This window comes from Lissotriton helveticus, chromosome 5_1, assembly GCF_964261635.1.
Source record: "Lissotriton helveticus chromosome 5_1, aLisHel1.1, whole genome shotgun sequence".
NCBI classification, from domain to species: Eukaryota; Metazoa; Chordata; class Amphibia; order Caudata; family Salamandridae; genus Lissotriton; species Lissotriton helveticus.
In genome coordinates this window covers 1,248,100,454-1,248,677,169 of record NC_136065.1, presented here as the reverse complement: position 1 = coordinate 1,248,677,169, position 576,716 = coordinate 1,248,100,454, and the positions used below count along the sequence as shown (strand labels likewise).

The 576,716-nt window shown below is 44.3% G+C and overlaps 1 protein-coding gene across 2 annotated transcripts; it reads left to right on the top strand.

Moving 5' to 3' along the window:
- Positions 1-123,842: 123,842 nt before the first annotated feature.
- On the top strand, positions 123,843-484,966 carry CPXM2 (carboxypeptidase X, M14 family member 2). Of its 2 annotated transcripts, XM_078644018.1 has the most exons (15): positions 124,680-125,205; positions 222,573-222,674; positions 259,017-259,126; positions 265,369-265,508; positions 265,938-265,955; positions 374,863-374,947; positions 379,200-379,350; positions 393,432-393,520; positions 399,120-399,243; positions 412,847-413,043; positions 453,585-453,764; positions 455,719-456,016; positions 477,836-477,975; positions 480,019-480,118; positions 483,617-484,966. In XM_078644018.1, the coding sequence occupies exons 1-15, from the start codon at positions 124,812-124,814 to the stop codon at positions 483,874-483,876; spliced, it is 2,388 nt and encodes a 795-aa protein (XP_078500144.1). In that variant the 5' UTR covers positions 124,680-124,811; the 3' UTR covers positions 483,877-484,966. The 2 variants fall into 2 exon arrangements, with proteins under 2 accessions (XP_078500145.1, XP_078500144.1); XM_078644019.1 differs by lacking the exon at positions 265,938-265,955 and having other exon boundaries at positions 123,843-125,205.
- Positions 484,967-576,716: the final 91,750 nt, after the last annotated feature.

The window sequence follows — 576,716 nt, the reverse complement described above, 5'->3', positions numbered from 1 at the left end:
TGAGTGTATTGAAGGTTGGCTCCATGCCACATGGTAAACTTGTATCCTTAGGTTTTTCAGACACATTTCGAGTAGTCCACTGGCACTGAGAACCTATAAACTGTTTCCCTGAAACATCACCATGGAGCTGTGTCTGCATTTGGTAGAGCCCTGCCTTACTAAAAGGCTTTCCAAGGCAGACTTGACTTGGTCATATCCACCACTGACCTCGCACACTGGATGACGGGTGTGTGTGTGTGTGTGCGTACGTACGTGCGTGTGTGCGTGGGTGCGTGCGTGTGCCTGCGTGTGTATAAACATATGAAGCTTACGTTTTTGTACTGTTCTCTGGTATTTCTTCCAGCCTGTCTAAGACATTCCTGAGACGAGCACGACATATTCAGTTTTTTCACTCAGAGCAGGCCCTCCAGACGTCATTATCTCTTATGATGATGGTGATTTATTTGTTTGATCAATTCAAATCATTACAAATACATAAATAAATAAGCTCATTTAAAACATACCCATGAGCGCTGCTTTCACAGTAAGCAATTTTAAAAGACAAATCACATTTTTCCAAGATTTCGACCAATGGGAAAAAACAAATGTACAATACGATCTCTTAAGCTAACTTCTAGCAGCATTCCAAACTGACTTACCACAAGGTCATGCCAACTTAATTTCCCAGCATCAGTCACCGGAGATTTGCATAGCTACAAAGCTCATCAATAGACTTTACCCCACGTGGACCTCCACAGATTGCATCTTTGTATACCGAGGCAGCCGCCATGCTGCTCGTGCTGCAGCCACCTTAGCTTCACATGCCCCGCATCGCCCCTGAAGCACCACAGGGTATCTCAGTCAGTTGCATGTTTTAGTTGATCTCTGCACCTTACCGTAACTCAGTATCCTGGTGCATTGGCATTAAAGTGGCACAGGTCACCTTAGCATAGTGTGCTAGTGCATTAGTTCTAGAGCGCCAGAGATCCCTTCAACTTAAAGCAGACGTGCACCAGTGCTGTGCTCCACGGGGAACCTGAGCTTCACATACAGTTCACAGCCCCGTAGCTCCACAGATCACCCACTGTTAATATACCGGTGCATCGACTCGGATGCTCCACAGATCACTCACTGTTCATATACCGGTGCATCGACTCGGATGCTCCACAGATCACCCACTGTTCATATACCGGTGCACCGCCCCGGAGCTCCACAGATCACCCACTGTTAATATACCGGTGCACCGGCTCCGGCGCTCCACAGATCGCCCACTGTTAATATACCGGTGCACCGGCCCCAGAGCTCCACAGATCACCCACTGTTAATATACTGGTGCACCGGCCCAGAGCTCCACAGATCACCCACTGTTAATATACCGGTGCACCAGCCCTCGAGCTCCACAGATCACCCACTGTAAATATACTGGTGCACCTCTCCCGTAGCTCCACAGATCACCCACTGTTAATATACCGGTGCACCGGTCCCGTAGCTCCACAGATCACCCACTGTTAATATACCGGTGCACCAGCCCTGGAGCTCCACAGATCACCCACTGTAAATATACTGGTGCACCGGCCCTGAAGCTCCACAGATCACCCACTGTTAATATACCGGTGCACCGGTCCTGTAGCTCCACAGATCACCCACTGTTAATATACCGGTGCACCAGCCCTGGAGCTCCACAGATCACCCACTGTTAATATACCGGTGCACCAGCCCTGGAGCTCCACAGATCACCCACTGTAAATATACTGGTGCACCTTTCCCGGAGCTCCACAGATCACCCACTGTTAATATACCATTGCACCGCCCCGGAGCTCCACATATCGCCCACTGTTAATATACCGGTGAACCAGCCCTGGAGCTCCACAGATCGCCCACTGTTAATATACCGGTGCACCAGCCCTGGAACTCCACAGATCACCCACTGTTAATATACCGGTGCACCAGCCCTGGAGACCCACAGATTACCCACTATTAATATACCGGTAGACCGGCCCCGGAGCTCCACAGATCAGCCACTGTTAATATACTGGTGCACCGGTCCCGTAGCTCGACAGATCACCCACTGTTAATATACCGGTGTCCCGACCCTGGAGCTCCACAGATTACCCACTATTAATATACCGGTGCACCGGCCCCGGAGCTCCACAGATCAGCCACTGTTAATATACTGGTGCACCGGTCCCGTAGCTCCACAGATCACCCACTGTTAATATACCGGTGCACCAGCCCTGGAGCTCCACAGATCACCCACTGTTAATATACCGGTGCACCGCCCCGGAGCTCCACAGATCACCCACTGTTAATATACCGGTGCACCGGCCCCGGAGCTCCACAGATCACCCACTGTTAATATACCGGTGCACCAGCCCTGGAGCTCCACAGATCACCCACTGTTGATATACCGGTGCACCGCCCCGGAGCTCCACAGATCACCCACTGTTAATATACCGGGGCACCGGCTAGCGCTCCACAGATCACCCACTGTTAATATACCAGCCCCGGAGATCCAAAAGGCATGTAAGCTGGAAGCACGAGTATAGAGCCCCAGAGGTCACCACAGCTTTACACGCAAATGCACGAACGCTGCAACTCCAAGAACCATCAAACGCCATACACTTGTCCAACCGCCCTAGAACTCCACAGGTCATCACAGTTTAATTAGGCCTGGGCGACATTTAAATTACGATGACATGATTTGTGCAATTTTGGGATTTGCATGTTACACTTATTATGCCTGTGGCAAAATTATAGTGCAGGAGCACGGGAACAACGCAAACAACCAAAACGCAAACGACTGTTTGCGGTAATTGTGTTTTTCTCTGTATTTTTTTATACTGCAAAACGCATCCTTGCCTCAAAGGTTGACACAATGTCACATTTCATGGTAAAATATGGCGCTAAATGATGGGCTTGAATAATACATAACTGTGTAGTTGTGTATAATTTTCTGAATATTTCACATAATTACGCGAAAACAAGTTATGCAAATTTTGCACAGCTCGAATTTTACTATACAAGTGGACAACCCACTCCTGGGGCTGCACAGGACACATCATATTAATTTATCAGGGCTTCAACCCTGAGGCTCCATGGAAAGTCACTTCGGCTACATGTCAACTTATCAACCCCCAAAATATCTACCTACAGATATATCACAACCACACTATAGATTTCCAAAGTACTATCAAGGTAAGTGTAGATGTGTTACTATGAACTCCACTGTGACACTATTTTGGCGTTTAACAGGGCGTTTCCTGTGACTCCCACTATCTACATTATCAAGCGTTGGGTAATATAAAAAATGTATGTGATTGAGGAGAAAAAAGATGCAGTGTCAATAGCTATCCTTTCGACATGCCCACTGTTATTTTCACATCCATGCTCACACAGAAGTTTCTTAATTTGCTTGAGAGTTGAGTGCCTCAAAAAAGGTAGAAAGAGGCAGGGTAACTCCAATGATTTGGAGTGCCTAGAAGAAGGATTTCAGGTTTAGTGCTATTTCGTTGAAAAAAGCCATCCTGCATCCATCAGTGGATGCACTGAAGACATAACTGAAGATTCCCAAATTCAATTTACCGTTTCATATAATCAGTGCTTAATTTGTAAAATAATAAGTGACAAGGCCCTCATCAAGAGGCTCCTGCTGCTCCCATCACCCATTACCCCTACCTGTTCTGCCATTGACAGTACCAAAGCACCTACTAACTATCACACAACTACAAGTCTAACAATTCCGACTATTCGAGGCCCCCAAAGCAATAAGAATAGACCGTCTCTCATGTGCATTTAATTTCTTTTATAGTGCTACTCATCCCAAGTATGTAGGGCAGGGTGATGGAGTGAGTTACATCACAAACACATCTTATGGAGACAATGACTCATATAAAAGTGAAAGTCAATGTATAGGAAATGTTACTTAAGATAATGAGTGCTACAAGGTGTAATGATTCTTTCATCTATCATTCAGTCTTTCACCATTCATGCTGTTCTTCCATCTTTGTGCCCATCTATATCCAAACATATTTAACCATTTGTAAACCTATCCACCTTGCATTCTCCGATCCATCATTTCACTCGTCCATCCCTCCATGCACCCTTTCACTCATCCATCCATTATTAATCCATTCACCCTTTCACCCCATCCATCTGTACACTCCTCCATCCACTCTTCCACCCATCCATCTATTCACTCATCCATCTAGCCATTTACCCTTTCACCCATCCAACCAGCCTTTCACTTACTCATCCTTCCACCCATCCACCCTTTCAGTCATTCATCCTCCCTTTCTCTCTCTCCATCCCCCTTTCACTTATCCATCAATCTTCCTACCCACCCACCCATCTACTCATCCATTCATGAATCCATCCATTGACCCTATTACTCATCCATCATTTCACTCATTCATCCATCTGATCTCTCATCCATCCACCCTTCCACTTCTTCACTCATCTATCCATCCTTTTGTCCATCTACCCCCACTCACTCATCAATCCTTACATCCACCTTTTCACTCATACATCCATTCATCCTTTCACATATCAATTCATTAATCCATCCATCCTTTCACTCCTCCATCCACCAATTACCTCGCCCTTCATCTACCCTCTCACTCATCCATCCATCCTTTCACTCACCCATCCACCCTTTTACCCATCCATCTACCCTTTCACTCATCCATCCATCCTTTCATTCACCCATCCACCCTTTTACCCATCCATCTACAATTCCACCCATACATCCATCTGTTTACCTTTTCTCTCATCCATCCTTCCACTCACTCATCCATCCTTTGTTTCATTATCTATCCATTCACCCTTTAATTCATCCATTCATCCTTTCACTAATCCATCCAGCCATTCCACATTCTTTCACTTATTTTCTCACCAACCTTTTCACATTATGAGCTGAGACTTTTTCTGCAGAGTTGCAGACAGAAGAGGCCCATCAAGAACTTCACTTCGCTGTAGTTCCTAAAGCAAGGGGTGGGGTGGAGTTCACTATCCCTCTGCACATAAGTAATCTGAAAACTTAGAAGTCATGAGTCATGCATGATGCACAGTTCCAGGATGTGAGGTGACTGTGACATGATGTTGTTTCCAGGGCGTTAAGTGGGGTAAAAAACCTGGGGGTTATCTTCAAAGGGGGTGATCAATGTAATTAAGGGCATGGCTTATAACACCTAGGCTAAAAATATGTGCTTAACATAGTGTTCCGCCCGACTGGTATTATGGTGTTTCTGTCATTGCATCCAGATATATAATACCGCAAATATCACTACACCAACAAGCCAGGACTATTGTCTTTGTCAATGGTTGTTAGTTGCTTAAAATAAAAAAAGCAGCAACTGTGGCTTTGTTGAATATAATATTGAAAATGCATGAGTTCGAAAATGATGAGACAGTGAAAGAACTCTAGTCCCTTCTTTTCAACTTGTTTCACAGGATTCTTTATATAAACTGTTTTCTCACGATGCTGCATGGGCTTTTTACCTTTTATCCATCTAAAAGAATGCCCTGCTGTACACTGAGGTGGCCACTACATGCCTTAACAGTCCAGACTGCCCCATTGTCATTCTGTATGTGGCAATTAGCCTGCATACAGAAGGACAATGGGCGGGTGGGGCTGCTCTTGTGCTCGAGGAGAAGTGCCAGGCGGCCGCATCAAGGGGCTAAGCTTCTCGCAGGGGAACAGTGCTGCTCCCTGTAATGGCCATATTTATGGAATAAAAGGCATCCGTAAAAGGGATCCTCACGGACAACAGATATGAGGTCGAAATTACGGACAGTCTGTGAAATTTACAGACGGTTGGTCACCTTAAGTCTGGGTGTCATTAGTATAATTTTAGAACTGCAGGTCACATCCTTGGATGACATAATGAAGTAGGTGAAAATAGACACTGAAAAAACACACACACAGAGGAGAAGCCCTGGGGAACTACACAGTCACTTCCTGTCAATGAATAGACAAAATGTTGCAGACGCAGTGCTGGGCTTAGTCTAAAAGGAATATGAAACAAGACCATTATAGCCTTGCCACTGACACCACCCAATCTTAAGGGGGCATATGATCGGTACTATCAAGTGAGCTAAGATGTTTTGTAAGATCAGGTCATCTTTGTCTACAGTAGATCTCATGTTCTCACATCTAAGAGTGCATATTATGGTCCATGTCAGAGGTGAAGCCCTGATTCACATGCACCCAGTAGTTGATGCTCCCCAGGTGGACCACCTGTGCCAAGAGTTGACTCATCACGGAAGCCACACAACTGGGCAGTAGCTGCTGGGCTGGGCGCAGCTGAACTGGATTGTTTTCAGTAAAGTAAATATTTTATTGAGGGAGATCATTGCCAGTCCCTGCTCGGGCTGAAACATTAATAATATTTCTGAGGCGTGGTGCTGTAAAAATCTGCAAAGAAGGGCGGCATCCATGCTAGAACTAGGCCACACGTGCATTCGGCGGATGTAACGTTTTTAAAAGCGCAGGAAGCCTCCATGCGGTGATGTGCAACTCAGCATGGATGTCCACCTGGAGGTCCAGGCGGCAGATCGGTCAATCGACCGTACCAGAAATAACAGGACCGAGGAGGACGTGGGTGGGCGCTGGTGCCTGTCCAAGACTATTACTGTCAGAGACACATTGGATGCGATGCGACAGGCAGGCAGGCAGGAGGGAATGGAGGTTCCACCATCCTACCGTTAGTGCCACTGTCTAGGGCTCCTGGAGAACCCCAAGCAGGAAGTAAAGCCGAAATTAAAAGCTTTACATGTTGACAGACTTTTCACCAGGTATTCTGATAGGAACAGTAATCGGAAGAAGTACAGGGCAGGCACATGGGCAGGAACTGTCTGCATGGGACACTGAAAGGAACAAATAATGGACTGAGTGCTGAACAATGCAAACATTCACCCCCAGTCACAAAGATCTGGCTTGGCATATCAGGCTGGACTGCTCCCATGAGGAACAGGATCAAGACGGATTTGCATATGGCTGGGTTTAAACTGGAATGTCATGGGGAGCAAAGAAACGACAGATTTAGGCCCAGATCTCTGTACTGGGGTGAATGTATGACATTTTTCTGCATTCTGTCCATCAGTTGCCCCTTTTGCATTTGTCACCACAAGTGGACAGGTATGTTTAGATGGTCCTTTGCTCTCCATGCCACTGGAGTCAAGCTAGCCTGGCTGATGAGGGGTGATGCCCCAAAACCAGTCCTAGAATGCATGTTTCCAGTCCAGGGAAGACAAGGCTTGGCAGTTTGGGCTGCACTGTTCCCATGGTGAACAGGGTCATGACTGAGTTGCATTCGGCTGGGTTCAAACTGGAATGGCATGGGGAGCCAAAAAACAATGGATTTAGGACCAGATCTCTGTATTGAATTATGACATTGTTCATCTTTCTGTCCATCAATTGTTCTTTTCACATTTGCGTGGGACAGTGAGCTGTGATAATTGCCTTCCAAGTTGTAGTTCCATGCATTTACAGTAGGGACGGTTAGGTCTTTTCGGGACTGGGAATTCAATAAAACAAACAGGCTCTCATGTACCAGCACTACCTACGCAACTTCCTGTTTTCAAGGTCAAACGAGTCTAGAGTGCTGGTTGGTCTTTCATGGAGCTAACAGGTCAGTTCTAGCTGTCCTTGGAGCAAGATCATTGGCTCGCTACCTGCTCGACATCCTAGTGGGAGACATAACAAGGTCATATGAACAAGAATGATGCTGTATTGGTTCCGGAGGTTAAGCGTGCTGGTATTAATGCCCGGATGTGCAACTAAATCCTATTACCATTTGGAACATGATGAGCGCTTCAGGTAATTTAGTGCAAAAACAACAGGTGATGGACAGAATGCAGAACAATGTCATACATTCACCCCAGTACAGAGATCTGGGCATAAATCCATCGTTTTTTGCTCACCATGCCATTCCAGTTTGAACCCAGCCATATGCAAATCAGTCTTGACCCTGTGCCCCATGGGAACAGTCCAGCCCGAACTGCCAAGCCAGGTCCTCCCTGGACTGGAAACAAGAATCCAAGGACCGGTTTCGGGCTTTCAGCCCTCTTCAGCCTGGATAGCTTGATTCCAGTGGCATGGAGAGCACGGGACTCACGTCTGAGCATACCCGTCCCACTCGGGGTGACAAATGCAAAAACAACAGGGGATGTACAGAATGCAGAACAATGTCATACATTCACCCCAGTACAGAGATCTGGGCCTAAATCCATCGTTTTTTTTGCTCACCATGCCATTCCAGTTTGAACCCAGCTATATGCAAATCAGTCTTGACCCTGTGCCCCATGGGAACAGTCCAGCCCGAACTGCCAAGCCAGGTCCTTCCTGGACTGGAAACAAGAATCCAAGGACCAGTTTCGGGCTTTCAGCCCTCTTCAGCCTGGATAGCTTGATTCCAGTGGCATGGAGAGCACAGGACTCACATCTGAGCATACCCTGAGCATAAAGAATGGTGATGGATTCAACCCAGATCTGTTGACTGGGTGTGAGTGTTTGATTGGTGCAGATGCTCCTTCCATCACCACAGATGGTTATGCTGATCACCTCTTCCAGACATTTTCAGGAACTGATTGGGTACATCATTCACTCAGGCCCGACCTGCTAATGTGAATTGGAGGGCGTGTTCACGCTCTCCAGGGATTGCTAGAGCCCTGGAATTTCTGGGATTCTATGAGTAATCAATATTTTAATGACATTAATTAAAAACTGTGTCTTAGGAAAACGTATCCTGAAAATGGCAATGTGCTGCTTTGAGTTTGTGAAGAATTACAGGAGTCAAATCTAACTTTGACCCACAAAAGTGTTGGTTTTGCAAAACGCTAAAAAACTATGGCTACATTAATGTTTTTTTTTAAAGCTGCAAGTGACCTGGTCCAGAGAAAGAAAGAGGTGCGAGCACATTTCTATAATTTTTGGGTGTGATCAACTATTTCACCAGACTACGAGGCACAGCTTTGTAAAAAATTACCAATCAGGGTTGACCCTTCAAGTTGTCACCGGTGTGTGTGATGAAATGTTAAATAACAAAAGTGAAAATGACACACTCCAAGAAGATGGTATAGTGTTTTCTCTGCACACAGGTGACCATTTCTGTCATACCCTGGAATCAGGGAGTGTAGACATGTGTCACATTCCACAATGCACCATTTGTTAATGCACTGGATAAAATCGGGCCTAGCAGTAGTGAGTTGACTTGTAAACTTTACTCCAAATTAATATAGGGAATCACATTCCAGGAGGCAATGATCACAAGGCACCATATAGAACCTCTGAAATGACTAAAGTGAAAAATGCTACACTGAAGTAAGTGATGGGGCACCCACAAGGGGAAGCTCGGCCAAACTCCAGAAGAGTCTACAACGCATACAGAGCACATCCGCACGCCTCGTCCTCGACATCCCCCGCCACAGCCACATCCCTGCCTACCTGCGGGACCTGCACTGGCTCCCCGTCAACAAGAGGATCACCTTCAAGCTCCTCACCCATGCTCACAAAGCACTCCACGATGCCGGACAAACATACCTCCACAAACAACTCAGCTTCTACACCCCCAACCGCCAGCTTCACTCCGCTGACCTTGCCCTTGCCACCATTCCAAGTATCCACCAAACGACCACTGGCGATAGATCCTTCTCCCACCTCCCCTCCAAGACCTGGAACACCCTCCCAATCCATCTGTGACAGACACAGGACCTGCTGACCTTCAGGAGACTCCTCAAGACCTGGTTGTTCGAATAGTAGCAGCTCCCCCCTTCTCAGTGCCTTGAGACCCTCACGGGTGAGTAGTGCGTTCTACAAGTGTCTGATTGATTGATTGATTGATTGATTGATTGATGTGATAGTGCATAGGTTCGGGACAAGGGTTAACTGTCAGTGGTAGGACACAATGTCTCTTGAAAACAAAAGAAGCATGTCCGTGGTAGACAGGCCAATGACTGAAACAGTCTGAAACATCCTTCCTCCGCAGGAGCAGCACCCTGGTTGCCATCGGTGTGATGGAAATAAGAAACAGAAACATGTGCAGTGAATGGCTGCAAACTGGTAACAGTCAAGCATCAGCATGTACACGATAAGACTCTTATGGCTTTCTCCTGAGAAGCAATTGTGGTCCCAAAAGATCTGCTAAAGGTACAGCCGACCCCTGAAATAAAGGGACCAGAAATATCCTCCCTGCCCCACTGAAGGCTCCCTTCATTGAATGACAGGGAGTAGAAGGCACTGAGAAAGTGTCATCTGTGTTGACCACCAGTGTTTATTTTGAGCCGGTGGTTTCAGGAGCTCGGCCCGCACTTAATTCGTGCCACTCAGGACAGTCTGCCATATGGTGGCGCTGCTTGTTTACAGATGAACACAAGAACAGTTGTTTATTAATTAAATATACATTAATTCCTTTGGCAAGTTACATGGACATTAGCCTCACCTCGGATTTCTTGTGACCCTGTTGCCTGCTGCCGCTGTTGCCGCTACAACTGGCCGGACCCGCTTCGCGGGTCCCGCTGCGCGGTTAGCTGCGGCTGCCACTCTGCACTTTCCTTCAAGGGGTTGGGCGTTCCCACTGACCGGCAGGGCTGCGAGCTTCCAGCGGGGGACTCCAAGGACCAGGAGTCCCCGCGCGCCCGTCACCACCTGGGCTGCTCTCCCTGCCGGCTCCACCCCCACTCTACCTCTTTTTAATCAGCGGCTGAAAACCCTGCGAGCGGATTCCTTTGGCAAGTTACATGGACATTAGCCTCACCTCGGATTTCTTGTGACCCTGTTGCCTGCTGCCGCTGTTGCCGCTACAACTGGCCGGACCCGCTTCGCGGGTCCCGCTGCGCGGTTAGCTGCGGCTGCCACTCTGCACTTTCCTTCAAGGGGTTGGGCGTTCCCACTGACCGGCAGGGCTGCGAGCTTCCAGCGGGGGACTCCAAGGACCAGGAGTCCCCGCGCGCCCGTCACCACCTGGGCTGCTCTCCCTGCCGGCTCCACCCCCACTCTACCTCTTTTTAATCAGCGGCTGAAAACCCTGCGAGCGGATTCCTTTGGCAAGTTACATGGACATTAGCCTCACCTCGGATTTCTTGTGACCCTGTTGCCTGCTGCCGCTGTTGCCGCTACAACTGGCCGGACCCGCTTCGCGGGTCCTGCTGCGCGGTTAGCTGCGGCTGCCACTCTGCACTTTCCTTCAAGGGGTTGGGCGTTCCCACTGACCGGCAGGGCTGCGAGCTTCCAGCGGGGGACTCCAAGGACCAGGAGTCCCCGCGCGCCCGTCACCACCTGGGCTGCTCTCCCTGCCGGCTCCACCCCCACTCTACCTCTTTTTAATCAGCGGCTGAAAACCCTGCGAGCGGATTCCTTTGGCAAGTTACATGGACATTAGCCTCACCTCGGATTTCTTGTGACCCTGTTGCCTGCTGCCGCTGTTGCCGCTACAACTGGCCGGACCCGCTTCGCGGGTCCCGCTGCGCGGTTAGCTGCGGCTGCCACTCTGCACTTTCCTTCAAGGGGTTGGGCGTTCCCACTGACCGGCAGGGCTGCGAGCTTCCAGCGGGGGACTCCAAGGACCAGGAGTCCCCGCGCGCCCGTCACCACCTGGGCTGCTCTCCCTGCCGGCTCCACCCCCACTCTACCTCTTTTTAATCAGCGGCTGAAAACCCTGCGAGCGGATTCCTTTGGCAAGTTACATGGACATTAGCCTCACCTCGGATTTCTTGTGACCCTGTTGCCTGCTGCCGCTGTTGCCGCTACAACTGGCCGGACCCGCTTCGCGGGTCCCGCTGCGCGGTTAGCTGCGGCTGCCACTCTGCACTTTCCTTCAAGGGGTTGGGCGTTCCCACTGACCGGCAGGGCTGCGAGCTTCCAGCGGGGGACTCCAAGGACCAGGAGTCCCCGCGCGCCCGTCACCACCTGGGCTGCTCTCCCTGCCGGCTCCACCCCCACTCTACCTCTTTTTAATCAGCGGCTGAAAACCCTGCGAGCGGATTCCTTTGGCAAGTTACATGGACATTAGCCTCACCTCGGATTTCTTGTGACCCTGTTGCCTGCTGCCGCTGTTGCCGCTACAACTGGCTGGACCCGCTTCGCGGGTCCCGCTGCGCGGTTAGCTGCGGCTGCCACTCTGCACTTTCCTTCAAGGGGTTGGGCGTTCCCACTGACCGGCAGGGCTGCGAGCTTCCAGCGGGGGACTCCAAGGACCAGGAGTCCCCGCGCGCCCGTCACCACCTGGGCTGCTCTCCCTGCCGGCTCCACCCCCACTCTACCTCTTTTTAATCAGCGGCTGAAAACCCTGCGAGCGGATTCCTTTGGCAAGTTACATGGACATTAGCCTCACCTCGGATTTCTTGTGACCCTGTTGCCTGCTGCCGCTGTTGCCGCTACAACTGGCCGGACCCGCTTCGCGGGTCCCGCTGCGCGGTTAGCTGCGGCTGCCACTCTGCACTTTCCTTCAAGGGGTTGGGCGTTCCCACTGACCGGCAGGGCTGCGAGCTTCCAGCGGGGGACTCCAAGGACCAGGAGTCCCCGCGCGCCCGTCACCACCTGGGCTGCTCTCCCTGCCGGCTCCACCCCCTCATCCACCAATCTCATAGGCATAAAAGTGAAGTAACATCCCCGCTGCGCGGGAGCGCGCGGGAGGGCGCCGGGAGAAGCCCGGGACAAGGGCGGGACCGTTTGAGGCCGTTCGAGGACTAAGAGGACTGGCCTGGCCCTCCCCCCTTGGTTCTAGCCATTGTTATCGTGCCTGGACTCTGAGATTAGTGAGTACTCCACAGAAATTATAACTGTCATACATTATGTGTACTCGGGGGAGTCGCAGTAAGACTGCGCTGGGTTTAACTAAGACAAATGGTACCTTGGATGATTTTCTAGTAAAAACTAACTTGGCCATAGATGCCGAAATAACAAAAATGCAGAAGAGGGTTTCAATCGAGTTAGATGCTGCCCGCAGACTCTCCCAAACATTCACTAACTCTAAAAAATCTTCCTTGGGAAACATTGCGTCTGCTGTATCCCCCCAACAGCTTTCATGCCCCCCTCCCCTGTTGATTCTCGCTGACGTTCATCACCCCCCTGTTCCCTCCTCTCCCTTACCATTAGACTCTTCTTTTATTTTCTCACCCACGATCTCCAAATCTAGTGAGGGCAAATTGCCTACTGAACAGGGAAATCTTACCATTTGGCCAGACATTCCAGCTCCCTCTTTTTCTGTAATAAAAAGCAAAAACCTACATCGCCAAGGTCTGAAAAAGAAAAACTATGCAAAACTTGTCCATGCTCGCAAGAAAGCTAAAATTGCAAGGCAGCAGTTTTTCAATCACAGAAGAACCCTGCCTTATACAGGGGAGCCTAAACAAATACCACCTCCACCTACCCAGTTAACAGGGGGTGATAGTAATCTTACTTATTCTAACTCTGTTACTGCCCCTGTTTTAGAGAATCCTGTCGTCCTTGGCGATAACTTAACAAGGGGAGGGCAAAATGAGTTAGGGAGGGACACTGATAAAGCGGGTGATGATGATGACTTTCTCAAAACAGTCTGGGTTACCTTAAAACAATTATTGACACCTTTTGAACTCAGACTGTCACGTATTGAGAATCACCTTCTTGAAATGGACAAAACCTTAGTATCCCTGGCCACACTTAGCCTAAAACAGCTAGAAGCAACATATCCTCAAATCACTGAGGGTGCTCCTCAGGCTAGAAATGATGGCATCCAACCTGTACCAGCCGGTGACACTGGCATTCAAATGGCTCAAGTCTCTAAGAAGGCACCCCATGCCCCCTTAATTTTGTCCTCATCATTACCCCCCCCATTACCCAAACCTACTCCAATCCCTAAACCCCGGACAATTACAAATGTCGCTGACCCCCCATCATCTAATCCACCAATATCAGAGAAAGATTCCTACAAAAAAAAGGTGCAGCCCAAATCTTCTTCTAGAGCTGACCAGAAGGCAAGCAACCCTATCACTCCCCTTTTAGAGCGCAGACCTTACCTACACCAAAATCATCAGAATTTTCGCGGAGGCTATATTGACCTCCCTCCTGAGGCCGGACCCTATGTTGTTATCTTGGCTGGGGTTCCTCCGCTTGACACTGACACTGTGGAAACCCAGTGGTCCTTAAAGAACAAAGTGATCCACTGGCTAAATGTTAATAGGCAGCTCCCTCACAACAACAGGGGTAGGGTCCTAATGGCCAGGAGAGTCCCATGGGTGGGTCGCACTTATAAATCAATACCAGGAGACTGCATCGTGGTGTCATTTGCAGACCCCCATACCGCCCATCTCATTACCACATGGGATCCATATGCGACCAAACAAGCCATTGTCACTAAACCCCTTACCTTTTTTTACCCTCCGAAACAGGTAGTAGAGTGTCCTGGGGCCTGGACTATAGCCCACAATCAGAGAGGGAAGGGGCACGGGCAGGGATGGCAACCCACTAACAGCTGGTGGGAAGGAGCACCCACTATGAACAGGTTTGAATGCCTAGATCAGGTGGATTGACTGGGAACCGTTGATCTCCTACCCCGGTCGAGTGACCAAAATCACTCAATGAATGGCAGTAGTAGTGATAAATCACCACTTAATGTCAACAATCCAACTCATTTGGTGGTGGAACAACCCTGCCCTCTTCAGCGCCCCCTATCAGTGCGGGCCACACAACATCTAGATAGGGCACATTTCCAAGCCCCGGTAGGCGTAATGGGGAACGTGGGACAAACACATCAGGAAGTTAGTGAATTAAAGCACTCACTGTTATCCTGGAACGTAGCAGGCCTGGGCAAAAAGATCATGCACACACCCTGGTTGGAGACCGTGCAGAAGCATGGTATACTCTGCCTGCAAGAAACTTGGCTTGCAGAGGAAAGGCACATTATGGGGTATCGAACATTTCACTCACCCGCTGTGCCCTCTCCACAGGGTCGAAATAAAGGGGGTTTGTGCATATACACCTCGAATGTAGGGGATATAAAGGTATATAACTTCCACTCTGACCAATATTTCCAAATTCTTTCATTTAAATGGGGCACCACACAAAAGATTATACTGGTGAATTTTTATAACAATATGCCAGCAAACGAAATGGAATTGATTTTGAATAAAATGTCTAATCACATCCATAAAGTGAGGGATCAAAATACGGGAGACCATACAGTTCTTTGGGTGGGAGATTTTAACTGTGCCATCTGCCCATCTTCTGAGTTAGGTTTGTGCGGCCTTACAGATCATGAGGAGGATGGCCCTCTCCACTTCTCACACACCAATCTGGGGTCTCTCCTAAACAGTATTATATTCTCTTTTGATCTCACCTTCGTTAATCAGGCATGCTCCCCCCCAGTTCCCTTTGCCCCAACATACAATGGAAGAGGCTGTGAAACTACAATCGACTTTGCACTGATATCCCCCACTAAACCCAATTTTCTAACTTTTTGGGAGATAGGGGACGACCCAATGAGTGATCATTACCCTATTACCTTCGGGCTTAGGCTCTCAGATGAGAAAGCAAAGGAATCTAGCGGTACACTTTATCCACTAGAGGTTACCTTAACAAAGATAAATGGCTATGTGATAAAGTGGGAGAAATTGAACCCTATAATCTTCTTTCACAACTTCATATCATCTTGCTTTGCAGACATATCTGTCTGTTTAGAGGAAGATATTGATCCTAAGGCGATTATGGCAGCTTTTGCTAATATCCAACTGTACATAAAAAACATTTTAACCAAGAGCTACAAAAAGAATGGGAAACATGCAGGCGGGTGGTTTGATTCCAGGTGCACAGTCGCCCTAAAGAATTTGAAGAAAGCTTTAAACATCATTCCGAGAAATAGGGTTCAAATTTCCGAGGCCAGACGAGAGTACAGGAGGGAAATTAATCATCGGAAAGCAACGATGAAAAGGGAGGCCTGGGAAGCTTTGGGGGAAGCTGCCAGGAACAAGGACACTAACCTCTTCTGGAAAGTTATAAGATCAGTATATAACACTAATGATACGGACAACTGCATGGATGTAGCAATCACGGCAGAGCTCTGGGTAGAACATTATGGCAAACTTTACACCAACAGCCAGGGGGACACCCAGAACCACCAAAAGGTAATCTCATCCTTGAACAAACCAACTCAGGATTATCTGTTAAGTGACCACCCAGCATCCCCATACCCAATTGATCTGGTTTTTATCACCTCAGAAGTTGAAAATGCAATCAGGGAAAGCCCCTCAGGGAAAGCCCCTGGCCCCGACCACACACCAGTGGATCTTTATAAAACAAATCTTGAATTTTGGGCTCCCCTGTTAACTAACGTTTTAAATATGGGAAACAAATGCGGCTTAATTAACACCTGGTCAGACGCAATTGTAGTGCCCATTTTTAAAAAGGGAAACAGGGACGATCCTGCTTGCTACCGTCCTATATCCTTACTGGACGGCCTCATGAAAATCGCAGGAAGGATCGTCCTTAAGAGAATTCAGCACTGGGAGACAGAAAAAAAGGTCATCTCGGAACTCCAATACGGCTTCCGAAAGGGACTGGGTACCCAGGAACAATGCTTAAATCTCTCTCTATTGATGTCCAAATATACCGAGGCCAAAAAAGGGGACCTGTTTGTCACATTTGTTGACCTTAGCTCAGCATTTGATTGTGTGGATCATCTGCAGCTCTGGTCAACATTGGAACATATTGGGGTGGATCCTACCATTGTCGTATTTATAAAAGAATTGTATAGAGATGCCGGCGCCAGAGTGAGGTTCGGGACCCAGGGGCAATGTACTCAGAAATTTGCTATAAATAGAGGGGTTAGGCAAGGCTGCATACTTGCGCCCCTTTTATTTAGCTTTTATATTAACTCTATTGTAGAGCATCTAATAAATCAGCCAAGTGACTACCCAGCCGTTAATGGTAGGCCTGTACCCATCCTATTATATGCCGACGACGCGGCAATTATGTCCAGGACCAAGGTAGGGTTGCAAAGAGCGGTAACTGAATTCTCATCCTACATGGGGAAAAGAAATCTGAAAGTGAACATCTCTAAAACTTTCTCCATGCCATGCACCCAAAAAAACAAAAAGCCACAATGCTCGATACATCTTGACGAGCAAAGAATTGAGAGTACAGACACTTTTTGTTATTTGGGTGTTGTATTCGAGAGGAAAGGAGCTTGGAAACATGCAGTATCTGCTAGGAAGCTTGCCTTTACTCGTGCTATTGGGGCTCTGAGAACTTTTGCAGCCAAAATTGGGGGCAAACCAACTGCCGAGATGTTACAGATCTACCAAGCTAAGTGTGTAGCGACAGTCACTTATGGAGCAGGCCTATGGGGCTTTGAAAATGTGTCCTCACTCCAAACTTGTGAGAATCTTTTTATTCGCTATTTACTAGGTGTGAGCAAATTTACTTCAACTTTTATTACCCATATTGAGACTGGCCTTAAATACCTTAGCGACACTATAAAGCTATCACCGTGTTTGCTCTGGCACAAAATCTGGACCACTATGGAATGCCAATTTAATAGAGAACTCATCACGGACTGTATGAACCTGGATGCTGCACCCAAAATCAAATGGTTACGACACGTCCGGCTGATGTTCTCTAAAATTGGACATCCTGAATACTATGATGACCCAGAGTCCCTAGAACATCTGTCTAGGCCAGCGCTCAAAAAACTTTTAATTACACACCTGGAAAGTGTCAGATGGGACACCGAGAAACTCAAAAATACCACCCTGAGTTACCAAAAAATTACCCCTAATGAAGGTTTACAATTGTACCTCAGGATTGAAACTGCACCTTATCCTCGTATGCTTCTTACTAGGCTGCGGTTAGGCACTTTCTTCCGTATGGTCACTCTTCCAAAACAAAACGATTGGATTTCGCCGAATCTAATTTGCCCATGCGATGATCATTCATCACAAAGTAATATTCACATTATGTTCTTCTGTAATCTGTATTCTGCCCCAAGGAAATTGTTCCTCTTACCATTGCTTAAACGCTGGGGCATAAGAACATGTAAAGATGCATATCTGAAGTTACTCTTGCTTGATGAGGTGTATGTCATCTTTGTTGTTTCTCGCTTTTTAACGTCAGTGATGAAATACAGAAACTCTATGATGTAAACCTTACATGTTTAAATTTTATTAGCCGCTTTAACACGAGGCTTCCGGCCATATTTTCATCATTGACTTTTTACAAATGGAAAATTGTTTTATAGTCTCTTTATAAATTTCTCGATGGGGAAAACTTTTTAAATTTGTTGTATAAAATGTATTTGTATGCTTTTATGATTTCTCCAGATAAATCGAATAAAGCTAAATTTGATTTGATTTGAAATATACATAAAAAATGATGAACGTGTACCACTTAAGCATTCTCATCGCTTTAGGGGCCTGGAATAGTCAGAACTGTCACACTTGTGAGGTGGGATGATCGGTAGTTGTGTGGATTCTGTCACTGGAGGAGTTGGCATGGGCAATGGATGGTGCAAACTGCAGTGGCCTCCAAACAAGGGGCCCTGGCATTTTTTTAAACAAATTAAGCAATCATTGATGCGCAGTAGGCATGATCATGTGCTAACATTGTAAATATCAGAACTCCTGCCTAGAGTCCTACTTATGGTTGCTATGGATTTCTGTGGATGCCCAATGTTCTGGTACCACTAGAAAACACATTTGATTCAAATTGATCAAGAAAACCACCATCCTCCAGTATATCAGTGTGTAAAGGGATTTGTAGCAGGGTGCTTGGGGTCCATGCACACACAGAGTACATGCAACAAAGTACCACCTGTCAAGCCAGAAAGTATGTGTGCCCAACTAGACAGACAACTCTAACAAAGGGAAGAAAGATCATTTGCAAAAACAGGAGCTGAGGGGGTAAATTTACAAGAATTTCTGATAAGCAAATATGACGTTGATTAACGGCAATTTTATTATCCCAGACTATCGCCGAAATTCATTGTCATGTAGGCAACGTTTTTACAATACGCCGCTACATGGCGATAGTATCAGCTAGCCGCGGCAAAAACTGCCGCTAACACTAGTGTCAAGATGATAAAAAATTTGACGTTAACAAGAGAAAAGTGACGAAAAGCCAATAAGTGGCAATAAAATCACGTAGCCCAACATCACTTTTCAGCCTTGAAAGGCAAAAGCAGCCTATAGACCCACCTCCAATAAATTCTTTTTTTTTAAAACAATGGAATCCAGAATGGAGCAGCCAGGGCCAAGTATAGCACACAGCAACAAACCCCAACCGCCCCCTCCCCCAACAGCCAGGATGCCCAGCCAGAGTCCCAAGGGAAGAAGAAATGCAAAATCAGGGCCTCATATATGAAAATTGGTGCATCGCAAGTGAAAAACGATGATGCAGCACTTTTCATAGCGCCATCCTTGCAACACCCTGGTGGCAGATGCCTAGAAGCGTGGACAGTCCCCGGGGCTAAGAGGCACACTGTGCCTGTGTCTGAGACCCAGAGTGGGAGGTACCGGTGCTGTGGAGTTTCTGCAGCTTGACGGTGGAGGCGGTCTGTGTTGAGTGCGAGCCTGTGGCTGGTGGCAATAGACATTGAGGCGTCAGCGATCAATCTTGCCTGGTGGCGTGGTCTGGCAGGTAGCATGGAGACATTTTGCTGACATGTGAAGACCGGCAGGTACCCCTTGGAGCTGTGATCGGTAGAGCGCGCCTGCTCACCGACGTGGGGAGGTCTGCATTGCATAACACGCTCCACCACTACACTGGCATGAACAGAGGAGAATACCAATGGGGGCCTGCGTCTCCCTGCATCATAGGCCAGGTGATGTTGTACTGGCTGGATGCTGTGGAGGGTGAGGCCCCTGAGTAGTGCTGAAGTTGTGTGGTGGGAGCACTGCAACTTCTCGTCTAAGAGCGTTCTGTTGCACCAGCTGCATTGGGAGGTTCCCCAGCATACTTGGCGGCAACTGCTGTACCCAGGATTGTGAAATCTGACCTGGCTGAGGCTCCTGTTGGCTGAGTCACAGATTTTGAGAAAGCCCAGCAGATTGACCTCCAGTTTCTATGTCCAGATGAGGAGAAGATGGGATGTTGGATGGAGGAGGCCCAGGCCCTGTGCCTGTAGTGGCGCATATCATGCCCTGAGCAATCCCTGTGCCGCTGCAGACCTACATCACCAAGGGCACAGCACAAGACTGTTGTGGGACTCCACTAACCAGCACTAGTCGCTGATATTGGCCGTTGGTGGTGGCAGGTGCCAGGGGCACAAGGGTCGTTCAGGCATCGGCCCTTGAGCCGACTGCTTGATCTGCCCTCACACACTGGGGCACACGGAATCTGGTTGCCACTGTTAGCTCGGAGGAGGTGACCGGGTGGTGCTGCCTTTCTTTTGTGTTTGCAGCAATTTTAAGGCCAGCTAATTTCTGGCTTTAAAAAAATGCCTCTAATTGGCCTTGCGCCTGGACTCGAATTTTGAAGGCTGCTCTTTATTTAAAAGCAGGCTGGGAGCTTAATTTTTTTTATTTCGGCAGCTCCTGTATTATTATTTATACATTTGTTTCAAATAATTCATTAAGTTCAACACATTATGAACGTCTGAGTTTTTAACACATCCAAACATAAAACAACTGGTTAAACAATTCTTGTGACAATCAATAAATGTTAACTAAAATAGATTGTGTGTGAATACATAAATCAAAAGCATTCAATACATTTCACAATTTTTTGTGCATCACAATTTTTTGTACGTATACTGTGAATCGGTACACCAGGATTTATTAACATTCTAGTCCTAACCTATGGTTTCCTCTGGAGTTCTGGGACTAGTCTCACTGGGCTTTTATTCTTTGTGCATTCAATCGTGTTCACTACCCGTGACCTTTTTCTTATAGCCCTTAGTGAGTTTAAGGTTACAAAGATCCTTAGGGAAGCCAAGGTGTTAATGTCCTTGGAGATGCCTGCCGACGCGTTTCCAAACCCGTTCGTAAATGATCGGGTTCTTCCTCAGGGCATGGCTGGGTACCTTTGATTTAAAAATGCTTTTGATTTATGTATTCACACACACTCTATTTTAGTTAACATTTATTGAATGTCACAAGAATTGTTTAACCAGTTGTTTTATGTTTGGATGTGTTAATACCTCAGACGTTCATAATGTGTTGAACTTAATCAATTATTTGAAACAAATGTATGAATAATAATACAGGAGCTGCCGAGATTAAGTAACCTTAAACTCACTAAGGGCTATAAGAAAAAGGTCACGGGTAGTGAACACGATTGAATGCACAAAGAATAAAAGCCCAGTGAGACTAGTCCCAGAACTCCAGAGGAAACCATAGGTTAGGACTAGAATGTTAATAATTCCTGGTGTACCGATTCACAGTATACGTACAAAAAATTGTGATGCACAAAAAATTGTGAAATGTATTGAATGCTTTTGATTTATGTATTCACACACAATCTATTTTAGTTAACATTTATTGATTGTCACAAGAATTGTTTAACCAGTTGTTTTATGTTTGGATGTGTTAAAACCTCAGATGTTCATAATGTGTTGAACTTAATGAATTATTTGAAACAAATGTATGAATAATAATACAGGAGCTGCCGAAATAAAAAAAACGAAGCTCCCAGCCTGCTTTTACATAAAGAGCAGCCTTCAAAATTCGAGTCCAGGCACCTTTTTGTTGCATAATAATTGAGTGTCCTGCCTGGGCACGTAGGACAAAACCCCTCTTGTGTATAAAGTTTGAAAGAGCAGGCTACGCCTGCGAGGGAACACGGTTATTCACATAACCACTGAATCTACTAAGAGCTCATAAATTGTTCAACAGGTTATCGAGTATAGCCTGTAAATCATGTCAGAGGAGGAAACTCTAACCTTTACAGAGGACCATATTAAAAATTTAATTGCAGGACCTTCTCCCTTCTCTTCCATTAAACTCAGTACGAACGCACAACAGCAAAACAAAACTGATAAACTAGTGAGGCTCAACAAGAAACATATCCGCACTGAATTACATGGGCACTTTTTATTTGAACATCTTAAAGCGGGCACCATACCGTGGGGCCTACAAGTCAAAAACGTGCCGGTGGTTTTTACAGAGGACCCAGTCTATAAAAAAGGCTTTAGCTACATAGCAACTAAGTGCAGTAGAGACCTTATGGTCCATACAGTTGAAACGTCCTCAAAACCAGGTGACCGAACAAAACACTTCCGGGTGCTCGAGGACATGATTAGTTGTACCACGGGAATCAGGGAGCGAGTGCAGCAGCCCGACGAGAAGAAAAATTCGTGGAAATCCTTTGAATAATACGAGGTGAGAAAAGTAGAGAGACTTTCAATGCCCCGTAGAAAATGACTCACGGAATTACAGCACTAAAATACACGCATGTGTTAATGTTGCAGGCTCAGTAAACCGAGAGGAATAATCATGAGCGTACCAACACCCAGTGAGGACTTTCCTCCCCACGTACAAGTAAGAATAAACCTTCACCGTATATAGGTTTCAATGTGCGATTAGATGAATTCATTCATAACTAAAATTTTGCTTTGAAATTAACTCTAACAGAACAAGCACCTGTGAAGGAAAGAGTCATAAAAAAGACGTCGCGACCGCCTGGGAGCGATAGAACATTTTCAGAAGTAAGTCAATTGAGGCACCCAACAAACAGCGGAGCATTCAGAATGCTTTGAAATGTCAGATGCTTCTATTCAAAAACTGTAAGACACTAGCATGTCCCCTCTCTTCTTTTGCCCAGGCATGTTTTGAAATGATTTAGCGAAAAGACGCCCCAGTAAAGAAAAACTCACAAAAACAATCGTTTTGAAATTCAAGGTAATTTTCCGATGATATGACCTAACTGCTTTTAATCCCACCGGGAAGAAGAGAAGTTAAAATTCCCTTTTTGCTTTTTAAACCATAGGTACCCAGCCATGCCCTGAGGAAGAACCCGATCATTTACGAACGGGTTTGGAAACGCGTCGGCAGGCATCTCCAAGGATATTAACACCTTGGCTTCCCTAAGGATCTTTGTAACCTTAAACTCACTAAGGGCTATAAGAAAAAGGTCACGGGTAGTGAACACGATTGAATGCACAAAGAATAAAAGCCCAGTGAGACTAGTCCCAGAACTCCAGAGGAAACCATAGGTTAGGACTAGAATGTTAATAAATCCTGGTGTACCGATTCACAGTATACGTACAAAAAATTGTGATGCACAAACAATTGTGAAATGTATTGAATGCTTTTGATTTATGTATTCACACACAATCTATTTTAGTTAACATTTATTGATTGTCACAAGAATTGTTTAACCAGTTGTTTTATGTTTGGATGTGTTAAAACCTCAGACGTTCATAATGTGTTGAACTTAATGAATTATTTGAAACAAATGTATGAATAACAATACAGGAGCTGCCGAAATAAAAAAAACGAAGCTCCCAGCCTGCTTTTAAATAAAGAGCAGCCTTCAAAATTCGAGTCCAGGCACCTTTTTGTTGCATAATAATTGAGTGTCCTGCCTGGGCCCGTAGGACAAAACCCCTCTTGTGTATAAAGTCTAATTGGACTTAGCAGCAGTTTTTTTTCCTTTTGCAACATACAGGGAAATTATTGTAATTATCACTTTGTGAGTTTTGAGGGGGAGTTTTTATGCAGGAATGTAAAAAATTCACGTTTACACTAGAAAATTGCTCCTAACCGAAGTTAGCGGCAACTTGTAATACGGCAATAAAAAAAAGCCACCGTAACGTAAAAAAAGTGATGCTACAGAGGCGTTACTTTCTTGTAAATATGCCATGGAGTGTCTGCAAACTGGAGAAAGGAAGGATATCAATCAAATATCCAAATGGGTGACTGAATACTTGGAAAGTTGACCTCTCAGTAGTACACAACCTCCCTTTAGATCAAGCCCAAGAAGAGTTAAACAGATATAGTGGAGCATCAGGGGCTCTATCATGATGGGCTTTGCTGGCGCACTGCACAGCAGATCATCTGTTTTATGTGCCTACAGTGTGTAAAGTGAATTCATTTGAACCAACAGTTTCGAAGACAAACACTACTGTTCAAAAATATGCCTACATGGAAGATTAATCAGTGATGAAATAACATGCAGGTGTAATATTAAACAGGCAAATCCATGACAGGTAAGTAGGTCATTAAACCGCAGCAGCTAGAGTCCAGCGTCCTCCCTACTATCAAAGATTGAACACAGTAGGGGGTTCACTTCTTACCTCATTCATTGCATGAAGAATGAGTGACTCCTCTCGGTAACCATATTTAAACCCTACACTTACAATACATGAGAAAGCGTTCACATGTCTCCATAAGAGGGGCCTATGTTTGACCTCATGGTCACGTGTCCAAATCCCAGTGGGTAGACTCAGCCTTTCATCTTTCAGAGGTTGCTAAAATCAATACCATTAAGTAGGGTAACAATGAACATCTGTCCTAAACCCAAGATTTTAAATCTCTTCCTTCTCAGATTCAGATTTCTCAAGTTTACAGGTCAATATATGTTGTTAAAGCCCTTGTAACACTATTAATTACTTGATTCATTTCATATTTATAAAGTGCATGATTTCCCCAAAAAGGGGAGCCCTGGCACTAACTAGAACATGAAACCCTGTGAAATCTCTTGATTGAAGTTTGAAAAAAAAATGATTTTGTAGATTACAGACCCTTATTCAACTTTTCTTTTCTTGGAGTTTCAAGGGCAGAGTATTCCAAGACTTGGCCATCACCTCGTCAAAAAAACGACTGCCAAGCCTTGCTTTCCTAATCCTTAGCACCCGTGCTTAATTTGTAAATCAATAAGTGCCAGAGCCCTTGTCAGGTGGCCATTGCAGCTTGCACCACCCATTATCCCACCAGCGCTTCCAGTGGCACTGCCAACACAACTAACCATCACACTCGTACACGTATGGCAATTCAGACATTTAATATACATTAAAAATGACTACTACCTGCTGCCCAAGCTATTCTTGTAGGTTTGTGTTGCAGGTATTTGTCATTTTAATATATATTGAATTAATAAACATCTGTTGTTGTACTCATCACAAAATTAGACAAGCAGCAATACCATATGGCAGGCTGTCATATGTCCTGGTGTTGACAATAAAGTGTGGTGCAGAGCGCCGGGCTCACTGGCTCAAATTAAGCACTGCTTGGCACAGAGATGTAATTCCAGCAAATGGAGCAAGAGGCACTCAGGCATGTAAAAAGAAAACACAGATGGTATTTAGTTACCCTCAGAAAGATTGTGCAAGGCTTTGATGCATAGATGTAGGATTTTGAATATGTTCTGGAAATTGGAAGCTAATGGAGAGGGATCAAATGAACAGAAACGTGAGAACGTTTGCTAAGACCTAGAATCAATCAAGCTAAAGTATTCTGCACTAAGTGTTAAAAATTTGAGTCAAGTACGATGGGAGCCCCACAAATTAAGCGTTGCAGTAATATAGCGTTGGTGTTATTAAAGCCTACAACGACATTCTTCTGATTGATAATGAGTTCGACTGCATTCCTACTTATATGCTCATACACAGTTCAGTATTAGTTGAAGAATGGACTATCCACCTACATACCTTCACTTGCAAACCTGCTATCATCGAGTCAACAAAATCCCTTGAAATAATACTGGACAAGCACAAATCACTGCAGCCTTTATCCAAAAGAATCTCCTCAAGAACATGAAACTGTATACACCACCTCCAGATTTAAAGATAGCAGTACAATCCCTAGTTATCTCCAGATTGGACTAGGGGAGTACGACTTTAATAGGTCTGGGGTAAAAGCAAGAATGGAACTGCTTAAGGTGACCCTAAATGTGGCAGCATCTTTGATTACGGGAACAAGATGTATCATCTATATCACTCCTTCTCTTAATTATCTCCACTTGCTCCCATTCAAAGCCAAGATCCAGCTGAAGATAGCCTGCTTGACACATAAAGCCCTTCATCACAATACACCCAGGTATCTGGTGCAGGATCTCACAATCGCAGGAGGCAACCACTCCCTTTGGAGTGGTACCTCCCTCTTGCTAGAACCTCTGAAGGTTTGAAAAAAAGACCTCTGATTACACCTTCTCTGGGTCTGAATGGTCTCGTTGTGGAGGATGGCTATTCATTCTCCTGGCTTGTTGGTGCAGTCCTGGTGAGTGATTTTATAACCTTCGGGAGTTGGTGCGGTGATGTTTGGGGCGGATGAAGGGTTAAGCCAGATGTCAGTGAAGAAGACGATGTCAGGTGCAAGGATTGTGATGAGGTCCCATAACTCGGTGGAGTGTGTGCAAATAGAGCGCCATGTGGAGGAGTAGATAGTGAAGTTGGTAGGTCGCTTCTGGTGTGGTGTGGCAAGAGGTCAGAGTTGTGCTCTGCGACATGACAGCGGGCATGCTGGTGCAGGAGAAGCTTCAGCTAGCGCAAAGTATCTTCCTACTGTAGAGTGTGGTGCTTCATGGCAGCAGTGTTTACTGTGGCTTCCTGTGTTTAGAACACTTGTGGGTGGATTGGGAATCAGGCGTCCTGGCACTGGGTGAGGTCCAGGCATGGATAGGTACAGACAGGCTTGCCTTTGGTGCACCTTCAGAACACCAGCGGCGTGCCCGATGCGCAGCCGTATTGCAGCCTTCATTAGGTACATCTTGGGAGGAAGGAGGGGTGCTGTGAGGTGGTGGGCAGGCCCTGGCCTGGCAGGAGGCAGAAAATTAGTGGCAGATGCACAGGAGAGAAACGAAGCAACAGGAGACAAAGCAATGAAAAAACAATGGAAAAATACAAGAAAATCAATAAGATCAATGGAAAAACTGTTGAAAAGCAATAGAAGTCCAATTGAGGACAATAAGTTATCATTGTCTTGATCACAAAATCTCAAACGGAAAACAGGGATCCCCACTTGTCACCAGAACAAATTGAAGCAATTCGTAAGTTGTCACATTTAGTGATCATGTCTCAGGTACAAATGTTCATTGGTATGACTGAGTACTGTGAACAATGGATCCTGGTTTATAAAACAATGGCAAAGACCCTATCAGATCATGTTAGAAGAAACAACCCAAAATTCCTTTAGAGATCCAGAGAAGTAAACAATGCATGAAGGTAAAATAAGCCATTGCCTCTGCATCTGCCTTGGGTCTCACTGATCATGTAAAAGCCTTCTCTCCGTGTTGTCATGAGCACAGTGGTTTTGTTCTTGGGGTACTAGTACAAGTTCATGCAGATTAGAAAAAGGCAGCGGCATACTTTGCTGCCTTGGGCCCAATTGTGACTGGGCTCCCTCCATGTCACCACTCTGTAGCCACTGATGCTCATCTTGGCGAAACCTCTGACAATATTGTATTCAACTCTTCTCTCTGATTTGTCACTGTCCTCCATGCTTTTGTTACTTTGATCCTCACCACTAAAACACAGCATCTTTCCACTGCTAGGTTGTCCAGATATGACATTCTGTTGCTATTTGCCTCTTACATTTACCCTCACCAGTTGCCCTCCCCTGAATCAGGCATCTTTGATGCCCACTGATGAAGAAGAAAGTCATGATGGTCTTGTGGAGACTGAACATGTGGCCAGGCCTTTTATTGGCCTCATGGATGCCCCTTACCAAAATTTGAATGAATTAATTGTTGAGTGTTTCAGTGTGCTTGTTGGGGGTTATAAGGGTTATGGGGTATACAATGTATATTAAGTTGTTTAGAGCTAATGCTTGGCCAATGTGAAATCTACTCAAGTTGCTGAGCTTATTGTACTCATGCACTCTTGCATATTAGCAAAGAAAAAATACCTTAACTGTATTCACTGACTCAAAGAATGAGTTTGGAGTAATGTATGTCTTTGGCTCTTCTGGATGCAGAGAGGATGTTTGACTTTTGCTGGTATTCCCATAAAGAACTGCCTGTATGTGTAAAATCTATTGAATTCCTTCTATATTCCTCAAAGGATAGCTGTAGTCAACGTACTGCCCACCAATACCGATGTGATGAAGAGTCCAGATGAAAATCCCTAACCGATTTAACTGTAGGGATGCTGTATTATCACAAACCATTGATGCTGCAATGCATGTTGTACAAGCTGATTTGTTACTTGGGCCCTCCCCAAAAGATTTGCCTCTGTTGCAGGACTGAGCTTCTGTGAATGAAAATAAGCATTAGACAGAGGTGCACAAAGAGCATAGAAGAAGTGTGGAGAGAGCTCAGAACATGTGGTAGCACCAACATTTCTAATCCCCAACCTTGCATGGTTGTCTTTGCCAGAGTCAGTATGATTGCCATTCTTTGTGGTACTGAAACCCATTGGCCCTTCTTTTTTTTTATTGACAACATTATTACTCCTGTGTCACCTGCCAGTGCCCTAATACAGAGAATGGGATAAAGACTGAAGAATAAACTTCATTATTTCTGTTGTGCATGAGATTTGTAAAGCTTTAGAGAATGAGCAACACTTCCATTGTGCCTATCACCCTGAATCAGCTGGCAAAGTTGAAAGGAATAGAATAAAATAAATACAAAATATGGTCCGAAACCCACATGTTTTAGCTGCAAAGTTAGATTTGCAAATAAATGATGATACTGTCCTCCAACACTGCAGACAACGTCTTTGGTGTCTCTAGAGTTTCTGTTCTCAGGTCCATGCTGCCTTACCTGATTGTTAGACTTGCATCTGCAACTCCATCTAGCCAGGTAATTCGATCTATTTTAAGGTCCACCAGAAAATGTCATGTCTGCAACCTTGCTGGTGTTATCATATCTAGTGCTGCTCATCATCACCACAGTTATAAAATGATGTGGCCTTGTGCAAATGGGTTCATTTTTCCCTGTGAAAGCATGCTGTGGCTCCCTGACATGCCTGACCAGTGGTGCTCCCTCCAGTTCTGCATCAAACCCAGGCTGGGTTCCTCTGCTGGAGTTGCTCCTGTTGCTGCCTTACTACCTAGCACTGGATAGGATTGCTAAGGTCTACTTTCTATTCTGCTCCTCCACGCCTGTGCATTGATGTGATTGGGACCCCTCATCATTACCAACTGTGCCCAAGCTAAGTGACCATCTAGGGGATACATGATCCCTCTGTGGATCTGGGAGCTTTGTTTGCAGCCGCCCTCTGCCTCTGGCTTCTCATGGGATACTTCATCACTGTGGAATGGGGAGTTATTGAAAGTACAAACTGTACTGCATCTGTCCCTGGGGTGCAGCATAGTCCGTGAGATTCAGGGTGTGTGAATCTCAAATTTGCTAACTTAAAAAGCAGTAGACAGCAGGGTGGCGTGATAAGATGACTAAGGTTTGATATGGACTATTTTCATGAGGAACAGGGTCGGTACTGATTTACGTTAGGTGGGTGTTGGACTTAGCCCTCTCTGCATGGTCACCCTCAAACATTTTGCCTTTGCCCTCCATTTTTTGTTGACTTTGTTTTTGCTGGCCTTCGGTCTCTGGCAACTTTACAACTGCTGCCCAGTGCTAAACTGCTTGTGCTCTCGCCTTAAAAACATGGTAGAATTGGCTTACACCTAATTGACATACTTACTTTACTTGTACGTTCCTAGTAAACTGGCACGACCTGTGCCCAGGGCTTATAAATGCATTGCTACTAGTGGGCCTGCAGCACTGACTATACCACCTGCTTAAGTAGCACTTTAAATATGTCTCAGATCTGCCATTGCAGTTTGTGTGTGTAGTTTTTTCTGCTATTGCGACCTGGAAAAATACATCGTTTGCCAGGCTCAAACTTTTCTTTTTAATACATATAAATCACCTCTAGAGGTAGGCCCTGGACAGACCAGAGGGCAGGATGCTGCCATGAAGCTGGTTTTGCGCACGTTCCTACATGACTTTATTTTGCAGAACTCTGTTTGTGCCTTTTACATGAGAACTGTCTCCTTTCTGTGTTCTCTACCTGTTCCTGGAGTTTAGTCTGAACACACTGTGCAAGGTCGTTAAACAATGCCCCATGTTATTCTGTTCTGGTCAGTACCTAGCACCTGGACAAAACACGCTAACACAGCTGCGTTTGCTAAAGACTTATGCTTTGATATTACGCGATGGCATGTTGGTTTAAAAAACACTTGGAGAGGGACCTTTCCAGGGAGAAGAGCTATGCAGATCCTATGATGTAAAACTGCCATTTAGACACTAAGGTATGGGGTCTGCTAACAAAGCCCAGAGATCTTCCTTTATATAATAAAACTTCTTCTGGCAAAGGGGAGGGTGGTTAGGCCTTATAGTCCTTTATCCACTGTCTGAATACGATGACATCCCCTTTCATAGTCTATGGACGTGCTGCAATGCTAACTGTTTTAGGTTTATGCGTTTTGCTGCTGGTAGTGGCTCGTTTACTGCATTATAGAGCACTATAGTTAAAATAAAATTTTTGAACAATAACAGTGACTCTGTCTATTCTAATTCTGGACAAGTACGAGTGAGTGAGCCAAAGGGTACGCCTTGCTACCGCGATTCCTGAGAGAGTTGGGAGTGTTGTGTTCTGCCGTGTCTAATCATTTGTACTTTTGTGATTATGCAGGGGAACGAATGAGACACTGTAGCATGTCTGTACTGGGCTTTTGGGTACTGAGGTGGTAGGAAGGCTTAGCCCCTACACACCGAGGTCCTGTTTTCCTTCGAGTAGTTCTGTGTCTGTGCAGAATCCAGCAACAACATGTCCTGTGAAAAACCCATAAAATCTCCCATAGGATAACATTCGAGTTACCTTATTGCATTTAATAAGCTGTAATTTCCAAATGGGAACAAATGACCAATTCATGTTTGGTGTATTTGGATTGTAATGAAAAATCCTAACTTATGGTGAAGTTGGATTTAAAACTACAATTTTGGAAATACCACTTTTTGAAAATGGACAATTTCCTGCCTTACCCATGTTATGTTACGTTATTTGATTCTTGGTATAGCACACGGCTCATCCCGAAGGGACAGCTCAGCACTGTAGGGCAAGTAGGTGTGGGAAGGAGGTGGTTAGAACAGCCAGGTTTTCAGGCGTATCTTGAATTCCACCAAGCTTGGGCATGTTCATAAAAAATTAGGAAGTTTATTCCTGTGGAGTAGGGCAAGATAGGAGAAGGCACAGACTCCATATTTGGCTGTGCAAATACGTTTGAAGCATAAGAGAGATAAGTGGCTAGATCGGAGGTTTCTGCTTAGAATATAGGGCTTGAGCTTATTGCGTAGGTATTTTGGCCCTGGTCCTGATAAAGACTTGTATGTCCTTTGGTGCCTGCCCCCTTTCTCTATGTCACATAACTGGGTGTAGCTGACAACTTGGCTTTGTGTGTTCCTCTTAGACTGCCACACACAATAGGAAGTTTAGGTGTGCCTGGATGGACCATCACTAGCAGAATGTGAGGGAGGGGCTAGGCAGAGCTCCACATACACTTGAATAGGCTGTGTCATGCCTCCACGCGAAGGGCTGCATACACCCTGTGGATTGTATGAAGCCAGGGAGGGCAGGGCATTTGTGCTCCTCAGAGGCAGGCCTCTCGAAGCTTCTTCCAACTTCAAATGCACAACTGCGTATAAATACTCAACCTCAGACCAACTCCTCAGTACACTTCTGAATATGTGGATACTCTGCCAGGAAGAAGGACTGCTATGCTACTGAAAGGAATGCCACTCTGCTGGACGGCTGCTCTGAACGACTGCCCTGTAGCCTGCTGCCCACTTGCCTGGATAAGAAATCCTGAACCTGTATCTCTTGAAGCAAGAACCCCAGAATGACTCCAAGGGCTAGCTGGCTGTCCTTCTGATCCAAAGTCTCAGGGGCACAATAGACCCACTACAACCTCGCGCCTGCATCTGGACTCTGCCATCTGTGAGTCTACCATGCAAGGTGGTGTCAACCCAGTCCTGGACCCTTGAAAGTAGGCATAAGGTGCTCTGTCATCTGTGGATCCAGTGAAACTGACACATCATCTCTGCTCCGGGGCGCAAACCTGAGCAGAACCAATGCATCGCTGCTGCTGCGTAGTTTGGACCTGTCATAAAGAACCACACTACATCGCAGCTGTGTGACACATCCTCAGCGCTGGCCCTTGAATTCCTCATTGACATCAGCCTCAACGATGATGTGGTACTCCTCATCTTAGGCACGCTGCTCTGGAACTTATGCATCAATTCAGCTGTGCGACGCATCCTCGATCCTGGACCTCGCACTGCAACCTCATCGCATCTTGGAACCAATGCATTGCTTCAGCTGCACAACACTTCTTTGACGCAGATCCTCACAATGCTCTGCAAACCATGATTTAAGTTAATTTGTTCAGCTGGGCTAACTGGGTCCCTGTAGCCGACCCATGCTCCATCATTGTCAGCCTGAATTTATGATTTTGTCCTGGTCTGGAAGTTGGTGCTTTGTGCTTTTTGGAGCTATTTTCATGGAAATCTTTAAAATTCCATATCTCTGGTACTACTGATTGGATTTGTGTTGTTTTTAGTCTTGCTTTATTTTCTTACCTTTTGTTCGTTTAGTTTGGTGGGTAGTAGATTTTAGTGTGGTGCTTTCACTTTCTTACTGTATGAAGTCTTGCACAAATACTATACACATTGCCTATAAGTTAAGCCTGACTGCTCTGTGTCAAGCTACCAAAGGGCTGAGCACAGGTTAATTTAGGTTAAGCTTGTGCCTCACCACGACAAGCAAAAAACTGACAGATGATGAATGGAATGAAGAACAAAGCCAACATTCATCCCCAGTCAAGAGAGTTGGGGTAAATTCATTGATCTTTTGCTCATCATGCCACCTCAGTTTAAACCCAGCCATATGCAAATCAGCCTTGACCCTGCTCCTCGTGTACTGTGTTTTTACATTTTGTGTTGGTCCTAGTTTTTTGTATTGCTTTATAGCTTTTCTTCATTCCCTTCACTTTCACTAATGTTTACCCCCTTCTTTTGACAGACAGGGTTGTATTTTCCACTGTTTTCAATGACCACTCATACTTGTAATTGGGTGTTACTTACCACATGCATTATTTTTTGCATGCTGTAAATATCGCATGTGATAAATAGCACATTTTAGATAATGCACATGGACTACAGGCATGTGGTATTCAGCAGATGTGCTAAAGATCATATGCAGTTTGTTAGATTGGGGGGTCTCTAGTTGGTACAGGTAGGTACTTGTGACAAATAGGGACCTTTGCCTCTAGTCTAGGTAAGGGGGTACACTCCTAAACATAACCCCTGCTCACCCCCTTGGTATCTTGGCACGAGCAGACAGGCTTATCTCAGAGGCAGAGTGTAAAGCATTTGTGAACACATACAGTAATCAAGTGACAACACTACAGATGGACACCACACACGTTGTATATTAAAAATAGGATTTCTTTATATAGACTTATCACAAGACCACAAACGATAAAAATCCACAATACTATACTTAAAATGTCTTAAAATGCGACACTTTAAGTCAATGTACATTAAGATGCAACACGCAGGGCAACGAAAGTGTTCCAAAGGTGGAAATGCGGCAAAGATCCGGTGCAAAGAAATAAAGATGTGACGTTCTTCCTGATACAGCACACTTCTCCGATGTTGCGAGTAGTCTCGGCTCGATGTGTCAGCTGCAGCAGTGACACCCTTGTTCAGTGATGCGACGATAGCGGCGTTGGCGGTGACACTCTTCTCCGACGATGCGAGATGCTTCCGCTCAATGCGACAACTGCAGCGGCGACACCCTTGTTCAGTGATGCGGCGACAGCAGCTCCGACTGCGGCATGCTTCTCCGTGGATGCGAGGCGCTTTTCTTGATGCGGTGCAATGCGACAGCTACAGCAGCGATATCCACGATGCGATGGCAGCGGCTGCGACACACTTCTTCCTTGTTGCGAGACGCTTCTCTTGATGTGGTGCAATATGTCAGCTACAGCGGCGACATCCACGATGTGACAGCAGCGGCTGCAACAGCGACATGCTTCTTCGGGGTTGCGAGATGTTTCTTGAGATGCAGTGCAATGCGTCAGCTACAGCGGCAACATCCATGATGCAACAGCAGCGGCTGCTACGGCGACACGCTTCTCCCTCTTGAGTCACGCTTCCAGCTCCTTGCGACACGCAGTCCCTCAGAAGGCCCAAAACAGCAGCAGGCACTTCCAAAGAACACTTGGGGAGATGGGGGTTGAAGTCTGTTGTCCCTGAGACTTCAGCAGGAGGCAAGCTCTTCTCTCATGGCCTTGGATATCGTTCACAAGTTAAATAAAGTGCACACAAAGTCCTTTCTCCTTTCTTTGGCAGTCAGGCAACCACTGTAGGCCAATCCCCCAAACAGCACTTCAGCTTAGTGATAGTTTCTTCAGGTTCCTCTCCTCAGCAAAGGTGTCTTCTTGTTGTCCAAAAGAGATCTACATTCTTAGGATTAGGGTCCCAATACTAATACCCCAAAATCCTTTGTCCTCTGAGGGCAGAGGGTTCTTTGCCAAGTCCAAACCAGTTCTGGAGCACTCTGTTTACATGACTCCTCTTTCCTTTCACAGTGCAGGGCAGAAGCATCAGACGCCCCACAGGAGGTGGAGCCAGCATTGTGGAGGAAAGGCACAGCCCTGGAGCACTCTGTTGACATGACTCCTTCTCTCCTTTTACAGTGCAGGGCAGAGACATCAGACGCACCACAGGAGGTGGAGCCAGCATTGTTTAGGGAAGGCACACCCCTATTCAGGTCCCAGTTGCAACTCCTCCCTCCCATCTAGATGCAGATCTCTCTATTCACCACTGGGCTGACTCACCCTATCTCCTAGAATCCCCCAGTCCCGTCACTCAAACCTCAGACAAGGAATACACAACCTAGTAGAGGCAGGCTTGGATAGTTAGACAAGTAAATACCTACTTTCTAAAAGTGGTATTTTCAAACAGAGAATGTTAAAACCAACTTCACTAAAATATGTATTTTATCATTCAGGCATGCTAAACTCGAATTTCTACCATGTTCCCTGAGTCAGTTAGGATTATAAAATGTAATAATCTAACTGCCCATTCTGGCCTATGGAGAATATGTAGCCTTGCAATAGTGAAAAACAAAAATGGCTGTAATTCACTGTTAGGACCTGCCACACACACCAGGACATGTCCTACCTTACATTTACAATGTACCCTGCCCTTGGGCCTACCATAGGGGTGTCTGATATGAACAAAAGGAAAGGATTAGGGACTGGCAAGTAGGTGCACTTGCCCAGTCAGCATGGCAGTACCAGACTGCACACTGGTTCTGCAATGGCAGACCTGAGACACACTTTTACAGGCACAACCAGTGCTGCAAGCCCAACAGCAGCATTTGGTTTACAAGCCCTGGGCCTTGAACTAAGCCTTTTAACCAAAACTCTTTAAATCTAATAGTACTGTGGATTCTTTTTGTCGTTTATTGGTCTTGTGGTAACTCTATATAAAATGTACTTACTTTTGATATAAACCCTTGTGTGGTGTCCATTTGTAGTGTTATGACTGGGTTATTGCATGTGGTCACAAATGCTTAACTTACAACGCCTCTGAGATAAAGCCTAGCCGCTCGCGCCAAGCTACCAAGGGGGTGAGCAGGGGTTATTTTAGGAGTGTAATCCCTGTATCATGATTAGAAGAGAGGGTCCCTATTTTTCACAAGTACCTACCTGTGCCAACTAGAGACCCCCAATTCTAACAGTAGTCATGCCAGAATGGGACAAAGTTGACCGCAATGGAGCGTTGGTCAGATACAGGGACCAAGTTTGGCCCACTGAACAAAGTACTTTAAAATCTGGTTGCATAGAATTGAGAGATCATGCCTTGAGGATGCGGTACACAGTGGCAGTTCGGAAGAAGCTGTGAGGCTCCAAAGAAGAGGTCCTGCATCGTCGTAGAGGATGCCATTGACAGGGAGCTTGCAATGTGAAGTCCTGTGTCGAGGATGCTTCTTGCATTAGGGTAGGGACACGATGTCCTGCATCGTCGTGGAGGATTCTGTCGACAGGGACTTGTAATGCGAAGAGGATCCATCGTGCAGAGGAGGTTCTGAGAAGCTGTTGACTGCGATGTGATGTGCTGCATTGGGGATGTGTTGTGCAGTGGTGGTTCTGATGGATAGTTGCAAGATGTGTCACACTGCATCGGTTCTGCCCAACAGACCACAGCTGGGCTGGCAGAGTACCTTCAGGCCCACTTCCAAGGATCCAAGGCTGGTGTGGCACCACGTGGGATGCAAGACTCACAGAAGACAGAGTCTAGGTTCTGGGTTAAAGGTGGTTGGAGCCTTTTCTATTCCTGAGGCTCTAATCAGAAGGCCAGCCAAATAGCCCTTGGAGTCACTCTAGTGGTCCTAGGTTCAAGATGCAGGGCCAGTCCTTCACACTCAGGCAGCAGAGTAAATGTATGTCTTGCTGCAAAGCAGCACAGCAGTCCTTCTTAGTTTGCCACAGGTCCAGAGATGTACTGTAGAGTTGGGTCTGAGAAGCCAATATTTATACTTGGTGCTAGCTTTGAAGTAGAAGAAGTTTCGGAACGTTCCCACCCCAGAGGTGTTTGGAATTTCCTGCCTCCCTGCCCTGGCCCCAGCTTGCCTAGGGGCACAAAAGAATAGTGTGTGTTAGGTGACTGCTCCACCCCCTATCAAGTCAGAGATGGCCGATGTTGCCAACACCTACACCCCTGTTGTCTCACTGTCTGGGAACAATACACAAAGACCAACTGCCAGCTAAACCTAGGAGACATGCTGCAGGCAGAAAATGGTTAGGACAAGAACATGCCAACATCCTAAAAGTGGCATTTTGAGAACTGTGACTTAAAATCTGACATGACCATTGAAGAGGGTTTTACATTACAATTCTTTAGAAACCAAACCCGACACTCCTGCCTACTCCCAATTGAAAGTTAGCACTTATAAAATGTAATATGGTAATCTAATGTTATCCCATGGGCGAAGCAGTACTTGCAGTGATGAAAAACGAATTGAAGAGTTTTTCACTACCAGGACATATAAAAGTTAAAAGGACTTGTCCCACATTTTAAACACCCTACACTATGGCCTGTTTAGGGTTTACCCTACGGGTGAGTTATGTGCATTACAAAGGAAGGATTTGGCCTGGCAAAATGTTTATTTTGCTAGGTCGAAGTGGCCTTTTAAAACTTCATCACAGGCTGCAATGGTAGGCCTGAGACATGCTTAAAGGGTTTCTTAAGTGGGGGACAAAATTAATGCTGCTGTCCCACTAGTAGCATTTAGTTTGCAGGCCCTGGGTACGTGTAGTACCACTTTAATAGGCACTTATAAGTTCATTAAATGGGCTAATTAAGGGTAAGCCAATATTACCATGTTTAAAGGAGAGAGCATAAGCACTTTAGCACTGGTTAGCAGAGTCCTAAAAGCCAACAAAAACGTATTAAAAAAATGGCGGCTTGAAACAAAAAGTTTGGGGATGACCCTGCAGAAAGGGCCAAGTTCAACTATATGCATGTCACACATCAGGCCTGCTTACCAGGGTGTCATTTCTTGTTGTGGGACACCCTGCTATCGCCTTGATGAGTTAGACATTTAAAGGGCATAGGTGCTATTGTGAACAGCTTACTAAATCAGTCACTTCCATTGCTTATTACATGATAGATATGTAGACTTTATTATATTATTTTTACGATATAAAACATGTGAACATTTAAAAGTTCATGCATTACTGTTCAATATAGGTTTACTGGTGGTCTAAAACATTCGGGTATATTTATCAATTGCAGCGCAAAGTCGCAGAATATGTGAGAAAAAATGTGTTACGATTGGCCGACTATCTATTGCATAACTATCACTTTTTACATTGCGCTCTTGCAGACATGACGTATGCCAAGATTATAAAATGTAAATGAGCAAACAGCATGAAGCATGCCAAGACATGTGCTTGCAAATATTTCACTGATGCAGTAGCAAAACAGGGTTGAGAAAGTGCACGTTTTGCAGTATGAAGCACATAATTATTTCCTGCTCATGTCAGACAAACTCGTCCCATACGTGCGAGTGGTCCTTGTCCCTCCAGGCTGACCTGTTCCCCTCATACTTATGGAATACACTGAATCCACTTATGCTGCAAATCGGTCGCAGTTTATTATATCTCAATTAACACATGGTTTATCATTAACTTACTGCTTGCCGTTGTAACCATAAACCATAATTGGACAACATTTAAACAGTCATTGTCCCCGCTATTACTCAGCCAGCATGACTTGTTTCAGCTCTTTGTGATGGCTCCTTAGCAGGTGTCTAGGGTTTGTGGCTCCTAGACTTCCCTTGCTACCGAGATATGTGTGGGTGGCCGTCAGGTCTGCCCGGGCTGAAAGTGCCATGTCTGCCTGAAACTGACCCTGGCTGACCAATCACCTGGTCCCAGTGCCCCCTGCATACAGCATCCCATGACACTGACCAATCACCTGCTCCAAGTGCCTTTGATGTGAGGCATCAAAAGGACACTGAGTCACTCTTTCTACTGGGCTAATGATCTTTTTTATAATTGCCTTTGCGTGCTGTCTCCACTGCCCCGTCTACAAATTCCCTTGCAGGTGCAACACCCACATTCTGGTGTGAGTGGAAGGGCTTTCATGCGCAGAGATAAATTGTGCTGGCATCGCCATTTTCTCAGCCGGGCCCCCATTTTCTTGGCACCTGCCATCATCTTCTTGGCCCTTCCCTTCTGATGGCAAATGCCATTCTGGCAACAAGTTGTACTCCAGAGGATTCGCAGCTCCTACTCCTCCCGCAGGCCCTTGCTCTTTGCTGCCCTGTGTTGTGGCCACATTTCCATGCTGATGGCCCTGTGGGGGCTGACCTCGCTACCCCATGCTGGTACCTCTCCTTGTCTGTCTCAGTCAGTATCACTTGGGTGGCCGCCCTATTCCCCTGCGGAGTCCCTTGTTTTGTGGCCTTAACGGCGATAGTGGCAACCTCCCGCACTCTTCTTGCTGCCCCGCTTGCCTGGCATGGTTCCTCATCCACAGAAGGCAGCCTACTGTGCATGGCTCCCACAAAAGGGGTACGCAATAACTTCCTCCCACCTGGCAAGGCCTTTCCCTTGTCAGGTGTTTTCTCCTCATCCAGCTCTGAGCTTCACCAAGATGAGCCAGCTTCTGGTCTGGTGCCGTGAAGATCTAGGCCCCCTTCCTCTCAGACCCCTTTGGGGGTGGCCCTACGGTGCCATTGGCCGCCAAGCCCCACTCCTGGGCCTCCTACCCCGGGATTACTGCTGATTTCTTCCTCCTGGAGCGGCCTATGCCATGCCTTCTTTCCAATTGCCCTACCTGGTGCTCGGCGGATCCTAATTGACCAAAGTTGTTTCTTTCCTGTGCAGAGGTCACTTGTGCTGCAGGGTTCCCTGCCCTTGCTTAAGACCTGCTTTCCCCTTTCCAAGTCCCTTCTACCGCACTGCCGGCCCCTGGGGGAAGTAAGGTCGACCGGCCAGTCTTCCCCTGGGGTTTTTGCGCAATTAGGCGTAAGGACAAGATGTCTTGGGGTCAAGGGGTTGGGGTGGGGTTAGGGCAAGGGCTTATAAGGTGCAGGAGAAGAGGTTTCTTCCTCTTCCTGCACCCAGCTCCATTGAGGAAGGGTCTTAAGTAAATTTTGAAGTAGTGTAGACAGAGGGGTGTAGGGTAGTTTGGCCTGGGGTTTTTTGGTTAGGCCCAATCCATTGATTGGGGCAGGCAGGACAGCGCCAATTTGTTTTCTTTTCTACGTAGCAGGTAGCGGTAGTAGGAAGCCACCCCCCCTCCCACACACACACACTGTACTGGAGTTTCCGGGATCTCCGCGCCCGATGGGGAGGCCATATGGGCTTCCTTGAGGGTGCCAGGCCAGGCAGGTAGGGCAGACCTCCTGCGGCCTGGTGTCCTTGATCAGGCATGGGTCGGGGTGGCCCGCAGACCGAGGTCCGCATCCGCTGGGGTCACCGCTGCTGTGGTGGCGTGCCAGGACGAGCCACCACCGACAAGGAAAGGTACGTCCGGCAGGGGGTGGGTACTGATTAAAAGTGAGCCCATGAAGCACAGGGGCCGGCGCCGAACCCTGCCTGTGCGCTTGCTGGAGGACGCTGCCGCGCCCAGCATGACCCAGGGGGAGGAGGGGCGGGTTGAGGGATTCCCTGCGCGGCATCGCAATGCTGTAGATGAGACACCTGCATGTGCCCCTGGCCAGGTGAGTGGTCAGGCTCTGGGGAAGCAGGCCCAGCCAACTGCTGGGGCCTGCACTGGCAATGAGGTTAGCGAGGAAGGGGGGGAGGGGAGCGATTGAGGTGAGCCTGTGGGAGAGGAATTTGCCCTCTATTTGTCAGGCAGTGAAAGCCATGACAGGGAGGAGGGGCGATGGACGATGCTCCCATTTACCTCACCTGGAGGGCAACAACAGTCACTGAGCCACGGGCTGTGAGGGGGTGAGCACCCACACTGTTAAGGCCGAATCCAGTACTAGGGGGGCCCAGGGGACAGCGTGCTAGGGCCCGCTTGGCATAGGGAGCTAGACATTGGAGGCTAGAGCCCCCTGCCCTTATTGCCCAGATGGAGCGGGATGTCACTTGAAGAAAAGATAAGGGACCAGCGAAGGCTCATTAAAGAAACTGAGCAGAAGTGGCAGGACTTGTGTGATGCTGGGGGGGGGGGCGGGAGATGTTATGCCAAGGGAGGTGGAGGGGCCCCATCCCCACGTTGGACGAGGAGACCTGGGCAGAGCAGGAAGCTAGGGCGAAGGGCCTGTGGGCAAGTGGGTTTGAGTGGAGGAGGTGAGGCACCCCAGGACGGGGTTAGGGACAGCCGAGACGGCGTAGAGAACCAATGGTGCTGGGCCTCCTGAGGTTGGAGCAGCCTGGGGGGGGCCTACAAACCAGTGGTGGAAGCTGGTAGAAATATGGGTAGGCCGGCGGTGCGAATAACGGCTCCGAGACGCCGGCCAGAATCGGTAGGGGGGTCCACGGCAGCCTACCCTCCATCGAGGGATCGGGCATCTACAGCTGCGGTGGCGGAGGCTAGTGGTGTGCCTGGAGCGAAAGGGAAACGACAGAAAAGAATGGTGCGTGAAGTGTTGTGGGCACCTGCTGAGGTTGAGGCTGATGTGCAACTGGATTACGATGATGAGAGCAATGGGTTGGAGGAGGGTGAAGTGTGGGCCGATGAAGACTGGACGCATGAGCCTGCGGGAACATCAGGGACGGCAATGGGAAAGTTTGGTGTTTTACAGGTGCCAGCTGCAGGCAAAGGCAAGACAAAGGTGGTGAGCCAGAAGAATTTGACACCAAGGGGAAGGACCGGGAGCCGCATGCAAACCAGGTGAGGGTGACTGGTGGGCCGTATGGGGACACTTGCCCCAAATGGTGGGTGGAAGAAAGCCTGCCGGTCGGTGGGTTTGGGGGAGGGGCCCGTGAGTGACACAGACAGCCAGCACAATAGCAGGACCTGCGGTGGGGGAAAGGAGCCTGGGATGAAACAGTTAGTGGGGGCAAGTGTCCAGATGGACAAAAATGAAGGGCAAGATGGGAAGGATGACAAAGGAGAGGTCACACATCACCAAAAACTGCTATACATGGGTTTGGCCATGCCGTTGGGGTCTCACTTGTTGGAAAAAACTAGGAACAGGATTTGGAAGCATGAATACGTAGACATATTTAAATTGTCACATCGAGAGATTCAGGCCAAGGAAGGATCGAAGGAAGAAGTGTGGGAACTGATGAGGTGGCCTGGGTGCCAGTTAATATGTAAAACTGGATCTCCGCCTTCCTTATTTATGCCAGCATCTATTGCGAGAAGCATCTAGACTGGGCCAAAGCATTACTGAAACACATGGATATCATCCAGAAAGCACAGATGTATTTGGGAGGGTTTGCATGTTTACGCTTTGACGAGGAATTTAGGGCTCGAATTAGTGTCAATCCTGGTAAGCCATGGGGGGAGGTGGACCAGGAATTGTGGATGCAGTAGATGTCCTCCACGCAGCCGTCAGCATCCACACACATAGCCAGTGGCCTGCCGGTGATGTATCGGTCCTATTCAGCGTGTCCCGCCCATGCAGGGGCTGGAGGCAGTAGCGTTCACACGGGGACTACAGGTCCACCATCTAGGCAAGGGGCGGCACCACAGGAGCCTGTTGGAACTTCAACAAGGGCTTCTATAACAGATACCCCTGCAAATTTAAGCTGGAATGATCAAAATGTGGGGGATGACACCCACTCATGCAGTGTTTCACTTTGGCCACCCAATTGGTGAAGTGGCGGGCCACAAAGGGCAGAGGGCAGTTTGGGTTGAAGTGCTCCTACCGCAGTTAGGGTTGAGGCCATGGGCCGTGGCTCTCGGTGTACCCAGGTAGAGAGGTCGCATTGCGGATTCAATGGGGTTTTACAGAAGGTTTTCGGGTGGGTTACCAAGTTGTTGCAAAACAAATTAAAAAAGAAGTGGAGGAAGGCAGGATTGTGGGCCCCTTACAGAACTGGCCCATGGAAGAGCTGATTAAATCACCCCTGGGGGTGTTCCCTAAGAAAATGCCAGGGGAATATAGGTTGATTCATCATCCCTCTTAGCCTGAAGGGAGGTCCGTTAATGGCTTCATTGAGGAGGAGGATTCGAGGGTGCTGTATGCTTCAGTGGACAATGCGATCCACCTAGTGCGTTTGTGTGGGTGAGGTGGAATTGGGAAAATGTGATATGAAGTCAGCCTTTCTCCTCCTACCTATACACCCCACGGATTTCTCGTTGCTGGTGATGCAGTTTGAGGGGGCGATTTTTGTGCACAAGATCTTGCGCTGTTTGAGGCGTTTAGCACATTCCTGCAGTGGGTATTCATGAAGAGTAGTGGTCATCGGGGAGTGTCCCATTACCTAGATAATTTTTTATTCATCGGGAAGGGACAGTTTGGTGAGTGCAGGAGGGCGCTTTGGCACAAGATTTTAGGGTCCCCCTTGCACCAGAATAAAACAGCTGGGCCCAGCTGCAGATTGACGTTCCAGGTCATTGAGTTTCTATTCCATCCAGTAGGCGGCCAGACTGCCCGAGGGAAAAATGACAGAAATGCAGGCCTTCCTGCTGCACATGATAGGGGAGAAAAAGATTGACTTGCGGCGAGTGCAACAACTCATGGGGTTTCTGGATTTTGCTTTTCGGGTGGTGAGAGCGGGAAGAATATTTTGCCGCCACCTCGGCATGGCCATGTCTGGGGCAGTGCTACCACATCATAGAGTCAGGATTTCCTTGGGAGTCAGGGTGGACCTGAGGGTGTGGCAGGCGTTTCTGATGGACTTTAATGGGATGCCATTGGACTTTGTGGACGATAAGTCGATCTGGCAGGTGCAAAATGTCTCTGATGCAGCAGGGGCTTTAGGTATCGTGTGTTTTAGATGGAAGGTGGTGCGCTGAGCAATGGCCAAGTCATTGGTTGCAACTGGGGAGCAGTATGGCTTTCTTGGATTTTTTTCCCTTGTTAGTGGCATTGGCCGTGTGGGGCCCTGAGTTTCGGAATAGGTCAGTGCTGTTCCATGTAGACAACATGAATGTTGGGGAACTACTACATAATATGAAAGCAGAGGATTTGAGGGTCTTGCGATTGCTGCATAGTTTTATGCCACAATGCCTGCGACTAAATGTAATATTCAATGTGGAACACGTTCCAGGTGCAAGTAATGACATTGCAGATGCATTGTCTCGTTCGCAGTGGCAGCGTTTCAGACGTTTGGGTCCGGGAGCTGATACTTGCAAGACAGAGCTGCCGGATGGCATCTGGGCCTGGGGGTGTGAGAGTGATAGGCCTGGTAGAGAAGTCCATAGCGGAGTCTACAAGGCGCAGCTACAAGCTGGCTTGGGCTGAATTCGGATCATTTATGGGATGGACCATTGAGACATGGAACATGTTGCAACAGAATACTGAACAGGGAGTGATACGTTTTGTTTTAAGTTGAATTGTCAAGGTTTGTCTCTAAATATGATTGCGGGTAAGTTGGCAGGGATTTCGTTTTACAGCAAATTGTACATAGGTTTTGATCCCGGAAAAGGATGAGTTATTGAGTAAGATGTTGAGAGGTTGGTGGCAGGAGTGGGGTGAAGGCATGGGGTGCACCTAGGGAGGCGATTACTTTTGATTTGTTGCTGAGTTTGCTGGCAGAGTTGCCCAGTTGTTGTTATGATAAATACAAGGTTTCGGTATTCCATTTAGGCATAGTGGGGATGTTTTTTGGGGCATATAGGGTTTCAGAGTTGTTGGGAATAAAAGGGAGGGCAGGGAGGACATATGAGAAGGTAAGAGTGGATGGGGCAAGTCTGGGGATCTGGCTGGGACATTAAAAAACGGATCAAGCAGGGATGGGTAAGTGGGTATGGTTGAGCGAAAGTGGCTGTTTGGGGGTGTGTCCGGTGCATGAATGGCGTGTTTTCTTACAACGGACTCAGGGAGCATCGGATGAGATTTTTTGTCATGCTTCTAAGGAGAGGTTGATGGCTTTTCAGTTGTTGGCAACACTGAGGATGGCATTGAGGCGCCTGGGTAGGGACCCTGCTAGATGTGGACCGCATTCCTTTTGCATTGGCGCAGGGACAGCAGCGGTGCGATTGTGGTTGTCCTGGGACAGGATACGTCAGATTGGGCGTTGGAGGTCCAGGTGTTATATGCGCAAATAAGTAAGGGTTGGCTGTGGTGGGGGTGACAGCTGGGCCAAGGAAGTGGGAGACACTGTATTTTCATGCACTAACATCTGTTTACTTATTGCAGGTTGATTGGGGGCCCGGGAACCAAGACGGTTACCTGGATTGTTGGACATTCTTTTGTGCATTGGGCAGCCAAGTATGCAGATCGGCAGATCTACGGGCGTAACGTGGGTCTGCGGAGCAGCCATCATGAGGTGCATTGGTGAGGCAAAGGAAGGATGCGTTGGGGGACGTTGCTGTCCTGGCAGACGAAAATTATATCTCAAAGAGGCTGTCCGATATGTTGGTCCTGCACCTGAGCGAAAGGTGCATGATGGGGGTGGGGCATGCAAGAGTGTGAGGGCTGGAGATACTGGAGAGGATGTTGAAAGATAAGTGAGGAAGTAAATGGAAAGTTCGAGAAGGTCGCAGAGTGAAATAGGAAGAGAGTAACAGGAGTGTGGGAAAATGGATGGTCGATGAAAGGTTTGAGGTTGGGGATTGTTAAGTTTAATGATGTTTTGGTTAAAGTATTGTGTTTTGGCAGTCATGGCCTTTTATGCTTCAAGTACAGCGTGGAGTGTATTTACTGTGCAATGGGCGAGTCACAGCACGCCACCCAATAGCTGGCATGCATTTTCGCTGGCTTTTCCTCCCACTCCTTTTGGCCTCTGCCCTCGGTAGACGTTCTTTGCGGGACCTTATGTGGTACGTCTTTGCCTTACCAGTCCGTGGCCAATGCAGGCAATGATGTTTGTGAGGCACAAGCTGCTGTTGCACATGTGCTCTTAAATGAGCCAGTTGGAAAGAGAGGCAGTACGTCGAGTGCATGCGTGGTGTCATGCCTTGTAATGTACTGGTTTTGTAGTCAAAAAGGTGAACTATTAGCAAGAAGAACTAATATGAGTGCAACGCTTAACCTGTACCTTTGCTGAAAGGTATTATCTGATATCAAACAATAAACTGTGACCGCCACTCTGTTCATCTTTCCTCGAAGTTACCTACTCCTCTCAAGTGTTGCTAGAGGAGGAGCTTGCGTGAGGAATCTCCACCTCTATCTTGCTTCGCCCCAAACAAGGCAGGACAGAGCAGGTCAGAGGACTCTGCCCGCTATAATAGGGATTTTGAGGACACGCAAGAGGAAGAGAAAGACAGGAAACCTTCACAAAATGAGAAGGCAGGATTCTACAAGAGTCGGACGAAGGGGCAGGGAGTGTCTGGTAGTGGATTAAAGAGGATTGAGGTGGATTCATGACGACGCATCATCGCTGTTCGGCGCAGGGGCATTCAGTTACACTGGCCATGGACTTCTCAGCAGAGCTTGGACACTGGCAGCCATTCTTTCATAAATTCAGCATCTATCGAGTTGATACAGTGACTGAAATGCACAGATATCAATACTTACCTGAGGTGTGTGCTTATATCATTACACCAGTATCCTGTCATCATGGTAACCCTCACAGGTGACCGGCAGCGCTCTACATTTCCACCTTACATTACATTACATGAGCACATGTTACCACCGTGCTACTACCTTCAGTCTGAGTTGTGTGAACTATCCTAGACGTCCAAGAGAGAAGCTGTGACGTCCAGCCTTTCCTTTCTTTCTTCTCTACCTATCATTTCCCCTTGACGAGAATAAGTTTAGGATTTCTGTTTGTTCTTGGCTTACAAACCCCTACTATTAAATGATTGGTGGATTTTCATCAGAGCCCGCACTCAGACCTCCACAAGGATCCTGTCGTGTCACAGCTGAGCAGGGGTGCTGTAGCTGGTGCTCTTGTAAGTGATGCAACTGGTCTAAAAGAGAATGAGCGCTTGGAGGGGGAGTCAGTGTAGACCCCTCAGGGTAGGGTTAACATGTTGGGAGACTGTAGAGGAGGGAATTGCCATTCACATGATAATCGTAATGACTTTTGATACATAATAATTCAGACTACATGTCAATTTGTATTTTAAACTTGTTATGCATTGTTTTTATCGTTTGTAAACATTGTAAAGATTTTAATTAATCATACAATAAAATTTATGATGATTCACAAGATGCTAGGCTATTCTTCTGAGGTTGCCTTCAGAGAGGAAAGGTGTATCTTTCATCATGAGTGTGAGCTGGTCCAGGGTGAAATCCAAATGAAATCCAAATGATGTTGCTGAGAATCTCAGCTAGAGTAAAAAGCTGTGCAAATTCGTTTCGCTTGTGCTACAGAACAATATTGAGGAGACATGACAAAACTGTTTGTGGTGTTTCTGTGTCTTGAACAGCATGTGGAGCTATACCTCAGGTTTAATGGGCAGTCACAGATCTGCACGTGGGCCCCACTTATGGAATAACCGAGGATTGCAGGTCAGGAGTGAGGTGCATTGTCATAGCTCCTTGAGGGTCCAACTCAGAACTGTGGTGAAGGCCTGTGTGCAAGTCCCAGTCCTGGAATACAAAAGGGGTGCAGCTGTCTGTCAATATTGGGGTGCCCATAATCTACACTCCTAGAAGCATCCTTTCTTGCAGTGCAGAATTAAGCATCCTTTCTTGCAGTGCAGAATTAAGCATCCTTTCTTGCAGTGCAGAATTATTGAGCAGTAATGAGCAAGAGCCTTTCATAATCTTCTGTACAAACATCTCTACTGACATAACTCCAAAAAACCTCTTCCAAACATTAAAAAAACAACCCGAATAATGCTTGTGTCTGAGCCAGGATCTGCTGCTGGCTGCGAGGGCCAGATTGACTCAAGATGTGAGCCCGCTTTGTTGTCGGCTTTTACAAGTGTTTGCCGTTAAAAAAGAAACACCCACACCGAAAACATCTTAATCCTCACCGGATGGGCCGGGGGCCGCCTCTGCAGCAGGAAGCTGCGAACGGGGAAGCTGGCTTTTAAATACAAATATCCGAGATTCTCTGCCTTTCCAGGGCCTCTTTGGGCAACCACAGAGGGTAGAGCTCAGGAAAACGTGGACAGCGTCAAAAGGCCTCAGTCACATTGGACTGTACGACCAACTTCAAGTGCGTTTATGTGCACTTTTAAACAATTCGTTTACTACTGGTGGTAGGACTGTTTATTATAACGCCTTTGAAATCGGCGAAGAAATACGTGGTGTAAAGGGACAAATTATTATTCCCAGGAATACAGCGGTGGCTAGTGATTTAAACCATAAAGCCTCCCTCTTTGTCATCATATTTTCAACTTGAAGGGTTCTTAACAGAGAATAGACATTGTATTTCGATTCTATGCTTGAGACAATAACACTTTTAAATGACTGTGTACCACTGAACAGCCCTTCCAGCGGGGTTCAACCTGTGTACATGCAACTTGTGTACAAGCAACTGCAGACATCTTTCAGGCTCCGAGGACTTCGCCTGTAAGGCCTCTGTCCGCAGAGCAAGACAGTGACATATGTCTGCACATATGCACAACACTTACAGCCACTCAAGAGAAACACCAAGGGGCATATTCACAAAGAAAGGACGCAGCGTGGTGCTGCAAGCAAATTAGCAGCGCTACGCTGCATCATTTTAAAAAGGCGCAGGGATGCACCCTATTCACAAGAATACAGCACACCCTGTATTTTCCCTTGCGCTAGTGGTAAAAAAGCTGCCTAGCACAAACGCTGACACCTTTGAGCCATGGTGCAAGGATGTCTGCACTGCAGGGATGATTATTTATGTACAGGAAGTGGCACCTTCCTGCACATTAATAATCACTAAAGGTGATTTACTCCTTCTATGGACTCATGTACAAGAAAATGACGCAGCACGGCACTCCAAGCCATTTAGCTGCACCACGCTGCGTCATTATCAAAGCACAGTGATGCGCCGTTTTAACAACAAAACAACGTATCCTTGTGCTTTCCCCTGCGTTGGCCCACAATTGGCTGCAATGCGCCAGCACAGGTACCCTTGCCTCATTTTGCAAGGGTGTCTGCACTGTGGGAATGATTGTTTTCATGAAGTAAGGAACACCTTCCTGCACAAAAAACAATAATTAATGGCATTTACTTCTTTTTATGCGTGCTGCAGAATGCAGCTCACATGGAAAGAGGAAAGAGCAAGGAGAAATAAAGGTGTTTCTCCTTGTTGCGCCATTCATACGCCTCCCCTGGGGAGGCATGGGATACTGATGCATTCTCAGTTCTACAAAAATCTGTGAATGCCTCAAGTTCCATGGATGTTGCAGCAAAACACATGGAATGCCCCTTCCACAGTGAATAGTGAAAGGGGAATATATTCACAAGGCCATGAAAAGTCATGCAGAGTGACTTTACAAGGCTTTGTAAATATGGCAAGCCCATCACACCTCAGGTGCGTAAAAAAAAGTGACCTACCGGTGGCGCAATGGGCTTTTAAATAATCCCCCTATATGTGCTGCAGAATGCAGCATACATAAAAAGAGCAAAGAATTAGGAGAAATAAAAGTATTTCTTCTCATTGAGCCACTCTAACGCGTGCTTGTTAATGGCTTGTTTTTGGCACTTCCTCAGATTTACAGTTCCTTGTAAATTTGGGGCAGTGTCAAAAAGCAATGGGTGTTGCAGTGGGGCGCCCACAGCAACACCCATCCCACGCCTCTTTGGCACAGAAAATTGCATGAAAGCGTACGATATTTACAATGCCGCTTTAAGCCACGCAGAGTGGCTTAGCGCCGCATTGTAAATATGAAGCAGGGCATCGCGCCACCGGAGCGTCGTAAAAAGTGACACTCCAGTGGCACAATGTCCTTGTAAATATACCCTAAATGTGAGGAAGTGTTTGGGTGAGGGCTTATGAAGCAGAGGAAACACAGCGAGGAAACAATCAAATCTTTTGTATTGAAAGCACTGCCTTATGTTTCTCCTCTCGTGTTCCCAGCCTACACTACATGGTCACATCACATCCTTTACTAGCTTTTTGGAGTAATCAAAATGTGTCTTCAATAGCCCTTCTATGGACTACTACAAGTCCTGCTCCTGACAGAGAGGTACGCACTTCAGGATTCCCAGGAGTCCTCTGCTTTTCTTGTCCTCTAGGGGTGCCTGGAGGGCGCCACGATTCTTGGTCTCAGTGTTTCCTGAATTGAGTAACACATTATATGGTAAGGCAGTTAGAATTTCTTTGAGTGCAGCAGCTGCCCTCTACAGGCACCTTTCCTCTACTCCCACTGTACTGGCGTATACATGACTCCTTCTAAACAACCTGGTTGACGACAGGGGCTCGGTCATGTGAGACTGTTCTTAAAATAACTGCCGGCCTCCCATGGGTGTCGATTCACCAAAATGGCAGAGGAAGTGGAAGTGACACCATATACCCTTTGACTTCAATGAGATCACAAGAAGTGACATCACATGACCCCTGACCTTGATTATTTCCAGAAAGGCACATCACATGACTTCACTTCACAACATTTGAGGATTTGTGTTGGATAGTATTACAAAGGATCGCAAAGTTGTGCAATGTGCTGCCTTGCATTATTTTGTATCAAGGGGGAGTTCCATGGATGACGCATGGGGTTTTCCAACAACAACCCATGGGTTTTGATGCGAATCCCTATTTACAAACATTGCTAGATGTAGCATATACTCCAATCTGGGTACCCGTCAATGACTACGCCACACACAGAGCTTAATATTACAAGTCGTTATTCTTCTGGGTGTAACCGCAAACTCAACATTCTAAACCAAGCTTTCATTGCACTTCACTCTAACACTTATATCACAGCTCTACGGAGTACGGGAGGAACCAAAAGGGGTCTGTTATAAAAACTCGGAAAAAGAGACACTACATCTCCCTCTCTGTTAAATAAAAACTTAAATTTTTTCTTTACAGATCAGCATATATATGCATACATTTACATCTTTTCAATTAGCCTTTTTTTACTTTAATCATATGACCTGACCAGGTTACTAGAAGCTTGGGTCTGTTGTCATCAATGTCAGGAATCTTAAAAGACGGTGGAGAAACAACAACAGTCATTGTGTTTTTTAGACTCAGGCTTACGTTCATCTCATTGATCCGGAGACCTATGAGTTAAATACCTTAAGTGAGAAAAGTCTCTGGTAACAGACTTCTGTTTTCAACTTGAGCCCTTTTAGAGTTGTATGCTGTAACACTTTCTTTAGCATACTGATAAAATGCTCAAAGCGTTCATTGGCCTGCGGCCACACAGATGTGCCCTTCTGATGCTTTATGGTCAGATGCTGTAGGAAATCCTTAAACTCATAATTATTAAAGGGTGGGCCGTTATCAGACTTTGCAATGGCTGGAATGCCCCATGTTGCTAAAATGTTATCCGTTTTCTCAATGACTCGTTAATGAGAAGTGGATGAAAGATCTTTTATGAGTGGGAAGTGAGAATATCCATCCACAATTACTAGCAAATGATGTTCATTATCAAGTGGACCAAAGAAATCAATGGGTATTCTCTCCCACGCAGGCTTACGGAATACTAACATATTCAACGTATGTTGAGTCACATTCGTAGAAAGGCAGTTGCATAGATGACAAGCCTGTAATTCCTTTTTGATGCGCTCATCAAGGTATGGGAACCAGACTGGATCTCGAAGAGCTCTCTTTGTGGCAACTATACCACAATGTCCTTGGTGAGCCACTTCAATCCTTCTCTGTCACATACTCTTCGCAGTTAGGATTCTCGACCCTCATTGTATGATTTCTTCCTGAGTTATGGACAGGTCCGCTTTAATGTTCTTGTATTATTTATATTCACCATCCTTGGTGAGGAGTCGAGTGTGTCGGTTCCATGAATGGTGTGTGATTATCTCTTTCAATTTCAGCATGTCACTATCATGACTTGTGGCAGTGATGATCTGGTCTGTTTTGACAATTAAATTGATGTAGGCCTGTTGGATGGAGTACCTTGACCTTGTATAGGCACTCTTGAAAATAGTCAGTAGGATTCTCATCTAATCCTGGATGATGCATAGTGGTAATATTCTATTTTTGCAATCGTAATCTGCATCTTTCATTGTGTGGAGGCATCTTGGCTTTTGGTTTGCCAAATATAATCAGTAAAGCTTGATGATTAGTTACCACTGCAAAAGTATTCCCATACAGGAACACATGGAAGTATTCACAAGCCTATTCCGCAGCCAAACTCTCTTTTTCAGGATGTGAGTAAGCACGTTCTCTGGGAGAAACCTCTACTAGCATATGGCACAATATGCCCTCATGCATTTGGATGTCAACTGTACTGTGCAAGGATAGCGCCTAACCCAACAGGGCTGGCATAAACAACCTCTGTATGAAGCTTAGGATTGAAGAAGGCCATTTTAGCAGCACTTTCAACTCTTGCAATGGAGCACTTGCAGTAGCAAAGTCTCTTATGCAATTGAAACAGTAATTGGCACTGTGCAGAAACAAACATAGCATAGAGACATCTTGTGAGGGATACGCATTTTATAGTGCACGTACTTTTGCAGGATCAGGTGTCATACCCCCATCTGAAATGATACGGCCAAAGAATTTCAACTTCATCTTGTGGAATTCACATTTGTCTGCGTTTAGGGTCAAACCTGCATCTGTAAGTAAACAACACACTTGTGTGAAAGCTTTGTTGTGCCGCTTCTGTGTAGCTCCGAAAACCAATATGACATCAGTATAATTTAATGCATTGACAACAGGCTCTATGGTACGTCGAATTACGTCTTGGAAAAGTTCTGAGCCAATGACACACCAAAATGGATGCTCTTGTAATAAAACAGACCAACGTGTAGAAAATATCACAATGTACCTGCAATCTTTTTCGAGTTCGAACTGATCATAGACTTTATTTAAATAAATGCAAGAGAAGACTTTTGTACTGTTTAGCTGGGTTATCATGTCAGAAATATGTTGACCTGTATATTGTTCTCTTTCAATTGGCTTGTTTGCTTGACTCATGTCAGCGCATTTGTGTACAACTCCTTTGCTGTCCTTTTTATGCACTACCACTATGGGAGAAGTCCATGATGTTGGACCAGGTTAAAGCTATATCAAGTCATGCTTTAGTAATGATTCAAGCTCTTCTAAGAGTAAAGCAATTTGCCTGTCTCTGAGGAACAGAATGGACATCTTTATTGATGTACAATTTCACTTCCATAGTCTTAACCTTTCCTGGGCCCATTAATCAATTAAAGACTATTTTGTGATGAGCATTCATATTGTAATTCATGGAAATCACTCCCAAATGAGAAGCTGTACTGAAGCTGCGTAGACAGGCACTTGAGGCTGTGCCTTGAAGCACATGGATGGGTGCTTGCACCTTTGTTTTCTAGTGTTTCATTGTCGCAACAAATAAACCTTGACTTTTTACGTGAGTTGATGCAGCTGGTTTTCGATAGGGTGGGTCCTGGCAAGGGAGACAGTTTATTATATTTCTCTTCAGGCATTACGTTTCTTGAAGCACCACTGTTGATGATAAAACATATCTAACATTCATTTATTTTCAATGTAATCTTTGGACAATGTTTATAAGACTTTGGTGCTTTATGATGTTGATTGGTATGTGACAGACATCTTTTCTCACATGTGGCCGTTCCAACATGCACAGGTTTCTCTGAGGTATCCATCGACATGGCACAACCATCTTCTTCAATTTCACTTGATATTGAGGCAGATGAACAGTTGAAGATGATTTAGATGATGATCTGCTTCATTTAGTGTCGATTTGCCTCAACTGATGTTACCACTTTGCCTAGTGGGTGTCAGAGTGATAATTATTTATATTTGCACAGGAACTGAAGATGCCTATTCCCTATGTCCCCTACGGGAAACACCTCCGACGCCTTTTAATGTAAAGCATACAGAATTGTCTCCTCAAGGGGGAAGGAGGAGTTGGATAGAATAGAAAACGAGAAGAAGAGACTGCCACTGGTCATCAGCTTCCTGCACCCTTGTTTCTCCTTAGCGATGTGTATTGCCTTGGATTATTGGGTTATAGAAAACTAAACACAAATAATATGTCTTAACCTTATGTACATCAATAGCTCTGAATATATATAGTAGTGGGTGAAGGAGAACTGCCATTTACCCGTGTGATGGAATAAAGCCGTTTTCTCAAATACTCCACTGCTGTTGGTCTCTTCACTTTTTCTTCGGCGAAAGTGTGGAGTGTGATATTTTCAGCGCGGGTTCCAGTTACGCGCAAAGAGGCCCCCGCTTTGATAAGTTGGCTCTGGTTCAGCTGGTTTCCGCTTTTGTGGAGGATATAATCCGGGTTACCGGAATCACCAGAACCCCCCTGCTGGTTCGGGACGTGATATGGCGGTGTAGTGGTTATTCAGCCACACGCTGGGCTAGGCTTGATTTCAGCCTCGCCCCCGCCTAAAGTGCTCCTGATGCCAGCGGGGTAAAGCGGTTGGGGAGATGAGGAGACGGCGTGTTCCGCAAGCATGGGGCGAAGGACGGTTCCCCCTAGCAACTTCATGTACCTGCTCCACGCAACAGCCTTTAAACAACGAGCAATGGACAATGCATCCTGGGACTGGTAGGCGTAGTAATAAAAACGGACCACCAGAGGCATATACCTTTAAGGAGCAGGACTGTGTGCAATTAATCAGGAAGGGCGGGTTATTATATCCGAGAGACACGAACCTTCCTGATTTACTTACACCCATGGCGCTGAGGAAGGCAGAAGACGCCGAAATGCATTCGCCTGTAGTGGGTGAAGGAGATATGCCATTTACCCGTGTGATGGAATAAAGCTGTTTTCTCAAATACTCCCCTGCTGTTGGTCTCTTCACTTTTTCTTCGGCGAAAGTGTGGAGTGTGATATATATATATATATATATATATATATATATATATATATATATATATATATATTCACTGAAAAAAACATAGGTTTCAGACAGTGATGTCATCAGTGATGTCATCAGTGATGTCATTTGAGATGTCATCACTGATGTCATCAGTGATGTCACTGACCATGTCATGAATGATGCAATATGTGACATCATCAGCAGTGGATTGCGGGTGCGCGAGTTAAAGTTAGCAGAACTAACTATATCGAAGGAATTTCAACAGTTTTGTACGAGTGAAATGTCCAGCTAACTATAACACCCCTAAAACCTGTGGTTTTTTCAGTGAATTTCTAAGGTTTTTTAAATGCTAATTCCTAACTATAACATGTCAGTGAATTTCAACGGTCTTAATTGTTATATTAATTTTTTATACTGATTTACTACACTTTTTTAAACTATTTATTTTTAGATATTTTATTTTTTAAATTACATTATAATCACATTATACATCACATTACAAAACATACTTTCTCAGAACAAATTACTTTAGTTTAAATACTTTGCAAAGAGGCAATAGACTTTTAAGTACAGTAGTTACAGTTGTTGCAATGGGCAACACAATTTCAAACAATGCAACATTGAGCTCAATGGGAATTTCTAGATAAATGCAATTAGTTTCTTTATGGGTTACTTTTGTAAACACAGGACTGGATCCTAGATTCAGTCCTGGGACATCTCCTGTAAACAGTTGAGTAAAATCGTTTTGGTTACAGTAGTGATTTTTAAGGAATATTATTGTATTTTAAAAGTTGACACTTAGAAACTTTTTCACATAGAATCACCAATTGTATCCTATGGGAGAAAATTCACTTAGCAAGGTAGAAGTGTTATCGTTACTTTTTCTTACTCACTGGTGGATCCTGAATCTAGCACTGGTGCATCTCCTGTAAAACAGTTAAAGAATGCGCTTAAGTTATACAGGCGGTTTTTAAGGAATATTTTTAGTTTGTGAAAATCGACGCTTAGAAACTTTTCTTGTGAAAACCAGACAATGGATTCCTATGGAAAGAAATAGAAGTTACTGGTAAGTATGCTTAGAATTACTTTTCAGGGTCAGTGCTGGGCTAAAAGATGCAGCACTGGGTTCTCTCCTGATAACAGGTGAGTAAATAGGAATTTGTTGTTCAAATGATTTTAGGTGAATATTTTAAAGTTCGAAAACTCCACACTTAGAAGAATTTCCATGTGAAACCAGTAAGTGTTAGCCTATGAAAGGGAATTCAAGTTACTGGTAAGTACAATTAGAATTACTTTTCAGGATCAGTACTGGGCTCAAAGATGCAGCACTGAGGTATCTCCTGATAACAGGTGAGTACATCAGAATTCGTAGTTCGGCTGATTTTAGAGGGTCCCTAGGATCAAAGTATCCCACCAGGTACCTCCAATAAGCGCCACAGAGCTGTGTTGCAGAGAGGTGTAAAAAGGGACATGGTCTCTGAATACCTATCTGCAACGAAGCTCCATGGCGCATACTGGAGATACCTATTGGGATATTTGGCCCTCAGGCACCTTCAGTATTGAAAGAGAATTAATTCCCCAACTTAAAACTCGCAACGGGGTAGAGTGGTGAAAGAAGGGGACGTGGCCTTAGGTGACATGTCTTCAAACACGCCCTGTGGCGCGTTTTAAGTTAGATAATTAATTCCTCCTCAATCCTGTGGGTCTCTGGGGGCCAACTAGCCTACCAGGTACCTCCAGATGTTCAGAGATGTGACAATCAACTGTGTATAAGGGAAGGGACTCGCACATCAACAATAATGTATTTATTTTAATACTGGAATAAATAAAAAAAACGAATAGCACCTTTTAAAAAAAATAAGGATAATAGGGGTTTTAGATGGGGAAGTGTATTAAAATTGTGGACAGAAACTGTACACAGTAACCAATAAAAATACTTGTTTAAAAAAATAAATACAAAGATATTTATTTTAATACTTGTATAATAAAAGAGAGAAAGAATTAAAAGAAAAAGAAAGAGCGAATACGTATGAGGATATAAAACGAAACTAAAACTGCTCAACAAGTTTCACTTTTACAAAAACATGTGCGCAAGTTAAATAGTGGAAATGTGAGCACGTGTCAACTGAGAAATGTGACAAAGAAATGGGAGGAGCACTAAATTGGATCCAAGTGACTTCAATAACCAAAAAATATATAAACCACACCGTAGGATGATTACTTTTGTTTCTGTGATTTAATTACGGGTTTACGATCGTCGGATTCATCTTCAGTTTATTGTCCATTTCCTCAGAGGGAACATAAAGTTAATGTATGTATTGTAATATATAAAACATTATGATCCCTCCAGAGGAGTTGGATGTATGTCGACGGAAGGAGGACACAATTTTAAAGAGAGGTAAATTAATAGTATGCTTTAAATATTTTTCTAATGCAAGTATATTATTATCATTTCTAAATGTTGTGTGTAAAAGTATAATTGTACTTTAGAAACAAAATGACGTAAGAACAGTTCATGTATTATCGTTGCAAATTGAAAATACTACAAAGACTCAGAAAAAAGGTTTGAAATAGGTACAAATAAAAAAAAATGATCAAGTAATTCTCTTTTTCTTCAAGAGTGAAAATGGGTTTATCAGTATGTATATTGTGTAGTATTGTGAACTATTTTCACTCATGAAGAACTGAAGGTTTATCGTTGCAAGAAGTAAACATGTAAACAAATATTAATGTCAATGTTTTCATAAAGAGTAATTGAAAAGAAATGTACAAAAAACAAAAAAAGAAAGATAAAGTAGTGAGGGAGTGTTTGTAGTAGCACTTCTATTCTGCATTATCTGAAAGTAAATCATGGCCTCTTATATTAATAAGAATTTGGGACGACACTTAAAAAAAATTTGAATAGAAAATAGTGTTTGCGGAGAAAAAAGGGAGCGTGTGCATATTTATACAGTGCGAAGTCGACCTAAAACTATATCAGCAATTTACATCGTATTTACAGTACATTTTCAGGCAGGCATAGATTACGTCATTTCTCTTCAATAACAGGATGTGGACGCAACTCAGAGGCTCGAACACTGATTTCCATCACCAAGTTCGACAAGCTACAACACTCCACTGAATGTTCAACAAACATTCATATTTGCAGAAATACGTCATGTCCACCATGTGTGCAACTATGGATGAATATAAGGTCAGTGATAACCCGTACCTTCCATGTTGACCATGCTGTGGTACTTTACAGATATAATGACACATTTGCGTTTCAGACAAGGGTGACGTCAGCACTACAACACGGACACCTAAATCAGTTGATTTCTCATATAGCTCACGACAGAACCACGGCCATAGCTCTGAAATCATGGTTCACAGCCTTGCGCAGCACTGGCATACGTTATTCCAACCCACTCCGCTTACGCTTCCAGGAAACCACAACAAATTTAACAACACTTTCCTAACACTAAAGCTACGATAATTTTAACGCTGTCCTTGTAAATATGCCCCCAATATTGTGAGAAATACAGCAAAAATTCATGTTCACAAGTGAAAACCTTGTTAATATAAGACTGTGCACTTAATATATCAATCCACCTCGCATATTAAACATGTTTAAGTGTACTTCAGAACACATGTTAGGATCCGACTTAAACCGCAATTAGCAAGAGTTTTCCTATCGGTCCTCAAATCCAGGGTCGCCTTGTAAATACAACGCTGTTGTCATACCTCCCTCTTCCTTTTTATATTCTCAAAGAAACACCTACTTTCCCACTGAGAACACCTACATTGCAACTCATTGGAGATACGAGCGACCCCTTAGCAAACCAGCTGCTAACATGTATTAATGCATCTGTGTGGCACCTACTAAGTAGGGCGATATCATTTTTATCACATTTTTGGCTTTTTTTTAAAAATTGCAGCGAAATGGCACTTGTTATTATGCCCACAAGTTTGCTATGAGACAGCAGTTTTTTTTTTTACGATGGATCCATGCAATCAACGCATATTTCTACTTTAAAAAAAAAAAAATTGTGGGACCCCCTGAGCAGGTCTTGAGGGTAAAAATATTTCTTACCTTCCCCCTTTATACGTTTTAAACACTTGTTCCACTAATTTCTAGATCCTCGCTTCTACCAAGGCACAAAATGGCTGCCAAGACTTCCTGGTTTCGAATGTTGACAAGCACTTGACAGCCAATCAGCATTCTGCGCGTGATCGGGACGGTGCACTTATAATCTGCGCATCCACCGAGGCCATAGATACATATGTACTTTTAATTATAATTTTCACAGGAACTACTGAACAGATTTACATCATCTAAGCAAAAGGCACGAGTCTGAACCGAGGACTACCTCTTTGCCAAATTTGGTATTATTCTGTTCAGCCGTTCGGGCTGTAGCCGCGATGAACGGTACCTATGGAAAATTGCGTGGGGAAAACATGTTTTGGGACCACCGTTTTCTCAGCACCCGCTTCACGAATCACTCCAAGACTTTTAGGATAGGAACGGACCGGAGTGCCTGACCAGTTTTGAAAATTTTGCGAAGATGCGTCAACCGGCGCCAAAGTTATTCCAATAGAATTTTGCAGATTTCCTATGGAAAATTTCCCGGATTTCCTAAGGAAAATAGGTCCTAACTATAACTACCTACTGGCCAACGCCAGTAGGTAATATATATATATATATATATATATATATATATATATATATATATATATATATATATATATATATATATATATATATATTACCTACTGGCGGTCGCCAGTAGGTATATATAGTTAGGATTTTTTCTCTATGGGATTTTTGAAAATTCTATGTCTAATAACTTTGGCGTTTGTGGACGGAATTGGCTGAAATTTTTAGGAAAATGGCACATTTTGTTTCTGAGCAGCCCCTGAAAATTGGGGGGGGGTTCGTCCAGGGGGGGTTGAGAAAAAAGGGGGGTCCCAAAACGTGTTTTTAACATTGAGTTTTCCATAGGGCGGTTGGCCTCACTTTTAGCCCGAACGGCTGAATGGATTTGCACGAAACTTGGCAAAATTGTAGGGACTGGTAGCCCGATGTGCCTTTTGTAGGTCTCAATATATGTGCTACAGTGGATTTTGAGAAATTAACGTTTAAAAAAAGATATATATCTGTAACAGCGGACCGGGCAGCGCTCCAGTTCGCGTACTTTTCGCGCAACGGAGCTTTGTGAAGCGAAGCTGATTGGTTCTCCGGCGTCTGTAAACATTCCAAACAGTCCGTAGCGGCCGCCATCTTGTCTCTCGGTAGGATCGAGAGACAAGAGGAGGCCAAAGCGAAGGGGCAAATGACCATAAGGGGGCATAGTAGATCCTCCCTGACCTCTTAGGTTTGATGTACCATTTTGCCAAGTTTGGTGTAATTCCGTTCAGCCATTCAGGCTGTAGACGTATCTAAATGTCAATAATCGGACGGCTGAATGGATTTGCACGAAACTTGGCAAAATATTAGGGACTGGTAGCCCGATGTGCCTTTGCTAGGTCTCAATATATGTGCTCCAGTGGATTTTGAGAAATTAACGTTCAAAAAAAGATATATATCTGTAACAGCGCTCCGCTTCACGTACTTTTCGCGTTACGGAGCTTTGCGAAGCTGATTGGTTCTCCGGCATCTGTCAACATTACAAACAGCCCGTAGCGGCCGCCATCTTGTCTCTCGGTAGGATCGAGAGACAAGAGGAGGCCAAAGCGAAGGGGCAAATGACCATAAGGGGGCATAGTAGATCCTTCCTGACCTCTTAGGTTTGATGTACCATTTTGCCAAGTTTGGTGTAATTCCGTTCAGCCATTCAGGCTGTAGACGTATGTAAATGTCCTATGGAAAATTGCATGGGGAAAACACATTTGAAAGTGTTGAAATTTAGAACCAATTAAAATGTTACTTTGGTTTTGTATTTGTGTGTGATGAAAGTTAATTGGTTATGTATATATCTCAAATGAGAGGAAACCACAGCCATTTTGTGATACTACTGTCTGAGGTACATTTGTGAGGAATTTTTGGTGGTGAATTTCTGGTGTTTGATTTACACAGTACTAACACTTCTCCTACTTTTAAAAAGGTGAGTTGTTAATTTGTAAGGGGAACTATGTTGTACACTTGAAGATAATTTGAAAAATGTTTTCTGTTATTTATGTGCAGTCCTTCTGTTATACTAAATACTTGATAAAGTTAGTTTTATATTATGTATTACTAAAAACGATAAATGAAAGTGATTATTTTTTTCTGCAATTTACAGCAAGCAATTTCAAAATAAAATGGCTCACAATGAAGAGACCGTGGCAATTTCTTTTGCATTGTCCACTACATTGATTGAAATTGAGAGCACCAATAATGAAATATTGTCACAAGGAGGAGATGACTTGTATGATTTCATTAGATTGATTGAAATTGACAGCACCAATAATGAAATATTGTCACAAGGAGGAGATGACTTGAATGATTCCACTACATTGATTGAAATTGAGAGCACCAATAATGAAATATTGTCACGAGGAGATGACTTGAATGATTCCACTACATTGATTGAAATTGACAGCACCAATAATGAAATATTGTCACAAGGAGGAGATGACTTGAATGATTCCACTACATTGATTGAAATTGACAGCACCAATAATGAAATATTGTCACAAGGAGGAGATGACTTGAATGATTTTTTTGATCAATCTGTTGATGACGAATTTATCGAATGTTTGGAGACCATAGAGTTACAAGAATCATCATTGCAGACTTTTAATGAGGAGATTCCAGATGAGATGATTGAAGAGGAAATTGCTGATGAGGACATGTTACTAGTTCTTTCAAATTTAGAAAATTCTGAAGAATAAATTTATATTTAGAAATCAAAAATTGTTTGAGACATTATTCATTTTTATTTTTAATTTATGAGGTTGTAGCGAAGTGATTGTAGTATAAAATGAGACTTATAGTATAGAGTGCAACATTTTTATGTTACATGGTAAGTTTACTCATATTTACTTCCCTTCTCCCACTATATTATCTCCAATGTGTATTTGACATCTCTTCTTCATCTCCGGCCTCCTTTCTCTCACTGTGTGTCTCTGATGCATCTTATCGCTGCTATTTTGTGTAATTACAGAAGAGAGTAAAATAAAATAGTTCGGAACGTGAAAAGGGGGCAAAGTAGAGTACCCCTCACCCCCTAGGCCTTCTCAGGCGGTCCCAAAAGGATCAGTTTCTGCTTTCCTGAGAGATTATGGTATGAGTTCCATATACCACAATAATTTGCATTACAACATGCAAGATATATATCTCCTATTACCAACTTTTGGAGATATTCGCGCTAAGAGCGAATATCTCCAAAAAGTAACACCTGCCCTGAGCAGTTCTTAGCCATGTTATCCAATGGGAGGTGGATAACATGGCTAAGAGCATTAGCTCGGTAATGCATGAATATCGCTGACTTTTTAGCGATATTCATGCATTGCGGCCGTTTTTTATCGCATTTGCGATAAACCTTGATAATAGCAAGGTTTATCTTCGATAATTTCTGACGATGCTTAGCGGTAAAAAATTCGTTGGTAAGCATCGTTAGCGATAAATATCGCTTAACTTTGGTAATATGCACCAACGTCTGTTAACGTTCGATTCGAAGGAAATGAGGAAGTGTTGAAAAACATTGTTTGCGCCATCTTGCCTTTTTTGAAATGCCACACTTTTGTCGTGCACGGCAGCCATTTTAGATGCCTTGACCAGACCCACTCTCTGCACGCTGTCGATTCGTAGCATGGCTCCCCACCCTCGCAAGCATCTTCCCCAGGCACTGGTCACCCCCGCTCTCTGTCTTATGCATGGGCAATAAACCTCCCCCCATCTGCGCTGCTCTTCCCTGAGAATCACACTCTGTGCCCGCCCGACACCTCCCTTTCCCCCTATTCACTACCGCACCCTCTGACACTCCTCTTCCTCTGTGTCCGATTGTCCAGGCTATCAGCTAGCCCTGCAGATGTAGTTTATGGCTCCAGCTGTAAAGAATCACCCCTCTTCAAAGGAGTTATAGTAGATCAAGGCCCACACCCGATGAGATCCGTCACACCACACGTGTTCCTACTATCTGAAAACCATCCTGTATTGTGATTGGGGAGGGGACCGAGCCTGAAGCGGAAGATTCTAGGAATGACTCTTTGTACATCAAAGTTTTTACAATTATGTGTCACATTAAAAATATATAGCACTCCAACAAAGTAGTAGGAATATAAAACTTTAATAACATATAAATATATACAACAAAACAAAAACAGTAAAAACATTTAAACAACGAAGAGACCGTGGCAATTTCTTTTGAATTCCTGATGAGGACATGTTACTAGTTCTTTCAAATTATGAAAATTCAGAAGATGTTGCCTGGGGCTGGGTCGCCAGTAGCAGTCTGTTGTGCGAATAGTTCCAAGGCAGCAGAACGCGCTGAAATCTAGATGGCACGAAAGTGATGTCTAGTAAGTTGCCGCCCAGCAAATAACGGCGTGGGGCGCCGCGGGGGTGAGTGAGTCCAGTAGGCACCACAGCTATTCTTACCGGCATTGCAGAATTACTGCTGGGGACAATGCCTGTGCTGTAGCAGGGTCACAGCAGAAACAAAAAGGATTCTGTTGAAGATGTTGTTGGTTTTCAATTTGAAAACAGTTCTGGTGTCAACTGCTATGGTAATGTAGTGGTTATTGTTTTGTTTTCTCTAGAAAATGTAAAAGAGGGGGAGGCAGTCCAAAGTTCCGTTAAAAGGGCAAAGGAAAGGATCGGTGGTTTGAACTATCACTTCAAAAGGGGAGGGGGTGCAACAATTTTTCCTACCGGGTCACACTGTGCTTTCACCGGAACTGAGGTCTGCAGGATTCTAGTAATTCAAAGTGAGGCTGGCGCCAGCATGGGAGCGCCGACGTCCCGCGGATACAGTTTCGTCACTCCACGGGCGATCATGGCAGTCATTCCCCATCGGGGGTCGGAGACTCCCGCGGCTCCTGTAGAATCTTCAAGGTCGTGGAGGACTACGGTGGTGGAGTCAACCAGTGACCGGGCCATTTCTTCATGCTGGGCCCGCTCTTGCCAGGTCGATCGCCATTTTGAGAGTTCGGCAGCTACCGGCGATCGCGGGGTCACATGAGCGGACGGGCTCCACCCTGCCGGGCGAGACGTTGCAGCATCGCCACAGTGGACGAACCCTTTTCGGGGCACCTGGAGCGCTGAGGGTGCAGCTGGGAAGCCTTCACCTGAGGAGGCGGGAGAGGCCTGTTCGCACCGTCTCTCCCTCCCAGTGCACCCCACGGCGCCCCGCTTGACATTTGTTATGGCCGGTGGCGATGAGGACGGGGGGGGGGGGTCGGATGCATGTGCAAGACATCCCCCCCAGTGTTGTCAAAGCCATTTTTGAAGAAAGAAGTGGTGCCTGGCGTGTTGCCGCTGCTATTACGAAGGAGAAAAGAAAAAATGTCCCGTCCGTCTTTGGGCCGGGCTTCCGGTGGATGTCGGCCGGACGCCCCTGGCTCTGGCCCCATGAACGGGTTCCTTGGTTTATCGGCTGCAGCCAGATCCCGTCGGCCTCGGCCCCCCGACCGTTGGTGGCCGGACCGGAAGAGCATGTGGCGGGACTACCTGAAACTCTCAAGGGCCACCGCGGCCGGACTGGGAGAGAGAGGGGAGGGTCGAGGAGACATTCCCCCCCCTGCAACTCTTCAGCGTTGTAAAGGCAATCCCCTGGCCGGGTCCCGCTGGCCTCGGCCTCTCCTCCGGCTACACCCTACGTTAGGATCTCCTGGCCGAGGCGTGGCAGCAGGACCCGCCTTATATGGGCTGCTCCCGGCTGGGCGTAGCCGCAACCCTGCCCCACCTTGGAAGTTTCCAGAGTGGGGGCGGATGTTCTACTGACTTTCATTTTCCCTAGTCTATCGATTTTTTTGGCGTGGCAGGCGGTGGGACAGCGAGGGGTGATTTGGTTTCTCTTACTGTTTTTCTGGTCTCTCACCACTGGCATATTTCTAACATTTTCTTGTTTCTAGGACATTAATAGGTTTTATCATTACGTTATGTTATCGTTTCTTTGTTCGTTGTTTAATAAAAGTTCATGTTCATCAGTGGCCTACTGATTTTCGGTTTCCTATTATTTTCTTTCCAGGTTGTTTCATGCTAAAGTTTCTGTTAACAGGATACAGTGATCACTTCGTTATTATTGCATATGTCCTTTTCACTAGGGGTGCTCTCTGGTCGGGCCAGATGACGTATCTCTAGTAAATGGTCCGGGTGAAACAGGTGCATCAATCAGTGGGGAGTAGATAGGCATGACAGATTACAACGGGGGAGAAAGGTCCGCATTACGTACCCTTTCACTATTTGCAAAGATTTTCCTACGTATATTTGCAAACAGGGAATACCTCCAAAAAGAACCAATTCCCAAACAGTCAATGTTTGGGGAAACAATCAATCAATGAGGAACGAAATAGGCACGACGTGTTAAAGGTTTGCGTTACCTACCCTTCACTATCTGCAAAGGGAGAGAGAATATTCCTATTCTTCCTCGTTTGCAGGCAGAGAAGATTCTTAAGAGAACCAACTTCGAACAATTCAATGGTCTATTCAAACAATCAACAAGGGGTACTGTGAACACAAATGAACCCCGCTTATGTACATACACATTGGTATTATCAACAGGTTGTTCCTAATGTTTCTATTTTAGGGAGGTCAAAAAGAGATCCCAGTAGTGGCCTACTGATTTTGCTCGATTCCTTTTGTTTTTTTACACGATTTTTCGCTATCTGCAAAGACTAAACAGAGTATTGCGACTCTGTGCTTGTTTGTAAATAGAGAATGAACCAAAGAGAACAATCAATCAAATGGAGAGAGAAGCAGGCACGACGGATTACAACGGGGGCAAAGGCCTGCGTTAACTACCCTTCACTATCTGCAAAGAGAGAGTACTCCTAATAGAAATGAGGGGTGGGGGGCAGCATTCAAAGCAGATCAGTGTGCATAAACACGAAAATGTTTTTACTTACCACGTACTTGACATTCAACAGCTTATGATATTTGCTATTAAAAAACCATTGAAATTCACTGAAAAAACCATAGGTTATAGACCATATATAGTTAGGAATTAGCATTTACAAAACCTTGAAAATTCACTGAAAAAACCATAGGTTATAGACCTTATATAGTTAGGAATTAGCATTTAAAAAACCTTATTTTACTCACACAAAACCATTGAAATTCCATATATAGTTAGTTGCACTAACTATATATCGCGCACCCGCAATCCACTGCTGATCATGTCACATATTACATCATTCATGACATGGTCAGTGACATCACTGATGACATCACTGATGACATCTCAAATGACATCACTGATGACATCACTGATGACGTCTCATTTGACATCATTCTTGTGCTAATACGATAAACCTCTTCAGACTCTAATATAACCTTAGATACACTCAGTGTATACAGACACTCACACACTGCCACTCATCCATGGAGTTACTCACACACCCAGTCAGTCATGCAAAGAAACAATCTCACCTCCATTTCTTCAACTATACAGTTATACACACCTTACTTATTGCAACATATACTAACACATATTTACTCTCTTATACAATCCCTGATACAAGTTCACAATGATCGATACAACCACTCACTCATTCAGTGGCTCTCATGCACAGTTATTTATATATGCCAACTCTCACATGTACTGTGTTTTACATATGTACTTACTATGACATGTAGCATTGAGATATCCATTCACTCATCAATACACTCATGCACACAGTCAACTGCCCATGTAGCTGTTTCCATATGCACTCTTGAACTCATACACCTAGTGAATAAACTGCTCACACATCTATGCACAGAGTCACACACCTTCCAGCCACCCCCACACAAACTCAATCTCCCATAGAAATACTTGGGCAACCAATTAATAACACATATAGCCTCTCGTATAGCTAATGATCAACACATGCAGCAGTTTACATCACAACAGACATAATGATGCACAAATTAAGACAGTTTAGTCACTAACCCATGCATTCAGTGAGACACATTTAATCACTCACTCATACAGTCAGTCACGCACCTACTAAATCCTTCATCCAGACACTTATACATCCACTCATTCTTCAATATGTAAGACATATTTTAACTTTACAGAAACATACAGTCACTGGATGTTGTCATCAGTGATGTCATCAGTGATGTCATTTGAGATGTCATCAGTGATGTCATCAGTGATGTCACTGATCATGTCATGAATGATGTAATATGTGACATGATCAGCAGTGGATTGCGGGTGCGCGATATATAGTTAGTGCAACTAACTATATATGGAATTTCAATGGTTTTGTGTGAGTAAAATAAGGTTTTTTAAATGCTAATTCCTAACTATATATGGTCTATAACCTATGGTTTTTTCAGTGAATATATATATATATATATATATATATTTTTTTTTTTTGTGACATTGTGAAATTCTTATTGATAGATTTCTCACATGTATAAGCAAAAAATAAGCCCATACAGGGCGCAACAAGGAGTCCCAGAGTAAGACATGAAGGGAATGTGGCCTCAAAATAATCGATAAGGGGATACACCCCGTGATATGAAAAACAATGATTTAAGAACTGAAAAACGAAACGGTGAAATGATGGGACAATGTTAATACGTGATGAATTTAATGCAATGAAGCCTGCACATGAATAATGATATGTTTGTTGCTGTCATTGTTTTTAATCTGCACTAGAGCACTTTATATTTGCCTTTTTAAACACTGTAAGATATGTAAAATAAGACACTTCAAAATGGCCACCACGTTTACCAAAGTTGACCATCATCTATTTTGTTGTACATTTGCAATGCAAGGTGGGGTTTAAAATGGCGATCATTGTAAGGCACAAACTGACACTGACGAAGCTCAAAGCGAAACGCGTCTGTCAAGGGTGAAGGGGGTTTGAAATAAATATTTTGCAATTGGATATCCGTGTGCTTGCCGTTCAGCGACCGAAAACTGGTGGATTGTGCTGCTATATATATATATATATACATATATATATATATATCTGTGAGCAAGGGCATCCGCCCGAAACCCGTCAGATTTGTAAGCTCCGTAACGAATAAAAACTTACCTGTGTCTGATTCCTGGAATTCGCGTCATCTCTGTTCACTGCTGGGAAGTGTGGGGACGGCTTGTTTTTTACTTCATATATATATATTATGCATTATATTGCACATAGGAGAAAGTATTCACTTTATAGTTGTATATCCACTCATGCACTTTATTCTGGAGCCATATAAGGATTTATTCTGAGAAACATTTGTTGTGTACAAAAACGCCCAAACAAAATATTATGTAGAATGAGAAATGTCTTTACTGGAGGATTAACCTTATCAAATTTGGGTTCTTTAAAATATGTCATTTATGTATTTATATATTTAGAGCTGTTATCCGTTTTTACATATGTTCATTTATATGTACTGATATGAAGGATTTTTTCTGCCATTTTATGTATAGTTTCTGAGTGACATACGAATGGTTTTATCAGAAAAGGTTGTCTTTCTCAGCAAGTCTGTTTACTATGGCTATTGTCATGTGACCAGAGAAAGAGAAGAGGGGTGGTTACCATATACACATTTGCACATATAAATAAGTAATGGCGCAGTACCTAACCGCATGTGAACAAGGGCTCCTGTGACCCGAAACGCATCGTGCGTGGGCTGTGGTATTAAATAAAATTGCCTTGCATGAAGAGCTGTGGGGACTGAGTCTCCTTCTTCGCCGTCGAGGGTTGGAGGTGGCAGGAGTTCGTCTTTGTTGATAAATAAATATATATATATATATATATATATATATATATATATATATATATATATATATATATATATATATATATATATATATATATATATATATATATATATATATATATATATATATATAACTTACATATTACTAATCATACCTATATACCATTAGGCCTTTGCTCCTCTTCTGATGCAACTTTAAATGTTTCTCTACATGAAGTGTATTGTATTGTCTGGTTTCCTTGTTCGGAGCACTGCTCTCTCGGATAGAAGTTTTTACAAGTCAAGTCAAAAAGGCTTTATTTCGATAAAACATTATCATAAAAGCAGGGCAAAAAATCACAATGCAACAATTAAAACAATTAAAAACAATTTAAAATTTAAAAGGAAGCATGAGCATTCGATAAGAAAATGAGCTCGTTAGTGGTTTATCAAAACAATACAATAGGTAATCACTATGTTAGAAAGTTTAAACAAACAGTAATGACAATTTTTAGACCATTTTGGTGTTTTGATTTTCCCGATTTACAGATAGTGGATATACAAATTCGATCAGTCAGTAGGTTAAAAATAGAATTAAACAGATAATTTTAGCCTTTTAGCTCGAATGGACCAAGCCCATGATAAAAATTTGGCTATAGCACAAACATAGGATGCACGGCTATCAGACATTAGTATCCTGATTGCGGCCGCGTTACTCCTGGTGCCCAGCTGCCGGCATAAGTTTTTAAGCCAGATCCTCCTGGGTCTCGTGTATTCGCTGCACTCGAACATAAGATGTGCCAGTGACTCAGGTTTGGCTAGGCATGCGGGGCAAAGCTCTGTAATTTGTGCACGAGATTTCCAGCGTGAAGTAAAAGAATAGAGGGGGAGAGTGCCTGTTCCGAATTTAAAATACAAAGCCCTATCGAAGGGTTTTTCAATGATGTCAAGGTACACTTCCCGCTTAGGTTGATCTTTAAACTTCAGGAAGTCCTCCGTGAGTCTGCCCATAGTAGATCTTGTATTCCTCTGAAATAGGACCCAGTCCCAATAGAGTTTCTTAAGAGCTAGCTTCGGGGGTGCAGTTCTATTTGCCCATGCTTCGTTCAAACCCAGATTTGCTAGCAGCTGCTTCATGTCTCTAAGCCATTTTATTTTGTGCCACCCTGGTAGTGCCATGATTTCTGCTAGGCCTTGCGCATATCTACTGAGTTCCTCCACACGCCACAGGCGTGCCCAAAGCAGCAGTGGACGAAATTTAGCAAGGTCATCAATTGGGCGACAACCTAGATCCAACATTAAAGGAACTGTGGGGGTGCCTTGCGGGAGGGACATGATCGCTCTGCAAAATTTCCTCTCTGATGTAGGCAAGGCGTCGGTAACAGATGACCCCCAAAGTTCAGCCCCATAAAGGGCAGAGCTAACCCCTTTGGCCGAGTAGATCTCAAGAACAGTAGCTATTGGTCTTATAGTACAGGAGCGTTGTTCTTTCAGGAGAGCTCCTGTAACCCTTTTGTGTGATAGCAACATTTTGTCCAGGTGGGGGGTCCAATCCATTTTGTGAGAGAGGCGTATCCCAAGGTAGTCGAACACTTCTACCCTCTCCAAGAGTTCAGCATTTAGGATAGGAGGACGGGCTTGTTTTTTTGGAGGGTTCAACACAAGGTATTTGGTCTTGCTGGTGTTGATTACCAGGCCACGTTTGGTGCAAAAGGATTGGAAGTTGTCAAGGAGCCTTTGGAGTCCTGTGGGGGTTTTAGAAATTAAAAGGGTGTCATCCGCGAAGAGGAGGGTTGGTATGCGTTCACCAGCCAGGGATGGTTCGTCTGAAGGATGTTTCTGGAGATGCTCAACCACCCCGTTGATTTAGAGGGAAAACAGGGTGGGAGCTAGAACACATCCCTGGCGGACGCCTCTCTCAACCGGGATGCTACTTGTTTTTTCCCCCCCGGGGCCCCACCTAACCTGGGCAAAGTTATCTTGATGCAGCCTCACGAGTAGGGATAACAAGTAGTGGGGGAACCCCATATCAGCCAGTACGGTCCAAAGGGTCTCCCTGGGTACAAGGTCAAAGGCAGTCTTTAAGTCGATAAACGCGAGATAGAGACTGCCCTTGCCTATGACCACAACTTTCCAGTACACCATCATGAGCCTAAAAGCTTGTTCTACTGTCCCGGTACCCACTCTAAAGCCCGCCTGATAGTCAGAGAGGATTTTGTTTTTCTCAATCCAGTTTAAGATTCTGACCAACAAGACTTTACCCACTACTTTTTGGCTAGTATCTAACAGGCTGATAGGCCTATAATTAGATGGGTCATCTCTGGGGCCTTTTTTATAAATAGGGACCACCTCAGCCCCTTTCCATGAGGAGGGTATGGGGGCGCCCCTGCAGATGGCAACAAGCAGGGAGTGGATCAGTTTCCCCCATTTCGTGGTGTCAGATTTCAAAAGGTCACCGGGGATGCCATCCAGGCCAGCCGCCTTTTGGGGGATTATGGTACTTATTGCATAGTCCACTTCCTTAATTGAAAAATCAAAGTCTTTAGGCTGGATGACCCAGGTTAGGGTGGACAACGGTGGAGCCTCCAGCCCTCCATCAGGATCACAAGAGACAGTAGAAGTAATATGGTCATCTTGACGGGTATATAGCTTTGAGAAGTGTTGGACCCACGCTTGACTAGGGATACTGCAAGTTATCAGGTCGCTATCAGGCCTATTGCGGGCTCTTATAGTATCCCAGAACCATTTAGAGTCTTTCTTAATGCTGGCTTCTTTGAGAGTAGACCAGTAGGCCTCTTCCCACTCCTTTTTCGCTAGCCCCAGTGTTCTCTTGTGCGCTTTCCTGGCTGTCTGTATAAGGGTTTGGGACTTGCCCTTGACAGCCTCAATTAATCTAGTCTTGGCTTTCCTGCATGCTGCAGTGTACCAGTCATGAGTCCCTTTGGGTTTGTTCTGAGGCGTATTCTTCCCCTTGGTGCTCTTTACCCAAAAGACTTCTCCTATAACCTTAACAGCTTCCTCGAAAATGGGTGTAGCCCTATCAGCTACCGTGGCTAAATCAATAGTATTGATCTCTGCTTGTGAAGCTATAAGGACCTCTTCTATAGTAGAAAGTTTGTCAGCGTTGCTGGCAACTTTGCTCCACTTTAGGCGTCTCCCACAAGAGGAGACAGTGTCCCTTTGGCTACATTTAGATGGGACTAAGGGTGATCCGTTAGACCAAGGGTTCATGATGGTTAAGGAGAGCGAATTGTGGTCACTCTCCACAGTTGGTGTAATTACCATATCATCGACCGATCTCCAGAGCCCCAAGCTCAACAGGATGTAGTCAATCCTCGAGGTATGGCCTTCATCTGGTGATTACTTGCTTGATGCTGGAAGGCTACTGTGCACGTAAGCTAGGCAGACTCTCACTTCGACGAAGAGAGTGGAGAACGATAGCGTATGCACAGAGTCAGGAAAAGGATCACGTAGGGCAAGAAGGTTTCTGCACAGGCGGACTAAACGAGCAGGAATAACCCAACGAAGAGTTGACGAAAACTACGCTAACTATGACAATGGGAGAAACTCTAACGAAGCGTCTCAGTCAAGATTTCAGGTGAAGTGTGCCAACGTTCTAAGTTAAGCGCTATGAGTAGGATTCTGTGGCAGACGGAAAAGACTAGAGCCACGCTCCTTTGGAATGTCGGCCATCTTAAAGTTTCTCGATCTCCAAGCCTCTCTCCAAGTAATGATTATCCCCTTCTGAGTGTTTGAATGTGACAGCTCTTGACTTGTGATGCATATGGAAACGTTCTTGTTTTTAGGAATACTGACAGTGGGTATCCATCAAACATTGCTTCTGGAAGGTTCTGGCAGCCATTTTGTCTTCGAGCCATGATGCACTTATTTTTTCCTTCACTTTCCAAATGGTCAGAAAATGGTTCTCCTTCTCACAGCCTTTAGATATCTGTCAAATGGTGGGATATTTAACTTTGTGTGGTAACGAAAATCCACATCTAAAACACAACTTCTTTTTACATGTATATATATCATTGTGTCCTTCAGTCTTTCATTTTGGCTTACTTTTTATGCTCATGACTGGCTCACTTGGAGTTCCGCCGGCCTCCGTGTAAGCAGCTTGCCTTTCAGCATGCTCTTCAGCTCTGGCAGCTATCAACACATGTTCTAGACTAAGAGTTTCTCTTAGCATTCATCGTCTAAATGAATCTGACAAACATCCATCTATGCCTCTAAGACACATAGCGTCATCATCATTGCATTATTTGAACTTATAGTGTTTAATGTACGTATCAAATCTCCCCACAAAGTCATCAATGGTTTCACCCACTCTTTGTCGCTATTGACTGAAAATATGGCTTTCGCAATCAACATTTTGTACTGGATTAAACTTGAAATTCAACCTCTATTCAATCTTATGGCATGTGATTTCTTTGTCAGTCCGTGCCAGTTTCTTTATGACTTCTTTCACACCATCACCAGTAAGATTTTTGAGATACTTGATAATCTTTTTGACAGTATTTTCAAGTACATCTATGAAACCCTCAAATGTCTCTATCCAATAAGTCCATCTATCATCAATATTTAGCTTTTTAGCTTTTTGACGGTATCAAAAGGTGGTAGCGGTTTCAGGAAGGCGGCAGTATGGTAACTTTTTATGCGAGTGGCTGACATTGAGGGTGAATCTCCCTTCACTACATTCTGCTGTCCATTACATCTAGTGTCAGCTGCTCCATTTCGGAAGCCTTGTGATGAACCAGCTTCACAGTTGTTGCAGACAATTCCTTCAACACTTGTCTCAATTGGAGTCCTTCCCTTTCTGGAGACCTCTGGAGTTGTTTTGAGCTGTCACCTGGCAGCTGTGGTGGTGGGTCGCTGCAGGTATCGAGCATCTCAATAAGCACAACTCTTGTGCTTCTTCTTGGATCTCCCCACCAGGTGCTGAGATTGGATAATTCTTCTTATCGAGGCCCTGGTAGGTGTAATGACCATATGTCTGTTTCTTACTTATTTTGTCAACTAGCCCTCTTACATATTTTGTCAGTATTTGACTAAATCAGTCTTTAGCACTTCTTTTCCGTCCCAGTGTATAACTGCCTTTAGCAGTATCACTCTGTATAATATACACATTTATCTCGCGTGGCAGTGCAGTACCTTTATGTAAGGTTTGGAACAGGTTCTTGGCCAATGATGTGTAGATTCTTTACACTGTTTTCATAATCTTCAATTGCTTCACTGCAGCTGAAGCTGCACTTTGACTCCACATGCATGTAGTGTTGATTCTGTACTTTGACAGGGACATACGTGGCATGCACAAGCCATCTGCCTGGACCACGGCAAACTCTCTGAGAGAGCACAGTCATTCTGCAGGTTACTGTTCACCTATCTTATCACCAGTTGTAGCGTCTACCCCAGCCTGGGTACCCGCCAATGACTATGCCACACACAGAGCTTAATATTAAACATCTTTATTTTTCTACATGTAACCACAAACTCAACATTCTAAACCAAGATTTCAATGTCTTTCGCTCAAACACTTACGTCACAGCTCTAAGGAGTCCATGAGGATTTAAAAAGAAGGATTCCGTTATAAAAGACACTACAGTAGACAGGAATTTGCCCCAAAATTTGATGCCTTCTCGAGTCAGGTGTAATCCTTTCATTTCTTTTCATTTTTCCAACTTTGCATGTGTGCTGTATTTTACAATACACATGCAAGATGGGAAATGCATTAAAGCATATTTTTTGTTCTGGAAGGGACTTCTTCCAGTACAAAACATATGCTTCAGAGAATGCACACACCTTGCTCTCTATCCCAATAGATAAAAACATGCACCATACCTTATTGGATGTGGTGCATGTTATCTTCCCCCCTTTGATACAAAGCAGCACAGTATCTTAGGTGAAACATTGCCTTGCTTTAATGAACAATAAATCTGGGCCTCAATCTTTCACAATCTCACTCACTACCTGTCACTTGACTCATTCACTTTCACACACACACAAGCTTACACATTGAGAAACATTTTCTGACACATACACACCCTTTCTCTCAATTGAACATGCCTCACTCAAAGGCACACACACAACATACATTTAAAATAATTTTTACTTACTACACCTGCCACCATATGGCCTAAGCGTGCTCCATTTGTTATTACACTAGTAGTGAATAATAGACTATTATTTACTATAAGTATAATGAAAAACAGGAAGGAAATGAGGAATGCAAAGCCCCCGCTTGTTCTTAGCCTTGATTATGCCACCTCTGAGGCCAGGGATCACAAGGGCAGGGCTAGGATCACAGGAGGCACACTAGGGGTTGCAGCTGCGACCCCTGGTAACACCAAAATGGTGTCCCCTGGTAACATCAAAATGGTGTCGACTAGTCACTACTAGCTGCAATACCATGACATAATGTGCCTTTGCGCACCAACACTAGCTTCCCTGCTGCCAGAACGTAATGGGTCTAGCAGGCTTTTCTGTCACTATGACTGCTGCCCTCATGCCGGACCTTTGCCAGGAGTGGCTGTTGTAGCTGCTTCCTGCCAGACCCTACCAGGTACTAATTCAGATAGCATTAAGCGCCAGAATTGTTAGATAATGAATAACACCCAACTAAATATATTGTCCCTCACAGGGTACACTATTAGTATCAGAATCAGGTAATTGTAAATGTCTAATATCCACAAGGAAATTAACTGGCATATGTTTTATTATAATAGATAATACCGGTTCAGAGCTGCACACCTACAAACTGTCATGTTGCTTCGAGTGCAGGTCCAACCATGCTGACACAGATTCCCTCCACAACAAGTCCCTCCTCTGCGCTGCAATAAATCAAGTCTAACAATAATAGCAATTGGTATCAGGAGCGGCTCGTGCAGGTAAGAGTGGTGGGGTAGTGGGGCGGGGTAGGTGGAAGTCAAGAGACTATAACGAAGGAAAATGAAATAAAAAAATTAAGAAAACCACTTACCTAGCGCTTGCCTCATCGCGGACTCGGAGATGCGGCGACTCGGCAATGCAGCGCAAGCAAGGTAAATGACTTTCTTTTTTTTAAATTAAGTTTTCCCTTGTCATAGTCATCTGTGGACTACCTCCTCACCTGTTCCAACGCTATTACCTGCACAGGCCGCTCCTACTTGGTAACCTTTAGCCAGGGCCACTAGAATTAGCAATTTTGGGACCGCTGAATTTTCTGTACAATTATGAATTTGCCACATTTGCCATACAATCCATCATTTGCTGCATAATATGTAGATTGAACAAAAAACAAAGTATGTTGCTTAGTGCTGCTTTCAGTTGTTAAACTGATACTAATGAAGTGAAACCTTTGCCCAGAAAGGTTAGCATGTATAAAATCGGCAAAACACTAAAGTAAAATTATCATGAAATTTGCTGCATTACATTGCAAAATCTGCCTTTTCTTGTCACATAATTTAGTCAACCCTGTCACATAACTTGGTCCTTCTCTCCTGCATAAATCCAGTGGCCCTGCCTTTGACCCTTACAGAATGCTGCATCATCAGTTTATAGCGTAGTTCTCAAAGGTACCACCTTTGGCATAACCGATATTTATTAACACACAAGTTCTTTCTGTCCTGGTTCTGTATATTTCTCAAGACTTGTGAGCTTTTGTCTGGTGGTTGTACAACCAGCATTAATTTCTATGTGAAAAAACTATGCTCAATGATTCTATTATCAATAGATAACAGGGTACATACAATCAAGGGACTCACTACCATTGCGTTCTATCTTATGTATTAGTTTGCGTGGAAGTGGATGATCTAAACAACAGAAGAGGGAATCTGTTTACAATGGATAAGTCTCACTTTCAATCACAGCGCAGTGCTTAATTTTTAAAGAATAAAGGGCCAGATTTACAGGCATTTTTTGGGTCGCAAATGGCCTGATACGCAGAATCAGGATGTTTGCGATCAGAAAAGTTTTGTTTTCAAAAGCAAAAAATTTGGTTTGGTCAAATTTTGCCTTTGTGTTTCAGTATTTGAAAGGGCCATGTTTAGGGTGTCCAGTCCAAATACTGAATCAGTATGGTATGTTCGCAGGTATCTGGGAAAAGGCCCTCGACTGGATCTACTCCTTCCTCTCCTGCAGAATCCAATGGGCTAGACTCCCCCCTTTCCTCTCGGACCCTACACCAACCACCTGCGGAGTCCCCCAAGAGTCCTCCCTCAGCCCAACTCTCTTTAACGTATACATGGCTCCTCTTGCCCCCATCGTCAGAACCTATGGACTCAACATTGTTTCAAACACAGATGATACCCAACTCATCCCCTCCCTAGCCAACGAAGCCAACGCAGCTAAACACAACTTCCAAGAAGGCATGAAAGCTGTCGCCAAATGGATGAAAAGCAGCTGCCTACGAATCAACAACGACAAAACCGAAGTACTCATCATGGGCCCATACCCCAACACCTGGAACAACACCTGGTGGCCTCCCACCCTCGGTAGCCCACCCACCCTCACGGACCACACACGCAACCTTGGAATCATCCTAGACTCCGAGATCAAAATGGACCGCCAGATCAACTCCTCCTGCTTCCACATTCTTTGCCTCCTATGTAAGACCTTCAAACGGATCCCCACGAGCACAAGAAAAAGTCACCCACACCCTCGTCACCAGCAGACTCAACTAAGGCAACACACTCTACGACTGGATAAACAAAAACCTCACCGCAAGCTACAAAACATCGAGAACACGACACTGCCACATCTCCCAACACCTGCGCACACTCCACTGGCTCCCCATCGAGGCTAGAATCATCTTCAAGATTCTCAGCCAAGCACACAAAGCCCTCCACAACACCGGACCAGCACACCTCAGTAGCCGAATCAACTTCCACGCACCCCAAAGAACCCTACGATCAGCACAGCTCTCCTACGCAGTGGTTCACCGCGATAGAAAGACAAGATCAGGAGGCCGCTCCTTCTCCTTCCTCGCAGCCAGAGCATGGAATGCCCTACCACTCCAATTCAAGCAGACAGCATCACTCCCCATCTTCATGAGAAACCTCAAGACCTGGCTCTTCGACAGACCCCCTCCTTGATGGACTTGAACCTGCACCTCCCCTCCTCCTCAGCGACTTGAGACGCTTACGGGTGAGTAGTCGTGCTTAATAAACCCATGATTGATTGATTGATTGAAGGATTATTACTGTATGACGATGAAATTCCGGTCACAAACAGTGATACCTTACCACAAGTTTAGAACAGGTAGTAATCCATTCGCAAAGGGGAGAAAGTCCCCAAGGGCCCACTTCTCCGTTATAAAATATTTTATCAGAGGAGATGGTTGTCCCACCAGCCACTGCCTAGCCTTAGAAAATGAGTCTTCAAGGTTTCATTTTCTTTTTTAATTATATCCCATTTTCCTTTAAGGAAAAAAGGCTGTATTAAAAAAAAAAAAAAAAGATTGCTTTATTAAAAAGCAATTACAGACATGGTGGTCTGCTGACTTCAGTAGGCCATCATCCCTGTGACGGCTATGATTCCTAATGGGTCACAAACTGCAACCTACCTCATTAATATTCATGAAGTAGGTCAACTTAGGACCCACAAGGAATCCTTAACTGAAACTCAATGAATTTCATACATTTGGAATACTGCTTTTCTACTTGTGGTTCAAAGAGAATCGTCATTAGGAAATCGGTATATCCAATGTTTGTACATCTGGCCCCAAGTGCCAGTGCCCCAGGTTTTTCTTATGAGTTCACATCAAGTGCTGCTGAATGGCAGGGATGCCTAATATCAACACTACCTATTATGCATCCTGTCTTATGCCACTTTCCTCAAGCACCCTGGACCTTCTGTCCCTTTGTGTCACTCTTGCAAGATGTTTTACACTTTAACATACCTACTTTTTCCCTTTATAGTTATAGTCAAGTTTGCAAATAAGATAATAACTAACATATAAAAGATTTTAAAAACTCTAATTTGCCAGTTATAATTTAATTATTTCAATGTAACGTACACCCCTGTCATGCACTGCTTATGACTTCACATGGCATATTAAATGGCATCACTGATGATATTATCCAATTTGTGTGACAGTGCCCAATAGGATTTGTGGACTGGAAGTAATTCAGTATGCTACACCTGTGTTTAATATTCTAACATAAAATAAGTGATAATGAACATCAACTTTGACCACATGCTAGACACATAGTATATCTATCAGGGCACCCACATTTGGTGGATGATGTTACCCCCTTTTTACTGATATTCACTAACCTAACAAACAAAAGACCTCCTTAGACTTTAATGGTGTTCCTCCCTTTTTAAACCTTGAATGCCCTCAAAAAGAGTTTGCATTCGACCTACCTTAACAACATTACCCTCTTAAAGATTTAAAATGGCCAACAGTTTTAAGTCAAGAGGATGACAACTCACATTTGTCACTGGTAAAAGACCTTGTGGCAAAATCTTTGGCTTATCTAAAAAATTATTTGCAACAGGTTTTTGCATTAAGCCACAAAGTTATTTGAAACATTTAGATTAACACCCAACTCACTGTGAGCAGCCAACTCCCACTGCACATGTCATATGGCATGGACAATGGCGGTTGTCTATGACCAGACTATTATGATTTGTTTTGTTATTTTGGTACCGGTCATTGTGGTACTGCAGCATTAAGCTTTAGTACCAGTGACCTTTGGGGCCACCACCATCATGTGCGAGGGGGTCAGGGTGGGCCACTTATGTGCCACTAATATTATTCAAAGAACTGGAAGATCATGTCTCTGAATCCTGTAATGGCGGCCACAACATTTTCTTCAGTGTTGCGGCCAGCCAATTTGATCATTCAGTGCCTCTGAACCATGACCGGTAGCGCAGTATTGAAATGACCAATTGGAGAAAGAGCTCCCTCAGCCAATCAAAATGGCTGTTTTTTATAATATTTGGTATGACACGAGTTCCTCAACTTCCTTTTACACCAGCATCTGCAGAGAAAATTATTTTTTGTTCAATTTTGGTTTCTTTCTTATTGCTGAAAAGTGAGACATTAGTCACAGGTTTGTGTGAAATTTGGGACGTTAACGTCCAGTTGGAGTTGAGTCTGACTTTGCACAATGGTAGGGGCTAAAAGTAGCGCAGGTATACAGGGCAAGTAATTAGAAGAGGGTCACATTACAGAACCTGAAACTTTTTCTCTGATCCAGAGACGTTTGTAGTACACCTAAAAATAGTGGTAGTTTGTCACTCTAGACCACCAGAGTCTTGGGTATGACAGTTTTTGAACCATTGAATTGGAAGCCATAAACAGTAATTATGCAGAAAGGGTAATCTGTCACCAAGGAACTGGTGACCTTAAATGTTGTAAAGTATATTGTCTGTTTAATTTAGATGCAACCACAATGATAAAACATTCGTGAACATTCCACTACAGCAGAATTCCTTGTGCAATACCTTTCCAGCTAATACCAGGTTGTAGACAAATCCATACTGAACATACTGAAGTATTTCACCCATTTGAATAGCAGTTTTGGGTGGATGAGAATTAAAATCTTACATTATTGGACTTTGGTGATGCCAGCACAAAATAGGTGCAAGTCCTTTGGACCCTTTTGTTATAATTGCTGTAGCAAATACACAATAGGGCTTTGTGAAAATTGCATAATTAGCTTTTGTGTAAATATGCGAAATTACAGCAAAATTATGAGATATTAAATGGAATGCATATCTGTCGCTTTTCACTATATTTTAGTGCAAAATGCGTCCTTGCTTTGGTCCGAAGGGGGCTTTGCAAAAAAACACTGTCAACAACAACCACTGTTGTTCCTCTGTGTTCACAGTACATTTCTCCCTGAATTGTGTGTTCACAGTACATTTTGATCTCAAACGGCACATAATTATGCAAAGTGGCATACTAGGATACCTTGGGGTATTTCAAATAATGCAAAATTCCTGAAATAACATGAATTATGCCGGCATAATGTAAATTTCTCTCAGGCCTAATATATTATTATTATTATTATTATAATTGCATTTATTGAGCGCACAGCTACCCGGAGGTTTCCCGGCGCTAAAGGCAAACAAAAGGTGAGCTAAGTAGAGAAGGAATGAGCACGCATTTTAAGAATTAAAAAGCCAGGTCTTAATTCCTTTACGGAATTTCAGATAGCAAATTTCAGATCGCAGGGATTGAGGCATGGAGTTCCATAGGGAGGGTGCAAGTAGCGCAAACGAGCGACCGCCCATTTTGGCTTTGTTGAAACGAGGGGTCTGAAACTTGTTTTGCGTGGAGGATCTCAGAGTGCGCGAAGGAACATAGTGCTGTACTAGAGAAGACACGTATTTCGGGGCTTTACCAGTATTGATATGGTGCATTATGCAGAGAGCTTTAAATTTCACTCGGCTCTCAATGCGCAGCCAGTGCAGCTTGCGCAGATGGACGGCGGCCGAGGACCTGGCAGGCAAGTTACAGATAAGGCGAACTGCCATGTTCTGAACCACCTGCAATTTCTTTATGACCTCCTTACAGGCACCCAGGAGCAGAATGTTCCCGTAGTCCATCCGTGAGGTGACAAGGGCCTGGACTACGGTCCTCAGGGTATCAGCTGGAAGCATCCACGTAATTTTTCTCAGCCACCTTACGATGGTGATGCAGGTGGCTGAGACTTTTACAACATGTTGCTTCATTGACAGCTGGTTGTCAAGAAGGACCCCAAGGTTGCGGGCTGTGGCTGAAGGGGTAGGTATGGGGCCCATCTGATGAGGCCAATGTTGAGGGCCCCAGAGCGATGAATTTGGGCCAAATAGAAGCAACTCCGTTTTGTCACCATTGAGTTTTAATTTATGTCTATGCATCCAGTTGGAAATTTGTTCCAGACCAGACTGCAGGGAAGACGTGGGGAGATGTTTATTTGTGGATAGAGAGTAGACGATTTGCGTATCGTCAGCGTAAGAATAGATCGTGAGACCTGCTTGCTCCGCCAAGAAAGCTAGAGGACTCACATAAAGATTAAAGAAAAGGGGACTAAGAATAGAACCCTGGGGAACACCATGAGGGGAGGTGAAGATGGAGGAGACAGAGGTAGAGGAAAAGACTTGAAAGGTGCGGTTAGAAAGAAAACTAGCAATCCAGGCCAGGGCAGGGCCGTCTATACCCACAGATTTCAAGGTGGACAACAGGATGGAATGGGAGACGGTGTCAAATGCGGCACTCAAGTCTAACAGAATGAGTGCCACTGTCTCCCCGTTGTCCACTTGTCTTCTGATGGTCTCGGTCACACCAAGAAGCGTGGTCTCGGTGGAGAAGCCAGCCCTGAACCCGGATTGAGAGCAGTGAAGAAAATTAAAGGATTCAACATAAGAGGTGAGAAGGGAGTTAACGTGCTTTTCAAGAATTTTAGAGTAGCATGAAAGCAAAGAAATGGGACGGAAGTTAGAGGGATTGTTTGGGTCCGCGTTGGCCTTTTTTATCAATGGAACCACCATCGCATGTTTCCATTCTTTGGGAACTGTGGCTTCAACCAATGAAGCATTCAGGAGATCAAGGATGATCTGAAGTATGGATGGATCGAGGGTGCACAGTATTTGTGGAGGCATGGGATCAAGGGGAGAGCCAGTTTTTATTTCGTGTAGATATTTTTGAAAAAGCAAAGGCGAGATCAGCTCCCAGGAGTGGAGTTGGGGAGCAGTGGGAGTTAGACTAGATGCATCGACAGAGCAGGGACTGGGCAATTGGGAATCAGGAATGGGGGAGTAAGTAGAAGGAGCGCTAAAATTAGCATAGATTTTATCTATTTTCTCCAGGAAAAAGTTTGCCAGGGCGTTACATTGTTCTGTGTCCAAGCAGGGGTCTTTAGGTACAGAAGACATGCCTGCAAGATCTTTTACAACTTTGAACAGGGCCTTAGGTCGATTTTGGGCATTAAGTATGGTAGTATTAGCATGATTAGCTCTGGCAGTATCACAGGCAGAGTGGTATGCAAGAAGGGCGGCCTTATACCTTTTTTTCTTATCCGTGCAGTAGTTAGAGCGCCAGATGCGTTCCAGTTTCTTGCAACGAGTTTTTTCCTGGCGAAGTGAGTCATTAAACCAGGGAGCCAGTGGATGATGAATATGGAGCTTATTTCTCTGGGTGGGGAGGCAAGAATCTAAGGCTGATATCAGCCAAGAGCTGACAGCAGACACCTCCTTAGTAGTAATGGTAGGAAGCATAGGTTTAGAATTCTCAAGGCAGATATTCAATTTGCCATTATCTAATCGTTTCCAGTTCCTGCTGGCTTTATGAGGATGTAAGCTAGTAGAGGAGTTGTGATGATCAGAAATATTGATTGAAAAATCAATGATGAAATGATCGGACCAGATAACAGGTGAAGAAGAGTGGCAGGTGATGCAATTAAGATTGGAGATATGCTGTCCTGGATAAAGCAGTGGAATTTTGGTATTTATGAACATCAGGCTGATGTCTATAAACAGGAGCCAGGTTGCATTTCATTATTGTTTCACACTCTTCTGTAGTGTTATATACTGTGAATTTTTCTTTGACACTTCTTTTTCTAATGTCCTCTCATGAAATGCCAAATGGTTCAAAGGTAGATGAGAGAATTTTATTTCTCAAAGTAATTTATTTTATTTTGGTATTTATGAAGTTCCCAAACATTGCAATGATATTTGGGAATAATGTTTACTTTTGTTTATTAAAGAAATATTACAAATGAATCAATGCCTCAACAATTTAAAGAAAACCTTAGTTCTTTAAGGAATGGTAGGGTTTGGAGGAAAGACGTAAGTAGAATAAATGTATTAGTTGCAGTTTAATAGAAATTTAGTGGTTTAAATATGTATAGGCCTTTGTAAAGAGAGTGTATTTCCAACATCATCAAGATGGATACCATTTCTGACATAGTACATACTTCCAAATGTATCATCCACAAAATGTGGAGTCATGACACAATTGTTAGTAGTGAAGAAACATATTTGATGTTGGGCAGCATAGTGCTGTGCCCAGTAAACCCAGTAATATCTTAGCAGCCAGATTTTAGGAGAACTGTGTTGAGACATCCTTGAAATGTCATGTTCTCTAACACATACCCACTTACAAAATACAACACACACTAAAAAAACATTAAGTACTAAATGGTTAAAAACTGCTATGTTACCAAAAAATTATATCACATTATTGATTATGTGACCTCATTAGAAAGTTAAGCAGTTTACTCCTGATATCCCAGGGCCCAACCTACTATGGATCCGGAGCAACTAGATGAAGTATCCCTACTGTACTTGACTCTCAGTGATAGCCATAAACAAGCAGTCTAAGGCTCCTTCTGAGGGGGAGATATGGATACAGATTAGTGAGCATGACTCATAAGTCAAAGAGCGCCCTGCAGTGTCAATAAATCTCTGTCCAATCAAATACTTATTTTTATAATAAAAAGAAGGATTTTATTTCTAACTCTATGGAATCAAAGAAAGGTAAAGACATGTATAAATAGCAACACATGTTCCCTTGAGGTACGGGGTCTAGTATTTAACTAGCAAATCCCTGTCCCACCCAGTAATGTGGTAGGAGTTATTCCCCATTCACTGATAGCAGCATCCTGTGAATGCTCCCTAGTAAGTCTTACCTCAAGAGTCCACTCCAAAATAGTCAAATGTGTCTTGGCACTGCAGAGACCTTAACAGTAAGTAGTTTTATCCATTCCAGCAGCGAGGCAGCATGCAGTGTCTCAGTTGGTGCCCCGTCTACGGGCCGTTGTGTGGCTCTGGTCTGGTTCGGTGAGCCAGCTGCACGCAGGAGGCTCATTAGCTCCAGACAGGTCCAGGCTCTTGAGCTTATACGGTCGGCTCCAGCATTGATTGGAGGTGTTTCTGCATGGTAAGTTCTGCACTCCCCAACGAGGGGTTGGATTCCGAGCTCCAGGTTGGGATCCCACTGATTTGGTGATGCACCATGGGGTCCTCCTCAGTTCATGGGGCTAACTTGGGTGCAATACTTAATGCTTCTTTGTTACCTATCGATCACATAACTTCACAGTTCTTGTGCAGTGGCCCAATCCACCACAGCGCTTTTGATACACAGGGCTTCCACAACACTACTAACCTAGGTGATGGCCCTCAGGGCACGGCAGACCACAGTAGCCCCTCCTGGTATAAGGGGTCACCGCTAAGGTTCTGCACAAGCTTCAGCCCTAGTCATACAGAAATATCTTTATACAGGGTTACTGCAATGAGGCCTTACAGGCTTCTACTCTCCTTGCACGGCACTCTACTCATGGCTATCTTCACGGTGGTCCTCTTCTGGCAAACAGGAGTTTCCGACTTGATTCTTCACATGCGCAATGACGCGATCCATGCTGCAGCCATCTCCTCACACCTTGCAACAGTAGTCCACTCTATAGGTCCCCCACCCCAATGGACCTTGCTCCCTCTAATGCTCTCCTCTTTCTCATAGTGCACACTGGTCTTGGCAAGCAGTCAGGCACTGGTGTTCCAGGCTCCAAGTGGTCTCGGTTTCCTGAGTGACGTCCCCTCACTCAGCAGGGAGACTAGAAAAATGTGTCAGTCCTCGTCACAGGCAGATGAGTTGCAGAGCTTCCCCTCCTCATACATCCCATCTGGCTGTTTGCCAGATAACACCATTTTTGGAGTCTCAACCTGCTCTTCTTATAACCAATTTCCAGGCACCAAATGTGATTTAGCATCTAGGCCTTTGAAGTTTTATGTTGTCGGTTCTACTTCTTTTGAAGTATATACTTCTACTCTCCCTCTTCCTCTTGAAAGGCCATATGTCAACGCAGGACAGACTATGAAGCTGATAGTCCCACAACACAGTCCAAGGGAGTGACTAACTGAAGCTGATAGGCCCACAACACAGGCTAAGGGAGTGACTAAAGTTCACACCTGGTTGTCAGCACTAGTGATATGTGCATCAAAAGGTTAACCCCAGGCTCCTGGCCCAACTCTTGATGATTTACTTATAAGCTCCATCTCCTTTTTGAGATGTGACCAGGCCCCCTGCTTGTGGTCTTCCGCAGAATCAAAGATCACCCTTTGAAGTGTATAGGTGGAGTCTCTCTCTCCTTGCTCCTGTGTGTCCCACCCAGCTCACCGAAACGCAGCTATATATAAATCTGTCTGGGGGTATTCCTTTACAACCTCATGCCTTTACTAGGCAGCCCTGGGTTTTCTAAAATAAAACCCAGGGTCCTCTATGTAATGTACCATTACAGGCACACTTACTCTCAGTGTGTGGACATAGCACACACACTGTCCAGTACTGTTACTTCCATGAATTGTGCCACCCCAGGCATATATACATTCAGCACACACATTAACTCTGTGCACATTGCTCAGTACTGTAAACCTTCTGTAAACTGTATGTACTGTACAATGATGTGAACCTTCACACACTGCCACTGTCATCCACACATTTCACATGTGTGCACTGCATGACAGTACACCCTTCATGTAATGTAAATACACCCAGTACATGTACTCACCATGCACACACTGCGCAGCACTATATCTCTCATGTAACATACCCCTCACAGGTGTACATACACCCAGTTTATACACTCAACATGCTCATAATACACAGCACTGCTCTGTCCTGTACTGTACACTTCCCAGGCACACATACAACCAGTGCAGAGTCAACCCTCTTGCACTGTGCAGCACTTTACATCTAACTGACATAGGCAAAGGGGTGAGTTAAGCACACTACAGAACTTTTTAAAAAAGTTAAGTGAGCCTGAAGGCCTCTCTTCAGTGAACAGCTTCAAAGGTACAATATGCTGCCACACTGCACTCATGCTGCTTAACTTCTGGTGAAGACAGTAGCCTTCCACCACTATGAGGGTAGCGCTTAGGCGCCTTTCCTCGTCTAAAACGACCCCAATCTGTGAGACAAGCCTATATCCTGGCACAAATGCATCATCCATACTTGCCTATGGCAACAACAAAAAACAGCATTAGGGATCCAAAAAATAGTAAAGTTGGGCGCCCAGTGCAGGGGGACACGTCCATTGTCATGCAGAGAACTTTTCCGTCCCAACATTAAACAATACAAAAGTAATGTAAAACAGCTCAGAAAGTAATCATCAATAATAATAATTACGTAAATAATCCTTACACACAAACATATTTATTGATTATCATACACAGCTTAGGACAGTATTAGTTCTCAAATATAACATATAACAAATAGATAAACATTAATAAATAGTGTAAGTGACTTAGTACACAGTAGGGAGTTAACAAAGTGAATGAATGGTCTGCAACTATCAGCATGTTAATCAAACTTAACTTTCCTGCAACTTTAGTTTCTTTAACGAATGTATAAATATTTTTGACATGCCAAAGAAAAATGACAGTCCTTATGCAAATCTTAAGGAAAGTTTGATGACTGAAGTTTAACCTGATTCAAACAGATGAATCAGGTACAGCTATAGCAATAAGATACACCATCTGGAAAAAATCAGCTCTTTCTGTATTGCTTATCAACTTCAAAGCAGCTATTAATATAGTCGGTATAGCATGGCTCAGGACCAACTCAGAGCACATGTAAAAGATGTCAAAGCCAACCAGCCCTCAGGTTGCTTTGATCAATTTTAAATCAAGAAAGCTGGGCATATAGCCAGGAGATGTTGTGGACACACTTCCCTTCAATATGTCTCTGGCTGTCTGTTTCTGAAAGAGATCAAACGTACATCCTTCTATACAGAAGGTTTACTGAGAATGCTATTTTTAGGACACCAATATACATATACATATATTTACAGCCCATATATAAATGCAGTAAATAGTGATGTTTGGCACTATGTAGTTATTGTTAGATCAGAGTTTCCAAGTGAAGAATTTTTTGAGTTTTGCTAATAAATGTAATGCCCTTTGGCAAAACTCTACAAAACTTTCCCAAAAAAGTTCCACCCTCTCAACTCTTTCCTAGTACGTTTCAGGGTGATCGATCAAGCAGGGCCCAAAATAAAGAGGGGGTCCAAAACATTGATTTCCAAAGTTAATTCCCATAGGACTTTTAGGTAGCGATACATACATTAAGAGTGGGCAGAGCTTGCGGAGTTAAACTACACCGAATTCCGTGGAGTTGCATAAAAACTCTGTGGAATTTTGTGGAATTCCACAAGTGGGCAAAGTGGCTCCACTTGCCCTGTGGGCCACCACTACCCTTGACACTGGCATCTGTCTTCTGTCATCAACACCTCTCCGATCCACATTAATGTGGGGAGAGGTGGCCCCCGCCTGGAATGTAATGTTGATCATTGGGGCCATGAGGGGTTTTAGGCTTCAGCAGATAGCACGGATATGCGTATTCTCGTAAATAAAGGCTGGGGAAGTCTGGCGAGGGTCTCATCATTCACCTGGAGCCTGCTAGAGTCTTAGCAAAGTTCTAGTCATGGAAACTCCAGCTCCTCAGGGAGTCTAGAGTTTCCTGCAGTTACACAGCCTCGCCCCATACCTTGTGACTCGGACCCCTCATTGCGCACAGGGTGGAAATGTGCTCTCGTTCTCCGTCACGCCAGGCTCATGTTCAGATCGTATTAATTTCTCCTGGTCGATGCCCCTACAAGATCTAAAAGGGAGGGCTGCAAAGATGAAGAGTCAGTCAAATCTCAGACTATGCCTGGCTTACAACCCGGAGCAGCTTAGCGGGCCGCGAAGCCGGCAAATCACAGCCCCGTCCGCTCTCACAGGGTCCAGGGTTACCCAGCCGACATCCTCCTGTCAATCAATCAATCATCAATCAGGGGTTTGTAAAGCACAGCTACTCACCTGTAAGGGTCTCAAGGAGGTGGAGGGGGAGGTTGTTCCAGGTCTTGGCTGCAAGGTGTGAGAAGGACTTTCCACTCGTTCTGGTCTTGCAGATGGTTGGGATGGTGGCCAGAGAGAGTTCGGCTGATCAGCGGTTTCTCTTGTGTGCGTGGAAGGAGAGGCGGTTGTTTAGGTATGCCCGTCCGATGTTGTGGAGGGCCTTGCATGCATGCGTGAGCTCCTTTTGATGGGGAGCCAGTGGAGATCGCAGAGGTGTTGGGTAATGTGGTTGTGCCTGGTGATGTCTAGGATCAGTCTGGCTATGGTGTTCTGAACGGGCTGGAGCTTGCAAAGGAGTTTTTTGTTGATTTCAGCATAGAGGGTGTTGCCGTGGTCCAGTCTGCTACTGATGAGGGCGTGCCGTTCGGATTCGGAGGGATTGATCTGAAAATTTAACAGAGTATGCGGAGGGTATTGAAGCAGGCCAAGGATCTGGCGTTGATCTGGTTCATAGTGAGTGATTCGTTGATAGTCTGTCGGGGTGGGAGGGTTCTGAGGGCAGGGGGCCACCAGGGGTTGTCCCATGCTGAGGGGATGGAGCAAAGGATGAGGACTTCTGTTTTCTCTGAGTTGAGTTTCAGGCAGCTCTTCTTCATCCAGGTGGCAAAGGCTTTCATCCCTTCATGGGTAGTTATGCCTTATGATGCTGGGTTCCTTCGGGAGGGAGAGGATGAGCTGGGTGTCGTTGGTGTAGAAGACGATATTGAGCCTGTGGGAGAGAAGGGATGGAGGGAGAGCTTCACAGCTGCTAAATTCGGTGACAGATCCAGGGCTACAGATCAAACTATGTTTTGGGGAGGGGGAAAGACTCCCAAGATGCATAAGTGGATATGGCCCTACCATAATGCAAAAAGACCGCTCACCTGACAGGGTGGTGCTGAGGAGTCCACTCCAGACAAGGGATCAATGGCTCCCATCAGTCGGCTCAGGACTCCAAAAGGGATACACGCATACACGTTCTCTGTAGGCAAGGCAAAAAGATCTAAACAAAGTGCCCTCTGTTGTAAACAGAAGCCTGACAAACCCAACTTACATAACTGCAGTAGCAGGCAACAAAGTACCTTCATAAAACATTCAACAATCAATTGCACCATGCTGGGATGAATGTAAACTCTGCTACGCAGCGTAGGCAGAGTTTTTGCCAAACTGCGCCCTCCAAGCGGAGTGGAAAAAACTCCGCCAGCTGAGCGGAATTTACCACCCACCGTTACCTATAATGCGGTTGAACAGAATGACACCAAATTTATATATTCAATCAAAAAAAATAAAAGGTTACATTATAACTGGGCTCAAATTTCACTCGTATAAAACCATGGAAATTCAGCAGTTATAGTTAGCTGAGCTAACTATAACATATGCCCCCACAATGCACTGCTTATGACCTCGCATACCGGATCATTCATGACATGGTCAGTGTCATCACTGATGACATCTCAAATGACATCACTGATGTCATCATGCAGTGATTGTGTGTGTTTTCTAAAAGTTTATGAGTGTTAAAGAATATATACTAAGCTACTAAAAAAGTTTAATTAGTATACTTTGTGTACTACTAATGAATGATACTACTTCTAACATATATTATGTGAGTGGCTGTGTATCCGTGTCCGAGTGGTTGTCTGAGTGGCTATATGGGTGCATGAGTTGGCGTGTGAGTGGCTGTATGGGTGTGTAAGTGGGCATGTGAGTAGCTATATGGTGAGTGAGTAGTTGTGTGAGTGACTGTATTGGTGAGTGAGTGGGTGTATGACTGGCTGTATGGGCGAGTGGCTGTGTGAGTGGCTGTGTGGATGGGTGAGTGGGTATGGGAGTGGCTGTATGGGTGACTGAGTTGTTGTGTGAGTGACTGAGTGAGTGAATGGGTGTGTAAATGACTGTATGGGTAAGTGAGTGGCTGTTTGAGTGGGTGTTTGGTTAAGTGAGTTAGTGTGTGAGTGGCTGTATTGGAGAGTGAGTGTCCTAATGAGTGGCTATATGGGTGAGTGAGCAGGTGTGTGAATGGCTGTACAGATGTGTGAATGGGTATGAGAGTGGTTGTATCGGTGTTTGGTTATATGGGTGAGTGTGTGGCTGTGTTGAGAGGCTGTATGGGTGAGTGAGTGGGTGTGTGAGTTGCTTTATGAGTAAATATGTAGGCGTGTGAGTGAGTAGTTGTATGGGTGAGTGAATAGTTGCCTGAGCAGCAGTATGAGTGAGTGGGTGTGTGAGTGGCTCTTTGGATGAGTTAGTGGGTGTGTGAGTAGTTGTATGGATCCATGAATGAGTATGTGGGTGGTTGCGTGATTATGTGTGTGAGTGGGTGTATGAGGGGTTGTATGGAGGTGTGAGTGGTTCTGTGGATGATGTCATCAGTGATATAATTTGAGATGTCAGCAGTGACGTCATCAGTGATGTAATTTGAGATGTCAGCTGTGAAGTCATCAGTAATGTTACTGACAATGCAATGAGTGATGTAATATGTGAGGTCTTAAGCAGTGCATTGCTGGGACGTAAGTTGTAGTTAGCTCAGGTAACTATTACTGTTGAATTTCTCTGGTTTTATATGAGTGAAATGTGAGCCTAATTATAACGTCTCTGTAACCTTTGTTTTTTTCAATGAACATACATATATATATGTCTGTATGGTTACTCCCTCGAAAGAAAGAGCAGGAACCCAGGGGCCAGTTTGGAGAAACTTTATTATACAGACTTCAACTCCAGTGGCGTCGAATGCATTTCGGACATTCCCTTCTTCAGCGCCCAACACCGGACCCATGTGACACCGTCACAGTTCATCCTGCTGCCTTTTTAGTTGTTGCAGTGAGTCCGCTCCTCCCCCATTGACGATCGCGCTCACCTGTTGCAGCCCGTCCACGTTCTTGGACTGCAACACCCAGAATGCCATGCGGCAGCAAAGCAGGTTGGTAGAAAATACGGGGATGGACGGTAGCTTGCGGCACCCCTGTAGGCTAGCAGGCACGATGACAAACTTCGCCGCAGATCTGCACAACAAGTCTCTCTCTATATATATGTATGTATATATTCATATATATTTATATATATATTTATCTCCTGAAAACAACTGTTTGTACAGATATGAAACAGACTCCAGCATGCTCGGGATAGCTGAACAGAAGTTTATTTCAGACTACGCATAACCAGGTAATGCGTTTCGACTGTACAAAGTCTTTGTCAAACCTGTTTTCACTGAATTCTTTTGCCCTTTTATATTCATTTACATGTTTTTACATTTTAAAGTGATAGGACTACATTGTGAGTAAAGTTTCAACAAAATTACATGAAAGTGATAGTGCATCCTTTTACCAAAGTGATATGTGCAAAGCATTGCAATAAGGCATATTCACCTAACCAAATGGCCAATATGCTGTGCAAAAAAGAATTGTCCATAAATATCACATTAAATTGCATTACAATCATTGTGATTATTCAAATTCATCATTGTAAAAAAAGCATGAAACATACAAACGTGGGACTGAATGAATTTGCCCAATCACTGACAAGTGCCCACTTAACATCATATTCCTGCCTGCTTTGACCCAGACTGCCAGGCCTTTTGCAACACTCTATGCATAAGCATGATAAAAGTGTTTTTTGCAATGTCCCTTGGACGATAAAGTAACCAGTGCCTTAGAACAAATATCCTATCATTATAAAAATTCATAATGACATAAAAATTTCTACAAAAGGTTCATATACAGATACATTAAGGACTGAACTACAATTTGATTTTCCACTATTGTTCACTCCTTCATACTATTTCTGGCCAATGCCTGAACCTTTCGTAGACGACACCATATGTCGCACCCAAATTAAAAACTAAAGTACTGTGCAAAAACTATGTGTAATGATTCTAATGTTGTATCGTATAAAATACTAAAGATAACAGAAGTGGATCAAAACTTACAGATTCAATGAATTGCATGTCAACGAGAGAGCTACAGAGGTTTAACCATAAATACATTCTCTTTCTCTCTGGCTGAACCAAAATTTGTTTTACTCATTTACTATGTTTCTCAGTTCTCACAGGTGCACATGTAAATATTCCTCAGTGTTGTGCCCATTGGGGATATTACTATTAAAGCGCAAAATATATCGGGATTCAAGTTTTCTCTATTACCCCCTCTTAATCTTTGTGGTACTTGATCTAATGCAAAATACGTCAGATCATCCAGCTTATTCTCATGACACTGCTGGAAATGTCTTGCAATGAGGTATGCTTGATCCCTATTGCTAATTGACCTAATATGTTGTAGGATCCTTTGATGCACTGGTAAAATAGTGCTACCTATGTACAGTTTAAAACAACTACATCTCGAGGCATATACTGCAAACTGACTCTTGCATGTTAAGGGCTTCAAGATCTGCCATTTCTTATCTGAAAACGGTAAGGGTACTTCAGTTGTGTTCTCTCCATACCTGCAAGCCTTACACTTATGGCATTTCCTGAATCTCTTGTTTTCACTGAGCCAAGTTCTGGGCAGTGAAATTCCTGGACTGTTTGTTACCAGTGTCTATCACAAGGAACTGGCCTTGCGGAAAGTTATTAATGGTCCATTCCCCAACTTTTGTCTCAGGAAAACATCTCCTTGTGGTACATGCAAATGTTTCTGCATAATAGATCTTATATTTTTGTGTTGGTTGCTATACGCTGTAATGAAACGGAATGGTGGTTCTGCTTTTCTTTGGACCCTTTGGCATCAGAACAGTTGATAAATAGTAACTGATCCCTGGGTTTCAATTTAGCCTTCTCCCTTGCTGCTTTTAAAACTGCTTTACTGTATCCCTGCTATTTGAACCTTTCATTCAACTCTTCCTGTGCTTGATACAGTTGACTATGGCAGCTACGGTTTCTATTCCTCCTCAGATTCTCAGCGTAAGGGATGCTATTCACCAGTTTGGGAGGATGAAGCTGCGGGTATTGAGTATTGTATTGCCCGCCGTCTCTTTTCGAAATGTTTTCGTGTTTATCTCACCCTCCTTTACATACACCATTAGATCTCAAAATTGGACCTCCTCTTTACTTATCTGTGAGGTAAATTTTAAATTTAGATCATTGATACCTATTCTCTCAATGAAAGCCGCTGCTGATTGTGTATCACCTCACCAGATGATAAAAAGATCATCTATATAACGGGACCAAAGGATCACGTTATCGGACATATGTTTGGTGTACTCTACGGCGGGCACCTGCTCTTCCCACCAGCCCATATGCAAATTAGCATTGCTGGGGCGAAGCAGATGCCCATTGCTGTTCCACTCATCATTTTTAAGACACCAATTCAACATGTCTACCAGCATTTTAGGGTGTCTACACATTGTGAGAGGGCACAAACTCAAATAGTGCTGACCCGCTCTCACACCATCCGATGAAAATTCGGACAACCTGGTGGTTTATTCATGCTCTTATGCACCTTCGGTATGAGGTAAAATACCGGTGTCACTGGTGATTTGATTTTCAGAAATGTATGTTCAGCCTGGGAAATAAGGTCCACAGATCTCCAGTGGTCTAACTGTGAGTGGTAACTAGCGATGACAGTTTGCAATGCACTCTCATCTAATAGCATTCTCTATCCTTGAGTTGTGACCTTGCTTCTTCTTGGTACATAGCGAGGCCAAAAGACAATGTTTCCGCCTTTGTCTGCCTGTCTAATCACTATGTCTGGCCTTGCTTGCATTTTTTTACTAGTTTCCCATTCTCTATGTCCCTTAGATGTGTGGTATGTCTAGCTAGTTGATCTGTATATAGCTTATTTAAATCATGAGTAACTAACTCATTGAAGGAATCTTTGGGTACCATTGGGAGAAACACTGAATGGGGTTTTATCAATATATGTGTAATAACGTGTGAGAAGCCTGCCGCGCTGCGGACCTGCAATGATGCCACATGGTGTCATTACCTCAGGGAGGTGCGTGCCCCCAGACAGCTGATACGGACATCAGGCGTCCAAGCAGGATTCAACACCCAACCCACATGGGCTTCAAGTTGTTTTTTATTTTCTGCTGTAAATACTGACTCACTGGAGAAAAAACGTTGTGGCACTACAAGACCCAGGAGGCTGTTAACTCAGCCACGCCCACTAAGGCAGGTACTTTTGAAATTAAGTGCACAAAGAAAAACCGGCATTTACAAACAGAACGCCATTGAGAAAGGGTTCAATCCCGAAACCGGTCTGGCGCTAGGAACTTTGGTGGTGTGCTTTCCTGTGTTCACCTGTATGCAGCTGCCTGTTAATAAATGAGGAAATACTTCACCCGCCTCGTGGCTTCTCTCAAGAGGGCAACCTGTGTGTTTGGATATTAAACGGCTGCGCCCAGCCGTGTGAGAAGCCTGCCGCGCTGCGGACCTGCAATGATGCCACATGGTGTCATTACCTCAGGGAGGTGCGTGCCCCCAGACAGCTGATAAGGACATCAGGCGTCCAAGCAGGATTCAACACCCAACCCACATGGGCTTCAAGTTGTTTTTTATTTTCTGCTGTAAATACTGACTCACTGGAGAAAAAACGTTGTGGCACTACAAGACCCAGGAGGCTGTTAACTCAGCCACGCCCACTAAGGCAGGTACTTTTGAAATTAAGTGCACAAAGAAAAACCGGCATTTACAAACAGAACGCCATTGAGAAAGGGTTCAATCCCGAAACCGGTCTGGCGCTAGGAACTTTGGTGGTGTGCTTTCCTGTGTTCACCTGTATGCAGCTGCCTGTTAATAAATGAGGAAATACTTCACCCGCCTCGTGGCTTCTCTCAAGAGGGCAACCTGTGTGTTTGGATATATATATATATATATATATATTTTAAACACACTTTTTCCTCATGTCGAAAAAGCAATGGGTCGCACAACAGCAATCCTTTCCCAATACGAATTTTATTTCTGTTGTTTTTAAGCAAACAAACACACCTATGCGTTTCGTTCTATCTTAGAACTTGTTCACGGTGATGCCCTTAGGTTACTTCCTGCTATTTAACCAATTCTAATGCCACTTGACGCATCAATGCTTTCCTAGGGCATTATGGTTAATGTAGTTTGAATTTTACAAATACATTCCTATGAAACAAAATTGACCTTTACAAAAAAAAACAAATTAGTCATAATATGATTTCATCCATCATTATTTCATCAATGCCATTGTTCCTCTTTGAATTCAGTTTAGCAGAGAGGTGAAAATTATATTTTATGTTTCATTTACATTTTCTTCGACATTGTCATTGTTACCTCCAGTGGCTTTATACTCCAATTGTTCATTGTCCATTTAATTATGTGCTAATTGCAGCTAACCCCTCCTCAATATCTTACATTTCATCAGCTTAACTTACGCAATATTCGGACCTTTTTTGACAAACCTTTGAAAAGAAACTTTTTTTAAAACCTATTAAAGAAACTGTTCATACAAAAAGACAACTTCATTTTGTAGTTCATTCCTCAATGTCCAGTATCTTCTTCATTTACAAATGTACATACATTTCCTCACTTTGATTCAATCCATGCGGACTCATTGTACGTAAATTAAGAATGTGCCTTGATTCTTTCATTCGCAGAGCTTTTACTTTGTCCCCTCCTCTTATTGATTTTGTCACAATGTCTATGCCGTAGAAAAGTAGACTTTTCCAATTACTCTCATGGTGGCTTTCCATATGTTTTTCCACGTAATTGCTTCTGTCCTGGTGTATGGTGGCCCTTACGTGTTCCAAAATCCTTTTCTTTAATTCACATTTTGTGCTGCCCACGTATTTTAAATGACATGGGCACTCAATGACATATATTGCATATTGAGTTTTACATGTTTTCAATTCTTTGATGTTCCATGTTTTTCCGTTAGCCATTTCCACACTTTGTGTATTCTTAGCTATTTGACAGACCTTACAGTTATTGCATTTTTTAAAACCTGTGCTTTGTAGCCATGATTTATTTTTCTCTTTCAAAAAGTGGCTGTGTGTTAGGCGATCTTCTAGATTTGGAGCCCTACGATATGTTATTTCTGGGCCATTTCCCACTGTTGATCCAATGGTAGTATCAAGTTTGAGAATCTTCCAATTTTTCTTCAAGATTTTTTTGATTTGTGGAGATTCTTTCGATAAAGTTGTTATGAATCTAATTGGTTCTTGTGTGCCTCCTATAGGCTCATTCTTTGTTGCATGTAGTAGATCCATTCTGTTTTTCTGTTTAGCTTTTTCCCATCCTTTTTTTATGTGATTTTTTGCATATCCTCTTCTTGCAAATCTTTTCGCCATAATTTCACTTTGTTTTTCCCATTGTATTTCTTCTGAGCAAATTCTTCGTACTGTCAGGAATTCTCCGTAAGGAATGTTTTCAAATAGACTCTGTTGGTGAAAGCTGCTTGCATGTAGTGTTGAATTTGTTGCTGTTGTTTTTCTATGTACTTTGGTGTGGATTTGGTTGGATTCTATATAGATTTCTGTGTCCAAGAACACTACTTTCTTTTCTCTCAAATCATATGTGAACTTTGGATTGATTCGTGTATTATTCAAGATTTCAAAATAATCCTTACATTCGTTTTCTGTGCCATCCCATATCAGAAGTAAATCGTCAATAAAACGCAGCCAAAGAATGGTTTGGTTTACATAGACATCGTTCTCTGATTGCCAAGCTAGCTTTTGTTCCCACCACCCCATGGTGAGGCAGGCAAAACTGGGGCTAAAAGAAAAACCCATTGCGGTACCTTTTATCTGGGCATAAATTTCTTCTCCAAAATAAAATACATTTTGGGTCAGACACATTCTCATCATCTCTTCCAACATCTGGTTGTGTCTTGTGTACTGAATATTTCTGTTCTGCAAAAAGAATTTGCAGGCTGTTATTCCTGTTTCATGTTCAATGTTCGTTTACAATGAGATGACATCCATTGTTATCAATTTATAGGTTGGCATCCAAGGGATGTTTCAACATGTCTGTTGTGTCTTTAATGAACGATGTTAATTTGGAAACATAAGGTAGGAGGAAAAAATCCAGATAATTTGCTATCTGTTCAAATAAGGATCCTTTTGCAGAGACGATTGGGCGTCCTGGGAGTCGAGTCCGGTTTTTATGTATTTTTTGCAAAAAATACATCGTTGCCGTTACAGGTTGTTCTACTGTTAAGTATTTCCACTCATCATGATCTATTAACCCTAGATGTAGCCATTCATTTAGTTTTTTGTCCAAATCCACTTTCATTGCTGATGTTGAATCAGATGTTAATTTTTTGTAATAGATTGTTTCTTTGAGTTGTTCATGCGCTACTTTTTCATATTCTAGTTTATCCCAAATTACTACATTTGCACCTTTGTCAGCCATTTGTATTTCGATGGTTTCATCTTGACAGTGGGTACTTAACGCTTTTCTCTCTGCTGGATTCAGGTTATCCACATAATGTTGTTTCTTTAATTTATAGATATCATGAATCACTGCATCATGAAATGTATCAATTTTATTCCCCGGTGGTATTTGAGGGTAGAAGCGTGATTTAGTTTTTTTCTGGCTCAAACCTGCTCCTTTTTGGATGCTTGCCTCCTCTAATGGTATCTCTTCATTTTCATTTTCAATATCCAAGTTTAGCAGTGTTAAAAAGCTTTCCGGATCCTTGGCCAATAATGTAGAAGTACTTGCTGTTACTAGTCCTTTTTTTCTTTTTATGAAAATTCATTTCTTTTTCTTTTTCTTCAAAGATTTTCTTTAATTTAAGTTTACGGATATATTTATACAAATCTATCCTAGTTTGTGCTATGTCCATATGTATACTTGGGCAAAAGTTCAAACCTTTCTCCTCTGAATCACTTATTGTTCTGCATGATAAGTTGATGACAGTCAGTTCCTGTTGTTCTTCTAAAATACTTTTTTCCTCCTCATGCTGCCTGTCAGAGTGCCCACTCTTTCCTCGCCGCTCGCCTCGTCTTCCTCTCCTTGTTTTTTGGATCTTGAATTTGCTGTTCCTCTCCGTCAGGCAGTTCGATTTCGCGGCTGAAATCCCCTGGCTTGCTCCCATTGGCGCTGCTGGAGGACCAGTCGCATGTCCCCTAAAAAAGAATGTTTTGTTCTATTTTCTCCGTCACTTTGCTGGCTTGATGTTAAAGAGGACATACTATCCGATGTACTTATATTAATCCCATACGTATTTTGGGATTTTATATAATCAAATTTTTTCGCATACGTGAAAATTCTTCCTTGGCTGTAATTTGATTTGTCCCGTTGGAATTTTGTACGTTTTCGATTCTGTACCAATTCTTCATGTGCCTCTAGTTGTTTCTCTATGTCTGTTTTTAGTTTTTTCATCTCTGGTGTTAGGTCTAAGGTCGATAATTCCTTTTCACACTCTGCCACCTGTGTTTTTATTTTTAGCAATGCTATTTCGATGTGTTTTATTAAAATGTTCATTAAACCCAAAGATGAAGCTAAGAGAAACTCTCCCCACTCTTGTAGGAGGTCATTACTGGATTCTTGATGGCTTGGCATTAGTTGGATCCTTAATCCTCTTGGCACTCTTTTCACTTCTGCGTATTTTTTTAAGGTGGTTACCTCCCACCACTTGTTAATTTCTTTCTTGGATAGTTTTTCCCAAGTTTTTTATTTTGTTCTCATGTCAATTTTCTTTTTAGTTTTGGGGTCTGTTTCCTCCGTATCTGCTGTTTCAAAGAATTCTGGTGTCTCTAATAAAGTTTGTCTTTTTGCATCTCGATTTTCCATGTTTGTTTGTTTGCTGCCAGACCTTGTCTGTTTTCGTAATGCCTCAGTATGTCTCTATGTTTTGCTGGCGTGATTGTAACTCGATTATTACTCTGATGAACACCACTCCGATTAATTAATCCTTTAATGTGGTCTTTTTGGAGTTTTCAAAGTTACACTTTCACGAACCCACCGATGTGTGCGTATATCACAATCACAAAATATCCTCTGATAACTCGTGGCTCGCGCTCATGCAGTCGCTTACCTGGTTTCGAAATGAAAAGCGCCTCCCTTCTCCCATCCGGTCGTCGAACCCAGTCGGCACCTCACCTACACATATTATATATTTTCACTGAAAAAAACTAAGATTAAAACAACATTATAGTTAGGTGAATTTGTCAATGACAACATTAAGACTTTGAACTAATAAAAACACAGCAATTCACCAATTATGGTTAACAGCGCTAACTATAACTTGCACCCCGCCATGCACTACTTATGACCTCACATATGACCTCACTCTTGACATGTTCTATGACATCACTGATGACATCTCAAATAACATCATTGAAGCCATCAATGATTACATCATCAAAACTACTTTTATACACATTGCTCTTTAAATAGGTATACCATTAGAGCTATGAAAGTAAAAGCAAAATAGATCAGAAAAATATTAAGCATCTTTACTGCTATCATACATAAAACCCCATAGGTAAAGCAAGCTTTAGTTATTTGCAACATTGACCCTATACAATACACTTCATAGGTAGCCAAATTCATGTTGACTATGAACCACAGATAAAAGGGTAACCTATCCTGCACACAGTGTTCAATCTACACAACTTTTCAGGGACAACACAAGTTTTTCCAGCTACTCAAGCCCTGTTTCAAAACTAATGCCCTACTATGGACACCTTTTACCAGTATCAAACCCCTGACAGTCACTGAACCTACATTTAGAAATTAAGTGGGTATAAGTAGAAAAATGGGTACTGTTAACACTGTTTACTATATGGAGAGTGTTTACTCTGTACCACGCTATTTGCCGACAGTGAAATTCTCATGAGAAATATACCACCCCCTATTAAAAAATATTGACTATGCATAGTGTACACTCTATGCTGAACTTGTCCAAAGAAAGACTATTTACTTTAAATAACCAAGGTCTGAAGGTACTAAAGATCATACTATCTTTAGTACAGATACCCATCTTCTGAAGCAAAACAAGCACATGCACATAGCTTAATACCTGGTGCAGACAATCTTCAAAGTTTTGTAGAAATGTATATGCTGGCACAATTCTGTCTAATAACTAAAGGATACTTACAATACTTAGTATGTTGTATGTAGAAACTTTGCATTGTTGCAAACTTTTTCTACAGAGCCTAAAAGTGTGCATGGAACATAGTGGACACAAGTTGTCACCTGCACACAGGGTTACTCTTCAATGCAAACATTTATAAAGTCATCAATACCTCAGCACACTTATGATGCATTTGTATCCCATTCGTTTTGTAAACAAGTACACCCATTAGCTGGACCCTGACTGAACAAAAATAGGTAGAAAAGTAATATGGTAGTTGGTCGCCACTTATGTTAAGTATAAAACAAACTAGCTCACTCATTGGATGATGACATTTGAGATGTCATCAGTGATGTTATAAATGATGTCGAGTGATGTCGTTTGTGAGGTCATAAGCAGTGCATGGCGGAGGCGCAAGTTACAGTTGGTGCTCCCAAGTATAACTGGTAAATTTCTGTATCTTTGTTCAAAATGTTAATGTTGTCACTGACAAATTCATCTAATTATAATGCTACTTTAACCTTTGTTTTTTCAGTGAATTTCTAGGATTCTTTAACATAAAATAATACTAAATTTCGATACGCAAATGTAACCACAACTGCACATGGCTGAATGCCATGTGTGGTGGGGCATTGGCTGCAGGGCCTGGAGTCAACACTATCAAGCCAATCCCACTTTGCACAGGGCCTTCAGATGTGTACAGTGGGGAGCTGGCATTATGGCCTGGGCCTAGTGACCCCATTCCCTAGTGCTGTTAGTTTTTCGGGGACACCATCCTCTAGGGCAGTATATATATCTAAAAAAGGGGAGGGGGCCTTCTTAGGCCCTGTGGTCTTTATACCCCAGGGCTGTGCTTTTTTAAAAGGGAGAGTGAACCCCCATCTCTGAACTGATGCCTGCCCTGGGTACCCCATACCCCGGGGCCACTTATTAAAATAAAGAGGAGGGGGCTGCATGTAGCCTTACTCCCCGGCCCAACTTTATCCCTGGGGACACCATTCCCTGGGGCACAGTGTGGTTTTTAGGGGGGAACATGCAGCCCTCCTCCCTGGGACGATTTTGGCCCTGGAGACTCCAACCCACAGGGCTGGAATTATTTTCAGAGGGAGGGCAAACAGCCTCACTCCTCGGCCTGATACCGGCCCTGGTGACCTTATCCCCCTGGGTCATGTTTTGGGGGAGGAGGGCATGCAGCCCCCCTCCCCGGGTTGATTTTAGCCCCAGGGACAGCCTCCCTGATGTCTGGCACGTTTTTCAGAGGGAGCAGGTCATGTGGTTCCCCTCCCCTGGCCAATTTGGCTCTCAGGACTCTATCCCCGGGCCTGGGATTATGTGTAGGGGGAGGGGGCACCTGGTTCCTCTCCCTGGGCCCCCATCCCTCAGCCTGCAGTATTTTTCAGAGTCAGGGGGCACGTGGCCCTCCTCCCCTGGCCTATTTCAGCACCAGTTACCCTATCTCCAGGGCTAGGTGCTTATTTAAAGGGGCAGGTACATACTGCCCCCTCCCAAGGTTTATTTTGAGTCTGAGGACTCTATTCCCCTGGGGCCTGGCATTAAGCTAAAGGTGTGGGAGGTGGGTAGGGGGCACACAGACTCCCTCTCAAGCCGATTTTGGCTCTGGGGACCCAATTCCCTAGGGCCCAGCATTATGTTTAGGGGAAAGTCCACCTCCCAGGGCCAAATATAGCTCCAGGGACCACATGCGATGGGGCCCTGCACATTTTTCAGAGGGAAGGGCGCACGTCACCACACTCTGGTCCAATTTTGGTCTTGGGGTCCCTATCCCCTGGGCCTGGTCCATTTCCCGGGGGGGGGGGGCATGCAACCACCCTTCCCTGGTCACTTTTGGACTTCCGCACTGTGGCAGATGGGTGACCTGGAACTTACCAAGGGTACACACCATACTGTTGTTGGAAACTGCAGGAGTAGCCACAAGGTGCCAGCGATCCCAGCCTGATTCCCGCATACAGCTGGAGCTGGCACTGCTCCTAATGCTACTCCCTCTGGGTGAGAGCAGTCTTTTGATCTGTTTCCCAGACCCTTCCACCGTGGACAGGGAAACAGATCAAAAATCTGCTCTCAGTGGGCGGGGTATTTTTGAAGCTTCCTCTACCTTGGACTGGGCTCGGTGTTTGCTCCTGCCAAGCGAGAGCAAATTCAGGTTTCCCTGTCTGCGCCTGTGAGGGCAGGGAAACTGCTGTGTCCCAGGAGTGGGCTCCCCGGGTCATGGTATCTGAGCCAGCCCCAGGGGATGGGGTACTTTCGATCCTTAATGACTCACGGAGGAGGGCCCGTGGCCCACCTTCCTGCAAGTAATATGCCCTGGGTGTGAGCTGCCCCGGGCCTTTTAAGGTGCAGGAAGGGGGCCACCAGCCATTTCTTTTCAATCCAGTGAGAGTCTTGTGGGTATTGCAGCATTTTTTGGGGGGGCGCAGGGGGGGCCCTCTGGGTCGCCCCATGGGGCTCAGGGGGCCAGAGAACTTCAGGGCAGGGGTACAAGTCCCCGAGTACAGTAATGGATGCCAGCAACCATTTTCTCATATTTCTGGCAGCCAATCAGAGTGCTCACTCTCGCAAGGCTCTGACTCCCACAGGAGCGAGATGGGCCCAAGGGAAATAAAGCTCCCTGGGCCAAACAGAATGCTCAATTTTTGAACTGGCGCTTAGCGAGAGTCTCTTGAGGTATTCAAGGGCCCAACTGTCAAAATATACAACTATTGTCTACCCTAAGTTTCTCAAAAACTACTGAACAGATTTACACTAAATCACAAAAAGCGCAAGCCCAAGACCTAGCTTCCTGACGAATTTGGTGTAATTCCGTTCCACAGTTTTTGCTGTAACCTTGTCTGAGAAGTCTATGGAAAGGGCATGTGGATTTTGTGTTTTGGATCACCCCTTTTTTCTCGGCCCCCGTCTCATGGATCTCCCCAATACATTTCAGGAAGGAGCTGAGGTGGATGAACTTTTTTTTAGAACATTTTGTGCAGATTCTTCAAATTGGGACAAATTTATTAGCAAACCAAGTTCTTTTGACTGGATGTGAGTGTTTGATTGGTTCAGATGCTCCGTCCATTACCACCCCCCTTTTGTACCGCTTTTGGCTGCCATAAGTGTGGCAGGGTATGCTCAGACGTGAGTCCCTTGCTCACTTTGCCACTGGATTCAAGAAAGCTGGGCTAAAGGCGGCTGTAATGCCAGAAACTGGTCCTCGGAAGCTTGTTTCTGGTCCAGGGAAGGCATGGCTTGGCAGTTCGGGCTGGACTGTTCCCATGAGGCACAGGGCCAGACTGATTTGCATATAGCCATGTCTGAACTGGGGTGGCAGAGTGGGCTAAAGAACGGTGATGGATTAAACCCAGAACTTTTGACTGGGTGTGAGTGTTTGATTGGGTCAGATGCTCCGTCCATTACCACCCCCCTTTTGTACCGCTTTTGGCCGCCATAAGTGTGGCAGGGTATGCTCAGACATGAGTCTCTTGCTTACTTTGCCACTGGATTCCAGCAAGCCGGGCTGAAGACGGCTGTAATGCCAGAAACCGGTCCTCGAAACCTTGTTTCTTGTCCAGGGAAGGCATGGCTTGGCAGTTCGGGTTGGACTGTTCCCATGAGGCACAGGGTCAGACTGATTTGCATATAGCCATGTCTCAACTGGGGTGGCAGAGTGGGCTAAAGAACGGTGATGGATTAAACCCAGATCTTTTGACTGGGTGTGAGTGTTTGATTGGTTCAGATGCTCCGTCCATTACCACCCCCCTTTTGTACCGCTTTTGGCCGCCATAAGTGTGGCAGGGTATGCTCAGACGTGAGTCCCTTGCTCACTTTGCCACTGGATTCAAGCAAGCCGGGCTGAAGACGGCTGTAATGCCAGAAACCCGTCCTCGGAAGCTTGTTTCCGGTCCAGGGAAGGCATGGCTTGGCAGTTCGGGCTGGACTGTTCCAATGAGGCACAGGGCAGACTGATTTGCATACAGCAATGTCTGAACTGGAGTGGCAGAGTGGGCTAAAGAACGGTGATGGATTAAACCCAGATCTTTTGACTGGGTTTGAGTGTTTGATTGGTTCAGATGCTCCGTCCATTACCACCCCCTTTTGTACCGCTTTTGGCCGCCATAAGTGTGGCAGGGTATGCTCAGACGTGAGTCCCTTGCTCCCTTTGCCACTTCAAGCAAGCCGGGCTGAAGACGGCTGTAATGCCAGAAACCGGTCCTCGGAAGCTTGTTTCCGGTCCAGGGAAGGCATGGCTTGGCAGTTCGGGCTGGACTGTTCCCATGAGGCACAGGGTCAGACTGATTTGCATATAGCCATGTCTGAACTGGGGTGGCAGAGTGGGCTAAAGAACGGTGATGGATTAAACCCAAATCTTTTGACTGGGTGTGAGTGTTTGATTGGTTCAGATGCTCCGTCCATTACCACCCCCCTTTTGTACCGCTTTTGGCCGCCATAAGTGTGGCAGGGTATGCTCAGACGTGAGTCCCTTGCTCACTTTGCCACTGGATTCAAGCAAGCCGGGCTGAAGACGGCTGTAATGCCAGAAACCGGTCCTCGGAAGCTTGTTTCCGGTCCAGGGAAGGCATGGCTTGGCAGTTCGGGCTGGGCTGTTTCCATGAGGCACAGGGCCAGGCTGATTTGCATATAGCCATGTCTGAACTGGGGTGGCAGAGTGGGCTAAAGAGCGGTGATGGATTAAACCCAGATCTTTTGACTGGGTGTGAGTGTTTGATTGGTTCAGATGCTCCGTCTATTACCACCCCCCTTTTGTACCGTGTTAGGTCTTACATCAACAAATGTGTCCCAAGTAGGTGACATGTTTAAGAAGTCTGTACATAAAAATGGAAATCAAGATTGATTGTTGGCAGGGTATCCACGAGCCTAGGGGGAAACACCCTCGAGCCAAAGTCTTTCCAGTGGGCACTTGAGAAGTGGACTGTAGGGGAGATGTACAACCTCAGTTTCAAGTACTGACTCTGGATTCATAAACACCAGAGACAAAAATACCTATTGCCCCCCAATCAAGGTGATGGACCATGGCCAACGGGATACAAGCTTATGTATACAAGGACTGTGACATATGCAAGAAACCTATCCCTTCCCTATTTTTCAATGGGAGAACATAAAGGAAAGTGAACTGAGCATCAGCTATAATTTACACAACAGTAATACCATTACAGCAGTAGATCAGAAAAGCCACAATCGTGTGAAGTTAGACTTTCGTTTCAGTTCACCTTTGTGAATCGAGCCCTTAATTTTTAAAAGATACATGTTTGATTAGACATTGAATCATCAGTGCACAATAAAGTATATCAAACCAAACACTTTGTTGAGAATGTAGCATGTAATGTATCCCAAGACCTGCTTGTTAAAGCGAGGATGGCACCATCCAAGTGTGTTCATATGCTGTGCTTCATCTAGTACATTTTAACTACCAGTAAACCAGTGTTTACAAACAATGAAACAAGAAATGGAAAACCTGGAGAAAAAGTTGGAAACTAGTCAAGCTAGAATAATATTTGCAGCTGAAATATGCAGACGTCTGTGGAGAAAAAGTGAAAATATGCCAATTTGGAACTGCTCTGTTTTTACAGACATGAAGCTCGGGTGAGATGGCCTTCAAAATAAAAGGTTCATTTCTTGAGGACATTGTTCTGTGAATGTCTAAAAGATTTCAAACTTGTGCATTGAGTGTGGAAAGTTGAGGTTTGATGTTATGAAATTCTTGGAGGATGTTACATTTTGCTTGTAAGTTGCAAATTTTCGAATCAGGTGACCTGGGCCGAGTTCTACCTGCCTATATTGTTTAGCTTGTATGATCGTGGGTAAAACACTTCATTTAATTGCCTCAATTACTTAATTAGCCAAACATTTAAGAATACCTGAGTCATTTAGTTTGCACTTCACTCTCTATAAGAAAACATTTCAATTCATGTTGCAGCAAGCCAAACGTTTTCCTGGCATCTCAAGTTATCCCATTCCTGGTTTGAAGATTTATTCCAGGTTTGTCGTTATTTTCATATCTTTTGGATACTTGTAGGTTTGTTGTTCTCTCCTACAAAAATCCTGATTACATGCAACAGAATGCAGAGACAATACCAGGAATGGATTGTCTACTCATGTCTGCCATTGGGCAAATCAAGAGTTCTGAGTTTCCTTCTCTCCATAACTGCATCGAAGTAATCATATATATATGAATTCAGCAGTTATATTTACCTGAGCTAACTATAACTTATGACCTCACATATAACATCACTCATGACATGGTCAGTGACATACCTGATGAAATCACTGATGACTTTTCGAATGACATCAGTGATGAAATAATTCACAGAACCCGTCACACACCCATACAACCACTCACACACCCACACAATCACTCACACACCCATCCACCTACTCACACAACTAGCCATGCACCCATAGAGCCTCTCAAAAGAGCCACTCACACACTCACACAGCCAGTAACATACCCATTCACATAGCCATAGTAGCACTCACACTTCTACTCACTCAACCATACAACCACTCCCACAGACACTCAGTCTCCAATACAGCCACCCCCACACCCACTCAATTGATTAAACAAGCCACTAACTCACCCATACAGCCACTCACACAGACAGTCACTCACCCATATAGCCACTCACTCACCCAGTCACTCACATACTCACTCACAGACCCATACAACTATTTATGTACCCACCTATTCACCCATACAGCCACTCACACAGCCACGCACACACCCAACCAGTTTATCACACAGTCACACAGCTGCTCACATAACGAATGTTAAAAAAATATAATCACTCACTAGTATACAAAGTATACAAATGTAACTTTTGTGGCACCTTGGTAGTTATGTTTAACAATCAGAAATGTTTTGAAAACACTTACAATCACTGGTTGATGTCATCATTGATGTAATTTGAGATGTCATCAGTGATGTTATTAGTGATGGCACTGACCATGTCATAAATGATATAATATGGGAGGCTATAACCAGTGCATTGCAGCAGGAGTAAATTATAGTTAGCTCAGGTAACTATAGTTGCTGAATTTATATATTTTGGGGTATTAGGAATATCGCTGGGTGCTATAATCCAAATGTACTGGTCCCCACAAGTATAATGATTAATTATACAAAATAACAATACTAAGATGTAACCAAAAGTCACACAACACATAGTCTTTCTTGGTTTTTCATTTTTTTGCTCTTTTTTATTGGTTCTCTTGTTGCATACAATCTACAGTCAACACATGTTTTGCCCAATTTGCGCTTCTTTGGGCTTAAAATGATAATTTGGTCTCTCTGTACATATATTCCTTGTGTTCCGCTATTAAGTCTTCTGCCTAGGGACGCGTTAATCTCCAGAAAATAATTATTTCTCAAAAAAAGAAGATATGTTAATTTCTTCCTTTCTGTGGAATGATAGATAATTGCTATTCAGAATCTCCATGGTCCTCATTTTATCATATCTAATCAACAGTAGCGACAGAATCGCGAAGGACGGAGGACTCCTTTGAAGGAAGACGCAGAATCCTGTATCATTGGGATTGCTTGACCGAGAAGGGAGAATCAATACAGACGCTTACAGCAGCATTACATTTTGACTAGATAAGATAAAATGGGGATCATGTGCTGTTGCCCATTGGTTGTGAAAAGCTACTGGTCAATGCAATATCTAGTCCTCCAAAATGTAATTCTAGGGTGGGCGTCCACCCATGACTTCAAAGAATTTATCATGCTGGAGCACATGCCAAATGTTTCTCAGTATTACCTTTATATGATGCTGTTCACTGTTAAATTCCATAAATAATCTAATTTGTAAATCCCCTTTAGTATTTTGCTTCTTTAATCGTGGGGTTGTGTCCCTTGTCCTAACATATAACAATGAATCTATAGTTTTAGTTACTTTAGGGAGCTTGTTATAGTTACTAGAGATACTATAATTGGTGAATTTCATTGTTTTTTGTGTAAAACCCAGAAGTGTGACATGCAATAGAGGATCAGCAGTCTAGTTATTTTGTCTGGGAAACCTTCCATCTCCCTGTCCATCAGAACCTCCAATGTGTACCCTTTGGGATACAATGGTGTCTCTTCAAAATCTTGTGTGTACTTGGTGGAATATGTACAGATTGAATCATTACACCCATGCCCCTATTCCTGTCACAAAACAACTGACTCAACTATTATGATTGAACAATTAAATGGAAATGTTTATCTTTCTACATGCTAATCTGTCGTATTTCCTATTGCAGCCAATAGGCTTCCCCACACAAGTATGTTAGTGCTTGCATTTGTTTAAGTACTGAAACTTAAATAGAATATTCAAATGTTGAGAAGTGCTTTGAATTCAATGGAGGGACTCAGGAATAATAATGTCTGGCAAAGCTTATACTCCAGCAATTTTGCATAGAAAATTGTACTCTCAGTGGATGAATGTTGTAATAGCATTACAGACTTTTTACCTTGGGATACACCATTTGTAAAAGGCCCAGTCACTCATTATAGGCGTTTGCCTGAAGCTGAAGAACGTTGAAAACAGATGTATCCCTTGGCAAAAGTCCATAATGCAATAATAATAATAATGATATTTATTATTTCTAAGTACTTTCTCAATATATCATGCTACAAAATATAAGGCAGTGGGCACAACTTAATGGACAATAAATAATGAAGCAAATCTATTTTTTAAAATTATATATTAGTTCGTTATTAAGGAAATCACACCTATTGTACACTGGTGAAACCTTGCTACGTATAACTCTTCAAGAGAAAACTTTATCAAATAAATGTAGAAAGCCTTAATCAAGACCTGTCCCATTTTACAATATGTACAACTAACTAAAGCTAGTGATGAGTAATCCTTGATGTGTAAGGATATGTTTCTATTTAAATGAATGCAACATGGATCATTTTTTGTATTCAAACGACTTTATTTAGCACAGTAGTATACATCAACACATGAAAAGTAAAAAATAAGTCTTTATAAATTTAAGAGGGGGTTGGCAAGAGAAGAGGGGAGAAGGGAAGAACACTTTTGAGACATAAACTATAAGTCAGTATAATAGCGTCATATTAACACGTCATCATCTACTTCACAATAAAGGAGAAAATTGTAAAACAATTAGCCTTAACAAATATATACGTATATTTAAGTGCAATAGAAGACAGAGAGTAAAATAATTATTGGTTATAAAAATTCTCAGATAACGTGGAAATAGTATGCAACCCTGTACCACTAACTTAATTAAGAAAAAGAGTAAGAGGTAACCATAACTTGGGGACATTATGAGATGGTAAACATTGCATCATGTACAAAGTATCCATTTTATGATGTAAACATACAGAATCCCAACACACTTTGTATGATAATTTGTCTGATGATTTCCAATTTAGAACAATTTGCTGAAATGTAGGTGCCAATAAAATGTCTAATAATTTGTCTCTGGGAAACAATAGAGAAGTGGACTGAGAAAAAGTAGCCACAAATAAATTAAAGGATATTGAAAGAAGGTTGTATATTACAAATGTGTCTAATCTGGGACCAAACCCTGTTCCAAAATGAAAGTGTCAAAAGACAGCGAAATAACAGTTGCATAAAATCTGCCTGAGGAAAATCACACAACCAAAATTTAGCAAGCCATTGGAGGAGAACTTAGAACATTGTACGGGAGTGAAGTAACTACTGTGATACATACAAACTAAGGGGCTTATTTACAAGCCCATTGCGCCACTTTTGTGCCATTTTTAACATGGGAAAAGTGACGTACGGGTGGCGCAAGGGGCTTCTAAATAAGCCCCTAAGGATTGAGTAACACTAGGTGATCTAGAAATTTTTAGAAATACTCACCCATATTTTATCCCAAAAAGCAACATCCCAACACACCCCTGAGTCTTTTTTCCCTTACAAGTTTGACCTTGGATTTGGTTCTAGCGGGGTCAGGTTTCAAAAGATATTTATAAATAACAGATGCTTTAGTGCCTGAACTAATGAGCTCAGTAAACCCAGAGCAGAAAGGGACTAACAAGATGGAGAGGATTGAATGGAGAAATACTGGTCCAAGACCACATTCATCAATAAACTAAAACGAGAATAAAAAGACTTCGGACAATGATAAATATGACAAAATTGAGGAAAGGACAGAGGTTTATAATCCTGAAAGAGGTGACACACCTACATAAGGCCCTTATTTTTCCAAGCATGCCAACAAATAGGTCTATTGTTAATTTGGATTAAGGAATTATTCCATAAGAGCATTTTAAGAAGTATTGAGGGAGACAATTGAGTAATAAGGCACGTAGACATAATCAATGAAACGGTATGCTTTATGACCGGATAGTTGAAGAAAGGACTTAAAGGAAGAAAGGGACAAGACTTCTTTAAAAGTAAAGGGTAGAAGAAAAGGTCTTTCAAGTTCTAACCATAATGCAGAAAAAAAAGAAATAATTTCAGATTTCTAACAACCAGCTTGTCGCAAAATAAAGGCTCTATGATAGGAAAAGAAATCAGAAAAATGTACTCCCCAGGCATTTTGGGATGTTGCAAAGCAGTCAGAGCAATTTGTGATTTCTTATTATTCTATAACATTTTGAGAGTAATGACTTAAAGTGTTTAAAACGGGATTTGGGAATATGAATTGCTAACATGGAAAGAAGAAATAAAAAGATAGAAGAGAGCATCATTTTAATTGCATCTAAACGACCCAAAAAGGACAAAAATAAAGAGTCCTAGAGGATAAAATATTCTTTTAAATTAAGTCGTATAGTTTCTGAAAAAGAATTCATAACCCAAATACATAAATATTTAATTTAACAGAGGAAGACCATTGAAAACCCGTAATGAGGTAAGTATGACTAAAGGTGTATTCAGTAAGAGGAAGAATTTCTGTTTTACTTTTATCAATTTCATATCCAGAGACCTCTGAAAATAAAGAAAGTTCATGTTAAAGAGCCTGAGACATATAATATAGCCTCCTGGAAGGTACCAGCCGTAGATGAGGAATTAACAAAATGATTAAACAAGATAAATACATAGGGAATAAGAATAGTTGAACAGTGAAGATAAAATTCCACTGTAAAACCATCAGGTCCCGGTGTTTTCCCCAATTTTAATAAACATAATGCTTGATAAACTTCATCTAGAGTAAGATCCTTCTCTAAATCAGGGGAAATATGATGGGAAATTTGACTTAGATGTAATCTGAAACAGTAGAAGATTGTGCCGACAACTCAGCCGTTTATCAGGATTTATAAAAGTTAACAAATTCCTCTAAAATATCCTTGTGATTAGTAAGAGGGCTACCCTGTGCGTTCAACACAGATTCAATAACTTGTCTCTCTTTTCGAATTTTGAGATAATTCACCAATAGTTACCTGCTTTATTTCTCCACCCATAATATCTCGCACTTTTCCGAAGAAGTATAGATGTAGCTTCATTAGTAGAAAGAGAATTACATTTTAATTTTGATTGTACTAAATAGTGATGATCAGAGGACAATTTAGAAGAAAAATATTGATGCTCTAAAGATTTAATTGAAGACAGCAAAGTGATTTTCTCCTTTGCGCAACTCGTTTTCAACGGAGAAACATAATTTAAAATAAAGTCACTTGCCGACGCTTTAAAAGTATCCCAAAGTAAAGAAGGAGAAATAGTAGGATTACCATTAAAAGAAAAAAGATCAGAAATAAATGAGATAAAGGACCTATAATATTTACCATCTTGTAGAAGAGAGTTATTCAACTTCTATCTATGAGAAGAAGAACAGGAAGGAACCAAATTCAAGTGAGTATTAACCCCTCATGATCAGAAGGTATAATAGGAGGAATCTGAGATTGTAAAAGATGTTGGGAGAGAGATTTGGAAAAGAAAATATTGTCTAATCATGAAAGTGTACCACGAGAGGATGAATAGTAAGTATAATCCTGTGAGCTAGGGTTGGAAAGTCACCATGAGTCTACTAGGCACTGTTATTCACTGTAGAAAAGAATTGTTGATGCATTCGCTGGGAAAAAAATCGGACAGAAGAACATCTATCTAAAAAAGGATTTATAATTTGATTACAACCCCCTCCCCCCCAAAAAATAAAATATGAATTTTGATACTGTATACATTTCTTGGCTATAAGAGAGGCAATATTGTGGTTGGGGAGTGTAGGGGAATATCCATTTAACACAGTAAGTGGTACATTATCAATAAGAAGGTTAACAAGAATCCATCTGCCCATATCATCTATTTCTTGTGAGGTCAAAGTAACATTAAGTGATTTGTTAGACCATATAACAACCCCGTTCTTTTTGTTCAGTGAAGAAGATACAAACCCATTTCCCACCCAGTTTCTCTTAATCTTAAAAGCTTGCAATTCAGATAGGTGAGTTTCCTGAAGGAGAACGAGATCTAGACAATATTTACCAAGTTAGGAGAAGATTCTCTGTTGTTTCTCCGGATTAATATATCTTTTAATATTCCAAGATATTACCCGAAATGATATAGTAGTCAGAAATACATTTCTTGATAACATTGAAATAACTAAGGAAAGGCCATATGAAGACCAATGAGAAAGAAGTAAAGCTATATAGAGAGAAAAGCAACCAGCAAAGACTAAAGGAAACAAGGAAGGTAAAGAAAGATGAGAGACAAAATGAAGAGACAGTACATATCCAAGAAAGGACGACTGCAAAAACATACCTGAAAACTTCACACAAAAAACAGATACATAGGGTGGAGATGACACATGAAACAATGACACACCCAAAGGAGAAGTTATCCACTGCACATCTCGGCCTTAGACACTCAGGAGGAAAAAACACACAATAGAAACACACAAGGCCGATCTGTAAGGAGTAACAAAAAATAAAAAAGCATCATATTAAAACATAACCAATGATGACTGAGAGGCTATATTAACCCTTTGGGTGCTCATAATGGAATGGTTCCCTCATGAGCTCTAGTACTACTGTGCACATGATGGAACCATTCTGTCATGAGAACAGGGGCACTAAATCCCTCTGCTGGAGACAGCAGGGGGATTTCCTGTTTAGGTCTCGCCTACGCAGTGCACATGCGATACATAGGCAAAAAGACCTTTTGGAATGGCTTCGGCTTTTCAGCCAAAAACGTGCACCGTTCCATTGCCTTCAATGGCAATGCATGCACATGTGGCGATTCACTTGAGGGGGAGCGAGCACTGCCATATGGTAGCAATTATCGCTCCCGCAAGTGAATCGCGCTTGTCTTTACTCTCCTTTGACCCTTCTGAAGCCACCATGAATGCACTAGCTGAACCAATCATTGATCGGGTTTTAGTAAACATGGAGACCCACCTTGGCCATGACATTCTAAAAATTAAGACTCAGAGATATGCTAAATTGAAGAAAATAACTAGACAGGTTTGTGTTGATAAACAATGGAGTGAGACCTATGGCTAATTCCAGAGGCTGTCACGTTGAGTAAATGTTACTCCACAACAACTAAGCAGAGGTACGAAGGTTCCATTGCTCTAATCTGTGAATCATCATCTTTGCTTTCCTAAAACATGATAAAATCCAGCCTGGCCAGCCTCGATCCGGGAGCATTATTTGTTCCCCTATTTATAATGTTATGGTCTGCTCTTCTTGATACACCAGAGCTTAAGTTCCAACAACTAGGAATTGAAATAACCCTGGTGAAGCCATTCATTTGTGTGTAGTCGATAAACAAGGTTGTTTCCATTGCTATTCACGGACTAATGTCACTTTCAGTTGATAAACAAGGTTGTTTCCATTGCTGGTCACGGACTGATTTCACTTTCATTCCTGCATCAGGCCTTCTCCCCTGGGGGACCTTCGTCTTCGAGGCTGGCACTTTTGGTAGACCCCCCTTCCGTTGTCCGGAGACAGACCTTCACCCACTGCGGGCCCGATGGCGTCAGTCATGGTGCAGTTATTACTAGTCCCCCCTCCAGGAGGCTGCAGAGCAAAGAGGCTGCTGACGCATTACTCATGCAATAGAACTGGACAGCTCGAGCAGGGCCCCCGAAGCGAGATGATGCGCGTTTCCGCCTTTTCACAGTAACAAAATACTGTGAAAGGCAGATATGTGAAATTATGTATTGCATTAAACTAGCAAACATTGCATGAAAAAATGAACAGGCTTCCTTTCAAGGAAGAAGTTTTATACCCACGGACATGGGCCTCCGCAGGAATGTTTTCAGGGGAGGGCATCGTTTTAATGTCTTCCATCCTCTGATGCTTTTTGACCATGTCAAAGGGAAGGGGCATAGTCATTAAAGGGCAAGTGAAAAACCCAGGAGGGCGAGGGGGTGCAGGGGTGGCTGGTGGCCCCCCTAAACCCCCTTCCTTTTATGCTTAGATTTCAAAAATATTTTTATAGCAAGTTTATGTCTCAAAAATAAGAAAGAGAATGTGCTACCGCCTAAACATTATGTCCAAATGATTTCTATAAAACGATTACATTTAAAAAACAAGCATTGGCATAGCCAATAGGTCTCTCTTTTGGGACCTTATAAGTGTTTAGCCATTCAACAGTTGATGTTGTTGCACCAAAGGTATTGTGCTGCATAGCTAAATACTTATAAAGTCCCAAAAGCGAGATCTATTGGCTATGCCAATGCTTGTTTATGATTGGCCTCGGGAGGTTGGGGAAGAGCTTACCCAACCTCCCAAGGCCAATTTGCAGTTTCATTGCAATGCGGATAGTGCGCATGGCGCACTGACGTCACTGCAATGAAAATGAAACTGAAACTAAGTTTCAGTTTCATTGTTTTGGTGCTTGTGGGGCTATCTCAGTCCCCCGAGCACCATAACACTTGGGAGAGGTATCATTGGAATGGGGAGAATCTCCCATTTCCAATGGTACCCTTCCCTAGAGGATCCTTGCTTGGGGATTGCCCAAGGAGGGCAATCACCAAGCAGGGATCCACCCACTAGCCACCAGGGAGGGGGAGCAGCCCCTTGGGCAAGGGCCTTTGCTCCCCCATATAATGTGGGTACAAACAGTCTTTCTGCCCCCCTGGGGGACATATGGAAGCATTAGCCCCCATTCTGCCCCTTCTGGGCTCTGTGTGGATCCACAAAATTCCACCCACCGCGCATTCCCCAAAGTCTTCCGATAAACATTGTACCTCACTTGTGTGGGTAGGCCTAGTGCCCACAACAGGAAACGGCCCAAAACTCAATGTGGACATCACATTTTTACAGTGAAAACAGGCCCTTTTTTTTGCAAAGAGCCTAGTTGTACATTTTGAATCCTAGCTCTGCCGCCGCAGAGGGAAACCTAGCAAACCTATACAGTTTTAAAAACTAGACACCCAAGGGAATCCAGGATAGGGTGACTTGTCTGGCTCTCACCAGGTTCTGTTACCCAGAATCCCTTGCAAATCTCAAACATAGTAAAATAAACACATTTTCCTCACATTTCAATTTTTCCTATTTTCAACTGTTAGTTTCTATAAGAAAACCTTGAAGGATCTACACAAATGACCCCTTGCTGAATTCAGACTTTTCTCAGAAATGTATATATTTCCAGGATCCAGCATTGCTTTCATACTCCTTTGTACCATTAACTGGATGGAGGTTGAAAGCACAAAAAACAGGCTGTGTCCCAGTAAAATGCCAAAACTGAGTAAAAAAGTTTAATTTTGTAATAAAAGTCTGTCAGTCCCTGAAAGCTGGGAATATGGTGATTTCAGCACCACAAACCCTTTGTTGATACTTTATGCAGGGAAAAAACAGACGCTTTCATCTGCAGCCCGTTTTTCCCATTTTTCCAACAACAAAAAAAAATGTAACTGTATTTTGGCTAATTTCCCGGACACTTCCAAGGAAATCAACAAACCCTGGGTACCTTTAAAATCCCTATGGTGTTGGAAGAAAAGGACACAAATTGGGCGTGGATGCCTTTTGTGGTCAAAAGGTTACAGGGGCCTAAGCGCGAACTACCCCAAATAGCCAAAAAAAGGCTTAGCACATGGGGGAAAAGGCATGGCAGCGAAAGGGTTAAACAATGCAGGACAATCATTGTGATTTTATGCAAACAACTCCAGCAAACAAACAAGAAAAGTAAATCAAACAGTAGAAGGACCAGCTGTGTCCATGTTAACCAAAGTGTGTGATTGAATAAACTTTTTAAGCTAAACTGGGTCTTCAAAAGTAGATGTAGTATTCTGGAACGTCACTTTAAAGAGTCAGGGATGAAAAATAACATATCTGGCACCCAAAAGAACAAAGAGGAGCTCTTAGATTAAGGAACTCCTTTCTTCTGGCTGCAGTTGCATTGGAGACATCTTAAGACAAAGAAATTGGTTTACCCATCCAAGTAACTTCCTGCTTCGCCTTAGCTGCAGAAAGTACTATCAATAGGTCAGTACATTTAAAAAAGGGAATCATGACTCCTCTGGGTTTGACAGGAGCTGTAGATGATGCATAACGAGGACCAAGCCTATGATCTCTCTGAATATTCAAAGTGATTGAGGAAGGCATGTCAAGCAATGTTGGAAGGAAGGAGGTGAAAAAAGAAACAGGGTCACTCCCTTTGAAGTGTAGGTGTAGATTATTGCGCCAGTTCCTCTTTTTAACTCCTCTGTGTGCTGTTTAAGTCTAAAGACCTGCTTTTTTTAACCTCATCATGCAAGTCCACAAGCTGCTGCTCCACCACAGAAACACTATTCTCAGTTGCTGACCATTTATCATCTAAATGCTGTATCTGAGTATTAGTCTCTTCCACAAAAGGGCAGAATGCCAGAATTTCCCCAGCAACATTTCTACAGAGTTTTGTTGCGAGTTGGAGGTGTTATAATAGGTAATTCGCGCCGCTCGGAAAATCCCCAAGCTGATAAGCCCTGTCCCAATATCATAAGCTGTGCTGTAAGGCAGGCAGAACCATCTCGCACCCTCAGGCGTGGCCGGGCCACTAGAAACTAACAAAAGATAATACTCAGCACACTCTGAAATAGTATTTCACATGTATATCAAAGTTCAAGTACACAATAAATCAATCCTCTAAGGTTTCTCTTTTCTTTTTTCCCCTTTTTTTGGGTGGATACTCGGCCAACACTGTTTCGTCACCAGGTGGGCACACTGTCCCGCAACTTTTTCAAGGCTCAATCTTTAATTTGTATTGCTTCTCTTTTGGTGATAATTCCATCCCAAAACGATATTGGTATACAAATAACTTCTGTGCCAGGTAAATCAATCCTCCATACTTTCTCTGCTGGTCATCCTTATGTATACACATCTACTGAGTATCAGGGTAGTAAAGAAATCTCCAATGTCAAAACAACTGTCTATTGTCAGCGTAGTAGAGCTTAAATGGACCCTCTATTAATAAGCCTTGGCCCAGCGACGCCCCCAGTAAGGGGAATTAAGTCAGTCCCATTTTGGTAAATGAGGAAACGATAAGTCCCTCTCTGTCTTTTTCCGTTAATTGGCAGCAGAGTGTCCATAGAAGCTCTACTAAGCTGACGATAGACAGTCTTTTCGGTTTTGATATTGGAGATTTCTTTACTACCCTGATACTTGGTAGATGTGCATACATATGGATGACCAAAAGTAATTTAGGGCTAGATGGACCGCCTGCAGCTTCAGCATGTTGATATGGTATTTTTGCAAGGAGATAACCTCTTATCCGGCCTATCTTACTTCTCAAGTGGTAGTAACTCTAAACAAAACATTTATATTATAGCATAGAAACTAAACACAGAAATTAATCTTGTATAGAGTTCTGTTTATTTATCATAGATATATTTTATTTTTTTATATTTTTTTATACTTTTTTTATATTTTTTGCAAACATTGTGGTGCAGAAAACAAATTCACATTATTCTTTCAAATTAGAAGAAAATATCCTTAAACTTTTTTAAACAATAATTTGTATATAAATAACCCCCAAATTATCTCCATCATTCTTCCATTCTCTCCTTTAATTCTACTTTTGCATACCAAGAATTTGTTTTCTGCACCACAATGTTTGCAATAAATATAAAAAAAGTATGAAAAAATATTAAAAATTCAAATATATCTATGATAAATAAACAAAACTCTATACAAGATTAATTTCTATGTTTAGTTTCTATGCTGTAATATAAATGTTTTGTTTAGAGTTACTACCACTTGAGAAGTAATATAGGCCGGATAAGAGGTTTTCTCGTTGTATTTATTTCCTTCTCCCTCCTCTTAGGCCTCAAAGAAATCAGGGGGGTACCTTTGTGCTTAAATGATATGGTATTTTTGCTCCTTGGTCGACCACAGGCTCAGTGTCTGTAGGATACCCAAATGAGCACCCCACCCCTGAAAAGAGGCATCCGTTATAAGCATCTGAGTTGGAGTACTCTGGTGGAAAGGAATCTCAATTTGATTTTGTCGATGAAACCACCATGGTAGGGATTCTTTTGCAGCCTGAGATAGAGTGAGCTTTTTGTCTCAATCATCCGTGAATTGGTTCCACAGATCTTCCAGATTGTGTTGTAACGGTCTCATGCGAAGTCTGGCATTGGGTACCAGAAAAATACATGAGACCATTGACCCTAGCTAAGACATGCCATCTGTCTAGCGGATGGGTATGGAGTGTGCAGGAGCTTGGCACACTTCTGAGCAATTGATGACAGTCTCTCCTCTGAAGAATACACTTTTGCGTCCAGGGTCGCACCTTGCTAGTGTAGCCTTTGAGTTACAATCTGGATTGAGTTCTCGATGTTGCTGTGGAGACCAAGAGATCAAAGTGTCTCAATGCAGATGTGGGTAAACTTAACAGAGAAGGTTGTCTCTACACTGAGCGCCATCTAATTGCTGTTAAGGTAGTGTCTGGATATGAGATCAAGAAAGTGCCAAGAGCTTTAACTAGGGTCATCATGCATGTTCAGTTAAAAGGATATACACCTAGCACTTTGTGTCTGCGTCTTTATCACAGGCTAGATGTGTCTGGAGCCAAATGCAAATACAACTTAATGGATGGAATACTTCAATTAACTCAGCCACTGGCAATCACTCGGGCCGCATCTCATGCCATCGTTTTTTGCCCACCATGCCACCTCTGTTTGGACCCAGCCATAAGCAAATCAGTCTACCTACTGTTATGTATACTTATTGTGTCGCCCTAAGTGGGATGGGAATACTCAGATGTGGGTCCTGTGCACACTGTTACTAGAACTAAGCGGCGCCAGGCTGATGAACCCATAACTAGGGCGAAACCGATTCTGGGTTGCTTGTGTTGCAGTTCAGCAAGGACCTGGTTTGGTAGTTTGGGCTGGTCTGTTCCCTCTGGAGCATGGTCAAGACTGATTTGCACATGGCTGGGTCCAAACTGAGGTGGTATTGTATGCAAAATAACCATGGATTGGGATACTGCTCTGAGTGATTACCAGTGGCTGAGGTTAACTCAAACTTTTCACCCAACACTGTTTTGTAAACTTAATGTGCCTGGAGGGAGGCATGACTCCAAGCTCGATGGGCCACATGAGGACAGCCCTGGATTGCACACATTAAAAAATGACATGATGCGTCTGCCTGAAGCACAAGTAAATCACTGCGCTTATTTAACCACATTCAATACTGTATCGGAGTCATTTTCACATCAATCTTATGTCCATCAGTGCGTAGTGACATTTAAAAAAAATCATACAGTTAAACAATCGTGGGAGGGAAATGCACTATAATGATACAATATATTGCACATTCGGGTAGGGCTGCCTTCTAGTGAGCGATCTGCAGTGTATATCAACAGCTGCAGTGTCCAATCAGCAAGGATATGGGGGGGTGCTAGCCTGACTCCTGAATGTGTAAACAGAGCTTGCACTGAAAGGGAGAAGACATCACAGGCATTGACCAGCCTTGTGCATAAATGGCCATCCGCGGGCTTCGACGAACTTCAGATCCACTGTACATCATCACGTGCAGTATGCTCCAAGCAGCAGTGCGGCTTCAGCGACAGACAGGAGCCTCACCTCAGACTGTGCATGCGGGGGGCTCAAAGAAGCAGTATTTACACCAAGCAGAGCACCATGTGGCTGTGCTGCGTCCCTGAATGTAAGACACGCTAATGTAAACGGGAGGACACATACTAAATACACGGGTAACAGTACTGAAAGGGCACAATGACTAACGCCATCGAGCACTGACTGACGGACGGGGTCCTGTGATGTACATGAGAGCAGAAGCACGACCAGTACGCGGGGTGACTACGGAAAGGGCACACTGAATGACGCCACCGAGCACTGACTGACGGACGCGGTCCTGTGACGAGCAGTACACGGGGTGACAGTACTGAAAGGGCACACTGAATTATGCCACCGAGCACTGAAATAAGAAACTTAGGTTATGAAAGTTTGCAAATACATCCACTGTAAGGGGAAAAGTGTTCTAAGAGTTAAAAAAACAAGCGGTCTGCACTTTTCAAGCACTCGTGCTTGTGGCGGCATACACCTTGCGGAAGCGAGCAGCGGCGTGCAGGGGCCAACTGTTTGTAATTAACGGATGGCCGCGCCGCTGCTTGCTCCCGCAAGGTGGATGCTGCCACAAGCACGAGTGCTAGTGCTTGAAAAGTGAAGACCGATTGCTAAAGGCCCTCTCCTCAGGGCACAATTCCTAAAAAAAGAAGTGGAGTGTCGCTGACGTCACAACAGGAAGTGACGTCACGAAAGGTGGCTTGCACCATCAGACTCATTGCCGCCCCTCGCTCACCACAATTGCATCAGAGAAGCCAGCACGTGAGCAGCGTCCTGAAAGAGCTCCGATCTCGCCCCAGAGAGGCCAAAGAGTGAATGTGGAGTTCCATTTGCTCCAGTAATTGAGCACCTGGTAAAATAAGTGGGGGGATGCCGTCCACCCGTGTGCTACCCCGACTCGAGCCCTGTCGCTCCTAAAGTAGCGCATGCACGCTGCATAGGCGAGACCTAAAAAGGACTATGAAGCAACCAGCACTAATGCACTTCTAAAAAAAAAGAAAAGCACATTAGCCCTGGCTGAGTCATAGCACTTTTTAAAATTAGCTTTAGACCCTTTGCAAAATATCCCCACTGCTGTACAGCACGGCTCCAAAACGTTGACAAAGCAAATAACTCTCATAGAAAAGAGCTATTGGCTTTGTCAATGCTTGTTCCTGATGTCTGCTCCACTTGCAACAATAAATAATTGCTTTTCAAGTGTTACTTTCCTGTGAGGCCAGGAGTCACAAGAACAGCTGCCACCCCTGGCAACCCCTACATGACTTCTGAATCCCACTGTACCTTTCTCTTGGCTCCCACTATTCCTTCCTCTGTCGAAGGGCCTGTCTCTCCCTTTATTGCACCCACCCTCCCTCTGTGACCCTGTACCCCTCCTCTGTGTAGCCCTGTCCCTCCGTCTCTCTCCTCCCTCTGCGTGGACTTGTCTCTTCACGGCTTCCTGCCTTCTGATATTTATGGCTGAGTGGAGAGTGCAGGTACTGTTCCTGCCAGAATGAGTGAGCGGACCTGGAAAGAATCAAGAGAGGAAGCTGAACCAAGCCAAGAGCTTCCCTCCAGCTCCCAGGCACCCCCACCCCTTTCACCAACCTCTTTAGTGCCGACCCTCTTTCAGAGATTTTATCTCACCTCTTCCCTTTCTACGGGTTCCTACGACGGGCTCCAGTCCTTCTCACCCCTTTCTTTGCCGTTCAACGTTTTCCTTCTTTTTCCATTTCTCAAAACTCCCCGACCCCCCCCTTCTTCTATTTTCCCTTTCTCTCCTTTAATGTTACATTTTTTCTCAAAATATTTTTCTCCTCCTCTCTGTCCCTTCCTATCTTGTCTGTCCCATTATTTCATTTCCCTCTCTGGTGTTACACTTATGTGTGTCTTTGTCTCTCCGTTTGGCCTATTCTCAAGTTCTCTAGATTTCTCTCACCCGTATGCTGCGTTTTAGTCTCTATTTCTCACCCGTTCTCCCTCTCTCCTTTCCTTAGCTTCTTTCGACCTTTCGCTCTTTCTATTTATAAATTCATCCGATTTGTCTCTCGGTTTTTTCTTTTATCGCCCTCTCTCTTTCGAAATCTTTGTCTCTCTCACACTCCCTGTTTTTCTCTTGATCTCTCTGTTTTTCTGTGTTGTCTTTCTCTGTCACTCATACCTATCTATCTCTTGGTGCCTTTGTCTTTCTGTTCTCCATCTCTCGCTCTCTCTATCTTATTCGCTTTCTCTCACAGTGTCACACTATGTGAGTGTCTCACTCTCACACTTCTTTTTTTCTCTTCCCTCCCTCTTCTTGACTGGGTTCCATTCACTGTGGCTGGCGCGCGCTCCGTTGGTATTTCCTATTATTCACACGGATTGCCAAAGTGTTCTAAGTGTTATGGATTCTTCTCTGCCTCTCTTCTATTTCAGTCCTCTCTCTCCCTCCTGCGCCCCCTCCTCTCTCTGCCCCTTCCTGGCTCTTAACTTCTCGTTACTTTTATCTGAAGATTTAAAGTTTTGGAAGTTTCTCCCAAGCAGTGGCAGACCCCTCCTGCCTCCCGACACTGGATGTCTGCGCCTTCCGGCCATACCTCCCACAGGCGCTCTCTCCCTGTAGACAGAGGATCAGTCTGTCTCCGCAGAGCCTTCAGTCCCGGGAGGGCAGGGTGTCTCGGTCCCAGCAGCATCCCTTGGGGCAGATTGTGTTTATCACAGGAGGATATTCTGTCTATATTTCTGTTGGGCAGTCTCTGCACGAAGGAACAGATATGACTATCTCTCTCCGAAGACAGCATCCTGTGTCTATTCCTGGTCACCTTTTCACCTGCAGTGGTGAATCCACAGCTGTCTAGAAGACCCGCGACAGTTCTGCACCTGCCCACAGGAGCGCTCTCGCCTTTGGATACCTTCACCCTACGGATGCGGTCTCTTTCGTTGGCTGTGTGGTTTAAACAAGCAGGGATAACAAGAGGACTCTGATTGCGTACAACCCACCTGCCGCGATTATTCAGAAGCATTCTCCTGACCCCCACGTCACTTGCGGATCGTCAAGGGAACACCAGCACTCCCTGCTGGCGAAGCGCTCTGTGACAGCCCGAGTGCAGGGACTACTTGGGACAGTGTACTTCCAACAGCGCCCTCAGACGACACGGCCCCTAGGAGCAGTCTGGTTACCACACTTGCAGGGCTGTGTCCCTCTCTGCCTAGGTCTAGAACAGTCTCTTCCTACTATTTTCTCTCTAGGTAGTTCCCATATCACTGCTTCTATTTCTCTCTGTTCTCCCGTCTCTAGGAGCAACCTCTGTGCTTCGCTGTCTTTAGAGGGACTCTATCATCTCGTCTCCAGAAACACTATCTATCTACCACTGTGTCCAAAGAGCCTGTCTTTTTTCTTATGTCTAAAAGCTGCACTTTTCTCTTTCTTTCCTTCAACCCCCTGTTTTTAGCACTGCCGTCTCTCCTCTATACACGGACGCAACCTTTCGTAAACTCTACCATCGAAAACCAGTCGTTCTCTTTCTTTATAAGCAGTCGCTCTTTACCCCGGGCCCTGTAGACTGCTACACCATCTCTATCGACAGTCCTAACCTTGCCTACCGAGAAGGACCTCTTTTTCCTCTCTAGAGGCGGCCCCACTGTTTTCAAAAACATGATAAATGTACAACCCTCTCCAAAAGCACCCCTTCTCCAGAACTGTCTCTGACCCCCGTGTCCATACGCGGTATCATTCGTCTCTAGGAAAGCGTATGGATTCCTTTCTCTAGAGCCGTCTATATTAACCCCTCTCTCCGAAAAACGTCTCATTCTGCAGAGAAGTCTTCTCCTACCCCTTTCTGTTTAGCTGTCTCTACACTGGTCTATATCCCGGCCTGTTTCTACAAGCAGTCTCCTCACAGCCCTGCCTGTTGCAGTAATCTGCTACTGTATATCACTGGAATAGGAAGCAGATTGGCGCGAGACCGGATGTCTTCTGGCACCTGGATGAAAACACGTCCTCTCTGTGAGTTGTCCCAGCTGTCTGTAGCTCCAGGCAGAGTGGGAGTCTCTGGCTGCAGCTTGTGAAAGAGCCTGGGTTTGCTGACTGCCCGAACAGATCGTTTACAACAGTCTTTACCACTAAGCTCCAGAACCGTCTCGAGACCTTAAAGCTACCAAGCCTGTACTCCTGCTCCTGGACTGCACAGCAGCTCTACACCTGGAATACATGAATGTCTCTGCTCCTGGAATAAACTGCAGTGTCGGAATCCGAACGGTCTATTTCCTGGAACCCACTAGTCTCCATAATTTGATTTCAGTAGTCTATCTCTTGCCAAACAAGCTGTCTGTTGTTGGATTTGACCTGGCGGTCCCTTTTCTTGGAATTAACCATCGTCTCTACAATTGGCTTTCTCCAGCAGTCTCTAGTTTGGGATTACCCAGCAGTATTTGTTATTGGCTTTCTTCAGCAGTCTCTGATCTTGGATTGCCTATCAAAGTCTGGTCTTTGATTTTTGTAGCAGTCTTTTTAGAAGATTTCTCTCAATCCCTTTTTTCCTTGGATTTCCCAGCAGTTTCTGATCTTGGATTTGCTCTCAGCAGTCTCTGTTCCTGGACCCCCTGTAGCTTTTTCTCTTGGATTGCACAACAATATCTGTCCACAGATATACACAGCGGTCTCTGCCCTGGTTATATTTTTCCTGGAAGTCCATATAAGCTTCTACCCCTGGACTCGGCCACCTGTCTTGGATGCCACTAGAGGCTGCCAGTGCTAGTTTTCGAAGGCCATCTTCTCACCCTGCGCAGTCTAAAGCCCCCTCTTCCAGAGTCACCAGCAGGCAAGGGTCTTTCCTGAAATTAACATCAGATCCCTGCTTAGGTCACATACTCAGTAGACTCTGGTGCAATTAACGAGTCATGGTACCTACTAGGATCCTTTTCCAGTAGTTAGGAGGTCTCTGCTGTGATCACCTTGGAGGTCTCTTCTGGAATCACTCCGGTGTTTTCTTCTAGGATAACTCTCCCAGGGCTTCTTTGAGGGGACAGATTTGCCGCAGCCCGAGCGGCGCCTCGAGATCAAACCGGTGTTTCCCAGCTTAGTGACCCTCGGTCCAGAAGATGGGCAGTTGGGGGTTGAAAGGGTTTCTACTGCTTCTTGGGGTTGTCACTGTACCTTTATTATCAGAGAGGGCCCGGCCAGTGCCACCAGTCCTCACCGATTACTACCTGCAAGAGATCCCAACTCAAGATCACAACTACGCATACCCGGAGCCAGAAGGGCCAAGCACAGAGACAGGCCCATGGGAGGAGGGGGTGCCTAGTGAAGGAGAGATGGAGGAAAGGGAGAGACAGCCAGAGGTAGAAGATGGCGAACCAGTTGAGGGCGAGCCAGAACTCGAGGAGAGGGGTGAGGAGGAGGAGAACTGGAAGACCCAGTCCCCCAGCAAAGAGAAACCAAAGAAAGGAGGCAAGAGCGACAAGAAACCACCAACACCACACCAGGAGAAGCCAGGTGAGTACCCAATGCAAAGAAAAGGTTTAAAACTTGGGTATAGTGGGCTATTGTCCAGGTTCCGCATCTTCTAATGGCTACTAAAATGATCAGGATAGACAGAAGTCGTAAAATAATAGCACTGTGTATAAAAAACTGATGCGTTTTAGGTCTTGCCTGAGACAGCTGGTGCTTGCGAGACATTTTGTTAAATAAAAAAGGGCTTGGAGCCCGCCTATTGCTTACCGTTTGTTGGGTTCATTGGTACTCTTTTTTGCTGGCTCCTGAATGGTCAAAGAATGCTGGTTTAATTTCTCCCCATTGGTGTGGAGCACGTACCAAGAACTGAATGCTTTTTGATCAGGGTCTTTTCACTGCTCGCACTGTGATTTAATATATATATATATATTTCTTTCTTCTATCCCATCGTCTTTTTGCTCCTTGCTCCTCTTTACCCCTCTCGCGTCAGTATGCATACCACCACACAACCACCGCTCCCTAGCACCACCACCCTATCACTACCAACCTACCACCACCCTACCACTTCCATCATCCCACCATCACCTTTCGACCACCATATCACAACCACCAGCCTGCCACCAATACAACCACCCCCACTACCCTACCACCACCACTACCACACTACATTTCCCCAAAGACCATTCCACCCACCTACAACCACCACATTTCCCCAAATACCATTCCCCCAACCTACAACCACCACTACCCTACCACCATACTAACCACCACCCTAAAAGCCACTACCCTACTCTAATCACCACCCTAATATAACCAACACCACCCTAACCACCACTACCATCCCATCACCTTATCCATCACCCCAACCATCACCACCACCACCTTAACCATCTCCACCCTAGCCACCACCAATCTAACCAACCTACCACCACCATACTACCACCACCCTGCCACCACAACGCCCTACAACCACCTCCCAGTACCACCACAAACACCACCACCTAGCACTCCAGTGCCCACTACTCTAACTACTGCCACCACTTTAAGCACCACCGCCAATCTAACCACCACCCTACCCTAACCACCATCATGCTAACCACCACCACCTTAACCACTACCACAACCTTACCTTAACCACCACCCTACTCAAATCACCCCCACTGCCCTACCCACCACCTTAAATCACCACATTCCTAACCCTCACCAGCAACTTAGCTACCACCATCTCCACCACCACCACCATCCTCCCACCACAACCACCTTCACCTCCAGCACCACACTATTCATTACAATCCTAACAACCACCACCACCACCCGACCATCATCATCCTCACCACCATCACCACCACCGCTCCTCACCTCAATGCTCTCAACCACTACTCTCATCACCACCCTCCTCACTACCCTCACCACCACCACCTCACCACCTTCATCACCCTAACCACCCTCACCACCACTGCCCTCACCAGCCATCCCACCATCATCTCTCTAACACCACCTTCACTACCACCACCTTCTGCACCCTCACCACCCCCACACTCTGTACCCTCTCCATCACCCTCAATGCCACCACCACCCTCACCACTATAACCGTCACCACCGCTACCACTACACTCACCTCCACCATAACCTCCCTACCCATCACCACAACCATTTCACTCAATTCCTGTGGAAGATCTTTATGTTTTAACGACCATTTTCAAGTCATTACGTGCTTGTTGTTTTCATGGAAAGTTGTGACCTACGCTTGCAATTGTTTACTCTTGAGTAACTTGTTCCCGCCTGAAACTATGCATCTAGGTATCTAATAAAGTTAACTCATAAAAGATTAAGGAACATTTACATGTTGCCTATAGCCATCTATCGACCTGTCAGCCTTATCTATAGTAATTGATATGTGAACGGTTACCAACTCTATGGTAGAATGTTGCTTTTAACCCTAGGATGATTACTTGTTAGACAGATTTATATTTGCATAAACGTCATTGTTGATTGCAATGTACATTTTAATTGTTATGCAGTGGGAAAAGAAAACGTAGGGGCCGATTTATAAGCCCCTTGCTCCATTTTTGCGGCACTTTTCCCATGTTAAAAGTGACGCAAAAGTGGCGCAAGGGGCTTGTAAATCTGCCCCGTAGTGTTCATTTCATTAAGTGCCATGCTTTTAATCAAGCAACCTACAAACTCAGTCAGTCGTGCGTCAAAGACTGGCTGTGTGGGTATGTGTTATTAGAACAGGTACAGAGTTTTTAGTATCTTAGTTTTAATGATCACCGAATAGCTGTGCAAAGAAAAGGTACTATTGGCTTGAAATCCCTGTAGTCTGAAAACATAATTAAACACAAACGGATGACTGAAAAATAAGAAGTGCTAAAGAATGAAAAGAAAAAACATTGTCAAAGTAAAGTATTGTTCCACCAACTCTGGCAATGAAGTTAACTTCTTTATTTAAAGTGTACATGCCCATGTGATCGGGAAACAATTCTGTCATTTAAAGTGCAAGAGTCAGAGGCTGACGTGGGCTAACCCATTGACCCCTACTGTTTGTTGGGGTGGAGAAGCCACATTTAAATGGCCTGAGGTTCCCTCGGTCCATCCATCCAAGAAGCACACTATACATAGGTCTATCTAAGAATGACGAGAGAGCCATTTAAAATCAATATATGGACCCCTGCCTATACTGATGGCCATATTGCAATGGCAGACGAGCCCGCACAACGCCATAAAATAAAACAACATTACAAATAACAACAGCTAAATTCATTTTAAAGAAGCTCTTAAATACGAGATCAATGCATTCCCCTTGGGCCTGGATAAATGATGCTCTAAAAAATGCTGTCAGCCATTTGCAGATGGAACTGACGGCAGCTCCAAGCTCTCCGCAGCAAAGCGGCACCCACTTGCCTCAGGGAACACGGGCAATTTTCATTTGAAATGTATGTAATCCACTTACACCAGGGCTGCAAGCCCCCCGTCACACCTGGTGGGTCCAGGTTACAATTTCAGCACTAGAAGGTGTAACTAGGGATGTATGAAGTTCACACAATTTGCTTTCATGTAGTTATGCAACATTTTGGAAATCTGCATGAAATTGCACATAATTGTGCCAAATGCAGAAATTGGCGCAAATCGTAATAAACATTTTAGATGCAACAATGCATTTTGTGCTTTAAAAAGTGCAACAACACTATTGCCACAAACAGCAGCCACTCGAGTTCTGTTCTTTTTAATTGTTCCCTTACACTTGTACTATTTTTTTGTTGCAAACAGCACATAATTGTGCAACGTCATAATAGAGGTATTTCAAGAATTTCACGTAACAAGCGCAATGCAAAATTACTGAAAATTAAGCCTGTGTAAGGGAAGTTTTATCGGTCTTATGTGTACCACACATGGTGCCCAACTGTATACCAATTAAGACCACCCCAGAAGGCCTTATCTATCATTGTCTAAAGTGACTAAATATGAGACACAGACATGGTAAATATCAATCAGGGGATTATAAAGGGCACCACTCACCCGCGAGGGTCTCAAGGCGCTAGGGGGCAGCTCCGGATCAGTCGAAGAGCCAGGTCTTGAGGTCCTTTCTGAATGTGTGCAGAGTAGGGGAGCGTCTGATGTTAACAGGGAGCTCGGTCCAGGTCTTGGCTGCGATGAAGGAGAAGACTCTCGCCTGTTCTGTTTCTGCGGATGCAGGGGACTTCTGCCAGGGCGAGGTCGGCTGAGCGGAGGTTCCTCTTGGGTACGTGGATGGATACTTTCTCATTGAGGTATTTGGGTCCGATGTTGTTGAGGGATTTGTAGGCGTGGGTGAGGAGTTTGAAGGTGACCCTCTTCTCGATGGGGAGCCAGTGGAGGTCTTGTAGGTATTGGGTCATGTGTTCGTGACGAGACGTTCCGAGGGCGAGTCTGGCAGCAGCGTTCTGAATGGTCTGGAGTCTGTGTAGTAGGGCTCTGTTGAGGGCGTTGCCGTAGTCAAGTCTACTGGTAATGAGCGCGTGGGTGATGGTCTTTCTGCAGTCGGGGGAGCCATTTGAAGGTCTTGCAGAGGATGCGCATGCAGTTGAAGCTGGTGGAGGCGACGGCGTTGATCTGGGGGTTCATGGAGAGGGAGGAGTCGAGGATGATGCAGAGGCTTCGTGTGTGGTCCGTAGGAGTGGGTGGATTCCCAAGGGCGGGGGCCACCAGGTGTTGTCCCAGGCAGAGGTGCAGGGTCTGAGGATGAGGACCTCGGTCTTATCTGAGTTGAGCTTCAAGCAGCTGTCTTTCATTCAGGCTGCCATGTTCTTCATCTCTTCCTGGAAGTGGAGTCTGGTATCTTCGGGGTTCTTCGTGAGTGAGAGGATGAGCTGGGTGTCATCGGCTTAGGATTCAATGCTGAGCCTTCTGTCTCACGATGGCATTCATCTTTCCAAATATGATAGATGAATGCCAATATGAGATAGCGTCAAAGTCTGAGACAGACATTTAAGGCCAGATTTATCAAGGCATTGTGTTGCGCTTGTGTCACGCAGGCTGTTGCAGGGGCAACACAATCCGTAAGGCAGATTTACAAAGCCATGCAAGGCCAGTGCTGTAGTATGAGTATCCTTTTGCATCTCTTTAGCGCGAGGATACCCATGTTCTTGTTCAAGTTGAGTTCAACAATCAGGAGCAAACAGCTTTTGCGAGGCCATCCAGCAACTGACAATGTTTGCGGGGAACCACACAGGCACCTTTCCACTCATAGAGGCAATAGCATGTATTTTAAGGTTTATTTGCAGGCATCAATACACCCACAACTTGGAGTGACCAGCATCTGCGAGGCAATCCAGCAACTGACAATGGTTGTGGTGAACCATGCAGGCACTGTTCCACTCCCAAGTGTGGTACCCAACTTCAACAACAACATCGGTATACTGGTGCTAAGGAGATGCACGAGGATACTCGTACTACAGCCACCTTGCATGGCCCTGCTGTGCTTGGTAAATCTGGAGTAACGTAAGGCAGAGCATATAACCGCCTTGTGTAACTCTGCCCAAGAGAGTCTTTCCATGGGTGGAATCTGGGTTTTCACACGCATTCACCCATAGATTTTGGTGCATTCCCAGAATTACCATGAGTGGTAAACCTGAGAATGCATCAAAATGCTACACATTCTCAGAGGAGATTCACCAAGGAGATATATCCTTAATTCTCCTCTTTGTTTCCTCTTTTTAAGTGTGCTGCATTCTGCATCACACCTAGAAAGAGGAAAATGCCTCTGAGGATTTTTTTGTACAGTAAGGTGCCCATTTCTGCACAAAAACAATCCTGCCTGCAACGCAGGCACAAGGGTGCCTGCGTTAGCGCAAGGCAGCACATTGTGTGCCAGCACAAGGAGAGGAAAGGTATGGTCCATATAATGTTAATTATGGCACATTCCTGCAGGAATGAGGATGCATTGCTCTAAATACCACCTCTGTGCAATAAGGCACAAGGCACATCATACATGAAATCGAAAGAGAGAGCAGTTGCAATAGATGAAAGCATGAAATGTTTAAGCGCTCTAGAAAGACAAATGTTCAACAGGCGGAGAAAGTCAAAGATGCACTGCCCCCTTCAAAAAGCAGTCTTGTGTCTCTGTTATTTGAAGAAGGTGGTGATGTGGGCCTGCCCGGACTACAAAAACATGTTTTTGTCAGCGGTATCTGAATTTGCCAGTGGTATCAACCGCACTATGTACACACTTTTCCATCTGTAGTATTTTCATTTCTTAGTGGGATTGCTGTCAGCAGTATTTAAATTTGTTATGAAAATTGTCAGATGTCACTGGCAACGATGGAAAATACATTATATGGCACAATATTTTGCCAAGAAAAACTCAGCACTATTTACCACCAATGCATGCAAACCTAATCTTTCGTTTGGTGGCAGGAAATTAAAATACCAAAGATAAAAATCTGTTTACCCCCTCCAGCTAAAACCATAGACAAAATAAAATGCCACAGACCCAGACACTTATTGTGTGACCATACTACAAGCAAACCAGAATTAATTTCCCTCAGGATTGCACCTTGGCTTCACTAGCACTTTCTCTCTTTCCTATGTTATGTTATGGTAAACATTTTATAAAGCGCTGGATTGCCCTGAGGGGCATCTTTGCACTAGCTGAGTGATGAGAACAGGTGAGGAATGGGGAATTAACCCTTAGGAAAGAGCCAGGTTTTCAGGGCCTTTCTGAATAACAAGAGATTTGAGTGAGATTTGATAGAGAGTTAGTTTATTCCTTAACATTACTGATGACATTCTTGGAGCCTTAGGGAATGGTGATGCCTGCCTTCTCATCCAACTGGACCTCTTAGCTGCTTTTGATACAGTCAACCTCGCATCTTTATTGGAATTGCTGAAGTTACACTTCGGTTTTAATGGCACAGTTTTAAAATGGTTTTCTTCTTAACTCCAACATCGAACACAACAAATCAAAATTAATTCTTGCCTCTCAAAACCCTCACTTGTCTCTGTTGGTATCCTCCAGGGCTCAATACTCTCCCCCTCTCTTTTCAGCCTCTTTATGGAACCCCTTACCATCATCCTGAAACAAGCAGGAACCAAATATAATGTCTATGCAGATGACACGCACCTCTACTATAACATCAAATCACACAGAGACATCCTACATCTCAACAATACTTTGAGCAAGATTCAATCCTGGTTTTACTCCAACCATCCAGGAAAACAGAAGTCATTCTATTCCCCCCCCAACGTAACCACCTTCCAAACCAAAACTGGATCAGTAACCTGAAGGCCCTAAACTGTTCGCTCACTCTATCCAACTCGGCAAAGCCATTAGGCTTGAGAGAGCGCAAACTGACCTAAATGTATGAGTACATCACACTTACCTGTAGTAAGCACAAATCATGAGGAGAAATGCCATGAGTGCTAATAGTATCTGCAATTATATTCTAAATGTATAGCTAATATAGAGATTTAAGTAGAAGTGGAACTAATACAGAAATGTGTGACACTATATGATTTTATTAGATGTGATTATTCCTGAATCCATGTCGTGTAGCTGTTAAAATGTAAGATGGTAGGTGGTTAAACGCAGAATGTGGTAGGCCTCAGGGCCAGAGCTGGAGGGAAAGGGAAGGTGTTTCTTTACACGACATAGATTGTATTAATGTTTTGGTCATTGCATTAATGGGCCAGGATTTATAAATATGTTTACTGAATAATAGAATAAGAGTATTAACATGCTTTAATTAATGAAGAAGTTGAATGCTATAATCATTATGAGAAATATTGTAGGCCTGAAATGTTTTAACGTTGGTTTACACGTACATGTCTGGGCCAAGAAATGTTGCAAGCCTTTTTGGAAGTCTATGAGAGTTGGGATCTTGGCTGCAGATGGCTGTCTGCAAGAGAAAAGGGGGAATCCAATTATAAATAATATGAATAGAGGTCTGTTCAGTAGACAGCCCAGACATGGAGGAGGGTTCCGGAATGTTTAAGGGGTATCAGCGGGCCGGAGAAGAGTCTGAGAAGCAAGGTCAACTCTAACGTATGAGGCCCAATACAAAGCATCATGGAAAAAGCCAGAAGCTACACCACGTGAGGGGCGTCTCGAAAGGGGCGTCTCAAATGTTGTTGACTGTTTTGTATTAGGGACAGCACCCCTGGGTGGAGTTAGAGCAGTTACCTGAGGACCCTTTAGAGAGCGGATGGGTAGGCAGAGAGGGGTCATGACTGGAGAACTATAGGTTTTCACCAAGAGACTTAGAGTGAGTGACTTCCCTTGGGGGTCATTCACTGCTGACACCTTTGTTAGGTTGGGACTTGGTTAAGTAGGGATACCATCTAGAGCAGGGTAGGGACAGCCTAACCTGTGCGTTTTCCTCCAACTTAAATGAAGGAGAGATATGCGTCAATGCTGATAGCTTTATTATTCTTAGAACTTGTGTTAGTGATTTCCGTTGCTCGTCTGAGGGCTTTCCGAGAGCACATGTATGTAATTGGACCTGTGTACCTCGTGAATCTCATTCTGAGATGCCTGTATTTGCAGCTTATCATATCCTTACAATAAACTTTTGAAAGCTAGAAGTTGTTTGTGATCTTTGGGAGCAGAGTCCTTTATTGGGTGAACTAACTTGGAAATGGATGTACTTTCTACCTTAAAGACAGGCAACAAAGGTTCAGTCGACCAGATCGAGGTTTAGATCAATAGTGCTAAGGTATCGATCAAAATCTCGCCCTTCCAGTTGGTAGCTATAGAGGATGGTTGCCTTCTTGAGGACGGTAACCTAGGCCAGGTTAGCTTACCCCAAGGCCCCTAGAGATCGATGATCGGAAGAACAGCCCGCCGAAGAAGATCCGGATGACGTGAGACAGAAAAAGCAGCAGTATCGGTCGAGAGTGAGTATAAAGGGTTATGCGTGTTAGATTGCGGTGTTTTGTATTGTATCTATGTTGTAATGTCAGGCGGAGTTGAATGTCTGTAGAGTGACTGTGGAACAGGTTGTGAGCGCGCGCAACCGGTGGAAATCTTAAGTTCAAGAGAGCTTAAGTGGTTCGGGTGTATCGGACACCCAGAGTAATTGTCAACTAGTGTGAAGGGGGTCATGAGGTACCATTGATCACCCGAAAGACCGAGATAGGGGGAACGTAAGAGTGAGTGCGTGAGTAACGGACGCTGGTCGGAAGTTACTGTGTGTGTAAGCAACCTATCAGAGAGACGATAGACATTTCGTCAGTTGTGTTGACAATTACATATAGACTGTGGACGTACAGTCGAGAGAAGTGACCGCTTGGTCGGAAGTAGTCATTTTTCGGTGTATGAATGGGACGCATGCATAACCGGGAGACGAGTTGAGAAAGGAGGGGTGCTGCTGCGAAGCGGAGAAAAGTGACGTCAGAAAGTGTCGCGACGTGATTGGCCGACCGGAGAAAGACCGCGCTGTGATAGGCCAGCTAGCAAAGACGTCAGACAGGGTCGCGACGTGATTGGCCGACCGGAGAAAGACCGCGCTGCGATAGGCCAAGTTAGCAAAGCCGCGACAGGATTGGTGGATTGTCATCAGGAAGTAAACAGAGTAGCGAGGCTGGATATTGTGCGCATAATTATGAAGTGTTTTAAATGGTTGAGAGCGGTGTTTAAAAAGGAGAAGCGGGGATCGTATGAAGGGGAAGAAGCCCCGCCGGAGGGTACGCCGGCTCGTTACATGGCAGTGAATGTTGGGTTGCATACGATCCTCTGGATATCAGAGTGGAGTAAGATTACGGAAGGAAATGAGGAACTGACGTTCCCGAAGTACGGGACGTTCAGATTAGAGGTGTTACATCGATTAAAATCAGTCATGACCTCAATGAGACCCTTGCCTAGACCGACCCAGTTTGAAGCTCTTGATGCATGGATTAGGGCAGCGCATGAAAAGAATATGAACAGACGACAAGAAAGGGTGAAACGATCGGTAAGGGCAGTACAGGATGCCAGGTGGGATGCGGATGCTAAAAGATGGAGAGTGCATAACATGGAAGTAAATAAACTGTATCCAGTGTTAGAGGTGCCCGTAAATAAAAGCCCCCTAGAAGAAGATGATGAGAGCGAAACAGAGGACAGCCTGATAAACAGATTATTGACAGACAGGCCACCCCCGTATAATAGGGCAGGGGGAGAGGTCGAGCATAGTGAAAGAGAAAAGGGGGGCAATGCAGGAGAGCATGGACCGCTTCCCAGTTCAGAGTGGGATCCTGAGGCAAAGAAAGAGCTGTCCCAGCCTAGTCAGGTGCAACAGGTAGTCGGTAGGTTTGTGGTGCAAAGAGCGCCGGAAACGGAGAGCGCCACATCCTACACATTACCAGATGCACTACAGGTACCTGTTACCATAGGTCCTATAATATCGATATATGACCAAGAAAGAGCAAGAGGGGAAGAACGGGTACAGAAGGACAGAGAAAGAGCAGGGACGGCAAGGAGGAACGATACGATTAATTCCCCAAGTCAGATGCCGATACCAAGAGAATGGAGCACTCCGGTGCACCCAGTAGGGGACCCAGGAGGGGATCCTGGGGGCCCTAGATGGCCAGTGGATCTGAGGGGATCTGGACGAAAATCCTTTCAAGAGCTAAATGAGTACATGAAGCAGTGGGATGAGGCAGTGAAGGCTCAAAAGAACATCATAGCTGCGGAAGCTGAAAGGGAAAGTCAGGACAGCCGAGCTCGGACTCACTGCGGGGCTGGGGAGAGCAGCCCGGAGTGGGACTGTAGAGAGAGAGATAGTAGGGGAGTCACCCATTGGGCCCGAAGTGGGAATAGAATAGATTTGGAAAACGGGGGTCCCGGGAGTGGAGGGGTGTCGCGCCTAATACTCAGTGAAGGGGAGAGGAGAGCGCAAGAGTACAGAAACAGCTTTAAGTGTCCACACTGTGTGCCTGGCACCAGAGAACTGAATGGGAGTTGTGAGAGGTCGCACCATAGACCCTGTGATGACGGAAATGAGCGCAGCCCAGGGAATATGGGGAACCAGGAAGGATCGTATCGGATACTGAGCGATACGAGGCAAAGGGAGAGTAGCGACCAGAGGGAAAATAACAGAGAGGGGTGCGGTGAGAGGAGAGAAGAAGAAGAGAGTGGGCAGAGCAAGAGTAGGGGTAACAGGCCCGTGTTCCATCACCTTCCAAGATCGGATGGCCGAGCATGGGACCTGGAGAGATGGGAGCAAGGGAGGGCACCCATTAACTCTCCCGAGCCCAAACGCAGAGCTCGAAGTTGGGATGGTAGGGAGACCAGTGAGCCCCCTTCGAAAGACATATTGCGAGCTGAGATAAAAGCCAAGAGACTTGATGTCGCCAGCTTAAGGTCAGACCTGGATGACATGGTAGATGGTACCCTGCCTTTAGAAAGAATGGAAATGTATGAACAGGATGAAATACTGTATATGGCAAAGGACATTACTCGAAAAGCGAGAGCAGTCCATGAGAAGTTAGTCGAACTAGCAGGCAAATATATGGTGGACTTGTCAAGAACCAAAGCATTACAGGGTAACCACAGGCTACATTACACAGATCGAGACCTAGATGAGAGGAGAACGATTGGGCTGAAAACGCACATAAGGGAACTGATCGCTGGAATAAGGACATGGAGGGCTCTAGATAAGTGGGAAGAGAGGTGGTCCAAGAAAGGGACCGGCAGGAGAAGCACGCTTGGTATGACACCAGGACTGCAGGGAATAGAAGCATACCCTTTGCGGGAAGTCGCAAATGGGAACTATGTGCATGTCCCTTGGAGTAGGGGAGATTTAGCTGCTTTTACCACCTCCTTCCCCAAATTACGGGAAAACCCAGTGGAGTGGTACAAGCAAGTGGAGAGATTTGTAAAAATCTCAAAGGTCCTATGGATAGATCTGAACACGCTGTTTGACATTGTAGTACCAGGAGATCTGTGGACAGCATGCAAGGTTAGCGCTGAGTGGCCCACAACGGAGCCAGAGAGAGATGCTAAGACTAATGGGCCGTCCGAGATTGTGATGGCAAAATTCGAGAGAGTGATGACTTGGCTGAAAGAGAAAGTGCCAATGCAAGACATAGATTGGGTCAGAATAGACCGAACAAGACAGGAACCCAAAGAGACAGTTCACGAATATTACGAGAGATTGCTGAAGGCGTTTAAACAGTATAGCGGCTTGGATGTAATGGATCCAAAAGACATAGGGCAATTCGTGTCCAAGTTCGTCCTGGGACTGAGGCCGGATATTAGTTTAATGATTCAGCAACACTCGATTTGTTGGCAAAGTAAACCCCTAGACGAAATACTGAGATATGCCAGGTACTGCTGTGATGAGATAGACTCCAAGGCTAAGAAACTAAAAGAAAAGTTGATGGTGGTACAGATGCAGGCAGCAGGAAAGGGGGGACAGCAGCAACAGCAGCAAGGGACAGGTACAGGAGGAAAGAAGCAGTACAGTCAGAACAAGGGTAATGAGGAGAGTTCCACCTTTAGACCCAGAACAGACATAGCTGCCTTGAAGAAAACGACTAGGTGCCACCAGTGTAACGAGGTGGGGCATTGGAAACGCGAGTGTCCCTACAATGTAGAGATAGGAGAACAAGAGATAGAGGAGGAAGAGGTCCAGAGCGCACCTACAAGAGGGGTGACGCCATACCAAGGAAAGGTGCTCAAAGGGGGGGGGGCTCCTCCCCGAGCCCAGTTCCCGCAACCTCCTCGAGTAGGGACTGTGGGTAAGACCTATAGACAAATGCCCCTGTTTGTGGAAGGTGAAGAGTGCTATTATGTGGACCCATTAACCGGACAGAGAGTGGAAAGAGAAGACTGCACCCTCGGGGCAGCCTTAGAGGTGGACCAGAGGGGACCCTATGTCGAAGCAGAAGTAGCAGGGTGCCCTACGACATTTCTGGTGGACACAGGAGCCACTAGGTCCACGATCAGATCAGCTGCAGTTCCAGACCTGCCCATGTCTGGAGAGACCATACAAGTGGTAGGGGTCGCAAATAGGAGAATAACCAGCCAATTGACAGAACCGGTACAGGTGAAAATAGGGAAGTACAGCGATGAGCACCAATTTGTGGTTTGCGATTCAAGCCCTGTGTGTCTGCTAGGAAGAGACCTGTTGTGTAAATTGAATTGTACAATATACTGTACACCTCAGGGAGTGGAGGTATTGACCAATGATGATGACGCAGACTTCAAAGTTGCAAACTCAAGAATATGCGTGGAGCTGTACCCTACTTTGACAGTAGATGAGCTCCCCTGGGACTTGAGAGAGACAGTGGCACCAGAAGTATGGGATTTCACTGGGGAAGAGATAGGTTTGGTCAAAGGGGTGGACCCAGTGAAAATTGTAGTGAAACCGCATGCTGAGTTCCCAAGAACACCCCAATATAAATTGACTCCAGAAACGATTGCAGGCATAAAACCCGTGATCGAGTCCATGATTAAACAGGGAATACTGAAAGAAATCGTGGGTAGTCCATGCAACTCCCCGATTATGGGTCTGCAGAAACCAAATGGGAAATTTCGGATAGTGCAGGACCTTCGAAAGATTAATAACATAGTCGTTTCGTGTTGTCCAGTGGTACCGAATCCATCAGTGATACTGTTTCAGATTCCATTCCAAGCTGAGTGGTTCACAGTGATCGATCTTTGTCAGGCTTTCTTTTCGATCCCTCTGGACGAAGAAAGCCATTTTCTTTTCGCATTTAAGCTGGAAAATCGCGTCCTAACATGGTGTCGTATCCCTCAGGGGTATACAGAGAGTCCATCGATCTTTAACCAGCTTTTGAAGAAAAATCTTGAAAGTCTAGTGCTGCCCCAGAAGTCAGTTCTGGTCCAGTACATAGACGACCTCCTCGTGGCGTCAGAAACAGAAGAAGCTTGCAGGGAGGACTCCATTGCTTTGTTAAATCACCTAGCTGCCAATGGGCACAAGGTGTCCCCGGGAAAATTGCAGTACTGCCTGACAGAAGTGCAGTACTTAGGACACAGAATAGAGAAAGGCAAACGAAAGGTGTCACCAGACAGGATAGAGGCGATCATGAAAATGAATGCGCCTAAGACACAGAGAGAGGTCAGGATGTTTCTAGGGATGGTGGGTTATTGCCGACAGTGGATCGCGAACTTTTCACTGAAAGCAAAACCCTTGCAAAAACTGACGCACAAGGAGGTGAGCGATCCGGTACCATGGGACAAAGACTGTTTGATGGCATTCTTACAGCTGCGAGAGGACCTGTGTCGTGCTCCGGCATTGGGAATGCCTGATTACAATAAACCATTTTTTCTTTACTGTTGTGAGAGAGAAGGTTGTGCGTTGTCTGTATTAGTCCAAATCCATGGGAATGCCCGTAGACCAGTTGCTTATTTCTCGGCTACTTTAGATCCAGTAGCCGCAGCGTTGCCCGGATGTCTCAAATCCGTTGCTGCAACGGGTGTCAGCATTGAAAGATGTGAAAATATCGTCATGGGGCACCCGTTAGAGGTGTGCGTGCCCCATTCTGTTGAACTGTTGATGACCAGGACCAAAACACAGCATCTGACCAACAGCAGGCTCACGCGATATGAGCAAGTTATTCTTGCTGCAGAGAATGTGACCCTCAAGAGATGTTCTGTTTTGAACCCTGCCACCTTGATGCCACTTCCAAATGATATCGAGGATGATGATGAATGTACAGACCATGACTGCCTCGATGTGACTGAACTATGCACCAAACCCAGACCCGACATCGTAGATGAGCCACTGACCGACCCAGACGAAATTTTCTTTGTCGATGGCTCATGTGTAAGAGACGAAGTTGGGCAGTTGAGAGCAGCTTATGCTGTTTGTACAATTGCTGGAGTTGTGGAAGCTGGGTGCCTGGAAGGAGTACACTCCGCTCAGGTAGCCGAGATTATTGCCCTGACACGTGCTTGCTTAGCAAGCAATCAAATTCGAGTCACCATATACACCGACAGCCAATATGGTTATGGGGTAGTTCATGATTACGGGCAGTTATGGTCTCAAAGAGGGTTCATGACCTCTTCAGGCTCTCCCATTCGCAATGGAGAGTTTGTGCGCCTGTTGTTAGAGGCGTTGCAATGCCCAGCAGGTATCGCAGTTGTAAAGTGCACCGCACATACCAGAAATGAGGACTTTGTTTCGAAAGGCAATAGATATGCAGATGAAGTTGCGCGGTATTGCGCGGAGCAAGGGTACTCTTTCACAGAGGTGGAAGTGGGCGGAATAAATGTAAGAACTGAATTAGCCATGATATTGGAAACTGTTGATACTTGGGATGAACTGTCAAACATGCAAGAAAATGCTCCTGATATTGAAAAGGAAACATGGGAAAAGGCAGGATGTGTAATGGGTGAGTCCCATTTTTGGGTCTCAGCAGACGGCAGAGCAGTGTTGCCCAATGAGATGGTGAGTCCAATGGCCAGACTCATACATGGTCCCGTACACTTAGGGAGAGATGCTATGCTGAGAGTGTTTAGACAGACTTGGTACAATCCTAAGTTTAGAATAGCAGCAGAAGCAGTGTGCCAGCGTTGTGTGACCTGTCAGCAGCTGAACGTAGGAAAAAGAACACCAGTTACACTGAGTCACATAGGAAGGTCTGGAGGTCCATTCAACCGAATGCAGATAGATTTCATTGAAATGCCAAGGTGCAACCGCCTCCGCTATGTCCTGGTGGTTGTTTGTGTGTTCTCCAGATGGGTTGAGGCATACCCTACACGTAGGTGCGACACCCTCACAGTGGCCAAGTTACTGCTTAGGGAACTCATTCCGCGCTTCGGGGTGCCGGCCTTTTTGGAATCAGATAGGGGAACGCATTTTAACAGCGAGCTTGTGAAGATGATTTGTGCAGCACTAAATATAGATCAGAAGTTGCATTGCAGTTACCGACCAGAAGCCTCAGGGATTGTGGAGCAGATCAATGGCACGATCAAGGCCAGAATAGCAAAAGTTTGCTCCTCAACGACCCTGAGTTGGCCTGACGCCCTGCCATTAGTCCTCATGAGCCTTCGTAGTACCCCAGACAGAAGAACAGGGTTGTCACCACATGAGGTGTTAATGGGGAGAGCAATGAGGCTGCCATCTGTCCCAACTGCTGCACTGTTAAATATCACAGATGATATGATCCTGGACTATTGTAAGGGGCTGTCTGACGCCATTCGTTCTGTGTCCCTTCAGGTGCAGGCTGCCGAGGTTCCATCGTGCCAGGGCCCGTGCCATGACCTGTATCCTGGGGACTGGGTCCTGGTGAAAAAACATGTGAGAAGAAGCTGTCTGGATGTTCGTTGGCGTGGGCCCTTCCAGATCATCCTGATCACGAACACAGCTGTGAAGGTGGGAGGCCTGCCCAATTGGATCCACGCGTCACATACGCGAAGGGTTCCAGCACCTCGGGAAGAAACAGCTCCTCTCTCGGATAGACGTCCAGCAGAGGACCGAGAAGCCATAGAGGGGGCTAGCCAAGCTGTAGAGGTGCCAGCGGAAAAAGGGGAAGAGTCTGACCAAGCTGAGGACGGTCAGTACAACAGCGAAACAGACGACGCCACAGAAGGAGAAAGTAGCTGGGAGTACGAGTCAGACACTGACAGGTCTGACAGAGAGCGAGAACAGACAAGAAGGAGAAGGAGTAGAAGGGCACGTGGAGAAGCTAATTGGCCGCAAGGAAGGAGCTCTAGCCTGAGGTCAACTCCAGAGGTAACCCTTCCTCCGATATCAGAAGACTCAGACCCGGAAGAAGGTGCTCAGGGCACTGAAGCACCCGACCGAAGAAGGTCAAGAAGAGTGCGTGTGCCTAACAGAAGATACTCCACACCTGAGTGGACATATCTGGCGACAAATGTCTGTGAAACCGGAGACAGGGAGGATCCGAGCGGTGGTGGTGTCCAGTTCTGAGCCCATTATCACCGTGGAAATACGACTGTTGGTACCCGGTGTCGAACAAGAAGGGTCACTAACATTCATGCTCCCCAGACCTCCCCGCCTCAGCAAGTTAAAACACATGTTTCTTTCAGAATTGCAATTCCCCGACTTTGGTACAACGATAACAGCACATGAAGAGCATAATCTTCGTTTGGAAATATTGAACTATGCTATTGAAGCTGCAAGCACAAACCTGATAGTAGACTGTTAAGGACTTTGTAAATAAAGCAAGCAGAAAAAGAAGATTACCTAGCGCCCAGGAAGCAGAGAATATTAGGGAACTTCCCTTGAGTTGACGGAGAAGGGCTAGGGTTGTCTTTATTGAACTGTTAAAGGACTTTTGCGAGGAAGGTTGTCAGCTTCCAGTTGTGTGGATTCTAAAGACAAAAGGATTAAAAAGAGACTGTAAAGGAACGAGAGGAAAAGAACTTTTTGCTAAGATAAGAGAGAGCCATATTGTCTGACGAAATGGAGGCCGGCACCCAGAACCGCAGAGCTAAATGTATAATAGGTACACTAATAGTAGGAGTGATAATATTAATAGCTTTAGTGGTAACAATTTCTTATGTAAAGGGACATGAGGAAGAGGCAAAGGTAACTGATGTGAATTCTGTAGAAACGCTTACATCTACTGTTGCTGGTGAAAAAGGGGAAAACACTCAAGAGAAAGCGTTATTAGCTGCAGAAGCCCGCAGGTTACACGTAGATGAGTCCCAAGGAGACTTTAGGTCAAATGCTTATGCTAAACTCTTATATGAATACGTGGATGCCATGGAGGTTAAGGATTGTTATGTCTGCATGCAGTTGCCGGCGTCTGTAGATGAAGGCATTCGATATCATCACCTCCCGCTGACATATGGCATTACATGTAGCTTATTGCTTAGTATATTTTATGAGAGAGATAGTTTTGAATACTATTTCTCCAATTATGATTCAGTGTTGCCAGAAGTCCCAAATTATAAGCAGATGAACAAATGGGACTACTGGAAGAGTGAAGACAGATTGGCCAAGTTCTTCATTCCTTGGATTACCTTAGATACTTCACATGCCCGTAGAAATAACCTGACATGCAAGGTGTCAGAAGTCGAGAAGAAGTTAATAGGGCAGGTGGATGATCGTTACAGGAGACAAAAGATTTTGAAAAAATCAGGACAATGGAAAACAGATTGGACCGAGGAAGAGAAGGCACACAAGAGAAAGGGTAGTAGTGGTCCAATAGCTTTAGATAAAACGCAGAGAGGAAAGCTATGTCTTCACCGAGCCAAAACGTATTATGAAAATGTATACGTTGGAGAAGTCGACTGTGAACATGCTTTCAATATAGAGTACTATACTAAAGATTTCCTGAAGGGAATGCAAGTGATTCCAAATGTGTATTTTGTATGTGGAAGAAATGCCTACGTGAGACTACCTGACAACTGGTATGGATCATGTTACTTAGCAATTGTCTTCCCCAAAATATATCATGCACAAGACTTAGTGATCATTGAGGGCAAGACATCATCGAGGGGAAGGAGAGATGTAGGAGATGCCGAAATGGTTGGAGATGTCTTTGGAGCTATGTTCCCTCTTTTGGGTCTAATCCTTAATGATGTTAAAATTAGACGGCTGGCAACAGTCGTCGACAGGTTGTCTGCCAGCACTGCTCAGTCCTTAATGCTGGTAGAAGGAGAGATGCAATCGATAAGGGCTATGGTTCTTCAGAACCGTCTTGCGTTAGATGTCCTACTAGCAAAAGAGGGCGGAGTCTGTAAGGCTTTGAAGGTCCAGGAATGTTGCACTTACATTCCAGACAATTCAAAACCCCTTGAGAAGGTTATTAGGAACATAACTGATATTCACAAGGAGATCGAAGACTTGAGTAGAGAAAATGTCTGGGAAAAGGTGGGCCACGGAATGAGTGCAGTTGGAGGGTGGATTTCCACCTTAGGCAAAAGCTTTGTGTGGTATATTCTAAAACCTGTCATCATAATATTGATCTGTGGGATCATATTGTGGGGATTGGTGAGGGTATTCAAATGGTACAGAGCAAGAAGGTCAGAAAGGGCCCAAAGAGAGCAGCTGCAGAGATTGGCTGCCATACAAGATAATCAGTACAGGAGTCTGAGGGCTCTGGAAGCGCAGAGACAAGTTATGCTACCAATAACTGCAGTTTAAATGTTAGTGATGACCCCGAGAGGTCATCAAAGGGGGGAACTGAGAGAGCGCAAACTGACCTAAATGTATGAGTACATCACACTTACCTGTAGTAAGCACAAATCATGAGGAGAAATGCCATGAGTGCTAATAGTATCTGCAATTATATTCTAAATGTATAGCTAATATAGAGATTTAAGTAGAAGTGGAACTAATACAGAAATGTGTGACACTATATGATTTTATTAGATGTGATTATTCCTGAATCCATGTCGTGTAGCTGTTAAAATGTAAGATGGTAGGTGGTTAAACGCAGAATGTGGTAGGCCTCAGGGCCAGAGCTGGAGGGAAAGGGAAGGTGTTTCTTTACACGACATAGATTGTATTAATGTTTTGGTCATTGCATTAATGGGCCAGGATTTATAAATATGTTTACTGAATAATAGAATAAGAGTATTAACATGCTTTAATTAATGAAGAAGTTGAATGCTATAATCATTATGAGAAATATTGTAGGCCTGAAATGTTTTAACGTTGGTTTACACGTACATGTCTGGGCCAAGAAATGTTGCAAGCCTTTTTGGAAGTCTATGAGAGTTGGGATCTTGGCTGCAGATGGCTGTCTGCAAGAGAAAAGGGGGAATCCAATTATAAATAATATGAATAGAGGTCTGTTCAGTAGACAGCCCAGACATGGAGGAGGGTTCCGGAATGTTTAAGGGGTATCAGCGGGCCGGAGAAGAGTCTGAGAAGCAAGGTCAACTCTAACGTATGAGGCCCAATACAAAGCATCATGGAAAAAGCCAGAAGCTACACCACGTGAGGGGCGTCTCGAAAGGGGCGTCTCAAATGTTGTTGACTGTTTTGTATTAGGGACAGCACCCCTGGGTGGAGTTAGAGCAGTTACCTGAGGACCCTTTAGAGAGCGGATGGGTAGGCAGAGAGGGGTCATGACTGGAGAACTATAGGTTTTCACCAAGAGACTTAGAGTGAGTGACTTCCCTTGGGGGTCATTCACTGCTGACACCTTTGTTAGGTTGGGACTTGGTTAAGTAGGGATACCATCTAGAGCAGGGTAGGGACAGCCTAACCTGTGCGTTTTCCTCCAACTTAAATGAAGGAGAGATATGCGTCAATGCTGATAGCTTTATTATTCTTAGAACTTGTGTTAGTGATTTCCGTTGCTCGTCTGAGGGCTTTCCGAGAGCACATGTATGTAATTGGACCTGTGTACCTCGTGAATCTCATTCTGAGATGCCTGTATTTGCAGCTTATCATATCCTTACAATAAACTTTTGAAAGCTAGAAGTTGTTTGTGATCTTTGGGAGCAGAGTCCTTTATTGGGTGAACTAACTTGGAAATGGATGTACTTTCTACCTTAAAGACAGGCAACAAAGGTTCAGTCGACCAGATCGAGGTTTAGATCAATAGTGCTAAGGTATCGATCAAAATCTCGCCCTTCCAGGCTTCACCCTGGACAAAAACTTGTCACTGAAGGATCATATCAATAATTAAACACCTTAAAAAAATTAAACCTTTAATGCCATCAAACGATTTCAATGGGGTCGTGCTATCTCTAGTCCTCTCTAAACTAGATTACGGGAATGCTATCCTCAATGGGACCCCGAAAACTCACTTTGCCCCCCTCAGATCAGTTCTTAACATGGTGGCTTGGCTTATCACAGACCTCAAGTGATATGAACACATCACGCCAGCCCTCAAGTCCTTAAACTGGCTTCCCATCGAAGGAAGATGCATCGACAAGACAGCCTGCATCACCCGCAAAGCACTTCTTTGTAAAAACTGAACTGCACACACCGGGTTACGTGCACTTTTACTTATGAGTAAGTTAGACGTTGTGTTTAGATAAATCAATTTCTACCAAGTAGCGTTAAGTGTTAAGTGTTTTTATTTATATTTTATAGATGTCTTTTTTTTATAAACTTTTTTTTAACTCTTATTTCATTTCTGTTTTTTATATACACATTCTGATTATTTCTGTACACAGATTTTTACATATAACACATGACAATAATTACACACTGTCTAATTCTTAAAATGTCTACACAATTTGAAACTTCAAATCTTTGACACAGAATATATTCCTTTCGACGCGTTTCGGCCGTTCGCCTTCTTCAGGAATTCTGTGTTTTCCTTTGTTACATCAACAGTGGCAATGCATCTGGGACGAAAGCACTCGGGCTTGGGTACTTGGTATTTCTTTATAAAGAAATACCAAGTACCCAAGCCCGAGTGCTTTCGTCCCAGATGGAAAACACAGAATTCCTGAAGAAGGCGAACGGCCGAAACGCGTCGAAAGGAATATATTCTGTGTGAAAGATTTGAAGTTTCAAATTGTGTAGACATTTTAAGAATTAGACAGTGTGTAATTATTGTCATGTATTATATGTAAAAATCTGTGTACAGAAATAATCAGAATGTGTATATAAAAAACAGAAATGAAATAAGAGTTAAAAAAAGTTTATAAAAAAAAGACATCTATAAAATATAAATAAAAACACTTAACACTTAACGCTACTTGGTAGAAATTGATTTATCTAAACACAACGTCTAACTTACTCATAAGTATAAGTGCACGTAACCCGGTGTGTGCAGTTCAGTTTTTACAAAGAAATACTATACCTTGCTAGGGTTCATCCTTTAAGGCAGGGGCCCCTATTTTTCAAAAGAGTCTCCCGCAAAGCACTTCATTCTCATTCCCCCGAATATATAGCAAATAAACTCACTAAAGCTGGAATGTCCAGACCTTTGAGAAGCTCCACCGCTCATCTTCTCGTGCCACCAAAACTAAAAAGGAAAATTACCCAGACTCGCTCTTTTTCAGGAAATGCTCCCAACATTTGGAACTCCCTCCCTAGGGACCTTCGCTGCAAACCCTGCTTCCCGGGCTTCAAAAAAGACATGAAACGCCATCTCCTCAACTAATACTGGAGCTCTCGAATAAAACTGAATCTGGTTCAACTAGGTTCACGTGTTCAGTTCATACCTCTGTTGCTTGTTGGATATATTAATTCTCTATGTTCACCCTTTTTTTGCATATGATGTCTCTCCTCCCTTTTGCCCACATTTATTTTTTACTGTACTACATTTCAGTTATTCTCATCCTTAATGACTTTACATTTGTTTCGATTTCTACTTTATTGTGTGCTCCTCTGCAAAATTATTTCCCCGTTTTTATTTTATGCAATTCTTTTACCTTTGATGATTACCTAACTATTGAGTTTGTAAAGTGCTCTGATACCTCAGGGTCCAGCCAGCGCTATATAAAACCACTAAAATGAATAGATGCCCCAAGAACAAAGCTTCTGCGGCCCCACCTCACATATCTGAATCTGGGGATAGCAAGAAGTCTGACAGAGGAGGAGCGAAGAGAACATCCTGGTGCTATACCAGGAAAATCTTTTCCTCAGAAAATATCGACCTGTCCCATGCAGGGCTTTGAAAACTGCGAAAAGGGCTTTGCATGTCACTCTTTTTCTCCCAGGTAGCTAATGAAGTTGAGTAATAATTTTAGAAGCAGAGTGATATTTGGGGACATTATAAAAAAGCTTGGCAGCAGCACTTTGCAAGGTCTGGAGTTAGTTTAGGAGCTGCTGATGAGCATTAAGGTAAAGCACATTACAAAAATCAATTTTAGATAGCACATATGAGGATAGCACAGTTTTTAGAAGGGTCTCTGGTAGAAAGGGAAGAATTCTACCACACATCCCAGTCCATCCTTTTCACCAGCTAGGCCATTCTAGATAGAGTAAATAGGTAAATATCTTATTGATTGATGAATTAAAATCGTTTCAATTTAAAAAAAAGTCAGCAAAAATCCATGATTTAAAAAAAAAAAAAAGTTGTGCAAATTGATTTACAGTTTCTAAGATTAAAAGCCAACAGCTATTAACTTATGTGAAAGCCAAAGTGCGGGTGCATTGTACATATCAATTTATGAATCCTATATTAAATTTAAAACTGCCCCTAAATTTTTCTCATATATATTGTGCATTAGATCCTGAATAACTCAGGGGCATATTACCAAGCGATAGCGATAATTATCGCTATTGCTTGGTTGGCGGGAAAAAAATATCGCCGAGCACCGAGGATTTTTACCGCTGAGATACCTTGATATTATAAAGGTTTATCTCAAAAGTGGTAAAAATCCTGCGAAATGCATGAATATCACTGAAAAATCAGCGATATCCATGCATTATCGTGACAATGCTCTTAGCCATGTTATCCACCTTCCATTGGATAACATGGCTAAGAACTGCTTTTAGCAGGCGTTAGCTTTTGGAGATATTCGCGCTTAGCGCGAATATTTCCAAAAGTTGTTAATAGGAGTTAGAGATGTTAGCGACTGTTTTCAGTCGCTAACATCTTGGCACGCCCACTTTGCATGTCATTAGCGATAATTATCGCTGACATGCAAAGTGGGCCCCTAAATGCCAGCTATCGCCTACAAGCTGTCGCTAACTGGTGTTAGCGACAGCTTGGTAATAGGGCGATAAAATTATTGCCGCATTAGCGGGAAAAAGTCCCGCTAATGCGGCGATAATGCCCTTGGTAATATGCCCCTGAGTTCTTGGTAGTGTTAGTTAAAGCAAGAGTACTCAAACTATCTCTAGCAGCCTTTAGCATTTAGAGTTTGAGGAAGTATTTTCTTGGGGCCCTAATTGCAGGGGACTGTGGAGCAATTTTTGCGCCTGGCACAGATATTTAGTCCCCGGCACCCCAGGGTGATGGACTATCTCCTGAGCCAACAAATTCTAGTTTGCCTGCTGGTGCGCACTTGCTGTTGTAGAAAAGTAGCTTCCTTCTGTGTGTTAAAAGTGCTGGATATGCACATATGTTGGTTCATGACTCCTACTTACGCACATAGGCGGCAGTTTAGAGTTGTCAGCCGACTCCTCCAGGAAGGGTTTAGGTCTTTCATATCTAACTGCCCAAAATGAATCAGTATAAACTGATGCTTTAATCCAAAAAAGAAGGGAGGGGCCCTGATCACCCCTAAGGGACAGGGCACCAAAGCAACTATAAGTTAAATAAGAAATTTCCCTTGGGTTCATTTACATTCACACACTCGTTCACACCTTGTACCGTTCATCTATTAAAATATCAAACTAATATCACCGAAAAGCGTTGATGCAACAACATTATCTCACTAAATCGACCAAACATAGATTTAAACTGTGAAAGAAGAAAAACTCTTTTCATGCAAATTTTGTTTAATCAATGATTTTCCTTGCGATTAGGGACCTCATAATGACACATGCAACTGTCGGATTGTACCCTCCCTTTTCTATATAAATGTTTTTTTTACGGTTTTAATGATTATTTTACGTAGTGTTGAGGTATATATTATGTGACCGCTGGGTCTTTTAACATTTGTATGTTCCGGAATCACAGAAATTTGATTATATGTTTTTTTCACATATCTATTTTTGCAACAAATGCAAAGTGTTTTAAAGAAGTAAAAGTGAATATCTCTTTACACATAAGATTTGAAGATTATATCTTGGTGATATTAGTTTGATATTTAATAGATGAATGGTACAAAGTGTGAAAGAGTATTTGAATGTAAATTAACCGAAAGGGAAATTTCCTATTTGACTTATAAACTGATGCTTTAGCATGGGTGAGAAATGAGTTGTTAAATTGGCTTGGGGCTTAAAATATTGATTGGAGGATGAAATCATCCATGCATGGCGTTCGGCAGGTAGTGTGTTCTTATCTTGCAGCTGTGACAAAGCTTTGGCTGAAGCGTTGCTTAGTTGGGTGAAGGATGCTCTTTCCTTGGGGAGGGCCAGGCTTCTTTTAGACCTAGGGCAGTAACTGACGATAAGTACGCTCCCCAAGAATTGTTTACATTTTTGCTCATCTGAAACGCAATTTCCTGCCATATGAAGTTGTTTTTGGAGCCTTTTTCAGAAGCACAAAGAGTCCAAATTGCTTAATGAATGCATTCATTCTTTGTGGTACTTTGGTTCATCAGGCCAAATTTCAGCCGTACTTGAGCTTGTGAGACCGACTTCGACAGGCGGAAGATGGCTTTATAAACATTTTATTGTGAACAGTTTAATAAATCTGCCTCTTTTCCATGGGTAATTTCCAGGTCATATGAAATCATCAGTAGGAGTTGTACTACCATTACTGTGAGCAGATGTTGACATGACAGGCAGCTAACCTTCTTTTGCAGATTATTGAAAGCAAAAGATAAGGAATGTGCTTTGGCTCGCATCCTGGCAAAGCGCTGTTTGAAGGTCCAGTGATGCTCTTTCACCATTCCAAGATATTTGTAAGAGGTTACAACCTCTATGTGGTTGCCCTTCACAAACAAATTTTGAGTTGTTTTCTTTGGATCAACCAGGCGAATCACCTTGTTTTTTTTTTTAAGTTCAATTCCAGGCCTTGCTGCTTAGTGTACCCATTCAGTGCGTTTATTGACCTCTGTATGCCAACAGGAGCCTGACTTAGCACGACTGAATCGTCAACGTATTGCAGGTGGCCTATTTTGTCTAGAAAAGCACTCCACTTATGCTAAGTGTCGATCTAAATCGGCCAGATAAAGGTTGAATAAACAGGGGGCCAAGATGCATCCCCTTTTTAAGGCCGTTGGCCTGGATCTAAGACGCAACCCTACTACCATTACCTACTTTGTCCTGTACCCTTGTGTCACTGTACAGAGCAATAATTGAATTAAAAAGAAATTCGGGAAGGCCCCTAACAGCCAGTACAGCTCAAAAGGCAAGCACGGAGGACTCTGTCAAAGGCTGATTTGAGGCTGACGAAGCATGAAAATAGTCAACCCCTTGGTTGTACCACCTTTTCAGCCAGGATGGTGAGTACTGACAGGTTTGTTATTGTCCCTATGCCCGCACAAAATGCTGTTAGAGCTTTTGGTATTAACTGTTTCTCGTTTGCCCACACCTGGAGATCCTAAAGTATACAGTAGGCGTACAGTTTAGTTTAGACATCTATGAAGGCTATAAGCCTGTATTCAGTGGTGATAATTGCCTACGACTCTTGTATGTTGAATTAAGTATGCTCCCTCTCCATAATGGCGGGATGATGTGGGAGCTATAAATCCTGTTGAAGTGAGGGGTTAGAGAACTGGCGCAAAAGATACTGTATTGCTTGATAGCGCATTTGGAAGGCCTTTGGGCACTGGTGCAGCCTCAATCTTCAATTTCTTTAGTGTGTGTGCCAGCTGCTTTACCTTTGTCGCCAATTCTTCAAAGTTCCTATGATTGTTAAACTTTAGTGAGGTAGGCTAGGTCCTTTGAGATATGCCATGTTAGAACCTTCTATATGCTGTCGATTTTAGCAAGTGTTTGCTAGGTTTAAGGGAAGGTGGGGCTGCCCCTCAATACAGTCTGGTTTTGGTTTTCCCAAACTGATTATGTTTGTGCTTTTCCCACAGATGGATTCACTTTCTGTGAGTGAGTACTTAGCGTAAATGTCAGACTCCCAGGTATCCTCAGAGATCCCTGCATTGTGATGAGGATTTTGCCCTACGCCCAGCTTGTTTATCTCACCCCAGAATTGTTTACTGTTGGGTTGCTTGCTGTACTGTAGGAGATTGTTCCATATCCCTTACTGGTAGTCCTTTTTCCTTGCTATCTTTCTTCATTTTTAAGTTTTTCTTAGCTACCAGTGATGATTTGTCATGTGCCATGCCTATACTTGCATTCTGAGTGTACCTTATTACTCCTCTATTAATGTATTTTTTTAATTTCACACAGTTGGCTTGTATGCCAGATTTGATTTTGGTGTGGTTAAAGGAGCACGTTTTTCTTATCAGTTTGGGATATACTTTGAGCAGATGGAGAATGCTATAAGCACATTCCTAACTAGAACCTCCCATGTATGATATCCTACTTCTGTCATGTTATTTGTACTCTTTGTAGTGTCTTCTACGATATATTCCAGGGTCATGATTTGCCTCATATCTGAGTCATGACGCTTGATTCTTTTTAGATTTTGACAATAGGGAGAAGAAACTAATCCACTCATTGCCATCAGTTGGTGGGAAGAAATACTGGAGAGAGAGGATCGCTTTTGGGGTGATGGTCGATTTGAAATGACCTGACCAGGCAGAATGATTCACTGTTTATTTGTGTTTGATCTATGTCTGAACCAGTCCGACTCCCTAAGAAAGTTGTTGCTGCAGGCTAGTCTTCTTGGAAGTTACTGTTCAGGATTTTTAAGTTTGGATTTTTTAGGTTTGGGGGGCGCTAGAGGGCGCACAAGCGGAATGGCCGCCATTAGGTGAGGCTCCCACTGCCTGGGTCATTTATCCTGCAATTATCCTGCCTTAATAGTCTGCTGACTGGATTTCCTGACATCCACTGATAGATGAACTTCTTGCAAGGACTCGGCAGAAGTTTGGTATCGTTTGATTGCGCCCTGGCTGCTCAACACGTCCTGGCATTTTTCGGCGGGACCGGCGTTGGAGCGCCTGGATGCACGGAGTGTGGCGACTGGCGGTAGGCGAGCCCGCGGCTGTCCACGGGGTTAGTAGGCCCTGCTGGCTGGCGGCAGGCGTAGTGGCCGCTACGGGCGGTGCCCTCGCGCGGTGCATCGGAACCCCACTGCAGTGTACGGACAGCGGACCCTATGTGGAGGGCTCCACGCTCCGCAGGCACAGTGTGCATCCACTCCTGAAGGTAGACGACGGGGACTGCTGGGCCCGGTACCCGAGCTGCACAGAAACTGCCTCTGCTTGTCCCTGGGGCCTACTGCGAGACACGGCCGAGTTGCTGGCTCTGAGGTCCCTGCTCCCACCTGACCATCTGGGCTATCGTAGCCTCCTTACCCCCGAAGTGGGGGCTCTGTAGAGAGGTACCTGCGGAATATCTGGGCTATTGAGGATTGCTGGGAGAGCTGCATTACTGACTCCCGAAAGAAAGGCTGTGGCAGGCCGAGAGGTGTGTTCGGGTGAGGCTTGTGGGGGCCTGACGGTGCCGCTTGGGGACCCCCGGGCGACTGCTGGAGTGGAGTGACCGTGCACTGCTGAGGCCTTTAAACATTATTGCTGGTCATCCTTTTCCTGACTGAAGTGGCATTGGGCCTGATCCCATTAGTAGTGGCAGTTGTGGTCTCCTAGTGTGCCAACCTGCTTTAACTGTGGCCTGCCTGCTGGTACAGAGTGCTGCTACTGTGTGGAACCTGACTCTCAGGGACCTCAGCAGACTGCTTGCCATGGTGTGTACACCCTTCGCCGTTTTAGTAATTGCGATTGGCGCTTAACTACGGTGAGGCATGAGTTCTGGTGGTGTGCCCTAGTCTCTTGGCCACTATGGGAAAGCAAGACACTCGCCAACCAAAGCTATCATTTGGGCCAACCGCGAGAGGATCCAAGCCTCCACCGTCGACGGTGGAACAGAGTGGCGCTGAAACGGCGAGTGGCAGTGCGTCTACTGCCGATTTGGATATGCGCCGAATCGTGCAGGAAATGCGGCAGGGGTTTGCCACGGTGGTGAATAAGGTGGACCGGATGTCTTCTAGGATGGATGCGCTGGTCCACAAGGTGGATCAACATGAGGAACGGCTGACAGAGGCTGAGCGGCGAATATCAGACTCAGATGATACTACGGCCAGTCTCGCCACGCGTCTAGCGCGGATGGAGAAGCTGCTGTGGTTGATTGCGGCCAAAAATGAAGATTTGGAGGCTCGCAGCAGGCGGAACAACATACGCGTGATTAATATTCTAGAGTCCACCTATACGGGCCGTTTGGAGGACTACATTGAGAAGCTGTTGGTGTCTGCGATTGGGGTGGAGGCATTTTCCACGCAGTTTATTGTCGAGTGGGCGCACAGGTCCTTGGGCCCGCAGCCAAAGCCTGGCCAGCCTCCGTGACCCATCATTGCACGCTTGTTAAATTATCGCGACCGTGATGTTGCCCTAAGGGCGGCCCGAGAGCGACAAAAACTGGTCTATGAGGGCGTAACTTTTTCAATATATCCAGATTTCACCCCTCTGGTTCAAGAGGAGCGTCGTAAGTTCCTGGAGGTGAAACGGTAATTGCGTGCAGCCCAGATTGACTATGCACTGCTATATCCAGCAAAACTGCGTGTGACGCATCAGGGCAAGCAGAGATTCTTTACCAACCCCCAACACGTGGAAGATTATCTTCGGCAATGGAAGAGCGCGCAACGGGGAGTTGAGGGACGCGAAGCGGGGCGAATGGCCAACCGCCTGGAGGATGAAGAGGATGCTTGAACTTTGTTTTTGACACAGCTGAGACTTTCTGCATTGGTGTTCTTGTGGACTGCAGGTGGGATGATACTATTGAATACGATGGTGATGCGGCTGGGGCATACACATGAAGAGTTGCTATCATGGGTGATATGGCTCCAAGTACATGCAAGATAATGTCATGGAAGTGTGGCTCACTGGTTAGAAGTGGCAGAGGAGAAGTGTGGCTCACTGGTTAGAAGAGGCAGACCCTGAAGCAGAGGTCGGCCCGGGACCAGGGTTCAATTCCCGACGCGGCAGGGTCTTGGGTCAATGTCCGCGGACTCGATAATTCTCGCTTAGGTGCCTACTCTAACCATGGGTCCCACTCTGCAACTCTGGGCAATAGCTTGCTTAATCTCCACAATGGCCCCAGCAACGCAGGGGATGCCTGGCTTCACCTTGGGGTGCCCTCTCACAGGGAAAGCCAGGACGAGTTCCCCAGCGGTATACAGCGCCAGGGCGCCACGTAACGAGGTAACAGTGCGCTTTACAAGTATACATACATTACATTACATTACATGGAACATCAGAGGATGTAAGGACCCTCTTAAGTGCAGGCATGTGTTGGCCTATTTAGATAGGCATGCTGTGAACATAGTGCTGTTACAATAGACACACATGGCTCCTCAGCCTAACCCTTCCTTTGCTAGCAGATGGACGGGTATTAGGGTCTTTTCGAAATATTCCTCCTATGCTAGGGGCACTGCGATATTGATATACCGCTCCGTCCCCTTCACGTTACTAGGACAACAGGTGGACAAGAATGGCCGGTACATTATATTGTGTGGGAGGATGGGAGGGGATACCATCACCATAGTCAATTGTTATGTTCCAAATTTGGATGAACCGGAGTTCTTTACGTTACTATGGGGCAAGATTGTGGATGTAGGGTCTCAACACATTCATTTTCTGGGGGGGCGACTTTAATGTGGCAGTGACCCCGTCGCTGGATAGGGTGGACGGATTGGCACATTATCATCCTCGGATGCAAGAGGCGCTGAGAGGCATTCTAGAGGAGGGAGGATTGGTGGATAGTTGGAGGCACTTACACCCCACATTACAGGAAGGTACACACTTCACTTTTTACACGGGCACGTGGGCGAGGCTTGATTATTGTTTTGTGACTGGTGCTTTAGCTCTGCGGGGTTGGTAAGGCTCACCATTGAGCTAGAACCCAATCGGATCACTGTCCTAGTAACGTGAAGGGGACGGAGCGGTATATCAATATCGCAGTGCCCCTAGCATAGGAGGAATTGGGGGAGGAGATTAAAGCTTTCTTCCCTCGTAACAAGGGCATGGTGGATAGTGTGGAAATGATATGGGAGGCCTTTAAGGTCACTATCAGAGGAAGTTGTATGGCTAAGAGTTTTGGGGTGCTCCGCGACATCCGCCGCACCCTGGGTCGCTTAGAAAAGGAGCTGCGGGCACTTGAGAGGCTGATGGCGGGGCAGGCGGATGGTCCTGTGCATCAACAGTTCCGCAATAAACTGTCCGAATATGAAGAAGAGGCGCAGCGTGAATCTAAGTTTCGGAGCAAGTATTGGATTGCCCGTACATACAGTGAAGGTGAGAGGCCTGGAATGGCCCTGGCAGAAGTGGTGAGGAGTAGCAGAGGCACTAATACTGTGTTGGAAATAGTGGATCGGGAAGGGAACAGATGCAGGGACACTGATCGGATACTACATACCTTTCATAAGCACTACTCACATTTATGTTATGTTATGTTATATTAAGTTTATATAGCGCACGGCTACTCTAAAAGAGTGTCCCGGCGCTTTCCACAGGCAGCTCGATATAGAATAACACAACAAAGAATAACAGATAAAAACGAAAAGAAAAAGACCCACAGAAAAAGCCTAGAGATTAAAAAGCCAAGTCTTCAGGCTCTTCCTGAACTGAAGCAAATTGGAGGTGCTGCGAAGCGCCAGCGGAAGCGAGTTCCACAGCTGGGGACCTTGAAGCTGAAGGAGCGCCCCCCAGTGCGGGCCTTCCTCACACGCGGAACCACAGCATTAAAGAGAGATTCAGACCGCAGTGAGCGGGCTGGGCGATAGAAGGCCAATCTTCGCCGCAGGTATCCAGCACCTGAACCAAACAATGCTTTGTGCATCAGCGTCAGGGATTTAAACATGATCCGCTTCCGGATAGGCAACCAGTGTAGCCTGTGCAGCAACCCAGAAGCTCGTGCTCTCCTGTGCAGGCCAAAAATGGCGCGGGCAGCAGAGTTTTGTGCCACCTGCAGGCGCTGGACCAAATAATCCGGAAGGCCAAGGAAAAGGGCGTTGGCATAATCCAACCTGGATCCAATGAGCGCCTGCACAGTAATCCGCCTATGCTCCACAGACAGCAGTGGTAAGAACTTGCGAAGCATCTTCAGAATACCGAAACAGGTGCCGGCCAGCCGCAGGACATGAGCTCTAAGTGAGAGCCTGTTATCCAGCTTGATACCAAGATTTTTGGCAACCTGTGATGACTGTGCAGGAGGACACATATCAGAAGGCCACCATTGCCGCCAATCAGGGTCAGTGGCCCAACCAAAGAATAAGACCTCCGACTTGCTGGAGTTGGCCTTTAAACTATTCCGCTGGAACCAGTCGAAGACCATTCCCAGACAGCCCCGAATACTCTCTCCATCAAATGCCTGGTCTTTACCGCAAGTGAAGAGGAGTTGCGTATCATCATTTATATACTGCCCAGGCTACGAGGGAAGTTGATTTGGACGGGTTCTTGGGTGACCTGGCATTGTGTTGGCTGAGCGATGTCCACAGGAGCTTCCTGGGGGATCCGTTCGAGCTTGACGAAATTAGGGAGGCTATAATGGCGTTGGGAAATGGAAAGGCGCTTGGCTCGGATGGAATTCCTGCGGAATTCTATAAATGCTATATAGACATCATGGCACCGGTATTGAAGGGGGTTTTCAAGGAATCCCTGGAGATTGGGATTCTGCCTAGAACCATGCGCGAGGCGGTGATCACATCCCTATTGAAGCCGGGCATGGAACCCACACAATGTGACTCCTACAGACCGTTATCCTTGATATATTGCGATGCCAAGATACTGGCTAAAATATTGGCCACAAGGTTGTCCCTTTTGATGACGAAAATAATATTACCACTTCAGTCGGGATTTGTCCCGACGAGAGCGATGTCTCATAATCTAAGGACTTTGTTCTCCCTTATTCAGACGGGTGCCCCGAAATTTCCCCTGGCTGCAGTGTTTCTCGACGCCTCTAAGGCGTTTGATTTCGTAGAGTGGGACTACCTTTTCACTGTTTTACGTAAAATGGTGTTTTCACCTATCTTTATAGCATGGGTGCGGCTGCTGTATACAGAGCCTGCGGCAAGGGTACTCGTGAATGGACATTTGTCAGGTGAGATCGCGATTACTCAGGGCACCCGTCAGGAGCGCCCCCTGTCTCCATTACTTTTCGCTATTGCGATCGAACCTTTAGCGTGCCGTATTCGCCAGCTCCATCAAGACAGTGCGTTTCGCTGCTTTCAGCGTCAGATGTCCATTTCTTCATATGCAGATGATGTTATGTTATACGTGGCGGACCCTGAACATAATCTGAATGCGCTACTGCGTGAATTCATCGCTTTCGGCAGACTGTCGGGAGTCGCTATTAATTGGGAGACTCGTAGTTCTTTCCATTGACCGCTGCAGTGGGCCGGTTTCCACCGGACTTCCCTTTGGAATGGTGCCACGATGACTTGAGGTACTTGGGGATTCCGGTATCCAGAGATCGGGAGGAGACACTACGGCTCAATTATGGGACGGCCATTATGAAACTATCAGATTCCGTTACGCGTTGGCTCGCTTTGCCGTTGTCCATGGCTGGCAGAGTGTCCTTAATAAAAATGGTCGTTTTGCCCCGTTTTTTATAATATTTCCTGAACATTCCCTATTATCCTGGTGCCTTCTTTTTTAAAACCGTGCAATCGGAACTGATCAGGCAGGTATGGGGGGGACATCGCTCGAGACTTAAGAGGTCTGTTCTTACGCAACCGTATATTAAAGGGGGCTTTGATGTCCCGGATTTTGACGCTTATTATATTAGCGCACAAGCCCATTATCTGTACCACTGGGTGAAACCGACTCGATTCATGCCCCAGATTTCAGTGGAGGACTGGATTGCACATCCTATACCGCTGAATGGTGTAGTCTATGGGACTCCGGCCATGCTGGACACCCCTCCAACCTCGGTGTCATGCACGATAGATGCATGGCACAGGCTGGTACGTAGGCTTCGTGCGCCTCTGCTGTATGCTCCACGCATGCCGCTTACTTATCATCCCGGGCTGGTGCTTTTGCAGGAGGCGGGGTTCCCGAAGTTGTGCTATACACTTAATATCACGACTTGGGGGGATTTGTTCGCTGCCGGTGAATTTCGTTCACGAGACCATTTCTTCGGTGAACACGCCCCTACTCCTTTAGAGCTATTTTATTATATCAGATTGAGGGATGGTATGCGGGCTATTCTCCCGGAATTCCCGAAGGAGCCTGAAGGCGTTGCCCCCCTTACCATTACACTGGGTAGCAGCGATGGTGCACACATGGTATCGCGTATATATGACAGTTTGCGCACTCACACGCCAGAAGTCGCAAGTAGGGTGAGGGACCACTGGAATGAGGATTTGGGTGTTGAGCTCACGGATGAGCAATGGGAGTATTGTTGTGGCCTTACGGGCAGTATGACGGCCAGTTGTCGTTTCAAGATTATCCATTATCAATTCTTACATAGACTCTATTATACTCCAGAGAGGAAATATAGGTTCCATTTAGCTGATAGTGACAATTGTGACAGGTGTGGGAGGCCTGGGGCCGGTTTCTTACATTTGGCCTTGGAGTGTCCACAGGTGTTACGATATTGGGAGCAGATTCATGAGGCGCTGGAGGAGATGGAGGGACTCCAGGTTCCTTCGGACCCCTTGATACTTTTTACTTGGCTACACAGCGCAGATACCGAAAGCCAGTAGGAAGTTTCTAGATGTGGCTCTATTGTTAGCCAAGCGACGACTTGCTTGTAGATGGGGGCGGGGTCGGGCCCCGAAATTCAAGGAATGGGTGAGAGATATGGTATATTGTCAGGACCAGAACAGGATACATTCGGAGACACAACCCCTTCCCTCTAGGCCCAGAGACATCTGGGGAACATTGCAGGACTACCTGTTGAGACAGGAGGCAGCCTCTGAGGGGTCCCACACTCCGAAGTGGTGTGTTTGCAGGCACGTGTCGAGAGCAATGACGTGTGTTGAGAGTGCTGGTGTGGTGGGCCACGTAATTCGTGGCACACTCTATGCTCTGCTGTTCGGATCTGAAGTTCATATTGTATTTGCTGATGTGGGGAACTCTATATACGATCCAAGTTGGTATGAGGGTGACACGCTTCTGTACTGTAATGCACTTTATGATGTTATTGCAATATTTGTTTTTATTATTGGATGCCAGCTCGAGATTAGTGTATGTTTTGCCTATATACCGCCATGCCTTGCTTTCAATGCTGCTCAACTCTGAAGATGAAACTGGAATGTATGACTATGTGTTGTTCTTTAAAAAATCAAAAATAAAGGTTTTAAAAAATAAAAAAATAAAAAGTTTTGATTTTTTTGGTTTTAACAAGCGTTGTGATGTAGACTCCTCTTATTAATCCTGCAGATTGTGTTTTGAGCATTCATCTTTAGTTTCATGCCTTGCACTAGAGAGGAAGAATTTAGGTTGAGTTTTGAAGAAGTCTGATATTAAAATCACCTGAGACTATTAAGTGTGAGTTTTGATACAAGTTTTGCAGAGACTTAATTAATGTCATTAGGGTCGAGATCCTCTCTTTCTTCTTTGAATTGCTTGGGTGATTTGTTGGGCACTGTAGTTTAGTTGCCGTGTGTCAGCTACAGATTAGTATGACTTTGCATGATGGCAGCTGGCATGGTTTTTGCTTGCTCTTAAGGATCCAAGCAGTGCATCGCTAATCAAGTAGTGCATTAACACTTAGTGACGGACAAGCTTGCGGCCAGCCACTTCCGACCACGATTCCTAAGAAGGCCTGCGATCATGTAGCTGTCACACAGTCAAAGGCATGCTGCCATCACCTCCTGCTTTCAGAATTGTAAGGAAGGTGGTATGAGTAGTGCTAGACTGCACATCTGTGTTGAAGTCAGTTGCTGCGGTGATCTCCTTCAAGCAGGACAGACTTGGTGGGCTATGTCGGCACACAGCACAGACGTGTGTGGGTGTAAAGTACCGCGGGAAACACAGCAATCCTCGTTGAGATATTGTGATCCATCTCAGTCGGCACACAGCTTAGACATGTGCAGGTGTAAAAAACAGTGGCAAACATGGCAATCCCCATTGAGATACAGCGATCTCAGTTGGCGTACAGTGCAGATGTGTGCAGATGTCAAATACTGCAGCAAACACGGCAGTCGTCATGGGAAGGGCAGACATGGCATCCCAACCAGTGCAATGGAAGTCTTTTATAGTTCTGAGACTTCTACGAACAGGGGGCAAGCCAACAAGTCCTAGGAGAGCACTTTGATAGAGTACAGCAAAAGGTAGCAGACAGGAGGCTAGCACAACAAGGCAGGTAGAAGATTGGCAGTCCTGCCACCAGCACAGCAATCAGCAAGCAGCAGAACAACACAGCAAAGCAGTTAGCAGAGTGGCAGTCCCTCCTGGATGCACGGCATTCCTTCTGGCAATTCGCAGATGTAGAGTCAGTGATGTCTGGTTACAGTCCAAAAAGTGTCTGTTTTGAAGAGGTCAGAGCTCCAGTATGTATACCCAAAAGTGACTTAGATGCAGGGGGTAAATTGAAAGGAGCCCTGTGAAGTGCACTAGGATTCCTTACAACCTAGTCCTATCTGCCAGGCTACTGGTGGGGTGGGGGGGGTGGGTGGGGGGGGTAATCAGCACTTTGTGTGTGGACAAGATACTACCTATTAAAGTGTAAGTGCCTGCCACGCCCATTCCACCCTACCCAGGAAGACCTATCATAATGCAGGTGCAGTTGTGTGTGGTGGTGTCAGGAATCAGGGTCAATTGCCATACAAGACCTACCAAATGGTGGGAGCAGTGTTTTGGAGCAGACAGAATAGGAGTTCCAATGTTCACCGACATCGGAGAGAGTGCAAAGACTCATCATGGACCGCATTGGTACTTTTAAAATTTTTCAAGATGGCCGCCACTAGTGGCTTGAGGTCAGCGCGCCAGTCTTTCAGCTGGGAGTGCGAGATCTACAGATCAGTGTAAGGCACGCGTGCACTCTCCCAACGGCGTAATTCACTGAGTTCAATCAGGAGAGTAGTGGCGTATTTTATTTCTGCGCACCAGGGTTTTAGATTAGAGTAGTGTTGTTTTCGCATTGCGCATGTCTGTCGGTAGAGATAAATTCCATCTCTCATCGGGTATCGGCACAGTTCGAAGAGCAGTCTATGAGGAAAAAGAAAAGACACAGTTGGATTTACAATTGCATGTCGTTCTTCTCCAGAGAGAGTGGGAAGGCTGAGGGTGTCACTTACCTTATCTCTTTGGCAACATCCTGTACAAGTTCACGCAAGTACCTATAAAAATATAAAAGGACATAAGAGAAAGGCTTTAACACATACATTGACTAACCAAATCTAAGTTAATGTTTACTAGATTGTTATTTTGAAAAGTCTCTTTCTCAGAAGTTCTTCCAGTGCTAAATATATATTTTGGAAAAGTATTTCCTCATATTGCCATTTAAGCAGTTTAATGGAAATTAAAAATAGAACATATGAGAAAAGAAGAAATTCTATTCAAAACAAATAATACAGAAGAGGAGCAATAGCCTGTCTTATCAAGGGTACGTTTTCTCATTAAGGGTAAAGAATATAAATACACAAGAAGTGTAGAGTATTTTCCTAGCGTGTAGTAATGTTTTTTTATTTGTTTTACAGTGTTCAAAATGTATATGCTAAGAAGCTCTAGAAGTGTCTACAGAAGTTAACCTCATCACTGCCGCAGTGCTGAGCATTCCAATCTCGGGCGTGGTCATGACGGCTCCCGGCCGTCATCAGCACACGCCCACCGTGACTCCTGATGGCCGGGAGCCGTCATCAGCGTCGAAGAGGTTAAGAACACCTTGAAAAAGAAGACGAGGCAGTCTCTTCTCTATCCCCATCCCCTTTCCTCCATGGGAAATACTTAACTCCCCTTTTAGTTCAATTGGGGGATGCGGAGAGGACTCCAGAGTGACATTGGGAAAAGGCTTAATTCTGCTGCTTTGAATTTTTGGGAACTTCTAGATAGACTATTGACAGGTGGCTGTCTAGAGGGAATCCACAAATGTAGCCGTCACCCAGTGCATCCCTGGCTTTTATTGGAGACAGGCTATCAGGTATATAGAGCAGTAAGTGCAGAGAAATGTCCATCAAAAAGCTACTCCTTGCTGATCAGGAATCACAACTTAAAAGGTCATAAGGGAATTCCCAATGCTAACCTATTAGAGGGGTAGACCTCACAGTAGTGAAAAACAAAATTGTCTATTTGTCACTACCAAGATATGAAAAACATAACAGTACATGTCCTACCTTTTACTCACATAGCACCCTGCCGTTGGGGCTACCTAGGGCCTACCATAGGAGTGACCTGTATATAATAAAAAAGGGAGTTTAATGCTTGCTTGGCAAGTAGTTTCAAATGGCAAGTCTAAGTGGCAGTAAACTTCACACACAGGCACTTCAGTGGCAGGCCTGATACAGGTTTGAAAGGCTACTTCGGTGGGTGGGCACAAACAGTGCTGCAGCTCTCTGGTAGCATATACCTTACAAGCCCTGAGTATATGGTATACCACTTTACAAGGGACTTACAAGTACATTAACTATGTCAATCAGGTACACCCCAATTACACACGTTTAGTAAAGAAGCACACACACTTTAGCACTTATTAGCAGAGTTTGTTCTGCTAATGACCTTTGAAAAGGACGTATGACTGCTAGGTGAAGGGTCATAAGGCACATCACTTAGTTTCAGAGGTTTAAAGTTAACATCCATCCTACTACTTTAATTGGAGTTAAAGAAGGTTTTACATCACTCTGAAGACTGTTTGAGGTAAGCAGAGGGCTGTGTCACTAAAGGGTAGAAGGGGCTCTGGCTGGCTATTGTGGAATCAAAGAGCAAACTCTTTTTGGCTGATATAAGGGGTGTGTGTTATTGGACCAAAGGTGTACCTTCCCTTTGGGGACCGTTTGGGATGTCCAAGAATTCCATCATAGGTCGATCCTGTGGTGTGGAATATTTAGTTTGAATGTTAGTACTCGGGCTTACTGAATGACTAACGATGCCCGGATCTCGAGAAAGAGATCAGCCATAAGCAATTCAGTCTTGATACTGCTGCAAAAGGATCAGTGTTACCCAAACTGCCAGGTCAGGTGCCCTCCAAACACTAACACAAGCAACCCAGACCAGCTCTTGCACTGAGGCAAGGGCACAGAGTAACACCAGCTATTCAATCTTCTGCAGGAGTACAACTGGACCGATTAAATAGTTGTTAATGGCCCTACTTAACTTTGATGTGTGAGTCACAGGTCACGACAGGGAACTGAAGCTAATAAATAACATTGCATGAATGAAGATACCGTGAGACTCTATTGGGGTGGGGCCTAGCAGGTTGGTAAAAGAGCCAAACATGATAAGAGACAGAGAAATGCTAAACATTGCAAAGAAAAACAACATATCTGTGAGGCGAATCAAATGAGAGCACAAAGAAGGGCGGCAACAAATATGAAAAATTGAAACAAAGATGAAAAAGAAAGAGAAGAGTAGAGTAGAGAAGAGCAATGAACAAATTAAAAAATGTTTGGAGCAACAAGTTCAGGTGGCCTTCCTTATATGCGTCGTAATCACATGATTACTCCACTGAAGTGAGGTGAATTTTATTTTTCTGGCTACCCCTCTGGTTTGAGTCTTGCATCACAGTTAGCTTAGGACCCACACCTTGGCTTGTCTATTTACCTTCACAATATTTTGTAGTCAATATTTCTGTTTTGATATGTTTGTATCACAATATCTTTGTGTTTAATATTGTGAAATACAGCTCTCGTTCCCTTACAACCACGGATGGGCTGCCAGAGCATCTTCAAGTCCACTTCCAAGAGTCTAGGACTGGGGTGGTGCCATTCACAGATGGCACAGTCAAAGTGCTGGGTTCAAGGTTGTTGGAGTCTTCTGTCCCTGAGGCTCTAGTCAGGAGGCCACCCAACTAGCCATTCTGGTCACTCTGGGGACCTGGGCTCAACAGATGCAAATCCAGTCCTTCTCACCCTGGCAAGAGCACAGCATAGCAGGGCAGCTGTGCTTCAGAACAGCAGTCCAGCGGAGTGGCAGCCCTTTCAGCAGTACAGTATTCCTTCTTCCTGGCAGAGCCCACATGTCCAGATGGATTCTGAAGAGTTTGGTCTATATTTGGGTCCAATATTTATACCTGCACCCACTTGAAGTACAGGAAGCTTCCCTCAGATGTGTCAGTCATTCCCTTCCTCCCTTGCCTGACCCCAGCTTGTCTGGGGTCACAAAAGACTAGTGACAAACTCTTTGTGAGAGTGCTCAGGCAGAGAATTTGTGATTTGAAAGCATGGTAGGTGACAGCTCACAACCCTATCAAGTCAAAGATGGCCCACTCTGCCAACACCTGTTCCACATTTGTCTCACTGTCTGGACAAGAATATGACAACTTTGTAAAAGTGGCATTTTCAGAAGTCTGGGCCTGATTCACAAAGGTAAACGTAGACCTAAAGACTAAGTTTGGACCTGAAGTCTAAGTTTAGACATAAAGTCTGACTTTACTACTAATAAAGTAAGACTTTCGGTCTAAGTTAGACTTTTGGTCTAAACTTAGACCGAAAGTCTAACTTTACTAGAAGTAAAGTTAGACTTTATGTCTAAACTTAGACTTCAAGTCTAAACTTAGACTTTTGGTCTAAGTTTACCTTTGTGAATCAGGCCCTATGACTTTACTACTAAAGAGGGCTTTTAATTACAATTCTTTAGACACCAAACTCAACTTGTCTACCTGCTCCCAGTTGGAAGTGACAGCGTATTAAATGTAACTAAGTAGCTCCAATGAACTCCTATGGGAGAGGCAAGCCTTGCAGTAGTGAAAAACTAATTTAAGAGCTCTTCATCACCAGGAAATGTAAAACCTAAAAGTACATGTCCTACATTTTAAATACACTGCACCCTTCCTATGGGCTGTTTAGTGCCTGCCCTAGGTGTGACAAATGTGTATTAAAAAGGAAGGTTAGGGCCTGGCAAAAAGTTTATTTTGCCCGGTCGACTTAGCAGTTGAAACCTGCACACACAGGCAGCAATGTCCGGATGAGACAGGTTTAAAGCGCTACTTAAGTAGGTGGCACAATACATGCTAACAGAAGTAGCATTTAATTTGCAGATCCTGGGCACATGTATTATCACTTTATTAGGAGTGTACAAGTAAATTAAATATTCCAATTGGGTTAAGCCAATTGTACCTTGTTTAAAAGAGGGAGCACAAGCACTTTACCACTGGTTAGCTGTGGTAAAGCACATAGAGTCCTAAAGCCAACACAAACTGGCTCAGAAAACAAGACGCTGAAGGCAAAACTTTTGGGAATTACCCTGCAAGAAAGGGCCAAGTCCAACAAAGAGGTTCTTCACTTCCCTTCCTGTTCCCACTGCCTTTCTCTAAACTGCCTTTCTACTTGGTTTGCTAATGCCCTATGCCACTATCAGATAATTGCATTGTTTTTAACTGCACCATTTGTTTTGATTTGTCAGTTACCTCCAACACTTTTGCTAAACATATAGAAAATCCGCCCATGATTTCTATTTCATGTATCTAAAAATATAATCTATCAATTGGCTTTTAGTGAGCCTGAGTACAGCATCTGCCTGCTGGTGCTAAAAACCAATCACGCTATTACCTTCTTTAAAAAAGCTATTAATTTTGCTCGCAAGAATCCTAATTAATTCGCACCTCGGCTAACAGACATTAATCATCATCATTATCTTGCCTTATTCGCAGAGCAAAGTGCTATAGCCCACAAAGTTATTTACAGCTCAGTGCCAACAAAACTCTCCAGACTAGAGCTACGCCACACCCATTGTCACTCTGAAGTTTCTTTAAATGTGCACCTCCATGGTGCACAGATGCCTTAAAGTGCATCCCCTAAATTGAAATCCTCCACTATGTAATACACACACAAATCATATTGATGTCACTCGTTCCCTTTCCACCTTCAATAAAATTCTCAAAGTCCATCTACATGACTGTAGCGTCCTCCCCAGCCTGGGTACATGGAAAGGATCATGCCACACATGGATCTTGGTATTACACATCCTAAACACTCAGTGTAACTGTTAACTGAACATTTTACATCATGAGTTCTATCACCCACAACCAGGCACTTTCGTCACTGTTCTGCGGAGTCCAACCGGGACCAAAAGGGTCCCGTTAGCTCTACCTCACAAGACACTACATTTCCCCCTTTGTTAAATTAAAGGTACAAATATATACAGCACAACTCTTCAATAAGTCGTTTTGGAGCTCGAGTCAATCACCCATATCTTGCCATGTGAAGTTACAGAGATACAGGAGAAGTGTCCATTACTGTTAATGATGACAGAGGCACTGGCACGGTCGTTGGGTTCTCGGGATTCTCAGGTGGATAAGTCGCACACTAGCGTAATGGACTTTCCAGGATTGTAACCAGTCGCCATGTGTTCTTTAATAGTCACAATCCTCAGCAGAGCAGCATCAAAAGGAGCATCAGACTTGTGTTTCTGTTTCTGCCTGGCAATGATTTGTTCTCATCTTTTAAATACAGCTCTCCAAGCACTGCAGCGTCTATCCGCATAGGTCTTCATTTTGTGTTTGTGAGACGAACCAGTAGGGCAAAGTGTATCAATGTCAGTAGATCTCTCAGTGGTCCATTGTGGCAATTTGGTTCCTACAGACCTCCCAAACATTAAGGTGGCAGAGGGTTCACCCATGTAAAAATGGGGAGTAGGCCTGTGTGCTGAAGTGTAGACTGAAGAACTGATGTGAGTCAAGTGCTCTGAATGGTCTTCCTGAGGGTGCTCATACATCTATTGACAACACCATTTGTTTATGGTCAGAGAAGTGTGCTTTTCTGATGCTTGACATCTGATGCTTGACATTTAGATTAGTGAGAAAATATTCACATTTTCAGCTATTGAAGGTGGGCCATTGTCAGATTTAAAAATCGAAGGAACACCCCATGTTGCAAAAATATTTTCCAATCTCCCAATGACTCTGTCATGAGTAGTTGATGATAGATCTTCCAAAAGTGGAAAATGGGAATATTCATGAACAATTACTAGTAGATGAGGTCCATTGTGAAGGGGTCTAAAGAAATCAATTGCGATCTTCTCCCATGCATGCTTTGGAAGATCAGACATGTTTAACGAATGCAGGGTTCTGTGGGATCACACGCAGTTGCACAAATGACATGCACTTAACTGCTTTTCAACTGTTTCATCAAGAAGAGGTAAAAACACTCGGTTCTGTAGAGCTTATTTAGTAGTAACAACTCTACGATGTGCCTCAAGGGTCAATTCAATCACTTGTTTTCTCAGACTCTCAGGTATGACAATTCTTGACCCTCGTAAGATGATGCTTTCTGGAGTAACTGAAAGTTCTTCCGTAACATTTGTGAATTTCTGGTATTCAAGGTCATCATGAAGAGGACATGTATGTTTTCACCACAATTGATTTGTAATAATGACTTTGAGTATTAGCAAATCTATAACAGTGCTCGTGGCAGCAACGATTTGTTCCACCAATATGGCAGCTGGGATATTGGATTTCACGATGAAGTTAACATAACCATCAGCTGCTGTAGAAGTAGTGCCATGACACTGTATTGGTACACATAATAAGTCGCCAACAGGGTGTTGATCTTTTCGTGGATGATGCAAGACAACTGTGAGATGTTTTCCATACAGGAAGACATGAAAATGCTCAGAAGCCCACACCAGACCAAGGCTTGCTTTCTGAGGTTGTGAATAAGCACATTCCAGCAATGACAAACTTTAGCTAGCATGAGCCACAATGTGTCTTAGTACATTTGGATGTCCACTGTGCTGGGCAAGGATGGCACCCGACCCCATTGGGCTTGCATCAACAACAACTTCTATCTGCAATTTTAGATCAAAGTATGCAATTTCTGTGGCGTTCCCAATTGCATTCTTGATTTTCTTGAAGCTTTGTTCACATTCGACATGACCATCGAAATGGAACATTTAGTTTTGTTAAGTCTATCAATGGGGCACTTACCGTAGCAAAGTACCATATATGCCTTGAACAGTTTCTGGGCCATATCAATGAATGATCGCAGCGTAGTTGCATCTTGTGGAGGAGAAGTGGATGACAAGGCTTGTACTTTATTTGTATGCGGAGCCCTTTCCACATCAGAAAAGATATGGCCAAAGAACTACAGTTTGGTTTTATGAAAATTACAAATTGACGCATTTAAAGTGAGACCTGCATCCGTAAGTATGCGACACACTTGCGTAAGAGCTGTATCATGTTCCTTTCGTATGGCCCCAAAAACTACTGTGTCATCACTGTAATTGAAAGCATTTGTGACTGGCTGTCTTAGGTGACAAATGAAACCCTGAAAAAGTTCAGCAGCTGATAACATTTTAAAACTTAGCCTTTCATATCTAAATAAACAAACATGAGCCAAAAAGGTAGTAATGTACCTGCACTTTTCTTTCTGTCCAAATTAGTAATACCCTTTCTTCAAATCAAGGCAGGAAAATACTTTAACTCCATTCAGCTGCGTAATTATGTCGGCAATTTGGGAACCTAGAAGTCTTCTCTTTCAGTCGCCTTGTTTGCTTGGTGCATATCAATGCAGATGTGCACGACTCCTCCACTATCCTTCTGCAGCACTATCGCTATGGGTGATACCCAAGGCGTCGGACCAGTCGATTGCTCATTGATCTTGTGGTTTAATAGGTTCTCAAGTTCTTTACCAACAGAGTCTTGTAAATGAAATGCAATTCAACGAGGTCATTGAGCAACATGATGGAAGTCCTTATTTCTGTGAAGTTGCATTCATGGTCTTAAGTCTTCCTGATCCGTGAAACAAGGATGGAAACTGATTATCTATCTAATGATAGAAATTGACGTTTTAGTTTACAGAAAACAGGTCCATGTCAGCAGCAGTACTGAAACTGAGTAAACATGCAGTCGATGAAGTGCCTGTGAGGACATGAATTGTTGCTTGTACTTTCGTCTTTTTATGCTTTACAATTGCTGTGAATAAACCTTAACTTTGCAGTGGCGTCGAAGCAGCCCACATTTACATTTAGGTCTTCAACAGGGTTAAATGGGTCACTGAAGATGACAGTTCATTGTACTTTTCTGTATTCATCATCTGAAGGAATCAGAGAGACAACCATTTGTTACTCTGAGATGCCTGGCCTCTTCTTCATTGATCTTGTTGAACTTGCAATGCTTGACGAGTGAATCAGGTCTTTCTACAAACTCATCTGTTGTTTCACCAACTTTCTGCTTTTCTTGGTTGAAAATGTACCTTTCGTAGCAGACATTGGCATTGGATTGAAGTTTACATTTATTTGACGATATGCCACTTCACCACTGTGTGGTATTTCCTTTATCCCTTTTTTACTCCTTCACCCACAAAATTCTTCAGGTATTTAATTATCTTTTTGTTATTTGGTTCTTCCAGTGCATCAAAGAAATCATTAAATGTTTCGATCCAGGCAGTCCATCTGTCTCCAAAATTCTGATTTTTGGCAGTATCGAAGGTAGGTAATGGTTTTAGGAATGCGACAGCATTATAACTTGAATAACTTTCTGTTGTCGAGAGCGCTGCTCGTTCCAGCAGCGACTGCTGCCTGCTTGGACCGGCACCTTTGCCAAGCACTACCCGTGTGCTAATATTTGTGCCATCGCGCCTGCTCTCTGGTTGTGAGGCGCCATCTTCTTCTTTGGTGGTTAGTTGTAGCAGCTTTGTTGCTCGGAAGGGTTCTTCACCCTTCTCACCTCTTTGTATTGTTCCTGGTTTTTACTGCCTTTAGCTTTTCTTTGCATTAGAAATGTTTCCGCTTTCAGTGCTTTCTTGCCCTCAGCTATCCCTACCTTTAGCACTTCTCTGTACCTGGTTGTCCCTGCCTTTAGCTTTGTCATACTGTATGAATTATGACCCTGTGTTAGGCTCTGGCGCATTCTCTCTTATCTCGACTTTACCAGAAAATGTTTAGCCGATGACAACAAACATTCTGTAAGTTCTTCACAGGCTTTGCACTAGCTGGAGTGGAACTTTGACTCCACATACGCCACCCGTCGATTTTCACTTCAACTGATGCACACGTGGCATGCACCAGCAACTGCAGGACCAAGGCAAACTCTCCAGTATAGCACTCTTGGTTCTTTAGACTGCTGAGTTTATGTAATCCCCTATCTCGTCACCAGTTGTAGCATCCTCCCCTGCTCGGATACAGTCAAAGGATCGCACCACACACAGAGCTAGTTATTACATTTTTTTTATTCCTCAACATGTAACTGTTAACTGAACATTCTACATCATGATTGTTATCACCCACACCCACGTCACTGTTCTACAGAATCCATCAGGGACCAAATGGGTCCTGTCATCTCTGATTCACAAGATAGTACACTGGCTATCTTCAAAGATCCCGCCATCAATATTCACTCTCACACAGCTTAATGAATCACTAACTAGTTAGTATATAAAACATATAAATACAAATGAATCACCCTGCTAGGTGACCTATGTAAAAATAGCATTATTTGTTATATTCTGTGTCTAATTATGCACACCTTGCACAGTACCAGGGGGAAACAACCTTTACAACGCAACTTTTACAACGCACTACCATTACAACGAAACTTTTACAACGCAAAAACCATTACAACGCATGTATTTACAACGCATGTTTTTACAACGTAGGTACCTTTACAACGCATACCATTACAACGTAAGTATTGGTAAGTATATAATTATATTTAAAATGTTATATGTTTGGGTTTTTTTAAGGGGTATTTTTAGGGTTCAGGGTCAGTTTTGGGTTTTTGGGTAATGGGGTATTTTTAGGGTTCAGGGTCAGTTTTGGGTTTTTGGGTAAAGGGGTATTTTAAGGGTTCAGGGTCAGTTTGGGTTTTTGGGTAAAGGGGTATTTTTAGGGTTCAGGGTCAGTTTTGGGTTTTTGGGTAAAAGGGTATTTTTAGGGTTCAGGGTCAGTTTTGGGTTTTTGGGGTACAGGGGTACAGGGTAAAAATAAAGTAAAATTAAATTTAAATTAAATTAATTAAATGAAATTAAATGAAATGAAATTAAATTAAATTAAATTAAATTAAATTATATTAATTTAAATTAATTCACATTAAAAAAATTAATATATACTTACCAATACTTACGTTGTAATGGTATGCGTTGTAAAGGTACCTGCGTTGTAAAAACATGCGTTGTAAATACATGCGTTGTAATGGTTTTTGCGTTGTAAAAATTTCGTTGTAAAGGTATGCGTTGTAAAAGTATGCGTTGTAACGTCATACATCCAGTACCAGGATATCAGCACGTTAATGCTTCTTAAACTGCAATGGTGTACAATCTGAGTGACCGTTGTACACATCCGTTAGAAAAGCTACATTTCAATTAACAAAAGCAATATGAATACATTGATAATTCCAGAATTAATAAGCACAAACTATTAATTTAGATAGTACCACAAAATATTGCTAGGAACATTATATTACCTAGATATACAGCACTTTTTTTACTTATTAGGTTAGAAAAACACCAATAGACTACTTCCAATAGAGTTTTATTTTGTGAGAACCATTATGGATTACTAGTGTGAGAAGTTTTCAAACATTCTGTCACTGTAAGCTCTACTTGCATAAAATGAGGTCTACCACAATGGCTGATTTTCAACTGTTTGGCAGTGAATAGGTATCAGTTAGTCCTGTGATGATGTTATTTTGTGCGAAGGTGTTTAAAGAGTTTGAATGTTGTAACATTGCTTACGTATGGCTTATTTATTCTTATTCCATTAAAATTTACTGATGGTGTGGATTCCTACACAAATAGCTCGAGGACAATTAACATGATTGCATTAGAAATGCTTTTTAGTTTCTACTATATAGTAACTATAGGCCAGATTTACATCTTGGTGGAGAAGGAACTCTGTCACAATGATGACAGAGTTCCTCTCCTGCCAAGACTATGGTCAGCCTGCCCAATTGAAATGCAGACTGACTACAGTTTAACAGCGCTGGAGACTACTCTATCTCCACCATGATCAAAGTTCTCCAATGGCCCAAAGGAGTAAGGGCCTTCGGAGGTTTGGCTATATGTCTCTCCAGCTAATTTAGTTGGTCAGATATATAGCTGTTTTTAAATGCCCATCACCACCGGGAAAAACCTGGTAGTAGGTAGCATTGAAAGTGCTCAATGCCTCCCTCGCAATGGGAGGAAGCTCCCATGGTGGGTGAGGGTGTTGTTTTTTTACTCTAAAAAAGAAAATCCTGCTTTTTGATTTTTTTATATATAAAAAAATGTAACTTTGACATACGGCTCCAGCATGTTTGATAGAGCCATGCAGTACAGTTATAATGCATTCACGGGACCTGCCTTGCTAGCGGTTCCTATCAATGCTAGAAATGTCTGCTGGTCCAGCAGACATTTCATAATTTGGCAGGTGGCACCTCTGTCGGGGTGACAGAGTAATTTACTCCATCGCCCTGGTGGAGGACGTTCCATCCGTCAAAAAACTACTTGGACCCTGTAGTTCCTTAACAAATCTATTGGCACATGGTCAAGAAGAATCATCGTTGGTCAGTTTTTTCTAATCGGCACCGCCAGCTGATTCAGCCCATTTGCAGACCGGCACCACAGGGGGATCCTTGATCCCTGCAGAGCCAGCAACTTTGTGGCGGTCCCACTGCCACACTCATAAAAAGTAAAGTAAAGTAAAGTCCACATTTGTAAAGCGCACAATCACCCGTAAGGGTCTCTAGGCGCTGGGGGCCGTCGGGAAGATTAAGCGAGCTATTGCCCAGAGTCACATGGTGCTGGGCTAACCTGCCGCCGAACCGTGGTCCCCAGATTCCAGCGTCAGTCGCCCTGGCCGCGGCGCCACACCTCTTCATGACCTCTAACACGACCCTAAGTGAGTTTGGTGCAATTGCTGTAGACAAAGGCTGACTTGTTGAAGTTTTTAAGGGACTCTTTCCCCGCAGTCCAAGTCCAGAATATGGCACCACAGCCATGCTAATAATCTCTGTGTTTTATAATCCTAAGACCTGCTTCTCCAAGTCCTCATTATAAAAGGTAAGCATATTGAAGTGTTATCTGTGTACCCAGTGCTGTTTCATTCTTTTGTGTGAAATGCCTTTCATTGAGAGAAACTGTTGCGTCTATTCATAAATCACATAAAGCCAGTGCCGGACTGTCTGTACCGGGCACCGGGCATTTCCCCAGTGGGCTGGAGATGTGGGTGCCGTTTCTGTGCCCTCCGGGGGCACTTTATTTACTGGTGGCCGGTTTTGCAGCAGTGCTGCAATATCGGCCCCCTGTATTAAAAACAGGAGCAGTGCTTTTTGCTAGCACCATCCCCCTCCGTTCCTGCTCCCCAGGCCGGCTGGCCAGCAACCTGCCAGGGCTGGTTGTTGTTCCCAGTCCGGCCCTGCATAAAGCCTAATATGGTCCTAACTGGGATGTTGGGCGTGTTGATCACTTATTGTAGGAACTTCTGTCAGGCAGGAACCCCATCACCATTTTAAATGTTTTAATAAAGCGAGTGACGTCCAACATGCTAAGTAGTGGGAGTTATTCTGTTGGATTGCTGACGCTAGGAGAATCTCTGTGCCTGTTAGGAGTGCGAGGCCAACTGGACATTTTGCCATCCGCATTTTCACCCTCCCGCCTCCCGCTGCCGGTCTCCAAAACCATCTCGGAGTCGGGCTGCCGAGCGGAGCGCGGTGCAGGGTTGAAACTACTGTACCCAGCAGCCTCTGCGGCGCTAGCCGCGTCAATCGCGCGCCAGGAGGCGCTTAAATTTGCAGTAACCCCGGTCGAGGGGGGGAGTTATTCTGTTGGATTGCTGACGCTAGGAGAATCTCTGTGCCTGTTAGGAGTGCGAGGCCAACTGGACATTTTGCCATCCGCATTTTCACCCTCCCGCCTCCCGCTGCCGGTCTCCAAAACCATCTCGGAGTCGGGCTGCCGAGCGGAGCGCGGTGCAGGGTTGAAACTACTGTACCCAGCAGCCTCTGCGGCGCTAGCCGCGTCAATCGCGCGCCAGGAGGCGCTTAAATTTGCAGTAACCCCCGTCTCGCTGGACGCCGGGCGAAGCCCGGGCAAAGGGCGGGCCGTCTGAGGTCGGCCAAGGTTGGGTTGGGCCAGGGACCCTGCCCTATCTTGTATGTCCTGTATTGGATCCAGTGTTTCAGGCCCCTTGAAAACCAGGTAAATGCACATATATTTGTCATTGTGAGCTACAACATTTTGTATTAAAATCTCAGTTTACTCGTGCAAATGCCTGGAAAAAAGCTTACCCCAGTTACAAACACCATGGAGAACTATCTCGTCCAAGTTGTAACGAAAATAAACAGTGATAGAAGGTCTTCTTTGGGACTAGAATCACCTACATTGGCAGACAAAGAGAATGAGGACTCATTTGCGGTATTAAATAACAGTCTCTCGGGGGCGGCACACGACTCTCTCCAGGACAAAATTACCATTCAGCCCAGTGGCATAGTGGCCAGCACTGAAGAAAACAGTGACATTGAAGCTGTGACTCTGATCTCTACAAATAGTGAGTCTATTACCCCCACTGCCGTCCCTATTCCTGCCCGAGGGTTTCAGGGGGCAAAAGAAAAGCCATACAAAAACGAGGGGGACTAAGGTCAGCTAAAAACAAAGTTGCAACGCCACCAAGGAAAACATCTGACGAAGAGGAGGAAGATTTGACTGGGGAAACCTATGTGACCCTTTCTGATGACCTACTCCAGAAACTTTGTTGCTTGATGGACACAAAAATTAAAGGGATGGTTAAACCCCTGATAAGTAAAATAGACAAATTAACTGCCGAGGTAAGCAAATTGGAAGGCTCATTAGGAAAAACCCTGGAGGAAGTGGGTAAACTACCAGAAGTCATTATATAGAGTGTCCAGCCATTGGTGAGCGAAATCTCAATCCTGTAAATCTAATGGACTGACTCCCGCTGTTGTGTTAAACCCTCCGACGACTTCATTGATAAATCTATCTGATAGGCCCTCCGGAGATGTACCCACTGCTTCTCTTAATGGCGAACCTAACACTCCGAAAGGGTCATTCGAGCTTGTAGTGGAAGCTTCGCCATTAGTTCTTGTTCTTGCAAATGTACCCCCATTGGCTCCAGGCGATGTTGAATCAACATCATCACTATTAAATAAATCCCTATCATGGCTAACCAACAATATGGCCATATCTTCCTGGGGCAAACAGCAACTATCTGAAGAGCTGGTAAATGCTAGAAGGGTTGAGTGGATTGGGAACAGGGTAAAAAAATTCAAGGGGGACTGTGTCGTGCTCAATTTTTCTGACCCTGAGGTCTTGCCAAACATCTTGCCTGACACCTATCCACCACAGAAAAGATCTACCCCAATTGTTCCATTGACCCTGGATTTCTTTTATCCTCGGAAAGGTAGAGGCCCCAATTGTAGCACTCTAAGAACAAAATTGAACGTTGTAACCAAGAGGGGCAGCAAGAATCCTGATTTTGCCGAGTGGGGCCTAGGACTGGAAAACAGATTTTCTGCTCTCTCCAACTTAGATGCATGTGATTGACAACCATTCAACTCCACACCTTTGTTGCAAACTTCTTCTGCTGTATGCACAATAGAGGTGCCTAGTTGTTCATCAGGCACACAAAATGCGACACTCATCCTTGAATCCACAGCAAGACTAACTACAGCAAATACAAATGTCAATGGTATTAATGATGCAATGCTGAATGGGGCAGGTCATAGTTGTCATCCAATTGGGGTAAGTGCCACCGGGAACTTATTGTCTTGGAATATTGCTGGGCTTTGTTCCAAAATGGATTGTGGTGAATGGTTTGGGTTTGTCAGTCTGTATGATGTTTGCATTTTTCAAGAGACTTGGGCCGTTGATCCTGTTTTTGCGTTGGGCTACTTGAATTTCCATGTTCCGGCCACTAAGGGTCCAAAAGGGCGTCCGATGGGGGGACTCACCATATGGGTCCGTCAGTCTCTTAAGATCGAAGTGAGAAATATGGAGCTTCACCAAAAAGATATACAGCTCATTCGACTTAAGGGTAACCCATCCACCTCTATTGATATTTATAATGTATATGCCAGAGGTGGAAGTGCAGGAAAATCTGAGGTCCTTCTGTCTTTGTATAATCTGCTAGAAACTTATTCATCTGGGAATAACATTCTAATAGCAGGTGACCTAAATCGCTCTTTTGAACCACTAGACACAGGTGAGGCATATTTGGGCACGGAAGAGGATAGGATCTGGGATATCCCTGCACTTAATGCAACCCCAATAACACGCTGGACTGAGGACATACTAGGTCTAAACGCTATGTGCCTCGAACATGGGTTAAGGGCCTTGAATGGTCGGACAAAGTCTGACAGACCACCAGCTATGACTTTTGACAATGGGAGAAATAAGAGCCGCATTGACTACGTCATAAGTAGCATGTCCCTATGGCCAACCGTTACTGATATGGTTGTTTTGGTAAGGCTTGAGAGCGATCATAATCCTTTATGCGTTCTCCACAAATGGTGGCTATCTGATGTTGTTGTTCCAAGTAATTGTGTTGAATCCTTACCACCGTTGATTGTCCCTACCAATGATTTACGCAGGTTGCGGTGGTCAAGCGTTAGAACAGATCCGCTGGTTTTGGAAAAAATAAGCATGGCAACTGATAAGGCTATATTGGCCCTTGAGGGAGAGGCTGGGCATTCTCCTAGTCAAAACAATATCACCAAGGTCCATGAAGATCTCTTTAAAGAAATCAAATGCCATTTCTTAAAACCGGCAAATAAAAAGAAGTTCTGTGCTTATAGGCCTGCTAAATGGTATAACCAGGACTGCAAGGGGGCAAGGGCCTCCTTGGGTGCTGCAATCAAGAATAAAAACCTGGTGGCCATTAGATCAGCTAGGAATCAATACAAACACTCTATAGTCAAAGCGAAAAAAGACTGGGATGAAGCCCACTGGAACAAGCTAAAGAGTGCAAGTGACCAAAATCACTCCAGGTTATTCTGGCATATAGTTAAATGGGGACACGATAGGCTCGAAGACGCCAGTACAAACAATGTCCCCCAGGATGCCTGGGTAAAATTTTTTAGTGGACAGTATGCCGCCAGAGATCAGGTTGTAGACAGTAGATGCCTGCCCTCTTCTCTGGCAGAAGAAGATATTTTTATGCAGTGCGAAATACTGACTGCCCTCAAAACTGTTCAAAGTGGTCGCGCCCCTGGTATTGACGGGGTTCCAGCAGATGTCTTTCTGAATGATACCGTAAGATGGTGCAAATACATCCACCTGTTAATAAATTACATTGCCAGAGGTGCAGACATCCCAGCAACCTGGCGGGGTGCTGTTATCATCCCGGTATATAAGAAAGGAGATCGCGCTCAGCCTGGCAATTACCGCCCTATCAGTTTAATAGACACTATCCAAAAAATAGTGGGGCGAGTAATTGTTAACAGGTTGCTCGATTGGGCTGAGGATAACAACATTTTATCCCCCTTTCAGGCTGGATTTCGCAGGGCAACCAGCACTGTGGATCAAGTCTTCCGGTTTCAACTGATCCAGTGGAGGACCGTGGTGCTAGGCGGAGGCAGCCTGTACGCAGCATTTGTTGATTTGCGGGCTGCCTTCGACCTGGTACCTAGGGCAAAACTGTGGGAAGTTCTTGTGACTCTTGGGGTCCCTGGGGACCTGCTGACCTTAATTATGCGACTGCATGAGGGCAATTATGCCAAAATTCGCTGGGGTGGGTATGGAAATGATACCGCCGAATTTCCAGTTGAGTGTGGGGTTCGTCAAGGGTGCACAATGGCTCCTACTTTGTTCACCCTTTTTATTAATGGTGTTGTCTCCCGCATGCAATCCCAGGCAGTGGATGCTCCCTTTCTTGCAGGTGAAAAAGTTCCAATTTTAATGTTCGCCGATGATACCTTAATTTTATCTAAAACCCCAGCTGGGTTGCAAAAGGCATTGGCAATATTTGATGAATTCTGTGTAGACCACGGACTGGAGGTGAATGGGTCTAAAACAAAACTCATGGCTTTTAACCCACACAGAAATTTTAAATCTAAAATCTCCATGAGTGGTCGTATCCTGGAGGTTGTAAAATCTTTTACCTACCTGGGGATCCTCATCTCAAATGACAATAGGTGGCAGCAACATCTCAACATAGCTACATTAAGGCATAAGCAACTAGCTGGCACTATTATCAAAGAACACAGGAAATCCCTCACTAAGCCTATCAAACCACCATTGATAATATACGAGGCAAAAGCAATTAGGTCTGCTTTGTACGGTGCGGAGCTATGGGGGCACGAAAATCTCCAGGAACTCCAAATAACAGAAAATAAATTTCTAAGGTCATTGACAGGCACCCCTCAGAGCAGCCCGCTATTGCCACTGCGGTATGAGTTAGGAAGGAGAGAGATTTCTGATAAGGCCAAACTACGCCCGATTTTATACTGGCGTAGGCTATGGACTACGCCAGAGCTCTCCCACTACGCGGATGGGTTCAAAGATGTTGTCAAAACCGATTGCTATAATAAAATCAAATGGTTTAAATCATTAAAAATTGCATTGTTCGAACTAGGACTTAATGCTTTATGGACTGATCCAGCTGGGGCTTTATTTCCCTCCAAGTCTACTTTAAAAAATATTTTTTGGGAACACGTTGTTAACAAGAGTACACTTAGCACTAATAGTGGGTCTATGACCACCAGTTTCCTAGAGATTAAGTTGCACCCAATTTATGAAAGGTATTGGGACTACATAACGAACCCCATGGACAGAAAATTGCTTTTCCAAGTGAGGGTTGGTTCCCTCCCCCTCCGTAACTTAACATCTAAGTGGAAATCTGGGGGTGTAGCAACCTGTCCAGTCTGTGGGGTAGGAAACGAGACTCTTGGTCACTTTCTGTTCTCTTGCCCAATATATTCTGCACCAAGGCGAGCTTGGCTGGCTCCCATGTGCAGGAACTTAGGCACAAAAAGTAGCATGGTAGCGCTGCGCATTGTAAGATCTACATCTGTAAATTGAATCATAATTGCTACCGCAAAGTACCTGGGGTGGGCGTGGGTTATAAGGCAGAGATTGTTGGTAGGTTAACCACTCATTGCCTAGCTGATCAGAGACTGTAAGACACACGTCTATTCTCTGTAATAATTTAATAATAATCCAGAGACTGCTAGACTAATGTTTATTCTCTGTAAATGTTTATTTAGCCGATCAGAGACTGCTAGACGAGTGTCTATTCTCTGTAAATGCACAAATACTTACTTAATGTATCATCGGTATGAATTTTATGGCAAGAAATTTTATGGATTCTTTTTTTAATAGCCTTTGTGATTACTATCTTGGCATTTTTTTATAATGAACTTGCACCTGTGATTTTGATGAGTAATAGTTTTCAAATTTGCGCCGTGTGCTTATGTCTAAATGACTCTGTAAATGTAATTGTTTTTTATTACATGTTTGTACGTCTGCTTTTATGAGTAACACTCGAATAAAGCACTTTTTGAGTTGAATTGCTAAGTAGTGCATTAGGAGGAATGCTGTCCATCTCTTGAATCTTGCCAAAGACATTTACCAGGTTTGGCAGACTCGTATTATTTTGAGCAGCTGAGGTTTTAGGATACATTTGATGTGCCTATATATGTCTTGAATCATCATACTGACTGCAGACATGATCCGGAAGAACCCGTACTCAGATTTTCATATTATTGGAAGCTTAAAGAATGCATCAGTTGTTTGCTTGAGTGTTAGTAAATGTTTGAGTTGTTGTTTAATATTGTTTGGCTTTATTTCATGTTTAGATGTTTGTATTCAGAAATACTAGACACTTTTTTGTTGGAATGACATTGAGGGTATGATTTAGAGTTGGGCGGTAAAGAAAAACATTCAGGATTTTGCTGGAAATGGCAAATTCTCTATACTCTCAGCCACTGGAGAGTCATCTGATCTTGCCTTTGCTAGGGCTTTTATTTTATTCTAACCTTGCGTCAACTAAGTAGGCCCTATTATTTATTTTGTTTAAATATCTTTATTGGTATTTTACATTAACATGACTGTCATCGTCAATTCATACAGATATGTTTCGCATCTGCTATCGAAGATACAAACCCATGGTCAGAGTAATAGGAAATTGCACAATAATGTGTAAACAACACAATATGCTGTACACCAGTACAAACAGTTATATCTTACATGAGAATATGTGCCAATGCTCAGCGTGCCATTGCTCACAGTGTAAATGCATCATGCTGTTATCAAATAGTGCTGTTGTTGTTCACGTCGTTCACTAGACACAACTCATCTAAGCAGCCCTGACAGGGTTTCGCGCATACGTGCTGTATGCCTACAAACTGTGACAATCGGACGTTATTGTCTATTCCCTGCTTAATAGGAGAAGGGACTTATGTGACGGTAGAGCATAGATAGTAATCACCCATTAACACCAATAATTTTCATTTTCAAAAAACATTCAATATAAACTCAAACTTAAAACCTGTAAAACATATCTGCCATCCATGAAATACAAACAATATTTCTAGTGCATCATTAAATTACCAAAAAAGGAAATAAATATTATTATCAGTACATTTCCGCCTAGCCACAAGTCTGGCGAATAAGTGAGAAAATGCACACATCAAGGCATATTAGTTTGCCAACCAATAGGACCATCATGCTTAGAGGCAGGTGAGATGCTACTGGCTATCCATATAAGGCTGGGGGAAACAACACTTGCCCAGTCTATGGTGTTTGCGTCGTGTTACCTCACCCTGACCAAGAGATGCGGGTCTGAGGGGTGCGTCATTGATTTGCAGATAATGCGGTGTCAGCCGCTATCTGGTTGCCAGCCTGCAAGCAGCCACCAGTGTGTCCAGATCTGTGCAATGGGGAATTTACGAAGCCCTGCAGTCTCCTCCTTATGTAATGCCGTACTTTCTGCCTGTGCCCATATTGCGAATGAACGCTTCCAGCTAAGTAAGTGCCTCCGGTGGGGCGGCATTTTTCCATTTTTTAGTTATGAGATGTTTAGCCATAATGAGGCCCAGATCTCGGAACCTGGAGGTGACTCTAGACTTCATGGATATGGTGTAAAGCCCTAAAAGGCAAACCTCCCATGACAGCGGCATCACCGTGTTTGTACATGTGGCTATTGTCGTGACTAGTTCTGGAGGGATGCACAAGTCCACAGCATGTGCAGCAAATCTGCATCATGGTGCTGACAGCCTGGACATGTGGAAGTGACGATGTGGAAATACCTATTTATCTTGTCTTGTGAGAGATATGTCCTTTGTATGATGTTCGGTTGAATGAGTTTGAATCTCGAGTTCCTGGGAATATTACCAGCGCCTACTAATATGGCATCCCATTCCTTGTCCGTCCAAGGCTGACCCCTGTCTCCCTCCCATCTGATTTCAAGTTGCTGCATCGGCCTCTGCATGTGTGTAAGAAGCGCCTCCGCCAACCAGTGTACCACGTGTGACGATGCACCCATTACTTGTAGATATTGTACTAACAAATGCGTCGGAGGCTCAATCGTCAGGTCCCCCCAAACAGCTGTCAGAGCCTTCAGGAGGGAAGTATGTAGCAGAAATTGACCCGCTGGCAAGTCATTGTCCTCGACTAGCATCTCAAATGGTATTAATGCGCCATCCCTTTAAGAGTCGCCCAATGTGTCAAGCTTCGATGCATGCCAGGCCGCCAGGGCCGCCTCCGGGGTACCCAACCTGCCTCTTGGCGTCCCCAGGCATGGCAGAGTTGGAGCATAAGGAGGTGTCTTATGGGTGAGATATAAACTTCTTTTGTAGCATTTATGGGCCAAACCCAAGTGTAACTGTAGTGGCCGAGGAAGTTTGGCGATGGGGTGGAACAGGTGACAAACTTGGTTGGTGCATGGTGGCTGTATCCTCCAGGCACCTGTCATTCAGCCACTTCATTGCCCATTACAGCTGGGCAGCCAAATAATACAGTTCCATATTAGGGACAGATAATCCGCCCTGGCTAATGGGAGCATACATTTTCCAAAGCGCTATCCGCGGCCTTCCTTTGCTCCATATCAGATCCCGGGATAGTCGCTCCAGGTCTCGAAATGTTTTGGGTGGAAGGTAAAGGGAGAGGTTTGAAAAATAGTACAGCAGTTTAGGGAGGACTATCATTTTCAGCAAGGCAATGCGGCCCATCGCAGTTAACAGAAGTGTCTTCCAGACTGCATTTGGGCTCAGAAGGCTGACATCGCTCTCATGAAATTACCATCCATTAAGTCTTCTGGCGAGCGGTATATGAAAATGCCAAGATAGCTGAATGTGGTGGTGTACCAAGTAAGGGGCACGTCATGCCAAGGACAGCTACTTCTTTTACAGTGGCACTGAATGAGTAAATCCCTGATTTAGCCCAATTCACCCAGAGCCCAGACTTCTCCTCAAAGGACCTAAGTATGTGTGCTACAGACGACGGTATTGCAGTGACATCCCGAAAATACAACAACAGATCGTCTGCGTACAGGGAAACAGCATGTATCCCATCTCCCAACTGTATACCCCACTCCTCAACGTCTCTGGAACAACATCGCTAAAGGCTCCATGGCCAGGGAGAATAGCAACGGAGATAGTGGACAGCCCTCATGGGTCCCCCGCCTTACCCTAATACAATCCGAGCTTAACTTACCGGTGCGAACCCGGACTGAGGGCCTTTGGTACAAAAGGCAAACCATATTTAAATAGTATTCCCCCAACTCATATTTGCCCAGAACAGACGCCAGATAGGGCCATTCCAGAGAATCAAAGGCTTTCTCCAGATCCAGTACCAGGCAGCCCAACTGAGGCCAGGCATGTGTGGTGTACTGTTGCACTCTAAAGAATCTCTGTATGTTTAAGTAAGTACAGCGCGCTGGCACAAAACCATTTTGATCCGGGTGCACCAGCATCTTAACAAGGGGCGAAAGCCTTTTAGCTAAGAGCGAGACAAACATTTTATAATCTGTGTAAAGGAGCGCTAGCAGGTGATAGGAGCCTAAGAGGTCAGGATTCTTGTAAGGTTTGAGAAGGGAAACCAACAGTACCTCGTTTTGCGTATCAGTAAAGGTGGTGTCGTCTAACGCTGTTTCATACACCTTTAACAGTTGTGGTACTAAGATGTGTGTATATGCTTTGTAAAATGCAGTTGGCAGTCCGTCGGCCCTGGCGACTTCCCGTTGGACAGGGAAAAAATACTGTCTCGGAGTTCCTCTGAATGGAGAGGGACATTCAGTTCTTCGCTTTGTGCGCCTGTCAGCTGCGGCGAGTCTAGTCCGTACAGGTACGTCTGAATCTCTAGGGGCGTGCGTGTACGTGTGATTTATACAAATCCTGGTAGAGTGCCACAAATGCACTGTGAATGTGCCGTTACATACATGTGATTTCCCCCGTCGCCTTCCTCGCCGACACTATGAGCGTCGATGACTCATTCTGACGAATGAGCCAAGAGAGCAACTTACCCGCTTTATCGCCTATATGGTGGGTCCTCGCAGAGTGTGCGGCATAATTGAGGCATCTCAGTCGCTCTAGCAAGCACGCATGTTTCTCCTGAAGAGAGCCCAGCTGCCCCTGGGTGTCGTCTGTACCCGCCTGCTCTACATCGGCCAGCCTGCGCTCCAAAGCGACGAGTTCCCTGTCCAGCTGTGTGCGCATACCTACTTGTGCCCCAAAACAGTGTCCCCTACCAACCACCTTAAGGGCATCCCATTCCACCAGCGGCAATGAGGCTGTACCCGCATTTTCCTCAAAATATTGTGCCACAATGACGGCCAGTAAATCCCAGAAGGGCACACCCAGAAGAGCGTCTGGTTGAAGGCTCCAAATAGGAACTGGCTGCCACTCATCCTCCCACTGTAACTCCAGAAAATGTGGATTATGATTAGAGTGTGAACGCCCCAAGTAAGTGGGGTCTGAGATACATGGCAGGAGATCGTTTGATAACATGAGACGATCTAATCGCACGTGTAGCCTATGCGCCCCAGAGTAATAGGAATATACCCTGTCCAGTGGATGTCTGTGGCGCCATACATCAGAGAAACGCCACTGTAGTGCCCAATGTCCTAGCGCTTTCGCAGCTGTGTGTGTGGTTGTGCCAGGCAAGGGGGGAAGGACCGATCCAGGAAGACATCCAGCACATAATGATAATCACCACCTAGAATCACAGGGAGATCATGCCATATGGACAGTTTTTGTGATATGTGATCTATGAAGGCAGCCTGCTCAGTATTGAGTGCATAGAGTGATGCCACTACTACCGGTTTCCCATCGAGGACCCCTTTAACTATGACATATCTGCCTTCCCCGTCTATCAGAGCATCTATCACTTTAAACGGAGTCCCCGGCCTCACCCACACCAAGACTCCCCATGCATATGCAGAGTATCCTGTCGCATATAGTTGCCCCCTTCATCGCCTATGGAGGCTAGCGATTTCTGTTTGAACTAAATGTGTCTCCTGAAGAAGTGCTATTTGTACGTGATGGCGCTTCAGGTAAGAATATATGAGATAACGGAGTTCCGGGCTGTAGATGTCTCACACGTTCTATGTGCCTATTTTAATGGGAGCCATAGCCAGTGAATGTCTAGGATTTATCCGGGTTTACCCAGTTGAGTGACGGGGGAGGGTGGCAGTGGATATGAACTGACCATTGTAATGTGCGCTGCAGTGCTGAAAACAATTGTGTCACACTTATGTACTCGGCTAAGAAGGATGGCAGATAAAACATAAAAACAACATACTATCAAACATACCATGAGAGCAATTTTGCAACAGGCAATCGCCCAAACTTATAACACAATAGCACACAGCTAACGTCAGGGGGAGGCTGTTGTGCACAGCAACCTAGGAGCAAAAGAAAACAGAGGAGGAGACCGTCATATACAGCTGAACCCCTCCTAGGCCAAGCTCTTTTCTGCACGGGGCCACTGCCAGCTTACTATACTTAAAATTATCATTGTATCCAATGCTAATGGAGAGAACACGTCAGCTTTTCTAGGACCCAACCCGCAATGTTGGCCTATGCATAAACATTAGATACAAACTTTACTGAGTAAATGCAACATAGTGATATTGTCATATACTTGTTTTACTCAAAGATTCATGCATCGTCCAAGGTGCAGAGGAGAAAACATGTAAACAATGAATATCACCACACTCAGGCAATGTTATTGGAGATCTGCGGAGTGACATGTGGCAGTCCACAGGAGCCTTGTGAAACAGGGAATGCATCAGAAAGTTCCTCATCACTATTCGGCCCACGGTGATCAGAGTCTGAATCAGATTCCTTCTCCAGTGACCCGCTGATAGACACTACTGCCTGCACCGCGTCTAGTTGGCCGCACAAAATTAAATCTGGCTTCAGGCCAGATGCATGGTGGGCGGAAGACTGCGAACTTCTCTGCCTCCATCTGTGTCATCGCATTGTAGTTTCTGGTTGTTGCTCCCTTCGCCCGGTTTGTGATGAATTGAAAGAGTCCAGCCATTCCTCAGCGCCATCTGGGCTAGTGAAGAAATGAGTTTTCCTGTTTGCCACAACTCTCAGTTTTGCAGGAAATAGCAACAAACATTTAAGATCATATTGCCTCAGACGTCTCTTCACCACTAAGTAAGAGTGGCGCTGCTTCTGAACTTGTAATCAGGGAAGATCATCACTTTATGGTTGTCCACTTGTATGTCCTGTAACTTCCTGGTTTCTTGAAGAACAGCATCTCTGGTTCTATAATTTAATAGATGGATTAAGAACGGTCTAGGATTCGAGCCTGGAGGTGGAGGTCTGGCGGGGAATCTGTGCGCTCTTTCAACAACAAAGTGTGGGGATAGGGCCTCTCCAGGCAGCAGTGAGCGGATCCAATCCTCCGCGTATATTACTGCGTTCTTCCCTTCCACTCCCTCCGGAAGGCCCACGACATGCACGTTATGTGGTGAGCCCTTCCTTCGGCATCTTCTACCCTGTCTTCAAAGAATTCAACTCTGTTGAGCAGATCGCGGATGTTCTTTTCAGCTTCTGATACACGTGGTGAGACCTCCGCAATGTCCCCTTCTGTTGCAGCAGTACGATCTGCGTGTTTCTGATGGTCTGCATGCAGCAACATTAGATCAATCGCCACCTTATCTATTTTACCTTCTAATAATAATAATAAGGTAGTTTATAAAGCACCTGGTTACGCCATCCCGGCGTGTCCCCGCGCTGTGGAGAGCAAAAACCCGCCAGATAACATCCACAGAAAACCCCTCCCTAGTTTGTGCACCTAGATGGTATAAAGGTGAGTTTTAAGGAGACTCCTGAACTTGGCCTCTGACCTTTCCAGTCTGAGACCCACCGGGAGTTTGTTCCAGCTTTGTGCGACTATGGCTCTGAAAGAACGTCCCCCCATTCTGGCTTTCTTGATCCGAGGGATTTCAAGCCGCCCAGTCCCTCCTGAACGAAGATCTCTACCTGGCACATACCTGGTGACCAAGTCTCCCAGGTATGACGGGGCCTTGTGCCAGAGAATGCGATGACATATTAGGAGGGATTTGAACAAGACTCTCTTCTTGACAGGTAGCCAATGGAGCGCCGCCAGTGCAGGCCTAGAAGCTGCTCCTCTAGGGAGTCTTAATACTAGCCGAGCAGTCACGTTTTGCAAGACTTGCAATCTTTCCAGGCTCTTTTCCGATGCACCTAGGTATAAAACATTCCCGTAAACAAACGAAATATGATAAGAGCCTGGGTCATGGAGCGTCTTGCTTCTAAAGGGAGGCAATTCCAAGGTTTTGTTTAGTGTTTTTAAAACCCCAAAACATTTTCCCACTAGTCGCCGGATATGCACCTCATAGGATAGGGTAGGGTCCACCCATATCCCAAGATTCTTAGCCTCCTTGCAAGGAGTAGGAGTAGGGCACAGACATTGTGGCCACCAGTCATCCGTCCAACTGAGTCTATCTCCACCGACCACAAGCACCTCGGTCTTTGCACCATTTAACTTTAGGCAATGCTTGTCCATCCAGGAGGCCAGCTGGGTGTCATCAGCGTAGGAGACTAACTCCACTCCAAACGCTTGCACCACCTCAGCCAGGGGGGCCATATATAGATTAAATAAGGTGGGACTAAGGGCCAAGCCCTGAGGCACCCCCTGTTCTAACGCTACCTCAGTGGACTGAAAGGGGCACTGTTGGACCTGAAAACTACGGCCCGTTAAGAAGGATTTCAACCAGCCCAGTGCAGACCCTGCGACACCACCTTTGTTCAGACACTGCAGCAAGGTGAAATGAGCTACAGTGTCGAACGCCGCACTGAGATCTAGCATAACTAGTGCCATGGTGTGTCCGGCATCCGCACCTTGTCTAATGGTCTCTGTAGCTCTAAGCAGGGCAGTTTCGGTAGAGTATCCTGTCCGAAAGCCCGATTGGGAGGGATGCAGTAGATTAGCCTTCTCTAGATGAGCCATCAACTGAGTGTTAACCACCGTCTCGGCCACCTTGGCTATAAACGGTAGCAGAGAAATCGGCCTGAGGTTCTCTAGAACTTCATGGCTAACATTGGGTTTCTTTCTGATTGGTAGGACTACCGCTTTTTTCCAATCTGCCGGAAGTGTCTGGGAAGCAAAGGAAATCTCGAGAACATGCCTAATATAAGGCTCCAGGACCTCCAGGCTGTCTCCCAACACCCTGGGAGGTGCTGGATTCCGAGGGGATCCGGATTTGACACTGAGACATATACTACGCAAAGTATCCGGGGAGGGAACTATGAATTGCTCCAAGCTCCATCCCGAGTTACTTGCCCCTGTCACTTCCTCAAAAGTCAGCCTGCTTTCCGGGCTGCTAGAGAAAGAGGCGTAGATGTTCCTAACCTTCCCGGCGAAGTACTCCGCTACTCGATTACATTCGACCACCGAGTCGTTGTCAGGAGCATTCGAGACGGCCACCGAAGAGATCTCTTTGAAAATCCTAAAGAGTTCCTTTGCGGAGTTCTCCGCTTCCCCAATTCTGTTTTTATAATGGAGGGCCTTAGCTTCTCTCAGAAGCACTTGATATTTCCTCTGCACCTCCCTATAACATCTCTTTTCCCGCGAGCAAAAACCCTTTCGCCAACCTCTCTCTAATCTCTTGCAGTCGGATCTGGATGTCTGCAAGGCAGGAGTGAACCAGGGGTCAGATTTCCTAGCTCTAGTGCCCGGTCTAGTCCGGAGTAACGGAGCCACTTTATTGAGGGCCCTGAGGATACACTCGTCTATATTTTTATTAGCGCTATCACTGTTATAACCTCCTGGCGGACCTCCTTCCTGCATCAACTTGTTGAAGGTGTCCTGCGAAAAAAATTCCATTTACGATGGGGATAGCTTTTATTTTCTCCCCTCTGGTTCTCTTCAGCTGAAGCATTTATTCTAAAGGGTACCAGGAAGTGGTCAGACCAGGGGACTGGTAAAGGTGAATCCACCTCAACCCCGTCCCAGCTGGCGAACACGGGATCTAGCAAATGGCCATGTTTATGAGTCGGAGTGACTATTTTCAACTCCAGTTGCTATAACCTGTAGATCCTGCCTTAGCTCTGCTGCCTCCTTCAGAGAAGCATCTTCTAGATGTATGTTCAAGTCCCCTAGCACAAGAAGCCTGCTCCGCCTAGTCGCCAAATGGGCAATGCCCTCTTGCAGACTCAACCTAAAATTGCCAAGCCACCCTGGGGGACGATAAAGGAGGATCCCTGTGATAGAGGATTGTGGGCCTAATTTTAATCCAAAATAACCTGCCTCACAGTTATCCATTACTAGAGGTGCGGATTTGAATCATAGTCTCTCAGAGTTTTCCAACTGCCGCCAACTCCGCATCTAGCTTATGCGCTTAGGATCAGTCGCCTCAACCTCCGCCATTTTGTCCGCCTGAGCCTGCGCCCGGGTCTGTGGATGGAGCCCTGCCACACCCCCAGTGCCCGTCTTCGTACGTCCTCTTCGCGACATGAAGCTGCAGGGGGCAAGCACTGCGCTGGACGTAACACTACTCAACTGCCTCTAGTGCAGTGCCCAGGTGTCCCGCCCAACATCCACCTCCAGTAAAGCATGCAGTCAATTCAAAGGGGCAGGTGCGCCTCACCTGTACTGCTCATGACTGTGCTGCTAGCCGGTTACTTTAAGGTTGTTAGGCAGGTCTCACCGCCTCTGGGTCCAATGATATTATCCTGAGGCGTAGCTAATGTGACTAGCCACGGTGTGCCACTATACATCAAAGCAGAGCTGCAGCAGCAGGTGTGCCATTCTGATTCAGTATGGCACCGATTGGCAAGGCACTCTACAATTCGATAACTTCTAACCGGGCCAGTCAGAGAGGAAGCGCGCCCCACCTAGTGTCCCGAACTTTCGATGCGTAACGTAGGCAGGTCAAGAGACAAAGTGACCCAATCAGCCCCAGCAGACCACAGGTGAGTCATCCAAACTGCTCAGGCTGCAAGCGTCAAATTGGGTGGATGGCGCACTAGCCCAACATAGTTGGTAGAAAACGATGTTCCCCAGGTATTGTGAGGACAAGGACAGGGGGAGTTACAATGCTTTCGCCCAGGCTCAGAAGGTGGGGCAGCCTCCAAACATGCACACACTTGAAATCCTACCGCATTGTGGAGTCCCACACAGCAGCCATGAATGGGGGTAGAGCAAGGCCCGTGATCCAGCCTTCCCTCTGCCGATGCACACCTCCGCCGCATCAATGCCCTCGGGGCCAGCACCGTAGGATGCAGCCCCCCTCCAGCGCGGCACTGCTTCTCAGGAGTAGGCCCGATGGGCAGAGTTAGGCCACAGCCTCACGTAGGGGAGCCCAGCTGGCAGCAGTGCTCCGCACCTGGGGAGCCAGCATTACCAGGACACAGTCCACTATCAAGCAGAGACCACACCGCGACTCTTCACAGTTAGGGTGACCAACTGGCATTGGTGGAAATTCAGGAGGGTGAGTGTAAAAATTCAGGACAAAGGGTCAAAATTCAGGACACAAATTCAGGACAGTAGGTCAAAATTCAGGACAAAACTTCAGGACAATTGGATAAGTTTTACAGACACACCAGAGGTCGCGCAATTGTATATAAGTAAGCCCAGCCATATCTAGACCTATTCAGCCATTTGCAAACCTATCCATCATGTATCCTTCCATCTATCATTTCACTCATCCACCCCTTCATTCATCCTTTCACTCATCCATCCATTTTCCATCCATCCGCCCTTTCACCCTATCCATCTGTACACTCATCCATCCACTCTTTTAATCATCCATCCATTCACTCATCCATCCAGCCATTTACCCTTTCACCCATCCAGCCATCCTTTCACTTACTCATCCATTCACCCAGTCACTCATCCTTCCACCCATCCACCCTTTCAGTTATCCATCATCCTCCCTTTCTCTCTCCATCAACTCTTTCACTTAGCAATCCTTCCTTCCATCCATCCACCCACCCATCCATCCATCTACTTATCCGTTCATGAATCCATCATTGACCCTATCACTCATCCATGCATTCTCTCATCCATTTATCCTTTCACTCCTTCACTCATCTATTCATCATTGTGTCCATCTACCTTCCCTTTCACTCACTCATCCATCCTTACATCCACCCTTTCACTCATCCGTCCATCTATTCGCCCTTGCACTTATCAATTCATCAATCCATCCATCATTTCACTCATCCATCCATCCACTCACTCATCATCCACCTTTTCACTCATCCATCCTTTCACTCATCCATCCACCCTTTTACCCATCCAGCTACCCTTCCACCCATACATACAGCTATTTCCCTTTTCTCTCTTACATCCTTCCACTCACTCATCAATCCATCCATCCTCTCCCATTATCCATCTATTCAATCTTTCATTCATCCATTCACCCTTTCACTAATTCATCCAGCCATCCCTTCACTTACTCACTCACCCACCTTTTCATATTCATTTTGAGCTGAGCCTTTTTGAGAAGAGGCCCATCAAGAACTTCACCCTCGCTGCAGGAGCCATCCCAGGACTCGGACAGAAGCCACCCAGGGCAGAGGCAGGATCCACCACAGGGGGGGACAGGAGCCATCACAGGCGGGGGGGGGGGACAGGAGCCACCACAGGCGAGGGGCGGGGCAGGAGCCACCACAGGGGGGGGACAGGAGCCATCACAGGCCAGGGGGGGGGGGCAGGAGCCACCACATTGGGGGAACAGGATCCTCCACCAGGGTGGGCACAGGGGTGGGTATGCAGTATTCTAGTATCATCTTGGTCTCTTCCAGGGTGGGGGAGGGCTCCTTACCCCCTCCTGGACAAGACAACGAGAAGACAGGGTCTGTTTCCAAAATGTTAGTTTTGCCACCCTCCCCCCCACACTGATGTACAGTACTGAAAGGAGCTACCCCAAGAGAACCGATTTAACTGATTGTCCTCCATACTTTGTTAATCAGTGTGGGTGCGATTGTGCCATTTCTTTATTTTATTACAATATAGACTGCATGTTTGTAAACAAACCCCCATTCTTCAATTTAGTGACAGTAATTAAGCCCTGTGAAAAGAACCACGTGCTGCCTCGGTGTAATCAGGGCCGGTTTTAGGATGTTTGGGGCCCTGGGCAGAAAGGGAATGTGTCACACCAATTGCAGATACAAGAAGCATTCAGTGCTGTTTGCATCTGAACAGATGCCCCTGCTCCTGAAGCCAGAGCCCCTCCCTCTCAGTCACCTTCAAGCACCTCTTAACAGCTCGTCAAGGGTTTGGAGGTGTGAGGGTTGCCATCCCGCTGTGCCTCTCCAATGCTGCTGGGTATCTGAGTTTGCATAACAGCATTGGAGTCAAGCAGGGAGGTGGAGGCCAGCTGTGCCGGTTGTGCGAACAGTTAAAATTATGGACAAATGGCGTCCGCTAAAGAATCCTTCACGGACAACGGACAGAGGGCCGAAATTACGGACTGTCCGTGAAATTTACGGACGGTTGGTCACCCTATTCACAGTAGCATGCAAGTTGACACCTGGGTCGCCGCGGCAGGGGGAGGTCCGGAGAACAATGCAGGGCTGCAGTGCCGATCAGGGCCTAGGGGGCGGGGCCAGTCCCTGGCCCTGCGTACCTTTGACAGCCCAGTGCCCTGGGGCCGCTCAGAGCAGGGGGTCCGGCACAGTGTTTCACTGTTCCTGCCAAAGAATGTGCTCAGCAGGGCATCAGCGGCAATTCAGGAGAAGCCGCAGCTGGCAGCGGCCTCCACAACTCGTCACTGATACAGTATTGCGGCCAGAAGGGGAGCCACAGACAGAGCTCCGAGGCTACATGTCCGACTCCATTGCCGGCCAAGCCACGCCCCCTAAGTAGGCCCTATCATATGAGTTATTATACTTTGTACAGAATTTACTTTCGCAGGACTGATATGTACACTTATTTCACTGTAGCACACAAATGTTGTTCCAAGTGATTTCTTATCTTCCTTTTCAACGTGTTCTTGCACAGTTATTTAAAAATATTGTAGAAATGTTTGAGTTAATATATTATAAATTGGATTGTGTGAAATATGCCCAGTTTGCTTTGGCATAATTTTGCAAATGTTTGTGAAAATTACAAGGTATTATAGGGAAATGTAAATCCGTAATTTAGTGCTATATTTTAGCACAAAATGTGCCATTTTGCAAATTTGTGATGCAAGGAGACATTTTGTGGCAAACAAATAGCATGAAGAAAACAATTACTGTGAATAACAGCTGCTCCTGTTCTCATTTATTGGGTTGTTTCTGCACTCCCATGCTATGATTCTGCTGCAAATGGCTGTGTAATTATGTGATGTGGTGTAATGGTATAATTTTGAGAATTTTACTTGAGAAGCATACACACAAATTATACAAATTATAACACTGTAATTTAAGTTTCACCCTGCCCTAATTATATCATTGTAGAGAAGCATTTTCACAGTCCAACCCGGTGTACCAGTTCTGGAGATTCTGGGCACATTAAGTGAAATAGGGCTCCTCTCATTGTATGCTGTGAACCTGTTCTCAAAGTATGTGTTAATTCTTATATCATTACATGTGTTTATGCTATGCTGATTTACTATTGTAATGGCGCTGTCATTATGTGTTGACAGTCTAAGTTATTTGCTCATTAACTTTTTTAAATCATTTTCATTGAAACAAAAAAAGATAACATACACCATACCAATCAGAATCATAACTAGCATGAGAATAGAGCAGAAATGTCAAAACAACATCATCTGGAAAAAAAGGTCTGGGATGATAGAGATGATCATTGGAAACATGAATAAAGCATTGTTATAAATGTAAGTAACCAAATGTATTTAGTGATAACAAATGCCACACCTGATTTGGATTGTATATCACAATGATCATAAGATGCAAGGGAAGACTGTAAGGTGTGATCCTTTTGGAGAAAGCAGGACACAAGAAAGGGTCTGAGATAATGAAGTTTAATGTACATCATTCATAATCCACCTGAAGTCTTAAGTCTGGAGAAAGCAGGAATCTATTTGCAATATGCATCCACAGTTTTATTTCAGTACTCATTGGTCTATGGATGGGAGTGGGTTCTGCAGCAGGACATCACAAGGTATCTTATAGTTTATTTCAGGTAAAGGTCTAGACATTTTCTAGACATCTCAGAACTGCCATCAGGAGGCCTCAAATGGTTGATCAGTGGGTTTCAAGTAGCAGAGATTTGAAAATGTTAGCAGTCCTACTAACTCATATGTATACAAGAAGAACAGGTAGGTAGTAGTGTTCCCTATGAGGGAAAGAACCGCACATCAATAGGACAACGTGTCTATGAATAACAATATTGAGCGTGAATAATTGCGTTGCTATATTTACAGCTGGGTTCTAAAGTTGCTTCGTACACCTACTACCTAGTGGTGTTATCTGCACGCTACAAAATAACATGCATATTAACACACAAAAGAAAGAAGCTGATACAGCACACCCATTAATAAGTATACCAATCCAAGAACAATATTGGACAAATACTAAACAGTGTTAAAAAAAACAATAGATTTCTGAGCACATGTAAACACTCAAATTCGACAAGTTGTATGTGGAACATTTGAATCATTCCAGAAGCGTCACCAGTTGATAAATCCTTTTCTTTTTATTGATTTCTTAAAGATTCCCAGCACACAATTTTAGCCGACACATGTTTCGTCTGTACTCAGACTTTTTCAAAGCAATATGAGAATAATAAAGCACGGTAATCCGATGGAGGCTGTCCAGATGGTGCATCTGGTGATGTATTCCGAAGCCCAAAATGTTTATACGAGGGACCCGATGGTCCAAAAGCAACAGCTGTGATATGCAACACGAATCAATGATGAGTTCCAAAATTTCAAAATACGGAGCCCTGTGCTTCTGAAATACCGTCCGTAAGTATTGTGGTGAACACTTCAAAACAGTAAAGTACTGTTGGTGTGATTCATGTGACACAATGGATGCAAAGCACAGGAAACTCCTGACCAAAACGCAAGGCAAAACCTCCTACGCAAGAGTGTCTCCCGAAGCAATGGCGAAGTGTCCGCCTGCAAAGTAAGTGACATCTCAGAATTGTCATCAGTAAGCCTCAAACGGTTGATCATTGGGTCTAACGTAGCAGAGATTAGAAAATGTTATCAGCCCTACTAACACATATGTATGCACAGGGGACATACCCAGGCAAAGTGAACTGAGCCTTTAGGGTGCCAATGCCCTTGGGTATTAACGGGTTGATGAAAAAAATGTGTCAAAGTGGTGTAACAAAACTGATATATATCTCTACTGTGGATTTATCTGGGTATTTAACAGAGTAAAACAATCTGAGGCCCAATTTAGTATTTGCCAGACTGGGAACTCTGTTAAACACATGGCAGAGTACCCTGTCCACCGAACTGATGGCCTGCAAACCCTATTTAGAGTAAGGTGATGCCCTTGCAGGCTCCAGTGTCCGAAAGCTTACTCCGTAGGCATGGTAGAATAGGGGCTGTGGGAGTAAGGACATTAGACCGCCAACCTTGTTTAGAGTAGAAGGCTTTTTTTCTTCACCGGGAAAATCATGGCAGCACTGGACAGAAAAAGCTTAAAATGTTTCCCACACCCTGGAAGAAAGTTTCAAGGGTATGGGACTCATTGACTTTGGAAGATTTCTTATTCATAGCACGTTCCATAAATATGGTGAAACACTGGCATAAACCACAGATGATTGCAATTGCTATGAATTTTTCAGTGTTGATTTAAATTGTCTAAAATTATACTTATTTAAAAGAGGGATGATAAAAGACACTCTAGGAACACTCTAAAAGACACAAAAGAACATAAAGTTCAACATACAATACAAAATTGGGGTTTTCTGTAACCCTGGGCGAACTAGGCGTAGTGCCTCTACGCGAAGTTCCACGGAGTTGAAAAGCAACTCTATGGAAGTTCGCTCCGCTCCGCGCCCTCTCCCCTCTCAAATAATTAACAGGCACTTACCTGCCCCGTGGCTGCCTTCTCTCCGACATCGCCATTCTCCTGCGTTCTCCTCGCCGTCCTTCTTCACTAATTAGCCCTGCGTTGTACGTCTTGAACGTGCGCATGTGCAATCGCAAGACGAACAACGTAGGGGTTATCAGTGAAGCTCGACGGCCGAAGAGGAGACAGCCACGGGGCAGGTAGGTGCCTTTTAATTAGTTTTAGTTATTTTGGGAGGGTGGAGGGTCCGGCTAACCACGCTCCGCCACAGAGTCGTAGTTTTGACAGAACTCCGCATTCGCAATGGAACACAGAGTAGGCAAAACTACGTAAACTCCGCTGGCTGAGCGGGTTTAGTTTCCGGTCAGCTGCAGAGGCCCCTCAGTATTCCACCTGAGAAAGACCAGAAATACTCCACTAATTACAATTTAACTAAATAAAAAATGTTTCAGTGAGAATTCAACTGTAACATCAATTAATTGAATATCAAAATAGCCTAGAGATGCAATGTATCATAAAAAATATAGGCTATTTTCCCATAAGTCATCTCTACATATCATTCACTTTGACTAATATAAATAAGACCGGTATTATACAAAACAGTACTAAAGCATAACTACAGCATTATATCAAAGGAAAATACAAAAGAATGGCATCTGCTTATAAGGTCACATAGCTCAGCCTTCAGATTTCCTTACAGAAATCAAGTAAGCCCGATATTGGCATCCAATGCCAAGATTAGCAATCCTATTAGCAGCTAGTGTCAAAGTGAGCAGCCAATAGGTGGCTTGCTTATCCATAGAGATGGAGCCACCCAAAGCATGGAATATAATAACCCAATTGATGTAGATGAATAACTTTTTATTTTGTGTTTCCAGAGGAATCAAAATAGAGGAGTTACTTCTTGTTATTAATGGGTCTGAAGAAGTGGGGTTTTCTGTGAAACATGTGTTGGCTTCTCACTTCGACACTGGCTGCTAATAGGATTACTAATTTCGATAGTGGACGCCTGTTAGACCTGTCAGCCTTAGAGTGGTCTTCCCCCAAACATTTTCTGTTCCTCCTTCATTTTTTCTGAACTTGTTTTTGCGGGCCTTAAGGCTCTGTGCACTTTACAAATGCTAACCAGTGCTAAAGTGCTCTCTCCTTTAAACATTGTAAATTGACTTACACCCTCTTGGCACTTTTAATTTACGTGCAAGTCCATAGTAAAGTGGTAGCACATGTCAACAGGGCCTGTAAATTTAATGCTACTAGTTGGCCTGCCGCACTTTTGTGCCAAATACTTAAGAAGTCCTTTTAAATATGTCTCAGGGTTGCCATTGTTGCCTGTGTGTGCAGTTTTAATCTGGCATTGCGTTTACCAGGTGTAAACCTTCTTAAGGTTATGAAAGACTTAGGGCCTGATTTCAATTGGGCAGTCCTGGGACCGCCATCCCTTTTTGGCAGTCCGCATACCTGGCAGTTCGACCGTCAGATTACAAAGTGGGTGGTTAGACCACCGTCACACGGCCTGCAGGCCGCCGACTCCACCAAGAGCTAAGTTCCCACTGCAGTGGCAGTGGGGACAGCGACGGACAATGATGGCGGTGCCAGCATTGACACTGCTGTCAGTATCACGACATGCCTTTTCGCTGACCTTTTTCTGGTGGGGACACCACCATGAAGAGGTCCGTGGAAGTGCAGGTTTTGGAGTGCAAACATGTCTTCAGGGTGAGGGTGCCCTAGAAACATGTTAACAGGTGGCAGCTGTGTGTGCCCACATGCCATCAGAACGGTTGTGTGTACTATTTCTCATGGAAACCGTGCTGTGGGGAAATAGTGCTTCCGACCACCTAGAGGCATTGCAGCATGGCCAGCATTGACTGCTGGCTCCTTCCTTCTTGTAATGCAGCAGTCAGATGTCACCTGCTTGGCGGTGTTTTCCCGACCACTGCCGCCAAGGCTGGCAGGCGGTGTGCCTACCAGGGTCATAATTAGGCCCTTAATGAGAAGCTTACAGTTGAAAGCTTGTGGCTGCGCACTACTGGAACTGTAGTATTTCACCCCTATAGTGAGCCTGCTCTATAATGTGCAAATGTTCTTCGGCGGTTGGTGTCCACTTTCCAGTTGCCCTGTCATCGGTCACATCACAGCTGTCCCATGTTAAAGACCCTAAGGCCAGTCTTTCCTAGTATGCAAGTATGAAATCCCTCCCCATTATGCACTTTCACTTTTGGTTATTTAAATCACTGCTTCTCACTGATTTTAAAATTCCAGCTCCTTTGTTCCCACAGTACTATCTCCCGGGAACAATAATGTATATTTAAACTGAATAAAATACCTTTCGCTGGTTAAATGTCTTCTGTGTGGAGGAGAGAACACTTGCATGACCTAATATAGCGCTGAGAAACAGGTCTAGAATGCACGACCATGCCCTGAAATAATTTTATTGAGTCTAAATTCTATAGTGTATTTCTCGTGCAAAAATCACTTATGACCAGCTGGTACTGCGAAACACAAGTTCAGGATCCATGTGCTGTATTATCAATGTAGGAAGGTAGAGTATTATGTAGTAAGGCTGGTTAGGCTTCACTATGTAATACTCTCACAATACCCCATAGATGGTCCTTGGATTCACAATAATAAATCCTTAACTCAATCTGGGTATTGTGGCAAAGAGCTGTCAGGATTTACTAGAGGAACACATATGAAGCATTTCAAAGTACTACATGGACGTATATAATTGACATGACTCAAAGGAAATTTGACACCAATTTATTTGTATATAAATTTAGGCACCAAAATGAAGTAAATCGAATAAGTATAACTGGCATTATGGATTTTAGAAGCAAAAATAAAACAATGCAAATCATTATGGCAAAACTTTAGCATTGCGGTCAATGGTAAACCGCATAGTGGCAATCAGTCACTTGCAGGTTGAGTTGCGTGCCACCCACTGGAGGTTAAGGTCATGTGAGTCCCAGGAACATGCCATGAAAGTCAGTTCAATTTTACCTGGCTCGAGAAACCTGGGTGCATAGTTGTACTGGCTGTCCTTGATGCTGGAGCGGGAGCCGCAAGAGAGCTAGTTTTACTGCTTAGACAGTGCTAGCGGGGAAACTGGTGCAAAAAAATGACAACAGAGCTACTGCTGTGGTTGGTTGAGGTGCTGCGAAGTAAATGTGGTGGTTGCCGAACTGGCCACCAATAAGCTTCAGCAATGTTAAGGTTAGCAAGAAGGTATTTTGACGTCTAGTGGTCCGGGGGAAACAGTAGTTGCCTGAAACTTGCTGGAGATCAGGACTACATTTCCCACAATGCACCGGACAATTTACTTTTGTGCGATCCCTCGGAGGGCCAGAAGACCAGCGATTCTTTGGTACTGGTAGATTGTTTTTACTTGCGGACTGCACATGACTAGTGCCACTAGCCCAAGGGATTCTGGAGTTGGCTTTGACTCTCAAAGGGGCCCCTCTGTATGGGGTAACCGATCTTTGGTCTGGGACGAGTCACAGTCATGTAGTTTCAGTATGGTTGCCACAGGTGAAGAGTATCACGCCTTTGTTTTGTGCCGGTCCTGTTAGCGCACACGCAGGCCTCTTCTTTGCCCTCCTTTGCAATTTGAATTAGAACTGAGGTTCTGTTGCAAGTAGTGCACCTTTAATCCTAGATTTAGGCATGTGGGTGCATGTAGCCAATGGGCGTCTGGCCCCAGTGGCTAATCCACCCCTCATGTGACCTCTTCCAGGGGTGTGTGTCAACATTTCTAACCAGAACCCTCTATTCTGACTCTTTTAAAAATGGCAGAAATATTCCTTAGCTGTACCTAGGTAGTCCACTTTAGGGGTGTGGCTAGCCTTCTGCGGGTGTACAACTCCTGACTACATAATATTCCCACCTGCCTGGGGGCAGAAAGAGAGCTGTTTCCTCATTTGGGTGGCAGCCTGGGTGCAAATCACCAGCAGGGTAAGCTGTGAACCTCCCCATCTGGAGGTGCCACTTCACTAGCAGTGTTGTCAGGAAGGAACGTGTGACCTTCTTCCTGTCAAGGACATTGTTTCTGACTCCTGGGTGAATTTACTCCTCCTGGCAGGGAGTCAGGTTCCTGTCTTGGCAGCAGCAGCAGTGGGCTGACAGTCAGAGCACAGTAAAGGCTGGGGAAACCAGGTGGGCAACCTCTAAGGTAGCCAGCTGTTTGTATGTCACTTCGACTCTAAAACGAAAATCATGTCAGGGGTGATAAGGCAAATTGTTGATACTAAACATGACACATTTCCCAGGTCCATAGTGGATTTGGAGTCCATGTTTTCCTATAGACCGGTGATCACTTATAGTTGTCCTTGTTAGAAAGAGGGTTCTATAGGGGCATATTGGCTTGTACTTCTATGCCCACACCTTTAATATATTGGCCATATATTAAAAATAGTGTTTTGACCGTGCCACTCATGGGAAGGGCAAAGTCCAGTTCGAGCAGTTTACACTACTCCTTCAGCCTGCAATGGCAGGACTGCTGTCATCTATTTACTTGGGTCACTCAGGATGGCACTAAAAGTGCTTCAGGCCGTGGTGACTCCTTTAACTCTCTTGCCCCCCTGGGTACCACTAGTACCATTTACCAGGGACTTATAATGGGGTTAAAGCCCTTGACAATTGGGGTTACCAATTCCCATGTATCAGTTTTAGGGAGAAAGCACTGTCGCTGAGGTTCCAGTGCAATTTTAGAGTCATAACCGTCAGCATTAGGGCAGAAATAGGGGGTGAAGGGGGGGACCATACCAAAGGGGTAGTTTCCTACGTAAATTATTTATTTCTGGCAACCAATAGCTCCTCAGAAATGTGAGGCCATCATGATAGCATTGACTGCACTGATGGCAACCATAAGGGGTTTTATTGTATTTTGTGCAACCAGGAATCCTGCTCCCTTATCACCTCAGTGACTTTATCAGTTAAAATAAATCTCTTGAACACAGCACAGATCACTTTCAATCCCAACAGTTTTTTAACAAACATAATCCTTTCCAATAGTGGTGTCAGGTTAACTTCAGAACGTTGTGTATGCAGTATATCATTATCATATAGACTCATTAAAGACCTGTGACAGTGAATGCAGATGACCTTATAAAAACACACATAAGGTAGAGGCTCAATCACCCGTGGAAACTATAAAGGAGAACCAAGGAGCAACCCGACCGGTTTCTCTACGACACATAACCTAAGACCGTACGTGCATGTCCTAACAAGGACTTTTAGTGCAAAGTAGTGAGAATAAAGAGTCTATATACCCTTCCAAGATCTAATCTATTTAGGGATTCTAAAAGAAACATTAATAAAACAGAGTCTAGCTACCTACTTCTGCAACTAATCTTACCACAACAGCTTGACAGTCCAGGTTAAATTGACGGAACACATCTATCAGTCTCCAGAGATTCTAGCTGCTGGGATAAAGCCTAAATGTTTGTTGAGTAAATGTTTAGATGATAGCAGTAGAAATGTATTAGTGATTACTTTTAGCAAATTTCTTTTTGTCTATAAGAACCGGCTGAGTAACTGGGCATATTTGACTTCAGCAGCAAAGGACAGCAGGTTTCTCGAGGTGATTCCCTAATTTAATTGGAGTTTTTGTAATCGTTTAATATAATTGCTGGTTAGTGATACGCCTGAGAGGTCTACAGTAAAACAGTGCCCTGGTTCCTGCAAGACCCAAAGTGACAACGTTTCCTTATTCATCTGCAGTAGGCTCCTATGAGGCTGTGCTCATAGTCCCACTGACCTGACCCAAGTAATATTTAATCAGGACTTCAAATTCTGTCCAGGTTGCGAACTGACAAGAGTTATTATACTAAGTGAAAACTTTAGTTATAGCTTGATCGATAGTGAACATAATAGCTTCCTTGTTTTTTAAACTGAGAATGGTATCAGGTGCAGGACAGATCCACAATGCGTTGGCCCATGTACTGGGCCTCAAATCTCCAAAGCGGTGCTGAAATGATCTTTTCATTTTCGAATGCTGGCTAATAATTTTTTCAGCCCTAGTGGTAACATATCTAGATTGTAACTCTGAATGATGTTTGTCATTATTCACTGAGTCCTATCTTCACATTCCCAGTACTCCCGCCTTATGTGGCAAGTATATTCTTCATATATAACCTTTAAGGGAGATTCCAGTGGCTTGAAACAGAGCTAAATAACTTTCATTTAGGATTCCTGATAGCACTCCGATCTATCAGGCTTATCCTCTTCCTTGCCATGGCTAACTCATGATAGATGGTTATCAAATTTAGCAAAAAGAAAAATTAATGGACAGAATGCAGAACAATGTCATACATTCACCTCAATACAGAGATCTGGGCCTAAATCCATCGTTTTTTTGCTCCCCATGCCATTCTAGTCTGGACCCAGCCATAGGCAAATCAGTCTTGACCCTGCCCCCAATGGGAACAGTCCAGCCCGAACTGCCAGGCCAGGTCCTCCCTGGACTGGAAACAAGCATCCTAGGACCGGTTTCAGGCTTTCAGCCCTCATCAGCCAGGATAGCTTGACTCCAGTGGCATGTAGAGCTCAGGATCCAGATCTAGGCATACCCGTCCCACTCGGGGTGACAATGCAAAAACAATTGATGGACAGAATGCTGAACAATGTCACACATTCACCCCAGTGCAGAGATTTGAGCCAAAATCCATAATTTTTTTGCTCACCATGCCGTTCCAGTTTGGACCCAGCCATATGCAAATCAGTCTTGACCCTGCGCCCAATGGGAACAGTCCAGCCCGAACTGCCAGGCCAGGTCCTCCCTGGACTGGAAACAAGGATCCTAGGACCAGTTTCGCACTTTCAGCCCTCATCAGCCAGAATAGCTTGACCCAGCCATATGTAAATCAGTCTTGACTCTGCCCCCAATGGGAACGGTCCAGCCCGAACTGCCAGGCCAGGTCCTCACTGGAATGGAAACAAGCATCTTAGGACCAGTTTCGCACTTTCAGCCCTCATCAGCCAGAATAGCTGACCCAGCCATATGCAAATCAGTCTTGACCCTGCCCCCAATGGGAAAAGTCCAGCCCGAACTGCAAGGCCAGGTCCTCCCTGGACTGGAAACAAGCATCCTAGGACCAGTTTCGGGCTTTCAGCCCTCATCAGGCAGGATTTTTTTTTATTCATTCAAGTCTCCTCTGGATTGTGAGGAATTCCATCCCTAATGTTTACCAAGCTTTCTATCATCATTTCGAAGCAAGCACATATCTTGTGCCAGAACCGAATTGATACCATGCCTCTTTTGACGTGCAATGGTCTTCCAGGATTTAAAGCATTGGTCACTGTCTTGAACTATAAAGGCAATAATATTAACTAAAGAGGATCCCAATGCAGAGTCTTGTTCACCCAAACTGTACATCAAATATTTTTCATTTTCTCCAATACCCGCCTTAAAAATTCCAAAGGAACTTGTATGCTTTTGCTGAATTAGTCAACAGTCCTAAACATAACAAAAACCATTCATTTTCATCTGTGGTTCGTTACCAATGTTGGGGTAAATTGTTGTCTTACTGGAAAGGTGGGTGGATATCTTTGCCTTTTTCCTAGTGAAGGATAAAATCTCCCAGGAAAATCTGACCACACGTTTAGGCAAACTGATCAGGGCTATACACAAGAAAGCACCAATAAAACTCGAAGCTGCAAGGTGGGTGGTGACATAGGGTAATGGTGCTCCTAGGCAGTACGTAGATAGTGTAATTGTGTCTGTATTTTGTGAGCAGTGCAAAAAAGGGTAGGGAGAACCACCCTTCTAACTTAATTGTGGCAAAACCACTAAGCAAAATAACAACACAATCCCTTACACACGCTAAATAGTATATATAACACATAGGTAATAAAGTAGGAGCAATTTTGATCTGTAGCTCAATCTCGTAACACAAATTGTTTATTCTTCACGTGGTCAAATGAAATAAAGTCTTAGCCAACACGTTTCATCGCGTTTTGCTGCTGTAAGCTGCGACTTCTTCAGGCCTAAGAAACATAAAGATAGAGGTGTGACGCCGCGGCTAGGGCGACTGACTTTGGAATCTGGGGATCACGGTTCGATCCCCGGCACCGGCGGCAGATTGGCCCAGCACCATGTGACTCTGGGCAATAGCTTGCTTAATCTTCCCGACTGCCCCCAGCACCTAAAGACCCTTACGGGTGATTGTGCGCTTTACAAATGTGGATTATTATTATTATTATTATATGCAAACAATATGGGAATTGTAAGTACCTAACAGAGATCGTTCCTAATATCACATTTAGCACTGTGAAAACAGTATCCAAGACACTTCGGTTCATGTTGCGTACCAGAACCTGTGGAAACCCATGCTAATGTACAATACCAATAAAGCAGTCTATAACTATCTGGTGCATTGGTGGTTCACAAGTGATGTGTGCACATAATATGTAGAGTCATAGTTTCTTCGCATCACACTTGTAATGTCATAGTCAATGGGAGAAAACATACACATGTAAAATTGTGACTTTCGTGGTCTAGTGCGACAGTGAGTCTATTATTGTTAAGACAAAAAGTTGACATCCCCTTAATGATGAGACTATTCAAAAGAAGGGAAATACCTAAAGCATTCTCGGCGCAGATCCTAAAGGAGATGAGACAAAATATGTACCAGCAAGGCTCAGTATTGTATTTGAGTACCCAGAGGTGCCCAACATTAATTGCCCCTTAGTACTGCAGAGAAACTAACCTTATTTTTTTATTTTTTTACAAAGTTTTATATAGCGCGAACTTGACCCGAATCGAGTATCAGAGCGCTTTACATAGCACCAGTTGCATTACATAAGGACACATTCATTTTTGTTAGGCACTGGGAGATTAAGTGATTTGCACAGAATCACAGGATGTTCAGCTGTCATTGCCAAGACTCAAACCCAGTTCCCCAGATTCGAGGGCGACAGTCCTAGCCATTAGGCCAACTCCTCTCACCTTGGTTTTGGTTTTAATTCTGTCCCGAAATGGGTTCAAGATACAAGGGGCCTCATTTATGAGGCCGTGCGTCACTTTTACGCCGCCGGTGCATCACTTTTTGTGACGCAGCAGCAGCGTAAATAATGTGCCTTGTTGCACCATATTTACAAAGTGACGCATGTAGGTAGATGCGTCACTTTGTAAACCCCTGCGCCACATTATACCTGCGCCTGGTATAATGTATGCAGGGGGGGCGTTCCCCCGCAAAAAGCCTCGTAGAAGTGACGCAGTGAAATCTATGAGATTTCACTGCGTCACTTCTAGGACGCCGTTGCGTCAAAATCTCGCGCCTGCCTCGCAGCAGGCGTAAGACTGACGCAAGCCCTTTCACATGGGGCTTGCCCCATGTTAAAGGATGCATTGCTGGAGTTGCGTCACTTTTGTGACACACTCCAGCAATGCGTCACTTTTGCGCTTACAGATACGTCAGAAATACTGACGTATCTGTAACTCCTTGTGACATGATGCGTCATACTGTAAATATGACGCATCAGGTATGTCGCAAGGAGTGCACACTGAGAAGTGACGCATCGCTGCTTTCACGCAGCGATGCGTCACTTTTCATAAATGAGGCCCAAGGAGTCCATGGCTGAGGGACCCTTCATGTCGTTCCTAATGCGAGTATAAGGTGCTGGTACACGTTTCTGTGCACTCCTTCATGTATTGATATTGGACCGAATCCTGGTAAGGGAGTAAAATGAAGCAAAGTTATACGTGTAGTCACACCCTTGCGTGTCATCGGTTTGTTCCCACTCTAATTAAAGAAAAGATTTAGAAAAAAACACATACCTCAATAATGTGCATGCGGTACAGTACTGTAATTTCCACTTAATATTTCACAACAGAATCAAGACCGCAACCCCTGTTAATATGAGATCGTAATCCAAGCGGGACAACCGTCATATAGTAGATGACTGGTGACTGGTCACCCCATGAATAAATTGGCAAAGGATGGGGAAAATTTTGAGCCCAGGGCTACACCACGGGTTTCTCTGTACCATGCTCCCTTAAATAGAATAACGTTGTTATCCAGAATCATCTTTGTCATTTCCAATAACATACCAGTATGTTCCCAAAGACTGGCCGGATGGGAATTGAGCGTGCGTTCTAGTGCTTGCAAGTCCAGATCATGTTGGTTGCTCGTATAAATAGCAGTCACATCCAACGTAACCAGTTTCCTGGTTTCATTCCAAGATATGTCTGCTAGCATACTGAGTATGTGCTTGGTGTCTTTTATGTAAGGTGGCAGGTTAACAACCAACCGTTGGAGAAATACGTCCACATACTCCGAAATTCTCTCTGTGGGGCCACCTATGCTCAACACTATAAGTCTAGCCGGTGGAAAAGGGAGGTTTTTGTGTACCTTCGGCAGTGTATATAAACAGGGGTGCCTCGTGCGATCAACTTTAAGATATGTATATTTGTTGAAGTCCAGTAGGCATAGATCGTGCCAACCCTTGAGCTTGTTGTTGATGTAATCAGTTAGCGACCAAATGGGATTCGTGGGGAGCTTCTCATAGCAGACTGTATGAGAGGAAGTTGTGGGAGGATCTCTCCCTCATAGTCAGCCTGATTCATAAGCACCACATTGCCACCCTTACCCGCCTCCCTTATCATGATGCTGTCATCTACCATCAGTGCATGTAGCGCTTCCCTCTATGCCTTAGTAAGGTTGTCTGACCACCTATGGTGTGAGTGATGTGAGTCAATTTATCCAGGTCTGTCATAACTAGTTTCTACAAAATTGCAAAATATCAATGTTGTTGCCAGCAGGCATGGGTGGAGTCCACCTGGATCTTGCCTTCACTCCACTATTAATATTTAGAACTGTCTGTACGTGGAGGTCACAAAGAAGTCTGTCCATGGTCACTGGGTCTCCCTCACATTGAGACATTGACATTAGTAGTCTTGTATCCAACACGTCCTGGATGGTCAAATTATCGCAAGGAGAGTTATGTTAAGGTGTAATCTGACTTTTGTTGACACATGGAAAAAGTGCAAAATGATTTTTCAGTTTAAGATGCCTAATAAACTTAAACAAATCAATTTTGGCCCTGCAAAAATCTCCTTTATCCTAGGAAAAGAGCTCAAACCCTTTTGCAGCAGGGATGTAGTATCCTGGCTAATAGCCCTGTCTGTACGGTTAAACCCTCCTTCTTTTTCTTGTTCCAGGACCTGGTTCTCATCTTGTCTTGCTGTCAACCCCTTCTCTTTCCCCGCCTGGTCTTCCTGGGATGGTAGTGTGCCGGTTTTGTTCTTGATTCCCCTTTTTTATCCTCAATACTTCTCGTAAAAAGGGTTGTCAGGCCGTTCACTAGTTCTAGTCTCTTCCTGTTTGCTCTCACTAGTCACTGGCCTATCCAGCGAGGTAGAGCTGGAACTAATGGATGTGGCTGACTCTGTTCTCTCTGTCTTTGGTGCAGGGATTAGGTGGTCATATTTCTTGGCAAAGAAATAGTCTCATCTCTATTGATAGTAGGCAACATTAAGGGGATGTCAACTTTTTGTCTTAACAATAATAGACTCACTCTGCATTAGACCACGAAAGTCACAATTTTACATGTGTATGTTTTCTCCCGTTGACTATGACATTACAAGTGTGATGCGATTCCATAGAAACTATGACTCTACATATTATGTGCACACATCACCTGTGAACCACCAATGCACCAGATAGTCATAGACTGCTTTATTGTTATTGTACATTAGCATGGGTTTCCACAGGTTCTGGTAAGCAACATGCACCAAAGTGTCTTGGATGCTTTTTTCACAGTGGTGAATGTGATATTAGGAACGATCTCTGTTTGGTACTTACAATTCCCATATTGTTTACATATGTTAATTAGCCCTGAGGAAGTTGCGGCTTACAGCAGCAAAATGAGACAAAACATTTGTTGGCTAAGACTTTATTTCATTTGACCACGTGAAGAATAAACAATTTGTGTTACGAAATCGATCTATGGATCAAGATTGCTCTTACTTTATTACCTACGTGTTATATATACTATTTAGCGTGTGCAAGGGATTGTGTTGTTGTCTCACCAATAAACTCTTTTGCTTCTATTTGGGAGGGATGTGATGTTCAGACTCAGTGGTTTAGGGGTTGTGTTTGTATTCTCCACATTGAAGCTATAGTTTGGGGAGGAGTATATTAAGTTCAGCTCAGTTCAAGTAACTTTATTTCGGCCATCAAGGCAATAAAAGTGCAAATGCAAGTAAAAGTAAATAAAAAATAGATAAAACAGTACAAACAACACAAGAAGATTTCATGATTGATTAAAGAAGTGCTTACCAGAATCAATTGTTAAAGCATTAAATGACAGCATGCACATTCAAAGCACAATTAAAATGCAAAGCAGGTGTAAAAGGTGTGTGTAAACGATGTACAGGTAGAAACAGATTTTTGACTCATAAATTATCTTAGTACTGAGGAAGGGAGAGTACATTTATTCTGAGTATCCACATAGCACCAAAGAACTTGGCAACAGGAACGGCATATGTTAAGCAGCAGTCTGTTCTCAAAATACGAAGAGCAACAGAATGGCTCCCCACACCTAGGAGCCTACAGATGGGTGCTTGTCATGTTTTGAGGTAAACAAACTCAGCGGTAAGGCATACACTCTGAACTGGAAGTAAAGCTTCCTATCCATGATAACAGTCACCAGATCCCAAAATAGCTCGTACCCACAAAGTCAAGAAATTCACTGAACAACTTGGAGGAAGCAGCCTTCCTAGAGTCATTGGCTGTTGTAAGGGGAAACGTACTTTAGAACGAAGCCAGAATCACACTGTGCCACCACAGCGCCGGCAACAGTACAAATGCGTCTTTAGCACGCATTTGTTCTGCACCCAAGTCATTACAATGACTTGCTTTAGGGGGGCGCATTGGTGGAGTGGTGTTGAAATTAAAGTTCTACACCTTCCCTACTGTTGTGCAGACTGAAGTTGGAATAGTAAATGAACTATTCCAATATCCAGTGCCCCCCCCCCCCAAGGCAACGACTTGCGTGCAGAACAAATGCGTGCTAAAGATGCATTTATTCAAATGACAGAGTTCCAAAGGCACGAGTGAAAAACGCATTTGGAATTCCGTCATACATTCCGTTGTAAATTGCCCAATAACACTGCTTTAGTGAGTCCTTAGACGGGAAACAGGTGATAGTGGGAGACTCACATAGTTCAGACAGCCAAAGAGAGTAAAGTGACTCCTTAATATTCAAAAGTCAACGGATCTTAGAGAATTTATCAGCTTTTATTACATCCTGTAGAGCAGTAGCATAGTAGACGAGTCCTGGGGTGATCCTTAAATGCTTCCAGTAGAGAAGAGGTCTTAGCGTAGCCTGGCTTTGCCTGCAAGCCCTCCTACTCCCAGATTCACAAGATTCATAAGAAGCGGATACAAAAGGGGTACTAGGAAGGAAAAAGGCAAGGTTTCGCAGGAATTTTTTTTCTCGCTTTGACTAGTACCTCAGTGTTGGTATATCTCCACAACTTTGGCCCATAAAGGGCTGCTTCAAATTCCTTGGACTTGTAAAGATGGAGTGCAGGTGAAATAGGTTTGTACAGGAGGAACAATACTATTTAAGTATTGCCCCCGAGATTTGTTTAAGCTCAAGGGCTGCTTTATTGGCATGAGGTTTCCAAGAAATACAGTCACTAAATCTAACATCCAAGTAGGTAAAGGAGTCCACCTTCACTAAGGGTACACCCCCCTAAGGTTATGATCTTTTTGTGAGATTTTAGGAGGGGTTAAACAACATCAGTTTAGATTTATTAGTTTTAGTGTATTGACCTCCAAGCCATGGGTGAAACAGAACTCATCAAAACAAGTCAAGTTTCTGTAGCCCACTGAGGGTCTCGGAGATCAATAGGGCGTCATTGCAAATAAGAGGATTGAGATTTAACCCTGGGAAGCAAGGAGGTATCTGCCTCAACTTAAGATAAAAAAAAGGCACAATGGCATTGATATATATCAAAAAGAGAGTTGCAGCCAGTTCACAGCCCTGGCAAATGCCTCGGAGGCCGGGAATCCTAGCAATCAACCTATCTTGCTTCCCCCATTGCTACGAGCAGAATTGCCCTCACGAAGGCGAATTAAAAGTGTCAAGATAATCAGGGTCAGGTTCATGTTGGAAAGCGCCTGCCAGAGAGTTGGACGTGGGACCAAGTCAAAAGTGGATTTAAATCGACAAAGTCAATGTAATGTAGCCCTTGCCGATTTAAACAGTTCTCCAATAGATCAGTAAAAAACTGACGGCCTGATCAATAGTGGAGACTTTTATCTGAAAGCCTGCTTGGAAGGTGCTAAGAATGTCTTATTTTGATATCCTGTCCTGCATTTTGGACAACACACACCGCTAGAAGACTTTTTGGAGGCAGTCAATTAAACTAATGGGTCTATAGTAGCTTGGTTGAGACCTATCTCCTTTTTTGTAGATTGGTAATACTGTGGTACCCTTCCAGGAATCGGGAAAGGGAGCCCTGCCAATAATGTTGGCAGTAGTTAAAATGTGGTGGGACCAAACCTCCAGGTCAGATAAGAAACATCAGCCAGGACTCCGTCCGGACCAGGGGCCCGTTCCCTAGTAACAGCTGAGAGATAGTGGACAATCTCAGAGATATCAAGTGTATTAAGTTAATCCGTTTGCATTTGATTGGCTTCCTGTAGATAAGGGCTACCCACACTATTTTTTCTGTTCTATTGAAGTTGAAGATCCTAGTATCCTGGTAGTTAGATAATGGTATGTAGAATGAGAAAACAAGGTTTCTGTGAGCACAATAGTGTCAATTTCACGGTATTTGATAAGGCTAGATATGGATGTTGATTTAGAGATCACAGTCCTTCAGTTCAGAAGGGGAATGTAGATTAGGGGTGTGCAAAATTCATGTCATTTGTGACATTTTTCACAAAATTGCACACAATTTGAAGAAGTTTCCCTGGTACTGCAGGGCACCAGAAAGGCCCAGCAGCGTTTCCAGCAAGCAGCACAAAGAGTGATTTGCAGACATTGATCTGCAAACTGGAGGCCTCTTTGTAAAGGCCGAGGATCTCAAGGCATCTAAGGGCCCGAAGACTGAGGGTCACTGAGGAACATCAGGACATCGTCCACATAGAGGGCGATGCGGTCCTCAACACCTCCCTTCCGTTGCCATCCCTGAACCTGGAGGATGGGTAAATGAAGAAGTGTGGCTCAATGGTTAGAGCGGCAGACGCTGATGCAGAAGTCTAGCCCGGGACCAGGGTTCAATTCCCCGCCTCGGCGGGTCTTGAGCTCAAAAATTCCACGGACCTGATAATTCTCGCCTCGGTGCCTATTCCAATCATGGAGTCCCGCTCTGCAACTCTGGGCAATAGCTTGCTTAATCTCCACAACGGCCCCCACAACGCTAAGGATGCCTGGCCTCCACCTTGGGGGTGCCCAGGAGTGGACACCTCACAGGGAAAGCCAGGATGGGTTCCACAGCGGTATTCGTACAAGCGCCTTGAGACCCTTGCGGGTGAGTAGTGCGCTATACAAGGATCAATTTACATTTACAATTTACAATTTACAGTGTTTCCTGCAGTGCAACTAGCCTGATTACAGTGGCGACAAGGCTGGGAGCCCAAAGATCAAGAAAAAAAAGAGCAAAGGACACAAAAGAAGTACCCAGCACAGGAAAGGAGAGGAACACACATAGACCAGTGGGTCACCACGAAGAGCTACAGGAGAGGCAAGGAGAAACCACACATTGTATAGCAGCAGAGCGTGGCAGAGGCAAGGGGCCAAATAGAGAGAACAGCAGAAGGAACAGAATTGCCTCAGGTACAAGGGGAAGAAGGCGACAAGTGGGGGCAGTTGTGTATTGACCCCACAGAGAACCCAGGACACAAGGGACAAAGAGACTGAAGAAGGGACACCGAGCGGCGGCCAACCCAGGTGAGGCTATTGAGGCCCTGGCGGAGTCAACGAGGGGCAGAGAAGGGAGCGCATAGGGACTCCAACTGAACCAAGTGCACGGCGAGGGTGCAAGCGCGCCGGGCAGCCCGAAGGATTCAGGGTTGGAACCAGAAAGATGCGCCGAAATTAGTGCACAGGCCTCTTCACTTACGACGCCAATCCCGTTCTTGCCCAAACTGGGAGAGCCTTTGATGAAGTGGGAGGACTGGAGAGAGTACTTCATGAACTACATAGAAGCCCTGGAAGACAAGAACGGAGAGGCCTTCCCCAGTAAAAGGAAGAGGAGGATACTCCTGCACAACCTAGGCCCGGAAGGGATAAGGGTCTTTCAGAATCTTGTGCCCATGCCCAGACCGAATGCAGATCTCGACGTATTCAGACATGCGATAGAAGATCTGAACAACCACTATATTCCAGCGGTGTGCACTTCCATTGACCGATACCATTTCCAGTAGAGGAAACAAGATGCTGGCGAATCCATTGACGACTATGTCGCCGCGTTGAGGAAGCTGGCGATAACATGTAAATTTGGCGTTTTGCACGATGAATTCATAAAAGACCAGATAGTCATGAACACCACCAATAAGACTGTACAAGACAAATTGTGGGTGAATGGAGACGCCACGCTCTAGGAGGTGATAGCCATGGTGAAAAAAGCAGAACTGTCAAAACGGTGCGCTGACGCAGCAAAGAGAGAACCTGCCCTGAGGCCCATGGTGAACAAAGTAGATGATGAGGAACCACCAGGAAGGTGCAAAGCCATGACGGCAGAAGGTAAAGGACCAAACAGGTGGACGGGGAAACCCGGAAAGCAGAGGAAGCAGAACAAAGAAAGCATGTCCACGTGCTACCGGTGTGGAAGCCAGACCCATGCGGCCCATGACAAACGATGTCCGGCATTCAGGGCGAAATGCATGTTCTGTGGCATAGTGGGTCACTATGAAAAGGTATGCCGCCGCAAAATGAGAAGACCCATGGTGAAGTAGGTGGCGCAGGATCAGCAGGAGGAAGAAGCAGAACCGGACGAAGAAGACAACATGCTATGCGTTGAAGGACAAGTACTGGGCATTGACTGCAGGCGCTCCCTCAAGCCACAGTGCGACATGGTGATAGGAGGAGTGAATATTAAAATCGTAGTGGACTCGGGATCCCCGTATATCATTGTCCAAAGGACAGTGTGGAATGAGAACTTCAGACCCAGCCTAGGCCCACGACTAGAACCACCCGACATAAGACCGGTCTCGTACACTGGTGAACCCATTCCGATGGTCGGGTACAGAGTTTTAACCTTCGAGTTCAAAGGGCGGAGAGCAGATTGCAAATTTTACGTAGCAGAGAAAGGACCGCCGGTCCTAGGATGGATGGACCAAGGTGACCTAGGAATAAAATTGGATCCCGTAGGAGACACGCAAGTGCTAATGACAACCCCAGAGCGATGGCCGGACTTTGAGAAGATGAAGAGCGAGTTTCCTAAAGTATTCGGTGGGAAGGTGGGCAAGTTTGAAAAATTCACACATCTGATAGACCTCAAGGAGAACTCCATGCCTATATCCCACAAAGTAAGGAACGTACCCATAGCCTTGAGAGAAGCAGTACAGCAGGAACTGCACAGACTGGAGGAGAACGGAATCATCGAGCCCATAAATAGCTCCGAATGGCTGGCGGCCCTGGTGGTGGCAATGAAACCTAATGCTAAGGTTTGTCTCTGTGTAGACCTTCGAGAACTGAACAAATGCATAATCGTGGAGAAATTCCCGCTGCCGCGCATCGAAGAAATGTTGGCCAATACGAAAGGGGTAAAGTGGTTTTCCACCATTGACCTCACTTCCGCCTATCATCAGATAGCCCTACACCCAGCAAGCCAGAAACTGACATCATTTATAACACCCTTCGGATGCTACCAATTCCGCTGCATGCCCTTTGGTCTAGCTTCTGCGGCGGCAGGTTGTCAGAAACTGATGCACTGCTTATTTAAAGACATCGAGGGAGTGCAGTTACTTCCAGGACGATATTCTGGTAATGGGAAAAGACCTGAAGGATCATGACAGGAAGCTGGACATGGTGCTGTGAGTCCTATAGAGCAATGGCCTAACAGCGGAATGGGAGAAGTGCCGACTCGGAATGACGTCGGTCACATACTTGGGGCACGAGATAGGAGAACACGGCATCACGCCCAGACGAGCAAATGTGAAAGCAATTTGCGACGCCCTAGCCCCAACCACCAAAGTAGAAATAAGATCCTTCCTAGGAATGGCGGAATACTACAGCAAATTTGTACAACACTTCGCCACCAAGACGCACCACCTGAGGCAACTCATAAGGGACAAAACAGTGTTCACATGGACGGAAGAGACACAAAAAGAATTTGACACCCTGAAAAATGACATCAGCCAAGCCATACAACTACAAGGATACGACCCACAAGGGCGGTCAGTATTGACGACAGACGCCAGCGAAAAGGGGCTGGGAGCAGTCCTCATACAGGAGAGGAAGGACGGAACAATGGAGACCCTCAGCTTCGCATCCAGGTCCCTATCTTCCACGGAACAAAAATTTAGTGTAATAGAAAAGGAGATGCTAGCAGTAGTGTGGGCCATGGGGAAGTTCCGCCAATTCCTATGGGGCACGAGGTTCCAACTCAAGACTGATCACAAGCCGTTGGTCAAAGTACTCACCTCGAGAGGACATGCGAGTGCCACGCCACGCATCGCCAAGATGACCTTGAAACTACTAGAGTACAGGTATGACGTGGAATACTTACCAGGAACAAGAAACAAGGTAGTCGACTACCTCAGTAGAGCTTCAGCAATGGAAGGAGCTCCCAGCAAGGTGGAAGAGAGTGAGGAGATGGTAGCCGTGATGGAAGACCAGGAACGCGTGATAAACAACCAGGAGTGGACTGAAGTGTATGCAGAAGACCCGGACATCGGAGAGGTCAAAGAATGTATAATACATGGATGGCCAGAAAAGAAACATTTACGGGCAGCACTCAGGAAATTCTATGAGGTCCGTGAGGAACTGTCAGTGGGGAACAATGGAATATTCTTGTACAGAGGTGACAAAGTAGTCCCCCCGACAACGCTTATACCCCACCTGTTGGCGATACTGCATGAGGGCCATCTGGGAATTGTGAAGACAAAAATGAGGACGAAGAATGTACTGGTGGCCAGGAGTGGACATCCAAGTGGAAAAACACGTAAGGGATTGGGACCAGTGTCAAAGGGCAGACAAGACTCTGACTCCCCTAAAGCCGACCTTAGAGAAGTTCGCCAACCCGAGTAATCCATGGGAGAAGGTGTCCGTAGACATCCTGGGACCCTTACTAGATACCCATGGCACGCCAAAATATCTGTGTGTCCTCGTCGAAAGGTACTCGAAGTGGCGGGAAGTACACATACAGGAAGAGATGGACACAGAAACAGTGCTCCGATTCCTCACATCCGTCTTCCTCAGAGAAGGTATTCCTAGATCCATTCTGAGCGACAATGGTCCACAGTTTACCTCGGAGAAGTGGTATAAGTACGCAGAGAGGAACGGCATCAAAGTCAAACACACCTCCATATAACACCCAGCCGGTAATGGTCAAGTTGAGCGGTTCAATAGGGTCATAATGGAATCCATACAAGCCGCCATCACGATGGGCAATATTGGGAAAAGGAGGTCCAAAGTATGATGTGGGCCTACCGCAACACCCCCACGAGCACCGGATACAGCCCATTCCAGATTCTGAGGGGGCGAGACCCCTTCACCAAAGACAACCTAGCGCGGAAGGAGAAGCCCGTAACAAGCAAGTGGTCTCCAGCGGTGGTGCAGCACAATCTAGAGAAAGCCCAAAGGATATATGCAGGAACATTATGACCAGAGAAGGAATGTGAAAGAAACAGCCCTTGAGAGAGGGGAATGGGTTAGAGTCAAACTAGCTGTGCTGCCGAAAAAAGGGGACAGCAAATACAGCCAACCCCTTCAAGTAAAGGACGTATACGACAGAGCAGCGTTGCTCAGCAATGGAAATGTATGGTCCCAAGACCGCATGTCCAAATGTAATAAGATTCTACAATGGTCCCGGGAAGATAAGGAGGGGACATCACAAGAGCGGAGGCCACAGGAGAATGAGGAAACTACCCCTGAAAGAGAAGAGAATTCTGGAGCAGGTGGCAACAACGAGGAGTTGGGAGACAGTGACGTCCCCATGGCAGGAGAACATCCAGGAGAAGAGAGAGGGACCCCAAAGAAAGAAAGGCCCTGTACACATGGGGATAAGGTGGTGAGCCCAGCAGAGACCTGTCCCAGGGAAGTTCCCTCTGCTCCGGTAAGGCGCACCCGAGCAGGTGAGCAGTGGTGAGGCCCACCCGATGTTGAGAATTTGAACTGGGAGAAGCAAATTAGCCCACTTCATAATTCAGACAATATGTTTTCTGTTGGTATGAAAAGGGGGTAGATGTACAGTCGCGTTCTAGCCTACTGGTGCCACGTCACGACGTAGCGTGCGTGACGGCCATTTTGGGGCTCAGTGCGCATGCGTGGGAGATAGGAGATCGTTGATGAGCACCGGACGCCCGGCGCTCTCGTGCTAAGTGAATAAGATTTATTAAAGTATATGAACTCCCTCCTACTGCCTCACGAGTGTTTCCTGCAGTGCAATTAGCCTCATTACAAAAACTAACCCAGAAATTCATGTGTTTGTTACTTCCACATGGCTTTAATAATTAGATTAGTGATCGACCAATCCGGTTGCGATAAAGTGAATTTGAAAAAAAATGTCATCAAAAAGATTCCTTCCTCATATCCCCACCCCCCAGTGCCCTCCCTTGTCCCTTAAAATTACGGGAAGAAAAACTATTTTTAATCAGCCTTCGAAATAATTAAACAAAAACTCTGATCCATCGCACCTGGGATAAAATTGACTAACACAAAGACGGCAAGGAGTATGTTGTTACACGGTTAAAGTACAGATTTACAAGCCCCTTGCGCCACTTTTACACCGCTGTTGCGTCACTTTTGTGATGCAGCGGCGGCTCAAAAGATGCACCATGGTGCGGGGTACTTACAACGTGATGCATCTGGGAGATGCGTCACGTTGTAAAGCCCTGCGCCAGAAGGAGGCGTTCCTGAGCAGGGGGGGGGGGGCGTTCCGGCACAGGAATGCCTCCTAAAAGTGGCTGAGTGAAATCTACAAGATTTCACTCAGTTACTTTTGGGCCCATGCTGCATCAAAACCCTGCGCCTGCTTGAAGCAGGCGTAAGGATTGAAGCAGCATTGTAAGAATAGGACCCCCCCCCAGAGCATTGCTGGAGCAGCGTCGCGCTTGAATCGCAACTCCAGCAATCCGCCGATTTTACGGCACAAATGCATCACGCATCTTTGCCATTTTTGCCCCATGGTGCGCCGCATTGTAAATGTGGGGCATCCATGGTGGCCGAGGCATGGCGCACGTTAACTGGCGCTTCCCTGCTGATATGCAGGGATGCACCAGTTATTGTAAATCTGCCCCAGAGAGTACTTTGATTTCTATTACCTGGAAACATGTGTACAAAAACACTGCAATAGACCACACACCAGTGAGTAGCAGCACCGCTATCAGTGGCTAATCTGTCCTATACAAGTGTACCATACAATTCACGTAATTTACGCTCATCACTTACCAACAAGGTGCCGGCTGTGTTCGGCTGCAGACAGCTCACGTCTCAGTGCTTCGATATCTCTCTGCCTTCTTCCTGCTGGATCCCGGGCCACTCGGCTCGCCAATGCAGTGTATCTCCCCTGAGTGTTTCCTTGCACGTCCATCAGCAGCTGATAACGACTCTCGCCTCATCTTCCTTTGCTCGGAGCCACTGCATGTTCAAGTAATAGGAAGAACTCACTACCGCGGAAGTGTTGATAGGCTACAGGAAGAGGTGGACTCTCATAGTCTGTATTAGAGCCCTCATCAAATTGAGGAGTTTGGTAATAGGCTGGAGAAGAATATGGGATTTGTGGCCCATTGGCATTGTGAACCATGCAAGAGTATCTCACCCCAGGTTTATTCCTTACAACATCTCTCCTGCACTGAAAGAGGGCACCAGTAGTTATACTGTTGTGTGTCTTTGAAGTTAGGGATGGTTTAAGAGGTTTCCATGATCCATCCCCTAGAGGCCAAGTGTCACAATCTCTCTCTCCAATCTCTTCCATCCGTCCCTCAAATGGCAGAGGTCTGTTGTTCCAATTGTATGCCCATGGTTTATGGCTGTTACTGGGGAATGCACGTATGTGCTCCTCAACACCCTTGTGTCCACTGGAGCCATGCACCATGGCACACAATACTCTTAGAGCATAGAAATGGTCATATTCTATAAGTCATATAAATACTAGCCCAAGGCGACCCTGGGCTGCTAGAAGCACAGCAGTTGGGCAATAAGCCTCTGTAATTTAAATGGAATTTTAGCACATATACTCAGACTTCAATTTTTCATTTAATACCAATTATTGATGAACCGTTAATACCATCTCACAGGAATTGAAAATATGTTTTGTTAATATTTTCATGTGCTTAATGTTTGACATTGATTATTAATGTCCTTTGAAACAAGTGTATATATATTTTTGATGAATACTGCTTATGAGTAAATATGCTATCCTTTGAAAAATAAATGAAAAATTGAAGTCTGAGTATATGTGCTAAAATTCCATTTAAATTACAGAGGCTTATTGCCCAACTGCTGTGCTTCTAGCAGCCCAGGGTCGCCTTGGGCTAGTATTTATATGATTGTTACTTAGGAGGGAGTCAGGCACACAACCCTCACACTAGTAAGCACGCTAAGATTTCTTCAGCATCCACATAACCTATTTTCACCATCGAGTACTGGTGTGCAGATCCACCTCATACAAGTAAAAGCATATTCTATAAGTGTCATTTCTAAGCGAGTTATGCCAAGACCACTTTTACCACTGGAAGGGTTTTGGCATGGCGAAACCATTAATAGGAAGCATCATAAGGATGCTCCACTGCAATCCACTATTGCAGCTCAAAGTAATTTCAACCACTTCCCCATATTAACCTGTGGGTAGAGCAAGTTTTATAGGTAGTGACAATACACACAAGCATTCCACACTACTTAGGTGTACGTGCTCTAGTGCATGCAGAGACCTACAATGGCAGGTTGGTCACATGGTCCCCAGCACCAGGGGTGCATGTGCGCCCACCCAAGTCTGCAATGGCAGACTGGAAACAGGATTAATGAATGCACTTGTCAGTGCGCATGCACAGGCCTGTGAAGGCAGGCTGCACACGCAATCACGGGCACCACAGGTGCAGGTACTCGCACACAATGGTCTGCAATTGGAGGCTGCTGATAAGTTTAATCATTATAGATGCCAGTGTATGCGATGGTAGACTGGCCCATAAGCTCACCCAAGCCCTAGCACCTTAGGTGCGATTGCCCCCACACACCCCTGCTCGGGTCAGCCATCACAGGTTGACCCCTTGCGAGTGCGATTGCGCACACCCAGTCTGCTACAGCTGACCAGGCAACTTGCGAGGGCACAAAACAAACACAAGGAGCTGATGGACGGAGCACCGAAAACATTCAGATCCTCACCCCCAGTCACAGATCTGGGTTGAATCCATCATCATTCTTTAGCTCACTTTGCCACCCCAGTTCAGACACAGCTATATGAAAATCAGTCTTGACCCTGTGCCTCATGGGTACAGTCTAGCCCGAACTGCCAACCTGCCAACTTAGGGCGAACAAAGCAAACACAAGAAGATGATAGACGGAGCACTGAAACTTTTCAGATCCTCACCTCCAGTCACAGATCTGGGTTGAATCCATCATCATTCTTTAGCTCACTTTGCCACCCCAGTTCAGACACTGCGAGGGCGCATCCTTAAGCCTGCAACGGAAGGCTGGATACATATTCAAAACAGCCTAATGGCCGGGTCTCACACCCAGGCCTATAATGGCAGGCTGGGTGCATAGTTAACACCCCCTAGGGGCAAGTTTGCCCTCCCAGCTATGCGTTGGCAGACCGGCCCATGTTTCCGAACACCATGTCAGTGCCTCTTCCTACCCTGTGTATGAAGGTGCACACACTTCCACACTGCCTTGACAGTGGGAACATGCTCAGAGACCTAAGGCTACACAAGAGAACTCTGCAACACCCCAAGAGTATCCTATAGGAAGATCCGAACTCCAAGGCAGGGGAACCCCCAAGTGGGCGGTTCCTCACTACCTGGGCAGGGAACATCTATGTGCACCCGCCTGGCGTTCAGCCTACCACCCCCACATACTTCAGGACTTCATTGGGGGTTGGCCTCATGGTATGGGATGACCCACTCAGGGCTAGCTCAAGCTTAATTGATGCTAACCTAGGCAGGGGCCACAGGCCGGTGGTGATAGGCTCGATACATAGTTGACAGGCTATCCGGTGGGTGACCCACTCAGTGCTAGGTTCTACTACTAGCCAGTGCCCTAGCTGCATGTGGTGTTGCTGTTTACAGTGTGCACGGAGGTACGGCACCTAAACCCATCGAATACGACCCCCGGCTAGTGCAAGCGAAGTGAACACGCACCTTGCTCTGCAGTATAGTGGGAAGGTGCCCAGATTCCTAAGATCATGCAGAGAGAGTCGGCAAAGACTAGGAGGAAAAAGCAAAAGGTTTTGGGGTAAATACCCCTAAGGGGGGGCCATGTCCAACAGGTGTACTCATTGTATGTTACAATTTTGCATTTGTTGTATATCATACTTTCGTCTCAATGTATGTTTTCCAGTCACACATGTCTCAATATCCGTGGTGACTTGCACAGGTAAACCCGGTCGGTGGTGTGGCGGGGCTGGGCAGGGGTAGTGGAATTCGACATACGATGGGATAGTGAGAAGTAAATAAATAAATAAAACCACTTACCTTGCACTCGCCGCATCGCCGAGTCGGCCTCACCACCTTCCAGCGTTTACCTGTGCGAGCTGCCATTGGTCAATATATGTCAAAAGGCTGCACTCAAAATGAGAAACAAGACTGCCAAAAATATAATCCTCCACAGAAGACACATACCAAGGAGAAATAACTTTATTTCTACTCGTTTTTCCTCTTTCTGTGTGAAAGAGGAAAAAACCTCTCCGGATTGTTTTTGTTAAGATAGGAGCCTCTTCCTGCACAGAAACAATCCTGCATGCAACTGAGGCACCCTTGCAACATGGTGCAAGGGTGCCTGCATTGGCATTATGTAGCCCATTGTGCGACAGTGCAGGGGAAAGGACATGAAGGCCTTAAATACAGCGCATTCCTGCCCTTGCTCAGTGACATCTTTTTCATAAATAGGGCCCTTCGAGTACAGCATGCAAGTCTGCCACGCTCTGGTCTCCTCTCCCTAGTGAAGGACCACCTGCCATATTTACAGCGTTACACCTAGGAGGTAAAAAATCAGGAGATCTCACTGCCCACAGTGCAGCCGCTCTTACAGAGGCTCCATCAACGACACTGAATTCTTGTCTAAGCGGGCACCATCTCTGATTCACACACTCAGTAAAGATTTTATGTCTTCTGACAACAAATTTCCAAAGTGGGTATTTTAATTATGAAAACACAAAACAATGAGCCTGATACACAGGGAGTTTTGTCTCTACAGGGGAACCACTGACTAATTACTGCCCCATTGCTGATATAGTATGAAACTCCAAACTGTTTTCCTTCCAAGCAAACTGAATACAAACATTAGAGGTTTTCTAGTGATGGCAGACATGATGAGTAGACAAACAAAAAGTTTTAAACATTTTAAAAATTGGCATATTTTACTGTTTTAATGTAGATTTACATATCTAGAAACAAGAATCAAATCGTAATGTATGTGTTACAGTTCGTGAGTACTGATGCATACTCTAGAATTTGCAATCTCTGCAGATTATGGCACGCAAAGAAAGTGACAAAGAAATGAGGACAAGTTTTGACAAACATAAAAGTAACACTAGATTGTGCACCTCAACTAATCAGTGACACTATAATCCCAAAAAAAGAAACATAGGGGCATATTAGCAACAAATAGCGATAATTATCGCTAAATGAGCTTAGCGATTATTTTTTTATCGCCGAGCATCGCCGGATTTTATCGCAGAGATAACATGCTATTAGCAACGTTTATCTCAAATGCGATAAAATATCCAGCAATAGCAGCTCAATGCGTGAATATCGCTGGAAATCCAGCGATATTCAGGCATCATCGCCAATAGGGTCTTAACCTGGATATCCACCTCCCATTGGATATACAGGTTAAGAAGTGGTATGAGCAGGCGTTAGGTTTTGGCGATATTCGTGCTTAGCGCGAATTTTTTTATTGCTTAGCCTGTGTTGATAATAGGCGATAGCGATGTTAGCGACTGCTTTCAGTCGCTAACAGGTTGGGTATGCCTACTTTGCATGTCATTAGCCATAAATATCGCTGACATGCAAAGCGGGCCCCAAACCGGTCGCTATCGCCTACAAGCTGTCGCTAACTGCTGTTAGCGACAGCTTGCTAATAGGGCGATAAAATTATCGCCGCTTTCATAGGAAAAAGAACCGCTAAAGTGGCGATAATGCCCTTGATAATATGCCCCATAGTTTATACCAAATTTGATTCCAGTTATGGAAATGACACAAAACATTCCAAAAGGTGGAAACACACTAAACCCATTGCGGATTTGTTCGCCAAATAGTTCTCAAATGAAAAAGTAATTCCACTTGTTACTTGACTAGAGAATAGAATAGAATAGAGTAGAATAGAACAGAAATGCTGAGTTTTATTTGGGATGATTGTGATTTTGGATCACAGTTTGATCTCTCAATAGTGTAGAAATGCTGAACCCAGGCGTATATATATGTATATTTTTTTTTAATTAGATTGATATAAATCAAAAAACGGCAAAAATGAAATTAAGATTAAACTATAAACGCATACAAAAAGACATTACTGAAGGAAATAAGTGTGAAATTGTGCACAGCAATGCAAATCTGTTGATTGCCCTTTGCATACACATTCTGATAACTAAAAAGTAAACTTTGCATTCTTTTACAGCCAAAAACAGCCACAAGAAAAGTGAAAAGAACAAGAAAAATATTGAAAAGTATTCATTTGAAGGCCCGGAAGAAGTCATTCCATATGAAGACACCAGAGAAAGTGAGTGACAAGAGAACTCTCGAAAAAAAATTACGTTATATCAGAAGTCTGTAATAAAACTATTTTTGAGAGGTCTTTAAAAATGAATTACAGACAAGCGATCTGCCAAGCAATCAGTAAAAGAGAGGACCGAAAGGGGAGAAAGTAACTAGAGGTCAGTCAGCAAGTGAGGAGTGTAAGATCTGTCAAGAAGAGTGAACATAAAAAAGAGCCAAAAATACATGGGTTTGTGAGGGTGAGTAAACTGAAGTTAGTAAGAGAGATTAACTGCCAGGAGAGTCTATAAGTAAAGGTATGTAAGAGAGCAAATACTTGGTTAGAGGTCTGAAGGAGTGAGTGAATGGTATACAAAGTCTATTGTAGAAACGAAGGGGCATATGTACAACGAAGTAGCGGAACGTGGAGTTAGCCTCCTTGGCTTAACTCCTCGCTCCACCACTTCCTAAACGCAGGGCTGCACCATACGTGTGCAGCTCAATGCAGCACACATAGAAGATACAAAATGTCATTTTTAAAAAAAAGATTGTTTATGGCCAGGAAGGGTCACCTTACTGTACATAAGCAATCAATGGCCTGTTTCTGTCTCTGTGTGTGCTGCACAACACAACACACATGGAAACAGCAAACACGAGAAGAAATAAAGCATTTTCTTCATTTCGCCTGTTTAGGACCAGGTGTTCCCTGGTAATAATTTTGCCACTGCCTCCTATTTACGCTGCCCTTGTAAATAGGGTGTAGCATCAGAATCAATGGGTGTTGCGGTGGAACGCCCCCCACAACACCCATTGCCCTCCCCTGTCATTCTGAGTACAGCGTGAAAGGGTGCCTTATTTACAAAGCAGCATTAAGCCAACACTGCCTTGTAAATAAGGCGAAGCACATATCGCCACAGGAACGTCACTGAAAGAGACATTCCTGTGGCGATTAGGGCTTGTAAATATGCCCCGAAGTTACTAGCGACCTAGAGAGAGTGGTTGTATGGTGTTTGGTAAGAGAGAGTGAGAGTTCTAAAGACTATAACAGGTGAGAGATCTGTAAGAGAGTGTAAGCGGTTAGAGGTTTCTAATACAGTGAATAATGAGAGACCTAAGCTAGAGTGAAAAGAGATCTGCAACAAAGGGTGACAAAATAAAAGTCTGCAAGAGACTGGTTGGCAATGTATGATAAGTGTAATTTACCCACTTCAAGAAAGTCAGTCACAGATCTGTACGAACATAAGCAATAAAAGTTCTGCAGGATAAAGTATGTTTGGGGCTAGACAAACTGTTTGCACAGAGACAGTTGCCACAGACTGGTAGCAGGTAAGTGGCAAGAAGTTTGTATAATTGATTGAGTGTTGGGAGGTCAACAAAAGAGTGAATGACCAAAGAGGTATGTAAGTGAGCTTGTGAGACAAATTTGGTCTGAGATAGCGATTAAAATGCCTGTAAGAGGGAATTAACATCAGACTCTGAAAAAGCCTCTGAAAGAGTGTGTCTGCAAAAAAGGAGTCTTGGCGTGAAAGGAGGTGATAAGTGAGGTCTTTGTGAAACCGAGCGTAAAGAGAGGCTTATAACAACGACAGAGTTAAAAGGTGTTCGTAAGATAGCAATTGAAAATAGAGGCCTATAAGAAAGGGTGAATAGTAGGGCAGGAAAGAGAGAGAAGAGAGGAATTCAAAGGAGCAAGGGATGAAGGGTCTGTATGAAGGTGAATGTTGAGAACTGATGTTAATATTGAGACTGAGTGAGTAACACGAGATCTAAAATAAAGCGCAGTTACAAGAGGTGGGTAAGAGAGTGAAAAAGTAGTGAAGTCTAAACCAATGTTAAGGGTGGTCTGAAAGAGAAAGTTTGCGACAAACAAGGTCCCCTAGAAAGTGATTGAAAAGCAAGGTTTGAAAGCCAGAGTGAGTGACTTGGAAGGTTAGAAGAAAGCAGTGAGTGAAAAGCATGGCCCATAATGATGAGTCACAGCCGAAAATGTCAAAGTACTGATTAAAACCTTCAAGCACATCTCTCCATACTAGGAAGAACTGCGCTGGATACCTCAGTGTGTGCTCTATAAGGCGCTACACTTGAATACATCTTACAGACTTGTCTCTGACCTCAATGTGATCTTAAAACAACTGAAAGGGTAGCTGTATCAAAAACATCAAACAGCATCACTGTGAATAGTTTTGGACCCATGTTCAAAGTGATAGTTGTACACAGTGAGTCGCACTTTAGTGACAAAAAATCATGTTGCATGTTGTGATGAAGATCATGGAAAGTATATACTTGTAAGAACACTTATCTAACAATACCATCTATTAAACCAGGGGCTTAGCAAAGGGAATTTTGTCTGAAATGCAACCAAAGAAAACAGGCCTCAGTAACATCCAGCCCCTCACACACTTGGCCCTGGTGCGACCGCCCGCTTGATAACAACACCTATAAGGGGGGCAGCTTTTAATGTGCAATAACTTTTGATCAACTGATTCTATGATGGACTTTTCTGCTGCTTATACACTGTTACATAAATTATGACACTAACACCACAAACACTTTTTCCTACAATATAGCGTTCTGCTCAAGTCACTTTACCAAAGGTGAGCTAAGAATATCTTACAGGAAAGTCGCTTTGCCATTGTGGCCTGTGCTCTGGGACTAGGCCTACAGATCAGCTCCTTATACACATTGATATGGCAAGCTGAAGATCTGCCTCATGTACTGGAGCACCTGCCAGTGTGAAGATTGTTTTCGAGACAGGGAGTGTCAGTCTTCTGAATCCACACTCTAGAACAATGGAATTTTTTTTATTTTTTTTTCCAATATATTTATTATTCGTTTTTTCACAAGAGTAGTCATTGAAAATTCATTTCAACATACAGTGGTCAAAGAGAGTAACTAAAGTATAACAAGCATTGGTAATTCATCGGTTTTGCCTATGTAGTGAAGAAAGAGCTGTTTTTCTCAATCATCGTCCGGGAGAAAGAAAGAGCTCCCTGACAGATAACATGTGAGTGGAGAGGATGTGGTGCAGTGACCGGAGCTGCTAGCTCTAGAGCTAGGAACCTGGTTCGAGTCTCGGTGGCGCCACACAATAGCCTGTGATTCTATGCAAATCACTTCATATCTCCGGGTGATAGATTGTTATATAAATATGTTGCAATAGTAAAAGGCAAAACCTTAGGAAAATATTGTTCCACTAAAGTGGATGTTATCAGTATTTTGGCGGCGGGAAACTAATAAGAGAAGCAGATGAGGAACAAGCATTGGTAAATGCTGGAAAATATGCCACAGCCAATAGAAATTGAGAAAAGGTAAGTGGCACACACAAGAACAAATGAGAAACCAGCAAGGAGAGGTGGCAGGACGTAAGTCTCTTTTAAGTTTATATTAAAAACAATAGATTTCTCAAGCACAGCGCAAGTGCTGTGCAGGTGAAACCTAAAAATGACAAAATAATACAACCTTCAGCATTAGCATTTAGCACAGAGAAGCATAAACCTTTGCAATTCAAATATGTCCATAGTTAGGTGTCAGTACCTTTGCTATGTACCTAAATATACATAGATTGAAAAAAGCATACTTTAAAAGGTGCGTTCCATCCCGTCTAAATAATTTATCACAAGAACATATTCATTTGAATAATCAGAGATCATCAATTATAATAATATACTTATATCAGTGATAAAGAAAAATACAGATGGCTATCACACAAAGATCATATTGCTGATCATGTCAGAATTCATCAGTGATAATAATGTAAGTTTATCAGTAACGGAAAATGAAGGATATGCCAATAGCTATTGCACAGACAATATGTAGAAGACTACACATAGCTGGTTAAGCCCCTACCCCGTGACCATTGCTCCTGAGTGGTCCAAATCTTCTAACCTCACTTTTAGTCCTTTTTTCCCTTCGGGAGATATAGGCTACTCTCTGGATGGAATAATGAGAGAACCTAGACAGCCACTGATAAAATGTAGGAGGGTCAAGGTTGAGCCAAGCTGCAACCATAAAGACATGAGATACTACCATTGCAATAAACACCTACATTTTCTCCACTCTCTCAACTGCATTATCATGAGCTCCCAAGAGCATTCATCTGAGGTGTACAATCCCTATGGTCTGTAAGATAGCCTGCAGAATTTGAGACATCTCTAGTTTCAGGGAGTCTAGCACCGGACAGCTATAGAGCATATGAACAATATCTGCTTCCAGACTTTGACATCATAGGCAAGATATGCGGAAGTCCCTCCCCCAGCTCGCTATTTTAGCTGAAGTGTAGTATGAATGAAAGATTATTTTGAAATGCTATGCCTGCTGCCCCGCCACATGGAACAGCTAATACCCCAGTACTAATGATTCATAGAAGCAAAATTTGTTAGCCCCATTCCTTCTCAACCAGTTGTCTGCATGCTTCTTTAGATCGTCAGACATGAAGGCCCCCAGGTAATCATAGATCTGACTTATCCTAAATCCTGCGTTATTGCAGAGTAGTTCAAGTAATGTATCTGTATTAAATCCAATTGCTCCACCAAACTTCATAGATCTCTAAACTGTAGGTATTTGAAAAAGTCTCACTTATCAAGACCAATCTCAAGTTGTAGCTCCCCAAATGACCGCATTTGATTATTCTCAAAGAGGTCACCAAATTTCATTATCCATTTTGCTTCCCATCTAGGACAGTATGTGTCATGGAAAATCTTTGTTAACAATTGAGACTTCCACAGGGGAGTATAAAAGTTGAGTTTGCGAAGACCAATCTTCTTCCAGACAACCACCCATATTTTAAATGCAGCTAATAGGGTCTTAAATCTGACTTTTTGTAGTAACTGGGTTCTGTCATTTTCATAAAGAGAGCATTAGCATCATCCCTAACCAACAATTCATATATTCTGGGTGCCATCTCAGCACTAAAAGAATCATACGGTTGCCCCCAATGTAGAAAATTCACGTACTGTAAAGCAGCAGCCCATTGATAAAACCTACAATTTTCAACGGCACAGCCACCTCTGCCTTTAGGCAACAACATGAACTTTAAGGCCCTCCTAGCCTTAGCGTAAGAAGAGATGAACCTAGAAGATAGCTCTTCCATTTTTGTAAACCAGGGTTTTTCAAACTCCCAGGGTACAGACCTGAAAAGTTAAAGCACCTTCAGCAACAATATCATTTTAATTATATTAACAGCCGATTTTTGTAAGGTGATGTTTATCCATTCTTCTAAAGTCCTGTTTGGTCTTATATAATAACGGAGAAAGTCTGCTGCCTGATTTATATTGGGGGTAATATTAACTCCTTAATACACTGCCTGATCCACGACCCGATCATCTTCATATACTACCTGATCGTTAATGACCACATGTGTCTTGTTCCAATTCAAAAGATAACCAGAGATTTTTCCAAAGATTAGGGCTTCCTTTTCCAGCTACTGCATAGCCCCTTTAGAATCAGGAGTTATCACGGTAATGTCATCAGTGTATGCTAATAGTTTTTTGCTGAACCCCTGTAACTTCATTGGTAAAATTGCGGCATTAGCCTCCAGTTTCCTGATTAAGGGGTCAATATAGAGAGCGAATAGTAGGGGTGAGCAAGGACACACCTGCATTGTACCCCTGCTTATTTGCAGCGGGTCAGATTCCCGCCCCATAATGTGGAGTCTTGCTGTTGGGTTCCTATAAACAGCTAGGATAGCCTTAATAAAAACCAGCACTAAATGTATACCATCGCAGCACCACCCAGATGAAATCCCATGCCACATCATCAAAGGTGCTTTTTTCTTGATGTTGGAGCCTTCCTATGCCTTACTGAGGAGGGTTCAACTTCCTGGGAGCATTGTGAGAAAAGTCTGGTAGCTGTCGTATCCAGTCCTTCTATTTCCACATGAGGGGAGTCAGATGGGCTTGTCAGAAAAACTTGAGAGTTTTCTGGAAATATCGTGGCTTTTAAGAGCAGCTTGACTTTGGCACCATAGGTTGTTGTGCTGGGATTCTTTCATGTGTGTGGACTGTGGATGTAATGTGATGTAATGTAATGGAACTCTTTGATGTCTCATGTGGAATGTGATGTTTTAAATGGTTATTCAATTAGCATCGACTGGATCGGCAGACTCAGGGCAAAGTTAGGCAAGCTGTGGCTGTTTCCAATAAACATCAAAATTACAGCCAGATGTTGTCTCAGTGTCATAATTAACTAATTATTACAAATTGGGGACAAACGCCAATTGGACACGGCGTCACGTCTGCCATGAAAAGACATGAGAATGTTGAAAGTTAAACCATTTTGCAAGCTTTGGCAGATTGAAACAAGATATAATAGACAACAGGAGGAGTTCAGAAATAAACTAAATCAAACAGTAAACATATCACATAAATGGAAAGTTCAGAACATGAATGCCTGTGTGACATTGAGCAGTCAGAACAATTATACATGATGAATTAGGAAGGCGAAGATGAATAATTTATTAAAAAAGATACATATATAGTATTTTCCCAAAAGGTCCTGTTTATTCTTGCCTTACGGAAACATGCCTTGCTAAGTGGAAATAAATATATTTTAAAAGGAAAGGTTCCTAGTCTTTGTTTGTTAAGTGATGGTGATCCAGCGGCCTATAGAAAATATATCATAAACAACGCTACCCAACTTCATAACCTATAAACAAAATTCTATACTAAACTATGGACCCATTTATAAACCTTACATAATTTGGGCCTACTGAATCAGGTGGTCGGATTAAATCTATATACACCTAATTTACAAACTATATACAATATTAAACATTAGCGGAAAGAATATTGTCATTATAACAAATCCTAACTATTTAAACGACCACCATTGGCGACGTGATCTAGCTAATAGTAACCTACACTTCTGAATAATCAAGACCAGCTTGTTTGTCAAAAGTAAGATTTTATTTACTAAATTATGGTATTTCAATTGATAGTTTAATAAATGTTATTTATTAGCATTTTAGCAAGCATGATTGTAAAGAAACGTGAGAAAAATACAATTTAAGCAAGTGAATCAAAGTTAAAGTGAGTATTTAAAATTTAGCATTTCTAAAACCTAAGTCCCTAACTGAGCTAAATAGATAGAAATTAAAGTAAAGTTCTTTGAGGATTCTTACGTGCTCCACGCAATGTCCGACAGCACTTCACCCTCATCGGAAAGTCAGAAAGCAGCAGCCAGCCCATCCCTAGGGGCATGACTTTTTATACCTTTCTACACTAACTAAACTACGCAAAGGAAAGTTTTCAGAAATCTTCGACGTCCCATTGGCTGAGAGTGACAAGTGACATGTCACCCACATTTCAAATCTTCCATTAGGTCACTTTACTTAAGGACCATTGTCCTTTCCGAATGCAACCAAGAGCTTCCTAGGTTTGCAACAAATGTACAATAATGTTCTCACTGCTTCCAATTGACTTCCGCGGATGCCAAGTTAAGGGCTGACAAAATGTTCTTTTTCGACCTTGGCCACGTCCGACAGAATGATGATAGCACGTCAGTTTTTGCTTTGTGAATGCAGCTTTTGACGAACACTTTATTTCAGAATGGGCGTCTCGTGACTTTTGCAGAAGTAAAATTCAGCTTTTAGCAACTCGAGCAAACTAGGCCCAAAAGCAGGCAACTTATGCTTTCTAGTATAAAACAAACACAAGAAAAGTATTAATGTAAGAAATAATGTAGATTCTGTATCCACCCCAGGATTTACTAATTAATTAACCCACCCGATTAATCAAATGTTACCTAGCAAATGCAAACAAATAAAGCAGCGTTTATATCTACCAGTCTTCATTAATCCATGAGACTTATGTGCACCTAGAATAGTAGAAATGACATCACACAGACAAGGAAATGCAAAACAAGCACATGCTTCTTTTATGTTTGCAGCAGTTAGTAGTGACAAAAACGAAAACAATAAATTATTTTATTATTTTGCACGAACAAAAAGATGCAACAATTATGCACGTTTATGAGCACACATGTTAGTCCCCCCATGTGTAAAGTTTAATCTAAGTTGTATTAGCACGACATATCACAAATCATTAATATTATTATTCATGTTATGGAAATGTGACTTCACGAGTTTAAACAAAATTTTGTTTTCTATCTCGCTCCATCAACTCCCTCATCTGGTGATTAACAAATCACCACACCAGCACCCAAAATTTTGGTAATTTAAACTTCCGAGAAATCGATTCAAATTCATTTATATCAGTAATCCTAAAAGTCTGTTTCTGCATAATCTTTGGAATTAGCATAACGCTCTCTATGTAACTCCTGTAATTCGATCTCCCTTTCTTCTTCTTTTCTAAGTTTATAGATTCTTTTCTTCTCTTTCAACTGCTTCTTTCTTTTATGTAACAAACAACCTATTTTGGTTAAAATAAAAATGAATACTATTATAATCAAAGGTGCCAAAATCTTGCCAAGAATTGAACTTCCAATATCGTGAAACCAGTTTTTAATTGCTTGGAACCTTTTTGAAAGTTTCCCTGTAAAATCATCTTCTTCTAAAGGAATTATCTCTGAATGCATTTGTGTAATATTCTTGATGTACATTTCAATATTCTTACTTTCGTCAGGTATATATGTGCAACAATGTTGTACATGTAAAATGCCACAGACTCCTCCCTCTTTTGCTAGGAGTATGTCTAAAGCAAGGCGGTCTTGAATTACCATGGATCTAATTGCAATAACTTCAACATTCACTAATTGGAACCCATCAGCTGTGTCAGTTGATAATCTATCAACTATAGTGGACAATTTTCTGATTCTCCCTGCATTTAAGGTTATACCAACAAAAGGTATTACTGCTTGAAAAATATCTCCCAGAACTTCAGTAAAAGTTTCTCTTTTAACTCTATTTACATAATTATGAATTTTAAACAATCCTTCTGAATCTCTGTCAACATGAAACACTTTAGGAAAAACAATTCCCACATAACAAGTTCCATACCAGTGGTCTGGAAGGTTGTAGTAGGCTTTATCACCACAAACAAAATAAATCCCAGGAAAGATTGGATCTTTTCCACCTTTGAATCCCCAACCTCCCAAAATCTGATAAGTATCTTCACAGTTACTTGCACCTACAAAGTAATTATCAAAAAGTGTGTTATCTCTCCTAATGCAAAGCTTTCCACTAACTGGTTTGTCTATGTGAATTGCAATATTTTCAAGCATTTTGCCATTTAACTTTTCATCCTCTTTCTGCCAGAATCTAGACTTAGTCTGCTTGACTAATTCATTTCTCTTATAAATTGCTCTTCTCTCCTCAACCATATTCAAAAATTTCTTTCCTTCAGCACTTAATTTGCAAGTTAGATTATTTTTATAAGCATACTCATAAGTGAGTTTGTTAGTAACTAGGAAAAATTCTCTCATTTGCTTTGCTTTCTTATGCTTATTTAAAGCATTTTCAATCTTAATATTTGCAAAAATCTCGTCAAAATCTGAATAGTAATATTCTAAGCGTCCAGTTTGATAAAATAAGCTAGTTAACACACTACATGTTACACCATAAGTGAGAGGAAGCATATTATATGTTACTCCCTCAGAAACAGAAGCAGGTAACTTAACGCAGACGTAGCAGTCTTTTGCATCCATTACCTTAACGTATTCACTCAATAGCTTTGTGAATGTATTACTTGAAAAATCACTAATTGATTTATCTTGATGAATGTTAGGCTGATGATCAATAACTTTTGCAGACGCACTATGTTTAGTTTGGCTAACCAGAGCTTTGCTTGTTATGTTAACTTTGTGTAATTCTCTGTTCATCTCCAAAGGGATAATCACAGCTAAAACCAACCAGAGCAGAATTAAAATGAGCAGACACACCAGAGTCATCTTACAGCATCTCTTAAAAACAGAACACCTTGAAGTGCTCTCCTTAACATAAGGCATTTTTGGTTAGTTTAGCCTCAAAATAAAACAAAATAAAACAAAATTTTTAAAATCTAAATTTATATTTACACCCCCCTTTTAAAATATTTTTATTTTTTTATTTTTTTTTTTTAAACCTTAAACAAGATTTCTTCGACCTTATGTCATACATAAGTTTTCTTCAACTAAACAATTTTTCTTCGACCTTGTGTCAACTAACAAATTTTCTTCAGCCTTTTGCCAATTTAATATTTCTGTACTTCAATCATTGTCACTAATTTCTTGGATTTCGTCTTCTTCTTCACTACTACCATATATGTCAATAACAGGTGGAATTACTAAATAAGTCCACTCAGGAGACTTGTATTTTTGGTTTGGTCTTACTATTCTTTTTCCTTTTCTCGACACAACTTCAATTTTCCTTCCAACTCCAACTTCTTTTCCAGGACTCTTTTGACTACTTATTTCTTCAACTTGTTCTTTTGGTTTCTTGATCAATCTGACTCTCAATCTTCCACCAGGCCAGTAGTCTGCTTTTCTCACGTACTTCTTCCTTGGTTCAGAATTATTTGATTCTGACTTCCAAGTCCTTTTCTTTCTGTTTTCACTTTCACCATCCACGTCACTTTCTTCAGTTTCGTAGTCTGAAATTTCAATTGACTCAGGAACTTCTCTATTCGGCAATTTCACTCCTTCAGGAACTTCACTTTGTTTTCCATCACTGGTACTCGGTAATTCGTCTTCCTCCTCTTCTTCAATTACCCCCAACTTCCCAGATTTCGGATTTCTGTTCCTTACTCCAGAGCTTGTTCTCTGCCTTTCGATACTCTCCTGGTCTGAAACTTCTTTTTGTTCTGCTTCTTTGTCTTCGATAGAGACAACCGAATCCTCAGTTATCTTTCCCCTTAACAGATTCTCTTCACCTTCAGAATCTATTTCGATGATTTCCAAGTCTTTTCTTGTCAATTTTCCATTCACTGGCACAGTTTCCAGATGTCGACTTTCTTGTCGATCTTCAGAATCTGGATTTATTTCACCTTCTGTTTCGCCTTCTGCTTCAGAATCAGAATCATCTGTGGTATCACTTTCAACATCAGAACTCTCAGGAGTTGGTACTGGAATAGTATGACTAGGATGAATCCAGCGTTTCAATCCTCTGCACTTTACAGCATTAGTAGTGATCAAAATTATTTGCCTAGGTTTCTGCCATCTAGGAGCTAGACAATTCCTTCTCCGATGTACTTTTGTTCTGACCCAATCGCCAGGTCTCAGATCATGTGTCAAAACCCTTTCATTTGATTGTGCTTCAGTTCCCACCTGATTAGACACAGAAGTTACCATATCAGATAACCTTTTACAGTAATCCAAAATAGCACTGTCATTTATGCTCAACAGTTTACCTACAGGTACAAAAGCTTGCCTCATAACTCTTCCCATTAAAATTTCATGAGGACTCAAACCTGTCTTTTTATCTGGTGTACTTCTTAATGACATCAAAACAAGTGGAAGAGCATCAGTCCACTTTACACCTGTTTCAAGACACATTTTTCCAATTCTGTTTTTAATTGTTCCATTAATTTGTTCAACCACCCCAGATGCCTCTGGTCTGTATGCACAGTGTATTTTCTGCTCAATGCTCAAAGCTTCGCAAATTAACTTCATCAGTTTGTTATCAAAATGGCTTCCTCCATCACTCTCAATAGTGACTGGAAAACCGTACCTTGGGATGATTTCTCTGAGCATTAGTTTTGCTACTGTAATTGAATCACAATGTCGTGTAGGGAAAGCTTCTACCCATTTTGAAAATAAGCAAACAATTACAAGCACATATTTCAAACAATTGTGTAAGGGCATTTCGATGAAATCCATTTGTAACCTGGTAAAGGGACCACCCTCTCGACCAATTATTCCTGTCCCTACCACTGATTTTCTGTTTGGATTCATTTGTTGGCATGACAAACACCTTTGACAAAAAGATTCTGAATAGTTCTGAACTTAGTATTGAACCATGTTTCTCTGAAAAGTCTAACCATAGAATCTCTTCCTAGATGTGCTGGACCATGATATAATCTGGCCATGTCAGCAATCAAGCAATTTGGTAAGACCACTCTGCCATCCTTGTAAACCCACACTCCATCTTCTTCACGTGGTCTACAATCTGATCTTAACCACAAGTCTTTTTCTTCATCATCTGCTTCATTTTGTAAATCTCTAATCTCATGCCATGTTTCTACAACTGTTGTTAGCATTAATGAATTTGAATCAGTTTCTTTACTCCTTTCCCGATTGTATGAATAATTTTTTCTTGCGCAGTATTTAGCCGTTTCATCTGCGAAGGCATTGCCCTTGGAAATATAATCAACTCCTTTAGTATGCGCTGCACACTTAACAATGGCGATTTCTTTCGGCAATTGTATTGCTTCAATTAATCTCCTAATGAAAACTGCATTTTTAATTGGTGATCCTGCTGATGTCATGTATCCTCTCTGTGACCAGAGTTGTCCATAATCATGTACAACTCCATACCCATACTGACTATCAGTAATGATGGGAACTCTTATATCTTTTGATATTTCACATGCACGAATCAAAGCAATTAATTCAGCCACTTGTGCTGAACGAACTCCTTCAAGACATGATGCTTCTTCGACATCTTTAACTGTACAAACTGAATATGAAGCTTTCAAGACACCTCCTTCGGATCTTAAGCATGAGCCATCTACAAAGTAGACAAAATCCGATTCAGATAAAGGTCTGTCTTTGATGTCTTTTCTTGGTTTAGTGCAGAATTCCATGACATCTAAACATTCATGTTCTGTTTCAATGTCATCAACAATTTCAGAATCAGGCAGTAATGTAGAAGGATTCAGATTCAAACATCTTGAAATTGAAACATTATCTGCTCCTAGTATGATTTTCTCATACTTTGTCAATCTGCTACTTGTTAAATGCTGAGTCTTACCTCTTGTCAGTAATATTTCTACTGAATGAGGCACAAAAACTTTCACAGGAAATCCCATAATGATCCCCTCACTTTGTTCGAGACTAATACTTGTAGCTGCAACTGCTTTTAAGCAACCTGGTAATGCTTTTGCAATTGGATCAAGAACTGCAGAGAAGTATGCAATAGGTTTCTTTAGATTTCCGTGTCTCTGAATCAACACAGATAATGCACATCCTTCTCTCTCACTGCAATACAGTTCAAAATCTTTCTCATAATTTGGCATACCTAAAGCAGGAGCTTGGCATAAGCTCTTTTTCAGGTTCTCAAAAGAATCCATCTCAGCATCATTGAGAATAATTGGATCTTTTACATCTGACTTTGTCAATCTTTGTAGTGGTTTTGCAATTACTGAAAATCCACTTATCCATTGTCGACAGTAACCAACCATTCCTAAGAACATTCTGACCTGTCTCTGTGTTCTTGGAGGTAACATTGCTTGTATCATTTTTATTCTCTCAATTGTTACTTGTCTTTTTCCCTTTGCAATTCTGTGACCAAGATATTTTACTTCTTGTTTGCAAAACTGTAGTTTTGCTGGGGACACTTTATGTCCTTCTTCTGCAAGGCGATTTAACAGAATTATTGTGTCTGTCACACAATTTTCTCTTGTCTTTGCAGCTATCAACAGATCATCAATATACTGCACTAACGTAGACCTACCAGGTAAGTCTAGGTCTTCTAATGATCTCTTTAACAGTTCATTAAAGATTGAAGGACTTTCTGTATATCCCTGTGGGATTCTTGACCATCCGAGGGTCTTACCTTGGAATCTGAAAGCAAAGATTTCATAACTGTCTGGATGTAAGGGAACAGTAAAAAATGCATTGCAAAGATCAATGACTGTATACCATTCAGCATCATGTGGAATCTGATATAGAATTACTGCTGGATTTGGAACCACAGGACAACATGGAACGACAATTTGATTAATCTTTCTCAAATCTTGTACGATTCTAAATGTTCCATTTGACTTTTTAACTCCCATAATTGGTGAATTACAAGGACTACTCTCCATTTCTTTTAATACACCTTGTTTGATTAATTTTTCAATTATAGGTGTAATACCTTCAATTGTTTCTGCTTTCATTTTATACTGTGGAATGTTAGGAAATTCTATTCCCTGTTTCAATGTAATTTTTACTGGATCTACGTTTTTCATTAGACCCATCTCATTCCCAGTAAAATCCCATATATCAGATTTCACTGTTTCCTTGAGCTCTTCAGGCAAATCTTTTTCTTCAAATGCAGGAAACAATTTTGTTTCTTCTGCTTCCATCATCATCATTGTCATTCTGTATAAACCATCTTCCTCCATTGTTTGTAACTCAACTCCATCAGGAGAACAATATATTCTACAATTCATTTTACATAGGATGTCTCTGCCTAATAGATTCACTGGACTACTATTACAAACCACAAATCTGTGTTTGTCTCTGTAATTTCCAATTTCAACTGGAACTGGATCAGTTAAGTCAGTTTTAATTTGCTGATTACTTACTCCGACAACTTGGATAGTATCCCCAGAGAGAGGTAGGTTTTCAATTTCCACTGATCTAACAGTAGAACGGGTAGCACCAGTGTCCACTAGAAAAGTGATGTCTACATCATTAACTTTCCCGTTTACAAAAGGACCAGACTGGTCAACCTCAAGAGTGGCTCCAACAACACACTCTTCCTCCTCTCTCGGGCACCGTCAGCAATAATCATCAGAATCGCTGTCTTGACTTTCTGCTAATAAAAACTGTTGTGAAGCATTTTGCATTTGAACTCTTTGCTGCTTTTGCTGTTTTTGCGGTTTTATTACCTGTTCACTTCCCTGAAATCCCACGTTTGGATTATATTTTTGGACTCCCCCACAATTCGGAAAAGGTGGTTGTGGCAATTGATCCTGACGATTATTCACCTGTTGCTGTTGCTGTTGCTGCAACTGTCGCTGAATGTTTAACTCGTTTAACCCCTGTTGCATCTGTAGCTGTCGCTGCAGGTCAACACCATTCTGCATCTGTGGATTCAATAAGGGATTCTTTAAGTTTTTAGGAGGATGAGGACACTCGTCTCTCCAATGTCCAATTTCGCCACAATTAAAACAAGGTAATCTTTGTTTCAACTCCTCAATCTTTGGGCTAAATTTCTTTGGGAAATTATTATTTTTAAACTTTCCTTGTATCTGGTTTGTATTTCCATTTTGAACGAAATTAGTGTTCTTATTACCCATGCTGGCAATCTGTTGCTCAGCCACTTTTACCTGAGCCCACATGGCTTTCTCCTTGAGCTTCTTCTGTTTTACTTCTATTTCATCACTACAGTACTTAGCCTTTCTTAGAATATCATCTACAGAAAGTGATTGCCATCCTACAATGCTATTTCTGATCATTTCTCCAATTTCAGGTTTTAGTCCATAAACAAATCTATAGACAAAATGACTCATATCCTTTTCATCTAGTTTTTTATAACCACTGTATTGTTTAAAGATTAACAGTAGTCTTTCATAAAAAGAATGAACTGATTCTTTTGTTTCCTGTTCTGTCCTTTCTATTTTAACCCAATCGACTTCTTTGGGTGGAATTTTGTTTTTCATCCAAACAATCACCTTTTCATAAAAATCCATTACAAGAGGATTAGGAGCACCTGTTTCTTTGATTCGCTCAGGTTCTGTTTTTGGCCAACTAATCGATATTTTGCATTCTGTCCAAAGATCTGAATGGATGACAATGTCAAAAAATCCATCTAAATCAATCCACAGAACTTTTGACACTTTGATAAATCTATCTACTTGTCTGTACCATTCCACTGGTTTTTCCCTCAATTTTGGAAAGTCATTCGTAAACAACAGAATGTCCTGTCTTGACCAAGGGACATGAACATATCCTCCACCTGCAATTTCTCTCATTGGAAATTGTTTTGACAATTTTTCCAATCTTTCATCTTCCTTCTTTTTCGTCCATTTTACTCTCCACTTATTCAGTTCTCCTAGCTTTTTGATATAAACAATCAAATCTTTTATATGTACTATTCTTCCCATTGAGTTCAAACTCTCAATGTCACTTTCTGAAAAGTCTAATCTGTAATGTTTCGCAAAATTCTTTTGTTTGCTCACATCGATTTCAAGTTCCGCTGCTAGATCCTCTAGTTGATCATATTTATTTTTTGTTTTCCACTGAATGCTTTTGCAAATGAACAGTAGTTCATCATCTCGATAGTAATTTAAACTATCTGGACCGATTGTTCCGATTATTAATTCTTCGATATTCGCTTTTAATTTGGCCACATCAAGTTTTGGTGTGTTTACCCTGACTTCAGGACTCCCTACATCTGATATAGCACCCATTGGTGTTTTTGGAGATAAATCCTCATTAAAGGTTAAATCAGGCATTCTCGATCTAGAAGAGTTTATTTCAGATAAGTCTGAATAAAATTTTTCAGCAACCTTTTGAATTTCTGCATTTAAAGGAATAGTTAATCCTGTCTTGTTTGTTTCTTTTTGGTCAAATACAGGCTGAACAGGACCAATCGTTACTGGAACTGTCACAGCTTCCATGCCTTTTGTCATTCTTCTTATTAATTCTTCTTTAGATCTTAAATATTCATTAGAATTGACATCTTCAACATTTCTTGCCTCTCTTGTATAATCTTTTGGAGCTTCTCTTGCCCTTGGAGCCATTGTGAAATGTCTACCTTCATTTCGAGCATTATCAAATTCTGGTCTTCTAGGAGTTTCAATGATTTCACAATTATTTGGATAAAGTTTAGGAGCTTCATTAATTGGAGGTGCACTCGGTGAAGTTTCAGTAGAAACCACCGGAGTAGACCATGATCTAGGAGGTCTCAAAGGTTGATTCTTTCTAGCTGTAGTATATATTTCTTCCATAACTGCATCCTCAGATTCACTTTCCATGGATTTCCCTGTAGGAGTACCCATTACCATTTCTTGAATTAAATACAATCCTTCACTCATGTTTCCCTGTCTCCACATTCGCAATCTATCTTCATGAGTTTCTCTTCTCCAAGGTGGATTTTTAGAAGGTCTTTTAATTCCACTAGCTTCTCTTTGTAACTGATACATTTCGTCTTCCCACTCAACTAAAGCTTCAAATTGAGTTGGTCTCGGTTTTGGAATAAGAGCATTCATTTTCTCTCGTAAATTTCTCAAAACTTTTACGTTAAATGAACCATCATCAGGCCAAGTTAAAACACCGTCGTTCTTAGTATAGCGTTTCCAACTATCAAACCATAAGACAGTATGATATCCATATTCACCTTCCATGTACGCTGCAGGTGTTTTATACTTATGAAGTAGTTTACCACCTCGCGTTTCAATTTTCTTGTCAGGTGAAAATAAATTTTTAAATTTCTGAAATAATGTTGGCTTTTTATCAACATGTTTAAAATGATAACTCATTTTTAAGAGTTAAATCTAATTCACAAAATCGTTCGTAAAATATTTCCGGGATGTTCCGTAAAACAACCAATCCGTGCGCGAAACACACCGACAAGCCAATGACAGTTGAGCTACGTCACTTTTCTGCTCAACCAATAAAATGGAGTTTTCCTAAGGAACCAATTAGCTTACAGATCGTCAGAGACTCAAGAGCCAATCAGAGTATAGTTTGTGACGTAGGTCATCCAATCCCAGCGCGACTCTGTGACGTACACAGCAGCTGCGGTTTCTCGTTTCTCACTCCTGGCGCTTACCCCTCCTTCACAAAATCTTTTCACAGCGCCATTTTAAGAACACTTTTCAGTGTAAATTAATTCTTAACAATGACTATAAGGACATCATCTGTTCGTTTCACTATTTAGGATAGTTTACATACATTCAAGTATCCACACTTCGGAATAGACGGCGCTATTCACACTAAGGATAATATTCAATTGTCAGTAGAGTAACCTTTACCCCACCCTTCTAACACGTATAATTATGAACTCGCTTTCCTCTGAACGCACCGCGAAGTGACAGTTCTAAGAGTTCCACTTGAACATAAAATACAAATCAAACTCGCACTTTCACACTGAAAATTCCCTAATTTCGAACACACATGAAATCCGTACAGGACTCTCACCTGTTTATAGAGATCATGCACCGTTAGCAAAATAACGACGTTATCCGTACAGGGCTCTCACCTGTTTATAGATATGAAACATGTACCCGTACAGGACTCTAACCTGTTTATAGATAATCATGCACCGACGCTACTTTACCCTTCACTCAAGCTCGGATATAACTAATACTTTTATCACAGTGAGTTTTATGGAAGGCGCTTTGTCCCTATTCTCATGCTGCTCTAATTTTTTAGAAAACCCTCACTATACAAGATTCACACCTAGCCCTAAAACTGTGCTGCTCGGCGACAACACTATGGTACACGGCGATACCTCTTGTGATACTCGGCGATATCACTACAAACAGAACAGATGGCTTGCGTGACTAATTTCTCGCCACACAATCTATACCGGTATAGCTTACAGATAGCACGAAAAACGAACTCAACATGTGTTAAAACATCGATCCTATTTCCATACCATAACACTTTAGTAACCTTTAGCAACCAACATATTACCTTGGTTACCCTTAGCAACCATCAATTTCTGCTACCAGAGAATTGATCCAGCGGCCTATAGAAAATATATCATAAACAACGCTACCCAACTTCATAACCTATAAACAAAATTCTATACTAAACTATGGACCCATTTATAAACCTGACATAATTTGGGCCTACTGAATCAGGTGGTCGGATTAAATCTATATACACCTAATTTACAAACTATATACAATATTAAACATTAGCGGAAAGAATATTGTCATTATAACAAATCCTAACTATTTAAACGACCACCATTGGCGACGTGATCTAGCTAATAGTAACCTACACTTCTGAATAATCAAGACCAACTTGTTTGTCAAAAGTAAGATTTTATTTACTAAATTATGGTATTTCAATTGATAGTTTAATAAATGTTATTTATTAGCATTTTAGCAAGCATGATTGTAAAGAAACGTGAGAAAAATACAATTTAAGCAAGTGAATCAAAGTTAAAGTGAGTATTTAAAATTTAGCATTTCTAAAACCTAAGTCCCTAACTGAGCTAAATAGATAGAAATTAAAGTAAAGTTCTTTGAGGATTCTTACGTGCTCCACGCAATGTCCGACAGCACTTCACCCTCATCGGAAAGTCAGAAAGCAGCAGCCAGCCCATCCCTAGGGGCATGACTTTTTATACCTTTCTACACTAACTAAACTACGCAAAGGAAAGTTTTCAGAAATCTTCGACGTCCCATTGGCTGAGAGTGACAAGTGACATGTCACCCACATTTCAAATCTTCCATTAGGTCACTTTACTTAAGGACCATTGTCCTTTCCGAATGCAACCAAGAGCTTCCTAGGTTTGCAACAAATGTACAATAATGTTCTCACTGCTTCCAATTGACTTCCGCGGATGCCAAGTTAAGGGCTGACAAAATGTTCTTTTTCGACCTTGGCCACGTCTGACAGAATGATGATAGCACGTCAGTTTTTGCTTTGTGAATGCAGCTTTTGACGAACACTTTATTTCAGAATGGGCGTCTCGTGACTTTTGCAGAAGTAAAATTCAGCTTTTAGCAACTCGAGCAAACTAGGCCCAAAAGCAGGCAACTTATGCTTTCTAGTATAAAACAAACACAAGAAAAGTATTAATGTAAGAAATAATGTAGATTCTGTATCCACCCCAGGATTTACTAATTAATTAACCCACCCGATTAATCAAATGTTACCTAGCAAATGCAAACAAATAAAGCAGCGTTTATATCTACCAGTCTTCATTAATCCATGAGACTTATGTGCACCTAGAATAGTAGAAATGACATCACACAGACAAGGAAATGCAAAACAAGCACATGCTTCTTTTATGTTTGCAGCAGTTAGTAGTGACAAAAACGAAAACAATAAATTATTTTATTATTTTGCACGAACAAAAAGATGCAACAATTATGCACGTTTATGAGCACACATGTTAGTCCCCCCATGTGTAAAGTTTAATCTAAGTTGTATTAGCACGACATATCACAAATCATTAATATTATTATTCATGTTATGGAAATGTGACTTCACGAGTTTAAACAAAATTTTGTTTTCTATCTCGCTCCATCCATGGCACTGTTCAAATGATTGGGTACTAGCCATACGTTCAATATCACAATGGTACACCCTATATTGAGAGAGTTTCCTACTGTATTTGAAGGTCTGGGAAAGCTGAAAGACAAAACCATTACTTTTCACATAAACGAAGCCGTGAGGCCTGGAGCACAAATACACAGGAGAGTTCTGATTAATTTGCAATATAAACAAGAGGAAGAGATGCATTTACTACTGCAGCAATATATCATTGCACCAGCCTTTGGTCCAACATCTTGGGTAAATCCAACAGTAGTAGTGATGGAGCAAGGTTTTGTGGAAAAGAAACTTGCTCGGATGTGATCCACTCGTTAACTTACTAACAAGTTATTAAATCATGTTTTGTGAATAACTAATACGCACCACATTGAACATACAGGTTAGTGAAGCTTGCTTATGTGTGTACTAATGCGGATAACGATGAAGATGGACTAATACCGCTTTAAACGGGGAAACTGTTGTGCGCATTTGTCAACTGCATCTACGCAGTATGAAGAGTTAACGCTTGGAGGGAAATTCTGGCCATGAGCAGAAGATACTAAAATGGAGTCTTGAAGACTCGAGTGCATGGCATCTGCTTGTTCGAACTAAATCGAGTGGTTTTTACTAATGCTAATGAGAGAAAATACATAAATAAATAAACTGAATTAGAGTAGAGCTGGGTGGTATACAGTGCAACCATTTTATTTGTGAAAGTAACATCTGTCTTTTGACTTTATCACTAGTGCGCATTTAGGCCTCTCTTGCATAGCCGGATGGAATGAAATGATGCGATGCCTGCGCATGCTCACTGAGTAAAGCCATGAAGGTCATGACTGAGAAGTTGAGAGGAAGCCAAAATTGAGTGTTACAAATGTGGGAACGGTTGGTGAAGAGTTCAACGAAGAAGACTCTTATTCAGAATGTTAATAAAAATGTTGCCAACTAAAGCAAATGCGAATGAGAACTAAATGTATGCATACAAATTAAGGGGATGGGTTTGTGAACAATAGTTGAACTGATTTTAATGACATGTAAGCACGGTGTGATGGAGCTTCCCCCTTGCCTGACCAATCAGATTTCGTATTTTTATGATATTGAAACTTTAGTGGGTGGAACATAAGGAACGAAAGTTATAAATAGTTAGTTAGTTAGTCAGAGCTGAGAACTTTGGGATTCTGTCGTTGCTGTGGGAAATGCAGTTGCTTGGAGAGATGCTGTGAGATGCTGATGAAGAATTGAATTCAGAACTTGAGGCAGAACATTCTATCCTAATTAATTGGGTTAGATCAGAAAATTACGGAAGTATCTCGAGGAGGAAGACAGAGTCAGAGAGGGGTGCAACGCAATCGTCGGTATTCTAGAGAGGTCAACTATCCTGTCCTGAGTCCGTGTCCTGAAGTCTTTGTCTCCAGCCCTATCCTAAAAGGGCGTCTTCAAAGAAGGCTCTGGTGTCCCTCCACTGGCTCCCTATCAGAGAGAGGGTGATGTTTAAGGCACTCTGTGTGTGCCATCGCATCTCCCAAGGTAAGGGCCCAGTATATTTGGCGGACTTGGTCTCACTCTATGTTCCCACTAGGCAGCTGAGGTCCTGCGGATCGGGTCTGATGACTGTCCCTAAGATTTCGAAGTCCAGGATGGGTGGCAGATCTTTTCGTCGCCTGGCCCCCCAAAACTGGAATAAACTGCCATTGAGTCTTAGGCTGGAGGCAGCGGAAACCAAGTTCAGGAAGGACTTGAAAACTCACCTTTTTCGTGTGGATTTAGGGCATTCGTAATGTCTGCTTTGCTCTCTAGCTCTGTGTGGTCGCCTCTCACCACAGCGCGGGGACACACCAGTGGGTGTAACCAGGCGCTCTATAAATCTCTTTTATTATTATTATTATTATTATTATTATTATTATTATTATTATTAATCTGGGGGACCCTTACCAGCCCTTTGGCCAGGTTGTTGGTCTTTCACACCATTCTTTGGGAACTATATTTTTCTTGTTATTTATTGATGTCCTTTTCTCTCTGTCTTCTCCCTTTCTGAGCATTGATTATTGTATGAGTCTGAAATATATGCTTGGTGTTTTATGAATTGGATTTTCTCTCCAATGAGTGATGGAGATGGCACTGTGTTTTGGATTGGTTCACATGCATTAATTTTAGATAAAGATTTAACCACTTGGATGCTAAGGTGTTTTATGGCTTTGAATGTAATTTCCATTGAAGTCAATGGAAACTCCATGACGAGCTGGGCTTGTCATGAGCGTCGAAGGGGTTAAAACTTTCCCGAGTCTGTGGTTATTTACATTGAATAAAAGTATAGTTCGTTTTGAAGTTAATTTTCACCATCAACTAGTTCAACTAATGGTCTATTGACCAGAGGAAAGGACTTTTTAATCAGTGAAGGGTTAGTTAGGAGTATTAAATAATTAATTTTGCGCACTGTGGAAATCACTAACGTAACTGACCCCAGTGGTTTATCACCACTTGTGAGTTTATGGGCTCAGGTGAGTATATAGTTGTGGAGTATCTGTTGTTGGTGAAGCGCAGGATCAGTAGTTCCTAAAAAGACCATAGACAAAATCAGGATTCTTTTGGATATGAGAATACCAAATACAGCAAATGAGAGGGAACATATCCAGGATGGCGCTTGAATGATATGAGCAACAATTTGATTGGAGCAACTGTATTTTCCCAGCTAGCTCTAAGCAAAAAATATAATCAATTAGAAATTGATTAACAGTCAAGATATATAACAGCATTCTCCACACATCTGGGACTGTTTCATTACAAAAGACTGACTTTTGGAATTTACTCAGCAGCAGAGATTTTGCAAGAGATTATGAAGAATGTAATTAGACCAGTAAAAAACTCAATGTACTACAGTGATGATATACTGGTGTTTCAGACCTGCTCCCAGCTAATGAAGAGGTTACCTATTAGATCACATCCTCTCTCAAACAGGACAGTCCCAGGGAAATGTGTACTAAAAGGGCCAAAGACAAGTCTGCACCCTGGTATACTTCGCAACTTTGTAAAATGAAACAAGAAGGCCCAAAAAAATGGAAGGACCTGGAGAAAAAACAATACCATGAACAGCAAACAGAAATACTGGTAAAAAAGATTCGGTCCAATTTCTCCCGGAAAATATTTCAGGTAGCAAAAACTCTCCTAGAGCCTTCCCCCCAAACCCACCATGACTTTCTGTAATATCCTTGCTGTATTCTTTCAAAGGAAAATCAGGAGATATATAAGACATTCCAACCACCTACAGAAGTCCCAACTATGGAGGAACAGACATCGATCACCCCTCTCAGTGAGTTCCCCTACTCTAAGCCAAGAGAATTTTATGGACTCTCTATCCAAAGTCTAATCGGGCTCTCTTGCTGATCCAACCCCCCTCAGAATCTAGCGAAAGCCGCCGACCATATCATTCCAATTCTGGCAGAATTATTGTACCTTTCACTTGGTACTGGAATGGTCTAAATACAGTGGAAACATGCAGTGCTGAAAGCCCTGTTAAATAAAAGCCAATCTTGATCCCCATGACCTCTGGAATTATAGGCCCATTTCCCTTCTTCCAGGTACAAGCACTTTTTTGGAGAAGCATGTTAATACTTCTCTAACCAATTTCCTAGAAAGTCATGGGGTACTATATCACACACACCCCAGATTCTGTCCTCTCCATGGCACGGTGACTGCCCTTCTAGCAGTGGTGGAAGAAGCTAAAGAGCTGCTTGATGGAGGAGGCATGGCAGCTGTTATCCTCCTCGTTCTTAGTGCAGTGTTTGATATGGTCAACCATATTACCCTTTTCAAATGTATACACAATGTTGGTATTACCAGATCTGATCAAGCCTGGCTCAATTCCTTTATTGAGGATAGATAGTGTCAGATCTTTGATGGTGGCTGCACCTCAGATACTTTCCCCCTGCAATGCAGCGTACCACAGGGCTCCTCCCTTAGCCCTACATTGTTTTGTTTGTATATGAGGCCATTAGCTGATATTATTCACTCATTTGGTGTATCAGTAGTTTCCAGCCTTGATGATAATCATTTAGTCCTCTTCCTCACTCAGAATCACATCCCCCTTTTGGCTTCCCTGGGCCCTTGCCTAGAGAAAGTTGCTGCCTGAATGAACAACTTGTGCTTTAAATTAAATGGTAATAAAACAAACTCTTGATCCTTGGCAAAAACCCCAATCCTTTAATGGAGCTAAGCTGGCCAAACTGCCTTGGACTCTCCCCCATTCCTAAGACTTCTATAAAGAGCCTCAGAGTTTGGTTGGATGAATCCCTGAACAGTAGCTCACAAGCAACAAAGCTTGGGCAACATGTTTTGGCATTCTCAGGATGCTTAGAAAAATTCTTCATCTACTCCCCCCCGCTCTCTCCAAGAGACTTATAGCCCTGCCATCATACTTGCTCGTCTGGTATGTAAACTCTCTTTACCTGGGTGCTCGTACAAAGACATTACGCAAACTGCAGATGGTGAAGAACTCAGCCGCTTGAATTCTGCACACTATCCCTAGACACCACTCTGCCCATCAAATCCTCTAGCACAGATTGTGCCACCCACAAAATTAGCACTTTAAACATGTCTCAGGCCTGCCACAGCAGAGCCTATGTGTGCAGTTTACACTGCAAGATTATCTTGGCATTTAAAACCCCTTACCATACCTTACACTCCCCTTTTATTACATACTAGCAGCCCGTCCCGACATTGTCCGGGTGTGAATTGCTGCCGGCCAGTAGTATATTGTTTTGTAGGATTTCGTTTTGATAGCATTTCTTATCTGTGACAGGCCTGTGAAACGCTCCGATTCATAGTGCACTGCTGATGCACTTAAGAGTGCGCGTTCAGTAGTGTGTGAACTTGAGTTTTCCTACTTTATTTTTTCTTGCAATATTATATAGCGCGAACTCGACAACATGCATGAGCACAATTTACATTACAGAAGAACACATTAATTTGTGGTAGGCACGGGGAGACAAAGCGATTTGCCTGGAATCACAGGATGTTGAGCTGATGCCGAGATTCGAACGTAGCTCCCCAGCTCTAAAGTTCGCAATTCTAGAACTTGTGGCGGGAGGTGTGTCTAAAAGTGTATGTCAGTGCTGGCCATCAATGAGAGAGACCTGTGCATTTTTCAAATGGGTGGTGAAAAAATATGAGTATGTTGCTGGAGATGTGGGCCGCCCTGCCACCAATGTACTTACCGGGGGAGGGTAAACACCCATTATTCCGCAACTTTCTTTCCGCATACCATCCCTCCGCATACTTTCATTACGAAAGTACCATGACTCCGCAATGCCATTATAACGCATGGCATTACACCAAATTCGTTGTAAATGCATGAATGGTAAAAGCATGTTTTTGTTTTAATGTTTGGATAAGGTAAGTATGGGAATAGGGGTATATGTTTTGGGGTACTGAGGTATATGTTTTGGGGTGTTTGGGTATTTTAAGGGTTCAGATATAGTTTTGGGTTATGGGGTACAGGGGTAGTATTAGGGTTTAGGGATAGGTATGGGTTTTGAGGTACAGGGGTATTTTTAGGGTTCAGGGCTAGGTTTGGGTTTTGGGGTATAGGGGTATTTTTAGGGTTCAGGGGTAGGTTTGTGTTTTGGGGTACAGGGCTATTTTAAGGGTTCAGGGCTAGGTTTGGGTTTTGGGGTACAGGGGTATTTTAGGGTTCAGGGGTAGGTTTGGGTTTTGGGGTACAGGGTTATTTTTAGGGTTCAGGGCTAGGTTTGGGTTTTGGGGTACAGGGGTATTTTTAGGGTTTAGGGGTAGGTTTGGGTTTTGGGGTACAGGGGTATTTTAAGGGTTCAGGGCTAGGTTTGGGTTTTGGGGTACAGGGGTATTTTAGGGTTCAGGTGTTGTTTTGGGGTACAGTGGTATTTTTAGGGTTCAGGGCTAGGTTTGGGTTTTGGGGTAAAGGGGTATTTTTAGGGTTCAGGGGTAGGTTTGGGTTTTGAGGTACAGGGGTATTTATAGGGTTCAGGGCTAGGTTTGGGTTTTGGGGTACAGGGGTATTTTTAGGGATTTAGGATAGGTTTGGGTTTTGGGGTACAGGGTATATTTATAGGGTTAAGATGGGTTAGTGTTTAAGGGTGTTGGGGTATTTTAAGGAGTAAGGTGGGTTATGATTATGGGGTGCAGGGGTAATTAAAGGGAGCAGGGTGGGATTAGCACACAATATGAGACATGGCATGAAGGGCGGAACGTACCACACGCCCCCAACGTTTGTCACGCCGCTAGGACATGCCCACAGCACAACGCAGACACGCCCAAAAGGGACTACTTTGCTGGCACGGTTCTTTTACCTTTTAAATGTATATGGTGGGCGTCTGCATAGCCTATGTACTTCTGCTGCAACTGCCCTTTCCAACGCTGTATTGGGTGTTGTGATTGGTGCTGTGGTTCCTGAGATGACCCGCCTCAAAGGTTTGGGCTCTCTCTTTAATATATTAGTATAGATAAATCACCCCTAAGGAAGGTCCTGGGTAGCCCATAGGGCAGGGCAATGTGCAATCAAAAGCAAGGACATGTACTTTTAAGTGTTGCATGTCCTAGGAGTGAAAAACAACCAAAAATGTTTTTCACTACTGTGAGGCCTACCCCTCTCATATATTAACATTGGGAATTCAGTATTATATTTCTACAGCCGCAGAGTGGTGGGGCGTCAGGGCTGAGTGCGGGGGATTTCGACAGACAATGACAAGGTCAAATTAAATAAATACCACCGCCCCGCCGCTCTTACCTGCACGAGCCGTGGCTGATTTCTAAGCTGTAATTCCTCATTGAAAAGGAGTAGCTCTACCATGTTTCATATCATTGGGATGTTGATGATATATCCTCTTTACTGATAAAGATGAATTTATCACTACTCTTTTCAAAATGCAATTTTTAGAAAAAGGAATTTTTCTGCTTTTAGCCCTTTGTGCCTGTCTCTATCCAATACCATTTTGGGGTGGGTGACAGATGGACTTTGTGCATTCTCTCTAGACATCCACACACAAAGGGAGCTTGGTGTGACTGAGTGGACAACCACATCCTGATAGACCATCCTGGGCAAGATGGGAGGGAGGAGCTTGCACTTACACCTGAATAGGCCGTGTCCTGTCCCCACACAAAGGGATGCATACCCCCTGTAGTGAGTCTGGAGCCGGAGATGGGTGGGAAGACTTCTGTAAACCTCAAAACCCCTTTTTGAAGTTACCGACACTTCAAAGGCACACCTGGGTAAAAGTACTGGGTCTCTGTCCCCACCGAATCAGACACTACTGGACCTTTGAAGAACTCTGCGAGGAAGAAGGACTCCTCTGCTGCTATATGGACTGCCACACAGCTGGACTGCTGCTCTGGAAGAACAACATTTCTGCTGTGCTGCCCTGCTGCCTTCTACCCTCTGCCCTGCTGAGGAAGAACTGGACTAACTTACTTGAACCCCGAGTGATCTCCAAGGCCATGCTGTCTTGCCAGCTGTTTTAAGACTCAGGGATGTCAACGTCCTACCCCATGCTCATGTGCATGGTCCATTGGCAGTGGATCAAGATGCTTGCTCCAGTGGAACCGATGCATCCTCTGTAGTGTAAGCAGAATGATGCATCGCCGCTGTTGTGGGAACAGAACCGGTGCATCACACTTGGAACTAGTGCATCGCCATTGGAACCAAAGCATCAGAACTACCTCATTGCCGCTGCTGCAGTGAGAGACGATCAATGCACCCCCTCGACTGTGTGGATAAACGCAGTGCACCAGCCTCTGATCCAACGAATATTGGACCTGGCGCTTCGTCTTCTAAACCAGAGCATCGCCATCTATGCGTGGAGAAAATGGACACATCACTTCGACTGCGGGATCGACGCGGACGCATCGCACCGCTGAACCCCGCATCTTGCTGTTGCTGCCAGGATCTAGCTACTTTTGTTCAGTGGGCCTTGCATGGCTCCTGTTTCGGGCCAGCACTCCATTGGGGTTGGCTTGAAATCTTGACCCAGTTCAGATAGCCAGATAATCCCATAAGCACTATTTCTTCTAAGCGTTATTTTTCACTTTTAATCTTTAAAAATTAATATCTCGACTTGTACTTATTTGATTTTTGTTGTTTTGGTCTTGTTTTTATTTATAAAATCCTAATCTATTTCTCTAAATTGGTATGGAGTCTGTTTGTGATATTTTCACTGTGTTACTGTTTGAAGTGTTGCACAAATACTTTACACATTACCTCTTAAATTAAGCCTGTCTGCTCTGTGCCACGCTACCAGAGGGTGAGCAAAGGTTAATTTATAGTGGTATCTGACTTACCCTGACTAGGATTGTTGTTTCTACTTGGACAGGGTGTATACCTCTGCCAACTCGAAACCCAATTTCTAACACTACCCATAGCATGCCAAGATCAGATAGGCCCGCCCCTCACAACAGGCCGGAGCATCAAGTAGGAGCAGACGGGACTAGGGCTCATTGGTTTCAAGGCTCAACAAATTACCAAATTGGCCCAGCAATCGGGAAAACTGTGAGACAGCAATATCATTCAGCTACTTAGATCAATTTTTTTCGAACAGGTAAAGGGGCACCACATGGTTTACATCTCTGATTTTAATACCCTACACCTTCATCTTCTATTGCTCTACCATGGAGTACTGTAAAATCAACCAGCAAACAAAATAGGAGAGAAAATTATACTTTCAAACGTTCCAAACAATAAACTCATTCAAGAGAATAAAATACCTTTATTTCTAAGAAGCTTTGGAAATGGGCCAGCTTACACAAGTTATCAATCATGTTTATGCCTTGGACGAACACTGATGAGTCCAAATTTACCAATGACAACAGAACTTTCATATGTTTCCCCATGTGGCTTTAGTACAAACATCAGCATTCGTATTCATTCTTAACTGGGATCTAGAGGACATATAGTCAACAAGGCCATCTCCAGTCTTAGGTATCATCAGTCTTCGACTTCCTGCAAAAATGTCATCACATGCCCACATTTCAGAAGCTCCTATCACATTTCCAGTAGTATACCCAGCAATATATTTGGGGTACAGTGGTAAAACTCAGGCAGAAAGCTGTCCCATCTTGGCATCTTCCACTTGTGCATTTCCCCCAGTGCTCTCTTCAACTTGCCCTTAGTAAGTGGTTCATCTACCACATCCCTCGATTCAGTGGATAATGATGTGAGTCCAGCTTCCTATAAATTGATAGATTAGCTGAGTATCTGAAATGGCTAACATGGAAAAAAATCACTTGGCTGTAAAGATTTTGATTAAGTTGCCTATACTCAACCCATCAACTGCTCCTAAAATAGGGTCCCTAGTTGTCTCTGTGTATAGGAGTCAGGTCAGCATATTCCCGACTTATCAACTTCACTAAGTAGTCTTACATATCAGGCCAATATGAGGCGCGTCAATATTTATCCATTTTATTATACAATTCCCTTAAAATTCAGTTTTACCGAAACATGTCTAGGGAGTCACCACTTGTGAAACCAGCCTCCGTCTTCAATCCGGGATGTCTTACTTTTGAGGACACTCTTATCTGTCTAAATCTTTTCACTACCATCATTTTAATTGATTCCCATTCAATTGTGTTTGCAGCAGTTGAATTCCAAGCAACCTCAAAGTATATGGGTACGGCATCAAGCATTCAAAGTGGGAACTCTCCATCTTAGAAGATTTCCACCCAGAGTCTCCATGCTGGGATACGGGGTCTAATACAATATTGGGTTTTTGTGAGGCACAGGTTGCGGTGAACTGGCAAGATTATCCTTAAGTACATCAATCACACAAATCACAACTTATAAGGAAATTGTTCAAACTCCTGCAGTAGCCATGTGGTGGGGGATAAAAAGAATACGCTTATTCCCAAGATGGCAGACATGATGGAGCCTGCAGGCAGAGGCCCCTTCATTGGTGCTGGCTTTTTGGACCTCACTGTTCTGGCTGTGGATGCAGACCTGCTCCACCCTTCTCCTAAGACGCTGGTTCTTCGGATTCTGCTGTTCTGGCTCCGCTGGCAGACTGGAGACTCAATGCCCTCTTTTCCACACTGTTGCTGCTGCAAGCACCTCCTTCCTCTTCACACTGTTCTGCCTAAGGCGTCATCTACCCCTGAAACCGGGTTTTGTGGCACCATGGTTGCCATCTTTCTTCTCGGTTCAATGGCTCCATCTGCATTGGGAGCCCAGGCCCATCTCAAGGTGAAGTTTGCTGACCTGTGATGAGTTATTCTCTTTCGGCAGTTTGCTCAGAGAAAACGCTGTTCGTATCGTGACCTCCCTTGTTTATCCACCTCTCCAGGTTTGCTTCTGTCTCATCACTGCCAAAGTTCTGTCTCTGTCCCCTAACCATGGTCCTCAACATCCCCAACCAATTTCTAAATCCAGATCTTAGAAATATAAAATTATATACCCTCCTAACTTATCTATGAATGCAGTCAAAACCCTCAAACATAAGATTCTTGGTCCTTCGTGATCACTCGCAAATGTTGTTCATTGATCAGTACCATGATCTGAAAAATGGATCGCTGACAACAAATGTATTTTTAACTGATAATACTCATAGCTTAATACCTACCATCAAACAGTATTTGAACATCAATCCCACCTTGAACCTATGCTATGGTTACACACTTACCTCTGCTCCCTTTCCCATCCTAAAGGATCACCTCTCTTGATCTTCATCTACAAAAATAGCAAGGACATGATCCAAGCTTCTGACCCAAAACACAAATTATTTGAGTCCCAATTCCTCACCATAGCCCAAGCTGCTAAATGTTCCCCCTCCTCCCCTGTCTTCAACTCCCAACTCTTCCCTCCCTGACTCCAGTTCTGTCTTCAGTCTCTGAACATACTGATGCTCTCTTTCTCTCTCATTGACCCTTTGTATCTGCAAAAACACTTCTTCTTCTATGCACCACTGAGACAACTGCGCTCCTCGTCTCAACTTCTGGTCCTGGTCCCCCGTTTTAAACGCCAGAGATTAGGTGGCAGCTCTCTTGCCCGGAATGCTGCCTTGGCATGGAACGCCCTTCCCTTTGTTCTTCGGAACATCGAGGATCCATTGGCTTTCGAAAAGCTTTTGAAAACGCATCTCTCTGTGTAGTTTCAGCTGCTTTCCCTCTTTTGGCTTTGCACCGGGACACTCCTGAGTATCTGCGAGCACTACAAAATTAAATAACATTACATAACATAGCATTCACTGCTGAAATGACCACAGCAACCTCGCTTTCAGTCAAATCCCTCTTCCCCCTATGCTTTTTAAGACCTTCTACACTCTCCCCTTACAACCACACTACCTGCTAATTTCATTCCACCTCACTCCAAGAAGATGTCCCCTTTGATTCCCCTACATCACCCTTACACATGGCTATGTCTTCCCCACACATTTTCCTCCCCACTCCTCTTCTTAGCTTCATAGCTCCTTTTACTTCTACGGGTAAGCTAGGCCCCTACTTAACCTCCTCTCAAACCCTTCTCAACCCCATCCTCCTCTCCCACAATATACAATCCCCTTTCCCCCTCTCTCAACCCTCACCTTCCACCCTATTCTTCCTTCTGGATACTGTCTACCTACTCCCAATGTCCACCGATAGGCAATACTGATCTTTCCCAACACTACTCACAGATGTCCTACCATCTACAATGCCTACCACTGCCCTAGCCACAGTCATACCACTCTTGGCACACTATTTAATCCTCTAAACCAGCTTAACACCCAGGACAAGGTCAATTACCACATGGCTGATGTTGCTATCCATGAATATCCCTAAACTCAACTCCTGTGTTACTAGTATCAACACACCCGCAACTTTCCTAGATGCTATTTCCTCCCCCGACCACATAAGTCAACTAATTCGCTCAATAGAAAATGAACTCCATATTGGCCGAATAGCACGTATCTGCAGGCAATATATTAGCATCCTTCTTCTAGCCCATCGCTGCTGGGGAAGCCAACATGTGCACTTCTACCCGTGAGCCTTTGAATATCTCTGCCCAGAAGGGTCTCCGGGGTACCAGACATCCTAAGTGAGGAGTCAATCTTGATAATCTCATAGAAATCTTGCTAGAACCCACCACCTACTTTACCTCATCTACCACTAATCTCCACTGCATTCTCAACAACTGCAGATTTGATGAACATGTCTGGGATTGCTGACGCGATTAATGGCCTGGACCTGTCTTATGTTTTTGACATACACATGACTTGCAACCTGACTTAGACCTTTTAATTCCCCACAACTAAGGTATCTTACACTTTGACCACGAAGGCAAAATGGGCAGTGGAGGTACTGTGATTCACACATGATCTGTTTCCTTCAAATGTGTAGAAACAGAAAATTAAGACCCACCGCCCAATGCCCCAATAGAGAAATTAAGGCTCTGATTAATATGATTTATATCAAGGCAAACAGTCCGCTATATCGCCATGGGGATGGAGTAAGTTTCCCTGTCCCCATGACGGAGCCAACAGCCAAGGTTATAAACAACTGCCAAGCAGACTGTCATTTAAAAAAGAATTGCCAGTAACTGCCGTCTCAGCGTTTCATGTCAAAGCATTTTACCCTGCAACAGGTGGCTTGTCAATACATCTTCAAATGACTTAAGGAGCTGCTGTATCTGCTGTGTAGTCCAGTAACAACCCCATCATCATACCTTTTTTATTGTGCAGTCAGACCCTTCCTTGTCCATTTCAGGATAGCATCTCTTTATCAGTAAATCAAAAAGATAGCTGTAATCACATTCTTCAGGACTCACAACTGCACAAGTATCCAATGTGATCCCTCATAGGAAAACAATGTAGACCTTTAGGCCTCCGAATATGAGGGAGCTAAAGAGAGATCAATGGAGAATCCTTTGGCTCTTTACATAAATAGAGGTTGTTTAATCAATATCTCCTCAGCGTCTGCCACTCTTGATTTTAAAATCCATGTTTGATACCTGCAGCTTACGGCCTTCTTCAGTTCTGAATACTTGTCAGTGATTGTACTGCCACCTCTTTTGTCTTTGTTCTTTCTGCCACCTTCATGAGGTGGGCCCTAAGTTGTGCCATCTCCAAAGAGAAAGAGTCAATTATTATTTCAGGCACAGATCTGGAGTCTTTCATTTCCTCTGGAAATTTGCTGCCAAAGATGCATTGGCCATCCATGACCAACTTGAATCAGGCTGTGAGGGCTCAGGACCTTGCAGTTTTTGGCCAGTCTTACAGGGCACAGTTTTCTTGGTCTGTGAGGGTTTATTCTCCCTGTCACACACTTAATTGACTGTTACTCAGGGGATCAGCTCCTGTATCTCTTCATCAAGTGCATCAATTTAAGTAAGGGATCCTACATACATGAACAAGTCGTTGTTATGCATTACTTTCTATATGTGGGCAGTGAGCTCACCAACACAGCAGTTAGCCAGCCCTAAGAAATGCAAAAGTCCGTGAGCTGGACATCAAACCACTTTTACCCTCCATCCTGTAGGTAAGGTTTAATCGACCTCGTAGTAAATGCCAAAAAGAAAACATATTTCCCCAGGCCCTACGTAATGGACTCTGCCTGGGTATTCACAGTGCTTGCGGTTCTAAGGGGCAGTGCTTCTCCACATGGCATTGTGCAGTCTCTGGGGTGGTTCTCCCAGTTGTGCTTCAGCTCTTCGACAACTGCAGGTGCAACCTCCTGTTGGTGCGCTCCCTCCGCTGCTGTCCGACAGAACCCTTAGGCACCTCTTCACCAATGGGGACCCAGGAAGAGTTTCCAGGCTGGTGAGTCACAACACACCACACCAGCAGTCAAGGCCTCTCTTCAGCTAAAAGGAGCTGCCATCGAGTAGCTCCCCACGAGGTCAGTGTGCCACGTGGGGTGAGGGGGGTTTGCACAGCGAATGTGTGCCAGGCTGCCCCGGGCCACCGAAGGGGGCCACCTAAGAGGGTGGCCACCCTTAGTGCCACAGGATGGCACAGACCCCCAAAGAGCGGTCTAGTGTTTGGGACCCGGTGGGTCTCCAATGATGTCACTTCCGGCGGGGAAGGGGCGGAGACGAAGGTATATGGCCTGGGGTCGCGGGCCTGGCGCCTTCTTTGACCCCTGATCGGCCGCGTGGACGGACCCTCGGAGTTACAGGGCCATCCAACGCTGGAAGGTACAGAAGGGTACCCTCTACAGGAGCACAGTAAGGGTGCGAGAGCCAATAATCCCCAGGGAGATCCTCGATTGGATCCTGGAGGAGTGACGGCGCCCCGTTAGTCCTTCGGGCGGTTGTGGACCTGAGCAACCGGGGGTTGCCTGCAACGCTCTGCCCCCGTAGGGGGAGGGGCGTGAGTAAGGGGTGGACTGGAGGTCCGCCAGGGGGAGAGGGTTAGCCCTTCCCCCAAATCTGACAACGCCCCCGCGGTTAACACCACTGGGGGTTTATGGCTCATCAGGTGGGCAGGTCGCGAGAGGCGGCCTGACCCTGGATCGCCCGTAGGATAACCCAACATGTTGGCATAATGTTTATGCAAATAAAGCTGCAACAACTTTCTCCAACAAAACATTGTGTGGTGTCTGTTATTATGGGAAATTGTTGTGAGCGGTTTGGGGTATGGGCCGATGTTGGCACTATTGCTGGTGCAATATCACACATGAGCAGTGCACCTCGTCTTGGCATTGAGTGGGCCACTCTTCAGTGCTGCAGGTACTCAAAGACTTGTAAGGTGTATTCTTCTGTGCTGCTCCCTCTGAACATGGACGCCGACTCACTAAAGTTCCAGAGGTAGCGGAAGTGTCATCACATGTGCTTCCAGCTTCCTTAAAATCACAGGATCAATCAGTCTGGATTTGTATAGCGTGGCTAATCACATGTGAGGGTATCCAGGCGCTGGCACATGACATCATGTTATCTTTAGCCCCGATGGCATGAAAGGAAGTGTTGTCATTTGGCCCTCATTTAGCCGCAGGAAGTAACATCTAGGAAATGAATGTAAAACTATAAAAACAGGCCTCGAACAGACCCAGCCCACAAACTCAAGAGCGCATTGCTCACAGAAGCAGCACTCAGACAGTGGCAACACAAAGCAACTCTTTGAATCAATTTGTACATAGGCGTCCCAACTCGACGGAAGGCACTGTGATCCTAGGTTATTAGAAAGAATGGAAGGAAGGAATTTTACTGCCTATCTGATATCTATATGGCCACGTCCATCTTCCTAATAAAACATTACTGTTTTTGTATAATTATTTATTTGAGCCCTACGTTTTTTATTTCCTAAATCTGTGTCTATCTTATTATTGAGTTCTATATCCCTCAGCACATCGTGTGGGGGTAATCTTTATTTTTGCTAAAAGACTACCTATATATAATAGGATAATGCACCACAGGGAGGCTTTTGGCCCGAGTATACATAAATTAAGTAGAGAAAAAAGGGTATAGTTAGGGGTTCATGTGCTGCTTTAAGGTAGGTTAGCGGGCGAGGGAATAGGTACAGAAGTACACCTGTTTAAGTAAGAGGATACGTACTAGGGTATCAGAAGAGGTAGCAGTAAAAGGGTAGATGTGGGATAACTGTAACAGGGTTTAGGAAGCAGTTGCAGTACTATGGTATGAGCAGTGGAAAACATGTTAGGGGATCGGCAGGAGAAGAAAGAGAAATTGTGTGGATTTTTTAGACATGAAGGCCATTTACCAGAAATGATTAAACATTATGTGAACTCTATTCGTGTAATGTACAAACTGAGGAAACAGGTTGGTGGAGAAAATGTATCCAGAACAGGTTTCCTAACCATGTAGAGGGGCTAAATTTAGGAAAGGGGAACAATTGAACAGAAGTTATACAGGTGGGTGACAGCAGTGTAGAGGTAGAGAAAACAAGTTGTTGAAGGGTTAGAGAGAGGGAAACCTATGAAGACTATAGCAGAGATGAAGGGAAGGTGTGTGGGCCCCACTCGCATATAAAGGAGACAAAGGACAGATATAGGGAGGGCCCGTAGAGGGGTGTAGGGAACCTCCCTCTCCCTTGTAAAAGGCAGACAAGGACCCTGAAAAAAGAACTGGACTGCTTTTTTCGACATTAAGCTCATTCATCAGGATGACATTGATATCATGGGAGAGATTTTAAACAACATGAGGAAACAAGTTAGTGGAGAAAGATTCTCAGATTTCCTAAAGCCACGCTTCTATCAGGATCACGCACAACCAATATGAACGTGGTTGGGCAATCTCCTCCATGGGCTAAGATGCCCCTTTCCTTTTCCAAAGAGCCACGGTTTCTCTGGGGTCCTGTCCTGGCCTCCTGTCACCATGGCTTCACTTTGCTTCTCAGCTTCTGTCTTCATGTGCTTAGGTGGACATATTAAGAATCTTTGATCTCACTGGCCAAATTTCCTTTTTCAGGTTGCCCTCCACTTGGATTGGAAACTTTAAAAATTACTGACTTCCAGCTCCATGCCTCGACTGTCAAACGCTATGGTCTGGGAGCCCATCGAGGAAGGCTGAACATTCAGGTAACAACTTCCACAATGTTTAATAGTAGACCACTGAAAGTAAAACATGAACCCAACCCGGCACTTGCAAGGTTCTTCAACATTATTTTCTAGCCACCTCCAGTCTTTGTTGTTAGATGCTGGGAGCTCCAGTACTGTAGTCAGAGGTGGAGGGTGGGACCAAGATTTATAGAGAGGGAAGGTGTGCCTAGAAATCACAGACAGGCAACCTGAGACATAAGAGTGATCGGGTGTGGCAGCCGAAGCTTCAGAGGGACAGTGATTGGGAACAGAAGCAGAAAACAGAGTGTGGATCATGGTTGTACAACTGAGCTTTAGAGGGAGGTGTGCTGTGAATAATGGTGGGTGACTGTCGAACTGTAGCTTGATGGGAGGTTAAATCGTAAGTATGTGAATGATGAGGGATCTAGGTCACTGAACCAGATAGCATGACTTTTCCTCATTTAGCCATGTCGCCATCAGTCAATACATACCTCTGGCGCCAGATTATCCGTAGTTCTTCTCCTTTGCCAGAATCTTTATTAATCAGGTCGGGTTGAGTGGCTTTTCATAATCTTTTTCTTTCTATCGTGTGGAGGGTCTCATATACATCAGATCATTGAACATGAAGCCACTAGCGGGCTCTAACACAGACATGCAGATATACACTCTTGTTTGAGCACAAACACACATGTGCAGCCTCATAAACTGGCAAAGCCCAAAAAAACACCAGTGGTAGACTGACCAACCCACACATACAAAAGGGAATGACATGGCCTATACTGGGAAACAAGTAGAGTTCAATCACATAGACATGCAGCTCCAGCTGGCACACAAGCTCCTGCAAGAATCAGGACAATTAAGAAACTCAGCACGAAGGAAGTTTCAGGTAAAGCAGAACCCTGTATGGCAATGACTGGGGATGTCCAGTGAGATTATTAAGGACAGCATTCACAAGTTTCTTTTTTTTTGGAGCATTTATATAGTGCACGGATTCCCATGGGCATCTATGCGCTAATACCATAAAATCCAGTAAGGTTGCAGATGAACTGAGTATGACAATGTTAGTTGTCGAAGAGCCAGGTTTTTAGTGATTTCCTGTAGGATAGCAGCGTTGGGCTATTCATTTTGTCGGCTGGGAGCGAGTTCCATGTTTTGACCATCCCAGCCAGAAGCTTCTTCCACCCCAACAAGCTTCCTTAGACCTGGGGGTTTGTAGAAGTTTGCTATGTGCGGATCTTAGGTTTCTGGACGACCTCTACAAGATCAGATGGTTCTTCAGGTAATGAGGACCGGCCCCATACAGTGCCCTAAACGCTAGGCATTGGGATTTAAATGTGATCCTCTTGTCCATTGAGAGCCAGTGCAAGGTTCAAGTAAGGCCTGACTGGCTGTTTATCCCATCGCACATTTCCCCATGGGCTAGAATCATTGGAGGCTGGTTTTGGGTGGCTCCGCCTGGTGCTGGAGCCTCTGTGGCATTCTCCAGCTTCCCCAGGTATTTACAGTAGCACAGTAGCTGCTTATTCAAGAGAGAAGAGAGAGAAGCGAGAGGAGGACAGGGCCCGCGACAAATTGAACACTTTGGTCAGGGCCACTTTTGGTTAGCAATCTGGCCCGCCCCCTTCCTCACACCACACATCACACCATAGAGCACATAACACGCCATGTGAGAAGCATGGAGCTGCTCTACACACTACATTGACACTAATGCCTCTGTTGGTTCATGGGAGTCAGAAATGTCCCATCACAGCAATCCATCTGCAAGGCACTATTGCAAGTCAAATAAATACTCCAACACTAAGAGGCAAGGCATGCTAACTACTCCCAGAGCCTGACTGCACATATGGCCAGTGCAAAAGGCCATCCTTACAGCTTTGTTTTTTTTTCACACTGTAACTGCAAACAGTACAGTATCATCAACTTCCAGCCTTGGCACTCACCCAACAACTATGTGATTGTTTGCACATCAGCTGGAATTGATTGTTGACACAAATCTATGCTTCACCTTATGGGCCAAATACTTCCCAGGTCCATGGTGGTGTACAAATCTGGGATGCCAAGGAGAGTAAAATGATGGTAAAGACCCAAGTAGAACAGTTGTATCTCCCAGGATGAGTAATGCACCCTACTATACACTGCACCATGTCCACCCACTCCATACTACTACAGTCACTCTGAATTCTTCACCCCACCGTTCCCCAGCCTAAGATGACAGTGATACCGCTTGAAGGCATAGTTGGTGACACCCTCTAACTATGGAATTAGCAATTAACAGAAAATATACAGAAGAGTGCTTATCTGAACACAATGCAGCATGTAGCCAGCCATTGCCTTGCGCCTCAAAAACAATTGTGGCCATCATTCAGATGACTATCTTCCCACTATGTTAATCAAGCAATCAGTCTTGCATTGCATGACTTGTCACCCTGGGAGGTGTCCAGGCACTGGTGTTCTGTGATCCTTGGCCAAAAAGCCATGTCTTGAGCATCTTCTGGAAGTCTTCAAGTGAAGGGATGGTTCACAGGTGGTGGTCATTTCAGGACTTGGCAACTAGGTATGAGAAGGAACGACTTCAGCAGCAGCACCGACGGATTCGGAGAATGCATGCCAATGTGAGGGAGGTGGAGCGGAGCTCCCTAGTGGGACTGTGGTGCATCAGGCAGTGATTGATGTAGGTGTATCTGGAGTTGTGGAAGGCCAGGCCCCAGTATACCTCAAGGAGCGCCTAGGGAACTATGTGTCAGGACGCACCCTTCGGTTGTCCGTGGCAGGCCTACTAGCATGCCCGCTATTCAAAACAACCTCAAAAGGCGGCAGAGCTTTTTCTGTAGTGATCCCCCAACTTTGGAATAGTCTACTAGAGAGCCTACGTAAGGAATCCGCCATTTTCCCATTTAGAAAAAGGCTTAAGAACACTCTTCTATTTATAAAGGCTTTGGGCACATCATAGGCCCTGACCGGGAGCATGTACACTCGACCTTTGGCAGGGTTTTAGCTACTCTCTCGCAGTGCTAAGAGACCTGTTGGTGATTATGCGCTCTTTAATTCCCAGTTAACATAACTTAACATAATATTTGTAGGCGTGTGTCAGGAGTTTGAAGAGGCATCTTTTCTGGACAGGGAGCTATATGTCTATATCAGTGCTCCTGGCCTGCTGTCTGTATTTTGTGGTGAGTAGGGATGTTTAGTCAAAGCCTGTCTCTGCACTTGTTTCCACTCTGTCCACTTCTCTATGCATATATTGGATCCACACCGTTCTGCCTCTGAGATCCATTCCCAGCGACAGTTTCACCCAGGGTGCTCTTGTGCATCACCACTGAACACTGAAGTATAGACACTGAAGAAACGGGAAACAACCATCACAACGCAACTTTCACAACGCACTACCATCACAACGCAACTTTTACAACGCAAGATCATTACAACGCATACCATTACAATGCATGCCATTACAACGCAGATGCTATTACAACGCATGCCATTACAACGTAAGTATAGGTAAGTATTTAATTTTATTAATATTAATTTGATTGTAATTTCTTTTAATTTAATAAAACTAATTTAATTATTTAAAATATTTTTAATTTTAATGTATTTTTTTAAATATAAATTTATTTATTTAAAATAATTATAACATTTAAATTACATTTAATAGTTTTTTAATTATAATTTAATTTACTTTAATAATTCTTAATATTTGAATTAAATTTAATTTTAATTTAATTTATTTAAATTAAAGCCCCTGGAGTTAGACTAGTCATTTTAACCCCTACACTATCCAACACTTACCCTACTATTACACCCCCCTGGAGTTAGAATTGTAATTTTAAACCCTACACTATCTAACACTTACCCTACTATTACACCCCCCTGGAGTTAGAATAGTAATTTTAACCCCTACACTATCCAACACTTACCCTACTATTATAGCCCCCTGGAGTTAGAATAGTAATTTTAACCCTTACACTATCCAACACTTACCCTACTATTACACCCCCCTGGAGTTAGAATAGTCATTTTAACCCCTACACTATCCAACACTTACCCTACTATTATAGCCCCCTGGAGTTAGAATAGTAATTTAAACCCTTACACTATCCAACACTTACCCTACTATTACACCCCCCTGGAGTTAGAATAGTAATTTTAACCCCTACACTATCCAACACTTACCCTACTATTACACCCCCCTGGAGTTAGAATAGTAATTTTAACCCCTACACTATCCAACACTTACCCTACTATTACACCCCCCTGGAGTTAGAATAGTAATGTTAACCCCTACACTATCCAATACTTACTCTACTATTACACCCCCCTGGAGTTAGAATAGTAATTTTAACCCCTACACTATCCAACACTTACCCTGATATTACACCCCCTGGAGTTAGAATAGTAATAGTAACCCCTACACTATCCAACATTTACCCTACTATTACACTCCTAAGGCGTTAGAATTGTAAATTAAAATATATTTTAAAAAATTAAAAATTCATTCAAATAAATTAATAAACCATTTTTGTAACTTAATTTAAATTAAATTTATATTAATAAATGTAAATACTTACCTATACTTACGCTGTAATGGCATGTGTTGTAATAGCATCTGCGCTGTAATGGCATGCGTTGTTATGGATCTTGCGTTGTAAAAGTTGCGTTGTGATGGCATGCGTTGTGAATGTATGCGTTGTAACGTCATACATTCGAAGAAACACATTAGCACTCATGATCACCACTGTACCATCTGCAACTGTGTCAGCTGCGGGGACCGGAGCACAAAAGAACAAAACGGGTCTCTGTATGTATCCCTGCCAAAGATGCCACTGCCCTCCTGGGCCTTCATCCAACGCTTTCCACGACCATCTGAAGCTTCCAGGTGTAGAGCACAGCAATATGGCTGAAGCACCGCTGGAGCCTCTCAAGAACACGGCCATCTTGAAGCTCATCAAGCTCAGCCACTGAAAGGCGTTTTCATATAGACACAGGAGAAATGTGTATAAATACCATTCTATCAAGTATTCTTGAATCAGAATTTTTAATTAAAGATTCACCCCTTTTGATCAGCCATTCCCAATGTATTCCATGAAGTGAACTTGGCGAGAGACGTATTTTGAATTAATTTCATGAGAAATTGTGGACCCTCAGACTCTGTAGAGTCATGATAACAGTGTTGTGGAGTGTTGTGAGGGGAGCATTGCACTTTCTAGTGGAGGCATTTGCATCACTATTGTGCCAGACGGTACCAAGGGGCAGGAACACTGTGCTTCTTAGGTAGTTTACCAGAAATAGAATATGATTAAACAATCCTCAAGCATTTGCACCATGGCCATGACGCCAGAAACCTTAGACTTTTATGAGAGGCCATGGTTCATCCCGTTAACTTGAGGAAGGTGACACACCTGATTGACTAGTGATTCGTCCACTAAGAGAGGGTGCAGCGATTTCGTCACTAGGAAGGGGGAGGTACAAACAAAGCAACAAGATACTCAAATGCTGTCTGAGTACCATAGCATCGCTCCTTAAGAATCCTCTTAAATTCGGCGGCACGAGTTAGCTGGCCTGATTCTGCCATCTTGTACTCTGGCCACACCGGATAGCCTCTGGAGCTTTACACAAGCACCTTTCATTGAGAGGGAAGGTGGCAGATCCTGGGTTTGACTGTCTATAATCAAAGGCCTACACTAAAGGATGTCAGAAAATAGTGAGATACAGTCACACCGGACAGAAACAAAGCAAACACTTTATCAATGCCGTTGTGAAAAGCACAGCACAGGCCTGTGCTCTGAGAGATTGTACATGCCTCCTTGTACTCTAGCACCAGTTGAGGACTCTGGGAGAAACATTAGTGCAAACCCATGGTATCTGCTAGGCTTATGGATCCTTCAAACTCCTCCATTGCACTCATCTTACCTGAGGTAGTGGATGTACAGGCTCCTCACTCAACTGGTGTGCAACATTTGTCTGTCCTGTACGTTACTCAATAGGCACCCTGTTGAGGCGAGAGTTCCTACAACCCTTCATGTGAGCCAAGACAGGCACACAGGGAGAGCTCCTAAAAGGAGGGAATCCTTATACCTGTACAGATCTCAGGAGAAACAAAACAGTTTGCCTGAGGGCACCTAATGGCTCTTTGCCCCTATCAGTCTCAATGAATATGTGATTGGGGCTCACCTCTGGGCTTCCGTATTCCTTGGAGGAACCTGACCAGAGTATGTGATCACTGCTTTTCAATACTCTTAGTTGTCCCTTTTTTATTTCAGGCTGGTGTGAATGAGAACGACATGTTTGATGGGGCCTGGTGTGCTGGACGCAGTGATCTGCAACAGTGGTTCGAAGTGGACGCCCGCAGACTTACCAAGTTCACAGGCGTTATCACCCAGGGAAGGAACTCTCTCTGGCTGTGAGTACTTCTTCATTGTTTCTTGTGAGTATCTATAGCCAGCAGTGTGCCCTTCTTGACATATGTCTATCCTTTCTGTGAGTCATTTCTAATTACGTATGTTTGAGTTGAATCGCATTTCTATAGATAAAGAGCAGTTTTGCACTCAGTTGTACCATCGTTATCCTTTTTCTGTAAGAACTTCCATGCTCTTTCCTTATTCATTTGGTTTAGTTCCTTCACACGAATGAGTCTTTTTCCATCTGAGTATGAATTTGTTTAAGGTACACATCTCTCTTTTCTCTCAGGTTGTCAATGACTCTTTCATGATGCTTTATTACTCTGTCTAGCTGTTGTAAGTGCCACCATGGAGACAGGCCCGCAAGCCAGGAGTATATATTTAGGAGGGCATGAGCAGACATTAAAGTTGTGCACTATTATTCTTTCCAGATACTGGCAGGGGAAAAGGTACAGTATGCAAGGTTTTAAAGCACACAATGCATGTTGGTGTTCTTTTCATTTATTGGCGTGATTGGTTGCACTACTAAATATCGACCCACCCTAGAATATCGTGGCACGACAATATCGAGGACAGACTATCGAAAGGTAAGTGCATATAAGAAAGTATAGATTTACTATTCCTAACTCCACATGCAAATACCTTGAAGATCTATATATATATCTGTCTGACTTTTTCTAAATGCATGTGCACTTTGCTGGTAGAAATGAAAAAAAAAAACTAGAAACCTTGATTCCATGGCTGCAGCTGTGCAGTCTTCCTGAGTTTGCCCATGGATGCTGCGGAGGCGAGTGTGGAGGGCAGTAACACATATGTGGAGTAAGGTATAGAAAACCTTTACATACCTTTCGATATCTTGGATTCAATATTCTGTCCTCAATATTCTGTGCCATCGATATTCTGATTTTGATTTTCACGGCACGCACTGTGTGATTCTATTTGAAGGAATACGTACATTTTGTTTAAGGTACATATTAAAGCACACTCAATCAACCTTTCCCAATCCGACTTTAAATCCTATCAATTGGATAGGATTTTGAGTACAGGGTTGTGAAGTTGTAAAGTTGGCTGACTTGCAACTTTGTGTATTTTCGAAACAGTTTAAGCCTTGTGAAATGAAGTTCTTTTCTTTAAAAAAAATACAGTGGCCTCAGCTCAGAATCCTCCATTGCACTCCTCTTACCTGAAGTGGTGGATGTTCAACCTCCTCACTCAATATTTTTTCTGGAGGATGTCCTAACTGAGCCATTCTGCATCAGGAATTCATCACACCTAGAGGGCCTGAAAGGATAAACCTTAACTCAAGTATAGTTAGAAAACATAATCTGCTTCATAAAGTGTGGAGTTTCCTAATTCTGCTCAACTTTGTAATTGAAGTTTTACTTTAACTCACCACTAATTTAAAATAGCCTTACAGAGAGCTTGGGGTATATCCATCATGGACAGTTTCAGAAATTAGTGGCCAACAGTGTGCTTTAAAAATTTTAAGGACGCAACAATGGTTAAAACGAAATAGAATTTAAGTGTAATATTACAATGGATGTTGGGAAGGCCCCACAATGAATTTCACTATAAGGTTGTGACAAAATATTGTGACAAAAGATAAATAGTTGAATGACATTAGATTAGGGGTTGGCAGAACTTGTGGTGTTTCACTCCATGGATTTCTGCAGAGTTACATAAAAACTCTGCAGGATTCCATGGAGTTCCGCGAGAGGGTGAAATTTAGCATGTTAAACTGCTCGCACGTATATAAGCACCACACAGCGCGCCTGTGGGCGCTCCTTCTTTCTGTCGCTCATGTAGATTTTCTACTCGAGCTGCAGTTTTCTCAAAACGAACAGTCTCAAGCTGCCGTGAACAATCATGTTGTGAAAATCTCACCAAGTTGCATTTGAGGACCCAAAAATCACGCTAGGGGATGCAAATTCTCTCTCACACTCACCAACTTTACAATGGCGAGCTGTGTGTGAGAAAAACTCTGCCATGCAGCGGTTGGCAGAGATTTGCCAGGACTCCGCGTTACAAGTATAAATAGGAGTGGGCAGAAGTCTGCAGGCGGACTGTAGTTTATTGGCCACCACTACATTTGATCAAAACCACTAGTCAAAACTGCATTTACTTGAAGCAGGTTCCGACATTGGCATACACCTCACATTGTTACAAGCAGGTTGTGCGAACGGTGCTGAACATAAGAAGACATTCGTTATACATCAGCCAGCAAGATTGAGAGGTAGGCATGGTAAATAGGTGATTGTGTGCACCAGTAATGGCTCCATTTGAGGCCTATGACTTGGCTGAGGACACTAGTTCCATTTCCAGATCGAGTAGCCAAAGACAGGCAGGCATCAGCACAGCCTCTTAGGATTTGAGTGGTGGTTTCATGGTTTGCAACTAGAATCCTGCTCTGTGATGACCTCTCACTTTGATGCTGCTTGCATGGTACCTCCCATTTGAATGCTACAGAGCCCTTCACTTTCAGAATCATAGCCATTCTCCTCTCTTTCACATGTAGTAGACTCCATGCACAGAATCCTCAAGGTGGCATCCTCTATGTGTCTAATATTGCCTGGAATAGCATGCACTTTTATTAGTGGTGAATATAGAAAGCACAGAAGCATGTCATGTGTATTAGAAATTAAAAATATTTACTTGCAGAGGAATTGTTCAGCCTTAGTCAGTCAAGTCAAGTCAAATAATTTATATAGCGCACTACATACCCAGAGGGTCTCAAGGCGCTTGAGGAAGGGTGGAGAATTATTTGTCGAAAATCCATGTTTTAAGCTGCTTTCTGAAGGCTGGGTGGTTTTGAGTGAGGCGGAGGTGAATGGGAAGGGAGTTCCAAGTTTTAGCCGCTAGGTAGGAGAAGGATCTTCCCCCCATGGTGGATTTGTTGATGCGTGGAACCGCAGCGAGGGCTTGGTTGGAGGAACGTAGTTGGCGGGAGGGGGAGTAGAAGGATAATCGCGTGTTGAGGCATTCTGGTCCAAGTTCGTAGAGTGCTTTGTGTGCATGAGTTAGGAGGCGGAACGTTATCCTCTTATTGACAGGGAGCCAGTGGAGGTCTTTTAGGTGACCGGAAATGTGTTCTTTACGCGGGATGTCTAGTATGAGTCTGGCTGATGCGTTTTGGATGCGTTGGAGTTTTCTCTGAAGTTTAGCGGTGGTACCGGCGTATAGGGTGTTTCCGTAGTCCAGGCGGCTTGTAGTGCATGGGTGACCGTTTTTCTAGTTTCGATGGGGATCCAGCGAAATGTTTTTTTGAGCATGCGGAGGATGTTGAAGCAAGATGATGAGACTGCGTTGACTTGTCTGGTCATCGAGAGAGAGGAGTCCAGGATGACGCCCAGGTTCGGTGCGTGGTCCGTAGGGATGGGTGCTTTTCATAGGGCAGCTGGCCACCAAGAATCGTCCCAGGCGGAAGGGGAAGTACCTAAGATGAGGACTTCTGTTTTGTCTGAGTTCAGTTTAAGACGGCTGTGCTTCATCCACTCGGCTACTTCTTTCATTCCTTCGTGTAGGTTGGTTTTAGCGGTGTTTGGGTCTTTGGTGAGGGAGAGGATCAGCTGAGTGTCATCAGCGTAGGATATGATGTTGAGGTTGTGTTGGCGTGCGATGGCCGCGAGGGGGCTCATGTATACGTTGAAGAGGGTGGGGCTGAGTGAAGAGCCTTGTGGCACGCCGCAGGTGACTTCGGTGGCCTCCGACTTGAACGGTGGTAAGCGGACTCTCTGAGTTCTTCCGGCGAGGAACGAGGTGATCCAGTCCAGTGCTTTTACTTGTATTCCGATGTTGTTGAGGCGTTGTAAAAGGGTGCTGTGGCAGACTGTGCCGAAGGCTGCGGAGAGGTCAAGGAGGATGAGGGCGACTGTGTCTCCATTGTCCAGTAGTGTTCGAATGTCATCTGTTTCTGCGATGAGGGCGGTCTCAGTGCTGTGTTTGGCTCGGAAGCCGGACTGTGATGAGTCGAGGGATTTGTTGGCTTCGAGGAAGGCGGCGAGCTGGTTGTTGACTGCTTTCTCGATGACTTTGGCCGGGAATGGTAGGAGCGAAATGGGGCGGTAGTTTTTGAGTTCGGTGGAATCAGCTGTGGGTTTTTTCAGGAGGGCGCCTAGTTCCGGCGTGTTTCCAGCTTTCCGGGAAGGTGGCGGATTTGAAGGAGCAGTTGATGACGTCTTAGAGATAGGGTGCTATGATGGAGTCTGCTTTGTTGAAGATGTGGTGAGGACATGGGTCTGTGGGGGATCCTGAGTGGATGGAGTTCATCAGACGGATGGTGTCCTCAGTGGAGATTGGGTTCCAGTCATTAGGAATGTTCAAGGGGGGTGAAGGTTGGGTGGGTTGGTCTCCGGGTTGGTTATCGAAGCTGTTGTGGATGTCTGCCATTTTGTCGTGGAAGAACGAAGCTAGGGAGTCGCAAAGGGTTTGAGAGGGAGTGATGTCGTTGGAGTTGGCAGAGGGGTTGGTAAACTCTTTGACGATGTTGAATAGTTCCTTGCTGTTGTGGGCGTTGTTGTCTAGTGGGTCTTTGAATGCTGCTTTTTTGGCAGTTTGGATCAGTTGGTGGTGTATGCGGGTGGCGTTTTTGAAGGCGTCTCTGGTGCTGGTGTTTGGGTCTTTTTTCCAGGCTTTCTCAAGGGAGCGACAGAGTTTCTTGGATTTCTTAAGATCATCGTTGAACCAGGGGGCGTTTTTGCTGCCTAGTTTGATTTGACGTTTTTTCAAAGGTGCTAGCTTGTCGGCGCTGTTGGTTAGCCATTGAGTGAGGTTAGTGGCTGCTTGGTTGGCGTTTGATGAGTGGGCAGGGGGGTTTTGAAGAAGCGATGAGGAGATCTGGTCGATCGTGATTTTGTTCCAGTTTCTTTGCAGAGTAGGTTGAGGATGGTTGTGGGTTGTGGTCTTTTTGTAGACAAAGTTAACGCAGCTGTGGTCCGTCCAGTGGAGAACAGAAGTGTGACTGAAGGAGATGTGTTTGCTGGAGGTGAAGATCGGGCCGAGTGTGTGTCCTGCGTTGTGGGTGGGGGTGTTAACTAGTTGTTTGAGTCCAAGGTTGGCGAGGTTGTCCAGAAGGGTGATGGTGTTGCTGTCGTTGCTCTTTTCCAGGTGAAAATTGAGGTCTCCCAGTATAATGTAGTCCTCGGAGGGGAGGGCGTGTGGGGTGATGAAGTCAGTGATGTCTTCACTGAATTGTGCACGGGGTCCTGGTGGCCTGTAGAGGAGTGTGCCTCTGAGTGTGGTCTTGGGGCTGGTGTGGATTTGGAAGTGAAGGTGTTCGGCGCAAGAGAGGTTGTCGTCAGGGCTGGTTGAGATGCGGATGGAGTTCCTATGGACGATGGCGATGCCTCCTCCTGTTTGGTTAGTGCGGTCCTTTCGGATGATCTTGTAGCCTTCCGGGATGGCTATGGTGATGTCCGGAGCTGAAGAGGCGTTCATCCAGGTTTCTGTTAGGAAGGCGACGTCCGGAGAAATGGTGTCTAGTAGATTCCATAGGTCGATGGCGTGTCTGTTGACCGAGCGTGTGTTTAGCAGGATGCATTTTAGGTGGTTTGTGTCAGATCTCTGTTTGGTGTTTGTGGATGAGGAGTTAGTCTTGGTGCCGTCGTACTTGCAGGAGTTGCATGTGAAGGGTCCATGAGTGTGTCCAGGAGTGGCTTGGGCGCAGTTGGGGAGTCGACCGGGGTTTAGGGCTATGAGGGTGGAGGCGTTGTATGTAATGCGGGGGGGTGGGTGGCACGGGGGCCAGGGGGTCTGGCGCTGGGCGCGGTCCAGGCACGGACGGGCGTAGACGGGCTTACCTTTGGCGCACCTTCGGCGCAACTGGGGCGCGACCGCTGCGCGTGGACGCTGCGCGCAGGAGTCTCTGTCATATGTGGATACTGAGGGGGGAGGGGCGAGGTAGGGTCAGCTGGGAGGCGGGGCGGAGGTCAGGGCAGGGAGGGACAGCAACAAAGCACAAAATGGCAGCAGGACAGTAAACAAACCTGAAATGGAGGTACAGCCAGAACGCGACGCTATGCACAAAATAAACAGATGTGGCCAAGCACAAGACACTCTTCCTGGCTGCGCATTTTCAAACAGTGGCACAACGCTAATTATTTACTGTGCAGTAGTTGGTTCCAAAGCGTCTAAACAAACTCAGGCGCAACGAGTAGTGATTAATGCAGACGAGCGGCTGAATTGTAATAATGCTCGTGGGCGCTGAGGGGTCAATTCGGTAATGGCGCGCTACGTTAACACAGCTGGTTGAAATGCGATATGCTCGTGGACGCTGCGAGGTCAATACGGTAATGGCGCGCTACGTTAACACAGCTGATTGAAATGCGATATGTAACAAATGGCAGACAGTCAGTACAGTGCAGAGTAAAGAGGGGCGATGCGGGTGAGTGTAAACAGAAAGGCAATTTAAAAGCAGCTAGAAATGCAGGTGAGCGCTACGATACCGCAGTGTTCGGTCCTGGGAGCTGCGAGGGGAGTGACCGTAGCTGAGGGTATTCGGGTGGTCACTACAGGCTGCAAATAAATTGCAAGCTTGATGTTATGAAACAGTTTAGAGACTGCCTTATTTAAATGTAAACTAAAAGCCAAATCACATCAATATTAGAACTTGGGCTACTCAGCAAGTAGGTTGCACTTTCCAGCGACTATACCAGCATGTGTAGTCATAGCTGATAGTCATTAAAAGGGAAGGTATCAATACTTTTCACCAAGAGTATGTAGTACAAAATAACAAAGGGGTTCCATTGTTAAGCAATTTGTCAAAAGAAATGTGGATCAAGTAGCAATGGTTAGACCATAATAGGATTTCAAAGACCATTTTGCAAGGACATTTTTGAATCTTACACTCAGATCCTTTTAAAAAAATAAGGGCACAATTGTGAATTGAAATCAATTACATTGGGCCCAGCTGTATTGGTAAAAACATGATAAGTTAAAAATTCCACTTAAAACCTCCAATCAACCATGGTGACAACTGAGGTGAGGCAGGAGAGCATGACCAACAAGGCAGGATGTATGAAGCGGAGACAAAGCGGGCAAGCTACTAGCATGGATGGCAGCTAGGGATACAGAAAGATCACACATTACCGAGATCGTGGGCCTTGCAAAAGAGAGGATAGCAGGCAACAAAAGTATTGCGGAGGACATGGCAGAATACCTGCAGGGTTTCTGTGCAGAGAGAGGGCCTGCTCATGGTTCTGATCTTTGGGAGTTTGCCAAGGACTGGCACTGTAGGATGTTGCAACATCAGAGTTAGAGGAGGAACTGACGGAGGGCAAGATACAGCCTGCAAACTCCCAGTTTCCGGCTGGGTAGGCCCTGGGCCCCAGTGGACTACTTGTGGAGCTTATGAAGAAACTGTCCACAAAAACAGTGGCCCTACTGCATAAGATGTATGTAGAGGCCCACAGGCCTCCCATAGGATTTGAGGAGGGCAATAGTTATACCTATCCTTAAGTTAGGGAAACCTCTAGAGAGGCGGGACTCTTGTAGACCTATTTCCGTTCTCACAATAGATGCATTTGGGCTAAGGCTTTGGCCAACAGGTTTAGGGGGTTATCTTGGATTTGGTCCATCTGGCCAAGAATGGGTTCATGCATAATAGATTCACCAGACTCACTCTTCAGAGGCTCCATAATAATTTAATAGCCACCAAAGAGGTAGGGTTGTCGCAGGTGGTGGTCTCCGTTGATGCTCAAAAGGCCTTTGACTTGGTGGAGTTGCCTTCCTATTTGCAGTCCTGGAGAAGATGGGCTTAGGGGCACCTTTTTGGCCTGGGTCCGCTTACTCTATACTATCTAAGGGAGAGGCTCAAGGTAAATGGGATCCTCTCCCCAGAATTCCTGGATCAGAGGGGCAAGAGGCAGGGCTGTCCTCTGTCACCGAGGCTGTTTGCTTTGGAGATGGAACTGCTTGCCGAGTGGATGTGCATTGATGCCAAGATTGAAAATTAGAGGTGGGACCCCACATGGAAAGATCTAATCACTATTTATAGAGGTGATGTTTTGTTATTTTTAACTAACCCAGACCAAAAAGTGGGTGAAATATTTGTGATTTATGGGAACTAATCCAGGTTTCAATCTAATTGAGAATAGTAATTGATCTTCCCAGTGGGTACATGGTAAATAAGCGGTGTCTCCCCATGCCTCTCAGGAACGAGAAGAGGCATTTAAAATATCTGGGATTATGGATTTCCAGGAGAGAGGACTAATGTTACGAGGATGATCTTGTACAGGAGAGTGGAGTTGGATGTTAAACACTGGGGAGTGCTGACGTTCTCCATGATGGGTAGAGGGGCACTGTTTAAATTGGTGGCAATGCTGCGCTTCATGTATTTTCTCTCATATGGCATCCCTGGGTCATTCTATAAGGCGGTTGATTCATTGCTCGGGATGTGACTGTGGCAGGGTGGAGCACCGAGGGCAGCACTGTCCACTCTTCAGCGCTCTGTGTGTGAGTTGCAGTGGTGGCTGGCAGCTATGGAGGGAGGTGAGCAAATGGGCGCAAAAATGTATAACTAAATTCATGCCAACCTACATTACATTATCGTTTTAAAGTTAAAATGTTTAACTTTAAAATGGTAATGTAATGCATGTCAGAGATTTAGGGCATAATACACATAAAATACAAAGAAAAATAAAATCATTATAATGTCTATTACCATTTAATTTTTTATCTGGGGGCATTTTAATTAGTGGGTGATGCTCCTCCGCCTTAACAGAGGAGCCGCCCCAGAGAGGGTGGCATTACAATCCTAGATGTAAGGTGCTATTATGAGGCTGCTCATATCAGGGTTGTTAATCAGGTGCTAGGGGAAAAAGGCATCTGCATGTACTGTACAGTGGGACAGTGTCTAAGAATGTCCCCCAGGTGACAAGAATGGTACTAGTATTCTGGCATAAGCAGAATAGAAACATTTAGTGGAATAGGGGACTACCCTATGAGACCCCTCTTTTGCTTGGTGCTATGCCCGGTCTTTCAGGTTTCTGGAAGTGGGATGATACAGGAATTAACACCCTTACAGAGGGGTGAGATACCAATGGGATAGTCTGCTTTGATCATCTTAGGGTGGAATACAATATGCCAGCCTCCCAAGATTTTAAGTACCTCCTAACACGGCATGCACTGTGTGCTGAGTGTGGCGGTGCCACCCGTGTCTGAAGTTATGGATACCTCTCCCTTGGAGTACATATTGCTGGATCAATCAATCAATTAATATGACAGTACTTATAGAGCGCTGCTATTCACCGCTGTGGGTATCCAGGTGCATATGTCTCTGAGGTCTCTGGTCGAGGAGCCAGGTCTTAAATGCCTTTCTGAAGTCCACGAGTGATGGTGATGTTCATAGGTGGAGGGGGAGGTCTTTGCAGGACTTGGCGTTGAGGTAGAAACAGTAACAACCTCTGCTGTGGCTTCGGCGAATGCGAGGAATGTGAGCGAGGGAGGGGGAGTGCAGTTATTGGGTGGGCTGGTGGAAGTTCAGGAGATGGTTGAAGTAAGCTGGACCCTGGTTGTGGAGGGTTTTGCATGCATGGGTCAGCATCTTGAACTGGCATCTCTTCTGGATAGGGAGCTGGATAGCCCTTTGCTCACCAAACCATTTTCCCTTACATACCAGACACTGTTGAGAAACACGTAGGTGGGCTTAGAGCCCCTAAGTGCCAGGTGGTAGGGGGATATGAGTGAGAAAGAGGATGAAGATTGGGGGGGATGTGTTTCACTTCCCAAGTACTGCAGCACTTAAGACGCGCTACCGCTTGATACAGCTTAAGATACTACATCTATTATATTAGGGTCCTCCTGCATAAAATAGGGGATAGTCCTGATGAGTGGTGCCTGCGAGGCTGTGGACGGAGGAGCACATTTATCCATACATTGTGGAATTAACCGCATCTCCGTGCTGTTTGAGAAGGGGTGATACACAGATTAGAGGGCACCACTGGCATACACACAGAACTCGGGGCACAGCTAGTGTTGTTAGGGATCTGGAGTGAGACTGATGCTTCCTCATATCAGCGGCTCCTATATAATCGGGTTTTCATTCTGGTCAAGATGAAGCTGGTTGTCCATTACGGTACTGGAGGTGAGAGATTAGGAATGTGAAATTGATTTTTTATGTAAACAAGAAAAGAGGATTTATAAAGGGAGAGGCTGCTCCCCAAAAACTGACAAAATAGGGAAAGGATGAGCGGGAGAGGATTAGTGAAGTTTAGGCAAGACATAGTACACTGGGTGGAATGGTGGGTTTGACACATGGCCATATGGGGGATGATGCTTGAAGTACACGGGCCATGGCCAATTGTGAGGTGATGTCGACACCCACTTTTGCCACAAGGAGGTAGGAGGTGCAGGTGGAAGGTTGGTGACCTTAGAGGGTGGGAGAGGGGAAAAACAGTTGTTCGTATCAGTTTATGATGCTTTTTTGCTAAATCAATAAAATAAGTTTACAAAATAAATCTCCAATCACCTTTTTCTTCACATGTACCTAGCTTTTATTTTGCTCCTTGGCTCCATTTTACTTTCTCTCTCTTCATCTCCTACTCTCTGTCCCCACTGCCTCTCTCATCCCTTTTTCCACTACCCAATTCAGTTTGCCGCTGCATCACTCTATCTTACCCTTTCTGTCAGGTTCAGACTAGAACTAAAAATTGGCCCAGGCATTAAAACCCAAGTCGTCCCCACTAGGGAACCAAACTTCTAAAATAGCATCCCACATTTGCAAACGAGGCCAGTTTTTAACTTGTAAAGACACGCTTTATGACTATTTCGCAAGATATGGGTACAGCATGCATTTGTGTTTAATGCAGGCAATGTTTGTGGTACTATCAGGGAAATCAACAGTAAAAACAGGCCCATAATCATAAAACAGGACGCAAACTGCTAAAAAACCAACCCACGCACTGATCCGACAGACCAGCCCATTGGGGACTGCCTGATTGCCCTAGCAACCAGTTTGAGCCCTGCTTCCTGTTTCTGTTTGCATTCTCTCTTGCTTTTTTCAATTTACTGTTTACTCCCTCTCCTTCTCTAGAACCATTTCTCTGTATCTTCTCTGTACTCCCTAATATTTTTTATTCAGTCTGTAGCCCTCTTCTCCACAGACCATTATTAGCAACTGAAACTTTTCATTGGCTGTGGATGGCCATGAGCAGCAGCTGCCACCTTTCATTGGCTACTGTGTTTTCACTGTTCCCCTAACCCAGAAGCCTCAGGCTTTCTAGAACTAGAGAGGTCCTCTATGACCATGAAACAAAGAAGTTAGTGCAATGTGGCCATTATATCCCTGCAGCTTGTTCTCTATTCTTGTTGCTCAAGACATCAGGCTGCATGGATTTGATGGGTTTTAACTACTTTAGGGCAAAGAACAACCTGTTGATGTCCATTGAACTATCTTTACAGTGTGGTGGACGCCAATGGATCATCCACATTACTGGAAAAGAAAAGGCTTTTCGTAAAAACACCAAAAATATTTTATTTTCCAAAATCAGTTTTGGGAGGCTATGGAAATGGTTCCCTCGAGTTTTTTTTTGTTTTGGTGTATTGCATAGCATGCTGATGTCACAGCAAAGCAAAAGTGAAAACAAACCACACTAATAGAAAATATGCGTGGATCCACAAATGTCCTATTACACGGCATTCCTACACTTTTCGCGATAACAATAGTACCCCACTTGTGTGACTGTGTTATCGCCTGTGAAAGAAAAATCCTCCAAAGCATCAAGAAAACATTAAGAGTTTGCCTTACAAATGGATCTGTTGTGGCCATGTGGATAACATTGGTACATGAGCCAAGTCTACGTCTGCACCAAGGGAACTCTGCCAGGCCCAGACATTTCTGAAAACAAGGCATCTAGGGTGATGTAGCTTGCGTGGATTTCAATACCTTCCCTTACCCAGAATTCTCTTCAAACACCAAACCTTGGCTAAATCACTGATTTTCTTAATATTTCTGAGGAGAAAATACTGGAATCTGTGAGAATCCCTGAAATTCTTATTGGCCAGCATTCTCACACTTCTACCAATAAAAATGGTGCCCCAAGTATTCACCAAGACTTATGTATTTAGTGCATTAATTGCATATGTCCTCATAATAGCAATCTGTTTGCTATGACCAGCAGTTAGAAAAAGATAAAGCAGTTTTTTAAGGGAGTCAATACATTTCAAATAGCAAATGTATACTGAGCAGATCTGCAATTACAAGATATAAAAATTTGAAAATGATAGTCAATGTCCTGCAAACATGTTTAGAGAGTTCTATAGTAATACAAATGTTTTCAGCCTCAGATGCCCAGAAGGTGGTTTCTATAATATTTGATTCAAAGAGATGACTCCTCAGCACATTGACCCTGGCAGGAATATCTAGATATTAAACTTTTTTTTGAAAGATAGATAGTCTGTTATAGCATCCCTTTACGACAAGAGGAGGCTGTTTTGGATCATTTCAGATTCACTTTACTGCTAGTTAGGGTTTTGCAACCGTCTGCAGCAGGCACATTAACCTAACAAATGACCTTCTCCCTGCAAACATTCTACTGCCCCTAGAAAGGTGGTAGGCTGGACTATATCAGTCAAATTTAAGTTGCACCTGACTTGTGATGAGTATGCCTCAGCCAATAGGCTAATCAAAGCACTATGCCATATTGGAATCGGGAGGTGACTTGATTGGACATTTCTTCTGAATGGCTGGTAGGTTTAAATAGTGAAAAACACTTATGTATCAGGAATGAGAAAGGTCATTAAAGTTGATGGCTTGCCAACAACATGACTCAATGGCTGTACAGTTGTGCAATATTTTCACACAGCAAATTATTTTTTGACATACCACATGTCAAAGGTGAGATGAAGTTCAGCTAATGTCCATTGAATTGTTGGCCTCTCAGCTTTCACTGCGAACTAGTGTTGGTACCACCTTTCACATCAGTTTCTCACACAAAATAGTGTGGCGTTCCTTAGGCATCCATCATAGGCCCTCTATTATTCAACATCTACCTAACCCACATATAAAACCTGATTGAGTCATTCAATCTCAGCTGTTACAACTATGCAGATGAAACCCAAATCATTTAAAAAATGGATGGCCTGGAAGACATTTACAATGTAGAACTTGATGACTGTTTTTGGGTCATAAACATATGGATGATGAATACCCATCTAAAGCTTAATACAATAATACAGAGATATTGACCTATGGGCAATGCACAAACATCAGTCTAACACCATATAGTCTAAGAAAAATAAGGCCACGCCACCAATATCAAGAAAAAACAGAAACCGAGTAGTAACCATGGGATCAGACCTATACTTGATACTGCGTCTTAACGACGTCACATAGAGTACCTTCTATACAATGAAAACACTGTGTTGCATCTTCCCATACCTTGGATACCAACAGAAATGGCAAGCCACCATCGTATTCATAATATCCAAGTTTGACTTTGTCAAAACCCTATACCTTGGTGTACCTGCATTCCTCATAGGCAAAATATAACTCATCCAAACGCTGCCGCAAGACTTCTTCTCCACTTTCATTCAAGAGAACACACAACTCCAGTCTTGCAATTACTCCACTGGCTACCTATAGCTAGAAAAACAATTTTTAAGGCATTTTGCATTGTCCACAGAGCCTCCAAGGAAAAGGACCGCCATACCTACAAACAAAAAAATTCACACAAAACAAGACACTGTGTTCCAGACATGCACAACTTATCATCATACCATCTTACCATAAGTAATTCCTAGGAGTCACTGCTTTCTCATTACAAGCCACCAAGCTCTGGAACTCACTTCCATCCGGCATTTGAAGCATCCAGGAGCATATACACTTCAGAAGACAGTTGAAAACATGGCTATTTCCAAGACAACTACACCAGCCACATCCCAACAATAGAACTAGGGAAGATAGACGCACCATCAAACTTAATGTTCAGCTTGCAATCAACAAATTGGAAACAACCTAATGAGAAAAATACTCTCAATATGCAGCTAAGTTAAGGAGGGCTAACCTATGATTTGCTGGAGTAATATATAGATATGCAATTTCATATATAGCATTTCTATCTCACTCTGGTATCAACACAATAACACCCAGTCAGCAGCCAACAGTAACTTGCACCTCTTACATTCACATAAGACGCATCTGCTGCAAAGGTAGTCCATCACAAGTAGTATGGGGTGGAACTCACCTAAGGCTCAGCATGTAACTTGAATACATCTTCTACTGTCAACACTTTTGTGATTCATTTTCACTAGTCCTTTTCTCTCCGTTTCAAGGTGTTATTTTAATTTGGGACTTGTTTTCTTCCCTCACACTATGAGTAATAATAATTCTGCCAGTACAGACCTCCTCCATGCAGCGTTTCTTTCCTTACTGAACCACATGTTGGCTGATGTTTGCTTTCTTTGCCTATGAGCACTCATTTTCTTCTTTCATAACTGTGGTTTTAGGTTTGATGCTTGTCTTTATTTCCTTTGGTGGATAGTGAGTGTGTGTGGCTTGTTTGGACTCTAACCAAAGTCCCCTCCGTGTAGTACAGTTCTTGATGAACACATGCAAATGGATATGGTAATTTAAGGAAGGTTTGCTTCCATAGACTCCAGTAGAGGGTAGTTTCCTTGATAGCAGTGGAGAGTGGCCTGTCTTTAGCTCTTGAATATATCAGTCTGTGACTGAGCATCACACTACAATAAATCAAAAAACATAAACCCTACAATGGTGACGGCCCACCCATCACTTTCAAGTGCATGATCTCTAGATATGAGGCTCCATCTTTCCTCATGTAAGTCCTTCCACTTTTTTGTAGGTCTCACAGACTCCTAATCACCTGTTCAATGATATTTCATACTTGATACTTCAACTTCACATACTGCTCCTTCACCTCTGTAGTCCAATTTCCCTTATTTCAGCCAGCTTCCCTGTTTGTTCATTCACTTCAGCATTACCTCTTTGTCCTTTGCAGGTTAAGCTGTAGTTCCCTGTATATACAAGGGCTGCTCCTTCCCGTTAACTTCACCTCCGGCTCCTCCACAAACGGAGCTCTAACACAAACATTCCCTTCAACTCCTGTTCCTTACGAACTTCTAGAGCGTCTCCCGCCCACCTTGACCCTATTTGCTGCTTTTTTCCAAGTACAGCTTCTTCCTCTCTTCTGCTTCTTTCCAAGTCAAGCATTCTCCTGCCTCTTGCTTTCTCTTCACCACCCTGTGGCATGTACATTTCGAAGCCTTCCAAGATATTATGAGTAGAGAGGTTACAGGTTATAAATGTGTAAAAGCCTATTTGGACAGTGTGCCAGGCTCATGTACGAAATTGAACGGTAGTTCGCTCCATGGAATGTTCTCATCCTTATAGTCAATAGATCATCCTCCCTCACAAGAACATTGTCTCCTAAGATCCCCTTAGAAGACTAAAGAATTCTGTAAGAGGAGTATTTGCACAGTTGTAATAGTATTTTGAAGGGTAGGGGAACAAGCTGTCATGTTTATAAATTGACGTTCTATATCACATATAACTTTTCATTAAAAGTCCAATATTTTACAGGACTTACATTCTGGGGGCCTCATTTATGAGTAATGACGCATCGTTGCGTGAAAGCAGCGATACGTCACTTCTCAGTGCACACTCCTTGCGACATACCTGATGCTTCATATTTACTGTATGACGCATCATGTCGCAAGGAGTTAAAGATACGTCAGTATTTCTGATGTATCTTTATGGCGCAAAAGTGACGCATTCCTGGAGTGTGTCACAAAAGTTACGCAACCCCAGCAATGTGTCCTTTCACATGGGGCAAACCCCATGTGAAAGGGCTTGCGGCAGTCTTACGCCTGCTGTGAGGCAGGCGTAAGATTTTGACGCATTTGAGTCCTAGAAGTGGCGCAGTGAAATCTCGTAGATTTCACTGGGTCACTTCTATGACCCTTTCTTGCGTGGGAACACCCCCCTGCATACACTATACCTGGCGCAGGTATAATGTAGCGCAGGAGTTTACAAAGTGACGCATCTACCTAGATGCGTCACTTTGTAAATGTGGCGCAACAAGGCGCATTTTTTACACTGCTGGTGCATCACAAAAAGTGACGCACCAGTGGTGCAAAAGTGGACCCTGGGGCGTCATTTATGAGGCTTGCGTGAGTTTTGCGCTTCCGATGCGTCACTTTTTGTGACGCATCGGCGGCGTGAAACTTGCCTCCTGATGCGCACTATTTACAAAGTGACGCATCTAAACAGATGCGTCACTTTGTAAACCCCTGCGCTACATTATACCTGCGTCAGGTATAATGTATGCAAAGGGGGCGTTCACACGCAAAAAGCCTCGTAATAGTGACGCAGTGAAATCTATGAGATTTCACTGCGTCACTTTTAGGACGCTGTTGCGTCAAAATCTTGCGCCTGCCTCACAGCAGGCGTAAGACTGACGGAAGCCCTTTCACATGGGGCGTTCCCCATGTGAAAGGACGCATTGCTGGAGTTGCGTCACTTTTGTGACACACCCCAGCAATGCGTGACTTTCGCGCTTACAGATACGTCAGAAATACTGACGTATCTGTAACTCCTTGCGACATGATGCGTCATATTATAAATATGACGCATCAATCATGTCGCAGGGAGAGCGCAGTGAAAAGTGACGCATCGCTGTTTTCACGCAGCGATGCGTCACTTTTCATAAATAAGGCCCTGGGTTTCCAAATGTTCAATCATGCGCAAATCGTTCGAAAATAGAAAGCTGGACCCCATAGCAAAGACTGTTATAAATGTGTGAGCAGTAGTTTAAAAGTGATTGTGTGGGACAAAATTCACACATTTATGAACCGCTTAAGCTTGCTCAAGCTTGCATGTTGCCTCTGACGGGAACAAACGTGAAACTCGTCCAAATAAAACAATGACAATGAAAAACACATTTCTGTATTTTTTGCATGTTTTGATGGACAATAAAAAAAAGTAGTCAGTAATTTACGATGGTTACATAATAGCAAACGAGTAGATAAAAAAATGCGTGATTATCATATGTAAAACAAAAATGTACTAACATTTGAAATGAAATTGCAGCATTGTCAACAAGGAGCCCTGGGCCTCAGTGTTCTCAGTAAACAGTAATAATGTATTGATCTTTTGTAAGTGTATACTTGCGTAGGAGGACAGTGTGCTGTAGTTTATGGACCAAAGTCCAAAGTCACATGATGTGAGCGATTGGTTCTTCTGGCCTCAATTTTCGTTCATGTGTTTTACATTATTTATAACCTCGTCGTGATCTTCTAAGAAGTTCAATAAAAGGGATGTTGCCATTTTCCAAGCTGGCTCCAATTATCGCTGCAGCAGTTATTGCGGGTTGGTCACCGAAGAGGAATTTTTATAGACAGCACTTAGCCTGGTGTAGTAGCCCAAACCTTTCATGATGTCAGGAATTTATAAGAGCAGATTAGCAGCCTAAATATATTTTTTAACCGAACCAAGCAGAATTCAACAAGTATCTGTTTAAACATAATTATAAACAGGCAGGACTTTTTGATATTTTCTTTGAAGCCCCCTAATAATATATCTATTTGAAAAATATGTAGATATAAATACAGCCCAATCATTAATGGATAGTTATGATCATCTGATTCAGCCCTGCTGACTTCCTTCTAAGGCCACAAGTGGTGCGGTATTTTGTTAAAATGTGATACTGCAGTGGTTGGGCGTCACCGGATCAACTAATAATGAAAAAGAAAGTTAGCATAGGAATGCTCCCATGACATATAATCACTTGCCAAAGCTTTCTTAGGACATGTAAAGTGCTCTACAGCCATGCGATGCATTTGCCAACAGTCGGTCCAGAATAGAAAGTTTCAAACCCAATCTGCATACATCATGTCGAGTACCGTGGGGAGAGAAAGGGAATTCATCTGAGGAAGAGAGCGTGCAAAAGAAGGGGCCAACGCTCTTCCTCGATGTGTGAACTTAAGGGTAAACAGACATAATATCGATTCCAAAATATCGTTTGGACAAAATATCGAGTAAAAAATATAGACTAGCCAAAATATCAACCAGACATAATATAGACTACAAAAATATCGAGTAATATCGATAATAATAGCCAAAATATCGAATCAAAAATATAGACTAGACATAATATCGACTAGATAGAAAATAAGGTAAGTTTTTAATATTTTTTAATAATTGTGTAATATAAATCTGTAGCGGGTTGTGGGTTTATAGGGGAATAGGGTGGGAAGTAATTTAATTACAATTAATTAATCATGTAATGTAATTGTAATTGTTAATTAATTAATAAATGTTAATTAATTAAAATCTAATTGGTAATTAATTATAATAGAATAATTGATAAATAAATCATTTTTAGTGCATTATTTTCTATAGCGGGTTGTGGGTTTATAGGGTGGGAAGTTATTTAATTATAATTAATTAAATATGTACAATAATAATTATTGTTAATTAAGTATTAATTTGTAAATAATTGTAAAATAATTGGTCATTAATTTTAATTGATTAATTGATAAAAAAAAGTTTTTTAGTACATTGTTTTATATAGCGGGTTGTGGGTTTATAGGGGAATAGGGTGGGAGGTAATTTAATTATAATCAATTAATTATGTAAATTAATTATAATTGTTAAATAATTAATAATTGCTAATTAAATCAAATATAATTGGTAATTAATTATAATTGAATAATTGATACAAAATTAATTTTTAGTAAATAATTTTCTGTAGTGGGTTGTGGGTTTTTAGGGGAATAGGGTGGGAAGTAATTTAATTATAATTAATTAAATATGTAAATAAATTATAACTGTTAATTAATTATTATTTGTTAATTAAATAAAATATAATTGGTAATACAAATTAATTGGTATTGGTAATTAATTTTAATTGCTATTTATATTTCTATTAATTATATATATATATGAAGTATTTACTTTCCCTACTGTTGCACCCACTGGAGTGGGAATAGTAATTTTTACCCCTACGCTATCCAGCGCTTTCCCTACTGTTGCACCCACTGGAGTGGGAATAGTAATTTTTACCCCTACGCTATCCAGTGCTTTCCCTACTGTTGCACTCTTTGGAGTGGGAATAGTAATTTTAACCCCTACGCTATCCAGCGCTTTCCCTACTTTTGCACCCACTGGAGTGGGAATAGTAATTTTTACCCCTACGCTATCCAGCGCTTTCCCTACTGTTGCACCCACTGGAGTGGGAATAGTAATTTTTACCCCTACGCTATCCAGTGCTTTCCCTACTGTTGCACTCTTTGGAGTGGGAATAGTAATTTTAACCCCTACGCTATCCAGCGCTTTCCCTACTGTTGCACCCACTGGAGTGGGAATAGTAATTTTTACCCCTACGCTATCCAGCGCTTTCCCTACTGTTGCACCCACTGGAGTGGGAACAGTAATTTTTACCCCTACGCTATCCAACGCTTTCCCTACTGTTGCACCCACTGGAGTGGGAATAGTAATTTTTACCCCTACGCTATCCAACGCTTTCCCTACTCTTGCACCCACTGGAGTGGGAATAGTAATTTTTACCCCTACGCTGTCCAACGCTTTCCCTACTGTTGCACCCACTGGAGTGGGAATAGTAATTTTTACCCCAACGCTATCCAACGCTTTCCCTACTCTTGCACCCACTGGAGTGGGAATAGTAATTTTTACCCCTACGCTATCCAACGATCTCCCTAATTTAGCACCCACTGGAGTGGTTACATTAAATTTAAACCTTTTGCTATGCTACAGTAAATTTATTATATATGGTATATTAATTAATATGTATTTATATATATATGTATTAATTTTTTTATATATATTTTTTAAAGTTACATTAATTATTTAATAATGTTACATGTATTTAATAATGTTAATAATGTTTATATTAAATATATTTATTAATATATTAGTTGTAATTTAATTTAAAGGCATATAAATATGTATTTATATATATATATATTATATTTTTTATATTTTTTTAAAGTTACATTAAATATTTAATAATGTTACATTTCTTTAATAATTTTAATAATGTTTATATTAAATATATTTATTATTACAATACTTTTCAAATTATTTTAAAGACATATAAAAAAAACGATATTTTGACAGTCTATATTTTTAATACTCGATATTTTAAACTCGATATTTTTGTACTTACCTTTGTAAAGATAGGAACTCGATATTATGTCCCTCAATATTTTTTCCTTGATATTTTAGGTACTCGATATTTTGGTAGTCGATATAATTTCAGTGATCCAACTTAAGAACCATAATCATGGGAATTGGGCGTATAGTCTTGGACACATAGTAGCTAAATGTTATGTTATGTTATGTTAAAATAGTCTTATAGAGCGCGCACAGCTACTCAAAGTATCCCGGCGCTAAGACAAAAGAAACCCAAATCTGAAAGCACAGCAAAAAAGTGAGAGGAGAGAAACAGGAGAGAGAAAAACCAAAAGAAGACAAATTAGGTTGCAACGCTTTACTGCGCGCCTGTCTGGTGATCAGTCCCAAGCCCCCAGTGTCTGCCCCCTACATATGGTGGTGTGATTCCTGTGCCACGTGAGGGCTGGCACCCTACTCTGTTGCAACTTTGTTAAACGAAGAGACTCCACGAAGTTGAAGGTAGTTAGAGCGAATTCTTCTTTATTCAGTTTCATAGGTTTCTTAAGCCACGGTGCGGAGCAGTGTGTTCCCTCCGATCACGACCACCAACAGCTGATCGAATCCACGGGAACACACGCTCCAAGTACATCATTGCATTCTCATCAAACCATTCTAAAAGAGAAGACATGCTCAAGATTCCTTAAGACACCAGTCCACTACAAACTTGTGTACAGGGGAAGTGCTCATCTCTGTGTGTCAAGGGGTTTGTCATCTATTTTAGATGCCAGCGCTGTTAAATGAGTGTCCATATGTCACTCGGCGGCCCCCCAAGACCCTGCATGTGCAATTTGGCCAAAGAGGCACTCTCTGCTGTCACTCATTTATGAAGATCCTGCAACCAAGGTCGCATCGGAAGCACAGATGGTGACTTACACGCCATCGCGGTTTCTTACCCAGGTCAAAAAGGAAGATCATCGTGCAGTCATTCTGAAGTCATCCAATAACGTCAGCCCGGCTTTTCCTGCAATTATCTGGGGAAGTCATTCCAAACCATCCTGAAGTATGCCTATAGGGCGGAATACTTAAATGAGATGACTCCAGAGTCATCACATTAGCTACTTCAGGATGAGCTCCTGATTACTTCCTTGGAAAATGTGTGATTATCTTTAACTACTATAGAATGACTCCATGACAACAAAAGGATGATGGCAATTACCTCATGATGACTCCATGACAACTAGGGGATGGGAGCAGATTGCTTGACAATGACTCCATGACAACTAGGGGATGGGAACAGATTACTTTGCAATGACTCCATGACAACTAGATATTTCTGTGTCTGGTACCAGCCTTAGCAGGCAGAGCTCTAGACCCCTTGGTGTCATGCTTCATCATCGGGGTCTTCGCACCCCGCTAAAGGGATGCGGCACGCTACGACCTGCGACTACGCGGGAGCGTTGACAAGAATTGACTATGTGTGGTGTGTGTTGAGTGCATGTGAGGGGATTAATGTGAGTGAAGGGTGTAGTGAAAAATTAAAAAGTACCTGGCTAGTGGGTGGTGCGAAAAAACTTTATTCCGTACCCCTAGCTGGTGCTATTAAAAAGATGTGCAAAAAAGCGAGGTTAGTTGTCTTAATTTGGGACAAAACCTCTGGTGTGCGTCGACATGTTTCGGAACTGGTGTTCCTTCTTCAGGACGGGGCACAACTTCCCAACCCTACTCACGTATTCCTATAAAAAAGTGTTATCTTAATTATCTTTTTACTAAAAAGTGATAACAATCTCACGAAGGCTAACAATGTGCCTACAGCGGTATCTTTGGTTCATGCAATTGCATGCCTCATGGTCACTGTTGTATATTGCGTCATGAGCATATCCAGAACATCAAGGTAGGTAGGTGGATCCACAATGAAATCCGCCTAAATTGGCCTCCTTCTACCACCCTGTGCTGCTCCTTCTACCACCCTGTCCTGCTCCGGAGGCGGATTTCATTGTGGATCCACCTACCTACCTTGATGTTCTGGATATGCTCATGACGCAATATACAACAGTGACCATGAGGCATGCAATTGCATGAACCAAAGATACCGCTGTAGGCACATTGTTAGCCTTCGTGAGATTGTTATCACTTTTTAGTAAAAAGATAATTAAGATAACACTTTTTTATAGGAATACGTGAGTAGGGTTGGGAAGTTGTGCCCCGTCCTGAAGAAGGAACACCAGTTCCGAAACATGTCGACGCACACCAGAGGTTTTGTCCCAAATTAAGACAACTAACCTCGCTTTTTTGCACATCTCTTTAATAGCACCAGCTAGGGGTACGGAATAAAGTTTTTTCGCACCACCCACTAGCCAGGTACTTTTTAATTTTTCACTACACCCTTCACTCACATTAATCCCCTCACATGCACTCAACACACACCACACATAGTCAATTCTTGTCAATGCTCCCGCGTAGTCGCAGGTCGTAGCGTGCCGCATCCCTTTAGCGGGGTGCGAAGACCCCGATGATGAAGCATGACACCAAGGGGCCTGTTGGTGTGTGAGGGGTATTTTACACAACACTGAGTGTTCCCCATCCTTGTGGTGCACACTGGAAGTAGGATTCTTCTTGTTTATTTATCAGTGCCTGTGGAGTAGGAATCCTATCTTTTTACTCTACCTCCCTTCATTGTTATTTCAGAGCTCTAGACCCCTCACAAGTGGCCCACCCGTGAGCACAGCCATGGTCGCCAGTATAGCCTCCCAAAAGCAGTCAATCTCCAGACAGGCCCAGACCACATACTGAAAGTCAGTTTCCTGAGAATCACATTCGGGGCACTGTGGCACTGCTTCCGGGAGCATACGACCAATTCAGGTCGCGATTAGGTATTGTTGGTGCACACAATTAAACTGTGTATGCTTAAGTCCCGGGTTTCTGGCCACTGTCTTAAGCTGCTCTGGTGTGGATTCCCAATGCTTGTCTGTCAGTTCTCACCCCATTATTCTGTTCCATTTATTTATTACGGCGGAATACCCATTAAGTTTGTTTCTTAGAAGCGTGTTGCACAATGGGGTGACCGATTTTCTGCCCCCCCCATGACCGAGTAGTCAGTTAAGAATCTTTATTCAATTTAGTTAAAAATCATAAAAAGTGATAAAAACATTAGTATACAAATAAAAACTATTTACAATATCATACAAATCAGTGCGTACAATGGGGTTCTTTTCCGGACTATATATAAAAAGAGCGAATTAATTCATTTTTATACAAGTTTAAAAAAAAAAAAATTAAACTCATTTAGGGGGGCCCAATTCTATGTTGCATTTTTTTTGTTCTAGCTGCCGCCACCAAGAAATTTGCCATGCAAAATGTAATACGAATGTTATTCAGTGATTGAAGATAGAGCAGGGCTGGTCTCACCTGCGTGAAGCCAGCCTCCTTTAAAACAGGCAACAGATATTTTTTCCGGATGTACGACATTACAACGCATGCTTTTACATCGCATGCTTTTACAACGCGAGTTTTACAACGCATACCATTACAACGCATAGTGCTTTGGGGCGCTGGATAGTGAATTATTTAATTTACTATTCCAACTCCAGTCCCCGTGGATAGTAGGGAAGGTGTTGGATAGTAAATTAAATATATTCCCTATCCTAGAGCGCCCCCCAGCGCAATGCGTTGTAATGGTTTGCGTTGTAAAAGCTGCGGTGTAAAAGCACTGCGTGGTAAAAGTTGTGTTGTAAGTGATGTTCCCCATTTTTTCCTAGGCTCTAAATAAAAAACACAAAACATAACAAAATGCATGGTATCTTGAACAGAAAAATTATCACAACAACAGGGGGGGCTAATTCTGGTTTTTCCCAAGTTTTGAAGTTACCCAAATAAAAATGTAACAAATTAAACCTAAACTTGGTCAGGAGAAACCTATGAAATGGCTTCGTAACAAAACCAAGGTAAGGTGCTAGTGCAATGGAATTTACAAGCAGATAGTGTTTCCTTACTGCCGGTTTCTGCAGTTCCCTTTCCTCACGCCCCACTCTTGGCCTACTCATGAACTGCTTCTTGATTGTGTCTACATCCTGTTTCTTGATATCCAGGGGGGATGTGAAGAGTTCCGGACGTCCCAGGTCTGAAAAAGACTTCATCAGGTAGGCCAACCATGGCACCCTTTTAGAATGGTCCAAAGACATGACATCCGTCATGATCTTATGATTGAGGGACAGTTCTTCATTGAGACACGTCTTTAGCCAAAAAATCAAGGGTGCCATGTTCAGTCTATCAGTGACGAAATCCAGGCCCACCTCCATGTGTATGGAAAAAGTCGGTGTGCACTGTGGGACAGACAAAAGGAAACGTAAAAATCTGTATTCCGCCTTCTGTATCGGTTCAAGGTTTACATAACCCCAGAGGGGTGAACCATATAATGCCAGTGCAACAGATTTACTATTATACATTTTTAAAAGGGCTTCCATCGGCCCAGAACCCAACCTATTTGCAAATCCCATGAGGGCTGCTGATGATCTAGTCACCGCCAGCCTCTTAGCTCTAACCTGGGCTCCCCAAGAGCCCCTTTGATCAAAAACGACCCCCAAATAGGGAAAAGTCGGGACTCTAGTTACAACCTCACCTTTACATTCAAAGGTTTCAGAAATACCCTTATTACTTTGGCACCCAACAACCATAGTGTGTGATTTATTCGTATTTATTTTTAAATCCAGGTGGTCCATGAATGTGCCAAAGGCATCCAGAAGACGTTGAAGGCAGACACCAGTGCGAGCTATCAGCACCGCGTCGTCAGCGTACAGGAGAGCGGGGATCTTAGCTTCTCCTGCACGCGGAACGTCTCCTTCCACGTCTTCCAAATAGGCACCCAAGCCATTAATGTAGATAGTGAAGAGCAGCGGGGCCAATATACAACCCTGCCTGACCCCGCGCATGGAATTAAAACGGGGCGTGCACCTTCCCTCATTGGTAACCCGCACTGCAGCAAATAGCTCTTGGTGGAGTGACGCCATATACCTAACCAGTGCCTCATCTATCCCCATCCCCAGGAGAGTGGTCCACAACTTAGACCTGTTCACCAAGTCGAAGGCCGAGGAGAGGTCCATAAACGCTAGGAATAAAGACCCCTCCTTGGCCACCGTATATTTCGAGATCAACAGATGTAAGTTGGAGCATTGCTCTACCGTTCCTCTCCTCTCCCTAAACCCGTATTGAATGTCGGCCAGCTCCCCGCAGCTCTCAACGCTATCCCTCAACTTGACCAGAAGGACTCTGCCTAAGATCTTAACTGCAGAGTCCAAGAGGGATATGGGCCATGACCGAGCAAAATGAGTTGAGTGTCTGAGGGTTGCTGTTCAACCTGATCCAGTTTCCGTGTTTGCTTAATCACATGCATCAGGAAGAGGCCTAGACCAATGCTTTAGGTGTCAGCCACCTCCTGAAACGTGAGCAAGGTATTATGAGTGTACAAACATGTCCCCCAGAATGGTCAATCCGCACTCTGACCAGTGCTGTCTGTTGTGATGGAGGGTTTTTGAGTGGAAGGCCAGTGGCACCCACTGTGGCAGGCATGGAGAATATGGTGTGGTAGGTGTCCCTGAGAACACGTACTTGTGCCAACAGTGTTTTGCCAGCTTATTCATGGAGGCGTTCTTGGTGCACTTCCCATCAGCCACACCAATAGTTCGCCATTGAATAACCCATGTGCTATAACTGTCTTCTTGGGATTGGGGCTGGCTGCAAGCCGCATCATGGGACTCTGTCATTTGTACACTGAGTTGTATACCTCAACATGGCGCCCGCAACCTGCCCTTGCCCAATGGGTTGTGCAATTTCTGCAGTGCCACTTGCTTCCTCCCAATTCACCAGATCAATTCGGTCAGCACACTATCCAGTTCCCTAATCAATGTCCCAGGTAGTAGTAGTGGTAAGGCTGAAAAGTTGTATAGCAGCCATGACAGCACCAGCAGTTGTGCAATAGCAACGCTACCCACTGGGGAGTGGGAGAGAGTTTTCCAAAATTACAGCAACCGCCTGGTGCTAGTCACCAATTTAGTTAGGTTCCCCTGAATTAGGACATCAACAGTGCGGTATACTTGAATTCCCAAATACTTAAATGCATCACATCTCCACTTCAGGCTGCTAACTAACACCCTGCACGTTCAGCACCTGACAGTTTTCTTAGTGGAAACAAGCACATCTTGGATAAGTTCATTCAGTCGCGAAACTTACCAAAAGCCTTCCAGCACCTCCATCACAGGCCTTATAGACTGCTGCAGGTCGCACAGATAAAGGAGGGCATCGTCTGCATATAGGGAGATGGCGTCCCAAGCATCATTGTTTGGTATACCCCAGTTCGGGCCTCTGCTCCTGAATAGGCCTGCAAGGGGCGTCAGGGCCAACGCAAATATCAAGGGGGACAGCCGGCAGCCATGCCTTGTGCCCCGGCCTATAAAACATGAGTTGGAGATTTCCTTACCCATATGAAACTGTGTTTAGGAGTCTAATCTACCATCGGACCTCTGGACCAGGCCCCGTTCTCTGCGGTACTGCCCCCGGAGATGTGTCGTCCCGCTGCACATGTTCTATTGTAAAAAATAGCTGCCTGATGTTTAGAAATGGGTTTCTCCCCAGTATAAACCCATTTTTGTCTGGGTGGATCAGGGTGCTGATTATCTGGATCAACCTATTGGCTATCACCTTCCAGGCTATTTAGCAGCCCGTGTTTAATAACGAGAGGGAAAATTAGGAGAACACATTGAGGGTATCCCGACCCAGCCTAGGAAGCACAATTATCAGCACCTTTCTTAACGTTCAGGGTAAGAGTCCGGTCCCTTTGGCCTCTTCATATATTTGAATGAGCTTGGGGGCCAGTTGCCCTCGATATGTCACATAGAACTCCGTTGGGAGCTCATCGGCACCCGGTGTCTTACTGCGTGCCATCTGATCTAATGCCATTCTCACTTCTGGTATTGTAAGTGGCTCATCCACAGTGGATTTCTACGATGGCTCTATTCTTGGAATCAGTATCTTGTCTGAATAGGAGCACACAATTGCGTCATCCATTGGATCCGTGGGGGCATATAGCATGGTGTATTATGCTGCAAATACCTTGTTGATGGGTGCTTGGGTGGTGAGTATCTTGCCTGATGAAGATTTTATGGCCCGATAGGGATTCTGGGGGGTGTCCTTGTGAAGGAGTCATGTTAACAGTTGACCTGCCCTATCGCCTTCTGCATGTTGACTGGCAACATACTCCCTATTGACTATCCGCTCCAGGGGTCCCCCCAGTTCCTTGTATTTACGACACTGGTCAGTTAGAGTGCGTCCACCACCCATACCTTCCTCCATTGTCACCTCAACCTCTCATACAGTCTTCCATTACTATTTTCTCCTTGGTCAGCATGCGCTTTTAGATCATATGAGGTCTTCATGAGCAGCCAACATACCACCACTTTAAAGGCGTTGATCTCCATACCCCTGTTTGATGCCATGCCGGACTCTTCAGTAAAATGTTTCTCAATGTGGACCTCAATAGTCTCCCTATATGGTGTGTCCAGTATGGCCTATGTATTAAGTCGAATATGTAGTGCCTACTATCTGTCCTCGTCACTTCTTAGATACTTTCTGTAGTTCTGTGAAGGTTAAATAAGTCTCCAGCAAAAATACAACCTGCACCTCCCTGCACTTTAGTTATGCATGGATCTTGTGTTGTTTTATGGGTGTATTCCTAAAGACAAAGGGGCAACCCAGTAACCCTGGGACCAGATTGGAACAATTATTAGAGAAACAAAGGTCCCTAAGGGGGAAGTGTAGCCTCAACTTTCCTTGGGTGAATTAGGACAAACCATCGATTAATTGCCTTATCCTGGGATTCAAACACAATGTATTCAATAGATTCCTTATATTCAATTTTTAACAAATAAATTGAAAATGTAAGGTTCTTCAAATAGTGGTGTGGTGCAGTGTACGTGAAAAGGTGATTATAAAGTGCTCAAGTGCTATACAGAATGCAAATATATGCCATAGTCTGAGCAGCATAATGAATGTTTGTACAACACTTAGTGTAGGAGTGTTGGTATCCTAAATCTAATAAAAGAAACTGTCCACTGTAATAGGTGCCGACTTTTCGACCCCTAGCAGAGATTATTTACACAGAGGTCATCATCAGGACAGAGGATTTTGTTGGAAGCAGCAATCAATTGTGGCAGAGACTAGCACAACTGGTTAATGTGGCGTTGCGAGATGTCAGTCTAAAAGGTCATAATGACGTGGGCCTCTATATTGAAAGCCCACTCAAGTGGGTGTGCTAGCATTTGCTACTAGCAATAGCTGTATTTTCATCAGTATTGGTTAACAAACAGGGATGTGCCGATTCAATCAGGACGTAACTGTGGTGAGATAGTTATTTCAAGAAAAAAGAAAGAAAGAATGAATGTGAAGGAAAGGCAGAAAGTGTAAGAAAGAAGCACACAAAGAAGGAGGAAGAAAGAATGATAGCAGGAAAGAGAGAACGAGAAAGAGAAGGAAGGAAATAGAGAAGGAAAGAACAAAAGAAGAAAAAGAAGGAAAGAAAGAAAAAAGAAAGAAGGAAGAAAAATGGTGAAAGAAAGAAGGAAGGCAAGAATAAAATAATTAAAGCAGGAAAGGGAGTAAGAAAGAAAGAGCTTGAAAGAAAGAGAGAGAAGAAAGAGAAAGAAAGATAGAAAGAAGATTTAAAAATATACATTCACTACATCAAACACAATTAAAAGCACATGAAAAGAATGAAGTAGGGCCAAGGGCTTTTGGAATCACATGTAGAAGGGACAATGCCCTTCTTATATTTCAAGTGGTGATCCACTCTTACTCCTTAGTTACAGCTTTATACTGCCTTATAAGACTTCTAGTATGTCAATATGTTGGTCCTGCTTACATTGTTCCCTGGGACCATCCTCAGGCCTTGATGAGGGACAAAAATGTTTTAGGGTATTTGTAGCGACAGAATGAAGCACTGTATAGCTGATGTGAACCCCAAGGAGGATGAAGCTTAACACCCCACTCTCAACTTTGATCTGCAATAATCTTTGATGGTATCTTCGATGCCTCGCACCATCATTCAAGTGTTTTGGCACTACACGAAGCATTATAAAGTAATGCTAAAGAACTGCACCTTGTGTTGAAAACCATCTTCCAAGGTGTGTCCTTCCAGCTGGATAACAACAAACACCCCTTACATTCAGTCAATTGAAAATCCAATCTGTCAAACAATTGATATCCCTTGCTCCAAACAAGTAGCCGGGCTTCCTCCACAGGTCCCGAGCGTCGGATGAAAGTCGACCAATGCTCGTGAACTGTGGAGAAACTAGTTATCAATTATTTGCTGGATTGGATTTCGATTTATGTCACAGTAAGCTACACTGTGATAGGTTATTTGTTGCTGTAGGTTACCCTGTGATTGAATGATCTTACTGAAGATGTTACTGAGGCTGCACTATGATAGGTTAAATGTTGCTGTAGGCTACATTGTGATTGAATGATCTTACTCAAGAGGTTACTTAAGCTGCACTTTGACTGGTTGGTTATTGTTCATCTAGAATCAGATTGAGTAAAAATGGATGATGTGTTGAAAAAGTCTTCACTTCTTATCATTGAGGGAGATAAAATACCCCCGGAAGATTCCCTTGCCTATGAGATGATGCTAAACACAGTGATCAATGTTTGTAGTTAAAAGGATTGAATGGGATCACATCTGGTGAACATTTAATTTAATTTGGACCATACTTTTAATGTGGGAAAGCTTGGGAATTTGAGGCATGTGAAGTATGAAAGAAAACTTCAGCCTAGGGCCCAAAAGTTTGAAGCAGTGAATGAACGAGACCATACAGTAATTGCGAAGGAATGATAGAAAACGAAGAGTCAATTTAAATCCTGTGAGGCATTGGTTAGATTCAAGATTGGGAATGCAGAGAAAGGCATGGAGAAAGAATACAAAGATTGTAGTGGATGCGTTCCCTGCAATTGTTAATGAAGCAGAAAAAAAGAAAATAGGTAATGAAAATGAAAACATTCTTAAAGATGAGAAATAAAAGGAAAAGGAAAGCATGCAGAATGATTCAGATGAGGAGGATAGACGTTTAGATGATTTATTAGACTCAATCACTCCCCCAAATACTGATAATTCACAAACACCCAGACCACCAGATAAGGCGGATGGATGGGAGAACCAAGTGTGAGTACACATACACTGTGAGTGCAAGTGCACCACCCGAAAATGAAGAAGGTTCTAGTAGGAATGTTCCTAGTGGAGAACCGCAGCCTTAAGGCCCGGTGGCGCAGGGTATGCCTGAAATCCCCGGGATTCACCTGCCTTGTCAGAAACAGAGACACGGACTCTTCGTCTGGCGTAGAAGATAGTATTTATTAGCTGCAGCTAGTACAGTGATCTTAGAAGTCGTTAGTGCAACGAGGTTCAAAAGAGACTGCCACTTAACTCCGTGGCGCACAAGTTTATATACGGTACAATACAATGCAAAAAGCAATCACACAAGGGCACAAGACATATGCAAACGTTACAGACAATACTTTAAGTCTTAGGCAACTCGAGTTCCCGGTTGTGTTTGTCACTCGACCCCTTTAGTAAATCACAAATGAATCCACACAATCCAGTTTACGAGCAGAGAAAACACAGCTGTGTGTAGCAGAAGGACAATCGAGTAAGAGGAGACTGCACGAAACGTGTAGCGAAGGACAGCAGATAAGATAACTTAGAGGAATGAATGGTGTGAACTAACAGACAGGCCGGACGGGGATTAATCAGCTCAGACAGGAATTAGTGTACTCAGCCAGACCCTGACACTTGTTAGTAAACACAAGCAGGAAAACTACCTGACACGTGAAGGCAGAAACGACAGAAACATCGCGTTCGACGTGCAGCCTGAGTGAGGGCAACATAAAATGGCAGTGATTACAAAATGGAGGCTGAGCACAAACAAATTCGTAATTTACAGAACCTGAGACCCTCCTTTTGCCATTACTCAGGCAAATAACAAGCCAACTCATGCTAATCTAAGTCGGAACCAGCATCGATGTTCATAAAATCCTCAAGCTGTTGCTGCATCATCATTCTAATATTCTCTGTCCTCTGAGCAGTAGCTTGTGGAACACATAAAGTAGCCAACAGGCCACATACTGCGGGACCACATTGAATACACAAACAACAGGAGAATATGATGGCCAAAATTGCTCCATGGAATGTTAAGATCTTCCATCCCCAAGTTCACAGTATTCCCCAAAGCCATCCCATAAAGGACCAATCCCCTTCGTCCTGGTGGATGGACTCGGAGATGGTATGCAGTTTGGAAATGGCCTGGTATACTGCCGAAGCGTCGTCTGGAATATAAATGCAGCAACTAGATCCGATCAATCTACAGACGCCTCCTCGGTCTGCCAAGATCACGCCTAGTGCAATTCGATTCTGCAACGTCATAAGACGGTCAGCTTGAAGCTCTGCTGTAATGTTACCTATTGCACCTGCAGTAACATTATTAGTGGTCTCAACCACTCAAGTCAATTGTCTGATGTTTCTGCTGTTAGCCATAGGACCCCAAAAGGGGAGGAATCCTTTTAGAAAGTCTCCTCCCTCTTGTCCTGCCGTATCTTTAGCATCAAAGATACCTCGACTATATCTCACTCTGTGGTGTTCTGACGGAGCCGTATATGTAGGGGGAAGAAGGAAAGCTATATAGCAAGTCCCAGAAAAGTTAGAGGGAAGCCATGTGTAGGCTCTATCATCACAGACAAAATATGTTCCTTGAGACGGAACCAACGGGGGAAAGTCAAGGGATGAGAAGACGTAAGTGTACAAACACCCTTGCTTGGTATCAGCTTTCTTACTATTAATCTGGAGACAAAGATTACCTTGATGGGGCAAAGTCCATACAGGAGAAGACTCACCCCTTTTATTCTTGCCTTCCTGACTAGAGACATAGTGGGTAACATTCCAACCTGCATATGCTCTCTTCTCATCCAATGGGATCTTACTCTTCTCCACAACCTTAGCCATAACCACTATACCCTTAATTAAGGAGCTATGACTAAAATCCAATCCTTGCCCATAGGCCTTCACGGGGCTTCAAAGCCTGTTATGGTATGCGGCCGAAAACATAGTCAGGTAGGCCCAGGCTGAACCTTCATACGAAAAGGGAAGAACCAAAAATGGCATCCCTTTTCTTGCATTATGTGGCATAAGTCCGCACACCCAACAGTCAGTCATATTGATAGCCAACTGATGTTGGTGCAACAACTGGATAAACGTATTGTTCATGTATTCGGCTCTTCTTATCTGCTCATGAGGGGGTAGCGAATGCATTTCATGAGAGAGAACAGAAAGACGAGAAGGCAAAGAAGTCGTACAATTAATGACATTTTTAGGTTGCAGAATATGTACAACCCAACCTGTGTAAGCTAATAGAATACATAAAAACACACACTGTTACGCCAAATCAACTACGCAATAATTTACAATATTTTAATCTCATTTCCTGTTTCCTATTTTCTCCTCCTACAATTGTTGTACCATCCATCTTTACCTAAAAACATTTTCGCTCACGGCAATCTTCCTCAATCACTCAGCTACTACTTCTGTATCCTGAGGCGCTAGCCACTCGCTAAAAGAACAAAACCAGGTTACAGTCTGAGTCTCCTACCGTGACCCTGCGACGGAGACAGATGGCACATCTAATACTAATAATCACAAAAAAAAGGGGGGGCCCAAAAAGGACCCAAAAAGAATGTCTCTGAGTATTTTATGGGGGAAATGAATAAACGGAATGTTCAAAGTGTTCAGGTCTTCTGATTAGCTCTCGACCTCAGATTGTAGCGTGTCTTGCTCGGCACGGTTTGATCTTCAAACAAGGCTTGTGGATCGGTAGTGTCTATTCGACGATTCACAGGCACAGCTGCTTGTAGAATGTCATCATCTGCCTTTTCCGACTGAGTTCCATAAATGTGGGCGTCACTGAAAGGCACGAAACGAGGAACCGCTGTTGTGTCTGATTCTCTCACACCACTGCGAATCCACTGGTCAAAGGGTAACGGTAGTGGCACCTTTTTACAGTGTACCCCATGAATCCAGTTACGTTTACCGACCACTTTCACAGCCGTGCGAGTGACGAGCGAGACTTGCATAGGCGTAGACCAACGAGGCTCCAGATTCTTGGTCCGTTGAAAATTCTTGATGCAGACCCAGTCACCGGGTAGAATGGTGTGACCCGGGTCTGTGGAAGCCTCCGGAAAAGCACTTTGTACCTGTTGGCAAATATTACTCATTTTAGTAGTCAAATCGTGCAAATAATCAATCAACAATGGATATGGTATATCTGAATACTTTTTGGGGCGAGGGACACCCCAGATATTAGCTGGGCGTCCGAACACCACTTCATAAGGGCTAAGTCCCATACGAGAGTGAACAGTAGTTCTGGTTGACAAAAGAGCTAAGGGTAAGGCATCTGGCCAAGCAAGACCCGTACTGGCTTGAATCTTAGCTAGTTTAAGTTTGAGTGTACCGTTATAACACTCAACTAAACCTGCAGACTGTGGATGGTTTGCCGCATGAAACTTCTGTCTTATACCAAGACCAGAACATATCTTTTGCATAATTTGACCCACAAATTTACTTCCATTGTCACTCCAGACAATGCGCGGCAAACCAAATCTAGGGAAGAACTCTTTAAGTAACACTTTAGCAGTCGACAAAGCAGTGTTATCTTTCAAGGGGTAGGCCTCTATCCATCGGGAAAAGGCACATACCACCACCAGAACATACTTAAGGTTGTTGCATCGATCGATATGTATGTAATCGATTTGCAATACTTCAAAAGGATATGACGGGGGAGAGAAATGACCTTTTCCTGGATTATGCATTATGCAAACAATACAATGCTTAACCACGTTCTCTGCACATTTTGGAATTCCTTCATTCTGCCATACCGGGGCCAAAAGTTTACAAATGCCCTTTGCGCTAATGTGAGCTGGACCATGAGCCATAGTTACAACCGGCAATACGTAAGCATCCGGCAATAACCATCGCTGATGTTCCGACAATTCTGTCTAACAACCCGCTAAGTCTAACATTCCCGTACTCTCTTTCCACGTTCTTAATTCATTCTCAGTAGCCTCTCCCTGAATCGTTTTCACGCTCTCAATCGTGTCTTCACACATTCCAATTTCCCTGACTCAATTTGCTGGACCAGCCATATACATTCGACTAGTAATGTCTCTAGCTGTGGTTCTTGCTATTTCGTCTGCAAACGCGTTTCCACGGCCCACATCATCTGTGACTTTCTTATGTGCACTGCACTTTATGATCGCTATCTGTGCAGGTAGAGTAAGTGACTCAAGAAGATCAGTCACTAATTGTCCATGTTGAATCTTCGTCCCGTGAGAGGTAAAAAATCCTCTCTCCCTCCATAGCTTACCGAAGCTATGTGCAACACCAAATGCGTACTGACTGTCTGTATACACATTCACTCTCTTTCCCTTTGACAACACGCATGCTCTAGTTAAGGCAATCAATTCAGCTGCTTGGGCTGAATTATGTCCAATACGTGCCGTCTCAACGACTGTACATAAGGTGGTGACAGCATAGGCAGAAGTAGTTTCCCCACTTGGAAGCTTGAAACAAGAACCGTCCACCCATAGGATCCCATCAGGGTCCTTGAGCGGAGTGTCCTTTAGATCAATCCTTCCCTTCGTTTCTTCCTCCGTTCAAAGAAAACAATCATGTTTTTCTTGAACATCTCCCTCATCTGGGAGTGGCAACAATGTGGCTGGATTTAACGCGTTACATCTCTAGACATGCACATGACTCGCTAAAAGTGTCAACTCGTATCCAGACAAACGAGCACTTGTGAGGTGCTGCGTTTTCGTCCTGTTCAGCAAAGTATCCACTGCATGTGGAACCATTACAATGAGTGTGTTATCCAACACCAATCCGGCAGACTGTCTAATGGAGATCGCTGCAGCTGCCGTAGCTCTGAGGCAACCAGGCAAAGCTGTAGCTACTGGGTCTAGTGTAGCGGAGAAATAGGCACATGGCCTCTGCTTGTCCCCAAATGGCTGTGTCAAAACTGATAATGCGCAACCCTCTCTCTCGTGTACGTACAGTGTAAAGGATTTACTATGATCTGGGGTACCCAACACTGGAGCAGAACATAGAGCAGTACGCAGGTCAACAAAACTTTTCTGACATTCATCTGTCCAAGGGAGCGGATGGGGCGTATCTTTCAATGTTAGTGCCAGCAATGGCTTAGCCAGAAGCGAAAAATTGGGAATCCATTGTCTACAATAGGAAGTGATACCCAAAAAGGCACGCACTTCTCTCTGAGTGGTAGGTACAGACATCTGTGAAATAGCATGAATACGTTCTGGGGTCAATCGCCTTCCCTCCTTTGACAAGAGATGACCTAAATAGGTAACCTCTTGGCGGGCATATCGCAACTTAGAGGGGGACACCTTGTGATGTAAAGTAGACAAATGACGCAACAACGCAACAGTCACACTCTTACATACATCTTCCGTATCAGCAGCCACCAGTAAATCATCCACATACTGAATAAGCGTAGCACCTGGAGGCAAGGAAAAAGCATCAAGTTGTGATTTAAGAGCTTTGCTATAAATGGAAGGACTCTCACAATAGCCTTGAGGAGCTCTCTTAAATCTAAAACTTCGGCCTCCGAGAGAGAAACCAAAAATATCCCTACTTTCTTCAGCAATAGGAATACTAAAGAAAGCATTCTTGAGATCAATCACTGAAAACCAGGCCGCCGAAGAAGGAATCATCGTCAACAAAGCAGTAATGTCCGGAACAACAGGGAATTGTGGCACAACGATTTTATTAACCTCTCTAAGGTCAATAATAAATCGATAAACAGGGGGCTGCGAAGGATCCGTTCTCTTAAGAATCGGAAGAACGGGACTGTTACAAACATTACCTCTCGTTTCTTCGACCACACCCTTCTGAATAAAATCGTCCACAATAGCCAAAAGTGCTCTTTCTCCTTCACTTGAAATACGGTACTGAGGAATGCGTGGCATTTTAGCATTCTCTTTAATAGTGACAACATATGGTGGGATCGCGAGGCGACCCACATCATTCGGACCTGTAGCCCATAGGCTTTCGGGAAGAGAAAGCAACTCAGGTGGAAACTTATCTTGAGACAAATACATGGAAGACGTCAATTTCTTCCCCAATGTGAGATGCACACCAGAAGGGGAGCAATACAATGTCGCATGTAGCCTTTTCAACAAATCCAAACCTAGCAAGTTCTCACCACAACCAGTTGTCAAAATAAGCGGGGCTTTTAGATCGTAAGGACCAATTGAAATAGGTAGGGGACATGAAACCGGATTACGGACTGGAGTGCCAGAAAATCCTACAGAAGTATTTATTAAGCCAGACAAAAGGTGCCCCAGGGAGTTTAGAATGCATAATAGAACTTCTCATCGCACCAGCATCCAAAAGAAACGGTTCTGACATACCCATAGTATCCATAGTGACATATGGCCCATTTTGATCTACTGGAATCGACACAACTCCCTCACTTCGTCCATGGCTGTCCTATTCGATATGAAAATCGTCAGCCCTCTCTTCACAATAATCATCATTATAGTACTGTGTGGACGGAACCCGCTGCTGGTCAAAGTAGTTCGTAGTAGATGGAGAAAAAGAAAGCTGCTCCTGAGAAGACGTACCTCGTCCTCTACCTGTAGATCCTGTTTGAGAATTACCACGACCTTGTGGACCAGACATCCCATTATTACGTTGCAATAAAACCGGACAACTACTCTTGAAATGTCCCTCTTCCCTACAATATGCACATTGATTAGGACCCAGCGAAGGGCGAGGTGCAAAATACTCTGGTTTCTGGTACACTTTCTGGAACTGTGGGGGTTGAGAATACTGCGACTGTTCAGCACGCGGAGGGTAAGCTTGCTGTAAGAGAACCTTCGTTTTCAAATCCTTATTCTTCTTCTCTTGCTTCTCTTTTTCCTCCTTATCCCTATTCTCATAATACTGTGCAGTACCCAGTATTTTAGCAGGGGAAGAGACAGCCCATGCACTTTCAGAACTTTTCAATTTATTTGATAATTCAGGAAGCAAGTTATATACCAACTTATCCACAAACAATCGCTGGCCACCTTCTACACTCAAATCCTGACCGCTATGGTCGATGAAGGTCTCTTCGAAACGAGTGAAAAAGTCTGAAACACTTTCGTCTTTCTTTTGTCTACACGCCGCAAGCTTATCCCAATTGACTCGTACCGCGGGCATCATTGTTTTCATTAATTCAATTATTTTGCCTGGTAGAGCCGTAATCAGATCCTCAGGCTTTGCACCACCCACCTGATTAGCATCAGCAGCTCGAATAGCAGCCCAATCACCACCTAGTGCACCAGCATGGTCCTCCCTACGAATCCGTGTCCATATTGCTTGCGGAACGATATTACCAAACAACATATCAATGTCGGCCAAATTCATAATACATGCCTCTACTGTTTGAGACAACTCTTTGTAATATCCGGCGGGGTTTTTACGAGGATCCGGAAGAGTCTGTTTAAGCGCCAATACTTCAGATCTTTTCCATGGCTCATGAACCCAAATACGCTGAAAGTGAGCAGGCACAGCAGGTGGACCAACCACCGCGTCTCTCCATACTGGAGGAACTTCACGCATGGGATAATTCTTACTTTCTTGCTTATTAGTGGGATCAGCCTCAAAAAAGGACTGAGACAAAAACATCGTTCGAAACGTAATGAGTCTATTCACTGCCTCTTCCTACAATAAAACCCTTATCAAAATCGGCTTGTAATTTCAATAATTCTGGAGGGACCGTATCTGACTCCATATCTTCCCAACCCTTAATAAGAGTTTGACACATAACATTAAAAACATATCTTTGTGTTGGCTCCACCCATTGATGAAAGCAATGCATGATATCTTTGATACCATATTCTAATCCATGCTCCATCCATTTGCGAGCAAGGGATCCCAAAACCCCTTTCTCGTCTATAAGAGGAAGCTGACAACGGGATTGCCGTTTAGAGAAAGCGGGGGACAAATTTAAAGATCCAAGGAGGGGAGAAAAGAAACTCGAAACAGCATCTGCTATTCTTCTCTGAGAAGTAGGGGAGTCCCTTGATAGTATAGAAGGCATAGCAGAAGTAGAAGGCAATGGAGACTGAGGAGCAAAAGCGGGGGATTGGAGAGGAGGTGGGGGCTGATTTACAGACTGCAAGAGCGGAGCAGAGGCAAGCAGAGGAGCATTAATAGGCTGTACTTGTTGCTGTATAATCGGCAATTGAGCAATCACTGGCTGAGCAACAGGAGGAGGTAACAGAGGTACATTAGCGTTTTGCGCATAGGGTGGAGGTGAATTCAATAAACAAGACATTAAAGAATCTTCTTCCAATTCTTTTCTTTTATCTAAAGAAGAAGTGGGTAACACCGGGTAGCATCTATCTATTGCCATGTGCTGTTGTCTCTCCATTATTTCATTTGCACAATCTACTTCAATATTTTTAAACTGCTGAGCTGCTTCTATAATCGACATATTTTGCGCTTTCTTATCCTTCTTTGCTTGTTTTATTTATTTCTGTTTGGCCTCCTTGCGCCACAAGCGGAAGGCGTCAAACGGTGTGCAGTCATAATATCGAGTCATTTATTTCGACTGGACAGAATATCGAGTAAAAAATATAGAATGGACAAAATATCGACTAGACATAATATAGACAACAAAAATATCGACTAGAAAAAATGTATATCGAATAGAATGGACATAATATCGAATCAAAAATATAGAATGGACATAATATCGACTAGACATAATATAGACAACAAAAATATCGAATTTAAGGTAAGTTAATAATATTTTACATTTTTTGTGTAATATTATTCTGTAGCGGGATGTGGGTTTATAGGGGAATAGGGTGGGAAGTAATTTAATTATAATTATTAAATATGTTAATTTATGTATTGATATTTATTTAGAATTAATTGTTAAATAATTATTAATTGGTAATTAATTAAAATATAATTGGTAATTAATTAAAATTGATTAATTGATAAATATTTTAATTTTGGTAATTTATTTTCTGTAGCGGGTTGTGGGTTTATAGGGGAATAGGGTGGGAAGTAATTTAATTATAATTAATTAAATATGTTAATTTATGTATTGATATTTATTTAGAATTAATTGTTAAATAATTATTAATTGGTAATTAATTAAAATATAATTGGTCATTAATTAAAATTGATTAATTGATAAATATTTTAATTTTGGTAATTTATTTTCTGTAGCGGGTGGTGGGTTTATAGGGGAATAGGGTGGGAAGTAATTTAATTATAATTAATTAAATATGTTAATTAATTAATTGTTAATTATTTAGAACTAATTGTTACTTAAATAATAATTGGTAATTAATTAACATATAATTGGTAAGTAATTCTAATTGATTACTTGATAAATATATTAATTTCATTAATTTATTTTCTGTAGCGGGTTGTTGGTTTATAGGGGAATAGGGTGGGAAGTAATTTAATTCTGATTAATTAAATATGTCATTTAATTTATTGGTATTTATTTTGAATTAATTGTTAATTAATTATTAATAGGAAATAAATTAAAATATAATTTTTAATTAAAATTAATTGATTAATTTTTAAATTGTAAATTAATTTATTGTTAATAGGTAATTAATTAGTATGAGTAGGCAATTTTTATAATTAAATAATTTTATTTTGTATTTATAAATAAATATTTAATATATTTTATACACTTGTAAAATATTTTAATTATTTGTAATTGGTATTACTATTTATGTTATTTATATCTATTTGTGAAGTATTTACTTTCCCTACTATTGCACTCTCTGAAGTTGGAATAGTAATTTTAACCCCTACGCTATCCAACACTTTCCCTACTGTTGCACCCACTGGAGTGGGTATGCAACGTTTACAACGCAACTTTTACTATGCACTACCATTACAACGAAACTTTTACAACGCAAAAACTTTTACAACGCATACATTTACAAAGCATGTTTTTACAACGCAGATACCTTTACAACGCATACCATTACAACGTAAGTATTGGTAAGCATATAATTATTTTTAAAATGTTATATGTTTGGGTTTTTGGGTAAAGGGGTATTTTTAGGGTTCAGGGTCAGTTTTCAGTTTTAGGGTAAAGGGGTATTTTTAGGGTTCAGGGTCAGTTTTCAGTTTCTGGGGTAAAGGGGTATTTTTAGGGTTCAGGGTCAGTTTTCAGTTTTTGGGTAAAGGGGTATTTTTGGGGTTCAGGGTCAGTTTTCAGTTTTTGGGTAATGGGGTATTTTTAGGGTTCAGGGTCAGTTTTCAGTTTTTGGGGTAAAGGGGTATTTTTAGGGTTCAGGGTCAGTTTTCAGTTTTTGGGGTAAAGGGGTATTTTTAGGGTTCAGGGTCAGTTTTCAGTTTTTGGGTAAAGGGGTATTTTTAGGGTTCAGGGTCAGTTTTCAGTTTTTGGGTAAAGGGGTATTTTTAGGGTTTAGGGTCAGTTTTCAGTTTTTGGGTAAAGGGGTATTTTTAGGGTTCAGGGTCAGTTTTGGGTTTTTGGGGTACAGGGGTACTTTGTAAAAATAAAGTAAAATTACATTTAAATTAAATTTATTAAATAAAATTAAATAAAATTAAATTATATTATAATATTTTTAATTAATTTATATTAAAAAAATTATTATATACTTACCAATACTTACGTTGTAATGGTATGCGTTGTAAAGGTATATGCGTTGTAAAATCTTGCGTTGTAAATGTATGCGTTGTAAAAGTTTTTGCGTTGTAAAAGTTTTGTTGTAATATTAGGCGTTGTAAAAGTATGCGTTATAACGTCATACATCCCTGGAGTGGGAATAGTAATTTTAACCCCTACGCTATCCAGCGCTTTCCCTACTGTTGCACCCACTGGAGTGGGAATAGTAAATTTTACCTCTACGCTATCCAACACTTTTGCTAATGTTGAACTCACTATAGTTGTAACAATACATTTTAACCATTTTCTATGCTACGCTAAAAATTTTATATATGTTTATTTAATATTATGTTTATATATATATATATATATATATATATATATATATATGTATTATTTTTGGTGATATAATTTTTTTAATTATATAAATTATTTATTAAAGTTACATTTTTTTTATAATTATTTCTAAGTTTATATTAAATATATTTATTACTATATTAGTTTTAACTTAATTTTAAGACATTTAAAAAAATCGATATTTTGACAGTCTATATTTTTGTAAGTCGATATTTTGGAGTCGATATTTTGGTACTTACCTGTTTGAAGATAGGGAGTCGATATTTTGTCAATCGATATTTTTGACTCGATATTTTTGTATCTCGATATTTGTGAGGTCGATATTATGTCAGTGATCCGCGTCAAACATTGCCGGCCGGGCTTTTCTTCTAAATAGAATCGTTTCCAAATTTGCTAATATGGCGGAATCAAAGCTACCATTTTGGGGCCATCTTAAAACTCCACTATTTTTCGTGTACTGGACCCATGTTTCGTTAAAGGTAATGGGACCGATACCATGTTTTGAATAGAGCTCATAAGTGGGAGTTCCAACCGGAGGAATCGGACATGATTCTTCCAACTGGGAATCCCTCGTACAACCAAAGCAACAAAATCTTCTAAACTTACTTAGTCCAGGCATCTTTTATTTCTCTAGACTATTCCCAAACCACAAGGGGTATAAATCGAGAAAGCAGTACAAACGTACTTACCCCTTGGCTGCTGGTATTGCAATAACAGAAAAACCGAAAACAAAGCAAAACAAAGGATTGTGGGAGCGACCCACCAAATACTTAACTAAGAATCGTCCTACGTCAGCGAAGGCCCGTCTATCGTCTCGCTCTACCAAATCTCATCAGAAGGGTCCAAGGCGGGGCGGTAGTCAGGGCAGCAGTCGTCAGCAGCCGTCGGAGAGGAGTAGCCGCGCTGTCAAAGACCTTCGGTCCACTTCCGACATACAGGGGTCGCTCAGGTGGTGCGGGTCCTCCGGAATTTTCTTGCAGGGCTCCTCACGACCCTCGGGCTCAACCGCTACCGCTGAAACCGCCCCACGCTGGATGCCAGTTAGAGTACCGCAGCCTTAAGGCCTGGTGGCGCAGGGTACACCTGAAATCCCCGGGATTCACCTGCCTTGTCAGAAACAGAGACACGGACTCTTCGTCTGGCGTAGAAGATAGTATTTATTAGCTGCAGCTAGTACAGTGGTCTTAGAAGTCGTTAGTGCAACGAGGTTCAAAAGAGACTGCCACTTAACTCCGTGGCGCACAAGTTTATATACGGTACAATACAATGCAAAAAGCAATCACACAAGGGCACAAGACATATGCAAACGTTACAGACAATACTTTAAGTCTTAGGCAACTTGAGTTCCCGGTTGTGCTTGTCACTCGACCCCTTTAGCAAATCACAAATGAATCCACACAATCCAGTTTACGAGCAGAGAAAACACAGCTGTGTGTAGCAGAAGGACAATCGAGTAAGAGGAGAATGCACGAAACGTGTAGCGAAGGACAGCAGATAAGATAACTTAGAGGAATGAATGGTGTGAACTAACAGACAGACCAGACGGGGATTAATCAGCTCAGACAGGAATTAGTGTACTCGGCCAGACCCTGGCACTTGTTAGTAAACACAAGCAGGAAAGCTACCTGACACGTGAAGGCAGAAACGACAGAAACATCGCGTTCGCCGTGCAGCCTGAGTGAGGGCAACATAAAATGGCGGTGATTACAAAATGGAGGCTGAGCACAAACAAATTCGTAATTTACAGAACCTCACTAGTCGTGTCATTGCACGCATGCACTGCCGATACAACCATCACTATTATTGGTACATTTACTACTGGTGCTACAGTACAGTTGAGTGAACCTGTGAGAAGAAAGTTCACAAGGGTACACTTTGTATAGAAAGACATATTACATACAATGAGGATGAATTAATACATATGAGCATGAAAGCTGCTGGATGTGCATGTAAAGCATACGGAAAGCTTGAGGAATTGGCTGATGATTCTAACATTCAACAAAAGAAAAGACTTGGCAAAAATTGAAGGATGGATATAAGTGCGGATGAAGTGAAGGAAATGGGTTCAGAGACTTTGCAAGCAAATATTAGAGATTTAATCAGTACTAGAAAGAAATGGGCAGAAATACGGAAATTCAGGTATACATGGAAGAAGAAAGGGGGTTGCAAAGTCCAAAAGAAAAAGACAGAATCAGCAGAGGAGGCAAATGTGAGTGAGCCTGAACCAGGGACAGATGTTGTAGGATTCCCTTTGCAAAAGGTGCATTAAGAAGCAGATGTGAAAGCCCCTTGGAACAGCTCTGAACTCTTTTCATTTACGACAAACTTTACAAACCTTAGGAAAGAACCACATGAATGGTATACAGAGATGAAGAGATTAATGACTATTTCCCAAATATGCTCTGGATAGATTTGTTTGAAATCATTGTTCCCAGGATTTATGGGTGAATGCAGAGAAGTCATACTATGATAATTTGAGGAGCCTCCAAAAGCGCGTCCTCAAAATAACCCAGCTTCTGTTGTCATGGAGAAGTACAAAGAAGTGGTAGCATGTTGGAAGAAAGAGGTCCCAGAGAGCACTGAGAATTGGTCAAAGATTAAGAGAGTTACTCAACAGTTGAATGAGTCAGTACATGCATATTATGAGAGCTTGATGCAGATTTATAGAAAGCACCGAAAACATAATCAAGACCATTAGCACCATCCACTCAGGCTCCCCTTCGTACCCTTTTCCCCACCACATCGCCAACAAAGCCAACAGCCTCATCGCACCCCACCTGAGTAAACTCATCAGCCTCTCCTTCGAAACCGCCATTCTGCCTGAGAGCTGGAAGCACGCTGAGATCAACGCCCTACTAAAGAAGCCCAAGGCGGACCCGAGCGACCTCAAGAACTTCCGGCCCATTTCCCTGCTCCCGTTCCCAGCAAAAGTCATTGAAAAGACTGTCAACACCCAGCTCATCCGCTACCTAGAAGACAACTGCATCCTGGACCCCTCCCAGTCTGGCTTCCGCAGCAACCACAGCACCGAGACCTCCCTCATCGCCGCCACAGACAACATCAGAATCCTCCTCGACAACGGCGAGACAGCAGCCCTTATCCTCTTGGACCTCTCCGCCGCCTTCCATATTGTCTGCCACCACACACTTCGCACACGCCTCTTCGACGCAGGGATCCGAGACAAAGCTCTGGATTGGACCACCTCCTTCCTCACCGACAGAACCCAGAGAGTCCTCCTCCCCCCGGGTCCAATCCGATACCACTAAAACCATCTGCGGCGTCCCGCAGGGATCCTCCCTCAGCCCGACGCTGTTCAACGTCTACATGGCTCCCCTTGCTCGCATCGACAGACTACACGACCTCAACATAATCTGCTACGCTGATGACACCCAGCTGATCCTCTCCCTCACCAAGGACCCCCTCATTGCCAAATCCAACCTGCACAATGGTATGAAGGCCGTCGCCGACTGGATGGAGGAAGCAGGCTCAAGCTGAACACTGACAAATCGGAGATCCTCATCCTCGGGCCCAACCCCTCGGCGTGGGACGACTCCTGGTGGCCTCCATCCCTGGGAACCCTCCCAGCACCGACCAACCACACACGCAACCTAGGGGCCATCCTCGACTCTACGCTCAGCATTGCCAACCAAGTGAACGCAGTGTCCTCCTCATGCTTCCACACCCTCCGCATGCTCCACAAGATCTACAGATGGATCCTGAGAAACACACGGAAAGCAGTCACCCATGCCCTCATCAGCAGCCGACTCGACTACGGAAACGCCCTCTACGCCGGAGCCCCGTCCAAACTCATCAGCAGACTCCAAAGAATCCAGAACGCCTCTGCGCGCCTGGTCCTAGATGTCCCACGCAGAGACCACATCACCCCTCACCTGAGCGACCTACACTGGCTCCCCGTCGACAAAAGAATCACTTTCAAACTCATGATCCACGCACACAAAGCACTCCACAAGACCGGCCTAGCCTATCTCAACAGCAGACTCTCCTTCTACGTACACAACAGGATACTCCGCTCCGCCGACCTTTCCCTGGCCGCCGTCCCACGCAACAAAACCACCTCCGGGGGCAGATCCTTCTCCCACCGCACCACCACGACCTGGAACACCCTCCCCCTCCTACGACAGACCACAGACCTCCTGGCATTCAGAAGACTGCTCCAGACCTGGCTCTTCGACCACTAGCTGCAGCCCCCCCCCTCCCCACCCAGCACCTTGAGACCCTAGCGGGTAAGTAGCGCGCCTTACAAATTCCTTGATTGATTGATTGATTGATAGATAATGGAATTGATAATCCAACATAAAACATTAGAGGTTTTGTATAAGCGTTTGCGATAGGTTTGCACCTGAAGCTTTGTTCTTATCTTCAGCGGAGTAAGATGTGTTGGCAGGCCAAGAGTATTCATGCAATATTTAAGTATGCAAAGTATTGTAGTGATAATTCAGAGGAAGCTGAAGGAAAAGCTGATGTTCACACAAAGCATTTTCAGAAGGGTAGTAAGAATCAAATGGCGGATTAAAGTTTTGATCCAGGTTTTGTTGATGATGCAATTATAGATGCAAATTGAAGCATGCTAGGAGTAGGTATGCATAGAAACAATGTGCAGATTGCACAAGTAGGGAATGTTATTCCTCGAGGTAAAGGAAGAGGAATTGTGACTATCTCGAATGGAATCAAGGCGAGTGTTAACATGCTGAAGAAAAATACACCCTGCTGTTATTGTTGTCACATTTTACACTGGAGGTGGCAATGTAGACAGAATCCAGATCAATTTCAAAATGATTTTCAAATGGAACCCCAAATGCAGGAAATCATGAATCAGACAGCACAATATGGACTGCAACATCTCCAGTCAATGTTCCCAGCCAAACTGTCTTCTGAGCAGAACATGCAGAATAAGGGGTAATTCAATCCCAATACGCCCGTTGCTCCAGTGATGAAGAAAAACATTCAAAGTAAGATGCTTAATTTTCATTAGAATTCCAGTTTTCAGCAAATTCCTTAAATGATTAACAATGCTTTTCCCCAGATTTCAATGATTTTCGAAACTCCTACTTTACTGAACCAGTCGCAGTGACGGTGTATGAGGGGGGAGGAGAAGAATTGCATGCTTGGACAAGTCCTAGAGGTAGAGCAGAGTGGCCCATATATAGAGGGGGAGGTGAATGGCCAACCAGAGTAATTATTAATTGATAGAGATGTTACCTGATTCACGGTTCAGTCCATGGAGTTTCCCAATCTATCCTTCTCAACAAAAGAAGTCCAAGTTGCAGATTTCAGGAAATGTTCCTGTAAAAAATGGCCCACTTGAAAATAATCATAAATTCATAATGTATGATAGAGTTTTGCCAAACTATTAGGTAGGGATTTCCTGTATAATCAGTTGCACGATTTACTGCCTTCCAGATGGACTGTCAATTCAAATGCAGGACATAGACTCTGATTTTAAAATAAAATCACAAGAACAAAGGTTGATTTATTTCCAATCCTTACTAAAGATGACTTACCTCCCGATTTGTGGGAATACAGTGAAAGAGGAGGTATGGAATTTTACAGGGAAAGTAATTGGATAGATTAAAAATGCAGATCCAATAAAAATGATAGTGAAGCCAAATACAGTTTACCCAAAATGCTCAATATAAGCTTACACAGGAGGCAGGTGAAGGGATAAAGCCAGTATTTGAAAATATAATTGAGCAGGGCATTTTGAATTGAGGGTAGTTCAAGACCAGACCTACATTTATATATATCGTGGTCCCTTGTTGCCCTGTGGTACCGTATCCTACTGTGATTTTGTTTCAGATCACAGCTGAGGCAGAATTCTGCACAGTCATTGAATTATACCAAGCCTTATTTTCCATTCCTGTGCATGACAATATTTAATATCTTTTTGCGTTTAGATATTTGAATAAACTTTTAGTTTGGTGTCTATCACACAAAGGAATACAGAAAGCCTCTCAATCTTTAGTCCAATTTTAAAGAAAGATTTGGAAAATCTGCAGTTGACCTGTAACTCAGTGCTAGTGCCGTGAACTGACGACCCTATGGTCGAATCTAGAACAAAAGAAAATTGCAAGTTGAATACAATTGAGCTCCTGGATCCTTTTGCAGAGAATGGGCACAAAGTTTCACCCACAAAAAGGCAGGATTGTATTAAAGAAATTGACTATTTCGGACACCATACTATTAAATGTGCTGTAAAAAAGCATTCAAAAACACATTTCTTCAATCCTGAGAATGACTCCACCAACTATACAAAGACAGAGGGAGGACGTTTTGGGAATGGTTCACTAATATAGACAAGGGATTCCAAAGTTTTCCCTGATTGCACAGCCTTTACTGAAGTTTACTCGCAGTGCCATTTGACAGAGAATGCACGAGTGCCTTCCTGGGGCTCAGAGATAAACACATGCTTTAGTAATGCCAAACTATGAAAAAAAAAATCGTCTTTGTGTCTTGAAAGAGAAGGGTGACCATTGTCAGTTCTCACTCAAATTCTTAGAGAAGTGAAGAGGCTTGTTGCCTACTTATCTGCCACATTGGATCTAGTAGCTGTGGTGCTTGCTTGGTGTGTAAAATCAGTGGCAGTAGTTTATTTGGTAACTCAGAAAAGCAAAGCGGTTGTGATGGGTTATATACTTAATGTGGTAGTCCCTTATTCAGTTGGGATTTTGCTGACTCTGACTCAAACGCAGCAGACTGACTAAGTACGAACAGGTGATCATAGTGGCTGGGGATATTTCAGTTAGAAGATGCAATACCTGAACTTCCTCAACACTTTCACCAATTGCAGGCAGACTCAGGGATGATGAAGAATGTGATCATGGTTGTATTGATGTGACTGATTTATGCAGCAAAGCAGAGTGCACCATATCAAATATTGTAGAAGCATCATGCTTGCATGATATACCTTCAGCACTAGTAGCAGAATTCATTGCTTTAACAATAGCATGCTGCTTAGCCAATGAGCTGAGTGTGACAATTTACACTGACAGACAATATGGTTTTAGAGTGGTGAATGATTTTGGAGAACTGTGATCAGAAAGGGGTTTCATGACAAATTGTGGTACCCCAGTTATGAATGATACACACATTCTGGACCAGTTGGAAGCATTACAGTTACCTAAACAGATTTCAGTAGTCACTTTAGGTAATTAGTACGCAGATAAAGTTGTCAAGTACTGTGCTCTTGAAACTGATACTTTTAATTCTAAAGAACAATGTAATACTAAACAATGATAATGTGAATTGTTTCTTGCAAACTCCAACTCCTATATTGAGTATGCTGAGCAAGACTTGAGAGCTCTAAGATGAGGCTTAAGAACAAGAGAAAAAGAAAGGGAAAACAGGAGATTGTACAAAAGATCAGAATGATCAGAATGACTCCTGCCCCCACCACATCTATAACATAGACGCCTCCACAATCAGTGAACAACTCATTCGAATCCAGAATATAACTATCACCACTGTGATATACCCAAACGCCTGGAATCAAGCAATGGTCCACGCACTTCTAAAAGAAAACTTCAGCAGACCCATCCAAGCTATCAAACTACTGCCCTACCCAGCCAAGCTCATGGAGAAAATTATCAACAAGCAACTCACCCATTACCTCGACACACTCCAAGCTATAGAAACCATAAAATCAGGTTTCAGACCCAATCACAGCACCTAGACTGTCCTCTCCACAGCAAAAGATAACACCAGGATGATCCTAGACCTAGGAGAAACAGAGCCCCTGCTTCAGCTCGACCTCTCAGCGGCCTTTGACATGGTCTCCTACTCCATCCTGATAAGAAGATTAGATGAAATAGGCATCCAATGACACACCCTCAATTGCATCTGCTCCTTCCTCACAGGAAGAACATTAAAAGTCATCATGCCAGCCTGCACGTCGGAAGGCAAGAATCGCATCAGTAGAGTCCCCAGGGATCATTCCCCAGTTCAACCTTGTTCAACATCTACATGACCCCATTGCCCAACTTCATCAGATTGCATGGCATAAACATACTTTCCTACACTGACGACAGCCATCTGTTACTCTCCCTGACAGACAAGAACCCAGTGACAAAAAAACAACGTTGCTACCTACATGACCTCTGCTACCATCTAGATGAGATCCAACTGCCTCAAGCTCAACTCAGACAAAACTGAAGTGGTGATCTTCAGAAGGGAAATGTCTGCTTTGGGTTCCACCTGGTGGCCGGCAGACCTCTGCTCCACACCAACCGCCATCAACCATACCAGAAACTTAGGACTCATCCTAGATGACAAACTCGACATGGCATCCCAGGTAAACGGGGCCCACCTGCTTCCAACATCCTCAGGATGCTGTGAAAAATCTTAAAGTGGTTACCAGAGAACACTAGGACAATCGTCACACGGTGCCTGATTACCAACAAACGTGACTGCGTTGAATCACTCTATGCAGGAATCACCAAACAGCTCCTCAACAGGCTCCAAACCACCCAAAGCGATGCAGCAAGACTTACCTGAAGCCTACTTTGCCGCACCCACATCACCCCACACCTCAAGAAACCTCACTGGCTCCCCAAACACAAACATACTTGATTCAAATTCCTCACACACACATACAAAGCACAACACAACATAGCCTACTTCAACAGCCACATTCACCTCCACCATCCTCCAAGTCCCCTCTGCTCAGTCACACTCTCACTAGCACATGTACCCCACATACATAAAAAGAAAGCAGGAGATCACGCCTTCTTATACATCCCCCTCAAAGCATGAAAAGACCTCCCATATCACATAAGCGCATCCTCATCACTTTCTGAGTTCCACAAGAAGGTGAAGGCCGAGCTTTTTGAATAATCTCACCTGGGAGACCTCCACCTACCTACCCAACTGCGCAGCACCTTTATAACCTCACGGTGATTAGCGCAGTATATAAATAGACATAACATAACATGTTTATCCAGTGAGAAATGCAGGCCACGTTTGCCCCTCATTACCCTCCCTCAACACTTCTTCCCCGTGACTCTCCAGAGCTGGCAACACTTCTCCGCGTTTGCATAACTCTGGCCCTCTGTAGATTTGAAGAACCACAAATAGATATTTTATTCTGGAAGGAGAAATGTTTCCGAGATGTGGTGTTGAAGCTTGCTAAACAAGCAGATGGTGTTGAATGACAAGAAGGGCGGCTCGCCATCTGCCTACTGTCTCTCTGGAGACGGGTGGGCTGGGTGTTCTATTCCATGGGGAGACGGTTCTGGGTGACGGAATCTGAGTGCCGTCACTTTCTCAGCACCAGACACTGGTAGAAGCTTCCCGTGCATGAGGGATTTACAGTGTCTTCACCTAGCCACATACATACAGAGTATACACCTGATGTCACACACTGGAAGATCTGTCACGATTCACGAAAAGCGTGCATGCGGGTGCAAAACCAGGCTGTATACAGGTGGCGCACAGATGTGCGTCAGGTTATATGGAGGGGGTGGAAACTGTGTGCAGGAGGCCAGCGGCGTAACGCAGGCCCCTGCCTCCCCAGCGGCGCCCCCAACCCTCAAGAAGGGCCCCATTCAGCAGGAGCCCTATGATTATCTGTGAGATATGGTACACTCAGGGGACACTCATCACGTTTTGGGGTGGGGTGCATCATTTTGCGTTACACCAATACATGAGGCAAGCAGGCTATGAGCCAAGACTCGAACAAAATCGAAAAATAGATCGTCACATATGAAATGGTGTCTGTGTATACAAAAAAAAAGATGTTGTATCAAGTGAGGTTTGTCTCAGAGAGAGTTCACACTACGGGCCGATTACACGTTTGACAGTGTGGCTGCGGGCCTGCCCCGCCTCCGCATAGCCAGCCCCGCGTGAGGACCACCCGCAGTATGAGTTATTCAGTCATTGGCAGGCAATTCCTTTGGCATTTCCACAGTGGTGCCTATAAAATAGGTACTGCAATGGGAATGTCAAAAACAGTTCCAGCACGGCATGGACTGGAAACTCCATGCTGTAGTGTAACTTCTGTGTGTGCACACACGGGTGCACCCCCTGTGTGCATCCACAGGGCTTTAGGCACAAGGTAGCCCTGTAGGGTCCCCTTTGTTTCCTCTCCACCAGGGTTTTCATGCAGGAAGAACCGCCATGACAATTCAGGCAGAGAGGAAACTCGTAACATGCTTGGGGGACTGCGGCGGTCATGCCAAGCATATGGATGCCTCTGGACTGCTGGATCACTGCCAGGGAATGGCAGTTCCCTGGGGCAGTCATTGGTCCCAGTGTGGCACCACCACTAGGGTTGTAATGTGAAAGTCATAAGACCACAGCTGCTGCCCAACCACAAGTCTTGTGGTTTGAGACTCGTAATTAGGCCCTGTGTGAGAGAAATTGGGAGTTGCACCAACTTTTACATTAACGATCAGTGCACAAACAGCATTTTCACCAATTGATAAACTCAAATGGCATCTGTCAATAACATACCATTTTTCTACTGCCCAGTGAAAAAGTGCGCACAAATCTGTACAGTTCATGTAATCTAACCATAAGTGTGGTAACACTTCTATAGTCAGAAACATTTACACAACAACTCTACCTGTATGAACGAAAGATGCTAGTTTTGTAGACAACGCCTGCAATTGGACATGCTCCCAAGTCATTACAGCCATGAGCTTCAGACCTGAACTTTCGCATGATCACAAAATGTATTCTGGGTGTTGTAGTCTTGCTATGCTTCCATTAGACTAATTAGAATAATGCAAATGAGAGCAATGATTTATAGGTGAAAAGGCCTGGACTGGAGACTGCGCCTGTAACGACTTGGAGCGAGGTGGTCACATTGTTTATGTTAGAGAAAATTTGATTACACAACTGGTAAGGTAGTTTTGTGAAACAATGTTTCAGCTTTAGGTGTAAAAACATGCTTTGAACTTAAAATCAAACAAGCAAAGTCAGACAACTCTCTGCCCACCCACCCTTCATTTCCATTTCTATGCCTCTGTTTATAGGCCAAGGAGAGTGACCCAGCACAGACCCTGCCCTGTTCACTTTGTCTTATCATGTGCACAATAGTAAGATAAACAAGGGTACCCCAATACTAGAACCAGGGGCGATACAATGTTTAAGAGGACAATGGTTAGCAGGTGGCCAATTTGGTCCAAGATAGGTGCAAGAGTTGAACAATATGTCTAAATCAGACATATTGCTCGGATTCTTGCACAACTCTTGCACCTATCTTGGACCACATTGGCCACCTAGTAACGATTGTCCTCTTAAACATTATCACGTGCACAAGGCATACACAAATCAAAGTACATTCAAGTGAATTGCTTACTTATGTGTCTTGGTATGCTTTTTTCCAGAAGCTTTTCAGCACGTCTCGTGCATGACCCAGCCCTCTTCTGGTGAGAGGTCAACCCTTCTGCAGAACAACAGCCCAGCATGAGTCTGTCTGGTTTCAATTCCTTGTCTCAAGTTTGAATCTAAACCACAGATAAGTAGCCGAGGTCTAGACAAGTGTTTATGAGAGATGGATGTTTGTAGGAAGCAGTCTAAAAACTCCAAGCTGGATACAAAACAAGCATAGGGATGACAAACACTGAGCACATTTCTGTGGGCGTTCCTGGCTCTCGAAGCCAAAGCGATAGCAGTGAATTCCAGACGGATTCAGGGGCGTCAAATACCAGAGATGTCCTTTAGGTTTTTGTTGCAGGCTACGTGCAGTGGGGTGCAGGCTATATCCAGTGGTGAGCAGGCTATGTTCAGTGGGGCGCAGGCTACTGAAGAGGGGTGCAGGCAACATGCAGTAGGGTGCAGGCCATGTGCATCTATAGTGGGATGCAACCTTTGTGGAGTGGAGAACAAAGCAGTGCACTCAAGAGCAGGCTGGGTGGAGTAGATGCCAGTGGGCCCGATTCACAAATGTAAGCGTAGTCTACGTTTACGACTTTGGGAATTCACAAAGGGCATTTACCAGTAGTATCTTTATGTCCGCACTGGGTCCGACCCCAGTGCGGACATCAAGATAGAACTCGTAAGTTGTGTGCCCTGAAGTGCAGTTGGCATGCAGTGGAGTGAAGGCTGTGTTCAGTGAAGTACGAGCTCTATTTGATGGGTCGAAGAGTGCGTGCACTGAAGTGAATGCTGCATGTAATGAAATGCATGCTGTGTGCAGTAGAGAGCAGAGCAGTCTGTGTTTAATGGATCACAGATTACTTACAGTGGGCTGTAGGTTGTGTGCAGTGGACTAGCTCCAGGATGGTTGTGGCAGAGAACAAGCTTCGTGCAGTGGGCTTAGGCTTTGCTCAGTGAAGTACAGGTGGCATGCATTGAAGTTGAACGTTTGTTCAGTGGCGTGCAGTCTGTCTTCAGTGGAGGTCAGTTAAGTGCAGGCAAGGCAAGTTTTTCACAGACGTCATGCAGTGGGGTTTAGATAGAGCGTGGGAGTGAAGGGTGTTTACACTGGATTGTTCACTGTACGCAGTACGTTGCAAGCTGTGGAGGAAGTGGAGCAGGTTATGTTTCAGTAGCGCCCAAACTGCATGCATCCACATATACACTGCACTGTAGAGCATGTTGTAGTGTTGTGCAGTCTGTCTGTGAGACATGGAGTGTAGATTGGGTTCAGTGTAGTGTAGGTTGCATGTAGAGGAGTGGGGCTTCGTGAACTGGAGTGCACGTGGCGAACATTTGGGGAGGGGGGGGGCGGTGCACATGCTCTTGTGAACGTGTTTGTGCTGTCCACTGGTGCCCCCGTGTCTGCTGCAGGGAGGGCAATGCACAGCATGTGCGGTGTTCTTGCATGTGTTGTTCGTGTGTTTATCTCAGTAGGACCTCCATGGACGAGCTGTTATTGTGTGCTACATACTTTCGTTAATTTTAAGAGATTTTTGAGAGTGTTGTTGGCAGATTCCGAATTCCGTACGCAGGAAGTGGGGAGCCTGGAAAGAATTAGCAATGCTCTTGAAATACCGGGAGCGGCGGAGTCTGCCAAGGCGCGCGGCGTCTCGCGCCAGAGAGACCCCGGAGTGTGATCCCTGGCCAGCACGCGGCCACTGTCTGGGGCCAATTCAGAGTGATCCTTGTTCAACAAGGAACCAATGCGGCGTGAGTGTGTGCGCGCGCGCACGTGTGTTTAGGGTCATTTGTGTGTGCGCATTTAAAGATGGGGAGGCACAGGTGGGTGGCGGCCGGTACCTGGCCTATTACTTTTAGGAAGGAACAGTCTAAGGCAGGTGGCATGTGATTCCAAAACCTGTCGCCTCCCATCTGTGCGTTGGGAATGGCGCCTGGTAGAGCCTCCAATACCTAGGATGTGACGGGATTTCCCCAGTGATACAGAGCCTGTCACCTTGATTTCGGCATGAACAGATGGAAGTGGTGCAGCCATCCAGAGTCTGTCGCTTCCGAGACTAAATAGGCTGGGGATTAGATGGTGGTGGTACATGACATTCCACTGCAATGACTATAAGGTGTGGGCGATTGTTGTGGCCATTTGTAACCAATCACCTGTAGTGCCGAAGCAGTGCTGAGATTTCCACAGGAGCACTCTGCCTGGTTCATCCTGCTGGAGTGCAAACCATCATGTCACATGAATTCACAACCAGTGACTTCTCAGGGCAGACAGACTTCTCATCGGTGTTTGCTGAAAGTTACAGATTCTGACACCTCTTGGCTAGGGTGTGGCCAAGGAATTAGCTCAGGGAGAAACAGAGATGGGCAAGTGTGAATAATGGGGATGTTTTTCACCCTGGGTTCTGAGTGACATCAAGCGGAAGGTGTCTGTGGTGAGAACTGGGTAGGAGGCTCTGAGTGTTTAGGACTTGGTTTGGACAGTGGCATTTCTTGTGCAATGTTGGCCAACTTGAGGGTCTCAGCCCATGTGAATGAGGGTGACTCTCCTCTGTGAAGACACAATGATATTCATGGACCAAAGTCACACAAGGCGGTGTAAATCATCCCTTGCATGGCTTTATAAATATTACCAAAGCCATTGTGTTCACCTTGCATCGCCTTGTGTGACACAAGGACAACAGAAAGGCTTGAGAACTCTGGGCCCTTGTTTTTTAAATGAGACATGAAGCGTCAGACCAGGGCTTCGTGATGATCATCTCACCAAGACTGTGAACATTAGATACTGGAAAAGCCCCGCTCCTTTGCCCTGTTTGGAAGATAAGCAGTAGGGCTGTGATACAAGAGCAGAAGCATTCCTCACATCGAAGACTGGCAAAAGACCTCTCTGGCTGAGGGGTTCAGTATTGGAAAGAGTTATGCGTCAGAGCTCTACTTAAAAAAAATATAAGTTGCATACTGTGTGTGCAAGAACAGACAGCAGTGAAAAAAACTACTTTTGGGAAGAGGGTTAGGTAATCAGTAGTTATTTGGGTAAACATTTCTCAAGTTAATGTAACGTTATTTTAAATCCCATGAAGTTAGGACTGCTGTGCACTGGGACAACATGCGGCACAAGTGCTATTGTTCTTATAATTTTACAGAAACTACATAAACTCAGAAAAACAATATATTTGTGTTCCCGATTTATCTTTGTGAAGAACACAAAAAAATGATGTAAGGAAGACTTGAATTAATCTCAGCCACCTGTTAATCACTAGGGGCGCATTGCAGTACATCTTTTGATTTGCCATGTGTGTATTTGTTACAAATGTGGTTTCTGGTTGGCTAGGATATGCACCTAAGCCAGACAGAGCCCACCACCCTAGTCAGGATAAGGGAGTTACACACCCAAGATAACCCCTGCTCACTCCCTTGGTAGCTTGGCAGAGCAGTCAGGCTTATCCCAGAGGAAATGTGTAAAGCGTTTACACAACACACACACACCATTGACACACAAAATATACCACAAAAGAGACTCCTAACAAGGTTATATAAAAATATGTCATATATTGTAGATAAAACACATAGAGCACAAACACATAAATCACTTTGCCAACTAGACAATGGTCCTAATACTATAGGTAGTGCCACAGAGTAAATACTCATAGGTTGCACACATCAGAAAACATCCTGAAAACATTATACGTACCAACACCTTACACCATCATTTCCTGAAAAAGATACTATGTCATCCTATCATTACCAGGTGTAAAATGACTCAACTCATAATATCAGGATATATGATGTAGCAGTTAAGTTCACCTAAATCACCAAATATTATTGTGCACAAACAACCAAATCCATATAACCCCAATCACACAGGGTACATCTCCTACAGTTGCAGAGAACCCATAGAGACAACACCCTTGAACTTCTACTAAGATTGTTATTGTAATCTGTTTCCCCCACGTAGGTTATTGGGCAACCTGCCCACCTACCATGGGGAATATGGTTCTCTGTTCCAACAAGAATGCCTCCAACAGTGAGGGGAAGCTGCCCACGGTTGCACTGAGGGGCAGCTGTTGCAAGAACACCCAGCCTCAGCTGATGAGGAGACTTCGCTGGGTACCCCCCTCATAGCTACCCACAGTAATGGGATTCACTCGCACTCTGAGCGAGTCAGAAATCTTTCTGGCTGTCTTGGATCCCAGCGGAGTCAAACAGTGCTTCCTCTTCAATTCCTGGTGCAGTTCCTCCAGGCTGTCACCGGCACTTCTCCGCTCTGTTTGCAAATTTAGGACAGTCCAGTCCAACTGCAGGTCAGCCCACCCCACACACAGCAGGGGCAGCGCTCCTCACAAGCTCCTCAGCTCTCTTACCAGGCAGGGCACCTTTAGATTCAGAAAGGATCTTTTTCATGAAGTCTTTGATTTCCCCAAGACTTCGAACAGGAGGCAAACACACACACAACCCTTGGAGACTGTCTTCACAGGAAGGATACCACAGCAGGGTAAGTAGAGTCAGTCCTTTTCCCCATCACAGACAGAAGCAGCAACTGCAGGCCAACGCACCCCTCACACAAGAAAGGTGGTCCTCCTCACACAGTTCTTCAGCTCTTCTTCTTATCAGGGTCCTCTTGTTTCCTCAAGTAATTTAAAATCTTGGGGTTTTAGGTCAAATACTTATACCCCACTTTCTCATTGTTCTCTTTGTGGCATAGTCTCTGAGCCCAGTCCAAACCTGTCCTGGCTTCCTTGGTCCAGCATTACCACAGGGGGTGGAGACAGCATTGTGCAAAGGAGACACAGCCTATTTAGGTGCGAGCGAAACGCCTCCCACCACTCTAAATACAGACCAGGTCTATTCAGCCCAACGATAAGTCACCCGGGCAAGACAGGGCACACCTCACCCCCGTGTGATAGTCTAGAGAGAATGCACATCCACAGCTTCTGTCACTCCAAAACTTGACACTGAATACCCAAACAAGCAGAGGGACACAAAATGTAGCAGGTCTGTTGGCTAGGAAGAAACTGGCTGCTCTCAGCCCATCACTTTTTGATACATATAGAGAAAGTCAAATGGGAGAATGGGTTCTGTTTGATGGTATTAGACATCGCCAGCCTCTACACGTGTATAGACCACAGTGATGGGCTGAGAGTAGCCAGTTTCTTCCTAGCCAACAGACCTGTGTGCTTTAAAGACCATAATGCCATGTTAACGGAGTTTATTGAATTCTGCTTAACACACAATACGTTCATTTATCAGAAACAGCTATACAGACAGATATCAGGGACGGCGATTCGCACCTGCTTCGCCTCCAGCTACGCGAACTTGTTCGTGGGCTGGTGGGAGGAGCAGTTGGCCTGGGCCGAACACAACAAAAAATGGACAGAAAGGATCGTGACTTGGCATCGATATATCGATGATCTCTTTTTAATTTTTAAGGGCTCCCCTGATCAGGCATCAGAATACATAGAAGTGCTAAATCAGAACAATGTCAATTTAAAATTTTCGGGAGAAGTGAGCACAGAACAGGTAAATTACTTAGATCTCAGTGTGTTTGTAATAGAAGGTAAATTGCACACTAAACTGTATTGAAAATCAACAGCAGGTAATGCTGTCTTACATTCTTCGAGTAGTAACCCCAAGAAATTAATTGAAAGTATTCCGTATGGGGAACTACTACGTATAAGAAGGAACAACACAAGAGACATTGATTTTGATGTTTCGGCACTAGAAAGCTTACATCGCTTCCGACAGAGGGGCTATAACGATGAGATCCGTATGAAAGCACTAAATAAGGTCAAAAGTAAAGACAGGAAAGATCTTCTGGATAACCAAAAGAAGGAGAGAAAAGGGAAAAATGAGAACCAATTTAGAATGATAACCACATTCTCAAAAGATGCGGGTCGTTTGAAACATATCTTGAAAAAGAACTGGCCAACCCTTCTATCTGATACAGTGATAGGAGAGAATTTACCTCCCAATCCACTAGTTACTTACAGGAAAGCGAGGTCCCTACGTGATAATATGGTTCACAGCTTTGAAAAACCAGTTGATAAGAAATCCTCATTTGGAGCATTAAATGGTTTTTATCCTTGCGGTAAGTGCAAGGCATGTAAGAAGAGCAAATGAGTATTGACATACCACATCCCGGGCCTAAGAACTGAAAAGAAAATCAAAACCTTCCTCACCTGTACCACCCCATATACAGTGTAATTTTAATTACATTACTCCCAACCTATTCCCCTATAAACCCACAACCCGCTACCGAAATAAAACACAATATATATATATATATACATATATATATATACATATATACATATATATATATTTGCTCCACACTGCTATCGGGTAATCGTACCCACAGATGACAGCACTCGCGGGGGGGGTTCCAATCAAGTTTTATTTTCAAGAACTCAGGACGCACAACAGACGCGTTTCGGCGATTGCCTTCTTCGATGTTTCCAGCACGAAACGCCAGCGTCACCATTATTTTTTAAACATTTCATGTTGTATCCACCCGCTATCCAACACTTTCCCTACTGTTACACTCATTGGAGTGGGAATATACATGTTTACATCCCCCACTATCCAACACTTTCCCTACTGTTGCACTCACTGGCGTGGGAATAGTAATTTTTACCCACCCGCTATCCAACACTTTCCCTACTGTTGCACTCACTGGCGTAAGAATAGTAAATTTTACCCCTCCACTATCCAACACCCTCCCTACTGTTACACTTGTTGGAGTGGGAATATTGATTTATACCTCTCCGCTATCCAACACTCTTCCTACTGTTGCACTCACTGGAGTGGGAATAGTAATTTTTACCCACTCGCTATCCAACACTTTCCCTAATGTTGCATTCGCTGGAGTGGAAATAGTCATTTTTACCCACCCGCTATCCAACACTTTCTCTACTGTTGCACTCACTGGAGTGGGAATAGTTAATTTTAGCCCTACACTATCTAACACTTTCCCTACTGTTGTTGGAGTGGGAATAATAATTTATACCCCTCTGCTATCCAACACTTTTCCTACTGTCGCATTTGCTGGAGTGGGAATAGTAATTTTTACCCACCTGCTATCCAACACTTTCCCTATTGGTGCACTCACTGAAGTGGGAATAGTAATTTTTACCCCCCTACTGTTGCAATTACTGGAGTGGGAATAGTAATTTTAATCCCTCCGCTATCCAAGACTTTCCCTACTGTTACACTCCATGAATGGGGAATAGTGAATTATTCCCCTCCGCTATCCAACACTTTCCCTACTGTTGCACTTGCTGGAGTGGGAATAGTAAATGATTCCATTCGTCTATACAACACTTTCCCTACTGTTGCACTCTCTGGAATGGGAATAGTAATGTTATCCCCTACGCTATCCAACTTTTTCCCTACTGTTATAGTTAATGTACTGTAAAATAATGTTTACTTATAAATATTAATTTGAATAATTACATGTATTACATGTATATTTTATTTTTATATTTATATTACAGGTTTATGTATATAGATGTATTTATAATTGTTATTATATTTCCAACTTTTTATAATGAAATAAAATACTTATTTATACATATTAATAAATATGTATGTTTAATTGTTTTATAATACATTTATTATATTTTATGTTTAACTTGTTTGAATAATTCGAACTATGTTTTTATTAATTATATTTATTATTTAAATAGTTGTATATTATTTTTAAGACATTTTAAAAAAACGATATTTTAAACAACAATATTTTAAACAACAATATTTTGGTTTCGATATTTTTGTCCTTACCTTTGTAGAAATAAGATGTCGATATTCTGTCTATCGATATTCTGTACTCAATATTCTTGTAGGTCGAAATTGGGTACATTGATATTCTGTCAGTGATCCTTGAAACATAATTTAAAAACCACCTTTACTAAAAGATGTGTTATTAAATTCTGAGTTCAGGGAGTCTAAACTCCATTTCTCCATCTTGTCCCAATTGAAAGTTGTGCATGTAAAATGTTACAGTGCAGCACCAATGTTAACCTATGATACAGACAGCATTTCAATACTGAAAAGTGAAATACACAGTATTTCACTATCAGGACGTGTAAAACACACCAGTACATGTGATACCTTTCCCATATACTGCACCCTGCCCATGGGGGTTACTTGGGCCTGCCTGAGGGGTGCCTTACATGTAAGAAAATGGAAGGTTTGGGCCTGGAACGTGGGTGCATTGGCCAGGTCAACGTGGCAGTTTAAAACTACGCGCACATACTCTACAGTGATAGATCTGAGACACATTTACATGGCTACTCCTGTGGTGGCACAGTCAGTGCTGCAAGCCCACTTTTAGCATTCGATTTACCGTCCCTGGCACACTCAGTGGCCCATCCTAAGGACTTACTAGTAAGTCAAATAAACCAATCATGGATGACCAATCAGATTCATAATTTATACAGAGAGCATGTGCACTTTAGCACTGATCAGCAGTGGTAAAGTGCCCAGAGTCCTATAGTGAATGAAAAAAGGGTCAGAAAAATAGGAGGCCAGAGGCAAAACGTTTGGGGATAAACCTGCAAAAAGGGCCAGGTCTAACGGTATTCCTCAGTGCGATTCTTTAAATGTGATGAGTAGGACCAGATGTAGGTACTCCAGTGGCGTAGCAAGGGGGGCGCTAGCCCCCCTCCCACTCTTTTGGCCGCCGCAGGGCAAAGGCTGGAACTGCCACGGGTGGCATAAGGCCTAGCTACGCCACTGAGGTACTCTGCTCACTGTGTTAATAGAACCAAGCTGCACCCGACATTAGAATCCCAACTAGACCGAGACCCATCTTGAGTTGCTTGTGTTACAGTTCGGACAGGACCTATCATGGCAGATTGGACTAGGTAGGTTGTTTCTATTGGTGCAGAACCAAGGTTTATTTACATATGGCAGGGTCTAATCTGAGGTAAGATAGTGAGCATAAAAGAATGGACTGCAATAAGACCACAAGTATATCTTTGGGGCATGGAGGCACATTGATATATTGTGATTGGACATTTTTGATACCATAGATAGGGTGAATGGGCTTGATGGATGGATGGGTCTAATTTCAGAGAAGGCCTCATGAATTATGTTGTCCTTCCCTGGTGACTTTTTTGGCTTTGGTAATTTTTTATATAGTATGGACTAGAGCCAAACAATGAGTTTTGCCAGCGTACACAGATTTGCGTAAAAGAATATGTTAAAAGAAATATTAAAGCACAAATGCAGTGCAAAACGAGTAAAAGTAGTTCATGAGGTTCTTCTGTTTCTATGTAAGGTGAAGATATCATAGATTTCAATCGAAAGAACAAAGGTGAATGAATAGAGGGGGAGTCACCAGAGATTAGAGGGATGCTCTGTGCTCAGGAATGAGGGAGTAAGAGTGGGCTACTCTGACAGGAGCTGTGAGAAATTCGATGATTGAAAATACAAACCCATATACATCATTGCACCTTGCCCCCATTGCAACCTCCTGTTTCCCGGTTTAGGGCGGCACGTGTGTTAAAGAGAGACCTTGTCTGAATGAACCCTAGGAAGTGTGGAGCATAATATAGAGAGCTCACGAGAGGGAACGAGGCCTGGCCTTTTATCATCTTTCCCTGCCCCAACAAAAGGGCGTTTGATCCTTCTGACAGAGCAGTGCAGCGAGAAAAACAATTGTTTTGAAAAGTTTTCTCAAAATCCTCCAGAAAGACAGGGGACTCTGTGGGACTGCCCCGGTCACTGCCCAGCCCTCTTGGGTGTAGGGTGATGTCCGATGATCGTCACTCCATTCTATCACCAGCTCCGGGGTCCGGGCTACAGTGTGACCCCCTCCCCATACTCTCAAGATGGTGGCTCCCCTGCGACTCAGAGGCAAGAGGGCATGCATAGAAGGACACCGGCCACTGGGACACGTGTTGCTCCTCTCTTGTTAATGATGCCTTCTCTGCTTTGCCCACGCGTTGTTATAGCACAGCGCACTGAGAGGGTGTAATATGCGCAGTACAAAGAGATGCAAATTCCGATACAGAAGGCGACGGAGATGAAAGCCGATGGGAGCTCAGCCAAGCTATCCCTTTGGTCCACCCGTTGCCGTGGTTACCGGCGTTAATGAGCACCGGGTTCTCTCCAGCACAAGTGAGTACTCTCATTACTGTCTCCGAACTGTTTGAAAACAGGTGGGCGCGGGTTCCCTAATCAGCCTTCTATGCAAATAAGACCCCGCTGTGGAGTACGAGTCGCCCAAGCATGGCGCGTAACCTAGGAGCGTGCCCACCCATGGCAACCATGGCAAAGCCAGCACATGTGAGCTCATTCCACTGGCAGGTGTGTCTCTCCGGAGTGTGGCGTTTTACAGTAAAGTTAGTCATTCCCTTGCCGATCTGACTTGCGACTAACTGTTCCACACAGACCGATGTGATATAAACGCAAGCGTGACACGAAATCGATCATTTACCAAGAGACCAAAAGACACCTAAACTATTGGGTGGAACACATACTGACGTGTTGTCACAAAGTAAAAACGCTCTCTGCCGCCTCGTGTATTTCTTGGTTCGACCTGTATCAAATCTTAAAGCTAAAATGACAAATAAAATAAAACTGTGCCAGTTCCATTGCTGTGCCAAATCCCAAAATAAGCCCTCATTTTAACTACCCACCGTCAGCTCGACCTTTATGCGCGCCAACATTTGACATCTGGGACTCGTTATTTTTTGGAAACACCAATAACAGATTTCTATATTTTCCAATGAAAGTCAAAGACCACTTTTTGATCTTAGTTAATGTATGGAGAACGTGAACATACATCTAAGTTATTGCAGGAAAACAGAAATTCCTACACAATTATTACTGTCTTTAACTCCTCAGCATTCGAGTAGGGAGGTTATTTTTATTGGTCACATCAGTGCTTCCCAACCCTTTTGAGCCACGACCCACCTATCTTAAAAGGACACGAGGCTTTTGAGATTTTGGAAGGCAACTAAAGCATTGTATGGTAGCGCATTGCCATTTACAGACAGTACATTTTAAATTTAGATTGCCACTACATTTCCACAGACATATAGTTATATTGATAAAACTATATAACACGCAAATAATAATGTGTGGAAATCTGTGAATATTTACCATTTGTGCAATATCAAGTGTTTTGATTTCTTTTAATCCTAATACAGTCTATGCTTCCAGCACACCTCCGAATTACCAAAATATGCTTCATATTTGCTTTCCTAACTGTTAAATGCATATAGTTAATTTACAGGTATTTACATTAGGTTGCGCGATGCAAAAAACAACATCCTACAGCCTTTCCTTTCACACTCCCTGTACTCTAGCAAAAGGGTCACACAATTCACTTCAGAAAACTCCTCTCACTTTGATGTCAGAGAAAGAAAAATTAACAAATCCCCCCAAAAATAAGCAGCAATTTGTCAGAAGACACACCCTGATATGTTTCACCTGTCTTTGAAGCATCGCATATGTGACAAGATAAAAACAGAATTTATAGGCATCTTTATTTATTGCTCCGGCTTCCCTGACCCACCAAAAACCAGCCTTCGACTCACCAGGGAGCGCAGCCCACAGTTTGAAAAACAGTGGTTTACATTATTACCCATGGTACGATGCTACATCTTGCACACTGAAACACCATTTTACCTATCTTGAATGAATTAAATAGGAGACTTGCATATTTCTGCACCACAGACAGAATCGATCAGACGTCAGTCTCATAGGCAAGGTACTGGGATCGCACCTACCTTCTTTGCGATTGGTACTCTGAAATTGGTCTCAGGGTGCTCAGAGATATTTTAATTATTTACAACAAGGGGTGGTGAGGGGTGGTGATGGACAGAGTCTCTGAATTAAGCAGAGTACTCTCACCCAGTCAAGAGATCAGGGCTAGATCCAACACCGTTTTTTAGCTCATTGCACCATCCCAGTTTCGGAACCTGGCTGTATGCAAATTAGTCTGTCCCTGGCCCAGTGCATCATGGGAACAGGGCAGACCAGACTACAAAAGCCAATTCTTACACTGGGAAGGAAACAAGCTTCCGGGGACCGGTTTCTGGCATTTCCGCCGTCTTCAGCCCGGCTTGCTTGAATCCTGATGGTGCAATGAGCAAGGGACTCACATCTGAGTATACCCTTACACGCTTAGGGTGGACAAAATTATTTACAACAAGGGGTGGTGATGGACAGAGTCTCTGAATTAAGCAGAGTACTCTCACCCAGTCAAGAGATCAGGGCTAGATCCAACACCGTTTTTTTAGCTCATTGCACCATCCCAGTTTCAGAACCTGGCTGTATGCAAATTAGTCTGTCCCTGGCCCAGTGCATCATGGGAACAGGGCAGACCAGACTACAAAAGCCAATTCTTACACTGGGAAGGAAACAAGCTTCCGGGGACCGGTTTCTGGCATTTCAGCCGTCTTCGGCCCGGCTTGCTTGAATCCTGATGGTGCAATGAGCAAGGGACTCACATCTGAGTATACCCTTCCACGCTTAGGGTGGACAAAATTATTTACAACAAGGGGTGGTGATGGACAGAGTCTCTGAATTAAGCAGAGTACTCTCACCCAGTCAAGAGATCAGGGCTAGATCCAACACCGTTTTTTAGCTCATTGCACCATCCCAGTTTCAGAAGATATTTTAAGTCATGGGTAAAGTGAGCAGCTGCCTAGGGTCTTACCTTCCAAGTGCCCCACAGTTAAGGCAATCTGGACAGTCATACTAAGTTATTTCTTGATTCTCTTCCTGCCTCTCTCCCCTGTGTCTCGTCTCTATCTCAACTATTATCCATCTATCTACTTCTACATTTACATCTCTCTACTTACCCTTACCCCAACACACGCTTTTTATTTTACCTCCCATAGCTCTTGTTCTGAGATCTCTCTCTCACCACACCTTGATGACCACTCTACCTTTGTTTCTCTTCCTTCATGACCGTAACTCTTATCTCCTGATGTCGACCTTGTATACCTCTTTACCTCTCCATTCTCTTTCCTCCTGTCCTTTCTCTGATTAGTCTCTCTCTACCTTGCTATATCTCATCCCTCTCTACCTTACATGTCACTAAATCCTGATCTTTTCTCTACACCATGTCTCTATATGATCCTCTTGGACCACTTCTGTATCACCTCACTCTCCCACTCTGTACACCTTGCCTCTATTCTTCAATTCTCTCTCTTTTTACATTTATTTCCTCTAACTTTCCTCCCTTACTACCTCATTCCTTTCTTGCTAACTCTTTATCCCTCTAATTTGCTATTATTTCCTTCTCTCTCTCTCATCTTTATTTGTACTTCCCTCAGCTCTATATTTATCTTCACATGTCTTGATACCTTACCTTTCTTTCACAATAACATCTCTGCCTCTCTCTTCTTTCTACACCTTATCTTTCTTTCTTACCTTTATCCAACCTTCCTATCGTTCTCTCTGACTCACTACTCTTTTTACCCAACCTGTATTTTAGTACGTTGGGGCAGAAAAGTCCCTCCTATGGTGACTTACATGCACACCCGCCCGAGTGTCCCAGCTGCAACAATGTCTGGATCCTTTGTGCTGATTTTTGCTGCAATGGTTGAACATAGAGCACGCGTGTGCACCATACATAGTCTTCTCTCACGTATTGTAGTCTTGATGGACTGGGAGGAGCGCCCAAAGTGCTGCCCTCATTGTGGTGAAAGGCTACTGCCTTTATTGCTGCTATTGAACATATTTTTAGTTGTGAGCTTGTGTTCGCCCCCTGCATCTACCTCCTACCTGAGAAGCCTTGGACTTCTCAACACACGCTACTACTGAGAGTCAAATGCTGATGGGGTACTTGGCCCAGTTGCTAAGGATTCATGGTTAATCGTGCTCCAGGACATCAGGAGTTAAATGTGTCGGCCCCCATTGTTGGGCCCAGTGGCTTCTGCTTGCTCCATGGCTGTCTGAACGGGGTTCTCACTAGGGCTGGGTGTAGTTTGCGAAGTAGCGCTTCCGAAGCTACGCGAAGTGCCCTTCGCACTACGCGAGCCATGCGTAGCACTACGCAAACTGCGTAGTAGCATGTTTGCACTGTGCAAGATGCCGTTTTCAATGATTGCACAGTGCGGACAAGCATCCGGCACTATTTTTACAAAATATTGTGTGTTATTTTTAACTCACTGTGACTGGTTGCACTTACCCTTCCCTCTCCTCCTCACTTTGTTCTCCCGTGCAGCCGATTAGGTGCAGCTACGGGGACTGCGAGGGGAACCGCCATCTTGGGAGTAGCCCGAGTTGCCGCTGTAGCCTTTCTGTCAATCTCCAGCTCAGCTTGTATATAATGTGCATCTCTTCCTGGCCGCGTAGCGGCCGCGCGCAGCGGGCGCGCCAAAGGCAAGTCCGTCTGCGCCAGTCCGCGCCGGACCGGGCCTAGGGGCTAGCCCCCCTGTCCCTTTACCTACATATTCCAGGGAGACTTTGCTAAACCTACAAAGTTCAGCTTGTCCTCTGTGCCCAGCTACCATCTCTTATTTAAAAAATCTGGGCATTTTCCAAATTCCGTCCTGCTCCTCGAGACCCCTGCTCCAAGCTTCTCATCGGCATGGGCAACGTAAGCCTGCACTGACTGAAACTCTAAGGCTAAATATCTTTTATCTGAACACCAGATCCCTAGTAAAACATCAACTCAACATTTTCCTCCTCCTTACCTTCAAAAAACCTGATATTTTACTTCTCATGGAAACCTGGCTCAACATCAAATCATCCCCAGATATCATAGCGGCACTCCCGGATAATTATTACATCCTACAGGTAGATCGTGATTCAGGGAAAGTAGGGGGTGGAGTAGCCGCCATAATTAACAAGCTATACATTTTCCAAAATATCGTCTTTCAACCTTACCGCAGTTGACAATCTGGTTATTACGCTCGACTCTAGTTCAGGATCACTCCTGTGTGTATTGATATATAGACCCCCCCAGAATATGCCACTATTTCCATTTTCTCTGTGTGACCAATTGGCCACTTTGGTCACCAATTATACTAACATCCTATTAATTGGTGACTTCAACTTCTGGTTTAATAGTGAGCTTGGTGGCACGTCGGCCAGTGAACTTACAGAGCTCCTCACAGGGCTTAATTTTAGTCATCACATCAACACCGCCACCCATACTAAAGGGCATACACTTGATCAGGTCCGGAGTATGAACCTCTGTATCTCCCCCCCGTTGTTTCCCCATGTATTTGGTCTGACCATTTTCTGATCCAATTTAACATCTCCATCCTTGAGCCTAAAACAAATACGATCACCAAGGAGGGTTTTATCAGAAAATGGGGCTCTCTGGATACTTCAGCCTTTCTGGAAAATTTAGAGAACACCATACCCCTCCACAACACTGACCTAAACGAGACCGTGGCTAACATTTCCAACTGGCTTGCTACCGCAAGCGACATTTATGCCCCACGGAAAAAAATTAAAGCTATCCGCCAATCTGACGCCCACAAATGCTTCTCCCCTGATCTCAAGGCAAAAAAATTGTTTGTTCGCCAAAAAGAGCGAGCATGGAGAAGATCTTATGATCTTCTCGAAAAGGCCCTTTACTCGGCCGCCCGCGCTGACTACATGAAGGCCATTCTCTCAGCCAAAGCTGCTTTCTTCTCTAACATAATCGAGCAGTCTAACAACAACTCTAAGGATATTTTTCCATAGTCAATAAACTTTTGAATACGGGTAGAACCCAGCCCAAGCCTGTGGTTACTCAGGATTTCTGCAATACCCTTAATCAATATTTTTTGGATAAAATCGTGACTATTAAATCTAGCATCCCCGTCACGGGTCATACACATGTCACGAATACTCATTAGCTGGATCACTTCCCTTCCCTGGATGTCCCATGCTTACTTACCCTTTTGAATAGGGTAAAGTCTGGATCCCCTCGAGATTGTTGCCCACCTTATATTTAAAAAAATTTATTTGCTACTTTTCCATCTCTTATCCTAGGTCTCCTCAATACATCGTTAACCTCAGGCATGGTACCTAACTCGTTTAAGGAGGCAGTTGTGGTGCCCCTCTTAAAAAAACCTAGAGCAGAGCCCATCATTTTAGCAAATTATAAGCCAATCTCCCTTCTTCCTTATCTTGCCAAGTTATTGGAAGCCCATGTTACTTCACACCTCTCTAGTTTAATTGAACAAACCAACGTCCTGGATCCTGCTCAAGCCGGCTTTCGACCGGCCCACTCAACCGAGTCGGTTATCACGGCAGTCCTGGACTCCCTGCGTCACAATGCAGATTTGGACATCCCTCAGGCCTTGGTCCTACTCGATCTGTCGGCTGTGTTTGACACGGTCGACCATAATATCTTGCTCGACCGTGTCAGACTAGCCGGCATCTGTGGCTCAGCCCACGATTGGATCAGGTCATTTCTTAGTGATCGCTCGCAGGCAGTTGGTTTGCCCCCTTTTTCATCCCCTGCACTCCCTACCACTTGTGGGGTTCCCCAGGGTTCCTCACTGTTCCCTATCTTATTTAATATTTATCTGCTTCCCTTGCTTCAGTCTAATAAAACCTTCAAAGTTACCACCTTTACTTACGCAGATGACCTGCAACTCACTTTCACAATTGACAATTCATCTGACTCGATCAACTCATTTCAGAAAACCATGCTTCACATATGTCACTGGATGGATGGTAACCAATTGAAGTTAAATCCGGATAAAACGCAACTGGTCCTCTTTGGCAAAAGCCAGCTATTCTGGGGCCCACATTATTGGCCATCCGAACTAGGCCCCCCCTACTCCGTCCAACTCGGTCAAAAGTCTGGGGGTGCTTATCGACAGAGACTTATCATTAAAACCTCAAGTAAATTCGGTGGTGGCTACATGTTTCTTTCAGCACCTTAAAATAAAAAAGATCAGCCGGATGTTTACACAGTCAGACTTGACCCAGGTGGTGATGGCCTTGGTGTTGTCTCATTTAGACTACGCCAACGCCATCTACCTGGGCCTCCCTGCGGCCCTCAGTAGGCGCCTGCAGATGGCCCAAAATCAGGCTGCTAGACTTATATATTGACTCCCGCGCTGGCAGTCTTCCAGACCGTTAATGAGGCAACTTCATTGGCTTCCTATCACACAGCGTGTTATTTTTAAAACTGCCTGTATAGCTTTTAAGACTCTGCATGCTCGTAGTCCACAGTTCATTCAAGACCTCCTACCCAGATACAGTCCTCCCCGCAGTCTACGTTCCGCTTCGCAAATTCTCCTTTCTATCCCTCGGTTCAAGTTCCAATGCAAGGGTGGGCGAAGATTCGCCACCCTTGCTTCTAAACTGTGGAATTCCCTTCCCCTGGAAATCCATTACTCTACCACCCTCCTCCAGTTTAGAAGGCATCTTAAAACTTGGCTGTTTGCCCAGTCCATGGCCTAAATCTAATTAGCCGTCCAATTTGTAGTCATATAGCTCCTGTTGGTCACGGCCATGAAACCTCCGGGTGTGCGAGCGCTTTATAAAACCTTGTTAAGATAAGATAAGATAAGATCCGGCACTGTGCAATCATTGAAACGGCATCTTGCACAGTGTGAGCTGTAGTTTTCTGCCGCTCGAGGAGATTTTTACTCGAGCGGCAGCTTTCTCAAAGCAGACTGGTAGTTTCTCATCGCGAGAGTTCGTAAGCATACGCGACCACTCGCAATGAGAAAACAGACCTCCCCGCGTTGAGAATCTCGCAGGGAGGTTTATTTTCCACGCTCGCGATCGTCAACTTGATTTTGCTGATCGCGAACGAGGAAAAAGTCTCGCCAGGATGTCATTTTGCTTGCTCGCGGTCGCCAACTTTACGTTGAGGACCGCGAGCAAGCAGAAAATGACCACTGCACTACGCTACGCGTGTTTGCACTGTGCTATGTGCAGTTCGCATAGTGCGAAGTTGTGCAAACTTCGCAAACTACGCAAGCGCAGCGTAGTGCTTCGCCCAGGCATAGTTCTGACACTGTTCCTTACTTTTCATTTTCCCTTCTCTTTCAACTTTGTATCTTTCTATTTTCCCCTCACTACCTGTTTACTTCTGCTTCTCTCCAACTCCCTTCTCTTTCTACCATTTATGGCTCTCCTTGGATTACTCCACCTTCCCATTCGCTTTATAGTTCCTTCTTTCTATCTCTAAATCTCATTACCTCACAACCTCACTCTCAAAACATACCTATCTCTATTCCTCTCTTTCTCTACCTTCCTCTTCTTCTTTCTACCACTATGTGACTTTCTGGCTATCTCATCTTTCCCGCTCAACCTCACGTCTCTCCATACCTCACCTATTTGTCCACATCATGTAGGAAGATGGCTCTTTATATAGTGGACCAACATTAGGTACACTGTGTAAGGAGTCCGGGCAAACCCCAATTGGCTTTCAGAGGCACAAATAATATCTCAAATGCTTTCTTTTGTGGTAGTGCAGGTAAGCAGTTAGGCATATCAGAGGTAGTGCTAAGCATTTGTTTACACACAGAAGCAATAAATGACACTCACTCGAATAAATCCGAGACCAATTTAGAAAAATATGTATTTTTTAAATACATTTTCATACCAGGACCTTTGATAGCAGGTAAGTGCTTTTTAAAATATTTATTTTAGCAGGTACGTAAAATGTCCACTCAAATGCATCTTTACAAACAATGCTTTCCTATGGGAAAAAAGGCATCTGTAGCATACAGTTATTTCTGTTCGGTTTCTGGAGGGGTCTTCTTCGGGGCTTAGGGCTGTAGAGGGCCATGGCCCAAAGTACTACCAGCAGTTTCTCATTACTGCCCTGGGGCATCCAGGTGCCGAGATGCTGATCGAGTTTGTAGCTGTGCGCGCTGTGCTGGTAAGGAGAAGAGGGTCCACCTAGAAAAAGACTGCGGTGGGGGACTTGGGGACAAGGCGGGAAGGTCCAAATGAGGGGCTCGGGTCACAAGCGTCTGGGGGACAAGTGTGCACAGTCCGTTCATCGATACTGGGGTAGGGGTGCTCTGGCATCCTGGCACCTTGCAGTCGTCCATCTCGCCGGTTGAGGGTGCACAAATCAGGACAGCTGGGTCCACTCTGGAAATGAGTGTAGGAAAGTGCCCTTTTTTGCATGGTTGACCCTACTTTTTGCCTGATGTTGATGCTCTTTGACTAAGTGTGCCCTGGGTTCCTGTCAACCAGGTACCCATGACCTATATTCTTTCCCTAAAACTGTACTGTTGAAAAACCAAATTGGCAACTCTTGCCACATGTATGTCCCTTGTAACAGGTGTCATAGGTACCAAGGGCACTGTGACCAGAGAAGGCCTCTAAGGCCAGGAGTACATATTGTGCCACCCTTAGAGGTCCTGTACCTTAAAACACACACACTTCCATTGCAGGCTGCGTGTTTTGGTGTAGAGAAGTGAAGAGTCGTCACGGCACATATCCCTGCGTGCCATGCCTACAGCCACGGCCTCTGGTATAGGTACCCCTCTAGCAGGGTGCACTATACCACTGGTAAGGGTACACGTGCATGAGCCCTGTTCCCCTACAGTGTCAAAGTCTATTCTTAGTCATTGTAAGTGCAGTAAAGCCATAAAGAGTATATGGTCTGGGAGTTTGTTATTATGAACTCCACAGCACCATAATGACTTTACTGAAACCTGGGAAGTTTGGTACCAAACTTCTCAGCACATTAAACCCACACTGATGCCAGTGTGGAATATAATGCAAAATGCACTCAGAGGACATCTCAGAGATGCCACCTGAAAAATGACCTAACACTAGTGTCCTGGCTGACTGGCTGCTTGCCAACGGCCACCCCCAGACATGGGGTGCCGCTCGTAGTTGTTTCTTAGGTCACGATATTTGAACCTGCTTGTTTCTGCAGCTAGGAGTCAGCTTTGCCAAAAGGAAATCTACCTTGAGGAATCACCGCTACTCGCACACAGGGGCCGGGACTGCGAGACCCAGGGATCTCCGCGCACGACCAACGCAGCGCACCAGGTGTCTCTTCCCGCCCCCCTGCTCCTCCTATTTAGCCACGCCCTCTAACGCTCAGCGGGACGCGAGCGGGACGCCGGACAAAGCGCGGACAAAGGGCGGACAGTCTGAGACAGTCCGAGACTGACCGTGACTGGGCTGGGCCAGGACCCTTACTTTGGTGCTGTGTGATCCATCTTCGGCACCTCTCTAGTAAGACTTATTATTTATTTATGTATTTATTTATTTATTTATTTCGGCCACCTGGGCCATAAAAGACACATATATATATACATACATAAAACATAGAATCATAACAATATACACATTCAGGAGATTTTTAAAAAAAAGCGATTATCTCTTAAAATACAAAGTTCATTTCTGTCATCCTCATTGAAAAACACCAAGTGCTTCAGTTCATTTAGCAGCTGGAATCTAAGCATGTATAAAGTTGCTACTCAGAGTACTTGACCAAATTTCCTGCGAACAATATACACAGAATGCAAAAACCTACTGATACTAAAAACAATAGGCTGAAAAGTATTGGTTTTAATTATCCTATGCGCCGTGATACAAGATCTTGTTCCTAAAACGGTGCACATGGGTTTAATCCATCTTTTTCGTGCTTTCGAGTATGCTTTACAGATAAACAGCATATGGACCTCATCCTCCATACAAGAATCTGAACACATAGAACATTTCCCATGTATAACACTTGAACATTCCAGTTTTTTCTTAGACCAACGTTCTATATTGGAATTCAGCATAAGATTCCCGTACCTGAATTTCAGAAATAGAGACTTCGCAAGGGGAGGCTGTATTTCGTCTAAGAAGACTTCAAAGGATGGTTCATCTTTAAAGGTTAAGAATTCTTGGGTTAAAGACCCAGTTCTATTTTCATTCACTAACCTATTAGTTGTATAGGACCAGAAGGCTCGTTTCACCATAGACTTGGCGAATGGTGGTAAGTTATCTGGGTTCTCCCACAACTGAGGCAGGCCCAAAATTAAGAGCCATTTTTTAATATGTCTGAGCCATAAAATAGAATGGAAAGAATCTAAATCCAATATCTCTTGAAGGCCCTTCCTGTAGTCGGCTAATTCTGGGGTAGACCATATCCTTATCCAGAACATTAATGGTCTAATGAGTATAAGATTATCAGTTCTTTTAAAATTCAGATCAAGTTGAAGAGGGATCAACGGCGTACTAGTGGGTACCCTTACAATTGTTCTCATAAATTTATTATCCAAACCATGGAAGCTATCCCTTGCCCAAGGTCCCCATATCTCAGCCCCGTAAAGGGCAGCAGATTGGATTTTAAATTTAAAAAGTTCAAGCACAGGAGTCACACTCTTACTTATACTAGCATTAAATTTGCTAATAACTGGCTTGACATTATGGGCATAGGACACTTTGCTTTTCTCAATTTGAGCCTTCCATGTCAGATTTGAGTCAAGTACAACCCCCAAATAGGAAAAGTTATGAACGGTTTCTAAAATTTGACCATTCAGATTCAGAGTCACTCTATCCGGTTTGCAAGGATTCAATGCCATACACTTGATTTTGTCAATGTTTATCTCTAAACCCTTTTTCACGCAATAAATACTAAAGGAGTTCAAGAGTGCCTGGAGTCCTTTCTTAGTTTGGGATATTAAGATGGTATCATCCGCGAAAAGCAACGCAGGCACCCTTTCTCCATTTAGCTGAGATGAATCATTAGCACAACCGTTCAAATGGTCAGGGATATCATTGACAAATAGTGAAAATAAGGTGGGGGCCAGGACGCATCCTTGACGGACACCGCGCTCAATAGGAATATTACGCGTCAGTTCACCATTTGGTCCCCACCTAATGTTGGCATGATTCCTAGCATGCAACTCTACTATTTGAACCAAAAGACACCCTGGCAGACCAGCTTCACTTAGAGATCTCCAGAGTAAGTTGCGAGGGACAAGGTCAAATGCCGCTCTCAGATCTATAAAGGCTACGTACAAATTACCTTTCCTAATGTGTACATATTTCCAATATATACAACAGAATCTGAAGACCTGGTCTATGGTGCTGGTCTTGCCCCTGAACCCGGCTTGAAACTTTGTAAGTATTGTTTTTTCCTCCAGCCAGTCATTTATCCGAAATAATAAATGCTTGGCATATAGTTTTTGCAGGGTGTCCATTAGACTAATTGGTCTATAGTTCGATGGCACAGATCTATTTCCCTTTTTAAAAATTAAAACAACTTCTGCTGCGCGCCAGCTATCGGGAAATTTACAGTTATTAGATAGAGCGTTGAACAGCCGGTTTATATATGGAGCCCAAACTTCAGTTTCGTGTTTATACAAGTCACCCGGTATTTTATCGGGGCCAGGAGCTTTGCTGCTTTTTAATTCACTGATTGCCCTTTTCGTTTCATCTAATGTGAAATCGAGACATTCAATCGGTGGGGGCAACCATAAAGTCTCATCAAAGCCACTGTCGTATTGCTTATAAAGAGTTGTGAAGTGTGTCACCCAAGTCAGTTCATCTAAAAAGGTGTCCTTCACAGCTCTACCTGCGTGGCCATCATTTGCAACCAGCCTCCAAAAACCAACATTGTCCTTAGATTTGGCCGCAACGAACATATCCGCCCAAATTGATTCTTCCCATAGCTTTTTTGAAGTCCTTTGGGTGTGCTTATATGCTTCCCTTGCTAGTCTGACATCATCCTTTGGTTTGTTTTTAATAGCAAACAGGAGCTCCCTCTTAGCCAACCTACATGAATGGTCATACTATAGTTTACCATGACATCCGACTCTTACATTTTGATGCTTTTTCTTTGGCATTTTAGACAAACAGGTTTTTAGCTCGTCAAAAAATATCTTATGTAATGTAACAAAATGATCATAATGATCAGGTGTGAAGGGTTGATCAACTATAGGCCTGAACATTGTGTCAAAGAGTGAATATGCCAATGCTAAGGCCTTACCTTGGGGAATGTTATATGCTTGATCTTCATCCTCAAAGACATCAGTAAGCCCTAAGACGGGTTCAAAATTGCAGTTTAAGTCACCACCCAAAATCAATGGGGCATCGCCAACCACCCTTTTCAAGAAACTATCCAAGGTTTCCAGAGTAGGAGAGACTTTGGAATGACCAAGCGGTCTATTATAGACATTAATAATATAACATTCAGCTCCATTAAGATTTACAGATTTTAATACCAAAATGTCAGGGGTTCCTGTATCTATTAATTCAACCTTAATTTTCAGTGAGATTTTGACCCATATGATCAGTCCCCAAGACGGCCTCCCCCTATTAGACCGAACTGCTTCCATACCAAAAGTTTTGTACCCTATCCTGTGGGGAATATCCATCGCCCATGTCTCTTGCAATAGGCAGAGATCGCTGGAGTCAATATAATCAGCCCAATCTGGGTCCCTCAGATTTTTATTGACTCCTGCAATGTTCCATGACAAAACGAGTAACGGTGGAGTAACTCCACTACCAGGACAGGTGGAATCATCAATGGCCAATACTGGTTCCACCGATAGTTTCTCACCATCTAGCAACAAGTCGCCCACAATTTGGCTCTCAAATTGAGAGACCAAATCCCCTGCTACATTGTTGGTTTCATCACCAGGACAACCCTCTTCCACTCTGGAACACGATAGGTTCGCTACAATAATATGTTCCTTATTCTCGGTATCCCTCGTTCTGCAACAGTTTTTGCCTCCCTCTCCCTCATTCTTTAGTTTCTCACTATTTCCGTATCTGGGGGAGATATTCCCGTCACCGGGTGGATGGTAGGTGCCATGTGAGTTAAAAGTGCAATTTCGCAAGGTCTCAAGTCAGTCAACTCCATCTAGACTGCTAAACCTGTTGAAAGTGGGAATTCCATTCCACACATTTCGAGCATCCTGTCTACTCAAATCGGGGCCATATCCGGAATGATGTTTAACCGTATTCCAATTAACCCCATAGTTGGGGCGCCTCGGTGGGGGGTAGAAGAAAGATAAGGGCCTAGCTTCAATAGATGAAGTGGCTGCATATGATTTCCATGTGCATATCTGTTGGGCACTATGGGGTTCCTCAAAAGAAATGACAATACAATCACCCGGAATTGATTTGGCTATAGGACCAACCCAAGGTACCCTGCGAACCATGAGGATTCTACTTTTCATATGGTTTGGAACAGGTTTGTTTGAGTTTAGCCAGTAGATCACCTTATTTTTTAGAGACAAAAAATTTTCTTCAGATTGATTGTCTAGTTCTGGGACCCCAGTAAGTACAGCTACAAAGGGACTTGCATCAGGGGCAGATCTATATATCCACCCTTAAAGTTGTTATAAGCATAGGGTGTTTGAAGGTTATGTTTATGCGTACTGTTTGCAGAGGATCTATCAGCCAAATACTTATTTGGACCCAGGGTTGTGTGTATAAGAGGAAGTGTGTCAGCTGATGATTTTTTTGGGCCGGGGGCTTTAAGGGCAGGGGAGTGAGTATCGACAACATTTACTATCTGTGATTTCTTACTTTGTACAGGCCCCTTCAAAGATGGTTTACTAGCAGAGTTACAAATTAGCGGATTCGAAGGTGTTGCATTTGGATTTACTGCGACACTCATTGTCTGGATTGCATTTATGTTTTTTACTGCACCCTTTTTCAAGGGCTGTATATTAGATGGATTTGTTTTTAAAGATATCAAAGGGGCCATGGTAGGAGCCAATGTGGAAATTGCAGGTACATCACTTTCATTAAGGCTTATGCTGGATAAAGTGATAATACTTTTTTCCACCTCAAGTAGCTGATTTTCAATGCAAGTTAACTTAACTTCTAGCGGCCTGAGAAGTTTTTTTAGTGTCTCCCATACAAGTTTCAGAAACTCTTCTTTACCCCCCTCTGACTCAACCATGGATGTGGTAATTTTCTCGCCCTCGACAACAGGGTGGGCGACTCTTAAATCTAGGTTTGATGATTCCATGTTGTCATTACTATTAAGTGTTTGCGCTGTTGAAAGCGTCTGGTTGGACTTACTGACTGCAATAGCTGGTTGGGAGTCCCCCCCTGTAAAGCACTGACTTATGTCTACTTTTGCCTTTTTCCTAGCATACACAGACATATTTTTCCGTTTTCTTTTTAGTTTGGGCATTGCCTTGGTGTCTCCCTGGTTATTCTTAGACTCTTCTTTCCCCTGGGCTTTCTCCCCCTTAACATCCTCTAATAGTGAATCTGAAATAGTTATGTTTTCAGATACACTACTGATAGATAATTTATGTAAGGGGTCTAAGTTAGAGTCAACAGAGGTAGCTATTTCCTCGGGAACAGGATGCACTTCGGCCAGAGTAATGATAGGTGTAGGGCCTGTAGTGCGCTCAGGAGTTTTCGATAAGGCAATGCTACCTAACGATGATTTTTTCCTTAGTGCTAGATCTATAGACTGTCTTCTAGCTGCCTCCAACTCTAGGGACACTCTATGCTGCAGTTTTGTAATCTCATTGTCAATGGTTAAATTAGTCCTTGTAATAAAATCGTCCAGTGTCCCTGTGGCCTTTTTCACGGGCTTTGCAGACCTACTCCGAGTTTCACGCAAGGACGTCATAATATAAGTAGTTGGGGAAAATTAGAACACAGTAAAGCTTGTTACCGTGACTGTGTCGCTCAGTCATGCAGGCAAGAGATAAGGCCCGGTCCGGTCTTAATCGGTCTGTAACGGCCCGCTCTTTGCCCGGTCTTCGCCCCGAGCTGCGTCCCGCGCTGCGGGAGATTAAGCCTTTGATGTAGGGGGCGTTGAGGGCGGTGGGCGGGACAACAGGGAGAGCGGACCGGAAGCTGACACTCGGTCACGCAGGGACTCCTGGGCAATGGAGTCCCTGCTACGCTCGCAGCCCCGCTGTTTGCCTCAACCCTTTTCCGACGTCAGTCTCTTCCCTCCAGGTCCGACGTGCAGCCCCTCGTAAAAGCTGACGATGCGGCACCCGCGAAGCGGGTGCGGCGAGGTCCGGTGGCAGAAGCAGGCAAGTTCTCCTGTAAATGGTTTTCTCCTGGCAGTTAGAGTCTTGTGATGATCCCACGGAAGCTGGGAGGATAGAGATTTAAAAAGCCCTCCAGTGGGCGGTGGGCGGGACTACAGGGAGAGCGGACCGGAAGCTGACACTCGGTCACGCAGGGACTCCTGGGCAATGGAGTCCCTGCTACGATTGCAGCCCCGCTGTTTGCCTCAACCCTTTTCCGACGTCAGTCTCTTCCCTCCAGGTCCGACGTGCAGCCCCTCGTAAAAGCTGACGATGCGGCACCCGCGAAGCGGGTGCGGCGAGGTCCGGTGGCAGAAGCAGGCAAGTTCTCCTGTAAATGGTTTTCTCCTGGCAGTTAGAGTCTTGTGATGATCCCACGGAAGCTGGGAGGATAGAGATTTAAAAAGCCCTCCAGTGGGCGGTGGGCGGGACAACAGGGAGAGCGGACCGGAAGCTGACACTCGGTCACGCAGGGACTCCTGGGCAATGGAGTCCCTGCTACGCTCGCAGCCCCGCTGTTTGTCTCAACCCTTTTCCGACGTCAGTCTCTTCCCTCCAGGTCCGACGTGCAGCCCCTCGTAAAAGCTGACGATGCGGCACCCGCGAAGCGGGTGCGGCGAGGTCCGGTGGCAGAAGCAGGCAAGTTCTCCTGTAAATGGTTTTCTCCTGGCAGTTAGAGTCTTGTGATGATTATTATTTGTCAACACTTCCCTGGAACACGTGTGTATTTACTTCATTGGCGACTCTTTTTTTATTGCCTTGCTTTGGGTTATAATTGTTAGCTCACTACCATATCACTGTGTTTAATATGTCCAAGCAAAGGTGTTCTTCTGTATCTAATACTATGGACAATTATCTGGTGCAGGTTGTGAGTAAAATTAATAGCACAAGAAGGATTTAATTGGGTTTGAGTTCACCACCTACTATTCCAATACAAAGCTGTCTGCTAGAACCCCCTGTGGTAGAAGTCCCGATACAGTTGCATTGTAGTGACGCCACTGATATTGAGTCCCTCCGTGATGTCAATGCTGTTTTAAATATATCTACTAATGTTAATCTTGACAATAACCCAACTGATCAGTCTAATACAATAGAAGATATTCCCCCCTCCCCTGTGTCTGTACCTGTAACTAGAGCTACCAGAGCATGCAGAAAGGGACAGAGCAAACGTGGTGGGTTACGCTCTAGCAGGAAAAGAACAGCCTCTCCACCTAAGAATATGGCTACAATAGAGGCTAATGGGGAGGAAGTTGGGAAGGAGATCCTAGGGGATGAACTGATTAAAAAGCTAGTGAGTACGATCGATTTTAAAATTAAATCTATAATCAAACCATTAGTAGCCAAAATCGATCAGCTAACAGCTGAGGTAAACAGGCTAGGGGGACTGATAAATAAGACAGTGGAGGAGGTGGGTAATATACCAACTTTGGTTTCAAATAGTGTTGAATCAACTGTGAATAGTCTTGGGGATGGGACTGGGGGTGGGACAGGAGGAAGGGATAAAGTGATATCAAAACCGCCCCCTATTCAACACCGAGTAGCCGAAGATGCACAGGTAACAGTTAATGAAGAGTTACCATGCAAACCCGCAGGGATGGGTATAGGGAAAGGCCCGGTTCAACTCATTGTAGAGGCCTCCCCTCTTGTTCTGGTCCTGGCCAAAGTACCTCCTCTAAAACCAGGTCAAGTAGAATCCACTTCTTCCTTGATCAGTAAAGCATTCCACTGGCTATCGAATAATATGATGATATCCCCAAGGGGCAAAGAGCAGCTAGCTGGGGAAATCACCATGGCAAGAAGGGTGGACTGGATAGGGAACAGTGAAAAAAAACTTAAAGGAGATTGCGTCGTTTTGCATTTCCTAAGCCCAGAAGTACTCCCTGATATCTTAAGAAATATATTTCCCCCACAACGTAGGAGTACTGAGATTATCCCGCTAACTCTGGATTTTTTCTACCGCAGAGGTAGTTCAGCGAATCCAAGTATATTAAGGACAAAGTGGAACTCGGTGACAAATAAGTGGTGCAGGGGTGTACAACCCAGTGAATGGGGAATCAGCCTTGAAAACAGATTCGCGGCACTGTCAGATTTGAATGATTGTGACTGACTTGAGAGGGCAGGCAGCGATGTGCTTAATGATTTGGCTGAGCAAAATAGAATATATATCCCAATAGACGAGGCAATAGGCTCCACAAATGTTATTTCCATGTCCAAAGGGAGACTAGCAGATGACAACATTTTTTTAGCAAACACTACGGAGTATAAATATACCGAGTTACCGTGCAATTTTACCTCGATGATTGAGTCTGAAGCGTGTGTTGCCGCATCTACAGTAAGCCTTAATCACAAGATTGCCCCTGAGAGGGTCGATGTCATTGATGTTAATTGTCATGAAGGATTGCTAAATGTAACTGAACAACAACTGTCAGATGATATTGATGTTAACTGTAACGAAGGTTTGCTAAATGTAACGGAACAACAACTGTCAGAGGATAATCATGCCAACCCTCTATTGAAGGACCTGAATGGGATTGTGAATGATGTGGGGAGACTACTTTAATGGAATATCGCAGGGTTGTGCTCTAAACTGGACTCTGGAGAGTGGCTTCGATTTGTTAACTCCTTTGATCTATGCATATTTCAGGAGACTTGGTCATGTGAACCATCCTTTGCACAGGGATATCTGAACTACTCTGTGCCTGCATTAAAAGGCCCGAAGGGGAGACCAATGGGTGGTCTAACCATTGGGTTCGTCAGTCCCTAAAACTAGATGTCAAGGCAATAGTGACTAGTCATAGAGACATTCAACTAATTAGATTGAATTCAGATATTCTGGGATCATTGGATATCTACAATGTATATGTAAGGAGTACCAGGGGTGGGAGGTCAGAGGTTTTAGCGGCCTTGGGTTCCCTCCTTGATACTTACTCTCAAGACAATAATATTGTCATTGCAGGAGATTTTAATCGAACATTCGAACCCTTATCCTCAGATGACGATTTCCTTGGGGACGAAGAGTTGAAACCAATAGCACGTTGGACAGAGGATGTGATTGGTATGAATGCTTTATGCTTTGAAAAGGGATTAAGAGCACTAAACGGAAGGACAGCAAGTGACAAAAATGGGTCTATGACATTTGACAACGGGCGACATAAAAGCAGAATAGATTATGTACTCTGCAGTTTGAAGCTATGGCCGTTGGTATGTGACATGGAGGTTGTGTGGAGGAGCGAGAGCGACCACAACCCTCTGTGTACGCAGCATAAATGGTGGTCACCTCCCAACAGGCCCAGAGGTCCTATTTCCCTTGTTCCACCCTTAATTGTCCCTGCAAACGATATGTGTAGGTTGAGATGGGTAAAGGTAGCTACCAACCAGCAGGCCATTGCTAATATCAATATTGAAGCCGATAAAGCGATATCAGCCATGTAACATATTAATTCTTCTAGTTCTGGGTCGAATAGCCTGGTTGAAATTCATGATACCCTCTTTTTCACAATTAAAAATCACTTCCTCAGGCCTCTGAAGGGCAAGGGTGAGGGAGTCCATAAGAATGCAAAATGGTATAATGTACACTGTAGAGATGCACGAAACGCCTTAGGTACCGCTTTAAAGGGTCGGGAGACAATGGCTATTCAAATGCTAGAAAAGAATATAAAGCCACTATAGCTAATGCAAAGAAAGCCTGGGATGAGTATCACTGGTCCGAATTAAAAAGAGCTAGTGATAAGAAAGACTCGAGATTGTTTTGGAGCATTGTTAAGTGGGGTGGTGAGGGGTTACCTGAACCCCCAAATAACAATGTTCCGGAAGAAGAGTGGGTAAAGTTTTTTAGAACACAATATGCCGAGGTAAAAAAGGCTACATCCCTAACGGATATATGTCAAAACCACTTCCAAGATAACTCCTTCAGTCTTCAAGAAATGTTGGTGGCTTTGAGCTCCTTGAATAGCGGATGTGCCCCTGGCATAGATGGTGTTCCTGCCGACGTCTTTATTAATGATAAAGAACGTTGGTGCAAGTATATTTAACTTCTTATTAATAACATAGCTAAGGGAGCAGAGGTACCGCCATCCTGGCAGGGAGCAGTAATTATACCAGTGTTCAAGAAAGGTGACCAATCCCAGCCTGGCAACTACAGGCCGATAAGCCTTATTGATACCATTCAAAAAATAGTAGGGCGTGTTATCATGAACAGGCTTCTTGATTGGGCAGAGGATAATGATGCTTTGTCGCCGTTTCAAGCGGGATTCCGTAGGTCCACAAGTACTGTGGATCAGGTTTTCCGCTTTAATTTGTTGCAATGGAGGACCGTGGTGCTGGGTGGGGGTAGCCTATATGCGGCTTTTGTCGACTTACGGGCTGCCTTCGATCTAGTACCACGGTCGAAGCTGTGGTCTGTTCTCAAGAATATGGGTGTACCAGATGATCTATTGACACTGATAATGCGGCTCCACGAAGTAACGTTTGCTAGAATTTAGTGGGGGGGGGGGGGCAGGGCATGGTGACAGAGGACTTCCTGGTTGAGCGGGGCGTCCGGCAAGGTTGCTCAATGGCTCCCACTCTCTTTACACTGTTTATCAACGGTGTCGTATCCCGCATGTTATCTGCAAAGTTGGACGCACCATCACTAGCTGGTATAAAAATACCTATTTTAATGTTTGCAGACGACACGCTTATCTTATCAAAGACCCCAAGTGGCCTACAGCGTGCACTGTCTATCTTTGATCAATTTTGCGGGGAAAACGGCCTGGAGGTCAATGTGACCAAATCAAAACTCATGGTTTTTAATCCTCACCGCAGTTTTAAATCTAAAATTATCATGAATGGTCGTTCCCTAGAGGTGGTGAACACTTTTACATATCTGGGTATCCACATTTCAAACAAGAGCGGTTGGTGCCAACATATAGATATTGCTACATTGAGGCACAGGCAATTATCAGGTGCTAGTAGTTCTGAGCATAGGAAGTCCCTGACGAAACCTGTTAAGCCTGCATTACAGGTATATGAAGCAAAGGCTCTTGGCTCCGCACTATATGGTGCTGAGCTATGGGGTTTCGAGAAGGTGGCTGCCCTACAAATTTCAGAAAATAAGTTCTTCCGGTCAATAACTGGTGTCCCTAGAAGTACTCCCTTACTGCCCCTGAGGTATGATCTGGGCAGAAAAGCGGTTACAGATTTGGTCAGGCTTCGACCGATTCTGTACTGGAGAAGGCTCTGGACCACGCCTGAGCTGTCTCATTATGCTGAGGGGTTTTTAGATATCATTAAAGTGGATATATTCCATAAAAACGGGTGGCTCAAATCGTTGAAAGCAATCTTGACAGAGCTTGGATTGAGTTCGCTTTGGACAGACCCAGCTGGAGCAAAATTTCCTACTAAAAGTGCTCTAAAAGAAAACTATTGGGAAAAGCTAGCCTCCCGGGGTTGGAGTAGTTCCAGCCCAGGATCTATGACTGAAGGATTCCTAGAGGCTAAGTTGTATCCTTCTCTGGAACCCTATTGGGATATTATGACCAGACCTGGTGATAGAAAACTTCTTTTCCAATTGAGAGCAGGTTCACTACCCCTTAGATTTCTGACAGCTAAATGGGAAGGCGGGCTGAGTGATAATTGTCCTGCTTGTGGATCCATTAAAGAAACAATTGGCCATTTTTTATTTTCTTGCACAGTCTACTCGGACCCAAGACGTGTATGGTTAAAACCGATGTGCAAGAATTTAGGGACTATCAGTAGCTCTGTTGCCTTGCGTATCATATGCACTAGTAGTGAGATATGGATATTAATAGCCACTGCCAAATATCTTGGATGGGCATGGTCGATCAGACAGAGACTGCTAGTCATTTGACTATTCTCTGTCTGGTTAAATTGTTTGCATGTTTTATCTATGCTTTTACTACAAATTTGTTATATCCAGGTGTCTTTTAACTTCTTTTCATATATTGCTTTTTAAAAAATGGCTAATTTTGTATTGTATGAAATCTTTCAAAATTAGAACTGTATATCGAGTCATAAACTGCAAATGCTATGCTTTAGTTTTTAATATAATTGACTGTAAATTTAGTTGTAATTTTAAAGATTGAATGTTCTTGCTTGTATGTGTGAAATCTCGAATAAAGCATAATTTGACTTGACTTGTTTCTGGACACCTGGGTCTCGAGCTTCCCGCTCTCTCGGGGTTTGGAAACAAAGCATATCCTGGGCAGAGGTGCTAAGCCTACTTCCCCTTGATGGGCAGGGTCCACGAAGGGGAAGCTTCAAAGGCCTGCCGTCTTTGTAAACCAAGTTAGGAGGAGAGGTATGCCCACCTTTGCCAACCCCACCCCTCAGGTGAGGGAGGAGAGGCGAAGCACAACTCTCAGTCCCCATCTTGAAGATGGAGGGACCCAGCCAACCAGAGTGAGGCTTATGTCCCCTTCCACTGGATGGTAGCATAATAGGGGATGTACCCACCCCAAGGAAGGGACCCATTGGTCCCAACCTGTACCTACCTGAAATGCCCCTAAATCTAGTATTTAGGTGCAAACCTGAACCTAGCCTCCTCAGACAAGAAGAAGAAGGACTGAAGAGCCGTGCTGAAGCAAGAAAGGGAGGACACCAACTGACTTTGCTCCAGCCCTACTGGCCTATCCCGACCTCAACCTGCTCCAGCAGAATCCCGGTGTGTCCTGCAGCCATCAGCCCACCAGAACCTGGTGGAACTTGCCCTGCCTTCCCTTACAAGCCTTTGTCTCCGGTGAGCACCGTATTTGCACACCAACAGACTCTGGTTCCAGTTGGATCCACGAGTGTGCACCATTCTACACCACAAGGAGGTCTCCCTCTTGGTCCTGACCCGAGATCCAGTGACCCCTTACCTGCCTCAAGCCTCCAGCTGACGCCTACAGCCTCTATCTGGAGAGACCCCCACCCACAACAGGAGCTGGTAAGGAAACCTGTTGCCAAAAGACACCCCTACACCTAATGCCCCACTGTCTTGAGTGGTCCAACCAATGGCACCCCCCAGCACCCCAACTTACCTCTTCAACCAGTGGTCGCCTCCAGAAAGTCTTCGTGCCTGAGCCTGCTGTGTTTGTCCATTGAAAGCAAAAGGGCACGCAATGCCAAAAGAACACCCAGCTGCCCCAGTGCACTTTCCCCTAGATTCATCAAAGTCCCGTTTTGCGAGTCTGTAATAGCGATTATTGAGGAATCGCTATTCCAGACTCGCAAAACGGGATTCATGTACAAATCGCAATTTATTTTGCGATTCCTACAGCTTCCTTATTTGCGATTAGCTAATTTCTAATCGCAAATAAGGAATAACTCCCCATTCATTCCTATGGGCCTAAAGGCCCATAGGAATGAATGGGAAGACATATCAATGTGCGAATCGCTATTAGCGAATCGCATTTTGAGTTTGCGATTTCAAGGGTGCAGGGGTGTCCAAAGGACACCCTGTTGCACCCCTGAAATGATATTGGACGCTGGTGTTACGCACACACATGACCCAAGGACATGTGTGTGTGTAACATACAACTTAGAAAAATGCACTTAAGTGCATTTTTCTAAGTTTCCGCTATTTACCACAAGGTTTGACTTCGCGGTAAATAGCGGCCCAAAATTGCGAATTCGCAATTTTTAAATGTTTCATGAATTGCAATTAAGGAATCTGAAATAGAGATTCCTTAAATGCAATTCCTCGCAAAATTGCGAATTATATAATAGCGATTTTTGCATTTGGGATGATGAAACCCAAATGCAAAAATTGCGCTTGCAAAGGGCCAGATTCTCAGAATCTGGCCCTTTGCGAGCCGATTTTACGTTGATGAATCTGGCCAATGGTGTGCTAACTTGAACCAACCTTTGCCCCCTCCCACCTTTGCCCTGAGCTTGACCCTTGGAGCTTTGCTCCCTCAACCTTGTAACATGCTCGTGAGCAGCCACCAACCGGAGGCCCCTATCCCCCATTGGATAACAGTGGGCCGCAGCACTCTGCACCCGGCCACCCTAGTGCAGCCTTGACCCTGAGGGAACCCTTTTTCTAACTCCAGAACCCCAACTTCCAAAGCAGAGGAATTACTTGTAAACTAATAACTTCATTTCCTCTCTTAGGATTGCATTGACTGCTTTTCTGTGAAAAGACTTCTAAGTTTGGAGTGGGAAATTCTATGAAAAATCATATGTGTGTTGTTTGTAACAAACTGCATTACTTACCTTCATCTAGGAAATGTCCCAGTGTGGTATCTAGGTATACCACACTGAGTAAGAAAAGTAAACTAAAAATTAATACAAGTACTCACAAAAGTAATTATAAAGTAAGTGTACAATAATTACAACTGTTTCTGAACAATTGACTTACCTGTAACAAAAGCTATTGCATTCAACTGTATTCAACTGCATCATTCTTGCGCAGCATTATTACTCTTACCTGTACCAGGCCTTGCTTGGTACTAGAAATAAAATACAATTATAAAATATTTTAATACAATACAAATTGGTCAGAGTTCAATCTTTTAGTGTGTGTAATCATTTCTTGCCTGAGTGTGTACAATAAATGATTAGCACTACCCTCTGATAAAGCCGTACTGTTGACCCACACTACCACTAGAGAGTAAGGTATTATCTGCTTTAACCTCTGTAAGCCTTCAGGGATCCACTGGACTCTGTGCAGACTATACCTTACTTTGGTATAGAATATACAGAGCCAGCTTCCTACAGAGGGTCTCTATGGCGCTGGTGTCCCTCAATGACTACTTTGCCTTGAATTAATTGGAGTCCCAATTGGACTCCTATGGTCTTTGCTTGTTGCAAGGGGTCTGGTACTTGGGAATTGGTCCTGTGAGGCTCCGGTTGGTCCTGGTGTCCTCTTACCTGGTGGGGTGACAGACCTGACCTTCAGAAGCACAGGGTCCGCTTCCTGGGAAGTTGCTGTGTTGGCTGGCCAGGGAGCAGCAACTCAGTAGATCGGACTTGCGTTTCGGTGCCTACGGACTGCAAGGGAGTAGATCCTCTACTGCATGGGAATTTGCTGGCAATTTACAAAGTGCTGTCAGCCCACTGGGGTTCTTGGCAGGAGTTCAGCCAAAGGATGTTTAGCTGGGTCACGGTTGTCAAGGCTTAGTACACCAGGCAGGCTTTGGTGACAAAAAACCCACAGCAGTCTTCAGTTCTCGCTTTTTCTTGCAGCTCTCGGTGTCCTTCCCCTCTTGATCCATCAAATCTTAGATCTCAAATCTCAGTTCCTGGTGTCAGGGGTGCCACTTAAATACTCAATATAGGGGTGTTACAGGGCTGTACAGGTAGTAGCCAATGTGCTACCTACCTTTAGGGTGTCTACACCCTCTATATGGCCGCTTCCTGTGTGAAGTGGGCATAACCCTGTCCCAAAAAGCCTAACTCCTCCAAAACTAAGATGATGGAATGCTAAAAGTTGTGTCCACTTTAGGTAGCCCACCCTGTGTGTGGTACTAGTCTGAGAGGGCGACATGCCTCCTAACTGGCTAATTTTCCCACCTTTCCTGGTGCCAAATGGGCCAGGGCAGGGGATGGCATTTCCCCTGTCTGGAGAAGCCTTGGGTCACATAGCAAAGGCGGCAGAGGCCTTTGAAGCCTCCTGCCTTGATATGCTGATCACTTAGCCATTCTTCTTGGAGGAAGTGACAACACCTCAGGCCAGAACAGGCATTGTTTCTGACCTCTGAAAGCATAGGCTTTCACCTGCAGGGTGTCAGAAACCTGTCTGTGGTGGCAGGTTGGTCTTCACCAGTCATCCAGCACACTAGTAGTCAGTAGGTTTTCAGTGGGCACCTCTTAGGTACCCTGTGGGTGCATATATTAATACATATGTCACTGGAATCAGTGTGGGTTTATTAATACAAGTTGTTTGCTACCAAACGTCTTGAGTTTCAGTGAAGCCATCATGTAGACGGGGAACTCGTAATTACCAGTGTCCAGCACATGTACTCAAAAGGGCTTCCCTGTTCATCTGTAATATCTAAGAATTGACTTAGACATCAAAGGGGAATATCTGCACCTGCAGATATTTTGACACATATAGTATTGTGCACCCTGCCTTAGGGCTGTAAGATCTGCTGTAGGGGTGTCTTACCCATACTGTAAGTAGTGTCTGTAGGCATGTTGTGTCTTCACTTTTCTCTGTACCAAGGCACACAGCCTGAAATGACAGTTCGCATGTTGGTGTTCAGGGGTCTCCTAGGGTGGCTCAATACATGCTGCAGACCTTATGTTATGTTAACAGGGTATTTGTAGACCGCGCAGCTACTCAGAAGAGTGTTCCGGCGCTAGGTGAGTATGGCAGATCAGACTAACTAGGACAACGCAAAGGCTATTGCTGGAACAAGCAATTCTTTAAAGTCTTCCTAAAAGAAAGAAGGTCATGCGTCTGTCTTAGAGTTAGCGGCATACAATAAAAAAGTTTGGCGACTTGCACCTGAAAAGATCGACCACCAATACGAGAGCGGAGGAACACGGGAGTGTGTGCCAGAGACATCGACGAGGAGTGCAGAGTGTGCCGGGGATGGTAAAACAGGGCACTTTTCTTAAGACAGGGGGTTCCAATGTCATGAAGGGCTTTAAAGACCAAGACAAGAGCCTTGAAGTAGATCCTCTTACGGATCGGGGACTAGTGGAGGGATTTCAGATGCAAGGACATCCATGTCCTTGGGCCAAGAGAAAGTATAGCCCTTGCTGCAGTGTTTTGGACCACTTGTAAGCGGGTGAGTAAGTATTCTGGTAGTCCTAGATACAGAATATTGACATAATCTAGTATGGAGCCAATCAGGGCCTGGACCACTGTTTTCCTGTGGGGAGTCGGGAGAAAGGGTAAAAACAGTTTTAATATTTTCAGAAGGCCAAAACATTGGCAGGCTACCGCCTGGATCTGTGTTTCATATTTAGAGTATAATCCATTTTCACCCCCAGGTTTTTGACTAGGCTACACCAGGTAGAAGGAGGATGCATGTCCTGTGGCCACCAGTTGTGCCAAAAGTTATTGGGGGGCAAGCCGAAAAATATAATTTCAGATTTTTTGGAATTACATTTCAATTAATTTAACTGGATCCAGGCAAACACCTCCGTTAAGCAAGCGTCTGAAGTCAGTGTCCTCTCACAGGTAAAGAGCAGCTGAGTGTCATCAGCATACAACACTATCTTTGCTCCATCAGTCTCAGCCAGGTTCTCCAGAGGAGACATATAGATATTAAACAGTGTAGGGCTGAGTGTAGAGCCCAGTGGAACTCCCGCTTTTAAGGGGGGAATGGAAGCCGAAAAAGCCGGAGCCCAGACTATTTGTTGGTGGTCTGTCAAGAAAGAGGCAAACCATTTCAGTACCGTCCCCTCCGAAACCGGATTCCTGGAGCCTCGACAGAAGTCGGTTGTGAGGGACAGTATCAAAGGGCGCCAATAAGTCCAGCACAATTAAAACAGCTTTGGCACCCCTGTCTAGGATGTCCTTGATAGACTCCGAGATTTCTAGGAGCGCCGTTTCAGTGCCTAAATTAGGCCTGAAACCGGATTGACTCTGATGCAATATGTGGTTAGTTTCCACAAAAGAGGAGGTAATAGAGTGAACAAATTCTTCCAACGTTTTTGGGAAAAAAAATGGCAGAAGATATATGGGTCTATAGTTAGGTTAGTTAGGGACTCTCTTTAGTGTCTCAGGCCCTAGGTACCAGGGGTACCATTTACTAGGATCTTATTGGGGTGCTAAATGTATCACCAATTAGGGAACAATTGTTAAGTTTAGGGAAAGAGATCTGGCACTGAGCACCTGGTTAGCAGGAACCCAGTGCACTTTCTGTCAAAATTGCATAAGATATCAGGCAAAAAGTGAGGGTGACCATGTCAAAAAGGTGCACTTTCCTACACCTCATCACTTCCTTCACCTTCCTTGTCCCTTTACATGACTGTGTTATACTTTCTATTTACCTCTCTGTCCTTCTCCTGTTTCCTGCCCTGACTGACCCCGAGTTCTCTGTCTAGGCAGAAAAATGTACACGTAAAAAGAGTTGAGGAATGACAAGCCAGAAGAAGGTTATTAAGGACACAATGATAATATTTCACCAGTTAGAATAGTGAAAATCCTCGAAGCAATGTTTGATTTTCATTATTGCAGCAACAATGCCAATAGTGAAGTGCTGGGAGGTTATTTGTGCTTGTGAATATCTGGGAATGAGCTACATTTTCAAGGTTTTTTAATACTGTGCACTAGCCCACTAAATAGCCCCGAGGCCACCCTTCCTGTCTCTTTTTACAGTGTAAGGAAAAGACTGATTAGATACTGGATTCCATATAAACTATTACTGTTGCAGTCAGGGCCAAACTTAGCTATTATTCCATTGAGTATTTGCCCAATGGGCTGTAGCCATTTTAGGCCAGTTTTGAAAGCCCAGGGCAACAGCTGGTGCCTCTGCCACTTCCCCCAACTTCCCAATAGTCTCTCGAATTTAGGTGGTACATATCAGGCAGCACACCAAAACGCATCGACGCCTGTGTTTTAAATAAATTCGAGGGACTATTGTACCGAGTTTTTTTTAGATTTGCCTGACTTTGTGAATAGATCTCAACGAATTAATGATTAGGATGTTTTTGATATGATTCACTTGATTTTGTCTATTGGTTTGTAATTTGTTTTTACTAAGACTTCAGATCGTAAATGTCAATTTCAGCAGGTGACTGTTGGCCAGAGTGATCCAAGGGAATTTTTTTTATTTCACACTGATTGTGTTGCCACCCTGTCCCTTGGACATTTGGGCCTCTCCCTCTAATTTTGAGAATAAAAGTGTTGCTGGCCTCCATAAATATGGCCCTTCGTCCCTCCGTTCCTGGTCTCAGCTGATGCAGACCAACTGCAGCAGAAGGTGCAAGGCCGAGAGGGAAGTCACTTCCAAACCACGTCCAGCTACGTTCATGCACTGCATAAGCACAGGCACACACTATTCTTACATCGCCCTTCAAGTAAGAATGCTTATGCGAAAAGTGAATGTTCCTTTCATGATCAACTATATGGTTGAGATATGCCTCCTTCAGGCCCAAAAAGGCCCCCCAGAAGTCTCAGTGCACTGGCTAGATAAAAAATTCAAGCATGAATGGCTAATTAGACGCCACAGACTCTGAGGCTGTTTCCAGGACGTTTTCTGCAGTGGAACGCGAGAAAGACTTACTCCACACTCTGTAAATCAGCCGATGGGGACCTCCTGGACGTTTCCTCAGAGTTCATTGGAAAGATCCTAGTTCCACTGCACAGGCACCAGGCAGTTGTACTAGCGTTAAGCAGCATGCCTTGTAACTGCACCTTTGAAGACCGGGCTCCTGAAGCACACAGCAGCAAAACCCTCCAGTCCCGATCTCTTGCTTTTATTAGACAAAATAATAATAATCCTCATAATTTTTATAGACATGTGATTCCTGATTACTCAAATTCCCATGGAATCCTATACAAAATCTTTAGGGCCAAGATGCCTGTGAGGTCTTGTTTTCACGCTTGTTATTAGCGTGATCTGCATATCTTTCCTAAATACATATAAATAAATAATACTGTGGATTCTTTCTGGACTTTCTTCTATTTTACTTGTGATGTGCCTGGGCCACTACCGCCTCTCTACCTCCAGAGTAAGTCTTGAATGTTCAACCACAGCTACAGCTAAGGAGTGAAACCTACCAGGGGAGTGTCGGCTAGTTACTGAATGAAACAGAATCTAGACACTATATAACAGCTGACGCTGCCTGTAATCCCCTCTCCCACGGGTCCTAACGAAAGGTCTGGCATATGGTTCTTAGCTTGTTTTCATTCCAGCGAAGAAGGAACATGTAAAGTTGAACACGCTAATGCCAGACAGCATGTGTATGCATGAATGGAAGGCAGCTCAAAGATTCAGCGTAACAATCAAATCATTGCATTATTCTGCTGGGAGAAAGTCCTCAGCAGATGAGATCCTGATGTTTGAGCAACCATCTCTGGGGATCAGCCATCAACGACACACCAGCACCCCCAGAGCAGCGTGTCATATTTCAGGAACAGCCCTGTGGATCGCCATCATGCTCAGTTGCACCCCTGGGAAAGCCTGCATACTTCCCAGCACTGGACCTGGGGATTGGCTGTCAGATACACATAGAAGACTGGTACATCCTGCTTCATTAGAGTGTAACAATGGAAGGGAGTGGGAGTAACATGCAAAAGGTGTAAGCTGAAAGCCACTTCATTCCTAATGAAGGCAGAAAAACCAAAATGGCATTCTCTGCATAACCTCTAGAATTTCACGAGCAGACATCACTTGTAGCTATTCAATGACTATTAGTAAGACGAACCAATAGACAGCTCCTCATCAGGGTTTGGCAGATGAGTACTCCCTCACAAACGTGTCAGATATCCCATTCGCCTTATTACATAAAGGAACAAGGCTGAAGGACAAGTTCCTTTATAAGGTTATGGAACTCTGAGGTGACTTGCAATATCCTTATCATGTACTCCTGGGGGTACTTTACCCCATATAAATCATGGTCACACCATCACCTTTCCCAACAACCACTTACCTTGAAGCATAGCTCTTTTGAATGAAAGAGAGAGCATGTTTGAAAACCTGAAGAATAAAAATAAAACCTCTAATGCAAAATTAAACACATCAAAAAACTATTAGATATTTGCTGCAAACAGATGTTCAGAATGTTTAGAAACATGCAGAAAGATTCTTGCTTTTCTCTATCTAAAAAGTGGCAAAAAATAAACATATTCTCTCTGCTTGTCATTGTAAGCTATTAAAATAGAGCAGAAGAAAGAAAAGTAATGTTCTGTATGTTGCTTTAAACAGCTGCTTAATTATGCTCCATGAACTGGTCTGCCTTTCACCTCGGCTGCTGGCTCTGGCAGCAGGCACTGTGACCTCAGAACTGGACTGTAATAACCTTATAACAGTATAGGAAAAATACAATTATAGCAACCACTCAATTCATAAGTGCCAAATCTCTCAAGAATAGAGACATGATGGAAAGAGCGACCTTCACAATACTACTATAGGTATAACAACACAAGTAGTTTTGATATACACAACATTTTATTTTATGTTAATTTTTGATTCAGACATTATTATTTCTTGAATATTTTCATTTTATATTTCATTAAGTTATTAAATATACATACATAAAAATAAAGCAACAAAATTTGATAAAGTACAGAAAAAGACAAACAAAATCTACAACAAGTCACACTGGACCGGTCTATATTCTATCGTAGTAGGCAAAGCGGTTAGATTTCACTACGCGCGTTTCGGCATTCTGCCTTCATCAGGTGACCGTCATTCGCACATACATAGGACAGGACATGAACTTGAAAAGATCAACGCTAGTCTCAATGGTATACAAATCTGGAAGATAGCGATAATGACACATTCATATATTGGACGCGGCAGTAATCTATAAATTCTGCGTATTCCCTGCTGGGGACTGGTATCTTCATAAGTATATGCCTCGGCATTTATGCGGTAGTTGATTGATACTAACCAGCCTGCATTAGAGCTCGTTTGTTCAAAACGCCGCGTCTCCCGATAGATTTCTCCACGTGACCACGAGGACCACATCAGAACTATTCCTTCCTTTGTGGAATTCAAAAGGCAACTCAAATCCTTGTTCCTGATCCGCTCCTTTGGCTGTGCATAACCGGGGTCAGCAAGCAACCCTTGAACTATGTGACTACAGTGAATCCCATAACCAAAGAAGCTCGGCAACTCACCCATGTTCCGCTTACAATGTCAGTCATTGAATGCTTATACCTTACATATGTTATGTTTCTGTTTATGTTTATGCTATGTATATGTTTATACAGATTTTTGTCATTCTATTACTGTAAAGCGCTCTGCTACCTCCGGGTCTTGACAGCGCTATAGAAAACTTCCTAAATAAATAAATAAATTGCCATGGAGTATGGACTGGATGTAGGAACCATGTTAGTTACCTTCTTAAAGTCTGGTGCAAAGATTTCCATTTGCAGTGGAGGGGGCCACTAGGAGCAAGGACAGTGTCTCAGATGGTCATCGCTGTAGCTGGAAGAGAAGGCTTGGTGGCATGGGCTGCCATTGCGGTACCTTCACATTGACAGTCATCAGGGCTGTTGGAGGCTATAGCACGAAGTGCTGATCTAGCATTGCATGTTGTCACAGGTGGTTGCTGTAGCTCGAAGTGTTGGGCTCACTTGAGCTTTGTGTTGGCGGCTGTCACAAGCGGCCAAGTCTCAGCATGAACTGACCAGTTTGTGCTTGTGAAGAGACCAAACGTTCAGGCTTTCATATTTCTTCACCGGAGGAGCTAAATTGATGCCAGCCAAAGGAGGCACCTCTTAGGGATCAAGAACTCACTCCAGCCCAGCAGAGACCAACTGGGCTCAGATAAGTACAATGCCATCCAGTGCAGCTGGTCAGCTGGGCAGTTGCAGGGAGGTCTCTGGTGCTTCTTTTGTACTGGTAGCTCAAACAAGAGCTCATCCATCTGACCCTTGCAGTCATTCAGGTTTGCGTGGGATAAAGAGAGCAATTCCAGTCTCCCTTTTCAGAGAGAAAGGTAATCCTCAAGCAGTAGGGCAGTCCTCTAGAGGGAAAGACAGTCCTTCTTCTGTAATATCCACAGGTCCATGAGTTTACTGCTGAGTGGCTGCGGAAGTCCAATATTTATGCTGGTGCCAGCCTTTGAATTGGGGGGATTACCTATACTACCCACTCATCTGGTTCTGGAAAGGTCTTCTCTTCCCATGTCAAGGCCCCAAAAAAAGTCTGGAGTGACAAACGACTAGTGTCGGGTTCCTTTATGTGGGCTGGAGGCAACCCCTTCAAAGTGTAAGTGGGACAGGCCCAGCTCCACCCCAAGTCATCCTTGCAGGATGACCTATCCTGTCCACATCTAGTCTCTTTTGTGTCACTCTCTGTGAAGAATACACAAATCCCAACAGTAGAGCCATTCGCAGTCATGTGACCCAGAACACTGACAAAAAGCCTCAATGGTTAGGACAAGAAAATGCCAACTTTCTGAAAGTGCAAAAACAACAGTTGATGGACAGAATGCAGAACAATGTCATACATTCACCCCAGTACAGAGATCTGGGCCTAAATCCATCGTTTTTTTGCACTCCACACCACCCCAGTTCAGACATGGCTATATGCAAATCAGCCTTGACCCTGTGCCTCATGGGAACATTCCAGCCCAAACTGCCAAGCCATGTCTTCCCTGGACCGGAATCAAGCATCCTTGGACCGGTTTCTGGGTATCAACTGTCATCAGCCAAGATAGCTTCACACCAGTGGTGTGGAGAGCACAGGACTCACGTCGGAGCATACCCGTCCCACTCAGGGTGACAAATGCAAAAACAACAGTTGATGGACAGAATGCAGAACAATGTCATACATTCACCCCAGTACAGAGATCTGGGCCATAATCCATCGTTTTTTTGCACTCCACACCACCCAAGTTAAGACATTGCTATATGCAAATCAGCCTTGACCCTGTGCCTCATGGGAACAGTCCAGCCCGAACTGCCAAGCCATGTCTTCCCTGGACTGGAATCAAGCATCCTAGGACTGGTTTCTGGCTATCAGCCGTCATCAGCCCGGATAGCTTGACTCCAGTGGTGTGGAGAGCATAGGACTCACGTCTGAGCATACCCGTCCCACTCGGGGTGACAAATGCATAAACAACAGTTGATGGACAGAATGCAGAACAATGTCATACATTCACCCCAGTACAGAGATCTGGACCTAAATCCATCGTTGTTTTGCACTCCACACCACCCCAGTTCAGACATGGCTATATGCAGATCAGCCTTGTCCATATGCCTCATGGGAACCGTCCAGCCCGAACTGCCAAGCCATGTCTTCCCTGGACCGGAATCAAGCATCCTACGACCGGTTTCTGGCTATCAGCCGTCATCAGCCAGGATAGCTTGACTCAAGTGGTGTGGAGAGCACGGAACTCACGTCTGAGCATACCCGTCCCACTCGGGTGACAAATGCAAAAACAACAGTTGATGGACAGAATGCAGAACAATGTCGTACATTCACCCCATTACACAGATCTGGGCCTAAATCCATCGTTTTTTGCCCTCCACACCACCCCAGTTCAGACATGGCTATATGCAAATCAGCCTTGACCCTATGCCTCATAGGAACAGTCCAGCCCGAACTGTCAAGCCATTTCTTCCTTGGACCCGAATCAAGCATCCTAGGACCGGTTTCTGGCTATCAGCCATCATCAGCCAGGATAGCTTGACTCCAGTGGTGTGGAGAGCACGGGACTCACGTCTGAGCATACCCGTCCCACTCGGGGTGACAAATGCAAAAACAACAGTTGATGGACAAAATGCAGAACAATGTCATACGTTCACGCCAGTACAGGGATCTGGGCCTAAATCCATCGTTTTTTTGCACTCCACACCACCCCCGTTCAGACATGGCTATATGCAAATCAGCCTTGACCCTGTGCCTCATGGGAACAGTCCAGCCCGAAATGCCAAGCCATATCTTCCATGGACCGGAATCAAGCATCCTAGGACACGTTTCTGGCTATCAGCCATCATCAGCCAGGATAGCTTGACTCCAGTGGTGTGGAGAGCACGGGACTCACGTCTGAGCATACCCGTCCCACTCGGGGTGACAAATGCAAAAACAACAGTTGATGGACAGAATGCAGAACGATTTCATACATTCACCCCAGTACAGAGATCTGGGCCTAAATCCATTGTTTTTTTGCACTCCACACCACCCCCGTTCAGACATGGCTATATGCAAATCAGCCTTGACCCTGTGCCTCATGGGAACAGTCCAGCCCGAACTGCCAAGCCATGTCTTCCCTGGACCGGAATCAAGCATCCTAGGACCGGTTTCTGGCTATCAGCCGTCATCAGCCAGGAAAGCTTGACTCCAGTGGTGTGGAGAGCATGGGACTCACGTCTGAGAATACCCGTTCGACTCAGGGTGACAAATGCAAAAACAACAGTTGATGGGCAGAATGCAGAACATTGTCATACATTCACCCAAGTACAGAGATCTGGGCCTAAATCCATTGTTTTTTTGCACTCCACACCGCCCCAGTTCAGACATGGCTAAATGCAAATCAGCCTTGACCCTGTGCCTCATGGGAACAGCCAAGCCCGAACTGCCAAGCCATGTCTTCCCTGGACCGGAATCAAGCATCCTAGTTCCGGTTTCTGGCTATCAGCCGTCATCAGCCAGGATAGCTTGACTCCAGTGGTGTGGAGAGCAAGGGGGTCCCGTCTGAGCATACCCGTCCCACTCGGGGTGACAAATGCAAAAACAACAGTTGATGGACAGAATGCGGGCTGGACTGTTCCCATGGGGCACAGGGTCAAGACTGATTTGCATATGGCTGGGTTCAAACTGAAATGGCATGGTGAGCAAAAAAACAATGGATTTAGGCCCAGATCTCTGTACTGGGGTGAATGTATGACGTTGTTCTGCATTCTGTCCATCACCTGTTGTTTTTGCATTTGTCACCCCGAGTGGGATGGGTATGCTCAGACGTGAGTCCCGTGCTCTCTATGCCACTGGAATCAAGCTATCCAGGCTGATGACGACTGAAAGCCCGAAACCGGTCCTTGATGCTTGTTTCCAGTCCAGGGAGGACCTGGCTTGGCAGTTCGGGCTGGACTGTTCCTATGGGCACAGGGTCAAGACTGATTTGCATATGGATGGGTTCAAACTGGAATGGCATGGTGAGCAAAAAAATGATGGATTTAGGCCCAGATCTCTGTACTGGGGCGAATGTATGACATTGTTCTGCATTCTGTCCATCACCTGTCGTGTTTGCAACTTTCTAAAAGTGGCATTTTAAGAATTGTAAATTAAACTCTTACTTTACCATTAAAGAGGATTTTAACTTACATTTCAAGGTAAGTTAACCTGTGTTAGTCAATGGGAGAGGTAGGCCGTACAACAGTGAAAAACAACTTTAGGAAGGTTTTTACAATGTAATGACACATAAAACTTAAGCACACAAGTCCTATTAATTTAAAACAATGCACCCTGCCCTAAGAGCCCTTAGGGCCTAACTTGGGGGTGTCTTATTGGTATTAAAAAAAAGGTTTAGCCCTGGTAAAAGGCTTATTTTGACATGTCTAAATAGCAGTTTAACACTGCACACCAGTGTGTAATTTGTGAAAGAATGAGTGCCGGTGCCAAAAGCTCTGCTCAGAACCACGCAACCAGCACAATTAAGAGTTAGTGCGCCCAATACCAAGGCTGCATGATCGTCACTCCATCTCATGCTTCTTTAATTCACTACCAGAGGCTCCCTACCACTCTGTCTCACTCTTGCCAGTTGCTCCTTTCTCCCTCTGTGATGGCTTTATCATCTTCATCTTCCTTCTTTTTTCTCCTTGTCCCGGAGGGATTGGGACTTGTGGGGAATCAGCCACTAGACTGTCTTGGGATGCTTTTGTAAATAGAAACACAGGTGCCTTCAGGAGAGGTTTCAAAGAAGGTTTAATTGGGATATATGTCTTTTTCATTGGAAAAGGCAGTCCACGGATAAACAAGAAGACACCAGGGTCTTAAATCATAACCGGCTTCGTTTCAGCTCAAACTTCCGGGGTCTTGACAGGCGAGGAGATGCTGTCCCAGGGACGTCTTTCGAGACTTCCTCCACCGGTGCCAAAAGAAAAGGAAAGTGGGGGTCAGATACTCGTATCGCTTTCGTACGTCTTACAGGGCCGGGGGTGAAGACACAATTCCCATGCAAGGTGCTCGTTACACTCAGTCTGGGGTGAGGGCAGTGCTCGTGCAGAGGGAGGGGGAAGTAAGGGCGGTGCTCCTCACTCGCGGGGCTGTTTCCTCCGCCCAACCCAACCCGCTACCCGGCCACGTACCTCTTGGAGCCACGCTCCTCCCGCTGGACCGTGGCTGGGCGATGCGTTTTGTTGTTGGCCTCCTGGCTTGCCGCTCACTCCGCGCTCGAAGTCTCTCCTCTCGTCCTCTCCTACACTCGTCTTCACCAGGGAAACGCCTTCCCCCGAGCTCCGGACACTTCCTGCTTTTGGCTTGACGTTCTCGTCGGAGGGCGGAGCCTCGTCCTCAAGATACCATTCCTTAAAGGGGCCGCTTCCTTGGACATCGTCGGTCCAGTCGGCCTCGGGCTCAGCCGTCCAGGTGCATTGTGGTAGCTGTGGGGACAATGGGCACGGTGAGAGAGGGGTCCACCAGTCCTTAGGTCCAACCATGTCCGGTCCGCCCGCCCCGTCACACTCCTTTAGGGGTTTTTCTCTCTTTTGCTTGCAGTCAACGTTTGATGAGGAAAACTAAGTGCTGGTCCCCAGAAATGAGTGCTGGTGCCCCCACCGGCAGCCATAGGCTCAAGTTAGGCACTGCAGTCTGAGACATGTTTTAAAAAGCGTCTTTAGTAGGTGGCACAGTAAGTGCTGCTGTCCACTATTAACATTCAATTTACAGGCCTTGGTTACATGTAGTGTCATTTACTAAGGACTTAGATGTAAATTAAATGTACCAATCAGGTAGTTGTCAAATGTAGCATGTTTTAGAGAGAGAGCAAAAGCACTTTACCACTGGTTAGAAAAGAAAGGTGAGCAGAGTTGTAATGTCAACAGAAACGGTTTCAGCAAAGGAAGGAAGTGGAAGGCAACAAGTCTGGGGTAACCTTGCAGAAAGGGCCAGATCCAACATTAACTAAAAAGAAAAAAATACAGAAAGCATTAAAAAACACACAAAAAACAGGTGGGATGGAAGAAAAATGAGGGGGCAGAAGCTGAATGGTGTGGGGGCAGAAGCAACAGTAATGGCATTGGTAGGAAAGGAGAAGTAATGGGCGAGAAAGCAACTCAGAGCGGGTAGGAGAGAAGAACACAGGAGTACGGAAATGGGAAGGAGGAGCAAAGGATGAGAGGAGTACTGGTGGGAAGGAGAAGCAACGGGTAAGAAAGCAACAGGGGGAAGAACACAATGCCAGTGAATCGGGGGGCAGGGAGAAGCGCATGAACAACATAGAGCAACATGGAGGAGAGAAGTAAATGCAGAACATAGCTGGAAAAAGCGTGCACTCTCATTGAGTGCATAATCAAAAAGAAACAAGTAGAGCTTGGAAAGCAAGCAAAGAGAACACAGAAATCAGCCATTTGAAAGAGATAGTAAAAAGGCAATACTCCAAGGCAGTGACAAACACAAGACTGACAAGCTGGGACACAAACAGGCAGATAAAAGTGAAAGGAAAGCCAACCAGTGGTAAGCAACGGGCGAGCTCCAAGCACCTGAATGTTTGTGATAAGTCCACAATATGTCTTGAAATTCTCAGCATGTGTGCTGTTCAGTATGTGAGACCTAAAAATGAAGATTCCTCAGAATCTACTTTGCTCCAGATTGCCACTCAGGAACCCAGTGAACGCCTCCGTTGAAACTTTAATTTAGTACATGCCGCTTCTTTACAAAATCCACCTATAAGGCTATGTGGACTTCTCAGTATATTACTATAATTCTCTCTTTATAGTTACCACTAAGACAGGACCAAAGAAGCTTCAGGTTCTGCAGAACTCTGTCCCAGGCTGTTAGCCAATCCCAGAATGACACTGTTTACTGGTAAGTGCAAGAATATAAATGATCTCCTAGACACAAAACTTAATTTACATAAAGTCCAAGGGCACTTAACAACATAAGCTGAATCACTAAATGCCAGCCAGGATATTGGGACCAAGTAGCAAATTACGTTTTCTGATACTAACATCATGAAAAGAAGCAAACACAGGGCTCGAATCCTGGCCTTGTGGGGAATAACTTGGCACACTTTGTTCGGATTAATTAATCCCGTCTTTCAGAGGTTCCCTGGAACATTATTATTCTAATTGTCTTCTTTGTGGACAATGTCTGAGCATACCTTACCTTACTCTGTTTGTATCATGATATATAAAAGCTGATGCTGCTAGGGTTTCAGGGTCTCAGAATGGGCTTCTACCAGGTGAGCGGCTGGGATGATGGTAATGTGGAGTGACTGGCTAGGATGATGTTAACAGTGGGTGACTGGCTAGGATGATGCTACTAAGAAGTGACAAGAAGACCTTCTGTGCAGCCCTCCTGCTTTCATATAGTAAGTACTTCAAATAAAAAAAACAGCAATGTACTGAGCCAAAATATGTTAGCATGCGATGGCCTGGCAAAACAGATACATATTATGACACTACAGAAAGTTTTTTGTTCAGTTTACAGAGGATACAAAACAGTTACATTTTAATTGGTTGAAATTGGCAGCCCTGATCTACATGAAGGTGACTTTTTGTGCACTTATAAAAATAGAATTATGATTCTAGCAAATGATAGTGATGTCTGCTTCGTTGAATGCATTTGGAGGCTTACGCAGAACAGAAGCTCAAGAGAGTATGCTAGTGTGAGAACACCCATCTGATTGGAAAGTTTCCCTTAATTTATTTCACTTTCGTTCAACATCTGCATTTTGTAAAGTTTTGCTGTGAGCTTTTGAGTCTGCTTTCTCTGTTGCCTGCTAAAAAAGCCTCAGATATATGTGTGCTGTATAGGTTGAGCATTCAAGACCTCTTGTATATACTTTAGTATATTCTTATATGTGTATGTACCTTGTGGGCTCTGGAGATTAGCCCTAGGACTTGTCTGCTTCCACTTAGGGACTTTTTTTCTTTCAACTGCCTCTATTTAACTGTCTTGATAGAAAACGACCAGTAGAGGTCAGAAAAATACTAGAATTGCTTTCTGCTTTTTAAACTGCCTCTATTTAACTGTCTTGATAGAAAACGACCAGTAGAGGTCAGTAAAATACCAGATTTGGTTTCCGCTGAGGGACTTTCTTTTGTTAAATTTTTCTGGCAACTGCCTCTATTTAACTTTCTTGATAGAAAACGACCAGCAGAGGTCAGTAAAATATCAGAATCACTTTAGCATTCTCTAGATTCCAGTCCATAGAAATTGTCTTCCATGAGCACCCATATACAATAATATTTTTTTCTAATCTTGTATTTTCAGTAATATGACAACCGAAGGCCCTGATCTTATATTAAAAACAGAGCTTTGGACTATACCATTTCCTGTTGAAAGGCAATATTTCTCTCCATGTGTTCCCATACTTGGCGTGTCACACAGTTTGGTGCTTACTTTCCCTCCAAGTTAAAGAACAGTAGATGTTTCAGCACCCAGGCTAATGTGCTGCATATCTAAATACATTTACGGTAATTGGGCAGACATGACTGATGCGCTCAAGCACCGAGACGCCAGGAAATTTTGGCAGATTGTCAAAAATGGGTCGGCTGACCCAACCCCTGCAGTGGAGGCTAATATCGCACCCAGTGTGTGGGAGGCGCATTTTAGATCTCTATACACTGAGGCCGACATGGACTCAAATCAGGCACAAGTAGATACGAGGACGGGCTCGATCCCTACGCCACTTCTGGAAACGGACAAATTCAGTGTGGCAGAAGTCGGCGTAGCTATTGCTAGACTTGCCACTAAAAAAGCTCCTGGGTTGGACAAACTCCCTGGTGACTTATTTAAAAGTGAACCCATGATCTGGGCCCCACATCTGCAGGTTCTTTTTAACGCAATCCTGGAGGGTATGGCGGTGCCTGCTACTTGGCTGGGGGCAGAGATTGTGCCCATCTTTCAGAGGGGCTCTTCTCTGCTCCCAGCCAACTACAGGCCCATTAGTTTAATAGACGTCCCCCAAAAGATCTTTGCTAGGCTGATCCTGGACCGTTTATTGGAATGGACCGAAGAGCACTCAGTCCTTAGCCCATATCAGGCGGGTTTTAGGAACAAAGTGTCCACTGTAGATCAAGTCTTCCGACTTTCTATGATATTTTGGAAAACGTTACAGCTGGAGGGTGGCAGCCTCTATACTGTATTCGTTGACCTAAGAGCGGCCTTTGACCTAGTACCGTGCACAAAACTTTGGTCCGTGCTCTCTGGCCTGGGGGTCCCACAATACCTGTTAACCATGATCATCAGATTGCATATTGATAACTACGCTCAGGTCAGATGTGGCCGGGAGGGGACACTCTCCAATAAATTCCCCGTTGACAGAGGGTTAGGCAGGGCTGTGTGCTTGCACCGACCCTCTTCTGCCTCTTTGTCAACAGGGTAATAGCGCACCTGAATGGTGTTGAGAATACTGATGCTCCCAAACTTGGAGGCAGCAGGGTGCCCGCAATTATGTTTGCGGATGACACCCTGCTGCTCTCAAAGTCTCCTATGGGGCTCCAACGAGTTCTTGGTGGTTTTGAGGCATTCTGCAAAGATCATGGCCTAGAGATCAATGCCTTGAAGACCTTATACATGGTATTCAACCCCCCATCCCGAGTCCGCTCTAATCCATGTATTGGGACTAATAAGTTGGAGAGGGTCCGAACCTTTGACTACTTAGGGATCACCATAAATGAAAAAATGTCGTGGGGCCACCAACGGGAGAAAGCGCAACGAAAGCTGGCCCAAATAGCCGGCGGAATCACCAAGTTAGTCGCCAAGAATAAATCTACTTCTAAGCCGGTGGGCCCCGCCCTAGAGATTTACAGAGCACAAGCCAGGGGAGCGGCTATGTATGGTAGTGTACTCTGGGGCCACACGTGCAATCGTGATCTGGTAGTAATCGAGAACAATATTATTAGAAAACTCCTACTACTTCCTTCCAGCACACCCTTGCTGCCTATTAGACTTGACATGGCCCTGAGACCTCTGGACGAAGACATGGGCCTGCGGCCACTGTTATTCTGGCGTAGGATTTGGACAGTTCCTGAGCTAGCCAACTATAGGGCAGAACTGCAAGAAATTCTTGCTTTCCCAAACATCAGGAAAATCCCCTGGCTAAATTTTATTAAGAAAGAACTAATCAAACTGGGGATTCCCACCCTATGGGCTGACCCGCAGGGATCTTGTCCCGGGATTACATGGAGGCAGCTTATCATTCAGTACCAGGAAACCAAACTGGCTAGCCATGTGCAAGGAACTTCTCACGGCACCTTAACGTCATCTTTTTTTATAATTAAGGACAGATATAGGTTTGAAACTGCACTAGACATCATAGCTCCAACATCAATTAGGAAACTGTACCTCCAATGGAGGTATGGTAGTTTACCGTTACGTGCCCTTACTAGCAAATGGGCCGATTCATCCCCGTCTTATTGCCCCGGATGCAAATCTGACCAAGAAACTGATTTGCACATATTGTTCTTTTGTAAAGCGTATGTCCAGGCGCGGAGAAAATGGATTGTCCCACTTTGCAAAAACTTGGGCTTCTCCCGCTGCATGCAAACTTACAGGGTTTTAAAGACTGATCTTTCTGGTCATATTGTCTTTGCTTTAGCTAAATATCTGGGGTCTGTTTGGCACACGAGGAGATATTTTTTAAATGGGGACCTATAAAATTAAATTGTCGTAACGAAAAATCCCGAGTTAGATAGTTTGAGAATGTCTATATTTACATATTGTGTTTTATGTTTTTATGCCTGTACATATCTTAATAGTTACTGTTTTATATTGCATGTTATCTGTACCTTTTATGGCACATGCTGCCGAAATAAATACATTTAAGGCCCCAAAGGTGAGATCCATTGCATTGCAATTGCTTGTTTTATATCAGTGACTCTTTGCCTTTCATTGGCACTCCTGTAATAGGAGACATGCTTGTCATACATGGACAGGAGAATGAATTGGCTCTGAAAGCTTCAAAAGGCTAATTACTGCAACATCCTAAGGTAACCAAAAAATGTCAGGAGACCCTGTTACTAATGTATGAGTTATGACTCAAGGAAGTTCTATTTTGTCCTCTATGTAATATGTCACATGATCAGACGTTTGTGTGGCAGAAGGGGCGCGCGGTTAATTTTGCTACCTTGGTGCTGTTTTTTGGAAAACCTTGCAGCTTTTCATATAAAAGACTCAAAACTGAGACCTTTGCCACAATTTATTGGGCATACGCCCTTACTTAAGATGAACAAAACAGTTCTTCAGAAACATCCACTTCGCAGAAAACAATTACGGCCCAGTTTCTGTGTAATGCAGGAACACCACATCAGTACATTTGCATCAGCAATTAATTATTCTGCCTGGATCGTTAATGACCAGACTTAGATTCTCCACAGTATTAAGATTGATTATCCCTCTTGGAAAGGGGAATAGAGCGGAAACCGTTGTTTTCGTATAGCGTTTGCAGGTAGTTTCCGGCTTCCAGGGCTTTCTATGAGACATTTCGTCAGGTTCTACCTGGCAAATGTTGCCTTGGCGGTTGCAGCAATGCTGCATGTGATATAGGAAAGCTGTGCTGAAGGTACATTTGCAGAGACAAAGACTGCACATGTTTTAATGGATTACTGGGAATGAATAGGGTGAAAATTACCTCACTTTGCAGTGAGATCTATCTTGCAATGCGCCGGGGAAACTGAAAAAATGTAGGCTTTCTGATGGGTGAAAAATTGTGCAAACCCATGCACACAATATGTGCCATCTCTCCTAAGAAATGTATATCATTATTTCATGGAATTTCTATTTCCATGATACTGGTATCTGATGAAAAGAAAAACACATTTAGATTTGTAGCATTCCTTGTTGAGACTGTTAGGAAAGAGACTTTTGATATACCTTTTCGGAGTTAAGAGAGACCTTAATTATGTTGTTACACAGCTCAGTATGGATGAAGTGAATTCATAAATCTATTTAGGAGCCATCTTCAATAAAGATTTGAAGGGCTTGATATACGAAGAGTTTTAACGGTCGCAAACCTTCAGATTCTGTAACTCTGAGGGTTTGTGACTGCTTGAAAACTTTTTGTGGTGCACTAGGCACAATTTACAGATTTCCGTATTGTTAAATGGGTTAAATAAATATTAAAGACTCTCTATTCGAAAAGGGTGTGTTAAGGGCATCCTTTCCAAATACTGATTCCTTGAGGTATGCATTAATGTTTTGATCCTGAAATCCGGTCGCAAAACATTAATATTATACCAAAAGTTCAAAATGGAAGGGGTCCACATGGGGACGTCTTCCCCCCTGAGAATTCTAGGATTAGGCAGTGGTCCTTAACATCACTGCCTGGTCCTAAAAAAGTTTTGTTTAACTTTTCTTTTTTTTAAATGCATCCTGTGCTCCTGTTAGGAAAACGGACTCCATTAAAAAAAAATATATATATATAAATATATTGTTTTATTTAAAAGCAATCCGAGATATGGTGGTCTGCTGACTCCAGCAGCCCACCATGCCGATGACACTTGCCAGTCAAATTGGGTCATAATTTGTGACTTGTATCATGCATATTAATGAGGTAGATTGAATTGTGACCCACTATGATTCATAATTTTGTCAACCGACATATTAGTACTTAGATCGGTTCGCACAATTCCTTTCCAGTCGCAAAATAATCGGTGCGCTATTTAGAAATACTTTTCGCAAATGGAAAACTTGTGCATCAAACCCAAATGCCCCAGCCTGCCATTTAGCCTGTCACAGAAAAACATGTTATCATTAATCATTTGTGTAGGGCACAGGAAGAGTGCTCAATGAGTGAGAAAGCATTACATGTGAATTTTTTTTTTAAAAGGGTTATTGGTCATCCAGAGGCATCATCTGGTTCCTTAAGGTGGAACCTCTGGGTGAACGCACCAGATATGCAGAGTTACAGCTAGCCGATCCTGTAATCCAGCGTAAGTAAAATGTTAAGGCACACCCCAAGTGCTGCTCTTACTGTGTTCGACATTCGTACAGAGTACCTAAGCCAAAACTTTGGGCTTCATCTGCACAACATTAAAGCTGGCATCTGTTTGCACAGAAATATGAAGATAATGTTTGTTCCTCAAAGGCTGTGACAGACAAATAGCAGAAGGGCTTGGCGCTAGGAAAGAAATTTGGATAATTTTACCCGTTATTTTGGAATTTTGTTTTGTGCAAAGGTATTTGGGAGATTTCCAGCCAGAACGCACTTTCCCAAAACAGGAAATATATAATTTAGTAGTAAGCAAAGATGTGGTTTGGTGAGAGAATGCTTTGGGTGTTTAGAGAGTTGCCTAATAACTATGCCAACGCTTGCAACTTTCAAGTTTGTAGCAATCACAAGGTTCAACTGGTCAGCCACAGCATGATTCCCCAGACATTTTTTAATCTTCAAATCAGTTTGCTGCAGCTCAACGACTTGTGCAACTGATTCGACCAGATGCTAATATGTGACACTTGTGTTTCATCACCAGAGATTCTATTGTAGCATGGTTCACTGAGAACAATAATTGATTCAGACGGGAAACTGAAAATTATTTGTGTGTCTTTTCATCCAGTTCCATAATGTAAAGAATACTTCTCTACCTGCACTTTTTTTAATGGCATGCCCTAGGATTAAGAAAAGCTTGTGTGTTATATCTTACTAAAATACTTATAGTTTTATCTAAACTTTTTTGGGCCTTGAACTCAATTTTTTTTATGTTAAATGTTTGTAAATTGTTGTAAATTGTGACACAGTGCACCATTCAATTGAATAATTGTTTTTATTATGATTATATAAACTACTGTTATCTTCACCCTATATTGAGCTGTGTACAGTCTTTCACATTAACCCTGTAATTCATAGCAATTGTGCTTAATAATATCATAATTCCTTATATACCTTTGTCCGCCACAGGAAGTGTTGTTTCTGCATAAAAAAGTAAATTGTGAAATTGTATTTTCCTGAACTTGATTATGCTGAACTTGCTGTTCATCAAAATCTACACTGAAGTGATTTGAAGGGAAATGGTGCAACCCCTATAGTAGAAATATATGAAATGTAGTTTTTGTGTGGATAGAAAACTATATTATCACTCGAGAGAAAGAATTGTGTGCATGGCCATTTAAAAAACACTAAGCACAAATAAGGAACTATTTTACATTGCCAAGGAATTGATGCTGTGCATGGCCCCAAACAATGCAGTTCTCACAGATGCGTTGTTTCTAAAATAGTCTGTTTTGCACTTTTCACATGCAGGAAATCCCAAGTTACCTTTCTTCTCTTCCAAACTCTCCCAGATGGCCACCTGAAGAGGGTCTCCTGCAGTCCATCTTCCAAAGTCATACCCCACCCCATATCATCCAATTGAGAGAACTCTGCCCTATTGAGAGTTCTTGCTTCTGGTCTGAGCCTTTACCTTGATCATAAGTGTTTTTCGTCATCTCCGGCCAGGAAAATGCAAAGGTTTCCATGCTGCTGAATAAATATCCCTTGCCCCAGTTCACCCGCTCATCTCTGGATATTTTCCATAACAAGCAGCAGTTACACATCTTCTTACATAAAAGAGATCATGTATATTTTGCTGCGTTATCGAACATGTTAGTTTCGACCTGCCATGTCAAAAACGAATTACACATCCAGCCATGTGATCATTACTCTATTACATTTTGTCTCAGCCTTCAAGCACCATTTTTTGTTTTAACACAGTTACTCAACCTATAAGTCTGGTCAAGGATATCCTAAGTTCAAGATCCCTTATCTTAGGACGCCTGTATTTCCAATTGCTGTCTCATATCTTTTTGCTTCTTAACCTCAATGTAATCTCCTTAATATCTGAGCACCATCAGGTCAAACAGAAGGGACACGAGTGGCCACAGACTCAATGCTGAACTTGCTCCTATTGGATGCCTTTAATGCTTTAGTCACAAGTGCATGAATGACCCCCACCACAAACAATGCTCCTGTTGTTACTTGTAGTCCCACGTGTTTAGAATCTGTGTATGTAAATCTCGTTTTTCCTCAAAGCTAGTACCTCCTCCTAAACAAATTGCTCCCATTCTCATTTTCACCTGCTGACGTAGTTCTTACAACGTGTGCACACTTAAGCTCTCCATGTTCTATAGCTCTACATGCTTTGTACTTTATGCTCAGCCCGGATCAAAATTATCCTGTCGCGAAAGTGCTGCTAGTTGCTGAGTCAACTAACTATATCCCCTCTCCCCTTCTTTAGGAGTGACTGGGTGACGTCCTACAGTGTTATGGTCAGCAATGACAGCCATGCATGGGTCACGGCCAGAAATGAATCTGGAGAGATGGTGAGTGCTCACTCTGGAAGGTGTCCCTTGGGAGAGTAACTGAATGAGGCTGGTGAAGGAAAGGTATGTGTGTGTCTGTGTGTGCATGCACGTATGTGCTTGTCCATATGATCATGTGTCTCTTTATGCTCTGTACATTTGTGCATGCATGTGTGTCTAGAAGGGGAAGACATAGAATGCATGTGCAACAAGCAGTGTGTGTGCCAGTGTATGATTGTGTGTCTGTTTCATGCATTTATTTTAGAGCGCATGTGACAACCAGCAGTGTGTGTGTGTGTGTGTGAGTGTGAGTCTGTGTGTGACCAATGGTCTCTTTAATGCATGTGTCTGATGCATGAATTTGTGCCTAGATGGAGAGGGCATAGAGTGCATGCGCAACAGCCAGTGTCTATGTGTGTGTTCGTGTGTGATCAAGTGTCTCTTGCATGCATGTGTCTGATGCATGCATGTGTGTCTAGATGGAGAGGGCATAGAGTGCATGCGCAACAACCAGTGTCTATGTGTGTGTTCGTGTGTGATCAAGTGTCTCTTGCAAGCATGAGTCTGATGCATGCATGTGTGTCTAGATGGAGAGGGCATAGAGTGCATGCGCAACAACCAGTGTCTATGTGTGTGTTCGTGTGTGATCAAGTGTCTCTTGCATGCATGTGTCTGATGCATGCATGTGTGTCTAGATGGAGAGGGCATAGAGTGCATGCGCAACAACCAGTGTCTATGTGTGTGTTCGTGTGTGATCAAGTGTCTCTTGCATGCATGTGTCTGATGCATGCATTTGTGCTTAGAAGGAGAGTGCAAAGAGTGCATTTGCAACAACCAGTGTCTATGTGTATGTTCGTGTGTGATCAAGTGTCTCTTGCAAGCATGAGTCTGATGCATGCATGTGTGTCTAGATGGAGAGGGCATAGAGTGCTGCGCAACAACCAGTGTCTATGTGTATGTTCGTGTGTGATCAAGTGCCTCTTGCAAGCATGTGTCTGATGCATGCATTTGTGCTTAGAAGGAGAGGGCATAGTGTGCATGTGCAACAACCAGTGTCTATGTGTGTGTTCGCGTGTGATCAAGTGTCTCTTGCATGCATGTGTCTGATGCATGCATGTGTGTCTAGATGGAGAGGGCATAGAGTGCATGCGCAACAACCAGTGTCTATGTGTGTGTTCATGTGTGATCAAGTGCCTCTTGCAAGCATGTGTCTGATGCATGCATGTGTGTCTAGATGGAGAGGGCATAGAGTGCATGCGCAACAACCAGTGTCTATGTGTGTGTTCGTGTGTGATCAAGTGTCTCTTGCATGCATGTGTCTGATGCATGCATGTGTGTCTAGATGGAGAGGGCATAGAGTGCATGCGCAACAACCAGTGTCTATGTGTGTGTTCGTGTGTGATCAAGTGTCTCTTGCATGCATGTGTCTGATGCATGCATTTGTGCTTAGAAGGAGAGTGCAAAGAGTGCATTTGCAACAACCAGTGTCTATGTGTATGTTCGTGTGTGATCAAGTGTCTCTTGTAAGCATGAGTCTGATGCATGCATGTGTGTCTAGATGGAGAGGGCATAGAGTGCATGCGCAACAACCAGTGTCTATGTGTATGCTCGTGTGTGATCAAGTGCCTCTTGCAAGCATGTGTCTGATGCATGCATTTGCGCTTAGAAGGAGAGGGCATAGTGTGCATGTGCAACAACCAGTGTCTATGTGTGTGTTCGCGTGTGATCAAGTGTCTCTTGCATGCATGTGTCTGATGCATGCATGTGTGTCTAGATGGAGAGGGCATAGAGTGCATGCGCAACAACCAGTGTCTATGTGTGTGTTCACGTGTGATCAAGTGCCTCTTGCAAGCATGTGTCTGATGCATGCATTTGTGCTTAGAAGGAGAGGGCATAGTGTGCATGTGCAACAACTAGTGTCTATGTGTGTGTTCGCGTGTGATCAAGTGTCTCTTGCATGCATGTGTCTGATGCATGCATGTGTGTCTAGATGGAGAGGGCATAGAATGCATGCGCAACAACCAGTGTCTATGTGTGTGTTCATGTGTGATCAAGTGCCTCTTGCAAGCATGTGTCTGATGCATGCATTTGTGCTTAGAAGGAGAGGGCATAGTGTGCATGTGCAACAACCAGTGTCTATGTGTGTGTTCACGTGTGATCAAGTGTCTCTTGCATGCATGTGTCTGATGCATGCATGTGTGTCTAGATGGAGATGGCATAGAGTGCATGCGCAACAACCAGTGTCTATGTGCGTGTTCATGTGTGATCAAGTGTCTCTTGCAAGCATGTGTCTGATGCATGTATTTGTGCATAGAAGGAGAGGGCATAGAGTGCATGCGCAACAACCAGTGTCTATGTGTGTGTTCATGTGTGATCAAGTGTCTCTTGCAAGCATGTGTCTGATGCATGCATTTGTGCTTAGAAGGAGAGGGCATAGCGTGCATGTGCAACAACCAGTGTCTATGTGTGTGTTCGCGTGTGATCAAGTGTCTCTTGCATGCATGTGTCTGATGCATGCATGTGTGTCTAGATGGAGAGGGCACAGAGTGCATGTGCAACAACCAGTGTCTATGTGTGTGTTCGTGTGTGATCAAGTGTCTCTTGCATGCATTTGTCTGATGCATGCATGTGTGTCTAGATGGAGAGGGCATAGAGTGCATGCGCAACAACCAGTGTCTATGTGTGTGTTCATGTGTGATCAAGTGCCTCTTGCAAGCATGTGTCTGATGCATGCATTTGTGCTTATAAGGAGAGGGCATAGTGTGCATGTGCAACAACCAGTGTCTATGTGTGTGTTCGCGTGTGATCAAGTGTCTCTTGCATGCATGTGTCTGATGCATGCATGTGTGTCTAGATGGAGAGGGCATAGAGTGCATGCGCAACAACGAGTGTCTATGTGTGTGTTCATGTGTGATCAAGTGTCTCTTGCAAGCATGTGTCTGATGCATGCATTTGTGCATAGAAGGAGAGGGCATAGAGTGCATGCGCAACAACCAGTGTCTATATGTGTGTTCATGTGTGATCAAGTGTCTCTTGCAAGCATGTGTCTGATGCATGCATTTGTGCTTAGAAGGAGAGGGCATAGTGTGCATGTGCAACAACCAGTGTCTATGTGTGTGTTCGCGTGTGATCAAGTGTCTCTTGCATGCATTTGTCTGATGCATGCATGTGTGTCTAGATGGAGAGGGCATAGAGTGCATGCGCAACAACCAGTGTCTATGTGTGTGTTCATGTGTGATCAAGTGCCTCTTGCAAGCATGTGTCTGATGCATGCATTTGTGCTTATAAGGAGAGGGCATAGTGTGCATGTGCAACAACCAGTGTCTATGTGTGTGTTCGCGTGTGATCAAGTGTCTCTTGCATGCATGTGTCTGATGCATGCATGTGTGTCTAGATGGAGAGGGCATAGAGTGCATGCGCAACAACGAGTGTCTATGTGTGTGTTCATGTGTGATCAAGTGTCTCTTGCAAGCATGTGTCTGATGCATGCATTTGTGCATAGAAGGAGAGGGCATAGAGTGCATGCGCAACAACCAGTGTCTATATGTGTGTTCATGTGTGATCAAGTGTCTCTTGCAAGCATGTGTCTGATGCATGCATTTGTGCTTAGAAGGAGAGGGCATAGTGTGCATGTGCAACAACCAGTGTCTATGTGTGTGTTCGCGTGTGATCAAGTGTCTCTTGCATGCATGTGTCTGATGCATGCATGTGTGTCTAGATGGAGAGGGCATAGAGTGCATGCGCAACAACCAGTGTCTATGTGTGTGTTCATGTGTGATCGTGTCTCTTGCAAGCATGTGTCTGATGCATGCATTTGTGTCTCCAAGGACAGGACATAGAGTGTAAGCGCAACAAAGAGTATGTGTACGGTTCTGTATGTGTGTATATAGCATGAGGGTGTCTAAAGCAGCAGAAGGAATGAATCCGACATCCATACCGGTGTGAAATACCTGTGTCTAGACTGGCTGTCTAATATATCCACGTTATATAAAGATGTGTAAAACACATACATATGTAAGTATCAGAGGTTAATATCTAATTACACATGGCAGTGTAACATATTTGATTACATGAAGAGTGTATAAAATATCCAGTTAAATTTGCAGTGTCGTAGAGCTCTGGATAAGTGTGTGCTGAGTAAGACACTGTTTAGTACAGGTTTCACTCATGCCCTGTCAATGTACCATAGCGTGAACCTCTAGGAGCATAGCTCAGTAGCCCCGTTGAGGGTAGCACTGACTGCACACATAACTCATGTTTATTTAATCAACAGATTTTTGAAGCAAACAATGAAAAAGAGATCCCGGTTCTGAATGAGCTGCCAGAGCCACTGGTTGGGCGTTACATCCGCATTAATCCTCGTTCCTGGTATGAGGAGGGAAGTATCTGTATGAGGGTGGAAGTCCTGGGCTGCCTTCTTCCAGGTAAATTGTACACTGTGCAGTCAATTTAATGTCTCTTCTAGCTCGTATATACTTCATCTTTTAACATGAGAGGGAGGGGGGAATGTGTACTTGTTTGTGGTTCCCAACACCTTGAACTAAGCCTTTGAGTTTGGCTGGCTCTACTGCTGATGAGCTCTTAGGTACTGCAAGTACTGGTTCCAGACCTTCAGCTTTGGGTATTGGGCGGTGCAAGAGTCAGTATCATAACAAGGTCAGGTGGTACCCGGTGCGTAAAATTTCTTGTCACCCCCGGCTTGACAAATTGGCAAAAATATGTGTTCAAAAAACACATATTTATGCACATATTTTTGCCATTTTGTCACCCCTCTCAGTGAGACACCAGGGCGGCTCGCACCCGCCTCACTCCCCTTCCTACGCCACTGGCAAGATTTCAGCTAAAGCACCTGTACTCCTGCCTTGCCGGCAGATTTGTCATGTTGATAACTGTCAGCAGTTTGTGCATTTTGTATGTTGTGTTTGTGATGTAGCAGGTGTATTTGGTTTGTTTATGGGAGAGATGTGTGTCTGATGAAAGTGTTTATTCTTTTATTTCTGGTGAGCAGTATTGATCTGTTGATACTGCTGGTTGTGTTGTCTGAGGTTTTTTGCTGCAGTTTATTGTATATAGGAAATTCATTAGTGTTGTTTGTCTTGAGTGGCCTGCAGTTTTTTGCTATTTTCAGTTTATTGTGTATTGCTGCTGGTTATTTAGCTCCGATTATGTGAACAGAAAGACTACAAATCATTACATCCTGGAAAACCTATAAGGCCAAGGGCTCAGAGGGCCTCTTAGAGATGAATGATAAACAGCTGGTGAGTAGTCTGTTTCTCCCTCTGGAGAACCTATTTCTTTCATCTTTAGGTATAGAGAAGGTGACTTGAGCTATTTGCAAGGCTGCAATCACTGTCCATTCTTCACCCAGAAATAATGCTCATAGAGCCATTACCTTCATTAATGAAATGCCAAGTACTTGATGCACGCATTAGCTGCCTTAGTACAAAAGATCTTGGTGTGCCTTAAGGAACCAGATCATTTGTGGTTACTTGCAGGAGACAAGCATGCGTCAACACTAATAACATAGGGGGTCTATCCGGCTCTATGGACTCGGGGGCGGCTTTGTTGATCTTCCTGGATGCAGGAAAAGCATTTAACCCCCTGATTGGACATGTCTAGAGTAAGTGTTAGTTAAAGGGGGTCTGGGAACTAAAATGTGCACATGGATGAGGGCACGCGAGGGTCCTGGATAACTGTTGTTTATTGGGGTCTCTGGAATTGAACAGACAGTCTACAGGGATGGTTTCTATCCCCTCTAATGATTGGTTTGCAGTGGAACCACTCGCTGCCAGGATCATAGACAACAAGGACATCCAGGGGGTTAAACTAGGGAGCAAGGGACATAACATAAGCTTCTTCTTAGATTATATTGTGCTGGAGGGATCTTGCATGGCCCATCGCACACCTTTTCAGACATATGTACATTTTAAGAGAGTTTATATCATTATCATTGACCTTGAAAATTATGAAATGTTGGATTTGAATTTAACCATCGAGGAAAACGATGAGCTGGAGGCTAGTATGGGCTAATATAGCTAGTATTTAGAAGTGATTTAACAAGTGAGAGAAATACATTGTAGTAGAAAAATTATCCCAGATTGATTACATTGTATCTCAACAGCCTGATTGGCCACTTTATTGTGGCTGGGGGCATAGATGTCACTAAAAATTTGATTCTCCTCAATTCATTCCTACCAATATTACCAGTGGAAGTTACTTGACGAGCAGTTAAGAGATTGCAACAACTGTTTATCAGTTTTATAGAGAGGGGAGCAAGAATGCGAGACTAAACAGAACACGTCTTCTGGCACCAAGAGAGAATGGAGGACTAGTCTGCCAGTTATGTAGGGGCACCTCTTAGCAACTCAGATAATGATTTATGAATCTTTATATAAGTAAGGACAAATATCCAGCATCAATCCTCCTTCTCCCAGAACCTGGAGTTTGCATCAGCTCTATATGAGAGAGCATTTGCTTCAAGGAAATGGGAGTAGAGTGGATGGAATTTGTGGGGGGGGGCTTGAAGAAGGCTGCAGAATAGCAAATGTTGCTTGAGAAGAGCAGCATTTTTGCGACGTGTAAGATACATTTTCATTGGAAAGAAGCCAGCAGACTCCAGTAGAGACAACTTAGACCCTGGTGTCCCTATGAAGGAGGGTGCCTCAAGGGCTCAAGAAGGGTTTGAAAAGGGTATTACTGGTTACCTGATTCCAAAGGGCTAATTTGTGATTGTACAATCTACTAGCTCTGCATTTCCTATCAACGTTAAAGGATAGGGCAATCTGGGAGAGGTACCAGGAAGACAGATTTCTTCTAACGAACGGCGAATGATGTATACCATAATATCCATGTTTAATACAGAAGCCCAGCACATGGAAGGCAACCTAAAGGTTATGTACCAGCGATATTATAAATCACTTCAGATGAAGCAGCTCAGGAGTACCTGTTCTGACCGTGTTAGAAGGGTTGCATAGGACACGACACCTTTTTACACTTTTGTGGGCCTGCCTAAGCTAGCTCATTAGTCGAAGGTAATTCGGGAAATTTTGGGGGAGATAACCTGGTCTGCCATACCCTAAACTTGCTTTACTGAGATTTTGGGAAGTTATATGTAAGGAGAAAAGGCACCGACCTCTGTATAAGGTAATCAGAGCAACCATTTTTTAACGGCGTTTAGGTCAATTGTGGCAAGTTTGTGAGGAAGGATCCAGATCCCCACGGATCATTTGTGGTTTATGAAAGTATGTTCTACATTACTGTTAGAAATAATAAAATATTTCTTCAGAGCTCAACAAAGAAATTCAGTCTTATGTGTGGCCCATTTTTAAGATTTATATTGAAAGACAAAAGAAAACTGTGTCTCCCGGCACATCTTAGGGCAATTACTTTGTTGTTTTAGAAATTGAGCTACATATGTCTGAGAGAACCTTTTTGGCAGATGGGTGGGGGGCTGTTTCTTTTTAATGATACATGTGTTAATGCGTTGCATGGAATAAATGCCAAAAACGTGTTTTACACCAAAAAGTATTAAAGCCTAGATTGAAATTTCTGGTATTGTTACTTTAAAATTGAAGCAGGCCAAGTAAGAACAAGAAGTGACGATCAACGTGAAACTGCACCAGACAAAGCAACCTTCTCCAACCTGCTTATTAATTCAACAGAGTTTTAAAGACTATTTTTAACCAAAATCAATGCAGGGAATGGTGTGCAATAGGAGTGGGTGATGGAAGTTGTGTGGATACTCTAGTGGATTCATTCATCCAATCATTCACAAATTAATGTGTCCATGCTCTCGCTTATTGATGTGTTAGATTGTTGTTGTTGTGAGGTGGTTTAATATTAGGTGCAGGTAGGTACCTACCTACAGCTAGAAATAACACCACAATCACAAATAAGGTCCAGGCAAATTCTCAATCAATTAATCCTTGATCAGCCCTTTGTAACTTGGCTGCAAGCAGACAGGCTTAATTTAGGAGACAGGTGTTTAAAGCATGTAATAACATCAATAAAGTAAATACGTAAGACACAATACACAATAAAAATCCAACAGCAATTTATAAACATAGGTTATATTTTTATGAGGAAACTGACACCACAATGAACAAAATCCAATATAGGGTGCCAGAGATATGAAGTTTTAAAGATTAAAAGTAACACTAGTGCTTAGAAGCAAATAGCGATCAAAGGGTTTTTCTTTTGGGTCTTTGATGCTCCACAACACCAATCCAAGATTTCTGGATCTCTGAGTGACTCCTTGGGAAGTTTGGACTACAACACCTACAATGCACCTGGCCAAATCCTAAAAAGACCCTGAATGCTGTCCAGCTGGGTTCTTCTTGGTGGAGATAATGCAGGTGGAGCTATTTAGAACATGTTGCTTTCAGGGAGTCTGCTCTTTCTACTTTCAGAGCAAAGCAAAATTCTTTAGGGGTTGAAGACCAAAGTGTGGTCCGTGTTATGTAGTAAGTAAGCAAAACCACACACCGGATAGACTGTTCATCGTCCTGGCCACACCAGGACCCTTTTATTGCAAACCAAAACCCCACCCCGGTGCAGCATCTTCTGCTTGACTGAAACAGCATTCACCGGCTCCGCCTTCACGGCATGTTGAAGGGCAGCATCCATATGAGCCGCTCTATCCTTCGAAAGCTCCTTGGACCTGCCACGAGTCAACATGTCAGCCATGGGCATATTGGGCATCTGGAGTATTGCTTCATGAAGTTAACTAGAATAACAGCCTTGTATAAATTGGGCCCCAATTTCGTCTGCAGCATCAGGCAAACGACAGGTTCTGGCCAAAGTGCGTAGACGAGCAAAGGAAATGTCCACAGATTCATCAGGCAGCTGCCTAGCCTGGCGTAACAGGAACCGTTCATAATCAGGATTTGCTAGAGGCTCAAAATGGGCAGTCAGGGCTTGTTGGAAGGTATCATAAATATGTGGAGTATCTTCCACCACTGACCGTCCCAAACGATGAATCGCCGCCCCGCCAAGATGCAACAACATCGGGCGCCTCCGTTCCTCTACCAGATCGATAGACTCAAAATAATTCTCCAAACGGTCCACCCACTCCTTCCAGCGGGCTGCCTGGGCAGATGGAGGACCATTCAACAGGAAGTGTTCTACTGGGGGTATGGTGGTCATAATGAACCCCGTAAGGATATCACTGTGCCAATACCACTTAGCAAGTCAACTGAATTTCACAGGGGTCTAAATGCTGCCTTTAACAGCCTCAATATCCACAGCAACCACAATTACCCCCAATGGCCTTAATTCTGTACTTGTTATTTACTTCTGCATAATTAGTCCACTGCTGACAGCAATATCAACAATATCAGGGCCAAACGCTAGTATCAGCACCCTGTAGCCCCACAAAATCCGCTCCGGATGTCCCTCAGAGCGCTCCTGCCACAAGACGCTTAGGAAACACTCCTCCTCGCACTCGGAGCCATCACGCAGCTCCGAAATGACAGCAGCGCTGAGACGAACAGCAGACGCGCTGTTACTGCCACGAGCCAGCCAGCCCACCGCAGCACTCCGCGGAACTCAGGCCACGCCCCCAAACACAGCGGGAGCGGGCAGGAAACAAACGGGAACGGGGGAAGCCACACCGGACACAGCAGCCGTTCCGGAAGGCACCGCAGAAGTTCCGGGATCCAGCAGCACGGCAAGATGTCACGCCGGCACAAGAACACCCCCAGAGGAGCGCTGCAGCTCCACGAGTACACCAGGACCAAGCGGGAGAACAGCCACAGTATCCCACCTTCGTCGCCAGAAATGTTATGTAGTGAGTAAGCACAACCACACACTGGATAGACTGTTCATCGTCCTGGTCACACCAGGACCCTTTTATTGCAAACCAAAACCCCACCCCCAATTAACTAATTAAGAACCTGCCCTATATAGCAAACAGGTGAGTCACAGCTACCCCTTTGGGTGCCAGATACAAAAAGGTAAGGACGAAGACCACATCACAGTTCGGTCCAAGTTGCCAGCAGGGCAGTCTTCCTTCTTCTTGTAGTTTCAAGGTAGGCATCTGAGTTGCTGGGCAACTCTACGATATTTAACCAGTGTTCTTGGTTGACAAGCAGGGCGGCACCCCTGACCAATGGGGTACAGGGTGCGACCCATAAGTATGACACCTTCCTCCAAAGTGTGGCATATTCTTATCCCAGATAGCACTGTTCTTTTAAACTACAAAATGGAAAAACTCTCTCTGGGAGGTTGAGATCTGGCTAAGTTATCACTGGTGATGCTAAGTTTCCCTAACACTACCCTTCCAGCCCCTCTGTGTCCCAGGCCTGAACGTATCCTCAGGATCGAATCGATGCTCTAGTGGGTCCACCTCTCAACCTCCCCAAGTCTGGATTATAACCAAACACAGACTAAAGAGTGGTTAAGCGGGGGAAGGAAAAGATGGGGACAGCAGGGAGGGAGACCTGTAGTGAGACTCAAAGAAGGCGAGGATTAGAATCTCTATGCTCTTCTAATGTAATATAACTCTCCCTTAAATCCATCCTAGAACTAACCTGTAAAGGAAAATAATGATGTCCTGCTGACAGGGGTGTTGAGCGTTAGTTCTCTATACACTTGCACAAGGCTGAAATCACATAATAATACAATTAGCACAATCCCGTCCTACTGAAGTATCACAAAACAGTATTTCATTCTACGTGTATATACCTGTGAAAGGAAAGGAACACACCAATAGCTCAATGAGATACGTTTCTTGTATCACCCCTGTGGAGGAAAAGAAAAAAGCAATACAATAATGAGTAGAGCCAAAAATCATGTCACAAGCTCTATGAGGATTTATCGTAAACAGATATAGTTTATCCTAATAAAATTCCAAAATTACAATGATGGAGTTACGTCATTCAATTAATCAGAAACACCACTACAGTGTTTGAAAAGTACTCTTTAGGTTGTTATCATAGCCGAGCATAACCCCTACCCCTCTCCCTTGCATGAACTCTACTGGATGATTAGGGGAAGAGTTCGCCAACGCAGGGAAAGGAGGGAAATGTCACAGACGAGAGCTCTCAAGAAGAAGCCCAAATACACAATGAGGCAAAAAGGTGTGTAGAGATACCACCAATATCTCAAAACACGCTAACTGTCAGTTAGATGCATCGGCATCCACTAATATCCAAAAATGCTGAGGCTGTAAGCAAAAGTTCCACCAGACAGGAAAATAGAAGCACGGTGCACTCGGCACCCTTACCACACCAAATACGCTTTGAGATGGCCTCCATAAGGTAATATCACCGCAGAATAATCGGCAGCGTCTTCTCCCTTGTCTCGCCATTTTAGGACTTCCGCATCACGTGATTGCGGAGTCCTGCGTGGCGTCCTGCATGCTGTGCTTGCCGGGATCATGGGAAGTGTAGTTCTTCCCTATTTCTCAGCGTCGGCCTGCGCGACCCGCGCCGACGTGTCCCGCAACACACTGCTAACTCAATTACTGGGGCTCTTGTCTGGCTGGAGGGCAGGATGTGGGGTGAGCCTATGTCCTGACCTAAGTGTCATTCCCTCTTTGAAGACTAGTTTGGTTACTCCGCCCCCATCTTGCCTTTTGCTCTGCAGCTGCAGATCTCCTCCCACCAGATGTCCTTTGTCTCTATGTAGGCCACTTCACACCTCATCAGAGCAGTTTGGCTCAGCCTGTATTAAGCTGACCAATCAGTAGAGGCTGCTGGAAGGCTGGATTTTGGTTGATCAGAAAATCAGGCCCTATAACTTCTGCTTTGTGATAGTTATAATGAATCTAACCATGGCAAATTATTGAATTTAGTCTAACTATCATTTTAAATATTTGAGGTGTATTTTTAGCTCCCTCTTATCGTAATTGTTCGACTTTATTAAAGTATTCCTGTTGGACCTGGGGGTACCAGTCCACATAGGGTAGCCTGACACAGAGTAGGAAGGTCCTTCCCTAGGCAAAAGTGTTAAGCTTGCGTCACACCCTCACAGGAGCCCAGCGTCCATCCACTCAAAAATGACTACACCAGTTTTAGAAAAATATGTTTACCTTTTATAAAAATTCCTTGAGTTATCTTATACCATCTGACATGAGTTGTTTAAACACATAAAGCACTTCTACATCTGGTTATCTGCATTAATAGAAAAAGAAACTCAATAATACATTCAGTTCAATTACCCTGTTCTCTAGGAGAAAAATGAATTCAACAATTCAATTAATGCTCTAAATTTCAAGCAGTACTTTTGTATGTCAAATAAACTTTAGCAGAAAGAAAACATTCTACACCAACTCAAAGAGGCAAGATTGTGCACCACCCTAGTCTGGGGACCATTTTGCATGTTTCTGGTTTCAGTAACATTGGCGTATGCGAGATCTTAGCAATATTCAGAATCATTTACCCCTGATAAAGTAAGATTAGGCATTCATTTCCCACAATTTCAAATATCTGTTTTGGTATCCTATATGGCTCTGGATTCTGCTTAACTTTAGTAAAGAGCCAGTGGTATATCTGGATATGGCAGTTCACTAGGATTATTAGGGCAGTCCTGACAGTCCAAGCTCCCCTTGATCTATATGAAAGCTTTCATTGTGGTTCCAGTAAGCAGTTCAACCGCTAGGCCCTGTAGCGTTTTCTTCGTTTACATGCCCCGCACCAGCCCCCAGATCCCTGCTTACTTGTGGTTTGCAGTCTGGTTTACAAGTTCAAAGGTTACCGGTAATCTTTGGTTTTGCCGTCAACCTCCGGCGTATTTTTCTAGCCCTCTGAGCTGCGAGGCACACCCACCCCAGCTCTACTCGGGAGCAGAGGAGCCCCTGCAGCCACCTCGTGATGAATTTCTTGAGGCTGGGGTGATTTTGTTGGCTACCCGGCTTCGCGCCGTCGTCGCTCTGCCTCTCCCCGTCGTAGCCAAACAACTCACAGGGCTTGCGCGGGAGGCGGGACACTGCAGCGCAACTCCGCCCCCTCTGAGGAGAAGGCCGTTCCCCAGTCAGGCGTGCGCGGAATGAAGAACACTACGGGGCTGCTCCGCCTACCCGCCGTTGACGTTCTTCCCTTCACTTGACCTGCAAAGGGGGATGAACACAGCGATACAAAAGAGGATGATGGACGGAGCGTTTGAACAAATCAAACACTCACCCCCAATCAACTGATCTGGGTTTAATCCATCACCATTCTTTAGTTCACTCAGCCACCCCAGTTCAGACATGGCTTTATGCAAATCAGTCTGACCCTGTGCCTTATGGGAACAGTCCAGCCCGAACTGCCAAGCCATGTCTTCTCTGGACTGGAAACAAGCATCCTGGGACCGGTTTCGGATTCATAATCCTCATCAGCCAGGCTATCTTGAATCCAGTGGCCAAGTGAACAAGGGACTCACGTCTGAGCATACCCTGCCACACTTAGGGCGAACAAAGCGATACAAAAGAGGATGATGGACGGAGCGTTTGAACAAATCAAACACTCACCCCCAGTCAACTGATCTGGGTTTAATCCATCACCATTCTTTAGTTCACTCAGCCACCCCAGTTCAGACATGGCTATATGCAAATCAGTCTGACCCTGTGCCTTATGGGAACAGTCCAGCCCGAACTGCCAAGCCATGTCTTCCCTGGACCGGAAACAAGCATCCTGGGACCGGTTTCGGATTCATAATCCTCATCAGCCAGGCTATCTTGAATCCAGTGTCCAAGTGAACAAGGGACTCACGTCTGAGCATACCCTGCCACACTAAGGGCGAACAAAGCGATACAAAAGAGGATGATTGACGGAGCGTTTGAACAAATCAAACACTCACCCCCAGTCAACTGATCTGGGTTTAATCCATCACCATTCTTTAGTTCACTCAGCCACCCCAGTTCAGACATGGCTATATGCAAATCAGTCCGACCCTGTGCCTTATGGGAACAGTCCAGCCCGAACTGCCAAGCCATGTCTTCCCTGGACCGGAAACAAGCATATTGGGACCGGTTTCGGATTCATAATCCTCATCAGCCAGGCTATCTTGAATCCAGTGGCCAAGTGAACAAGTGACTCACGTCTGAGCATACCCTGCCACACTTAGGGCGAACAAAGCGATACAAAAGAGGATGATGGACGGAGCGTTTGAACAAATCAAACACTCACCCCCAGTCAACTGATCTGGGTTTAATCCATCACCATTCTTTAGTTCACTCAGCCACCCCAGTTCAGACATGGCTATATGCAAATCAGTCAGACCCTGTGCCTTATGGGAACAGTCCAGCCCGAACGGCCAAGACATGTCTTCCCTGGACCGGAAACAAGCATCCTGGGACCGGTTTCGGATTCATAATCCTCATCCGCCAGGCTATCTTGAATCCAGTGGCCAAGTGAACAAGGGACTCACATCTGAGCATACCCTGCCACACTTAGGGCGAACAAAGCGATACAAAAGAGGATGATGGACGGAGCGTTTGAACAAATCAAACACTCACCCCCAGTCAACTGATCTGGGTTTAATCCATCGCCATTCTTTAGTTCACTCATCCACCCCAGTTCAGACATGGCTATATGCAAATCAGTCTGACCCTGTGCCTTATGGGAACAGTCCAGCCCGAACTGCCAAGCCATGTCTTCCCTGGACCGGAAACAAGCATCCTGGGACCGGTTTCGGATTCATAATCCTCATCAGCCAGGCTATCTTGAATCCAGTGTCCAAGTGAACAAGGGACTCACGTCTGAGCATACCCTGCCACACTAAGGGCGAACAAAGTGATAAAAAAGAGGATGATGGACGGAGCGTTTGAACAAATCAAACACTCACCCCCAGTCAACTGATCTGGGTTTAATCCATCACCATTCTTTAGTTCACTCAGCCACCCCAGTTCAGACATGGCTATATGCAAATCAGTCTGACCCCGTGCCTTATGGGAACAGTCCAGCCCGAACTGCCAAGCCATGTCTTCCCTGGACCGGAAACAAGCATCCTGGGACCGGTTTCGGATTCATAATCCTCATCAGCCAGGCTATCTTGAATCCAGTGGCCAAGTGAACAAGTGACTCACGTCTGAGCATACCCTGCCACACTTAGGGCGAACAAAGCGATACAAAAGAGGATGATGGACGGGGCGTTTGAACAAATCAAACACTCACCCCCAGTCAACTGATCTGGGTTTAATCCATCACCATTCTTTAGTTCACTCAGCCACCCCAGTTCAGACATGGCTATATGCAAATCAGTCTGACCCTGTGCCTTATGGGAACAGTCCAGCCCGAACTGCCAAGCCATGTCTTCCCTGGACCGGAAACAAGCATCCTGGGACCGGTTTCGGATTCATAATCCTCATCAGCCAGGCTATCTTGAATCCAGTGGCCAAGTGAACAAGGGACTCACGTCTGAGCATACCCTGCCACACTTAGGGCAAACAAAGCGATACAAAAGAGGATGATGGACGGAGCGTTTGAACAAATCAAACACTCACCCCCAGTCAACTGATCTGGGTTTAATCCATCACCATTCTTTAGTTCACTCAGCCACCCCAGTTCAGACATGGCTATATGCAAATCAGTCAGACCCTGTGCCTTATGGGAACAGTCCAGCCCGAACGGCCAAGACATGTCTTCCCTGGACCGGAAACAAGCATCCTGGGACCGGTTTCGGATTCATAATCCTCATCCGCCAGGCTATCTTGAATCCAGTGGCCAAGTGAACAAGGGACTCACATCTGAGCATACCCTGCCACACTTAGGGCGAACAAAGCGATACAAAAGAGGATGATGGACGGAGCGTTTGAACAAATCAAACACTCACCCCCAGTCAACTGATCTGGGTTTAATCCATCGCCATTCTTTAGTTCACTCATCCACCCCAGTTCAGACATGGCTATATGCAAATCAGTCTGACCCTGTGCCTTATGGGAACAGTCCAGCCCGAACTGCCAAGCCATGTCTTCCCTGGACCGGAAACAAGCATCCTGGGACCGGTTTCGGATTCATAATCCTCATCAGCCAGGCTATCTTGAATCCAGTGTCCAAGTGAACAAGGGACTCACGTCTGAGCATACCCTGCCACACTAAGGGCGAACAAAGTGATAAAAAAGAGGATGATGGACGGAGCGTTTGAACAAATCAAACACTCACCCCCAGTCAACTGATCTGGGTTTAATCCATCACCATTCTTTAGTTCACTCAGCCACCCCAGTTCAGACATGGCTATATGCAAATCAGTCTGACCCCGTGCCTTATGGGAACAGTCCAGCCCGAACTGCCAAGCCATGTCTTCCCTGGACCGGAAACAAGCATCCTGGGACCGGTTTCGGATTCATAATCCTCATCAGCCAGGCTATCTTGAATCCAGTGGCCAAGTGAACAAGTGACTCACGTCTGAGCATACCCTGCCACACTTAGGGCGAACAAAGCGATACAAAAGAGGATGATGGACGGGGCGTTTGAACAAATCAAACACTCACCCCCAGTCAACTGATCTGGGTTTAATCCATCACCATTCTTTAGTTCACTCAGCCACCCCAGTTCAGACATGGCTATATGCAAATCAGTCTGACCCTGTGCCTTATGGGAACAGTCCAGCCCGAACTGCCAAGCCATGTCTTCCCTGGACCGGAAACAAGCATCCTGGGACCGGTTTTGGATTCATAATCCTCATCAGCCAGGCTATCTTGAATCCAGTGGCCAAGTGAACAAGGGACTCACGTCTGAGCATACCCTGCCACACTTAGGGCAAACAAAGCGATACAAAAGAGGATGATGGACGGAGCGTTTGAACAAATAAAACACTCACCCTCAGTCAACTGATCTGGGTTTAATCCATCACCATTCTTTATTTCACTCAGCCACCCCAGTTCAGACATGGCTATATGCAAATCAGTTGGACCCTGTGCCTTATGGGAACAGTCCAGCCCGAACTGCCAAGCCATGTCTTCCCTGGACCGGAAACAAGCATCCTGGGACCGGTTTCGGATTCATAATCCTCATCCGCCAGGCTATCTTGAATCCAGTGGCCAAGTAAAGGGGCATGAACACTGCACACCGCCAGGCTACCGCTACAGGGCTCTCCTCAGTACGGCGGACGTCCGATGGTCAATTTACCCCTACGTCTTCGCAGAAGTCGCGGAGCTTCACAGGAGGGTGCCCCAACTCGCTGACATGGCGCACAACCTCTCGCCACCGCTGAGCCCCGATGGAACTGTTCCTCGGGATCTGCGACGGTCTATCTTTCCAACGCTCCCCAGCACACGTGTTCCTGGACAAGTGAGCGTTGTTCACTATGATACAGAATCTCTGTCAATTTAGATGACGCTGAGTAGGAAGGGCGGGTCCGCCTCTCCTAAAGTGGTGACACCTGAGCTGGGTTCAGGAGATGGTTTTACCAGGTTGGGCCAGATCTATAGGCAGGGGGGTAACGACAGCAGAAGAAGGCTACCCCTAAGAAAACTCAATCTCCCACTGCGCCCAATCCCCCTGTCACCACAGCCTGTCCTCCAACCAGCCCAACAGTGTCCTAAAATGGCCGCCCAGGTTCTGGCCTTATATACCTTAGGTCCAGGTTACCAGAATGGGCCAGAAGGTTCTAGATCTCCCTAATATAAGTCTATGGGCCAGTCCCTGAGGTAGTCAGTTGTGGCAGTTGCCAGCCACCATTTTGTGGGACTAAATTTTCATGATAAAAGAGGGCATCTAGGCCTAAAAGGAATTTAGAGGACAACACCAAAAAGTCAAGTGGACATAAAAATGAAAAGAATTGAAAGGCAGAAAAGGGGATAAAAATTAATAAATAATAGGAGGGACCACCCAAAGGGCTGACAGGTCTAACAATTCCCATGTTAACTTATAGAGCCATTCTGCTACAATAAGGAAAACCGAAATTGGCACTTTTCCCTCACCAGGGCATAGAAACTATCTTTTAAAATGTTTCTGCTTATAGTTACAAGGTACACTACTAATGGGGCATTTAGGGGAGACCTTAGGGTGACTTATATGTAAAAATAAGGTAGTTTAAGACCTTGGAACTACCTTTACTTCCAAATTTGAATTTGCATATAATTAAAATTTAAAAGCAGTCTGCAAAGCAGGGTTTCATTTAAAATGACTCTAGGCAACACAGCAGTGATCACTTAAGTACATTAAATCTGCTCGGCCTCTAAACCTATATGCCCTGCCATGTGCTAAGTTCTAACAGATAGGTTGTGAGTACCAATTGTAATTGCACCTAATTGCAATGTATTTTTAATCATAACACAGGTCCTGGGTCTGGTTAGTAGAGCACAGGGCTCAATCAGAGTCAGAAAACCAGCAAGGGGTGTGTGGGGGGGGGGGAGATTGATGGTTAAGGCCTACATTTGTATTTGGTCTATTTTCAAGAGATTTGACGGTATGCTGAAGCTGCAGGATGTATTTGATATTTCTGATATATACTACACTAGTTTTGTTATGTTAGGCAATAACATTCATTTGTATTGACGAGTGGGTGCCTTTGCTGAAGTGCCGGAATTAATATATTTCTCCAGTAGTTTAAAGTGCTATTTTGTTTTTGACTGCATCCTCAGATCCCAACAATTATTATCATCGACGCAATGAAATGATCACCACGGATAATCTGGACTTCAAACATCATAACTACAAGGAAATGCGCCAGGTAAGACAATGTTTATACCTCCACTCACACAATCTCTGTGTGTGAGGATAAATGGTCACTCACACCTTTTCAAGTCAGTAATTGTTTTCTGACCTTGCCTATTTATTACTGAAGGCCTGGTAGAACAGAGTTGTGATTCTAACAATAGCTGTTGGATTTATAGTTTGCGTTACAAAAGGGGGGGTGATGGACGGAGCATCTGAATCAATCAAACCCTCACCCCCAGTCAAAAGATCTGGGTTTTATCCATCACCGTTCTTTACCCCACTCTGCCACCCCAGTTCAGACATGGCTATATGCAAATCAGTCTGACCCTGTGCCTCATGGGAACAGTCCAGCCCGAACTGCCAAGCCATGTCTTCCCTGGACCGGAAACAAGCTTCCGAGGACCGGTTTCTGGCATTCCAGCCGTCTTCAGCCCGGCTTGCTTGAATCCAGTGGCAAAGTGAGCAAGGGACTCAAGTCTGAGCATACCCTGCCACATTTATGGCGGCCAAAAGCGGTACAAAAGGGGGTGGTGATGGACGGAGCATCTGAATCAATCAAACACTCACTCCCAGTCAAAAGATCTGGGTTTAATCCATTACCGTTTTTTAGCCCACTCTGCCACCCCAGTTCAGACATGGCTATATGCAAATCAGTCTGACCCTGTGCCTCATGGGAACAGTCCAGCCCGAACTGCTAAGCCATGTCTTCCCTGGACCGGAAACAAGCTTCCGAGGACCGGTTTCTGGCATTCCAGCCGTCTTCAGCCCGGCTTGCTTGAATCCAGTGGCAAAGTGAGCAAGGGACTCACGTCTGAGCATACCCTGCCACACTTATGGCGGCCAAAAGCGGTACAAAAGGGGGTGGTGATGGACGGAGCATCTGAATCAATCAAACACTCACCCCCAGTCAAAAGATCTGGGTTTAATCCATCACCGTTCTTTAGCCCACTCTGCCACCCCAGTTCAGACATGGCTATATGCAAATCAGTCTGACCCTGTGCCTCATGGGAACAGTCCAGCCCGAACTGCCAAGCCATGTCTTCCCTGGACCGGAAACAAGCTGCCGAGGACCGGTTTCTGGCATTCCAGCCATCTTCAGCCCGGCTTGCTTGAATCCAGTGGCAAAGTGAGCAAGGGACTCACGTCTGAGCATACCCTGCCACACTTATGGCGGCCAAAAGCTGTACAAAAGGGGGTGGTGATGGACGGAGCATCTGATTCAATCAAACACTCATCCCCAGTCTGATTTGCTCAAACGCTCCGTCCATCATCCCCTTTTGTATCGCTTTGTTCGCCCTAAGTGTGGCAGGGTATGCTCAGACGTGAGTTCCTTGCTCACTTGGCCACTGTATTCAAGATAGCCTGGCTGATGAGGATTATGAATCCTAAACCGGTCCCAGGATGCTTGTTTCCGGTCCAGGGAAGACATGGCTTGGCAGTTCGGGCTGGACTGTTCCCATGAGGCACAGGGTCAGACTGATTTGCATATGGCCATGTCTGAACTGGGGTGGCTGAGTGAGCTAAAGAATGGTGATGGATTAAACCCAGATCAGTTGACTGGGGTGAGTGTTTGATTTGCTCAAACGCTCCGTCCATCATCCCCTTTTGTATCGCTTTGTTCGCCCTAAGTGTGGCAGGGATGCTCAGACGTGAGTCACTTGCTCACTTGGCCACTGGATTCAAGATAGCCTGGCTGATGAGGATTATGAATCCGAAACCGGTCCCAGGATGCTTGTTTCCGGTCCAGGGAAGACATGGCTTGGCAGTTCGGGCTGGACGGGCGCCTGATCTCCGGTTACGTCCGGGATACTGCGAGCGAAGTTGGGTCCCTGGTTTTGGGGTCAGGGAATCTAATTAAGCAGCGCCCGACACGTGCCTCGGAGGTGCAGTCACCACACCTTTTGTAGCCCCAATCCAAAAGCAGGAGCCCTCCTCGCGCTGGGCTGACAAAACGCCTCCTGACAGGGGCGTGGGGTAAACCCAGCGCTCAGTCGGTCTCCACCATGGAGCCACGACCCAGAGGCCAGACAGCGCACTTCTCGTGCTTTCTAGTGCAGGGGCCCCCCAATACGCGGGAGTAAACTCCAGCGCTCTCCATGCACTCAGTCCAACGTCATCAGGGGCAGAGCTGGGCACAGGCAGACCAGAACGTAGGGACCCCCAGAAAACAGCAGCTGGGTCCCACAGCGGTTCCTCCCCGCCCAGCAGTCCTTCAGCTTCCCGCCGGTCAGCACAGTTCCACCCTCATGGGTTTACACCCCCAATATTTATATCAGTTACTTTTTTTTCCGCCCTGACACAGGGCTTGGGGACCCAGTTCCAACCAGTTCTGGGGGGCACTCAACCATTTGTTTATAGTGCACAACAGTCCCTATTGACAGAGTAGGTCCTGGCCCCAGACACACCACAGGGGGGCAGAGCTCACATTGTACAGGGCAGGTACAGGCCTATTCAGGGTCAGGAGCTACTCCTCCCACTCCAAATGCAGATCTGCCTATTGAGCCTAGCGCTGACTCACCCAGCCCCTCTAGAGCCACTGAACCTCACCAGCCCCTGTCACTCCAGAGCCAGATATGCAATACACATCAGGCAGGCACAAAGACACATAGCACACAGAAATGCCTACTTCTAAAAGTGGCATTTCTAAAATAGTGATAATAAATCTGTGCACACCATTATGCAGCATTCATTACCACTATTGAAAACATACCAAACTTGATCACACTTCTCCTCTCATATCAGGAATTACCACTGAAACACTTACCAGGGAATCCCCAATTCATTCCTATGAGAGGGCAGCCTCATTGTAGCGAGAAACCAAAATGGCTGTTTGTCACTACCAGGACATGCCACGCAGTTAAGACACATGTCCTAGCTTCTACCTACAATGCACCCTGCCTTTAGGGCTAGCTAGGGCATATCTTAGGGGCGACCAACATGTAGTAAAAGGGGAATCATAGACGTGGTACCCACTTTATGTGCCACGTTACAGCTGCAGTAAACTGCGTGCGCAGGCCCTGCGATGGCAGAGGTCTGAGACACGTTTGAAAGGCTACTTTGGTGGGTGGCGCCAGCAGAGCTGCATGCCCACTAGTATCATTTAATTTATTGGCCCTGGGTATATTAAATACCACTTTACAAGGGACTGACAGGTAAATTAAATACGCCAAACAGGTGTAGACCAATATTACCATGATTTACTATAGAGTGCACACGCCCTTTACACTGGACAGCGGTGCTAAAGTGACCAGAGTCCTAAAATCACCAACACCAGGTCAGAAAAAAGACTAGGAAGAAGGCAAAAAGTTCAAGGATGACCCTGCAAAAAGGGTCAAGTCCAACACCAACCCTGTTCCCTTCTTCTCCATGCTTTCTGTCTCTTTTCACCCATCCATTATTCCTCCCCGCTCTCTTCTTCCTCCCTGATCTCTTTCTCTCTCTCCATCCCTCTCGCCCCCTCACCCATTCTTTCTCTCTCTCTCTCTCTCGACTTGAAATACACTGTGCCTGCTGCAATTAATCTATGGGAACTGAGGAAGTGTCAGAGGCACCAGCAGTGGTCCTAGGATGTGTGAAATCAGCCTCCAATGGCCCCAACCAACAAGGAATATGCCCAGTGGAATAAAAGGCTAGTCCAACCCTGCTTGTTGGCTTACCTCCCTAGTCTCCAGTCACCATTCGGAAGTCTAAATTTCGTGCATTTTGCCCTAAACTCCCCTCCCCATCTAGAAGATTTGGGGCAGTCCCCTACACATAGAAACCCACACACTGCCGATCCACCTAAAATTGGGGAATGAAGTAGCCAGATCCAAGTGTGCTGACATCTTATCTTTCCATCAGAGCATTGCTTGATCTATCTTGGGGGAGATGTGGCCTAGAGGCTAGAGCTTCTGACTTGGGAAGCCAGGGTCCCAGGTTCAAATCCTGATCACAAGCACATTAGCATCGGTTAGCAGTGTGTTTGGGGGTGACGCTGCAGAGAGGGCCAAGTCCGGCATATATCATATTAACATTGTTTACAAAAATATGTCCCATTAGAGTTAAGAATAGAAAATATACACATATTGGGACAACATTTTTCTAAATAATATTTAGGGCACAATATTTTTGGCAAACTATTTTTCGCATTGGTATTCTGACTTACAAACGTCCATCAATTACACTGTGAACCTCTCGACCATAACCAGTGCCATATCTCTGCTATCCTCTGCTTTGTTTGCAGATCCAAGTCCTAACACTGGTGTTTTGCCAATTCATGTATTGACAAACAGCTTCAAAATCTACGCCTTTTCAGGGATCCATACGATGTTTTAAATTCCTTCCGTCAGATGCCAGTCTCGCACAGGCATGCCAAGGTGGTTTGGGCTTCGATCACCTAGACTTGATAGTACTTTTATGCAACCCTTCAACAAAGCTCTCATTGTGGAGGCAATGGGAAGCTGTACAGAATTACAAAACTACAGAAGAAACCTGACAAAATGAAATACATTTTTAACCAACAAAGTGAAGGTGGAATATGTAGGTGAAAGCATTTGCACTGGTGCTCCACAATCCTAGTTTTACAAACAAAATGACTTAGCTCAACGGAAAGTGAGCGTAAACCAGACCTTTTTGTTGTATGTTAATAAGTTCACTTGCCAAACTTTGTGCACTCTGTCCTGCCGTAGCAAACAATGCCAGGAATTGTCCAACCTACATGGATCTCTGTTTTATGAAAGATGGACAAAGTTCTGGACAATAGCATGTGCAAAAAATGTCCAGAGACATTTTTTGTAAAAACATATACTCCAAAATGTAGACCACCAATATCTTGAACTTCTAGAAATTCTAGAAAAATTCCCCTGCATCTAATCCTACTATCAAGTACCTTCCCACAAATACACTAGGACTGGAGTTAAATTAACCAGTTTCTTAAATACTGGGACATTAATTTGCTGGCTTTGGGAATTAAATTAATGTCGCCATTTTTGTAGCGAGCTTTTCATGTAAGGCCGAGATTTTGACAGCAGAGCTAAACTCAATAACTGCAGTATTTGAACCAGGGAAACCAGAAGAAATCCGTGCACTGATGCAAAACTGAGTGTCCGGCAGGTACCTATTGGCAGGGAAAATCAACTGCTCTCCATCAAAGTAAAGTTTGTGTTTAGTTGTTGGATGGGCAGAACATGTCCAGTGGTGAGTAGTAGGAAACTGAAGAGGCCAATGGTAAGTGGTAGCCAATGGCTGCTTGCCCTTGGGTCGCCTACACCATCTCACACAACGGAACACAGCCCTGCTTTCTCAGCACTTTAAACCTTTACACTTTAATGTCCTCTTTCTCTTACTCTTCCTCCTCATGACCCGCGCGGCCTGGCCCTTCTCCATCTTTCCCTTGTATACTGAAGACAATGTTTGCCCACTTTTCCTGGTGCCCTGTCTCTGTGTTATTTCCTACAGTGTATACTTTGCCTCACAGGCTTCACATATCTGTTCTTTGATTTCACGTGGTTCTCTGTAGTGCTGTCACCCGTGGCAGGTGTTTACTTAGTGAAGGTTGTTTCTGGTCTCTCTGTTTCTAGTCTGAGCATTAGCCAGTGGTATGATCTTGTTTTACTTTCTTGTTTCACTGACAGCTGATGAAAGTGGTGAATGAGATGTGTCCAAACATCACCAGAGTTTACAACATCGGGAAGAGCCACCTTGGACTGAAGCTGTACGCTATGGAGATGTCAGACAACCCCGGGGAGCACGAAGTGGGTGAGAAGATAACATTATATTTCTGGTTGATGTGTCGTGTCTCCCATTACTCGAAGGATATCACAGAGATTTCCTCCGAATCTGAAAACATGCGTGTTAGTTCTGCCACACTTTAGTGATTGTCCCCACAGGCAGGGCTTTAAGTGGGAAAAAAAACCTGGGGGTGCTCTAAAAGGGGCGGTGCAAACCTCGAAGGGGTGTGGCCTATCTAAGTAGGGGCGTGGCTAAATAAAGATAACTATTGTAGCAGTACCCCCTGCTCTGACAAGCTGTCAGCTCTAGGACTCCTCAGAGCCCCCCCCCCTCCCACCCCCCTCTGTGTGGCAGCCCAGGCTGAGACAGCTTCCCGGACTCACACACAGCCCTCACACACAGCCGCACCCGAGTACTTCACAGGTCCTTAGAAAAACATTTGCATGTTAATGATTCTTTGTCGTTTTTTCACCCCTTCGTCGAGCCCCTGTGTCTCCACACTTCCTCTACTGAGCCCACGTGCAAATGCTCCCTCCTCCCCTTCGTCGCTCCGTTGGTATGCCAGTGGGTGCTTGTCACCAGGACACTGCATAGGCCCCTCTGTGGCCTTAACACTGGCGGTAAACACGTTGAGAGGCTTGTGGTGTTCCAAACAACTGGGCGATGCTGCAGCGCAGGAAATCAGCCTGCTATTCTCACACTTGCAAAATAGGGCTTTCACCTCCTCATTATGATGCGGTCACATAAATTTTCCTTCTGTGCAAACACGTTTGTATTATTTCACGTCTAACTTTTGTTTGACTGGACTTTTACAAGCAAGTTTCCCATGATCAGAAGTAAAGAAGAAATATCAAAATGTAGGCAGTTTCTCACACGAAGTGGTTTAAGCTGCTAAATGATCCCACTTGAGTTACCATTGATCGACACAATGGTGCGATGAAAGGACACTTCCATGAATTGTGGGCACTCTAGTTGCGCCTCAGATTGAGCTGGTGTGGGGATGCCAGGGGTACTGGGAGCGCATTAGCTTGATTTGCTTAAGCAGTGCGCACGCATACTCACCCGAAACACCAACAAAAACCTTTGACCTTTGAGGCCCGAAAATAGAGCCCCCTACAGATCCGTTTCGAGGCCCCCCAAAAAAACTGGGGGTGCTCAGACCCCCACAGACCCCCCCCCCACTTAAAGCCCTGCCCACAGGATATGTGAGGCAGTCTTTCCACAGTGCCCACTTTTAGCCCTCCCGGGTAGATGCTGTATTACTGGAGGGCTTCTGTCATGCCCCTTGGGCGGGTGCTCCTTTGGGGCGTGGGCATTTGAAATGGACTTTTCTTCATTTGCATGGGCCTTGGCTCGTGCCTACAAGTCATACTCCAGATGCAGCTGCAAGGACAAAGATACCGTCCAGAGACCGAGGGGTGTGCTACCCAGAAGGGCCCCCAGGTGTGCACTTTATTAAGGGATATAGCGAGGCCCCTAGACTCAGGGCTTTAAGCACCAGCAGTTCTAAAAAGCAGGTGCTGAGACAGGTCCCTATCAGGCTCTCTATTTTCGCCCTCACACTCGAGGTGAAAAAATATATCTTACCTCTGCAGCAGTACCATCCTTCACTGCCTTTGATATAACTTCAAAGAGACTCGTTATAGTTCTTTCACAGTCTCATCATTTCAGAATGATTATATTGACAACAAAGCCATAGTAGTTGCTTATTTATCTCATGCAGCTAACAGCCATTTGCACAAGCACCAGTCCTGACTTCTTGTAGGTGTAATGTTACGTGCTGTATTATATATCTGGATGTAACGATAGAAACAGAAAAATACCAGACGGGCGGCACACTGTGTTGAGTACAGATTTTTAGCTTAGGTGTTTTAAGCCACGCCCTAATTACATCGGCCACGCCCCATTAAGAGACCCCCTCCGCTCCGTCATCTCTTGAAACACAGGACTGCACCATATTTACAAGAATATGGTGCAGCCCTGCATGTCTCCCTGCACTGGCGCCATAACATGAACAGGGTGACGTATTAGATGCATAATATTAGGCACTATACCATTATAGTAAGCCATATGAAAATAGTGCTTGTAAATGTGTGGCTTTGGTACTCTAATATCTGTAAATCACAAAAATATACACCTCCACTACTGATGGTCATTCTGTAAACGTGAGAATCACAGTGCTGCTCTAAGGATTTTCACCATTCCATTGGTTAAAATCTAATAACTTTCCCCTCATTTCTTTTTACCTGCCTTGTCTCTCTTCTTTTCTTTGTATGAGTGCACTTCTCTGTCCATGCGGTTACATGTTATTTTGCTGAGTAATGAGATTGGCAGGATGCAAGAGATGGGCAGACATAAAGAGTGTAGTTTAGCGAGAGACATGAAGTAAATGGACAGGGGGAGAGATACACATGATGCAGAAAGATGTGTGAGGTAGAAAAAGAATTAAAGTAAATAGAGAAAGGCGAAATAGCCAGAGGAAAGATAAGTAGAGGTAGAAAGAGGAGGGTCTAGGTTTTTCTCTTTTGTTCTGAGGCAAAGTATGATGAGGAAAAACAAGTCTGGGTACTAAAAAATTAGTGCTAGTCTCCAGCACCTGTAACTAATGCAGAAATTAAGAATAGGGCACAAGCCTCAGTTAATATTTCTTTCCCAGCACACAGTGAGTTTCCCCTTTGTTTTCTCTTTTATGTGCAGAATGCAGACACGGAGTGGCGGCAGCGGTCCAAGCCTTGCCGCTCAAGGCCTTGAACAGCAGAGGGGTTGGTTTCCCATAAAATCTTGCAAAATTTGCACTTTGCAGAGCTTGCGAGCCCAATAAAAACACTAAGAGAATGTATGAGTTAGGAGACTTTGCAACTTCTTACTCTTGCAGATATATTGTGGTTTGCCTTGTTAAACACCTGCAAATGATTTTTGATTAGGCTTGCAGGATCTGCCCACTCCTCATGAAAGGGGTTCTTCTGTTTGATCTTTCATGCATAGGAACGGTCGGTAAGGACTTGCACTTGCAGAGATCTAAGTAGGTCTCAGTACAAGGATAGCAAGTAGTGCTTCAGGTCAGGATTCAGGAACAACACTAGCTCCATGTGTGAACAACAGATGGCGCTGTAGGGCAGCAGCATGGTCTGGGACTGCCGGCCACCTCCCCCCTTAACACACTGACTGAGTTACCTGATTCAACCAGTCAACACATGGGGTCTTTGGAAGTCAGGGGGTACAGGCCCCCCCCCCCCCCTGGCCGTATTTATTAAAATATAAAAACAAATCAAAAATTTTAATAAAATAAACATTTCTGACAATTATTAAAAGATGCACATTTCAGAACATTAGATTGACATCCGTTTCGACATGGTATGATGGGCTAACCTTAACAAATATCTAGTACAGCGTGTTTCCTAACCGAATCTAACATCCTGAAAATTTAAAAATGCATTCTAATAATTAAGTCGTACGGCAAGGTCGCCAACCGGTGTCAGATCCTTTTACAGCTGCGCTTTCACGTTCGAAATGCGCATGCGCAACCCAGGGCACGTTTCACCCACGTGCGCTCCCTGAACTCCATTTAACCATAACAGGAGGGCCCAGACACTCGCGCACCTTAGTGACGTCATAGTGTTGTGAGGGGTGGCTACCAGCCTGAGGAAAGCGTAGACTCCCTCCCCCGCACCCTTTAAACTACTGGATATCATATCCTGCCCCTGAAGTTCTGAGAGAGACCAATGGCCCCTCCCGACGGGCGGCCCCTTTCGTGAATGGGCCCGCCCCCCCCGTAAGGACCTTAAAATGCTGCTCACCGATTAATGACCTTACAGCCAGACACACATAATAAATACGACATTGCTATACTAAGAAGGAAAAAAGGCCTAAGGAGAAAATTGGTTAATACACAGCAAAGCACAAAACATATACATAATATAGATATTCCTGTAAGCGGGAAAAAAGGCCTAAGGAGAAAATTAGTTAAAATATCACAGCAACGCACAAAACATTTACATCTGTTCATTCCTCCAGTAAACGGGAAAAAAGGCCTACTGGATCAAGCATATTATTCCTATAATCCGACACATCGCTAAACATTATACCTACCATTGGCTGGCCCCAAGGTCTGCTAAAAAGGGGATGGAGGGTGGGGAAAATTAACAGCCCCACGGTGGGGCGAGGAGCGAGCCTGGGAGCACGGGCACAAAGAGGCCGCTTCCCGCGCTCCCCAGGCTCTTAACCCTTTCGCCGCCACGGCCCCGCCCCCTCACCCCGGAAGTGCACAACTACTCCTGGGGCGAGGGCGGGGGCAAGCGACCACGAAAGGGACGGGGTGTGGGAGGGGCCGGGCCCCGCCATGCCTGCGTGGGGGCCGATTGGCCCCCCCTTCTCTCATGGTCTGGGACTGCCGGCCACCTCCCCCCTTAACACACTGACTGAGTTACCTGATTCAACCAGTCAACACATGGGGTCTTTGGAAGTCAGGGGGTACAGGGCCCCCCCCTGGCCGTATTTATTAAAATATAAAAACAAATCAAAAATTTTAATAAAATAAACATTTCTGACAATTATTAAAAGATGCACATTTCAGAACATTAGATTGACATCCGTTTCGACATGGTATGATGGGCTAACCTTAACAAATATCTAGTACAGCGTGTTTCCTAACCGAATCTAACATCCTGAAAATTTAAAAATGCATTCTAATAATTAAGTCGTACGGCAAGGTCGCCAACCGGTGTCAGATCCTTTTACAGCTGCGCTTTCACGTTCGAAATGCGCATGCGCAACCCAGGGCACGTTTCACCCACGTGCGCTCCCTGAACTCCATTTAACCATATCAGGAGGGCCCAGACACTCGCGCACCTTAGTGACGTCATAGTGTTGTGAGGGGTGGCTATCAGCCTGAGGAAAGCGTAGACTCCCTCCCCCGCACCCTTTAAACTACTGGATATCATATCCTGCCCCTGAAGTTCTGAGAGAGACCAATGGCCCCTCCCGACTGGCGGCCCCTTTCGTGAATGGGCCCGCCCCCCCCGTAAGGACCTTAAAATGCTGCTCACCGATTAATGACCTTACCGCCACAGGCCAGGTAGTTGACCGACTATCTGGCCCCCCCCCAAAAACCCCCTTTGTAGAAAGGTCATACTCTCCCTGCAAAAACTTCCACCCATGCCAGGATATTTCTTATAAAAAGGGCATTCCCTGCCTCTGTTAAGTGGACCCCGTCCCGCAGGTAGAAGTGCTCTCCCCAGATGCAACCATGAGGAATGGTCTGTAAGACCGGAGTTCTAAATAACTTGTCTAGCTTGTTGTTGACCCTCTTTAACGAGTTATTCAACGCGCTGACTGAGTCCCCCCCTCTCCATTGCATTCTCGGTATCAGCTGTGACCATACAACCACACTCCCAGGTAACCGCTTCGCTAGCCACCCTGCTGCTGATATAATCTCTTCCAGGAGGACCCTTCTACCGAGACCTGTCAGATCGTTCCCCCCTAGATGAAGGATCACCGCCGAGGGAGGTGTAGTATGTCGTGTTAATAAGTCCGACATATAGTCCCTGAACTGATTGAGGCGGAGCCCCCCCCTGCCATGGAAGGAGACCGTGCACCCCTTTCTCTCCACCCTCTGTTTACCTGATCCTGCAAGAAAAATAGGATTAGCACGCTTGACATACGAATGCCCCACTACCCACACTACCACTGTCTTCTGTCTGTCCTCCTGGTTCTTCCTTGATGTTGATAAGTTGCCTTGATGATCCATGGGTAGTTTCCGTCCCGCGTTACAGGCCAGAGAAACTGTAAATAACCAGAAAAACAGCAGGTGTTAGAAATACTCCACATGGCGACAGCTCTCACAACATGTGCAACCGCACGTAACGTTTATAGGCAGATGAGGAACATCTCCCAATCCTTTGCACACTAGTTGTGGACAAACCCCTGGCCGTTGCTTCTGTGGCTGCCCCTATCCGGAAGGAGTGCGTCCCAAACTCTTTGTGGTTATAACCAGCCCTTGCCATACTCATGGCTAGTACCCTCTGAAACTGAAATCTGGTCAAAGGGGTCCCATCCCCATGCATTAGCAGTGACCCCCCACACTCCTGCGCCCGCTGTCTTATCAGTACCTCCACATGTGTCACCGGGCAGCAGGGATTGTTCCTTGCACGTTGTAACGCCAGGCTTTGACCCCTAGCTTCCTGATCAGTTTTAGATTTCCTGATTCTAATCCACATAGTGTCTCCCTTTATGCTGACATCCCGCAGCTGAAGGCCGCCTACCGTATCACCTTTATTGGCCGCCACCAGTTCGCCCACCCTGAATGCCCCATAAAAGGCTAACGAGAATGCTGCTTTAAAGAGGCCGACCTCGGACGTAGAGCTACATGTGTCCGGTAGAGCGAGGAGAACTGCTGATAAGCGTTCAAAACCTATTGGTTTCCGAGAATCTGTGGAAGGTGGCGGCATGCGCCGCCACCCCTTCAACGCCTTCTGAGCTAGGAAGCTGTTCGTAGGGTCCCTTCCCCCTTTTGCACGTGCGAAAAAGGAGATAGCCGCCTTGTGCCTGTTGGCTGTCGCCGCCGTGCGCCCTTCTCTGTGTAAGGTGCCTATGTACCCATTGAAGCTAGCTTCCAGAGTCCACCTACTCTCCCAGCCCTGGCCCAGAAAGTGACAGTAAGACCTGAACGCCCCTTCGTATGCTGTCCTTGTCTTGGGTGCTAGGCTGGCTGCCACGAGGTCATGTAGTTGGGGGCACCAATTTGCCAGAGAGTCGACGGGAAGTGGGCCGGGGTTGTCTCTGCCTCCGGCAAGTGATCCCTGAAAACCTGCATCTTAAAGCGAGAAAGGGCATCAGCTGCATTGTTTAACACCCCCGGGACATGTTTCGCCCTGAAAAGTACATTCAATGTCATGCAACACAGCACAATCTCTTTGATCAGGCGTAGTATGAATGGACACCTTGCAGCTTGTTGGTTGATGCATTCCACCACTGTCATATTATCTGACCAGAAGATTACCGATCGGTTGGCCAAATCCTCCGGCCACACTTTCAGTGCCACCCGGATTGGGAAGAGCTCGAGGAAACCAATGTTCACCGTCAGCCCGCTCTCCTCCCACCAGGCGGGCCACTTCTGTGCCACCCACTTCTTACCAAGGATTGCACCAAACCCTATACTGCCTGCCGCATCGGTCCACAAACCAAGGTCCTCCGAGGACAGCGTGGGTGCACCCCACAGCACTCTGCCATTGAAGTCCTCCAGGAATGCGATCCATATCCGCATATCCTGGCGAACCTCAGCAGATAGCCGCGTCCGGTGATGCTTCTCCCGAAGACCCCTCATGGCCTGTGCAATTGAACGTGAAAAGGGGCGTGCCATGGGAATTACTCTTAATGCGAAGTTCAACTGCCCAACTGTCTGCTGCAACATCTGTAGAGTCACTTTCCTAGCTTGTAGGCATAGTCCTAGTGTATTCTTGAATCTTTGTATCTTTTCCTGTGGTAGTCTAAAACAGCCCTCAACTGAATCCAGCTCAATGCCTAAAAATTCCAGGCATGTTACTGGCCCGACTGTCTTCCCCTGCGCCAACGGGACCCCAAAAGAACGCATGAGCACGCAAAATTCCTGCAATGCTGATGCACACTCTCGTGAACCCGCCGGACCCAGGAAAAGAAAATCATCCAGGTAGTGCATGACCCACTGGTGACCCGTCTCTTGTCTTAGGGCCCATTCCAAGAAAGAGCTGAACTGCTCGAAATATGCACATGAAATTGAACAACCCATGGGCATACACTTATCCATGTAGTACTTCCCCTCGAAAGAGAAACCTAAGAGGTGCTGGTCTTCTGGGTGAACAGGGAGCAATCTAAAGGCTGACTCTATATCTGATTTAGCCATCAGTGTTCCTGCGCCCAAACCCCTCAGCATGTCCGCTGCCTGATCGAAGGACGCATATTTAACACTGCAAACTGATTCATCAATAGCATCATTCAAAGATATACCCCTGGGTGCAGACAAGTTGTGGATGAGCCTATATTCGCCCTTCTCCTTCTTTGGAACCACCCCCAAAGGGGAGCATACAAAATTCTGAGTAGGAATGACATGAAAAGGTCCCGCTACCCTACCTAAAAGCACCTCCTTTCCTATTTTTGTCGCCACTAGCGTGGGATTGGAAAGAACTGACAGCTGATTTCTGCACTGTGGTGTCCCGACATAACCCCCTGCAGGAATCCGGAAACCATGTGTGAAACCCTCTTGCAATAATCTAGCAGAAGTGTGATTAGGGTACCTGTTAAGCCAAGGGATCATAGCTGACAACTGAATGGGTGAATGTGCTATAATGGGATGGATCTTACTATTCAGGTTTCTTCCTACCCCTATTACCCGCTCCACTGCCTTTATTTCGGCATGTCGCCTCTGGGTGGGATGGGTGCCCGCATAGGTTGCACGCGTGCCTGAACTTACAAGTGCCCGGTGCCCTGTTGCATGTCCGTCTGTTGAAGTCCCAACATACCCCTTTCGTACTTCCGTTGCCTCTCGGTTTGTGGCCTGTCTCCCCACCCTGTGCTGATCGAAAGGGCTGCTGGAATGGCTGTTGTGGTCTGGGGGTGTAACCTTTGCTCCAGGTAGTGCTAGTGCTAGCGCCCTGACCCTTCTCAAATTGTGAATGCCAAGAAATAGAATCCACCTTGTCCCATGTCAAAGACTTATCGAACTCTTTAGATTTTCTGAAGGCTATATCATATTCCTTCCAAACATCCCCCACATGATTCTCATGGTACATTGTGATTCTACTCTGATAACAGTTCATAGCTGCTTGCATTCCCTGAAAACGTTCACCAATTACAGCACCGTACACCGCAAAGGCCCTCACCCAGTTGATGATGGTTTCTTCCGCCCTAAATTTGTACAATTTAGCTCTCCATTCACTAGGCAACATCATATCCTTCTGTGATTTAGCATACTCCCATTCCCTGTTATCTATCAGTAATGAAAAAATATTCACATATTTGTCAGCCCATATCATTTCTTTCACACTTTGTGACACATGTTGCGCTAGGCTCTCCCCCCTGGAGGGCATTGTGCCCTCGCCCAGCAGTGGCAGGGCAATTTCCTTACCATTGTCGTTGGGTCGCGTCGCTTCGCCGATCTTGGCAGCCCCACCATCGTTCGTTGGACCTGTTTGGGGAGAAACTGTTGCAGGCGGCGTGCCGCCCCGACCACTAGCCAACAGTATCTGAGTAATCAATGTTTGCTGCTCTGCTGTGAGGGCCGTATTGGCCGGCAGCGCCCCCCCACCCAACCACGGGAGGACAGCCGCTACCTGGGCTGCCAGGTCTGTTGGCATTGGCCCCGACGCGGGGATAGAAGTAGGGACCGCACTCAAGGGCACCGGAGCGTGCGGTGGCGCCACAGGCGGCACTGGTGCCGCCACTGGAATGGCCGGCACGACTGGCACTGCCACTGGCAGCTGGGGCACCGGTGCCGGGACGCCCAACGGGACCTAAGGTGGAGGGATAGGTGCAGCTGGAGGTACATTGGGAGTAGGACTCTGTGGCCGACCCCCCACCCTCCTAGTTTTCGCCCGCCTGGGCGGTGTCACAAATACGCCCCTTGGCTTGGGCGGTACTATCGTCCGCTTAGGTCTTCCAGATGGCCCAGCCTGAGCATCTACCTTTGCCCCCAATTCCGCTACAGTCTTATCCAGTTTATCAAACTTCCCCAGTCGCTTATCCATTGCAGACATTCTGCGCATCATTTTTTGGAACATTAAACCCACGTTCGCATTCCCATGCCCCCTTCTTGCAGACATATTTATGAGCACACCGTGCTCCGTACCTGACCCAGTTGAAGGTGCACGAGCTGGAATACGCGGACCAAGATCCTAGTCTTGTTTACCTGACCCAGTTGAAGGCGCCCGGGCTGGGGTATGAAGACCGAAAACCTAGTCTTGTAGTCCTGAAAAAGAAAGTACGTTAGACTTCCAATTGTGGGAGCACGAAATAGATAAGCCCCTATACCAGTAAAACAAAATGTAAATTCCAAGGTGGTTTTTAAAAGGCTAGACCAATCACCTTTGCAACTCACACGATCAGATCCTCTCCTCAGTTAACTTGCAAAGATACCAAAATTCCTTATGTGAAACAAGGCAGAATTGAAAATTCCCTGGGTGCCTTGCAAGTAAGTCACCCCCTTTTAAAAAGGACCCCCCTCAGAGCATCTACCTATTTCGATTGTAAATAATTAACCTGCAATTACTTGTTTAAACTGTCTCTGAGTCTTTGCAGATCACTTATTGACTAACATGAAAAATTTCCCACCACTTTGTAATACACACACACAACAGGGTATATACCTCTTTAAATTGTAAATCAGTAAAATGCAACTAAACAGTTAAATAGTACAAAAGCACTTTCAATATCGCCTGTTGTAACAATGGGGAGCATTCACTGTTTAGATTATAATCTAACCCTTTGTTTATTCGAAAAAACGTAGTCCTTTAAAGAAACCTTCTTTGGTCTCCCATCCACCTTGTGCCCTAGCTGTCCCTGCTTAGCTTCGCGTGTAACCCGGTGCAACAACAATCAGCTTGGACAATATCGCATGCGGCAGCTCGGCAATCGATCGCGTTTCACCACTCGAACGCGTTTCACTTTTGATCTTACTTCCCCCACCGGCTGCTCCCTTGCCCGTCTGTTGCTTTTTTTTTTTTTTTTTTAACAGACAGTGCACCAGAATTACTTTCCCCTGCTCACCGCCGCATCTCTCAGCTCGTCGTGGCCCGTTTTTCTATGACGCTGCTGAGCCCCGCCCGCCCCGCAAAATACCTTTTTCTCCTTCAAGTCGAAGCGCTCCCGTAGGTGTCCCTGTCGGCGGTACGATCTCCCCGACCTCGTCGAGCTCGCAGGGTCCCTCCGTGAGTTCAGATCTCCAGTCGCGCTCTTCGTGCCCCAGTACGAACTTGCGCCGGCTCCACCACTATGCCCGGTCCCCGGTCACTGGATGCTACTCCCGAGCCGCTCCCACACGCCGACGGTGACCTGGGAAACAATAAAAAATGTTGCGATTCTCTCCCGCGCCGCTCCCACACAGCAAAACCTGTAAGAAATATCAAAATGTAGGCAGTTTCTCACACGAAGTGGTTTAAGCTGCTAAATGATCCCACTTGAGTTACCATTGATCGACACAATGGTGCGATGAAAGGACACTTCCATGAATTGTGGGCACTCTAGTTGCGCCTCAGATTGAGCTGGTGTGGGGATGCCAGGGGTACTGGGAGCGCATTAGCTTGATTTGCTTAAGCAGTGCGCACGCATACTCACCCGAAACACCAACAAAAACCTTTGACCTTTGAGGCCCGAAAATAGAACCCCCTACAGATCCGTTTCGAGGCCCCCCAAAAAAACTGGGGGTGCTCAGACCCCCACAGACCCCCCCCCCACTTAAAGCCCTGCCCACAGGATATGTGAGGCAGTCTTTCCACAGTGCCCACTTTTAGCCCTCCCGGGTAGATGCTGTATTACTGGAGGGCTTCTGTCATGCCCCTTGGGCGGGTGCTCCTTTGGGGCGTGGGCATTTGAAATGGACTTTTCTTCATTTGCATGGGCCTTGGCTCGTGCCTACAAGTCATACTCCAGATGCAGCTGCAAGGACAAAGATACCGTCCAGAGACCGAGGGGTGTGCTACCCAGAAGGGCCCCCAGGTGTGCACTTTATTAAGGGATATAGCGAGGCCCCTAGACTCAGGGCTTTAAGCACCAGCAGTTCTAAAAAGCAGGTGCTGAGACAGGTCCCTATCAGGCTCTCTATTTTCGCCCTCACACTCGAGGTGAAAAAATATATCTTACCTCTGCAGCAGTACCATCCTTCACTGCCTTTGATATAACTTCAAAGAGACTCGTTATAGTTCTTTCACAGTCTCATCATTTCAGAATGATTATATTGACAACAAAGCCATAGTAGTTGCTTATTTATCTCATGCAGCTAACAGCCATTTGCACAAGCACCAGTCCTGACTTCTTGTAGGTGTAATGTTACGTGCTGTATTATATATCTGGATGTAACGATAGAAACAGAAAAATACCAGACGGGCGGCACACTGTGTTGAGTACAGATTTTTAGCTTAGGTGTTTTAAGCCACGCCCTAATTACATCGGCCACGCCCCATTAAGAGACCCCCTCCGCTCCGTCATCTCTTGAAACACAGGACTGCACCATATTTACAAGAATATGGTGCAGCCCTGCATGTCTCCCTGCACTGGCGCCATAACATGAACAGGGTGACGTATTAGATGCATAATATTATGCACTATACCATTATAGTAAGCCATATGAAAATAGTGCTTGTAAATGTGTGGCTTTGGTACTCTAATATCTGTAAATCACAAAAATATACACCTCCACTACTGATGGTCATTCTGTAAACGTGAGAATCACAGTGCTGCTCTAAGGATTTTCACCATTCCATTGGTTAAAATCTAATAACTTTCCCCTCATTTCTTTTTACCTGCCTTGTCTCTCTTCTTTTCTTTGTATGAGTGCACTTCTCTGTCCATGCGGTTACATGTTATTTTGCTGAGTAATGAGATTGGCAGGATGCAAGAGATGGGCAGACATAAAGAGTGTAGTTTAGCGAGAGACATGAAGTAAATGGACAGGGGGAGAGATACACATGATGCAGAAAGATGTGTGAGGTAGAAAAAGAATTAAAGTAAATAGAGAAAGGCGAAATAGCCAGAGGAAAGATAAGTAGAGGTAGAAAGAGGAGGGTCTAGGTTTTTCTCTTTTGTTCTGAGGCAAAGTATGATGAGGAAAAACAAGTCTGGGTACTAAAAAATTAGTGCTAGTCTCCAGCACCTGTAACTAATGCAGAAATTAAGAATAGGGCACAAGCCTCAGTTAATATTTCTTTCCCAGCACACAGTGAGTTTCCCCTTTGTTTTCTCTTTTATGTGCAGAATGCAGACACGGAGTGGCAGCAGCGGTCCAAGCCTTGCCGCTCAAGGCCTTGAACAGCAGAGGGGTTGGTTTCCCATATAATCTTGCAAAATTTGCACTTTGCAGAGCTTGCGAGCCCAATAAAAACACTAAGAGAATGTATGAGTTAGGAGACTTTGCAACTTCTTACTCTTGCAGATATATTGTGGTTTGCCTTGTTAAACACCTGCAAATGATTTTTGATGAGGCTTGCAGGATCTGCCCACTCCTCATGAAAGGGGTTCTTCTGTTTGATCTTTCATGCATAGGAACGGTCGGTAAGGACTTGCACTTGCAGAGATCTAAGTAGGTCTCAGTACAAGGATAGCAAGTAGTGCTTCAGGTCAGGATTGAGGAACAACACTAGCTCCATGTGTGAACAACAGATGGCGCTGTAGGGCAGCAGTGAGATCCACATGACAACATTGCTCGCTGCAAGAAACATCTGGGTGCATTCTTATACTCAGTGTCTCAGCGCAGGTGCTGCTATAAGTCTCACTTAGTTAGGCTGGAATTGTATATGTGGGCCTCAGCACTGGAATGGGGGCGGGGGAGGTGCGGCAGTTCAGGACTGAGTCTCCTGAAGTTATTGCTGTGCTGCAGACAATAGCTGGAGGCATGGACAGCGCTGTACTTCTTTCCATTTTGAATCTAACCGTCCCTCTTTTTGCGCAGGAGAGCCTGAGTTCCGGTATCTTGCGGGTGCTCATGGGAACGAGGTGATTGGCCGCGAGCTCCTGCTGCTGCTTATGCAGTTCATGTGCTTGGAGTACCTGGCAGGAAACCCCCGCATCAAACACCTCATTAAAGAGACCAGAATCCACTTCCTTCCTTCCATCAACCCCGACGGATACGAAAAAGCATATGAAGTGGTGAGTTCCATGTTATTAATGATAGTTTGCTATTATCAGAGGGCCTTTCAGTGCCACATGGGGCTTGGATTGCTTTTACGTCTGGCAGGGCTTTTTTCTAAAAATGCCAAACCTTCCTGCAAACATCACGCAAACTGGCGGTGGGGGTTTCAGCCACCATCGGGTACTCATCAGGCAGTATATGACGGCATTTATTCATTTATGCATACATTTTTTTTAAAATTATTTATTAGTGAAATTTTGCATCGCGCATACTGGTCCAGTTTAGTCGTCCAAGTGTTAATACAATGGCAAATACTTAATAAATATTGGGCTAAATTGGAACTGGAAGCAGCCGCATCATTATTTAATACGCATTTGAGATCTAGACAGACTTTTAGAGCAATAAATATATGCATGCTGGTCAATAAGGCATATGACTTACTTAGTTTCACTACAAGTGTTGTGGGCGGCGTTAAGCTTGATCTTCCTATTAAAAGCAATATGTGCAAAAACCTTCACCAAGGAAGATAAAACATGTATTGTTTCCACTGTCACAAAGTAAGCATCTGGATGAGGAGTTATAAAAGAACTGTTTTAAGTCTCAGATAATATTGTATTTTAGAGTAATATTATATAAAAGGTTAGGATATCTAGGAACACACTTTAATGTAGCCTCTGATTCAATGAATCGATTTTGGATCCTGATGGCAGCAGGCAAAATAGCAGAGATTGTGTACTATTTGACAGGAGACCGGATAAACAGCGTGAAAGAGGTCTTTGTTTAGCTGGGCATGAACAGAAAAGGGAATGACAGATTGGTGGCCATATTGTAATGCCATACAGGAAAGTGTGTGAAACATTTGAAAGTAAGTGCATATTCAAATGTACAAAAGTAAGTACTTTAGTTAATCTGAGTTGTTCACAGCTAAAGGTGGTAACATCAATATGAAATTAAAACCAAGAAATGTAGAAATCATACTTCTTCTTCGGAAGCTTCAGGTGTGGCACACTTTTTATTTTGCAGCATGGTGAGTATTTAACTGTTTGCATAAGCCTCTTTAAAGTTATGTCAACAAAGCATAATGAGTATATTTTAATGCATGTTATCTAAGTGTTTTCTTCGAAATCGTTCTCTTGAAGACTCTTGAGGACAGGACTCATTTAGGGATTCTTATGTAAAGCATTGTGCTTCTTTGTGGCTTCTTTTTAAGGAGGATTGTGCTTGGTATGTAGTTCAGACCAGGGGAGGCTTCTCCATTTGAGTGGAGGAGCATTACCCCATAAGCTCCAGAGCTAAAAAATAAAATGTTAATGAAGTTTATTTATTACCGTTTTATTTTTTGGCACTCCATCCCAAACTGAATGTCGGGATGGGGCGGGGCTAATGCTTTCGAGTAGCAGCAGGGAGCTCTGTGCTAAAGTTTGAAATGCACAAGTCTCTATGGCCAACCGTCTTACAAATGCCAGCCTGACATGCACATTTTAAACCTCTAACCCAGCTGTCTCTGACAGCTGGGTTAGAGAAAGCACAGGCCTCCAGTGCTCTTGAGAGCACTCAGTGAGGCCGCTCCCTCCAATCCGTGTGCTTCTCTCATGCTAGTAAACAGCAGGAAAGCTGCACCAGGATAGATTTGGGGACCTGGCTTGGTTCTGCGTTGGAGCCTGCCTCGAGGAGAGAAGGCTCAAGCGAGGAGGACGTCGCTCAGAAAGCCAAGAAGGCGAGTCTATTTTATCTTATTATTTTATTTAAGTGTCCACCCTCGGTACATGCCAGCTGCCACTGGTTCAGACCAGGCAGCACAGCAGGAGCCAGCAAGCAGCAGCAAACAGAGTAGAGAGACATATGGTACCTCGGCTACGAAGTGAGAGGCACTTACAAATGGCAACAGGTGTTTGAAGGAATCATTCTTTGGGGCAATTGCAGGTGGTAAATTGGATGGAGACACAGTAATGGGTCTTCTTTGGAATAAGGGAAGAGATAACAGGGGGCAGGTAATCTAGTCCATGATGCCAGTTTGATCAAGGCCAGAGAATACCAGGAACACAAGGATGAGGAGGAGGGCAATGGGAGACTGGAAAAGAGTTACCTGGACCACACTGAGAAGGATCAGGAGGATGTAGAACAGTGGGACAGTGACTCTGAGGACCAGGGCCAGAAGGAATAAAAGGACCAGAGGTAAGAAGAGTATGGGGCCCTTGACAAGGAGGGCTAAAAGAGTCCGACAGCACTAATCAAGACCAAAGAGATAACAAGGACCAGGGCAAGGAGTAGCAGACCCAGGTTGGCAGAACCATGAGGACCAGCACCAGTAGAGAAGTGGAAATGAGGAACAGGGACAGGAGGATTAGGATCACAGAGATTAGATCAAGGAGGATCAGGAGACCAGAAGGAGGTGAACATGGAATACCACAACAGGAAAGGACCAGGTCTCGAAGGATCAGAAGTCCCTGAAAGGACCAGGAAGTCTAGACCCTGGAGTGGAACTTCGCTAAGAGTTTTGACTTAGGAGGACCCTAAACCAGGATGGCAAGGACTACATAGACGAGGGTGACCCACACTATAGGAACTAGGTGGGCCAAGGCCAGTGGGAAAAGGACACTACAACGAGGAACAGGACAGAGGACCAGAAAGACAAGAACAAGGTGCTACAGGCAATTTAGGCAACCAGGAGGATTAGTTGGACTAGGATGTGGTAGACGAACTGGGCATTAGTAGGGCTACAGAAACAAAGCAACACCAGAAGACTATATCAAGGAGGACCGGGGAAATGAGTATCAGGACTAAGAAGACCTGGACTGCATCAGGGGGGCATCAGAAGAAGGATTTGGAACAGGAAACCCAGGGGGAATAGGTAAACTATGGGAGCAAGCCCAGGTGGACCAGGGGACCAGAAGTAAGGTAAGAAGAATGAAAATATCCAGGATGGGGAGCTTTTGCCGAAGAGGACCAGGATCCAGATGGCCAGGAGTAGGAGGAGTACCTGAGAACAACTACCAGAAGGGGAAGGTCAGTGCCAGGAAGCTGTAAAGCTAGCATAGACAAGAGGTCCTAGACCATCAGAACCTAGGAAGGCTATGATGGTCAGGGGTGGGCCAGAACAAGTTAATGCAGAACTGTGAGGACAATGAGCATGAGGACAAGGAGAACTGGCATCTGGAGGATCAGGGCCAGATTGAGGAGGACTGTGAAGATCAGGACCAGGACAAAAGAAAAAGCAGGATATGGAGTAGGAGGGCCAGCGGAATCAGGACCAAGGGCACCAACAGGACCAGAGCAAGAAAAACCGAATGGACTAAGAGGATCATGAACAGGAGGATTAGGAACAAGTCTATGAATGCCATGAAGATCGGGACCTAGACGACCCAGGCCTTGGGTACGAAGGTGAGCAGTCTGAATAGAACTTAGGGTGGCAGGACTACAGTGAGGAGGATCAAATGTAACAAGGCTAACCAGGGCCAAGAAGTCCAAGCTCTGGACCAGGGTGGCCAAGAGGACCAGGGTCTAATTGATCAGCCTTAGGAGGACACTGAAAGAGGAGAGCCAGGATCAAGATTACTAGGACCAGTGGCTGCAGTGCCATCAACACCAAGAGGACAGTGAACAGTGCCAAGAGAACCTGGACTCCCACATAAGGGGGACAAGAAAGGGGAATATCATGCCTAGGAGGACGAGGACATGTGAGGCCAGGTGAGTCAAGAGGGCAAGATGGATCCGGCCATGCTGTAACAGGACCAGGAGGTACAGAGTGAGGGTGAGGAAGCAGAACAAGGTGACCTGGGCCAAGCGTGACAGAAAGGAAATAGGGCCAAAAGGGGCCAGTGCTGGAAATCCCTGGAAGGGATAAATGGTCAAAACACACACAATGTTTATGATGCCCAGTATGAGGTGACAAGAAGATCCATTTGGACCAGGTTCAGTTGAACTAGGGAATTGAGAACCCAAATGTTAAATCAGGTCCATTGGGCATTAATCCATAAGAAGGACAAAGACTATGAAAACCAATGATAAGAGCAGGGATGTTTAAAGGCATGGGCAAAAGTGGGCACTTGTCCAGGGCCCGCATGTTCCAAAGAGCCACAGGTGAAAGCAAACTTTCTCTTTAGCTAGCTTACCTTTGCCTAGTTCCATATTTCAGCCTCTCACTTCTCTGCCAACCTCTATATTTGAGTCTCTCTTGTTTTGCCTAGTAGCATCTTAGGATTTTGGGGAGCCCTGGAAAGACATATTTTAATAGTTTGTTATATGAATTTCATTTCTGAAACTTTGTTTAGCATAATGTAGAAATCAATTAGCAGAAACATTTCAAACAAGGGACTCCAAAATATATTTTGCACGAGGCTCTAAAACCCTTAAAACAATACCGAATAGAAGGACCAGGACTAGGTTACAGAGGACCATAATGATCAGGCCGAGGCAAAGGCAACCAAAGCCAGAAGGACACAGAAGAACAAGGGGACCAGCCAGGAGCAGCAGATGGTTACCAGGAATCAGATGAACCTGGTGAGGAGGATCGGGATAAGGTGGGTCACCGTCAAGTGGATCAGGACAAGGTGGGCAAGGACAGCCTGACTTTAAGGACCCGGATGGCTGGAAGGACCAGGATGGTCAGGAGGACCAAGACCAAGAGGATTAGACATACCAAGACCTAAACAAGGAGGACCAGGAGCAAGAGGATAAGGTCCATGAGCACACAATTAGGAAAAGAACAGGGACTCGGAGAACCAGGAAGAACACGGCTAAGTAGACCAGAACCAAGGTGAGGAAGACTATAAGAATCAGACAAGAACAAGAAGAACCAGGTGGACCAGGACCAACAACCAGATCTAGATGCACAAGAGCTAAGAGAATCATGTCAAGGAGGACTATTGGGACCACAACCAAGGGAGTGAGGCAAATCAAGGAACAGAGGCCAAAGAGAACCAAAACATGACATACCATAACAGGGAGAGGACCATGGCAAGAGGACAAAGCGCCCAGACCTGGGTGATAGGATGACTACGACCAGAAAGATGACCAAGACGAGGATGACCCAATTAGGGGGACCATTTCCAATGGATTCACTACCAGGTGAACCACAAGGACAGGAAACAATACCAGGGGGATCCCGATGACCCAGAGCAAGAGGACATGGAGGTTCAGACCCATGAAAACTAGTGCAAAAAGTGCCAGGATGGAAGGTTCAGTAGGACCAGGACAAAGGGAAATTGGACCAAGAGGACCAGGAAGGACCAATGCACAGAAGGGCCATGACGAGGAAGTATAAGAAAGGGCGGGGCTAGGAAGACCAGGGCCAAGAAGGATTAGAACCAGCATCACCAGATTCAAGGAAATCAGTACTGAGGGAACAGGGCTAAGGATCAGGTTTGGAATAGGACCAGGAAGAGGGACACGACCAGGAGAAATAAAAAGACTGAGAGGAGAACAAAGAATACTGGAAGTAGGAGACGTGTGATTCTCATGTATTAAGATATCCCTCTTGTAAACTGTGCCTACTCTCGGTTTTTATGTTGTGAGTCCCTGGAGATCCCTAACCTTTCAGGCCACCTAAGCACTGATGGTAAGAAAAAAACACAGCATGCAAATTGGATAAAAACCCAGGATTTTCATGCTCTGTGTGACAGCAGATGCTATCTGATGCTGACACAGTGGTCTGACGGTGGATGGGGAAGAGAAACTGAAACTATAGAGAAGGCTGTGAAGGTGGATGGGTGAAAATCGTTGTGGTCTGTAAAGGATGGCAGAAAGGGTTTCAATAACTCAAAATGCTGAAGTCAGCAGAATGATTAATGGCTAACAAAGGGGGGGGGCAGATGGCAAAGGCAATTAGCAAAGGGGAGCTCAAGATCCGAAGAAGGCTTTGACGAGCAGAAGAGTCAGTCAGTCAAATATACTTTTATTTGATTTCATTAAAAAAACATAAAAGGGTGGGAAAACCACCATGAGTAAAACTTGCAAAGATATACATAAAAATAAAAAAATAAAGATAGAAAAAGGCGGTATTTAAAAAAAGAAATTAACATGTAAGCAAGGCTGTAGGGTAATTTTGGAGCCAGATGTTTTAACACTGCATGAGTTGGTTAACGGGTTCCGCATTGGCCAGTTCTCTTGCCGCAATTTTTAGAAAGTTTATGGCTCTGCGGGGCAGTGGGATGGATGAGCCCATTTGACAGTGAATCACTGCTGCTCTAAAAGTTCCTATTTGTTCCTTCCTGAAGACCTCCCGAAGGCCCGTTTGGCGTGTTTCTGTTAAAGCAGGGCAGATGCATAGTAGATGCAGTAAGGACTCATCCCAAGCTCCCCACAGGTGGCATTCCTTTGATTGCCATACGTATTTCCATTTCGGGGTTAGGTCCTTTGATGGGTATGACCCAAGCCTTAGTAGCGTGAAAAAGTTTTTTTTTCTTCCGTTGCGGAAAGTGATCTAGCAAAAAGGATTGGGGTTGCAACCTCTGGTATGACTGTATCACGGCCCAGGCGTGTTTGTTTTTCGCTAGGGCAGTTTGGTCTAGTAATAAAGAATGCAATTTTATGGCTTTGTTGACCACTGATTTAAAGCCAGAGTAGGTAGGAGCTGTAAGCCATTCCTCCTCTAACTTAAGTGCTGAGAGCGAGGCCTTCAGAACTTCAAAGATTGAGTTTTTGAGGCTGGCTTGCTTTTCGATTTCTACCCAACAATAGTGTGCAAGTGTGTTTTCATCTGCGTCCCGCATCCTCCAATAGTACTTGACTAGTGTACCTTGTCTGTCGGGGATCTGGTCTCTTAGACCATACTGAGGTCGGATTTGGGCTGCGGAATATGGCGGGGATTGCAAACAGTTTCTTGAAAAGAGTTGATTGTTCCAGGTTCAAGCCTGTATTGTCCTTGCCATTCAGGATTTCTGTGCCATATGAGATAGAGGGCAGGAATTTTGCTGCTATAGCCTTTAGTAGGTGGCCAATGGATCCACCTGCAAGCTTGTTTTTTAAAGGTTTTGAAGGCAAACTGCAGCTGTTTGGATTTCGTGCGACCTTGGGACAGATGAATCTTGAAGGAAAGTTTGCGATCAATTTGGAAGCCTAGGTATTTGTATGAATCCACCTCGGCCAAAGGTCGCTTGTCCAAAGTCCAATTAACGATCGGCATGTTTGTGTTTGTTAAAACGCATCACCTTCGTTTTTTGGTGATTGATGGTTAGTTGGACAGAGGTGGTGTAAACTCCAAGTTCAGTGATTAGTTGTTGCAAACCAATTGGCGTTTGCGCCAGTAAGATGATGTCATTCGCATATTGAAGACTGGGTATGGTTGTTGTGGCAAGTTTCAGAAGGTCAGATTTGATTGACCGAAGGTGCTCATCCAGATCAGCGGTGTAAATGTTGAAGAGGCACGGTGCCAGCCCGCACCCTTGTTTTAGCATGTTGAATGTGTGGACCTTCTTAGTAAGGCTGAGCCTATCTCCTTCCTGAAATGGACCCACGTCTGGAAGTACAGATTGATTATGGCCTCCAGCAACTTAGCTGGGACCCCCCAGTTGTGCATTTTTTCCCATAGTTTAGCTCTTGAAACTTTGTCAAAGGCCGCTTTAAGGTCGATGAAACATGCGTAGAGCGGCCTTGATTTTCTGAGGGCTTTATTGACCAGGAGGGTTACAGCGGAAATGTTCGAGCAGAAGTGTGAGTCAGGCATGCTGCAGGTAGATTTTCTGAGATGGCATAAAAGAGACTGAGTACAAAAGGGCTTCTGCCAGCAGCGTTAGCACAAAGAACGGAGGTCAGCAGTGGTCACTTCAGCAGTAGATGAGTAGTCAGTGAAGATCTGATGGCAAGTTAAGGGGTGGTGGAGGTTCACTTGCAGCAGCAGTGTTTTAAGGACAGGAAAGAGGTTCTGAATGTCAAGACTGGCAGAACAGTCTGCAGAACTCTTGAGTTTCAGGGGCATTTGAAGATGGATGGTGTGGTTTTAAAGGCTGAAGAAAGGGGTAGAAGAGCTGTTATGGCAGCAGATAGCATGCAGAAGTGGCCTGGGCCTGACAGATGGGCCTGTAGGGCCAATAGAAAAAATCAGAAAGCCAAACGAGTTATTCTGAAGAAAGGTGAGGCAGAGAGACCAATAAAAGGGGTTTTGTCATCATTGAGAGACACCACTTGGGTTCAGTGGTCTGAGAAGGTTGGCAAAAGTGGGAACAAACTTTTGAGATGCAGCAAGGCTGGAGTCCTGGGGACAGTGGGGAGCGAAAGCAAGATGTGAATGCTGGCAGAATGCAAAAGGGAAGTGAATGCTAAGATCAGCAAAGGGGATCTAGCTAAGTGCCTGTTTAAGGCCAGCACGGATGGTCTAAAAGATAGATTCAGAGAGCCACCTGAGGGGCTTAATGGGCTAGAAGAGATGGTGTTGAAATGTAACAATAAAGGAGGGTAGTCTAAGCACCTGTAAAGAGGCTCTGAATGCTAAAAAAGAAAGTGTCTGAGGTTTGAGGGCCATCTGAAAGGCCCGTAGCGCTGACAGAGATGGTTGCCTGAGCTCTTAAATTGAAACACGTGTGAACAACATAACCAAGAAGACCATATGGATTCTTACCGATGATGCTGGAAGAACTGCACTGAGCACTTGCGATCTAACAATCTCTGAAGGCCAACGGAGGCTGTAAAATCTAGCAGAGAGAGAGCCATACAGGTCAGATGAACATTTAGAACTGGGGAGTATCTGAAGTTTTGGAGGACCTCTGTGGACCAGCACAGGGTTCCGAAGGCCAGAGGTACGACATAGGGACTGTGGACCAGCAAGGGGAATCCAAAAGCCATGGGGCCAGGCCTATACACTCTACGAATTAGTGGAGGTGGTCAGAGTTTGGGTACTGAGTGTTGAAATTGGCACTTTGAGCTCAAGAAAAGAGGTATTTTTGTTACTGAAGGCAATCATAGGAGAGAAGGGACTAACACCAGTAAGAATAATGCTCATGTGCCAGTGGTTGGGGTCCTTCAAGAGGCCATCTTGTGTGATATGAGGGGTCTCAGAACTGCCAGAGTTATTATGTCTGAGGCTTATTGAGGAGGTATGGAGGTTGATGGTGAGAACATATCTTTGTTGGCCTGTTTGAGGTCTATCCGAAGTGTAGGGAAAACACAAAAGAAGATAGGAAGACTCTGAGGCTTGGCAGAGGAGCTCAGAGGCTTGACCTGAGATAGATGTAATCAAAGAATTGGCAGGACAGTATGAGCTCCAGAAGCCCTCATCTATTCTGGAAGGCTGCAACTTCTAATGGTGAATGCTCAATGGCCAGAAGCTACAATGGCCAAGACCGATCACCCATCTGTGTCCAGCCTGAGAGGCTGGAACTATGAACATGAGTCCCCCTGAGCGGGCCAGAAGCGTTGATCAATATTCAGCAGCCCATGTGCCATGTTAAGCATCCGCTGCCGTCCCACATCATCGAAGCCGCTACTGCAGGAACAGGTTCTCAGAATGCACCTGTGAAGCAAAAGCCATATCTTCAGCAAGCTTGTAAAATGGGATCAAGTCATTATAAGTTGAGAACTGAGCACACCCAGGCAAATATGCTGTTAAGAACCATAGTTTGTATTAACTCATAGTAGCACGAACTGTTGAACTGATCAACACTTTAGCCACAGGGACATCCAGAGTAAACTGCCCCTGTGTCTAACCAACGCGTATACTCATACTTCATAAGAGGGACTAGGGACAGGCTCACAACTCAAAATAAATTCAGTATCAGCAATAAGTGATGTCCAGTCAAATACTTGCTTTAATGAAAAAAGGGGCAGCGGTGGGAGTCTTTGAGTTCCTCACAGATGGTCCTGTAGACGCAGAGGCCATGGGTGGGGGGGAGGGGTCCTCAACTCTAATGCTGGTTAGTTTCCTTGGAACCTCTCCACTGGTGCTGGTCCTCAGTTGGGGCTTGGGCCACACAGGTCTCCACAGCGGCACTTCCTCTCACTGGTGGTCACCCTCCTTGCCTTTTCTCGATGGCCCACCTGGCGTACAGGGTTACCGTCCTCACTCTGCGCACAGACTACTCCACAGCGGCACTTCCTCTCACTGGTGGTCACCCTCCTTGCCTTTTCTCGATGGCCCACATGGCGTACAGGGTTACCATGCTCACTCTGCGCACAGACTACGGGCCGATTGTCACAGCATCATTCTTCATGGTAGCCCTACCTAGCAAAAGGGGTACCAACTTCACTACGCATACACAGCCCAATCTGCACAGCAGTAGTCTTCACAGTGGCCCTATTTGGCATGCTGGGCCACCCTCTTCACTCCGCACAGGGGGTACAGGCCTGATCAGCACAGCAATAACATTCACTGTAGCTCCACCTGGCATACAGGGTGGCCGACTTCTTTCTGTACACTGGCTGATACCCAATTGGTGCAAAAGCCATACTTGTCACAGCTTGCTTCAGTGATCCAATTGCCAATATCCGCCACTGGACCTCGCTCCATCCAGCCCTCTCCTCTCCCTCACAGGGCATACTGAGTTTGGCAAAGTAGAAAGGAGCTGGTGATTCAGGCTCCAGAAGTAGGTGAACTTGGATTCCCTGGGTAATATCCCATTACCCAGCTCAGAGATAGGCCGGCCTTGGCTTCCAGCCCTGGTCAGAGACAGAAGTCTTGTAGAGCTCCCCTTCTTATAGTTAATTTCCAGACACCAAATTTAATTTAGGGTCTGATTCTTGGAAGTTTAAGTTGGGGCTGCTTCCTTTTGAAGTTCCCTCTCCTCAGCAGTGCCCTTTCTCTTGAAAGAAGTCTGACGCAGCAGGGGCGACTCCAAATCTGACAGCTTCACAACACAGGCCATGGGAGAGACTAGAGGTTCACACTTGGATGTCAGCCACAGTGATATGTGAATCAAATGGTTACCCCTGGGCTTCAGCCCTACTGTTTATGATGCTATTATCAGCCCAATCTCCTTACTGTGATGGGCTCAGGCCCCACCCCAGTGGCCTCTCTCTGAATCAAACAACACCCATTGAAGTATAGACCCAGCTCACAAGACTGCAGCAATGCACGTCTGTCTGGAGGGATTACTCTACCTCCTCAGGCTCCTCCTGTTAGCCCTGGGTCTCCCAAAATGGAACCTGTAATCTTCCAGGTATGAAATACAGGCGCACATATACCCAAAACATGTATAAGATATACACACGCTGCACGACACTACATTTTAATGTATTGTATCAGTCACAGGTACACAAAGAAGCAGCACATGCATATAACACACACACTGTGCAAATCCACACATCAATCCGATGTAGACCAAGGGTGATTTAAGCACACAGCAACAGAACTTTAAATGAGTGATCCTATAGGCTTTACTTGAGTGACACAGGTAAAAAGGCCTGTTCACTCCAACTGATCAGTACATGGTATGCTTCCACTACTGTGCTGCTTAAATCCAGGCAAAGGCAGTAGCCTTTCACATCTATGAAGGTAACGCTTTGGGCTCCCCAATCCCAAAAAGACCGCAATATACAAGACAAGCTAAGTCATGGATCACATGCATGATCCATGTTCCCCCATGACAGAAACAATCAGAACCAGGATTCCAGATGTCATTACAATGGAACTGGTTAGTAGGTGGTTCTATAGGGTAATAGAGCTCCTGGGCAATACGCAGGTAAGTGTACTCTAGTAATGAGTGAGGATTGCGGTGTTTAAGGGTAAGGAGAGCCACCCTCCTCCCCAATGTGTGGATATCCACTGGTAAAACAGAACAACAGTCCCCTGAACATGCTAACAGTATATCAATTACATCAATAACAGTGTGACAAAAGCTTGAATCTTTGCTGAAACATGCACTTCAGTATATTCACAACAGCCTTAGCCAAAACGAGTTTCGTCACACTTACAGTTGTGGGCAGCGTCTTCTTCAGGGCTATACTCAATACGTGAAGATCCTTAAATCTGGTTGTAGTTCTGTCCCGAACGGGATTCAGTAGAGTACAATGTTAGACACACAGTTAAGACTGCACTTATCTTGTCTCCAGAAAGGATCCCTCCTATTCACAGTATATAAATCCAGGATGTGTTTCCCAATGAGGAGTTCCTTAAATGAGGATTTAGTGGTGGTGCAAGTTTATTCAGACATGAATAAATAAAAGCAGCTGTCCATTGCACCCTCTCGATGCAGGTTGTGTTAAAGAAAATAACTGGCAGCCATATCCTTGCCGGTATTAATACGAGACCTTTGCCTCTGTGATGAACAGAGCTCCTTTCGGTGTGTACGCACTAAATCCTCGTTTAACCGCATGCGCGCTAGCGGTTTTCCCGCTGTGCGCGGCGGTTTTTAAAAACCCGCGTTACATGACGAGCTGAGCTCATCATGAGCGTACGAGAGGCGTAACTCATGACGAGCTCAGCTCGTCATGAGCGTCGAAGGGGTTAAGGAACTCGTCATTGGGAAACACATCCAGGATACATATACAAGCATTGTAACAGTGAAAATGTAATTGTTTCCTCTTGAAAGAGAGCAGAATATATTTTGTGTTATCAGGATTTCCATTGAGCATGTTTTGTGATTTGTATCCCTCTCAGAAGTCCAAGCATCCTCTTTTGAAATGAAGCAACATTTTTCGTTGGCCAGAGTATTTGTCACTTAATATAAAATGATGTTGCCATAGTGATGCCCACGATTTTTATGCAGTGTTAAGCGTTGGTTCCTTTTAATTCAAAGTAATGATGTGAAGCGTCTCCGTGAACATGCCGTTTGATTGATTCCACAAGGGTGAGCCAAGGTCATACGTCACACTAGTAGTTTGTGTGTGTGTGAATGAGGCATCTTGGTAACTGTATCGCTTTAGTGAGGTGTGTTGTGGTTAGTTTGCTTACTTACTCTTCACGAGTCCTGCTGAGTAGCATGATTGTTAGTTTGCTCGGTTCCATATTTTAGGCCTGAGGCTGTGGCGAGACTAGGGGTTTCTGTTGTATTGTTTGTATGAGAAGGTCTAGTGCTATTCACATTATAGTGTTGAATCCCACAGATAATTGTGATTTGTGTTATTGTGCAATACAAGATCTTTTTCACGTATTACTAATCTGTCCAAATCCGATTCTGGTAGAGGCTCAGCGACAATTTATAAAGCCTATTCATTCAAGATACAATGCTACTTTAGTTCAAGATTTTAATTAAGGTGTGTAAGTCTCACCCAAATTAATATTTTTGCTATAACTTGTTTACATTTTTTTAAATTGTTTTAAAAGTGCACAAATTTAACAGTTTCTAATTCAAGTACTTTGTACTTGCGGACCCCAAATTGCTACAACCTGTTTAAGCTTACAATGCATTTTTAAAGTCGTTTTAAAAAAATACAAAAATAATTGTTATATATTTATGTATTTGCATTTGTTGACCTCAGTTGAGATTTGAACAAATAAAATTATTTTATTTCGACTGCTGGTGTTTTATCATCTGTGTAACTTTGGTGCTGTGTTGTGGATGGAAACATATCAGATCAGCTGTTTTGTCTAAGGTGATGTGTTTGGAGTCGATAAATCGTAGTGCCTTAATGTTCTGTGTCAAATCCAATTATCATGCAGGTTGCGGGGCGGTGTGGGAAGGGAAGCGACTTTGGGGTGGCAGCGGTTTGCTTAATAGGTTTGGTGTCACCTTGTAGAAGCAACTGAAGTTTGTCCAGATGTAATTAATTACTTTACAGTGATAAAGTACACAGTTGACAGTAATGACTTTGTAGCAATGGCCCAGTGTGACTTTACATTCAAAATCTGTTTTTGTTTTGCTTACACTTAGGTGCTGATTGAAAAACCTGCATGGAATTTGGCATTCACTTTAGAGTATGCTGCTAAATTTTGGCCTGACAAGTTCCATGTAGCTTAATATAAAGGAAAAAAGATGGGGGTCATAAAAGAATCTTTCTCATATTAGCTCCTCTAAATTTTGCTCTCCTCTGAAGCAGAAAAAGTGGAATAGATTTCTGCCAAAAGGCACGGAACGAAAACATTTTTGTACGTTTATGTTCAGTATTGCACAAATAATAACAACATCGATAACAAGCATAAGAAATTACAACAAGTATCCATGACAGAGCATATACTACATGATTCACAGTAGTATAGTTTGCATTTTTAAACTGACATATGAGTCTGAATTATTTGCCCCCAGCCTCCACCCTCTTACATCGTGGCATGCTGCCCCTTCTGGCACCCATGGTCCATCAGTGCTCCAGTCATCGTCTTCTGGCTTACACCCCCCCTGAGCTGGTTGCGGGATGGTGACAGTCAATTTCAAATGCGCCATTGCACCCCACTGCCTGGAGTATGTGCTTCATATGCAAGCTAGTTGTGTGCTGGTGCTGCTCTATCTGAGCCCTCAGCCAAGGGAGACATCCCCAGCGTAGCCACTAAGCTGTGCAGCATGTCCTCCCACTTCTGACCATCTTCCTCCAACTACTCGTCTGTTCTAATCTCCCGCATACGCCTCAATGGACTGAGTCGGAAGTTTGGGTACCGCAGGGGACATCGATCTGATAACAATCCTCCATTCAGCTAATAACGTTCTGACCTGTGCAGATCTATAGCTCACCCTACCATCTTTGATGCATTGGATGAGCCAGAGCAAGCAATGTTTCATGGTCGCCTCCAACAGGACTCTAGTCGACTGCCGTAGGCTCCAGACTATTTCCTCCCAATAAATGGCAATCGACAATCGTGTCACATCCACCAAATAATGTGTATAATCCCAGTGCCCCCCTCGCTGCACATCAGACATCCATCCGAGTGAGCCGGTATAACTTACATAGCCTTGTGGGGGCCAGGTATGTGCGATGAATGACAAAGAATGAGCCAGTTTAAGGTGAGCATTCCCGGACTCCTTCTTGACCAGAGTACAGGTCTTGATCCAGTCCCCATCAAATTTGGGCTCCGGTTGAATGCCTCCCATTTACTCAATCATATAGAACCACCTGTAGCTGATCTTCCTTAAGTGCCCTCTATGGGCTAACGACCAGTCGTCTAGAAGACCCCCTATCTAGTAATGTTTCTAAGCTGCTCGTCTTTCCGGATTATTCAAGGAAACAAGACCGCACCTCTTGTGCTATCCTAGTTAGCACTGCAAACTGCAAAAATGACCCTGGGCCTACTCCAAACATCTCCAAAACTTCATTAAAGGTGATACAGGTATTCCCCTGGTAGAGGTCTCCGAGTGTCTCGCAACCTGCTTCACTCCACTTGGTCATAGGCACCCCGTGCCCGGGATTTAAGAATATAGGCAGTTTTCGGGAGAAGTGTGACTTGTGCATGATCCTCCACATTTGAGTATCCCTATGTACGGGCAGTGACTATCTTGTTGAGATCCAGCCATCAAAGTCATCAACAGGTGCCCTGCTCCAGGGTACCCTGCCATCAAGCGATATTTCCAGTTATCTCCGTCCATACACTACCTAGCCTGTTTTTTCTGGGTCGGTGAGAATCCATTTAGTAGTTTTAGAGGTATTTTTGTTTGAAAAAGATGTTAAGGTGTTAAATGGCCTTGAAATGGTAATCATGCTTTTGTATTTGTTGTCGGCTGAATATGCAAATAGCAGATTTGAGATTTCTATGAATTATGTGAATCACATTTAAATTTTTCTTGATATGTCTGTTGATGGGATTGAGTTATTTTTTGTGCCATTTTGGAATTACCCAAATTCATGAATTCTGTGCTGTAGAGAAAAAATCACATATAGAAGAGGAGTCATGATGATTGTTACTAAGTAGTGGGTGGATGGTTGAGGTGAAGTGAGGTTGGAGGTATGATCACAGGGTCAAGTACAATAGCTGTGCAAAAATAGTAAAAGTGCATTTAGCCTATATTAAATTGATGAATTTTGAAACAACCTAATCATGCATGTGCTATTTTATGTTCAGAAATTGGCTATCATTAAACAAAACATTTGTATGACCAAAAAATTGGGAATTTTCCACAATCAGAGCAAAAAAGGAATACTCAATAAAGACACTTCTGTGAGCATGTTCAAAAGACATATAGGGACTCATTGATGGGAGGCGTACATCACGTTTTACCACGCAACGTGGCACATGGGTGACACAAACCTCCAAGTCAAATTGCTGAAGTCTTGCAAATCCACTTTGAGTGGCTCTGAGTGGTTAAAAAAATCTGGAGTAACACAACGCAATGCAAATCACTGTGTTGCGTTTCTCTGCCCTGAGTAGGCCTTCCATAGGCAATGCGTGAGTGTTCCCAAGCAACTCCCATTGGATTTTGATGCATCCCTAGATGTACAAGTACATGTAAACGTGGAGATGCCCTAAAACATAATCCTTCCCCGAGGAGACATAATGAGGATTAATATCTCTATTTCTCTTTGTTTCTTCCTCTTTCTATGTGTGCTGCACCAAACATAGACAGAGTAATATGCCTCCTAGGATTGGTTTTGTGCAGAAAAACAATCCTGCATTCAACACAGGAACCCTTGCACCAATGGTGCAAGGTTGCCTGCGTTGGCAATAGTGTGCCAGCACAAGGGAAAGGAGAGGAATGCGCTGTATTGCCTAAAATACGGCACATTCCTGCCCTTTCCCTGTCATGCAGTGCAGCGCAGCAAGCTGCACTGCGTAACGTCCACATAAGGGAGGCCCCTAGTGTGTAGATACCTGTGGAAAAGCGCAAAACCATTATTCATTAATTAAGACTTAAAACCCGGTTTCATAGGCAGCAAGCTTGTGAATACCCATAAAGCTTGAATTTGATCTTTTTAGAAAATTCACAAATTTCTAAAATAACAGCATTAAAAAGGATAAATTCATTATGTTTATTGTGGGGTACAGGGCTTGACGGATGCACGAGCAGCCAATACCTTGTAGGAGACTGGAGCTTGAGAAAAGATGCAGGCATTCTGCTAATGCAGTTGCAGGGGTGGAGGTCTCCTGTTGCTGTCCCTCGCAGACCTCCTTCCCTGCATTCACAGTTATTTGTAATAAGCTGTAAAAGGAGTCCCATAATGGGCAAACATATTTGGTGGTTTTGTTTTGTTACTGATTTTTACATCCTTTTCAGCACAAAACTAAAGTCGGGTCACAAAGCAGTCACTGTGCAAAAAACAGCAACTACTGAGGACCTGAACTTTCTACACCAGGCCCATAATGTCTTAACGTTAGAATCGACATATATGCATTATACCATTCTGTTTAGCTTAGATCTGCTAAGCAAGCAGGAATTCTGTTTTGTTTCATTCTGGAGGAGCCAGCTGTTGTTCACTCTGGTTTTAATTTATTGAAAAGTAAGGTAACTGTAGAGTTGCGCTCTAGTCTCCGCGCGGTACGTGATGACGTAGCAAGCGCGGCAGCCATTTTAGGTGGCAGGCGAGAGCGCGAAAGCACGGAGAATTTTCGGAGAGCACCGGACGCCCGGCGCTCTCCTGCTGTACACGAATAAATACCAATTCCTCCTCAGTACTGCCCCAATTGATGATTCTTTGGGTTCATTGTAAAAGAGGACAATATACAGGAAAACAAAAGGGAGAACCCTACAGAGGAAAAGAAGCAGTGCACTGTGCCAAGGGGGCCACCACGAGGTGCAACAAGGAGAGGAAGGGCCAATAGAAAAATCAGCAGGAGAGCATGGCAGAGGCACAGAGCCACCTAGAGCAACAGGAGAGGTCATGAGAGTAACAGGTACAAGGGGCAGAGAGCGATAGGAACTGGGAGCCAGGGACTGATCCCACAGTGACCCCACCAGCATAGGACGGAGGAGATACAGAAGGGGACACTACAGCGGGGTGGCCAGTCCCTCAGCTAGCACCCGGACACGATCGAGGCCCTGGTGGAGTCACAGTGAAGTAGTGAAGGGGGCGCAGAGGGACCCCAACCGGACATGGCACACGGAGAGAGTGCAAGCGCGCCAGGTAGCCCGAGAGGTCAGGAGACAGAACCAGAAAGACGTGCCGAAATGAGTGTGCAGGCGTCGTCACTCACGACGCCGATCCCGTTCTTGCCCAAACCAGGAGAACCTCTAATGAAGTGGGAGGACTGGAGAGAGTACTTCATGAATTACATAGAAGCTCTGGAAGACGAAAACGGGAAAGCTTTCCCCAGTAAGAGGAAGAAGAGGATACTTCTGCACAACTTAGGCCCGGAAGGGATCAGGGTTTTCCAGAATCTTGTGCCCACCCCCAGGCAAGCCACAGACGACGATGTAATCAGACACACAATAAAAGATCTGAACATCCACTATCGGCCGGCAGTATGCACATCTATTGATAGATATCATTTCCAGCAGAGGAAACAGGAGGCGGGCGAATACATAGACGACTATGTGGCCGTGCTACAGAAATTGGAGATAACGTGCCAATTTGGCATGCTGCATGACGAGTTCATAAAGGACCAGATAGTTATGCACACCACAAATAAGACGGTCCAAGACAAATTATGGGTGAATGGAGACGCCACGCTCAAGGAGGTGATCGCCATGGTGAAAAAGGCAGAGCTGTCCAAAAGATGCGCAGATGCTGCAAAAAGCGAAACCGCCCTGAGGCCCATGGTTAATAAAGTAGATGATGCTGAACCAACAGGAAGGAACAAAACGGTGGTGGAAGGTAAAGTGCCAAACAGATGGACAGGGAAGCCAACACAGCAGAGAAGGCAGAGAGAAAGCACGAACGCGTGCTACCGGTGTGGAAGGCAATCCCATGCGGCTCACGATAAACGTTGTCCGGCGGTCCGAGCGAAATGTATGTTCTGCGGCATAGTAGGACACTATGAAAAGGTATGCCGCCGCAAGATGAGAAGGCCCACGGTGAAGTATGTGGCGCAGGATCCGGAGGAAGAAGAGGTTAGAGAACAGGAGGAAGAAGACAACGTACTCTGCGTGGATGGTCAGGTACTGGGCATTGATTGCAGACGCTCCCGCAAACCACAATGTGACATGGTGATTGGGGGAATACAGGTCAAAATAGTAGTGGACTCGGGCTCCCCGTACACCATCGTCCAAAGGACAGTATGGAATGAAAATTTCAGACCCAGCCTAGGACCAAGACTAGAACCTCCGGACATAAGGCCAGTCACGTACACAGGAGAACCCATTCCGATGGTGGGATACAGAGTCTTAACCTTCGAGTTCAAAGGCCGGAGCGCTGAGTGAAAGTTGTACGTGGCGGAGAAGGGCCCATCGGTCCTAGGGTGGATGGATCAAGAAGACCTGGGTATACAGTTGGATTCAGGAGGAGACACGCAAGTGCTAATGACGAGCCCGGGGCACTGGCTGGACTTTGAGAGAATGAAGAGTGAATTTCCCAGAGTATTCCGTGGGAAGGTCGGCAAATTAGAAAAATTCATGCATCGGATAGACCTCAAGGAGAATGCCACACTGGTGTCCCACAAAGTAAGGAATATACCCATAGCGGTAAGAGAAGCGGTACAACAGGAGTTGCACAGACTGGAAGAGAACGGAATCATCGAACCAATAAATAGTTCGGAGTGACTGGCGCCTCTAGTAGTGGCCATGAAACCTAACTAAAATGTTCGCCTCTGTGTGGATCTGCGTGAGCTGAATAAATGCATCATAGTGGAAAAATTCCCACTACCACAAATTGAAGAGATGTTAGCAAAGACAAAAGGGGTGAAGTGGTTCTCTACTATCGATCTCAATTCAGCATATCATCAGACAGCTCTGCAGCCAGTGAGCCGGAAACTGACATCGTTTATAACACCCTTTGGGTGCTACCAGTTCCGCCGCATGCCCTTCGGTCTCGCGTCGGCGGCAGCAGTTTTCCAGAAATTAATGCATCGATTATTTAAAGACTTTGAAGGAGTACAGTACTTCCAGGACGACATATTAGTGATGGGCAAAGACATAAAAGATCATGACAGGAAACTAGCAACTGTACTTCGAGTTCTGGAAAGCAATGGCCTTACAGCTGAATGGGAGAAGTGCTGGTTCGGAATGACGTCTGTCACATACCAGGGGCATAAGATTGGAGAACAAGGCATCACGCCCCAAACGGGCCAATGTGAAAGCGATTTGTGAAGCCCCGGCACCGAACAACAAAGAAGAAGTGAGATCCTTCCTAGGGATGGCTGAATACTACAGAAAATTTGGGCAACACTTTGCCACAACGACACACCACCTGAGGCAACTCATAAGGGACAAAACAATATTCACAAGGACAGAGGAAAACAAAAAGGAATTTGACACCATAAAAAGAGATATCAGCAAGGAGATACCACTGCAAGGATACGACCCCCAGGGGCAGTCAGTGTTGATGACATACGCCAGCGAAAAAGGACTGGGAGCAGTCCTTATGCAGGAAAGGAAATATGGAACAATGGAGACTCTCAGCTTCGCATCGAGATCCCTATCTCCCACAGAACAGAAATTCAGCATAATATAGAAGGAGATGCTAGCGGTAGTGTGGGCCATGGGGAAGTTCCGCCAATTCCTATGGGGCACGAGGTTCCAGCTCAAGACTGATCACAAACCCCTGGTCAGAGTTCTCACATCGAGCGGGCATGCAAGCGCCACTCCCCGCATCGCCAAGATGACGTTGAAACTGTTAGACTATAGGTACAACGTGGAATACATCCCTGGAACAAGAAACAAGGTAGGTGACTACCTTTAGCATCACAAAGGTGGATAGTAGTGCTCTCTAAATAGAGAGACGTCCGCTGACTACCTTAGTAGAGCCGCGGCGACGGAGGAAGCCTCCAGCAGTGCGGAAGAGAGTGAGGTCATGGTAGCTTTTACGGAGGATCCCGAAAGAGTGATAAGTAGCCAGGAATGGTCAAAGGCGTATGGAGAAGACCCGGACATAGAGGAGGTCAAAGAATGTCTACTACGGGGATGGCCGGAAAAGAAACACCTACGGACAGCACTCAGGAAATTCTACGAGGTACGGGATGAGCTATCAATAGGAGACAAAGGGATATTTTTGTACAGAGGAGACAAAGTATTTCCCCTGACTACGCTGATACCCCACCTTTTAGCAGTACTACACGAGGGGCACATGGGAATAGTAAAGACGAAGATGAGAACGAAACAAATGTACTGGTGGCCGGGAATGGACATCCAAGTGGAAAGACACGTAAGGGAATGTGACCAGTGTCAAAGAGCGGACAAGACCCTAACACCTCTAAGACCAGCTTTAGGGAAGTTTGCCAGCCCAATAAATCCCTGGGAGGAAGTGTCTATAGACATTCTTGGACCGGTACTGGACACCCAGGGCACGCCAAAATACATGTGTGTCCTCATCAATAGGTATTCAAAGTGGCCGGAGGTGCACATACAGGAAGAGATGGACACAGAAACAGTCCTCCGGTTCCTTACCGCCACCTTCCTCCGGGAAGGTATTCCCAGATCCATCTTGAGCGACAATGGCCCGCAGTTCACCTCAGAGAGGTGGCACAAGTATATGGAGAGGAATGGGATCAAAACCACACACACCTCCGTATACCACCCTGCTGGTAATGGTCAAGTGGAGCGGTTTAAATGGGTCATAATGGGATCCGTTCAAGCAGCCATCACGCAAGGATTGGGAAAAGGAGGTCTAAAGTATGCTGTGGGCCTACCGCATCACCCCCACGAGCACCGGATATAGCCCCTTCCAGATCCTGAGAGGACGTCACCCCTTCACCAATGACAACCTAGCGTGAAGGAAAAGACAGTAACTAGCAAATGGTCCCCAGCGGTGGTGCAGCACAATTTAGAGAAGGCCCAAAGGATATACACTGGACATTATAACCGGAGAAGGAATGTGAAAGAAGCAGCCCTTGAGAGAGGGGAATGGGTTAGAGTCAAACTGGCAGTGCTGCGGAAGAAAGGAGACAGCAAATACAGCCAACCACTGCAGGTGAAAGAGGTATACGACAGAGCAGAGTTGCTCAGCGACGGAAATGTACGCATGTCCAAATGTAACAAGATTCTACAATGGTCCAATGAAGAAAGTGGGAGTACATCCCAAGACCAGGCACCACCTGAGGGTGAGGAGACACACCAAGAAAGAGAAGTGAATCCTGGAGCAGGAGTGAGCAGTGGGGAGTTCGGGGATGGTGACATCCCCATGACAGGAGAACAACTGGGAGTGGAGAGTGAAACCCCGTGGAGAGAAAGTCCTTGTGCTACTGGGGACAAGGTGGTGAACCAGGCTGAGAACAGTTCCAGAGAAGATTCCACCACTCCGGTAAGGCGCACACGGGCAGGCAGGGCGGTGGTGAGGCCCACCAGATTCCCAGACTTTGAACTAGGAGAAGGAAGATAACTTCTTTGTCTAAAGACTGCATGTTTTATGTTTTCAATGCAAAGGGGGGAGATATGTAGTGTTGCGCTCTATTCTCCGCGCGCTACGTGTTGAAGTCGCGCGCACGGCGGCCATTTTAGGTGGCAGGCGAGAGCGCGAAAGTATGGAGAATTATCGGAGAGCACCGGATACCCGGAGCTCTCCTACTGTACACAAATAAATACCAATTCCTCCTCAGTACTGCCTCAATTGATTGGGTTCATTGTACCACATTACAGTAACTTCCTTACTTCTGGACAAGGATTATTTAACTAGTTAAAAATCACCTTAGTGTTGTGGGAGTATACAAACTTTACATGAAGATGTTAAATAATAAAGGTTAGAAACACCAGCCTGGGACTGCACATTTTAAAAAAGAAATTGTAATTGATTTGTTTTCGAATATTTTACGAGACAGATATTAAAATAAATCAGGTTGTGGGTGTGTGTGAATTCTATCGAGAGGCCGATGCCTGTTATAACAGCGAGAGTAACCTTTGGATTCTCCAGTTCTGAGGTGCCTTTTAACGCTGAGCCCCCACATGACATGTTGCAACATGCCGGAAAGCCGGGTTCTTACAGCTTGATACAAATTCAAAATATTTCTGCTATTTTTGGGGCACAAAGCGTAGCAAACTTTGCCCAACATTGCTGTGCTATACTCAATAATTTGGGGGGAGGTGGCCCTCTAGTGGAGCACTCCCCAGCATGAGCGGTACTAGCCAGTTATGGTCTGGTTCCACCCGGTATGTTCCCAGCTCTGCTCTGTGGCAACCTGCTAGCCAGCAAGCCAGCCATTGCATCTGCGCCACTATATGGTATCCATTATTGTGTGCCGTATGGTTCACAGGGATGCCCTGCAATGTCCCCCATCCCTGATCAATTCCCTCACCTGGGAATCCAGGAAGTGAAATCAAGATCGCTGAATCCTGAGAGGGAGATTAACAAAATAATAAAATAAGGTGGGTAAAATGATAATTTTTTGCTGGCCAAACAGGCATGTGCACTTATAAGTGTCCACTACTCTTGCCTGCCGGGGCCCGCCCCCTTCCACTCACACGTAAGCAGTGTAGAGATAAATAAAAAAATAATAAGAATGTTTTATTATCATTTTATTTATCATCTGCTGGCAGTGGGACGTGCTCCGCAATTATGAAGGAGCTGCTCCGGCATGTGGGTGGTTGGGTGCTCAGCTTGCAAACCGCACTATGTAGGGTCGGCAGTTGGGGCACCAGTGGCGGGCCAAACTCCTATGCAGAAATACATTCCAACCTGTGAGTTTTCCCCAGTGCCAAGCCTTGATGGCCCCCGTAATTTCAGTCTCTGAAATGGGTTGGCCAAGGTCCTGCCGGACTACATTAGAGAGGTGTGGCAGGGTCAGATTCTAAAGTCTTGTGCAGCCAGCCTATACTCCCATGTAATAACCTCTAATAACTACCTTAAATGTCTTTCAGACCACCGGTGCAGTAACTAGATTACACGAAAAGTAATCTTTAATCACCTCCAGGAGGGAATTGCGGAAAACCGCATGAGCAATAACTCTAGTCGAAGCCTTCTCGTAGGAATTCTGGCCTGCCTCCTCCCCCAGTGTTAACGCAGCATAAGTGGGTTGTGGTCAGAGTAAGTGCAGGCCAGGTACTCCAACTTTGTGGCCTGGTCAGCAATCATGGGGATTCTAAAAACCCGTTCAGTCCCATGTAGAGGTGGTGCACCTACACTGGAGCCGGCCGGGTTTGCACCGCCTCCACACGCTGTAGAAGACTCCAGCTAGCGCCTCGCCCAGCACCCACCACCGGCACCCACAGTGTCCAGCCCCTGAAATGTATGCAGGATTCGGGTCGGCAGCTGCGGTGGTGACCGGAGTACACTTAAAGTGCAGCAATCGCATTGGGCGTCTTGGCTACGCACCCCCGTGCTCCATAAATGTACATTCGAATCACACAAGATATTCTATTTACTACAGGTCTGAAAGCTGCAGAATGTGATTGTACATAAAACCGGCCACAATAACACTGGGATACAAATTCATGAAACATGAAAATGGATGTCTTAGGTGTTAAAGAAAAAGAAACAATGTGTTTTTAATTTAAAATAAGTAGAAACTCTCGAGAACCTCTGGTTGGTCTCTCTCTAATGAATAATGCTAAAACCATGTTCCTTTGTCAATAGACTCAGCAATCCACAGATTTTAGCAACTCGTTTTAAACTGATTTTAATACAGTATTTTTTTTAGGACCACGGAAGTAGAAATTTGTTTGATAAAAATTTGATTTAGGTGATGAACATTTAGATAACTTTATGCATAACGTTATATTTTTCAACTTGATTATGTTTGGGGAATTGATTTTAAATCGTGCCGAGCACATTAAACTAATTGTACGGCTCGATAAACATGATAAAACAATAAAAGTATTAATAAAAATATATGAATAATAATTGCAATTACAATCATACATGGAATAATGTAACCCCTGTTGAAAGTTATAACCATATTGAAAATCACTGAGGAATTCCCTGAACATGTAGAGGAGCATTGCTTATGCCAAAATTCTTTATAAGTTGGCAGAAATTCGAGATGAAACGAAATAACCTTTTAATGCATTGCAGAAATTATTTTAGTGCAAATAATACAAGGGCACGCCATCTCCCTTGCCCCAGGTCACTTAAATCCTTGCACTCTTCCTTCTTCATCTGAATTGGGGTTATAATTGCAGTTGCAAATAATGTAATAATGTAATTGTAAATAATAAAAGAGGAATCTATACTGTCTGAGTAAACAGACTAAACAGGCCTGTGACTTCTTGCAGAAATATATTTTTAGCAATTTGATATGTTGCTTCCATAAACGGCTGCATTTCAGAACGTGCGATGAATGACATAAAGGAAGATTCTTGCCTTTATGCAACGAACCAGTGGTGCAAGAAAATGAGCATACTGCTAACGAGGGTTAAGCTTTTTGGGGACAATAGTTTGAAGAAAGAAGGATGAAAAACTCTCTATCCCTTTTTATTGTTTAAACACATTTTTTAAAAGATGCTCTGTGAACTGGCTTTCATACTGTCTGTTGGAAGCAGACACGTGGCGATACAATTCAACTGTAATAATTTATTACATTAGAGTAGCTACGACATTTTCTCATTGCACATAACTAGATGCAACTAGAATGCGATAAGAAAATTATGAAAAAAGGTTGTGCTCATTTATTACTGGTTTCAAAGTGTATATGTATATATACACCTCTCTCTCTCTCTCTCTCCTCTCTCTCTCTCTATCCATATATATATATATTCAATTCAATTCAATAATAACTTTATTCGGCAGTTTTAAGAAAAACACCATAAAAGTTCACAATAAACAGATTCACAAGAATTATAACAGTTTAAAAATCGTTAGAAAAATACATTGTAAAAACAATTAAGAAGAGCAGGAGCATCTCAATTTGTGCAAGTTTTACGATCTTGTAATAACATACAGTTTTACTGTTTTCTAAGATTCTTTCATTAGTGCAAGTCTGCAATATTGTTCATACTCAAAGGTTTGTACGATGACGTATACAGAATCTCTCTCTCTCTATCCATATATATATATATATATATATATATATATATTACCTACTGGCGGTCGCCAGTAGGTATATATAGTTAGGATTTTTTCTCTATGGGTTTTTTGAAAATTCTATGTCTAATAACTTTGGCGTTTGTGGACGGAATTGGCTGAAATTTTCAGGAAAATGGCACATTTTGTTTCTGAGCAGCCCTTGAAAATTTGGGGGGGGTTCGTCCAGTGGGGGCCGAGAAAAAAGGGGGGTCCCAAAACGTGTTTTTAACATTGAGTTTTCCATAGGGCGGTTGGCCTCACTTTTAGCCCGAACGGCTGAATGGATTTGCACGAAACTTGGCAAAATTGTAGGGACTGGTAGCCCGATGTGCCTTTTGTAGGTCTCAATATATGTGCTCCAGTGGATTTTGAGAAATTAACGTTTAAAAAAAGATATATATCTGTAACAGCGGACCGGGCAGCGCTCTGGTTCGCGGACTTTTCGCGCAACGGAGCTTTGTGAAGCGAAGCTGATTGGTTCTCCGGCGTCTGTCAACATTCCAAACAGTCCGTAGCGGCCGCCATCTTGTCTCTCGGTAGGATCGAGAGACAAGAGGAGGCCCAAGCGAAGGGGCAAATGACCATAAGGGGGCATAGTACATTGTCGCTCACCCCCTAGGTTTGATGTGGAGGTTTTAAAAGGGCCCCGCGGGGCAAAAAAAAATAAAAATAATAATAATCGAACAGCTGAATGGATTTGCACGAAACTTGGCAAAATTGTAGGGACTGGTAGCCCGATGTGCCTTTGCTAGATCTCAATATATGTGCTCCAGTGGATTTTGAGAAATTAACGTTCAAAAAAAGGTATATATCTGTAACAGCGCACCGCTTCGCGTACTTTTCGCGTTACGGAGCTTTGCGAAGCGAAGCTGATTGGCTCTCCGGTGTCTGTAAACATTCCAAACAGTCCGTAGCGGCCGCCATCTTGTCTCTCGGTAGGATCGAACAGCTGAATGGATTTGCACGAAACTTGGCAAAATTGTAGGGACTGGTAGCCCGATGTGCCTTTGCTAGGTCTCAATATATGTGCTTCAGTGCATTTTGAGAAATTAACGTTCAGAAACAAGATATATATCTGTAACAGCGCTCCGCTTCGCGGAGATAAAATTATATGTGTATTACCTAGCTGTTGCTAACACCAGTTAGCGACGGCTAGTAGAAGATAGCGACCATCTTGGGCCCCACTTTGCATGTGAGTGATATTTATCACTAATGACATGCAAAGTGGGCATGCCAAGATGTTAGCGACTGGAAACAGTCGCTAACATCGCTATCTCCTATTATCAACTTTTGGAAATATTCGAGATAAGGGCGAATATCTCTAAAAGCTACCACCTGCTCTGAGCAGTTCTTAGCCATGTTATCCAATGGGAGGTGGATAACATGGCTAAGAGCATTAGCTCGGTAATGCATGAATATCGCTGAGTTTTCAGCGATATTAATGCATTGCGGTCGTTTTTTATCGTATTTCCGATAAACCTTGATAATAGCAAGGTTTATCTGCGATAATTTCTGACGGTAAAAAAATCGTTGCTAAGCATCGTTAGGGATAAATATCGCTTAACTTTGGTAATATGCCCCAACGTCTGTTAACGTTCGATTCGAAGGAAATCAGGAAGTGTTGAAAAACATTGTCTGCGCCATCTTGTCTTTTTTCAAATGCCACACTTTTGTCGTGCACGGCAGCCATTTTAGATGCCTTGACCAGACCCACTCTGTGCACGCTGTCGATCCTTAGCATGGCTCCCCACCCTCGCAAACATCTCCCCCAGGCAGTGGTCACCCCCGCTCTCTGTCTTATGCATGGGTAATAAACCTCCCCCATCTGCGCTGCTGTTCCCTGAGAATCACACCCTGTGCCCGCCCGACACCTCCCTTTCGCCCTATTCACTACCGCACCCTCTGACACTCCTTTTCCTCTGTGTCCGATTGTCCAGGCTGGTCCTAGGGTATCAGCTAGCCCTGCAGATGTAGTTTATGGCCACAGCTGTAAAGAATCACCCCTCTTCAAAGGAGTTATAGTAGATCAAGGCCCACAATCGATGAGATTCGTCACAGCAGAAGCGTTGCTATTATCTGAAAACCATCCTGTATTGTGATTGGGGAGGGGACCGAGCCTGAAGCGGAAGATTCCAGGGATGACTGTTTGTACATCAAAGTTTTTACAATTATGTGTCACATTAAAAATATATAGCACTCCGACAAAGTAGTAAGATTATAAAACTTTAATAATTTATAAATATATACAAGAAAACAAAAATAGTAATAACATATAAACATTTTTAGGGAAAAACAACGAAGTAGCGGTCGGCTGTGCGAATAGTCCCAACGCAGCACAACGTCCAGATTTCCGGCGTGGGGCGTCGCGGGGGGTGGGTCATCAGTAGCAAACTGTTGTGCGAATAGTTCCAAGGCAGCAGAACGCGTTGAAATCTAGATGACACGAAAGTGATGTCTAGTAAGTTGCCACCCAGCAAATAACGGCATGGGGCGTCGCGGGGGGTGGGTCATCAGTAGCAAACTGTTGCGCGAATAGTTCCAAGGCAGCAGAACGATGGCACCAAGGTGATGTCCAGTAAGTTGCCGCACTGGTTTTGGTATCCTACAATGCTGCTCCGAATAACGGCGTGGAGCGCCCCGGGGGAGGCGGCGTGAACGGGCCTCTCCAGGTGGAGTGTCATCTGTTGTAGTGGGGCGCCCCTTTACCGTTTCAGTTGCCATTCCGTCCGTTTTTGGTCCACTGTGTCAAAAGCCGCAATTCAGCTGAGTTGCGCCCACTCTTGCGGTGCAGCGATAGGCGGCTGTCACAGGACTCTCAAAATGGCGGCAGGCTGTTTCCTTTTTGGGCCTGGTCCACTGAAATGGCCCTGGGACACCTTGGAAATCGGACGCTTGTCTGCTAGGTCTTGGACCTCATTCTCGAAAGCGTCCCCTCCGCCTTGAGAATTCATCAAAAGTTTTGGGGGCTCCGACTCCTGCAGGCTTCTGGTGGGGAGCGGCTGCCATGATTGCTCGCGGAATGACCACGACTGAGCTACGAGATGGTGGTGCTTTCATGCTGACGCCAGCTTCAGTCTGAAACATCCAGAAACAAGGTGGGGCTTTCATCGTTTGGGGAAAAAAAAAAGTTTTCATCCTATGAAAAGTGTTGTTTTTAGGTCACATGATCAAGCCTTCCATCATTAGGAAACCAAAAGTAAAATGAACCAATGAAAAGTTTTATAAACAAGTCACATGACCTGTTATGCGGCATAGGGTGTAAAATTAGGAGAAAATACGTTGGCACGTGAGGCGGCGTCAGTAGCGGACCGATGTGCGAATAGGCCGAAGGCAACACAACGCGCCAAGATCTGGATGGCACCGAGGTGGTGTCCAGCAAGTTGCAGCACTGGTGTGGCCATCCTACAATGCTGAAAGTCGGCGTGGGGCGCCCCGTTGGCCTGTGAGTTTGCGTCAGTAGCGGACCGATGTGCGAATAGGCCGAAGGCAGCACAACGCGCCAAGATCCGGATGGCACCGAGGTGGTGTCTAGTAAGTTGTCGCACTGGTGTGGCCATCCAACAATGCTGAAAGTCGGCGTGGGGCGCCCCGTTGGCCTGTGAGTTTGCGTCAGTAGCGGACCGATGTGCGAATAGGCCGAAGGCAGCACAACGCGCCAAGATCCGGATGGCACCGAGGTGGTGTCTAGTAAGTTGCCGCACTGGTGTGGCCATCCTACAATGCTGAAAGTCGGCGTGGGGCGCCCCGTTGGCCTGTGAGTTTGCGTCAGTAGCGGACCGATGTGCGAATAGGTCGAAGGCAGCACAACGCGCCAAGATCCGGATGGCACCGAGGTGGTGTCTAGTAAGTTGTCGCACTTCTGTGGCCATCCTACAATGTTGAAAGTCGGCGTGGGGCGCCCCGTTGGCCTGTGAGATGGCGTCAGTAGCGGACCGATGTGCGAATGGGGCCAAAGGCAGCGCAACAATATTTTCTGATTTGAAGACACCACAAGGCGCTGAGATGCCAAGATCCGGATGGCACCGAGGTGGTGTCTAGCAAGTTGTGGCACTGGTGTGGCCATCGTACAATGGTAAAAGTCGGCGTGGGGCGCCCTGTTGGCCTGTGAGATGGTGTCAGTAGCGGACTGATGTGTGAATGGGGCCAAAGGCAGCGCAACAATATTTTCTACTATATTTTCGGAGTAGAAGACACCACAAGGCGCTGAGATGCCAAGATCCGGATGGCACCGAGGTGATGTGTAAGTTGCCGACGGATGTGCGAATGGGGCCAAAGGCAGCTCAACAATATTTTCTGAAGAGAATACACCACAAGGCGCTGAGATGCCAAGATCCGGATGGCACCGAGGTGATGTCTAAGTTGCGGAACGATGTGCGAATGGGGCCAAAGGTAGCGTAACAAGATTTTCTGTATGGAAGATACCACTAGGCGTTGAGATGCCAAGATTCGGATGGCACCGAGGTGATGTCTAGGAAGTTGTGCCACTGGTGTGGCCATCGTACAATGGTAAAAGTCGGCGTGGGGCGCCCTATTGGCCTGTGAGATGGTGTCAGTAGCGGACTGATGTGCGAATGGGGCCAAAGGCAGCGCAACAATATTTTCTGACTGACACCACAAGGCGCTGAGATGCCAAGATCCGGATGGCATCGAGGTGATGTCTAAGTTGCGGACTGATGTGCGAATGGGGCCAAAGGCAGCGTAACAATATTTTCTGTATGGAAGATACCACTAGGCGTTGAGATGCCAAGATTCGGATGGCACCGAGGTGATGTCTAGCAAGTTGGTGTGGTCATCCTACAATGTTGAAACTCGGCGTGGGTCACCCCATTAGCCTGTGAGATGGCGTCAGTAGCGGACCGATGTGCGAATAGGCCGAAGGCAGCACAACGCGCCAAGATCCGGATGTCACCGTGGTGGTTTCATAGTTGAGAGGCACTTCATCTGCAGTGGGGCGCCGAGATCCGGATGGCACCGAGGTGATGTCTAGCAAGTTGCTGTACTTGTGTGGTCATCCTACAATGCTGAAACTCGGCGTGGGTCGCCCCATTAGCCTGTGAGATAGCTGTTCTTTGGATTTGGGCCTGGTCCACTAAAATGGCCCTGGGACACCTAAGAACTCGAACGCTCGATTTTTTTTTCCTTTCCTGTACATGCAAAAAAAGGTAAATGCCCGGTATGTTACACGCTTCATCTGCCACGATGAACTCTCCAGAGGAACTGAAAAAATATATAGTTGTGGTAACTATACCATGCATCGTCATATGGAGAGGTGGCACCAATTAATTATAGTGCTGCATAAAAGAGAGATTTGGAGGAGAACCCCTGACCTGCTAGTACATTCATCAAAGAAGTGGCACTGAGAGCTTCAGAGGCAAGGGAAACGGTCCCAAATATTTAGAAGAACTTTGGAAAGATTAAAATGACATGTTTAGATTGTGGTAAATTAATTTCATGTGGGTAGATGAGTGTTACTCTAATAAATACAGCATATGAACATCATCATAGTCGATGGTTGGTAGAGACATTTTGACTATATCCTGGACCTGCCCGTCCTCGCCCAAAATGGCGCCGGAATAAATGGGACTCGTAACTCCTTGTTGTGTACTGGTTGCAGAACCTTGAAATCACGAGATACGTATGCAGTTTTGAAGCACATGGCGGGCGGGGACGAGAATTGATTGAATATTTCGACATCCCTATTGATATTAAGTTCTGATGTGTTATTGATTACTGTACTGTTGAAAATTCGAATTAACGTCACCCATGGTACTTGCCCGCAAATGTATATCTAGATAATTTTATTGTAACTGGCCCTGTCGTATTTTAATTATAAAATGTACGTCCACCGATTCCGTAACTGTTAGACACCTTAGTTTTTGCAACCTAATGGCCCGCCCGTTACGTTCCTCTACAGTGTAAATGTCTATTCATCATATACGATTACAGTTTGCTCCGTGGCAGGCCCACGTGGTTATAGGCTCGTATTTGTATAATGAAATTTTCACAATAAAGGTTTTTAAAAGAAAACATGGTAGTAGTGTATACATTGGTAAAGTTTTTAATAATAGTCACTGTTTTAGAATCATTAAAAGGCAAGTGAAATAAAGCAGACCAATTACATGAAGGGTAAAAGGTATAATACGAAGGAACGCAGTAAAGATAAATGGTCAAGGGCTGTTGTGTTTTCTATTCCTGCAACATAAAGTGATCGATAAGAATCTCATATTCAGGCGTATCGGCGACTAAGACAGCAGGTCGACCCTCTTTTGCTCAACGGCTCCGTCATGGGACGAAGAAACGCTCTTTTTCTCGAAAAAAGAATATATTTTACTTGCAGGACAGTTGTAAAATTTCCGGGAAAGTACATTAGCCTGGAACATTATAACATATATTTAAGAGAAAATAATGTTCGGAAGTAATTAAAAGCGTAATTTTTAGGTGATATGACCAAGGCTTTCATCATTAGAATAAGAAAAGTAAAATGAACCAATGAAAAGTTTTATTAACAAGTCACATGACTTGTTATGCTTACGTTACGCGCTGCGCGCCCCGGATGACTTCCGGATGCGCTAACGCGGCGCGTCATATGACGCATTACGCGACAACGCAGGTCCAGAATATAGTCAAAATGTCTCCACCAACCAGCGGTCGAAACACAACCCCTTTCAGCAGGCTAAATAGTTCTGTTAAATGACAACAGAAAGGACAGGCAACAAGAACCATCAGTCAAAGAGGGGAGGGCTAGTTCTTCTCTACCGGGTTACATTGGGGCGCTACCGGAACTGATCGAATTGGTAGTCTACAGTGTTTCTGGATGTTTCAGACCGAAGCTGGGGTTAGCATGAGAGCAGCACCATTTCGTAGCTCCGTTGTGGCCATTCCGCAACCAATCATGGCAGCCGCTCTTTATCGTTATTTTGGGCGGGGTGGGTGGCGGAGCCGAGCTGTTTTGCAGCCATCATTGTGTGGAGTTCAGTTCATCTCACTAGTTTTGTATTTGTCATGAGGGGTTGTTCCTAATGTTTCTATTTTAGCGAGGTCAAAAAGAGATCCCATTAGTGGCCTACTGATTTTGCTCGATTCCTTTTCTTTTTTTTTACACGATTTTTCGTTATCTGCAAAGACTAAACAGAGTATTGCGACTCTGTGTTTGTTTGTAAATAGAGAATGAACCAAAGAGAACTAATTCTAAAACAGTAAATACTTGGATAACAATCAATCAAATGGAGAGAGAAGCAGGCACGACGGATTACAACGGGGGCAAAGGCCTGCGTTAACTACCTTTCACTATCTGCAAAGAGAGAGTACTCCTAATAGAAATGAGGGGGGGGGGCACCATTCAAAGCAGATCAGTGTGCATAAACACGAAAATGTTTTCACTTACCACGTACTTGACATTCGACAGCTTATGATATTTGCTATTAAAAAACCATTGAAATTCACTGAAAAAACCATAGGTTATAGACCATATATAGTTAGGAATTAGCATTTACAAAACCTTGAAAATTCACTGAAAAAACCATAGGTTATACACCATATATAGTTAGGAATTAGCATTTAAAAAACCTTATTTTACTCACACAAAACCATTGAAATTCCATATATAGTTAGTTGCACTAACTATATATCGCGCACCCGCAATCCACTGCTGATCATGTCACATATTACATCATTCATGACATGGTCAGTGACATCACTGATGACATCACTGATGACATCTCAAATGACATCACTGATGAGATCACTGATGACATCTCATTTGACATCAATGACCACATCACTGATGATATCATTCATGTGACAATACAATGCATCTCCTCACGTTTTAATATAACCTCTGTTTCACCCAGTGTTAAATACAGAGTATAATTTTTGAAACCATTGACACACCAATACTAGTTACTACATACGTACTCACTGATTCCTACGTCTACACACACATTCACTCATTCACCCATACAATCATTCATACATACAATCACTCATCTTTACAACACTATCATATGCACTCATACACCTATACAGACACTTACACTCTGCCACTCATCCATGGAGTTACTCACACACCTAGTCAGTCCTGTAAAGAATCAATCACACTTCCATTTTCTTGTCTATACAGTTAAACATAGAGCACCTTACATTTTCAAACATATACTAACACATACTTACTTTCTTATACAATCATTGATACAAGTACACATTGATCTGCACAGAGTCACACACCTCCCAGCCAGCCACACACACACTCAGTCTCCTATACAAATACTTGGACAATCAATCAATAACCCATATAGTTAATCATATAGCTACTGATCAACACATGCAGCAGTTTACAGAACAACAGACATAATGATGCACAAATTAAGACAGTTTACTCACTAACCCATGCACTCAGTGAGACACATTTAATCACTCACTCATACATTCAGTCATGCACCTACTAAATCCTTCGTCCAGACACTTATACATCTACTCATTCTTCAATATGTAAAACATATTTAAACTTTACAGAAACACACAGTCACTGGATGATGTCATCAGTGATCTCATCAGTGATGTCATTTGAGATGTCATCAGTGATGTCATCAGTGATGTCATTTGAGATGTCATCAGTGATGTCATTTGAGATGTCATCAGTGATGTCATCAGTGATGTCACTGACCATGTCATGAATGATGTAATATGTGACATGATCAGCAGTGGATTGCGGGTGCGCGATATATAGTTAGTGCAACTAACTATATATGGAATTTCAATGGTTTTGTGTGAGTAAAATAAGGTTTTTTAAATGCTAATTCCTAACTATATATGGTGTATAACCTATGTTTTTTTCAGTGAATATATATATATATATATATATATATATATATATATATATTTATATATATATATTTATATATTTATATGACAACGGACCTTTCTCGTGGAGAGAGGGGTGAGCCGCACACATTAGGTGAAATGAAAGTCTTTTATTTCAAATTGCAAAGTGCTGGGGGTCTCGTTCCTGATGCATTTCGGTCAGCATTGACCTTTATCAAAGGAAGCCAGAAGCATCAAAGAGGCTGAAAGGCACACAGTTCCAATTGCTCATTTATGAATGTTTTCCCCTTGGTGGGCGTCACAAGTGGCTGAATGGAAATATTTGCCCCCTGGTGGGCGCCGCGATAGGCTGAATGAATGAGGCATGCTGGTCTCTGTAGTTTGCCTTTGGTCCCACAATTCTTTCCCTTCAGTGGGCGATGCGTTTAAAATTCGTGTTTGTTAATGCAATCACCTAATCCCCGTGCATACTGACTTGGAGTTGCTGGGGGCCAATACCAAGGTCCAGTCCCTGGCGGCTGCCACTGCCCTTGTTGCTTCCGCATAAGTCACAATTTGGTCAATTTGCGGGCAGTTGTTGGCGCTCTTTTTACTGGTGGTGCATAGCTTGCGGCAGGACCACGCCGCAAAAACATGACAACGGACCGTTCTCGTGGTGAGAGGGGTGAGCGGCACACATTAGGTGAAATTAAAGTATTTTATTTCAAATTGCAAAGCGCTGGCGGTCTCGTTCCTGATGCATTTCGGTCAGCATTGACCTTTATCAAAGGAAGCCAGAAGCATCAAAGAGGCTGAAAGGCACACAGTCCCAATTGCTCATTTAGGAATGTTTTCCCCATGGTGGGCGTCACAAGTGGCTGAATGGAGATATTTGCCCCCTGGTGGGCGCCGCGATAGGCTGAATGAATGAGGCACGCTGGTCTCTGTAGTTTGCCTTTGGTCCCACAATTCTTTCCCTTCAGGGGGCGATGCGTTTAAAATTCGTGTTTGTTGGTGCAATCACCTAATCCCCGTGCATACTGACTTGGAGTTGCTGGGGGCCAATACCAAGGTCCAGTCCCTGGCGGCTGCCACTGCCCTTGTTGCTTCCGCATGAGTCACAATTTGGTCCATTTGCGGGCAGTTGTTGGCGCTCTTTTTGCTGGTGGTGCTTAGCTCGCGGCAGGACCACGCCGCAAAAACATGACAACGGACCTTTCTCGTGGAGAGAGGGGTGAGCCGCACACATTAGGTGAAATGAAAGACTTACATTTCAAATTGCAAAGCACTGGCGGTCTCGTTCCTGATGCATTTCGGTCAGCATTGACCTTTATCAAAGGAAGCCAGAAGCATCAAAGAGGCTGAAAGGCACACAGTCCCAATTGCTCATATATGAATGTTTTCCCCCTGTTGGGCGTCACAAGTGGCTGAATGGAGATATTTGCCCCCTGGTGGGCGCCGCGATAGGCTGAACGAATGAGGCACGCTGGTCTCTGTAGTTTGCCTTTGGTCCCACAATTCTTTCCCTTCAGGGGGCGATGTGTTTAAAATTTGTGTTTGTTGGTGCAATCACCTAATCCCCGTGCATACTGACTTGGAGTTGCTGGGGGCCAATACCAAGGTCCAGTCCCTGGCTGCTGCCACTGCCCTTGTTGCTTCCGCATGAGTCACAATTTGGTCCATTTGCGGGCAGTTGTTGGCGCTCTTTTTGCTGGTGGTGCTTAGCTCGCGGCAGGACCACGCCGCAAAAACATGACAACGGACCGTTCTCGTGGAGAGAGGGGTGAGCCGCACACATTAGGTGACATGAAAGTATTTTATTTTAAATTGCAAAGCGCTGGCGGTCTCGTTCCTGATGCATTTCGGTCAGCATTGACCTTTATCAAAGGAAGCCAGAAGCATCAAAGAGGCTGAAAGGCACACAGTCCCAATTGCTCATATATGAATGTTTTCCCCCTGTTGGGCGTCACAAGTGGCTGAATGGAGATATTTGCCCCCTGGTGGGCGCCGCGATAGGCTGAACGAATGAGGCACGCTGGTCTCTGTAGTTTGCCTTTGGTCCCACAATTCTTTCCCTTCAGGGGGCGATGTGTTTAAAATTTGTGTTTGTTGGTGCAATCACCTAATCCCCGTGCATACTGACTTGGAGTTGCTGGGGGCCAATACCAAGGTCCAGTCCCTGGCGGCTGCCACTGCCCTTGTTGCTTCCGCATGAGTCACAATTTGGTCCATTTGCGGGCAGTTGTTGGCGCTCTTTTTGCTGGTGGTGCTTAGCTCGCGGCAGGACCACGCCGCAAAAACATGACAACGGACCGTGCTCGTGGAGAGAGGGGTGAGCCGCACACATTAGGTGACATGAAAGTATTTTATTTTAAATTGCAAAGCGCTGGCGGTCTCGTTCCTGATGCATTTCGGTCAGCATTGACCTTTATCAAAGGAAGCCAGAAGCATCAAAGAGGCTGAAAGGCACACAGTCCCAATTGCTCATTTATGAATGTTTTCCCCCTGTTGGGCGTCACAAGTGGCTGAATGGAGATATTTGCCCCCTGGTGGGCGCCGCGATAGGCTGAATGAATGAGGCACGCTGGTCTCTGTAGTTTGCCTTTGGTCCCACAATTCTTTCCCTTCAGGGGGCGATGTGTTTAAAATTCGTGTTTGTTGGTGCAATCACCTAATCCCCGTGCATACTGACTTGGAGTTGCTGGGGGCCAATACCAAGGTCCAGTCCCTGGCGGCTGCCACTGCCCTTGTTGCTTCCGCATGAGTCACAATTTGATCCATTTGCGGGCAGTTGTTGGCGCTCTTTTTGCTGGTGGTGCTTAGCTCGCGGCAGGACCACGCCGCAAAAACATGACAACGGACGTGGAAACTGTAATAGTGCATATGGGTGCCGTAGATCTTAAAACTAATTTTTATTTTAAAAAGTAATAATTATTGTCATAAACATCATCATCAAATGGTGATAGTCATAAAGACACTAATTATATGAAGAGAACAACCAGGCAAAGTTTCGGGGCAAATTAAAGGTTCAAGCTTCTTAAAACCTACAAGTTCTCTAGAGGGGAGATTTTCTCCAGTACCTTTCCTACCTCTCTGTTCAGCCAAGCTTTTTGTTACTTATGCAAAACTCATCTTGACGTGGCCTAGATTTAGTCTGTGAAGAGGTTGGTGGAGCATAGGGGCTGGGCCCAGTGATTAATTAGGTTCTATTTGTGGAGATGACACAGGTGTATGGTTCTTCAGATGCTGCATTTCATTATGTTATATGTTCTTATTGTATCGAATTGCCTCTCAGCACTGTGTGTAGCGGTTGTCACTAAGGAAAACATTCTCCTGTACCATTAAACTATTTAAATAATATGTTTGAAACAGCAATGCAGTTGTGCTGGTTTGCGCTGTGTGGCATTTTACGAGTGCCTTTATGTTTGTTAAGCCCCCTGTATCATTCTCTAGTATTGATTTGCCGACTTGAAAACCTGTCTCTCCCTGACCTGGTATCACTCTAGTACTCTGCCATTTCTAAATCTCGGCCACGCCCTGATTTCTCACAGTTTGACTGACCACTATGGTTTACACAACCTACCGTTTCCTGTTTCTGTGTGTGTCATGCTCTCTGTATTGATTTGTTGACGTGTGCCTGGCTCCCCAGTCCTGGCATTGCGCTAGCTGTCTATCATTTCTAACGCTCATCCAGGCCCTGATTTCTCACACCGTTCGATCCTCCACCATGATTTAAACAGCCTACTATTTGCTGTGCCTTCCCTTCGCTGTAGCATATACTATTCTGAGTCCTCGTTGCCAGTCAGGTGCTTGAGGTTGGTTATCAACTAGCACTTCTGATTGAGGTAAATGATTACTTCACAAGTTGCCCTACTGATTCCCTTTCTCCTGCTCCCTCCTGGTCACTCTTTTCAGATCAGGTGCTTTCACAAGGCCTGACAGCATCAGGAACAGACATACAATCAACCAAAAAATAGAACACATCACTTGGTCTGTCTTTGTAGGTGACAGCAAAGTGTATGGTGGCAGGTGGTCAGTGCTCATTGGTTTCTGCTTGTCTGTGTGTGTGGGCAGATGCAGGCATTTTGTGTACTGATATCTGTAAGTATACAAGAAAAGAAGCTGTTACAGCACACCTATTACTATGTATACCAATCCGAAAACAGTGTTGGACAAATATTAAACAAAGTCTGGAATCCAATATGTTCCTAAGCTCATGAGGATAATCCAATGAGACAAATGATATGCACAACATTAAAATAACGTCATCAGTTGATAATTCCTTGTCTTTTTAACTTCTTAAAGATTCCCAGCACACAATTTAGCCAACACATGTTTCGTCTGTAGACAGACTTTTTCAAGGCAATATAGGGATAATGGAGCAATATAATCCAGTGTGGATCTGTCCATGTAGCCCATCCGTTTGCGTGTTCCGAAGCCCAAAATGGTCGTATGATGTACCAGATGGTCAAAGTGAACAACTGTAGTACGTCACACAAAGCAATAATGAGTCACAAATTCCAATTTATAAATTATGCTTTGCTATAGTCTCGACCCGTGAGTGTTATCATGTATATTTCCAAGCAGTAACATTTAGTAATGTAGACCATAAGTAGCATTTAATACAGTGCATAGCATCCTCATGGTAAATGGTGCACGCGGGGCAAAACCATGGTAAGTATGCAACCCTATAACCGATAGTATCTCCACAGCAATAGCACGTGTGACCGCTCGCAGTGTAAGCAATGCATGTCATTTGTCTCAGTAGATTATCCTCATGTGCTTAGGAACATATTGGATTCCAGACTTTGTTTAATATTTGTCCAACACTGTTTTTGGATTGGTATACATAGTAATAGGTGTGCTGTAACAGCTTCTTTTCTTGTGTATTGATATGCATGCTATTTTGTAACGTGCTGACACGTTGACCTTATTGATGTGCGGTTCCTTCCCTCATAGGGAACACTACTACCTATCAGTTGTTTTGTTATAATTGATATCTGTAAGTATGTTGCTCTGTCTGCCAATGGGCATGTATTTGACATCTATACCAAAGCATGTGAAAAGGCATGTCATTTACCTCGTTATTTATTTTAGTTTATAGTCCATAATGTACTTACTTTGATAGGTAACGTGGGTTTGTTGAGCGATTTGTAATTGTTTGCCTGGCGGCCAGGTTGTGTCCTTGCGCGCATGCGCTTGACTAAGGTCAAACTTTGAACTTGGTCGGCTGTTATTTCAGTTTCTCTCTGTGTCAGACTGACTCCGTAGCAGCCGCGGCCATACAGGTAAGAGCGGTGTGGCAGTGGGACCGGTGAGGGGGGATTTCAGCGGACGATGACCAGGGGAAATTAAATAAATAATGAATTTGCCCTAGTCATCATCCGTCGAAATCTCACCTGGCCCCACTGCTCTTACCTTTACGGGCCACGGCTGCTCCATAGCCTCTTAAAGGACCTGATGGCAACACGTTTGGAGAAACATAAAAAACATCACATGAATGATTAAATATCTGCATTTATTTTCTTTATTTCTCAGTTTTTCTTTCTCTCCTTACAAAGCAATGTGTGTCAGGACTAAAACTTTTTGTCCTTTGTCACTAAATGATCCATGCAACCGTTCCAAAGACTGCATATGCCGTGCAAGACACACATTCCCATATGGCAGTGCCTCAGAACTGCTCTGTGTCTCGCGTAGCTCTGCTAGGCACCTATTTCTTTCTCTAATTCTTTCCCCTCTCTTTTCACTGAAATCTCCTCTATCACTCACTTTGTCGCGATGACTGTTTGTCCGTCTCACATTTTCTATCTTTGTCACTCTTCACTCTTTCTCCCTCCGTCTCACTCTGTATGGTTATCATCCACATCAACCTTCTTCCTTCCCCCCCCACACTCTAAACTTGTCCCCTAACCCTTAAAATGCCCTCTGAAATCTTATTTTCACTCAGGGTTCAGAGTTGGGTGGCTGGTCCTTGGGACGATGGACTGAGGATGGAATTGATATCAACAACAATTTCCCAGACTTAAACACCCTACTTTGGGAATCTGAGGATCGCAAGCTGGTTTCACGGAAAGTACCAAACCACCACATCCCAATCCCAGAGTGGTACCAGTCTGAGAACGCCACGGTAAGGCAACACATATCTTGTCTTTAATGCAAGCTCCAATGGTGCAAGGCTGAAGCAGTTCAGATTGATGTCGCTTATCAACCAATATTGTGATTCGGATCCCATAGACTAGTACAATCTTTGAATTTTAGGGCTTAGTCTTGGTGTCCTGTTCACGGAGCTTACTTTGTGAAAAAATAAGTGTGAGGCCCAAAGTTTTCCTTAAGAGGCTGCCACTCACTGCGACTGCCAGCACTGCCCTCTTCTACAAATGGCACGTCCCACTGAAAGAATTGGCGCCATCCACTGCCTGCGGTGCTAGAGCCACCCCTACCTGCAATTGGTACTGTTTGGGTTTAAGGGAGGTAGTGTAATGGGGTCTAGAAAAAGTTATACAAATGTATAATCCCCAGATAAATTAGCATAGTTGATTGATGTCATTGCTTGCTTTCCTTTAAATAGGACTCAACTTGATCCTAGACAATTTTTTTTTCACTGGCGAGGCTAATTCATGTAAGCATCCCTATATTAAAAGTCCGAATTTTACGTAGGGTCACACCAGGGTTTAGTTTAATGCCAACAAATGTAATGAATCTGAAAGTGCCACAGAATGGAAAACTGGCTTTATATATGTTTGACCGACTTACAAGGCTGCTGGATGTCTCACAAAATGAACTGAACAAATAGTATAGCTAGCATGAGCAGATTAGAAGCGGTACACTATTTCTTTGAAGCAGGGGTAAGTTTATGTACTGTATGCAACATTTTATATATAGCATTACAGAACTATGGGCCAGATGTACAAAGGCTTTTACCATTCGCAAACCCTCAGATTCATCGAATCAGAGGGTTTGCTAATGTTATAACCCTATTTCAATTGTACAAAGCCCATTTAATGATTCAGGGAAACGTTTCTGAACCGTGAAATGGGTTTAGGGAACCATACCAAGTTGATATTTGGAAGTGGTGTTTTTAGGGCATATCTTCCAAATGCCCATTCCTTATGGTATTTATTATTATTTTGCAACCTTAATCTGGTTGCCATCCATAATTTTTTTTACCAACACCTAAAAGGAGGTGGTTACCCCATTTGCTACCTGGAAAGGGTCCACAAGGTACACCTTCCCCTTTGTGAATGTTGAAAAAAACTTTAGGAGTTGACCACTGCTCAAAAAAGATTACTCACCAATATTGTTTTGCAACTAAAAGCAGGTACATGTTAATACTACTTTTTGCAGGTTCTCTCTTTCTCTCAGAATATAGGGCCATGTATATGTGCGTACAATGGATTAGGTAAAAGATGTCATAATTTGTGCACCAACTTTTTCCGAATGGATTGGTATTTTGTGAAGCAACCTATGTACTAGTGTGTCACAATTCGACCTACCTCATTAAAACGAATGAGCTAGGTCGCATATTGCGACCTCTATGATTCACTGCCATCACTGGGATGGTAGCCTGCTAGAGTCAATAGACCACCATGTCTGTGATTGCTTTTAAATAAAGTAATAATTGTTTTTTCAAATGCCGCTCGTTTTCCTTAGAGGAAAACGGATTGCGTTTAAAAAAGAAATTAAACATTTCGTAACATTTGTTATCTTATTGTTATCTTATTTGTTGAATATATGTAGTTTATATGTAGTTTATTGTAGTTTGTATTGAACTCTGTTTTCCATGAATATTTTAGCATGTTAAAATTATATCAGGTTTCACTGAGTTTTAAACACTGTACTTTTTTTGCAGAGTTCCTACTTTTTTATTGTCTCTCACTCTTGGTTTCAAGGTTTTTTTCAGATTTGCTGTTCGGTTCTAGAGGGACTAAGCTCAGATACTCCTCTGGAGTGTTTAGATTATATTCAGGTTCAGATTAGGTTCCTCGTGTTGACTAGTTCAGTGTGAGTTTCCCACCAAAAAGTTTATCCGTACTTATGTTAAATTTATTGTAATACATTTCTCTTATGACGTTGCTCCACAGGTGGCCCTTGAGACGCGAGCGGTGATTGCATGGATGGAGAAGATCCCCTTTGTTTTGGGCGGGAACTTACAAGGGGGAGAACTGGTGGTAGCCTATCCCTATGACATGGTCCGGTCTGTCTGGAAGACCCAGGAGTACACCGCCACTCCTGATGACCACGTCTTCCGATGGCTGGCATATTCCTACGCTTCCACTCACCGCCTCATGACAGACGTGAGCCGAAGACCATGTCACACAGAGGACTTCCAGAAGGAGGATGGCACAGTAAATGGAGCCTCATGGCACACTGTAGCTGGAAGTAAGCCTTCCTTTCTATGTAATCCTACTTCTCAAGTTCATCTTCCTTTAAATAAACGCCTTTTATATCTTAATTCCTATCACATTTACTACTTTTTACCACTGCATGTTCTGCTACTTAATATCATATTCGTTTCCCGTGTCTACAGCAAAGACGCTATGTTGTTTTTCAAAAACAGTAATCTCTTCAGATTTGAGTCAGATGTGTCTAGTGAGCACTCTTAATTACTTCCAAAAATACAGTTAAAAGAATTCTCTGGGCTTCTCAATGCTGGTGGGAGAGAGTCATCAAGATGTTCTGCCCGGCAAGATTTTTAACTTATTTTTGTGGGGATCCAATGACAGCAGCGATGCTTATGTAAGAGCTTTTATTAGAACATTGAGCAAAGCAAACTACTGCAGTTTAAAAAACGTATGAAACGTAAAAAAAGCACAATACAATGCGGCCGATGAGTATTAAAAAGCTGGCACATAAAAATATTTTTTTGAAGTAATTGCCATGAAATGAGTTCTGAAACTCAGTTGCAATCACAGATGCTTTCATTGGTGGTAGTGGCCTGCATATGAGGATTGGTACAATGGGTTTCTTAAAATAAAGGAGGCTCATATTGGCCCATGATCTTCTGCTCGCAGTGTTCTGTAATAAATGTGCTGATCCAAGATTTCTTTGTAAGGTTTATTGGCAACAGGTCCTCTATGCTGATCCCTAGAGGCCAGAGGTAAACTGGACTCCTGGGAGTTACAGAAGAGAAATTCAAAGTAAACATTCCAACTAATATTCGTAACACTTAGAGTCGTAAGATGTCTCCTTCCCTTAATAACAGACAATGTGAACATCTAAAAATTGAAAGATAAACAGAAAATGTCTTAGAAAAATTGAGAAATGAACAGAAGTAAAACATGTAGAAACCAAATTGCTTCATTATATCTCACAAAACCCCTCAAACAAAACAGAGATCTTCGTGATCTTTGAACGTGGCCTCCAGGACCTATGTGATCCAGAGCTGGGGTATCCCCAGCTCCATACACCAATGTACCTCTATTGTGTGCAACCATCTCTTCTCATAGGGGACTCCCTCCTCAACATCTCCTTGTCAGTCATCATCATCCAACCACCACTCTGATGGTCATGACCCACCACTTGCTTATCACCTTATGACACCTTTTTTGATATAAGACTACATGCCTTACATTCCACCTCTGACTCTCTCAAGTTCTACTCATCTGCCCAAAGTCCTCTCCACTTTGCATGAGGCCCTGACCCTGTACAATGTACCTGAATGTCTCCCATAGTTAAACTTGACCCAATCTTCTGCCTTAAGCAAGCTAGAAACAATGTCCTCCTCCCTCTCCCTTTGTCCATCATCACTTCTGATCCAAACTTCTTCCGACCAACATGGTAACAGATTAGAACCTGCTTCGCTCCCTCTCATATTAAGGAAGGCTACACAGCAGTCATTTCATTCACTCTGATGCAGAAGACCAAAACCATGTCCCTCACGGCTTCCTCCACATCAAACCACTCTAGACAGCCATTTCCAATGTGCCCTTTACAAATCTGTTGGCCCTTTCTATTTGACCATTCAACTGGGTGTTATAGAACGACTTTCTTATGTTCTTTACAACATTGTTTCCCCAAAAACTCTTTCATCTGTTCTGAAATCAATTGTGTACCATTGTCCATCACCAAATAGCGAGTCACACTGTCTCTCATAAACACCTCTTCCTAGACCTTTATGGTCCTGACGTTGATAATTGTCTTCTCAAAATTCACTTCCAACCACTTGGAATGCACATGCACACTCACTACAGCAAGCCCACCGGTGGAACAATGAAATCCAAACAGATTTATTTCCACTGTGCAAGGGGATTCTTAATGTGCCGCTCTTCCACACCCACTACAATCTTCATTTTATTGCACACCGAACATTCAATTACCCTCTGGATAACTTCTAGCTTGTTCCCTGCCACCACAACCTGTTTTTAAGTCTTTTCTTCTCATGGTTTGCCCCATATGCCCTTGGTATGCAATCCTTGTCTCCAACATTGTTGTAATAAATATCCTGATCCAAATTGTCTTTGTAAGATTTATTGACAATAGGACCTCTGTGATGATCTATGGAGGCCAGCAGCAAACTGAACTCCTGCTAACTGCACAAGAGGAATGCAAAGAAAACATTCCAACTAGCATTCCTAACTCTTAAACTCATGAAACAACCACAGGGATGAAGAACATAGGTTAAGCCTTCTTGGTTGATATCCAAGGGGGGTTATCCAATCTCTTTAATTTGCTTCTCATTTCCAGAGCTTGCAAGCCTTTTAAATTCTTGCAACTTCCCATTTGCACTAATATGTCAGGCCGTAATGAACAATCTGCCAACTTTTGTGAAAGGACGGAAGTGCTCTCCATAAGAAGGGCCTTTGTCAGAGGACAGATTGACAGCTCAGATCCACTGAACCCAATCTGCCTCAATTTGTTTTTTTCTGTAGTTTGACCATCAACATAAACAATAGGTGTAAGTGTCAGAGTAGGCTAGGCTGATTCACATCTCACCCTCTAGAAAACCATCTGCCTGGGTGGATATTATTGCCAATCTCCTACATGCTAATGCTCATTCAGGAAGGGAAAATATAAAGTAATTACTATCCTTCTGAGGGCACAGGGAAAAATGCATATTGGATATTTTTTTGCACTGCCTAGCAAATTTCAACTGGATGCACCAGAAAGAAAGTTGAATGGAAACAAATCTACTGTTGAAACAGTTCCCTACAGCTATTCCTCATCATTTAATGGGGCTCCTCTGACTGTTTTATTCACCAGTGTATCTCACTAGATTCCAGCCGTGCCCACCCTGCATTAATCATCCAAGATGAAACCAGCAAGAGTCTGTTTAATGTGCATGTTATATGTTCTTTTACAATTGACAGTTTAATGCAGATTTGCATTAGTTGGCAGTGGTGACGGGGTGACGGACTAAAAAGATATACCTGATGCCTGCTACTGACACCCATAATATAATGCCTAGTCAGCATTAGGGGGACTGGATAGAAGAAGCAGGACCTCATTTACTAAGGACAGCTGCATGACAATTGTGCCTCGTCCATTGGTATTCAGAGAAGGGGAGTTTTCCTACCATGGAAGCCTCTTCAAGTGAGTACCTTACTGTGAGTAATGTGGGGGTAGAGTATGTATGTCAAAATATCAAGGCCAGAAACAACAATATGCATTCATACAAACTCCAGTACATTGTGAAATTAAATGAGGTATTTATAAAGCGCGCAAATACTCACAAAGAGTGTCCCGGCACTAATCTCAGAAAACTGAAGCAGAGGAAAAGGCCCTCCTCAAAACCAGGAGTTATTGTTGGAACAGTGACGTTTTGAGTTGTTTCCTGAACGACAGTAGGTCCTGAACCAGTCTAAGGTGAAGGGCAGTTCATTCCACAGACGAGGAGCTTGTACCTGAAATGACCTTCCATCTATCCGAGAGCACGTGATCTTGGGAATCACCATGAGGGATTGTTTAGAGGATCTTAGGACCCATTGAGGCTGGTAACCTTGGATCCTATTCCTCAGGTAAACCGCACCCGTATCATGGAAGGCACGATAAGCGAGCACTAGGGCTTTAAACTGAACCCTCTTTCTCACCGGGAGCCAGTACAGCGCCTTCAGGTGAGGTGCCATGCGTGTTCTCGTGTTTACCATAAGAATTGCTGTGGCTGCAGCGATCTGTACAACCTACAGCCAATTGAGCAAATACTATGGCAGCCCCAGATACAAGATGTTGACTAGCATAGATATAATTAAGGCTTGCACTACGATCTTACGGGATTCCACCAAGAGGAGGGGAAGAAAGTTTTTGATGATTCTTATGAAGCCGAAGCAAGTACCAGCGACCGCTTGAATTTGGGCCTTCATTGCTAGACTCGAGTCTAGCTTGACTCCCAAGTTTTTAACCATGCCAACTGGGACCGAAGGAGGGGACATGTCGCCGGGCCACCATGAAATCCAGTCCACACAAGGGGTGCAGCCGAAAAACATGATTTCGGATTTTTCTGGATTACAATTAAGCTGGTTAAGTCGCAGCCAAGAGAAAACCTCTGTTAAACATTTATTTATCTCCCTTCCACAAAAACTCGCACCTTTGTCACAAGTGAACAGGAGTTGAGTATCGTCGGCATCGGAAATAATCTTTGCTCCATGCAGTTCTGCCAGACGAGCAAGAGGGGCCATATAAATATTAAAAAGAGTGGGGCTCAAAATGGAGCCCTGCGGGACCCCCACTTGCATTGGAGGAATGGCCACTGTAAATGGTGGAGACCAAATTTCCTGCTGCCGCTCCGTGAGGAAGGAAGCAAACCAATTGTACACCGTGCCCCCGACACCACACTTTGCTAACCTGCGCAGAAGCCGGTCATGAGGCACGGTGTCAAAGGCTGCGGATAGATTCATCAAGATTAAGACAGCACTGCCCCCTTTGTCCATTCGAGCTTTAATGGTTTTTGAAACCTCCAATAGGGCTGTTTCTGTACTTAGAGTAGTTCTAAAGCCCGACTGACTGTCATGAAGCATATAGTTTCCTTCTATGTAGTCAGTTAACACAGAGTTAACGTACTTCTCCAGGACCTTACAAAAGAAGGGAATCGGGGAAATTGACCTGTAGTTAGATGCGACCGCAGGGTCCGCTGTGGGTTTTTTCAGGAGGGGGACAATTTTTGCCCTTTTCCAGCAACTGGGTACCGTCCCATGTCCAAGTGACGAATTAAGAACAAAATTGACTGCGGAGTTAAAGGTTCCGCAATCTTTTCCAGAATACTTGCTGGGCAGGGGTCAAAAGGGTAGCCCGACTTCAGAGTAAGCATGATGTCCAAGGATTTTTGTAAGGAAATAGGGGGAAATTGGGAAAGTGCGCAACTAGTCCCAAGGGGCAAGGCACTCCATGTCTCATCAGTTTCGGTAGTGACCTTAAGGGCAAATGACTGTTGAATCAGGTGGATTTTATCGTGAAAGAAGCCGGCCATCCGATGAACCCAACTGGAGGTGGGAGTGAAAGCCTTGGTAACAGCACTGGGAGATGAAAAATCATTAACAATTTTAAATATTTCTTTACTTTTATTTGCGGCCCCTTTTATTTTTAAAGTAAAGAAATATCTCTTTTCAGCCCGCACATCGTTAAAATAAGCTTTCAAAGCTTGCTTATATATGGCTTTATCCTTTATCCTTAGAGTCGTACTTGGTTCGCCAGACTCTCTCTAAGCGTTTGCAGGCACTCCTGCTTTTTCTAAGGGTCTCCATAAACCATGGTGCAGAGGCGCGGTCGCTTGTGGCTTTACGGGTTGAGGGAAGCCCCAACACCGCAACCTATCTATCAACATAAAATCATTATAAGTTTTGGTACAGGAATATTCCTTGCATGGTGCACAGTCCTGGACCCCTGTCCTGAGTGCCAAACTACGAGCATCTGATAACTTTGCTTTTGATTTTGCTCATATTGTCACCCTAATCTCGCATTGCACAGCGGCCTAGGCCTATCACTTTAAATGAGTGATGTCCTAAACCTGTACTGTGACCTAGAGGATCACACCAAGCTTGCTTTAGTTGACAGGAAACTGACTACTTCCCCCGTCATAGATATAGCACATAGAGCAGTGGTGGTAGAGTACAATGATCTGTGAATTCATATTGCACACAGACTTTTTTATCTGTGTCACTGGAGTAAAGCCCTGATGGGCCACTCATGTAAAGTACTGCTTCTATGTGCTTACTCTTATCCTAGTTCTAATATCTCAAGTAAATGTTGTGTGTGTTTGCATGTGTACCCTGCGTGTGTGAATGAACCATAATAATGGAGGCCCTGAGATCCATTCAGGATACCCATAGCCTGGCCTGTTCCATAATATGTAGCTTAGGTTGTTTCCACAGGCAGTGGAAGTGCATTTCTGGCTTTCATGAAGGAGAAGGAAGGAAACCTACATACTGAGGTGACAGAAGAAGATACAAGACTCCTGATTAACATTCATATTCCCTAGGCCAGGATGAGGATATGCTTTGGGGTATTCCATCCTTGAGCATAGATCCTATAAAGCGGTGGACGAAGGACGTATTGCTGTTAAATGCAATGTGTTTGGAGTACGGGTTAAGAGCTCTAAACTGGAGGACACCAGGGGACAAAGAAGGTGTTTGTACTTTTGATAATGGCCATAGTAGGAGTAGAATAGACTATGTTATATGTAGTCTCTCACTCTGGCAGGGGGTTTTTGATATGGTCATCCATGGTAGATTGGAAAGCGATCACAATCCCCTTTGTGTGACCCATAAATGGTGGAGTGTGGGGCCTTATAACATGTATACAAGAAATGAACAACTCCCAATAATGGCCAATAACATGCGAAGGTTGAAATGGCCAAGTGTCTTAGCAAATGAAGAATCTATGATTATCATTAATGCTGAGGTTGATAGGGCTCTTATTTCTATGGAAGCGGCAAAACCTATAATCCCTGGTTCCAGGGAAATCACAGATATTCATAATGAGCTTTTCCGCCTCCTAAGACCACACTTTATGCAATCATTAAGTGCTAAAAGTAAAAGACCTTCTAAAGCGGCCAGGTGGTTTAACAGACAGTGTAGGGCAGCTCGATTGGCACTGGGTCATGCGATTAGAGCAAGAGATAAGGCTAAGATTAGTGTAGCCAGAAAATCCTACAATATATGTATCCTCCAGGCTAAGAGACAATGGGATGAAGAGCACTGGGCAGAGTTAAAAGAGGCTTCCAGTAGTAAGGATTCCAGGCTTTTTTGGAAGATAATAAAGTGGGGTAGAGGCGGTACCCCTGATAGGCCAGATAACAACGTAGCTGAAGAAGCCTGGGTTTAGTATTTTAGACCTCAATATGCTGATGCAAAGAAGGATGGGTTAGTGGAGGTGTTACCGCCAGTTTTTGCTACTGAGAACTTGTTTTCTCTCAAAGAAGTGGAATTAGCTATTTGCTCAGTTAAAGGGGGGAGGGCACCGGGGTTAGACGGAATACCGTCAGATGTCTTTAAACACGACATGAAAAAGTGGGCGGGGTATGTTCTATTATTAAGTAATGCAATTGCCAAGGGTGGGGTGGTCCCGGAGCTGTGGCAAGGTGCTATTATTATACCCATCCACAAAAAAGGAGATCGATCTCTCCCAGCTAATTACAGACCAATAAGCTTGATTGCAACCATACAAAAAGCTCTGGGGAAAATGGTTGTAAATCAGCTTATGGACTGGGTGGACGACAATAATGCCCTATCCCCCTACCAGGCAGGATTCAGGCGGGCCACCAGCACAATCGACCAAGTCTTTCGTTTTACCATTTTGCGGTGGAGGGCGGTATTGCTTGTCAAAGGCTGCCTGTATGTTGCATTTGTCGACTTGCGGGCAGCCTTTGATTTGGTCCCAAGGCAAAAGCTATGGATGGTGTTACATAAATTAGCCATACCAGCTGAACTCCTTACCCTTATCATGCGATTGCATGAATGTAACTTTGCTAGGGTCCAGTGGGGTGGGAAGGGCGAGGCATCCTCAGACTTCCCGGTAGAAAGGGGGGTCCGACAAGGCTGTGCAATGGCACCCCTACTATTCTCACTATTTATTAATGGGATTGTGGGGAGGATGATAGATGTTAGTGTAGATGCACCTTCGTTAGCGGGCGTCAGGGTCCCGATCCTGATGTTCGCTGACGACACACTAATTATGTCTAAGACTCCTGCAGGTCTACAGCTTGCCCTAAATATATTTGATGATTTCTGTAAAGAGCATGGCCTTGAAGTTAATGTGGGCAAGATGAAGCTAATGGTCTTTTCTCCGCGCCATAAAACCCACCCCAGGGTATTTTTGAACAACATCAAGCTAGAGGTGGTTAGCGAATTTACATATCTAGGGGTCCAAATAACAGATGGCTCGGGCTGGTTACATCATCTGGAAAAAACAGCACTAAAACACCAACAAATCTCGGGGGCATTGCGGGGGGAACATAGGAAATCCAAAACAAAACCCATCAAGCCTGTCCTTATAGTGTATGATGTAAAGGCCCTAGGTGCGGCCCTCTATGGGGCAGAGCTGTGGGCTTGGGATAACCTATCTGCCTTACAGACATCAGAAAATAGGTTTCTTAGAGGAATTACGGGTGTACCCCAGAGCACCCCTTTAATTCCATTGTTTTCCGACCTAGGCAGATGATCAATCAGTGATAGAGCAAGATTGCGCCCCATTCTTCACTGGAGACGTCTCTGGACAACTCCAGAGATTAAACATTATGCAGATGGATTCCTGGCAATTATCAAGGAAGACAAATTTCACAAGATTAATTGGTTAAAAAACGTAAGGTCCTTGTTAATTAAATTGGGCCTTTCTAATCTGTGGGATAATCCCCAGGGTGAAGTCTTCCCAAGCAAAGAAACCCTCAAGTCGCAATATTGGGATTGGGTTGATAGTAGCCTTTTGAGGGGCACGAGATCTGATTCTATGGCTGGCCGCTTTTTGGAAGTTAAAATCTGTCCGATATTGGAAAACTATTGGGACAGTATTACTGCCCCAATGGACAGGAAGTTATATTTCCAATTAAGGTCTGGATCCCTTCCTTTAAAAACATTGACTGCAGGATGGCAGAATTTGACCTCTAAGTGCTGCCCGGTGTGTAAAGCTGCTACTGAAAGTCTAGGTCATTTTTTATTTGTCTGTAATGCTTATTCGTTACCAAGGAGGGTTTGGCTAACCCGAGTTTGCAAAAATCTTGGGACACGATGTAGTGCAGTGGCTATGAGAATTCTATGTACATCCACTGATGAGCCGATTGCACTTGGAGTGGCTAAATATTTGGGGTGGGCTTTGTCCATTAGGAGGAGGTCGATAGTAGGGTTTGTTAAACGTAGTTCACTTATGTAATTTTAATGTGATTTTTAATGTAATTTGGTTTTATATTTATGTATAATTTGTATTACATACTATCGTATTTGCTTGCACAACTGTTTTAGAAATTGTATATGTATATTGATGAATGTATTAGTTGTTATTTGTAATGAATTGTTTGTATGTTGTGCTTTTATGAGATTCATCTCGAATAAATCTTATACTACATTCATATTGTTATCCAGTTTGGTTTGTTAGGGCTGAAGAGTGGGAATGCAGACTCTGTTGTGCAAGGTAAAGGGGATCCTTAAGTGAGGCCCAGCTGTTTGCTTTCCCCTAAGCACTCAGGCCAAATGCAGAAAAGCTCCACCTCTGTGCACCTTTCTGATAGGTGTTACAGGTTAGAGACTATCCAGATATGAGATGCATCACTCTACACAAAGGCTGCATATGGACAGTAGAATGGAAAGGACACTTGAAAGCAGAATCACCCCAAAGCGGTTCTGAAAGTGACACATCTGCTGTCTCTTTTTGATGTAATAAAGTGGGACATTAAAACTCAACTTCTTGTTCCAGTTCCAAGTTCTCTATGACCAAGGGAGTTCTCTCCAGAGCATTTAGAGGACTACTGTGCAGCCAGAGCTAGTGTTTGCCTGGCAGCCAGCATCCTAGAGGACAGGGACCATTACTTGAATCTACCCTTACTGGAAGAGCTGCTTATCTGTCCAGAAGAGCTGCTTATACCCAGCTGCAGTGCCTAGAAGAGGCTTTGGTTTTACTCATCCATAGTAACCAGAGAAAGTAAAGCCTGAGTGTTGCCTTGTTGCCCAGACGAAGATTGAGGTTCCGTGGTTTTCGGGACCGGACTCCATTTTGTTTGCGTTGTTCATAACGCCATTTTGTGTTGCCCTCACGTAGGTCGTGGAGGAACAAAGTTGCATGGGCCTCATTGTTCATGCATGCATTAAACAGGCCCTTTTCTGACTTGTGAGTGAACTTAAGGACGCTGACCCCATCACCCGAAACTGACCCTTCACGAAGCCAATTTCTCTGGCTGATCGTTGTCTGAGATTGCCAATCAATGTTCAGGACCTCGTTAACCTTTAGTTTCCTTGCACATATTTTATCCTAATCAGCATCTGAATTGTTTCTTTCCTTACGACTTTTCATTACATGGGTAGTGCTTTCAATTATGGGTTTGTCCGGCTTGTGGAAATCGAATTTGGGACATTCCTAATAATTAACTTTTGGGTTGGGTTACTGTAAATTGGGTTTTTGTTAATGTGATACTCAGTTAGAAAATGTGTCCTAATTTTGCGCAGTGGGTGTACATTTATAATGAGAATATTGTGTATAAAAGGTGATGTCTTGCTCTATAAAAATTGAACAGTTTCTTGAGTTGTACACCGTGTTGTATTGCTGGGATTACTGTTACTAGCTGCAGCTAATAAATTGGATCTCTGACGCCACCTAGAAGTATTCCGTGTCTCTGTTTGCCAAGACAGGAGAACCCGAAGACTTTGGGCGTGTCCCTGGCGCCGCTGGGTTCTAAAACCCGGTTCTTCAGTTGGCGCCCAACGGTGGGGCAACTTCAGCAGTACCGGTCCAAGCCCGAGGATCGTGAGGAGCCACGTGAGGAAATTCTGGAGGAAGGCCGCCACTTCATTGACCCCTGCATGTTGACGTGGACCGAAGGTCTTTTCTGCGAGGCTTCCCGCTTTCCAGCGGCTACGAAGGACTGCTGCCCTGACTGTCGCCCTGTCTTGGACCCTTGATTGATCCTTTGTAAAGCGAGACGATAGACGGTCTTCTGGTGGCGTGACAGATATTTGGTTAAGTATAAGTGGGTCGCTCCCACGACGGTGTTTTACGATGGCCCCAACATGGTAGTTTCGAATTAAATATTTTAGATAATCTGGAAGTTGCGCTATTTAAGAAGAAAGCCCGGCAGGCAATGTTTGACTCTTTCCGCCTTTGGCGAAAGGAAGCCAAACAGCGAGAAATTAAGCAAGCAAAGAGAGATAGGAAAGATAAGAATATGTCAGTACTACAAGCTGCTAGGCAGTTTAAGTCAGATGAGGAAGATAGAGTGTGTGAAGTTTTAGATAGACAGCGTTGCATGGCCATAGATAAATGTTATCCGGCCTTGCCGTCTTCTCCTCCGAAAGTGACGGAAGACCCTAAAAAAGATCATTTACTGAGATTGCCACCTCCTTATGTGCAGGGTGCTACTGCGCCTCCATTACCCCAGGTTGTTCTGCCCTTTGTTGTTCAACCTCCTGCTGTTGTTCAGCCACCCGGTGCTCCACAGATGGTTTTGCCTCCTACTGCGCAACCCACTCTAGGGTCGCAAGCTTTGCTTCCAGCTTTGCCTCAAACTCCTTTGCCTTCTGCTTCTGCATCTCAGACTCCTACTGCTCTTGTTCCTACTTTGTCTCAAGATTTTAACTTTCCTGTTTTTACGCCTACTTTTTCTCCTTCTGCTCGAAAATGAATGACAGAAACTGTTGTTAATCTGTTGTCTCCATTGTTTGGGCCACTGAGTATGACTCCTGTTTCGGAACGTAAGCAGAGTCGTAGTCAGCTTCCTAGTTCCGAAGAGCGTGCGGTGTTGGATTTATTGGCTCGTAGATGGATTTTAAATGCTTCTAGGTATAATTTGACAGCAGTTATGGATGTTTTCTTTCAGTGGGAGCCGCCTAAGCAAAGGTATGGTTTTGATGTAATGTGTGCTTTTCTGCGACAGGAATGGGAAGATAATAAGTTGGGTCTGATTCCGCAGGAAGTGCTTGATGTTCAGTCAGTGTTTGCTAAAGGGACGATAGTGGACTCTGATGTTACTGATGCTGTAGAGACGATACTTGCCTTCAGAACTAGACTCCCGTCTCAGCCATTGTACGAACCTGATCCTTCTGTCAGGAGGAAAGTGAAGCAGTATCCTATGAGAGAAGTTCCCCCTGTATGGAAGAGGCAGTTGCTGCTAATGTTAATCAGGGTATTCAGGCCGTAGAGGCCCATTTTCAGCGAGTATGGGTACATGTTCTATGGAAGAGAGCCGAGGTCTTGGCTCTTTAGCAGACCTTACCTGACCCTCGTAAGAATCCTGCTGGTTATTATAAGGAGTTGTCCCAGACAGTTGAAGCGTGAATTATGAATTTAGCTGACATAGATATGTTAATGGGTAATGTAGTTCCTCACCTTTGTGGGCGAAGATTCATCATGAGAATCATGTGGCAGAATTAGGTGATACATGGGCTAATATTGTTGCCGCAGATGGTAGATAGGTTGGAGGTGCTAAACCTGAGCCTTTAGTTTCAGAATTACCTGGTAGAATTATTAATCTCATGAAACTATGATGCCTGCTTTGCGAGTGAATTGGGATAAGTTAGCAGCATGTAAGCAAAAGAAAGATGAGAGCGTGTCCGATTTCTTCACAAGGTTTGAAGAGACGTTTATCGATCATAGTGGTCAGGATATGAGTACGGAAGGTGGTCAAAGATTGTTCGTGGACAAATTTGTCTTTAATTTGCTTCCCGAGCTTTCTAATAAGTTAAAGGACTCTGAGAGTTCATGGGCTGTTTCTTCGTCAGCCCAGATATTGGCTACTGCACAATATTATGAGAATAGGGATAAAGATGAGAAGGATAAAGCAGAGAAGAAAACTAAAGATTTAAAGACGAAGGTTCTTTTGCAGCAAGCTTATCCGCCTCGTCAGAATCAGCCTCAGTTTCAGCAACCTCCACAGTTTCAGAGATTGTTACAGAAACCTGAGCCTTATGCTCCGCGATTCTTTCCTGGTCCTAATCAGTGTGCTTATTGCAGAGAGGAAGGTCATTTCAAGAATAGTTGCCCGGCTTTGTTACAACGTGCGAATGGCGTATCTGGTCAGAGAGGTTGTGGTGGTTTCCAGCAAGCTCCTAGGGGTAGGGGACGTGGTGTGTTACCCCAGAATTAGCGTTCCTCTTCCCTTCAGAATTCTGCAAATTATTTTGACAGACAGAATGTTCTGAGTGGTCAGTCTGCACAGTACTATGTTGATGATTATTAAGTCGAGAGTGAGAGTGCTGGTTATAATGATAGTTAGGACAGCCATGGGCAAAGAGAGGGAGTAGTGTCAGTTCCAGTAGATCAGAGTGGACCTTATGTTGAAGTGACTACATCAGGTGTGGTTCAACCTTTTCTTTTGGATACCGGTGCGACAAAGAGTTCTATTATGCACTCTAAACTTCCTGGCGCCCCTTTGTCTGGCTTGACCAATGTTTCCGTAGGATTTTCAGGCGCCCCAGTTTGTAACCCGATTTCTAATCCTTTGCCCCTTTCTACTGGCCCTTGTGAATTGGAAACTCCTCATATTTTGACGACTGGTTGTAATGAGAATCTGTTGGGTTTGGACTTGCTGAAAAGATTGTATGCGACATTACATTGTTCTCCTTCGGGAGTACAACTTACCCTTGGTAAGAAAGTGATTTCCCTGATGTATGTGTCTAAAGATTGTCTTCCACTGGAATTGCGTTCTCTTCCTGATACACTTTGGGCTACAGGTCCTAATGATGTTGGTCTTTTGCAGATTCGGCCCTATGTTGTCACCCTCAAATCGAATGCTAGGCTACCTCGTATCCCACAGTATAAAATATCTAGTGATGGCGAGAGAGCTCTATTAGCGATTGTCTATGATCTGGTTAAGAAGGGTGTAGTTGTAGAAACAAGAGGTAATGTGTGTAACAGTCCTGTTTTGCCTGTCCTTAAGCGTACTGATGCTTCTCAGCCACCTTTGTACCGGTTTGTGATCGACCTTCGAGAGGTAAACAAGATTGTGGTGCCACAGTTTCCTGTTGTCCCGGATATCACTGCTTTGTTGACTCTGATTCCTGCTTCAGCAGCCTGGTTTTCTGTTATCGACCTAAAGAATGCTTTCTTTAGCATTGCGATTGCTGAGGAGAGTAGGGATATTTTTGGCTTCTCTTTAGGAGGACGAAGCTTCCGCTTTAAGAGAGCTCCCCAAGGTTATTGTGAAAGTCCCTCCATCTATAGTCAGGCGTTGAAAACTCAGCTTGATGGTTTTGTGTTGCTTACTGGTGCTACTCTTATCCAGTACGTTGATGACCTGTTGGTTGCCGCTGATGACGAAGAGATTTGTAAAGAGGCTACTCTTTCTTTGTTACGATATTTGTCTGACCTTCACCATAAAGTGTCACCTTCCAAGTTACAGTATTGCCGACAAGAAGTAACCTACTTAGGTCATCTCTTGTCGAAGGAGGGAAGAAGGTTGACCCCAGAACAAATTCAAGTGATTGCGCAAATGAGTGTACCATCCACACAGAGAGAGGTGCGTGCTTTCTTAGGTATCACCTCGTATTGTAGGCAATGGATCCCTAATTTTTCCCTGCTAGTGAAACCTGTGTTGGCGCTGACTCTTAAAGATACTCCGCATCCTCTCCCTTGGTCTGATGAGTGTCCGAAAAGTTTTTCTGAATTACGTGATGCATTCTGTTCGGCTCTGGTATTGGGTACTCCGGACTACAGTAAGCCTTTCACGTTGTATGTTTACGAGAGAGAAGGTTGTGCATTGTCAGTGTTGACTCAACAGTTTGGAGACAAGCAACGCCCATGTGCGTATTTTTCAGCGACGTTAGATCCGGTAGCTAAAGCGTTGCCGAGCTGTTTGAGAGCTACAGCGGTAGCGGCTGTTTCTATCCGACAGTCTGCTGGTTTGGTATTGGATAATACGTTGATTGTGATGGTCCAACATGCAGTGGATACCTTATTGAACAGGACCAAGACTCAGCACCTTACTAGTGCACGTCTTTCAGGTTATGAGTTGACACTATTGGCTAGCCATGTTCACATCAAAAGATGTAATGTGTTGAATCCAGCTACGTTGTTGCCGATCTCTACAGAGACGGATGCTTAAGAACAGCATGATTGTTTTCTTTGTACAGAGGAAGAAACGAAAGCTAGAATTGACTTAAGGGATACTCCCCTTACGGATGTTGATGGTACCTTATGGGTAGATGGTTTGTGTTTTAAGCTTCCGAATGGTGAAACGACTGCAGCATATGCCGTCACAACTTTACATACAGTTGTTGAAACAGCACGCATAGCACAGAATTCTGCGCAAGCAGCAGAGTTGATTGCATTGACAAGAGCGTGTGTGTCGTCAGAAGGAAAGCGAGTGAATGTTTATACTGATAGCCAGTATGCGTTTGGTGTTGCCCATAGTTTTGGACGTTTGTGAAGAGAAAGAGGATTCCTTACTTCCCATGGCACAAAAATTCAGCATGGGCAGTTAGTGAATGAACTTTTGGAATCTCTTGCTCTCCCAAAGCAGATTGCAATTGTGAAGTGTAGTGCGCATAAGAAAGTTGTGGATGATGTAGGTCGAGGGAATGCGTTTGCGGATGAAGTTGCGAAGGAAACGGCGAGAGACATGATGAGCCGTATGTATGTGGCAGGTCCTGCAAGATGGGTTGTGGAAAGTGAAATGTGTGAAGACACAATAGAAAGCGTGAAGATGATTCAGGCTGAAGCTACAGAGAAAGAAGTGAGTACGTGGAGAGAGAGTACGGGTATGTTGGATTCGACAGGTTGTTGGGTTGAGTTGTCAGAACACCAGCGATGGTTGTTGCCTGATGCGTACGTGCTCCCACTGGTTACTATGGCGCATGGAATGGCTCACATCAGTTCGAAAGGGATATGTAAGTTGTTGGCTCCAGTATGGCAGAATGCTGGAATTCCTAAATGTGCTGAGAATGTTGTGAAGCATTGTATGATTTGTCTGAAGTATAATCCTGGCAAGGGAACTCCAACTCCAGCTGGTCATTTTGCTCCTCCGATGTATCCATTTGAAGGGATACAGCTAGATTACATTCACATGGAGAGATGTAATAATTTGAAGTATGTCCTTGTGGTTGTTTGCGCCTTTTCCAGATGGATAGAGGCCTACCCCCTAAAGGATAATACTGCCTTGTCTACAGCCAAGGTTCTGCTCAAAGAGTATTTCCCTAGATTTGGTATGCCGAGAATTCTATGGTCGGACAATGGGAGTGAATTCGTGGGTCAAATCATGAAAAAAGTATGCGTTGGTTTGGGTATCAGGCAGAAGTTCCACGCAGCGAATCACCCCCAGTCTGCTGGACTTGTTGTATGTTACAATGGTACATTGAAGCTGAAAATAGCTACGGTACAAGCGAGCACTGGTCTTACATGGCCGGATGCCTTGCTGTTGGCTCTTTTGTCAACAAGGACGACAGTGCATTCTCGTGTGGGACTTAGCCCATACAAAATAGTTTTTGGTTGTCCAGAGTTTGAAATGGACAAATAAATCTGAATTTTTTTATATAGTGAATTACACATTGTCAGATCAAGAGACTTTTTTACTCTTTCTTTTTCGAGTCACCATCCGGACTCAGCTGCAGGGTCACGGTATAAGTTCATAAGGGGTGAGCCGCGTATTGACACAAGGTCTGTGGTTTAGGGTCGTTAGTACGATCTTGACGCACACTTAAGTGAAGAAGGAAAATTGCCGTGAGCAGCACGTTAGAGGATGGAGTCTTTTGAGTCCGACAACGGTGTTAAAAGAGTTGATTTCAGAGTGCAAATGTGTATATTGGTTTGTAGCAAATGTTTTTTAATAATGTGTTTTCTTATGCTTTTGAACATTACGTTGGTTTGTGTGGGTTGGATTTTCTATGCATCCCAACAGACACTTGCATCTACCTCCCAACCTACTCTTTCTTTTCCTACTGTTTCCCCACATGAGTTTCATACGTTGCCTGAACATGAACAGACACGAAGATTAGAATTAGTGAACAATTCGTATATACAGATGTTACATCAGCATCAGCTAGTTGTAAATACCACGAATTGTTGGGTGTGTGGTCTTATGCCACATACGACAGATAAGGGAATGCCATATTTGGTTTTGCCTTTTTCGCCTAATGGGTCAGTATGGGCATTCCGATCAATGTTTATCTATGCGAATGAAGCATCTCCTGTACGTTCTGTCAAAGATAATGCGAATAATAATGCTTTGATACAGGGAATAGTAGATATGGTCAGAGATATTGATGCATATAATGCTGTCCCTAAAGATGAGGTACGAGCATATGTTGGTTGGAACAAGACGAGATATAGTATTAGTCTGACAGAGAAAGAGAGACAGAAAAAGTCTCCTCCTATTTGGATTGTACCCCACCGAGGTCATCTTTGTCTGCAAGGTAATGGTCAGAATCCGAGAGCTCAGCTTGGTAAGAGTGTGTGTGCTCACACCTATGTCTATACTTCCCAGAAATCTCCACCGTTCGTGCCAGCTAAAGGCACGTATTTTGTTTGTCACGATAGAGCATATACATGGTTGCCTTCTGACTTTTCAGGCACATGTTATGTGGCATTTTTGCTTCCCCCTACGTATACAGCTGCTTTCAACTACCATAAGACAAGATATGGTAGAGGTGTTATCGATGCGAAAGACACTGCCGCACAAGAAGTTGGAGACTTCTTTAAGGGTTTCCTGCCCTTTTGGGGTCCTATGGCGAATGGTAGGACAATTCGTCAGCTTACGAGAGTGGTCAAAGCCACTATAAATGAGACTGCAGGTGTTCTTAGTAATATTACAGCTGAGCTTCAACCGGATCGCCTTATGACATTACAGAACCGCTTTGCTTTAGATATCATACTTGCAGATAGAGGTGGAGTATGTAAATTGATCGGGTCTAGTTGCTGCGTATTCATACCAGATAACGCCCCGACAGTGTACCAAGCCATCTTGAGGTTACATAAGTCTGCTGAGTCTATACATGTAGACGAAGGGGACTGGTCGTTGATAGGATGGTTTTGGGGACTGCTGTCCAAATGGGGATGGAAGATTCTGATATTTCTTGGTATGGCTCTAGCAATCTTTTTCTCGTGTTTCTTACGCATCCAGTGGGTTCCCGCCATTTGTGGTCTTTGTGCTACAATCTGTGTGAGAAGACCAGTCCCGAGAGAAGCGAAGGATAATAAGATGATGTTACAGCAACACCTTGATGACCTGATGAGAATAGATATAGACCTGGATTCAGATTGACGTGAGTTTAGGTCATTGCCTACGTAATGGCAAAAGGAGGTCTGAGGTTCTGTGGTTTTCGGGACCGGACTCCATTTTGTTTGCGTTGTTTATAACGCCATTTTGTGTTGCCCTCACGTAGGCCGTGGAGGTAACCGAATGAACAAAGTTGCATGGGCCTCATTGTTCATGTATGCATTAAACAGGCCCTTTTCTGACTTGTGAGTGAACTGCAGGACGCTGACCCCGTCACCTGAAACTGACCCTTCATGAAGCCAATTTCTTTGGCTGATCGTTGTCTGAGATTGCCAATCAATGTTCAGGACCTCATTAACCTTTAGTTTCCTTGCACATATCTTATCCTAATCAGCATCTGAATTGTTTCTTTTCTTACGACTTTTCATTACATGAGTAGTGCTTTCAATTATGGGTTTGTCCGGCTTGTGCCAAAATACGAAAGAGGGACCCTGTTAACCTAATGTCTGATAGGCAAGGGGAGCAACCCACCAGGGGAGAATTACTAAATAAACATGAAAGGGAGCTTCCCCAGAGAATGGAGGATCAATCAATGAGAATCAACCAAGAACACCCACAGAAAGGCTGAAATATTTTGAAAAATTTATTTGTAGTTAATTATTTATGATAAAATTATTTAGACCATGTGTGACAAAGGTCAGCTTCTAGGGTACAGAAATTCTTTAGATAGTGGAAGCATAAATGAACATCAGCCCAAATACAAATATAACAATAAAAACATGACACTTCATTCTTTCATTCTAGCAGTCATCCACAAGCTCTCTATCAGACAAACCAATTATTCACAATCAATCACAGCATCAAGGAACGTCATGCAGTGGGGGAAAGCGCTGACTCACGTTTCGGAAACACAAAGTTATTTGAGAAGATCCTTCATCAGGGCGCATATATTTGATCCATGGATATATACGGTCTTGTGAGATCCAGATTCATATCGTACAATCAATGTGAGAATCGGTTCACAGTCTCAATTGTGGGCTGAAAAAGCAAATCTCTAAGTATGCTGTAGCTGACCAATCATTGAGATACACCTGTTACTGGAGACACTTCCAATAGTAAGCAATATTGTAAGGACGAAGGCTGGCAGGCAGCGGCGTTCCTACCATCTGATAAAAATGTGGTCGTAGACTCAGAGAATTCAATTGGAGTTTCTGTTCGGACCAGGTAAACTACTGGCCAGTCGGAATGATTAGGCAGACTGTAGAGTTCAAATATTCCCCTCCTATTTGTTATGTGGCTGTAAATACGAAAGGTCAGGAAAGATATCAAGTTGGTTCCGAAGTCTAGGAAGTCTGGAGTATCCTAGTGATGAAAAAGGGGAGGTCTGCTCCTGATGGTGTGTGGCAGTATATGTGAGAAGCAGAATTCTGGAAATTCATAGGCTGTTTTCCTCGCCCAGAAGCGCTGTGTCCTTGTCTCGTTGGAAACGCAAGTTCTACATCGATCCTGCAGCAGTCAGCCTCCGCGTGTGTCCGTAATCAGAGTAGAAATGTCTGGCTTGTGGAAATTGAATTTGGGACATTCCTAATAATTAACTTTCGGGTTGGGTTACTGTAAATTGGGTTTTTGTTAATGTGATACTCAGTTAGAAAATGTGTCCTATTGGTCAGAATTTTGCGCAGTGGGTGTACATTTATAATGAGAATATTGTGTATAAAGGGTGATGTCTTGCTCTATGAAAATTGAACAGTTTCTTGAGTTGTACACCGTGTTGTATTGCTGGGATTACTGTTACTAGCTGCAGCTAATAAATTTGATCTCTGACGCCACCTAGAAGTATTCCGTGTCTCTGTTTGCCAAGACAGGAGAACCCGAAGACTTTGGGCGTGTCCCTGGTGCCGCTGGGTTCTAAAACCCGGTTCTTCAAGATCTGTTGCTGCACTACCAGTTGGAAAGTTGCCTGTGAGTTGATGCAGCGCCCATTGGAAACTGGCCTGTGCGTGTCCATACCACTATGAGGAAATCAGCCCACACCAATCCAGAGTGCCTGTCAACGTTTCCGTGTGTGCTCCAGATGTCTCAAGGTGCTGGCCTCCCTGCCTTTAGAAACCACTGCCTGCTGCCATTGGAGATGTGCAGCAACAGACTTACTGAAGGCATGTCTGCCTGGCATGTGCCTGCAAACCACTAGGAAAGCCAGACGGAGCTGCTGGTGCACACAATTTCTCAGAGGCAGGAAAGGAGAAGATCCACGGAGACATAAATGGGCAGCTGCTGATCAGATTCAATCCACCACAGGCGGCACGTACTGTGCAACCAAACCCAGTAAGAACTGTGTAAATGAACTGTGAGAGACTGAGTGCAATATACTGGAGAGGGTCAATCTGAGCCATAATTACACTATTGAATAAAACCCTGAATTACTGCCTATACCAAAACGGAGGAGCCAGGGGGTGGACTTGGTGAACAGAGGTGCACTCCGAGCTAAGCGCTCAGCATCCTAAATAATATCTTGCATTTATTGTTTGTGTATTATTCCGTTCTAGTGTGCACTGAAGTACTTTTCTCTCTTGAACGAAAAGCATTGGGTTGGACAATCAGTTATTGCACTTCTGTGCGATTAGTAGATCTTCAACTTGAGCACAACAACTCTACCTTCCTGAGAAGCCTGTAGTGGTTCAGCATTGCTTCCACTGAGAGCGTGTGCACACTATCTGATGTCTCAACGGTCCCCTCAAGATGGCCGCTGACAGACATGCACATTTGCACACTTTCTTCCATGAGAGGCAAATTCTGTATTAGGAGGGAAGCTATCCCTGGAGTAGATTAACATAATATATTGCCCAGCTTTGCCCGCAGTAAGTCATTAAAGGGCTTCATATATGTGTCAAAGAGTATCTATAACTAGGGGGGTGGGCTGCAGTGACCTGACCTAAAACTTCGAACTGCAGTGACAGTAAACACCGCATCTCCCATCACAGATCCTTTTCAATAGGAAGGATCAAACCCAGGTTGAGGGATCGTCCAGAGGCACCAGCAACTTCCTGTAAGAAGCCCAAATAAAAAATCATAATCCACACGATTGAGATGGGGGGCATATTTGCAGCACCAATACTGAGAATACACCCTAATCTGTCTCCTGTAGAAACAATCTCTCAAGTCCGTTAGCACACATTTCTGTGTCTTGCCACAGCTTATATCCTTATTTGCTTTAATACATTACATTACATAACGTATAAAGTGACAACCTTTTCATGAATTTTGATAAGAAAGGGGACCCTGCTAAAGGGTAATACCTTGATAGGTCTTTGGGATCCAGAAATATTTTTTTTCATTGGAGATATGTAGTAAATCATGCTTGCTTCAAAATGTTGGCACCATGTTTTCTACTCATTACTGTCAGAATTTGTGTGCATTCTGAGATGAGCGGTTCCAGTTAATCTGAAGGGAAAAAATTGAATTGTACTAGGTTACAATGGTTTGTAGAATGCAAGCCTTAGAAGTGAACTCTGACTTCTGGACTAAAAGCAGAATTAAGTCCACCCTGTTTACTGGTAGACCCACAGCTAAAGAAAGCCAGTATTTTTAACTCACTCTAATACACCCCCTCACCCTAAGGCAAACCTTTCTTACTACTGTCCCTAACAAATTATGTTATCTTTCTGTCCCCTGCTTCAAAAATGGAAGAAGGTAGGGCAGGTATTTAGCTTGGCCAGGTCCAAAAACCTCGGCTAAAATATATCAACTGCACTAGGAATGAAAAAAATATCCCGCAGGTTAGAAAATACCAAAGGGCATTTTCAGTAAAGTAGGGGCTGTTGATATAGTTTTATATGTAGTCAGCACGTGGCTGCCGTTGTTGCATATGGAGTCTGTCACTCAAACACCAACTTACTCTTTTCTTCATTTGCTTCCACTGACAGGTATCAATGACTTCAGTTATCTGCACACAAACTGCTTTGAGGTGTCAATATACTTGGGATGCGATAAATTTCCTCATGAAAGTGACCTACCAGAGGAATGGGAGAATAATCGTGAATCTTTGATTGTCTTCATGGAGCAGGTATGTTAGGCACGGTGGACAATTAATTGGAGGCTTGTGTGCAGTGGATGGAGGTGGTGGTGGTTCCTGTGAGTTTGGTGGCAATGGTTTTGTTTAGAGAGATTGCTGTAAGCACCGCAATGGGTCACACCAAGTTCATCATCAATCTTCAATTTTCCATAGAAATACATTTACGTTGTACACATTTTTTCTATGTAGTTTGGAATAGATGTAGACATTTCCTGCCTTCCATGCTCATTTTATAAACAGCAGATGTACTCTTCTTTTCTAAATGGGAAAATAATGTGTTTTTTTGTGATAGTTACTAATGTCCCTAATCTTTGCTCTGTCTGGGAGGAATCTGTTTCCCTGCCCCCATCAGTGTGGGCTGGGAAACGGAATACAAGTCTGCTCCCAGTTGACGGGAGCATTTGTAAAGCTCCCGCACACTGGGAGCAGACTTTGTGTTTGCTCCCGTTTAGTGTGAGATTTCAAAATACTCCTGCCAGACAGGAGCAAACACAAGTTTACCTGCCCGCACCAGTGCAGGCAGGGGGCAGGGAAACCACTGTATCCCGAGGGTGGGCTCCCTGGGACACACTAGTGAACCAGCTCCAGGAAATGGGGTCCCTGGGGCTAATAACCCCTTCGACGCTCCTGACGAGCTCAGCTCGTCATGAGGTACACCTCTCGTACGCTCATGACGAGCTCAGCTCGTCATGTGACGCGGTTTTCCGCAAAAGTCAGCGCAGAGCGGTAAATCTGCTCAGCGTTGATGCGGTTAAAGGCTCAGGAAGTGGGGCCACGTAGCCCGTCCCTTCCATTTTTAGTTAGGCCCTGGGGGATGGGGTTCACCAGGGCATGTGGCCCCGTCCCTTCCGTCGTTTTTAGTTACGGCCCTGGGGGATGGGATTCCCTAGGGCCTTTTGTAAGTCTTGGATGGGGAGCAGCGAGGCCCCCTCCCCTTTTTATACATGTCAGTTCCGGGGATCAGGCCCCTGGTCCCTATATAGGCATTTTGTCCCCAGGGGATAGGGGTCCCTCAGACCCTATTAGGCTTGGGGAGGGGGTTGTGTGCCCCCCTCCCTTTCATAGAAATGGCTGTCCGAGATGTTTATGCTTTAGGTGGAGGGCCATGGGTTTTGGGCAGGTAACATGGTGGTGGATTTGCTCTCTGGAAATAAAGTCCATCCATCAACACTCTTGGATTTGAATAACATTATGTTTTCAGTAATAAGCTGTGGTCTCTTTAATAAGGGTATTGAGGGCTTTTGTATCCAGACAATTATATGAGTCGTCGAGAAGCATCAAGATTCAGATGTTATCTTGTTATTGGTGGTATCAGTGTATTGGTGGAAAATTATTATATCTATTTTCTGGTAAAACAGCTCTATACTCTCACAGCTTCCACGCTAGAGTGCATCGTACGTGGTCGACTACACCTTTCCAGCTTTGAATCCCATACAACGATGAAAGCAAGCTTTGCATGTGGCCCAACATCTTTTACACAGCATGCTATCAACTGACTGATGCATAGGCATGTGGGTATGAATACAATGGAAAAACATGCAGTTTACTGTTGTTGTGCACACCCAGTCCCATTTGTAGTTACTTTACTTTGTATTAGAACTCTGTTTTGGAACACTTCACAAAAAGTTTCACATACATATATACTGCACCGCAAACATTATTGTTTCCTGAACCACCAAAAAAGAGCGTTGACTAGAAGAAAGTTGATTAAAAAACAATTTTTCAAAGTACGAAACCCCAGGATAAAATATAGTATGTAGTACGTTTTGACATCATGTATGTACAGCTACAGTGCATGATATTTACTTGCATTATTATATTGTCTATTTCAGTATTTCAGTGATACAGGCTTGCAGGCGTACATTGCTTATCAATGTTCTAGTGATATCTGATGTTGGTGTTCTAGTGTCTCAAGGATGGAAATCCTTTACGTACCCTAGTGTGGGTGATTATACCGCTGAAGAGGGAATTGATGACAATGTTACATTTGCTCATTCTTTTCAGAGAACAATACAGCTTTTGCTCTGTTTACAGGTTCATCGGGGCATCAAGGGGATTGTGAAGGATCTCCAAGGAAGAGCGATTCCAAATGCCATCATTTCAGTGGAAGGTGTTAACCATGACATCCGCACAGGTACAGAAGGCAAACGTTACACAGAAAGGAGGCAAACACTCTACTCAGACACGAGCACAGCATTGTACAGATACATATGAAGGATTGGAGTAGAGTTAGGGGTACTTGTCAGCATTCTTATGTAAGATCAGCAGAATTAGTGATTCCATAAAGTCGAATGGCATGCTTCTAGCCTGTTAACTATAGAGAAGTCTCAAGAAATAATATCATGAGTGAGGCCCCTTGAGAAAGTCACCTTACACAGTACATAAAGAGGAGAACTTATACTGAGATGTGGTTTGTTGGTTGCATGGTTCAATTTTTTATGCACTATCATCGAAAGGCGTACTCAGGGCTGTTCTATCCATCTCAGAAAGAAGGCATTGGCACTCAAACGTTGCATTCCTGGACCTTTTTCTTCTTGCTTAATTATGCTGGCATTTCACATGAACATTTTAGAGAAAGAGTAGTTGCAACTTCCCACCTCAATCCAAATATGAATCTCCAGAAAATATCATAATTAGTATCACTTCCCAAAAGGTTTTCTTGTTTTGTTTAGAAAAAAAAAGATTGCTAAATAACAACAAAAATAAAACTTAATCAAAAGCCTTTTTTATACAATAGTAGGCATTTTTTGTTTCATTAAAGTAACACAAGTTTTAGGGACAAATATATTTACTTGGGAACCCTACCACTTTGGAAATTGTCTTGACAGCCTTGTGAGGAGTAGGGCTATCCAGGGACCCACTTCCTGCTCCCACTAATGTTTTGCCAAATGGAAAATCATTATGTATTTAAAGCAGCACTGGTTCCTTTAAGAAACAATTGCTACTTTAAAAAATAAAGTTTTCTGTTGGAAATGAAAGCTCAGGGATGGAGAGCAGCTGTCCCTTGAAGGCCACCATCCCTGTGTTTTTTAGACAATGACAGGGGGCTGCAAATGGCGAACTACCTAATTATTATTCATTAGGCAGGTCATTTTGCAACTGACTATGAATGGTAAAATTGCCACACAACCTCCTAGTATATAGTGTTCCCCGCTGCTAAAATGAAAGTATTGCTAAACTTATGTAACCAGCTAAATCTTTCCTTTATAGAAAAAATGTATGCTATTAGTAATAATATTTTGCCTCCTATGCTTATACCCTGCCCAGAGTTCGAAGTGAAAACTAACAACACTGTTCTCACTTGTTTTTCGGATAGTAATGAACCAAGATTAATGGAATTACTAAACAAAGTACATTTTGGCTCATCCAAGGATCCTTGCCATCTAGCTATATTGAAAGGCAGGCCTACAGCAATAATTTCTTGGATCTTGGATGATCTACGTCTAGAAGAGGATCACAACAGGAATGCAGCCTTGGTCCTTTTAGATCTCTCTGCTTCCTGCAACACGGTTGACCATAGGATCTTGTTCAACTTTATATCTAGCGCAGGGGTGCAAGGAATTGCCCTAGTATGGATTAGACCCGAATGAGATCACCAAACAAAATCAGTGAAACTTGGAAATTATGCCTCCAAAGCAATTGGTTTTGACTGTGGAGTCCCTCAGTGCTCTTCCTTGCCTCCTCTTCTGTTTAACGTGTACATAAAACCCTTGATTGAGGTGCTGTCTTCTCTTGGCTGCACAATATACAATTATGCAGATGCTTCGCAATTACTCTTTCACATGGATAATGTCTCTGATTCTTATTTCAAGTTCAAAAAACACTGAGATTAGCTGCAAACTGAAAAGCAACCAATCAGTTAAAGTTGAACACTGATAAACAGAAATTGTCCAGTTGAGAAATTAGGGCAATTTGTGGAGCAACAACTTGTGGCCCAATGATCTCGGCCCGGCACCTACTCCTTCATTCTCTGCCAAGAGTATTGTGGGTAGTGATTTATGGCAATCTTACACATAAATCACAGATAGGAGCAGCAGTGTCTAAATGCTCCCTAAACAAAACTGAGGGAAATTTCTCTCCTGCTGTCTTTTAACACCAGGAAACTTATAGTCATGTCAGTCATTGATTCAAGACTGGACTATGCTAATTCAGTATACTCAGGGTTACCTTGCACTGCTCTTCATAAACTAAAAATTATTTAGAATAAAGCAGCATGGTTGATCTTTCTCCTGCCTCAGCATTCATACTCTATACAGCTTTTGAGAGAGTTACACTGGCTTCCAGTACAGGAACGTATCCACTTTAAAGTATGATGTATGGTGTTTAAATGCCCGAATAGAATTGACCCTAGTTTCCTGGCGGAGATAATTAAGAAAAACAGCCACCACCCCCTCCCCTCCCCCCGAAATGTAAGATCCAGTTAGGCTAACCCACTTGCCATTCGAAGAGTTTGTAAACAAAGATCAGGAGGTCATAGTTTCTTAGTATTGGCCCAGTCCACTTTGAATGCCTTACCTGATACAATCCATTTGGAACATGACCTACGGTTCGTCCGCCCTTTGTTAAAAACCTGATTATTCAAGATGGCTTATGGTATTAAGTAACCGTAGTTGGTGTTTATTAGTCTGGCTATTCCAGCACCAAAATAACTTTGGTGAATATGCGCTTTATTAATTTTATTAACATATTAACAAAACTTAGGTCGCTATGCAAAATCAGAATCCATCCGCAAAAAAGCGATGCTTAATTTGAGACCTCTTTTTGTAAAAAAACTCTAAATACATCTGCCCTAAGTTACTTGGGCCTATATTATCCATTACACAACTTGCATAATTTGAAAATCTGGATATTGAACTAATTGTTATCCTTTCTTTGAAACTTTAAAATATTGTCTGTTGCAAAGCCACCTACGTTTTTGCAACGTCCTGGTTTGAAGTATTTTTATTGGACAATGAGTTGCTTGAAGGGGATGACTGCACTTTTACCTACAAGTTAGTGTTACATAAACATTGTCATGGGGGAGTGGGACGTAAAGAGTTTAAAAATATCCCCCCTTTATTGGAACAGGTTTAAACTCATTTGATTATGCACTTAAACAATTGAGAATAAGGTTTGGTAAGAGTGTTTCTTTGAATAAATGGAATCAGCATTTAGGAATAATTGTGACTTAGATTGCTTACTCCTCAATGCTATGTTATGTTTTGTTGTATAATTTTATCAGTATTTGTATAGCACATTCACCCCAAGAGTGGAGCTTAGTTAATCAGATTTCCTGCTTCTGAGGACCCAAGACCCTGCCCTTTCAGACAGTCAACAAATAATTAACAAAAATTACTTCATCTGAGTTAGATGTCAAAACATAGTTAGACAGACACCTTTTTGTCGCCAGATCCATGTAAGGCAGTGAAAAGAGCTTTTATTACAAATGGTCAGCAGGAAATCGCAGCGAGCCAAGAGAAAAATTTGTGGTTGGGACACCCTTATCGAGAGATAGCTCTAGAGAACGCACAGCATTAAGGTTACAGATGAAGAATCAGGCAAAGTACACAGAATAATGCATGACAGCTTGAGGAGAATCACACTTGTTGGTGACATGTTATTTGCCAACTTCTCGTTCTTGCTTTCATTGCAGCAGTTGATGGTGATTACTGGCGTCTACTGAACCCAGGTGAATATTTGGTGACAGCCAAAGCTGAGGGCTTTAGCCCCTCCACCAAGGACTGCTCAGTGGGGTACGAAATGGGTGCTACCCGCTGCGACTTCAGGCTAACCAAAACAAACATGGCACGCATCAAGGAGATCTTGCAACGGTTTGGGAAGCAGCCCGTCAGTCTTTCAGCGAGGCAGCGGAGGCAGCGAATGAGACTGGCCTGGAGGCGGGCACAAACTTGAAACCACAGACACTGTGCCCAGCCTGATACATGACCACTGAGACACCAGTCAGATGTTAACCCCAATACGTCACATTAACACCATCTACTGTCAGAAGTTAATCCCAGCACGCCACACATTATTACGTGTCATACATTAACCACAACACTTTTCACTAATCAACTACTCACCAACGCCACCTTACCATGTTTCAAATGTTAACCCCAACTTGTAACACATTGACCCAAACAAATACTAAACTATGACTCAGCATCTGTCACTCATCAGCCCCGCCTTTTGTTACACTCTAACTACAAAAACTGTTACACATTAACTTTATCACCTGTCATTAGTAAACAACTAAATTAGTCAGATGTAAACGTCCAACAAGTTAATCACAACACATTGAACTCTTAAACTTAAAACCTGTTAAACGGGAACTGTAAAACATGTCACACATTAACATCAATATCACTTGGGTGGCAAAAACTTTCAAAACATGGATTGTCTACCCACAGTCACCTAGGTCTGTTTTACCTCACGTTTCTGGCGATGGAAGGAGTCAAGGAAGCACTCAGTTCTTCAAGACACACTCCCCCACCCTCTACCCTAGAGGGACCTCACTTTTGTAGGTCGTGTCCCACGTTAACATACAAAATGCTGTTATTTCTATAAAAGACATAAAACTCTGAAGGATATAAGTGAAGTGTTAAACTTTTGCCTGTTGTAAATGTGTTGCTGAAACGGTTGCCTTGTGTTAGGAGGCAGTGATAAAACATGTGCACAGTGTACTCGCGTAGTGCTAAGCGCCTGAGCTGTCTGAGGGAACAACGTTAAACATCTACTTTGACTGAGGGAGCTAAACAGTTGTAGGAATTAGATAGTTCTAAGTTCTTACTATTCACGTTCCTGTTTATGAAAATTGGACATGTAGTCGAATACATCTATACATTGATCAACCAAAGGTTTATGTTTATTTGGCAATTCCATGTTCTATTGTATCCTCTCTGACCTGAAATAGAAGCCTTGATTTATTTAGTCTGTTTATGGGTCTGGCATTAGTCATGCCCTTTTGAGTTTAATAAAATTATATATATGATATGCTTACTTACTTAGGCTTTCAGAGAGCCTTCTTCATCCACTGGTCTGTTGCTGTATCATTCACATTTATCTTACGCCCACTACAGCATCCAAAATGGGGAAATTAACCAACCGACTTCAGCCATTGGTTAACATTCACTTTATGTGATGGCATTCTGGTCTTTCACAAGGAGCACATACGCATACATTTGCATGCATGGTTTAGGTGTCAGTCATATTTTATGGGAAGTAGTGAAACGCAAATGCGTTCCTCATTTGATTAAAGGAAGTCTTATATTGTCAATCAGAAGTTTTGCCCAGTTAAGTGTTGCTACAATGTGACTTTTTTAAACTTCTGCCACAATTTTATGTTGTTTGGGAAAACTTTAAGGAAGGGATCTGCAAGTTTCACTTTAGTGGCCATATCGTGGGACAAGTGGATATTATATTACTTTAAAAATACTGCTGGTTACTGTTCCTTGCCATATTTTAAGGGGAAGTGGAAGTAATCTGCTGATTGCTGTTATAAATTCTATTTTGGAAGTGGCGGACATATTTTGGGATTATTGTATTTAAGAACAGTGAAATTTGACATAACCTTATTACACAGTCGGTGATGGGCACACCTTAAAAAAACTGTTGTTTGGGCAAAAAGAAAAATATATTTCTAAGAAAAGCATCGATCTGTGACATTTCATTCAGCCTGACAGGTTCAGGTTCGATGACAGGCACATCATTCTCTGGAGTACTACTATCACTTATCTGTTGGACATCATACTAGTATTGTTCCTGCCTCTCATCCCAGATTATGGTGACTACTTTAGTTGTGTTAATGTCTTATATTGCACTAATTGTTATCCTTTCTTCAAACTTAAAAATGTTGTCTATTGCCAAGCCATCTGCTTTTTTTTACAGCGTCCTGGGATGACTGGTTTGAAGTACTTTTAGCTTATGTTGAGGTGCTTGAAGGGGATTACTCTCCTTCAACCCACAAGTTAGCATTACTTAAACATTGTCTACGGGAAGCAGGATTTAAAGACTTCAAAAATATTCCCTCTTTAGAGAAAGCATCTTTAAACTCATTTGATTATGTAGTTAAGCAATTGGGTTTGGAAAGAGTATTAATGTGGTCATGGAACGATATAAATTTTACTCAGACGGACAATTAGAGAATGAGTAGTGCTTGGCTGAATATAGGTATTCAGCAATGTTGTGTAATTTTGAGCTCATTAGCTATGATCAAGTCTTAAAGGACCAAATTCCAATGAGGTGCAAAAATTAGAAAGTACAAGAACTGTAATTTGTATGCTGAGAACAGTTATGGGTATGCTCAGAGTTAACTTTGAAGGAAGCAGTTAGTATAGCAAAGGGAATTGAGGATTCTGAGATATTTGTGCAGGAAGCCAGATATATGTCTGGTGAAGTAAACATTATCAGGGAGAAAGGTAAGAACACTGATGACAATATAAAAGGGGAGAGAGACAGCTTCCAGTGTTACAGATGTAGAAGCTATAACCATGTGGGGAACTTTCAAGGGAACCCAGCAATTGATACAACTTGCACCAAATGCATGAAAAAACGGTCATTTGTGCACATGGATGCAAGAGTGGTTTTACAAAAAAAGTTAACATTATTGCGGAAGAAGAAAGTCATGGTGAGGATTCATTAAATCTGAAGAAAATTTGGGGTGTTGGTGTGCTGAGGTTTCAAGGACATTAACCTCTACTATTATGAAAGTTAATGGTGTTGATGTACACATGATGGCATATTTGTATGCTTGCTGCCCAAGGAAGAGCTATTTATGCAACTATGGCCTGGAAGGAATTTAAATCCGACAGAGGTGAGCCCGGGGGGTTGTATAGATCAAAGTATAACAATGTTGGGCTTCATCTGTGCTAAGTTAACGGGAAGGAAAGGCAATTTTGAGTTGGCCCCATCAAGAAGAGGTTAAGAGTTGATCTTCCCCCTGTGTATTCTTTTGGAGATGAAGGGGAGAAAAATGATGATAAGGTTTTAATGCAATATCTGAAGAGTAAGTTTAATGAAGTTTTTGGGGGGCAATGGAGAGAGCAGAAGTGGTTTAAACATAAAATTATTGTTAAAGAAGGTGCTGTACCTGTACAACACAGAGTCAGAAATGTTCTGATCAGTTATAGAGCAACATGGAAAATAATTTTAAAGGATTTATGTGACCAAGGGATAATTGAGGTAGTATAATCATCACCCTGGGCCTCTCCTGTAGTTATATCCTTGAAATTGTATGGGGAACCACACCTGTGCATAGACGTGCAGTGTGAATTTTGATGTGAAGCAAAATCCTTTACTGAACATTTGCAAGTTTGTTTCTACTATTTCAGGAGCTACAGCTTTCACAACAATGTATCTAACCAACACGTAAAACAAGGTTCTTCTGCATGAGGATACAAAGTTTCAAACTTCATTTATCACACCTGACTTTTTTTTTACAGTGAATGCCTTTCGACCTAGCCAGTGGTCTTGCGGTGTTTCTGAGAATTATGTAAGGAAACACTTGAAGGACTGAAAGGTATTGTAGCTTTTCAATGTGATATTTTGGTTTTTGGGAAAGATTAGAAGAATCACAAAGAGAATTTGAGAGGTTTTGAGGGCATTTAATTTGAAGGGCTTAACTCCCAGGATGGACACATTTCACTTTGCATGTAATAAGGTGGAAGTATTGGGTCTTATATTTCAGTTGATTGAATCAGACCAAAAATTCATAATATCAAGGCAATTCTGGAGGCCCCTACCCCTTAATCCAAAGAACAGTTGGCTTATTGCTAGGGTTTAAAGAGTTCTACTCAAAGTCTATTGACAATTATGTCTTTAAGATGGAACATTTTTTAAATAGCACGAACTTGAATCGAATCGGGTTATCAGAGCGCTTTACATAGCACCAGTTACGTTACATGAGGACACACATTCATTTTTTTGTTAGGCACGGGGAGATTAAGTGATTTGCCCAGAATCACAGGATGTTTGTTTGGCCTCGTTACCGAGACTCAAACCCAGGTCCCCAGGTCCGAGGTCGAACGCCGTAGCCGTTAAACCAACTCCTCTCCCCTGCTTTAAAAAATTTGCTGAGAAAGAATGCTGAATTTGAATTGAGCAAGCAACAAAAGAGGGCATTTATTTTACTGGAAAATGACCTAGTTAATGTGTCTTGTTTGAAACATTCTGTGGTGGGAAAAGATTGTATAATTTGTACGGACGTGAGTGCAGTGGGAACTGTTCATTTTTGACGCAAAGAAATGGGAAAAGAGAGTGTCCAGGTCCTTATAAGAACTAAGAAGCCGAATGTAATTATTTAGTCATTTAAAAAGAATTGTGTGTTTTGGCATCAGAGCATGTTTGAATGGGGTATGAGATTCCCTAGTAGGAGTCCCCTCTTAGGACTGATCATATGCCCCTGGTTACATTTTAGTGCCTCGTGGGGGAGGAAGTATTTGACTCCCAGATTGGCTAAAGCAAGTTTCAGGCATTCCACTTCTAACTGAAATATGTTCTGGGAGCTAGAACTGTGCACGCTGATTGCTTGTCAAGGAAACCTTTTAAATACTCTACTGGGATTTCTCTTGTAGAGGTGGAATGTGAAGGATGCAAGAGGTTCTGATTCTTGCTTAGGACATAGTATCACTAGGAAGATTTGAGAAGATAGCATATTGTCTGGAATAAGTCTTAATAAAGTAGTGGAATGTTGTAGCAATGGGTGGCTGGTAGAATGGAAACTAAGAAGAGAAATGAATGCCTACTTTGAAGTAACGGATGAATTGTGTGTCATGAATGTGGAGACAAGATTATTTCTCCTTTTAACTTAAGGAACAATATTATTGCCCGATGACATTAAAACCTTTTGTGCATGTCAGCTACAAAGAAGCAATATAGAGAGTTATACTGGAAGCCATCTATGGATGGGAGTATTGATGAGTGGATTTGTCATTGCGTTGCATTTATGAACAGCAGCAAAACTGCTAAATTGTGTAAATCATCCTGCACAGCTTGCAGGAGGACCGTAAAGGCAATTAGGTATTGATATAATTGATCAGAGAGAAGCTTATGTCATTGTCCAGGTTGGTTATTTTTTCAAGTGGCCAGAAGTCAAGATAGTTGAAAAAGTGATCATGTTTAGCATTTGTGAATTTCTAGAATATGATTTTTTCCAGGAAAGGTATTCTTCAAAGATTTGTATTGGATAACAGTCTCCAGTTCTGCAGTGCATATTTTAATGAGTACATGTAACATTTTGACATCTTGCATAATAGGATTTCCATTTATCATCTGGGCCATATACAGCCGCGGTCGGTAGGGGAGTACCTGCCGGGGCGGTGACGTGAGGAAGGGGAGGGGCAGGGTGGGGTTTAGTAATGTATGGATACTGGAGGTTTGCAGGTAAGTAAACATTTAAATAAATCAAACGAATTTCGTTGCACGCACTGCATTGCATTTGGGGATGCAGTGCACACAACGAGATTCGTTTGATTTATTTAAATGTTTACTTACCTGTAAAACTCCATTATCCATACATTACTAACCCCCACCCTGCTCTCCCCCTCCCCACCTCACCGCCCCGGCAGGTACTCCCCTACCGACCGCGGCTGGCCATATAGCTTTGCTTGCTGTAGAACCTTGTGCACGTTACCCCTGCTAACTAATGATGAAGTGCCTATGTTCCTCCTTTCAACATGTTGAAATTGGCATACCCTGATCGGTTTAACTTCTCTGTAGATCCCTAGTATGTGGTACAAAGTGTACACAGGACCTGTACGTTAAATATCACTAATGAACTGCAGCACCTATTGAGCCAACCACTACAGTGACAGTGCAAACATGACTGCAGGCCTACCATTTGTAGCCTGGCTGTTCCAATTTTAAAGTGCAAATTCGACATGCCAAAATAACTCCTTTTGACAGGTCAAAATCGTCTTTTTAAATATTTATAAATCACCAGATTGTAGGCCTTATTGCCAATAAGGTGTGGTGGAGCTAGAAAAATAAGTAAGCAACTATTTTTGATAGTTATAAAACACATCCAATTCAATGGCAAAGTTGGGTTGTTGATTCATATTAACCCCTTCCATGCTCATGACGAGCTCAGCTCATCATGCAGTACACTGCTCGTGTGCTGATGACGAGCTGAGCTCGTCATGAACAATGGGATTTAAGGGCCTGCAGCACCAGGGGAGAATTGCTATAGCATTCAAGGTGTTAAGGAAAAGGTACTATTCGAAAGTTAATAACTCACTAAAGAGAGAAGGACTAGAAACAACAAAAAAGTGCCCACTTAGGAGGGAGGAGGCAAGAATTAACCATTGTAATACCCTCCAACGAGATGGCTAAACAATTTTAACAAGAGGGGCAAGAAAGGAAAAGAAAAGACATTGCTTTTCTTAATACTGCCCTTACACACTTTGCAATGTCATGCTTCATCAGACGACCAGGCGCCTACCAACACACTGGACCGAGCGCAATTTTTTTTGTGTAAGAAGAGTGGTGAGGGGGATAGATGAAAAAGGAACAAGAAATGAAAAAGAGGAAAAAGTATTCCCTCAAGAAGGGACCAAAAAGATCAGATAGATTTTGTTCAAACTGTGGGAGGATGGCGCTCCTCCTGCCTCTCCCTTCTCTTAGCTTCTTTCACTCTCCGTGTTTTTCTGTCTTTGTCTCTCTACCTGTGCTATTTCAGTCTCTTACGCTTCTTTTGTCTATATCTATCAATGTCTTTATCACTGCCTTTGTCTCTCAACGTTTTTCATTGCATCCAAGTTTCTTCCATTCTTTTTTATCCAAATCTCACCATCACAGTTTTTTCCATTTGTCTGCTGTTCTTTCTCTTTATCGCCTTCTCGTTCTGATTTTCTCCTTGTCTGTTTCTGTCACTGTAGGTCTTTTCTTTAGAAGTTTCTGCACCTGTCTGTCTTCCTGTATCTTTTTATCTTTCCCGTTGTTTCTAACTACTGTGCATTCTTCCCTTTTCTTTCATGACAAGCTCCCTCACGCTTGTTTAATTTATTAGGAAAATAAGGATAGTTTGACTGAGCATTACCTGCAGCAGTACTTGTTCAAGGCAGGAGCTTGCTCCAACTGCCAACTAGGGACTTTAGAGCTGCAAGTCCCAGCTCTGCTGCTAACTTACTGTGTTTCCTTAGGCGATCATCTCGTAACCCACATTCTAAAGTCGTCAGTTTGAGGATATCTGTGCATTAGTGCAACAGGAGTACGTAGAAAAGTCTATATGGTGAAGCTTCTTTACACGGTGCCGATGTTTGCATCTCAGTCTGTGGTCGCACAAACAATGCAATAATAGTATATTGCCATGACGCCACATACAAGTGTAATGTACATTTTATTTGACGTTTAATTAAAGAATAAGGATGACTGGTAGAGTAAGGGTGGAATGTGCAGTATGTCATGGGGAAAGCATGCCGAAGGAATGTGAGGTAGGTCATGGTGTAATGTTGTGAGGATTCTAGGCTGGCAGTTGAGAGATGAGGAGTTTGGCCATTAAAGCGTTTTGTTCCTGTTCCTTTTTGACGGGAAACCTCACAGCTACAAATATATTATCTTATTTATTATTTAGCAGAGATTTATTTTGCCCCAGGACCCCCAGCCATTGAAGACCAAGTAACAGAAGCTGGTGAACACTGGACAAGCAATGAAGGACAAATGGCAGCAAACAAATGAAGAGGGAAGGGCGCACAAGGGATCCAAATTGGTAGAAAAAAATTAAAAGTGCAGATGCTAATAAGGGTGCACAAACTGTTGAAGCCAGAAGCAAACATAACTGTGAACCATTGCCAGGCAAAGGGTTCTCTGTGTACTTGTGTTAAATACAACTCTACCCATTTGTCCTGAAAGTGACTTGCAACCCAGATGCCCGCTCTACGGTGGTTAGCAATCTGGCTTCTAACCTTCCACATCTTTCAGAACCTCCACCATGTCTCATGTAGGAGCATATTGATCTTGAAATTATTGCAAAGGGTCTTATTAGTTGCCTCGTTCTCCTAAAATTTTGACATTCAACTCCAGATATGTAGTTAAGTGGAAACATAGTGTTATTCTGATTCTTCCATGTCTTTTGAAGTTGGTATACTTGCTTTTGTAGGCATAAAAGCAAGCAAGCTCGTATGAGCTGAGATGTAATGCTTTTAACATTTTATTCATCTAGATTAATTTTGAAGTAAATGTTTCTGTCCGTCTCCTCATTTTTGTTAAGTCTTGAATTACTGATAGAACTTGGAATCTATCTATCTATCTATCTATCTATTTATCTATCTAGCTATCTATCTATCTATCTATCTATCTATCTATCTATCTATCTATCTATCTATCTATCTATCTATCTAGCTATCTATCTATTTATCTATCTAGCTATCTATCTATCTATCTATCTATCTATCTATCTATCTATCTATCTATTATGTGATTATAAAACCCAAACAGGCCTTTTAGTGCTTAAAGGCTGCAAGATAGCAAGATTCTAGAGCTTCTATGGACTAATATACACCACAAACAAAAAGGCAGGTTTTAAGAATTTTGCATAAGTTAAAAAGAATTATTTCCTCTTTAAATTGATTGGAGATGTTTATTACAAAAGAAGGCTCTCAGGTCTCTAAGGGACTTATTATGACCTTGGCGGTTGGACTGCCATGCTGCAGGTTGGGCAGTCGGGAGAACGCCACCAAGCCAGCAGCATTTTGACCACCGCATTTGGAGTTTACCACATGGCTGGTGGCGTAGCAGCGTCACAGAGAGAGCCTGAAGGCATTGCTGCTGCACTGCAGTGCCTGTATGTGCCCCAGACACAATGCCCAAAGGCCTGAAATGCCTGGGGGCCCTATTTGGGGTCCCTTCATTGCCTTTCTGCAGACCTTTCAATGGCAGGGTCCCTGCCATGAAAAGGAAGGTGGAAATGCAGGTCGTGATTAGTGCTGGCATCGGCACCACTTCCATTCCCTGCGCTTTCTCCACCACCACCGCAGCAAGATCCAGGATCCTGGGGTTAGCGACGTTTTTGTGGTGGTCCTACCACCATGGTTGTACTCGGGCAGTTGGACCGCCGTAGGAAGTATGGTACGGATTTAAAATCATTAAGAGGTTGTGAGATGCTAAGCAAAACCATGTAGATATATAATTGCCACAAATATTGCCTAGGCAAATAGACATGCCAAGGTAGAACATTCTTAGTATAAGACGTATTGATTTAAAAGGAATCCTTTTTATGGACAGGCAGTGTAGACAGCAATTCCTTGAGCAATGTGGTCAAATTTACACAGGTGAAAGATGGCCCTGCCGCGTTCTGTATGTACTGAAGTCTGTTAGGATTTTTTGTCCTGGTACAAAAAAAATGACATTACAATAATCAATACATGAAACAATAAAAGGCCTTTATTCCAGATAATGCAGCAGAGTATGCCTGGTGTTTGACTATTGTGCATGATCTGAATATCAAATGCCTAGGCTGAGAAAAGAGGCTTATTCTCATAATGTTACTACAAACATGATCTTGTTTGTAGTCTATGCCAAAAAATAATATTTGCTCTTGGCTATATTATTTTTCAATTACAACCCTCAAGCAGTCAACACAAACAAGCTTCTGTTTTTGAAACAGGAATATCATCACATCATTGTAAGGATTAAATCCAGTCACAACAAAACCAGTTACTTAGAATTACAAGCGTAGGAAGCAGATTACCAGCCGGGAACTGTGTTCAGAGTGTTGGAACAGAAAGTTTATTTTTACATTTTCAGAGCTACAAATAAGGAGAAGTTTCGGATTGGAATCAAAGACCACCTTTGCAAACCCCCCAACCCTGACCATTATCTGCAGAGAGCAGGATAAGGATGGAGCATTGGTCAACAACATCCTAGTCTTCAAAGTAAGATCATTAATAAAGATGTTGAATACATTTTGAGTGTAATCTGATGTATGAAGATTGTGTAGAAAAAAGAGTCAGTACATTTCCTTCCAACTGTCGAACAAACCTTGCCATGAATAACCGCCACACCATCTCAGTAGCACCCCCGTCTAAAGGAGACTTAAGTCTCAAGTCTAATAAAGCAGACAATAACTTTTCCCTCCAAAGGGTACATACATTTACGCTATGAGTTAAAAGCACTGCTCTTTTGTGTCCATTCCTTCCTTCCATGGCTCCTGCCTGGCAATAAATACCCTGATTCCTGCAGTCTGCGGAACACTGAAGGCCGTTGCGACAGAGCACCTTCGCTGCAAAACTCTAAATCAACCCCATAGTTTTTTAACCAAATCCACTAAGAAGCTCCTCATAATTATGAAATAAAGAGATATTTTCAAATGTTCGTAGATCAGTAAAAAGTGTGTATGAATATCAGATGCCAGCAAGGTAGGCAACTCCTTACTGACCCTCATTCAATAATATTCAGGGTGGATGAAGAAGAATTCCATGCCCAATAAGTAACATCTTAACTGCATTAAAAGCAAACTTTGTATCCTGATGGAAACTTATTCAGTTTCATATTGGTAAATCAGAAGTCATAAGTGTTATAATAGCAGTGTTTATTTAGGTATTTTGAATCACACAATTGTGGAATTCCAAGATAGGACTAACTACATTTTGTTTGTCAAACACATTTAGCTATGATCAGTAAGGAACACAATTGAGCAATCAAAACTCAACAAAGGGAACATAAGAAATCAGGCTTGTTTGATGGCCGATAAAGGAATTACTATAGTTTTGAGAAAACTCAGTGAGACCCTCAGCAGTACCTTTGCTGCTTTAGGGAAATCAGCAGACGAAACCAGCCCTAGAGTTTATATTGCACTGGGCGACTCAGATATCTGGATAATGAGTTACCGTATTCCTATTTAATTTGATCACCAGTTAACGCATCCTGTATAATGTATTTCATTGATCTATGGCATACTCCAGTGGAAAACGTACGCTCCATAACCCATAACCATAAGCTTTTTTAAGACCGCTGGGCACAATATCCAAGCTGGGCTGCAGAAAAAAGGAAATAGGCTCAAAAGGAGTATATTGTCGGGCCTTCAAACACTAAAATGTATCCAGATAAACGGAAAAAATTATTTAAAAGAAATTATTAAAAACGTTAAAAAAAGGATGAAAACCTCAATGGCAAACATCAATCTGGCACAGATTACAACTTTGCTCTGCTTAATCACCTGAGGCCGATCCACACGGAAAGGCAGTGTAAGTACTACTCACAGTAAAAACGGATAAAAGGAAAGAATAATTCGCTTACGTTTGGTTCCTTCTCTGCATTAGCGACTAAAAACAAATGGACATTTGGTGTGTTGTTCACACCGTTCTATTGTGAGCTCTCAGGCATACTTGTATAATAATTCATTAGCTCGTTTTGGCGGGAAAGCCATAGCTGCGCAGACTACCGTAGCTTTACTGAGCATGGAGGGAGGCCAGTTCTAGTTTCCCATCTTTGTTCTCGCAGGCAGTCTTTAGATTTGGGCAACACCTTACATGCAGAGTTTTATTGTGTTTTGGGTTCACTTCACTCTGCGAAGCCCCACATTTTTGTATCATGTCGGATTCGTGTGTTCATTTGTCTCCCTGTTTTTACATTCCTGTTCAATATTGTCAAACACAAATCATGTCCTGGATAGTAAAAATATTCCGCAACAGATGTCTCCTTCTTACTGTGATTAATGAAACTATGCTGCATGTTCATTCTTTGTATGTCTGCCCTGTTTCATCAGCATAAACAGATCCAGCTGGGCATCTGCAGCATACAAACAGGCAAGCTACATGAGCAGGAATGCAAGGGAAATGACTCGCGCAGATTTTTCTTGTGTTTTGATATGCTAATTGGGTCTGCTGTTATAATCTGTGCATAGATTGTTGATCAATTGGAAGGGCAGGGTCTGAAGATCCCTTATTTGGCTTAGTTGTGAATATCATTTTTTAACAATTATTACATAAAAATAAGCAGCTGAATTTCTGTGAATATTAACCATACAGAACCCTTAGAGGACACATGATTGCCTTATTCTGTAGCTTAAGAGAATATGTAAGTGAGCTAAAATGTCTTGTCAATCACCAGTCAAGAGAAGAAAGTGTCAGAAAATATAGGCACTAACTTTTATGCACACCTATCAGCCTTTAGAATAAATGGGCTTTGTTTAAAAAATCGGGCACAAACGTGTGCACCTTTTTTTTTATTCTGGGGACCATATTTAAAAGGCCCCTGCGTCACCTGAGTGTCACTTTTTTGGACGCTCCGGGGGTGAACAATGCTGAGCCATATTTACAAGGCCACACAATTCCACCCTGCATGGCTTCTCATGGTCTGGTAAATTTGGCCTCTTTCACGCATTATTCTGCATGAAAAGAGCCCCGTTCCATGGGTGTTGCTGTGGTTCTTCCCACGCAACACCCATGGATTCTGACGCATTACCAGATTTACAAGGTTTTGTAAATCTGAGAATGCTTCAGAATCTAACACCTCCCCCAGGTGAGGTTTTAAAGTGTCCTAACATGGAGAAAAAACTTAATTTCTCCTCTTATTATGCTCTATCTGATAGAGACTTCTAGCTGTAGATTTCTTACCTTTGAATTTCCCAGGCATCAGGTTGGATCCGGAAACCTTTTCATGAGCAGTATCACTGCATGCCATCGGGTAGCTCTATTTGGCTTCGCATGATGTAATCGGCATGGTTAGCATCGGTTATGACTTTGCGGACACCTATATAGCTGCCATCCAGGCACGCGGACGTCAGTTCTCTTCTTTCTGCGCCAGTTAATTGTCGATCCGGAAAAGAGCTACCCATCTGTCTCTTTTTGATAGGCTTTTTCAATTTTATCTCAAGCAAAATATTTTCTGTGTGTCGAGGGATGTCTTCTAGAAAGACAGGTTTTAAACTGTTTGGCGCCTGTCACTGAGCCATGTCATTAACCGCCCCCCACCTCATCTGTCTCTGGTATTTCGAGCGCGACCATGACTAGAAGTTGTGCTCGGACTGTTGGGCCATGGCTCCGAAGGCCCTGCAGGAGTAGGCTTTAAAGCTCCTTGTGGCCCAGCAGTCGACACCGGCCAGTGAGACTCAACGGAGATCCCGGTCCCGATCGAAGAAGAGAAGGTTGCGGGACTGATCATAGAGCCCTAAGTCCCCTTCTTCCCACTCGAGGTCTTCAGGATACTTGGCGAAGAGGCAGAAGAAAAAGAAGAAGTTTACATCTTCGCCTCAACTATCGTCCATAAACGAACAAGGTAAGGAGCATCAACTCTCTATGCACCATTATGGAGAGCCGGAGCACGGGTCGACTTCGCGCCTCCCCCCACTCCCAGGAGCCTGAGTGATCAAAATGAAAAAATATTATGAGACTATGTGCCATGTATATGAGCGGGTCAACCTTCTGGTGAACCTTCGTGCCCCGCGGGGTGAGAAGGGGCCCCATCGGATCTGACACTGTTGCCTCTGGCCACTGCGATGGTGGGGCCTCTTGGATTTAATCTGTGATGATGTCACAAATTGATATGTTTTGAAAACATTTGCTTATCCCCTGCTAATCCTTTTCTAAACAAACATGAGCGTATGCAGCTGGCTGTTGACCATGAATGAAAAAAGTGGTGACCCTTGTACAGAATAAATCTGCTGTGCCTGGGGACATATTTTGTGCACGTCAGGTACAGGGATTAAGATATATTACCAAGAGCCTGATGTCTGAGAGACAGAAGTAAGCTACTGGGTAAAAGGTCACCTGTGTAATACCGTTATGTCGTGTGGATGGGAGGTAATGTATGTAATCGGTACGTACATGATGGAACTAACCTAAGGGACATGACAGTATATGCCTGCCATTGGCAAAAGTTTGTAAAATATTGTACAGAAAGGTCCATTGACCCTCTTTCCACTTCTCTTTCTACTATTCTTCTTTTCATTTTTACCCTTGCCCAGCAGGGCTCTACATTGGGTACTCTGAAGGGTTATCTTTCTGCTCTGTCTGCTTTATATCTCCTTTTGTAAATAGATTCTTAAAAGGGCTTGTACATGTGTTTTCACCAACACCCTTTGTCATGCCGCAGTTGGACAGTAATTCTGTTCTCACTCTTCTTATGTGCTCTCCTTTCGAGCCCTTGCATATTGTTCTTTCTGTCTGCTTACCATCAAAACAGCCTTTCTGGTGGCAATAACATCAGCCTGGAGAGTGAGTGAGTTGCACGCATTTGCCATCCAAGTCTCCCTATATGATGATCTTTGGAGATAAAGTGGTGCTTCTCACCCGGGCTTCATTCTTGCCAAAGGGGGGTGAGTCCATTTCATCTGGGTTAATCAGTCACATTGCCAACCTTTTTTACTCCCCTGCATCCCTCTAAGGAAGAGGAGTGTCTCCATAATTTAGACCCAACAAGAGTATTGCCATTCTATCTTGACTGCACAAAAGAGTACTGGGTGGCTGACCAACTCTTTGTGGGGTATGTGGTTAGCTAAAAAACGTCAGGCAGTGTAGTAACAAATAAGCATGGGCGTAAAATCCGCTCCGATCGCGGATTTTTTGGATTTTCGGCAAATTCGCAATCCGCGAACTCTCACGAATTTGTCGAAAATCCGTGAATCCGCTCGCGGCGGATTATTTGCTTGGTTGCGGCACGCGGCGTGGTGCACGGCGTTCACTTTCCGTCATTTAGCGTTTGCCGAGTTGTTTTTCTTTGCGAGTGCCGCGCCATTTTGGATCTTGCTGCGTGATCCCGCGGGAGTTTGGCGCCCGCGAATACGTAATCGCGGATTGCCACCTTGCACAGCACACCTCGCGAGAGTTCGCAATTGCGAACACGTAGTTGCGGCGGAAAGGAACAATCTCGCACTCGCGAAATAGAGATTTTGCAATTCTGCACAAGAAAATCACCAGCAAACAGGATAAACCTTCAGAAAATTATGATTTTTATCAGAATCACTCCTCAGGTTGACATTTGCATGGCCTTTTTTTTTGCAAGGAGTCCATTTTTGGGGGGGGGGAGGAAGGAAGTGCCCCACAGTCTCCAACTTCCTGTTCCTGTCCAGCAGGCTCCTCCCAGTGCTTTGTCCATCTCCTGGTCACTTTCATTTGGATCTGGAGCTGGAAGGATTACTTTTTGTGGGTGCTGCTGGATATTTGGATTTGAGGCCTTTTTGACTGTCTTTGGATCACTTTTGGATTAGAAATCAACTTTCACAAGTAAGTTTGTTTGGGGCATTACAGTTGCTGCAAGTACAATTTTGGAACTTTTTCAGAACATTAAATAAATTATATTGTGGGTAGCCACAGTATCCAGTAGGACCAGGGTTGGTTAGGGGTGCATGATACAACTGTTTTGTTGAATTTAAACACCATTGAGGCCATGGATGGGCTGGGATTGTGCTGATTTTTGTCGTTTTTTTGGGCCTGCTGGTGTGGCCCTTTGCCCAGGGGTGGTGAGTGTTGCATGGGCCTAGTCTTTCTGTGGGGTGTCTTCTTGAATTTAAACATCATTGAGGCCATGGATGGGCTGGGATTGTGCTTATTTTATTGTTTTTTGTCGTTTTTTGGGGGCTGCTGGTGTGGCCTTTTGCCCATGGGTGGTGGTGCATGGACTGAGTGTGCCTGTGGTGTGGTCTCACTCTCTTTAATGTAAACATCATGGATGGCATTGGATTGTGGTGATTTTTGGCAGTTTTTCTGTGTTTTTTGGGGGGTGTACTGTTGATGTGGACTGGCCATGTGGGTGGTGGTGGTGGCCATCTTGAGTGCTGGCTGGTACAGGCAACATGTGCTTGGGGTGTAAGGGGCCATTTTGAGGAGAGGCAGTGTCTGAGGCCTGCACTTATTTTGCCTACTTTTCATCCATTATGCCCAGGGGTAGTGAGTGTTGCATGGGCCTAGTGTTTCTGAGGGGTGTCTTCTTGAATTTAAAAACCATTGAGGCCATGGATGGGCTGGGATTGTGCTTATTTTATTGTTTTTTGTCGTTTTTTTGGGGCTGCTGGTGGGGCCCTTTGCCCAGGGGTAGTGGTGCATGGACTGAGTGTGCCTGTAGTGTGGTCTCACTCTCTTTAATGTAAACATCCTGGATGGCATTGGATTGTGGTGATTTCTGGCTGTTTTTCTGTTTTTTGGGGGTGTACTGTTGATGTGGACTGGCCATGTGGGTGGTGGTGGTGGCCATCTTGAGTGCTGGCTGGTACAGGCAACATGTGCTTGGGGTGTAAGGGGCCATTTTGAGGAGAGGCAGTGTCTGAGGCCTGCACTTATTTTGCCTACTTTTCATCCATTATGCCCAGGGGTAGTGAGTGTTGCATGGGCCTAGTGTTTCTGAGGGGTGTCTTCTTGAATTTAAACACCATTGAGGCCATGGATGGGCTGGGGTTGTGCTGATTTTATTGTTTTTTGTCTTTTTTTTTGGGCTGCTGGTGGGGCCTTTTGCCAAGGGGTAGTAGTGGTGCATGGACTGAGTGTGCCTGTAGTGTGGTCTCACTCTCTTTAATGTAAACATCCTAGATGGCATTGGTTTGTGGTGATTTTTGGCAGTTTTTCTGTGTTTTTTGGGGTGTACTGTTGATGTGGACTGGCCATGTGGGTAGTGGTGGTGGCCATCTTGAGTGCTGGCTGGTACAGGCAACATGTGCTTGGGGTGTAAGGGGCCATTTTGAAGAGAGGCAGTGTCTGAGGCCTGCACTTATTTTGCCTACTTTTCATCCATTATGCCCAGGGGTAGTGAGTGTTGCATGGGCCTAGTGTTTCTGAGGGGTGTCTTTTGAATTTAAACACCATTGAGGCCATGGATGGGCTGGGATTGTGCTGCTTTTATTGTTTTTTGTCGTTTTTTTGGGGCTGCTGTGGGGCCTTTTGCCAAGGGGTAGTAGTGGTGCATGGACTGAGTGTGCCTGTAGTGTGGTCTCACTCTCTTTAATGTAAACATCCTGGATGGCATTGGTTTGTGGTGATTTTTGGCTGTTTTTCTGTGTTTTTTGGGGTGTACTGTTGATGTGGACTGGCCATGTGGGTGGTGGTGGTGGCCATCTTGAGTGCTGCTGGCTGGTACAGGCAACATGTGCTTGGGGTGTAAGGGGCCATTTTGAAGAGAGGCAGTGTCTGAGGCCTGCACTTATTTTGCCTACTTTTCATCCATTATGCCCAGGGGTAGTGAGTGTTGCATGGGCCTAGTGTTTCTGAGGGGTGTCTTTTGAATTTAAACACCATTGAGGCCATGGATGGGCTGGGATTGTGCTGATTTTATTGTTTTTTGTCGTTTTTTTGGGGCTGCTGGTGGGGCCTTTTGCCAAGGGGTAGTAGTGGTGCATGGACTGAGTGTGCCTGTAGTGTGGTCTCACTCTCTTTAATGTAAACATCCTGGATGGCATTGGTTTGTGGTGATTTTTGGCTGTTTTTCTGTGTTTTTTGGGGTGTACTGTTGATGTGGACTGGCCATGTGGGTGGTGGTGGTGGCCATCTTGAGTGCTGCTGGCTGGTACAGGCAACATGTGCTTGGGGTGTAAGGGGCCATTTTGAAGAGAGGCAGTGTCTGAGGCCTGCACTTATTTTGCCTACTTTTCATCCATTATGCCCAGGGGTAGTGAGTGTTGCATACTTGCATGTCCCTAGTCTTTCTGTGGGGTGTCTTCAATGTAAACATCATGGATGGCATGGGATTGTGCTCATTTTTCTGTGTTTTGTCGATTTTTTGGGGTGTATAACTGAACTGATGTTCCTCTGTCTTCCATTGCTTTTAGGTGCACAAGACTCAAGAGAACCACCAGTGCCAGGAAGAAGTCCTGCAGCGGTGTGTGTGTACAGCATAACGTCACGCGACGTCACGTCTGGACACAGACAACTCTGCAACTCGTGCAACTGCTGCCTGCTGTTCTGACCTGCTCTGAAGAAGATGGCCCCAAAAAAAGTAACCCGTAGCTCCTCTAGCAAGAAAGGTGCCAGTAAGGAGCAGAAGAAGCAAGTTACCAAGGAGACTGGTGTGCCGCCCGCCCCTTTTTTTGGGAGTAAAAAAAAAAGTATGCCTGCAGCAGCAGCGGGATCTGCTGGGGACCAAGCTGGCAGCAGCACCCCCGCTCCATTGGGCTCAGTGCCACCACCACCACCACGCCAACTTATGTCCAAGCCCTTGAGTGCTGCAGAGGCAGCCAGTATAGTTCTTGAATCACCATCGACCAGTGATGTTGGCTCATCGCAAGAAAGCAGCAGCAATGTCCCTCAATCAACACAGGTTGTTGTAGCTCATCTGACGAGTGTTGAACAACCACAGCCGCAACAACAATCACATGTGCAAGTACAAGCCCAAGTACATGTGGAAGGAGAGGCAGCGCAAGGAGATGCGCAAGCAGAGGTGCATGGAGGGTCACAACAAGTGCCCACAATAGTTGTTCCTCCCGAAGTAGGGGCACATCAGGAAATCGACAATCAAGGCGAGGTATCATTTGAGGAAGCCACTCCTCCTGATGATCCTTCATTGTCTTCCACACCCCTAGCAAGGAAGAGATCAAGGGTGGTGTCTACATCTTCTTCAAGCACACCTCCTTCTGATGATACGGATCAAACTTGGGAACCAGCACCACTGCCGTCTGACAGTGAGGCACACCATGATCCGACAAAGGTAGTTAAGCGTAAAAGGAAGCTCGTCCAACGTCTCAGAGTTATGGAGTGTGATGAGGCTCAACAAGAAGTGGCGGATACTGCTGCTGATGAAGACTCTGCCAACGACGACCCAGTCATCATAAAGGTCACTGCAGCCCCAGCGGGCATGCAGCAAACAGACATTTTGACCCTAGCCCGAAGAGCTGCTGAGCGTGATGATGATGATGTTGTCGATGAGGAGGCAGTGGAAACACCACAATCATTGGAGTTAAGTAGTACACCAACTCGTCCCGCTTCCATATTTCTTTCTGGCAAGAAGAGACCTCCATCCACCTCGACCTTAATTAGTGGCGGTGAAAGTGCACAACGTACAAAAGTTGGGCAATCCAGATCCTCCACTTCATCTGGCATTAGCTTCATGACCACCACCACCAGTATCGCCGCCTCCTCCAGGTCCCACAGACACTTCAAGTCCCCAGTTTGGGACTTCTTTACTGTTTGTCAAAAAAATCCAAAGTTTGCCATTTGTACCCTTTGTAAGCTTGCAGTTAGTCGTGGTAAGCCAGGTACCAACTATGGTACCGGAGGCCAGAGAGGTCATCTTAGGAGACAGCACACTGTCCAATGGTTTGCGCACCTAGATGCGATCAAGAAAGGCCGAATTCAAGGAAACGTTGATGTTGCATCTGATGATGACGAGGAGGAAGAAGACGTGTCAAACACTTCCCTTACACCCAGTACCCCTGTCAGCAGCACACCCAATGTGAGGCACACTAAGAGTGTTGGAGCGAGTGAGACACCAACGCACAAAAGTTCACCAGCGAGCAAAATTGGGTCAACGAAGTCATTATCAGCCCGTAAATGCTTGGTCCAGGGCAACATTAGAACAATGCTTACTTCAGACGTGCCATATGAACGCAACCACCCACTGACGCGTCTGTATAACACTAAGCTGGCTAAAATGCTAGCTGTGGACCTTCTCCCTTTTTCTTTTGTAGAAGCGGTAGGTTTTCTAGAATTAGTGGCAACGCTCTGCCCTAAATGGAAGGTTCCTAGCCGGTTCTATTTTGCCAGAGTTGCGGTTCCAGCACTACATGAAGATGTGCTGGAGGCAATTGGGGCAGCTTTGCAAAAGAGTGCTGTTCACACAATACATCTGACAACAGACATGTGGACCAGTGGCGCAGGCGCTGATTACATGTGCATCACTGCACACTGGGTCTCTTTTTCAGGTGTTAAAGCAAAGCTAAACGCAGGTGTTGACCCGGACAAAGTTTTCAAAGCTGCTCGGAAACATGCAACACTAGCCATGTTTGGCTTGGAGAAAAGTCACACAGCAGAAAACATTTTGGAAGAGTTTGACAAAAAGGTCTTGAAAATGCTATCCCCAAAAAAACGCAAGATTGGTTATGTTTCCACGGATAATGGCGCCAATGTAGTTAAGGCCATGTCGCTGGGTGGCTATTTCAGAGTGCCGTGTTTGGCGCACTGTATCAACCTGGTAGTTCAAAAATTCTTGAGTGATAGAGACAGTGCAGCGTTCGCGGTAATGGCCACCTGCCGCAAAATGTGCAACCATTTCAGCCATTCTTTTAAGGCCCGGAAGCATCTGAGGAGGCTGCTACTTCAAAGTCGAATACCAGTGAAAGCACTCATCCAGGAGGTGGCAACACGTTGGAACTCAACCTTCTACATGCTTGAGCGTCTGTATGAGCAGTATACGGTACTCGATCACTATTTCTTAACAGAGGGTACAACTCAGAAGGAGGACCTGCGGATGGGTGCGGCGCAATGGGACATAGTTAAAAGCCTGACAGACATGCTTCTTCCTTTTGAGTTCTTCACGCGTGCAGTCAGCCAGGAGGACTGTAATTTGGGAAAAGCTATCCCATTGTTGTGCATGCTGGAGCACCAACTGATGGCGGTGTCTTCTGAGTTTGAAAAAGATGTACAAAAAAAAGACCATTTTATTTTGTCTGAGAAATTATTAGAGCGCCTACGTGGTGATGAACGTCTTCAAAAGATCAAGTCAGATCAGCATTACATTTGTGCTACTATTCTGGATCCACGCTACAAAAAGGCGCTGGCAGGCGAAGCATTCTTTCCTTTTGCTGATGCAGATGTTCAAAAGTACAAACATTGGTTAGCCTGGTCAGCCAAGAGGTTTGAAAAAGAATGGCAGGTTATTGAAGGAGAAGACAGTACATCAGCATCAGCATCAGCAGGCCATCCCCAGTCACAAGAATCCACTTCTGCACCTGTGGCTGGGGCACAAGTGACCTCTCAGCCGTTAAAGACACCGGCAACTGGATCATCTGCACCACACACAACACTAACAGTGGCTGCTGAGGAGGATTGGCTAAGTTTGCTTGGGTATGGTTCTCGAAAAAATGTCAAAGGCACAGCAAAAAGTAAGCAAAGTGGAGGAACCGTTGATGACCTTGAGTCGATGGTGCAGGACTATATGAATGACTCAACAGAGGTCTTTCTTAATGATGAGCCATTGCAGTATTGGCATGGCAAAAAACAATTGTGGCCACAGCTCTACAACCTGGCTATAAACTTTTTGTCTTGCCCACTCGCAAGTGTGTCTTCTGAACGTGTTTTCAGTGCTGCTGGTGGCATTGTAACTCCCAAACGGAGCCGCCTCTCGCCCAAAAATGTGGAGCGGCTGACAATGATCAAGATGAATCAGCACCTCATACCACCAGATTACAAAGTACGAGAAAGCACGCCGCATGAAGACGAGGAGGACGGCAACGTAGATGAGGGGATTTGTTCTCTGTTCGGTGGCACTGACCTCATCCTGCCTAAATTCGCAGAGTATGATGACGAAATCTTCTTCTTATTCCCTGACACCGAGCCCTGAAAATGAGACAATGAATCAAGAACTTTCTTTTTCGTCCTTATTCACTTTTATTCCTGTGTGTCTCTCTTTCTTTGTTTTGCACAGTTAATTTAATTCAAACTTTAATCAACTAATCCCAAAAACAAGACCATCAGCAGAACTGTCTTCACTTGTTTGCTTATTGATTTGAAGGTGCCGCAGTCTACATTCCTCAGGTTCACAAGTTCTGAAGAACATGCTCCTCTATCCTCCCCCTCCAGACTGCGATTTCCCTCAAAACAGAGTGCTGGATTACGCCCAATGAAGAAAGACTCAGCACTTGTGGGGGTGTTGTACTTCTTTGCGGGTGAGTTGACGGATTTGGGCCCATTGCTGTGAAGCTCTAATAATGGACAAAAGTGTTTTGGACCAAATATGAGGTGGAAATTTCTTGCCGTTTTTGCTGACTTGCTTGCCTTTCAGGTGCTCTTTGGCGGGGTTCCGGGTGTTTGTGGGTGATTTTTGGTGTCTGGGAGCACTGCTGCGACAGTCTAATCTTGATTGCATTTGCTTTTCAGGAAATCCGTGGTGGAAAACAGGAGTTATGATGATTGATGATGATGACCTAGCTGCACAGCGCCGCGTTTGGACCGAAGGCCGAGAGATATTGTAAGTATGAGATTTCGCTTTTTCGCTATTTGGAGGTGTTGTCGGGTGGTTTTTTGCGGGTGGGTTGGCGGGTCTTGCCTGGGGCATTCCTGGGAAGGTCTAATACCGGATAGAAGTGTTTTGGACAAAATCCTTAAGGAACAGCCTTTTTTTTGCTATTTCTTCTGACATCTTGCTCAATGTAGCGTTTTGGGGGGCTTCCTGCTGTTCGTGGGTGGGTTGCGGCCGGGGTCTCTGTCGAAGCACTGCTGCGACAGTCTAATCTCGATTGCATTTGCTTTTCAGGAAATCCGTGGTGGAAAACAGGAGTTATGATGATTGATGATGATGACCTAGCTGCACAGCGCCGCGTTTGGACCGAAGGCCGAGAGATATTGTAAGTATGAGATTTAGCTTTTTCGCTATTTGGGGGTGTTGTCGGGTGTTTTTTTGCGGGTGGGTTGGCGGGTCTTGCCTGGGGCATTCCTGGGAAGGTCTAATACGGATAGAAGTGTTTTGGACAAAATCCTTAAGGAACAGCCTTTTTTTTGCTATTTCTTCTGACATCTTGCTCAATGTAGCGTTTTGGGGGGCTTCCTGCTGTTCGTGGGTGGGTTGCGGCCGGGGTCTCTGTCGAAGCACTGCTGCGACAGTCTAATCTTGATTGCATTTGCTTTTCAGGAAATCCGTGGTGGAAAACAGGAGTTATGATGATTGATGATGATGACCTAGCTGCACAGCGCCGCGTTTGGACCGAAGGCCGAGAGATATTGTATGTATGAGATTTAGCTTTTTCGCTGTTTGGGGGTGTTGTCGGGTGGTTTTTTGCGGGTGGGTTGGCGGGTCTTGCCTGGGGCATTCCTGGGAAGGTCTAATACCGGATAGAAGTGTTTTGGACAAAATCCATAAGGAAACACCAGTTTTGGCACTTTTTGTAAGTTAGGGTTCGTTAGGGTTAGCCCTAGCAGCAGGATTGCATGTGTTTCGGGGGGTTCTATTGCAACGCAGTTCTGGGGTTTTAGAGCACTGTTGGAGCGATGCTGGCTATGGATACTTTTGCTTGCTTGCAAGTGGTTTGAATACAATCCACGGTCTGTATTTGGGCCTACTGTTACTTTCAAAGTACGTTTTGTCACCATTTTTCTGCTAGGCATCGTTTTTGGAGATCTGATTGGGGGTCTTCTACATTTTTGCGACTGGCTTTAGTAAGGGTCTTGGTGGGAGCATTGCTGGGAAGGTCAAATTTTGTTCTAAAACACAGTTTACAGTACACCTACCTTGAGGGGAAAGATCCGCTATAATATTTTGGCCATACTTATTTATCCTTAAAAAGGTGACTCAGACAGAGCACGCAATTTCAAAAATATTGTACTGTCTATTAGGGAAATCAAAGTGTCACTTTTTGCACCACACAGCGTACATACCTTTTATTTATTTATCAGTGGTATTGTAATAGCACTTCCTGTTTTCCGTTCAATAATTACAGGCCGGGTTTCAGTCAACATCCGCCAGGCAGGCAGTGGACAGGGTGTCTTCTGTCAGTGGTCACCAACATTGATGGACGAAGCGTCAGCTGGAATGGAGGAGTGCCGCCAATAAGAGGAATTGTTTGCTGCATGCAACTTACTTACCAAATTCAACAGGACAACTCCAACAACATACGCAATACAGATACAGTATCCATTGTTTTATTCTATGAGTGTGACTGCATGTGCTTAGCTTTAGTTTGTACCCAAAGATTCTCTTTATCTTCAATTATTGTTTGTCCATGCTGTGCTTTTTTTTTCTTCTCTCAACAAAACCTACCCAAAAAGAAAGCCCCATTCCCATCCATTTTCCAAACCCTAACCCTCTTCCCCCGGGCTGTGTTGTTTTGCTTGATGTCTGACTAAAATGACATCAATAATTCCACACACTTGCCGGGGAGGATAAGGTCATAGCAACAGGCTGGTGAAGGAATACGAGGATATCTTCTAGACTTACTCAGCTTCAGTACTATATATCTTCTAGTAGTAGGAGCCAATGTCAAATAAATTCAACGCAAGTACTAGTTATACTTGCAAGCAAATACTTTACCATTTGTTAGGCTACATTATGGCACTGTTCTAGTGTACTGTCACCTGCTATATTCTCGATCGTACCGTAACCGTTGTAATGCTACAGTAAGGACAAACCAGGTTTCGTTTTCTTTTTTTCCATAGGCATGCAACTGCCACTGTGTCACACCACTAGTACCACCGCAATGAGGAAATTTCACCCGCCCAGGATTGCCAACGTTAATCCCCATTTCACGTGGAGCCAGCCCTGGGCCTAGCCCTAATTTCTAACACAAATTACAGGTAAGATAAGCGTTTGGTGGGAGGTAGTATAATGGAGTATTATTTAGGACTAGACGAGAGATTGACGGTAGTACTACTAAAGTCCTACGACTGTTCAGGAAAACAAACTTACTGTTACACCCCCGTCCCCCACCCACCAGACTGAAAAGCAGTAAAAAACAGGTATGGTCAGATAAAGTTTAAAAATGTATATTTATGTAGCCCTAACAAAATAATCTCCCTCAAGACCCACCCTAACCCCAACGATTGTCTTTGAAAAGTCCCAAAACGATCCCAACTCCCAAATCCCACCCCCTAAAAGTCTATAAAAAAAGGGCAAGGGACACTCCACTACTGGAGGGTGCTGGTGCATTTTGCGGCATGGGCATCATACTCCTTGCGGAGGGTGGCAAGCTCGAAGCGGAGGCCCTCCACCAAGTTCTTATAGTTCTGGACCTCCTGCTCCAGGTAGGACATTCGGACTCCTAGGCGGCGTTGGCGTGCCTTGCAGCTCCTGTGGGGGGCAGCTGGTCTTTCTGTTGCTTGGCGGTGGCGGTTGGCTTTGTTAGCCCGGCTCGGTCCCGCTGGAGCACTGCGCATGCTGGCGTCCCGTGGGGTCACGGAGGAGGATGCAGCGGTCCCAGTCGAGGATGTTGTTGTTGCACCGGTCGACTGCGTGTCCTCCTCCTCCTCCAGGGCCACCAGCCGCCGATATTCGGCGACAGTGGCATCCAGCCTCCGTTGCCGGGCCATTCGAGCCTGCTCCCTCCGTGATGTTGATTTGGAAGGAGCAACTATATGAAGAAAGAAAGACATAGTCTGTAACCAATGCTCCTTAGCATTAATAACACAAAGTGATTGAGCCGAGAGTTGGGTCACAGTACAAGTAGCAAATTGAAAGCACAGTACATAACTATTGAGGACAGTATCTATGTAACCTCCCACTTCTGCATCCTTGCTCTAACATTAGTGGTAGTTTAATGAACAAATTCTACGACCACTATGGACTTCCATTACAGTCGACTATGACAGTACACCAGTCTTATTCTTCTTCTTCTCTCTTGTTTAGGAAAATTGGTACGTTATCTTATGCAAGCCGGCAGAATGGCAGCACAGTGAACTTGCACCCGAGAAAAACAGTTGCACACCATGATGAGTGAGACAGACTTGCGTCACTGTACCGGTCCAGTACATGCAGGTGGTGAAGCTATTACTTTTCTATTACGGGTGGCACTGAGAATACTCTGTTACAAGGGCTACTGCTTAATTAATTTACCTTTCACCCTACAGTGCAAATGAGTACTAGAAAAGGAAAATGAAGAAGCTAACTAATTTGATTATCTATCACTTCACATGGGACGTATTTGATGACATATGGGATGACTTTAGGTGCTTTGCTTAATATTGAGTGAACAGTGATACACCCACACATGAATGACGTACTACAACTAAACTAAAGTTATTAAGAGAGGTACGGAGTGTCCACCGTAATAACCAGATATATGCTGTGCTTGCAGTTGCAATACAAAGTACTGCTACTATTCATGGTAGTATTGGACACATTTACAATTTCTTTTCCTTGCCTTCCCTGCACTGGAACGGACGTGCGGGTGCGGTGGTACATGCTCTTCAAGGTAAGACTTAGTTCATCCAGCGACCATCTACTCTCTCTAGATACACATGTGCTATCTAAGAGTCAGAGAATACCATGCTCCAGGCATCCATTCATTCAAAGTATACGCACACATACAGTTTCTGTTTCACCCACCCAGGCTGCTGTCCTTCCACCCATCCTTGCTTCATCATTGACCCAGCCATGCACCATACCATATTCTTTCCTTCCCAGCCACCTCGGGGGCCAAGCAAACACATATCGTTCTTCTTTGCCAGCCATCATACAATTTCGCGTCCCACTTACTTACACCCTTCTTTCGCTTTTCGTTCATCCCATCCATCACGTTCATCTAAGAACTTATTGGGATTCTTCTCACCAAAAACTTCACAGCTAAGTCGAAGTACATTTCGAGGAGGCTACTACCTGGTTGATTTGTAATACACCCGTGCAGAAAGCACACTATGCAGTCTTCAATCTCAATAAGTAAGGAATATATAGCTTACCTGTTCCCGCCACCACCGTGCGAACCCCCACAGGACCGTCCGCCGGCTCTTGCACCGCCTCCTCCTCAGAGTCCTCCGAGTCCTCGCCCAACACCGCCACCTCCGCGCTGGCCCCGTCACCAGATGTTCCACCTACAAAGTACATTTAAGAATGTTATAATACACCACTCACTACTATATAATATTTGGTCTAGGAGTAATAAAGAAATGTTAAAAAAACAGACTACAATGTAATAATTTGTGACTGTCTACTCTAAAGTAAAAATGTCACTTTTTCAAGGGAAGGCTGTTGTCTTGCTGCACTTTTATGCACAACTGATGAATGCTTGCTTTTTATTTTTAACACGCACCACTTTTTCTCCTAACAGACAGAAGCTTGACTTCTAAGAACACGACCAGGATCAAGTTCAAACCAGGTGAGAGCTCGGCTCGACCACAAGAAATGTGTCCAATTAATCGTCAACACTAAGCACTTTTCCGTTTTCAGTTAAATAGTTTTATGACAAAGTAGATTTTAATAAATGTGTTTACTTTTAATAAAGCTTTTACACTTAAATAGACTCTGTGGTTTTTGGTCCTCAAGACTAGAGTGGATGAGGTAAAGGTTTTGGAATTTTTGCAAGCATGAGTGCCTCTGACACTTCTTGACTGTGACTCCGTACTCTTGTCCTGCGTACGATAATCTAGAGATCATTGGGGATCAATCATCGGTGACTTCGGGAGCTAAATGACTCTGCCACACTATCTAGTCAGTAAGGAGACAGTGCATAGAGCTGTTGCTGAATAGAATGGGAGTCCAATGGAATTGCCAAATGTCCAATCTTAGTTAGGTACACAGACAGACTAATAAGAATAATCTAGTAATACCACAGGGAGTCATATTCGAGGCAGGATAAGAATTTATATCCAGTCTACAAGAAGATCAAAGACGATTTAGAAAAATCGAATGAGGAACGCTAGGAAAAAATAGGTACTCTTTATTAAAATTAAAACTTACTGGGGACAGCAAAGGAGCCCTCGCCTGCCCGATCCTGGCCTGCATCCTCCTGAACAGCACCCTCCTCCTCCTGTGTCCTCTTGCCCTTGGGGGGAGCTGATGTACAACATGAAAGAAAGAAAGACCAGAAAACATGGATGAGATTTGTCAACCAAATCAACCATTTCAAAAGAACAATAACAAAATATTTCGGAGAAATAGCAAATAGATAGACAACTATTCCACGGGATCTATCTCATGTGGTATACTACGTTATTCGTATTGCCTGATTTGCGGACCGTTGACTTCCAAAGTTCCTATGTAACTCAATAAACAGACTACTAAAGAGGTTTGCCTAGGCCTGGCAGGCAGCAGTCCGCAGCACGCGAAGTGACAGACAAAGTCCATCCTGCTTGCAGATCAGTGAATACTCAAACTATCAATCCACCCACCACCACCACTATTTCTTCTTATAGCCATGTGTCTAAAGGAAGGACTGGACTTCAGTCTGTTGGCGCTGATTTAGAAGTCCCTTGCGGCTCATTTTCCTCCATTGTTGCGTGCCTTTTGTGACGCAGCGGCAGAACAAAAGACTCGCCATGGTGTTGGTGCGGCATATATATAAAAAAAAAACATATGGGCATATGGGCGATGCATCACGTTGTAAAGCCCTGCGCCATCAGGGGGCGTTCCGGCGCAAGGGAGGGCGTACCTGCGCAGGAACGAATCCTAAAAGTGGCTGAGGGAAATCTACAAGATGTCAATCAGTCACTTTTAGGACAATGATGCATGACTCAAACCCTGCGCGCTTGAAGCCGACGTACGGCTTGATGCAGCATTGGGGAGATAGGGTACCCCAGAGCATTGCTGGAGCTGCGCCATCGTTGGCACGCAACTCCAGCAATGCGCCGCCTTTACGGCACAGATGCGTAAGGCTTCTGTGACGTTTTGGGCCAATGGGTGGTGGTGGCATGGCACACAATTACTGCCGCATCCCTGCTACTTTGCAGGGATGCGCCGGTAATTGAAAATATGACCCTTAGTGTCTAGCATTACGCAGTTCTTATCTTTACACTACACTCATACATAATTTCTCAGGCCAATGAAATGAACATAAAATACAAAACAAATAAGCATAGTAGCAAGCAAGGCTACTGAGAAGGAGAGCAGTGCACCTGAAATGCATAGAAGATTTTGAAATATAATTTACCTCAATGTAATCGGCAGCATTATTGCTCTTGGTAAAGAACAAAGATTTGCAAATAACAGAGCCGGATAAAACAGAGTAGTAAATGAATAGCTACTACTACTCACCAAGCCCGGGGACCTCTACGCCGAGCGCGTCCAGCAAGTCCCGCTCCCGGTCCATGACATCTGTCCAGCGGTGGGTGGCCTGGTTATATGTGCGCCGGACCCCAGAGAGCTGAAACATGGCCCGGCACACCTTCTCCCACCGCTTCCGGCGCTCCCGGATGCCATAGCCGGTTGCGATCTTGCCGCCTCCCAGGATCGTCTTGGGGAGGCGGCGCTGGACGTGGAAGATGAGTGCGGCCACCTCCTCCGCGCTAAAGATCTCCCGTGGCACCACTTGCTCCCCCCTCAAACGCCCGCATGGGAGCCGGGCACGGGGTGCGGGACCCTTCCCCTTCTCAGGGTGCTTCCCGGCTCCCTTTACCATGGTCTGGGCAGAAATAAAGTTAAATGATAAAGAAGAAATAGAATAGTGAAGAAGAAAAGAAAAGAGTTTAAAAAAGTAGTTTAAAAGTAACTAAAAGCAGCAGAAAACAAAAAAATATAGAGCTAGAAAAATAGAGGGATAGATTAATAAGTAAAATAGATCAAATAAACTTCAAACAAGCAAAGGATGGCAGAGATTCAGAGAGGATACAGAAAGCATGCCCAGAACCATAGCAATGAATGAGAAACAAGATGGCCGCGCCCGTTCACGACCGCGTGGGTAAGTTCGCGCGAGATTTTCCTCGCGAGCACGCGCGAAATTGTACTAGCGAGCAGCACAGTTTGCGAGATTACACATAGCGGCCGGAAACGGAATTACGTCACGCAAACAAGATGGCCGCGCCCGTGTACGACCGCTAGGGTAACTTGGCAAACGTATAGCTACAAGCGCCTCGCGAACACGCACAAAATCACGCGAACATACACGTCGCAAAGAAAAACTTAGTGTATTCGCAAGCATTCGCGGCTTCCGAAATCGATCTCGCACGGATTCGCGCATCAAAAAACGCGCGAAATTGCAGAAAAAACGATTTTTGCTAAACTGAAAGCAATGAGCAGGTGCAAAAGTTCAAACTTAACATTAGTAACATTCACTGTAGTGCTTCCTGAGGGGCCCCTCCAGAGTTTGCAACTATTCTATGACCCTGCTATGACCCAAACAGCAGGCTCATAGAATAGCTACAAGTAGACCATAAAGGTCCTGTGAAAAAAAATTGCACTGCAACAGAAAGCAAATTACAGATAAGGAAGGAAGCAGGTGCCAGCCAGACTGGAACTTTCAAAATAACTGACACATTAATCAACCCCAAATTAATTCATGGCAGTTGAAGTAGGGGAGGTGTGCTTGCTTTTTTCAACCCCCATAAACTACAGTGATAAACAAACCTAATGGGTGGCAGTGAGGATGTACCAGAGGGTGGCATGGGTGTCCCAGAGGGTGGCAGTGGTGAAACAGAGGGTGCTGTGAACCTGTGATGATAAACCAGATGTAGAAACAATATAGTCGCGGCCGTTGCGAGCCGAAAAGTAAGTTCGCAATTGCGAAATTGTCCCAAAATCCGCGCGAACGCTCGCCAACACAAAAAACGGGAAAATCCGCAAGTCCGCGAGAGTTCACGTATTCTCGCGGATTGCGAATCCGTAAATACGCAAATTCGCGTACGCGAGATCCGCTAAATCCGCCCATGCTTAGTAACAAACCATTTCTCGCTGGGTCGTTCTCTGCATTAAAATCTGCTATGCCCTGGCTAAGAAGCAGCCCCCAAGTGATTACAAGCTCATTCCACCAGGGGGAAGACTGTGACCACAGCCCTGGCTCTGGGTGTCTTAGTCCTAGACATCTGACAGGCAGCAACCTGGGAATCTTTGCACACTTTTGTCAAGCACTACTTCCTGGACAGTCAGATTTGCAAGGACAGGCATTTTGCCCGTTCGAGCCTGCAGGACCTCTAAGTGTAAGAAATCTGTCCGCAGCCCGCCACCAGGATAGTGTGGCTTGGGTATCCATTCAAATGTAAGGAATCTGCAGCTAGAAGTCTTTATCAGATGAACAAGTTACTTACCTTCGGTAACACATTATGTGTTAGAGACAATATCACGTTGCAGATTACTTACAGACTCACCCAAGCCTCCTTGGTCTGCAGACTCATTTGTTAGTGCTAAGGTCGTTCCCTTTTTTAGGGCCCTAGGTATGGCACGCACTCAAGTCAGTCACTTCATGGTTCTGGGCTTCTGGCGTGGCAAAGTGAAAAGTACTGCACCTGAGTGGCGCCTATATAGGTGACCATAACTTCATAACGGCCGCTAACGATGCCAACAATGTCACGTGGAGACAAATGGAGCAACCCGACATCGAGCAGGGGTACTGTTAATGCAAATGTTTCCATATCCAGCCAAACACGTGGGAAATTCTATGGAATCTGCAGCTAAGATAATGCGTTACCGAAGGTAAGTAACTTGTTTTTGTATGTGTGCTGCATACTGCAACACACATAGAAGGAAGAAAATGCCATCAATTATTGTTATTGTGCAGGAAGGTGTCCCTTCCTCCACCAAAACAATCATCCCTGCAACACAGGCAACCTTTCACCATGTGTGCCTGCATTGGCGCTAGGCCGCCAAGTGTGCACGAGCACAGAGGAAAGCACAAGGATGCATTGTATTGCTGTAAATACAATGCATCCCATCACTTTCCCAATGACTCAGCGCGCCGCAGTTTTCTAGTAAATATGCCCCTGAGTTCTGTGACAATTTTGCCTCCCCCTTCGAGTTAGACCCCATGAAAACTTTAGGAAATGTGGGGTACTGCTTCCCAATTCTTTCTTTTACGTGTCTGTTAGACAGAAAATATGCAGTTATACTATGTGGTAAAAAAAGTACATTAACTATTTACCTTTCCGATATACGTAAACTGGAATGTAGAGGTCCTATCACACCAATCGGAACATGGAGGTAATTTTTCCCGAGGAAAAAAGCTACATAAGATAAGAGTTTTCCCCAGAGGAAGAGGCATTCCTACAGGACACTGACCCTCCTTCAGGTTGACTAAAATTTGCCAGGTTCTGCATGGGTAAGTAGAGATCTCTTCTCCGTGTTTCACCTCTCTGTCAGTCTGTAATCCATGGAGTAGGGCGGCATCATAATTAGCGGTGTCCTAAGGTCTCACTCCAGGTTGCAGGTGGCTGCTGATTACCAGACTAGTGAGAGTTTTACCCTCATGGGGGATCTCGTAAGGATGCAATGGGTATCAAGGTAGAAAATAATTTACTGTTGGGGAACAAGACATCCAACTTGACAAAGAGAGAAAGGACTTTGTGAGAGGGTTATTTTTTCATGCAGAGGTTCTGGTTCTAAGCTTGAACTCTAGAATGGGAGTATTACTGCAGTCAGTGGGCCCATTCTCACACACATTTGTAAATATACATCTTTACACGGCCTCTACAGGTTTACACTTTGAGAAGGGTTCTGATCTTCAGACATCATGATTTCTCAAACCTTCCCATGAGTCGATTTCCAGTACTGCAGGTTTTGTGAATTTCTTTTTCATGCATGTGAATCCAGTTGTACATGCACAATTGTACAATGTGTAAAACCTTGCATACCGAAATGTCTTCACCTGACTTTTTTCTCCATAACTGAATATACTTCCCCTTACAGATACCCCTTCTTCAACACACCCACCAACTGTTAGGTGTTCCACTCTCATTACACTCTGGAAAACACATTTACTCCTGCCTTTTGCAGGAGTAAATCTTCAAATGATTCCAGGGTGGGAAAGGGTCACAGACGGTTTTGTGACTACCCACAACACCTGCTCAGTTTCCTGCCAGCGATTATATGAATGCCATGATGTGGTATCATTACATCTTAGTAAATTGATTTATTCAAGTATATGTGAGTAAAGCAGTTTGCACATGAAACATAAACTTACATGTACAAATGACTTTGTGAGTGAGGCCCGGCATTCTGATTTAAAGCGTTAGTTGGACTGTCTAACAAGGATTCTTCTATTGAGCTAAAATAAGTCAAAGCAAAGAATTTAGTGAGCAATTCTTCCTTGGAAGTTACTGTGGGAAAAGGACAAATTAGTCAATTCCCTAGAGCAGGTATTGCAGTCTTCACCTCTGCTTTACTAACAGATGACTTCCACCCATTTTAGACGCCCCCTCCGATTTGGTAGTGATTATTTTGTTGTTAGTGATTCCGCCAATGCCATGGTGAAGTGCCACGTCATAGGGGCCAGACAGCAGATTTTTATTGCATTTAAGAAAGAAATCCCCAAAGCAGGGTTGTATTTCCGAAAGGCAAAAGGTAATGCCCTGATGCCTAGAGATTCTTTCATGGTGTGGTGGACCCTTTTTCAATGGTGATGGCGGGTGGAAAACGTATGTAGCAGTGTTGTGACTACCCTGCGCTAGATGGGCTGCCATTTCATTGGTTTGCAACAGTGAAGCCAGCTGAGGCTGTGCCCTTGGAAACCAAACTTTCCTGCACCTTTAAATGAGGATTCACAAATTTAGTGATGAGGGGGCACCCTGGATTTACTGCCGGGGTCCCGGGCCACCGAATTTAAATAATGCACATAGTAAACTCTTCATTTTACACCAAAAGTGGCTTTATTTTCTCATTGAATATAGCTTTCTTTGAGATGCACCTCAGTGAGGAGGACAGAGTATCCCTATTTTTAAGTTATCCTCTTTACTGTTCCACATTTTGGCATGAAGAATTGCGAAGTTGTTCAAGATTGCGATTCTGAAAAGAATACAGTGGAGAAGTGTAGATGAGAGAAGCCCACACCTAAGATGGCCGCCTCTGCCCACACCTAAGATGGCCACCTCTTATGAGAATTAATGTAAGAGCACAGGGTTCAGAACAGGTCTGTCTGAAAATGTCAAGTCAAGTCAAGTCATAAAATTTATATAGCGCACTACATACCCAGAGGGTTTCAAGGCGCTTAGGAAGGGGAGGAGGATTATTTGTCAAATATCCACGTTTTAAGCTGCTTTCTGAACGCTGGGTGATTCTGGGTGAGGCGAAGGTAAGCGGGGAGTGAGTTCCATGTTTTGGCAGCCAGGTATGAGAAGGATCTGCCTCCCATGGTGGTCTTGTTGATGCGAGGTACAGTGGCGAAGGCTTGGTTGGAAGAGCGAAGTTGGCGGGAGGGGGTGTAGAAGGACAGTCGAGAGTTGAGGCAATCTGGTCCGATGTCGTAGAGTGATTTGTGTGCGTGGGTAAGCAGTCGGAAAGTAATCCTTTTATTGACGGGTAGCCAGTGGAGGTCTTTAAGGTGACCAGAGATGTGTTCGTTGCGTGGGATGTCTAGTATGAGCCTGGCTGAGGCGTTTTGGATTCGTTGGAGTTTCTTCTGGAGTTTTGCGGTAGTACCTGCGTAGAGGGTGTTTCCATAGTCCAGTCGGCTCGTGACTAGAGCGTGGGTGACTGTTTTCCTTGTTTCGGTGGGGATCCAGCGAAATGTTTTTCTGAGCATGCGAAGAATGTTAAAGCAGGAAGAGGATACGGCGCTGACTTGTCTGTTCATTGAGAGTGACGAATCCAGGATGACGCCAAGGTTCCGTGCATGGTCTGTCGGGATGGGTGCATTTCCGAGGGCTTCCGGCCACCAGGAGTCGTCCCATGCAGAGGGGGATGTACCTAAGATGAGGACTTCTGTTTTGTCTGAGTTCAGTTTCAGACGGCTTTGTTTCATCCATTCGGCGACTTCTTTCATTCCTTCGTGTAGGTTATTTTTGGCGGTGCTGGGGTCCTTGGTGAGAGATAGTATCAGTTGAGTGTCATCCGCGTAAGAGATGATGTTGAGGTTGTGTTGGCGGGCGATAGCCGCGAGGGGGCTCATGTATACGTTGAAGAGGGTGGGACTGAGTGAGGATCCTTGTGGTACGCCGCAGATGATTTCAGAGGCCTCGGACTTGAATGGTGGGAGGCGTACTCTCTGGGTTCTTCCGGTGAGGAACGAGGTGATCCATTCCAGTGCCTTTCCTTGGATTCCGATGTTTCTGAGGCGTTGTAACAGGGTGCTGTGGCAGACTGTGTCGAAGGCTGCAGAGAGGTCGAGGAGGATGAGGGCGACTGTGTCTCCATTGTCCAGTAGAGTTCGAATGTCGTCTGTTGCTGCGATGAGGGCGGTCTCAGTGCTGTGTTTGGTTCGGAAGCCAGATTGTGAGGGGTCGAGTGATTTGTTGGCTTCGAGGAAGGCGGCGAGCTGGTTGTTGACAGCTTTCTCGATGACTTTGGCCGGGAATGGAAGAAGCGAGATGGGGCGGTAGTTTTTGAGTTCGGTGGGGTCTGCTGTTGATTTTTTCAGAAGGGCGGTGAGTTCAGCGTGTTTCCAGTCTTCTGGGAAGGTAGCGGAGTTGAAGGAGCAGTTGATGACGTCTCGGAGGTGCGGAGCTATGACGGAGTCTGCTTTGTTGAAGATGTGGTGAGGGCATGGGTCTGTGGGGGATCCAGAGTGGATGGAATTCATCAGGCGGATGGTGTCCTCAGTGGAGATTGGGTTCCAGGCGTTAAGGGTGTTAACGGGGGGAAGATGGTCAGCTGATGGTAGGGTGGGTTGGCTTCCGGGTTGGTTGTCAAAGCTGTTGTGGATGTCAGCAATCTTGTTGTGGAAAAAAGAGGCTAGGGAATCGCAGAGGGTTTGAGAGGGGGTGATGTCGTTGGAGTTGGCCGAGGGGTTGGAAAATTCCTTGACGATGTTGAAAAGTTCCTTGCTATTGTGGGCGTTGTTGTCAAGTCGATCCTTGAATGCTGTTTTCTTGGCTTTTCGGATCAGTTGGTGGTGAGTACGGATGGCGCTTTTGAAGGCGTCCTTGGTGCTGGTGGATGGGTCTTTTTTTCCAGGCCTTTTCAAGGGATCGGCACAGTTTCTTGGATTTCTTGAGGTCATCGTTGAACCATGAGGCCTTCTTGATGCCAAGTTTGTGTTGACGTTTTTTCAGTGGTGCTAAGGTGTCGGCGGTGTTGGATAACCAAAGGGTGAGGTTGGAGGCGGCTTCGTTGGTGTTAGAAGAGAGGGCTGGGGAGGTTTGAAGGAGTGATGTGGAGATCTGCTCCGTGGTGATTTTGTTCCAGTTTCTTTGTAGAGTAGGTTGGAGGAGGATGATGGGTTTCGGCTTGTTGTAGGTGAAGTGAAAATGTCTGCAGGTTCCTTATTTGCCAGTTCTCAACCAGGGCACAACCTCATCGGGACACAGGGACCCCAGTACTACAGCAAGAGAGTCCAGTCTCTGGTAAAGCTTTAGGCAGTTTCAGGACCAAGAGCTCCACTAAACCCTGGATGCAGCGAAGGCCCTACTGGGTTTGAAGTTGAGCAAAATAGGATTCAGAGAGTGGGCAGACCATAATGAGATCCAGGGTGTATGAGATCACTCACACCAGTGAGTTCTTTACAGAGAAAAATGTTTGATACACTCGAAAAACACCTCACTAGTGTGCCGTTGAAAGGACATCCTGTTAGCTTCTTGTCCATGTATACTTCGAATGTCAGTTTACTATCATGATGGAGTACACTGATGCTGTGTGTTACTGATTTATGACACTTTAGTGATAATTTGTGGGAATGCGCCACAGACAAACATAGATTTTGATGGCTGCTAAAGGACCAATGGGGTAGAGTTGCAATATTATGGTAATTTATGATCTTCTGTTAGGCACATCAATAAGTGCAGTCATCATTTCTGAGGACTTACCATGTAGTGGTTCCTGTGTTACACTTTAATATTTTATCTAGGATTAAAGATTTGTGAGAACAACAACTCCAGAACAATGTCTAGTAACACTTTCACCATGTGCTTTTTGGATATTTTCACCCTGTAATTACCATCTGCAGAATATTGGTGGTACTGCAGAATGCAGAACGTTGGAGGTAATAGTACGGGATTAACGTGGTACTTCTGCATCTGTGATGAAGTAAAACTGAATCAAACTAGCAGTTTTACAGTAATAATGAAAAAATCCCAAATAGCAAAACTATATATGATGTCAGACCTCGAACCGGGGGCACAGATCAGGCAGGAGCTACTGAGCCTCAACCTTGGGGATAGTGGTTGTTTGCCAATGGTTCCTGGGGTCAGCCCTGCTAAGGGTAAGTAAAATGGGCCACTTACACACACTTATCTCTTAGAGTATTTAGGGCAAGCAGTTACAGGTTTCTCAGGGATGGAGTGTGCGGGGCTCAAGTTCAGGACTTACCTACTAACCAACAGCCAAGTGATTATCTTTTAAGAAAACAAATGTATTTTAAATCACACAGCTGTACTAAATACTATAAAATGCAACATAATATACAGGGCAGTGACTTCCGGTTTATCCCTCACTTGTGTTGCTAGGAGTCAAGACTCAGTTGCAGTCTTAAGTTTCCCCACAAGCAAATGCACCCTCAGGTCACGGTTTTCTCACATTTTTATCCCCTGGTGTTGTAGCAGGTTGGTGATTGTCTATTCTTCAGTCCTTGAGAGCGGACCAGGTGGCCCATTGTTAGAAATGGGGGTCTATAGTTGGCACTGGCTGGCGCCACTGTCCAAATAGGGACCCTTCTTCCTAAGTCAGGGCAAGTGGGTCACCCCCTTTGACAACCCCTGCTCAACCCTGTGGTAACGTGGCACGAGTAGTTAGGACTATCTCAGAGGCAGTGTGTGAAGCATTTATGTCCACGTACAATAAGGCAGTAATGACACCACAAAAGGACACAACTCAGGTAGGTATAGCAAAATAATATCTTTATCTAACAGTTTAACTCAAAACTCTCAAAGAGCTTCAACAATTACAATTCACGTCAACCCGTAGGGACTCAAAGAGATAACAATATATTCCCCAAAGCGGAACACTGACTACGTTCAGGGACGGGGCGTAATCGACCCATTGCGCACCAGGTACCTGTTGTTGAAAGGGGAGACAGCATGCAGCTTCTTGAAGAAGCGAAAGCGATGACAGGCGGACTCCCAGCTGCAACAATATGGGGCTGAAGAGGTAAGCAGCATGCACCCACACTGATTCGGGCACTCTGGGACAGGCGGGCTCTCAGCAGCATGTGGCTGCGGCGGCCCGAGACAGGGGTGGCGGGGACTCTCGTCGTGCAGCTCCGTGGTGGGCGCACAGTGGCAGCAGCTCTCTCTTAGCTGTGGCTGCCCACAGGACAATTCAAAATGGGATGTAAAGTTGTCAAGCGTGCGGGCGCTCAGCGGCTACAGCTCTCTCTTAGCTGCGGCGGCCTGTGGGACAAACTCCGATGAGGCAAAGTAGCAAAGGGTGTGGGCGCTCAGATGCTACAGCGCTCTCTTAGCTGCAGCGGCCCACAAGACAAATCACGATGATGCACAGTAACAAAGGATAGTGGGTACTCAGAGGCTGCAGCTCTCTCCTGGCTGCGGTGGCCCACGGGACAACTCACGGGGGTGCACAGTAGCAAAGGGTGTGGGCCCTCAGCGGCTACAGCTCCCTCGGCTGAGGCGGCCCACACGACAGATTACAGTGGTGCACAGTAGCAAAAGGTGGGAGCACTCAGCGGTTACAGCTCTCTCTCGGCTGCGGCGGCCCATGGGACAAATCACGATGGTGCCCAGGTGCAAAGGGTGTGGTCACTCAGCAGCTACAGCTCTCTCTCAGCTGCGGCGGCCCACACGACAAATCACGATGGTGTACAGTAGCAAAGGTTGTGGGCACTCAGCGGCTACAACTCTCTCTTGGCTGCGGCGGCCCACGGGACAAATCACGATAGTGCACAGTAGCAAAGGGTATGGGCATTCAGCGGCTACAGCTCGCTCTCGGCTGCGACGGCCCACACGACAAATCACGATGGTGCACAGTAGCAAAGGTTGTGGGCACTCAGCGGCTACAGCTCTCTCTTGGCTGCGGCGGCCCACACGTCAAATCACGATGGTGCAGGTTCCGGCGGCTCTCACCGGTGGCAGTTCTCCCTCAGCTGCAGCGGCCCACACGGATCCTGCAGAAGGTTGGAGGGTACAGATTTAGGCAGGCTCTCAGCGGCGGCAGCTCTCGTCTTAGCTGCAGCGGCCCCCACAGGTTCAGCAAAGAAAGGTTCAAAGGTTCAGAGCCAGGTGGGCGCTCAGCAGCGGCAGTTCTCTCTGAGCTGCTGCGGCCCGCACAGGTTCAGCAAAAGTTTAGAAGATCTCAGCTCAGATTTGGGCGGGCTCTCAGCGGCGGCAGCTCTTGTTTTAGCTGCAGCGTCCCACACAGGTCTACCAAAAGTTCAGAAGATGCCCAGTCAGCGGTCCTTACAGTAGAACTAGAGGCTCCGGATTACTCAACGGAGGCCTCACCTGCAAGCAAAACTCCTCGCACAGGAATTCCAGTGGCTGACTGGGTGAAGTCTAATGTCCCTGAGACTTCGGCAAAAGGCTCTCTCGATTTAGGTCTTCGGGTAATTTCTTCGGCAAGATGGGTGAAAGTTGTAAAGTCCTTTCTTCTATTCACTCGGACAGAGTTTCGTCTTGACATCCAGAAAGAACACACTTGGCCAAAGTTCCCACGCAGCATTTTATACCTACAAAGTTTTTGTTCTCTAAGGTTGCAAATCACTGACTCCAGTCAGAACAACCAGTTTGGTGGGGTCAGGGAGCACTTAGTTTACGAGGCGACATCCTGTCCTTTCAGAATGAGGGGGTCTGCTATCAGACACCCAGTGGGAGGTGGAGACATCATTCACCTTGCCAGGCACGGCCCTGCTCGGGTCAAAGGAGAACCACCCATTTGGTAGAAGATAAAAAAAAATACTGGGATTCACTCTCTATCTACCATAAGGCGATTCGGACAGCTCGAATGTCACATATAACAGCGCAAGTTGCCGAGGCTGGAAACTCCCCCAGAGTTCTCTACCAGATTCTGCAATCTTTTGTTAAACCTACAGCTTGCGAATCTGTAGAAATAGCATCCCAGCAATTGTGTGATGAGATATCCAATTTCTTCACCACAAAAATTGATAAGATCTATGAAAAAATAATTAATGCTGGTAATGATAAGGTTTCCTCAATAACAGCACTCTCTCAGGCTGACACAGAGTGGAAACGGGATATACATTCTCTGGAATCTTTTCCCCCCATTTCTGGGGAGGAAATTCTGACATTGATGACCAACATAAAAAGTGGGAGCTCGGAGGACATTATCCCAGCCAGGATTATACCTGCTCTAGCAGGGCAGCTGTGCCCTGCTTTTGAGCAACTTGTGAATCTTTCTCTCGCCTCCGGCCATGTCCCTAAAGATTGGAAACGAGCCCTTGTCAGACCCATTAGGAAGAACACCGCCATTCCTTGGACGGAAATGACCAATTTAAGGCCAATCTCACTGCTACCTTTTCTTGGGAAAATATCTGAAAAGCATGTGAATTTCCATCTATCCAGATATATCGAACTGGCAGATGTTCTTGACTATTCCCAGTCTGGGTTTAGGCCAAGGCATAGTACGGAATCCACCTTGGTATCCGTGACTGACGACCTGCACATGTACCAAGACAGGGGCTTTTCAGTGATCCTGGTTTTGTTAGATCTATCAGCGGCGTTCGACACCGTGTCGCATTCCATCTTGACAGAACGGTTGTCGAACACCGGGATCAAAAATAAAGCCCTTGCTTGGCTAAAAAGCTTCCTATCCGACCGCACCCAGAGTGTCACCATGGGTGCATATCGGTCAGCGGAGGTAGAGATTTCGAAAGGGGTGCCACAGGGCTCTTGTTTGAGCCCTACTCTTTTTAACATCTATGTGGCACCCCTGGCAAGAGTGATGCGTAAGTACGGTTTCATCCCCGTGTCATATGCTGATGACACGCAGCTCCTCTTCCCGTTCAAAACCATCTCCGCTGAAGTGAAGAGCTCTTTTTCAGCTGGTATGAAGGCAGTGGCACAATGGATGTTGGCCAACTGCCTTCAGTGCAACGTCAGCAAAACTGAGGTTATGTTGTTTGGGGAAGCTAAACTGCTTTGGTCTCCGGACTGGTGGCCCAGCGACTTGGGTGTTGTTCCTGATCCCAAGTCGCTTGTAAAGAATCTAGGGGTCCGTCTGGATCAAGATCTGACTCTCAAGCAACATGTTAATTATATCTCAGGTATATGCTTTCACACCATCAGCCTACTGCGCAAGGTCTTTCCTCTTCTGCCTGATTCGGTGAGGAGAACTTTAGTCCAGGCACTTGTTCTAAGCAGGATTGACTATTGTAATGGTCTACTGCTTGCTGCCAATGAAGGGGTTTTGGACAAACTACAAGTCATCCAGAATACGGCGGCCCGCTTGGTGCTTAATGCCCCTCCTAGAACTGCCTCCAAACCCCTTCTTGACCAATTACACTGGCTTTCTGTCCGGCAGAGAACGAAATTCAAAACATGTTGTTTGATTCACAAGTGCCTAAATGGCCAAGGACCTGCCTATTTGGAAAAGAAATTTGTCCCTTACACCCCCACTCGATCTCTTAGGTCCAGCAATGATTTTCTTTTGCAGGTACCACGGGCTAAGAAAGCCAGACATGGGAGTAAGGCACTTTCCATAGTAGGACCTACTCTTTGGAACAAACTTCCTCTATCACTCAAACAATGCACAGATCATCTAAAATTCCGCAAACAATTGAAAACAATACTGTTTAAAAATGAAATTTAGCGTCCCTCCACATTTATTTCTTGGTGTTCTACAGGTGTCAAAGCGCAGAGATACTCCAATGAGAGTTGATTCGAGCGCTATACAAACCAACAAATAAATAAATAAATAAAAGAGTCACCCCTCCTCACGCTTGGAATACCGATCTCTCTCTCCAGCCAGGTCTGACCCAGCTGGCCCTGCTGCTCCAAAACCAGACGGCCAATACGCATATTCGCAACAGCCCGCAGTAAAGCTTTGAACAGTAAAGGCATTTCACAACATATAATACCTAAACGGTCCTTGCTAAAAGGTGGCCTGAGCATAAACATATCAAATTTGCAGTTCTTATCGGGTTCCTAGGGCCGGATAGGGTGATAGAAAGTAATCCTTCACAAACAGGCTATACACATGTAAGCATTAGAATTATCCTTATTCACACAGTGATTTATATACATGGAGCATTCGCGCTGTGGCACTGATTAGCAGGACACAGCGCCCAGAACATATACATCCAGCCAACATACAAGACAGGAAGAGTCACAGGGGAAGGGAGACCAACGCCAAAGATGCCAGGCCTAACATCCATCATCTCCAATGTGAAGCCATCATCTCGTTATTCACTAAACTCACGACAGGGAGATTAGACCTGCCCCACAATGAGGGCACACTTGGTGCGCCGCCCCAGGACCTTCAATAGTCAGGGGCAGGTCTAGGCCTCTATGCCATGCTACATTAATGTGACACTAGGGTCAAAATAAAAGTGAGGCTACCTGATACACATGCAGTTTTTAAATTCAGAAACCTGTCGCATTACAAACTGTGCCAGGCACAGTCCCGGGAAAGTCATGTCACTTTCTCTGTCTACACCGTTTCAACATTTCAGAATTGTACAGATACTTCAGTGCAATATTGGGGAAAGTCAGTACAGTGGTGTAGTTGTACATTATTTATTTTCTACAAAGGTAAATTATTTTCCTAATTGAGAAACCACCTTTTCGCCAACAACATTTTGGAGGGCCTTCTGTTTCTCTTCCCATGGAAAACAACTTACTTTTGTCCTTGATTGGTGTAAATCTTTGACCGTTTTTTGAGTTGAAATGTGTCAGAGGGGGTTTAATAATGTTCAAAACAAAAATGTTTATAGCTCAGATTTACTAAAATTTGACCTGCTCATCACAGCTTCGAAATTTGTAATGCAAGGTTACTTGTTTTCTGTTAACTAAAGCATTGTACTATGGCATGGAGGTTCTTGTCATATTTTAGTACAGAGTTTTCTTTATTCTAGACCCATGGACACTTGTTGTTTGCTTAGGATGGAGACAAGTCACCAGTGTCCAGCATGAGATTTTTATGTTATTGAGATACTTCTCAGTAAGGATTTCAATTTGAGGATAAGAGTACAAGCTTACGATATGTGACTGCACATAAATCACATCATGTGTAGATATCTCACATGATAAACAGAAGTCTACTTGAAAGCCTTTGAACTCACTTGACATTAAAATTTGACAAAAATCTAGCCCAGGCTTTGTGCCAGATCCTATGAGGGTTGCCTAGTTCCACCTCCGGAGCGCCTCCTTTGTATGGCATAAAGGGAGCATTGGTCCCTATGGAACAAATGGCATGACTGCCAACTTTCAGTGCAATTTTGATTTTGAGCACAAAAGTTGGTTAACCTAGTAATTTGTGTTACCAAGGAATTGCAGATATGGGTCTATAGGCCTTTGAAAGCAGACAAGAGAAAGTTGCTTTGTAAAGTGAATAAAGGGATCAAAATGCAGTGAAGCATATTAGGCAATTTTATAATACCAATAGTTGAATATTAAAATTATGATTAAAGGGGCATGTTGGGTGAGAAAGGATTACATATCTCTATTCCCATATTTAATTATATTTAAATAGTTATTGTTTCTAAACTGATATGAACAATCGTGTGTTTAAAATGAAGTCTGTTGTACAGCCCTCCTTCAGAAAGTTCAAGTGCTTCCTAAAATCAAAATACTCATGCTTTCAAGAATTTGGTATACTGACCTAAATATTTCATGAGCCCCCCTGCTACATCGAGAAATAACAGCTGGGAGCCATTCCGTTGATTTATTTATAAGCATTTGAATGTCTAAGCTATCTGAAGCTAATTTCAGTACCCATCTAGACGGATTCAGCACTGTTGCAAAGAGTGATAACATACAGTACACAAAGTATGGCGGTCGTGATCATCAACATAGTATCAGATATATTTATTTTGTGATTTTCAAAGAGAAGCACTTATATCAGTAGCGCATTTCTAAACATGAATTGCTGACTGGGTCCCCATTGCATTTTTGTGAAAATAGCCATGATTCAGATGCACTTACGACAAAAATGACTGGATTTTAAGAGCTAAGACTAACATGATTGGAGGAGAATCATTTAAGAAAACAAGCAGCATCTTACCCTGACACAAGACCCGCCAAGCTGTTCTTGGTGAGAATGCTGGGGGCCTTCACTGTTCATCTCCCACAAGGAAACTTGATTTGCATTTTAGTCTACAACCCATCTGGTCATAATAATCAAGCAGTGCGAAGTGCCTGATTTCCAAGAGGCTAGATATTTTCACTGCAGTGCAACCAGCCTCTTTCTTTCCAGGGCGAAGAATGCTAAAAGAATTGTAAACATTTGGTTCGTGACTCCAAGTGAAAGTTACCAACGCGGGGAGAGAGGCCAATAGGAGACCACAGCAACTAGGGCAATTCACATCATCAAGTACTCCAAAGCGCACATTGGCTGAGCAGACCTGGTTCACTTTTCGGAATGAATATCTCACCAGTGCTTAATTTGTAAAAAATGAAGTGCCGTGCCCAAAGTATTTCTCAGGAGTCTGCTGCAGCTGGGACCCCCCACAGCTCCTTCCACTGCTGCCATGTGCCAGGAACAGCTGTACCCATGTGCTAGTTTTATCAGTTTTTTTAAAGTATATTAAATTGTTAAATCGTCCACCGATTTCTACTGAAACAGTAGACACAAAATGTCACCATGTGGTGGGTAAATGCATGCCAATATGTTGTGATGTATGACAAGTAGCCGGGGAGTATCTAATGAGGATTCTTTATAAGTCTTAGTTGCAGGATGGTACTCAAGTACAGCAGCCCCACCAGGAGCAGCTTGCCTGCTGCTCAGCCCATCTTTATCTGTCACACCTCACCACACAGACACCTAAATATTCCAATTACCTCCATCACACCAATATTCCACTCAGAACATTCACACTGGCTGAGCAGCTGAGCAGCTAGGAGCCCAGGTAACATAGGAGATGCATTAATACATATGCAGGATATATCACAATGTTTAGAAATAAGTATTGGTTCCTAGCACCGGCAACTACCAGCACAAATTAAACACTGACAACTAGGAAAACGTATTTGAGAATACGGGTTGATGAAATATAAATCCATATTTTATAGATCCCTATACACAATTCCCATTCAGTAAGCAAGAGTCTATGCACATAATACCCCCAAAGTAGTTCTCCTATAAAACAACTGAAGCAAACGTGTCTTCAATTTAGTACATGGCTGTATTGTAGTCTGAGAAAGAACTGTTTGGCATACTCCTTAGCCACAACATATTTTCCCCACATTTACATGTCCTAGGTCATTTCCTCTTCTATCTCCCGCTTGGTATCTTCTTTCCCTCCTCTCCACAATAGGACTTACCTTTTGGAATGTTCACATATCCTATCAGCTTCGTGACAGTTGTGTCCTGGCCATCTCTCAAATAATACTTGTAATACAAGAGGGATTAGGGGCACAATAAACATTTAACATTTGCTTGAAACGGTCACATCCTATTATTTAGTGTTGTTGGTAAATCCATACAAAGATTGAGCCAAGTGCAATAAAGGATGCCTGACTACTGGCCCTCTATGCCAGAATCAACAAAAAACTCCTCCGCAAACCAGACCATCCAGAACACTGCAGCCAGATTTATTCTCGTCATCCCACGACATGACCACATCACCCAACACCTCCACGACCTCCACTGACTCCCTGTCAAAAGAAGAATAACCTTCAAGCTGCTCACACAGTCCTACAAAGCTCTCCATAACACTGTACCCCAATACTTCAACGAACGAATCTTCTTCCATGCCCCAAGAAAAACCTCAGCTCTGCCGACCTCGCCGTAGCCATGGTCCCCCGCATCCACAAGACCAGAGCAGGTGATAGATCATCTCCTACTTGGCGACCAAGTCCTAGAACGAACTCCCCCTCCGCATCCAACGCAGCCCGACACTGCATCAATTCAGAAAAGACCTCATGACCTGGCTCTTCGAATGACCTATGGAGCTGCTCGCACCCCCTACCCCAGTGCCTTGAGACCCTCACGGGTGAGTAGTTTGCTCAAAAACCCCAGATTGTTTGATGTAGGAGCTAAAATGAGGGCCTTATGACTCCTGGTAAGCTGAGTCAAACTGTAATTCCTAAGCCTGCAATGCTGGGTCCACATACTGCTAAGATAGTAGATCCTTCTGCCTGGGACCTCCGATCGCTGTGCCACATTAGCTAGGTAAGCTGTTTCAAAGCCCCCAAGGAAACTGGGCTGCAAGTCAAAATATCACATACAAAAATATACTCTTCAATAATACAGACTGCAAGGTATCGGCATGCTCAGTACTGTCAAGGTAAGCATACACAGGAGATGATTGGTAAGTTAGATTTTCTAGCCCACTTACCTTGACAATACTGGGCAAGTTGCTGCAGTTGTAGGATGATATATAAATTTCGACTGTGTAGGACAGAAACAAGATGTGCAAGGAGGACTATTCAAAGACATGGACACATATCTAAGGAGGGAAAAAAGGAATTCTCGATTTCCATTCCAAATGGTGGGATTACATATGAGGATCTCAAGTTTCCAGGAAGACTGTTCACCAGTTGTGCTCCTGAAATGTCTGACCGCTTACATCCAAGTGTCAGTTTGTTCGTATATAGGTTCTGCGGTGGTGGCACACATGGCACTTGTGTTCATATGTTGGCGCATGGACATCAGCCATACAGAGACTATTGCACAAAACATAGGCTGGATCTTAAAAGGAACAAAGGTTGGAACAATACTTTCTAAGTGGTTATGATGTTCTAAGCAAGCAGGCTCTATTACCACCCCTCGTTACCAATTTTCACCTTCTGCGCTCTGTTTAGGTGTTATTTCAGCAAATCCAAAAAGCGGCATTGAAATGGTGAGACGTAAACAATTACTAAATTCTTGCCTGAATTTAGAAAGAAATAACATTTTATCGCCGTAACATGATTGGAGAATTAGCTGTACTATGAGTCAGGACAATAAATATATATATAGTGTATAGGAGTCCGGTATTGGCTCTCCCCTTTAAACGGATCCACACTTCCCAAGCAGGGAACAGTTTTATAAAGAATATAACGATGTTCAGGGAGGCAGGGTCCAAGCCTGATGCAGAACAGCAGGCTTCAAAGATGCTCAGGCGCACTGCTTCAGTGCACATTGGCTCAAATCAAATCTTATTGTATTAAATGCGCCCCATGACCATGCTGACTGTCTTCATTGTTCAGCCGCCTAAGTCTCAACCAGGGGCACATCCGACGCTAAAACTTCCTGAGTGCTACTGTACACTCCAGATCACTGCTACCTGTGTTCAGCCTGCCTCAGGAAACCCCTGCAAGATCCTCGGCCTGTCTCGGGAAGTCCAGGCCTGTTTCGTCGCATGCTCCCTTCTGGCAAGAGTCCAACATTTCTTGACACTTCATCTGAGAAAACTCTCTGTCCTTTGGGAAAATGTCGTTTTTCAAAGCCACTGCTCATCTGATTTACAAAAACAAATACTAAATGTTTTTCTGTTTTAGAATTGACTGAAATGTAACATATATTGAGGGGCTGGATTTAATAACATAAACACAAGCATTGGCACTGACACTAGGTCTGACTTTTAAATGAAAGTGTATAGTCAAACACTGATGAGGTTAGGCACCTCATGCACTCTGCCACTCAACCTTGCGCTCATGCATCCATTCATCCCCCCACTGACTCATTCTTGTATTCGCCCACTTACACAATCACAGAAAGCAGAATACAAACTCATCAACTTGTGCAAAATAACTTAAAAGAATGAAGGTAGAAAAAAAACACTCTATCACCTAAACATGGCAGGTATATGCTTGCAATAACATAAAATAAACATAGCAGTGAATTGCCATCTTGCGGTGGTAATGTAGATAGTGTATCATTGTCTAACGTTCTAGCATTGCTTAATTTGAGCCCGTGGTTTCAGGTGCTGGCACCGGCACTTAATTGTCAACACAGACACTTAATTGTCAACACCGGCACATATGACAGTCTGACACATGGAGATGCTGTCTCTCTAATTAAGAGATGAGCACACCCACATTTATTCATCAATTCAAAATACCCTAAAAATAACTAGGCAATTACTTCTTTAGATATTAAGCACTGCGTTCTATCAATGCAACCACCATGTTTTGAATTAACTTGTTCATATAGGAATGGTAAAACAATGATGATGCACTATGGTTAATACCATTTGTAATGGTCACATGGTTGAGAGGCAGTGGCCTCGTGATATGTGACGCACTCCAGAATAAATTAGTGGCAAGCAAGCAGCCAGGTAATACTATCTGGGGAACTGAAGTTTGCTCTAAAAATTGAAACTAACAACAAGGGAAGAAAAGAAATGAAAGTTGACCGATGAAAGGAGAAAATGGAAAACTAAAAGACTAACTAACCAGTCACATCAAAGAAGTGCACACATGTAAACAGAAAATTGCCGTCACTAACTGGGCAATAGAGTCAAAGACTGAAGATGTTGCATGTTTTCCACTTTTCAGTAAGAACTGTTCGTTTGGACAACATGAACGTTGGGATGGTGCATACCCTCAGGATATGTTGGCCTATAGTCCCTCTAGCTCACAGTGCCACCATATGCACCTAGTAAGGTAACAAGTGGTTTGGGCAACCTTTGAACATGACAACTCTGACCCCCAAGGAATTGTGGTAACAGATCTAGAACCCTTTTGCTAATGCTCCCTCAGAGAAATATTCAAGAAATGCACAGAGGGACATTTTCAATATTTATTGAACTATCACGATTCTTGTAAAAAATATATGCGCTGCAATGATAAATAGACCAAAGCCGACTAATCTGATTAGCAATATAAGAATGATAAAAAGAATGAATGATTCCACCACCATGCTAAAACAGTGTGTATATGCTGGCATATCAGTACTGTGTATTGTGCACTCCAAATTATGCATTCCCTTCCTTAGATGCCTAGAGTAGATATTCTGCCAAGAATCTGCTACTGGATGATCTAAATCCCCATTACCTGAAGGCAAGGTATGTAAGTCCCCATCTTGGTCACATGTTGGACATCCCTCCTTGCAGAGGTTTAACAGGAATCAGCTGTGCTGAAACGGTTATGAAAGCAATGACCTAGCAATGACAGCAGAGTGTTCCTCTAATTCGAGTATGGAAATGCATGTGTATTTCTAACAACAGTATTCATGCTTCCGTGTCAAGGTTTCAGCTGAGCTAACTTTGTTTATTGTCTCTGTGATAGCACCGTCGCCAATATGGACAAATATTAAACAACAACATTTGCACCATGAATGTTTAGGCCTTGCACCTAATGTTCAAGGTGTCTTGATAGTGTACTTACAAAGTGGAATTGTAAGCAATGTAGATGCTGCACTGTCACATAAGCAAATGTATGTCAAAAGTCAGGGTGTGGAAAAAGAAGGCAACTTTAAAAACGCGCACATGTAAAATGGCAGTGTTACTTCCCGGGTCGATCCTAGCCATGTGAATAAGTGGGCCTTCCTTTTGCACCATGCAGTATGTTGTCATTAGATTTATTTCATAATTAATAAATATGGCATGTTACCTTTGTCGTAACTTTCCATAATAAGCAGATAACTTTTCTCAATGAACCAATAAAGCCTATAACTTTTACCATCAGCTTGTCACCATAACCATCCCAAACCTACTGTATTAAACATAACCTTTCCCACAAAACAAAAAAACAAATTTCGTAGCGCGGGCTGCTTCGCATTTTGTGATGCAGGGCGCGCTACGAAATCCGTTTTATTAATTTAATTGTTTACTTACCTCCAATTATCCATACCCCAGTTTTTAGCATCCCCCACCCTGCCCCTCCCCCGCCCCGCCTTTCGCCCCACCGCAACTCCCTCCACAGGCTGCGGCTGACAGTCCATGTCTGCCCTTGGAACCTCATTAAAGTCCTCTGCCTGGGCACGTGGAGATGTCTGTGTTGCATGCATGCCTCCTGGAAACAGAGCCTAAACCACCTTATTGGACTTCAGTTTGTTCAAAGAAGACTCAGTCTTTGTACTTCTTGCGGAAGTGTGCATACTCAGCTGTGAGTGCCAGGCTTTTGGGCCTGGGGCTGTGACATGGCTTTAGGAATCCCTTTTTTACTAGATGGTTTCAATGTTGCTCTTGGATGCCATGGACTGTGGTCTTTCTGCAGACCTTGTGCAGAGGAATGCACTTTCTGACAGTTATGTAGATAACCCACATATTCATGTTGTGCTTTCCTTTTATTGTACTGTGTAGTATTGCAACATTTATATAACACCTACTACCCCTATGAGTATTCGGTCAAAATATTGAGTTGGAAAAGTCGGCTTACACTAATATCGAGTTTTAAATATCGCGACACAGAAATATCGACAGCAAGAATATCATGGTCAAGAATATCAACTTTAAGGTAAGGAATATTGATTTTGAAAATATAGAAGTCATTAACATCATTTGCAAAAATATAGTTGTTTAAAATATCGATTTTTTAATTAGTGTTATGCATTTTAGTATATATTTCAAATGTATGTGATGTATTTTTCTATAAGTATTGTTTATGTTTTTGATACATGTGTTAATTTTGCATTTTTTAGTTCTGTAGCGGGTTGTGGGTTTATAGGGGATTAGGGTGGGAAGTAATTTAATTATAATAAATTATTGAATATTTTATATTTATTTATATTTATTTAATTGAGATTTTATAATGTTATTTTTTTAGGGTAAATTTTAGGTGCAGATTATGGGGTTTATAGGGGTAAAGGGTGGTAAGTAATTTATTTTTAATTAATTAATAATTAATTGTTAATGAATAATATTTAATTGACAGTTAAATATGGAAATTGTGTACACTTTCCCTACTGTTGCACTCACTGGAGTGGGAATAGTAATTTTAACCCCTCCGCTATCCAAATAAAATTTAAGTTGAAAGATTTTGAAATAGTTTAATGTTTTAATATATAATATAATGTTTTTAATAGATTTTATGTTATTGGTATATGTGTATATATATATATATATTTATTTGTAAACAATTTGCATAATTTTAATATTGTAAAATGCATTAAATATTATTAGTTAATAATTATTTTGAAGTAAATGTATATATATATTTAATGATTATATATGTGTTTTAACTTTTTTAATTAAGTTTATTTGTTATATTTGTTAAAAAGTATATTAAATCTAATTTGTTTTTTAAATTAATTATATATTTAATATTTATTAATTTTTATATATATGGGATGCAGCCTTCTTTCTCCATGGGCATTGGAGGAATTGGATTCATGTTTGACGGCGTAGCCCGATGCCGGTACAGGACTGCACCACCTTGTCAATGTCAGCACGGTGCCGCCAGGAGATTCACGGATGGCACGTGCTGCCGCAGATTTCTGCGTAAAGGGCCTATGTTTTGCTAGTGATTTGGGCGAGATATGGGACTGCATGGTTTGTAATTGATGAAACGTGACCAAAGTCAAAGAGCACCCATTGAAGATTTTATTTGTATGGACTGTGTTTTTTATGCCAACAGATATGTACTTCTCGAAAGTCCATTTGGAGATACAATGATTTTGAGATCGTGAACATTTACCATAATGCATCATTTTTGAGTCCGAGTGGTTGGCCTATCATAAGTGCCTTCGGCATAATTGAAAAGGAAACAGTCATGTGATTAACGGTTTGCCAGCCATACCCCATGAATAAGGAGTTGCCGAAACGCGTCGGTGGTGGCACTCCTTGTTGTCACGTTCTGGCCAAATAAATATGATGAAATAAGCAGCTGAGTACAGCCTTCTTTCTCCATGGGCATTGGAGGAATTGGATTTATATATATATATATATATATATATATATATATATATATATATATACACATATAAACAATATTTTGTCCAACTATATTTATGACATTGATATTTTTTCCCCGATACTTTGTACTTACCATTATAAGTACAGGATGTACATATTTTTAACATTGATATTTTGGACATGATATTTTTGTATGGGGATATTTTGGATGTCGATATGTTTTCAGTGTCCACCCCTATGTGGGCACTGAATCACTTATCTACATGTGTTGCAAGCTATGGAATGTATGGTGTATGGTTGGAAGGGTATTGTCTTTGTTTTGTGATCCTATGTGGAAATTGTTTCCATATTGTGAGTAAAGACCACTGAGGTGCAGTTATCATATTAAGGGATGCAGCGCATAACAGTGTGGTTGATAATGAGGTGTGAGAGACAGACACACAGTTTTATGGTTTTAAGTAAGCTGGCAGCTATGACCAGCTCTGCAGGTCTTTTACTGTATTTTCTATGCCTATAGTCTGCCTAGCTGGTTACTGCAGTGGGCTGTCTAACCTTAAATGTTGTATATAGCTGTGGTTCTGAGCTGCCTTGGTGAGAGGGAGAGAGAAGTGTGGAGATCTGCTGGGATGGGCATTTTTACTATTATCCTATATCTGAGTGTCATTGTGAGATGTAAAGAAGTGAGCAGAGTGTATAGATATTTGGGATCTGAATTGGTGAACTCAGGGCTGGCTTTAGCACTGGTGACGCCCTGTGCGACAATGTTTGTTGGTGCCCCTCCCCCAATGACCACCTCGCCAACGATTTCCTCACTACCACCATTTGACAATGCCCCCAAAGTCTCCATAACCACTGTCTCTTCGATTCCTTTAGTTGTATAGCTCCACTCATACCAGTTTAAGGTGTCAGAACACTTTACATCACATATACATTGCATGGAAAAAAATCATAGATGTGTGTAAATGTGTAAATCAGTGGATAGGAAATGTTACATAAGACAGAGGCCTACAAGGTGTAGGAGTAACATGTCATCCATAATGGTAGGACGTATTGTTTAAAAGTCCTTGATCTAGAAAAGCACTCATTTAGAATTTAAAATGTAACACCATTGTAAGGGGTTTTCTTTAATAATAAGAATTGATTTCTACCCAAATCAACCCTTTTTGCAATCTTAGGAGAAGGAAAGACTGGGCAAAAAAACATAAAGCTCTTTGATGACAGTTAATAGCTCACTGCTCTTTATGAGGATTTTTAACTTTTAAACTGAATGTAACAAAAGGATCTCTCTGACAAAAGCGATAACCTATTGACCTATTTATAGTAATTGTACTTTGTGATCTGAATGTGACACGTTCTTTGCAGCAGGCATATTAACCCTCTGCGCTATGAGGAGTCAAAACTTCCACTACCAAACAAAGCTGTGGTCTCTCTCCAGGAAGAACATTAATCAGTTAAGATATCTTGACATTTTTATTGATGCTTGAAAATTGCTGGGACAAGGAACATGACATCAGGTGTTTTTAAAACAGTAAACATGGCACCCCCACCTCAAGTCAGCGCCCAGTGCGGTGGCACTGATCGCACCGCCCTAGAGCTGGCCCTGGGTGAACTGCTCCAAATTATCCAGCAGTGTGTGACAGATCTCTTTAGTTATTCCAAACCTGTTCATTTGGTGATGTCTGTTTTTTGCTTGTATAGCACTGATGATGGACAACCCTCATAGCAGCTTTGTCTTATGTGTTGCTTATAAAATTACACAGCTATATAATGCCCTGGTGAACCATAGGTCATCCCTGCTTAGCTCACTTGCATATTGAACGCAGTTTGCTGGTTTCCTTGTTTATATCTGTAGATTGTAAACTGAAGATTGCACATAAGGGTGTGACTGTCTTTCTGGGTTCTGTTTCCAGGATGTGGAGTGGTGTAGTTATCTTGGAAATAGCCATGTTTTCATCTGTCTTTTGAAATGTAAAGGCTCTTCGATGTTTCTAATGCTGGCTGGTAGTGAGTTCTGGAACTTAGCAGCGTGTATGTCAAAAATGAAGAGCAGGATTTGCTCTCCTGACAAAAGTTCTTTATTTGTGACTCCTGTGAGTCTTGTAGTGAGATGTGTTCTATTTGGCTTTCTTGGTGATGGCTTGAGAGGCATTTCCGGTCCCACTGAGGTAGTGCTCTAGTCTAAACCAAGTTTTTCCAAAGAGCAACTTGTGAGCTACTGTTAGCTCACCAGATACGTGGAAGTAGCTCTCCTGTCTGTAGCCCTGTCCACTAAATTAGCAACTTCTGCTTTGTTTTATTGATATATGTACATCAAATTGAAAAGCGTGTTTTCAAGATGAAAATGTGTGTATTTTCAGAACCCACAAAATAATGTATGGAAAAAATGCCTGAATTTCTCCAATATAAATATAAATGAATCCACTGTTCACTGAGTTTTTGGAGTTTTCTGCACTACAGCTCCACGGAGCTCGCAGAGTGCAATAAACTCCGCTCCACATAGCGGACCAGTTTTTTTCCCTACTCATGATCGAAAATGGTAAGTTGGCGAGCGCGAGCTGCCACTTGGGTAGAATTTCTACCCGAGCTGCAGGAAGATCAGTGTGAACTGCAGTTCGTGCCGCACTCCGCCGCTTGCGAAACTCTGCAGGGTTTTTTTGTCACTACACCCAGGCCTAATGTACATCTAATATTTGAGTGATATAATATGGTCAGTTGTAGAAACGCTTCACTAATAATATTTTGGTGCCAGGGCATCGCTAATTAAAGACTGGATTACCCATTCATAGGCTATCTTCGGTGACAATGCATTTTTTGTATTATTGCTGACAGCCATGCTTGATGAACAGAAGTGTTTTAAACCATAGGGGTCACGTCCATTACGGGGGCCTGGTAGGACGTACTAAACTTATACACAATAGAAAATACCTGGCCTCCACTTCACAATGCTGCTTTTTTATTCAGCAGATTTTGGATACAATACATTCAGTCATTGTACCTTAGTTTATCAATTGTAATCCATGCAAATCAACTTTAAGAAACAGTTATCGAATTTGATGCATTCAAGGTTACACATTTCATTTTTCAAAACATAATTTAATTATCACAGTAGCATAAATTTGTATAAAATAATAACAAAGACTTTAAAACCATATCAATGCATTATTCCTTCTAAACATTTCCACATGGTTACACCAGTCAATCTTGTGAGTAAACAGCCAACCTGTGCTAAGATTATTTACACTTTTTTGTTTTTCAAAGCGCAAAAGCAGACCTGCTACAGGGAAATAAATCTTTTTTTGTTCTCTCTAGGGGTATATTTTTTATTGTTACACCCTCACAAGAGTCCCACTCAACATGGATCCCTCGTAGACTGGCAAGGAAAAAGACGACGCGTTTCCAATCCCCCTCTGAGTTTGAGGATTATCATCAGGGCTGAACCACGGTGTAATCTGAATATTTTTAATGCAAAAGGAGGAGGGTAAAGAGAAACAACACCACAGATTAGAATTCTATTTCTACACCTATCTTCTATATATAGTGGATTCTTAATAAACAATTTATGTACCTGATGTTTGTAAAATTAACTCGCTCCTGTTGTGCACATTCGTTCTGTTGCTTGCTTGCGAGTACCTAAACATGTTAGAGCAAACTGTGTAAATGAATGAGTCTGAAGGCTCATATACTCATTGTCATAACATGTTTATTAGGAACTTACTGAGTATGTTCATGCGTGTTTCATTCCTTATTTCCGGTGGTCGTTTCTTTTAGTTGTTTGTGAAGGCTTGGACTTCGCCCTACAAGATGTGTATTTTTTAGTCCATTACCTGGTTGATAATTCAAAGAGTATTTTAGTGAGGTCAAAACAACATTAGTGACTCCTCTTACTTGGAAGTGGCTTCCTCTTTTATCCAATATATCACTTTCTGCTGTCGAATCGTCCGTTTTCATTTGTACCATCAGTTAAATTGGCATACATTCTTCATTCCCTGCCGCTACAATTAAAAGGTTCATCAATGCGTGTATTAATTTTAACCTTCGGGTAAAATATCACTGCGCACTTGACATCATTCAAGCCTGAAGCTGCTTACTGCAAAGTTGATTTTAATTTTCCATTGCTCGTTGTTATGGTTACAAATGCCATCCTTACACATTCGTTTGCCCACTGTGAATGCGTTGACTCGCTTATACGCGATTGCTCGTGTACATTTTCTACGCATTGCCGTTTAGAGGCATTCATCGGCATTACAGTGCCCTTTTCATTAAAGTAGACTGTCTCTGTTGTTGCCCTTTGTCTTAGTTCAAACTCTCCTAAATTTTGATTACTGGTGCGCAATCCTAGTTGAACTCGCTTATGTGTGACGCCTGGTAAGCAGTCTCTATGTGCTCCTGTTTGGCAGTGTTCTTCAACATTACCGTGCCCTTTCTCATCAACATAGTCTGTCTTGGGCTTGTTGTGGTCTTTATAAAGGCAGATTTTTGTACATTGTTTAGCAAAATACCAACTTGTATGCTTAAAGGCACTTACATTTGGCGAAACTTCGCAACATCCATCGATCGTCAATCGTGCAGATAGGAAAACACACAGTCCTGTGTGCTTGTGCTGTCTCTTCTTTTATCAAGTTGGACTTCCTTACAGGAACTCAAAGGCATTATGGGACTTGTAGTCCTAATCCTTTCAATTATTGCTTGGTTCAATTCTGACATTTCGTTTAAGCCTTTTGTTGTGCAGTGAAATTTCAAAATTAAATAAGCCTCTCTCTTTGATAAAGAGCTTTCCAGGCTGAAAATGTGTGTGACCCCGTGACCAAGCAAATTCGACCCAAGATGTCAGACACAGGGTTTTAGGGGGAAGGTACTGGTTCCCATAGCTGCCAGGTGGGGCCCATGTTGCTTGGTGACTTTGTGTCACCTGAGACCTCTACACTACATACATCTGGCCCAGGTCCATTTGTTGGCTTGACCGGGCGACTGCTGGCTACATGGGATCAAGTTGCGGTTGCTGGTTCTCTGGCGGTCCACATTGCCGAAAGCAGAAGGAATGGGCCTACAGTCCCCTGACCCCAACAGATGCTAAGACCTAGCGCAGACGGAACAGCCAGGAGGTGCGGTGTTGGCCTTGTGATTTCTGGAGTGATGGGGGGATTGATTGCTGGGAGCCTCTGGTGGGCCCTGGAACCATCCACCACCAAGGAACAGTGGATTCAATCATGAAGTGTCCAGCGGATGGTCAGTAATATATCTAGCTGTAGTGTTGGCAATTATTACTGACAGGACATGGCGAACACCCCCTATGCCCTCACCAAGCACAATGAACTTATACATAAATATAAATATTCAACTGAGCGGACTACACACTTCTCAAGCTCACTAGTGACAAATCCTCTAAGAGAAGGGTAACGAGGTTTAGAGACACCCACACGCCGGAACTGAAATATATCATTGGCTGCAGTTAGCTCTGTCCCTTAATATGATGGTGAAACCGCAAGTGGCAGAACCCATCCAGCACAATAGAATTGATAAATATGTCAAAGCATCGACAATGAAGCTAGAGGCGCATATTCTCCTGGTGATGGTGCTGAAATCATATATCAGCCCAGAACAAATTCTTAAAGCCACATGCGATGTGCACCACTATAAAGACGTAGATCGGGGGAGTGTGCTTGGAAATTGGACCGCTTCAGCTATAAAATGAAAAAAAGAGAGGCACAGAAGCTGAAAATCGGCTCGCCAGTGTGTGGAAGACCCTAGACAGTCAATGTCTGTAGTATGTAACCCTCTTAAAAGTAGCTCACCTTGAGCGCCAAGTAGAGGAAACGGAGGGACGATCACAATGAAATAACCTACGCTTCATAGGAATCCCGAAAGGTGCGGAAGGATCTAGCACAGAGGTCTTCCTGACTACCTGACTGCAATCCTGGTTTCCTGAGGAGGTGCTGTGCATGACGTTTGTGGTCGAAAGGGACCCCAGATCTCCTGCTTGTTGACAGGGACAACATACTAGGATAGGCTCGATTTCACACCAATCTAACAATAGATTTGACGTACATTAGCATCTACCTGGACCCACCACGCGTGTACAGCATATGAGAAGATTCTATATAGCAGTTAAACAAAAATTAAAAGTGATGCAGCTAACCTACATGTTCATGTTCCCTGCAAAGTTAAAAGTTTTACATGCTGGAGAGACACACCTCTCCGAAACACTGCCAGTAGTCTGGAAATGGTTGGAAATATGAAAACCAGGGCAAGGGGCTCTGCATACGAGTTCACCTCCAAAGGAGAGGAGAAAGTATAAGAGGAGCCCACAGAGTTGCAGCAGATTGAAGGGCTCAAGACATTGTAGGTTGCAATCCCGGAATGCAAAGTTTGAGTAACATTCTGACCAGTGACACAGCACTGATGCTGGGGGAGAGTCACATGGTGGCTGATATAGACTCTCGGGGTGAACCCCCACTGACTTATGAACACGAAGTAAAGTGACCCTTCAGCATCCTTTCATGACAGAGTGTCTCAAGAACTGTTTTATGTTGGGCCTGGGGGTGCGGTGGAGGCTATTACTGTCACTTCTTTGAAGAATGAATTCATAGTATAGGTTTGTGTAGCACACCCGCGTCAGCTGTACAGAGCTATAGTTGAACTCACTTGCAATGCTCAGAGTAACATTGGAACCACTTACCTCCCAACATATGGTTAAGTGGTTGAGGATGGGTGGCGGACGCTTCCGTTTTGTTAGTTTTAAATTATGTTTGCAACCCATGTAGCAAAACACGAGCACCCTTCTTGAAATGGCAGCACATTCTAAACCCCCATGATGGATACTCAAGATACCTTTGTAATACTTTCTTGGAATGGCAATGGCTTCAATAATAAAATCAAGAGAGGAGCAGTGTTCAGTAAATCAAAAGACATATCCAGCCGTAATACTACTACAAGAGGCACATTTATTAGGAAACAACTGTCCCTTTTTATCATGGTTACACTAGAGTGTCTTTTAATGGCTGCAATAACATGTCAAGGGGCAAGGCAATTCTTCTGCACAAGCATTGTCCGTTGCAGGTCACCAGAACATGCTGTGATGACCTAGGCAGGTTCATGTTGGTACTGGGGAAATTGGGAGGTGCCTACTGGTGCATCAGTTTACACCCCTCCTGCTCAGACCAAAGACACACTTAAAACACAAAAGTATTACCACACTCTCCACCAGAACACACATTAGTTGGGAACGGCTTTAACTCAGTAAGGTTTTCCGGAAATGCTGCGACTGCCCCTCTGACAGAAATTGTTAGAATCTGCATCTCTGCAACACAATACAAAATATATGAGTTTGGAGATAAGGCAGAAAGGTTATTGTACTAGCTGCCCAACAGATGTCAAGTGGCTCGTCCCCAATATTCTTTCCCGCCCAGGACATACCCTCACAGACTCTAACTCAATTGCTCAAGATTTTGCAGCCTACTATGTCTGTCTACATCCTAACCAACCAATAATTGTAGATGCGTATGATCACCCAATTGCAGAAGACCTGATAGCATCCAGGACCTCTGACACAGATGGACAGGGAGGAGCCACTGTCTGAAGCCGAAATTTTGACAGCTATTAACTCGCTCCCTACAGCGAAAACCCCAGCCGTAATGGATAGATTTTGAAAAAGTGTTTGACTTGGTCCGATGGCATTTCATGTACCAGCATGCATTGCTCCATTCATTGTTCCCCTCTTTCAAAAATGCATATCAATGCTCAACTCCAAGCCATGAGAGAGGGTCAGGCCTTCGCCATTGAAAGGGGTAAACAGCAGGAAGGCACCTTATCAACTCTCCTTTTTGCCCTAGTTTTGAAACCGTGAGTGGAATGGATCAGGCGGGGTGCCTAACTAAGCAGTTTTACGATTGTTGAATATTTGAAGTGAGGATATCATTATATGCTGATGATGTCCTGATCTATATCAGTAAGTAACCCAGAAACATCATTAGACCCGGCTGATGATATATGCTGAGGCATCCGGTTTAAAGTTTAACTGAAACAAATACATATACATTCCTTTGAGTGGGACACGCAATGATACAAAGGCTACTGCCAATTTACTATTGGTAGACTAACATTTTAAGTACCTATGAATTATTTAACACGCAACAGGCACCAGGTGTGGGATTTGAACATTACACCTTTACTCTTCTGGCTACCCATGAAAATTCCATGTGGGATAATCTCCCTCTAAACATAGTGGGCAGAGGGGCACTGTTTAAAATCATATCCCCACCATGACTGCTTTACACATTGCAATGAGTCCCTTCCACGTACCAAAAGCATTTTTTCAGTCTGAGCAATCAGAAATACTCAAGTTTCTATAGGCGGAATGCCAACCACTGATCGTGTTTTTTGTTAATTTGTGGTGGGACCATAGAGTGGAGGCCTAGGTCTTGCTGATATCAAATATATTATTGGGTCAGCCACATTGCACCATTTAATGATTGGCGATTCACAGACAGAGACAACCCTTCAGCAACCTTGGAGATCATGGTTTCCTCAAACTAATGTATGGCCCACACAAACACACTGATCTTCTCCCTACGACCAAAACATCTCTTCATGCTGGTATAAGGTGTTGGGATATACTAAATGGCACAGCGTGCCGTCAGCAGAAACTCAGTTATGGAATGGGTCTAAGGCACACAGCAAAACTGGAAGGTTTCCGAATGTAGGACAATATAGAAATCTCAAAAATGGGAGATGTGTGGGAGGGAGGTTCCATACGCAAACATTTAACAGACGAGATGCATAAAATGCAATTTTTCATATATCTGCAACTGTGTCACACACTCCATATGCACCAAGGCAGCCTACAGTCCTTCCCAGACGACAACCACTTAGAAGCGCAAATCGAAATATGTAGGCTTGGTGGGAAAGGGATCTCAAAACTGTACAGCACTTTGGTGGACAATACTCCCGACCCCATGCTGGCATTGAGGGAGTAGTGGGTATGTGATGTGGGCCCACTGGAAGGTGCGAATTGGACAGAAGTTAAAATAGTCCCCATAGCACTGGCAGTCTCCAGCTGACTGAGGTTGATACAGCTTAGATATCTAGACAGGGTACATCACAGCCCCATTAGATTAAGCAAATTGAAGCAAGGTGAGGACCTACACTGTTTGCGATGTAGGGCAGAGCTGGGAACATTCTTCCACAAAATATGGAAGTGCCCAGTGATACAGAGATACTGGAACAAAATAGACAGCATTGTATCCCTGGTCGGTAGGTAAAAAATTGTGCCACAGCCTAAAATTGTATTGTTGGGATCGATGGATGAATTTGGGACGTAAATGACACACCAGACTATTAGCAACAATGAGCTTTTCACCTCGAGTTGCAGTCTGTGACATGGGTCAGACGCCACCCGCCTCCCAGCCCGCATGTTATCCGGAAATGAGACATTAACTCCACCCGGAGACAAAAATTCTCATCCCGGTACAGGCAAAGAGGGTAGGTGATCTGCTGCCGTCCCAGGAATGACATGTAAGTACTGTAGAGACTTAGGGGCAATGGCTCAGAACCTACGAGTTTGCTAACGCTGCTCTCTGTCTGCAAGGCGCTGACTAGTTAGTCGCTTGGACCGCGCACCCCGCTCCCATTAAGCCTACTTAAAGCAAACTGTGGGAATGACCAGATGTGTGATGTGACCACTCGGTCTGCCATATACTTTCAATGAGGGAAGCGGCAACATACACTCAGTGCCTGGCCACAACCTTCATTTGCGGGTGGGTGACAATACAGTGGAGACAGTTTCACCTCTTGCTAACTGTCCGCCTGCAAAGAGAAGTGGGCTGTTGTGACAACACAGTGGTTTACCTTAGCCCCAATAACCCGCACCCCATGCACTTTTTAGATTGATTTTACAGGACACCATTCTCTGAAGTGTCTGATTGACTCGCCGTACCGCCAGAGGAGACATACCCGCAACACCTTTTTTAACGCACTCACTGCACTTCACTGTATCTGCACTTACACTGGCCACACACCCCCACGTCATCAAACAGCAAAGGAACAAAAGATCTCCGACGAAGAGCCCCTTTGCGGGTATTGCAGCGCCGACCCTACGAGGAGCAGGTCCAGTTGATGAAGCATGACACCTGGCTTGCTGGGTGTGTGAGGACCCTAGTTCCGCAGTAGCGGGATCCCCTGTGAATCCTCCACCTCCTAGTACCCCTCCACCGAACCATCTCCTGTTGGTGGTTGGTACACATATCTCTATTTTACTAGGCTCCACCATTAGAGGAACAGCATTCACTTTTGACATCAACAATGAGCTTTATCATCATCTAGAGAGGCATTGCATGGCACTGGAGATCAAAAAAGACCCCATCGGTGGCCGATTAGACTCACAGAATGGAATAATGTGCCACGGCAGAGCAGCTTGTATATAAGTCAAGAGGTTGTCCGGAGAAACATTAAAATGTCTGGGTGACTGGATTAGCTACCCGATAAATGTTAACAGATGATACTTATGCAACAACTTTAAACTATAAATGTAATCCAAATAACAACTTCAAGACACTTACTCGATGTGTTACTTATAATCCTCTGATTTTTTACACATATCATTGTGAATACATTAAGAAAACCAATAAAGAATTTTATAAAAACAATTTGATACAAACTATCCCAATGCCATCTTGCTTGCACAGACTGACAGACCAAGATCTCAGGAGAGAGCAAAATGGTGCCATTGAGCCCCTGCCGGGTCCTTTACATTTTTGTTTTATGTCAAACATCTCCCTTCACCTAGATTACTAAGGAGTGCGTATCACCTATTCTTATTTCCCTTACCATCTTTGTGTTTTCTTAATATGCCAATAAGACTACTTTAACTCAAGCTAGCCTTACATAAAGGATTAGATCAGTTGAGAAAGCCCACCCCGGAGCCTATGTTAACATGCATGTTACTATGCACCAGGGTTCATGAAGTGGGCTTGAATTGTACAATGGTATCTGTAGGGTGGTCCAGACAGCACTAAGAAGGAGTGAAAGTGCCTGCCTCCTGCCACTGTGGCTTTCAGTGTAATTAGTTCACACTGTACTTGACCTTTGTCTGGTCAAATGACCTGGTGGTCAAATATTGAAAGGCACTTTATTTGCTTAGTAGGTCGGTGAGCACAAATAAAACTTTTTGAAAGGAGCCCCCCTTGCTGGCCAACCACCGTAGGCGGCTCCTCCGTTATAGTGAAGAAGCGTCACCCCACAGCTGGAACTAGCAAACACATTGTGTTTTGGTGTTGCCGCGCGAACCGCTGCTGACATAGCGCTCATTTTAAAAACTTTGTGTTGCTTACACTTTACTTTTTAAAAATGTACCTGCATTAGAACTGGGGAATTAGAATATTGAAACTTGAGAATCCTCGCTTGTATCCTCGCCGCTTGCCCTGAAGCTCCGTTTAGACCTCCACCCCTAGGCTCACCAATCGGCCCGACGGAGGAGGAGTCGGAGGCGGGGCTCAGGTGTCAAAACTCTCCCCAGCGCGGGTAGCGGGCAATTGTGTTTTGGTGTTGCCGCGCGAACCGCTGCTGACATAGCGCTCATTTTTAAAACTTTGTGTTGCTTGCACTTCACTTTTTAAAAATGTACCTGCATTAGAACTGGGGAATTAGAATATTGAAACTTGGGAAACTTGGGAATCCTCGCTTGTATCCTCACCGCTTACCCCCACCCCTAGGCTCAGCCAATCGGCCAGACGGAGGAGGAGTCGGAGGCGGAGCTCAGGTGTAAATGCCGACTACCGAACGGAGGCGCAGCTGATGTGCGCAGCTGGCGCGCCGATGGCGTGCCGAAGGCGCGCCAAAGGCAAGCCCGTCTGCGCCCATCCGCGCCAGGCCGGGCCCAGGGGCCATTTCCCCTGTTCGAGCCACCATTTACTCATCAGAAGAGCTAAAAAAAAATAAACGTCTTAGGCCTTCTGCCTTGCCCGACCACCTACACTCGCCTTGATCGCCTAGGTATTTCTTATAGGCACATACCATTAGCACCTTGGACCGCCACTTCTGGTAGAAATCATGGGCTGACTACGGCCCAGAATAAAGATCTTACGCTACGCATCTTGTACCTTAACACCCGCTCCCTAGTAAAACACCAACTAGACGTCTTCCTCCTCTTGTTGTCAGATAAGCCAGATATATTTTTCATCTCTGAAACCTGGCTTAACGCAGACTCCTCTCCTGACATCTTGGCAGCCCTCCCCGACACTTACTATATCCTACAGGCTAATCGCGCTCTAGGTAAAGCAGGTGGGGGAGTAGCGGCCATCATACATAGAGACCTTGTCTTCACTTCCATGTCCCCGCTAGACCCCCCTGCAACAGATAACATGATCATCAAACTGGAGTCCAAGGCAGGTTCACTTATTTGTGTTCTTATATATAGACCTCCTCAGCATATGCCTTTATTACCCCTTTCACTAAGTGAACAATTGGCCCCCTTGATCACGGATCACGCTAAAATTCTTCTGCTAGTCGACCTAAATTACTGGTGCAATGATGACACTGGCGGCCCTCATGCATCCGAACTTATGGAACTACTTTCTAATCTCAACCTCAGCCACCATATCTCCTCCGCCACTCATATTAAAGGCCACACCTTGGACCAAGTTTGGTCTTCCAACCTCACAGTATCAAGACCTCTTATCTCTCCTTGCATCTGGTCGGATAATCATTTAATAGACTTTTCCATCTCTATTACTATACAGAGTAAGCCACCGGCGCCTGAAGGCGGCCTGGTTAGGAAATGCAAAACACAGAAGATGATGGACGGAATGCTGCACAATGGCAAAACAGAACTGTGGTGGCAGAGTGGGCTAAAGAAAGGTGATGGATTAAACCCAGATCTGTGGACTGCGTGTGAGTGTTTTATTGGTTCAGATTCTCCGTCCATCACCACCCCCTTTTGTACCACTTTGTTCGCCATAAGTTGGCAGGGTATGGTCAGACGTGAGTCCCTTGCTCACTTTGCCACTGGGTTCAAGCAAGCCTGGCTGAAGACGGCTGTAATGCCAGAAACCGGTCCTAGGAAGCTTGAATCCGGCCCAGGGAAGGCATGGCTTGGCAGTTCGGGCTGGACTGTTCCCATGAGGCACAGGCTCAGACTGATTTGCATATGGCCATGTCTGAACTGGGATGGCAGAGTGGGCTAAAGAACGGTGATGGATTAAACCCAGATCTGTTGACTGGGTGTGAGTGTTTGATTGGTTCAGATGCTCCGTCCATCACCACCCCCTTTTGTACCACTGGTTAGGAAATGGACCACTCTTGACACTCCTGCTTTTGTGGATAGTCTAGCCCACTCCATTCCTGAAGACACTTTGGATGTGGACTTAGCCGAGGCCAACATCTTGAACTGGCTATTAGCAGAAAGTAACACCTATGCCCCTCTCAAAAAGCTAAAAATCGCCCGGCGCATGGATGCCCAAAAGTGGTTGTCTCAAGACCTCCGGGCCCGGAAACTAGATTCTCGCCAGAAAGAGAGGAAATGGAGACAGGACTATGCCCGAGGTGCTAAACTCGCTTATCTAGCGGCTCGCTCTGACGATAAAGTGGCTATTATTTCAGCTAAAGCAACTTATTTCTCGGAAAAGATTGAGAATTCTACTAACAAATCCAAAGACATTTTTTCAATAGTCAACGAGCTCTCTAATTCCGAGAGAACTATTCTCAAGCCTGTACCCACCCAGAAACTGTGCGATTCCCTTTAACTATTTTCTAGACAAGATTGCTACTAATAAAGCTAGCATCCCAGTCATTGATCCCACGGCAATTCCCTCGACCGTAGTTTGCAGTGCTCACGCTTTTGATCATTTCCCACCTATCGACATCCACTCCTTACAGGCTCTCTTGGTGAGGGTGAAATCCGGTTCTCCTACGGACTGCTGCCCCCCGCATATTCTGAAAGATACCATCTTGGCCCGTCCGCTTCCCATTCTGTCCCTTCTTAACAAATCTCCCTCCCAGGGCAGGGTCCCTATCGCCTTTAAGGAGGCGATTGTCGTTCCTCTTCTTAAGAAGCCAGGCGCTGACCCGGCCAATCCCTCAAACTATAGGCCGATCTCCCTTCTACCCTATCTGGCCATGGTTCTCGAGGCCCACGTCACTACTCACTTATCCAATTTTGTAGAACAGTCCATCTATCTGGACCCTCAGCAGGCTGGGTTCCGCCCTGCACACTCCACGGAGACAGTCATTACCGCAGTCCTGCACACGCTCCGAGGAAATGCCGATAAAGGGATACCGCAGGCCCTGGTCCTTCTGGACCTGTCGGCCGCGTTTGACATGGTCGACCACACCATCCTTTTGGGCCGTGTCAGACAGGCCGGCGTATGTAAATCGGCATTTGATTGGATCAGATCCTTTCTCAGCAACCGCACCCAAGCAGTACGTTTGGCTCCTTTCGCAGCATTCAAGCTCCCCACCTGCTGTGGGGTCCCCCAAGGATCATCACTGTTCCCTTCTTGTTTAATTTGTATCTTTCCCCCTTCATTCGATCCCTGAAGGAGTTCAAAGTCACCACGTTTAACTATGCTGATGATTTACAATTGATCTTTACTATAGATAACTCCCCTGATTCCACCCAGGAGTTCCACAGCACTCTTCTCCACATTCGCCAATGGATGGACTGTAACCATTTAAAGATCAACCCCGGAAAAACTGAATTAGTTCTCTTTGGCAAGGGCCAGACACTCTGGGGCCCCCACTATTGGCCCCCCAAACTCGTCCCGCACCGAAGCCCTCTCCCTCTGCCAAAAGCTTAGGAGTTATCATCGACAAGGATCTTTCTCTACAGGCTTAAATCGGTGCGGTTGTCTCCTCCTGCTTTTTTCAACTCCGCAAGCTGAGAAAGATCAGCCGGATGCTTACGCATTCTGCCCTGATTCAAGCAGTAATTGCCCTGGCACTATCCCACTTGGACTACGCTAATTCCATCTACCTAGGCCTTCCTCTCTGCCTTACTAAGCGTATCCAACTGGCTCAGAATCAGGCTGCCAGACTGATTCATCGGCGACCGCGCTGGCAGTCTGCCAGGCCTCGGCTGAAAAACCTCCACTGGCTCCCTATCTCCCAACGGATCACTTTCAAAACGGCCTGCATAATTTTTAAATCTATTCACGATCATAGCCCCTAATTTATCAGCTGCCTCTTGACCAGATATGTTCCCTCTCGCAGTCTTCGCTATGCCAACCATCATCTTCTGATTACCCCCCCTTTAAACTCCACCGCCAAGGAGGTCGCAGATTTGCAATATTGGCACCCAGACTTTGGAACTCCTTTCCTTTGGAGATCCGGGCCTGTAGCAAACTCTTAGATTTTAGAAGACTGCTAACAACGTGGTTGTTTACACAGGTCCACGTATAGTCCTCTGCGGTCCCTGCTCACACCTGACTCGGCGCCATGAAACCTTACGGTGTACGTGCGCTTTATAAGATACTATTAACATAACATAACATAACATAACATGTAAAATAAAATGATAACAAATCAGTAAATAAACCTGCTTTATCATTTTATTTTACTCCAGAGCCGCCACCGAGTCTTTAGAGCACTGTCATTGTGCGTGTAGGTTTGCTTGCCATCTTAGAACAGCCAAACTGATATGCACACTTGGATATCTCCAGTCTATTGCTTGGAGATTTCGGCAGGGCTCAGGAGCACAGACTCCCAGTCTCTGCTGGAGCATGGAACCTGCCCACTCTGCCCAATCCCTACGCTTCTCTCATTCTGGGTAATACTAGCTTGGGAGTAGCATCTGGATTGGTTCAGGGGAATCTGGGAGCCTGTGTGAGCATCGTCTGAAGAGGCAGCGAGGCGACGGATGTCAGGCTGCAGGTAAAAAAAGGCTTCATTCCCACCCCCGCCTTTGCACTGCCTCACTGATTTCCACAGCTAGCGGCCGCCACTACCAACCACAGAAATACCTAACACAAACCCTTCCTGCTTTCCTGGTTCAGTGAGGCACAGCTGAGATTGGCGAGGATCCATTTTCCTCACCTTGTGTGATGAAGTGGCCTAGTACAAGGTGGTGTGGGATTAACATTGCCTACACCGGATTAGGTGGGAATTGGCTACTCAAGAATTTCCAGCTTTTGTGCTGCCTCCCTAATTCAATATAATGAGCCAGACACAAAATAACCTGCAGCATCCCCATTTACAGACAGAGCACTGGTACGAATCAGCACAGCCTGTGCCGCTCCACACCTCAGAACAGTTGGAAGTTGTGTTTGGTGTGGTGAAACTGCTGACTAGGGTAGTGACAGCTACAGGAGACAAAATGACAGTGAGGCATGCAGTCCAACATTGATACACAACACATTCTCTGCACTGGGATGGTGCAGCCCCTGACACTTTACAGAACAACTGTGTAGCACCATTAACTTGTCCCTCATTTCTGGCTCTGACAGCAGGACTTCAGTGGACCATCCTAGAACCATTGCCAGAAAAATAATCAATCCTTAGCCCACATCAAGAAAACTTTGTACCTTTGCAAATCAGCGACCAAACTCGCTAGCAAGAGAACGACTAAAAGGTTTTGTTAAAATTTGTAACAACTTAAATGCCTTTAAGAAGCATTTTGCCCCACCTGAAACACTAATCCCTATCATGAACAACTTGATTTGCTGGATAGACCAGATTTAAGAATTTGATTTCTAGAAAATGTTGTCTATGGTGGAATTTGTGTATGTTCGTGTGTTTAAATATGGTTTCACTAGGTCCAGTGATTCATAATGATTTCCTATGGCATTTGACAGTTGCTTAGGAGTAGCAAGGTATGAACAGGCATCTGTGACACACTTCTGATTGCAACTGATCAAAGTGACTTCGCTGTCACTGGTTTTAATGATTTTGGTCATAGACACCGAGGTCAGTATCAGGCTGTGGCATAAGGAGCAGAGCAGTTTGAATTTCCAAAGACAACGTCCTTATCAGTCCTCCAAGACTGCAGAAACATTCATCATTGCTGCATGGTTGGGGATAGCCTATCCATGTAAAGAGGTACAGGAGTTTAGCAGACGTGCTTTGGTGTGTCAGAAGAGTTATCCTAAAAAAAGACAATTGCTGAACTGAACTGAACAGTTATCCTAAAAAAATAGAATTCCTGAGCTCAAGAAAGAGAGCTGCAGGTAGAAGCCCAACGGTTAGTTCTTATGTATTAAGCTGTGAGAAGAAATCACCCAGTGAGCGGCAGTGGACTGATAGCCTTTATTGAGAAAATCTGTTGACCCTGCTTGTGACACATGAAATCGATTTTGTAAAAATGCTGTACTGTGGCAAACAAGAAAGATGATTTTTTTTTATTGTCCCAATGCATTGTGAACCTGAATACATTTTTAGAAACGCACTTAGATTTTTCCCCTTAAAAGCTGAATGTGGAAAGAGCCTCACAAATACTAATAGTACTGCAAACCGAGGGAGTTATTTACATTGTGACCTTTTTCAAATACACCTAGTATCGAAAGCTATACATTAACTAAGAAAGATACTGGAGTATAAAGTGTAAGAGAGACATTTTCCAATGCAGAAACACATGGATGGCACAGGAGGTTATGGTGAAACCGTTCCACAAATTTTTGTAGAATAGAGAGAACGATGGAGGTAACAATGTCAGATACTAGGGGAAAGTTTTGCTGCAAATGAAACCGAAAACTAATATGTTAGACTGTTTTTATTGACTACATTAGACAGACTATTTATCAGTGTAGTATGCATATTTTAGAAAGAAACAAAGTAATAGAATACATTAAATGGTGGTATATTGATGCTCCTACATGTATGGTTACTATTCATATTTATTGTTACAATAATTGTTGTAGGAAATTAGGTTGCTATTTGAGAGGGGTGAGGAGTCGGACCCAATGCAAGTAATAATCACAATCCTTGTCAGGGTGACCCACTAAAGCCACTAAATTAACTTGATCTCAGCCCGCTGGTAGCTATGGCACATAGCAGATAATTGCCAACTGGTGCTACACATAAAAAGTGGAAAAGGTGACATGAGATCAGGATGGGTCAGGCAAGTACCCCCTCTTCAAAAATCACGCCAACTAAAAAAGTCGCAAAAGAAATTAACTACAACAGGGGGGCACTATTAACAGGATCACACGGGATAGTAAGTCGCTCCAGCCTAATAATGTCACCACTGGAAACCTATTTCGGAAAAGCGGTAAGATCGGAAAAAACAAACAACATTTTCTTCCTGAAGGACCCGGCGGCAGCAATTTTTTCTGAAACAGGAAATATAAAGGGACTGCTCAGTCCTCTAGCCCCACAAAAATCAATGTCTTCAAAAACGCAAGAGGTGCAACAAATAACTCCTTGCGCAACTGAAGCAATTACAAAGTCTCTGGACAGGGATAACTCCAGTAAAAACAGATCAAATAATAATAGACCCAATAGATAGGGAAAATCAAGCAAAAATCCATCTGCCAAAAAGCAATAAAAAAATTACTGTTCAAGCAACAATACATTCCACGAACAATCAAATAAACAATTCGGAATTCACCAAGCAAATAGTTACAGATCTGACCACGGAATTTATGAGAAAAAAAACAACAACATGGTGAGTTAGTGATGGCACTGAAAGACCAAAACATTCGATCACCTCCACTCAACTCCTAACAGAGATAAACTTGCTGAGCAGAATCAATGCCATGATTTCCCCTTAACCCCCTATGTTATCAAGGGTCTGGAGGAAAATAATTTACAAGCTTCATAGTTGCATTCTACATTAATAACCGATAACATAGAACTTGTAAAAGCCTGCAACATCACAAGCAGAAATTACAAATCAATCATACAAATCGAATCAAGATTTTGCAACAAAATTAATTGACATAGCAAAAAATCATGACCTTTTCTCAATTATAAAAATACTAAGCCACTCTTTATCCCAAATTCAAATGGATACAAAGTATAACTCAATATGTGGTCCAGTGCCTAGCCCAAGGCAGGATCAATTTGATATGAAATTAGGGAAAAGTCCAAGTATATCACTGTTACAGCTGGATAACTCCGAAATAGGAGGATATAAAACCTATACATCTAAAAAGTACATCAATCAAATTGATGCAGACAACCTATCCTCCCTACATTCGTCATTGCTAAGCATCCTACAAACGTCTTTTTCTGTATTAAACATGCAATCGGATAAATTAGATCTTCAGATCGATCTCATGAATATTATGGCAACACACGTTTCCAGCATTAACACCAAAATATATATGCTTATTAAACAGCTGGTGAAAGCCCAAACACCTAAGAGCACGGATCTACAAGGCAATTGCAAATGCAATCAAATAATGGATAAATTAAGTACTTTGCCGTCCATGTTATCAGACATATTGAAAGAAATAAGGCATATGGACTATCATAAACTTTCTCCAACCCAAATCTAGAGAACAGATAAAACAGCAGGCACATTTAATAGATAACACAATGAAAAAGGAAACACAGAAACAACTGGAAGGACAACAAAATGTGTCTGATTGTGCCACCGCAAATTGAATTCAAAACAAGCCATCAACGATACATTTAACATCAAATTGCCCACAACCTTTGACTGCAGATACAGACACTTTATTTACCCAAGTATTAACAAAAAGGCAAACAAACGTGATAGAAAGGGAAGAACGAATGGTTGCATGCAAAAAGATGTAGATGGCAAGAAATTCTATTCAGTGTTCAATGCCACACAAAAAATAAACTTCTTCCAGAAACAAAGTTCATAGAAGAAAAACTCACCCTACTGGACAGATCATTGGACAGAACACTGTGGCCTCCAATCAAAAAGGTGGAAAACAAAGTTAGTGATTACAGCAAAAAAAAGTGGAAGACAAGTCAGAAGGATACAAATAAACAAACCCCACCCAAACAAGTTATATCTGCCAAGATAACAGATGCAAATAAAAAAACAAAAAAAAAGGGCAATCTGCCAGACACCTTGCAAACAGAGACATCAACTTCAGACTACCATGACGTTGAACATGATACATCAACAAAGACTATAAAAGGCCATGACTGATTTAGATTACTCAAAATTATAAAGGTACCATCTGGCAATTTTCCTGTGGGGAACCCTTTGGAAAGGACCATACCTACCAATAGTAGTCCAGTAAAGGCTTCTGCAATGACAACGATTTTCACTCACCATAACAGAAGTAATAAACACGAACGTATAATAATTTCTAGGGCAGGCAAGACAATTGTGATCATATGCCCCCTTTTAGAAAGTAATACAGAGAATGAGCTTCACTGTGCAAGAAACATCGCTTTGCCCCCTCTTGATGACAAAAATATAAGAAATAATCCTGCCCATTGTGCAGGTCAAACAAAACATAAAAGGCCAATGCAGGATCGCTCACTGTCTGAACACATTTTACCATCAGATGCAAAGGATTCCAGTGACCGGTGGCAAATCACATTATTTCCTCTATATTGTTCAAGAGGCAACCAAGGTATTTTAAATAGGGGAAATATTTTGAGGCTGTTAGCTGAAGTACGATCATTACGTCTTATCAAAACAACAGATTTATTGTTGACGTTTTTGCCAAACACACATAACGATTAGTCTGAGATAACTCTAACATCATGGAAGTCAGAAAAAATGGCGAATCAAATTCTCAGTGCCAAAGAGCAATTCTAATCATGGGGCATATCTATAATAAAACCCACTCTGCAACGCTACCCAGCTCCATTGGCACATTGGGATAACAAGAATAGCGCTCATAATCCTGTATATTCGATTCCGCAGAACACAAGAGGATCAATGGGTAAAGAAATAGGAACACCAACAGAAAGAAGACAGAATCACAGGCACTGGTCACCGCTAGCACCTAAAAACTCAAATATGCAATGATCAATCATTGAACCAACACGTGCCCTGCAAGCTGCTAAACTGAACATATATTCCTGGAATATTGCAGGTGCAACAACTAAACTCACTGATAGCACCAAGTGATAGCATAGCGCTACAAGAGACCTGGCTGACAGGTCCATTTCAACTGCCAGGTTTTACATTACATCAGGTGGATGCTGTAAAAACTAGACTCTTTTGAACACCAAAAGGTGGATTATCAGTCTATATATCTACATAGAATCAGAACAGATGTCGGTGACTTCTACAAATATTCAAATAATCAAACTTAATTTTAGCACTGATCACTGGATAACTTCAATAATTTTTTTAATATCTACGCTCATCTAAACACCCAAGATAAATCGTCAAAATTCAAAAAGTTAATGCACGAAATAGCTAAAGTAAGATATAGTACCCCGAATTGGGAAATAGTGATTACAGGTGATTTTAATACTAATCTTATTCACACACTGGATGATGAAGAGCAGTTAGCATCAGAAAATGAAATCTGGTCGGTAAATCATCCGTTGACCCATCCTTGGCGGAAAGCCAATAAAGTAGGCAAAGAGCTAGAATATTTTGGTTTGAGAGTTATCAATGGGAGAACACAGGATGATAATCCTCCAAATTTAACATATTATGGACCGATGTCTGGGTCCATAATTGATTATACTATTCTTTCCTTACCATTAATACAGCAACTAAGCAGGTTTAAAATTAAGTGCACTACAGACAGCCATCATTCAATCCAGCAAATAGCTATAAATATAAATCCAGACAGATATCAGCTTGCTCCAACAATCGATGAGGGAAGTATAGTAACTACCCACAAACAACTTAATTGGTCATCTCATCGACTTCCAAAACTTGCAGACAAAGCTAAAATGATTTCGGAGGATAGTATATCTTTATCTTCAATGGCACTAAACGCTTGCATCACAGTTGTGACAGAATTGATGAGCCAAAAATCAAATTTAATATTGAGACAGACCAAAAGTTACATCCAGCCATCATCACAGAAAGTTAAAGATTTAAAAAAAGAATGGAGAAGAGAACTGAAGACGGTATAAAAATGAGGTACTCAATCAGACGCATGGGATAAATTAAAACAATTGAAGAAGGAATTAAAGAAACATGTCTGGCCAGAAAAAAGAAAAATGACAGAAGAGTTCTGGACAAAGCTGCTCTTTAACGCCTTAACCGCGGTTGCAATTCCGACGCGGTGTGGGTGTTCTAAAGGGTGGGCCGGGCTTCGATGGCCAACGGTCATACACAGAACAAGGGAGGGAGTGGCCGACGGGAGCACGGAAGGGGATAATTGCAAACAATCAAATACCAAAGCTTTTCGCAAAACAATAAATGGCTTAAATAAGGTAAACAACTTAACTGTATCATCAAATGTTATAGAACAATATTGGATAGTTTATCTTATTAAACTCTTCATTGACGAAGACCAGCTACAATTAAACAAAACCACTAAAGCCATTGAGACTCAGCTAACAATTAGGATAAAAACATTGCTGTGCCATTAGTATGTCACCGCTTAATACATCTTGTACACTCTCAAGAGTTGAAAACGTGATCAAAACAGGAAGAAGTGACAGTGACCTAGGTCCAAACGGCATTCCACAGGCAATATTTAAACTGGACCCAAAATATTGGGCTAATCCGATAATGGTATTGTTTAAAGAGTTGGAAAACACAGGTATGATTTCAGGTAGCTGGAGGGGATCAATCTTTAAGAGAGATGATAAAACAAATGAATTACAGATTAATAGCCCTTATTGACTCAGAAGCAAAATATTATGCATCATTAATATTAGACGATTGAATAGAGTGGTCAAATACCGAGAATTTGATTCCACCCAACAAACAGGATTTTGGAAAGAGTATGGTACCTCAATTAACATGACAACAGTTGCACTAATTACGGAAAAAAGTAAACGCCTAAAGACAAAACTGCAACTCTGCTTTATTGATCTGAAAGCAGCTTTTGATCGGGTGGATCGACCTCTTCTATGGGCTAAACTAAGACGGTGGGGTATTCAGGAAAAATCTTAAGAGCAATTGACTCGCTATATACAGAAACACGGATTCAAATTATGGTGGGGGATGGGACAAGAATATCAAGGAAAGTACCAACCGCAAGGGGCCTTAAGCAAGGGTGTGTGCTAGCTCCACATTTGTTTAACCTCTTTACGGCTGATTTATCCACCCACCTGGACCAAGTTAACTCGCACGCTGCAAGGTTAGGCCCATTAATGATATCCCATTTCTCATATGCCGATGATATTGAGCTGCTGAGTCACACAGAAAATGGATTTCAACTATTGATTAAAGAAACTGCGGCATATACAAAACTCAATACATTGGAAATGAATATTGCTACGACAAAAACCATGCTAATTGGGAATAATCCCCATGCCTCACTAAAGATTAAGCTGGGTAATGCAATCATAGAAGAAGACAGCACGTATAAATATTTGGGCTTCAATTTTGATAAAAACTAACTTTCATGCACACCAACAGTATATGGTTAGAAAAAACTATATTCTAATATATTCTTTCTGTTCACTTGCAAAAAAACTAGATGGCCCTGCCTATCAAACATTGCTCTCTGTCATCAAAGCAAAATAGCTACCATCGCTAACTTATGCAAGTACAGTGATGGTAAGGATTCAAAAATGTTGGATAGACTACAAATTAAAGCATACAAACGGGCCCTTGATCTTCCCTGTAATGCTTCCCATGCTCAAATCCGTTTGGAATTTCGATTGGCTCAGCAACATATAGCAAAAAGATATCACTTTATTAAATCTATGCATAAAATACGAAACAATCAATCCAGCCCTTTAATCAGTGCTTTATGGGAATCTCTCAATAACGATGTGAATTCAAGTTTCAATAAATATTTGTTATCATCTTTACAAATACTACTAATAGGGTGACTTATGGAACTTAAATCCACTGCAATCTACTTTTTACCAAACCATAAAGAAAGCAGCAAAAATTAATTTGTTAGTTGACGATAAAAGCATATTCTCACGGCGATCCCACACCTGGATGACAATTCAAACGTATGTCACATTGCACCTGGCAACATATCTACATCTAACCTATCCAGCTTATCTCAAGAAAACATTATTGGCCATATCCTTAGGTGAACTGCCATCTTTGGCAGATAAACCACTATGGCGATATAAAGGACCAAAAATGTGCAGATTATGTGAGGCACAACTAAATAATGTATGCCATACACTTTTAAAGCACCTATTAAATGAGAGAGGTATTCACACATGTAGAGCATCTATCATGATAAGCTTGGACCCCACGGACCCTTAGTTAAACTGCAAACTCTTGAAGTTTTTACAATTTCACTATAAAACAGTCAAACTGAATTGCAAGCTGCTTACAGCAGCATAATAATTGCCCCACATTGTGAGCATAAGACATTGATATGATATTGACACAATTGTGGGATGTTGACACTTGGAGCTGCGTATACTTTTATAAACAAACTAGTAGTGAATTTTACACTGATGCACATGCCACTTTATAATAACGGAGAAGAGTACCAACGATTGAATTGTGGAATTTTTATAATGATATGCTTCAAAGACGGTCAATATATATATATTGACCGTGCCATTGTAGACTCATATGAACTTTGAATAATGCTGCTATCTCATGAGATAAAAGGTTTTACATTGTTTTAACTTTTTTTAGCTGCAATTCCATTCATTAATATGAGTATGGCTTTACCAACCAAGGTCATCAGTTATTTAGAGCCGAACAGTATTATATTGAGTATTTATTTATATATTTTTACATATATTCATACATTTTTATATGGTTTTATATATTTATTCAATTTGCTGCTATTCTTGTGATATTTTATCATGTATGCTCTATTATGCACTGAATTATTGTATTTTACATTTATTTCTCTGCTGACCTTCCACGTATGAACTACTTTTTGGCGATGATGTAGTATGTTTTCCATGTCGTTAGCCAAACAGCACCGCTGATGCACAGGAAACACGTCCCACATTTGCACTTTCAAGTATAATCAGCCCCCTCAACTGTGTCATGTGATCAAGGCCCCACGCGGGATGGAACGCATTATGGCGGGGGTGGTGTTGGGCATTAAATAAAGATATTGCACCATCAATTGGGTTCGCTTTGTCTGTATTCTACGGATTCCTACCTTGAGAGGATCCAGCTTCAAGTAGCCTTCGAGATTGCTTCCTTGAACTTAGCGAAACCCCTCCTTTATCTTAGGGCGTTGCGTGAGGAAGCAGTGACTATGAGCCCTTCGGAATCCTCTACTCTCCCAGCAGGAGAAGCCGTGGTTGCCCCGGGACAGCGGAAGTGCAATAAGCAGCAGGGAAGTGGTGTGGTGGAGTCAAGGTCGGAGGTCAGCTGACCAGAGGACCCGTGCTTTGCCATTACTGCCTTTCTGCGACAGGAGATCCGCTGAGAGTCCCGTAAAGGAGTGTGCAAGAATTGGACAGCGATATTTATCCGTGTTACAAATCTGAACTTAATATTCAAAAGCCCATTATCTGACACCATGTCCGCAGACACGTTGAGGAGCCGGGAAGAGGCAGCCACCGGCATGTTTGTTAATTGCCCGGCGGGGGAACGTGTACTAAGTTCGATATCCAGCAGTCCGCAGGAATCACAACCCAAAATCAAAGAGCTCTTTAAAACCCTGGAGAAGGCAAGCAAAGCGGAACAGGCAAAGTGGTGGGAGCCGGGAGTGTGATCTGTGCTTATTTTAAAAATTTGAGTGTCACTATTCCTTGTATTTTAACTACTCACTCTGCTCCCTTTAAGCTCCTATTCAGGAAACTTAATCACCCGACCACGCTGCGCAGCGGAGCCAGCGCTGCTGCGGTAGTTGACCCGGGATACTCTTGGCGCCATCACCGGGGCTCGCCGAGGCCAAGCCCCTTATTGAGGCCACGCCCCCTTAGAGCCCTTTGAAGGCATTGATTACAAACGCCGGGCAGACAGACTGTTCCACCTGAGGCGGAAAGCCGGGAGTGTGATTTGTGCTTATTTTAAAAATTTGAGTGTCACTATTCCTTGTATTTTAACTACTCACTCTGCTCCCTTCAAGCTCCTATTCAGGAAACTTAATCACCCGACCACGCCGCACAGCGGAGCCAGCGCTGCTGCGGTAGTTGACCCGGGATACTCTTGGCGCCATCACCGGCGCTCGCCGAGGCCACGCCCCTTAGTGAGGCCACGCCCCCTTAGAGCCTTTTAAAGGCGTTGATTACAAACGCCGGGCAGACAGACTGTTCCTCCTGAGGCGGAAAGCCGGGAGTGTGATTTGTGCTTATTTTAAAAATTTGAGTGTCACTATTCCTTGTATTTTAACTACTCACTCTGCTCCCTTCAAGCTCCTATTCCGGAAACTTAATCACCCGACCACGCCGCGCAGCGGAGCCAGCGCTGCTGCGGTAGTTGACCCAGGATACTCTTGGCGCCATCACCGGCGCTCGCCGAGGCCACGCCCCTTACTGAGGCCACGCCCCCTTAGAGCCCTTTAAAGGCGTTGATTACAAACGCCGGACAGACAGACTGTTCCTCCTGAGGCGGAAAGCTGGGAGTGTGATCTGTGCTTATTTTAAAATTTTGAGTGTCACTATTCCTTGTATTTTAACTACTCACTCTGCTCCCTTCAAGCTCCTATTCAGGAAACTTAATCACCCAACCACGCCGCGCAGCGGAGCCAGCGCTGCTGCGGTAGTTGACCCGGGATACTCTTGGCGCCATCACCGGCGCTCGCCGAGACCACGCCCCTTAGTGAGGCCACGCCTCCCTTTTTCTCTGCCCCCTCTCTATAAATCATGTGTCGCTTTAGGATCTGCAGCGGACGAGCGCAGCGGGAGCGCCGAAGGCGGGCCTAAGGCAAACCCGTCTGCGCCCGTCCGCGCCAGGCCAGGCCCTAGGGCACGCCACGCTGACCATCTTATTACGTACTCACCTCAATCACTCAGAGATCTACAACATACTGCTACCCCACCATCTCCAACGGCCATTCGCCGTATATTTTCAGCTGGCCTTACGCGCCCCGACCAACACCATCCACGCGGACGCACAACTTCAGCTATGCCGATCAGGAACACCACATCCATCAGGGTGTCATATTTGAACATTCGCTCCTTAGTGAAACACTCTGAGGACATTTTCATCCTGTTATCCAACACTAATCCTGACATGTTCCTGCTCACGGAAACTTGGCTAACATCTGAGTCCCTCCCAGATATCCTGGCTGCACTCCCCCCTGATTATTACATTCTTCACGCCGATCGCCCCGGTGATCGGCCCGGGGGTGGGGTGGCAGCCATCATATCTAAACGCTTGAACTCCATCTCCTCTTACTCCCTTCCCCTCCCTGAGGTGGAGAACTTACTCATCAGTGTGCAAACTAACACCGGCACCCTTACCTTCCTCCTCTTATACCGGCCTCCCCATTCTATGCCATCCTTCTCCTCCATTATGAGTGAACAACTGTCCAATATGCTAACGCTGCACTCTAGCTTCGCCATTTTTGGCGACCTAAACTACTGGTTTATCGACACTAATGCCGGCCCCCATGCCACGGAGCTCTTTGAGACTCTTAATAGTCTAAATCTTACCCAACAGGTCACCCAACCCACCCATATTAAGGGACACATCCTGGACCAGATTTGGACTTGCAATCTGGCCTTGTCTCCACCAGACATACTTCCCTGTGTCTGGTCCGACCACCATCTAGTTGACACTACCATCACTGTCGCCGGTCAGATTCACGCCCCCCCTGATGGCTGGTGGCTTTTCACGGAAATGGAGTACATATGACTCTCAGGGTTTCCTTACTGCCCTGGCCGATGCCCGCCCAGCCTTTCACCCCTCTGATGACATCGACGGACTAGAACGCGATATCGGCTCTTGGTTAGGATCGACCAGTGACCTGTTCGCTCCCCTAGTCAAATTCCCCCGCACTAGGCATCTGAACTCCCATAGGTGGTTCTCTGACGACCTCAAGGCTCAGAAATTAAAAACGCGCCAGTTAGAACGCACCTGGAGACGTGATTATTCCGATCCAGCCAGACAGTCCTATCTGGTCGCGCGTAAAGATTATAAAGCAGCCATCAGGCTAGCTAAAATGGAACACTTTTCCAACAGGATCTCGTCGGCGGTCGACAAATCTAAGGAGGTGTTCAGAGTCCTGAACGAGCTAACTACAGATGACAGAACCCTCCCAGTCCAGACCCCCACTCAGGAGGCTTGCGACACCCTCAACTCTTTCTTCTTGGAAAAATCACAAAAATTAAAAAGTCTATCCCTCCCCTCCCCCAGTTACATTCACCGGATACTTCCTCTAACAACTCCTCGACTTTCACTACCTTCCCTGTTTTAGATCCTATCTCCCTAGTGGAACTTGCCACCCGCGTGAAATCTGGCTCCCCGAACGACTGCTGCCCACCTTCTGTCCTGCGGAGCATATGCCTCAATCTGCCAGATTGTATCCTACATTTACTTAACAGGTCACTTAGCAGTGGCATCTTCCCCACTTCTTTCAAGGAGGCCATTCTAGTGCCCCTCCTCAAAAAACCCGGCGCCGACCCCGCGGAACCATCAAATTATCGTCCCATCTCCCTCCTCCCGTACTTCTCTAAACTAATGGAGGCCCATGTCACCTGGTGCCTGTCAAACTTTATTGAATCTTCCTGTCATCTCGAGCCCAATCAGGCCGGCTTCAGACCTGCCCACTCTACAGAGGCCGTCATCTTGGCAGTTCTGGACACACTCAGGAGTAACGCGGACGCGGGGTCACCCCAAGCTCTCGTTCTCCTGGATTTATCGGCCGCGTTCGACACGGTGGACCATAACATTCTCCTCCACCGTGTCGAGCAGGCGGGCATCCAGGGCACTGCTCTTGAGTGGGTCAAGTCCTTACTCACTGGAAGAACACAGCGGTCCGCCTGGGTCCCTACACTGCCAAAAAAAACCTACGTCCTACGGAGTCCCCCAAGGCTCCTCCCTTTCACCACTTTTATTTAATCTATACCTCCGGCCACTGATCCAATCCCTTCTGAAATGGGACATCATCGTCTACAACTATGCCGATGATTTACAAATCATCCTTTCACTCAACTCACCACATGCCATCAGTACATTCCACGCAGTCATGACTCACATCCAACTCTGGATGAGCCAGAACCAATTGAAGCTGAACCCCGGCAAAACTGAGCTCCTCCTCCCTGGACTCAGTCACGCCCACTGGGGCACGCAGTTCTGGCCTCCGGAGCTTGGCTCTCCCCCAGTCCCAGCAAAAGCAGTAAAGAGTATGGGCGTAATCATTGACGCCGAACTCTCCCTCAGAGCTCAAGTTGGAGCGGTAGTCTCATCCTGCATGTACCAACTACGGAGGATCCGTAAAGTCCGCCATCTTCTTCCTCCTGCGGCACTTACCCAAACTGTTATCTCACTTGTGCTCTCCCGTCTGGACTTTTCTAATTCCATCTACTACGGTCTCCCACAATTCCTGGTACATCGCATCCAAGTCGTCCAGAATCAAGCGGCCCGCTTGATTCATGGAACCCCCAGATGGCAATCGGCCAAGCCTCTGCTCCACAGCCTTCATTGGCTCCCAATAGACCAAAGGCCATCCTTTAAGGCGGCATGCCTCACCTTCAAAGCCCTTCGCTGCTCTGGCCCCGCGTTCTTGAAATCTCTCCTCCGTCCTCATTGTCCAACACGTAACCTCCGATCAGCCCACCGTCACCTGTTAGTCACTCCTAAAAACAAAACCAAGAAATTCGGCGGTCGCCGCTTCTCCTACCTAGCTCCTGTGCTTTGGAATCTCCTTCCTCTTTCAATCAAATCCTCCCCTGCCCTTCTGAACTTCAGAAAACTGCTAAAAACTCACCTTATCCCTCTGCTTAGCTAGATTTCCGCTACTCATGCTCCCTCCTCACTCATCCTGTCTATCAGCGCCAGGAAGCTTCGGCGTCAGTGCGCTTTACAAATTGCACCTAAGATAAGATAAGAAGCACCGCTCGCTCACCAGGTACCTGGAGGTGGGAAGGATACCGAGAGGTCTGAGGATAATGCTTGCACCATTTTATGAAAACCCGGACCCCCGCAAGTTATTCGAATGGGCTGAATGTAACCTGGAGTCCTCTCAGCGCTTGGTGGAAATCCTTGTAAAGTACGCCAGGAGTGACCGGGTTGCATTACAGAGCCAAATCGACGCATTGAATATGGAGATTGACAAGTTACCTAGTACTCCCATTATTGCCAAACATCGTGAAGAAATGACAGCGTGCCTGCACCGAGAAGAAGAAGTTATAAAGAAAAGGAAGGCATACAAATTCCATTGAGATCGGTTGGATTACGAACATGGGCAAATATTCACATTTGCTAAGAAGTATGGCAGTGTAAAAGCTAATAAAAAGTTGATATCGAGTATATCAGCAATATCACAACTGGCTAACAATGACCTTATGGAGATTTCGTCACTTTCGGAGTTAAGCACTAATATTGACAGTGAGGCGACAATGACCAACAAAGGACACAGCGGTTGGGGTTTTGAAAATTCACCCAGGCACAGGAATTAGATTGTATGCGTCAGGATCGGAGGCAGACCCTAAGCTCTGGTGTTCAAAATGCAAATACCAACAAAGCACCAACAGGAAGCGCAGGGCAAGGCGGTGATGTAACAAACAGCGCAAACTTGAGTACAAAGCCACCCAACAGAAAACCCCGCAAACAATGAAAGCGCAAATAGACTGTGACTCCATTTCTGGTGATTCACAAGCCGTCATTAATCTTACGAATATACCATTGAGTTAAAAAGAGACTAACATCTTAGCATTGGGACTTTCATTCAGTGCTAAGAGTAACTTTGACTATGCTGGTACCAGAATTGATGTGTTTAAGTAAGTGCGTAAGTTGAAACTCAGCAAGTTTCATTCACTACATAAGTCAGCACGAGTGGTACCACCCATATGACCAAATCTGAGTCCTATTTTATTAACAGCAGGAGATGTAGACTTATTGCAGGACTTATTAAAAAATGCAGGATGAGACTGAAACAGTATCTTCCAATCCGGGTTTATGGCACAGAGTCATCACAGCACCCACCAAGTTCAAACCTAAATCAACGTTTTGTCCGCTGATGTTGAAAGACAACATTGACATGTTTCATGAAAAAGTTTCACAGGATCTGAGGCTGTTGTATCAAAAACGGGTCAATATAAATAAGAGACACCACTACCATGATTTTGCTTATCATCAGCTTGTTAAAAAACTGCAAAACAATGTGAATGTCGTCATCCGCCAGTCAGATAAAAGCGGGAACGTGGTGCTATGGCCAAGGGAAATGTATATGGGGGAGGCCTTTGGCCAACTTAATGACAGGGACTGTTATAAAAGATCAACAATGACAGATGTCAAACTGGCCTGGAATCTGTTTTACACCAATTTGATGGCATGGAGAAGCACAGGTTTAATAACTATGGATGAGTTTAAATTTTTGAAAAATGATCACCCTGTGATGCCCATAGTTTACTTTATTCCCAAAAATCATAACGACAATGCAAAGCCACCTGGTTGTCCCATAAGAACTGCTTGCAACAGCATCATGGAGAACGGCAGCAAGTATGTTGACTTTTTTCTACAGGACCATGTTAAAAACCTCCCTTTGTTTATCCTTGATACTGGTGACTTGTTACAGAAACTAGAGGGAGTGACATCACATGGCAATCCGAGTACTTGCTGTTCTCTCTGGATGTATCCTCCCTGTACACAAGTATCCATCACAGGGATGGATTGAAAGCTATTGAACACTATTTAAGCATGAGACCTATCTTTTTTTACGAGCATAACAGAATGCTGGTGTCTATGATTAACCTGTGCCTGGAAAATAATTTCTTTCTATTTTCCAACCAAGTATTCCAGCAGGTGAGGGGTGTGGCTATGGGGGCCTGTTTTTCCCCTAGCTACACCTGCCTGCATATAGGGTACTGGGAGGAACAGGTCCTCATACCCACTTATTCTAAAATCATGTCTGAAAATGTTGTGAAATGGTTCAGATATATTGATGACCTTATGATAATTTGGAATGGATCAGAATGTGAAGCTTTGCAGTTCATTGAAAATCTCAATAGAAACAATTTGAATCTTGGTTTTACTGGTCAGATTAGTAACCAATGGATTGAATTATCATTGGATAAGGTGCTTCCAAAAATAAACATCTCAAAAAAGAAAGGCTCCACTAAACAACCTTGGTTTACTTCTGAGCTAAGGTCACTAAAACAAGAATGTAAACGGTTGGAGAGACAGTGGCGAAAACATTTCGAGGAAGAGAGAAAAACCAAATATAAACTCTCTCTAAAAAAATATAAATCCGCCCTTAACGTGGCCAAATCCACTTTTTTCGCAGAAAAAATAGAGATCTCGGCCAATGCCCCAAGAGAGATGTTCAAGATAGCTAACTCTCTGTTAAAAGCCCCCGACCCGCCATCACCACCACTCAGCACGGAGGAGGCTGATGCTCACTGCAACAACCTGGCAAATTTTTTTGCTGAAAAAATTCAGAAGATCCTCCTGTCCCTCCCCCCTCTATCTTTGGAAGAACCAATCCTCCCTCTGCCTGATGAAACTGATTTCACTCTGCCTTGCCTTTCTTTCTTCTCCCCCCTTAGCACTGAGCTTTTACCCTCACTCTTCAACTCTGTAAAAAGCGGATCCCCGTTAGACCCAGCCCCTATGAATATTCTAAAGCTGGCCCTGCCTAATATCAGTACACACATCATCCATCTAGTCAACACCTCACTTGAATCAGGAAGGGTACCCCAAGACTGGAAACTGGCCATGGTTAGGGCCCTGTTAAAAAAGCCTCATCTTGACCCCCAGGACTTTTCCAACTATCGTCCCATTTCCTTGCTCCCGGGCATTAGTAAACTTGCCGAGAAATGGGTAAATAAACAATTAGCATCCTTTTTGGAGACCCACAACCTACTCCATCCAACCCAAACTGGGTTTCGGAGAGGGCAGGGAACGGAGACGGCACTGTTGAGGGTGGTAGAGGATTCCAGGAGGATTCTGGACGCAGGTGGCAGCGCGGCCATTATCCTTCTGGACCTCAGTGCCGCCTTCGACACGGTGAACCACCGGGTCCTCCTGTCTCGTCTCAGAAAGCTGGGCGTCAAAGACAGGGCACTCATGTGGCTGGAATCCTTTCTTGGTGACAGATCTTTTAAGGTCTTCTCAGAAAATAGCTGCTCTCCACTAATGCCATTACAGTGTGGGGTGCCACAGGGTTCCTCCCTTAGCCCCACACTGTTTAATGTATATATGGCGCCCCTGGCGGAAGTAGTAGCTCCCTTTGGGATCCAACTGGTAAGCTATGCTGACGACACCCAGCTAGTTGTCTCTCTCAATCAGGTGGAATCCGCCCCCTCCAGGCTTTGCCGTTGCCTGGAGGCAGTAGCAAACTGGATGGACTTGTCCCACTTGAAATTGAATGGAGGAAAAACAGAGCTGATGCTATTAGGAAAACGAGCCATATTCAATAACACGATACATTGGCCCCCTTGTATGGGTCCAGGACCTACCCCAAAGACCGAGATAAAGAGTCTCGGGTTTTGGTTGGATGCAGAGTTGTCATTCAAGACCCAGGCAAGGAGGACAGTGGCCACCTGCTTCGGACTGCTGAAAACAATTCGGAAAATCCTCCCTCAGCTACCCGAAGCAGCAAAGAAAACCATAGTCCAGTCCCTTATTCTGTCTAGGCTGGACTATGGAAATGCTATCTATCTTGGAGCCCCCGTGTCGGTTATCCGGCAACTTCAGGTTGTCCAGAATTCCGCAGCACGGCTACTTACGGGCACCAACCATCGTACATCAGCCAAGCCCGCACTTTGCACCTTGCACTGGCTCCCCATAAAGGAGCGTATCCATTTTAAGACACTCTGCACGGTCCATAAAACACTCTATGGGAGTGGCCCCCCCATTCTAGATGACATGATCAGACCATACAAACCCACCAGGAATCTCCGCTCGAACCAACAAAACCTGCTGATAGCTCCCAGGATCAGCAGAGCCCGCACAGGAGGTCGTCTGTTCTCCCACAATGCGGCTGGGCTGTGGAATGCTCTTCCTCCACCTCTTCGTCAGGAGCCTAACCTTCTTGTCTTTCGGAAAAAGTTAAAAACTCTTCTGTTTCCAAAAACTAGATAATTCAGATCTCCTTTTTTAATTCATCCCTATCTGGTCAGTTTTAAGCGCTGGGATGCTCCCGAGTGGCCATGCGCTATAAAAGAACCTTTTAATAATAATAATAATAATAACAGGTCAATATGCTTTCTACATGTTGAAATCTTTATTGAATACAACAAACTACAGACTAGAATGTACAGAAAACTTACCGCCGGTAATGCCATATTACATGCTTCCAGTCATCATCCTGCACACTTAGGGGCACATTACGATCGCGGACGGACTTGCGTCCGTCCGCGAGCCCTGAGTAGGAGGGAACGTCCGCATGTGCTGCGGCGTTCCCTCCTGTGCAATTAGGATGTGACCGCCACCCTGGCGGTCACATCCTCTATTTTTAACATTGCGGCGGGTGCGGCTTCAAGCTGCACCCGCCGCAATGTTAAAAACGCATGCATTGCATTTACATGCAGAAATCGGCAGGCACCGCGCGGTGCCTGCTGATTTCTGCATGTAAATGCAGGGGGGTACCATAGGTACCCCCCATGTGCACTCCCCACCTCCCTTCACACAGGGGGCCAGTAGCGGGCCCCCGAAGTGAAGATCCGTATGCTTTTGCACGGCGGAGAACCCGCCGCGGAAAAGCATGTCTGGGAAGCCATCCTAATATGTCTGGCGGTGTCTGAGAGACACCGCCACCATATTAGAGCTTTTCCGCCACGGTTGTAAGCCGACCGCGGCGGAAAAGCGGCGGACTGAAACCAAGACCCACCAGCCATCCTAATTTGGCGGTGGGTCTTTGGTGGGTCCGCAGTGGATTTTCCGCATCCTCCGGGCCGGCGGTGGCGTCCGCCGGCCCGGAGGATGCGGAAAATCCGCGATCCTAATCGACCCCTAATTAGGAGCATTCCCTATGAAGAAGTGCTCCGAATAAGAAGAATTTGCAGTACTGACCATGAATGTATGGAGGCAAAGAGAGATTGCAGGGACAGGTTCTTGCAGAGAGGCTGTCTCCCAGAACTGGTTGACAAGGCCATATGTAAAGTCAATGAACCTGGCAGGTCTCAGGCACTAGCAGGTAAAAACAAGATGGTGCAAAAAGAGCAAATTGATACTAGATTGATTCTAACCTACAATAGCCAACACCAAACCATTCGCAAAATTGTGAATAAAAATTGGGCATTGATTAAAAGTGATCCCGTATTGGGGACCCAACTGCCGCGATCTCCCAGTATTACATACAGAAAGGCGAGATCTATTAGCAGTTGTTTAGTGTCCAGTAGCCCAGAGGTTAGAACCAACAGCTCTTGGTTAAATAGCAGCAAGGGCTTTATTAAATGCTCAGTTTACAAAGCCTGCAGGAACGGAGTGAGTAAGACAGAATATATGAGTCCCTTAAACAAAAGATCTGTCCGTATCCAGAGGAAATTGACTTGCAAGACAGAGTTCGCAGTATATGTGCTGGAGTGTCCTTGTGACCTGTTGCTATGTGGGCAGCACTAAGCTGCAGGTCCCCAAAAGGATACTCCAGCACATACGTGCCATAACCAGCGGCAATGCTGCCTATCCTGTTGCATGACATTTTGATGAATTTCATGCAAAGAACCCTGTAGATCTCAAGGATTATGTAGTTGGCGCAGTCCCACTGCTGAGAAGAGGTGGGGACCGTGAATCTCTGTTACGTAAGCTAGAGACAAGGCACATCATACTTATGGACTGTAAAGCACCGAATGGATTGAACACCAGTGAAGATTTTTACCTATCTTTAATTATTCATTATGAGAAGATTGTTCAGTCATGCTGCTGCCTACCCTTCTAAGAAGTTTGTTTTTAATATTTAGAGAATTCTATTTTGGTATAACTTTGTACATGGTTTGCACTTTAAACAGTGACAGTATTTTTTGAGCATTTTGCACTAATTTAATTTGACATGCATGTTTTGGCATCTCCCCACATGGGCTCTATGCTCTTTCCTTTTTTCAAAAACATCTGAAAAACACATGGTAACATTCTAGGTGCCATTTTAGACGCATATGAACTTTGAATAATGCTGCTATCTCATGAGATAAAAAGTTTTACATTGTTTTAACGTTTTTTAGCTGCAATTCTATTCATTAATATGAGTATGGCTTTACCAACCAAGGTCATCAATTATTTAGAGCTGAACAGTATTATATTGAGTATTTATTTATATATTTTTACATATATATATATATGTTTTTATATATTTATTCAATTTGCTGCTATTCTCATGAATTTTTATCATGTAAGCTCTATTTTGCACTGAATTATTGTATTTACATTTATTTCTCTGCTGGCCTTCCACGTATGAATTACTATGTGACGATGATGTAGTATGTTTTCCATGTCTATAGCCAAACAGCACAGCTGATGCACAGGAAACACATCACACATTTGCACTTTATAAGTATAATCTGACCCCTCAACTGTGTAATGTGATCTAGACCCCACGCAGCACTGAAACGCGTTATGACGACGGTGGTGTTGGGCATTAAATAAATATATTGCACCATCAATTGGGTTCGCTTTGTCTGTATCCTACGGATTCCTACCTATATATATATATATATATATTTACCTGTATTGTGATAACATTAATCTATGCATTTAAGAAACCTGATTTTCTTTTTTTTTTAAAGGATTTCTTTTATATGCACATCTTTCTATTGTGACGGTTTTTATTAACTAATAACAATAAACTTATTTATTCTACATAGTAGATAGGCTTAACTTAGAGGCAATGTGTAAAGTATTTGTGCAATATTAAACAGTAATAAAGTCAAAATGCAAAACAATGAAGATCCCAAAATAAATTAGAAAAACAGAATAAATATTAATAAACAAAATATCAGCAAAATGACAAAAATCAAATAAGGCGAATAGTAAATATGAGTGGAGGAGACAAGTGGTCTGTGTGGTCTTCTGGCCTAATGAAAGTCTGTTCTGCTACGAGATTCAGAGGAACTACGCCCTGCAGAAAGGTGGGTACTTTGGCTAGATCTGGGGTGCTGTGCTATGTGAAGTAAGCTACCTAAAGGAGACCACCTCCATCATGTTACGCAGGCACACAAATCAACAGGTCAGTAGCCTTATAGACTGATGAACTGTAAAGAAAAATAACCCAAGATGCACTTGGAATCTCCATTTCCAAATACGGCTCGCTGTCATATGACAGCTTTGTGATTCAGTAGATCTCCATCACTAGGGCAGAGAAGTCCCTACCATAAAGTATAAGGAAAAGTACAAAAGTATATTACACTTTAAAATGTTTCAGTAAAAATATATGAATGTTAAATATTAATGTAAAATAATTGTATATATTTTTTAACCTAGAACAAATGAGAAAATGCAGCACTATTAACTCAAAAAGATATTACAAATCAATTAATTAAAATATATTTGTTTAATGCACAAACATATATCAAAAGGTTTCATTTAAAAACACATATTTACAAAAAATGCTTACTTTTATTTGATCTGTGAAATTGTTAAAAGTTCTGTCTATAATTAATTTTAATTAGTTAGATTTTTAACAAAAATGTAATTCCATTTTTAAAGTCCTAAATGTTTATTAAAACATTATAATAACATATTATGTATTTTTAATAACCTATAATTTTTTTACTTTAAATATATTTTATTTTTAAAAGGCTAAATAAGTTAATTTACTTTAGTATTATTTCCTATTGAGATTTATTTTAAGTCCCTGCCTCCAATATTGTCTACGGAAGGGTGTTGCAGTTACACTGGCTGGCCATGTGTGGTGCTGGATTTCCTCCATGTGTGACCCTAAGCATATTTTCGCCTCTTTTGGTACCATTTTGGCTGTACCAACTATTGAGGTGCAGTTTGTGAATAGCAATGGGCTAACCGTTCGTGGGTGGGTGTTTATTATTCCTTAAACCCCTCCTTACCCTTCCTGAAACACGTCCCTTTATGTAGTAAGTAGTCCAAATTTTCCTTCCATTCCCCATCACTCCCACATTTGCTATAAAAACTAAAGCGTACAAGTGAGGACAGAGATCTCCACGTTTAAAAGATAGGAGAGACGAAGGTTTCCACATACAGGTTTGTGAAAAGCATTTTGTAATATGTGAGTGTTACTATTGTAGTACTACTAAACGTTCTACAAGGTGCGTTTTGTGGATTGGTCGCTCTATGCTGAAAGTTAGTCTTAGTCAGAGAAGAGGTAAGGGAGAAACACATTCTTAGTCACGCGCGCCCTGCCTAACGGGTCATGAGCACCAATGGGTAAATGCTTTGATGAAGCTGGACGATTGTAGATTGGACTACAAGATCCCTGTAGAAATCTAATGAATTCAGTGTCTCCATGCCCTCTCTGCTGGTCTTTCTGGAGAAACTGACTTTACACCATCCTGGAACATCTGGGATATCTACACAACATCTGGGATATTTGCACATCAGGAAAACTGGCAGAAAGACCGCAGGAGAGGAGACATTCATCATAGCAGCGTGTTTAGCATTATATAAAACACAGAAATATACGAATTATTATAAATTGGGGCTAGTATTGCATGATGATGTGCTTCTTTCATCCTGTGCCATAAGTGCACTGATCAATGACTTAAGAAGAGATTGATAAATTATTCCAGGCAGAAATTGTCATGGTCTGGAGCAGAAGGATGCGTTCATCTGGGTCACCTCTTGATCCTGCCTGGCAACAGCTGCTTTGAGCTAAGGTAAACAATCTATTCCCTGGAGGAAGTGAGTCTGCATATGGGGGAATTGTGTTTTTTTCATGTAATACGGTGATTAAATTACCCACAATATCTATGACCCTCTAAGTTGCTCACTATTGTGCAGCCTAAAAGCTTGCTTCATTTTGATTTAAGTTCAAGGTATGTTTTCAGTGTGAAAGAGCTCAGCGGAAGTGGCGTCATCATGAGCTATGCCTACCTCCTGTAGGATGCCCCGCTCCTCTTTTAGTGGGAAGGAACAGTGACTATATTCATACTGGAGAAGGCTGGGCCACTCATCTGTGGGGTGGTTTATCTGGAGATTTCCAGACACGCTCACGTCTGTCCGAGTTCAATATAATAATGTACCAAAAAAACTCACCCATAGGCCTGGCCTTCTGAAAAGGCAGTAATTCTAAGCAGAGGCTGTCTTATCCCAGGCCGATGCCTACCAAAGTTCAGTAGGGTTGGAGAAGAGGCAATTATGTCAACCTGCCTTCTATATAAATTCAGAAAGGATTGCAGAGAAGCAGTTAAATTGTTGCAAACGAGTCACTCCACTGTGGTGGTGACATTTTTCGTTCACTGCGCAGTTTTAAAATGTTGTTACCAGTGGCGGCCGCTATTTACCGGGGCTGCGAGACGGGGGAAGGGGGGTTGGATGGGGAGGGTTGTAGCTGAAAACAAAAAGTCAACACTTACCTTCAGGCGGCCACCCGGCTGCCCGTCGCCTCTCAGTCTGCTCGCCGCCGCTGCCGCCTCTTGCTCATGGAAGCAAGAACAGGAAGCACCCATGAGCCGGACTCCCCTAGCCAATCACAACCCTGCAATGCAGTGCTGTGATTGGTCGGAGCACTGTGGATCGGCACTCAAGCAGGGAATGGGAGCCTGGGGCATGTTCTGCACCCAGGCTATAATGCAGTCTGGGTGCAGAACATACAAAGTGCGCATTACGGTTGGCCCGCCCAAGAGGGCCGGTCAAAGTGTCATTGCGCACTTTGGAGTGGGCAAACTACTCCTCCCCTACCCTGCTGTGGCAGTCCAGCCCCGCCCTGCCACGCACCAGGAAAGGAAAACTAAAATTGTAATAACGCTAGTTATTATCATTTTAGAGTTCTTTATCTACTGCTCACAGAGCAGTGGAGCAACGCTCCTCTGCCTTAGCGGAAGAGTCACCACTGGTTGTTAAAGCTATAGCAAGGCAGCTTGTATGTTAGGAGACCTTCTGAGAAGTTGGCAGGGCTGGGAAGCTTGAATTACAAATGGCTGACTCTGACCCCGTCATCCTTTCATAGACTTTTGCCTGTTTTGGAAACCTCTTTTCACTATAAAGCAGTTTATCTCTGCGGGACTGGTCACTCTCCTGCTGCACAATTAGGAAATGTCACCTTTAAGGGTGGACAGATCGGGCGTCGCACAGGTGGTGAAAGGGATGGAACGGGGGGGGGGGGGGGGGGAAACGCAGACCGCGCTAGTGAATGAGCCCGCCTCGCTCCACCGACAATTGCAGGGAGGAACGGTGTGTAGTCCACTAAACCTGTTTGCACTGAATGCGTATGTACATATTACATGTTGTTTTTTGTTTCTATCACAGGTTGCGCAGTGAACATACTGAACAGCTGTACCACTGGTTCAGTATAACGCATTATCACTACCGGACATTTATTTTCACATGTGCTTTTTACAACACACTTACTTTATATCGCAGTAGCTGAACAACCAACCCTAAAGGAGGCAGCAACACTCGAACAGGTCCCCAAGCATGTTGGTCTCACACTAACACAGATGCCTCTAATGACGGCACTTGCATTATCAGCTGTTTGATTTTGCTTTTAATCCTGACAGTGGGAAGCTGAATAAAGTTGCTGCATAGCTAACCCCGTAGCCAGTTGTAATCACACGCACACCGGCACTGCACCTTATTTACCACATCAAGCACACATAGGGTTTGAGTACACCCGCCTGATCATCATTAAAACATCCCTGTGCTCCTCCCTCGTAGTGAGGAGTTTGAAGCCTTCACAGAAACTAGGCCTCTCATGCGAGGAGGCACCCCTATAATGAAGCATGACACCTTTGGTGTGTGAGGGGAACCGTCCTTAAAAGGGATTCCCTTCTATGCTTGGTTAAGTGGACTAAGCTGCTTCACTGACCTCTCTGAGTATTTCGGATCCGTGGATTTTTTCTGGGATATGAAGCACCATGGGGTGCCTGCCTCAGGCTGCAATGTTTTCCCCAACCACCCCTTTTTTCAATGGGAGCCTGTGTTCTCATTCAGAACACAGACACCCAATGAAGTCAATGCGAGTCCAACCGAACAATGTTGGGTAGTATCGTAATTGGTCGCCTGCCTCGCAGGACTTTATTAGTTTGGAAACGAGACAGAGACAGATTCATTCAGAACAGTTTCCTAATGACATAGGAATTGGCCCCATAATGGGGTGTGGGTCTCTGGAGGAAGTGGCATCTTGATTTTGAGGTGTGCACAGGGCAAAGGCTGTGGGTACTAATGGTTTGAGCA

Bases quoted from the DNA above. Each gene is read 5' to 3' on its own strand.
- CPXM2 (XM_078644018.1), top strand. From the start codon at position 124,812: ATGGGCAGTTGGGGGTTGAAAGGGTTTCTACTGCTTCTTGGGGTTGTC. The intron at 393,521-399,119 runs GTAAGACAATGT...TTTCACTGACAG, and splicing joins ACTACAAGGAAATGCGCCAG to CTGATGAAAGTGGTGAATGA. The intron at 413,044-453,584 runs GTGAGTTCCATG...ATTTTCACTCAG, and splicing joins ACGAAAAAGCATATGAAGTG to GGTTCAGAGTTGGGTGGCTG.